Source organism: Oryx dammah, unplaced genomic scaffold (assembly GCF_014754425.2).
Source record: "Oryx dammah isolate SB20612 unplaced genomic scaffold, SCBI_Odam_1.1 HiC_scaffold_18, whole genome shotgun sequence".
Classification (NCBI taxonomy): domain Eukaryota; kingdom Metazoa; phylum Chordata; class Mammalia; order Artiodactyla; family Bovidae; genus Oryx; species Oryx dammah.
The window spans coordinates 85,673,260-86,249,975 of NW_024070202.1; the positions used below are offsets into that span (position 1 = coordinate 85,673,260).

Genomic DNA, 576,716 nt, shown 5'->3' on the forward strand with positions numbered 1-576,716 from the left:
CTGTATATTGGCACCCTGCTTATTTAACTTATATGCAGAGTACATCATGAGAAACGCTGGACTGGAAGAAACACAAGCTGGAATCAAGATTGCCGGGAGAAATATCAATAACCTCAGATATGCAGATGATACCACGCTTATGGCAGAAAGTGAAGAGGAACTAAAAAGCCTCTTGATGAAAGTGAAAGAGAGCAAAAAAGTTGGCCCAAAGCTCAACATTCAGAAAACAAAGATCATGGCATCTGGTCCCATCACTTCATGGGAAATAGATGGGGAAACAGTGGAAACAGTGTCAGACTTTATTTTTTCGGGCTCCAGAATCACTGCAGATGGTGACTGCAGCCATGAAATTAAAAGACACTTACTCCTTGGAAGGAAAGTTATGACCCATGTAGGTAGCATATCTAAAAGCAGAGACATTACTTTGCCGACTAAGGTCCGTCTAGTCAAGGCTATGGTTTTTCCAGTGGTCATGTATGGATGTGAGAGTTGGAGTGTGAAGAAGGCTGAGTGCTGAAGAATTGATGCTTTTGAACTGTGGTGTTGGAGAAGACTCTTGAGAGTCCCTTGGCCTGCAAGGAGATCCAACCAGTCCATTCTGAAGGAGATCAGCCCTGGGATTTCTTTGGAAGGAATGATGCTAAAGCTGAAACTCCAGTACTTTGGCCACGTCAGGAGAAGAGTTGACTCATTGGAAAAATCTCTCATGGTGGGAGGTATTGGGGGCAGGAGGAGAAGGGGACGACCGAGGATGAGATGGCTGGATGGCATCACAGACTCAATGGACGTGAGTCTGAGTGAACTCCGGGAGATGGTGATGGACAGGGAGGCCTGGCGTGCTGCGATTCATGGGGTCGCAAAGAGTTGGATACGACTGAGCGACTGAACTGAACTGAACTGGTGGTTCAGAGGGTAAAGCGTCTGTCTCCAATGCCAGAGACCCGGGTTCGAGCCCTGGGTTGGGAAGATCCCCTGGAGAAGGAAATATCAATCCACTCCAGTACTATTGTCTGGGAAAATCCCATGGACAGAGGAGCCTGGCAGGCTGCAGTCTACCAGTCTATGGTGTCGCAAAGAGTCGGACACGACTGAGCAACTTCTCTTCACTTAACAGAAAATAAACTAGGTAATTCTCATTGAGACTCAGGTAAATTTCCTTCGCGATTCATCAATCTGATAGGTAACTCTCCTGATTAAGAACTGTGGAAAAGTCTAGTCTATAAGAAAAAGGAGGGAGAAAATAAATGCAAATGCATAACGTGTTTCAGCTCCAATCTGAAAAACAGAAGTAGAATATTAAATTATGAACTAAAGACACATTTCCCTGGGGGGGGGGGGTTAAGTAAAGACAGGTGGAAAATAACAATACCCAATCTCTATTGAGTGTTAACGTCTTTAAGAAAAAGGAAACAAACTCAGCAGTTAAGGGCTAAATATAACACGGTTGAACAAATGCGGGAAGTAATCGAAAGAAAAAGACAACGTCCGGGGTGACAGATGTTTAATACAGTTTATTTATTCAACCTTATATAGTTATTGCAAAAATAACCCATTAGATATTAAGACATCATCCGTTATTCCTGGTTGCTCTTTTTTTTTTTTCCCCGTGAATGTGTACGTATAGGTCAATTACATTAGAATGAAGACGAGAAGGACCTCAAAATACAATGTATGAGAGGCTATCGGGAACTATTGATGCATCTTTCAATACGGGAAATATTTATTCCATGTTCTAAGTGTAAACTATTTTAGTTATACGGTAGCCAACCAGACGTCCCATTTGTATCTTTAGGATTGTTTACTGAGGATACATTCCAGCAATGAGCTCTGTTTTAAACAATCCCAATTGTCCGAACTTTGCTGATTATTCTAGCGTTAGAACCTTCGCCGTCTGCCTAGCACTGCTTGAAATCCATGACTCACAAACGTCGGGGCATGGAATCACAGCAAGAAAGAACAGGTGAAAAGTTCTTCCCAGTTGTGTTCTGCAGGAGCATACAACTCCCGTCATCCCCCGTGAAAAAAATCAACAAATAAATAGCGGCACCGCATTTCAGATTCTGCTGCGCACGGCTCGCACCGGCGCCTGGTTTTTGTAGTTTCCTCGTGGAGAATTGCCAGCAAGTTCAAGCTTGTTGGGGAGGGACTAAAACTACACTTCCCACAAGGGCGCGGGGGCGGGGTCCAGTTAGTTTACGTCATTGATTCAGCCAGCCAATGACCACCCCGGGCGGCGGTGAGGCAAGCGCCGTCAGGCGCCAAAGTGCTTTTTTTTTTTCTTTTTTTTTTTTTTTTCCGCCGGAGCCGAGCGGGTGCTGCTAGCGGAGGCGCCATATTGGAAGGGACAAAACTCCAGCGACAGCGAGTGACACAAATAAACCCCTGGACCCCTTCGCTCCCCCAGCTCTAAGGGCCGCGATGTTGTACCTAGAGGACTATCTGGAAAGTGAGTGGGCGGCGCTGGCTGGCCAGTCCGGGGTACCTGCGGGCGGGCGAGGGCGGGAGTAGACCGGCTGGCGGGATGGCGGGAGGGAGGGGGAGGCGGGGGATGTTTCTTTCTCACGGTAACTGCCAGCCTCGTTTTGGGCTGCGGGCTCTCTCGACCCCCCTCGACGCACGCACTCACGCAGTGACGTAAGCGCGTACTTTCGCCATTGGCCCCGCCCCTCTGACGGAATCTCCCTTTGACAGTGATTGAGCAGCTTCCAATGGACCTGAGGGATCGCTTCACTGAGATGCGAGAGATGGACCTGCAGGTGCAGAGTAAGTCGGCGCGTTTGCCCTTGTTCGCTGCGCGCGTTCAGTGACAGACTTACGTGCCATCGACGTCAGCGGCTCTGGTGTTTGGCTCTCCTCCGGCTCATTCGCTAGTACAGAAGGAGTTGTCAAAAAGAACTGGCAATGCCAAATCTTGCCTCTTCTGTCTACCACACTACTTTTCTCCTGACTTTTACAAGAGAAGGTGGCATTAGAGCATGTATGCTCCTTTCTCGAATTTGGGACTGTGCAATAAAAGTTTCTGTACTTTCTTTGAGTATGTAGATACGATTTAGTGCACATCGGCATAAATGTTGCGAAGGTTTTGACTTGAGACTTTATGTGTAGAAAGTAGATTTCAGCATTTATATTTCTGTTAAAGTTCATGCTAGGCAAAATTTAAGAGCGGACAACACATAGAAGCACAGGTTACATGTAGTTCTTTAGAGACCGTGGTGAACTTGGAATGTCCCATTTGAAAAGTTACATGATAAAGGATGCATTCTCAACTGTCAAACAGTATGATAGTTTGTCAGTCAAAATGGGAAAGGAAATAAAATTTTACAGTAAAGCTTCTTGTCTGCTGTAGCAAAATTTTTTTACTTTTCTTTTGGTTATAGCTTGGTAGTCTGGATACATTTTCCCTAAAATAACCTTGCTGTTTAACAGAGCAGTATTTAGTTTATATGATCATGTTTTTGATTTAGAGAGGGTAGAGAATAAATAACTTTAGAGGTAACATGGTAAATACAAGGCAAAATTTTGAAACACGAAAACAGTGCTCAGTACCCTTGTAGTCCATCATGCTCTGAAAGAACCTCACACACCTTACCCCTTTGTGAAATGAGTATAATATAGCTTATCCAGCTGTCTTGTAGATATACTATATTAAAAATTAAGAATGTGAAATGAATTATGTGATACGTAATTAAAATGTATAACCCAGTGTACTTTGTTGGCTGTGTGTCACTCTTTTGGTTTGGAGAAGTGTAAGTACTCCTTAACTGTTTAAGGGCTATTCCTGCAGAAGACATATCTTGATCCCCTGTGTTCTGGCTGTATTTAGACTATAAATAGAATTCAGATTGAGGTAAATTTCTTGTGCTGACAGATTTTCTTAGAAAAGTATGGTTAGGGGAAGATCTGGGTTTTGGGGTATGATAAGGAGGAAAGGAGTATCACAGAAAGCAATCAGAGAACAGAATGTTCCAGAGTGGGAATCTTGAGGTAGCTAAGAGCCTGTTCCCCCGCTTCTCTATCACCACTGCACATACTTCCATACCCATTGATCATGACTGTTCTTTTATGTGATACATAATGCAAGGTGATACATCATGGAAGTCACCTGCTGTTCACATTGTAGTGTAGAAGTCTGAATTCTATATTTCTTCACCTTGCTCACAAAATTCATTTTAACTTTAATGTAGTTGAAATGGTAAATATTTGCTAAAGTAGTGTTTTCTACAGGATGGAGCGTAGTCATCAGATAGATCTGAGTTCATTTTAGGGCTTCACTGACTTAATTCATTGGCCTTGACCACATTACCACTTCTGAGGGATTTTATTGTCTTGAGGATTAAAAGAAATACACATAAATTAGAATGTTTAGTACCTGATACAAAGTGGGCATTCAATAAAGGGTAGTTGTTATTTTGTACTTTATATCACAAATGTTAAGTTCTCTAACAATTTCGACTTAATTATATAAATCAGAGGTTTTTTTAAACTTGCATTTTTTACAATAATTAGAATTGTCTAAATTTAATAGGTATTATGAATTAACAAAAGATACCTCTTTGTAAGGTAAGAGATACATTATTATGCACTGCAAATCTCCCAAACAATATAGTAAAAAGTTTTCCTCAGTTTACCCAGCAACAAAATCCCTTTAATTTTTTTCTCTTTTAGCATAGAAATGACTGTTCTTAGCACACATTTCAGAAAAAACTTACCTCAAATAAATAATATTGTATATGTGGTGCTTAATGGTATATAGCAAAAGGTTAAAACCTTTCTATCACATTTTCTTGTTGAAAGAAAAGTGAAGATTATCTAGTAGTACTTTCAACAAGAAATTGTGTTTGGGCACATCTGCCTGACTTAATACCATTAGTTTGTGACCCCAAGCCTGTACTAGTCAACAATTATGGGATGGAATCTATCTACATTTGCTATTTTGACTATCAGAAAAAGTTTTGAAGTAACAAAAATAAATTTTCATTAGGGGAAAATTATAACTTTTACTAAGGTAATTAGTAAATTATATATATATTACATTTATAAATATATTTATAAAGTATACTTATTAGAGTATATATTTATAGTACATATTAGAGTATAATATATATTATTACATAAAGCATATTCATATTATTACAACATGACATATTTAAATTACAAACCAAGTGAAAGAACGTATGTGATCAGATATTTTACAAAATAAATTGTCAGTAGGGAAAGTTATAACTTTTCTTTATGAAGATAATTAAGATATATTTATTTTATTAGAACGTGACATATTTAAGTTACAGACCAAGTAAAAGAGTGTATGTAGTCAGATATGTTCACATCACATCTTTCTTCACATCAAAGCATGTATATTCAGTATATGAGTTTGGTCATCTAAATATGAAATGTTTTTACTATGTCCTAGATGCAATGGATCAGCTAGAACAAAGAGTCAGTGAATTCTTCATGAATGCAAAGAAAAATAAGCAAGAGTGGCGAGAAGAACAAATGGCTTCCATCAAAAAGGTGTGTTCAACGCTCTGGATGATTTATCTGTTAATAGTGGAACTCTCCGAGGAAGATAGGGGATTCCCAGGAGTCATGACGGTAAAGAATCCACCTGCTAGTGCAGGAGACCTAAGAGACTCGGATTTCATCCCTGGGTCAGGAAGATCCCCTGCAATAGGAAATGGCAACCTGCTCCAGTATTCTAGCCTGAAAAATTTCATGGACAGAGGAGCCTGGCAGGCTACAGTCCCTGGGGGTCACAAAAGACTGAACATGACTTTCAGCAGTTGAAAATTGGATGTGACTGAGCAACTGAGCACAGCACAGCTGAGGAAGACATTTTAATATTAAATAGTTTGGGGGATATCAAAATGAGAGAAAGTTATCAATAGGTCTTTAGAATTTTAAAATGATTTACAAAATTAAAAATGATTCATTACATTTATAGAGCTTCAGGTGTAGGAACTTTCAAACATTGAAGCATTTTGGTAATTTAGACAAGTATTTCAGTAATCAGTGACTAATCAGAGAGTTACAAACCCATTTAAAAAGTACGTTTTTTTCTTTTAATTTGTTTTGTTCTGGTTATGGGGAATTAAATTTCCCTTGTCTTAAGATCTATTGGGTCGGCCAGAAAGCTCATTCAGCTCATAAAATGTTATGGGAAAACTCGAATGACCTTTCTGACCAACTCAGTATAGTATCTTCCAATTTGGGCAACAGACTGGGATGAAAATTAGCAACCTTGAAGCATATTTCATATATTGCTAAGTACTATGTTGGTGGAATCATAGGAGAACAGAATCCTGACAAGTTTTGTAGTACTTAGTGCTCCCTTCCAGATTAGAATGGGTAGCAGCTCTCTCCTCAAGGTTTGCTTTAGAGATATGGTCTAGTTACTTTGGGGACATATTGGAAGAATGATTTACAAGCCCTGGGTTTGATCATGACTCTGCAGTTTGACTTTGTGATGTGCGACATGTCCTTTAATATCTCTGAGTAATAATGGCTCCCTTACCCTTACCCTTCATAGAATTATTCAAGAATCAACTGAGAAAGAAATTTGGAAACTACTTGTGTTATCTGTTTTATTACATGAAGGGAATATTGTTTCTGTTAGGAACAAAAACTTGAGAATCTTTTATAGAATTAACCCTGACTTGCAGGATACCCGGAGGCCCAAGTGTGTGTGAGTATAGACATCACACATATACATCCTAAAGTCATTCATCATCCCCTTTTCCTACTAAGTTTTTGGTGCAGCACAGCCTGGATATACCCTAAAAACTCTTGACAGTTCATGGAAATTCATAGAATTTAAGAAAAAATAGTTTGCTTTATACTGGGGAGAATTGATACCTGGCTTAAAATGAGAGTTACAGAACAACTGCACAATGGATGTGCAGGTCAGAAGCCTTTCAGTAGTTGTTTATAATAAGTTTTAAAAATGGAGTGTGTAAGTACTCTTTACAAACTAGATGAATCCTAAATAACATTTATTTTTAAAGAAAAAGAATTACTCTTTGGCTGACATAATTTTTACTAGTATAGCTAGACTTGGATGGTGTTTATTTGTTATCTCTTTTCTAGGAATTCTGAACATCTTCCTTTAATCCTTCATTGTTGTCTAAAATTTCTAATGCTATCCCATCCCCACCCTATCGCTAACTGGATTTTTATGGCTCATGTATAATGTGTGTTCCTGAGTGCTTAGTCACTCAGTCATGTCTGACTCTTTGCAACCCCATGAACTGGAATCCACCAGGTTCCTCTGTCCATAGGATTCTCCAGGCAAGAATACTGGAGTAGATAACCATTCTCTTTTCCAGGGGATTGTCCCAACACGAGGATTAAACCTAGGTCTCCCTCATTGCGGGTTGATTCTTTACCATCTGAGCCACCAGGGAAGCCCTGGAATGACTGACAGTGATAACAAGCCATGATAATGAAAATGCAGTTATAAGTCCTGGATACACAGATTTTTAAATTATTAATTTGTTCCTGAAACATGAATGTTTTTATTCAGGATTACTATAAAGCTTTGGAAGATGCAGACGAGAAGGTTCAGTTGGCAAACCAGATATATGACTTGGTAAGTAAAAATTAATAGCCATAAGTATTTGAATTATGGATTATGTTTTAAATGGTGTTGACTTAAATGTAATAGGAAGGACAGACTAAGCTGAATTACTGCTCTTTTGATCCCATTTAACTTCAGAGTTCACTGTCCACTTTTTGATTTCTTTGTGGAAGAGAGAGAGTCCACAATCAGTAAGTTAAGAACCTTATATTTAGCCATATCTACGTCACTGTAAGATTGTAGCTGATGTTAGGCTTTTTTTGTATTAAAATAGGTGTTTAACTTTATTTTACTCATTTTTATCTTCTTAAGGTAGTGTGTTTACTTGCCTGATAAACATCTTGAGATAGTTTCTGTGGCAGAACTCACCTAAGGGGATTGTGCTGACAGTTCTTGGTAGTCTTGATTAAAGTGAAAAAGGGACTTATTTGAATCTGTTAATAGATAGTACTCAGCTGTCTATTAAGTGATATTCAGTAGATAGTACTCAACAACTGGCACACGTGGCAAAACTGGGAAATGCAAGATTAAATAAAGTTTAAAAATTTTTTTTCTTTTTTTAACAGTAGCAGCAGCACTTCTTAATGATTGAAATCACTAAGAAGATAGATATATGCAATATTTCTCAGGTTGTTATAATTATAGTCTTTCTTCTTCTTTTGTTTTAATGTACAGCATGTCCCAAAGTTTATGTTTTAGGAAATGCTCTTTTTTGGTTCTGCCTCAAAGCAAGTTAAAGCTGGAGACAAATGTTTCCTTTTGATTTGCTTTAGCATATTGATTCATATCTTATTTTTGTAGTCTTGTCTGGGTAGTTTTTTTATTGAACGGGTACATGTTAATATAGGTGTCATTGGTGAGCAAGACACAGATAAAAGGTACATACCCCATATGCTATGCATTGTGAGTGCTATACTAAACTAGAAAATATATGTTGTATAAAACCACAGAAAATGGTTAATTGCTTTTATATAGTGAAAATATTTTAATGGCTGTAACAACCTAGGCTCTTTTGTTCATCAGTTCAGTTCAGTCTCTCAGTCGTGTCCAACTCTTTGCGACCCCATGAATCGCAGCACGCCAGGCCTCCCTGTCCATTAGTTACTCTAAAAACAGTTTCATAAAAGATGCTGCCTAAAGATGGGTAGAGTGGGCTGGTGGCTTGATTTATGGTGGAATGAAACCCAAATAAAGTTCTTAATTGTTTGGGTCTTGAATTAAGTCTATAAACATAGAGGAAGACATTTATATTTGAATACAAGGCTAATTTGTTTGGTATCATTCTTCCTCACATATAGTGACTAGTTGTCAACCTTTATTTAAAAACTACCTGCTTTTTAAACCATGTAGCTCTTTGGTTGTAATCTTTCGTTTCTATTTTATTTTACTACTTTTACACCTTTATTAAAAGTATTTCATGCATTTAGAAAAAGTATATATAACAAACATATGCTTTTTAAAGGTGTGTGTGTATCCATCTCTTGTTTACAAACCGTACTGTTCATCGACTCTGTACTTGGTGTAATGGAGTTTTATGTAGGTACAGTGGAGGAATGAAGAGTAAATGTTATAAATGCCCCTGACCTCAAGGTGCCTGTTGCCTAGTTGGGAAGACATGCCCACAGTAAAATGGAGAGCCTGTTATAGAAACATGTTAACAAATAAAGTTGAATACATTTGGATATTAAGGGGATCTGGTAAAGATTGAACTAAATCAAGCAGAGTTACTATTGGCTTCTTAGAGGGTATGAGATGAGTTTTGAACAGAATTTATTTAGAGCCTCAGGCGCCTGGATTCAGCATAATATTGAGGGGAAAGCATTTCACTCAGAGGTCATGGAAAAACATGGAATGAAAATAAAAATTAGGAGTTTTATGAGGGAGATGGACTATTTAGGCTAGAGATTGAAATAATAAATAGTGATGTAACAAAGTGAATGCAGTGTAATGAATATGTTAAAAACCAAGGACCCGTAATGGACTCATGCCGATGTGAATTCAGCCACTTCACTGATAGCAGGAATTTGGAAAAGTGATATAATCCTGGAACTTCAGTTTCCTTATCTGTAAAATCACAGTATTGATTTGTGCCTTCCAGGAAGATTGGATCAATCGCTCTCTGGCTCTCTTTCTCTCTTTCAACAGAGAGAGATAGAAATACAGAGACAAATATAGGTACATCTGTATACATATATCTACATCTGTCTCTGTGTCTCTTACCTGTATCTATCTACACACACTCACCCCCCCCACACCCACCCACCTCATAGCTTGGCAGATCGTAGACCCTCACTCTTTAATAAACTCACTTCATCTCATTTCTCTAACAAGTTTTCTACGTTCTTGAAGCCACTGCATCCCTTTCAGCTCTGCCAAGTTAAACCTGTTTTTTCCCCCCATTCCCTCATGATTTATTTCTAAGACTGCCTTTTGTCTTTTCTCTACTCTTTCCTGTCTCTGTCCCATCCTTTCCCTTCCCTTTCCTTCCTTTTACTTCCCTCCCCCTCTTCTTTCTCCTTGCATCTCATTAAATACTCATTGCTATTCCAGGTGACCATGATATCCTTATTATACAACCCATCCTTCTTGAGATTTTATGTTAATTCATCATCCTCCCACCTTCGTGGCCTTTCACAGTCTCCTTGGCTTTGCTCAGAGTGGTTGGTGTTCGAAAGGGTTCTGTCCTTGACCTTTATTGCTTGTTACTCTGTTCTCTTGATATTCTTTTAGAAGTAATTTTCTCTCATCTTCATCCCCAACACCAGAGGCTGATGAGGCCAAATGCCACACGGTAAAGCGTTGTTCTGTCAAATGCCAGTTTTCCTCTCGTCCCCAATCCCCATTCACCACCCAAGCTGAGAAACATTTTTCCATTACTTTTCCATGTGAACACTTAGTTTTAGCAATTATGCCATAATTATTCTTCAAGTTCAGACTTCTCTGAGTATATTCATCTTATCTGAGAATTGCTAGGCCCTGGAAGTCATCGTGTTAAGAGTTAACTCTTAGCTTCTTGTTTTACTTCTCTCACTAACATCATTTCTCATAAATAAATAATTGTTAAAATGTTAAAAATCAATTATGCACCCTCATCAAATTCCTGTAGCATTTAACATATGGAAGGTTAGAGTGCTCTGTGCTACAGAGGTAAATGGACAGGATATAGTGTAAGTGTCAAAATATAATTATTTTTATTTACAGATCCTTTACCAAGTAAACAGTGGTACTTCTGTCTGTACAGTTCTACATAGTGGGAGAGTATAACTTTCACTCATTCAGCAGATATTCATAGATTTCCATATATGAGTGGTCACTGGTATAGAATGGGCAGTAATGATATAGCTGGGCAGTGAATAGGGCAAACTATTAAATAAAGATTATTGGAGACTTTGCTAAGTGCTATAAAGGAAATAAACATTGTGGAAAGAAGGGGAAAGAGTGAATAACCAGGGGAGGCTATGAAGAGTCAGCTTATCAGGATAAGCATAGTCCTAAGGAGGTGACCTCTGAGGTAGTACTTGGAAGGTGAGAAAGAGCCAGCTATGTGACAAGCTTAAGGAAGAACATTTCAAGCAGATGATGGACCAAATGCAGTGTCTTAGGTGGAAAAGGGTCTGACAGATTAAACCAGGAAAGAGGCCAGTGTGGTTGGTGTGTCATGAAAAAGAAGAAGAGTGGTATAAGCGGGACATGCAGAACCCAACACTTGCAGGGCTTAAAAGCCAGTGGAGCAGTGTTCTTAGTTCAGAGCAGTGGGAGGCCAGTGAAGGATTTTAAACTGAAGCATGGAAAACAGTTTAGAGAAGACTGTATGTATGGCTTTGCCTAAGCATATTAACATCCGCTGGATCATGGAAAAAGCAAGAGAGTTCCAGAAAAACATCTATTTCTGCTTTATTGACTATGCCAAAGCCTTTGACTATGTGGGTCACAATAAACTGTGGAAAATTCTGAGAGAGATGGGAATACCAGACCACCTGACCTGCCTCTTGAGAAACCTATATGCAGGTCAGGAAGCAACAGTTAGAACTGGACATGGAACAACAGACTGGTTCCAAATAAGAAAAGGAGTACGTCAAGGCTGTATATTGTCACCCTGCTTATTTAACTTATATGCAGAGTACATCATGAGAAATGCTGGACTGGAAGAAACATAGGCTGGAATCAAGATTGCTGAGAGAAATATCAATAACCTCAGATATGCAGACGACACCACCCTTATGGCAGAAAGTGAAGAAGAACTAAAGAGCCTCTTGATGAAAGTGAAAATGGAGACTGAAAAAGTTGGGTTAAAACTCAACATTCAGAAAACGAAGATCATGGCATCTGGTCCCATCACTTCATGGGAAATAGATGTGGAAACAGTGTCAGACTTTGTTTTTGGGGCTCCAGAATCACTGCAGATGATGACTGCAGCCATGAAATTAAAAGACACTTACTACTTGGAAGAAAAGTTATGACCAACCTAGATGACATATTTAAAAGCTGAGATATTACTTTGCCAACAAAGGTCTGTCTAGTCAAGGCTATGGTTTTTCCAGTGGTTATGTATGGATGCGAGAGTTGGACTGTGAAGAAGGCTGAGTGCAGAAGAATTGATGCTTTTGAACTGTGGTGTTGGAGAAGACTCTTGCAAGGAGATCCAACCAGTCCATTCTAAAGGAGATGAGTCCTGGGTGTTCTTTGGAAGGAATGATGCTAAAGCTGAAACTCCAGTACTTTGGCCACCTCATGCGAAGAGTTGACTCATTGGAAAAGACTCTGATGCTGGGAGGGATTGGGGGCAGGAGGAGAAGGGGATGACAGAGGGTTAGATGGCTGGATGGCATCACTGACTGGATGGACGTGAGTTTGAGTGAACTCCGGGAGTTGGTGATGGACAGGGAGGCCTGGCGTGCTGTGATTCATGGGGTTGCAAAGAGTCGGACACGACTGAGCGACTGGACTGGACTGAACTGAACTGAAGCATATTATTATTTTGACAGTGTAAAGTAAGCAGGTATTACTTTTACAGATTTTAAGATACAGCATTTTAGTATAATTAATTGTGTTTGATTTTGCCTCTCAATGTTTTCTATGGCACAGTATTTAATTGTATTCTTTTTCATTGAAATAGTTTATTTACTTTTAAAACGGTAGTAAATTTTTTTATTCCTATGACCAGCACCATATTACCTCATTTATTAAAGGAAAAACAAAAGAGACCACATAAATATTCACAAGTGAAGAAATTTTGAAATTAGATGTTAATTGAAACAAACGAAGACTTTAAGTAGGCTTAGTGAAATTTGACTAACAGACCAAAAAAAAAAACCTATCTTATTAAAATAATTTCCTTCTAGAATCCTGATACTTATAGTCATTAAACACATTTTTTGTGTTCCTCAGCCAGATGTCACTGTCATAAGGCTGTATTAGATTACAATACCTAATAAAGGTGATTTATATATACTGTGATAAAGCTTGAGCTTTTTGTGAATGCCTGAATGGTTTTAGCAGCCTGTTACATTGCTAAATACCCTTGAACTTGCTCCTTTTTTATATCCTGGTTTATTCCTCAGATGATTATATTTCAGGCCCACATTTTACCTATAAATTTGAGAATTCCTCATCTGATACTCTAATTAAGGAAATATATTATGTGAGCTTGACCTTTTGATTTGTCTCCTATCCTTATTGTGTTTTAGGAGAATGATTAGATGTAGTTTATGTGCTAAGGCCTTAACTATTTGATTTACCCTAAAGGTAGATCAAATTTTTATCCAGTTTAAATATAATTCAGAATGTGAAGAATCATTTTCATGATAGATGATCAGAGAAATAATTTACCATCATTTCCTTTCTTCCGCAGTTTACCCTCCTTATTCACTGTTAGTCGATCTCTTCGTGAATAGAAATTTATCTCTTATTGTCATGGTTTTCACCTTGGAACATTGTAGACTCATTGGGAAAGGGCAACTCAACATCTAACTTTCAGAATTTGTCAGTATTGGAAGCCATAAAATCATAGAAAAACTTTTAAGAATCTATATTTAGTTCAGTTTGAGTCCATCAGGTGACACATTTTGAAATTTGAATACTGGAAAACTGGGAGAGACAAGAGAGCAAGGCTAAAGGATTACAGCTCTCTGCAAAAATAATTAAAGGCTGAGGATTTATTTGTTTCATTCAGAGGCCACATGTGACTTAAATGTTTTTGTGATCTTAAATATGTTGAAAAATAATCTTGACAGAATTTCCTTTGTCTCTGAAAAGGTCAGAAGGATAGTACATTTAAAGAGGTTATGCTTTGAGGTTGTAAGTTGTGATTTAGGGTTGTAGAATAAGGAAACGTCTGTGGCTAGCATTTATTGACATTAACTGGGGAACAAATCAATAATTAGGCTTTGTGGTCAGCCTTGTGTTAGAAACCTATGGTTAATGGAAAGTTTCTCAATTGGCTCAGTACCCTATTTACTATCATAAATCAATCTTAGCCATCTTATAGGGTCACGTGGAGGGATGGAATAACTTAGATTCTTGATTTGCCTCATAGCTGTGGGGCTGTTAATGGTGATCAGCTAGGATTGGTGCTTTACCTGTTCAGAGTCACATGTAGGGTTGGCCACAATGTTTGTTTGTTTTTTTCCAAATGGTGATACAGGAAAACCTGAAACGAACTTTTTGACCAACCCAATAGGTAGTAATAGCTTTCAGTCATGTTCAGTTCAGCTCTTGCTATGGCTGTTTAATACTATTTTAAATATTCTGGTGCTTTATAGCTAAAGTTAAATCTTGTGATTTGCTTCCTTTCCAGCTTCAAATTTGATTTAGTACAACAATGATGAATCGAATAAAAAGAATTCTCATCATCTGATAATTGCTTATAATAGTAATCAGTTCATAATCTTTTTTAATCTACCAGGAGGTAGGACTGATTGGAAGCTACCTTACAGAACTCCCCACCACGGTGTGGTTGAGGCTTTTCTGTCTTTGTTTATTTTAATTATGAATTTGGTTTTTTGAGTTATTAATTCTTTGGGTCCCATTGCTTTTTCTGAGCTATCTAGTATTTGGAATTCCATCGTTATTTCCATATTTTCAGGTATAATAAACCTTATTAGTACTGTCTTTAAAATAATTAAGTGGCTCTTAAATGCAGAGATGGAATGGGTTAGGGAGGTATGTGTCCTTTCTTCATTTCAACCCAACCCCACCCTCCCAACTGAAATTCTAACACTTGTCTTCTGTACTGTCTACACCTATGCAGGCATCACCTCTATACTGTCTACACTGGTGACAAAAATGCTTTTTGTCTTTGTATCTCTATACATTCTTTAGTTCTTTAATTATTACTCCTTCCTTCCATCTATTTGAAGACAGTCCATTCTTCACTAACATATTCAACATATTCATAGCTCCCTTATGCTTACAAGATCCCAATATTATGTTTTTTCTTTATGTGGACTTCTGACCCTTTGTTTTCTTTTTGTTACATCTAGGAGACTTTATTTTTTGTTTATACCGTTATGTTAAAAATCTTATATAAATCTTGATTTGTCAGTTAAGTGTTAATTCCTGTGAAGGCAGGGCTTCTCTCATTCTTCAGGTATTGTCCATTTACCCAGCGCCATGCACACAATAGGAACTCAATATTTATTAGTAATATAGGTGTAGGTAAGAAAAGTGGTGGAGTATTTTCATTGCATTAAGTAGACTTGGAATTTAAGCATGAGTATTTTTTCTGATTTCCCTTGAGATTAAATTTTGACAATGTAAGCGATATTCTTGAATAAGAGGTCTGTGTTCACACTTTATTATTGAAAGGGCGGTTCCATTAAAGGATGCTTGGTTACCTGCAGGTTCTTTGAATAGGAGCATGTGTCTACAATATACGACCCTATGCTGCTACTGCTGCTGCTAAGTCGCTTCAGTCGTGTCCGACTCTGCGACCCCATAGATGGCAGCCCACCAGACTCCCCCGTCCCTGGGATTCTCCAGGCAAGAACACTGGAGTGGGTCGCTATTTCCTTCTCCAATGCATGAAAGTGAAAAGTGAAAGTGAAGTCACTCAGTCGTGTCCAACTCTTAGTGACACCGTGGACTGCAGCTTACCAGGCTCCTCCATCCATGGGATTTTCTAGGCAAGAGTACTGGATGGAGTGGGTTGCCATTGCCTTCTCCGATATGACTCTATAGGATTTTAAATATTACAATTACAGCTTCTACCAAGCTCTGAAAAATAACACGTATGTGAAGATGGAAGGAAAATTGGGCTTTGAATTATTGACAAGTCACAAACCAGCATCCCAATGATTGCTGTTAATATATAAAATATAAATAATAGGAATATTTTTATGTTTTTTCAATTTGAATTATATTACTTTCAGTTAAGAAATTGGCTTCTGCATGTGGAAATTCAGAAGGCAATGTTAAGTATAAACAGTGAAGCACAGTTTATTACAAACAGATCAGAGTTAAGTCTTGTTTCTGTAATGTATTAGCTATTGAATTTGCAGGTGTTGCTTAACCTTTCTGAGTCTAGTTTCTTCACTTATGAAATGGAGACAGTACTATCTCAAAAGGTTTGAGCAAGGACTATAAAACATAGTCCTTTTAATGCACCAAACACATTGCCTGGCATCTAACACCCACAGATTGTCTTTTGGTACTCTTCTTCCCTACCCCCTCACTTAAGTACACATAATTTCATTGAAAGTCTTACTTAATTTTTTTGCCCTCTGATGTATTGAAGACATTTTTATATTTGTAAGAAAGTTACTCTTAATTATGACAGTGATTAAGAGGGATATTAGAATTTGAAAAAAGGTATTGCTAATAATATGACATGAATATTTTTCAAGACTTTGTTTTTTGGTTTTTTGATTTGACTTCAAAGCAGTAAATTTGAAAAAGTATCAAGATATTTAATATTAAGCTTAAAAAAATACATGAAAACTTGTTGCTAGTTTGAGGTATTATAAAATTTTCAAAAGTCAGTCCAAAGATCTCTAGGTAAATGAGAATATAAAATTTTTCCACCTTAACCAAGTGTGACAGTATTTCAGTAAAACCATTTTGACCAAGCTTTTTGTGGAATGGAACTTTCTGGCTAAAAACCCCTTTTGTTTCAACTCTTTACATAAATGTTTACAAGTATAATGGTATGCTTTCCTGCCTTAGAGAAATGTATGTGTCAAGTATAGGAGGCTCTTTGTTTGTAGACTGAGGATCTTTGATTCCTTACTGTAAGTAACAGTTACTATGGTCTGGCAGTGTGGATGGTCTTTTTATAAGGAGGAGGAGATTAGGCTGAAAGTAATCCCAAGGCATGTATGAAAAGTTTCCTATGCCACCCACCCCTCATCTTTGCTTATGTTTCATAGCCTACTTCCTCCAAACATTTTCTGACAAATTGCAATTCTGGTTTCTTAAAATGTATTCAAGAAGACTTGGGAGGTATTTAGCCTAGCAACCTCATTTTATAGAATAAAAACCTGTAGTATAGGTTAATTGACTTGCTCAAGGATCCAGAGCAGATGCACTAAAAGAAGTAAGGATTTAGGCTTCCTCATTAAACTGACACTTTGATAGTGTCCCAAATTGTGGTGGTTATCTTTGATCTTCTTTGAAACAGGTAGATCGACACTTGAGAAAACTGGATCAGGAACTGGCTAAATTTAAAATGGAGCTGGAAGCTGACAATGCTGGGATTACAGAGATATTAGAGAGGCGTAAGTAAAGTTTACAATTTTCCATCACCACTGGACAATACATGTGCACATCACTGAGGAAACACTGGTTCCGCAGAGGCTTATCAGATCCTGGTCCTTGGTGGACAGAGGCACCTGGTGGGATCACTTGGTCCCCAGCAGTTGGACTGTTTGGACTTGATCTCCTGCTATAATTTACTCTTATCATTCCTCGGATTTAACTCAGATTTCCCCAAAATGGAGACATGAGCTCTGTTTCTTGAACAAATTTAGCTCTTCAGACTAAATAGACAGTGTCCATAAAAGCAGATGGTACCATGGTAAGCCCTGAGTAGGCACTCAGTAAATGTTAGTTGAATCAAGTCAGTATTATGGCCGATTTCTAGTATAATTTAACTAAAGGTTCAGGCATCTCTTTTCTTGGTGCATATCAGTAGCAAGAACATATACCTGGTTCTACACATGGATGAAAGGTTTCTTTAGAGAGTTAGGTTACATATATCTCTATTCATATACTCTCTACAGGTCAGCTAGGGCAGCAACCACACATGAATCCATCTTGGTACAATAGTTGCATTTTTGTGTTCCAAAATAGGTCCATCACTTTAGATGATTTATCTAATTTATTTGTGATACTTTCATTCCAGGGGAATCCTATCTGAGGATGATAAGTATCTTGAGACAAAATAAAATGTTTTATTTTCTTGAAATGCTGATAATAGCTGTGAGTAGCAGTAAATCCATGCCTATTCAGTACCTCAGGGAGGTTAATGAAGCATCCTCTGTAAGGACACAAACATATGAAAGTTATCAGATCAAGTTATGAAAACTGCTCCACCCTGTACCCTGCCATAATTTCATCTCAAGGGACCAAGATAAACTGAGGACATTTCTTTAAAAGTATTTTAAAGCTTGGAGGTAGAGATTCTATGCATCACGTTTCACAAGCAAAATCACTAACTTCTTTTAGAAGTCTACATTCATATATCATTTTAATGATCAAAGAATTTTTTTTTCCTATAGTAATGTCCCATCGCCTGATACTTTAGAATCTCCCATTAAAAGGTCTTCAACTCAGTTAACTCCAGGTTGAGTTTTTTAGGTCTCATCAGTAATGAAATTATAACATCCATTTGGTACCAAATGTGGTGAATTCCTTAGCCAGACATTAGCATGCCTTGACCCATTTTGTACTTAAAGGTGAATATTAAAAAATGGATTACTTACTGTTTAGAAAGAGGATGAGATTGGCACAGGGTAAAATCAGCAGTGATGACCCTCTAATGTGTTTGACTAAAATGGTACAGGCATAGACATCAGAGCTTGCTGGTGCTCTGCTGGTTAAGGGTCCACAGTCCTGTAGTTGATTGGTGTGTAAAGTTCTGTGGTGACATCTCATGGCAGTGTATCTCTGTGCTTCTCTCTCTCTTTTTTTTTTTTGTTTTTTTTTTAGGATCTCTGGAATTAGACACTCCTTCACAGCCAGTGAACAATCACCATGCTCACTCACATACTCCAGTGGAGAGTAAGTTTGATTTAGGAGAGCTAAAATCTTAAAAACAATTAAAAATTCACTGTATCATCTGTATATTCTCTTTCATTAGCTCTGCACAACTGATTGAGAAACAGATATCCTCCCCTTTCTTTTATCTTGTGAGATACAGTTTTTCATTGCAACTACTGGCAGATTTATCTTCTTCATTTGGGAAGAGCATATTTGATTTGGGAGCAGGTAGTCTGTTTTGCCTGGCATTCTCAAAGGAAGAATGTTTGGTACTAACAGCAGTGTATACTCTCTAGATACAAATAACCTGATTCTCTCTAGGGAGTGTTCTTTTTCATCCTTTCTCAAGTGCTTAGCCTACTGTTGGCATATAATAAAGTCTCAAATGGTTGAGTTAGTGAGTAAATGAGTGGTTTAGTCAGATGCTAGCTGAGTAGATTGACTGTATTGATGCCTTTTTTTTGACAAATCAATTTGATATGAAAGGTTGATTGACAAATATTTTAAATTGTAGGTAATGTTTTGAAAAAAAATTCTCTCACATTATATATGAAACCAGTATGCATCATGGCTTACTTCACTGCTTTGTACTGAAGTTTTTTAAATGTCTGAGCAGTCAGCTGTTAATAAGACATGTGGCACAAAGAGTTCTGTTTCTCTTGTCTTCTTAGAAAACAGTGTTGTTTTGGTTTATAATCAGATGAATGTATTATGCCTTGACCATAGTTCTCTAAAATTTAATAACACATAAATTCTTTATTTATATTCAGAAAGGAAATATAATCCAACCTCTCACCATACGACAACAGATCATTTACCTGAAAAGAAGTTTAAATCTGAAGCTCTTTTATCTACCCTAACATCAGATGCCTCTAAGGAAAATACGCTAGGTAAGTTTAGTATCTTAAATGTGATTGTATCTTTTTTGGTTTTTATTAAAATAAAGGGGAATGACAGCATTTAAGGTTAATTATACAGATTCTTGATTTGGGTCATACCTGAATGGTCTAGCGGTTTTCCCTACTTTCTTCAATTTAAGTCTGAATTTGGCAATAAGGAGCTCATGATCTGAGCCACAGTCAGCTCCTGGTCTTGTTTTTGCTGACTGTATAGAGCTTCTCCATCTTTGGCTGCAAAGAATGTAATCAGTCTGATTTCGGTGTTGACCATCTGGTGATGTCCATGTGTAGAGTCTTCTCTTGTGTTGTTGGAAGAGGGTGTTTGCTATGACCAGTGCATTCTCTTGGCAAAACTTTATTAGCCTTTGCCCTGCTTCATTCTGTATTCCAAGGCCAAATTTGCCTGTTACTCCAAGTGTTTCTTGACTTCCTACTTTTGCATACCAGTCCCCTGTAATGAAAAGGACATCTTTTTTGGGTGTTAGTTCTAAAAGGCCTTGTAGGTCTTCATAGAACCATTCAACTTCAGCTTCTTCAGCATTACTGGTTGGGGCATAGACTTGGATTACTGTGATGTTGAATGGTTTGCCTTGGAAATGAGCAGAGATCATTCTGTCTTTTTTGAGATTGCATCCAAGTACTGCATTTCAGACTCTTTTGTTGACCATGATGGCTACTCCATTTCTTCTGAGGGATTCCTGCCCGCAGTAGTAGATATAATGGTCATCTGAGTTAAATTCACCCATTCCAGTCCATTTTAGTTCCCAGATTCCTAGAATGTCGACATTCACTCTTGCCATCTCCTGTTTGAACACTTCCAATTTACCTTGATTCATGGACCTGACATTCCAGGTTCCTATGCAATATTGCTCTTTACAGCATTGGACCTTGATTCTATCACCAGTCACATCCACAACTGGGTATTGTTTTTGGTTTGGCTCCATCCCTTCATTGTTTTTGGAGTTATTTCTCCCCTGATCTCCAGTAGCATATTGGGCACCTACTGACCTGGGGAGTACCTCTTTCAGTATCCTATCATTTTGCCTTTTCATACTGTTCATGGGGTTCTTAAGGCAAGAATACTGAGGTGGTTTGCCATTCCCTTCTCCAGTCCCAAGAAAGGCAATGCCAAGGAATGCTCAAACTACCGCACAATTGCACTCATCTCACATACTAGTAAAGTAATGCTCAAAATTCTCCAAGCCAGGCTTCAGCAATACGAGAACTGTGAACTTCCAGATGTTCAAGCTGGTTTTAGAAAAGACAGAGGAACCAGAGATCAGATTGCCAACATCCGCTGGATCATGGAAAAAGCAAGAGAGTTCCAGAAAAACATCTATTTCTGCTTTATTGACTATGCCAAAGCCTTTGACTGTGTGGATCACAATAAACTGTGGAAAATTCTGAAAGAGATGGAAATACCAGACCACCTGACCTGCCTCTTGAGAAACCTGTATGCAGGCCAGGAAGCAACAGTTAGAACTGGACATGGAACAACAGACTGGTTCCAAATAGGAAAAGGAGTATGTCAAGGCTGTATATTGTCACCCTGCTTATTTAACTTCTATGCAGAGTACGTCATGAGAAGCGCTGGGCTGGAAGAGGCACAAGCTGGAATCAAGATTGCCGGGAGAAATATCAATCACCTCAGATATGCAGATGATACCACCCTTATGGCAGAAAGTGAAGAGGAGCTAAAAATAAAAAGCCTCTTAATAAAAGTGAAAGAGGAGAGTGAAAAAGTTGGCTTAAAGCTCAACATTCAGAAAACAAAGATCATGGCATCTGGTCCCATCACTTCATGGGAAATAGATGGGGAAACAATAGAAACAGTGTCAGACTTCTATCTTTTTGTGCTCCAAAATCACTGCAGATGGTGATTGCAGCCATGAAATTAAAAGACGCTTACTCCATGGAAGAAAAGTTATGACCAACCTAGATAGCATATAGAAAAGCAGAGACATTACTTTGCCAACAAAGGTCCGTCTAGTCAAGGCTATGGTTTTTCCAGTGGTCATGTATGGATGCGAGAGAGAGACTGTGAAGAAAGCTGACCGCCAAAGAATTGATGCGTTTGAACTGTGGTGTTGGAGAAGACTCTTGAGAGTCCCTTGGACTGCAAGGAGATCCAACCAGTCCATTCTGAAGGAGATCAGCCCTGGGTGTTCTTAGGAAGGAATGATGCTAAAGCTGAAACTCCAGTACTTGGGCCACCTCATGCGAAGAGTTGACTCATTGGAAAAGACTCAGATGCTGGGAGGGATTGGGGGCAGGAGGAGAAGGGGACGACAGAGGATGAGATGGCTTGATGGCATCACCGACTGGATGGACGTGAGTCTGAGTGAACTCCGGGAGATGGTGATGGACAGGGAGGTCTTGTGTGTTGCGATTCATGGGGTTGCAGTCCGACACGATTGAGCGACTGAACTGAACTGATACAGATTCTTTACCTGGTTAGAGTCTATTGTAAGAAGAAAGAAGAAAAAATGTGACATGAAAATTTAAATTTAATGATTATATCTGTGCTGAGAAATAATATACTTTAAGCTCACTAACATTTTGTTCTGTCTAACCATTTTCATTCCTTCTTTAATTCTACACAGGTTGTCGAAATAATAATTCTACGGCCGCTTCCAACAACGCTTACAATGTGAATTCCTCCCAACCTCTGGCATCCTATAACATTGGCTCCTTATCTTCAGGAACTGGTGCAGGGGCAATTACCATGGCAGCAGCTCAAGCAGTTCAAGCTACAGCTCAGGTAAAAAAGAAAGGATTTGGATACAGAGTGTTAAGTTTTGTCTGAATCCTTGTCAGACTCTAGTAGAAATAACTTGATGTGAACAAAAAGAGTTTTCTTGCATTGTATAGTTTCATTTTTAATCATAGTTTTATGGTAGCTGATGTTTAAAGAAATAAATATGCAGTAATTTGATAGTGAAAAGTCAAAAATAGATTCATACAATCTTGTGCAGATCGCTTCTCACAGTAATTGCTCAGGACACTCATTTTCCTGACTATAAGTCACAGCTTCTGCTGGGACAATACTTTATTCTTTCTTCCAGTTCCAGGGCTTTCTCTGTAGCCTTGGAACTTAGGTTGCCTTGAGTTTGTTCACTTCTGTGCTGGCTATCTATATTCCAAATTAAGTTACCCATCCTGTAGTTACCTCGTAACTGGGTAAAAACTGATCCTAAATCTTTATGTAAAATAACTTAAATTACAATGATGAACATAATGGTTTAAAACAAAATAATATTAGGCAAGCCAAAATAATGGTGTAAATAGTAAGACAAAAGAAAAGATGCATATTTATATGTATTAATAATATCAGTGACTGCCTTTTTTAAGATGAAAGAAGGACGAAGGACATCAAGTTTAAAGGCCAGTTATGAAGCATTTAAGAATAATGACTTTCAGCTGGGAAAAGAGTTTTCCATGCCCCGGGAAGCAGCTGGCTATTCATCATCGTCAGCGCTCATGACTACATTAACACAGAACGCCAGCTCATCAACAGCCGACTCAAGGAGTGGGAGAAAGAGCAAGTAAGTTTTATTGTTATAGTAGCTCATACCTTTACTGAGTGTGCAGACTACCTAGCATCCAGCTGGGCTTCCGTGTAGTAAACAGGCAGCTTCCCAAATGGCTCAGTGGTAAAGAATCCACCAGCCAAACAGGAGACGCGGGTTCAATCCCTGGGTCGGGAGCAAGATCCCCTGGAGTCGTAAATGGCAGCCCACTCCAGTATTCTTGCCTGGGAAATCCCATGGTCAGTGGAGCCTGGCAGAAAATAGCCCATGGAGTCACAAAGAGTAAGGCACAACTCGGCACACAGGCACACACACACACACACACACACACATGCATATACATATATAATGGGTCAGGATGAACTCTGGGGAAGTGGGAAGACATGACATTTACTTCACACTGACTTACTTTGAAAGAGGTAAAATCCTTAAAAAGTTCTAAGAAACCTTCATTTTTCTAAAGTCTTAAATTGTGGTTATTAATAGATGACCTCTCATTACTTTCTTTTGTTCATTAAGATAAACCATTTAATGAAACCTTTTCTAACTTATAACCCCTTATTGTTTCTGGTCTTCATTTTAATTAACAAATTGTCTTAGTCCTTAGTATTATGTCTCCTAAATTGAAATTATGAAAATATCCCTAGATTTTATAGATACGATTCTTAGAATGATTGTATGAACTCATACATGTGAAAGGGGCTTCGCAGGTGGCGCTAGTGGTAAAGAACCTGCCTGCCAGTGCAAGAGACACGACGCTCTTTCTAGAAGATCCCCTGGAGGAGGGCATGGCAATCCACTCTAGTATTCTTGCCTGGAGAATCCCACGGACAGAGGAGCCTTGCAGGCTACAGTCCATAGGGTCATAAAGAATCAGACACGACTGAAGCAATTTAGCACACACATGAAAACTTAATAGCATTTGGCACCATCTTTCCAAAGTACCTGCATGTGTTAGGTGTTCATACATAATGAAAGTTCAGTTGCTAGTCCAAAAGAATTATATCATAATTGTATCAATTTATTCTCAAATATATTTTCTGTCAGTAAATGTTGTATTTTCTGTGTTCCTGTGCTTCCTGTGGATGAATCTCTAAAAGAATGATCAATGTAGAATTACCACAAAAGTGCTAAATATCTAAACCCTAAATATCTAAAAATTCATTTAGTGACCCAAATTTATTATAACTGCTGATGATAAAGTTTCATATTTTTAAAACTTATTAGCGTATGTGTACTAGTAAATTTCTTGTGAATTTTAACACACTCTGCTTCATGTTCTACACAGGTGAGTATTCACATATCAGTTGATGGTTATCATTTTCATCAAATGCTTGCATGTATTTGTATTTTTGATTCTGATCAAGAGTATTCAGTTTGCTTAAAAATACAAAGAATGTCTGTATGGAAGCCTTAACTCATTCTTAAAAGTATTGCCTACTCTTTAAATCAGTGGTAAGAAGTAACAGATGAAAACTTTATTCTAAAAACTTTTAAAGGATTTTTTTTAATATCTTTGTTTTCCAGAAAACAAGAAAATCTGAAACAAAAATAAGCTATTATGAAAAATGTTGCTCTTTTTGCTCTAAACAGTTGTGCTTTTAAATCCATTTATCAGATGGCTTGAGGGTTAAAGAGTATTTTGTATATTTACTGTTATTTCATTTCATACCATTAATTAGAAGTTATTCTCAATTAAGTTCTGGATGCTCAACAAATAAAACCGATACTGCTTTTTCAGAAACAACAACAAGTCTTCAAGCCAACAGTCATCATCGTCCTCCTCCTCTTCTTCCTTATCATCATGTTCTTCTTCATCAACTGTTGTACAGGAAATTTCCCAACAGACAACAGTAGTACCAGAATCTGATTCCAACAGTCAGGTTGATTGGACTTATGACCCAAATGAACCACGATACTGCATTTGTAATCAGGTAAAAGTCTGACATGTCTATAGGAGCATAATCTGAATAAAATAGGAAAAGAGCTGTTTCATTTTTTTGTAGTGTTCTTTTTACTCCAGTAAAATACCTTTGGTTTTTTATTATATCCTCTTCCTGCTTCTGATAAAAAGACATGTTCATGATGACTGCAAAACCGTCCCCAAGAAGACCATTGTAAACTGTCTTCTGGGATGCTTGATGGAAATGATGAATGAGATTTCTATGAATACTGTGTTGCACTCTCTCTGATCCCTCTCATTTTGTGCTCTTCAGAGTGATAAGATTTTCTCTCAGAGTGTAAAACCACTTAATGTATTGCACAGTGGAATTCTTTTCCTCTGCATATCTAAAAATAGATAAATGCCAAAAAAGGAAAGCCAGGGGAATCCTTATATCTTTAATTACAGGTAGGTTGTTCTCCTTTATGAGGAAATAAATAAGGCTGAATATTAAACAAAATCTTTAAAATACATTTACCTGCTATGTGAGAGACCCATCTTACTTCTTGTCCTTGTGAGTTGGTATCCACATGCTCTCCAGCTAGTGAAGAAGAGCAAAAAGAAAAATGAGAAATGACATGTAATAAACAGATAATTTAGAAGTTTCAATAAAATGGACTATTGACTACAAAAATATATATGACCTAACATGACCCAAGAAAAAGTAAAAAAAACAACAAAACTTTATGTGTATAACCAAGAAAGAAACTTAAAATCTTTATTAAAGGAACCACTCAAAAAATTAACTCCTTTGTCAAGGTAGTTTATAGAACAAGTTTTTATAGACAGTCAAAGAGCATGTAATTTTTGTGTTATCCTGCTGTACACCCCTACCCCCAAAAATCTTTCAGAGAAAAAAAACAACGATAAACTGTATAAAGCTACATGCCCTGTTTCTTAATTCAGTTGTATATTTTGTGTATTTCCCTCTATTTTCTTTATAGTGTCATAAACAATTATTTGAATTTAGGTGCTTGTTATATAGTAATAATAAAAATATTTAATTTTCTTTTAACTAGGTGTCCTATGGTGAGATGGTGGGCTGTGATAACCAAGATGTAAGTATTAAATTTTTCTACTTAGGAATGAAAAAACAGGTCTCACATTGTTATTACTGGAATGTATATTTTTTGTTTAGTGTGTCTCAGTTGGACTAAATGATCTATAAAGCCATCTCCTAGATGTCTAAGTTCTGTTTCCATCAATCTAATTATGAATATTTAATCTGCTGGGCGGGCATGTTTTAACATACTTCCTAATCTTTTACTAAAAACTACTTGGCATTTTTGCATTCTAGTGCCCCATAGAATGGTTCCATTATGGATGTGTTGGATTGACAGAAGCCCCCAAAGGAAAATGGTACTGTCCACAGTGCACTGCTGCCATGAAGAGGAGAGGCAGTCGGCACAAATAAGGGAGGCCATTTCGTTTGTGGAAGAAAAAAGCTTCAACATTTTATATAAGACTTTAAAAAAAGAAGAAGCAGTGCATTTGCAGGCAACCACTTAAAGGATTTACATAGACAATCCTATAAGATCTTGAACTTAAATTTTATGGGTTGTATTTTAATAATGTAAGTAAATTATTTATGCACTCCTGATGTGCTCCAGATATTATTCCAGTTAGCCTTGGATTATTTCAGTGGCCAACGTATGCAGACATTTGTACTCCTCAACCATTTTCTCCAAGTAATGGGCATTCTATAATGTAGACTTCAAAGAATTCCAACGATGAAGATTTTAAGAAAAGTATTTTATATTCAACAGGTATGTTCTGCTGCATGTACTGTACTCCAGAGCTGTTATGTAACACTGTATATAAATGGTTGCAAAAAAAAAAAGTGCTTCTAAAAAGATAATGGTTTTTTAAATGCCTTTATAATAAGCTTTGTTTCTTTGTGAAACTAAATTCAGCGGGCTGAAGGAAATGGTTCATGTGATAAAGTGGGCTGATGTCCTCTAGAGTACCTGGGTACATAAACAGAAACTCCTGTAGGTAAAAACGAATCTGGGCCATTAGTCTTTATATGTTGCTGCATCCAGACAGAGTGCAGTTCGTGAGGGTGGGGGTGGGAGGGCTGAGGGGAAAGGGTGTTAAAGTGATAACATTTTTATACCAAATGTGTTTATTTTTTTGTGCAAGTAATCCTTAAAATTGGAATTGTATTAGGTGTTAAAATAAAGTTTTTAAAAAATTACTTGTATTTATACTTTACACACTTAATAATGAAAATTTCTTAATTCCAACTAACTTCCAATTTTCATAATCTCAAAAGGACAGAGGCCCAGGACTCAGAATGCTGCGTAATCTGTTATGTCTTTAATAATGCTTGGAATTTGTGATACAAAAATAAGGAAAAGACATTTTTATGTAAATTTGAAATGCAAATGTATTTTTTTAGAACATCCCCCTGGCTTTTCCTTCAGTCTAAGGGACGTGAAAGAAGTCTAATTACAGCAGACAAACGGAAATAATCATTATAGTTGTTTTGACTTGAGGCACTATGGCCAAACTGAAGTAGAGAGACCCCTTGGATTGGAGCTTAAAATTCAGTTCTCTTTTTCCTTTTACATGTTGGTATGCCAGTTAATTCACTTCTTTAATCACTCTGGCCCTTATTAAACCAGGGTGATGCCAGCTTCAGGATGTCTGTAAGCAATCCTGAAAGTTTTATTCTATAGGTGCTATTTAAACTAGAAATTTTGCATAGTGGAAGTTTTATTTAAGGTATAATATTGAGTCTTGTCAGTAGAAAAATCCTTCAAACTTTAGAAATACTTATTATGTCATATTTATTTTATATTGAAATGTACTGGGCCCATCAGATTTATGTTTTAATCAAAACCACTTATGAGCCTCTTAGAACTTATATAGAAAACTGTAAAATCTATGCAATGCTACGCAAAAGGGTATGGATTAGATAGGGGATTTTCAAGGTCTCTTCCAGCTTCGAGATTCCACAGTTCTGAGCTGCTGCAGTCTAATTTTATAACTGGACAGCCCGTGAAACTAAGTTAGGTTCATTTGTGGGTACTCATGATTTCATGATACTCAGTATTTTCATGGAGATTTTATAAACTCTAAAGAAATAATATATAATGAAGTATTCAATTAGCTTATTAGCATGTTGCCTGGGGATGCTCAGTGGTATTGTTTAATCTTATACATAATGACTTTCTAAACTCACTGTTTTATAGGAATTGGTTCAAGGAAAAAGCCTTATGTACAGCCTTATTTTAAGAGAAAGTTCTTGTCAGAGTCAGGAACATCCCTGTTTCCAGCTGCTATAGCTAGTCCCTTTCAGTGTGTGAATTCCACTACTTAACCAAATCACTCAGAAAAACAATTTGACAAATTTTAAGCTCAAACATTGAATATTTTGAAGCGTGTATAAAGAAGTAAACCAAAATTTTGTGTGATTATTTAGTAATGAGTGGAACCTGTTAATATCTGAGATCTATATAATGGGCCAAACATGGAACTACCTCATCAAAAAAAAATGTGGCCAACTATTAATAATTCTTTGTGACATTTACATCAAGGGGTATATGAGCATTTTTGGTATTATACACATTCAAAATCTTTGTTGTACAAAACTCATGTAACAGTTGGTGGCATAAGAGAAATCTGAATGTGGGTTCACAGTTTATAGGTGGTGAAAATTGAGGCCTTACTGCTGTGGAGTGTATATTAAAATGTTCATGGTGACACATTTGAAGCAATAAATGGCTTAATGAAATGCCTAAACGAAGCTGAGTGTTTGATAAACGTACAATCATTCTTTTTTAGGGCAGTTCATTTTTTTTTTTACTCTTTTATCCTTCAAAGCAAATTCCACATATTTTAGATTTTTAACCATCTTTGTTTTGTACAATGTTAGTGCCCTTTTCCTTAGACCTCAGCAATAGTCTTCTTGACATAATGAATTATTTTAGACTTAGAAAAACAAATGTCTAATATACCATAAGGGGTAAGATTCTCTTTAAATGTGTAGACATTGCAGTGTTTGCCTTCAACTTTCACATTAAAAAAAAAAAATCAACAGAAGGGTTTTAAGAGAAAAAAGAATATCCTCAAAAATGTTCATTTTTATAATCAGACGTTAAGCATTTCAATGTCGAGATTACACAGATGAAGGTATTTGTGTGTGTGAGGGGTGTGTGTGAGTGTGTGTGTCTGTGGGTGGGTGGAAGAAGTGGGAAGGGTGGACATGTTAACAAGTAATTGCTGTATTTTGGTAAGTGCTATCAATGGATGTACCCATTGTTCTAGGAACACTGAGAAATTTAACTTACAAGCTATTATTTAAATAAATGATGCCTAAAAACAGATGGTTTTCTAGGCAGGTGAAATGGTTTTAGTGTCACGGACATTCTGGGAATTTAAAAGTCATCTGAAATGAGTAGATGTAGTATAGGGAAATGCGCTGTCAGAGGAGGAACCTAGAAAGCTGAGTGAAAGTCTACTCATGAGCCATGAATTCATGAGAGTCTGTTCACTGTGCCATGCAGTTGTTTGTCAGTGGGAGTAGTGACAGCATTTACATATTGTCAGTTGAATACTTTCTGATTATTTAAGTTTAAATCATGGCACTTTTGTTACTGAGATTATAAGCTAGAGATGACAAAATTAAGACTAAGTCTTGCAAATGGCTGTAAAATTCTAAATTTAAGGTGAATCTTTTCTCCCAATTTTTGAAGCTACAAATCAGAATTGTTCATCAAGATTTTTAGATTTCCCTATTTAGATGGTAAAATATAAATTATTAAAACAGATTGTAATTTCTGACCCAGGATCTTAATATTTCATGTTTTCATTTAGCTACAACAGAAAAAGTTTAAAGTGATTTAAAGATGAAATGACTTCAGAATTGTTTTATGTTTAATTGAAGTTTGATAAAAGAGATAACCTCTTCTGGCCATTTCCATTTTAAAGTAGTCAGTCATGTATACCTTATAAATCAGTATTTTAACTTAATAAATAACTTTGGTAACACATTATTAGAAGTCTAGACATATTAAAATGTTTATTTGAAAGAAACTTAATAATTAATAAATTTTTCAGAGCCTTTTACTTTTATCACTCCTGGCAAAGGAGACTAAAGAGAACATTTTACGAGACTTCAAGGTGGTCCATTGGTTAAGACTCTGGGCTCCCATTGTGGAGGGCCTGGGTTCCATCCCTGGTAGGGGAAACTAAAAGCCATCATGCCACCCGGTGCAACCAAAAAAACCCCAAAATGTATACATATAGTCATTTTTCTGTGGCTCATTATAAATTCAGAAGCCAATGTGAGAAGTGAGCTTGAGGAATGTGGATAGTGTGTGTGTAGCATATTCTCATTCTTCACTTCTACTGGCCTGTTAATGACTAAGAGTAATTTTTCACAGGAAGGTGTATACTTGCTAGTCTTTAATGATGAACTATTTTAAAGCATTCGTAAGTTGAATATTGCTTGTAGAAAAAAACAGTAACCGTATTTTAATTATTTTTGCACCATTAAACCTACTCTAGTAGAGGGAACTTCCATGCTAATATGTTAAAATACGGACAATTATAATTGGTACTAGATAACTTTAAAAAGCTATCTAGGTCAAATGGAATACAAGGGACCAGGCAGAAATATTTCTAAATAACCCTGAATGTAAATATGAGTCAGTTCATTAGAATGGTTTTGCTAATCTTATAACCAGCCTAATAGAAGCTTTTAATGTGACCTCTCTAGTATGTTCCACTAAAATTTATCGATTTTTTATTCCTTGATGAATTTGTATATTTATCTTTAATATGACAAATAATTGTTTTCTTGAATAGTTTGAGGCATTGATTATAAAGATACTTTTTTCATGGGTTTCCAAGTATACCAAAAGATTTTTTCACTTTTCCAATGGTTGTCATTTGTAAGTGTTTGAAAAAGAATCCCCTTATGTGTTGAAAACAAAACAAAAAATAAGCTTATATATAAGAGAAAATATGATTTAAATATAGATGTAATCTTTAGACTTTGTGTGGTATACATGTAACGAAAGAACCATACTCTGTCAAAGAACGTTTCCTTCTTATAGTCACTTAGATTGGCTAAATGAATGCCAGCCTTCATTGGAGTAAGAAGACCAAACCTCTCTCTCCCATGCCCTATTACACGCATCAGTCTTTCAGGGAACAAACTTAGTGCCAGCAAATTTTCAATACTTTTCATTTTCTGAAAATAAAAATGGATGATTGAACTGTGGTTACATTTTTAAAAAGAATGGTTATCTTGAGATAATTTATCATGGTTTCCAAGGAATATTATGCTGTAAATCAGCAGAAAAGAGGAATGAAATGTCTAATTAATGTAATTTGATTGTATGATATAACAAATGAAATTTGTTCATGTTTTATGTATTGATAAAAGCTTAGGAATTGTGGCTGTATGCCAAGATGTAAGTGTATGTCCAAAGGAGAGTAAAACATTGGAGAGCTACAATTCATTGGTTTAAATATTTACCGTTCTACCTATGTAGAGGATGTGAATCTTAAAAGCAAACTTGGAAGGCTGAAAGGAAATGATGTGCCCAAATTGCATTTGTTTGGAGGAGCAGTATAATTACACATTCAAGAAATGGTTAAAATCCCAATGGAGCTAATTGTGTGACTGCCACAAGGCGCTCAGGGACTCACTATTCTAAGTGAGGTGACAGACCATTTTTGGCAGCCACGTGGAAAAATTGTGCAACAAGCCCTTCCCTTGGTGAATTTTAGTTTCCCACCCTGAGCACTGTTGGCACTTTTTACCAGACGATTCTTTGTTGTGGTGTCCTCTCATGTGCACTGTGGGATGTTTAGCACATTCCTGGCATCTACATAGATGTCAGTAGCATCTCCCCTGGGTCCACAAGTTGTGGCCACCAGAGAAGTCTCCAGACAATGCCAAATGCCCCTTGGGGGACAAAGTTACCCCCACTGGGTCACATGGTACCAAGATGTGAAATATTTCTTGTGGGAAAATGGCAATGATATGGAAAAATATGTGAATTTATGATGTATAAACCTTACAAAATGGGAATTTTTTAATTACTCGCACAAAGATGCTGATAGATGCTACAATAATAGAAAAGTGAGTTAAACAGTTTCAGTCAGCAGTTTCTACTGTAAAGAGATATAAGTACACTAGTAGTTAGAAGACAGAACAGAATATGATTTTAAAAACTCATCTTGGGTACTGGTGCAAGCATATTCAAAATGCCTATGGTGACAGAAATTTGTGAAAAATAGAGTGACGGGTCAATAACTACAGAGAGCTGGTGAGAGTACATCCCATTGAACATCCCATTTCAAAAGGGCACCCACAAGTGTGGTCATATGGAATCTCCAGGAGATTTATATGCTCAGAAACACTGGTCTGGTGGACAATTTAAAATGATAAGCCCTTACTCTGGAGGATGAAGTCTATCTGGACTTTTTTGTTCATCTAGGAATTTAGAGACTATAGAATGTGTCTGTTCAAACAAACGTGAATCAAGGAAAAGATAGTAGGAAAATGAAGATTTTCACTCTAGTATTTTATTTCCATGTGTAAATTGAACAAATGCTGTGCCTGAGGGAAGCCTCTTCTACCCTTTAATGCAATTCCCGGATATCTGCAAACCCTGAGCTCACCATTCAGCAAGCCTAGAGTGGTTTTAACCTGTAGTGGTTTTAACCATTACAGAGGAAGAGATTTTTTTTTTTTTTTAATGCACAAAAAGCCCCATAAAGTTTCAATGGTCTTAAGATGAAATCCATAGATTTGTATGAAAAAGTGACTTCATATAATGATTAGGAGAGAGGCAATGGAACTGAGTTAAAAGGAAAAGGCCTGATGCTGGGGAAGACTGAGGGCTGGAGGAGAAGGGAGGGGAGTGACAGGATAAGATGGTTGGATGGCATCATCAACTCAATGGATATGAGTTTGAGCAAATGTGGAGATAGTGAAGGACAGAGGATCCTGGAGTGCTGCAGTCCATGGGGTTGCAAAGAGTTGGACACTACTTAGCTACAGAACAACAAAAAAAATTAAATGTTGACTGCATTAGAAATTGCAGGAAAATTGCAAGTCTGTTTTAGGATTTCTGTTCATACTCCTCCAGCATATCAAGAACCAGACCTAATTGCAGACTGAACTTTTGGTTTTTCATTATCATGAGCGGTAGATGTAAAGTTCTAAAGACAGGTGAAAGGATGCATGATCCTAAACCTGATATAAATTAGTGCTCTGTGTTTATGTGGCTCTGGGCGATAACACATGATCAGGTGTCTCTGCACAGACCTTAAACCAGTGCAGCGTTTTTCTCCACAAGGACAGTGAGGGCACTAAGGCAAGAATATGACATTGCACATAGAGTTTTCTGTTCAATCTTGCATATATTTTGCACCTCTGAGAGTAACCCCATAAACTTGACCCATGTTATTGTCCCCATGGACTGTAGCCCACCAAGCTACTCTAGAGGGATTCTCCAGGCAAGAATGCTAGAGTGGGCTGCCATGCCCTCCTCCAGGGGATCTTCCTAACCTAGGGATTGAACCCAGGTCCCCTGCATTGCAGGCAGGTTCTTAACCATCTGAGCCACCAGGAAAGCCTGTTATTGTCCTTATTCTTCCTAAAAAAAACAAAAAATATTTTGCTTTGTGAGTTCACAACTAAAGATAGTGGTAATATAACAGTATATTCAGATAATCATAAATAATGGTCTTCCTAGTCTGACAGTTACCATAATATCTTCATTAATAAATCATTTGGGGAAGGACCTTTCTGGATTCCTGTCTACAGATGGCTAAATAAACCCTTTAACTTAGAATTATAGCCATCCTTGATCAGAACCAAACTCTCCAGTTTTATCCTTAGTGTGTGCATGCATGCTTTGTCGCTTCAGTCTTGTCTGACTCTTTGCAACCCTATGGGCTTTAGCCCACGAGGCTCCTCTGTCCATGGGAGTCTCCAGACAAGAATCCTGGAGTGTGCTGCCACGCCCTCCTCCAGGGGATCTGCCCAACCCAGGGATTGAACCCATGTCTCTTACGTCTCCTGAATTGGCAGGTGGGTTCTTTACCACTAGCGCCACCTGGGAAACCCTTTATCCTTAGTGGTCTCCCACTGAGAGCTAAAACCTTCAGCAGTTGAAATATTTGTGACTTTTCAAGGTCAAGTTGAGAAACTGCCATTTTCCTGAAGCTTTCCTTATCACCTCTCAAAAGAGGTGAACTCCTGTAAAGCAATTGTCCTTCGATAAAAAATAATTTAAAAAAAGAGGTGAACTCCTGATTATGATTCTTCATGGCACTTGACTTATCTCCACCTTAGCTGTGGCTGGGATATCATATGTGCACCAGCCTCTTTTCCTTTTCCTCATATTCCACCTCAGATTCAGTTAGATGTGTCCATATGAGGGGGCTCAGAGCAACAGAATGTGGGCCAAAGTATATATGCCAATTTGAAGCTTGGGCCCAAAAGACCTGTTACATAATTCTCCATGCCTTTATCATTTTCCATCTGCTAGTATGATTCAGAGGATCTCAGTGGGTATCCAAGATTCTAGAATATGGAAAGTCACTGGGTGGAAGGACCTTTGGTACAAAATGTCTTAATAGGAACTGACACTGGAAAATGATATGAGTGCAAAATGAGCTTCTGTTTCATCAAGCCACTGAGATTTCATGGTTACTTTTTACAGAAGTTACCCTATCCTGACCAATTTGCCATTGTGTTTATTATATTTTAGTCATTTATGGTATTTATCATATGTTTTCTGTTTTCCACATCACCTGGAATGATGTTTTACATAGTAGAGATTAAATATGCTTTAAAAAAAGCATCCTGTTACATTTGGAGCTTATGGGGCAAGTTCCATAGTCAGTATTAGAAGAGAGGTGGTAGGAGCTAGGAAGAGGTCAGACAAATCCTCTAGGGCGGAGGTACTGGAAAGTGAGTACTCAGGCATGGCTGACAGCACCTCCAGAACTTAACTCACAGCATCACCACTAGTATGTATAGCTGGATTTTACATCATAGTAGTCAGGAGCCTTCTTGAACAAAATAGCCTTGCAGGAAACCAAGAGAGCCCAGAATCTGAAGATTTCCTCTTCTTATCAGGATACAACAGAGAGGAAATCATGTCAAAAATATATCCCTATGAGCATAACCTTGGAGCCTTAGGTGACCTTTGAGCTTGGTCACTGAAGTCTGTATTTTATGACTAAGCTGACACTCAAAGAGAGAAATGACTTTGCCAAAGTTCCTGATCAGATACTGGAACCTTCTCTATTAGAGATAGCTTTATTTCTCTAGCTTACAAAATAAAACAATTTTTAAGTAACTTTTTCAAACAACAGCTGTTAAATTTAACCTCCCCCTTCACCTCTGTTTCATACCCAAACCAAAATGAAACATATGTTTGATAGAAGAGTATCTTTTGTGTTGGAGAATTTTAAAGAGGAAGATTGCTTGTCCAACCTTGAGTTTATAGAATTCTAAAAGACCTGTCACTCTGTTGGCCCAGGTTAATGCTGCTTAAATACAGGCCCTTGAATACTGAAATGATTTAGGAGAAGAGGTACTTTGTGAAATTGTATGCACAAAAACATTCAGTCTGAAACACTGCCAGAATCCACAGGTTCATATACGGCTTCTGTGTATTACCCTTCTACTGTTCTCACTAAACCAATTTACTCTCTGTCTTCACTGTTCCCTGTTCTGATGCTTCCAAACGCTAACACATGCTACTTCACCTTCTATCACATCTAGGGCATCAATACTTCTCACCTGTAGCCTCCACCTTCTACTCACTCCCATCCCACACTTGCTCTCATTTTCCCAAACTAGCATTGACCACCCAACCCCACTTCACAGAATAAACGAAAGAGGACTAATACCAAGGGCTCATGTTTGCTTTGCAGGCTTCTCCAAGAGGCCCATTATTTGATAATTATCTGTTCATGTATCTGTCACCAAAACAGATTCTGAGCTCAACCCCAGGATCAAAGACCCAACAGCGTGCATTCTTCCAATATGTGTACAGACTCATACATTCTGTCATCTAGTCACTCCACAACACTTCAAAGGAAGCACTAATATTATCTTCATTTCACAAAACACTTGTTTAAAACCAGTGATAAGAGGCGGTGCCATGATTCTATCCAGATTGGGGCTACCTCAAATGTTGTCAATGGACTCCCTAGTCTATGTGTATCATTTTTTCCACCTCTTCTTCCTACCGTCCCACTCTTAACTATCCCTTTTCTTACTTCTGCAGATACTGTTTTATTTACTGTCTTCTCTCACTCCCTCAGACTCAGTGGTTAAAATGGAAAATTGGGTTTTTCAATCTGCCAGTATCATTTCTAAAACACTAATTTGCCATCTTCTTTTTGATTTCTGTTATTTGAAGTTTAGCTGTAAAATTAACTATGCTGTTGTCTTTCACTTCTCCCAGCTCAAAGACAATATGATTTTAGTATCTGATTTGTGCTTTCTCTCATAGCCTATACTCAACAATTTAATGATGCCCCAAAACAACAGTGTTCTCGCCTGGAGAATTCCAGGGACAGAGGAGCCTGGTGGGCTGCCGTCTGTGGGGTCGCACAGAGTCGGACACGACTGAAGTGACTTAGCAGCAGCAACAGCAAAATAACAGCAGCAAAATAACACTTCAGGTTCCTCATACTCAGTCTTCAGACTTTTTGCCTTGATAGAAATACATGTCCATTCCTTTTCATCTAGTGAATAACTTGGTCTCACCTTGGATCACATCAACACAAGGACAATTCCAATTTAGAGATCTCATAACTCCTACTGTCTCTCAATTACATTGCATGTACCAAAACTATATCTTCCAACACTGCTGTTTAGCTGATTCCTCTTCATACTTCCTTGGCTTCTGAAAGTCGAATGCCACTTCATTTTCCTCTGTGCCTTCATTTGTCATGGGATTGAGGACTCTGAATCTATAAATCAAGCAATATTAAACACACTGGAGGGGATATATGCAAGGGTTCGAGGTAAATCTAGCTTTAGTGTGAATGCTTGTTCTTTGAAGCTTTAAGGTGTTCAAGTATTGGTGGTCTCTTAACAAGCTAGGAGAGAGGCCGCCCTAATCTCTGAATCTATAATAGCGAGGCACCCGTAGGGGGCGCTCCGTCTCACAAAATATAAGTGACAGGAGCGTGCCTAAAGGGATGGGATCACAAGGGGTGTGGCCTCACAGGAGAACCTCAGCTCACAGGACCAAGTTTGGGTCAGAAACAGGTCACAAAAACCTATTTAGAGGAGCCATGGAAGAATGTCTGCTATGAGCCTAAGCCAGTCCTGGGTATCCAGACAGGTGAGCAACAGGCACTAGCCAGTTTGCTTTCTCCCTGGCATGTCCTCATCTGACTCCACAAGTGGATGGAGTCTGCAGACTTGCCCTGCTAAGGGTTCCTTGTGGCACTCTGTATAGCATTAGACTTGAGTTGACTTCTAGACAAAGCCCGCTGTGTACCCCTTTCTGCTGAGCAAAAGTTACCAATGTCAGCTACAATCCAGTCCTTGGGGGAACCCAGTGTCAGGCAGTTAAAGATTCAGTTTAGTCCAGGAGAGGAGTAATGATGTGATAGGAGTTGGGTTCAGAGCAGAAAAAAAGATCATAGATCATTTCCGGTGAAATCAGTGCATAAAACAGACTTTCATGTGCTGAGGTCCAGAAAGTCCCCGTGACCCTCTTATCCCCATAGCGGTGACTGCAGTTCCCTCAAATGAAGATCCTCTCAACTCCCGCACCGAGTCTGCTTTACACTTCCCCTCGACCTTTGTCATGAAAGCCTATTTGTTTTTCCAGTGCTGGATTAGGGAAAAGAAATTACATAAGGGGATAGACATCAAATATATATTTAAAATTCTGCAGCTCTGAGTGATCAGCCACATTTCAGGGTGAAATGAGCAATGTTGCTTCCAGTCTGGGGAAGCCAGGCGTCTCAGATGCGGGGCTCATAGAGCGCTCCGGCCGCCCCCCAACCCTCCCACCCCAACCCGGGACCGGGGAGCCCGGGCCTTAGCCCCGCCTTCTCGCCGGCCGGGGGGCTGGCTCCCCGCGGGCCGGGCTCCCCGCTCCTCCGGCTCCAGGATCCTAGCCTCGAGCGCGGCCGGCGCGCGCGTGCGGGTCTGTGTGTCTGTGCGCGCGTGTGTCCGTGGGTGGGAGATGAATTGGAATCATACGACTGGGTGTTTCCTTCGGAGTGGTTTTAATCAGCCATCCATTAGGGGATCATGGAAACTTTTTTTTTTTTTTCTGACTAAAAGGATGAAAACTGAGTAAGTACAGAGAACTTTGAACTTGAAACGGAATGAAACAAATACAAGCCAAACCCTGCGGATGATAACCATGCCCCTTCAGACCGTGTATTTCCTTTTTCTGTCAAAAGCCTTGAAGGCTTAGAGGAAAGTGGCAATTTAAAACGGAATGAAGGGAAAGAAACAGTTAAGAACCGCGAAAGACTCAAAGCGGGACTGCTTTAAAACCGGAGGAAAAATGAGGAACTGTTAAGGCGAGTTGGCCTGCGTCCAGCTGTGCAACAGGCACTTTGGTTTAAACCTATTGCGTTCTCCGGGGCTGTTTTTAGCCTCCAGATTTACTTTAGTGTTGCTTCTCTTCTCCTGTGAAAGCTTTTACTGTGAGTTTAAGGATGTTGTGAAAAATAAGACATTACCAGAAGCAACAGTTTGGCAGCCTAGGGTACGCTCAGGTTCTTAGTTACAACTATTATTATTTTGATGTCTTTTTTTTTTTTTTTTAAGCCAGGCCGGCCACTTTTTACTGTCCTCCATGGAAGGGCTCTTACTAACCGCCTCAGGCTTTTGGGATCTATGATTCTTTGGCAGGACGCTTCGGAAAGTTTTTTAAGTGGAGATGGCGCTATCTTGATGTGATTTAAAGTTGTGGAAAAAGAAGACAGTTTGGTCTTTTTCATGCTGACAAAAAATAGCTGCTATGACTTTTCCGGCAACGTGGACAGGGGCCAAGTGAAGCGAAACTGGTCATGATCTGTCGTCTAATGTTCCTCTGTCGTCGGCGATTTTGCTCCCGGCCCTTCTTGGTGGGCTTGGTGGTGGCAATCTGTCTCTTCTACCAGACTCTGACACTCTGGGGGACAAAGAAGCTTGCAGCTGCTGGCCCTGGGGCTGCCCCAAACACACCCACCAAAACCCAAGCAAGCAGATGCACCAAAGGATTCTTCCTGGACAAGCAGTGCTTCCTTCTCTCTGACAATGCACAGGAAATTGGAAAGGTAAGGCTGGACATAAGCTTAGCCTTGACATTTTCAGCAAAGATAGCAGTCTGCTTCTCTCTGTTCCTTCTGTAGGACTAAAATTAACTTCCATGAGGTCTGAAAAGGATCCAGAGTATACACAGCCCAGAGAGTGACCTTATGACAGCGAAACACATGCTAGCTTCAGCTTCTTTTTTTACTTCCGGAGAGTCCTGGTCATTATTTTCTCTCTCAGAATTTCACTTCGTTTCAGCTAAATGAAACAGACCATTTGGAGGGGATGGGGGTGATGTGAATTCTTTCTTAAAATTGGGGTTCTAAGAGGTTTGAAGATTTACAGTTTGGGAACATAAATCAAAGATTCATAAAACTTGGCAAACATTGACTGTCTCTTTTCTCAAGGTAGCCTGTATGAATGGCCGGACCATTCTAGACTCCAAGTTACTCCAAAATTACATTTTCTAATTGGTTATGTCTATTTTATTGCTGAGCACATTTCTATAGCAATATATTTATTTCTGAAGCATTTAAAAATAGTGGAATAGGTTTCTTCAAAAGAATTGACACAGTGCATTTTATTGCTTATAAAATTAGGAAAATGCAGATTATTTTATATTTATACTATCCTAATTAACTTTGCTAATCTTGTTAAGTGTTGAATAAAATACAAGGCACAAGGAAATACACAGAGTTTTTCTTTTACTATACCACTCTGTTTGTGCCTGTTAGTAAAATGAAAACAAACCAGCCTAAAACAGAAAAACAAGCACAAATATTCATAATAACAAAATCACTGGTTTCTATGCTACAGCAGGTAGTGCAATAAGATAATTCATGTAAGCGATAGCTTACATGTGTAGAACTAGGTAGATTCTATGATCATGGTTATTGTTTGGAGCAGAATTTCTTGTCAAATATCAACTTACTGCTACCATCATTGCTAACACCATACCATCTTGATTTAAAAACTTTCACACTAAAAAGAATTTCGAAAATTAAAAACAGAAAATGTTGTTGACAAAAAATAAAAAAAAAACCTTTCACATGTTTCATTTCAGACGTATAACTCTTTAAGATTGGTAATGTAGGTATGATGACATTCAAGGCAGTTTAGGCAAGTATTATGACATAGTACATTCATCTAGTCCCTATTGCAGTGCTGATTTTCTAAATAAAAGTAAATTCAAAGCTCTAATAACAGTTTGTGAAACCACAGCTGAAAGAACTAAATGAAATGAAGGATAATATCAGATTTGAACAAAGAAAATTGGAAAACGTTTGAGTGACTTTATCAGCAGCGTCAAGAAATATCTTGACCAAGAAATATGACCAAAAAAGCAAATAATGAAACTAGGAACACATCTAGATGAAACTTCAATGGCAAGTGTGAATCAAATATTAAATTCTCTAAAGTAATTGAGGAATTTGTGTTTTTTATTAATTTATATAACCCTTTTATTAATTTACATAACCCTTATTTGTGTTTTTAACACATCAAATTCATGATGGGTATAAACTTTGACTTTGAAAGTCACTTTTTGTTTGTTTCCAATGAGTGTAATTTCTTTAAAAATATTTGAGATGGTTTTGCTCTTTAAGTACTTAAATTTTTTGCTAAGAATTTGGATAAAAAGTTTTTTACTCATTAATTTACAGCCTTTCTTATTCACTACTTGACTTTACAATGGACTCCTGCTGTTGCCTGTAACTTAGGCATATGTTAACTGTTATTTGTAGGCTGTCACAGAAAATTCCATTTTAGCTTTGGACCTTCTGCCACTTATAAACCATCTGAAACTTATTGGCTGCTGGTGTAAAACATTCACTCTAGAATGTTCTTCACTAAAAATGCCTAACACATGATGCTTTTTTTTCCACAGCTCAAATATTTTAACTATAAGCAAGATTCTGAAATCACAGTTGCAGTTCAGAAGCTCAATAGATATGAAAACTGAATTCCTAAACATTCGCTGTGTACCTCTATTTTCAACTTTACTTGGGCCAACCATTGGTTTAGAGCCAGAAAGTGTCATGTGGAGGTTGGTTAAATATAAATGAGTTCTCCTTGCAATATATGTTCAAGAAAAGAATCACAAATCCCTTTCTGAAGATTAACTATTCTATCAGATAGCTAAAATGAAGAAAGAAATGTCTTTGGAGTCTATACATAGATCCTTCTCAAAAACAGCTACTTAAGAAGCTCATTAAAAAGATAACTGATGAAATGCTACCTAGATTTTCCCACAAGACCTAAAATATAGCTCTTTAGGCATTATTTAGAAGAAGCATTTTTTCTAGCTATAAATTTGGGGGTTTGTTGTTTTATTGTCAAACCAAAGTATTCATGTTACTAGGGCTTTCCCTTACTTGACTCCATCCATCCTTAGGTGATTATTAAAGTTACCTAAAACATCTGGCTTTGACCTAAGGTTCACAGATTCCAGAAAGTATTTGGAGGCATAAGATGTCTGCCAAACCCAAGCATTTTATGCAAAGAATTATGTGTACAGGTATGTGTGGTTGTCTACGTGGGAGAAACTACGATCCTCTTCAGATATTCAGACCTAAAGAAATACTAGGAAATAAGAAATGCTTAAGAAGCAGTACATTTAAACTTTAAACTGCCCCTTCCAGAAGTGTAAGTTGGGTCTGAGTTTATAAATCGGAAAAAGGAAAAAAAAAATCTGAAAGAATCCACTTGAGAACATTTGTAAAAAGGGTTTCAATGAATGCTGTAGTGTCTGCAGGCATAAACAGTCTAAAACCAAAGTATACTCACAGAGTACTTCTTGAATCATAGTTTTCATACTTTCATGAATAAGCAATAAGTATTTCCCAGTCGATTTGGTTGCAGTTGTGTCTCAGAGAGAAACTTTTGTGCTTTATCTGCCAAGTAATAGAAGGTAGTAGCAAATATTTAAAGGTGAGTGACTGTGCTCTTTACACCTTTCTAACTGGGATCTGGTTCAACGTCTAAAACTGTTTTTGGTACAGATTGAGATCATGATATATAGAATATGCCAACTTTCCATAGTGAGAAAATGCTCTCCTGGCCAAATTTTAATTCTTTTTTCCATTTGAGCTTCCAAAGAGCCTTGCTAAGCAGATGTACTTGTGTCATTTCTTCTGGGTTTTCTCTCAACATTCATTGCTGTGCTGTTTCTTAAAATTATTTCAATGTAATGTATAAACTGAAGACAGTTTCAGTTATCTTCACTGAAATAGGTCCCTCAATGGATTTCTTTATTTTCCTGGAGTCTAATACTTCAGTATCTCATAACATAGGGAGCACATTAAGTTATAAACAGACACAATGGAAGAAAATCTCCTTGGTATCTGCTCCTTTAATGGAAACTTAGCTCTTTGGGGAATATATTTGTACTCACCATAGCCATGTGTTTCTGATTATCTCTTGTTGATTCTACACAAGGAGACTGACTTATTTCTCTGTTGCTTGACTCTTCATTCTCCATTTCTTCTTTATTCTTTCTGTAGCGACTGTTCCCTACAACTACTGTCCCAGTGTCCAACCATAAACCAATGTAAATGAATGTTTTCACTGTAAATACTTTTTTGTTTAATCTGCTTGTGTTCCTCATAATACATAATATATTTAACATCTGAAAATTTCTAAAAATTTCTTGTATAATCCAGAAACAGAGCCCATGGCAAACACTTAGAAACTAACATTTTATCAGTTGGTACAATCCCAGGAGAGAGAAGGCGAAATAAAGGAAGAAGGAGAGCAAACACAAGTGGGTGAATTCTCGGGAGATTTCCAGAGAGGCCATTTTAAACTATTACATCCCAGAACAGGCACCAGGGGCAAAGGGTAGGAAGAACCAGCAATTTATCTGTCTCTCTAGTTTCGTTTCTTCGGTGTTTCGTTTGTTAGAATTGGTCCCATGCTACTTCTAAGTAGTGTTGCCTTGACTTTCTGGGCGGCCATGGGTTGGGGGGGTGGTCAAGGCTTCAGCGAGTGCAGTGCCACCAGGGAAAAATTGGAGTGGTCTCCCTCCCTTTCATGGAGAAGGCGATGGCACCCCATTCCAGTACTCTTGCCTGGAAAATCCCATGGACGGAGAAGCCTGGTAGGCTGCAGTCCATGGGGTCGAGAAGAGTCGGATACAACTGAGTGACTTCACTTTCACTTTTCACTTTCCTGCATTGGAGAAGGAAATGGCAACCCACTCCAGTGTTCCTGCCTGGAGAATCCCAGGGATGGGGGAGCCTGGTGGGCTGCCGTCTATGGGGTCACACAGAGTTGGACACGACTGAAGGGACTTAGCAGCAGCAGCAGCCTCCCTTTCAATCTGTACTGTGCACAGGAGTTTCCAGGTCTGTGATGGCCACAGTGGTGAAGTGTCCCACAGCTTTGTAGTCACAACAATGGCATGCGAAATAGTCACTGGAAGGGTACGTGAGGCAGGGTGATCTAGTGTCTGCTCCAATATTTGTGCTAATTCTGCTTTTTGAAGTCTACACAGAATATCTAAATATGTACCCACTCTTGGGAAATGACATCACTTTCTTTAAATGAGTTGATTGTAACTATTTCACTAAGAACTCTCCTCTCCCACTGGTGGGGCGGGGGGAACCTTTCTTTAGCTTTTCTCCTTCTCATCCCTTTCATTCATTCATTCACTTATTCATTCATTTACTTTATTATTCATTTAGTAAATTTTGTTGGGCAGTTTATATGTGCCAGACACTGTGCCAGGTACTGGTGATACAGAATTATTGAGTTGATCAATAAGTTCATTTGGGTCTTCCCATAAGATGTAATGGAAAAACCCAAATGAACTTTTAGCCAACCCAATATAAGGCACTGTGAGACAAACAAGTACATAAATAGAATGTTAGGAAGCCCATAACTTTAAGACAATATTTTGAAAGATGAGAGGGAACTATAAAGGGTAGAGAAAGGAAAGAGAAAACACTGCATGTGCAAAGAAGAAATTAGCCTCTGTGTGTGTGTGAGTGTGTGTGTGTGTGTGTGTGTGTGTGTGTGTGTATGTAATGTGTTAAGGGAAGCAGAGCAAGAAGGCAAATTGATGAGGTAGAGAGTTCAGCAGGGTCTAGATGTCTAGATGTTGGAAATGAGGGTATGATGCGGAATCTAGATTCTCTCCTGAAGGTAGCAGGGAACCCCCAAAGAATGAAAAGCAAAATGTGGCATGATTAGATTTATGTTTAGAGAGACTTCTCCGGAATGCACACTGCAGAATGGACTGGAGGGGACTGAACTGAAGGCAGGCAGACCAATTGTGACGCTGCCTCAGAGATGAGAGTCATGTAATAGCAAGCCAAGGCATCCCAAATATCGCCAACAAACCACCAGATGCTTGGAAGAGGCCAGAAAGGATTCCTCTGCAGGTTTCAAGGGGGCGGGGCATGGTGCTGCTAACACCTAGGTTTCTGATTTCTAGCCTCCAGAATTGTGAGACAATACCGGCTGAATGGCATCACGGACTCAATGGACGTGAGTCTGAGTGAACTCCGGGAGATGGTGATGGACAGGGAGGGCTGGCGTGCTGCGATTCATGGGTTTGCAAAGAGTCGGACACGACTGAGCGACTGAACTGAGTGACTGAACTGACCATTCTTTTGCTTTAAGCCACTCAGTGTGTAGTACTTTGAAAAGGCAGTCCTGGGAAACTGATAAAATGGGGGAGGCAGAATGGGTTCAGCCCATGAGCTCTCAAGTTGAATCAGTAGCACTCATTACCTTGCTCCCTTGGGAACATTTCTTGACCTCTTCAGTATTTTGTTTCCTACCCTGAAAATGTATATATTATCACCCATCTTACAAGGCTAACACGAGGCTTAAATGAGAGAAAACATGTGAAGTGCTTGAGGTATCTGGCAAGTAGGAAGTACTCAGTGTTAACTATCAGAATAATTATTATTGAAACTTCTTAAGGATTTACCCATCTCTGTAGTTTCTATAGACCCTGACATTTGGCCTTCCCAAAGTAGGTGAGCAGAGTTATTGCTGTAATGAACATGAGTACCTGGGTAAGGAGAGTCTGAGAGGAAAGCCTTGTTGAGTTTCTGTCTCTGTTCTCCAGCCTCTCAGCTATTGCCTCTTCACAGTAGAATGAGCCTTCAGAATCAAGAGGAAACCTAGGGAGGCTGACATGTAACTCAGAGTCAGGCCTGCTTATCTCTAAGCAATGTCTGCAGTTTGAGCTGAATTTTTTTTTTTTTTAGTTTTTGAGGCTAGCATTAACCACATGTTAGAGCTGAGGATGTGGAGAGATGAGTTGGGTGTAGAGTAGGGGAAAGCAGTTAAGATTTTGACCCTGAATAAATATATATTTGTTTACTGTCTGTCTCCCTCCATAGAATATAAGTTCCTTAAGAGCAAGGGCTTTATTTGACTGGTTTATTGCTACATCCTGGGTGCCAAAACAGTATCTGACATGTAATGTGCACTGAATAAATATGTAGTCAATGAATGAATAAATAAATGAAACATGAGTTGGAGGGTCAGAGACACTCCTCATTAAAGCAGAGACCAGGAAATGAGAGGAAGTCCTCCTCTTTCTTTTTTCCTTTGCTGAACTCTCAGGTCCTCCACTCCATCTTTTTTCTGTACCAGTATCTCTTGAAGTCCTTTCTGTAACATTTCTTGCATTTTCGCCTGGTGTAATGATCTTGCCATTTTGCTAACTGAATTTGCTTCATCAGTTATCACCTGTCTCTCTTGCTCTTTTCAGCTCCTTTGTCTCTTTGGGATTCTTCTCCTGTAAATAAACATCCTCGAGTATCTCAGTCGGTCAGTCAGTCAGTTCAGTCACTCAGTCCAGTCACTCAGTCATGTCTGATTCTTCGCGATCCCATGGTCTGCAGCATGCCAGGCTTCCCTGTCCATTATCAACTCCCAGAGCTTGCTCAAATTCATGTCCATCACATTGGTGATGCCATATCCAACCATCTCATCCTCTGTTGTCCCCTTCTCCTCCTGCCTTCAATCTTTCCCAGCATCAGAGTCTTTCCAATGAGTCCGTTCTTCGCATCACGTCGCCAAAGGATTGGAGTTTCAGCTTCAGCACCAGTCCTTCCAATAAATATTCAGGACTGATTTCCTTTAGGATTGACTGGTTTGATCTCCTTGCAGTCCAAGGGACCCTCAAGAGTCTTCTCCAATGCCACGGTTCAAAAGCATCGAAAGTATCTATCATAAGTTAAAAAAAGAAATGTTAGCAACCTGTATGTTTGCTAACTAGTACCCAACCCTCTTCACTTCTCTGTCACCATCATTTCACCTTTGTCTCAAGCAATTTCCATTTTTTAACAGATTGATTTTTTCCAAAATTGAGCTTTTTCTTTTACATGTTTTTATATTTTAAATAGATTTGGATGTAAATATTCTAAAATTGCGCTGATGGCATCTAAATAGAGAGGTCTATGTATTAGAGGCTCTCAGGAGATGTTGTCAGCATACTAACAGGTATGTGATTTTCCTAGAATTGGTTGGCTAGTGATGAGCATTTAATGTTTGTGGATTTCTCTGAGAGAGTTAATTAGAGCTATGTCAAATTTTTACAACGAAATTTTAAAAATTGTTCATACTGAGAGGATTTTTTGCAATTGTGAATTTTGCTTATGTTAGACAAACTTTGGAGAAGGAAATGGCAACCCACTCCAGTGTTCTTGCCTGGAGAATCCCAGGGACGGGGGAGCCTGGTGGGCTGCCGTCTATGGGGTTGCACAGAGTTGGATACAACTGAAGTGACTTAGCAGTAGCAGTAGCAGACAAACTTTATTGAAGTCTTGATGAAGCTTATATTTAAACAAGTTTGTTAAATTTCATTTGAATCAAGGAATTAATCAGTTTATAGGTGTCATTCTCTCTTGTTTTTTCACAATAGCAGAAATAGCCTCTCCCTCTTTCTCCCTGTAAGCAATTCTGTTTCTTGTTCCAATGGAATTGGAAACTCACATAAGCTTAAACCCTCTGAAATGGAAACCTCTGGGATACACTGACATTATAAAAAGTGCTTCATATGATCAACTTTGAGTCTGTGGCCTTTGGGGTGAAAGGAATGTTTTGGTTTTATTTTTCCCTTTGGTTTCCTTTGGGTATTTTTTCTAGGGAGCCATTCTCACCAAAAGGATGAGCTCATGTTCTAAAATAGAAATTATGTTCTGTAACAGAAGCTATACCAAAGTTGGCAATCTGCAAGGTAAAAGTCCTCTGTCAACTTTAGTACTTTAGAGAGATGGGTTCAACAAGCAAAACAAAATATCCTGGTTATCTGACACAGGGTTAAAAAAGGAACATAATGATATAAGATGTATTGAGATTTTGTTATAGATAAGGATATTAATGAAAAAAATTGTTAAACTTTCAATTAAATTCACTAATAGAGGCTATGGGTACTTAAGAGATGAACCAAAGTAATAATTAAAAAAGCACGTAGAGTTGAGGGTACAGAATGGGCCCTATCAGTGTGCTCTGAAATAAAACTACATTTGATTTTGCTAATCCTTACTTGAGGACTCTGAATAGGAACCCCCACCAGTCTGTTTATACTGCCGCCCAGTCAGAAGAACTCTTTAAGGGGGAGACTCGGAGACTCTGAATATTCCTGGGGAGAACAGACCTGACTGTCCTCAGCAAGGCTCCTAACCCCATACCTGTTTAGTATGTTGAATAAGCAGTCTATTAGAGCATTAGGATGTTGTGGGACGAGCATGGGCTTTCCTCCACATTGGTTCAAATTCCAGCTGTGTCATTTACTAGCTATCACACACAGACACATTTTACCTAGATTTTAAACTCTCAATTTTGTCATTGGGAAAATGAGGCTAACTAAACCTTACTGGTGAAAACTGAATACGTGTTTGAAAATAGCAAGCATGGTGGCTAATCAGAGTTGGCATTCGTAGAAGCTGTGTTTAAGCTCTGACCTCAAAAATAAGCACTTTAAATTTATTTGTTTCATATATACAGTACATATTTTTGATCCTCACCCTATGTTCTTTCTCCATTATCTCTGCTTGCTGCTAAGTCGCTGAGTCGTGTCCGACTCTGTGTGACCCCATAGATGGCAGCCCACCAGGCTCCGCTGTCCCTGGGATTCTCCAGGCAAGAATACTGGAGTGGGTTGCCATTTCCTTATATCTGCTTAGGCAAATGTTTAAAGCATCATGTTGTATGCTAACTGTCTGTCCCTTTTCTCTTTTGACACTCTCAGTGCAGTCAAATGCAGACACATTCCACTGGTTTTCCAGGGTTCTGCACAATACTGCCTTCCTCTCCCACTCAAGAAAGTGTTTGCTTGCAAACAGTGGGAATGCAGCTCATGTCCCCTGGTTTACAAAGTGTAAATTATTTATACATTTTGACATGTTAATTCTTTTTATAACCAATTTCCTAGAACATACTTCACACCTGATCTTGACAAAAAGAAACTGTTATCTGCTGCACAAGTGTATTATGACGATGACTAAGAGAAGGATCTGGGGAAGAGCAGCACTTCAGGCTGGGAGAGTCAGGCAGGGGAAAAAGCCTGATGACAGTCTAGGGGAAGAAAGGAGAATTTATTTGAATGGTAATGTTGCTCCAGAATCCTGGTGTTTCTTGTTTGTTTTGACATAAGAAAAAGTAGATGGTTTTGGGCTGGTAGTGCAGATTTCTGGAAACCTCTTGAACAACTGTTAAAGGTCTGTGTATCTGAGGCAAATCCTGCTTTCCCCCCCGCCTCCCTCCACTGTCTCCAGGGGAAAGAGGATACACGGAGATGGGAACCCAATGCGAGCGTCCTCAGTGGCTAACTTATGACTCTGCGACCCCATGGACTGTAGCCCGCCAGGTGCCTCTGTCCATGGGATTTCCCAGGCAAGAATACTCAAGTGGGTTGCCATTTCTTCCTACAGGGAATCTTCCCGACCCAGGGTTTGAAGCGGGGTCTCCTGCATTGGCAGGCAGATTCTTTACCACTGAGCCACCAGGGAAGCCCAGGCACCCAGTACCTATGCTGAAAAGTTAAGTGACCTTGGATAACTGACTTTTGGGGGTTTCATTTTCCTGGACTGTGGCTTCCAGATGGAAATGCCTGTTACACAGATGTTACCTGATCAAATTAGACAGAATGCTTTGGAAAACACTGGATTATAAAAGGCAGGGGAAGAAACATTATCATATTTGTTAAACGATAAACTGAAGCATGGGGCTTCTGCAGTGGCTCAGCGGTAAAGAATCTGCCTGCAGTGCAGGAGATGGAGACTCCCGTTCGATCCCTGGGTCAGGAAGATCCCCTGGGGGCAGGCATGGCAACCCACTCCAGTATTCTTGCCTGGAGAATCCCATGGACAGAGGAGCCTAGAGGGCTACATAGCCCATGGTGTCGCAAAGAGTCAGACACGACTGAAGTGTTTAAGCAGGCATGCATGCACACTGAAGCATACTGAAAAATTCAGAGTCTGAGTAAAACTTGATTCCAAGTGGGCAGTGCCAAACCGGAAGTGGTTAGGAGTGCTTGGAGGGCATCCAGGAGAAACTACTACGGAGAGAGAGAAACTACTATGGAGAAAATGTAGAAGCAGAGCAAGGACGTTGTTGATTGGCTGTAGCTTAAAACCTTCTCTGCTGCTTGTGACTGGTCGTCCTTAAGTGTCAGTTTCAAAGCCTCCACTGTGATCTGCTCATATAGACTGCCACGGCATTAGAGTCACCTCCGTCTCATGGTCTCATTGTTTAATTAATTTAACACATCCCAAAGTATAACGTCATGGAAATATTTTCATTGCATTTGGCGCGTCTTGAGGGAAAAGAATGCACGTATATGCAACATAACCGTGAATACCAGGAATAGTGCTCTTTTCATTAAAAAGTTATAAGTACTGTGTGCTCTACAAATGTCAGGTTATACAGTTATGTTTCAGAATGCCACTAGAAGTCTAGAATTGCGCTGTCATAACTGGCAGCTCAGACAGTAAAGAATCTGCCTGCAGTGCAGGAGACCTGGGTTGGATACATGGATTGGAAGATCCCCTGGAGGAAGTGATGGCAATCCACTCCAGTATTCTTGCCTGGAGAATCCCCATGGACAGAGGAGCCTGGTGGGCTACAGTCCATGGGGTCGCAAAGAGTTGGATTGAGCAACTAAGCACAATTGAGTTTCACTGTTTCTTTAACAAGCAATAGGAAGTATACTGGTATTCCAATAGTCTCAGCCCTAAATCTGGTTCTTCCCTGGTGGAAAATCTAGCATGAATTTAGCCAAACTGCACAGATGCTTCAGGCAAAATGGAACAGGAAATTAACTTTTCTGTAGCACTGCAGGACTTGCCTGACCTTTGCAAAGTATCAGCCAGAAAGTTGACTTTCATATTAAGCAGTAAACCTTCCCTGCTGGCCACACCCAGAGGGCAGAGGAGATTTCAAATGGGCTTTTTCCCTCACTCTTCCCTTTATTATTAACTATTTTTTTCTTAGTAAATAATGACAATTAATAACATATCTGATACTTCCTACATATACGCTAAACCTGTTTCTCATGTATTTTAATGCTGCATAAGCTATTTCAAGAGCAGATAGAGCAGATAGATTTGAAACAGTTAATTTTCTTTTTCAAGGAAGCGTAGATACAGAGGAAAAGGAGGTCAGCTGATTTCTTTTAAAGAAACAGTGGTTAACATAATACTATGTCTGCTTTAAACACACTTGTTTGCTGTAGAGCAGAGACAACGTATTTGTCTATATATCCTGTTGGATATATATATATATATATATATATATATATCCTGTCGGAAATATAAACCTCAAGAAGCTAGAATTGTCTCCTGTGTTTACTATAAAACAACACTTTAAAAGCAAGCCCTTTTCTGTGACATAAATGGGAGGATGTCTTATCATCCAGTGATGTGCACACTATCTTAAGCACAATTCTTAGCAAAACCCTGAACAAAGGAACCAAGTGATTATAATAATGCAGTCATTCCCTGTGAAGTCCAGCATTTACACAAAACCTTCTAATAAATTACTGGCGGTTGGATCAGGGCAGGGATTGGGATTTCGTTGGAAGGAATGATGCTAAAGCTGAAACTCCAGTACTTTGGCCACCTCATGCGAAGAGTTGACTCATTAGAAAAGACTTTGATGCTGGGAGGGATTGGGGATAGGAGGAGAAGGGGACAACAGAGGATGAGATGGCTGGATGGCATCACTGACTCGATGGACGTGAGTCTGAGTGAACTCCGGGAGATGGTGATGGACAGGGAGGCCTGGCGTGCTGCGATTCATGGGGTCGCAAAGAGTCAGACACGACTGAGCGACTGAACTGAACTGGCACATAACACGTGGAATGAATGGATGAATTGGAACTTGTACAATTGATGCTGTTGTGTCCAGTATAGAACTTCCTGTGGTGCCCATCAGTGCTTAAATTCTTCTTTTGTACTTTGAATTGGATTGTTAAACACTGATCTCCCCTGGGTTCATCCAGGTTCTTCTCCACTTATAAGATGTCCTTCCCTCTTGCTTTCCTAAGAAAACCAAAGCAATCTGTCCTGTTTAAAGAGATGCTTTCTTCTTCAGGCCTGACCTAGGAGACCATCTGCTGGACCCTTTAAGAATAAACTGGACTTCTTGCAAGGGAGGTTACTTTTTTAGCTAGTCACAGGGGGGTGGGGGGGTGGAAAAGGCCAAATGCTCTTCTATAGCACAATTCATCCCTCATGGAAAGGATTATAGAGTTTAGGGTGTTGAAAATTTGATAGCAGTATTAGATGATGTCTTATTCCTTCCTCTGGAGATAGTGATTATGTTGTGGTGTTACTGGATATTGTCATTTCCTGCCAGTTTTTGATTTTTAAAGCAAAAAAGTTGGCCATGAACTACTTAAACATTCTAGAATGAGTGTGTAATTTGGAGAGACCTAAGATTTTGAGAGGAATATGTGAAGCTATGTTTCAAGGCAGTGGTGTGATAGTTCAGGATTTGGCAGTGTGGGGAGGAACAAGGCAGACTGGAAGGAAGCTTCTAGAAGGGAAGCATGGGGAGGAGGGTTCTCAAGGCTCAGTCAAGCTGGGAAAGGTGCTACTCAGGATAGTTCCTGAGGTTGAATACTGGTACCGGCCAGTGAGCTTAAGGGACAAGATGAAGAGGCCCTAGAGAGTGAATTGCCACAGTGGTGCTCAGAATGAGCACAAAAACAGAATGTGTGCCAGGGCATAAATGTGTACTTAAGGAGACTTGGCTTCCCCTGTGGCTCAGATAGTAAAGAATCTGCCTGCAGTGCCGGAGACCCAAGTTCGATCCCTGGGTCGGGAAGATCTCTTGGAGAAGGAAATGGCTCTCCACTCCAGTATTTTTGGCTGGAAAATTCTGTGGACAGAGGAGCCTGGTGGGCTACTGTCCACGGCATCACAAAGAGTTGGACATGACTGAGCGACCAACACTTTCACTTTAAGGAGACTTGGTCTCCACATTTGGTATAAGGTGGGATATTTGCTTTATGCAGACTTTGGTGTCTGGATATTTAACACCCGCTCCCCCATTCCTTTTAATACTTTGGCCCCTGCGTGGGTAGGGTGAGGCAAGTTCCTCTGGGTTTGTGAGATGTGTGCCTGTATACTGTAGCCGTTCATTCCCCCAAGAACTGGAGCCCGCCTTTGCTGCCCTGGAGCTGCAGGGTCACCTGCATGGAAGGCACTGGCTTTCCATCCTTAAGTGTCTGTGCCATTCATGGGGACTCTAGATTTCTGGGGAGAATCCAAATAAACTGTTGGTACTCGAATGTGAGTGCTGAGGAGAGAAGAAAGGAGTCAGGGATGCTGTCTGCATGGATTAACAACAGTAAACTCTTGAAGTGGCCTGAAGACCCTCTCCTGGGGGCCTGAATGTGGCTACTGGATGGGCACTGGATGGACGGCTTACTCCCCGTTTAAGTGCCTGAATTCTATGCTTGCATCCAACAGGTGCTTTATCTAGGCTGGATTCTCAGTCCAGGGGAGGGCGTGTGCGCTATGGTGTTGGAAGAGATTCTTAGCTGGCCACCACAAGTTTTTTCATGATGGCCTCATGCAGAGGCCCGGACTCTGTGTGTGTGCAGTGGTGCATGCAGACAGGACTGACTGCAGGGCCGAGAGGAGGGTCAGTGTCATTAACTGGGCAGGGTGAGCAGTGGGACAGTGTGCAGCAAGGCTGACAGTAGGGAGGCCACAGAGAGCAGAGTTGAAATGGAGAATGCAAGTGAGGGGTTCAGGAAGTTAATAGGGGAGTCCTAGGGAAGGTTCTAAGACCAAGCTATGGTTACATTTTCTAAGCCCCAAAGAGGAAATGTAATGTGATAAGGGGCTTTTTATATCCTGGTTGTGAATTTATTTATGGAACACTGTAATAAGGTATAAAATTAAATCATATTTAGTTGTGCAATGAAAATACTGACTTTTATCTAACACCCAAATCTAAAAAGTGTGTCCACTGTATATATAGTATCAGTGTCCATGTGTTATTTTCATAATATGTTTGCTCTGAAACTGGTTTTTGTCAGAGAAGAATAGTAGAAATGCTGATCCATTGATTATTTTAAAATACTTTAATGCCCCTAATATATAAACACAACGCTTTCATATTCTGTACTTGTGAGAGAACCCATATGATATTATATGATTTAAACTTTTAAGGTTTTAATTTTGTTAAATTAATTAAACAGGCCATTAGATTGAGGCAGCTCTGAGGTTATGTGGCCTCTGTAGGCAAACCAAAATCTAAGCTTCTGAATGGCTCAGGATGCCAAAGACAACCAGCCACAAACATCCAACTAGGCTTTAGGCTGGCTCAGTGATAAAAGAATCTGCCTGCCTTGGAGGAGAGGCAGGAGACACAGATTCAATCTGTGGGTTGGGGAGATCCCCTGGAGGAGGAAATGGCAACCCACTCCAGTATTCCTGCCTGGGAAATCCTTCTGGACAGAAGAGCCTGCAGGCTACAGTCTATGGGGCTGCAACAGAATCATATACAACTTATCAACTAAATAACAGTTAGGCTACAGCCCATGAGTAATTTCCTTTCTCTTCTTCCATACTTTCTCTGTATAAGTCTTCTCTCAGCTCCAGTTAGTTGAGTGCTCCTAATCACTTCAGCTTTGGTGCTGTCCAGTTGTGATTTTGCCCAAATAAACTCTTAAAATTTTAAATATGCCTCAGTTTATTTTTTAACAATGTAAAATATTTTAATTTGTCAAGATCACTTTTATGTGATCACTTTTTTTTTGGCTGCACTCGTTGGCATGCAGGATTTTAATTCCCAGGCCAGGGATTGAACTCTCACCTCCTGCAGTATAAGCAGGAGTAAGTGTAAGCAGTGTAAGTCTTATCTGCTGGACCTCCAGGGAAGTCCCAGTGTGATCACTTATGAAGATACATTTAAATACAGTTTATATTTATGAGGGGATATCTATATCCTAAAGCTTTTGTTTCACTGAGTCTCCTTTGATCCTTACAACAGTGAAGAAAGTAGGGTGGAAGGTTTACTTGCAGTTGAGGAAAGGGAAGTACAACTAGTGGAGCTTAAGTGGTGTCAGGAGATAATGAATGGGGTTGCTAGGGGTGGGGACCAGGGCAGTAGAGCAGAGACTCAGGATTCAGAAGTCCTTGAGGGAGTTGCTGGCAAAGCCTCTTAACTTAGAGTCAAAGTCTCTGGCATCTATCCATGAAACTCTTTGGTAGATTGTATGATGCTTAGATATTGATATTGTTGTAATGACCCCAGTGTGATTTCCTTTCTGTTACGTTGCCTTTGTATGGACTTCCTATTTTAAGACAGAACTGCTGAATTAACTCCTTGTTTTGGCATGAGGGGACAGAGACTTGCTATTATTTTAACATTTTTCGAAAGAACAAGGTCTCTCCTTGTCCTCTGCTTGGTATTTCATAATTGGGAATTGTCAATTTTGTATTTTCTTCATTATGAATGTCCTTTAAGTATTGCTGACACTGTGATAAGATTCAGGGGGCGGGGGAACTGTTACTCTAAGACCAGCATACACGAGCAGGGCTTGAGGATGGAAAGCAAATGACGTCTTCCTCCTCTGAAGCTCTGTGTCATAAAGTATCGAATTAATAGAAGACTGAAAATGGGAAAGGATTGTAGATAAAGAGGAAAGCAGAGGAAAGAGAAGAGGCAAAAGAGGGACACAGAGTGGTTTTTAATTTGATCCAAAATAGACAGTGAAATCAGTTTTGCCCACAGAAAAAGCAATCTACATTTGCTTCTGTTCTCACTGAAAGCTGTCTCATTCTTTAAGATGTCTTGAAGGAAGCTATCATGACCACCATCTCCCAGCTAGTCCTGTGTTTTTGTAATCTCAGCTGGGTTTTGTTATGTCTGGAAAGTTACAGCAAATAGTAAACCGATGGCCCACAGCTGTGCACCGTGGGTGGCTTCTCAAGGGAAAGAGTCCTGAATTCCTTGGAGGAACAGCCTCCAAGTAACAGGGAAGAACAGTCAGACCCTGTTCTTCCCTGTTACTTCTGGAGGAGGCTGAAAAAGATGCTTAATGTGACTTTCAAAACAGCTAGAAAAGAGGAACACAAATTTAGGAGGAGCAGAGAGGGAATCTAAGTTCCTCCTTGATGGGTGAAATGGATGAGCATTTCAGTGATGCTGAGCTAGGCAGCCAGCAACTACGGGGTGTGTGAAGTAAGAAATTGCAGCAGCAGACTCCAGATAGGGACTGGAGGAGAAATCCCTGTTCTGTGTTCTTGGTTTGTTTTTAATCTCTCCCTAATCTCCAAGATTCCTGCTCTGTGTGTCGGTTAACCTGGGGAAGGAAGGAGCAGCACACAGCTGAAGCTGTGTATGCCCAGCATGACTGTGCATTGGCTGGAGTTTGAAGAGCTGAGAAGCAGCCTTTTTTTTTCTTTTTTCTATCCTGTAAGTTGCTCTTCTCTGGGTGGTCTTCCCCTTCCTCTGGCTGTGCAAGCTGTATACTGCTCATCCTTCTTAGAAAGGCTCAGCGTGGTTCTGAGTTAGGAAGGAGAAGGGCATTAGGCAGAGAAGATGAGACATTCTCAGGGTTTACCATCAGGTTTCCCCAGGTGGCTCAGTGGTAAAAGAAGCCATTGGCAATGCAGGAGACATGGGTTCGATCCCTGGGTCAGGAAGATCCCCCTGGAGAAGGAAATGGCAACCCACTCCAGTATTCTTGCCTGGAGAATCCCATGGACAGAGGACTGTGGCAGACTATAGTCCATGTGCTGTAGCCACGCGTTCTGGGAAACAAACTCACTCAGAAGGACAATGCAGATAGTGGAGTGCAGTCTATTACACCGGCGGGCCCAAGGCAGAGTCTCCTCTTAGCCAAGGACCCCAACCAGGTTTTCTGAAAACCTTATATACCCTAAGTGTACATGCCCAAACCCACCTCCCCAAATTCCCTATGTAGTTAACAGTGGACAATTATCAATAGGCCTGTAGTCATACCCCAATAAGCATAATAGAATTTATGGTTCTATTCAGTTACACAGATAATTAGGGTATTCTTTTAGGCAACAGAGGGTCTAGATACGAGCCTTGGGGCTCTTCCATCCAGGGGGCCTGGTTTTCCAGTGGGTATGTTGTTTCCATAGATACTGGGCTATAGCTCAAAGTCCACAGTCTGGCCCAAGATGGAGACCTGCTTTCAAGATGGAGCCTGTTCTGTCTGTTTCCTCCTTCATTCCCCCCTGCTGATGCTCTTAACTCATAGTATGAGTATCATTCTTACGGATATATTGCACCCTGACTCTTTGACCTCCAGTTTGGGAGAATGACATCAACCTTTGGGTTACAAAGTTCATAATCCATTGTAAAATAAAGGGTCCACAGAGCAGAACTATCAAGGCAGCTATAACAATGGTAAATATAATTTTCCACCAATCACCCTTCACCCAAGATAGGACTGAAGTCCAAAAAGGAAGATTATCATCAGACATAACTTTTACCTGACCTTTCATGTCATCTAGGGTGCCTGATTTATAGCCAGATAAATCAAGAATATATACACAACATTCAACTTTAATTATAGCACAGGTCCTCTTTGTACTGAAACTCTGGTTAGTCTCAAGATGACACCAGCAAGTCCTTGTAGCAACAGGTGCTTGTAGAGCTTCATCTCTGTTTCTTCTTTAAGATGATCTTGGTTTCACGGGGATCAGTGGGGTCTTTTTGTATAGTCTACTCAGCGTCCTCTGGGTCTGCGTGGTATGCCCTCTTCACCTTCATGTGGAGGATCCAGGGGGTGACACCTGCAACTTTAACTGCAGTAGGGCTGGTTAGAAAAACAGTATATGGACCCTTCCCATGTGGGGCCAAGGAGTTGTGTTTCCAGTCCTTGACCACACCTGATCCCTGGGCACAATTCATGAATCCGTTCCCCAAGGGGGAATGGCACCCTTTCTTGTACAAACTTAGTTGCCTGATTTATTACCTTACCTAGTTGTTCCATCTGCTGTGAAATCTCATCTCCCCTTACCTGAGGCAAATTTGTTGACACCTGTTTTATTATGGGAGGGGGCCTCCCATACACAATTTTGTATGGAGAAGAGCCATGGGACTGTGGAATCATCCTGAGTCTGAGCAGAGCCGTCAGAAGCAAGTCCACCCAGGAACAGTCAGTGTCTAAGATCCACTTGGAGAGTGTCTCTCTAAGTGTCCTGTTGCTTCCTTCCACCATTCCAGAACTCTGGAACCTATATGCTGTATGTAATTTCCACTTGATGTTTAAAGTTTTGCTTACTTGTTATACTAAATCAGCTATGAAAGCCGGGCCATTGTCCAATCCAATGCTGGTAGGAAATCCAAATCTGGGAACTATCTCTCTAAGCAGGCACCAGCCTACTTTTGATGCTCTTTCAGTCTAGGTAGGAAAAGCTTCTACCCATCCTGAGAACATACATACCATGACCAGCAGGTAATGGTAGTGTCAGTGAGGTTTCATTTCAGTGAAGTCCACTTCCAGGTGTTCAAAGGGCAGCATGCCTTTTACCTGAATCCCTGGAGGTTTCTGTCTGTGCCGAGAGGCAGCATTGACCTGTGAGCAGGCAGTGCAGTTCTGAGATTTTGTCCTTTTGATAAGCTGGAGGGCCTGGATTAGAGCATATAGTTCAGCCTGTTGAGCGCACCAGTGTGATGGCAGAGAGCTAGCCTCAATGGTTGTTTCTTCTATGACTACTGCATATCCCAATAGTCGTTGCCCTTGTTTCACCAGGCTGGTGCCATTAGTGTACAGGACCAAATCTGGGTCCAGGATTGGCTGGTCTCTCAAGTCAGGTGTGCTGGCATATTTCCTTGCAGTCATGTGAGGGCCCACCTTCTCCCACAGGAAAGAGCGTGGCCAGATTCAGGGCCTGAAAAGGCTCAGTAGTAACATGAGGGTTCTCACATAACAGTCCCTGATATTGAGTAATCCGGGATGTTGACAGCCATTCATGGGGGTCCCCTCGGAGGACAGTGTTGACCTTATGCGAGACTTATGAACAAATCTTGGCCCAAAGTCAGCTTGGCTGCCTCCCGGACCAGTAAGGCAACTGCAGGCCTGCCCGTAAGCATCTGAGCCACCCAGTGGCAACATTGTCCAGCTTATTAGAGATAAGTCACTGGTCTGTCCTAGGTCCCATAGTCTGGGACAACACTCCCATAGCCACCTTGTCCTTTTCAGTCAAGTAAAAAGTAAATGGCTTAGCAAGGTCTGGCAGGCCCAAGGCGGGTGCTGACATAATTGTACCGAGTTTGAGTTTTATTACCAGTGGGACTTGTTTTGCAAGCGTGGTGGGGGCGGTGGGGTTGTCTTCTGCCCAGACCTCAGGGAATTATCGAGTTAACTCTTTCTCTTGACAAGAGAAGACGCTACACATGGATATCACCAGATGGTCAACACCGAAATCATATTGATTATATTCTTTGCAGCCAAAGATGAATAAGCTCTATGCTGCTGCTGCTGCTAAGTTGCTTTAGTCGTGTCCGACTCTGTGCAACCCCAGAAATGGCAGCCCACCAGGCTCTGCCGTCCCTGGGATTCTCCAGGCAAGAACACTGGAGTGGGTTGCCATTTCCTTCTCCAATGCATGAAAGTGAAAAGTGAAAGTGAAGTCACTCAGTCGTGTCTGACTCTTAGCTACCCCATGGACTGTAGCCCACCAGTCTCCTCCAACCATGGGATTTTCCAGGCAAGAGTACTGGAGTGGAGTGCCATTGCCTTATACAGTCAGCTAAAACAAGACTGGGAGCTGACTGTGGTTCAAATCATGAACTCCTTATTGCCAAATTCAGACTTAAATTGAAGAAATTAGGGAAAACCACTAGACCACTCAGGTATGACCTAAGTCAAATCCCTTATGATTATACAATGGAAGTGAGAAATAGATTTAAGGGACTAGATCTGATAGACAGAGTGCATGATGAACTATAGACGGAGGTTTGTGACATTGTACAGGAAACATGGATCAAGAACATCCCCCCCCCAAAAAATGCAAAAAAGCAAAATGGCTATATGAGGAGGCCTTACAAATAGCTGTGAAAAGAAGAGAAGTGAAAAGCAAAGGAGAAAAGGAAAGATAGAAGGATCTGAATGTAGATTTCCAAAGAATAGCAAGAAGAGATAAGAAAACCTTCCTCAGTGATCAATGCAAAGAAATAGAGGAAAACAACAGAATGGGAAAGACTAGAGATCTCTTCAAGAAAATTAGAGATACCAAGGGAACATTTCATGCAAAGATGGGTACGATAAAGGACAGAAATGGTCTGGACCTAACAGAAGCAAAAGATATTAAGAAGAGGTGGCAAGAATACACAGAAGAACTATACAAAAAAGACCTTCATGACCAAGATAATCATGATGGTGTGATCACTCACCTAGAGCCAGACATCCCTGAATGTGAAGTTAAGTGGGCCTTAGAAAGCATTGCTACAAACAAAGCTAGTAGAGGTGATGGAATTCCAGTGGAGCTATTTCAAATCCTGGAAGATGATGCTGTGAAAGTGCTGCACTCAATATGCCAGTAAATTTGGAAAACTCAGCAGTGGCCACAGGACTGGAAAAGGTCAGTTTCCATTCCAATCCCAAAGAAAGGCAATGCCAAAGAATGCTCAAACTACCACACAGTTGCACTCATCTCACACGCTAGTAAAGTAATGCTCAAATTTCTCCAAGCCAGGCTTCAGCAATACGTAAACCGTGAACTTCCAGATGTTCAAGCTGGTTTTAGAAAAGGCAGAGGAACCAGAGATCAAATTGCCAACATCCGCTGGATCATGGAAAAAGCAAGAGAGTTCCAGAAAAACATCTATTTCTGCTTTATTGACTATGCCAAAGCCTTTGACTGTGTGGATCACAATAAACTGTGGAAAATTCTTCAAGAGATGGGAATCCCAAACCACCTGACCTGCCTCTTGAGAAATCTGTATGCAGGTCAGGAAGCAACAGTTAGAACTGGACATGGAACAACAGATTGGTTCCAAATAGTAAAAGGAGTACATCAAGGCTATATATTGTCACCCTGTTTATTTAACTTTTATGCAGCATACATCATGAGAAATGCTGGGCTGGAAGAAACACAAGCTGGAATCAAGATTGTTGGGAGAAATATCAATAACCTCAGATATGCAGATGACACCACCCTTATGGCAGAAAGTGAAGAGGAACTAAGAAACCTCTTGATGAAAGTGAAAGAGAAGAGTGAAAAAGTTGTCTTAAAGCTCAACATTCAGAAAACGAAGATCATGGCATCTGGTCCCATCACTGCATGGGAAACAGATGAGGAGACAGTGGAAACAGTGTCAGACTTAATTTTGGGGGGCTCCAAAATCACTGCAGATGGTGATTGCAGCCATGAAATTAAAAGAGGCTTACTCCTTGGAAGAAAAGTTATGACCAACCTAGATAGCATATTCAAAAGCAGAGACATTACTTTGCCAACAAAGGTGCATCTAGTCAAGGCTATGGTTCTTCCAGTGGTCATGTATGGATGTGAGAGTTGGACTGTGAAGAAAGCTGAGTGCCGAAGAATTGATGCTTTTGAACTGTGGTATTGGAGAAGACTCTTGAGAGTCCCTTGGACTGCAAGGAGATCCAACCAGTCTATCCTAAAGGAGATCAGTCCTGGGTGTTCATTGGAAGGACTGATGCTAAAGCTGAAACTCCAATATTTTCGCCACCTCATGTGAAGAGTTGACTCATTGGAAAAGACCCTGATGCTGGGAGGGATTGAGGGCAGGAGGATGGACATGACTTTGAGTGAACTCCGGGAGTTGGTGATGGACAGGGAGGCCTGGCGTGCTGTGATTCATGGGGTCGCAAAGAGTCAGACACAACTAAGCGACTGAACTGAATTGAACTTGACTGTTTGGCCCATCCTGTTTCCTTTCTGGGAGATTGTACAACCTCCATTCATCTTGAAGGGTTACTGAGAGGAAGAGTTAAGAGGTGGTTGAGTCCACTCAAACAGTCACTTGTGCCTCCAATTTAGACAGGGACTGGGCATTCAGGGATGTATAAAAATTCACGAGTCACTTGGTGTCCCCCCATCTGACATTTTCAGGGTAGGCTAGAGACACAAAGGCTGCATTTATCACCATCTGAGACCCACCAGCCTCTGGCTGGGTCTATTGGCATATAAAGTCTACAGGCCTCGCACAGTCTTTTGCAGAACTCAGGGTGATTCTCTTTCCCTTTGAATCACTTCAGAGGGTTTTGCAATACTCATAGCTTTTCGGGCCCCGCCTCTTGAGACCTTGTAAAATAGTCACTAGATATTTCTCCAGGTGGCCCCTTCCTTCCTCTGTGTTACAGTCCCCACTGGGCCTCTCATCGGGGGTGGCTAGTTCTGCCCACCGCTGTGGGCTTGCAGGACCCTCAGGTGCCATTTCTGTTAACCATTTTCTGGCCTCAGTTAGGATCCTGTGTCTTTCCTCAGTGCTGAAAAGAGAGACTAGTAGTTGGATTATGTCATTCTATGTAGGGTGGTGGGTTTGAAAAATAGTCTCCATTAGCCTAATCATGGCTTGTGGCTGCCCCGAGTATGGTGGAGCATGTCTCTGCCAGTTTAATATATCCGTAGAGGAAAATGGCTGGTAATAAGAGGCTACAGGGGACAGATGGTAGTGCCCCATGCATCCTGAACTGGAGGCTGTTATACCTTCTGAGGGGCATCTCTAGTGGGGTTCTTCCCCCTGTTCCTTATCAGAGCGCAGCCTCTGTCTAATTGCTGTGCTTTCTTCCCCCTTCCCATCAGTACTCACCGGGAGAGGTGGATACAATCTAGGAGGTCCAGCTGAGGTGGAATTCTGGGGGCATTGACCAGAGGTCTCCATTGCTGGGATTGGAGCCTGCCGAAACGGCGGCTCTACGAACTCTGGGAGAGCTGGTGGAATAGTAGTGGCTGCTGCAGGAACTTCCCCTGGCCCTGGATTGGGCATTAAGGTGGCCTCCGGTCCTGGTGGAGCCCTGGGAGGCAGGTGTGTCATTATCCAGTATGGGGGAGGGGTCAGATCATCCCCGTCCAAATCCTGTAGGATTTCCTTTTTTTATCATCAGTCACTTTTTGTGCCATTAATATTTTTCCCTTTCCCTTCTGGATACAGAACCTTGTCCAAGTAGGAGGGTCTTGAGCTAACCCTAGCCATGAGTCAGTATATGGATTTTGATCCAGGTGTCCTGGCTGTCCTGTGACTACTGTATAGACTGCTTCCACTATTTTTAAGTTCATGGTGTTCTCTGGCGGCCATCCTACTCCCACAGGGAGCCATTTGAACCTCACAGAGTATGTGGAGGTGGTTAGGCTTCATCTTCACCCTATAGTCTCCTCCAAATCCCTTCTTTAAATTTTTAATCATGCACTCCAATACAGTTGCCTTAGATTCACTTCCCGCCATCTTGCTTACCTTCTCGGACCTTCTTCTACTTTTCCTTTTTGTTCTGTCTACGAAGTTCTCAGTACCCTATGTACTTCTGATATTTCCACTCAATGACACTTACGTTGCCATTCTGCCTCTTTCCTAATTGGGGTGAGAAGAGCCTTACCTGCCAGATCCCAGAGGGAGAAGGGGGATCGGTGTGTCTTCACCTGCCGCTCAGCACAGCCGAACCAAAACACCACGTGATCCAAGACCGTTTTTCCCTTAGCTTTTAAAGTCCATTCTGCCTCGGTGGGCTTGATCAGGTGTGTATGAAAATACAGATGGGTTAAATATCCCACGTCCCAGGCTGTCTCCAGAAAAGCCAATTTGTACTCACTTATGCATCCCCTCCTTCTAGCCTGACAATTCCAAGGGGGTCAAGAATTTCATAGCAGATGGGATGCCTCCTTGGGGAGGGCACAATACAAGCACACAAAAACCAAGTTTCTTCCCCTAAAAATCCCCTGGCAGTTGCTTGGTAATAATTTTTCCCAAGATGGCGTGGACACCACCTCCTAAATGACCTTCACAAATTTCCTTCCTAAGCCCTAACATGCTCGTCAACCTGTGTACCAAGCAATCATTGCCACCTGCCTATTCCAGGCTCCTGTGGGTCTGTGACCCTTCTAATCCCTCCCAGGGAGGTGATCAGGCCCCCTCTTCCACCCTACCACCTGAGCGCTCAGTTCCCCTGCTGCCGTCCACTACCTGCTAACATAAGGTCTGGGCACTGAGAAGCAGAATCCTTCCAGAAGGGCAAGGCGCCCTCCCCTCTCTAGAAGATTTGAGCCGCAAGGCCTTGGAGTAGTCCCAAATGGGACTTGTCTCCTCAAAGTGAGAAGTTTCCTGGCCCGTGCACCAACTGTTGTAGCCATGCATTCTGGGAAACAAACTCACTCAGAAGGACAATGCAGATAGTGGAGTGCAGTATATTACACCGGCGCGCCCAAGGCAGAGTCTCCTCTTAGCCAAGGACCCCAACCAGGTTTTCTGAAAACCTTATATAACCTAAGTGTACGTGCCCAAACCCACCTCCCCAAATTCCCTGAAACTAGTCTGAACAAAGGAGAAGAAAGATTCAATCAAAGTTAACCCATGATTCATATGCCTTAAGCCTACGTAGTTAACAGTGGACAATTATCAATAGGCTTGTGGTCATACCCCAATAAGCATAATAGAATTTATGATTCTATTCAGTTACACAGATAATTAGGGTATTCTTTTAGGCAACAGAGGGTCTAGGTACGAGCCTTGGGGCTCTTCCATCCAGGGGGCCTGGTTTTCCAGTGGGTATGTTGTTTCCATAGATACTGGGCATATAGCTCAAAGTCCACAGTCTGGCCCAAGATGGAGTCTTGCTTTCAAGATGGAGTCTGTTCTGTCTGTTTCCTCCTTCACATGGGGTCGTAAAAGAGTTGGACACGACTTAGTGACTAAACAACAATCATCAGCTTACATGCTTCGTATTTTATCGATGGGTTGGAAGTCTGTTCTGGTGGACAAAAACCATACTATATATCTTAAGCTGTTCCCGGTGGACTAAGGCAATTTGATCTTGTTTCTCATTAAATAATTTCTAGCTTAGGATGGCCAGGTCAGGCTCTCTGCTGTTGTTCTCTTCTGTTCTCTTTTATGCCCACCTCTCTTTCTTCTCATGTGTCAGGCTTGCACACTCCTCCTCTGTTTACTTAAGCTCTTCACTGCACATCTTTTCTTTGGGAACTTTCTTCCCACTTCTGGAATGCTTTCATCCTCTGTACCCTACCTCTCCTTCACTTACACTCTGAGGTGTGATTGTCCTGTTGCTGCCTCTCTTTCTGGTACAGGAAAGAAAGTGGGGCATAAGTGGAAGGTCACATCCCAGGGCTCAGGTGAGTCCCTGGGGTAGCTGCTGAGTGCATTCTTGGCTTCACACAGAAAAGAATTCAAGAGCAAGCCATAGTAAAGTGAAAGGTTTTCTCAGGGAGATACACACTCCGTAGACAGACTGTGGGCCACCTCGGAAGGCAAGAGAGCCCCAGGGTGTGGAGTTGTCAGATTTTATATGGGTGGGTAATTTCATAGGCTAATGAGTGGGTGGATTATTTCAAGCATTTGGGAGAAGGGCAGGGATTTCCAGAAATTGGGTCACCTTCCGCTTTTTGGCCTTTCTGGTCAGCTTCAGAACTGTCATGGTGTCTGTGGCTGTGTCATTTAGCTTGCTGATGTGTTACAGTGAACATATACTGAGGTTCAAGGTCTAGTGGAAATCAACTTGTCTGCCATCTTGGACCTAGTTTATTCTAACCAGTTTATGTCCTGTCCTCAATGGTTATGTCATTCTTTTAAAGCTTGTACTCTGCCTCCTTCCTGCCTCACTTCTCCACTCAACCCAACTCCTCAGGGCAGTGTTCTCACTGCCCTTCCCTCACAGGGCTCTGCCTCCCAGTGTCCCCCCAGCGCCATTACATGCCTCCTTAGGATAGGTCTCAGCTCTCCCTTTTGTGGGCCGCTGTCTATGGGGTTGCACAGAGCCAGACACGATTGAAGTGACTTAGCAGCAGCTCCCAGGTCACTGAGTGCTTCCATTAAAAAACAAAAATGAACAAACCAACAGACTTATTTTCTGCATCACAGGACCTATGACATAGAGTTCTTAGGAAATCCTGTGATCTAGGTAGTAGATGTATCTTTTTCTGAAATTCTATCAGGGGACCCATCCTCCCTCTACCTTAGTAAGTCTAGTTTTCCTCATCTTCCTCTTCCCTGCCATGGCTTTTCATAAAAGGCATCAAAGTTCATAAAATTTGTACCTAGGGGGAAAGACTAGACTAGAGACTAGAGACTAAAGACTAGAGATCTCTGCAAGAAAATTAGAGATACCAAGGGAACATTTCATGCAAAGATGGGCTTGATAAAGGACAGAAATGGTAGGGACCTAACAGAAACAGAAGAAATTAAGAAGACGTGGCAAGAATACACAGAAGAACTGTACAAAAAAGATCTTCACAACCCAGATATTCACGATGGTGTGATCACTAATCTAGAGACAGACATCCTTGAATGTGAAGTCAAGTGGGCCTTAGAAAGCATCACTATGAACAAAGCTAGTGGAGGTAATAGAATTCCAGTTGAGCTATTTCAAATCCTGAAAGATGATGCTGTGAAAGTGCTGCATTCAGTATGCCAGTAAATTTGGAAAACTCAGCAGTGGCCACAGGACTGGAAAAGGTCAGTTCTCATTCCAATCCCAAAGAAAGGTAATGCTAAAGAATGCTAAAACTACCACACAATTGCACTCATCTCACATGCTAGTAAAGTAATGCTCAAATTTCTCCAAGCCAGACTTCAGCAATACATGAACCGTGAACTTCCAGATGTTCAAGCTGGTTTTAGAAAAGGCAGAGGAACCAGAGATCAAATTGCCAACATCTGCTGGATCATGGAAAAAGCAAGAGAGTTCCAGAAAAACATTTATTTCTGCTTTATTAACTATGCCAAAGCCTTTGTGTGGATCACAATAAAGTGTGGAAAATTCTGAAAGAGATGGGAATAGCAGACCACTTGACCTGCTTCTTGAGAAACCTATATGCAGGTCAGGAAGCAACAGTTAGAACTGGACATGAAACAACAGACTGGTTCCAAACAGGAAAAGGAGTACATCAAGGCTGTATATTGTCACTCTGCTTATTTAACTTATATGCAGAGTTCAGTTCAGTTCAGTCATTCAGTCGTGTCCGACTCTTTGCGACCCCATGAATCGCAGCACACCAGGCCTCCCTGTCCATCACCATCTCCCGGAGTTCACTCAGACTCATGTCCATCAAGTCAGTGATGCCATCCAGCCATCTCATCCTCTGTCATCCCCTTCTCCTCCTATCCCCAATCTCTCCCAGCATCAGAGTCTTTTCCAATGAGTCAACTCTTTGCATGAGGTGGCCAGAGTACTGGAGTTTCAGCTTTAGCATCATTCCTTCCAAAGAAATCCCAGGGCTGATCTCCTTCAGAATGGACTAGTTGGATCTCTTTGCAGTCCAAGGGACTCTCAAGAGTCTTCTCCAACACCACAGTTTCAAAGCATCAATTCTTCGGCGCTCAGCTTTCTTCACAGTCCAACTCTTACATTCATACATGACCACAGGAAAAACCATACCCTTGACTAGACGGACCTTAGTCAGCAAAGTAATACATCATGAGAAACGCTGGGCTGGAAGAGGCACAAGCTGGAATCAAGATTGCCAGGGGAAATATCAATAACCTCAGATATGAAGATGACACCACCCTTATGGCAGAAAGTGAAGAAAAACTAAAGAGCCTCTTGATGAAAGTGAAAGAGAAGAGTGAAAAAGTTGGCTTAAAACTCAACACTCAGAAAACTAAGATCATGGCATCTGGTCCCATCACTTCATGGCAAATAGATGGGGAAACAGTGGAAACAGTGTCAGACTTTATTTTTGGGGGCTCCAAAATCACTGCAGGTGGTGATTACAGCCATGAAATTAAAAGACGCTTACTCCTTGGAAGGAAAGTTATGACCAATCTAGATAGCATATTCAAAAGCAGAGACATTACTTTGCCAACAAAGGTGCATCTAGTCAAGGCTATGGTTTTTCCAGTAATCATGTATGGATATGAGAGTTGGACTGTGAAGAGGGCTGAGCGCTGAAGAATCGATGCTTTGAAACTGTGGTGTTGGAGAAGACTCTTGAGAGTCCCTTGGACTGCAAGGAGATCCAACCAGTCCATTCTGAAGGAGATCAGCCCTGGGTGTTCTTTGGAAGGAATGATGCTAAAGCTGAAACTCCAGTACTTTGGCCACCTCATGCGAAGAGTTGACTCATTGGAAAAGACTCTGATGCTGGGAGGGATTGGGGGCAGGAGGAGAAGGGGACAGCAGAGGATGAGATGGCTGGATGACGTCAATGACTCGATGGACATGAGTTTGGGTGAACTCCGGGAGTTGGTGATGGACAGGGAGGCCTGGCGTGCTGCGATTCATGAGGTCGCAAAGAGTCGGACACGACGGAGCGACTGAACTGAACTGAACTGAACTGAACTGAGGGAGAAAGACCAGCATAAGGAGACCAACTTTCAAATTCTCTACTGCTCACTATGTCTTGGTTTCCTACTCACTACTTCCTATAGAGATGGGGAAGGACAGGAAAGCCTGGTGTGCTGTAGTCCATGGGGTCGCAAAAGTTGGACACGACTGAGCAACTGTACTATAACTAGTTACTTAATGAGACAAGTCATGTTGCATTACCTCCACTTCTATCCTCATTGCCCATTATTTCTTTTTGCCTGCCTGCCTGACCATATTTACCACTCACAGCAAAAAATACCTCTGCTGCTGACTTTCAAGGAGTTCTGTTTTAATGCCTGTTCCCTTCTTGTTTCTCTAAGAGTTATGTTTCTTCTCATTGTCGTTCATACACAACATTCCTAACACATACAAGCAACAGCAGCATGACCATCTGGGTCTTTGTTGACACTTTACCCTGACCAGGTATTTTATCTCTGGAGGAACTTACCTTGAATGATTTCATTAACTGTCTGTCACTCCTCCCACTAAAAAGTAAGCTCCGTGAGGGCTAGAACTTTATCCAGGTTCTTCACTGTTGTATTTCACAGAACCTAGAACCATGTCTGACACATAGAAAGCTTTCAGAAGTATTAAATAAGTAAATGCATAAACACTGAGAAAGAGCCAGTAGGAGAGAAGGGGGAGGGGATAGGAATGATCCAGGAGAAGGAACTATAAGAAGGATCAAGTTCTCAGGGGTTTGAGGGTGGAGCTTGGGATGAGGTCAGTTGCTTGGGCAGAGCAGGAGTCTGGAGAATAAACAGAGTGACTGACCATTGATAAGAAGAGGGTAGTTTTTCTTTGCTATGGAAATCAGAAGAAAAGAGGAAATGTTAGTTATGTGGATAGGCTATAGGTTCGCCAAAAGAGTTGCTGTGTTAACTCAGTGCATTTCCTTCTAAGAGGGCTGATATCCTCTGTCAGCGGGTGGCAGTTACCTGCAGAAATAAGGAGGTAGCTGGAGAGTGGGCAGGTCTGTCACTCTGGAGCATGTGAGAGAGAATTGACCCAGGAAGCACAGCTGGATGGTCTAGGGAGTGGGAAGACTGCATTGGCTTTGCCAACCAGGATCTGTCCATCTGGCCCCTTTTCTTCAGCAGCTCTCAACCACCCCAACCCAGGGGCAGGTCCGGGGGGCTGCGGAGATCTTCCTTGACTCTCTCAGCTCAGAGTTTCCACAGCATTCTCTCCCTCCTGATTTACCTGGCATGTCATAATTGATTATAACCAGATGCTTACGTCTGCTTGCCTTGATGGGCTGTCAGCTCTGTTGGGGCAGAGACTTGCTTACCTTGTTTACTCTTGTGTCCCTGTCTCATCCATGCTTGAGGTTTTGCCATATGACTGTGAACAATGGAATTTACTGTACCAGGTAGAGAATATTGGGTCCTGGAATCTGAGATATGGAGAAAGAGGGTGAAAAGGAGGCCAGTAGAAAGTTGGCATTAGGGGGAAAGACTCGTGGTTGAGGAGTTGATGTATTAGGGATAAATAAAAAGAGCTGGAAGTAGATGAATGCAATCAGAGAATGGAGTATATTACTTTATAATTTCAGAGATGGGGCTCTTTGGGGGACCACAAGGATACAGATCTGGCCATTGGAGTATGTGTTTGCAGTGAAACGGAGGAGAGAGTCATTAGGGATGAAGAGGTCATGGATACCTTATGACTTGAGATGCAGATGTTGAAGCCTCCTTTGAGACTTCCTAGTAATGGCACCCCACTCCAGTACTCTTGCCTGGAAAATCCCATGGATGGAGGAGCCTGGTAGGCTGCAGTCCATGGGGTCGCTAAGAGTCGGACATGACTGAGCGACTTCACTTTTCACTTTCGTGCATTGGAGAAGGAAATGGCAACCCACTCCGGTGTTCTTGCCTGGAGAATCCCAGGGACAGGGGAGCCTGGTGGGCTGCTGTCTATGGGGTCCCACAGAGTCGGACACGACTGAAGCGACTTAGCAGCAGCAGCAGCAGTAAATTATTTCATCTGACAGTAAGTAAAATAATGAAAGGGCATGCATATATTTGCAAGTAATGAACTCATACTTTGCCTTTAGCATTTATTCATTTGCTCATTCATCCTTCCATTCCCTCTTATTTAGCAGTAAGCTTTTTGTACAATAATGACCAAAGCAGAGAAGTGTAGAGCCTTCTGAAACATACAGACTTGTAGGAAGGGCAGATTGTAAACACATATCTATAAACTGTGAGAGTGTCAAGGGGAAAATGAGAATGAGGAACAGGTAAAGATGAGTTTTGGCAGTTGCTATTTAAGTGGGTGCCATTTCATCAAAGCAATATTGTGGATCCTTTTTTTTATATTGAAATTTATTGCTTTTGTTTCTCTCTTATTTTTTTAGAATTTACATAGAGCTACAAATGGGTAAATCTGCCTTACATTGGATGTTGGGTGTTGGGATAGCCCCAACATATGGTTTGGGGGTGCATTTAGAGGGTACTCAGGGTCATGAAGTAGTTCTGAGAAAGGTGTGATCATTCAGTGATCCGCTCAAGTGTAGCTGAGTCAGCTGTGAGATGGAGGCCAAGGGTCACTAGAGGTCATGTAAGTAGGGAATATTCCCGGAGGCTCTGCTTGTATATCCAGGAAACCTACAATTCATAAACTGTCCTACAATTAAAAATAATGTTTAAGTAGAAAATGTATAGGATATTCATCCTAGAACGTGCCATCCATTTTATTTCCTGAATCCTCTAAAATAAGTGTACATTTTGCCAATGGAAAAAAAAATTCTGTATTCTTGTAGTGGAAAAATTAAAACGTAATTCACTATGATAGACTCTACAATCTTTCTAAAATGCCAGAAATCTAGACAGTTTGGCAATTTAACTTTAGTTATATATGACACACATCTGAGGTATACTCTATGATTTGTATTCAAACATCAAAAGATGTCATAAATACATGGCTACTTTAATAAATCCAGAAAAAAATCTTTCCATCATATGGAAAAAAACAAGTTTTATTTCTCATTTCTACTATATTTTTCAAAAGCTGTATTTCTTGCTTTTGTGGTAAGTCTTGATGAAGACTTTTTAATCGTAACTGAGAAATACAGCGATGGACAGGAAGGCCTGGTGTACTGCATTTCAAGGAGTCGCAAGGAGTTGGACACAACTGAGCTACTGAGCTGACTGAGAAATATAGTGCCTTTATAATATAGTTCTTTATTGAATTCTTTTACTGTAAATTCATTACTTTGCTCAAGAATTTGACTCTGTCATTCTTGCCACTATTCAAAATTCTAATGAAACAAATTTATAAATTTTTACCACTTTCTATCCAAATCTTTCATGCTAGTATTTATAAAAATGACTTTTTATATAAAAAAAAAGATGTTGTATTCATTCACTCAAAGAAAATTTATTATGTGCCTAATATGTGCCAAGTATACCATTCTTCGGTTGGGGAAGCAAAAGTGAACAAAACTGACAAAAATATATGCTTTCTTTTTGCCTTCTTTTATGATGTGGGGAAATGGACAATAAAATAATAAGGAAATCATATTTTTGCTTTGAAAGATGATAAGCCCTACAGAGAGAAATATTTACCTGGGTATATAGAAGTTATGACAGGGACCAGATTATATTAATTGAAAAACTTAATTACTAATGTAAAAGCAGTTACATTATGATATTGATTTATATCAGTTTTCTGTGTATATATTTCACATGGTTTATTGGTGGGATGCTGTGGTGCATGCTTTCATATAGAAATGTGATTTAATTCCCCATCCAATCTCATGAAGTAAGATTTGTTACTTCAACTATACATGTGAGAAAACTCTAATGTGAGGAGATGACTGTCACTCTCCCAGTGGAGGAAGCACGCCAGGGGCAGAGCCAGAACCCCAGGTCCAGATGTTGGACTCCCAGCCCTCCCCTGTTCTGATGGCCTCCCAGATGGCTCTGTGGTAAAAAATCTGCCGGCAATTCGGAAGATACAGCTTCAGTCCCTGGGTTGGGAAGATCCCCTAGAGAAGGGAATGGCAACCCGCTCCAGTATTCTTGCCTGGAGAATCCCATGGACAGAGGAGCCTGGTGGGCTGCAGTCCATGGGGTCGCAAAGAGTTGGACGTGACTGAGCGTCTAATATACACCCTCTGCTCCATGTCCCTGCATCTAACCCGCCACCTCGTGTATTACAACACTTTATCCTCAGGCAGCATAGAGACTTCAGGTTTTGAAGTCCTTCCAGTAAAAATGGTAAGTGTTCAGTATGAAACAACTTTAGCGTAGTCTAGCGAAGCAATTTCCGATAGACTTTTGTGCAGATCTCTCAGGAAGAAAGGAGACAGAGAAGTGACTCCGGGTTCAGCCTGTCAAGTGGCCAGAAACACACATTCTTTTCTAAATTCTCCCCAGCAGATCCGCAAGTCTCAAGTTCAGTCATTGTAGTGATGGCCAGGTTAAATGTATTCTTCCGCTAAAAATACATTCTCAAAATCGCAGGAGTCATCAGGAGCTCTCATTTCCAAAAGTGCTGCTCCGGGCGTTTGATCATCCGGCACTTGCTGGTGCGGTTGACATAATTGTATTTCACAGACGCAGTGCAATGCACCTGTTGTCCGACCGGCTGAAACCGCTCTCACCCCTTGGTGTTGGGCCATTCTGCTGATACAGGTTGTTATAAATATTACAAGGACAGGGGCAGTTTGTATTACAGGATAACACAACCTAATTTGATGGACACGCTCATTTCCTATTTATTCTCTGTAGTCTGAGACGTGAGTTAAAATTTCAATGTGTTATAAAGGTTATGATAAAATATGTCCAGTAATTAATACTCTATTTAGAATATGCTGTCTGTAAGATAATGCTGGTAAGATTATGGTGCTCTTACATAAACTGATCCTGGTTTAGGGGAAGGGTGGGGAAGAGGGATTATATCTTTCAAATTAACAAGAAGGTAAAGTTTGAAAATACAATCTTCTCATAGGAAGTCACTCCTGTACCCGAGCCAGCTGTAACTGAGAGGAGCATCCTGTGATTTTGAAAGAAAATAATGTGAGACGGGAATTCTGGACACTGCGTTTTGCTTGAGTGACACTGATATATTTGGAAGCATCTGTCTTCCCCTTTCACCTAGACCCACCTTTGTTTATTTTGGCCTCCTGTGAGCTCTTGCTACCGGTTCCCTCTGACTCTTGAGTCCAAAGACTCAGCCTATATTTGGTTTCAAATTCTCCTTAAAAGTTTATCACTAAAACAATCACAACATTTGCTGAGTAATTATGTTCCAATTTTCAGTTAAATTCTTGAATTTATCAATTCTTGCTCATTATCAATAAAATGCAATCCTTTAACTAGGGGAACGGAGAAGCAATGGCAACCCACTCCAGTACTCTTGCCTGGAAAATCCCATGGATGGAGGAGCCTGGTGGGCTGCAGTCCATGGGGTCGTTAAGAGTCAGACACGATTCACTTCATGCATTGGAGAAGGAAATGGCAACCCATTCCAGTATTCTTGCCTGGAGAATCCTAGGGATGGGGGAGCCTGGTGGGCTGCTGTCTGTGGAGTTGCACAGAGTTGAACACAACTGAAGCAACTTAGCAGCAGCAGCAGCAACAAGGGGAAATATCTGATTATGTTTGCCCGAAGTACCATGCACAGAACGTGTGATAGCTGGCATTCTCTTTCTTCCCTTTGTATTCATCACACACATATTATGAGCCTGTGTTAGCATGTGCCAGGCAAAGCTCAAATATGGAAACTGTGTTCCTGACTCTTTGCCCTTTTTGACATATGATTATCTTAAAAACACACATATAGCACTTATATGCCAGGCACATCTCAGTAGCTCAGCTGGTAAAGAATCTGCGTGCAATGCAGGAGATCTGGGTTTGATTTCTGGGTTGGGAAGATCCCCTGGAGGAAGGCATGGCAACCCACTCCAGTGTTTTTGCCTGAAGAATCCCCACAGACAGAGGAGCAGGCGAGCTACAGTTCATAAGGTCACAAAGAGTCGGACACGATTGAGGGACTAAGCATATATACCAGGCACAGTTCTAAGCACTTTACAAATACTAACTCCTTAATCCTTGAAGCAGCCTTAGGAAGAAGGTACTGTCCAAGGTCATAGGATTAGTGCTGGGGTAACCAAGAGATTCAAAGCTGGCATCCTGGCTGCAGATTTTGTGTCCTTCTGCACTATACCATGCTTTGTAGATTGATTTTCATATAGCCATCATTTGTATGTAATGAAAAATAGAATATGGTCCCTGCCTTCAAAGGATTAACAAGCTAAATCGGTTTCTTCTTTCTTTTCATATATATCTTCAAAGATCAGGTCTTGATAGAGCATTATGGCCCATTATTTTACTTGATATGGTCATTTATTGAATATGTACAGTGTTTACCAAAGACACAGGAACAATGCAGGCTGCATGTTAGGGAACTCAAATCAGAGAGACACAATTTTGCAAACACTGATGGAAGGATGTTTGTCAATGAAAATTTCCCAAAGAAGTACTGCTTGATTTGGAGTTTGCTAAATGGAAGAATGGAGAGAGAGGAAGGATTTGTTGTGAGAAGGCACAGTGGAGTCTATACGAAGCAGCATGTTAGGATTAGGAATGGAAATGATTAAAAGTGTGACATGACCAGAGAAGGAAGAGGGGTTTAAGTTCAAGTAGCCTGCATTCTGTGATAAAGATGTGGAATTGATTCAGTCAGTAATGGGAAATAATGAAGAAACTTAAGGAGTGAAAAGACACGGTACAAATTATGTTTGAGGGCCACGAAATGGACAATTTGACTCAGAGCTGCCACTAAAAGTAATGTGGATTCCTAATTTCATTTTTTACCTCTTTCCCCCTCATCTGCCTTCTCCAACCCTTTGTCTCCTCTTCTTTGGCCTCTCCCATTTTTTTTGCCCTAAACTCCACCCAATCTTATCATTCCCTTCAGTAGTAAAAAATGTCTACTGTATCAAGGTTTAATCACAAAAAATTTCAGGAAAACACACAGTATCTGCATTAGACCATATGTGTATGTGTGTGTGTATTTCAGTCATTCAGTCCTGTCTGATTCTTTGTAATCCCATGGACTGTAGACTGCCAGGCCCTCTGTCCATGGAATTCTTCAGGCAAGAACGCTGGAGTGGGTAACCATTCCCTTCTCCAGAGGATCTTCCCGATCCAGGGATCAACCCGAGTCTCCTGCATTGCAGGCAGATTCTTTACTGTCTGAGTCACTAGGAATGGCTTAAACCATATAATGAATTTCATTGTCAGCATTCTTTCTACTTGACAATTCAAAACTTCCCTTTTGTTAATGATACTTCAAGCATCATTGTGAGAAAGAATATTTGTTTGGAGGAGCAGTCAACAGCTGAAGGAAGAGCCTAAAATCTATGGTTCTTGAGTGACACCCTCCTCTTCTCACATGAAGATCCATCCTGTCTCAGTGAGAGGCACTGAAATTTTGCTGCATCCTGATGGAGAGAAGTGACAGCATTGTGCCTGCAGAGAGCTCTGGGATTGCTTTTCAGCTGTCCCCCGTGTCCTTCCGGCACAAAATCCATCCTCCCTGGGTCTGTTTCCTCTCCTGTGTTTACCTGAAAGAACTATTAAAAGATCAGGCAACTGGAACTATTAGAAAAGCACAATGCAGATCAAAAGCATTGCTATTAATTTCTATTTTTCAGGCAGAGTTGAGCTCGGTATATCACAGTATTCCTCCAGGAACTCTGTATTTAATGGCTTGAAATCTTCATCTTTCTGGAATAGTGAGAAAAACACAGTTCACCTTCAGTTCTCACAAATGAGGTTGCTTTCGTCCTTGTGCGCCTTTCAGAGCATTGCCAGAGAAAACCTTCAAAGTCAACTTTCTGAATGGCTCCCGATTAACATTAATGATCTCCTTCAAGGAAAATGTGCTCCTGTTTTCCTCTTGAATTTTTATACCTTCTTTTTTTTTCCCCCCCTGTAGATCAAACAGTCAGTTGAGACCCACTCCAGCAGCCTTGGCAGAAGGGCTGTTCTCTACAGGCCTTCTTCCTCCAGCCAAAGGGAGCTTCAGCTCCACCGGAGAATTCTCACTCAGCATCACTATATGGTTGTCATCTCTGAAGAAAGGCTCGGTGCCGACCCTGGGCTACTCGAAAAAGGTCAGAATCAGAAGTAATTACCAAAGTTGCTTGTCATCTAGTGTAAATACTTCCTGGAATGTGCTATTGTCTTCCTCTAAAAAAATTCACAAGAACAAATTTTTACCCATGATCAACTTTCTTGCACCATAGAAAACTTGGATTCTTTTTTAGCTTCCTCTCCATTCTCCTTTAGCTGCATTTCTTTATTCCTGAAATTATTTTGTTTATATTTTTGCAGCATTTTGGAGTTACATAGTTCATCTTTAAATGCTGCATAAAAATGTTTATGTTTATGAGCCTGAATGCATGTTCTGCCCAGCACCAAACTGCTCCATATTTTAAGAAAATTGCCACTTCATCTGACTGCAAGTAGAATGTGCTGGAAATTGTTTTGAGAAGCCACCTTAAACGTGAATCACAGATTGGCTCTAAATGCGAAAGAAGTGTAGATATTTATCTCACACACTGTTACTAGTCAAGTACTTTTTATTTCTACCATTTGAAATGAAAAATAAGAGACAAGTTCTTAAATAAGTTATTTGAAAAGGAAGTTGAGTAGATGATGAGGGTCAAAAAGGGCAGTAACAATAACAGCTGACAGATCTTGAGTGACTAACCATGTGACATATTGTATTCTGTATCCATGGCCTCAGTTAATCCTCACTGAAAGCCTCCGAGTACCCCCAAGAAAAGATACATGCACCCCAATGTTTATTCCAGCATTATTTACAATAGCCAGACATGGAAGCAACTTAAATGTCCATCAGCAGAGACATGGATAAAGAAGATATGGTGCATATATACAATGGAATGTTACTTAGCCATAAAACAGAACACAGTGGTGCCATTTGCAGAGACCTGGATAGAGCTAGAGACTGTCACACAGAATCAAATAAGTCAGAAAGAGAAAAACAGATTAATATAATATTGCATGTATGTGGAATCTAGAAAAATGGTGTAGATGAACTTATTTGCAAAGGGGAAATAGAGACACACACATAGAGAACAAATGTAGGGACACCAAGGGCTAAGGGGGAGTGGAATTAACTGGGAGATTAGGGTTGACATATATATACTACTATGTATAAAATAGACAACTAGTGAGAACCTGCTGTATAGCACAGGAAACTGTACTCAGTGCTCTGTGTGTGTGCTTAGTCGCTCAGTCATGTCCAGCTCTTTCGACGCCATGGACCGTAACCCGCCAGGCTCCTTGGTCCATGGGGATTCTCCAGGTAAAAATATTGGAGTGGGTTACTATGCCCTCCTTCCGGGGGATCTTCCTTATTCAGGGATCAAATCCGGGTCTCCTGCACTGCAGGCTGATTCTTTACCATCTGAGGCAGCAGGGAAGCCCAGGAACGTGAAGTGAGTAGCCTATAGCTTCTCCAAGGGATCATCCCAACCCAGGAATTGAACCAGGGTCTCCTGCATTGCAGGTGGATTCTTTACCAGCTGAGCTACCCAGTAAATGTTCTGTGGTGACCTCAATCAGAAGGAAAACTATAAAAGAATAGCTATATGTATCACTGATTCACTTTGCTGCACAGCAGAAACTAACACAGCATTATAAAGCAACTACACTCCAATAAATTTAAGAAAGAAATATTCATCCCTCCCCCACTTGCAGAAGAGGAACCCAAGGCTTGGAATATTTCAGGATGCACCTTGTATCTTAAACCGTGGTGATGGAGGGGCAGGATTTGAACCCCCCGGATTCCAGATCTCACTTCTGTGCTCGCCCTCTTCATCTTCGTGTTGCTCACTCCCTCTTTTGACCCCTTTGTTGTTGTTCAGTTGCTAAGTTATGTCTGACTCTTTTTGACCCTGTGGACTGCAGCATGCCAGGCTTCCCTGTTGTTCGCTATCTCCCAGAGCTTGCTCAAACTCATGTCCATGGAGTTGGTGATGCCATCCAACCAACTCATCTTTCGTCATCCCCTTGTCTTCCTACCTTCAGTCTTTCCCAGCATCAGGGTCTTTTCCTGCATTAATCCATCATTTTACAGCTACCAGAACATGGAGCACTCATTCTCTGTGGGCCAATTAGAGTTTTCTCTCTAGGATGGCACAGTGTGTGTTTGTTTTCCTATTTATCAAAAAGGGAGGAGAGGAAAAGCAATTTGAATCAACTGCTGATCTCCATGGTGTTTTCCTCTGGGAGAAAATAGATCCCGGTGCCACAGTAATTTTCGTTTGTCATTTCAGTGTCAGCCACCTGACACCCTCATAGCACATGCTTTTCAATTAGGTCCCCCCTTGCTCTTTAAGGGCTTCCCTTGTGGCTGGTAAAGAATCTGCCTGCAACGTGGGAGACCTGGCTTGGATCCCTGGGTTGGGAAGATCCCCTGGAGAAGGGAAAGGCTACCCACTCCAGTATTCTGGCCTGGAGAATTCCATGGGCTGTATAGACCTCGGGGTCACAAAGAGTTGGACACAGCTGAGACTGAGCAACTTTCACTTCACTTTTGCTTTTTAAAAGGCTAGTTTACATTGGTCATGAAAGAGGCTGGGAACACTTAGCCATGGCCACCCTTTACCACCTTTTTTTACAATGTTGGTGATAAAGTTATAAGCTAGTTCACTAACCAAGCTCCCAGGGGAAAAAGCCTCAAAAGATCTATTTTGATGAAAAAAAAGGACTTAAAAATGTGCAGAATACAGTCCATTAGGACAAGTCTTCAGGAATGCCATTTGCTGGCCTCTGCCCCCAGGAGAAGTATGTTAATATAGAGCTTTTGGAAGCAAATAAGAAAAGCAAAAGGGAAGGTGAAAGCCATGGAATATGGAAGCAGCTGGAGACAAAGTTTACAAACCTCACTGAGGTTGGTTCTAAGAAGGACCCCTCTGGAGTCTAAAATACTTTGGCACCTGATGCAAAGAATTGACTCATTGGAAAAGACCCTGCTACTGGGAAAGATTGAAGGCAGGAGGAGAAGGGGGCGACAGAGGATGAGATGGTTGGATGGTATCACCAACTTGATGGACATGAGTTTGAGGAAGCTCCAGGAATTGGTGATGGACAAGGAGGCCTGGTGTGCCACAGTCCATGGGGTCACAAACAGTCTGACACGACTGAGTGACTGAACTGAACTGAAAGTTCTAAAACATCCATAAATGATATTGTCAGAATACCACTGATCAGAATAACTGTCAGTCTTAAGGAAAGATATAAAACACTTTGTCTTCTCATCCTATAAATTATTTTAGCCCACTGCTGAACAAGGTGATTCTATTAGCACCACCCTCATGCCAAATGAGCTGTGGTCCTGGAATCCTGCAAAGCCTTGACCCTGATAACACAACACTACTGTCTGCAATTCACGTGTTTTCTGCCCCCTCAGTGCTGCTACTCATATATGGGCACAACACGGGTTATCTGTGCTTTCAACTTCAATTTCCATTTTATCCACCTGCAAAACAAGGAATATGTCTCTTCTCTCCCTTGATGTCCTTTGGGTCAGTTTTATAAGAAAAAGAAGAATTACTTCGCAGCTTCCAAATACCAAGAAAGTGCAAAGAAAGCCTGAAGGCAATAGAATCTGGCAGCCAGAGGAGCTGCTGGGCACAGTAGCACAAGATAACTAGATGATGTCACTGGAATTTGTCAGCGTAAATACTGATTTGGCTCCCTTTCCCAACATTTCCTCAGTTTTGAAAACATTCACTGCTTCTTTCTTGCTATTCTTTTGCTTTATATGGTAAGATGTTATTCCTGGATAGGCCTCAAGAAAGGGTAGCAATTTCACAAGTATGGGATATTGTTGGTTCTCCATTTGATTTTGTAGTTTTCATTGTGAGAGCCTGTGCATCAAATACCTGAGATAAAAAATTTCTGTGACCATCATCTAATATGTCTCTGATTATCTAACATATAGAAAAAAAAAGCCACTTTTTAAATTGCAGCTTGTTTTCCATGGCCACACATTTAATCTATAGACTGTTTGAATTGAAGCACTTACTGTCAAAAATATTTTCTTGAGATTTAATTCATGTAAAATTTATTTTACTCTAGTTTCACTTATTCACCTTATGCTTGTCTTACTACATGTACAGCGACAGAGAGTGGGACCCTAAATTGGCCCCTTTAAACTTCATCTCCCCATGCTAAGCAGCTTGGTGGAAGTGAAAGCAATTCAGAATGATCTGGAGACCTACTCTCCTTATCTTTCTTTTCATCATTTGCTGTTTGCTAACCTGAGATTTGAAAAGATTACATTAAAAACAAAAGAGGCACTTCTACAAATGTTATTATGTACCAAGGTGCAGAGTTGACACATTTATAAAACACATTTTCGGTCCTAAGAAAATAAATATAAAACACATTTTCCCTGTTCTTCCCATTTATTCTACCTGCTTTCTAGTCCTGTTTTGACTTTTCCCCCATCATTTCTGCTGATCTCTTTTTTTTGTGCCATCCTTTGAAGTACAGGTGGCCTTTTTCAGGGTCCCTTTAAAAAAAAACAAAAAACTTTTAAGGCTAGAAATGGATAAAAATTAGGAAAAAATTCAAAAGAGGGCTAGTCCAGGCAGGCAACATTCTACTATTAAGTATAATCTGTTCTTGAAGAGTAATATTTGGGCTTCATCTTATATTTAATTACTAATTTAGTAAACATTAATTTAAGGGAAAAGTAAGCAGTCTTAGGTTGCAAATTCAAATATAAGTATTATGTTTTCCCCTGGTTAATTCTATTCTGTGATATAATAGAAATTGGTGATTCTAACCAGAACAACAATAGATCCGTATATATTTGGCCTTGTTCTCTGAGTCTTGTTATAGTTTATATATTAAAGGCAGTAATGATATTTACTTCACAAGAATATGTGGTGAGAATTTAATCACTTTGTCCATACCCATCAGAGTTCTGGGAGGAAACAAAGTAAAGCCCAGCCAATATTTCTCATTCAGTAGTCTGGGAGTGGGGCCCAGAAATTTGTATGTTAAAAACAGACACAGGTAATGCTGATGTGTAGCCTGGTTTGAGGAACACTGTCCTAAGGGATATACTATTGGTTCAAAAAACAGCAATCTTTAGAGTTCATTTTGTAATAAAATGATACAAAATTGTGCTTGCTATATGCCATTGAACTATAAATACTGAAGATTTATTGGTATAGTTGTTAATAAGTATTTCAACTTGAAGCTGATTTTTAGGACAGTAAGAGGACAATTGTCTTTACAGATTTCTGCCTACAAAACAGCAGAATATGAAACATACAAATTTATTGTCCTTTAGCCTCCTACTTTGGAAAAGTATATCTTCTGTTTCTGCAGTTGTAAGACCATAGAAGTCTCTGAATATATGTCTCTAAAAGAAAAGGTTGAAGGACCAACCAATTATTCCTTTTCCTAATATCTAGATACTATATAGTAAATCAGTGCTCTGGTACATGGAAAAGAATAGTGGCCTAAAAGAGAGCAGGTATTCCCCCCAAAAGTTCTTAACCTATTCCCATGGTGACATCCAAGAAAGATGTTTTCTAGGAACTCTGATTCAAGGGACTTCATCATTGGATCAGAATTATTTATGTATATTTGAAGGGTAGAGTATATTTAGCAATTTTCTGTCCACTCTTGAGTATACCCTGCACTTCTGAATTGTGTTGTATAGTCCATGTGAAAAACAAATGCCAACTGCTAGCCAAGCTACAGAATTGGAGACTGTCTTATGATTTCAAATTGCTCTTATTTTTGTAACTTGGGGCTTTTATACAGAATGGTCTTTGAAGAAATATAAAAAGTGAAAGACTATAAATTTTTTTGCCAGGAGTTGACAAACTATGGCCCACTGGCCAAATCTGGCCCAATGCTTATAAACAAAGTTTGAGTGGACAGCCACTCATTTGTTTTTGTACCGTCTTTGTCCGTTTTTGTACTGTAACAGCAGAGCTAAGTAGTTACAACAAAGACTATATGGCTCTTAAGGCCTAAAATATTTGTCATTGAGTCCTTTACAGAAAATGTTTGCTGACCTGTGGATCTAGACTAATTCTATGTCATTTGATCTCATGATGGTGGTTAAACTCAAGGACTGAGATAGATTAGGTTTTTAACTTAACTGAAACCTCATTCAAAAAGGATTTGATGGTTTATAGGCAAACATATAATAATAAGATTGCTAAGATGGAAATATAAAAGTAGGGCTCAAACTGGATATTCCTCTTAGCTACCATAATTTGAGCTTAATTTTGGCTTGAGCTGCCAAGTACCCAGCTTGGCAACAGGGGAAAGAATAGAGAGAGGTTTTGCTCTTGGGAAGAAGGGGACACTGCAATGCCTCCCCTTTATCTCTGACATGCCCAGATAGTACATTTAAAACAACTTTTTCAAAAAGATTATTAAATTGATGACGTTATGTAAGGTCAAGGGCCAGAGTAACATTTGTATTGCAGACGAAGTGGATGTGAGCTGAGAGTGTGACATGACAACATGACATAATGAAAGCATCTCTAAGAAGGGATAAGATCAATACTGTGATAAATCGTATTTATCGATATTTGTATCAATACATTTGCTATATTGTATTATAGAGATGATACTTTAAATAATATTGCTACAGCTTTCCCCCCACTAAGAAGGACACTGTAATTTTCCCAGCTGTGTTCTTGGGATGTACTATCAAAGACACAGTTAGCAGAGCGAGATGTTACTACTACTTAATGTTGTGGAAAATGTATTAAAAAAAAGGAAAAGCCCATTTCCTTCCCTGTTTATAATTTCGTAGTTTCTTCCCTCCCATAAATTTATTTACATTCACCTGCACTCTTAAAAACGTCCAACACATCCATGTATCATTTGAAATTTAGTCTCATTTTGAAGGTTTATTTATAATGGCTACTTGCCAAAAGCTGTTTCTGCTGGTTGTGCGGAAAAGAAACAAGTACTGCAGATCAATCTTAACTTTCCTAATGGAAAATGTATTTCAGATTTTTCTTTAGTTTATTTGTATTCCAAAAGAAGCCATAAGGAAGTTGAGATTTCAATTAGGTAAGAAGAGCTTAACCACAATAATTGCTTTCTTAGGGAGGGTAGTGGACTGTGGTAATTAAAGACAATAAGCTGTGGAGTAAGACTGAACCTGGGTTGGACTCCCTGGTGTTATCTTTAATGGTTACACTACCCTGGGCAAGTTGGCCTCTCAAAGCCCTCGTTTTTCTCTTCTGAAATGGATGGTTTTGAGATTGTTCTGAGAATGGCATGTGATAGGCACTCCAAAAATGGGAGATAATATTGTTACTGCTGCCAGGAACTAGATACAGAAAGGAGATGGTGAAGATTCCTTTGTGGAGAGGTACGTTAAAGGGGGGGTTTCCCTGATGGCTCAGTGATAAAGAATCTGCCTGCAATGCAGGAGACATGGGTTCGATCCCTGGTCAGGAAGATCCCCTGGAGAAGGAAATGGCAACCCACTCCAGTATTCTTGACTGGGAAATCCCATGGAAAGAGGAACCTCGTGGGCTACAGTCCATAGGGTTGCAAAGAGTCAGACACAACTTAACCAGTAGCAGAAGGGTGCTGCTACTGGAAATTTTGCATTAAAATCCCCCTATTAAGTCCTATTCTTTTCAAGTCTCCTTCCCAATTTAATATTTTTTCATAAACGATCTGGGTTGTTAACCCTCCTAAAATTCTGACACACGGTCTCCTGAATCATTTCATTAGGAAAAACAACTTCACTTCTAAAAAAATTTGTCAGCTCCTTGAGATCAGGAACCCTGTCTGCTCACCTCATCACATAGAACTATGCCCTCCATGTAGGGGCACACAATAAATATTTATTAGAATACATAAATAAATGAAGATGAAATAGTACAGTTGAGCCCCTTAAATAGTGAACTACCTCAGACTTTCACATTAAAACTTAATTCTTCAGCCTTTCATTTTTATGTAACTTTAAAGGAACATTGATATTCTACTCATGCTCAAATCTGCTCATATAACAAAAATAATGCAACCACAAATGTGGTAGGAGATAAAGCTAATACTTTATACATCAAACAGTTCTAGACTGTTGAGGTTTTTAATGCCTGTGTCTGTTTTTCAGTTTTCCCCTTCCTTGGATTTCAAGACTCTTCTGACACATTTAGCAGTGTTCCTCAACCTGTTATTTTTGCAGGAAGGGCAGATGTGTTTAGTTCTAAACACGTGCAGGCTCAGGTGCCTTGAGATTTTCACATAAATGTACTCAGCAGAGACTGGAGGTCAGGCAAGAGATGTAGATGTGCAGGCTATCTGCTTAGAGGTGATAACTGATTCATTGAAGGTTTAATATTCCATAAAACAGAGGAACACACAGAGTCACTTAAAGCTGCTCTCGAGTAAAGGACGCAGAAAAATAAGCTTATAGCTTTTGCTGCTCATGACTGTAGAGAGCGTTAAAGGTGAAAACCCCTATCATGTCATTTAGGTCCTGTCGGTGAGTTCTTAGCATTGTGTGAAACATTCACTTCTAGTCCCTTGCTTTGAAAAACATGTCATATGACCCAAGATTTTTATAGCTTGTACCTCTCTAAAGGAAAAGAAAGTCACCATCAAATTCTCTTTCCTAGCATCCAGGTACTATTTAGTAGATCATTGTTTTAGTTCATAGAATGAATAATGGCCTAAGAGAAAATAAATATTTTCCAAAAGTTTTAAGCTTGCACCCAGGGTAGAGTCTAAGTAGTATGTAGTTCGGGAGACTCTGATGCAGAGTATATTTTATCTTTGGCTTGGAATTATTTATGTATACTTGAGGAGGCATATTTCTACAGTTGCAGTACAAACCAAGAACTGTAGCAGGAACAAGAAAATAGATTGTTCCAATTGAAAAGACCATTTCTGGGAGGCCTGCAAGTAGTTGGGCCAATATTTTTGTATCCCCACTGTTTAACCGGTCGCTTGAGTACAGGATTTATTTGTAGTAACCTTAGAAGGCCCAGGACCTGTTGAAGGATGAACATTGTATCAATCAGACTTACCCAACAATGGACTAGCCCAGCTCAAAGAGTAGGAAGTTTTGATGGAATAAGAGCAAAGCAGGAATGCTGCAGAAGGCTTGCTTTATCACTCAGGAGAATGCATAAAATCAGCATCAAAGCCTTTTGCAAATCTGCAGTTTGGGGATGAGCTCTAACACTCATACACACAAAATCAGAGGAAGCAGGACAATATATTTTTTTAAATTGGAGTATAATTGTTTTACAATTTGTGTTAGTTTCTGTTGTACAACAACATGAATCAGGTAATATGTATACATATATCCCCTCCCTCTTAAGCCTCCCTCCCACCACCCCCCATCCCACCCCTCTAGGTCATCACAGAGCACCAGGCTGAGCTCCTGTGCTATACAGCAGCTTCCCACTAGCCATCTATCTTACACGTTGTAATAGTGTATATATTTCAATGCTACTGTCTTGATTCTTCCCTATTCTAGATTATCCCTATTCGATCATTCCCTGGAATGTTATTCTCTCCGACTCTCTCCTTCCCTCTGTGTCCACAAGTCAAGACAAGATTTTAAACCTCTATTATTCTAGAATTCCTTTTCTTTAGTCTTTGCCTTTAGTCTTCTGTCCTCTGGCAGAAGAGAGGAACAGGAAGCTAAGATGGAGCGAAGAAATGTGGACCCGAAGGCCAAACTGGAAGTGGTCCCTTTAGGCTGGGGGTGCAGGTTGATAGCAGATGCTTCTTCTGATCCTTTACAATTTGAGAGCCTAATGAACTCATTCCTTTTCCCCTCCAGCCCCATACCAGCACCCCTGCTGCCTTCCTGAGTTTAATATGCACTAGGACTGTTCAGCAGGAAGATAGAAGAGGAAAGGTCACATTTGAAAGGCACAGTGTTTCGCTTTGTCGGTATTTTGCCTGGAACGCACTTGACATACGTTTTTTATTAGGCAAGGAATAGGTTTTGGACGGTATCAGAGGTGCTTCTGTGCCCTGAGTTAATCAAACTAGAAAAGAAAAGAAACTGAATCAAAGAAATGGCATAGGGCCGCACCGTTCTACCTTATTGTATTATAACACATGGTAATTGTGTATTCGGGTTTATTGTTATTTTCCTCATCGCTCATAGAATTATTGATGTATTTACTCCCAAACAAAATGTGTTCCTTAATTGGCAGGGGAGCGCTCAAGGAATGTTTATTTAACCTTAACTTGGTTGAATTGTTTATACTACAGGGACCCTAGTTCAATTTACTTTAGTTTTTGGGAAAAAAAAAAAAAAACTTTCTTATTTATAGAAGCTGAGTTATGAGTGATCTCCCCACTCTGATGTTTCCTTTACCCTCCACTGTGCAGAGGGAACAAAAAGCCACTGTCTCATTTTTACTCCAAAGAAACTAAACTACTTCCTTAAGTGGGTTAGTTCTTTCAATTGAAAATGGTAACCAGATGTTTACTGAAATCCCTAGCATTTCTCCTTCAAGCCTAGTTTCTTTCTAATTGTTTGATCTTTTTAAGTTTCATAGAAACCAGATTGGATATTTGAGTTTTCCATAGCTGGGAAATGTTTAATGCTGCTTTGAAGATCCTTTGTACTATTACTTTAAATGCACTTTCTTCTGCTTCCACTTTTTAAAAAAGATGCAGCGGTGGAACTTTTATCAGGTAATTTGTTACAGGTCCTTGTTCACTTCATATTTCTTTAGAGTTGTAAATACTGGGGGATTTTTTGTTTGTTTGAAAATTTAGAGTTTTTTGTTTGATTTTGCCACAGACTAAACTGTGCTTTTTAAATGACAGATTGAATTTTTAAAAACAAATATTTGTATCATATTTAGATGGAGAAAGACTCCAGGAAGGAAAACAAACTCCTTCATATGGGACCTTTCAAGAGACAGAATGTGTGGATTAATTTAAGGGAATTTGGAGACTTCAGACATAGTGTGTTTCTATGCTAGTGCATTAGCAGATTTAGCTGCTTGAAATATTTTAGACCTTGTCCTCAAACTGGTAGGAGTTTGGGAGCATCTAACCAGATTTTCGGGACTGCCTCTCAATTTTTATATCACTTTTACTTTCTACTCTCATTGTTACAAATATTGTTGAAACATCCCAAGTCACTTCCTCTTTAATTACTGTTTCCCTCTGGATATCCTGTATGCTTTCTATCTTATTTTTAGCTAAAGTTACTTCCTGTTAATAGCTTCTCTTTGCAGAAGTCGAAACCACAGTTTGGGAAACAAAGACTTAAGGGAAAGGAGACTTTTTTCCCCTTTGGTAATCTCTCTCTATTTAATCCTCAATAATCAGACTTGCACCACACCACACCCTACCTCCCCAAATTATCCTTTCAGAATTTGCCAAAAAACTCCATTTTGTTACAAATCCAGCCACTATATTTATGATTCCAATATTTTTGGTAGAAGAACAGATTTGAGCATGAGTAGAATATAAACTAAGCTTTAATATAAATTCACTGAGATAATTTCTTTATGTCCTTGATCTTACGCTAGCAGAGTTTCCCAAACTTGGTGAAATGTAGGAAACAGTGGAATAAACACTTGCCCTAGTACTGAATGGGTGCTATAGGGTCCACCATTTTCTTACAAACCCTTTTCTCTCTTCAGTTCAGTTCAGTTCAGTTCAGTCCCTCTGTCGTGTCTGACTGTTTGCGACCCCATGAACCACAGCACGCCAGGCCTCCCTGTCCATCACCAACTCCCAGAGTCCACCCAAACCCATGTCCATTGTGTCGGTGATGCCATCCAACCATCTCATCCTCTGTCATACCCTTCTCCTCCTGCCCCCAATCCCTCCCAGCATCAGGGTCTTTTCAAATGAGTCAGCTCTCTGCATCAGGTGGCCAAAGTATTGGAGTTTCAGCTTCAACATTAGTCCCTCCAATGAACACCCAGGACTGATCTCCTTTATGATAGACTGGTTGGATCTCCCTGCAGTCCAAGGGACTCTCATTAGTCTTCTCTAACACCAAATGCATCAATTATTCGGCACTCAGCTTTCTTTATAATCCAACTCTCACATCCATACATGACCACTGGAAAAACCATAGCCTTGACTAGATGGACATTTGTTGGCAAAGTAATGTCTCTGCTTTTTAATATGCTGTCTAGGTTGGTCATAACTTTTCTTCCAAGGAGTAAGCGTCCTCTAATTTCATGGCTGCAGTCACCATCTGCAGTGATTTTGGAGTCCAGAAAAATAAAGTCAGCCACTGTTTCCTCTGCCCCATCTATTTCCCATGAAGTGATGGGACCAGATGCCATGATCTTCGTTTTCTGAATGTTGATTGAGCTTTAAGCCAACTTTTTCACTCTCCTCTTTCATTTTCTTCAAGAGGCTCTTTAGTTCTTCTTCACTTTCTGCCATAAGGGTGGTGTCATCTGCATATCTGAGGTATTTCTCCTGGCAATCTTGATTCCACCTTCTGCTTCCTCCAGCCCAGCATTTCTCATGATGTACTCTGCATATAAGTTAAGTAAGCAGGGTGACAACATACAGCCCTGACGTACTCCTTTTCCTATTTGGAACCAGTCTGTTGTTTCATATTCAGTTCTAACTGTTGATTCCTGACCTGTATACAGGTTTCTCAAGAGGCAGGTCAGGTGGTCTGGTATTCCCATCTCTTAATTTCCTTAATTGTGCCTTGCCTACTTCTCCCACCTTCCTGTCCCATCCTTCCTTATGTTCTTCTTCCAGATGAGAGCTTTCTCCAAGATGTTTATCCCTAGTCATCTTATTTTCCACGTGGCTTGATACTCCCTCAAGAAACGTTTCTACTCTATGGATTGAACAATCGCTTCTGGGAAACAAATCAGCAGCTGCTGGAGGCTAGGGTTGGTGGTCAAAGGGGACAAACTTCCAGTCATAAATCAGTTCTGGAGATGTATTATATGGCATGGTAACTCTGGTTAGTGTCGTTGTAATGTTAGTCGCTCAGTGGTGTCGAACTCTTTTCGACCCCATAGACTGTAGTCCACCAGGCTGTTCTGTCCATAGAATTCTCCAGGCAAAAATGCTGGAGTAGATTGCCATTCCCTTCTTCAGAGGATATTCCTGACCCAGGGATTGAACCCAGGGCTCCTGCATTGCAGGCAGATTCTTTACCATCTAAGCCATGATGACTATACTTAATAATACCATATTGTATAGTTGAAAGTTGTTAAGACAGTATATTGTAAAGGTTCTCATTACCAAAAAAAAAAAAGGTATGATTCTGTGTGTGGTGACAGATCTCAACTAGATTTATTGTGGTTATTATTATCAATGTGCACACATGTGCACATACACACACACTATAAATACATATATATGGCTTCCTGGTAGCTCAGCTGGTAAAGAATCTGCTCACACTGTGGGAGACCTGAGTTGATCTCTGGGTTGGGAAGAACCCCTGGAGAAGGGAATGGCTACCCACTCCAGTATTCTGGCCTGGAAAATTCAATGGACTATATAGTCCATGGGGTTGCAAAGAGTCGGACACAACTGAGCAACTTTTACTACATATGTATCTGGAAGTTCAATCACTCAGTTGTGTCCCACTCTTTGTGACCCCAAGGACTGCAGCATGTCAGGCTTCCCTGTCCATCACAAACTCCTGGAGCTTGCTCAAACATATGTCCTTTAAGTTGGTGATGCCATCCAACCATCTCATCCTCTGTCTCCCCTTCTCCTGCATTCAATCTTTCCCAGCATCAGGGTCTTTTCCAGGTCAGTTCTTCGCATCAGGTGGTCAAAGTATTAGAGTTTCAGCTTCAGCATCAGTCCTTCCAATGAATATTCAGGACTGATTTCCTTTAGGATGGACTGGTTGGATCTCCTTACAGTCCAAGGGACTCTCAAGAGTCTTCTCCAACACCACAGTTCAAAAGCATCAATTCTTTGGCACTTGGCTTTCTTTATAGTCCAACTCTCACATCCATACATGACTACTGGAAAAACCATAACTTTGACTAGATGGATCTTTGTTGGCAAACTAATGTCTCTGCTTTTTAATAAGCTGTCTTGGTTGGTTATAGCTTTTCTCCCAAGGAGCAAGCATCTTTTAATTTCATGGCTGCAATCACCATCTGCAGTAATTTTGAATGTTGAGTTTTAAGCCAGATTTTTCACTCTCCTCTTTCACTTTCATTAAGAGGCTCTTTAGTTCCTCATCACTTTCTGCCATAAGAGTGGTGTCATCTGCATATCTGAGGTTATTTCTCTCAGCAATCTTGATTCTAGCTTCTGCTTCTTCCAGCTGTCCATTTCATGTGATATACTCTGCATATAAGTTATATAAGCTGGGTGACAATATACAGCTTTAACGTACTCCTTTCCCAATTTGGAACCAGGCTGTTGTTCCATGTCTGGTTCTAACTTTGCTTCCTGACCTGCGTACAGATTTCTCAGGAGGCAGGTCAGGTGGTCTGGTATTCCCATCTCTTTCAGAATTTGCCCCAGTGTATTGTGATCCACACAGTCAAAGGCTTTGGCGTAATCAATAAAGCAGAAGTAGTTGTTTTTCTGGAATTCTCTTGCTTTTTCTATGATCCAACGGATGTTGACAATTTGATCTCTGGTTTCTCTGCTTTTTCTAAATCGAGCTTGGACATCTGGAAGTTCAGGTTCACACACACACACCCACACACACCCACACACACACACGCTTCCCCAGTGGCTCAGTGGTAAAAAATCTGCCTGCAATGCAGAAGGATTCCTTGGGTCAGAAAGATCCCCTGGAGGAGGGCATGGCAACCCACTCCAGTATTCTTGCCTGGAGAATCCTATGGACAGAGGAGCTTGGCATGCTGCCATCCATGGATTACAAAGAGTTGGACACGACTGAAGTGACTAAGCACATAGCATATATATGCTATGTTTTATATATATATATATATATATATATATATATATATGTGTAGAGCGAGAGAGAGAGAATATCATGTTGTACACCCTGAATTAACATGATATTAGATGTCACTTATATCTCAAGAAAGTTTCTCTGGGGATATAACCTAAAAATAATGTTGAATCCTAATCTGTCACCTATAGGCAGAGTCTTGAGAAAGCATTGATTTTCCTAGTACCTGATAGATGTTTTCATTTGTGTGTCCCAGGGCCTTGATATGTATAAATAATGGATAATGCATGATGCTTCCATTCTCTGGGAATGTTTTTCTAACTAGCAATGCTGACTGTGAGCCCTCAGCCTTATAGACTCTAAAGCTTATCATCAGATTCTTTCTCTCCTTCAGGGATAACACACAACAGGCACCACACCCTGTGGTGTGCCTTCTCAGCCATGACTCCACACCCCTTACAGTTCCTATGCCTCTCTTGTGCTATCACAATAACAATTACTCTCCCAGATGCTGGTTTCTTCCTTATATTATACATCTTCACCACAGAGGCCAGTTTATTTTATTTTATTTTTATTTTTTAAATGTTTCATTTTGATCTCCAATATTCCCCAATTTTTTTAACAAGGTTTATTTGTTTATTTATTTTCATTTTTGGATGCACCCTGCAGTGTGTGGGGTCTTAGTTCCCTGACCAGATTTCGAACCCAAACCCCCTGCATTGGAAGGCAGAGTCTTAACCACTACACCACCAGGGAAGTGCCACAAGTGCCAGTTTATATTCCATAAGCACAGCTCTGCTCCCATCAGTTCCCTCTGGAGAAGTGTTCAATGATTTTTATGTCTGCCTAAGCAGAATGCAGGTCAGGAAGCAATAGTTAGAACTGGACATAGAACAACAGACTGGTTCCAAATAGGAAAAGGAGTACATCAAGGCTGCATATTGTACCCTGCTTATTTAACTTATATGCAGACTACATCATGAGAAATGCTGGGCTGAAAGAAGCACAAGCGGGAATCAAGATTGCTGGGAGAAATATCAATAACCTCAAATATGCAGATGACACCACACTTATGGCAGAAAGTAAAGAGGAACTCAAAAGCCTCTTGATGAAAGTGAAAGTGAGAGTGAAAAAGTTGGCTTAAAGCTCAACATTCAGAAAACGAAGATCATGGCATCTGGTTCCATCACTTCATGGGAAAGAGATGGGGAAACAGTGGAAACAGTGTCAGACTTAATTTTGGGGGGCTCCAAAATCACTGCAGATGGTGATTGCAGCCATGAAATTAAAAGACGCTTACTCCTTGGAAGAAAAGTTATGACCAACCTAGATAGCATATTCAAAAGCAGAGACATTACTTTGCCAACAAAGGTCGGTCTAGTCAAGGCTATGGTTTTTCCAGTGGTCATGTATGGATGTGAGAGTTGGACTGTGAAGAAAGCTGAGCACCAAAGAATTTATGCTTTGGAACTGTGGTATTGGAGAAGACTCTTGAGAGTCCCTTGGACTGCAAGGAGATCCAACCAGTCCATTCTGAAGGAGATCAGTCCTGGGTGTTCATTGGAGGGACTGATGCTGAAGCTGAAACTCCAGTATTTTGGCCACCTCATGCAAAGAGTTGACTCACTGGAAAAGACCCTGATGCTGGGAGGGATTGGAGGCAGGAGGAGAAGGGGATGACAGAGGATGAGATGGCTGGATGGTATCACTGACATGAGTCTGAGTAAACTCTAGGAGTTGATGATGGACAGGGAAGCCTGGAGTGCTGCGATTCATGAAGTCACAAAGAGTCGGACATGACTGAGCGACTGAACTGAACTAAACTGAAGCAGTATGCAAATTTCTTAGCCCAACATTCTGCACTTCTCATGCCATGGAGTTGGATACCTCCATACCCCTGCGACAGCATGGCTCTCAGGCTTGTCCTACACTTGAATTACCTAGGAAATGTAGAAATTAAAGAACCCAATGTCCAGGCCCCATTTAGAAAATTTTGTCAGAATTGTAGGGTCAGAGAGTTGGATTTGGACATTACTTTAAAAAGAAAATCTTAACTTTATTGGCCTAAAGTTCTTATTTTACATGAGTTCTTTTTTTAAAATTTATTTTACTGAAGCACAGTTGATTTACAATGTTGTGTTAATTTCTACTGTACAGCAGTGATTCAGTTATATATACATACTTTCTTCCTATTCTTTTTCCATTAGAGTTTATCACAGGATATTGAATATAGTTCCCTGTGCTATACAGTAGGACCTTGTTGTTTATCTATTCCTTTTATAATAGTTTATATCTGCTAATCTCAAACTCCCAATCCATCCCTCCCTGCCCCGCAAACCTGCACCTGAAGTCTGTTCTCTTATATGTGAGTCTATTTCTGCTTTGTAGATAAGTTCATATGTGTCATATTTTACATTATACATTTAAGTGATATCATATGATATTTGTCTTTCTGACTTACTTCACTTAGTATACTAATCTCTAGGTCCATCCATGTTGCTACAAATGACATTATTTTATTCTTTTTTGTGGCTGCGTAGTATTCCATTGTCTATATGTACCACTTCTTCTTTATCCGTTCATCTGCTGATGGACATTTACGTTGTTTCCATATCTTGACTGTTGTAAGCAGCACTGCAGTGAACACAGGGGTGCATGTATCTTTTTTGAATTATAGTTTTCTCTGGATATCAGGCATCAGGTTTTTTTTTTTAAAGTATCCCAGGGAAGATCCCCTGGAGAAGGGATAGGCTCCCCATTCCAGTATTCTTGAGCTTCCCTTGTGGCTCAGCTTGTAAAGAATCTGCTTGCAATGCGAGAGACCTAGGTTTGATCCCTGGGTTGGGAAGATCCCCCAGAGAAGGGAAAGTCTACCCACTCCAGTATTCTGGGCTAGAGAATTCCATAGACTGTATAGACCATGGGGTTGCAAAGAGTCAGACATGACTGAGCAATTTTCACTTTAAGGCGATATTAATGTATGGGTGGGATGGAGAACCACTTTGATTAACCTACTCACCTCTGCCTGATTCCATGGCAAAGCTTTCTACTTTGCAGTGTTATTTAGACTTGTCTCCTAGAATTTCCTCCTTTCCACCATTTCTTAAAATCCAAATGAATATCTAAATTCACCGATGGTGTCATTTGCTCAGTTTTGTATCTGACTCTTTGCAACCCCATGGACCATAGCCTGCCAGGCTCCTCTGTCTATGGGATTCTCCAGGCAAGAACACTGGAGTGGGTTGCCATTTCCTTCTCCAAAATTAACCCATAAATTCCCCTCAAACTCAAAACACTAAACAAGTTAACTAAAGCCTCATCACTCGTTATTCCTACACCTCTGATGCCTAGATTATACTTGTGTTTTTTTTTTTTAATAATTTTTGTCTGTTAATCTCATCTCCCCTTCTACACGATAAACTTCTTATAGAACAGGGAGTATTTTATTCATCTGTTTATTCATTATACTGTGCCTAGGACAGTGTCTTGTGTATACCTAGTAGGTACACAGTTAAATGAATAAGCCGTTGAAAAAATAAACCTATAAACATATTAATAACAGAGCTGAATATTTCAGATATTCAAGCATCATTTGCTTCTTTGAAGTTTAGAGAAAAAATAGTGAGTGCTTTATAGGAAATAACTGTTGTAGAGCTAAATGAAATGTGCTTTGGGCTGTGTCTATCAACTGAAGAACAGAACTCACAGGCCTGCTGCCTCTAGTGAAAGTTCCCTGTAACCTTGTATCAGCGGGGTCAATGTTTATGTATCAGCGGGGTAAATGTCTATGTTTCCAAAGAAATGAATTCTGCTAATAAGTTAATAATAGCTTTTAATAATAATAATAACTCTTTCCAGCTCTTTCACTAAGGAAAAATATGAAAATCATATGTGAATCTCATCATCTGTGCAACAAAATGATCTATTTAGAGCCGGGAACTTTAGGAATTTAAAAAATCCACTTAGCATTCCATCTTGTTATCGGAGTGACCAAACAAGTGATTAAAGGGTGTAAAGGGCAAAGATGTCTCTTAGCCTGCCCTGACTCTCTTAATTGCTCACTCTCTATTTTATACTTACCAGGAGGTAAAGAGAATCTTTGCCTGAATGTTTAAGGAATATACTTTTGGCAAAACTTTACCATATTATCTGCTGATTTGCTAAAACTATGATTCTCAATTTTTGTGTGTATCAGAATTGTCTGGAAGGTTTGGTATATCACAGATTGCTGGGCCCTACTCTCACTTGATCTGATTCAGTAAGAATGTAGAGGTGAGTTGAGAAATAATAAGTTGCCTGGTAATGCTAATGTGCTGTCCAGGACCACTTGTTGAAAACTAGTGTCCTAGGTCGTTCCTTATTACAGATTTTCAGTCTTTCTTCCAGAAGCACAAAGATATTCTGCCTATTTGCCCTTTTAAGTATTTAATGGCCAAACTGTTTCTCATTTGCCTCCTTGGGACCCCAAATCAATCTTCTACCTTGGTGAGAAGCCCCTCCTAAATTTATATAGATGCTAAACCCATTAATTGTGAGTCAACATGCAAAACCTTGGTACATGCAAAGCTTAATTATTTGCAGTCAAGACCAGTGACACCGTTTTAAAAGGATAGGAACAAGTAGCTGAATTTACACTGTCTTTGGACATGATGGGCTTGCTTGAAGATAGTGGAATCAAGGTAAAAATATGGACAGATGATTTATTCTAAATGGTAAGTATATGCCCCCAAAGAGAAGCACCTAGCTGTCACCTGGAGCCAGACATCCTGGAACGTGAAGTCAAGTGGGCCTTAGGAAGCATAACTATGAATGAAGCTACTGGAGGTGATGGAATTCCAGCTGAGCTATTTCAGTTCTAAAAGATGGTCCTGTTAAAGTGCTATACTCAATATGCCAGCAAATTTGGAAAACTCAGTAGTGGCCACAGGACTAGAAAAGGTTAGTTTTCATTCCAATCGCAAAGAAGAGCAATGCCAAAGAATGTTCAAACTACCGTACAATTGCACTCATCTCACACGCTAGCAAAGTAATGCTCAAAATTCTCCAATCTAAGCTTCAACAGTACATGAGCTGAGAAGTTCCAGATGTTCAAGCTGAATTTAGAAAAGGCAGAGGAACCAGAGATCAAATTGCCAACATCCATTGGATAATAGAAAAATTAAGAGAATTCCAGAAAAACATCTACTTCTGCTTTATTGATTACGCCAAAGCTTTTGACTGTGTAGATCACAACAAACTGGAAAATTCTTAAAAGAGATGGGAATACCAGACCACCTGACCTGCCTCCTGAGAAATCTGTATGCAGGTCAAGGAGCAACAGTTAGAACCAAACATGGAACAATAAACTGTTTCCAAATTGGGAAAGGAGTATGTTAAAGCTGTATATTGTCACCCAGCTTATATAACTTATATGCAGAGTACATTATGACACATGCGGGACTGGATGAAATACAAGCTGGAATCAAGATTGCCAGGGGAAATATCAACAACCTCAGATACGCAGATGACAGCACCCTTATGACAGAAAGTGATGAGGAACTGAAGAGCCTCTGGATGAAAGTGAAAAAGGAGAGTGAAAAAGCTGGCTTAAAACTCAACATTCAAAAAATGAAGATCATGGCATCCGTCCCATCACTTCATGGCAAATAGATGGGGAAACAATGGAAACAGTGTCAGACTTTATTTTGGGGGTTCCAAAATCACTGCAGATGGTGACTACAGCCATGAAATTGAAAGATGCTTGCTCCTTGGAAGAAAAGCTATGACCAATCTAGACAGTTTATTAAAAAGCAGAGACATTAGTTTGCCAACAAAGGTCCATCTAGTCAAAGTTATGGTTTTTCCAGTAGTCATGTATGGATGTGAGAGTTGGACTATAAAGAAAGCCGAGTGCTGAAGAATTGATGCTTTTGAGCTGTGGTGTTGGAGAAGACTCTTGAGAGTCCCTTGGACTGTAAGGAGATCCAACCAGTCCATCCTAAAGGAAATCAGTCCTAAATATTCATTGGAAGGACTGATGCTGAAGCTGAAACTCTAATACTTTGGCCACCTGATGTGAAGAACTGACTCATTTGAAAAAACCCTGATGCTGGGAAAGATTGAAGGCAGGAGGAGAAGGGGAAAACAGAGGATGAAATTGTTGGATGTCATCATCAACTCAATGGACATGAGTTTGAGCAAGCTCCAGGAGTTTGTGATGGCCAGGGAAGCCTGGTGTGCTACAGTCTATGGAGTCGCAAAGAGTCGGAAATGATTAAGTAACTGAACTGAAGGATAAACAAGATAGTACTGTGGAAAAGAGGAATTCTGGCCTGGGTTTCTATGTCTTTGTGAAACCATGACTAAATTACTTAATTAAATTCTTAGATTCCTTTCATTTTACAGAAGATGAAGATTTTTGGATTAGATATACTAGGTATATCTTATTTAAGATCTATTTCAACTAGAAAATATGTAAAAAGAATAATAAAGAATGAGAGCGATTACCTAAAATGCCAACAAAGACATACTTCTTTACAAGTTTTTTCTACTTTTTATACAATTTTCTAGTTTGAGTTTTTTTTAGCACACTGTTACGTCAGAAATACATGCCATAAAAACTTTGTAAATATTATTTCAGAGGCTACTTAACATTATATTACCAGATGAATGTAATATTTACTTTATTGTTCTTAATCTTTCCCATATTGTTAGATATTTATGATATTTCTAATGTTTTGCTATTATAAATAATGCCCTTGGAAAATTATTCTATGGAAGTGTGGTATGGAAATCCAAGTTCACAGCTGGAGTATAAGACAGATTAAGTTTCTGCTGGAAATTGGTACTAGCATCGTGGCCAGAATGCTGGGAATGTGAGAATGGCAGGCACATTCCATGGTAATCTGAAGGCTCATCTGAGAGGGCCAGTATCAGGAATCATGAGTGTTTGCCCTTCCATTGGCTTGTTTGCTCAAGGATTCATGTTCATTATTTGTTCATTTTTGAAGAAATAGCATATTAAGTTTTATCAAGAAGACTTTGCTTTGTGTTGTCTGAAATCTCCCACTCATAACTGTACAGAGCAGGACTATAGCACCCTGAGACTGATACTGTTTCTCGTCTTATGGAACGTAATTCTATCACTTTGTCACATTGAGTATTTTATATCAGAGACATTTGGAATTGTAAAATGGTTGAGATCTAGCTTAATTTTATGTTTATTTTCATTTCTATTTAGCAGTTGATTGGCATCATAGGGTGCTTTGAAAGATGTAGTGTTTGAAAAGACTCAATGTCTGTTTTTCATAGAGAATAATAGTGCTTTATTTGGATGCATATTCAAACCACATTTTTAGAAAATAGTTTTCCCATTTATCAAGATGTTTTATGTTTTTGATAGAATATTGAATCAAGCATTTGCGAGTACAAAGGTAAAAGCAAAAATCACTCCAGAGATAACACAGTTGCCTCCTGCCTCTTTTTGCAAGTCTACTCCACATGTTTTAACAGATACTTTAAAAAAAATTTTTTTTTTGGCCATACCACGTGGCTTGTAGGATCTTAGTTCCTTGACCAGGGATTGAACCCAGGATCCCAGCAGTGGAAGCACAGAGTTTTAACTACTAGACTACCAGGGAATTCTTGATACATTTTTAATATTTTGATAAAAATAAAGACTGTATTGTCTTTCCATGTCAATGTATTTTTTAAGAATTGTAACAAAGTGTCATGTCACTAGTTTTCAAGTTAGCCTTTTTAAATCACTAATTAAATGTACTGTGCTATACAGTTTGTATACATTAACTTATTGACTTCTCACTTCTAGTCCACAAGGTAGCTATTTCTGTTTCACACTTGCAGAATTGAGTAGCACATATCATAAATGATGGAGCTGAGGTTTGACCTAAGGGTTGTCTGTCTCTAAATGTGAGATTTTAACCACAATATCATCCTAGTTTCTTGAAAGTATATGAAAGATATTTAGAATTTTTAACTTTGTTAATATAAAATACAACTTTACCACAATATTTATTTATATTGATTTTTTTGAGATTTGGGTATAATTTGGAATTATTGTATTAATGGGCAAAATATCAAAACTGTGCTTCCTCCTGCCACATTCCTCTACAAAATGATGGCTCATATTTTAACTTTCATCAACAGTGTTATTTCTCCATGGATCTTCAGTATTAGATGTTATCACATTTTTAATCTGGTGAATTAAAAATGTCACATCATTTAAATTTTTTAATAGGGAAGTTTTACTTATATATCAATTTAAAAAATTTCTATTTTTTAAATGCTGTCTTTTTAAATTTAAGTTTTTATTTGCAAATCTTTTTTATATGAAGGATATGAATAAGCAGTTTGTATTTTCACATCTAAATGGCAAAATAAAGAAGAAAAAATATGAAATTCACAAAGTTACAGAAAGACCATTTAAAGTATAGCATATCACTTTACAGTCACAGGACTGGCAAATTTCAAATTTGGTAATATCACCTACTGCTGGTGAATATTCCAAGGAAAGATTTCATACATTGAATGTGGAAATGAGAAATATTGTACTTTTTTTTTTGGAAAGCAATCTGGAACATCTATAACAGTTAAAATACTTACAACTTTTAAGCCAGTAATATTATTCTTGGGAATCTATATGATAGAAGTTAAAGCATCAGAAGGTAATAGATTAAAATTACTTTTTTTTTTGATTCAAATGTATCCTTTTTATTTTTTATAAAATTAACATTGTCAAAGAAAAAGAAGATGCTTCAAATAAGGATAACCAAAATGAGGGAAATTAGATTAGAATTTTTGAGTAATAAATAATTAGAAAAATAGGAAATTATGTGTGAAGAATCTTTGGAGGGGTGGAAAAGTAATATTATAAGATTAGAGGAAAATTCTGATTTTCAGAATTCTATTAAAATATGTGAAAAAAAATATGCTTCTTAGATGCATAGGAACAATACACTTTAAAAGTACTTGGCATAGTTTCATATTGGGTTAAATGTTCTTCATCTCATAGATGACACAGTTATTAGCCCCAGGAGACACTTCTGATACCCCTTTGGCTCCTGGGAGCAGGGCCAATTTTACCAAAATCGTGCAGTGGATGAAATGTGTTTTAGCCAATAGCCCTGTTTACCCTTACCGAGGCCCTTCTTGCCTGAAGCACCCATTTTAGGGCCCCACAGGGTGGCCTAGTCAGGTTACACCTACCCCATGGGACTCATTGCTACTCACTCATGACAAGTACCTTTCTTCATCAGCAGTTTCAGGGCTCAAAGACATCACATATTTTAGCAAATGCACTTGTACTGCCAGTGAGAGAAAACTGCAGATCCCAGTTCTAGATAATGTGTATGAATTTTAACTGAGGCCTCATATTGATGAGGTCCTCTCTTGCTTTAGAGCAAAACCAACAGTGAGTGTGTATCTGGTGCGTTAACATACATTCCTCCTATGGTATGAAGGCCTATTAGCGAAACATGAAGGAGTGACACAGAGTTAAGAGAGATTATTTTCTGTGTTTTCTAAATGACTCTTATATCACTCTAATCAGAAGCCCTGAACAATAAGCTGCAAGACTTAATATCACTGAGATCTCAAGTTTATCTGCCTGTATCTTACCTCCTACCCACCTGTCTATTCATTTAACCACAAATACTTATGTAAAGCTTATCAAGTACGAGGCACTGTTCTAAGCATGTTACAAATATTAACTCATTAAATTTTCATAATATCCCAACAATACTGGTATTATTATTTCTAGGAGGTCTGAGTTTTATTCCTCACATCTGCTTTTTGGAATGACCTTGAATAAGCTCATTAGATTACCTATTGCTTAGTTTGAAAATAGAAGATAAGACTTGCTTCATAAATATCTCATGGAAATATTATGATTGTTTTAAGTAAATCTTCAAAGATTATTGAAAATAATGCTTTATGAATAAGAGCTGTGTAACCTTAAAATGTTTGTGGCATTAAGTAATAAGCCATTGATAGAACTGATTCTTTTTCTCATGCTAGTGAACTATATTTTCTCAAGCCTTAGTTCTCATCTGTGCTGAATTAGTGTGGAATTATTCTCAGAATAAAATTTTAAATCAGTGACTCCTACCTCCCTCTCAGATTGCTCACAGTTCCCAGTGCATTATTATACAGAGTCAAATTAGATATGATTAGGTTTTATTTGCTGCATTTGAAAGAAATCATGGAAAATGACTTTTAATAAAACAGGAAGAAGGAATAATATTTGGTTAAATGAAGTGGCACCTTGCTAATTATACACTAAAACCTCTTGCACTGTACTGTGGAATTCAGTGTAAGGAGTGTCTATCAGAAACTCATGTCAAGAACTCAAGTAATAAAAGAACCCAGTTTATTATTTTTATTTATTTATTTTATTTTACTTTACAATACTGTATTGGTTTTGCCATACATCAACATGAATCCGCCACGGGTGTACACGTGTTCCCAATCCTGAACCCCCCTCCCACCTCCCTCCCCATACCGTCTCTCTGGGTCATCCCAGTGCACCAGCCCCAAGCATCCTGTATCCTGCATTGAACCTAGACTGGTGATTCGTTTCTTATATGATATTATACGTTTCAATGCCATTCTCCCAAATCATCCCACCCTTTCCCTCTCCCATAGAGTCCAGAAGACTGAAGAACCCAGTTTAAAGTGTCACTCTCATAACAAGGATTATGACCAGGACATCACAGCCAGGCATCAGAATATCTTAATATTGACACTAAACATGATTTATGTAATGCACAGTTATTTATGTAAAACTCTAAAATTGGTGTGGTTGGAGAGAGAGCATTATGAAGGTAAGATGTTTTTAGGAACTACAGGGCAGAGGTGTAGGTGTATATCAGTGTTTCTCAAACTCATTTGTGTGTATGATCACCTGGGGACATTGTTATTCACAAATTTGATTTGGTGAGGTCTAACTTGAGGACTGAAATCTTTCGTTTCTAACACGCTTTCAGTATATGAAAATGTTACAGATCCAGGGGCTTCCCTGGTGGCTCAGCTGTAAAGAATCTGGCTGCAATGCAAAAGCCACGGGAGAAACGGGTTCCATCCCTAGGTCAGGAAGTTCCCCTGGAGGGCATGGCAACCCACTCCAGTATTCTAGCCTGGAGAACCCCATGGACAGTGGAGCCTGGTGGGCTACCATCCATGGTATCGCAAAGAGTTGGACACAACTGAAGAGATTTAGCGAGCATGCACACACATGTACACACACACACAAATTGAAGACTGAAGTCTTTCATTTCTAACAAGCTTTCAGTATATGAAAATTTTAAAGATCCAAAGACCATTTTTGAGTGGGAAAGATGTCCATATTTAACTGTAATGTAAGATACAATCTACCTGCAATGCAGTAGACCTGGGTTCTATTCCTGGATCGGGATGATCCTCTGGAGGAGGAAATGGCAACCCACTCCAGTATTCTTGTCTGGAGAATGCCTTGAACAGAAGAGCCTGGCAGGCTACAGTCCATGGGGTCGCAAAGAGTAGGGCACGACTTAGCAACTAAACCCAGATACAGTAGAAGTAGTATGAATAAAAGAAATAAAACATTCTGAGAGAATAGTAAAGGAAGTGACCCATCCTGAATGTGGGGATCAAGATGTCACAAGTGGAACACTAGGTATGTGACAGTGATTTCTCAAGCAGATTTTGGAGGCAAGAGCATTCACCAGAATGAGCTCTAGGCAAGGGCACACAGGTCTACAAGTGTATGGAGTCTCAGGGACCAATAAGGGTCCATGTAGCTAAGAGGAAGTGGGGGTTGGGGTGCTGCTTTGAGGGAAAGGGCTAGAGGACGAGGTTGGAGCCAGTGTGAAGGATCTCCCTTGCCTTGCTAAAGAGCTTGATCTGTATTGTGCTGGCGATAATAACATCTCTGTTTTCAGAGGATAACCATGGCCCTAGGGAAGGAAGATGGGCCAGTAATTAGGAGGCTTCTCAGAGATGTGAAATCTTAGAGACTGTGATAGGATTTGAAAAGGTCAGGAAATATTCAAGAAATTCTAATTCAGACTGAATGGGAATTGGAAATCCATGGCAAGTGGAATGGGAGACTAGTTTAAGTTGAAGATGATGTAATGCTTTCCAGCTTGAGGGAGAGAAGGTGGCTGCACCTTTGATGGTAACAAAAGTGGAGGACTGACAGTTTTTTGGCAGGAGATTACAGGTTCTGATGCGTTCAGCAGGGCATCTGTTGTAGGAAGTAACTGGAAATCTGAAACATAAGAAAAGTTGAGAAATGTAAATTTGAGAATCAGTGGCAGGGAAGCTATAGCTAAAGCAATGAATGCAAATAAAAGCAACCAAGGAGTTTGGGTTTAGAGAAAAAATGGTAACAAGTGAAAAGAAAGGCTAAAAATTGGGGGAGCGGCATGTATTGAGGAGGGTCTCAAACCTTGAACTTGATGTGTTTCTCAGCCCTTTGTATTTTAAATACCATTTGAATTATTATCAGAGAATCCATCTTGGAGAGAGTAATTATTTTTCACTTTCTGCACTGTAGTGTAGTGCAGATTGGTTTTGTAATACAACATTTTTAGTATAAAATGTGTGCTCAGTCATGCTTGACTCTTTGTGACCCCATGGACTGTGGCCCACCAGGCTCCTCTGTCTATGGGATTTCCCAGGTAAGAATACTGGAGTGGGTTGCCATTTCCTCCTCTAGGGGATCTTCCCAATCCAAGGATTGAACCAGTGTCTCTTACATCTCCTGCCTTGGCAGACATGCTCTTTACAACTAGCGCCACCTGGGCTACATATAAGATACGTAATGAGATATATAATTAATATGTGTCTAGCTACAGCCACATATACTTAACAGTCATCATCTTATTTTCTCTGGAGAGTATATTTATTCTGACTTAAAAACAAAACAAAATAAAACAAAAAGCTAAAGTCCATACTTCATTCAGATTTTTAAACTTTTTTTACCTAATATCCTTTTTCTGTTCCAAAATCCCATCCAAGATATATTGCATTTAGTCATTCTGTTTCCTTAGGCTTCTCTTGGCTGTGACTGTTTCTGAGACTTTCTTTCTTTTTAATGACCTTGGCAGTTTGAGAAGAACCAGTCATATGTTTTGACTAGAAAACTAGTCAATCTAATCACACTAGGACCACAGCCTTGTCTAACTCAATGAAACTAAGCTATGCCCGTGGGGCAACCCAAGAAGGGCGGGTCATGGTGGAGAGGTCTGACAGAATGTGGTCCACTGGAGAAGGGAATGGCAAACCACTTCAGTATTCTTGCTTTGAGAACCCCATGAACAGTATGAAAAGGCAAAATGATAGGATACTGAAAGAGGTACTCCCCAGGTCAGTAGGTGGCCAACACGCTACTAGAGATCAGTGGAGAAATAACTCCAGAAAGAATGAAGGGATGGAGCCAAAGCAAAAATAATACCCAGCTGTGGATGTGACTGGTGATAGAAGCAAGGTCCGATGCTGTAAATAGCAATATTGCATAGGAACCTGGAATGTCAGGTCCATGAATCAAGGTAAATTGGAAGTGGTCAAACAAGAGATGGCAAGAGTGAACGTTGACATTCTAGGAATCAGTGAACTAAAATGGACTGGAATGGGTGAATTTAACTCAGATGACCATTATATCTACTACTGTGGGCAGGAATCCCTCAGAAGAAATGGAGTAGCCATCATGGTCAACAAAAGAGTCTGAAATGCAGTACTTGGATGCAATCTCAAAAACGACAGAATGATCTCTTTTCGTTTCCAAGGCAAACTATTCAATATCACAGTAATCCAAGTCTATGCCCCAACCAGTAATGCTGAAGAAGCTGAAGTTGAATGGTTCTATGAAGACCTACAAGACCTTTTAGAACTAACACCCCAAAAAGATGTCCTTTTCATTATAGGGGACTGGAATGCAAAAGTAGGAAGTCAAGAGACACTTAGAGTAACAGGCAAATTTGGCCTTGGAATGCAGAATGAAGCAGGGCAAAGACTAATAGAGTTTTGCCAAGAAAATGCACTGGTCATAGCAAACACCCTCTTCCAACAACACAAGAGAAGACTCTACACATGGACATCACCAGATGGTCAACACCGAAATCAGACTGATTATATTCTCTGCAGCCAAAGATAGAGAAGCTCTATACAGTCAACAAAAATAAGACCGGGAGCTGACTGTGGCTCAGATCATGAACTCCTTATTACCAAATTCAGACTTAAATTGAAGAAAGTAGGCTCAGGTATGACCTAAATCAAATCCCTTGTGATTATACAGTGGAAGTGAGAAACAGATTTAAGGGCCTAGATCTGATAGGTAGAGTGCCTGATGAACTATGGAATGAGGTTCGTGACATTGTACAGGAGACAGGGATCAAGACCATCCCCATGGAAAAGAAATGCAAAAAAGCAAAATGGCTGTCCGGGGAGGCCTTACAAATAGCTGTGAAAAGAAGAGAGGCAAAAAGCAAAGGAGAATAGGAAAGATATAAGCATCTGAATGCAGAGTTCCAAAGAATAGAAAGAAGAGATAAGACAGCCTTCTTCAGCGATCAATGCAAAGAAATAGAGGAAAACAACAGAATGGGAAAGACTAGAGATCTCTTCAAGAAAATTAGAGATACCAAGGGAACATTTCATGCAAAGATGGGTACGATAAAGGACAGAAATGGTCTGGACCTAACAGAAGCAGAAGATATTAAGAAGAGGTGGCAAGAATACGCAGAAGAACTGTACAAAAAAGATCTTCATGACCCAGATAATCACGATAGTGTGATCACTAATCTAGAGCCAGACATCCTGGAATGTGAAGTCAAGTGGACCTTAGAAAGCATCACTACGAACAAAGTTAGTGGAGGTGATAGAATTCCAGTGGAGCTGTTTCAAATCCTGAAAGATGATGCTGTGAAAGTCCTGCATTCAATATGCCAGCAAATTTGGAAAACTCAGCAGTGGCCACAGGACTGGAAAAGGTCAGTTTTCATTCCAATCTCAAAGAAAGGTAATGCTAAAGAATGCTCAAACTACCGCGCAATTGCACTCATCTCACATACTAGTAAAGTAATGCTCAAAATTCTCCAAGCCAGGCTTCAGCAATATGTGAACCATGAACTTCATGATGTTCAAGCTTATTTTAGAAAAGGCAGAGGAACCAGAGATCAAATTGCCAACATCCGCTGGATCATGGAAAAAGCAAGAGAATGCCAGAAAAACATCTATTTTTGCTTTATTGACTATGCCAAAGCCTTTGACTGTGGATCACAATAAACTGTGGAAAATTCTGAAAGAGATGGAAATACCAGACCACCTGACCTGCCTCTTGAGAAATCTGTATGCAGGTCAGGAAGCAACAGTTAGAACTGGACATGGAGCAACAGACTGGTTCCAAATAGGAAAAGGAGTATGTCAAGGCTGTATATTGTCACCCTGCTTATTTAACTTCTAGGCAGAGTACATCATGAGAAACGCTGGGCTGGAAGAAGCACAAGCTGGAATCAAGATTGCCGGGAGAAATATCAATAACCTCAGATATGCAGATGATACCACCCTTATGGCAGAAAGTGAAGAGTAACTAAAAAGCCTCTTGATGAAAGTGAAAGTGGAGAGTGAAAAAGTTGGCTTAAAGCTCAACATTCAGAAAACGAAGATCATGGCATCTGGTCCTATCACTTCATGGGAAAGAGATGAGGAAACAGTGGAAACAGTGTCAGACTTTATCTTTTGGGGCTCCAAAATCACTGCAGATGGTGATTGCAGCCATGAAATTAAAAGACGCTTACTCCTTCGAAGAAAAGTTATGAGCAACCTAGATAGCATATTTAAAAGCAGAGACATTACTTCGCTGACTAATGTCCGTTTAGTCAAGGCTGTGGTTTTTCCAGTGGTCATGTATGGATGTGAGAGTTGGACTGTGAAGAAGGCTGAGCGCCGAAGAATTGATGCTTTTGAACTGTGGTATTGGAGAAGACTCTTGAGAGTCCCTTGGACTGCAAGGAGATCCAGCCAGTCCATTCTGAAGGAGATCAGCCCTGGGATTTCTTTGGAAGGAATGATGCTAAAGCTGAAACTCCAGTACTTTGGCCACCTCATGCGAAGAGTTGACTCATTGGAAAAGACTCTGATGCTGGGAGGGATGGGGGCAGGAGGAGAAGGGGACGACCGAGGATGAGATGGCTTGATGGCATCACTGACTCGATGGACGTGAGTCTGAGTGAACTCCAGGAGTTGGTGATGGACAGGGAGGCCTGGCATGCTGTGATTCATGGGTTCGCAGAGTTGGACACGACTGAGCGACTGAACTGAACTGAATTGGGATATGCCTGGGTGTTTTTCTGATTAGTCTGGGGTTATGGTTTGGGGGAGTAAGACCACAGAGGTAAAGCATCATTCCTCGCATATAGTTTCAAAGGAATGGTATGGACCATACACATTACCTCTCACTGTCAATATGAACCTTAATCACCTAACTGAGGTAGTGTTTGTCAGGTTTTTTCACTGCAAATTATTTTTTTATTCTCCTTTTCTATACAAGACTCTTTGGAAGGGTGTTCTTGTGCACAACTCAAGCTGAAGGACTAGAAATTTGTGATCTACCTCCTTGAGTTTGTAGTAGCTATAGAAATTATTTGGTGTTTTTCCATACCAAAGATTTGTCTCTTCCTCCTCATTTGTTTATTTATTCAATAATTTGTTTATATCCATATGAACTAGTGGATATTTATCTTATAGTTTGGGTTATAATCCAATATTACTTATTTTTTTCTCAAATTGTCCCACTGGCTCCCATGCCTCTTTAATATACCTCCATCATTGCTTTTGTTTATTTATTTGCTTGTTTGGTTTTAAGCTTTTCTTCATTTTCTAGGACTATGGTGCCCTAGACTCATCTTGTATACTTAACTTCTCCAGCTCTTGAATCAGCCATATCTCCAAAGACCCCTGATTTTTTCTTATTGGAGAATGGTATTAGAAACTGATACCTGGGTGAGAGGTACAGTCTGATTTTTAAATTGCTGCAGAGTTCATTTCTTTTAAGGTTGCCTAAGTTGGTGAGAATTCCAGACTTTCAGAAATTTGGTAAAATGCAATAATAAGACTTTTCTCACAGACAAACAATAGTCTTTACAGCAGTAAAACTTTAAACACACAGGCACACACATCTAGTCAGTTATATTTCAATAGAAGACTGCAAAAGTGGCATGAATATCTTTATAAAAATAAAGTCACTTTTAAAAACTTGTGGAAGGAAACTTCAGCAAGCCTTCTAAAGTAAACATTTCTCAGGTTTATTTCATATGAATAAACAGATCAATTTTTTTAATGCTCTTCTTAATGAAAAGTTTCTTTAGAGCAGGAGTCTTTTAACTTTTGCAAAAGTTTAAAATGTTGCCTCTTTGAGCTAGTGAGTAGGTGAATAGAAGAATTTCAGGAGCTCAAAACTCTTCTCAGAAACAATCTCCAAACCTCTGTTAGGGCAGAAAGTGGATAAACATTAGGATGGGAAAATTTTATCTCTAGTGTGGATTTAGAACATCAAGGGAGAGAATGGTTTAGAATTTCTCTCTGGTGAAACATAAAAGTTTTCATCATCAGCTCTTTAAAGGATAAGGAGCCAGAGGCATAACAAGCAAAAATCCATGACCAGATTCTTGGGGCAAGAAACCAGACTTAATTAGATTTTGAGACCATGTTATATAATACATTGAAAATCTGAAGTTTCAATATAATGATTGCTTTTAAAATAAACTCTGAAAATTGAAATATAAAATCCGATAAACATCTAGTAAGTATCTACTATAATCAGTGTTAGATACAGCAACTTGAATGGTTGTTGTCCTTAAAGTAAAGCCATGAATTATGAGCGCTGTGTTACCGTTCTGTAGATCCATCATATAAAGAATACCGTTAAGGGAACTGGTTAACGCAAGTTGATTCAGGAACGGCTGTTTTATACTCAAACAATCTTGTGGTAGAATCAAACATACAGTCCAATTTATTATCACCAAGTTAATAAGTATTCATGAATATAAACTATCTACTAATTCTGGTAAAGGAAGGATACAGAGAAAGGAAGAGTTTTTATGCAGTAAGAATCTTATTGACCATCTGAGCCACCCTGAGAGACTGAACATGAGTAAGAATCTTAAGAAAAGGGTATGAAATTGGAACAGTGAATATATGAAATGTCCTCATGTTATGTTATAGAGGACTATATAATACATATAATGTATAAATATAATACACAATAATATATAAATGAATATTATATATCATTTAATAATTGTTATATCATAAAGGAATATTATATATTTTTAAATCATTGTTATATTATGAAGGAATATTATCTATTATTTTAAAATTAAGCTTTTTTAGTATTTCACATGGAAATAACAAATTTTAGGGCATCATGCTTTTGTATCCTTAGGGAATATAATAGTATTAATAGAATAAGTAAATGAGACTTGTTTTTAAGGCTATGTATCTTAAGAGTTCCTGGACAAGTTTATTTTCCAAGTCATATATTATAAGTCTTTTCTGCTTCAATATAGTGTATGTGTTCACAGAAAAGTTTCTAATAAGTAAAGCACTTGAAATTTTCTATTAGTTTTCATAATTGATATTATAATTCTTTAAATGCAGTGAATAGCTACCTTTGTTCTTATGTACTTATCTCCTTCATTCTTACTAAGAAATAAAATGTATCTTTATGTCCTTTTTTAAAAACTACTCTAATATTTTTCTTATTATTCATCCATTTTTAATTTTTACAAAAATATTTCAACATCCTAGGATATGAATTTTAGACCTGGGTTCGATCCCTGGGAAGATCCCCTGGAGAAGGAAATGGCAACCCACTCTAGTATTCTTGCCTGGAGAATCCCATGGACGGAGGAGCCTGGTGGGCTACAGTCCACAGGATCGCAGAGTCGGACACGACTGAGAGACTTCACTTTCACTTTAGCAACTGATCACATTCAGTTGCTCATTCATTTACATGTTTAGCAAACAGGTAGCAAATACTTGTTAACTTCCAGCCACTGTTATAGATACTGAGAATACAGCAGTGAATAAAATAGACCCAGTTCAACCCTCATGAAGCTCACATTCAAATGGAGAGAGACAGACAATAAACAAATAAACAAGTATATAATATGTTGGATGATGATGATATTATAGAGAAAAATAAAGCAGGAGTAGACTTGTCATTCCTTGAGAATAAACAGCACTTATAGGAATGATGCTATCTCAGAGCTCTCTGTTGTTCTCTGGATTGAATTACTGATCCAGCAGACTTTATCAATGAGGAGGTCATTTGAGAGCCAGGAAACGATTGTTTGCTTTACATGGCAGCCTGCCTGTGAGAAACTGGAATATTCTAAAGACAGCCTCACCCCTTAGGGCAGATGCTTGATTAAAAAAAAGTGAGAACAAAACCCTTCAAAAATAGTTCTTATTTTTATATTGAGACATTAGGTTGTTCCAGAGGACAGCTTAGAGAAGGATAAAAACTCAATCAGCGCCACCATATTATGTCTGAATTAATACATCTGGAACCTGATGTCACCTTCTAAAATTATCTATGGAGTTTCATTGCTTCCAGAGTCAATGCTGTGGAGGCATGATAATGAACAATAGTGTTCCATAGTTTTGGGGAAGAATCCTGTAGATTTTTCATGTTTTTGTAATTTTGTGATGGAGAATGAACATCCACATCTTGTTTTCCTAGAACCATGTCCTGTGATCTCTCTTAAGGGCTTGGCTAGCCTGATCTCAGAGCTAGCCCTGCTCTGGTTTCTTTGTGACAGAAAAGGGAAAGAAATTATTACAACCATCAAAACATCTGAGAAACTTCTAGAGATTTCTTTTCAAAAGTAGGTGGAAACCTAGTTAATATTTATCGTTCCCCAGTCCATTTGCAGTTGGGAGAGATCTTTTATACATTAGTATTTCTGTTACTTCAGTTATCAGTGGTATCACTAATAATGTGTTAGGGTGCTATTCTATTGCTGGGTGAGGTTCTAGGAATACCTGAGTTATACTTGTTATGGTCTTTTTTCTTTTTTCTCCATGATCCCAAATGAAAAATACCAATAACTGAGAAAACACCAAAGCTAAATAGTTCCTCTTTGTTCCTTCTTTTGTAAAGTATATGTAATAATTGTTTCTACTCCACAGTGTTGTTCGAAGTTCTGCATAAGTTAATATATATAAGGCGTCAAAAGCTAGATGTCTTTCTTGCCTTCCAGTTTTTTTTTTTTGGAAGCAATAATGATGTAATGATCACAAACAGGGTTTCTGGAGCTAGACTTCCTATATGCAAATTCTCTTCCCACCCTGAACTAGATGACTGACCTTGGGCAAGTTATTTAACCTTTCTATGCTGAAAAAAGAAAAAATATATATACCTAGCAGGGTATTGTGTAGAATAAATTCATTAATGCAAATATTTGGAACAGTACCTGGTATACTATAAGTACTCAAGAACTATTTGCTCTTGATTCATTACCCTACTATTGCTATTCTTGCTTATTTATGGTGTGGCCTTGGCATTTGGTTAGGCTGAGTCACATAAAGGTCATCTTTCCCTGTGCCAGGAAAACCTAAGAAGCCATCATCCAAATTGGCCAAGATCTGCTTTGCCTGTCTTTTCCTCAATCCAAATCTTTTTTTAAAATTACTTTTTATTAGAGTATAGTTGCTTTACAATGTTGTGTTTGTTTCTGCGTACAGCAACAATTCAAATCTGACTTCTCAGCTCTTAAACTAATGTCAACATTCGGGGGACAGAAGAAACATATCAAGTAAGACCAACACCAAATATACTTGCCTCAGTGTCTAGAAAGAGCCTGTCTTGGACCACTTATAACTGTGGCAACAGCCTAAGACACACTGAATGTGGAGAGAATCCAAAAAGAGTGTGAACAAGAAAGAAATGAAGGCAGGTCCACCTAAGAGTGGGACCTGGCCCACTTTAACAATCCAACCAAAAAGACATATGGGAAAAAGATAGCTTTGGGGCAGTCTTGACTTTTTTTTTCCCCAGGCTTCTTAGAGAAAGAAGATTCTAAGAGGCCACACTTAAGCCCTTGCCAACTTTAGCATGAACAACCAAATGTCTTTGGAATTGAAGTGACCTTACTCAACCTTGTGGAAAAGCATGGCCAAAAATGGAAATCAAAGGGTATGTTCAGACATCCTTTAAAGACCAACTGAGCAAATATCAACTTGCCTACAGTCATCTCAACAAAACCCATTTACTAATGAACAAGCCTAATTCATTAAAAGCTGGAACATCAACTTGCTCAAAGAACGATTCATGGAAAACTGACACACCAGTGTTTTAACACCAAGCAGTTCTAAGGACTGTTTGCTACTACTAAAGGCAAAAAGCCCAGGCAAAGTGGGACCAGGCAGGATCACTATAGTCAACTACAGAAAATGTGGGAAGCTGCCCTCAACTGTCAGTGGTTGCCTTGTGGGATATGAACCCAAAACTTCTAAGTTTTCAAGTGAAAGCTGAAATCTGGATTTTTATGTGACTTGTGCTGACATTTGCATTTTGGCAAGTGCTTAAAATTAAAACCAAAACAAACATGGTGCAAGCCAAACAAACCCCATATGCGGCTGGTACTCCCCCGTGCGTCTGCAGCCTCTGCTGTCCATGCAGGCATTGTCCACTAAACACTCATACTTCTAGTCTTGTTGGGGCATAGATTTGTATCCAAGATGCTCCAAGGCTGACTTCTGAATGTGATTATTTCACGACTGAGTGTGATTTTCTCTCTGCAGTTTCTAGATTTCAGCATGGCTTTGGGGTATTTTTCTAAAACCAAGCTTGAATACATAGCACCACCCATGAAACAAATAATGCCTTTTCTTTAAAAAAGGGCTGTGGGAGTCAGGGAGAGGAGCAGACTTAGAGTAAGAAATGAAGAGAAGGTGAACAGGTCTACTTTAACTAGAAAATTTAACTAGGAAATAGAGCTAGAGTAACAATAAAATAACAATAGGAATTTTGAGTGGAAACAATCAGCATTTTTTCAGATCATGGTGGCAAGAATTAGGCAAGAACTATATGAAGAGATCACTTAAAATTTTGAGTTATAGTTTCCTTCATTTTAAGAGGAAATTGATGTACTATAAAGTGGGTTTGAAATATTAACTTTTATCTTAAAATATTAATTAAATATTTTTGAGAGATGAGGGGTAGCATTATGAATGTCAAGAATTTGTGTGATGCTTCATGAAATATCCTAAATTCCTTTTGATGTTTAGATCCCTTACAGATTGCTAAGGGCAGTGATTGTCTGCCCTTTTGTTTTGCTATTGACTTTCATATTTCTAGTACAGTGTTTGGCTCAGAGGAGGTTCTTAGTAAATTGAATGCTTTGAATTATTTAAATGAGTCTCTAGTTTCAAACATTTATGACTTTAATATATATTTCTATCAACTCTAGAAATTGTATGTATGCCTTGGGTAGTGAAGAGGGGCATGCTTCAGACTTAGAGGAATACAAAGCATATTCTGATTTTAACACCCAAACAGTGTAGTCCATAATATGAAATTCTTCCCTCTCTGCTTATTCTTATCTTTTTAAAATATTTAGTTGTGTGTATTATGACAGTAGGATTCTTCTAGTGTTTTAGTTTCTTGGGCTAAAAGCAATAGCAAATGAAAATAGTCTCTGTGTTTTCCCTGTTGAATCCATATTAAATGGTTTTGGCTGAAAATGCCAGATGCACATTTAAAATAAAATTTGGGGATCATCATAGAGTATTAGGTTTTGACTATGCGAATCTATTTGTAGTTTGCTTCAAAGTGAGGATGCATGGGACAGGGGAGTCCCTTGACATCTGAGGCCTGATGGCTATTACTGGATGAGATTTCTCCCAGCTCCCCATCACCAGGATCATTTCTCCTTGATCTGTTGAACTACTGTGCTATCCTCCAGCATTCTGAGATACATCAAGCAAGCAGAGAAGCTCTAGGATGAAAGCTCAGATGTTAACTCGAGTTCAGTTGCCTGGATCCTCTGGTTGGGCAGAGAGGTTTCCCGTCTAGCAACAGGACAACTATAGACCAATAGCTCAGACCGCACAGGACCTGTCAAAGGGAGAAGGACTTGAGTAGTGACAGTGAAATTTCATTCCTAATCATCATAGATCATTCTTCTTCATCAATCTTTTTTTCCCCAGTATGGCTCTTCTTTGAAAGCATTAGGCTATCAAATCAGAAATTCTAGGACATTTTTAAGATGGCCTTGAATATTTCCTAGCTTTTTGAAGCTACTAACAATGCAGGAAGTGACTTGTGAGGTTTGGCATAAATACTAACAAATACTAAATGTTACTTGAAGGATCATTTATCTTAGGATTGATCAACAAAAGATGCCATGTGTACAGAAATTGCCTCATTTTCTCAGCTGAATTTCCATCTAAAATGGAGAAATTTCCCAAGTAGTACCAATTCTTTTGAGTATTACTTAAGGTTCTTTTTCTGTTTTTTTTTTTTGAGATAGATATTTCTATATTGTCTCTGAAGTAATGTGTTTACTACTCCTGTCATTAGCTACTTACTCATTCATTCATATAACAAATGTTTCTAACCATCAATTATATGCAGGGGTGTGCTGACACAAATTTATGTAAATAGATCAAAAAGAATAAGGGAAAATAAACCCATCTAGCCACATATATGTTAATTTTTAAAAGTTTAAGCATTATGCAAGAATGTATTTTGCAGAGATTATTTTGGCAAGTAACTATGATTTACTGGCAAAGAACTTTGTTCTTGGTGAGATAGCTAAAATATCATTTGCTTTAGTCTATGTTATACTCTGTATTTTAAAGTCAGCCTTGCTGACTATAACAGAACATAAATTTGTTTTTTGAAAAAACCTGTCTTAAATTTTTCATTGAATTTTATTTCCTACTTAGCCCAACTTTTTTTTGTAAAAAAATTGATCAAAGTAATTTGGGGGGCTTCCCTGGTGACTCAGTGGTAAAGAATCTATCTGCTTGCCAGTGCAGGAGACATAGGTTCAATCCCTGCTCTGGGAAGATTCCTCATGCTGCAGAGCAACTAAGCTCATAAACCACAACTACTGAGGCTGTGCTCTAGAACCTGGAAGCCACAACTGCTGAGCTCGTGTGCTGCAACTGCGGAAGCCCACATGTCCCAGAGCCTGTGCCCCACAAGAGAAGTCACAGCAATGAGAAGCCAGCACACTGCAACTCGAGAGTAGCCACCACTTGCTGCAACTAGAGAAAAGCTCACACAGCAACGCGGACCCAGCACAGCCAAAAATAAAATAAACAAATAAATAAAATTATAAAAAAGTAGAAAACAATCTTTAAAAATTTTTTTATTTTTATTTTTAAGACCTATGAAAATTAATGGTAATACAGAGGCCCAGAACAAAATATTCGGTGTTTTGGCTTCTTGTTATTTGATTTACAATTCCTTCATCTCTTAAAAATACTTTATAATCTTCTTTCCTTCCAATTTCCAATTGAGACTTTATAAATTTATAAAATTAGTGACTTGAAACATTCTAATTTTGTCTTTTAGAGGAATTTCTTGATATAACTTCAGATCATTGGATTTTCCCTAAGATACAATATGAAAGTATAAGTTCTGCATAATTAGAAAAGTTGAATTTTAGTTACTTTGAATATTGTCTTTTAAGTATATTCAGAATCATTGTTACTTGTGTTTACATTCTTTAGTCTGAAGATGTAAATGGTGCCTTTACAAATCTGATAAAGTATTTGTTTTTCCATACTCTTTTGCTATTAGGTGATTTGGACTCTTGGGATCTGCTTATTTGCCTATCTTCTAGGACACCTGGTGGAAAACCCTGCATATCAAAGGAAGACATGTGCCAGTTAAATTTACATCAGAAGGTAAACATTCTTTTTCAAAAAGTGAACAAATCTTATCAGACCTATAGGTATTTTTTTGAGTTTCCTATGACCATATTTACTTATTTTCAATTTAATGTTTTTCCTTTTTATTATTTATCACAGTATAAGTGCTTTACAGTGTTGTATTAAAATTTCTAATGTACAGCAAAGTGAGTCAGCTATAGATATATATATGAAAGTGAAAGTGAAGTCACTCAGTCGTGTCCGACTCTTTGTGAGCCCATGGACTATAGCCTATCAGGCTCCTCTGTCCATGGGATTTTCCAGGCAAGAGTGCTGGAGTGGATTGCCGTTTCCTTCTCCAGGGGATCTTCCCGAGCCAGGAATCGAACCCAGGTCTCCCCCATTGCGGCAGACGCTTTACCCTCTGAGCCACCAGGGAAGCCAAAGGAGATATATATAGATGATTCCCTTCCCATTGAGGTCCCCACAGAGCATTGCGTCGAGTTCCCTGTGCTGTTCAGTAGTTATCTATTTTATACACCGCAGTGTATTTATGTCACTCCCAACTCATCCCGTTCTCCCTTTGCCCCTTGGTATCCATGCTTTTGTTCTCCACAGCTGTGTCTCTATTTCTGCTTGGCAGATACGTTCCTCTATACAATATTCCTAGATTCCACATATGTGCGTTAATATCCAGTATTTGTTTTTCTCTTTCTGATTTAGTTCAGTGTGTATGGCAGTCTGTAGGGCCATCCGTGTCTCTACAAATGACACAATTTTGTTCCTTTGTAATGGCTGAGTAATATTCCATTGTATATATGTACCACGTCTATATCCATTGCTCTGTTGATGGACATTTAGGTTGTTTCCATGTTCTGGCTATTGTAAATAGTGCTGTAATAGACCTATGGTTTTTAACAACAGTATTTCCTGGTCCATAATGTTGAAAGAAAAAAGTCTTGAAAAAGTGGAGCCATTGCATCTTTGAAGAAAGTTTCAATGGCCATTCTTTCTACACTTCACCACAAAACGTTCACCATTTGGGGGCTTCCCGGGTGGTACTAGTAGTACTGCCTGACAACGCAGGAGATATAAGACACGTGAGTTTGATCCCTGGGTCAGGAAGATTCCCTAGAGGACAGCATGACAACTCACTCCAGTATTCTTGTCTGGAAACTCCCATAGACAATGGAGCCTGACGGGCTCTAGTCCATGGGGTCACAAAGAGTTAGATACGGCTGAAGTGACTTAAGACACATACATGCCTTCAACTCCTACCAATCAATATCCAATTTTACCCAGTAGGATGTAAGACTTGGCCTAAGAAATAGCCTATCAGGCTTCTCAGTCCATGGAATTTTCCAGGCAAGAGTCCTGGAATGGGTTGCCATTTCCTTCTCCAAAGAAATAAATAGCCTATGGATTTTTGCTTATCCTGGTCACTTGTTTATCCAAGTAGTAAAGATTTTATTTACTAATTCCTTGTTTTGATGTTTTCAAAGTTAAGTTGAATTACAACAAAATTTATAGTTTTTAAGTTAACTTTTAAAGTTGACATCCAATATTTACTCCTGTGTATAAACTTTTATAAATACTTTTAGAAAAACTAACAAAAGGCTTACAGTGTGCTAGTCACTGTGCTGGAAAATAAACATATTTACGATACTTTTAACAAACCTATGAGAAAAATGTCCAAACCAATAGATGTTTTTCAGTAGTAAAGAGGACTATAGAAGCTCCCCATCATTTGGTATTTCTGCAATTGACGGTGGTGATCACTCCTTCCTCCCTCTGGCCCCTCCCTTGGAGGAGCACATTCTTTTGCTTTTTCTTGTACATCTTTGCATCTTTGGCTGTCCTTTCTGTGTTCTTCAGAGCCACCTTTCTTCTGTCCATTCTTTAAATGCCTCTGTTCCCCGACACCACCTCTAAAGTTTCAACTATCATTTGTAATTGATGACTCCCAAATCTACATCTGAAGTTCCAAGCAGTTTCCCAGGCTTCAGGATTTCCTGTATAACTACTCTCTGAACATCTCCACTTAAATGTCGCACAAACACCTCAGATTCAATGAAGAGTAAATGGATTAATTGTTGTCTCTGGTAAATTCACTTCTGTGCTGGCGTTTAGAAGCTCTGCAAAACTGCGCTGCTGGTCATAAGTGTGGTTAATCACTCTGTCACTTCCTAAGATAGAAATTAGCCTTCACCTTTGAGTCCTTTCTGTCCTTTGTCATCTGCATTCTGTCAATCACGAATACTAAGGAATTTAACTTCTAAATAGTTCTCAAATATCATACCTACTTTCCAAACTTACTACCTTTATTCTGATCAGACAGTCACCATGTGTAACCAGGACAGTTGCCAAAATCTCTTCACTGATTTTTCCAAAGCAAGAATGTTTTGCCCCTGAAATCCATACTGCTCACTGTTATCAGAGTGAAAAATACAAATTGCTGACTTAAGCTGATTACTCCTGTCATTAAAATCTTGCACAGCTTCCCATTTTAGCTACAGGATAAAGTTGACAACATTTGCTGTGTATATCAGTCAGCCCCCAGCAGGAAACAAATGCCATACTCAAGAATTTAACTGAAGAAAAACTAATAAAAGAGCTATTTACAGAGCTTTTGGAACGAAAAGAGAAACAAAAAGATTTAGAGGCACTCAGTGACCAGCTACATTATAAGATTTTACCACCCTTGATCTGAAGAAGGGTATGTAGAAAAAATGATATAGCAGAACCTAGTAAGAGCCAGAGACAAGAAAGAAAGATTGGTGGGAAGGGGCTATATACGTCAAAGAATGTAACCATCACCAAATCACAGCCCTACAGAGGGAAGCCAGAAAGATAAGGAGGTATTCACCCTCTCTACTCCTACCTTGCAGTCTCTTGCCATAGCTTCCTACTGAGTACCATTCTAAGTGCTTACTGTATTTGTTTATATCCATTCTTTATATATGAAGAGACCAAAGCGAAGAGAAGTTAAGAAAACTGCCTAAATCTTCCTTACTAATAAATGAAGCACCTAGGATTCAAACTCTGGCAGTCTTACTTTAACTTCTGTGCTCTTAACCGTATCACTGTAGAACCTTTCTAAATAAATATTTAGCCACTGTATTTAAACCCTAGTCTAGTCAATATTCTTAAAGAATACATAAATTCTAAATGATCCATGTTAGATAACTGTCACTTTGGAGCATGAATAATTTGAAGTTTTGTGAATCATGAGTTATTTATGTAAACATAAATAGTCAAAACAGAAGTTGCTTCAGATTTGTTTGGTATGTGTTAGGATTGTCAGTGACCTTAGAATGAAGGTCACTGGCTCATGTTAGAATTACTCACCACTTCAGAGCTTTGGAATTTAAGTGCTTAATGAAGATGATCTTAAGATCTGTTATAGGTGATGAATGACCAGGAGATTCTCTAGCCAGGAAGAGACTAAAAGGAACTTAAAACTCTATTGGTGGTTCATGAGATGCTAAAAATGAAGCGAGGTCCACTCTTTGGGATAACACTCAGTAAGTGGGGCTCTGTCACACCTCTGGCATGTCGTAGGGTTTTAAGTGCAGGGAGACTCATTTCTAACTCTGAATGTTTGTAGAGTTCACAGTCCTTGAATCTGGGATACTGTGTTTAGTCCTTGGAGCACTGAGAACTACTGCAAAGCCTCTTATTTTGAAGCTTGTTAGGTCATTCTCAGGTAAATATGATGGAGTGATAATTGCATGTGAGAGATATGGATGATAATGACTTTTTTCTTTGATTAGCTAGTTCCCTTCTTGCCATTAATTCTCTTCCTTATGAATAATACTAAACAGCTTTCAAAGAAGATCTGATTTTTGATAAAATAAAAGATGTGAACATCTATACAGATCTAATGAAGAAAAAGCACAGTTTCCTAAGATACAACGTGACATGTGTTTCACTGTCAATGTTCATGAGAAACCAGAAGCAAAATTTTCCCTGGGTGCTTTCCTACACTTTATGTAAATAACCCAAATTCAAATATCTGTTTTTCTTATGAGTTAATGGTATTACTGTGGCTTTAGTTTTTTTTTTTTTAATAAACCTTTTCTGAATGTTTATAATTAATATTCTACTGTTGCTCTTATTAATGAAATATATCTCAAAATAAGAATGATTTTTTTTTAACTTTTGCTTCTGACAGTATGTAATGGAAACAATTTAAATGACAGATTACCACAGATTAGGTTTGTAGAAGGTACATTGGGATTGAAATATTTTTAAATGCACCTTTCCTTTCTCTCAGTTTGATCTCAGAAATATTCTGTGGCTCATTTGTTTCATATATATTCAAATCCTTTCAAAGATACAGAAGCTTTTGTGCCAGGAAAAACAGTGGTCTCTATAAAATCCACACGCACATGTATACATAAAGCATTCAAACCCAATACAAGATCAGTATGTATTAGAAGTGCCTCTCTGGTTGGTAATGAAGTGTCCATGTAGGTTCCTCAGTTGTAACCTCTCTCTCTGGGGGAGATGTTGATGATGGGGGAGGCTGAGTGTAGGTGAGGGGAATGAGCATATGGGAAATCTCTATACCTTCTCTTCAGTGTTGCCTTGCCCTTAAAATTGCCCGCCCAAAATAAATTCTATTGGAAAGAATTATTGCAGTATTAAGCCAGAGAAGCTCATTGTATACAAGTCAGCTAATCCCAATGAAAACTTCTCTGATTATGTCCCACTTGATAATGAAGCAAATCTTACATATTTTATGATGTATGTAAAAATAAGAATAAAAAGCAATAGGATATGAAAGAACTTTATTAGGTTTAACTAATACAAAGTTAAAATATGTGTAATAAAGTTGATTTACCACAGCTGTTAAGACCCATAGTGTCACGTGTGTTTACTTCTTTGTGTTTATTTAGTTTAACTGCTTAGTTTGGTGCTCAGTTCCAGTGTAGAATGGAGATGATCCTTCTCATGTCACGTGTCGCCTGGGTCATGTCATCTGCTTTGACTCTATTAATTCCAGAGATGTGCTTTGGAGCAAAGAGCAGGGGAAGCATGTCATTGGGTGGGGGATGCAAAAGTGAGAGCAGTTGCTTCCTTTGGCTTGGCTCTGGCTTTCTGAAGCAAGTGCTTGGCTGGCCCTCAGTCAGTTCATCATCCTGACACAAGATCTCATGTGAGAAGTCATCTCTCTGATCCTGCTCATGCTCAGGCTCAGTCACTCAGTTGTGTCCAACTCTTTGCCACTGCATAGATTGTAGCCCGCCAAGCTCCTCGGTCCATGAGATTTTCCAGGCAAGAATACTAGAGTGGGTTGGCAGTTCCTTTTCCAGGGGAACTTCCCGACCCCGGGATCAAACCCGGGTCTCCTGAATCTCCTGCATTGGCAGGAGCATCTCTCTGATAAGACACAGCAACTACCCTTTGTTTCTGAAATCTGTGTGAGCCACACTCTGTCTTTGCAGCATCTACACACATTCTTCTGGCCCATTAGTTCAGTTCCCGTAGTTCGTTTTACCAGGGCTCTGCAACTCCTTTCCACCTGTAGAAGTTGACCTCCCTGCTGGCTCACATGGTAAAGCATCTGACTACAATGGGGGAGATCCAGGTTCGATCCCTGGGTCGGGAAGATCCCCTGGAGGAGGAAATGGCAACCCACTCCAGTACTCTTGCCTGAAAAATCCCATGGACAGAGGGGCCTGGTAGGCTACAGTCCAGTGGGTTGCAAACAGTTGGACACGACTGAGCGACTTCACTTACTTTCTTTCACTTTGTAGAAGTCAGGATGGTATAAAAAGGATGTTGTAAGCATCTGCAACAGTAGCACATTTTCTCTGAGCCCTTCGAGAAGTGGGTGGAGGTTTTAAATAGGACCTGTACACAGCCTTTCCTGCTACTTAGCTAATGCTGCTTCTCTTTCTTGGCCCTACTGTCATTACAGATTCTATTTAGTCAGTAGCAACTGAGTGATTTTTTTTTTTCCTTAAATGGAGGAAAATGGTTCAAGTATATGGGCTTTTAAACCTTTTCACAACCGAATTTAGAAATGTGTTTTGTGTGGTAAAAATAACAACATAAAACCACTAAACCTCTATGGTGGACTCCCCAGACCTTTGCAATGGTCTGTCCCCTCCCTCCAAACTCTCTTAGGAATGCTGAATTGAAAATTTTAGGGTTTTATGAAGGCCCTTCTTTTCCTACATTTAGACTCTAAAAGTGATCACTTTTGAATTTGAGAAATGTAGACATCCTAAAATCTAAAGTATACTATCCACTTTTCTCAAGTCCTATGTTCCCAAGAATGGGTTCTGCTGAAGCCTGGGCTTTAGTACAGTATAGATGTGGTACACACATACAGTGGAATATTAGTTGGCCATTAAAAAGATTGAAATAATGCTATTTGCAGCAATATGGATGGTGGACCTGGAGATGATCATACTAAGTGAAGCAGTCAGACAAAGACAAGTATCATATGATATCATTTATATGCAAAAAAAATTTTTTTTTTAAAGATACAAATGAACTCATCTACAAAACAGAAACAAATTCATAGACTTAGAGATTGAATTATGGTGACCAGAGAGGAAGGATGGGGAGGGGAGGGATAGACTGGGAGTCTGGGGGATTGACATGTACATGCATGCTAAGTCACTTCAGCTGTGTCCAACTCTTGGTGTCCCCGCGGACTGTAGCCCACCAAGCTCCTCTGTCCATAGGATTCTCCTGGCAGGAATACTGGAGTGGGTTGCCATTTCCTTCTCCAGGGGATGTTCCCAACCCAGGGATTGAACCCATGTCTCTTATGTCTCCTGCACTGGCAGGTAGGATCTTTACCACTAATACCACCTGGAAAACCCCATGTATATACATCTATGTTTAAAACAGATAACCAATATCTGTTTAAAACAGATAACCAAGGACCTACTCTATAGCACAGGGAACTCTGCTCAATATTCTGTAATAACCCAAATGGGAAAAAATTTTAAAAGGAATTAAAAATAAAGTAAAATATTCATAACACAGAACTTTGCAAATGTAGAGATTCAGTAACTATATTGAGTCATACTAGTTATTTATCTTTTGTATGAACATACTAAGTTGCTTCAGTCGTGTCTGACTCTTTGCGACCCTGCGGAATGTAGCCCGGCAAGCTTGCTGTCCATGAGATTCTCCAGGCAAGAATACTGGAGCGTGTGCCATTTCCTCCTCCAGGAAATCTTCCCAACCCAGGGACTGAACCTACGTCTCATGTCTCCTGCATTAACAGGCAGGTTCTTTACCACTAGCACCACTTGGGAAGATCTGTCTTTTGCACAGACTAACTTGAATAGGAAAGTTTACATATACATGAGTTAAATACATTATTTTTATGTACACTCAGAAATTAAAATGAGACTATATTAGAAATGGTTTTATTAGAAGAAATTAATTTTTGTTTTTTTTATTGCAGAGATTTTCTGCATTAAAAGTTATAGAGGAATGAAAAATACTCAATCCTTGAAAAAAAAAAACAGAGCATTAAAAAATTTATGCCTGACCTGAGCTGAAGTTTACAGTTTGCTGAATAAACGGATAGAGTTAACAAGATTGCAAGGATTAAAAAACTTTTAATCGATGAACTGTTTCAAAGCACTTTAAATGAATCATTTTTTAAAAACTACAACTTGTGGTTGAATTGTTGAATTGATCAAAGCTGAGAGCAGAAGTGGTATTTAGAGACCCAGGGCTCTATTTTTCAAATGGAGAGATTGAAAAAAAGAAGTAAGGTGATATGCTCAAGGTTCTGACTGTGTTACCCACCAGAAATGGGACTAAAACTCATGTTTTTTATTCTTTCTCTTTTCTCCAGCTGCAACTGAATTCCTTTTATCCAGTCAGGTCAGCAGGCCTGAAAGAAACTGTTAATACAGTACATTTTTAGGATGGACTGAATTAATTTGAAAGTAATCAATATTTGGTCAAAAATGAATCTGATTTTCAAGCCAATTTATAGTGAATCTTTCTGTTAGTTTTAATGAAGTGTTACCATATTTGATGTTCTTAGGGGGATTCCGTTGAGAATAGCTAGTTGATCTGTAAATTTCAAAGAGAAGAATTGTTTGTTTGTATTTTTTCTTTATAAATTAAAATATGTGTTTGAATTTATGACTACATTTATAAAGCTTCCCAAGAGCAAGTTTCTGTTAAAATAGAGTTTTGTCGTGACTGGATTTTATACTTGAAGCAATAAATACCCTTCAGTATGATGTGAAAAGTGGTGCAATGGTAAAGAATCTGCCGGCACTACAGGAGACATGGGTTCCATCCTGTGGGTCAAGAAGATCCCCTGGAGAAGAAAATGGCAACCAGTTCCAGTATTCTTGCCTGGGAAATCCCATGGACGAGGAGCCACCAGTTTATGGGGTCGCAAAGAGTAGGACACAACAGCACAGATGTAGCATGAAATGAAAAGGTCTTCCTAGGTAGGGCTGCTGCTGCTGCTGCTGCTAAGTCGCTTCAGTCCTGTCCGACCCTGTGCGACCCACAGACGGCAGCCCACCAGGCTCCCCCATCCCTGGGATTCTCCAGGCAAGAACACTGGAGTGGGTTGCCATTTCCTTCTCCAATACATGAAAGTGAAAAGTGAAAGTGAAGTCGCTCAGTCGTGTCTGACTCTTAGCGACCCCATGGACTGCAGCCTACCAGGCTCCTCCGTCCATGGGATTTTCCAGGCAAGAGTACTGGAGTGGGTTGCCATTGACTTCTCCCTAGGTAGTGCTAGCGGTGAGCAACCCATCTACTAATGCAGGAGACATAAGAGACGTGGGTTTGATCCCTGGGGTGGGAAGATTCCCCTGTAGGAGGGCATAGCAACCCACTCCAGTATACCTGTCTGGAGAATCCCTTGGACAGAGAAGCCTGGTGGGCTACAGTCCATGAGGTTGCAAAGAGTCAGACACTACTAAGCAACTTAGCATCATTGAAAACTGTAAATGCTAACAGGTTAAGCATTAGTAGTAGATGTCTGTGATTCAATATCATGACATAGAAGTATGTCTGTGTTTTAAAAAATGTTCCCAAATATTTTGAAAATTCCTAAGGGCAATTTTTATCTTTTATTATCAAATAAACCACTCTATTATTTTGCATTTGAATGTTGACTTACAGAGATTTGAAGATAGGGAGTGAATGGTGTAGACAATACTTCATACCTGGACCCTGAGGGCTGTTTGTGTTTTCTTTGCCTTGGTGTTTATGAATGCTTAACTCATTAGAGCTTCTCCCTTTTCTTTCAGGTAAACATGTTACCAGAAATACAGCATCAGCTTTGCAGAAAGGAAGGATTATGTCAACTCACTAGAAGATTTCCAGGTAATCTTTCATTTGTTTCCTTATGCATAAATCTGTGAGATATATAGGCTTCCTCAGCAGACACCAACTAAGGAGCCCTCAGATCAGCATACTAAGCTCCTTTGTTCATCAATGCCACCTTCACAAATCTTCTAGAAATCACAAGGTTTTGCCAAAGAGAAAGACCTTGATAATAAGGACTAGCACAAAACGTTGAAATTCTTTCTCTTAGTTTTGCCTTCTAAATTTGTAGATGAATATTCTTTTTCTTCCTGTGTATTTGTCTTCAAAATAATTGTTGCTTCATTTTAAAAGCAATTATTATAGTACTTCTTAATTATATAAACCTTGAGGTTTTTAAAAAATATATTTCTTTAAGTGACTCCAATCTTAACAAATGTCTTTCTGCTTCCTGGAGGTCTCTCAATTTGTCTCAACAACTTTAGAAATTTGGGACAAAAATTACCATCTTGCCTCCTCGTAGAGTCTCAGAGTGGAAAGAAAATATCATATTGCATATGAGTCTTCGTTGATGTAGTTGTAGCCTACTTGAAAACTCATCAATGAAAAAGTTCCTCAGATTTCTAGTTTAAAACACACTTAATGTTTGTCCCTAGAAAGTATTACACTATATCATTAATATTTAAATCCACATAGTTTTAATTATGTTTTTAAAATTAATTTGTTTCTGAATTGAATCATAAAACTGGTATCTTAACCCATCAGCTTTTCCATGGGGTTTCTGCTTCTACAGCAAACATGTACCACGTTGATATGTCCCACTATAAAGACTACCGTCTTCTATTGTCATTTACCAAAGATTAAAATAGTCATAAATTAGCAATTAACCTTTCAATTTAAGGTACTTGGTGGTGCAGAGGTTAAAGCATCTGCCTGCAGTGTGGGAGACCTGGGTTCAATCCCTGGGTTGGGAAGATCCCCTGGAGAAGGAAATGGCAACCCACTCCAGTATTCTTGCCTGGAGAATCCCATGGACGGAGGAGCTTGGTGGGCTACAGTCCATGGGTCGCAAAGAGTCGGACACGACTGAGCGACTCCACTTTCACTTTCACTTTCTTTAAAATAAATAATTGATATATAAACTTGGTTATGCAGGAATCATTTTATATGACACTTATAACTGACTCCATGATCTCTTTCTTTTGTTTATGTAAACTTTAGTGAATATTATTTTATAAAAAAGTGTTTTTGTGAGATGCAAGTAAACTGATTATTCCCATCAGTACATTATTAATATGTATCTAGAAATCCTTTAATAAGTCATTTTTTAAAACATTTGTTTACATTTTGAACAGAACCTACATACTTTCAAAGTATGTTTTTCTTTGTTGCTGTTTGCATTTCAAAATGACTGATAAGCACTGGAGTTAGCAGAATAGAAGCATATTAATGAAAGCCTGTTTGTAGCCAGATATGAATTACCAGTTTCAAAAAAATTCCCCAAACAACTCTTATCTAAGTTTACATTTTGCTTCCATAAGATTAAAAAACTTTAGTCTACTTGCTGCTTTAAACATTTCTTATTCTCAAAATAATCTATAAGTTCTAGATATATATAGTCTTTTCCTCACTCTGTCTAGTTTGTAATTTTCTATGTATCTCTGTGACTAACAAGGTAATTTCATGGAATATACAGCCTTTTTAATGGAATTATTTCTCCCGTAATGTTATCTTTCTATAGCTGAAGATAATTTTCTTAGATGTGTAGCCTTAAAGGAATAGGTCTACAGCACTGTTTTTTGGTATAGACTTTATAAACAATAGCTTATGTTGGAGACAATGGCTATGAATATACAGTATACAATATAACATTAATATTAATAAGATTAAAAAACAGATTACTTGTGAATACTGAATATTTAATATTGAATACAGATTAGATAGCATCATGACTGTACCTAAAAATATTTTAAAAAGTAGGTACTATTAAAAAGATGGTAAAACTAAACATAATACTATATACTTTAGTCATTTTATTTAAAACTAAAGTGATCTATGCCATTTTGAGACAGACAAAACACAGATTTTGAAACCAGAGATTTTTAGCTCTGCCACCTATAAGGTGTGTGAGTTAAATTTGAGTTGTTGTTGGTTTTGTTTTTTTTTAAGCTATAAAGTGAGGATAGTGAGACCCATTTCACAGATTTAATTAAAAAAATTAAGTATACAGGTATGTTTATGAAAGTGAAAGTTGCTCAGTTGCGACTCCATGGACTATATAGTCCATGGAATTATGTGTATATAATTTTATTTGACAACTAATACGTATTTATATACATACTATTAATATACTAACACATAGTACTCCAAAATGGTAACTGGGTCATCCTAGATGTGAAAAGTCCAACAACAGGACTTTCAATATTTTTTCTCTTTATGTGATGGATTATCACTACAATTTTATGTTGCTGCTGAACCTGTGAAGAGTCAGAATTCACCTTCTTCCAAGTTCACAAGTCTGCCTGCCAGTTTCATGGGAGCTGGCAGAAGATAGGAGACTCCTGGGTCAGAGACAAATGACTTTATTATTTATAGCAAGAGAGGCAGACAGATTATCAGCATTTGCAGTGGTTCAGTGAATCCCAACTCCCACAGGGCAAGTGAAGAGGTCTAGGTGGTGACACTTGTATACTAAGTAGTTTGAATTTCAAGAGCAGAGCTCCTCGCTTAGAGAGTTTGAATGTTCAAAAAGTGCGTGAGTGTGCCTACCCTTTGCCCCAGAAAGACCCATTATTTTTGTTATACTGGGCAAAACCTTCTCTTTGATCTGGAGACAGACGCCATCTGTATCTTTCAAGACTATCTGCTGCATAAATATCTTTGAAAAGATAGTTCAGCACAGATTCTTAGTGCCTCTGTTTGCAAATGATGCAAAAATGTGAAAAATACATGAAGAAGTATCTCATAATGATTTCAGAAAAGAATACCTGACAGGTTTGAGTTCTGAAGCTTAATCAATGTATAATTTGGAACAAGATTTGAAGCCTGGTTTGCACTTCAGGCTTTTCTTTTTTTAATCGATAAAAATAAGACATTTGGCAATTATTAATAACGCTGAGATTCCATAATTCCTCTGTGCCTTTTTCCCATACAGACATGCTGTGCCAGGCTTTATGTTGAGCAGTAGGTACCAACACGGATGCTACGAAGGCAGGGATGATCATCCAGATGAATCTGAATGGGACCTTGCAAGTGTGGCCGGACAGAATCTGAGCCAGATGTAGGGAGAGTTTAAAGACAGCCTGTAAGACTAACACGGTCTGTTCCGTATCCCAGCTGCATAGAGTGTACCTGCTATTAGACTTGTGACTCACATGGAAAGGCACAAGTCCGTGGAATTTTTACTGGCTAGCCCAAAGGTTTATTTTTATCTTGCCATTTAATGTGTTTGTGTTTGAAGACAAATGCTTCATAATTTTTCATTGGCCCAAATTTTTTACTAGTGACTTTTGTTGCTTTTTATTGCACGTGCGTGCATGCGTGCTCAGTTGTGTCTGACTCTTTGTGACCCCATGGACCGTAGACTTCCAGACTCCTCTGTCCATAGAATTTTCCAGACAAGAATGCTGGAGTGGGCTGCATTTCCTACTAAGGAATCTTCCCAACCCAGGAATCGAACCCATATCTCCTGCATCTCCTGCGTTGACAGGTGGATTCTTTACCACTGCACACCACCGGAAATTGCTTTTTATTGTTTCATTTTTTTATAAAAAGATTTCTTTTCTATATTTGAAAAATAAGTACAAAACAAAACACCAGGGAAACTGTTTTATTTGAGTTGTCAGTTGTTTTTGTTCACTTTTATGCCATCCAAGAAGCCTTGGTTAGTAGTGTGCCAAAGTTTTGGCTATTGCTCATTCTTTCCAGTTTTATCTTAGTTCTGAGTACTAGCTTTCATGTGAAATTTGAAATGTACCCAAACTTGTACTCAAAGATAGCATTTTGAACATTTTAAGATCTCTGGCCTCATCTTTTCAGTAACATGTGAATATATAAAAAAAGAAAAGGAAAAGGAAAATGATAAACAGAGTTTAACTCTTTTGTTGTATGTCAACAAACCTGGACTTTTAAAAAATATAGATATTTACTACCAAATATAAAATATATATTTTAATAACATAATTGAACTTATTTTCAAATATCAACCAGTATCAGTTATTTATCTTACATGGAATTGGTGATTGTTTTTAAAATTCTAGGTTTAAATATTTCTGTTTTTCATATGACACCAGTGAAATATTTTCAGGGAATCAAGTAGACTAGTTTTAATTTAAACAAAGCAACATGGAAATTATTAATGCTTAATACCATCTGAGAATTTTTATTGACTTCATTTTTTCCTTTCCTCTAAAGTAATGTTCTCCTTCAAACAAGAATGTGAGTAATGAGGTTCCCAGTATTAAAGAAAATTGGGGACAGAGCTCTATGGGGCAATCAGGCAGACTTTCAGAGAACACCAGAGTTTGCTTCTTCTCCATGCTCTCAAATGCTGAACTGCCTCCATGTGTCCTCTGAATGTGCCTTCTTGCTTCTGCCTTTACACTTCTGTCCCACACACGATTATATTCTTTGTGCAAAACATTCTTTCCCCAAGTAAAACCCTCACCTGTTTAGTATGACTGACTTCAGCTAGGTGATAGAATAAAGTTAAGCTGATGGAACTAATTCAAACTAAATTATACCCTCACCCCAGTCATAAGCCTCTTACATGTATTTGCATTTTGATAAAAGAAGTTTGCAAACCCAGTGAATTTCTAATTGGTAGAATTTCTGGAAGTGCGTTCAAATTCCTATTCAGTTTACCAGCAAGCCGTTCACTCCCAAAACTTACTGAATCCGTCTACTTTCCTCCATCTCTACCATGACCAGTCTTGTCCAAGTCAACATGCTCTCATACCCTTCCCATTTCTTTTCTTGTTTCTGAATAATCCAGTTCATTATAAACACTAGCTAGAGTGATCTTTCCCCCCATTTCTTTCAGAAATAAGACAAATTTATTCCGCCTGCTCACTGCAGTCTGTCTAGGGACTAAACAGCAAGGCCCAGGTAAGCTCTTATGCTCTGACTTGAGCCAGGGATAGATTTTATTGAGACCAGAAGTCACACACCCAAGTTTTTATGAGAGCCTAGTATGTGATATAAGAAGTTCATAACAATTCAGAAGCTTGTAAGATCAAATGACCCATGCATTTTCAATATTTGGCTTGTCATCAAATTTATAGACTCATTAATGTAAGTCATTTGGACTTTAAGAAGAGGAGTTGAAAACATAGGAAGGTGCAAGGCAGTACCACGTGACATCGCCAAGATAGACCTTGACAGAGCGGCAATGTGGGACACGTAACAACACCCCATGTTTCTCAGATCTGTAGACTTCAACATTCAGACCCATCTGGTAGCCTGGTCCTTCTTGTCCCACGTTTGTGTCCTCACACTTCTCTAAGCTCCTTCCTCTTAGCATATTTGCATTTCTCTACACACTTGGTAACTCCAGCTTCCATTCACCTCGTGAAATGGTAACTTTCTTTCCTAATCCCTAATCCCTAAGGACAGTGAAGCTGGGTATTCTACTAAAACCTTAATCTCCGGTGTTGGGAGGAATTGTTGGCATCTCTTTGCTACCCCTTCTTCCTCTCATCTGTTAACATCCTGATCATTCAGAATATTCAATAAGAAAATCATCACCTGGGTTGACTCTTTCTGGAGACTTCAGAGCTGCCATCATTCTTGTCAGTTTTGATGCCCACACCAATGACCCATTCATCATCATAGTTCTTTGATCTCATTAAATCCATGACCTTCATTTCTTTTCATCTTCAGCCTACCATTTGAGCAGCCTTGCTGATTAGTAATTTGCATTACAGACAACTATATCCATCTTTGAGGCTTTAATTCACCACTTTATAATCACTGGCTTTTTGGCTTTTTCACTCCTTCAATATCTCTGAGCCTGGAACCTCAGATGTCACTTTTGTTACTCTTAATTCTGCCCCTTTCTCCAAGTCCCCTGGCATTTCTTTCCTACCAAGCCTGGACCACTGAGTTTGCCACTTGGAGTATTTCCCTACAAGTGTATATATTTTTCCTTAAACATCAACTCTTAAGCCACCAATTCAGAAAAATCTTACAATCTGTCTTCTCTGCTCCCACACAGTAAACACTGAAGAAAACACACAAGTTCTGTTCTTTCGATGTCTTCCTCACTTGCTAAAATGGAAAAAAAAAAATCTTACTACTCCTGCAATTGTTAGCTCAGCCACCACCACAACACAAGTAGCTAGTGCGCCCTGAGGCATTCTGTCCTAATTTCCCTCTAGGATACTTGTGAAAACACATTTAAAATTTTTGAATACTAGCCCTAGCACTCACAATATAGGAAACTATCAGAGGAATTTCCATACATTCTAAGGCTGATGGAAGCAAATTGTGGTTCTTAATGCTCTGTTCAATTCAGTGGAGTAGAGAAGACCCTCTCTTGCATGATCAGGATATATTTCAAAAGAAAAGCTGGCAGAAAGTGCTGATGGTTTGGGTGTGGTTTCTAAAAGAATGTCTCCTATGGTTTTAGCAAGCCATCAGTTGGGCTAAACAAGTTAGACGCTGGGAGCTTACATCTGTCATTCAGCTGTTTGTCTCAGAAAAGTTAAGTGATAAGAAAATGACACATTCCTTCCCAGTTGAGCATATTGTTTTGCAAATGAAGCAAATATGAAGTAAATATATTTTATATTGAAAATCTAAGCTCTTTTTACTCAGGACTGTCTTCCAAGTAAAGTCCACCTGATTTGCTGAGACAGATACATTTTCTTTCCTCTTTGTTTGTATTGTACTTGTGAAAGCTTCCAGAATAGCCTAGTCACAGTGTGTCTTAGTTGTATTTGTATATGTTTGTCTCCCTACAAGGACTAAGACACCCTGTTCTCAAGTTCAGTGAATGGGCATAATTCCTGGTATATAATAGTTCCTCTAATATTTTAAAATGGAAGACTGGAGAGGTTACTGATGGAGGGGGTCAGAGTGGTGGAAGGGCTTCCCTGGTGGCTCAGATGGTAAAGAATCTGCCTGCAGTGCAGGAGACCTGGGTTACATCTCTGGGTTGGAAAGATCCCCTGGAGAAGGGAATGGCTACCCACTCCAGTATTCTTGCCTGGAAGATTCCATGGACAGAGGAGCCTGATGGGCTACAGGCCATGGGGTCACAAACAGTCATACACAGCTGAGCGAATAACTCTTTATAGAGTGGTGGAAGGGGACCCTGCTGATCATTAGAGGGCTTTGGCAATGCTTGGATGGATTTATCCCTTTACTCACTGAACAAATTCAGTATTGAGTTGGCTCTATGAGGCAGAGTGCCGGCAGGAGAAGTGGAAAATACTGTGTCCTTCCTCCAAGATATAATTACCCATTTTGAGTAATAAGGTATTTGTATCCATGAAAGAACTAGAGAACTGTTATCATATTACACACACAAAGCAGAAAGATACCAATAAATTACATGACTGGTATCCACTTCTGGGTGATTATCATTGCAGCCCAGAGACTGGTCACCTTATTCCTGTCTAAAAAGAATGTACTTAACACCTTATCACATTGTTGGTTCTCCTCAGGCATGCAGGCTGGAGATGGATATAGACTTCTTATGGACAGGCTTGTATTTTTGTACCATTTCAACCCCCAAATCTTTAAATATATGTTCACTATTTCTTTAGAGAGGAGGCTAAGGACAAATTAGAGAGACAGTGGTAAGAGGGGTCTCTCTTCTCATATCCAGTAATGTTTTAGGGCTTCTTATAGATCAGCTCTCTGGGCAGTTTTCTTCATATTAATGGTTCTGCATTCAGGATAGAGGAAATAAATCCAATACTTCTTGCTGACATTGTGCTTCAGCATTTTTCCTCTGTGGATCCTGTGAAAGAAAGTGAAGATGTCTGAGCTGTAGCCAGAAAACCTAAATCAGACAGAGAGAGCATTGATCTTGGTTGCATGAGTGTGAGGTGGATTATTTTTCTTTGTCTTTAAAAAAAGAACCACTTAAAACCTCCTCTCACACACACGCGCGCACGTGCGCGCGCACACACACACACACACACACACACACACACACACACATCCCAGAAACCCTATGTAATGTAGGAAGAAATGACTTTGGTTTGATGTAAAAGGGTAGGGTCCTTCCCTCTTTATCCTCTTCTTTGCCCTTTCTGTTTTTCCCCCTTGTGGCCCCCAAAGGCCACTGCCTCCCACTTGTCTGACCCATAAAAATCCTCTGAAGACTTTGGGCTGGGAACCATGGTTCTCGATAAGGAACTTTAGGATAGAGAGCATGAACAGTGGTCAGTGGGGGTGGATTCTATTTATCAAGCGTGATTTCTATTTTCAAGCATGGAAGTTTGTAGAAATGTTCTTCTCTTTCCTGTGTCCTGTTAACAGTTTTGGCCACCATGAGAAGGAAAATAGAGATCAAATTTGAAAAATGATCAGATATGCATTTTTAAATTCCTGTTCCCTTTCCCTTTTTTTATGCTGTTATTGTGCTAGTGAGATACATTCGTTATGAAAAGAATAGAAAATACAGATAAGCAAAAAGAAAGAAGAAAATTTAAATTTAGTGAAACTACATAATTTTCCCCACCTTCCCCGTTCATGAACAATTTTTACATACTAGACTACTATTCAATTCAAGCATGAATAAATCATGGCATATTTTTCAGTGGGAAACTGTGAAGACATTAAAAATGATGGCAGATATACATCTATTGGCATAGAAAAATATTCACACCATATTGTTTAAGAATAAAAGTAAGAAAAGTAACCCTAATATATGTTCTATATATCTTACATTATTATATATTTTACCTATGTATGCAAGATCTATGTAAAATATATATTAATAATATATTTTATTATAAAAATAAATACATATATACACATATATATTAATTCATTTAGTACTTACAGTGTCTCTGTGAGGTAGTCATCATTATTATTCCTATTTTACTCAAGTGTAGAGAAATTAAGTAAACTTTTCAGTGTCACACATCTAACAAATGATATCTGCACACAGTCCGCATGAGTCTGGAGTCTGCTTTCTTAGCCACTTCTTCCTGGTGGCTCAGACGGTAAAGCGTCTGCCTCCAATGCGGGAGACCTGGGTCCGATCCCTGGGTTGGGAAGATCCCCTGGAGAAGGCAATGGCACCCCACTCCAGTACTCTTGCCTGGAAAATCCCATGGACGGAGGAGCCTGGTAGGCTACAGCCCTTGGGGTCGCAAAGAGTCAGACATGGCTGAGTGACTTCACTTTCACTTTCACTTTCTCTCCTCCAAACTCCTCTGGGTGACATTCAAGGCTCCGAACAGGCTGAGGTCCCTACATTTCTCCCTAGTTTCCCATTATCTCCCAGCCTAACTCTCTGCTCAAGCTCCCTTTACTGTCCTAACACGAGGCTGTGGCTCTCTCCTTTACCTTCTTTGGGGCTTTCCTGATAGCTCAGTTCGTAAAGAATCTGCCTGCAATGCAGGAGACCTTGGTTCAGTCCCTGGGTTGGGAAGACCCCCTGGAGAAGGGAAAGGCTACCCACTCCAGTATTCTGGCCTAGAGAATTCCATGGACTGTATAGTCCATGGGGTCACAAAGAGTCGGACATGACTGAGCATCTTTCACTTTCACTTTTCCTGCTTTTACCCTAATGACCTCATCTAATTTTATCATCTAATTTTATAAAGATTTTTTTCTCCAAACACAGTCACATTCTGAGATATTGAGATAGGGCTTTAACATGAATTTTCAGGGGATACATTTCAGCCTGTAACAGCCAAGGATAGAAAGAGGAAGGAACTGTGATTGGTAGTTCACCAGATCCATCTGGTGAGAGGAGAACAGATCCCCAGAGGAAGAAAGATATTGGACAGACAAAAAGAATGAATGTCAGTTATTATCAATTTTTGATAAATATTTATTGATTGGTTATGATAAAGCCCATGGTACTAGTGGTAAAGAACCCACCTGCTAGCTCAGGAGACATAAGAGATACGGATTTGATCCCTGGGTTCGGAAGATCTCCTGGAAAAGAAAATGGAGACTCACTCCAGTATTCTAGACTGGAGAATCTGATGGACAGAGGAGCCTGGCGGGCTACAGTCTACAGGTTCACAAAGAGCTGAACGCAACTGAAGCGACTTAGTATAGGGCACAGATGGAATTCTTCAGGCAGACATCTGAGTCTGCCTAAATGATTCGTTTTATAATCTTATTTATTTGTTTATTTTTGGCTGTTTTGGGTCTCTGTTGCTGTGCGGTCTTTTCTCCAGTTGTGGTGAGCGAGGGCTACTCTCTAGTTGGATACACGGACTTCTCGTTATGCTGACTTCTCTTGTTGCAGGCAGCAGGCTCTAGGGCAGTTGGGCTTCAGAAGTTGCACATGGGCTCAGTAGTTGCGGCTGCCAGACTCTAGAGCACAGGCTCAGAAGTTGTGGTGACTTAGTTGCTCCTCAGCGTGTGGGATCCTCCTGGATCATGGATCAAACCCATGTCTCCTGCATTGACAGGTGGTTTCCTTACCAATGAGCCACCAGGGAAACCTGATTCATTTTAAAGTAAGAAAATATCCATGGTTCCTTCTCTTTCTTACTTTCTGCCTTGAACCCTAGTTCTCAGACCTTTCTCTGCTCTCCAGAGCTAGCTAATATGAGAAATTAGTTCATTCAGCTATACTTTTCTCTTTCAAGTATACCTTTTTAAAAAAAATTATATATACTTCAACCCCTAATAATAATTCTATGGATAAGAATTTTAGACTCCATTGCAGACCAGTCAGAATTTCATGGAAACTGTTGAATCATGTGAATGCAGTGATCACTTCCTGAGTCTGACCTATCCATAAAATTGATCATTCTGCCTGTGAGCCATAAATCTCTAAATGAACTAATCACAGACAGAATCAAATGGAGATTTTGAGAAAGCGATAGCATCGCCTTGCTTCATTTCCTTGAAAATGGAAAAAAATATTTGCTGCTTATTATAGCCTGTTAGTTGTAAACTACATAAATCTTCCTTCCATTTGGCATATCTCGTAACTAAGATGCAGGCTTATCGATGTGTCTGGGATATATACTGTGAAGTGCTTCACACCTGGCCACAGGCAAGATAGGAGGGAGGGTCAGTGCAGGCTGGTAGCACTAGGCTGTGAGGGTCAGCATGTTGAGCTTTGGGGGGCTCGCTTTTTCTTTGAAAGAAGCTAGACCAAACTCATTGACCCAAAGGTGCTTCTTGCTCTGGTGTTGTGCATGGAGTTATACTCTGCGATTTTGGCATCAGGCCAGTGCGAAAGGGACAACATGTCCATTTTCCAGTAAACGTTTGGCAAGTCCTTGACATCTCTGAGACTGTACTTGAGACCGATGAGCTAAGGCAGCTGATTAATCCCTCTGCTCTTTGATTCAGTGGCCCCGACCTTTTAAACTTGAACTGACTTGGTGAACTTTACATTTCTGGTGCATGACTTGTGTATCTCCTGCCATCATGTAGGTATATTGATTTATTTCACTTGGAGAGTTTATCTTGTGCCAGACACTGGGACACATGAGGAGCAAGCTTGCATAGCCCACTTTCAACAGTGTGTATGATTCTGATGATTAATTCTAATTTCAACAGACTATAAAAGAAGAGGTGATAAGAGAGAGCCTCACTTTTGTCATTCAGATCTTTCCAGCAAGTCCCCATTTACTTATTTCTATGCTATACATAGGAGAGTAGCGTTGCATCTGAATAACTTGTTAAAGCATAAACAGCTTTAAACAACAAAACTGGGTTCCTTTGCATTACATAATAAAAACTCAGTAAACTCTGCTTGTACTTCATAGATTTGTTTATCCTGTTTGCTCAGCCTGCAACTATTAATCAATAGTTTATTCCTCACTGTGTGTAGACATGTTCCATGACTCAGTATACTGTCCTCTAAAATAAACTCTACCATGTTTGTTTGCTCTTTCCTCAGCAAACACATCACCCAAGCAGTGAGTGTAATGATCCCCATGTCATTTCTTCCTGATCCACTGTGTTTGCAACAGAAATGATAGCAGTGAATCTGATATCCTGATAAGAAACCCCCCAAAAAAACTTCAGTCAGTCAATTCAGTCACTCAGTCATGTCCAACTCTTTGTGACCCCATGGACTACAGCAGGCCCCAAAACATAACTTACTTCAAAATAGACGGAAAAAAACTTCTTACGGGAATGGCAAAGCCCTTTATTTTAAGCCATCAGGGGTTACACTATTTGGAGATTACAAGAGCTAGATTAAGAAGAGTGCAGAATGAAATCAGGTTCTAGGATTTAGCTGCTTAAGTGGTGAAATCCCGAAACTTATACACTTGCCTTGCTTTGTGAGTAAACTAAATAAGCAAAGGAGAACTGTTCTATAATTTTGATTCATTTGTTCCTGTGTATATATGCAGAAACAGAGAGATAGACACACACACTCACAGATTTTGGTGTTGGAGGATATAGTATGTTGAATCTCTTGCCTAGTCTCCTTCTGATGGGAGAGGTAGATATTGAACAACAACAACAAAATTGCAAGTGTTATAAAAGGAAAACAATGTTAGTAGATTTGCAGTGCTCGTGGCTTGATCATTTTCATGGAACTTTGGAGCTGGGAACTGATTTTTGACTTGTAAGATATCATCATTAGGAAATGAAAACCCACTACAGTGATACATTAGCTTTAAGGCACACAGCTTCATAAAGTGTATGTTATATAACACATTATTCATGGGAAGATGATGCTCTAATGGCTAGTTTGTTGAACTTCTTATTGTAATCATAATAATTAATAATACAGTATATTAGGGCTGATACATTTTAATGGGCATTTAATCTGACAGATCCCATTGAAATATATATTGATAAAAATCCAAAATAAGCATTGCTGCAAGCTACAAACAAAGTGAATTACATTTATTTCCCTAAATAGAATCTTAGACTCCTTCATTTGTAGTTGAAGTTGTGATTAGGAAGGGTACATATCTTGGCAGAAGTATAATTAACTGAATGAATAGGATCATTTGGGAATATGCTTTGCTCTTTGATGATGGGTTGGGTGTGCTTCTGTCTGGGAGAGATGCACAGACTCTTATTTTATGGTAAACCCCATTCAAATCCTGTGATTCACTGCTTCACACTTTGGGGACTATTTTTTTAAAATTTCTGTTACCTCCATCTAAGGGTAATATGGAATTTTCTCTTTTTTTCTGAGGCATTTTAATTGATGATACCACAGAGTCATAAGGTGGTGTTAGTGGTGAAGAACCCGCCTGCCAATGCAGGAGACCCAAGAGATGTAGGCTCCATCCCTGGGTCAGGAAGATCACCTGGAGAAGGTTATGGCAACCCACTCCAGCATTCTTGCCCAGAGAATCCCATGGACAGGGGAACCTGGCAGGCTACAGTCCACAGGGTGGCAAAGATTCAGACACAGCTGAAGCGACTTAGTATGCAGAGAATCATAGCAGCAGTACAATTCCAGTGTTGATGGTCATTTCAGAAGAAAATGTGTAGCTTATGGAAGGGTCAACTTACCCCTAAATAGACAAAAGTAGGTAATTTAGCCACATTAGCTGAGAGGGTCTTTTGAAGGACTGTCTTGCCTCTTTCATTTCTGAATCTTCATAAGATGCTCATAAATACTGATAAGAATCCTAGTCTAAGGGATCAGAAGAATTCTAACCTTCAGCCTTCAAGTCAGGAATCCTGTGGTCTTCATATGAGAAAAAATGCACCCAGTTATGACCTATAGTAATGTGACCCTGGGAAAAGTATGTAGCCCATTTGTGCCTCATTTTTGGACTTGTAAGAAGGGAAACAATTTTACTGACCATTCTTTCTTCACAGAGTTGTCATGAAAATGTTTTATAGAAGAATATGTGTTGTAAATCTATAAAAGTAATATGTAAGGCATTATTTCTGTATTACTCAAGATATCTATGAATCGATTTGGAGAGGAAAATTGAATGAGATGTTCAGCGTTTCAGATTGACATAAAACTGTCACAGCAATATATATTGTTCTTTTTAGAGACATTTTGATGAAAAGAAAGCCTATTTATGCTTAAATATTATCTAAAGTTAGAGGTTGAGCACAGATCAAACAGGATTAGTACTAGTTCTGTGTTTGTTTTATAAATACACTGGGTCTTCATGATTTATGTCACAGGGTTATATTATAGATAAATTACCTTCAAATAATAACATGAGTAACACTAATTCTTTATGTATCATGTGTTAGTTGCCGTGTCAAGGACGTTATCTGCTTACTCTTTTAACCCTCTGTAAGCATCTGTGGGGCAAATACTGATGTATCTTCTTTAGATAAAGGAATGGAAGCTCCAAGAATGTCTGAGCTACATACACAGCTGGAAAGGCGAAGATCCATATCTTAGTTACCATGCACTACCTTTTGTAATAAGCTTGAGCTGCAATACTATATTTTAAGTCTATCTTTTATAATGCAAGAAAATAAGAAAGGAACTATTTAAGAAAGCCTAATACCTAGAGAAGGAAATGGCAACCCACTCCAGTGTTCTTACCTGGAGAATCCCAGGGACGGGGGAGCCTGGTGGGCTGCCGTCTCTGGGGTCGCACAGAGTCGGATACGACTGAAGCGACTTAGCAGCAGCAGCAGCAGCAATACCTGGGTCTAGTGAAAAGAGAACTTGTTTACCACTCTATTATTATTATTTGATCCACTAACGTAATTCTTGTAATTTCTTATTTACCATAATATTTACATATAAGGAGACGTTAAGTGAATTTGCTGCAGGTGGGAAATTGTTTTTGTTTTGTTTTTCTTTTAGTCTTTTTTGTTTGCTTGTTTTAGCCTTTTAATTGGGAACTCAGTAACAGATGGGAATTGAGAGCCCTCAGATAATCAAAAGCTCAGGTTCTCATCACTCACTGGCACTTTCTCTCTTGAGGGTCCTCTTTGTTGTTGTTCAGTCGCTAAGCTGTGCCCAACTCTAGGCAACCCATGGACTGCAGCATGCCAGGCTGCCCTGTCTTTCACTATCTCCCAGAGTTTACTCACATTCATGTCTGTCGAGTCGTTGATGCCATCCAGCCATATCATCCTCTGAGGGTCTTCTTTACCTTTCTTCTGTTACCTTTTATCTGATGTGCCTACTCAGGATCAGCTCCTCAAACCATCCACAACTATTTTTAGGCAAACTAGAAATTTTACTGTGGCAAACTTCATACCACAGCCATAGGTCTGGGGCTCGGGGCAACTCAGATGTGGGTGTACCACCAACCTGAGGTCTGGGCCTCTGGAATGATAGTGACCGCCTCGGGCCATGTGGAAGGACGAAGTATTAATTGTCCTGGTTCTTTAAGGCTACTCTTCTGACCTTCAAGGAAGGGCTTTTAGAATTCACTGGTTGTGCTGCCAGAAGGGTTTATAAAGCACCATTCTGGGGATGTGAAATTAATAAATGTAAGTAGAACCAAATTATGTTTTGTGGGTGATATATGATTTCTGTGGGATTAATGGTTCTCGAAAATGGTTTTCAGAGGAAGTAATTGCTTTGACCTGATTGTGCATCTGCTGGGGAGTGGCAAGAGCAGACTGAAGCTGGCTGCATGTGTGTGAATGCCTTCTTGGCCTCTTAATAGCCCCCTGTCCTTGGGCAAGTTTCCTACCTTCTCTATGCTTCCGTTTTCTGTCTGCAGTGTAGGGACAATAATGAGTTTGCCTCTGGGGATTGATAAAAGGATAAGAGTTCCTACAGGTAAAGTACTTGGTAGAATGCCTCTCACACAGAGCCAGCAACCCACAAACGTTAAGTATTTAATAAGCATTTTCATAAATATTAGTTGATAAGTACTACCAACAAGTGCTCTTATCTAGTTGGTGAGACCCATGTTTTTTAGGATTCACTAACCCGGGAATAAAGCTAGGTTCTTAAAATGGTCACAAAAATATTTCTTTGCCTCCACCTACACTCACCATCTTCGGCCCCCTTCTCTCAAAATCCTGCTTCCAGTCACTTTTGGATCATCCTAAAACAATCTTTTCATTCATTCCTATCTGACCTCACATTCTTTTTTGATAAATTTATTTATTGATCTCTTGTTGATCTAGAAGAAAGTGTCTATAACTAACCTATACACGTAATTTCAACAATCCTTAATGTAATGGACAAATAGAAGGAAAGTGCTCATGTGCTTAGTCATGTCTGACTCTTTGTGGCCCCATGGACTGTAGCCCACCAGGCTCCTCTGTCCATGAAATTTCCCAGGCAAGAATATTGGAGTGGATTGCCATTTTCTTCTTCAGGAAATCTTCCCAACCCGGAGATCAAACTCTTGTCTCCTGTAATGCAGGCAGATTCTTTACCACTAGCGCCACCTAGGAAGCCCCAAAGGAAAGTGCTTTGTAGTATAACAATTTGTAATGTAATATGTAAATGTTGGTGCTGTGCTCAATCGCTTCAGTCGTGTCCGACTGTGCAACACTATGGACTGCAGCCTGCCAGGTTCCTCCGTCCATGGCATTCTCCAGGCAGGAATACTGGAGTGGGTTGCCATGCCCTCCTCCAGGGGATCTTCCCGACCCAGGGATCGAACCTACATCTCTTGGGTCTCCTACACTGGCAGGCGGGTTCTTTACCAATGAGCCACCAGAGAAGTCCAATATGTAAATGTTTAGGCATAATGATATCATAAAGTGTAATGAAATAGTCAAGTGCTCCCCCTTTTATTTTGAGTCTCCCTGAATGTGACAGGTGCAAACTCAGATTGGTACAGTTAATATCGTAAGGAAACCAAGATTCCATGCATCACATTGCTGTTGGTGAACGACTCTTGAGAAAGCCACAAGCAAAACAAAGTATAGTGTTCCTTTGCTTGACTATGAAATTGCATTCCTGAAAAATTCAGTATATATTGAAATTGGGTAAAATGCCTAGGGCTTATATATAAAGTGGAGTCAAGATCTAGGTTCAAATAATTACCAACAGGCTTTTCGTTCACATCGGTGTCCAGCAAGACATTCAAAAGTGATATGGGATAGGGGAGAATTTATTGTTTTGCACAGAATGATATTCATCATAGCAGCAGGTGTTGCGGTATGTGCCCTGGCCCATGAGAATAGACATCTAGTTATTCAAACAGGCACTGGGCTCTGCACCTTACATATGCATTCCAAATAAACATCAGCCTTATCCTAGACAGGCAGAGAGCTAGCCTTTATAACCCTCATCCATTAAATTTCAGTAGCATTCTCAATCACTGTGATGGCCTCAAATGCCCCCCTTTGTCTCAGAGGGTGTATCTTATGTGCCCATGAACTCAATCCTCTTACACTTGATACCACATCCACTAGTTACTGTACCTCTGTTGCCCTATGGTCCTCTGCTGCCAGTGTACACCACTGGTCACACCCACCAAAGGTGTCCTACCACTAGAGTTCCACGTGGAAGAGACTGCTGTTGCACCTGCCATTGTCTGTGCTGTCCCATGCCCGGTGTCAGGGATCCTGAGGTTCACGGGGTGCCTGCTTCTCCTCTGGCTGCTGCTGAAACTATTGGGGCTACGTCCTGGATACCAGTCATTGTCTTGTCCATTGGCCGAAAGTCCACTGGTGTTCTCAGAAGCCAGAATAAGTCAACACTAAACTGACTTAGTAGTAGTAAAATAAATAAATAAATAGTCAAAATCTTTCTTTACATTATAATTTTTTTCTATTGCATGGAATGTTACACTCTCACTGAAAAAAAAAAAAACAACACATTTTTTTTCAGTATTGTTCTAGCTTCTGACATGAAACCTGGGGTGGAAGTAAGGCCTATGGAATATTGGAATATTGGAGCAACATATTAAATGCTGCCCCCCTCCTTCATGCTGTCCTGTTATCCTTGGCCTTCTCTTCCACCTACTCTTTCTTCTTTAGGACAGTTTTCTTACTGTTAGGCCTCACCCACGGTTCTCCCAGTCAGGGCCAGGCATGATTGGTGTCACACTAAAACTCCAATACGCTCGTAAATAATAACCAGATTGCATTCTTGTCATCCCTCATTGACTATATGGTTTCAGAGAACAACAACAAAAAGTGGGGGGTCTTTTCCTATTTTGGGGGGTTGGGATGGTTGTGTTTAACATCATTGAGTTCTAACAATGTTATGACGGTACCTGAAATATTTCTCTTGAACAGAATATGGAAGTATGGCTGCAATTATCCTTCAAATATAAAGCTATAACTATTTATATTTGTATTCTTGTGTTCCAGTACTGCAGGAGCAGGAATATTTACTTTGTCTCTAAATACAGAATTAAGGAGAAAAAGAGACAGATTATGTGGTTAAGTAAACTGATTATGCCTAATTTATCTTTTCAGCTCAGTATTTGGTAACGTTCCTTTTTCTAGACTCCTTCTCTTAGTCCTCTGTAGGTCATTCAACAGTTTTAGAAAAGCCTGTGTCATTGAAGGGAGAGAACTTTAAACTATATTCATAGAAGGCTATAAAAAGCAGAGATACCACCCACAAAGTGATATTTAAAATTTTCCAGTTACATGATTTATTGGTAAATCTACATGTGTTATGCCAAGAGCAAAATAAGTAAAGTACCAGGTGTACTCTTTTAATTAAGAGAAGTTTTACCTTTAAGACAGATTTTAATAGAATATTTTTGTGTTTGTAAACCACTGGAACAACATTTTAAGCCGTTTAGTGGGTGAAAAGTCCTTAATTATATGAAATATAGCTCACAAGGGAAGCAAAACTGAAAAAAACAACCCCAAATCCTAGAGTCTCATGCCAATTTTGAAAATTTCTGGTCAGAAATATGTGTCCTAATGTCACCTGAAGCTCCTGAGACCAATGGATACTGTGAATGGTTTAAGTAATTTAGTAAATAAAAGCCAGATTTCTTGAAGAAAATGCTGAATAAACGCAGCATTCTCAGAGAAATCAGCCTATAGTGGCGAGTTGGAGGCTGGGTGAGTGATTGTGAGGCAGCGAGCTGAAAACCTGAATTGCTAATCACTTGGTGGGTGGTGGCGGCCGTGAACTTCTGTCACTTTTCACTCTAGATCTAGGAAATTGAATGAACTTAAGTTCATTCTTAAGTTCAACTTTTCTCATAATAGAGACTTCATGTACTTTTTCTCTAAATCAGATTTTGCTCACCTGCCTTTCTTCCATAGTGGTCCACCCCAGCAGCCAACTGGGCCGAAGGGACCTGACCTTGGCCCTGGGCGTGGCAGGGGGCCCAGAAAAAAGGGGTCTTTGAGAGAATGCTGAGCATTATGCTGTGGTAAGCAAACAAATAAAATACCCCCTCCAACAATAACATGGTTTATTTGTAAATAAACCTTGAGGTTTATTTAAATTTTTCAGTACCTTTTTTTGAAAGGAAGGCGATCTAGGGACAAAATGGCAGCTAAAGGGGAATTAGCCTTACTCAACACATAGTGAAATTTCTGCCAAATTCTGCTTTTATAACCCTCTTTTTTTTTTTTTTCCCCCTAGGCAACCCTGTCAGCTCACCAAAACCCCATCCTGTACATCCTCTCTCCTTGTTGGTCTCTTTTTTCACTCTTCTTTTTCTGATTCATTTATATTGATTAAAGACCAATTTTTCCCCCATTACTTCAAACAACATTACAAACTTGATTCCCAAATTAGCATGTATCATTCTCTCTTAAAGGGGAAAAGAGGAACAGAAAACCTATACTTTGATATTTTTTTTCACTGTTACTCATTCATTTTCCCTTTACTTAAAGATAGCTTGAATTCTTTAGACTTAAAATGAGCTTGAATGTTTTCCACTACTTACAATCCAAGCTTTTGATTCAGCTTCCACTGACTGAGTCTACAGAGTCAAATTCTAGCAGAGAGTATGACTGTCATTTCATGACTTTGAACCCTTGAGTGATGCCATAGCTCACAGAATTTTTTAAAGCAATAACTGCCCATCCCTAATCTATTGAAAATGATTGAGATATTATTGGGTGCCAGAGAATTGTTTTCCCTAAAACATTTAGTGTGTTTCATAAGAAATAGCAAAATATAAATGACTTAGTATCCACTACCCACCTATTTAAAGTATAAATAGCAGCTTGGGCTTCGCTGGTGGCTCGTGGTAAAGACTCCACCTGCAATGCAGGAGATACGGGTTCAATTCCTGGGTCAGGAAGACCCCCTGGAGGAGGAAATGGCAACCCACTCCTGTATTCTTGCCTGGGAAATCCCATGGACAGAGGAGCCTGGCATGCTACAGTCCATGGGATTGCAAAGAGTTGGATGTGATTTATCAACTAAACAACAGCAACAACAACACGTAGCAGTTTAGACCTGGAAGTTCAGTCTGGGACTGCTGTTACAGGAACATGCAAACGAGTGGTGTTAATTGAAATAAAATGCTGATGTGAAAACTCTGTAGTCTGAGTTATAGTGTATTAAATCTCTGGAAAATACTATATGTCTATAGAACTAATATTTTATGTAATACAAATAAGTATTTGTGTTATATATTAAATGTCACATATATAAATTAGGTAATACATATAATACACACATGCACATGTATGCTAAAAGCATCTTGGCAGTACAAAAGATGAGAGATGTATGGAGAAAATATGAAGAGTATTCTTATTAGAAAATAGTTATTTGAGTTTAATGTCCTGGCCTAAATTCTACCCAGAGTAGAGAGTTTAGGGGGGAAAATTCAAAATTAATCACCTAATTAACATCTTTAAAGACCAACAGTTACTTAACATTTCAGATATGAAGACTTCCCCGCTTTGGTTAGTTCAGTCACTCTGTTGTGTCTGACTCTTTGCAAGGTCGCAAAGGCTCCTTTGCACAAAGGCTGCTTTGTGCAAAAGCTCCTGTAGCCTGCCAGGCTCCTCTGTCCATGGAATTCTCCAGGTAAGAATACTGTAGTGGGTTGCCATTTCCTCCTCCAGGGAATCTTCCTGACCCAGTGACTGAACCCATGACTCCCACATTGCAGGCAGATTCCTTACCACAGAGACACCAGGGAAGCCCCAAAGATGCAAAAGAGGCCAAATGTATCTGGCTGATGGGCTTACCCAGCTCAGGGTGGAACTGAGACACTGTTTCAGAAACTCTGATCAGGTTCTGCCTGGCTTCTGACTCTTGTCTGTTTGTGTCCTCATCTATGAAGAGTGGACTCCTGTGTCACCCAGCTAAAACTGACAGCCACAGACTCCAGTCATATTGCTGATTAATTGGAGGGAAAGAACCTGAGAACAAAATGGTTCCGTTGGGATATATTTTTTCAGTGTCATAACCAGAAATCTTTTCTGACGTATTGCCATGTTCTTGACCTATTTCTGGCATTGGGACCTCTGGTCCTCATTAGATTTCATTTGGGCAACTGCCTCTAGTCTCTGCATGTTCTCTATTTGTCTCACTCTTGGAGTCAGATATTATGAAAATATTGATTTAAATATGTACTGGTTCATATATAATAAATTTATTTGTAAATACTATAGGAGTAGAGAAGGAAATTGATAGAAATATCATGTATACTTTATTATACCAAAAATATAGGGTGAAAATTGAAGATGGAGTTGGTCTGTGAAATTGCCATTAAAGAAGAGCTATGTTAATGCATGGTTTCATTTAAAATAGGTGCAATGACTCACTGTATTTGTGTATTACATTTAAATTAAGATTGCCTTCAATATACTTAAAAAGAATTTTGAATCACTGTTACAAACCTCTAATAAGTCATTACTTATTCTGATGTAGATGATATCAATAAAGTTTCATAGTTTACTCCAGAAAATGTTTAATCTTAATAAAGTGATTAACTTATTTTCACAGTGAGTGGGCTTAGACAGCTACTCTATTACCATATTTGTTGCATTCTAGGTACTAATATTTGTTGGAGGTTGTGTTTCAAATTGTTATTAATGATGCTCACTGATTTATACCAAATTATTCATCTTTGGTCTTACTGAAGTAGTATTTTCTTCCCTTTTCTTTTCCCCTGGAAAATTTATGTAGAAAAGCATCAAGGTAAATTAAGTTGCCATAAGGTAAGAAAATAAGTCTTTCATGCTGTTTGGTCATTGCAGTGAAGTCACATGGCAAGAAAATTGAAGTTGTAGTCTAGGCATAGCTTTTATTACCGAGGAAAATGAGCAGAATTCAAGGTTTTTATGTTGTCATGGTCAACACATGGAGCAGTCCATGGGGAAAATTATTTTTGTAGAATTGCATGACTTTGACACTTCCACTGAAAAAGAACAGAAAGGAGGGCATTTATGGCTTACATTTACTTTACTGAATTCTCACTAAGCAGTTGATTGATTGATCTGTTAGTTGGTGGAAACTTTATGCAATGACTATTCCTTTAAAGTACATTCTATGAAATTGATCTGGTCATTTTTATGGCTCAGATTGTGTCTCCACTTACATCAGGATGTGGACTGCATCTCATTTCCTATAAAATAAAGTGGAAGTTATTCTTTACCCCAAAAAAGTACTGTATTGAATTACTGTGCCATTTGTATTTGTGGTTTGACACCCTTATGTAGTAACAAACTTAGGAAAGATATGCTGAAACTATAGAGTGTCAACTATTGGTATCAAAGCCACATAGGTAATAATATAATAATGTCAGGTCTCAAAACAGGAATTTTGAGTTGCCTGGCTTCAGCCTAGAATTATGTATTAATCATGCCTTTATGTGTTTGGTATATCCATTTTCTCAAAGGTACTCTTTAGCTAATGCCACTTGCTTAAAATAAAAGTAAAATTGTGTTAAGGAATTGATGTGTTTAAAGTATATAAATCCTCAGATTATAGCATTTAAGTTCAAGTGTAGGTCTGAAATAGTCCAGGGAGTTTCATCCATGTGTCATGAATTGTCTAGGGAGTTTTATTTATGTGTAATAAATCTGTTAACTAAGATCTGTTTCTGTTGACTAAGAACTCCTTGTACTGGTTGTTTGCAAAGGTCTTTTCCTGAACAAAATACAGAACAGACATAAATATTGTAGTAACTGGGTTAGCCCTCGGTTTACCCCATCTATGGAAACCTATCCTTAATAAAGAACTCTTTTAACAGCTTTACTGGTCAACCACAATGCTAAAGTTGAGGAAAGTCACTAAAAGTTGCACGTGTCTTTATAAGCCTTCTACAGTAAGGCTGCTATGTTTAATTTTAGACTACATATTTGTGCTTACTACGCATACTTCTGCTTTCTTCTTAACTAACTAATGTGAAATGTCAGATGTTTAAGAATCACATAAAAGAAAATTTAATAGATTAGCCTTTTTTGGATAGCCAGCAGTGGTGAGAACCCCTTAGTGTTGGATGAATTCAAAAGGAATAGCATTTTAGTTACACTTCGAAGCTTCCAAAGTGACAAACAGGTTTTCTATGCTATAGAAAAAGATTATACTAAACTACTACAACCAGTAGCTATTTAGCATGTTTTTTTGAACATTTAACATATGCCCAGTGCTCTGCAAAGGACTTTAAAGGAAATTCTGTATTTAATCCTGTCAGCATCCATATGAGATAGGTTCTTCTCTTTAACATTATTATTATTCTCATTTTTTCACATAAAGACACAGAATTTAGAAAACTTAAGGAATTAGCTCATGGTCATATAACCTATGAATAAGAACCCATTTATAGACAGGAATTAGAATTTTTAAAATAAATGTTATTTCGAATATCATTTGAAAATTAAAAAATATATATATTGGTTAGCGACTAAATTACAATCAGCTGGACAATTTAAACAGCTGTCTTTATGGGTTTCACCCAGGTCTTCTCAGGCCCAGGTTCAGTTTGTGTGGTAAAAGCAAACAAAACCTGGGTCCCGAAACCCTCCCTTATGGAATGGCCCATTCCTTACAAGCACAGCCGGTCCCTTGGCTGTCTGCTGGTGACCTTCTCTTCGTGGCTTCCTGTGCTCAGCATGGGTTCAGGGGCTCTGCTGCTCTGAGGCCTCTTGGCCTTGAGCAGTCCACCTTGAGGTGTCCGTCTCTGCCCCCAACTGGAGCTGCCCCAGTGGTGCAGTAGCACCACTTATGAGATCGTAGCAAATCACACCACTCTAACGAGCACCATGTTGAGAGAACAGCCATCCCTGCCAGTGGAGACCAGAGCTCACGGGGAGAGCATTTATTCCCTGGCTGCTTCCCTGCAGGACCCTGACTTGGAAGTGCCTGGGTACTTCTCCCTGCGGCCCTCACTCTTGCTTCTCTGTGTCCTCTCCCACAGCTGTGCCTTTTGCCTGGGTCTGTAATCAGCTCCCTTCTGGGCTAGGGGTGGTAAGAGCTTCTGTAGTTCAGCCCTGGGAGCTTCACTGCCTGGCGTTGTTTCTTGCAACTCTACTCTTGCTTTTGTTATCAACTCTTTCTTTGATAGTCTCTCTTTCTAATTTTATATTGGAGCATACTTGACTCAGGCTTCCCAAGTGGCGCTGGGGATAAAGAACCCGCATGCCAATGCAGGAAATGTAAAAGGGTTTGATTCCTGGGTTGCAAAGATCCCCTGGAGGAGAGCATGGCAACCCACTCCAGTATTTTTGCCTGGAGAATTCCACAGACAGAGAAGCCTGGCGGGCTACAGTCCATGGGGTCGCAAAGAAGTAGGACGTGACTGAAGCGACTGAGCGCGCACACACGCAGAGTTGACTGACAGTGTTGCGTTAGTTTCAGGTGAAAAGCAAAGTGATTTAGTTACACACATTCATACATCTAATTCTTTCTCAGATTCTTTTCCCATACAGGTTATAATAGAGTGTGTGCATGCTGAGTTGTTTCCGTCGTGTCTGACTCTTTGCGACCCTATGGACTATAGCCTACCAGATTACTCTGTCCATGGGATTCTCCCGGCAAGGATACTGGAGTGGGTTGCCATACCCTTCTCTAGAGGATCTTCCCAACCCAGGGATCAAACTTGAGCTTCTTTTGTCTCCTGCATTGGCAAGTGCTTTTTTTTTTTTAAACCACTAGTGCCCCATGGGAAGCCCTATTATAGAGTAGTGAGTGTTAATAGAACTCCCTGTGCTCTACAGGAGGTCCTTGTTGATTATCTATTTTGGCTAGTCTCTGGTAGTGTCTTTGCTTTGACTCTGTCATCCATCTGTTTTCTCCCAGTGCCCTGACTGATAATTTCCTGGTTACAACTTTAGCTTGTACATATATCAATTTTTCTGTTTAAATTTACTGTACATGAAAGTTCTGAGGCTATCTTGCGGGCTAAGGAGCAAGACTTGTAAACGCCCTCCTGCAGGAAGAACAGTGAATACATTCATAAATACTTATCTACACTTCTAATCTCAAAACCAATTGTTAATTATTAATTAAGGGCTTTTATCTTGGCTAGAAGTTTTAAAGTGAGAAATTAGTGGCTAAATTTAGCTTCCTAATATGAAATGCAAGACAATATTTAAACACTGGTGAAATATAATTACACTTTCACTATCACTTTCCTATTCATTATTAGCCACGGGGTAAAACATTAAATCAAACACAATGTAAATTTGGCAGCTAATCTTTGCTAGTACAAGTGTTTTCCAGTGTTTAGTCTTTGCCTATGATGTATGTAATTACATGCCACATAGAAGTGAAAGAATAAATAACCAAATAAAATCTTTTAATACATTGAAATGCTCATTGTTCTCCAACTGCACATTAGCTTAACACCATCCCCTCCCCAAACTAGTTCATTGCTACAACAGATATTTATTGCATACTTATATCAGTCTTATGGTCTGTGATGTGGGAAGTTCAAAATATTCCTGGAGAATGACATCCTATATTCTAGAAGACTCCTTGACAGTGTCACAAGCCCATTAATCATTGGTTGGTAAGAAGTAAAATGAAACCCCAAGTTTAATCTTCCTTTATAGAAAACAACACAACAGTCAGCAGGTACTTAGGACCCAGCCAACCAGATATTAGAATGTACGAAAGAGCAGTCTTCATGCATCTCTAACAAATTGTTCTTTTTACTCTAAGTGAGCAGTCAATTTATGGCTTCAGGACTCTTTCAGAAGAGCCAAAAATAGTCAATAGATAAGAGCACGTATGATACTTCACATCTCTATCTGCTACCCATTGAGAACTCAAAGTTTGAGGTAGCAAAACCCGAAAGATGGACACTGAGCCCTCAGTATTTAATTGCTTTCTGAAAATAAGCATGTTAATGAACTATAAGGCCATTTAGAAGACTAAATAGCACCTCATCTCCCAAATTCCTTCCAAACCCATAAGCTGGTTTTGACATTGGTGGTAGGAGACTTCTAGGCTTCTCTCTGTGTTTGAGGGTCAAGGGATAAGGGGAAGGGAATATTTAAGTGGATTGAACTGGTTTACTGAGAAGACTTTGACAGATATACCCAATAAGGTTTTGAGTTTCCCTGGTGGCTCAGATGGTAAAGAATTTGCCTGCAGTGTGGGAAGCCCAGGTTTGATACCTGGGTCAGGAAGATACCTTGGAGAAGGGAATGGCTACCCACTCTAGTATTCTTTCCTGGAAAATTCCATGGACAGAGGAGTCTAGTGGGCTACAGTCCATGGGGGTCACAAAGAGTCAGACATGACTGAAGCCACTTAGCACGCATGCGATAACATTATAGGTTACAGTGACTACCAACAAATTTTTGACTCTGTTAAACAAGAACTTAGGATACTTAAAGCTTCCACACTTATTTATTAAAGCTTGATAAAATGTAGTTGCAGTTTTAAAAGATATTAATGGAACTTATTTATAATTTTTAGCTGTAATCAAGGGAAATTAAATAATTTTAGGTGTCAGGGGAGATCTAATTAGAGTTGTGGGGATTTTTGTTTGATTTTTGTTTTAGAATTGTTCAAAGTAACCTCCAAACCTGGAATGATATAATGGATATATATATATATATATATATATATATCACAAAAGGTAAAATTTACTTTAATCAATATTCAATTTTATTACTGTCACAGTTTCAGGGGCTGATTTGGAAATTTGACATATTCTTGGCAGTTCCTACATTGGATTGCTTCAACTACATGTTTAGGCTTCTCCACTTGAACTAAGATGACATGAAATCATGTATTCTTTTGACATATTTGCTGACTACTTCTTCAAAACCATTGAACTCCTACCTTGGTAAAACACTTAATATGTTTAGGTTTTACAAAGTCACCTCTGCTTGGACTTCAAACTGGTGCTGTGCTTCCTGGTAGCAAAGGTAAAAGGGAAAGTAAAGGTGTTAGTCACTTCGTCCTGTTTCCAACTCTTTGCGACCTGGACGATCGCCCGCCAGGCTTCTCTGTCCATGGAATTCTCCAGGCAAGAATACTGGAGTGGGTTGCCATTTCCTTCTCTGGGGGACAACTTTCTGACCTAGGGATCAAGCCCAGGCCTCCTACATTGCAGGCAGATTCTTTGCCATCTGAGCCACCTGGGAAGCCCAAGGGGACCCTGTAGCTGCACCGGCCAAGAACTGAACCCTGGCCTCCTGCATAGCAGGCATGAATTCTACCAGTGAATCACCCACGTCTATTTAGTTTCAGGGGGGCGGGGGGACGAACACCTTTTTTCCTACTGCAAGGGTAAAGGACTGTATTAATGCTTAAACTCTCTTGTAGTTGTGATGCTCAGGGAAAGAAATTACCTTAATGGCTCTTCATTTGTCACCTCTAGAAACAAGCAATTTGAATATTTCCTTTATTATGATATATTAGAACTTCATTAATAAGGAGTCTTACAAACAGGCTATCATTTTTTGAGAAAGATCACACTGTGCTAAATAATGAGATCTGGGAATACATTGAACAGCTTGACTTCTGCTGACTTTTACTTAAGAGCATGAAGTATTTTAAATTAGACTGTGTTAGTATTGATGAAATATGCACAAGGGGGGAAATGATTTAAAGGCTTTATTCTATTTGGGGAGCTAGATAAATTGTATAATTTAAAAATAAAGCTCTATGACCTGGCAGTAAGGAAACAACAACTCTTAATATGCTGTTGGAGAGAGTGAAACTGGGGCAACCGTTTTAGAAGGCAATTGAGTAATGTTGATCAAATTTACAATGCATTTACCCATTGATCCAAAAATTACACATATAGATTTGAATTCATCCCTAGATAAACTTGTAAAAGTACACCAGATTAGATGTTAAGAGTGTTCATTATAGTATTTTTGAAATAGCAGAAGAAAAACATTACAAAAATAATCTAAATACACAGCAATAAGGGAATGGTTAAATTAAATATATTCATTCAATGGAACACCCCAAACCATTAAGAAGTATAAGGTAATTCTGTATATGCGATATGGATATACAGAATTACCTTCTATCAATATGTGTTCATAAATAAGTCATCATTGTTGGTTTTTACTTTTATATACTTAAAAAATTCACTAAATAATATTCTTGGAGAAGGAAATGGCAATCCACTCCAGTATTCTTGTCTGGAAAATCCCACGGACAGAGAAGAGGAGCCTGGTAGGCTATAGTTCATGAGGTCTCAAAGAGTCAGACATGACTAAGCGACTAAGCACAAATAATATTCTACAAAATAATGAAACACTTCTTGAGGTTATCAAGGTCAAGAAGCATGTCAAACTCTAGCTTTTGAAGGACTGCATTGTCAGGAAGTCAACTCAAGTTGTCTATGTAGTATTCTCATCACAAACAGAAGTCAGCTCCTACACCACCATTCCCTGAATCAAGAGTGCATCTCTTAGCCGTACAGAAGATAGACCCTCCTGGGGAGGGAGAGGGACACATTATATCTACTTCCTCTCCTGAGCAAGAAAATTTTAATGTTATTACAATTGTTTTACTAGTATATGGTAAGAGAACATACCACTAAGGAAAGCCCTCTCTAAACATGCCTTCGTGCTTGATGGCTCTAACTTTGATTCAGAATGGAGAGAAAATTTGCTGCCTGTTTCCCTTGGGCCCAGGAGGTTAACACAGCAAGACTCTATTTTGGAAGCCACTCCAAAAGGAAACAATAAAATGACTGTCTTTTGCTCTTTTGAATCTTTCCAGAATTGCAACTTCTGGTGAGCCCTTCTGTGTGTCTGAATCAGAGCATACAATTAAAGCTGAGGACTTCAAGTCACCTTTTAAAAACACTGAAGTCGCAGATGTGGAAACCAGGGGACTGGAGACGTGAACAGCTGTAAGCTAATCTTGAATTGTTACACCAGGCACGCATTTTAGAAGATAGCCAATAAGAAAAAAAGCACTAGACACATCTAGGGGTTTTACATGTTTGAAATTTTAGGTTCTGTTACATAAAGTTTTCAACTATCTCTTCTTAATAAAGAATGCACCATCTATTTTCTTCTAGACTAATTCAAACCTCTCCTGCCATAGAATAAACGTTTGGGTAAATAGGACTCTTATCTAGAAAGTTACATTAATGGAAATTGAATTTAAAAGCTTGACAGTGTAAAACTATAAAATTTTAACTTCCATTTTATATTCAAATAACAAACCTTAGTCTATGAGTATGGCTGAATGATTTTTTTCTAGTTATTTTTTTAGGGCTCTAAGAAAACAACTGTAGGGCACCAGTTATTTAAGTTGCTTCCAGGGAAATGATTTTGTCATGTAGATGAATTACAGTGAAAAACTAAGAGATTTTAATTATCTTATCCAAGGCGCAAAACAGTTTGCCTCATGTCATTTTATAATTTTTAGGTAGTATTTGAAGAATCATAGGCATTTCTGCTTATGTAGACTTCAAAAGATGAAATTGCACTCTCTTTTCATTGACCGAACTTAGATAATTGAAATACAGAAATAGGGTGCAGAAGACAAAATAGCTATACATTTTGGTTGGAGAAGGAAATGGCAACCCACTCCAGTATTCTTGCCTGGAGAATCCCATGGACAGAGGAGCCTGGTGGGCTACAGTCCATGGGGTTGCAAAAAGTCGGACGTGACTGAACCATTCACACACACACACACACACACACACATTTTGGTACCATTTATGATGGATGTGGCCTTCCATGGTGACTCAGACGGTAAAGAATCTGCCTGTAATGCGGGAGTCGTAGGTTCCATCGCCTGGTCAGATAGATACCCTAGAGAAGGCAACGGGCAACTCACTCCAGTATTCTTGCCCGGAGAATTGCACGGACGAAGAGCCTGGCAGGCTATAGTCCATAGAGTCGAAATGCAAAGGGTAGGACACAACGGAGAGACTAACAGACATACACACATGATGAAAGTCTATTTGCTTCATCACAGAATATTCAACTAGTGGGTTTTTTTTTTCTTCTCTTTTTTAGACTAAAGTGTTTCCTGAAACTTCATCCCTCAAATTAACCCTTAATGATCATATGGTATAGATTATTGCGTGCATGAGTGCTCAGATGCTTCAGGCATGCCCAACTCTTTGAGACCCCATGGACTGTAGCCCGCCAGGCCCCTCTGCCCATGGGGATTCTCCAGGCAAGAATACTGGAGTGGGTTGCCATGTCCTTCTCCAGGGGATCTTCCCAACCCACGGATCGAACCCGCGGTCTCTTACGTCTCCTGCATTAGCAGGCAGGTTCTTTACCACTAGCGCCACCTGTGAATTATGAAAGTGAAAAGTGAAAGTTTAGTCGCTCAGTCGAGTCCGACTCTTTGGACACCATGGACTGTAGCTTACCAGGCTCCTCCGTCCATGGGATTTTCCAGGCAAGAGTACTTTACCATCTGAGCCACCAGAAGTAGAATCAAATTAGTGGGGAAATTATTTTGGCATACTTTTCATGATCTGTCCAGTACTGAGAAACAATATCTTGTAGAGGAAAAGATAGAACTAAGGTAGATAAGGGCAGAACAAGAAGATTTCAGAGGTTTCCTAAACTTTTTATATGTACCTCTTTTGTTGGGATGGTACCAGATGTGACTAATGTTAACATTTTTTTAGATCTTTAAACCTTATCTTTGGTATTATTTTAGCGTTTGTTTAAGGAAGCCCATACACTGAAGGCTGGGGCCCAAGCAGTGAAAGATGGGGTGTACAAAGTGCTGAGGTAATTTACAAATTACATATTCACTCCAAATTATGGAGCTTTAATTTTGTTTTGTATTTTTTAGGAATCAAACCACAGCCCTTGCTCCACAAGAAACACTCTTGAGAGCCAAAGATTTATCTGTAATTCTTAAAGCATATGTACTGGTGACATCCTTAACTCCTCTGCGTGCATTCATTCATTCGACTGGCATGGTTTGGAATCCACCAAAGAAAAAACGCTTCACTGTCAAGGTAAAATTTCCATCGAAGCAGTTATTTCCCACAAAGTATACCAAAGATAAGTAAAGTGAGTTGGGCTGCCTTTTTTTGACCTTTATGATTATCAGCTCCCAGGGAACAAAGATTGTATCATTTTATTGCTGCAAGCAGAGATTTTCATTTAATAAGTGTAGTTCAAAAATCACCTAGAAACAGCTTCACTTGAGATCACAAAGGCTACATCTTTTTTTTTCTCTCTCTCAATTTATCATTTTAGTCGGTTCTTTGACCCATTATAAAGCTAGTTTTCAGCTGTGGTCTGTTTTTCTTGAGTTGACTTTCTACTTACGAAAAATGTAGTCAGTGCAACAAAGGAAAATATAGTTTTGCCCTTATGCTTTTTGCTTTATTTTTAGGAAGCATAGTGCCTGTTTCATTTTGCCATTCAATATGGAATATTTGTTGAGTAAAAAACACCTCTCTCAAGGATGCCTGACATAGTGAGCCTTGATATAAAGCATGATGAGAAAGTTTTCAGGGAAGAATTTAATAATAACCTCCAAAAAGTTTAGTTATAAGAGGTAATTCAGCTTAGCTCAGTCAAAAATAAAGTCTAATAAGAATATATTTGATAAATTTTAAGGAGTTTCTGATTTTACAAAATTAATTGTCCAAATCACAGGTAAGAGGAAATACACACATGCTTTCTTTCAGTTTCCTCCCACTTCCTCTTATCTGTTTTCTGAACAATTACTTTTATAAAATCAAACAAAATGCCTTCAAAGAACAAATACCACACAATCCCACTTACAGAAGGAATCTAAACTAGTCAAACTCACAGGAGCAAAGAATAGAATGGTGGTTACCAGGGGCTGGAGAGGTGTTAGTCTAAGAGTATAAAATTTCAGTTATGCTAAATAAGTCCTAGAGATGTATATACTTACAGTATAGTGCCTATACTTAATAATACTGAGATTTGCTAAGAGGATAGATTTTAAGTGTTCTTATCACTAAACAAATAGGTAGGATAGGGGGAAACTTTTGGAGGGGATAAATATGTTTATAACTTGATTGTGGTGATGGTTTCATGGGTGTATACGTATCTCTAAACTCATCATCTTGTATATATTAAATATGTACAGATTTTTGTATTCTAATCAGAATAAAATGGTTTAATAAAAAGAGAAGGCACAAGTGCCTCTTATAATTTCAAGAGATTTAAAAGTGACTATAATTGATGCTTTTCAGAAGTTATCTTACATAAACTATGCTTTAAGTTTTGGAAAATCTTCCAACAGTGAAAAATTTTTTAAAGGCACATTTAAATATTGTCAGTGAAAAAACAGATAAGCATGATAAAAGATGCAAGGGTTACATCGCTTAGTAAAATAGATAACTGATATTGTAAGGAAATGGTGTTGATGACTTAGGTCTTAAGGGTAGTTAAATTCAAGGACAATAATCAGTATATTATATCAGTGTATATGATTTTTAATTAATCATGAAAAACTGGAATCTAATTTGGTTTGTCTTTTGTGTTATCTCCTACAAGTCTTCACAGTGGCTATTTATATTCCCCGCTGCTGCTGCTGCTAAGTCGCTTCAGTCGTGTCCGACTCTGTGCGACCCCAGAGACGGCAGCCCACCAGGCTCCTCCGTCCCTGGGATTCTCCAGGCAAGAACACTGGAGTGGATTGCCATTTCCTTCTCCAAATTTATATTCCCTAAGAACCTTTAATTAATTATTCTCCAATTGCCCTTTTCTGTTAAATTGAATTGTATGAAATTGCTGACAATTGTGACCTACAAAAAATTACAATTTCCTATGATTCAACCAAGTAATTGGAACTTGGATATAGAGAGATACTAGAACCATATTCCTCAACTCATGTCACGTTCATGTATTTGGAAAATGTTTGTTGAGCAGAGATCAGAATCCCTGTCCTTGTAGAACTTGCAACATCTGTGTGTGCAGTCTTCTTGTTTTATCTATTCTATTTATTACATTTTATTCCCAGTTCCCACTTAATTCTCCTTCCCCTCAAGTGTGAGTCACTCAGTCGTGACTGACTCTTTGTAACCTCATGGACTGTAGCCCACCCAGATCCTCTGTCCTTGGAATTCTCCAGCAAAGAACACTGGAGTGGGTTGCCATGCCCTTCTGACCCAGGGATGACACCTGGGTTTCCCGCATTGCAGGTAGATTCTTTACCGTCTGAGCCCAGAAACCCCTCAAAGGCCATCATTATAATGACTTAATGTGTATTTTTTGTGCATATTTTTGTAAAATAAGCTTCTTATTTTGTATTATATGTCAGTATTTTTAGTATATAAATTATATTATATTAGATAATTTTTTTCTAACCTTTTTTTTAATGTAGCACTGCATACTTTTAGGATGAAACCATACACATCGCTGTGTGTACATCTTCTGTGTTACTTTTCACTGATTTATGGTATTGCTAATGTGTATTGCATTGTATTTTACCTATCCACAGCTCCAGTGATAGACATCCTGATTGTTTCAACTCTTGGCTGAAGCAAGCAATACTGCAAATGTACAAATCCTTCTGTTTGACTCTTTATGAACCTGCATATCATTTTCTGAAGAATACATACCCAGAGTGGAATTGCTGGGTCGTAAGATAGGGGTTCCTTTGATAGAATTAAATAATGCCAGTTTGCCCTTCCGAATGCATATATCCATTTCCATGCCCCAACAATTAGGCCAATATTTGACCTTTTCCAGCCGCATCAAGTGAAAAGTGGGAACTCATTCTTGCAAATAGCTCAATTTGTCATCTATTAAGCCTATTACATGGGCTTCCCTGGTGGCTCAGATGTTAAAGCGTCTGCCTCCAATGTGGGAAACCCGAGTTCGATCCCTGGGTCAGGAAGATCCCCTGGAGAAGGAAATGGCAACCCACTCCAGTATTCTTGCCTGGAGAATCCGTCACAAAGAGTGACTTCACTTTCACAAGCTTATTACACTGTTCTGTTTTGATTAGAAATCTTCAGCTGATTAATCAAATTCATTTTTTCCTTATGGTTCCTCTTCAGAAATTTGATCTCAGAAATCATTTCTTATCTCTTAAGTCACAAAGATGTACTTCTCCATTTTTTCCATTACCTTTATAATTTTTTCTGGACATATAAATATTTAATTAGAGTTCCACCTCTGATGCAGTTTTTTTCTCTATATAATTGGTTCTCATGAGCTAAAAACTTATTTCCTATGAATCCGCTATCACATGTATTGTATAACATTCCACCTGTATACGGGGATGCCTCTGGGATTTCTGTTCTGTTTCAGTTGGCCCACTTGTTTTTATTATTTTGGCAATATAAATATTTATTCATGGCTGACAGGGGAGGTTCATCTTTTTTACTTTTTATTTTCAAGGTTAGGTTAACTATATGGTAGACATTTATTTCCTCATAAACATTTTAGAATATCAAGTATACTTTTTAAATCCTACTAAAATTTCAATATATAATAACATTGAATTTATAGTTTAATTTTTGAAGAATTGATTTTTATAATATTAAGTCTCTCTGTTATTCAGGTCATTTTATTTGTCTTTTGTTAGAGTTTATTATTTTTTCCTCCACAGAGATCTTATATAGTCTTGCTTAAATTTACTTCGAGATCCCCTAAAGTATTTTTTATATTGGTTTTTAAATTATAGTTTCCAGTTGGTAATTACTAGGATAGTCCGTACATGCTAAGTTGCTTCAGTCGTGATTGACTCTTTGCAACCCTGTGGACTGAAGCCTGCCACGCTCCTCTGTCCATGGGATTCTCCAGGCAAGAACACTAGAGTGGGTTGCCACTTCCTTCTCCTGGGGGGTCTTCCTGACCCAGGGACCAAACCCGTGTCTCATCTCTTTTGTCTCCAGCACTGGCAAGTGGGTTCTTTGCCACTCGTGCCACCTGGGAAGCCCATTATTAGGATTGCAGGCATTGCGGGCAAATTCTTTCCCATCTGAGCCACAAGGGAAGCCCATTATTAAGATAGAGAAATTCTGCTTTTAGAGTCAAACTTCTGTTTGATAAACTTGTTTCAGTAAGTTCACTATCAATATCATTGGGTTTGCTAGATGTTTTATCTGCAAATAAAGCCATGTTAATCTCTTTTCCCTTTAATTCTTAGTTATCTTTTCTTCTTTTTTTTTTTTATTTTTTCTTGACTAATGTTGTCCAGGATAGCCAATACTATCTTTAAAAGTAGAATTCATAGTGTTCTTGAGTTGAGTATCATTTAAGATGGACACATCTCAGGTTTCTCTGTTAAGTAAAACGCTTACAGTAGGTTTTATGTATTTAACCTTTACAATCTCTGCCAAAGCAAGGAGAATAGTACAGTTAACTGCAGTGGGTCTATCATTACATTTCAGTTAATCATGATTATCCTCATGTTCATCTGGTGTATTTTGTTGCTAGATTTTCTTTTGATTACAAGCTCCCTGCATACATGAGATAAAACCTACTTGATTATTCTGGACTATTTTCAATACTCTGTTGAATTTATGAAAATTGTAAAACTTTTATACCTATGTTCATAAATGATGTGGACTTATATTTTCTTATGTTTCTTATATGGTTTTTATATTTTACATTATTTGTATTTGTAGCTTCATAAAGTTAAGCTGGACAACGTTCACTCTTTTTCAGTTTTTTGGATCAGCTTATATAAGAGAGGAATTAGATTGCCCTCAGGAATTTGGTACAAGTCTCTCGAAAGAATAGATTTGAAGGGTTTTTAGAAAATAGCATTGACACTTCAATTTATTGAAAACATTTTGGTTGATTTTAAGTTCTCAATTTCTTCATGTACAGTTTGGTATTTTGGGGGAGGGGTTACCAATTTCATCAAATTTTTAAATTCTTTATTGTATAGTAGATTATGTTTTTATTTTTATATCTGTTGTGTTTGCAGCTATTTCATCTTTTTCAGTTTATCCTTTGTAGATAAGCATTATGCATTTTCTTCTTATTTTCCTATTAAAATTGTCAGAAGTTTTTCTGCTGGTTGGTTAAATCTTTTTAAAGAAAACAGTTTTTTACTTTGTTAATTTTTTCATCATTTTGATGTTGTTGTTCCCAGTTTCACAGATTTATGCTGTTATTTGCATCATTTCTTGGCTTCTAGTATTTTGTTTGCTCTATTGTTCCTTTTTAGTTTCTCATTTGAATGTTTGCCTCCTTTACGCTTAACATTTTTGTTTCCTAGCAAAAATGGCTAAAGCTATGCTTTCCTTTTATGTCCTGCTTTAGTCATGTCTCATAAATTTCAAATTATCTAATTCTAAATACTTTTTAATATTCTTTATGATTGCCTTGCTTAGCTCAAGGTATTTGATAACATATTCAATTTATAAAGAAAGGATTCTTTTTCAGCTATCCTTTTGTTATGAATTCCTGATTTACTGCATTATTATCAGAGGACAAATCCTGTATGCTGCTGGTATCTTGGAATTTATCCAGGCTCTCTTTTATTGACTAATAATCTTTATATTAAAAAAAAAATCTTTCATGAGTGCTTAGAAACAAAAACTCTACATGAGTATAGAATTCTATATCTACTTAAAGGCTCACTTATTAATCATATTCTGCAGATACTTGATTTCTTCCTGTTTGATCTAATAGTTGCTACATGGAATGTGTTAAGATCTCTGACTGAAATTGTTGGTCTGTTTCTCCCTGTCATTCTGGTAGTTGAATATTCTGAAATCATGTTTGTTACCTATTATGACGGCTACAACTTCTTTTTCCACAGTTCCTCTCTGTGCATGTGTGCTCACTTGCTCAGTCATGTCCAACTCTTTGCCACCCCGTGGACTGTAGCCTGCCAGGCTCGTCTGCCATGAATTTTTCAAGCAAGACTACTGGAGAGGGTTGCCATTTACTACTCTAGGGGGTCTTCCCAACCCAAGGATCGGATCCATGTCTTTCGAGTCTCCTGCATTGGCAGGCGGTTTCTTTACCGTTGCGCCACCTGGGAAGCCCATAGTTCCTTTAGCCAGTATATTTAGCTTTTTTTGTCTTAGGATACGACTGCTTAAATTCTATTTCAGTCTATGTTAAGATTTTTGTGAATTTTCTTTTGGTTCATATTTTTGTTTTCACATATGTTTTTAAAAATTTTCCCTTTTGACATGTCTTTGTAGTAAATCTATTTTTTAATAGTCAGAGTCTTGAAATTTATTGGTTTCACCCAATCTGAGAATCTTAATTTTTTAATTTATGATTTTTAATTGACTTGCTTAGATTATTTAGGACTTATTCCTCCTATCTTATTTTTTAAATTTTTCAGTGCATTCATTTGTTTCATTTAAAATTTCTTTTCCTGTTTTTCACTGTAGAGATGAAATTTTCTTCTGTTAGCTTAAAAGTTATTATTCTTAATGTAACATACTGTGGATATCCTTCATTTGAGACATACACTCATGCTTGTTTTCTCCTATGAAGTTCTTAAATTTTAGTATCTTCCACTCTGCCCCCTCATGACTAATGCCATTTGCTGTCTATACCACTTCTCCATATCCCATCGTCACAGTGGAGATTTAAAAATTCTGATTGAAATAATCATTTGGGTGGGGTTATTTTCTTAAAAAACAAAGCCATAATCAAACTTTATCAAGGAATTTGTCACCTGCACATCCTCTGATTATTCACAACATCCTCCTAGATTTGCTTCTTTTCTTATCTGTGTTTTCAGTTTGAGCCTGAAGTCTTTACTGTTTAATTCTGGGGAATTTGTTTCCATTATTTCTTGTAATATTTTTGCCACAGTATTTTCCTCTGTTGTTCAAATTTCGACCCCTTCATTTCATGTGCTAATACCCCTTAACTTGAGAAAGTGAAGTGGCTCAGTCATGTCTGACTCTTTGCGGCCCCATAGACTGTAGCCTACCAGGCTCCTCCATCCATGGGATTTTCCAGGCAAGAGTACTGGAGTGGGGTGCCATTTCCTTCTCAACTTGAGAACTATGTACATTTTTACTTACAGCTATTGATTTCTTACTGTTTTTCCTCTCAATTCTTTTTAATGATCCTTTTCTATATTTCATTTTCCTGCCATCTACCATTATTTCTAATATGAGGAAATTAATCATGCTTATTTTAAATTCCTAACCCATTAATTTTATTCTTTTATAATTTTTATATTGGAACATAGTTGATTAACAATGTTGTGTTAGTTTCAGGTGTATAGCAAAGTGATTTCATTATGCATATACATGTTTCTATTCTTTTTCAAATTCTTTTGACATTTAGGTTGTTACACGATATTGATACTGAACTATGCAGTAGGTCCTTGTTGGTTATCGATTTTAAATATAGCAGTGGGCACATACCAATCCCAAACTCCCTAAATATTCCCTTCCACCCACTCTTCCCCACTTGTAACCATAAATTCATTCTTTAAGTCTGTGAGTCTGTTTCTGTTTTGTAAATAAGTTCATTTGTATCATTTCTTTTTAGATTCTTCATATAAGCAATATCATATTTCTCTTTCTCTGTCTGACTTACTTCACTCATTATGACAATCTCTAACATCCATGTTGCTGCAAATGCCTAGCTCATTAATTTTAGAAGTCCAATGTTCTATCCATTGCCACAGAGCCCCTGTGGCTTTAGAAGCATGGTTTTAGAAGCATGATATATGGCATTTAGTTTATTACTTTTTTTTTCGAGGTGGTTGTACTTTTCACATGTGCCCTCTTTTGTTCTTTGAGCTTAAGTTATCCTTCAGATACTATTTATTCTAGTAGTTATCATATCAGGGGAAGGCCAGGTAAATCCGAAGGGGATGGAAGACTTCCCTGGTGGTCCAGTGGTTAAGAATCCACCTTGCCAGTCAGGGGACGCGGGTCCGATCCCTACTGAGGAACTAAGATCTCGCGTGCTGGGGAGCAGCTAAGCCCGCACACGACAACTGCTGAGCCTGTTCATCGCAGCGAGAGAGTCTGAGCACTGCAATGAAAGGTCCCGCCTGCTGCAACTAACACCCAATGCAGCCAAATAAATAAATGTTTTTAAAAACCCACAACAGTGACAAAAGAGGGCTGAAGGTGAGTTCCAGGCATTGCAAAAGCACTTTTCATCATCTCTCTCTGCCACCATGGTATCAGTTGACTTCTGTGTTCAGAATCTCACTCCCTAATCCTTTAAGTCGAAGAGTCTTGGGAGGAGACAGTTCCCTTCGTTATAATTCATCAGTCTCAGGGTTTGGGAGAGAAGGAGGTGGAGGAATGAATGCCAGATATGACGTAACCCCACACATCTCACCAGCTCCTCACCCGAGTGAGACATTCAGCAACCTGAATCCTGTAGGCTTCACATCCCTAACAGAGAAGGAGCAGTCAGTGATTGTTCTCGGGGACCACTCAGGAGAGGCCGGAGGGAAGCAAAAACGCTTTACTGCAACCTGTCCTCTCAAAGAAATCTCTGGCAACACTCTCCTCTAATTGCAGTCATCCCTGTCCATGGTAGCTCAGACAGTAAAGAATCTGCCTGCAATGCAATCCCTGGGTTGGGAAGATCCCCTCGAGTAGGAAATGGCAACCCACTCCAGTATTCTTGCCTGGAGAATCCCATGGACAGAGGAGCCTTGTGGGCTACAGTCCATGGGGTCGCAAAGAGTTGGGCACGACTGAGCAACTAACACTGCCCACAGCCACCACTGTCCCAGCCTGTTCAAAAATATCTTTCAGAATCACTGTCACACAAGTTTTGATTTGTTCTTTAGTTAAATTCATACTTCAGTCTCACTTAACCTATGATAGTTCACCATCTTGCTGGGAAACTGAAGCTCCTAGATATTCCAGGTAATTGTTTTTAAGTTGTTGTTGTTGTTTTTTTCTTTTTCCTTTATTTAAGCACCACATTCCCCCAATCCTGGTAGAAATGATAACTTATTTTGGTGAAAGTATTTCCTGAAGGAAAACTGTATGAAAAGAAAGCTCTTTGTGATTTGATTTTCTCTAGGTCTTCATGCTTTATTCACTACATTGTTTCTTCTTATTCATATCTTTGTCATTTCTGTAGGACAGATGTGAGCTGCCGTCTTAGCACAGGAAAGCACGTAGCTCTTGTCATTTTCATCCTGTCCTTGAGATTTGTCTTTTCAAAATCTTGCCTGACTGTTCTAGACAATACTATTATCTGCTCTCAAAGGGGAGGTAGTGTAGCTTCCTGGGTTAATGTGCCAGAGAGCAGTGATTTCCTTCTAGAGGCCAGAGTTATACTCCATGCTGCAGCTAGATTCAGAAAGCCAGGGTCTATTTTTTTACCCTTCAATGGAAGTACTTATAGCTTCCATTAAAACACATAGATTATACTTCTCTGTTAAATCACTCACCCATCCTCCAAAATATAGCTTCTATGTGATATTTTTAGATGTGAAAAAATACATGGAAATGTTTTCAATGCTAATGTGACGGATAGGACCAAGACCTACTTTAAAGACTAGCCATGTGATATGTGTGAGTGTTACTGGCTCAGTCGTGTCTGAGTTTTTGCGACCCCGTGGACTGTAGCCTTCCAGGCTCCTCTGTCCATGGAGTTCTCCAGGCAAGGATACTGGAGTGGGTTGCCATTCCCTTCTCCAGGGGATCTTTTGGACCCAGGGATTGAACCCAGGTCTCCTGCATTATAGGCAGATTCCTTAGCGATTGAGCTACTAGGGAAGCCCAACAAGGTGATACCAATGTTTTATTAAATACTGTTCCAAAAATTCCACAAGACCTAATTTGTGTGTTTGTGTACTGAGTCCTGAATCCTAGGGCTGAATCATTAGTGATTTATGCACTGGGCAGTGAAGCATGCCCACTAAACTGGTTATCAGTGGCCGTTTATAGAACATTCCGGCAGCTAAAGGAGTATGAAAGCAGTAACAGATTTAACTGTGAGCTCATTTATTTCCAATTAGGTCTGCTGCTGAGATACTCTATGTGGTAAAGCTTTAGAGAGAGTTGAAAAATATCATCAATGCAAATTTGAGAAAGAATAGAAGTAGAAGCTTTCTAAACTAAATTTTTCTAAAATTCTTTCTGTACCAAAGAATAATTTAAAATATAAGTGTTTGAGATTTCCAAAGACTGTTCAAATGTACCAGGGGAGGATGAAAAAGGGTAAGAAAATTAATGGCAAATGCAAGATTTGGTTACTATATCCTATGATCCAGTTTTAAAACAACTATTTTTGCTGCTGTTAAGGCAATGTCATTTTCCTGGTGAATAAATCCAACTTCAAGCTATATTTTATTCAGAAATTTCTTCCCTGATAAAACCCTCTCAATTCAATGATAAAACACTCCAGTTATACCTATGAATTGACCAGTCAAACTCTTCCACAGCCATCCTAACCAAAACTTTCAGTCAAATACATCCATGGCTGTCTTTAAACACAGGTCATATAGATTAACTGCAAGAAATTTAAATTTGGTTTTTAGAGTGAAAAGACACAATTATCCCTTCATCCACTGTAAAGTTATCCAGCAGAGAGGAAACTCTTATCTGTAACTTCTTTATGATGTCTGGAGATTCTTTATACCTGTGATCATAGCTGACTGCTTTGATGAAAATGTATTGCTGGAGTGACTTATGATTCCTGGAAGAAGACTTAGCCGAAGCCTTATTTTGTCTAGCTGAGACGTAATTTAAATAAATTCCTGTTTCCATCTGCAGTTCCATATTCGAAGATGTTCTTTTGTTGATATTTGGTATTCAAAAGTTACATGAGGATAATTCCTTGAATGTAATCATCTCTTGATACAAACTTGGGATGAATTCCATCAGCGATCATTTAAAAATGTTTAACCATGTGAAGAAATTGCCCAAGGCTATTTACTCCGTAACTGTTTTAATTCAGCCCCTGTGTGCCTTCCAGTAAATGTAATAGACAGATGTCATCATCTGAATTTCTAGGCAAGGCCACTTTGATAAAAATGGGAAAACACAGGACATTGCTGGCTTTACTCAAGTCAGTATCTATGAGAATCATCTCCAATGTAAACCAAAGTTAAAGCAAGCTCGTGCCCAGTCTCTAAATCACCAGCTGTCTAACCCCATTTCATTGGCCTTCGGGGGACCATTCTTCCATTTCCTGTTCCCTCTCACATCGATGGAATCAGCAGATGTGTACAGAGGAGAGAGTGAACCTTGGCAAAGAGGGGCATGTTGTTATTTACAAGGACCCCTTTTAATGGATGCATATATCTCTTACTCAATTTTGGAAACGACACAGTTGCAGGGATGAAGTTAGCCTCATTTGTCGTCGATATTTATGCTGTGCCTTTCATAATGTCAGATGAGATAGCTCATATATTCCCAAGGTAAAAATGAGTAATATCTTTGGAAGCAGGTATAAAGTTACAATACAGTTTTTCAACTTGAGGAAGTGTTCTTCTCCTGATTTTCATTTTACGTCTAAGACTGCAGACTATGGAACAGACCTTGTAAAAGACTTTTTCATTGAGCATCTGGCTCTTCTGTAGGCCTGGGAGATTTATGTCAGCTGTAGGAAGAATGTGAATAAAACCCTGCTTCTGGGAGTTTATAAAACGAGTTGATGTATTACTTAGTCTACTCTTGCTTAGATTAAATTTTAAAATTGCATCAGGGTGTTCATTTTTAAGTATGATTTTATATAAATAGGAATTATAGATAACCAGCATAAAATTACAGAAATGTGTGACTAGAGCTGAATTACAATAAAACCCAAATAATAATTGCAAAATTAACACTTAACCCACACTGATGTTAAATACTATTTCAGATCTGTTTGCTCTAGAGAAAGAATGATTATTTTGCACAGGATTTTAAAGTGCATAAATGCAAAACAATGTTATGCTGTTAATGGCATTGGTGTGTTGAAGGCAGCTTTATCTCTTGTGCTGAAAACTTTCATTTCACTTCTTTCATTCACTCATTCATTTCCACCTTGTCCCATAAAAGCTTTCAAGTAATTCTGTACATTCATTCATTTATTCTTTTATGGAATCTGGATTATTAGCCTAAATAGGAAGAAAAGTATTCATTAATTATGGTCACATTTACCTGATGCAAAATGACCATTTAAACATATGACCCTAAGCTTTCAGGACTGTAGGCAAACTCTGGAGAGTTCCAGGTGCACAAAAAATATTAGTCAATGAATGATTGTCTATCATTACCATTTTTAATAAAGGTATCTTTTTAATTATAACTTGCTAAAAACTGAAATTTGAAGAAATATTTAAGAGTAGATTCTATAACAGAGAATAAATACAATGAATTTATATAAACCATCTCTCTTAATTGTTATCTCTTCTGAACTAATGTAGTGAACTGATATAATTATCTGATATGGCACATTATTATATATTCATTGTAGTGACAACATAAAGGTGAAACCTAATCTTAATGAATATTTTGCTAATTATTATTTCAATGCAAAAAAAAAATGGACAAGTGTCAATTATTTATCCAGAAAAATGGAGGTTAACTGATATTCAGGGACTTCGGAGTGAGATCAGGTAAGTGAATGTATTCAGGAAGCTTAAGAGATGGAAGACCTCGTTGGTATTTGGGATTTAGAGCTTTTGCCTGCTCCTTGTGGCTCAACTGGTAAAGAATCCGCCCGCAATGCGGGAGACCTGTGCTCGATCCCTGGGTTGGGAAGATCCCCTGGAGAAGGGAAAGGCTATCCACTCCAGTATTCTAGCCTGGAGAATTCCATGGACTGTACAGTCCGTGGGGTCGCAAAGAGTCGGACACGACTGAGCGACTTTCACTTCACTTCTCTTCACTTTCCACCTTACAGCCCTTTGCCTATCTTATTCAAAACGCACTTCTCTCTGGCGCCATCTAGTGGACATCTGGGTGGGAATGAGGAAGACGTCCAGGATTTGTAAAGACCAATAGAAGTCCATGGCCTGTGGACATCATAGGAGTTCTTGTAAGTTAGTCTGTGAAGGCTCGTCCTTTTTCTGTCATTATCCCATACAGATGTATTGCCTTGATTTCTGTTACACTTCGCTGATCAGAAGATTATTAAAAAAAAGTGTTCAGAATAAAAAATGAGTTTGAAAAATGAGGTATCTTGTAAGTAATGTTCTAAAGCAGTTTAACCATCCACAGAGAACACCATTTTAATTTTTCAGTTTCTCATTATTTCTTCAATAGGTGAGCTAGCTAAGCCAGGAAGATATTCAAAGACAGAGGCACCATAATCTCTTCCTTCGTGCGTCTGTGCATGTTAAGTCACTAGTCGTGCCCGACTTTGCGACCCTATGGACTACTCCTCCAGGCTTCCTGTCGTGATATTCTCCAGGCAAGAATACTCGAGTGGGTTGTCATGGGGATCTCCTCCAGGGAATCTTCCCAACCCAGGGATCCGAACTCGCATCTCTTATGTCTCCTGCACTGGAAAGCAGGTTTTTTACCACTAGTGCCATCTGGGAAGCCCAGTCTCTTCCTTCACTAACCTCCAAATGATAAAGATTAGTTAAGATGAATCTTTGGGTAGTGGACCCACAAATCAAGGCAAAACTCTGCCATCTTCCTGATTTTTTTCCATTTCTGAGAAGGCACCAAGAGACTTGCTAAATTTAATTTCATAACCTTGATTCCTGGACTTGGGCAACAAGGCTCACCTGAGTTTTGCATCCTTGTGGTAATGTTCAGGATCTTCTGAGGGCAAGAAAATATATTGGGAGGAAAAAAAAAAATCAGATAAAGTGAAAGAATCAAGAGAACAAAAACTAAGCAAAAAAATTTACTTGCCTAAATACATGTAAAATTCTTGAAAGAAGAGATTCTGTTTATTTTTTATTAAAAAAAAAAAAAACCTTCCGTACTTGACACAATACTTAATACTCAGCAGGCAGAAGGGAGAGAAATGGCTTGGAATAGAGACTCCGCTCATCAAAGTGTTGAAAAGAATAATCAGTAATAACCTCTTTACAAAATGTGATGTGAATGCAAACTAGTAATAGTAAAGACAATGACAGTAAATGTCACTAAAATTTAATTACTTTAATGCCTAAGTTTATTCTAAAACATATACCTAGTGGAGAAGACAGGTGATATTTACATTTTCACATTAGGTAGAGAAACAAAATAGCTTTGCACCAGTATGTTTTGAAGATTATTGCATGTTTGTCATTTTAAACATTTCTATTAACAATTTCCTTTATTCGTTGAGATGTATCTCTAAGGCTGTGACAAACTCTAGATACAAAATATTCCCAGATGTGCCAACTAGGTAAGACTGATTTGTCTGCTAAAGGAAGCCAGACTTTTGCTCCCTTCAGGAGAAAATCTGACTTGCATTTGTCTTATGTGATTTATGCATTGTAAGTTTAAGATGAAATACAGCCTTTTCCCTTCCGTATATTAAAATATGGCTTCAAATTTGAAAGAAACCGCAGTCTTCTCAGAAACCTACATTGCTATGTGATGAGACAAAACAAAAATACTGCATTGCCCCCAAGTGGTCTTTTTAGGTATTTCCTGCACTATCCAACAGTGAAGGAAAAAGAGAACGCAAAAATACTGTACTTGCATAGCAAATCTTTGACCATTTTCTTTCACTGGATTATACTTATTTATTCTTTAAAAATCATTTAATAATCCAGGTTGCGGTAGTAAGGATATATTGCTAAGTAGAGATTCTGAATGGTGGTAAATCTTCAGTGCAATTTAAATTGCCTAGGTCACACAATTATTTAGAATATCAACATTTGTAAGTTACAGGAGATTGTTTTCCATTTAAGAAGATTTTGCAATACACAATTTAAAAAAAATTACTGTAACATTATCACTAGCACTTTCAACTGAGCATTTGAGAGCACATTATTTTTATCCACGTATCTTTTTGTGTACTTTTATTTGATTTCAACTTGAACCTCAAATTGGTTATTAACCTGAATTTCTTTTATTTATATAGATGACCTAGTATTGTGAGGTGGAACTGAAAGTTTATCTTTCATTTCTCTGAATGTTGCGGAGGCAGATGAAGATGGATTCTTTCTCAGGATTCTGCACATATACATCGTGCTATATTCTATATGTACTATAATATACAAACTATTTGTTTGCTTTTTTAAGTTCTCTTTGAGCATCTTCCAGTAAAGCGATCATTCTCTGACTTCCTCATTTCCTGACATGGAGCATCCCCACACCCCTCATTCTATCCTCTCTCTCATAACAGCTTGTCCTCTCTCCCTCACCTCTGTACTTAAACCTAGTTAGTAAAACCTCTGTGAAGCAAGTTTTACCATTTGGAGAAAGGGACTGTCAACAAGAGAGGAATTCCAGCTATCCCTACGTATTTGTTGTTGTTCTTCTTCAGTCAGTAAGTCCTGTCCAACTCTGCAACCCCATAAACTGCAGCATGCCAGGCTCTCTGTCCTTCAGTATCTCCTGGAGTTTGCTCAGACTCGTGTCCATGGAGTCCATGCGGCTATCTGACCATCGCATCTTCTCCTTTTGCCTCCAGGATTTCCCAGCATCAAGGTGTTTTCCAGTGAGTCGGCTCTTTGCATCAGGTGGCCAAAGTATTGTAGCTTATGTATCTATACGTGGTCGTGTCCCCCGCCCCCAAACCAGTTTACTGATGCCTGGTGTCTATAGTCTTTCAGAATCCAATAGTTCCAGCCATCAGTCTCCTTTACCTGTTTAAAAAAACTACTGTTCCAAAATGATTTCTACCAGAAATTTGATTCCAGATGTATTTGGAAGGCAGGAGGATTTTTCCACATACTTGATTACCCAAATCATCTACACAAAGAATATGTCCTCAAGTAACAGAGAGTGAAATTATCACACTAAACTCAGAAGTCACGGAAGAAAAACATTATGCTGAGGAAATATGTTACATTTTCGTGCTTTCCGGGAGTTACTGTTAAAAAAGAAATGTGATTTTAAAATATGAATAGGACAATGATGACATCTTTCAGGCTGAATGAGAAGCATATATCCAGTTGCATTTTTACTCTAAAGGAGAGAGAAATAAGTCCTTAGTACTGGGTCTATACTGCTGGATCTACAGAACTAAAAAGAAAAACCCCAAAGCATGACCTCTAGGGGCCTAAGAATGAATGTGCAGTAAGACGATCCTTGAACCAACTCTGTGAACTCAGGCCAGTCTTTGGATCTCTCTGAACCACTTTTTCTATCTGAAAAATAGGACTAGTTTCCTATGGGTTAAATGAGTCTTTTGACTGGGCACTTCTCATATGCTAGACATTGTGTTAGGTTTGACTGATAAGGTAACAAACAAGATGAAGGTCTTTTTTCCTGGAGTTTATTCTTCTGTTGAATGGTAGTTGAAATACAGATAAAAACTAATTATACATATACAAAGAAATCCAGATAATAACTTTTTTACAATTTAGAATGCTCACTTTGCATTTAGTTATTACAAAACATTGGCTGTATCCCCCGTGTCGTACCAGACATCCCTGAGCCTGTCTTACACCAGTACTTTGTACCTCCCTCTCCCCTACTCGTGTATTGCTGTCCAACTTACTTCACTTGGCATAATGCCAATTTTTAATGTAGCTGAGACTGCAGTGACAAAGGATGATGTGTAGGAAGTGATGGAATTGCCCACTTCAGGAGAGGGAGAAAGATCTCCCGCACCAGGTCACATCTGAGCAGGAATTCATGGAGAAGTCTGAGTGTCCTTAGAAGAGCTGGTGGCCAAACATCCCCAGCAAAGGCCCTATTCCAGCGCCCCGAGGCAGAAGAGTCCTGTCCTCATCACCCTGTCCTTGCATGGTCTGCTTTTCACACCCACTCGGCTGCTGTGTGGAGAACAGATTGAAGAGGATTGTCAGTGGAGATAGAACCGTCAGTTACAAGGCATCTGGGGGAAGAGGATGGTGGCTTGGATGTGTTGGTGAGCCATGATCTGGAGGAGACAAATTGATGACCCCTTTTGGAGGGCGAAACAAGTGTCACCGATGAGAGGGAGAGGCTAGATCGAGAGGGTTCGAAGAGGAACCATCATATGAACAGTGATGCTCTTTCCTGAGACAGAGCGTGTGGAAGGGAGTGGACAGAGAAATGGGAAGTGAGGAAACTGAGGCAGAAGAGGAGGTGCTGCTCTCCTGGCAGGTCACCCATCCCCATTGTCTGGTGGATAGGCCTCCTTTGCTCCTAACTTGCCTGAGAGCGCCACACAGACTAAATTTTTGTCTTAGAATTTGGTGTTTCTTTTCTCCCGCTGACTTTCTTCCCTGCCTTTCTCCTCCCCATCCCTCTCTTCCTCCTGCCATTTCCAACAGAGTTATCCCATTACTTCTAAGATATAAAGCGATGACTATCTTAATAACTAGTTGCTCACCCGTCCCAGAGTTAATAGGCCGGTCCCAGGTCAGAGAAAGCAATGGCAACCCACTCCAGTACTCTTGCCTGGAAAATCCCATGCATGGAGGAGCCTAGTGGGCTGCAGTCCATGGGGTCGCTGAGAGTTGGACACAACTTAGTGACTTCACTTTCAGTTTTCACTTTCATGCATTGGAAGAGGAAATGGCAACCCATTCCAGTGTTCTTGCCTGGAGAATCCCAGGGACGGAGGAGCCTGGTGGGCTGCCATCTATGGGGTCACACAGAGTCGGACACGACTGAAGCGACTTAGCAGCAGCAGGTGTCCAGGTCCTTATTACTGTAAAACAGCCCAGGCGGACGTGCCTTCTCAGTCACTGTGGGTTCAAAGATTATTTTCGAAAAGATGGTACCTCAATTCTCAGATCAGTTCCTTTGGAGGATAGTCGGAAGATCAAGCGCATTGTAGTTTGATAAGAGAGTGAGAAGAGGATGCTTAGGAATCTAAGCATGTAGAAAGGGTTTGGGGTGGAAGCCAGAGTGAGGCTGGACGTGCTTGAAATGAAGTCAAACCAGAAGCAGCAGACATTCGACTGAGCATCTAGGCACTGAAAATGAGGAAGCGCAAAGCTCTTGGATCACATTTTCCCTCAAATGGAGAGTTGAGGAGCAAAAGAAATGCAGAGAAATTTTTCTCTTCTATCAAAAAGAGAAGAAAACAAGACAATTTAAACACAGAAAAAAGCAAATTGCTTCTTGACATAACAAATCACCCCTAAACATAGTGGCTTTGTGCAACTAATTGTTACTATTTCTCATGACTCTGTGGGTTGGCTGGGCAGGCTCTGTTGATCTCTGCAGGCAGCTGGTGGGGCCGAATGCTCTAGCCTGGCCTCACTCGCGTGCTTGCCTGTTGGCTGGGTATCATCTGGGGCCATGTCTTGGCCACGTGTTTCTCATCATCCAGCAGGGACTCTGTGTTCTTTTATAATGTGGCATTGTCTGGGTGCCCAAGAATAGCAAATGAGCAAGGCCTAAAGGCCAAGTTCTTTTCAAGCGTTTGTTTGTGCAGTGGGTTAAACAGTTGACCCCCAAAGGATATTTTTGTTGTTGCTGTTCAGTCGCCAAGCCGTGTCTGACTCTTTGTGACCCCATGGACTGCGGTACTTCTGGCCTGCTTGTCCCTCACCATCTCCCAGACTTTGAGTTCATGTCCATTGAATCAGTGATGCCATCCCCGACCATCTCATCCTCTGTGGCCCTGTTCTCTTTCTGCCTTCGATCTTTCCCAGCATCAGGGTGTTTTCCAGTGATATGCAAAGGATATGTCCATGTCCTAACAACCAGAACCTGTGAACGTTACCTTATTTGGAAAAGAACCCTGGCAGATTTCATTCAGTTAATGTCTCAAATTGAGATTATCCTGGATTATCCAAGCAGGCCCTAAATCCAATGACACATGCCCTTATAAATATCAGAAAGGCAAAGGGAGATGTGACATACAGGTAGAGGAAGAGAAGATACACAGAGGAGAAGGTTATGTGAAGATGGAGGTGGAGGTTAGTTACGTACCCACAAACCAAGGAATGCGTACAGCCACAGGAAGCTGGGAGAAAGGAAGAGCAGATTGTCTCCCGGAGCATTAGGAGAGAATGTGCCCCTCCTGATGCCTTGAGCTTAGACTTTTGGCCTCCAGAACCTGAGACAATACATTTCTGTTGCTTCCCCCCCTTATTTGTGGGGTTTTGTTTGTTACTTAATTTTGATTGGAGTATAGTTGCTTTACAATATTATGTTACTTCTACTGTACAGCAAAATGAATCAGCCATACGTATACATATCTGTTGTTGTTTAGTCACTAAGTTATGTCCAACTCTTTGGCCACGTGGACAGTAGCCCGTCAAGCTCTTCTGTCCATGGGATTTCCCATGGCAAGAATACTGGAGTGGGTTGCCATTTCCTCCTCTAGGGGCTCTTCCCAACCCAGGGATTGAACCTGCATCTCCTGCATTGGCAGGCAGATTCTTTGCCACTGAATCACCAGGGCCAGTCACAGACTGGTTCAAAACTGGGAAAGGAGTACATCAAGGCTGTATATCGTCACCCTGCTAACTTCACTTATATGCAGAGTACATCATGAAAAAATGCTGAGGGAGATGGATCACAAGCTAGAATCAAGATTGCTAGGAGAAATATCAACAACTTCAGGTATGTATATGATACCAATCTAATGGCAGAATACAAAGAGGAATTAAAGAGCCTCTTGAAGGTGAAAGAGGAAAGGGAAAAAACTGGCTTAAAACGAAGATCATAGCATCTGGTTCCCTCACTTCATGGCAAATAGATGGGGAAACAATGGAAACAGTGGCAGGTTTCATTTTCCTGGTCTCCAAAATCACTGCAGCCATGAAATTAAAAGACTCTTGCTCCTGGGGAAGGAAAGATATGACAAACCTAGACAGTGTATTACAAAGCAGAGATATCACTTTGCCAACAGAGGTCCAAATAGTCAAAGCTGTGGTTTCTCCAGTGGTCATGTATGGATATGAGAGTTGGACCATAAAGAAGGCTGAGTGCCAAAGAATTATTGCTTTTGAATTGTGGTGCTGGAGAAGACTCTTGAGAGTCCCTTGGACAGCAAGGAGATCAAACCAGTCAATCCTAAAGGAAATGACCCCTGAATATTCATTGGAAGGACTGATACTGAAGCTGAAGCTCCAGTACTTTGGCCATCTGATGTGAAGAGCCGACTGATTGGAAAAGACCCTGATGGTGGGAAAGATTGAAGGCAGGAGGAAAAGGGGATGGCAGAGGACGAGATGGTTGGATGGCATCACCGCCTCAATGGACATGAGTTTGAGCAAACTCCAGGAGATGGTGGAGGACAGGGAAGCCTGTCATGCTGCAGTCCATGGGGTTGCAAAGAGTCAGACACGACTGAGCGAGTGAACAACAGCAACACCCGGGCCATGTACATATATCTCTTTTCTTTTGGACTTCCCTCCCACTTAGGGCACCACAGAGCACCTAAGAGTTCACTGCTGCTGCACAATGTGTTCCCTTCAGTTGTCTATTTTATACATAGTATCAATAGCGTATATACCTCAATCCCAGTCTCCAGTCTGACTCCAGAGTCATATGTTGGTTTAAGTCACCATGTTTGAGGCAAATTTTTACAGCAGCCCGAGAAAAAGAAAACAGTTTACATCACCTTTGCTAATGTCCCATTACCAAAGACTATCACATGGTTCAGCCAGGGTTCGGTGAGTCAAGAAATAGACCCCACCTCTGCATGAGAGGAAGTGGTGTGCCAACAGGAGTGGAAAGAATTTGCAGCCAGTCTTTGCAAACTGCTACATCAATGAAAAGGAAGATTCTCACATTAGAGCAGATTAATGGCGGGTGGAAGAACAGAGAAATATTCAAATTAGGGGCAGGAGACAAAGAGGAAAATAGAGGGGAAAGCGTCTTGTTTAATGACTTAGCTCCTGTAGTTGAGGATGAAACTTCTAATGATTGTATGCTCATCATAAAGAAAAGCGGAGGAAAAAAATCTCCCTGTAATAAGTGGTGGGAAATCAGCGTGTTTAATCTCGCTGTCTTCTTGTATGTGTATAATTTTTATGTTTGATCATGGAGTCAAAAATAAAGGAAAAACCATGTTGATGATTTCTGTGATCTTTCGTGGTCACTTCAGCTCAGCTGTGTTCTGAAATTGTTGAAAGGGTACCTATGTGCTGGCAATATGGAGAGGGACTTGAGAGAAATGTTGGTTTTTGCCTTCCAGGCGCTCTCCAGTGAGTGCAAAAGACATAAGTCGACTGAAAAAAATACTGTTTCACTGACACATATTTATAAGTAATTCTAATAAGAACTGAGTGCAGTAAATGGCTGGTTTGCAGGGATAGTCAAGAGTGAGAATTATTCCAGTCTGATGAAAGTGAGGTAGTTTTCATAAAATAAGTGGTATTTTAGCTGAGCTTGGAAAAATGAGTAGGGTTTCTTTAGAAGTAGGGAGAGGATGTTTGCATTTCCTTTGGATAAACATCATGAAGCACGCAGGTGGAAGGTGGGTTATAAACTCAGAAATATGAGCTGCTTTCATTGGCAAAAATGTGTATGTATTCCAGGGTGGGAAGAATCCTAGGGTAGCCTGAAGTAGGAAGGATGGAGAAAGAAGAGAGGCAAAGGCCTCAGGATTGTGGAGGCAGAGGGGGAACCAGAAGAGTTATGTTACAATCAGATCATTAAGGTCCTGAATTTCATGCACAGTAGAATGTAAAAGGGGCTTCCCTGGTGGCTTGGCTGTAAAGAATCTGCCTGCAATGCAAGGTCAGGAAGATTCCCCTGGAGGAGGGCATGGCGACCCACTCTAGTATTCTTGCCTGGAGAATCCCGTGGACAGAGAAGCCTGGTGGGCTACAGTCCATATGGTCACAAAGAGTCAGACACGACTGAACAGACTGAGCTTGCACACAGAGAATGTAAAAGGACCCCACTGAATTTTATACACCTGCATGTATTCTCATACATGGTCTCATTTGATACTTTTAAGAACCCTGGGAGATAGGGTGTTATGTTCCTCACCCATCCTATGGATGAGGAAATGAAGATTCATGATTTAGTAGAGATGACAGAGCTAACAAATGTGATTAGAATTAGGACTCAGATTTCCAATGAATAAAATATCTCTTAATTGCTTCACTCCTTGCAGTATTAGGCCATGCCCTGTGTGCCCTCCATAAAGCATGCCGACTGCTGGACACAAGAGCTCAGTGCCCAGGGCAAGTATCTGTATGCTTAAGTTGTCATGCTCTGATGAACTGGAAGTGCAAAAAAAAAAGACATACTTGCTTCTGTAAAAGCAAAGTTGCATATTTATAAAAGAATCAATTTAGGAAAACTGCAAGTGGATTAAATGTGATGTAACAACTTTCAGGGGGCTTCCCAGGTGACTCAGTGGTAAAGAATCCACCTGCCAATGCAGGAGAGGCAAGTTTGATCCCTGGGTTGGGAAGATCCCCTGGAGAAGGAAATGGCAACCCATTCCAGTATTCTTGCCAGGAGAATCCCATGGACAGAGGAGCCTGGCAGGCTACAGGCCATGGGGTCTCAAGAGTCGGATACAACTTAGCAACCAAACAACAATAACTACAACTTTCAGAGTTTGAGGGGGTGGCATTGTGAGACCTGGAAAGATTCTGCTGAGATTTCTTGGCAAGTATTTTTATATTCTTGCTTTAATTGCAGTTGTAACCCACTCATGGGCGGGGTTTCTGTAAGTTAGATAACTGGCAATTCCAGTCAGTTGACCCATAGGTTTGGCTTTGTAAGACGGACAAAGGAATATACATTCATGTTTTCTAAATTAAAATGTTTAAGAATAGCATATGTCAGTTTTCGAGCTCTCATATAAGAATAGCTGTCCCTTTGTAGCAGAAAGGGTAAAAGGGCTTCTACTGTTTATTATACCACCTTCTTCTGTAAATATTTGGGACATCTAACCTTGATGATTTGAACTGTGCTTCATAAAGATGACTCTGGCAGCAATGAAGGAGTAAACGATTTGCTGCTGCTGCTGCTGCTAAATCGCTTCAGTCATGTCCAACTCTGTGCGACCCCATAGACGGCAGCCTACCAGGCTCCCCCAATCCTGGGATTGGTAGGGAAAACAGAAGTTAGTAGTCAATACCACAAGGAGAAGACATTGTTTTGGGCTACATAGAATTACATTGAATTAGAATACTGAACTATGAGCTTTTAAACTATGCATCATATTTAAATATTCATTTAAAATATCCTATATAAAAGAATGAGTTTTGTTTGAACACTGGTAAGAGAAAGGTATAGATATGAGAGACATATGAGAACATAGCAGAAGGCTGTGATAATTCAAGCATGGATTTAACAAACTTTAACACTACAGCCTTCATATGTTAGGGCAGTTTGCTCTATCATTTTCTTTATTGTACACCCAGAACTCATTTTTATAATGAATGCATTTCCTTTTTTGTGTGATTGACCATGAAACTTAATAAGACCTAAAATAGATGCTCTGCATAAAATACCTGGAAGGTAAATGCAAAGTATTTTCCCTTTTTACTTTCTTATTCATTTGAGAGTATTTATAGATATATGGGACAGGTTTCTTTCTGTTAAATGCATCCCTCTTTGCTGATTTTGTACTGCATGTTACAAATATTACTGGTTGTAAATATTACCAAATTGCAATATCATTTTCAACTCAAGACAATTAATAAAGGATGGAAAAATTTCAAGATAACCCACAGACTTTATTTTACCAGAGGCTTAAAGAAGATCTGTGTTTTAACTATAATGGAAATACTGGTGACTTGCTTGAACAATGGCATTCATGTAAAGAAAATGAGTAGATATATATCCACAGAGTCCAATGATAAAATCTTTACAACTTCAACTTTTGCTCTTTACTCTAAAATCTCTCTGATCCTTTATATCCTACTGAGAGCTTCTAGAAGGAGCCATAAAGATAACCTGCCAGTTCTGTGAGAAGGTTGAATATAATTCAATCAGGGCTCTACCATTCAAAGCAAATAATTAAATTTTTATGCTCTGCATAGCTTTTTGTATTTTGGCTCCTTGCTCCTGATCAATCCTCTTATATGTATGAGAAACTTAAAAATTTTTAACCATGAAACTGGTTAAGAATCTACTTTCTGAATTTCCAATTTTAATATATGCTTTAAAGCTTAGGGTTATTAAGAAGTACAAATGAATAAAATTATCCATGTCATTGGAAGCATGACACTTACTTAAATATTGGAGTTTTGATCTAATTCCAGAGAATGAGTAAAAGCTATCCTAATTTAAGTTCAGTCAATTAATTTAGTTTTCCTGTGGTTTACCCTAAAGCTAGCCAATTTTCAGTGAGCTAAAGCAAATGATGAGAATATTTATGTTCTTAAATCATTTGACTTAACACAAAATTTGTTCTTGATCCTAGGCAATTTGGTTTAAGTTACATAGAAATTTTCTTAGTTTCTCGAAAAACTACACAAATGTTCAAGGTGTTGAATTGATACTTTAGATGTGTGGGTGTGTGAGAATTGTGACAATTTCAAATACCTTTTCCATGAAAGTAAAAACAGATGATTCATTCTTCAGTATTTCAGAGTCCATCCACTTTCCTAAACCCAGTGTACTCAAAGCCACAATGGCAGAGGTAATGCTGGGGTTTTGCGGCGAAATGGCAACCCACTCCAGTGTTCTTACCTGGATAATCCCAGGGACGGGGGAGCCTGGTGGGCTGCCGTCTATGGGGTCACACAGAGTCGGACACGACTGAAGCGACTTAGCAGCAGCAGCAGCAGCAGATTGGATTCAATATGAAATTGGCTTCATGTTGGTTACCTCTTAAAACTGTAAAAACTTTGGCAGATTACTTGTGTTCTCAAGCCTCAGTTTCTTCATCAATAAAATGGAGATAATGAGCATCGACCTCATAGCATTGCCATGATTATAAACAAAACAGGGCATGAGAAACGCACAGTGTCTTGACATATGGTGTCAGCTTGGCTAAGGTTAGTGAGTATTATTAAGTGTAATATAGAATTATATTCAAATACCACATGTGCATGAAATGAAATCAGTGTTTACATCAGTGCTTAGGTTTGTAATTTAGTCATTTTTACCCTCCCTTTCTCCCATCTTTTTTCCTCTTTTTCTTCTGTTTCTATATATCGGATTCCCCTCCTAAATCATGCTCCTTTAAAACATGAAGGAGACTTCTTGCTAAGGCCCAGAATGCTCCCAGCACTTCATCTCCTACCACAGCCCTCTGATGGGCAGCAGATGTGTTCTGTGGACCAGACGCATCCAGAGCTGTGATCCTCAAGTGGGGTGTTGTGAGCCTCTGGGGAGCCATGAAGACTCTCCAGGTTCACAGGCCCAGAGATAGTTTCAAGAGAATCAATGCCGATAATTTCATCTTTTACATGTACACCTTCCCCATATTTTATCTTACTGAAACTGTGCCTCTAAACCAGGTGATTTTTGCCCCCACCCCTGCATGGATACCCCTCTGCTCTTCAAAAGAAAGACCTAGCACTCATCTATCCCTAATATTATGATGATGATTGCTCCAGAGTGAAAAAATTCTGTGGCCCCTCCCCCAAACAGACACACTTAAATATGGTTTTTACAAAAATTCTGCGACCCCTCCCTGAAACAGACACATTTAAGTAAGGATGTTAATCAATAACTGACAAATCCTCCACAACTCAGATTGTTTTCAGTTTTTTAATGAAATTAAATATTTCATGATAAATCATCGTGTGTTCTTTTAATATACTTTGGAGGGAGCTCAAGGAGTCAAGTCATGTTGCTCTAAGTAAACCCTTCCATTTACACCTGTGTATTTGTGTGAACAAATATTCCCCATGGTTACACTGAAAATAGTATCAGTACCAATGCTGAACCCTTTTCATTCTAACAATAAATACTATTGTCTTTAGTTCAGTTCAGTGGGTCGGTTGTGCCCTGACTCTTTGCAACCCCCTAGACTGCAGCATGCCAGGTTTCCCTGTCCATCACCAACTCCTGGAGCTTGCTCAAACTCATGTCCATCGAGTTGGTGATGCCATTCAGTCATCTCATCCTCTGTCATCCCCTTCTCTTGTTGTCTTAGTGGATACAAAAGTTCTTAGTTGCTCAGCCTTACCTGACTCTTTGCAACCCTTTGGACTGCAGCCCACCAGGCTCCTCTGTCCCTGGGATTTTTCAGGCAAGAATGTTGGAGAGAGTTGGATTTTTTCCTCTAGGGGATCTTCCCGACCCAGGGATCGAACCTGTGTCTCCTGCATCTCCTCCATTGTAAGTGGATTCTTTACCCGCTGAGCTATCAGAGGAAGCGGTGGATACAAAGACTCAACTAACTTAATAAAAAGAAGTCATATCCATCTAAGGGGTGCATTTCCAAAACAATTTTACTTTTTTATTTTGTAAATTATTTGAGATTTGTATGTATGCCTGTTTCTGAGGTATTCAGATTCCTTCAGATACATTTTAAGAGTTTGGTAAATGCTAGGGCAAGAGAATGGTTAGGTCAGAGTAAGACAGAGAGATCCTAGCTGATTTTGTAAAAGACAGAATAATAATATTGATCAAGAACTATATACTTAAATTCCAATGTATTAAAAAGAAGTAGATTTGAATGCATATGTATTCCCCTTTTAATTTGGAAAGGAACATAGATTCTAGATTTCATGCATTTAATTGTGTCCTTAGTTCTATCATGGATAAAATTGTGTCTGATCTCCTATGTGATATTGCCTTTTAACTTGAAATGATCATTCCCTAGACTTTTCATATTTGGTGTTCAGTCTCTCAGTCGTGTCTGACTCTTTGAAACCCCACAGACTGCAGCACACCAGGCTTCCCTGTCCTCCACCATTTCCTGGAGTTTGCACAAACTCATGTCCCTTGAGGCGGTGATACCATCTAACCATCTTATCCTCTGTCGTCCCCTTCTCCTCCTGGCTTCAGTCTTTCCCAGCATCAGAGTCTTTTCAAATGAGTCGGCTCTTTGCATCAGGTGGCCAAAGTATTGGAGCTTCAGTTTCAGTATCAGTCCTTCCAATGAATATTCAGGGTTGAAATCCTTTAAGATCTACTGGTCATTTGGGGCTGGCCAAAAAGTTTGTTCAGGTCTGTCCAAAGATGTGATGCAAAAACACAAATGAATGTTTTGGCCAACCCAGAAAATGTGTCCTTTATTCTGGATTGTGCCTACTAGCATTAAAGCTTGCTATGTGGTATTTTTCATACTAAACAAAATTTCAAGGTTAAATGATTGTTTCTCAATAAAACAGTGGTTCTGAGGAAATGCAATAGAGATGGAAACCATTTCCACTATTTGCAGGAGCTGAGAAATGGAGCAAGGGAGGAAATATTTTTTATTTTGTTTCTTTTGCATAATTTATAACCATTAAAAAGGTACTTTTTCTTTACTTCCATGGTACAAAATTAGCAAGTGTTTAAACATGGTTGTTGGAGGGAGTGAGGCTGTGAAAACTGCAGTATTGTTTAAATTTTTTCTTAAATTGTGATAATGTATACATAAGGGCTTCCTCTGTGGATCATCGGTAAAGAATCCACCTGCAGTGAAGGAGATGCAGGAGATATGGGTTCGATCATTGGGTTGGAAAGATCCCCTGGAGGAGAGCATGGCACCCCACTCCAGTATTCTTGCCTGGAGAATCCCATGGACAGAGGAGCCTGGCAGGCTGCAGTCCATAGGGTCGCAAAGAGTTGGACACGACTGAAGCAACTGAGCATGCATGCATGCAATGTGTACATAAAATTTACTATCTTAACCATTTTAAGTGTATGGTTCAGTACTATTTATATTGTTGTATGACTGACTTCCCTGGTGGCGCAAACAATAAAGAATCTGCCTGCAATGTGGGAGACCCGGGTTCCATCCCTGGGTTGGGAAGATCCCCCAGAAAAGGAAATGGCAAACCATTCTTGTATTCTTGTCTGAAGAATCCCATGGATGGAGGAGGCTCCTCTGTCCCTGAAAAATCCCAGGGACAGAGGAGTCTGGTGGACTACAGTCCATGGGGTCGCAGAGTCAGACACGACTGAGGGACTAACACACACACACAATCAGTCTCCAGAATTTTTTGCAGAACTGAAATTATATACTCAGGAAACAACTTTGCATTTCCCCTCCCCCTAGCCACTGGCAACCACTATTTTATTTTCTGTTTCTAGGAACCTGACTACTCTAGATACGTTATATAAGTGGAATCATACAGTGCCTTTTGTGACTACATTATTTCACCTAGCATAATATCTTCAACCTAGATAGCATATTCAAAAGCAGAGATATTACTTTACTAAGGGCCGTCTAGTCAAGGCTATGGTTTTTCCAGTAGTCATGTATGGATGTGAGAGTTGGACTGTGAAGAAGGCTGAGCGCCAAAGAATTGATGCATTTGAACTGTGGTGTTGGAGAAGACTCTTGAGAGTCCCTTGGACTGCAAGGAGATCCAGCCAGTCCATTCTGAAGATCAGCCCTGGGATTTCCTTGGAAGGAATGATGCTAAAGCTGAAACTCCAGTACTTTGTCCACCTCATACGAAGAGTTGACTCATTGGAAAAGAGTCTGATGCTGGGAGGGATTAGGGGCAGGAGGAGAAGGGGACGACCGAGGATGAGATGTCTGGATGGCATCACTGACTCAATGGACGTGAGTCTGAGTGAACTCCGGGAGTTGGTGATGGACAGGGAGGCCTGGCGTGCTGCGATTCATGGGGTTGCAAAGAGTCGGACACGACTGAGCGAATGAACTGAACTGAACTGAACTGAACTGAACTGAATATCTTCAAGGTTCATCTGAATTGCAGTATGTCTTTCCTTTTTAAGGTTGAATAATATTACACTGGGCTTCCCTTGCGGCTCAGATGGTAAAGAATCCGCCTGCAATGCAGGAGACCCGAGTTCGATCCCTGGATCAGGAAGATCCCCTGGAGAAGGGAATGGCAACCCACTCCAGTATTCTTTCCTGGAGAATTCTATGGACAGAGAAGCCTGGCAGGCTACATCCATGGGGTCTCAAAGAGTTGGACACGACTGAGCGGCTAACAGTTTCACTTACTTTCAATATTACATTATCTGTCTATACTATCTTTTGTCTATCCATTCATCCATGGATGTATACTTGAGTTGCTTCCACTTTTTAGCTATGTGAATAATACTGCTGTGAACAAGAGCGAACAAACAAATCTTTAAGAACTTGTTTCCAATTCTTTTGGCTCTGTATCCAGAATTCGAATTTCTGCATCCTATGATAATTCTATTTTGATTTCTTGAGGAACCTCCATACTGTTTTGCCTAAGTGTCTGTACCACTTAACATTCCTACCAACAGTGCTCTAGGTTCTGATTTCTCCATATCCTTTCTCACACTTAATATTTTATGGGTTTTTTGATAGTAGTCATCCTAATGGATGTGGGGTAATATCTCATTGTGGTTTGGATTTGCATTTTGCTAATAACTAGTGATATTGAGATCTTCTTATATGCTTGTTGGTACAAAATGTTTCTAAGTACTAATATACTTCTTTACTTTGAGAAAATGAAAGCTCCTCGCTCCCACATTAATATTGAGAGAAATTCTGGTAAACTCTAATAAGGTACAATCCTATTAATTAGGAAAATTCAAAATATTGAAATATCAACATTCTGCCTGCATTTCCCAGTTAGTCAAGCACATGATTTAAAAAAAGAACCCTCTAATATTGGTTAATTTTTCATCCCATGTTTTAACTCATATTAAATTTTCTTATCTTAGAAATTCTCTTGAACAGCTGTGAGCTTTTATTTTTCAAAGATTTTATTACAGGTCACCAGAAGAATTCCCTCTCTCATGAGATGGAAATGAGAGATACACATGTTGTCATAGGGAGAAAATTTATGTTATCCAGAAGCTTCAGTGAGCTATTTCTTTTATCAAAGACTCTGTGGTTTCTGTAATATTGTACTTAGGTTTATTTACTCAACAGTATTTACTTAATACCTTTCCTGTGTTAGATACTGGCCACTCAAAGATAAAATGGTACAGTGTCTGCCCCAACAGATCTCACGGACTGGTGGTGAGAGCACCGCCACGGACAGTTAGCAAGTTTAACATAGAACAGCATCTTTTGCCACCAAGAACAATCTGCCGAAGACCCTATGGGCGGATCAAGGAAATCAGCTGGGTGAAGCCCAAAATTTAGTGCAGGAGTGGGTGTGAAAAGTGGAGTTGGAGAATGAGGTGAATATAAAAGCAATTTAGAAATATTTTAAGATATCAAAAACCTAACTGAAGTTTTCCTACAAATATTTTGAAGTTCATCCTCAATTTCTCTTGTGCTTCCATTTTTAGTTGATTATTTAGAACCATTTAAAAATATTTCAGGAAGTTCCTTGAATGGATAGATGTGAGAATTACAAATACCTTATTGGTTTATTGCTTGAGTTTTACACAAGTACAAACCAATGGTGATGCTTTAACTGCCTGGTTTTACAGCCCTGATCTTACAAGGTCATTTTGTACATAATTTATTTTGCATTAAATTTATATTTCATTTTTGCACTGAATGGCACCCCACTCCAGTACTCTTGCCTGGAAAATCCCATGGACAGAGGAGCCTGGTAGGCTGCAGTCCATGGGGTCTCTAAGAGTCAGACACGACTGAGCGACTTCACTTTCACTTTTCACTTTCATGCATTGGAGAAGGAAATGGCAACCCACTCCAGTGTTCTTGCCTGGAGAAAGAGGCAAGAGACGGGGGTGCCTGGTGGGCTGAAGCGACTTAGCAGCAGTAGCAGCAGCAAGAAAATTTATAGTTCGTAAAACAGTTTCATGTCTTCTGAAACATTTTAAGATCTTCTTTTATTCATTTTTACCTTGCTACCAAGACACTGCTTTCCCTGGGATCTTATAGTCTCATGTTTAGGTAATTTTAAAACATCTATTAAAAGTCTTGATCTAGAGACAAGGATGTCTCCATGATATTTGAGTTCATGGCTGACTTTAACTTAGCAGTGAAGGTGAAGATGTTATTTCAAGTAACATTTGTGCTTGGGTTAAGAAAGCTCCTGAGTGAGAAGTGTTTTTTGGGTTCTGATAACTTTGAATGGAATTAGTATCAAATAATTTCAGATTTGACATTGTTTCATGAGATCATTAAGCATATTTCTCTTTTTCTACATATGAGCACATTGAGATACATAGAACTCAGGTATTTGACCAAGAAAATACAGTTAGTATAACAAATAACAAAATGAGCAGACACTCAAAGAATTCTTCCACTTACCCTCCCTGGATTAGTTTCAGTAATTGATATAACTATTCTGCCCTCTCTGGACAACCTACTGAAAGTTGATTAAAAAAAAAAAGTATTTGCATAAGTCTGCTTTTACTTTCTACGTGTGTAATTTGCTTGCCACTGTACTAAATAAATTAAAGAAATGACTCATCTAAAATCTTCTTTGACTTGAAGGACTTAGATAAGTGGAAATGCATGTAATGAAATAGAAGGAAATGGATATAGAGACAAAGACTGGTAACAGAACAAATAGAAAAATGAAAGAAGCCTCTTTTTTTTATTGTGCTTTTTAAATGTCACTACTATCTCCCCGCTCCACATTTCTGTTTGTAATGGCAGTTGTGTCTTGTTCTCCTGCTACATGATTGTAGACTGAGGGTAGTCCTCCTCTTAGCAGTCTGAGTTTTAGGGAAATGGGAGGAAAGATTTTGGTCCTTCAGTTCTCTGCTTTCATTTCGGCTGGGACACATATCAGCGATGGGATCTATTTACCCACCATGTCTCTATATTCTCGTAAATATATTTTATTGAAAGGCTTATCACATATTTTTTAAATGTTCATCTTTGAAGGAAGGCTGTGGACTTTTGTTTTAATTAATGAAAGAAGCTAATATGTACTGAGTATTTGATGTCTGATGGGTGGTGGTAGACTTTATGTGAGAGTCCATTCTCTGATTTAATCCTAGCAACACGTCTATAAAGTTACTGTTAGTAAACTCACAAGACCTCACAATTTACTAGTAACAGGCACAGAATCAAAGTTGAACCTGGGGCTTTTAGCTTCTAAATCTATAGAGGCTACTGTGCTAAGTACCTTGTCCTCCAAAGTTCAGCACACAGTGCTTTCTGCGTGGTGAAAAATTAATTATAGTCAAAAATTAAGGAATACACATTTCCACAGTAGAAGAATAAATACAACCCTAAACATTAATTTGCTAATTATTTTTCACCATAGAGGATATAATTTGATAAACAATCTTACATATCCTATGTGTTACACAAATGTTTCCCACCTTCTTAAATTATTAACCTTGACCCCTGTGATATTCAGAAAACATATAAATGGAAAAATGCAATAATATTATCAGTAACCCTTTCTATATAATATGGTGAACTGAGTGAAATGTGATGAGTTACTTTTATTTGGAAAAACATGTTACTCTGTTTTGACTCAAGGGTGTTGATACTTTCAGTGTTAGCCTGGATTTGTTTTCTTTTGATCATACAATTACTGCATTCATTTTCCTTAGTCCTTAGAGAAGGAAAAACATCCCAATTGCCAAATGCTAATGACGTGTTTATAGGGTCTTAAAGTGCACATCTCATTATGTTTCTGTTTTTCAGCTGGGAAAAGTTTATGAAGTCAGCATTTGTTTCTCTTGGGGGAATTTTGCTTGTATATTTTAAAGATACATTTACCGTCTCCCTCACATGATTTGTGCCAGTATCTGTCCTTCATTATTAGAGCAACAAAAGTTTTTCACTTTGCAGTCTTACACAGCTTAGATAAATTTAGTCTGTTCTTCCAAAAATATTAATAGTATACCTGCTGCATGTTTTTTCTGAAAATATTTTTTGTTCTTCATTTTTGAAAGTGTATGCTTACCCAGAGACAGTTTATGAATCAATATGAGGTTTATTTTATACTTTTTAAAAAGTTTGACTTGAGCCTTAGTGTTAAGCATTCTGAAGATATAGTTTTGTGGTTGTGATTGTTTTAATATTTAAGCAAATAAAAATAGCTATTTGTGTTTCTATGAAGGCATAAACCTTACATCCTGCCCATTTTTGTATTGAGGCCCCATTCTCTCCAGTCATACAAAGCCTGAAATGAAAATTTCAGGACACTGAGATTTTCTTAGATTCTTCTCTGGTTGGCTAGAGCTCCCACACCATGAAGAAGAAGAAGCAATTTTGATGCAGTTATTTTTGTTCTCTTACAAAAAGAATGCAGGAAAGGGATAATAATAAAAAGCTTAGACTTAAATTTCGTATTTTACAGTGACTTTCTTCTGATTTGGCAACTCTCTTGTTGGTAGGTTGTAACTCATTTTTAAAAAAAGGACACAAAAATTCAAAGTGAGTTGCAAGTCCAAGTTTACCTAGATGTAGCGTCCCAAATGCAACTTGGCAGTTTTGATCACAAGCTCTGTGATGCTTGCACTTCACTTTCCATGGTTAGATGCCATGGAATGAAAAGAAAAATGGAGTAAACACCTTTAAAATAATTTAAATTCTGAGATATTTTGATATCTCACATTCAATCAGAAGGCTTGTAATATGTTTTTAAATGTATATAATATATATCACATTGTATAATATGTGATAATATATATTTATTATATATACAGTATACTTTATATATGTCTTAGATGATCAAATTTTCCTTTTCAAGGAGTTTTTTTGAGTGCGTCAAAGAGAGACCTTTCACATTGTTCATTTGGAAATGACAGACAAACTGAAATTGTCCTTTAAACATATGAATCCTTTACTTTGTTCACAGCTGCAAACATTTTTTGAGACATTCCTGAGAGCCAGTTCACCGCTTCAGGCTTTTGATACCATGAAGGAAGCCATCAGCAAACTCCTACTAGCAGCTGAAGTATTCAGTGAAACATCTACTCTGGGACCGAAGATCTTCCAAAGGTAAAAGCACGTTTTAATGTTAAAAAAAAAAAAAAAAACCTACCTTCTAAAAATTGATTGTTAATGAAAATGTTTCTTAATTATCACAAGTAGGTGCTACTTGGAAATTTTTATATAGTATAAAATATGAACTTCTAAACTTATGTTTTTGTAATTTGGAGACCCTAAAAGTTCAGAGTATGTTAAAGACTCACAGTATTTAAACAGTGGTGACAAAAAATAAAGCACAGTTAATATTTAAATTATTTTTTAAATTGTAACCCCTTTCAAGCTCACCTATTTTTATCATATATGCCTTCCATTGACTAATTATATTTTAATTTATATGCTTTTATTAACAAAATTCAATAACTCTTATCTCCACATCTCATCCAGTTTACTTGAATATAATTTAATGCCTTTTTCTAGGGAAATGTTAAATCTAGTATCTTAAGGAAAGGAGGTGCCTCCATATAAGTTTTATCATGCTTTCTATGTGAATAAGAAGGCTTAGCATGGAGAAGTGGGAGAGGTTCCTTTCCCATATTGTATGTTTATGGAGTCAACTTGATTGTTTCATTTAATGTGTTATGAATACTTTTTATATATCTGTATTTTCTGTAGGTAATGAAACAGGCTCTAAATCCAAAGATAAATTGTATTTAATTTTAGATTATCTAAGCTACTGCTCTTTGTAATCAGTATAGATGTTGAAATTTAACCACAGTGATTATTAATGATACAGTACCAAATAATAGAGTAAACATAGCAAATATAATGTATCTTTGTTACACTCTGTTGTTTTTATTTTTATTACAGTACAGTTGTTTTACAATGTTGTGTTAGTTTCTGCTATGCAGCAAAGTCAATCAGCTGTACATATACATATATCCACTCTTTTTCAGATTTCTTTCCTATTTAAGACAATGGCACCCCACTCCAGTACTCTTGCCTGTAAAATCCCATGGACAGAGGAGCCTGGTAGGCTGCAGTCCAAGGGGTCGTGAAGACTAGGACACAACTGATCGACTTCACTTTCACTTTTCACTTTCATGCATTGGAGAAGGGAATGGCAACCCACTCCAGTGTTCTTGCCTGGAGAATCCCAGGGACGGGGGAGCCTGGTGGGCTGCCGTCTATGGGGTCGCACAGAGTCGGACACGACTGAAGCGACTTAGCAGCAGCAGCAGGTACCACAGAACACTGAGTAGAGCTCCCTGTGCTATACTGTAGGTTCTCATTCATTATCCATTTTATACATAGTAATATATATATATATGTCAATCCCAAACCCCCAAGTCATCCCACCCCCGTTACCCCCTTGGGAACCACAAGTTTGTCCTCTCCATCGGTGACTCTATTTCTGCTTTGCAGATAAGCTCATCTCTAACCCTTTTCTAGATTCCACACGTAAGTGACACTGTCTTTCTGACTTACTTCACTCTGCCTGGCAGTCTCTAGGTCCATCCACCTCTCTGCAAAAGGCACTATTTCGTTCCTTTTTGTTGTTACCTTGTGTTTTCATTTCAGATGCAGATTATGTTTTCAACTTTTAACTTTTGATATTGGTTACGGCAGTATCAGGTCCCCTGTAGTACTTCAGGTGAGTATGCCAGGGTGCTTACGGGAGCTTTCCTTTCGGCTGAAGGGTGTGTGTGTGTGTGTGCGCGCGCGCGTGTGTGTGTTGTTGTTGTTGGTTTCATTCATTGTAACCAATCAGTAAATGCAACATGCATCAATCTTACAACAAACTTATATTTGTGCTTCCTTGGTAGCTCAGACGGTAACGACTCTGCCTTCAGTGCAGGTGACACAAGTGATGTGTCTTTGTTTGACCCCTGGGTCGGGAAGATCCCCTGGAGAAGGGAATGGCAATCCGCACCAGTATTCTTGCTGTAGTTCAAAGAATTAACTAGTATATGGAGAGTCTATGATTTGAGTTACAGTGCCCACTCTGCTTCCCTGTTGAACAAACACACATATATTTTTTTTTTGGTTCAACCTCTATTTATGAAGTAAATGTGGCATAAAGCTGAGTATGTGTTAATGCAGGAAAATAGACATCTAGTTAATAAAAAAGAGCAGGTTACCTAGCTTATTCACATGGGTTTATAAAAAAGTTAACTCCTTTATTCTTTACATATAGATATTTAGTTTAAAACTGGCCTATAATTTAATTTTAAAACCATAGGAATTTTTGAAATATTTGTTTTCAATATTTGTATGAATATATATAAATTGAAGCATGTTTTTTTTGTACACTCTGATTATTTTCAGTTCAGTTCAGTTCAGTCGCTCAGTCGTCATCTCCTCCAACATATTTTTAATCCAAAATTTCCCTTAGTGGCAAGAAGGTTTTAAAAGTTGACTGTGTTAGTCTATAGAAAGATAATTTATGATATGGCAAGAGAAACAGAATAAAATTTATGCCCACTCCAGTACTCTTGCCTGGAAAATTCCATGGACGGAGGAGACTGGTAGGCTGCAGTCCATGGGGTCGAGAAGAGTCGGACATGACTGAGCGAATTCACTTTCACTTTTCACTTTCATGCATTGGAGAAGGAAATGGCAACCCACTCCAGTGTTCTTGCCTGGAGAGTCCTAGGGACGGGGGAGCCTGGTGGGCTGCCGTCTATGGGGTCGCACAGAGTCGGACACGACTGAAGCAACTTAGCAGCAGCGGAGTAGGAAACGGCAACCCATTCCAGTATTCTTGCCAGGGAAATCCCATGGACAAAGGAGCCTGGCGGGCTACAATCCAGAGTATCACAAAGAGTCAGACATGATTGAGCAACTGAGCACACAGCACACATATATTGTATATGTGCAACTTATATAATATTGTACATCAACTATACGTCAATAAAAAAAGAAAAAAAATTATGTTCACAAGAATTTGACTTCATACTGTATTGACTGGTTTTCAGACTATTACACAAGGAGAATGATTGCATTATACGTGATTCAAACATTTAGTTGATTCAAAGATTTATCCCTAAAATTCTAAAATTTTATGAATCTACATCTTTTATCGGTCATTTATTCATTATTTTACCCACATATCTAATAGTTTACATAATGATTTTTTAAAATTATTGTTTAGAGGTATTTTTTATTATTTCCATGAACACAAGTTCATCAATGATTTAAGATAAACTGATATGATTCTATAAAACAGTAATGTTCTTATGTATGTGTGCTAAGTCACTTCAGTCATGTCTGACTCTTTGCTGCCCCATGTACTGTGGCCCACCAGGCTCCTCTGTCCAGGAGATTCTCCAGGCAAGACTACTGGAGTGGGTTACCATGCCCTCCTCCAGGGGATCTTCCTGACTCAGGGATCAAACCCACGTCTCTTAAGTCTCCTGCATTGGCAGATGGGTTCTTTATCACTAGCACCACCTGGGGATCATATTTTCGAAAGAACAGTACTTAGATTTTTATAAAATTGTTGACCTCCAAAAGGACCACTAGATGTCAGTTCTGATCTATAATCCAATGGGAAATGAATCATGTCTTAGAAGTGATTCCACTGCATTAAAAGTAAGTCAACAAAAAATATTTGCTGTTATTTAACTCTTCCACAGGTGCATGAACATTTAAATTTTCAAGATGATGATGATATGGATTTTGAGGACCAAAACACAGAAGAATTTCTTTTAAAGGATACTTTCAGTTTTCTCCTGTCTAATGACTCTTCCCTTTCCATATTTTCTGAGATATTTCAGAGACTTTATAGATCAGCTGTAGTTAAGGTAAGTGCATATTTTTTACTGACAAGTATTTAAAATTCATCTTTAAGTATCATTTTCTTTACTGTGCAGTTAAGCAACTTGATAATTCATTTGAAATTGATTTGTACCTATAGATAAACCTCTTAATATTTTTCTGATATAAGGATCAATATTATTTTTGTGTCTACTAAGTATGTGAATGACTGACTATGATGAAATTATGGGTTGAAAATGAAGTAAATCAGCTCCTAATTCCCAAGGGAATTTTGTTCTTATAATGCATAATGCATGTTAAGTACAATAGAATACTATTAAGGAATACCTGAACCTTTTGGAAGCAGTTAGTGCTCTAGATTAAAATCAAGGGGCTGAAGTTATAATACTCTTTTTTTTTTTTTTACATCTGGTTAACATTTTTGGTTAGATGATGATTAGGGAATAGTGAGTGCTTCAGAGTAAGACTGGTTAATTTTTGTGATCTGTTAGTACAAGTTTTCTTGATATATGAAAAAATCTGTACAGATTAGTAATCTAGGTGCAGTATCGTTTTCTCTGTATCTTTCTGTTTTAAAACCGTAACTGGAAAATTTGGAAAAGTAGAATGTGAAAGGTCTCACCAACAAAGGGTGCTCTACAGAGAGATGGTTTTGAGAGTTAAGATGTTATATACTCTTGTCTCCCTAAGATCTTATCGGTTCATTCCTAGAGTTCCCGGTTTTCCTTCCTTAGTGAGTGGATTGTCATTAAAACCATTAGAACCACTCGACCCAGAGAAAATAGTAAGATATGTATCTTTTGCTCTCAGGGATGCATTAGAAAAAATAAATGTGAGGAAAATGGGGGTGGAGGTAAGTCTGTTTACTGGAATCCGTGAAATGTGAAGATGGTCGTGTGACATACATGAGGTTCATGTGTAAATTTCCTGCTCTGATCTTTGGTTCCCTCGAAGGCTAAAAAAATACCTCCTGCCTTTCCAAACTGTCACACTTATTCTGTCTTCTGGGCCCAACTTCCCAACCTTGCTGCCAAAGCACTACCGAGCTATTTCAGGTTCTTTAGTCAAACATGAAGTTTTCTTGTATTCTGACATCATTTTGACGAGTTGAAGTTGCTATGTTATTTAGAATTAATTAGCTCAGCTGTTATAGAGTTTAAAATTTGGTTTTTGACTTGTGCTAAACATAGCTTGACTTTGGAACAATTGCTTAAGAGTTGTGTTTTTCCCCCCTGTTATAGGGTGAAAATTATCAAAAAGAGCTAAATCGGTGCCTTTCTTTAGAGGAGATTAACTCAATTATGACTTTTACAAAGGAACTCGAGAGTTTGGGACAATTCCAACTGGTAAAGCAAAAGTGACCTTTGATTCCTCTTGATTACTGAGATTGTAGTAGATCAGCCATGAGCTACTTGATTTTTGACTTAAAACCAAAAGATATTTCCTTAAGGAATAAAAATATTTGTAAGCTTCTTGTTAGAGATATGAAGATTAAGATGAGCAGAATGCATATTCTTTAAGAGTATGCAGATACATGACTTACTAAATGTAAAAGAATGTGGAATAAATATAGCTGGGAGGCTTTGCTAATTTTTAAGGGGGAAATGCTGACATTTTCCTAAAGAAGTTTGCTGTTTGCTTTTGGACATTTGCATGTATCCAACATTTCCTTCTGCTTATTATGCCCCTAAAAGTAAACATTATTCAATCAAATAGTAATATTTTTTAAAACTACCTGTTTGTTATAACTCTATAGCAAACTCCAAAGGGAAAAAATGTAGAAATGATTATAACTTTTACTGGTTTCAGTCTGAAGGTATAAATGGCATTTAGTTTATTTTCTATGTATTTTCCTAGATTCTGTTATTGATCAATATCAATGGATAATTTATTACACATATATCTATGTGCTTCATACTTGCTTTGTTTCTAGTTCTGCCCTTATATAGATAATTTATATTGGATTCATATTTTTGTATGTAAGGTTTGTTTATATAAAGCATTTCTTTAAAGTAGCATTTTTAAAAGTCTACTAATAATTTATTATTAATCTGTTTGGATAAAATATTTATTTTTTTACTTAAAAATTTATATTCAGATTCTACAGGTATGAATGTTAACCAACTTAACTAGTGAATGTTTGACACTTGTTTTTATTACTTAACCCCATATTTTAGAGGATTCAAAGTAAGCTTATTACTCAAAAGATAACTTAGTTGATGGATTATTTTAATTAATTTAAATACAGTAAGTGTTAACATTTGTGACAGTTTGGTTCAATACCATACAAAGATAATCAGAGAGACCTGGCCTCATCCTTCAGGAATTCTTAATTTAAGACATTAGGAAAGTAAAGAACTTCTCTTGGCACAATGTGAAGAATAGAAAAATTATTTTATAGCAGAAAAGGCAAACATTAATATCTGACTCTCAGAGTAGAAAGAGGATGACCATAGATTTTTTATTTTTGGTTGGATTAATATCTCTGATCCTGACATTTAAAAGACACTTATAATCCAAGAGGATTTCATCTTATTTTTCCTGCTACCTAACTCTGTTATTCAGCTGTTTTGTAGTATCTATAGAAAGGAGATAGCTGTTTTCATTCAATGAAAAGAGAAATAAAATTCACCCTATTTGAAAATATAAACATCAGCAAAATTAGTTCCTTATAAAAAGTGGCATTTACATTGACACTAACACAGAAAATTAAACTATGGTACTGATAATATATTTTTAAATAAATGCCTAATTTAAATATAAAGCCTTCCCAAATAATACTATATTTTCTTTTCTATCACTTATTCTGATATTCTGATCTTGAATATTCCTTTTCAGCTCTTCCCATCTACTACTCCTGGATTTCAATCTCTGATTCATGAATTTTATGGTATGGCAAGTCCTATGGGAAAACCTGGTTCCATCCTGACTCAGTACTGGTCTCTTTTAAGTGTATTTGAACAATTTCAGCTCCTGAATAAAAAGGCAGAGCTACACCAGCTGGAATGGTAAGACAGCCACAAATTTGAATTGTGCAACCCCAAAAATCTCTAAAGATTGATTTCAAAAGGCGTTGCCTACATTAAAGAAAGCAACAAAAAGAAATGTGTCCAAAAATTCATGCTCTGGAAAATAAGCTTCTTTAAAACATTGAAACCATAATGATTCTAGTGGTCTTCAAACACTGTAACAAAAATATATCCAACAGTTTTTCAAACCAGCAAGACTTGACTCCACTCAAAAGTCAAGTTTAAAATTAAAAGTTTCAAACTAGTTTCATCCTGTGATATATATCCTTGAATTTCAGGAGCATCAGACAGAAAGAATTAGGTGAGATTTGTTTTATGAACTATCCATCAGAGTGGAGGCCAGGATGGTATGAACATTCATTTGGAGTTTTTGAGGCATGAGTTTATTCTGGACAAAACATATCCAGATTTATAAATATGTCTGTCTCTACCACAAGATTAGAGTTTTTTTGTTTTTTTTTTTAATGGAATCTCAGAGAGGAGCATTTGGCCAGGAGAAAATGTCCTTGGCCTCCCCCATCCACTTCCATTCTAATGAGGGATAGTAACGAGGGGATAAGAGTCTGCTGGTCCAGTGAACATAATAATACCCCCAGTCAGTGGAGGAAGGGGCAGTGCCCACAGTGCCAGCTAAGTCTACTTCCCTTTTATATGATGGAATTAAGTAAGTATTTGACTTGTCTATTGCCAGGAAAACAGAAATAAACCCAACCACCTAGAGAGATCAAAGACTAGATGGCCGTGCCACGCTCGTCGGTGTCTCTGAAGTCACCCTCATGAACGGCCTCCATTCCACCGACTTTCCTATTTCCTTCTGCCTCAGGAGACAGTGAAAACAATCCTAGAGGAACATTTTTTTAATATAGTTCAAAAATACAAATAATCACATAGTTGAAGAATTCTTAGGACGTTTCCCAGGTCCAGAACTCACTTTAATTGCCACAACTTTATGCAGTTGGCCTTATTCCCTCATTACTCTGAAGTAAGAGAATTGATAGAAGGTTTTGTTTGTTTGAAAGTTAGGTTTTAAATAACATAGCTCAATGTCCCTTTGTTTGTTCTTTGCACTCACTCAATCCAAGACTGTCTCATTCATCATTATCAATAGAGGAAGAGCAGACTTGATTTACCAAGAAGTCTATTTAAGTATCGTTTTTAATTTTAAGTAAGTTAAGTTCCTTTGAGATATGCAAGGCTTGGAAAGTTTATTCCCCAAGTTTCTCTCAAGGTCCACATTTGTTTTACGGTCAAGCAATTGACTTGTCTTAAATTCAGAATATTGGATTTAAGCTTAATTTTAACCCTAACTGATTCTTTCCAACAATGCAATTTACTGAATGTCATTGTTAAATATAGTTAGAAAAAGTCAGGACTTTTTGAATCAAACAGACTTGGATTCAAAAATCCCAGGTTTAGATTTTATTAATTACAGCAGCTAAGAGTTTCCTCTGCAATTCAGTTTCTATACCTGTAAATTATGGATTATACTACCTACCAAGAATTGTTTCAAAATTATGTCAGATAAGCTTCATATACTGCATGGCGTGTGGTATGCTGAGTCATAGATAAGTGGTTAAGTATTAATATATTTTCTGTTTCACTTTCTGTTTCCTGCTCCTATACCACCCAAAGGTCACTTTACATCTAAAAAGAGCAAAATGTTTTTCTTTCATTTATAGGAAAAGCAAGATAAGTTTGAAAGACTTATATAACACTGTGATAAGTAAACTTGAAATCTTTATCAAGAAACAACTAGATAAATTGTTTCTAGGCCATTTTAAGAAAGACTAGTTAATTTAATTATCTTCAAATTTACCAGTGAGTATATATGTATATATTTAATTATCATTCATACTATATCACAAGAAGGATCGGTGTCAGATACGTTTTCCAGATGAGGAAACTGAGATGCTAAGATGGGTCATTTGCTCAAGCCGAGCAGCTAATTGAGTTGGAACTACAACCCTGGCCTCTTCTTTCTGGTCTTATTCTTTATACCAGGATCTCATGCTGACAGGAAGGTCAGATGTAGTCATTCATAATTGCCCCTGTCTTCACAATGGTCACCTGTAGTTTTTCATACTCTAAAGGCCAGTTTTACATATCTATATTACCTGTGGGTTTGAATGACTTCCTTCACCCTTTTAAATAAACATCATCCACCGATAGCAGCAAGGTGAGGACAAATAGACAGAAAAGCAAACACTTAGAGAAAGTGTCACTTCTGTCTGTGCCCCGAGGCTCAGAATCCAGGGGTCCTAACAGAATGAGTGGAAATCTGAACAGAATGAAAACACTAAAATCGATGTGTGTGTACTGTCTGTTAATTTTCACTTCACTGGAAATAAAGTAGCAGGTGTAATTTGCTCTAATCACATGCTTTCCATGAAAATCCACATTTTCAAAACAAGTTATTCAAAAAATTACACAGGAAATCACTTGGGGGATGCCTTAACATACAAAACATTTCATTCCCTTGATATAGTAACTTTTATAAAATTCAGTTTGTATGCATTTCAGGGTTGTATCTTTTATGTGCTTTACTTAAAGTGTTTGCTTCATATGAAATAATTTTTTTTTTCCACCTTGGCCTGGCACTCAAACTTATAGTAAACGTATCTCACCCCATCCTTGCTTTATCTATTTCTTCATTCCTTGGGAGGAGGAAAGTATTTTAAAGTCCTCGACATGTTATTTTTCACCCCGATTACATCATTGCATATACTAAAGGGTGAAAAAACTTGAAAATAAAACTGCAATAAAGTTATCACACCTTCCATCATTAACAATAGTTTTAATTCCTGATTCTTCTTAATTTTCTATCTAATGTTTATATTTTGAGGAAATTGAAAATGCCTTATTCATCTCTACCACAGTGTCCCATACAATATCTGGGACAATAAATCTTTATAAAATTAAAATAACACAGAGCATTTGATTGAATCTTCATAGCCTCCCTGTGAAGTAAGGCCAGCATTGTTATCTCTGTTTCATAGCAGCAGAAATGAAGCCTCCCAACACAGCACAGTGAAGTCAAGTCACATCCTACCCAGTATTCTCTGTCATAAGGACCAACAGTTTTTCTGTCTGCCACTTAGATTATTTTGGTCCTAAATTTGAGGATATAAAGGGCAATCTGGCTGAGCATTTAGTTATACAACAGAAAAATGAGGCAAACACACCAAGATATATCTAACCCTTAATATTCATCCCTGTTAATCAGAGTTTAAGGATAGAGGCCTTGACAAGACAGGTCATTTTCTGCATGGTATGCTTAAGTTTCTCAGATTATGTGGATGTTCTCAGTCTGTGCCTCAGACTTTCCAAAGCTTCTTGCTACAAGACTTTGTAATTTTAGCCAGATTCCAATAAGAATGTGTATTCCTGAATCACTTCTGTTGGACCTAGGCTATCAGAGATTGTTCCCTTTTGGACCAAAGAGTGTTCCCTTTTTGCCCTGGTTTTCCTCATATGGGCTTCTGTTGATTAGAGATGATGAGATTTCCATCCACTTCACTTGAGACAAGATTGCCAGTTTAGAGGAATGAAATTCAGAATGTTTTTCTTTGTGTTCATCAAAATAACTGTGTTCACACAGGAAAAAAAGATAGTGTGTTAGATGTAATTTCAATGAATTTTGTTCAGTGCATTGATCCAGGGTTGTTTGATATTGCATTTGCAGGAATTCTTTCACAAAGGATGGAAACATTAAAAAACCACGAGTACCATTTGATACAATTGAAAATAAAAAAGGTAAAAGATGTCCTCCTGTTTCTTTCAACCTGAAAATAAGTATTGTTTGGCCAAAATCATAAAAAATGTTTAGCTTTATTAGAAGTCAAAAATTAAAACTAGACTGAAAAAATGCTGTTTTCCCCTCAAATTTGGAGAGATTTTTTTCCTCTTAAAGATAATAGAGCTGGGGAGAGTGTAGGGAAATGAGCATTCTCATTGCTGAAAGCGAAAGTGAAAGTGAAGTCGCTCAGTCGTGTCCGACTCTTTGCAACCCCATGGACTGTAACCTATCAGGCTCCTCTGTCCATGGGATTTTCCAGGCAAGAGTACTGGAGTGGATGGCCATTTCCTTCGCCAGTGGATCTTCCCGACCCAGGGATCGAACCCAGGTCTCCCGCATCGTAGACAGACGCTTTACCGTCTGAGCCACTGTGTAAATTAGAGCAATCTTTCTCAAGGGACCGTTTAACAACATGTAAGAAAAGCTTTAAAAGTTATTAATATATGCCATAACTTTCACCCTTAGATACTGATTTTAAAGAAATAATTAAGAATGTACACAAAAATTTAATTGCATAAATTATAAAGGAAAAAATAGCAGCTACCACTATTGCAGTAATAGTGGAATGGATTAAGCTATTTGTTGTTATTCATAACGGAGACACTACATCATGTCCATCTTTGCAATCCCATGAACTGTAGCCCACCAGGCTCCTCTGTCTTCCACTGTGTCCCAGAGTTGGCTCAAATTCATGTCCACTGAGTCAGTGAAGTTATCTATCCATCTCATAGTCATCCAATAAAATATAAATCCACACTAATATTATAGGAAAATATTTATACATGAAAGATGTTGAAGATATATTATTTGATGAAACATTTGACTACATGCCACATGGACCTCAAGGAAAATTAATAGTGACTTTGATTTTCTCTCTTAGTCTTACCTGTTTCCTATATTTTTTCTTCTAAAAGAAACTGAGCTTTTTGTCACATGAAAAGAAAATATTTATAATTTTAAGAAGATAAAAAGTGTACATGTCTACATTTTTTTAAAGAAATCAAAGTTTTCCTATTACAAATCAAGTTTTAATCCAATACAGTGGTTTTGAGTGTACGGCTCCTAGATAAACAACATCAGCGTCATCTGGAAAGCTTAGAAAGTTCACATCTCCTGAATCAGAATCTCTGGGTTTAAGGCCCAGTATTCTATATTTTAACAAGCTCTTCAGATGCTTCTGAGGCACGGTACAGATTGAGAATCACCGACTTAATAAAATGAAGCATTAAGCTCAGGGAAGAACTGATGTTGAACTACTCTTCTCTCTCCCACAATTTTTTAAATCTTTAAATGATTTCTTTAAGCACTCTGAGTGTTCTTATTTTGTCCCATCAATCTCTGTTTAGGAGTTTTTAATATAAATGTTTGGTTGAATTCAGAAACTTAGAGTAAATGTCAGTGGAACCAACTGGGTGGAATTTATGTGATTCTAGTGATTTGGGAAATTATGGTCGTAAGATCATAATAGAACAAGAGAAATTTTGATAGGTCACCTTCAGGCAATGAATGGCATTTAGACCATTCATTTTTCTCTCTTAATATTTTCTTATGTGAATTTATCATTTTTCTGTTATTTTTTACCTAATCACTTCTTTGGTCTTACCATAGCTTTCAGTTGAACTTAGAAGTGCTTTCTGATGTAATAACAATTAAATAATAAAATATGTTTCATTCAATTAACCTGTGTTTCAGACACCTGGATATGTATTCTCTGTATTTTAATTAACAGTTTCTTTTTTAAATGTACATTTCTTTTTTTAGCTGTGGTTCCACAAATTATGAATGAAACCAAAGAAATATGTTGCCATAATGGTGAGTTCCAATGAAAGTATTTGAGAGTCATAATCAATAGTTAGGCACAGCTCTGCTTTGCATAAATCATCATGTTTGGAGATCATTAGGCTGATAATGTATTTTGTGTAAATTTTCAGAAGTTATGCATTTTCCGAATGAGTCAGTATTTGTCACTTTTGCATAATTTTTTTTTACTTTCCATTTTTTTTAATGAAATATTATATTGTGTCTTTGCTTATTTAAGAACAGTAACTTCCAAACTTATTTTGAGAGGCCCCAACAGTGCTAATACTTTGCTGTGGGAACCACTTAAATGGAAGAGCTTGGCATCTTCTCTGTGTATTGATTTTTAGGACGCTCACCATCCAACAGTGATTTGTTTCTGTCAGATTGTTGATGCAATGGATAGCACTTAAGTGTGGTTTTCTTTATAACAATTAAAAGTTTTTAAGCCAAATTTCAATTTATTTTTTTCTTAAATTTCATGAGTTTATTTAATCAAGGTATAATCAGTAATATAAATACATTTTGTAATGAGCTCTTTAAGGTGGCTCAGATGGTAAAGAGTCTGCCTGCAATGCAGGAGGCCTGGGTTAGATCCCTGAGTTGGGGAGATCCCCTGGAGAAGAAAATGGCAACCCTCTCTAGTATTCTTGCTTGGAAAAGCCCATGGATGGAGGAGCCTGGAGGGCTACAGTCCATGGAGGTTGCAGAATCGGGCATGGCTGAACTGACTTAACACACATGCATATATAAAAACATACACTGAAAATTTAGCCTTTTACAAAAAAAAATCTATTCTGATAAATCATTAAAGGTGAAAACAATAAAATGTATGGGCCAAGGTCTAATTTATTATAAATAAAAGTCTTCCAATTCAATTTGTCTCTTCTAAAATGCAATTATGTTTTAATGCTTTCATTAAAATCAGTATAGGCTGACAGGTAATACAAAATGTGGTTTAACAGAATCAACAAGCTTTTTAAAGAAAAAAACACCATTTTGAAGGAAGTGCTGCTAACCAGGAAAAAGTAACAGGTATTACTTACACCATTCCCTCTCTACACTTAGCATCCAATCTCCCACTTCTAGAAAAGTACATACTACTCAGTTCTCTTGGGAAACTGGTTGGTACCTGGTGTGTGGTGGGAAAAGGACTAGTTTTGAGAAAACTAGATGCAAGATTAAAATAAACATTTGTTGAGGGTCTAGTGTGCCAGGCTCTGGGTTAGATCAGAAAAGCCACTTCCCCTCTTTGGTTTTTGTCTCCTCATTTATGAAGTGGAAAAACGATACAAGATAATGTCATTTTTTCTCACTTCCCAGGTAACAGGGTAGAGGATGTGAACATGTTAAATAAGCACTTCCAACTTTGCTCAGATTTCTATGTTGCTTAAAAACTAGTCATACCTGCGACTTCAAAATTAATCTTCCTACTTTTATTTAAGATTAAAAAATAACTCAGTGATGCCTTAGAACAGCTGGGATTATCTTTCAGTGTCTAGGCTGTTTTTGTGTTTAATATGAGTTACGATTATCCCTCAAGAGGGCAACAAAATTCTGCGGTTAAAAGAAATCCGTTAAAAGCAGCCACGACTTCAAACAGCTTTCCCATAAGTACTTGCCAAATACGTTCAGCAGCTTGCTTCCCACCTTGCCTCACACTGGGTTCTCTGCAGAGCTAAGGTAAGCTGGCTTGAGACAAGTTGGGACTGGATTGGGAAGAATGCCAAGGAAACACCAGGTGTTTGTCGGCAGCAATACTGATGATTCAGTCGAAGATGATGTCAGGATGAAATCAGCTTTCAAGCAGGGGTCTAGGATGCAGCACTTAAGCCAGAGGTGAAGAGTTTCTGATGAAACCAAAAACAAGCACTTGCTAAAGAAAATGATTTCTTTCTTAAGAAACTGATTACTCAGTTTCTCTCTTCTAGGTCTGATTTTCAGTGTTGAAATGGGCAGAGTGTTTAGTCATTCAGCTGTGTCCAACTCTTTGTGACCCCATGGACTATAGCCCATCAGGCTCCTCTGTCCATGGGGATTCTCCAGGCAAGAATACTGCAGTGGGTTGCCATGCCTATTCCTGGGGAACTTCCCAACCCAGGGACTGAACCTGAGTCTCCTGCATTGCAGGCAGATTCTTTACCATCTGAACCACCATGAGCAGGCCGCATTGAAAATGTTCACTATTAAGTGAAAGTATTAACTACAGGGAAATTAACTCTCACTGACTATTTTATTAAAATATGTAAAATTAAAGTACATTTCCTATGATTACTATTTTGAAAAACATCTTCCACCGTGTTATTCAGCTATCTGGTTTCAACAATAAAAGTATAGCGTATGTATTTATATTCCCTTTCTGCCTAGGAAATGGTAATCTTGAAAGCACATTCCATATCCTTGAACTCCAATTTATTTAAAGTGTTACGTTGGGTTCACAGTCTCCAACAGAATCAGATCTCATGACCTAAAAGGGCCTGTTTTTACTGTACTTATCTCAGTGCCTTGAACATAGACTCTGCCAGAAAAAAAAAAAATCTGATGAAAAGATGAATTAATAAGTGTTTGAATTTGAATGAAAAGCTATGGTACTTTTTAAGATGAAATCTAATAACAGTCTCACCCTTATCCTTTCATTTTTTTCTCCTTTATTATAAAACACTTTAGGTCTAGTAGAATCATTATTATAGATACAGTCCACCTTCATCATCCAGATACAATTTTTGGTAGTAAGTAAAATCCATCAAGCAAGTATGTATTGAATTCACTGAGTTACTGAACCAAATTGACTAGTTATTTTTATTGACTTTTTCCCTACAATGAAATTACAATATATGTACTGCATTATTATTCCTAATTTGTGCCTCAATAGTTGTTTCTTCTTGAGAAAGAAACAACTTCTCTTTGTACCTGAGTATGGTTTTTCCAGTGGTCATGTATGGATGTGAGAGTTGGACTGTGAAGAAAGCTGAGCGCCAAAGAATTGATGCTTTTGAACTGTGGTGTTGGAGAAGATTCTTGAGAGTCCCTTGGACTGCAAGGAGATCCAACCAGTCCATTCTGAAGGAGATCAGCCCTGGGTGTTCTTTGGAAGGAATGATGCTAAAGCTGACGCTCCAGTACTTTGGCCACCTCATGCGAAGAGTTGACTCATTGGAAAAGACTCTGATGCTGGGAGGCATTGGGGGCAGGAGGAGAAGGGGACGACAGAGGATGAGATGGCTGGATGGCATCACTGACTCGATGGACGTGAGTCTGAGTGAACTCCGGGAGTTGGTGATGGACAGGGAGGCCTGGCGTGCTGCAATTCATGGGGTCGCAAAGAGTCGGACACGACTGAGCGACTGAACTGAACTGAACTGAGTTGTAATATTATTCCTAATTTGTACCGGAGTAGCTTTTTCACATTCTTTGCTCCACCCTACTGTAAGCTACATATCAGTCCAATGGCAGTTTAACGACGTTTCCCCTCAAGTAGTTGTTTTTTCTTTCTTCCTTTCCTTCCATTTGAGAAAACAATCATAGAATGTGAGTGAAATGTATTCACTTTCATCATTTAAGGGCATGATGGGAGTTAAGCTGACACCTAGTTCTCAGATGTAGAATAAAACACCTATAAGGTTGGTGGTATATCTATCTCCTTGTCTGAAAAAGAAATATAAAATTTTTCATATTGTTGAATCACGAAGTCTAGAATATGATGGGAGATGAGAGGGAGAAGCCAAGGAATGGTTAGGAAATGCTTTGTAAGCTATAATGGGAGCTTGGTCTAGATTATGGAGGTGATGAGAAAATGCTAAAGAACTGAAGACAAATCATTAGATTTGATTTTAGAGAAATTGTGTGATAGCTATATAACAATAAAGGAAGAGACAGCAGTTAATAGACTAATAGGCTTTTTCTTTAAGTTCAGGTATATAGCTTCCTTTGGCAAATTTGGTGTTATCTTTTTTGTTGCTATGTTGTTAAATATCATTGAAAATCTTACTTAAAGGCAACAGAAGACATTTTCATTTTACTGATTTTTATAGAATTTCCTATTTTTATCTTTACTGAAATTTTTTGACTATAAAAAAGTGTTTCTGGTGCAAAAAAAACTTGTTAATATTTTTATTTTAAAAACATTTGCTTTTGAGTAATTTGTTTAATTCAAATATGAACACAATGTATCTAGTTTAGTGGTAGCTGGTATATGTGCCTAGAGATGTATATTTATTTTTTTCTCACTAAGATACTTTTGTAAAAGTTGAGCTCTTAAAAAATAGAAACTCTTAAAAAGTGACTTAGAATCAATGATATGAAGTAATACTCGTGCATGCATGCATGCAAAGTTGCTTCAGTCGTGTCTTACTCTTTGGATTGTATGTATGAACTGTAGCCTGCCAAGCTCCTCTGTCCTTGGGATTTTCAGGCAAGAATACTGGAGTGGGTTGCCATGCCCTCCTTCAGGGCATCTTCCCAACCCAGGGCTTGAACCCACATCTCTTATATCTCCTATATTGGCAGGTGGATTCTTTACCACTAGCCCCCTCTGGGAAGCCAGTGAAGTAATACACTAGGTTCTATAACAAAACTGAGCAGAGAATAGCACTTTGCTTCTTTCTAAAGCACTACTTTAGGGCACTTAGGTTAAGGTAGCCAGAGTATGAAGGGGTTTTCATGTCTAAGTGTGTGGCATGATATTAGATTTCACATTCTTTGCTCTACCCGATTGCTTCTGAGCCACACATCAATCCAGCAACAGTTTAATGACACTCCCATCAAGAAATTTTCCTTATTCCCTGGTGATACCCTTCTGTTACCCCACAGAATCATCTCCCCCCATTTACACCATTGCTTGAAAGATGTTATCAGTTCACTTCAGTCGCTCAGTCGTGTTCGACTCTTTGCAACCCCATGAACCACAGCATGCCAGGCCTCCCTGTCCGTCACCAACTTCTGGAGTCCCCTCAAACCCATGTCCATTGAGTCGGTGATGCCATCCAGCCATCTCATCCTCTTTCGTCACCTCTCCTGTCCTCAATCTTTCCCAGCATCAGGGTCTTTGCAAATGAGTCAGCTCTTCACATCAGGTGGCCAAAGTATTGGAATTTCAGCTTCAACATCAAGTCCTTCCAATGAACACCCAGGACTGATCTCCTTTAGGATGGACTGGTTGGATCTCCTTGCAGTCCAAGGGACTCTCAAGAGTCTTATCCAACACCACAGTCCAAAAGCATCAATTCCTCAGCACTCAGCTTTCTTTAGAGTCCAACTCTCACATCCATACATGACCACTGGAAGAACCATAGCCTTGACTAGATGGACCTTAGTTGACAAAGTAATGTCTCTGCTTTTTAATATGCTGTCTAGATTCGTCATAACTTTTCTTCCAAGGAGTAAGCGTCTTTTAATTTCATGGCTGCAATCACCATCTGCAGTGATTTTGGACCCCCCCAAAATAAAGCCTGACACTGTTTCCACTGTTTCCCCATCTATTTGCCATGAAGTGATGGGACCAGATGCCATGATCTTCGTTTTCTGAATGTTGAGCTTTAAGCCAGCTTTTTCACTCTCCTCTTTCACTTTCTTCAAGAGGCTCTTTAGTTCTTCTTCTCTTTCTGCCATATAGGTGGTGTCATCTGCATATCTGAGGTTATTGATAATTCTCCTGGCAATCTTGATTCCAGCTTGTGCTTCTTCTAGCCCAGCGTTTCTCATGATGTACTCTGCATATAAGTTAAATAAGCAGGGTGACAATATACAGCTTTGACGTACTCCTTTTCCTATTTGGAACCAGTCCGTTGTTCCATGTCCAGTTCCAACTGTTGCTTCCTAACTTTCATACAGGTTTCTCAAGAGGCAGGTCAGGTGGTCTGGTATCTCCATCTCTTTCAGAATTTTCCACAGTTTATTGTGATTCATACAGTCAAAGGCTTTGGCATAGTCAATAAAGCAGAAATAGATGTTTTTCTGGAACTCTCTTGCTTTTTTGACGATCCAGCAGATGTTGGCAATTTGATCTCTGGTTCCTCTGATTTTTCTAAAACCAGCTTGAACATCTCAAAGTTCACAGTTCACGTATTGTTGATAGATGTTATAAGTGCTATGAAATGTTATCAGTCCACTGGAGAGACATTTTCTGACTTGCTGTGCCTTAAAATTTTTAAAGGCTGAGCAAAAAATATCAACTAAAGTCAACAACAGTTACATGAGGCAAAGTCTACAAAATTTGGCCAATAGAAGATCCAGGTGAAGCCACAAATCAGCTATTACCAGAGTACCAAATGGAAAATCAGCAGCGATTACCAAAGTTATGCAAACGAATTTTCAAAAGCTTAATTGTATTTGATTTTTAAACATTTATTCTGGCCACAGTTGTGTTTTGTCATTGTTTTTGTTTTTTTAAAAACAGATAAAGATGCACAATGTCATATCAAGCAGATCTTCACACACCCGCGTTTGGAATTCAATCCTGAATTTAACCCGAAGATCAAAGATTATTACTCTGAGGTCCCATTTGATGTGGTAACACTGACAGTTGGAGCAGAGACTTCTAAGAGTCAGTGCGAGGTGTACCTGCAGGAACGGGCAGGACCAAGGTATGAGGATGTTGATAGGGGCTGAGGGTAGACATCTTAGCAGGAAGCAGACCTTGGAGACAACTTTTGAAGATGGTTCAGAAGACCTGAGGCACAGTGTCTGTTGGAGGATTGCCAGGGAGTGAAATCCTTCTGCTTCACAGATGCCATGTGGTTAAAATAACACAAGTGCTCCGATGACCTATTAACCATGTTCGTGTTTAATCTTTCTAACAATGTTGTAATGACAGAGCATCTTGTGATATGAAATATTAAAAAGATTCACTGAGGGAAAACTGAGTTTATTCTTATCTTCATGTTTTTAGATTGTTGAAGAATTAATCCTTCCTAACAGTAGTCTCCTTCTATCCCAACCCAACTCCTCGAGTTTTTAAATATTCAGGTGCTGATTACTTGATAAAATTTGTGGACATGGTAACACTAACTTTCCTAGTCTCATGATATTTTTTTCCCTAATGACTCTTTTGAGAGTTACCAACTCTTTGGTTTATCATTTGAACAGAAGATAGAACCTTATGACATGCCATGTCCACGACAAGAAACATACTCATTTTCCCATGCTGTAGGGAAAGAAATGCACTCAACATTCCTGGGAGCTAAAACAGTATAATAGAAAGAAAAGAGGATTCAAGGCAGACCAACCTGGGCCCTAACCCTGACTTTACCATACTCTACTATATTTAAAATGGGAACAGCCTTAGTTTTTGTATGGATTTGTGAGTATTAAATGGGATAATGTCTGACCTTGATAGGTGGTTAATAAATATTAGTTCCCTTCCCTGTAATTGGTACGGACTTGACTTGCTCTGCTGGATAAATGTTGGCATACCAAAGCACAATGAAACATAAGTTGAAATATTTCACATTTTAGATTTCTTATGAAATGGTGCAGATCTTATCTGTTTTTAATGCAAATTATTGACCCAAAAATATTGAAATATGAATCAATTTGGATTCTTTCTCTCATTCTCAGTCTCTCTTTCTTGTTCTCTCTCCAGCTTTGCCAACTATTCTCTGGGTTTAGGGATGAACAAAATCTCAGTGCTTGTGGTGGATAAATCTCCAACTCAGGGTGAGACCCTGACCACGTACAAACTCACCATCTATAGAGAAGACCGTCCGAGTCTGCCCTTGTTTGAGGACTTCACAGCATGCGGATTTGTTCAAGTAAGTGGACTTTACATTGACACATGTGATGAATTGGGAGTGATCCTTTTACCCAGGTGAAAAAAGGTCAAATGAAAATTAATAGGGGGGAAAAATGTATGCTTTCAAATCCAAGCAACTGTGGTCTCATTTCAAAAAAGAGTCCCAGCCAGGTATCTAAGACACTTTGTTTATGAGTGATTTTCTTTTAAATGTGGTGGCTATTCCCTGCACTGAGAGTGTGCAGTGGATTTATTGTGGTTAATATTGAAAAAAAGTCTGAGTGCTCACACTTAGTTGTGAAATTGGTTTTACATTTCCTTTTTAAATTGTGCTGTATTTCTTGGATTTGTCCCTGGAACTACTTTGAAATTTTAAACTAGATTCAGTGGAATTTGTTTTAAAGAATGAGAGGCAAATTTATGAAACTATTTTATGAAAGGGATACCAGATGAATGAAATTAAATTTTCTTGAGTAGATATATTTCTTCTTCACTTCTTGTACCCTAATCGTTTCTAAAGGCTGCAATTGCTCCTGTAAGCAGCACATACCATTCTGTAGTCCTGTTGACTTTGGAGGAGGGTGCACATTACCCAGAGACTTTGTCTTATTTGGTGGTTCTTTCCTCGGTTTTCCTTTTTTAGGACTCTATGTATAACCTTCTGTATTTGCTTACATCATATACCCTGGCTACAAGTAATTCTAGGGAAGTCGTCACTGATACTCTTACCATATGTACTAATCCACTTAGAATAATTGCAACTATGTCATGTCTCAGTGATTGATATGCTAGTGGTAGCATGAAGCATAGTCAGTTAATAAAAGATAAAAATGGCCAAATGGGCCTGAGTGAGTAGGATGGATACCATATTTTCTTAAATGTAGGGGTGATATGGAGTGTTCTTTCTCCTCCTTTACCCATCACCACTGTTTCATCTCTTCTCAAGAATTTAACATGGGAATTCCCTGGCAGTCCAGTGGATAGGATACCGCACTTTCACTGCTCAGGGGCCAGGTTCAATACCTGGTTGGAGAACTAGGATCCCACAAACTATGTGATGTAGTCTAAAGCAAAAATAACAAAAAGAATTTAACACTACTTTATGAGGGTACTCATTGCTGAGATTTTTGTTTTTCAAGAAAATATATACCTGTGCTGTATGAACTACTAGCAACTCAAAGGGAATTTCACAATGGCATAAAGATTGGTCTCAAGCAGGACAGAACTGGTATTCTGAAAGATATTAGTAGGTATACTTTAAAAAAGAAAAGATGGGAAAGAGTAGTGTTGCATGGTTATGAAGCAGTCGGTTAAACAAAATAAAGTAGGTTTCCTGGCTGTAGGACTTCCCCGAACATTCCATGTACTTATTTAAATACGGTCCTCTTCAAAAGAAGGATATGTAGTGTCCAGTATTTTCAAACTTTTTTGATGTCTTTTTAATGCACTGCTGCTGCTAAGTCACTTCAGTCGTGTCCGACTCTGTGTGACTCCCTAGATGGCAGCCCACCAAGCTCCCTCGTCCCTGGGATTCTCCAGGCAAGAACACTGGGATGGGTCACCATGTCCTTCTCCAGTGCATGAAAGTGAAAAGTGAAAGTGAAGTCACTCAGTCGTGTCCGACTCTTCGTGACCCCATGGACTGCAGCCCACCAGGCTCCTCCATCCATGGGATTTTCTAGGCGAGAGTACTGGAGTGGGGTGCCATCGCCTTTTAATGCACTAGCTATTAATATTCTTCTGTGGAACACAGTTGAGGAAACACAGGTCTAGACTCTGGAGAAGACTTCAAGATTAGGTTCCTTTCATTTGTCTACTTTGCATTTTGTTTTATAGGGTTGCTATCCCTCAATCTTTTTCCTTCTGGGAAAACAAATAATAGAACCACCCAAAAATGTTCCTGAGGGAGGAAACCAAAACCTAGAGGGAGATGTGTTTTTGTCTAAGTATGTGTATGCAGTGTGTGTGTAGTTATTTCCAAACTAAATATTCTCACCTTCTTTGGTGTGTGACTCTATCTTTTGTTTTTGCTTATCTCACTCTCATATTTTAGATAGAAACTAACTCTTGGGATAAATCGTCTTTGAAGGAAAGCTAATAGTATGAATTATATTTTTCCAGACTATTTATGGTTACAAACAACAGTTATTTTCACTTTAAAAAGTGAATAGATTTCATTTTAATGTAGATTTTAATTTTTATAAGTCTCTGTGGGTGACTACATTTTTATTGGTTAGTAAACCTGACTTTTATATGGAGTAAATATGTAATAAAGGTTGAAAAGGAAAATAAAACTTCCACATTAGGACATGAAAAAATGTGTTTTTACTTTTCATTTGTCACCAGTTAGGTTTGTACTGTTGAATTTTTGCTGTATCTTTTGAAATGTAATTGATACCCACAAGTATTGGCATAGGTTTATATTTTGATTCTACTCTAAAAGTAAAACATGGTAAATGACTCATTAATTACTCTAGAATATGCAAAACCCATTTAATGGGTATTAGTAGATCAATATGAAAAATCTTCAATTTCTAAGTGTTTATAAAATGTAAAATCCTTATGCTGGATATTTTAACACAAACACAGATTTCAGGAGTATATATTCCTTCCTGGCTATCATTTGGAGAGCCCTTATAGGTTTAATTGTAATTATATACATGATGAATATCTAGGGAAGTGTCCGTAGGAATGGAGATGATCCCATGAGTAGAGACATTGCAGAGCTGAAATTTCCATGATTGTCTCACTTATCTCTGATTTATCCTTTGTCCTTCTTATGACACTATTCTGGTTCAGTTCTTGTTACTTGTTGACTCAGATTCTAAAATAGTCCCTAGCTTTGTTTCCTCGTATCTGACTGATTCTTTTCCAGTTCAGTTTTTACAAGCTTGATCTTCATCAACTTAAAGCACACTCTGTCATAAGCTTTGCCAAAAATGCTCCAAGCCCCCCCTCCCATGGTCACTGACTTCCCTCATGTTAGTCCATGTGTTTTTTCAGCCTCATGTCTCATTAGTTGTCAGTGTATTTTATGCTTCTGCTAACCTGGCCTGTTTACCCTCCCCAGACATGCTTCCCAATCCTGTGACACTAGGGCTGTCCCTCCCACTGGAAACTAAAAAGAGTTTATTTGATGTCACTCCAGAAGCTGTTAACTCAGATTCCAGTGTAGGAGTTTTGATCCACGTTATATAAAAGAGTTCTTTAAAGGTCAAAACTGCCCCCAAATAGATTCTATTGACTGTCATTTATCGTGTGCCAGGCTGTGTCCTAAATGCTTTATGTTCATTGTAGTCTCTCTAATCCATACAGCATCCTTGTGGATTGAATTCTACTCTTAGCCTTAGTTTCAGAAGAGAAATCCCAAAGATCATAGAGGTTAAAGATATTGTCCAAGGTCACACAGCTAGTGAGTGGTGGGGCTTGGATTCAGATCTGAGTGTGCCTGATTTCGAAGTCCATGTTACGTTACCTTGCCTTCTGGCAGAATGGGGTCTCTTGCTATAGGGACTCTTCTGACCCAGGAGGTATTCAAGCATCAACTGGAAATCCATTTCTCAAGAAGCAGATGAGGAATTGGATTAGACGCTTTTTAAGTTTCCTTTGGGTTTCCCTGTTTCCTAGATGTTAATAAAATAAGACATCTCAATGACCCATGGTGTATTGCAAAGCCCTGTGATTAAAGCACACTGCTGTTGAGGTGGTCTCCTGCCAGGGTGGGTGGACACAGTGAGAGTGGCGGGTGGGGGTCTGTGGAAGGAGGAGCAGTCCTAGTCCTTGCCTATGCTGCTGGCTCAGCTCCCTGCCCTGCAACCGCAACTGCCGTGTCTTTTGCTGAGGAGCAGACCTGCCCATAGTGACTTCAGTGAGGATCCGGACCCCTGGAGCTTGCCCATTTCCCCCATTGCCTGTCAAATAGGCATTAGGCCCTGCTAACATTGGCATGAACTCTCCTCCTCAGCCCAGGGAGAAAGAATAAACCAGCAGAGGAGGTGCTACCGTCGTCCAGAAGTTCGTATTGATCTGGTCGGTTGGCAGGAAGAACCACCCTGAGGAGGATGGTGAAGAGAAGCCCCCTTTACACAAACCAGGAATACTTAGGTGGGATGAGTGACGGAAAAAGGCAACAGTGGAGCTTGGCAGCCAGACCCCTGGGTAACCTCTTGGTTACCAACCTCTTGGTTGGTGCCAGCTGATTTTTTTTTTCCTCACATTTGCAGCTCTCCTGAGCTCGGGGGTTCCATAAAGTGGTCCAAAAATGAGGCTGACTTGGAAAGGCACTTACTTCAGAAGAACAGGATAACCCAGTGGACAAGAAGCCTATGAAAAGATAGTCATCCCCATCAGTCATCAGGAGAATGTAGATTAAAACGATAAGGACATACCACTACCCACACACTGCAGTGAAAAACACTAGAAGAACTAATGATACAAAGTGTTGGAGAAGATGTGGAACAACTTTTTGTTCATACACTGTTGGGAATATCAAGTGTTTGCCCATTTTGGAAACATTTAGCAGTATTACTATAGTTAACATACATATATCCTATGACACAGCAATGCTACTAGCTACATACCCAAGATAAATGAAGTCATAGGTCCATCAAAAGATACATCCAAGCAATCTGTTTTTTTTTTTTTTTACTTTTAAAACATTTTATTTTTTAGAGTAGTTTTAAGTTTACAATAAATGAGAAGGTCCAGAAATTACCCATATATCTCCAGCTTCACATATATATGGCCTCTTATCAACATCACACATCAGACTGGTAAATTTTTTACCAGGGACAAACCTACATTGTTACGTCATAATCACAAAAAGTCCATAGTTTACCTTAGGATTCTCTCCTTATGTTGTGCATTCTGTGTGTTTGCAGAAATGTATAATGACACATATCCAACATTATGAAATCATACAAAGGATTTTCATTGTCCTGAAAGTCTTCTGTGCTCCACCTACTCATCTCCCCAACTGCCCACCAACTCCTGCCCAGTCCGAATTTTTTTTCACTCTCTCAGTGCATGCGTGCTTAGTTGCTTCAGTCATGTCTGACTCTCTGCGACCCTATGGATCATGGCCTGCCAGGCTCCTCTGTCCATGGGATTCTCCAGGCAAGAATACTGGAGTGGGTTGCCATTTTCTTCTCCTCTGTCCATGGGGTTCTCCAGGCAAGAATACTGGAGTGGGTTGCCACTTTCTTCTCCTCATTCTCTCTGTAGCTTTACCTTCTTTAGAATGTCATACAGTTGGAGTCCTACAGCAGTAGCCTCTTAGATTGGCGTCTTTCACTTAGTAATGTGCATTTCTCCATGTCCTTTATGGCTTGATAACTCATTTCTTTTAAGCACAAGAAATCTCCATATCAATTGAATAATATCTAAAAGCTGTTTATAAAATCTAAAACCAGGAAAAAGTTCAATAGATAAATTCAATATAATACTATTGAGACATTTTTTAATTAATTAATTATTGATACATACAAACATGGATAAATCTCCAAAACATTATGTTGAGAAAAAGAAGCCAGAAATAAAAAGACATACTTTATTTCATTTGTATGAAGTTTAAAAACAGGCAATACTAATCTACAGTGATAGAAGTCAAAATAGTGGTTACCTAAAAGGTGTGGGAGCTTCTAAGCTTGAAAAAACTTATAGGGCAAATGTCCTGTATCTTAATCAGGATGGTGGTTACATATATAGCCAGATGGTTTATAGATGTATAAAAATTTAATTGTGCACTTCAGATTTGTTCAATTAACTGTATATAAAATAATACTTATAAGTATGTTTAGCTATATATAAATTATGTATACTAGATATAAACTATACCTCAATAATATAAGAAAAATACATTAGTGGGAAAGTATGTAATATATTCCCAGACATTCCTCCCTCTCAAGTATATTGATCATAAACAAGTTAATTATTATATAATTACCTTAGGCAATAGATCATATTTAGAATGTGTTACTATAATATAAAGAAAAATATTGGAAAATTCTTGTGGGACATATTCTACTGATGATTGCAGAAAAGTATTTCAGTCATTTATAGGAATCCTTTCCAGAAGGTCTTAATTTAAAGTTTATGTGTGGTCCCACAGCAGTACTCTAGTATATAACATGGAAAAGTGTCTAATAAGCACTGGGTTTTATTTAACCTTCCTTTTAGAAACCATAAAATGAGTGAACAGATAATGAATAAATAATGTGGATTGCTTTAGACACTTGACTAGGCACGAGAAGCCTTGGGAACCAGGAGGAATCAATGGCAGAGGTAGGATTTTTCCCTCCATGGGCTCTCTATTTGAGTTTAGTGTCTGTTTCTTATTATATTGCCATTTGGAATTTGCATATAACAGTCAGAGAGGCGACTCTTAGTTTCGTTATTATCAGTGAGGGAGAAAGGGCTAATTTGCTTGGCTGATATTAAAAAACCAGATTTGGACTGTGGCTTCTTACCTTCGCATTGCTGATATTGAAGCTGGGTGATTCTTCATTTGGGGGAGTATCTTGTGCACTATAGGATGTTTAGCACCATCCCTGGCCTCCATCCACTGGATTCTAGTAGCACACCCCTCTCCAAGCTGTGACAACCAAAATATCTCCAGATGTTGCCAGATGTCCCCTGAGGGGCGAAATTGGCCCCACTTGAGAACCACTGATGTATATTAATAAGAGGTCCTGCTTTTCTACTTTCTACTAATAAGGCTAGTAAATCTGTAGTGGGTTTATTAGAGGTATGAATACTTTAAAGGTAATCCTTCAATGCTGACTGTTGAAGAATGTTTCTTATCTCTTTTCATCCTTATACTTTTAATCATCTTTGTAGTTGGTGATAGGACTCTGACAGCTCTTTATTCTACTCACTGATTTGCTGTCTTTTCTGTCTAATGTAATTATAATCAGAAATACACATTCAATTATAGAAAACATGATTCTTAATGAAACATAAAAAGTCAACTAACATACCTAGACTACTTCATTTTGATTTATCCACAAATAGGATAGTGTTTTGCTGTTAGGAAGAAAGATTTAGAAAGTAATAAACCGTTATTATTGCTGGAATATGTCATGTGCAGGAATTAATAAGATATATTTATGTTCTAAGGAAATTAAAATACAGATGGGGAAATATTTCATTTAATATCTCTTACCAAATCAAAATTTTTGACATGGATAACAATATAGCATCCACAGAAATTGATTTGTATAGATGATCTATAGTCTCATATACATTTTGCTCCCAAAGTGTTGTGCCAGAGTAGAGTCATAAATAAAATCTATAGAAAGGTCATATCACAAAAGCATAGGAGACTATATTTCATGGATCTGTTTGCTAGAAACAACTTTCATTTTAAAATTATTTGCAATTAATAAAAAAAGGGAAAATACCAAGGAAAGACAAAATACCATTTTAAAAAAGTGACATGTCCAGCATTTGGCCACACATTTAAAACTGGTATTTGCGGCTTCATTTTACAAAAACACTAATTAGCGATCTAGATGCTGAGTTATTTAAATGTTATGTGAATGACTCCAGTTATAGCATTTGGAAATGCTTTATAATCTCCCCATTTATTTTTTTATCTTAATAACATCACAGAAGATTATTATAAAACAACTCATGTGATAGTTGTTTCGCTTTAGCAAATATCTATAATAAAAGAGAAGAAGAGCATTTAGCAATGATTGCTGAATAAAAACCTTTGTTCGTTTCCACAGTTGCAGTATTGATTAAATATTCATTTTAGTGGTTTATAGTTACCTTGTTCACCTCAACATACCAGAAGAATGCAATTTAGTTTTCCAACAATAGAGTCTGTGTTGTACTGAAATGCTCCCAACCAGCAACTGTTTAAATCTGCTCTGCCCTGAGTTATTAGAAATTTGCCATGTGCTGTAGGGGAAGATGCTGACAGCAGCAGCCGCAGAGTGTGGAGCAGTCAGGTCATGTTTATAGAATTTTTATTATGTGCCAGGCATTGTGTTAAGCTCTTTATCTTCCTACCTTACTCAGTGTTTTCCACAGACTTAAGCAGATGATATTTTATCTCTTCCCTTTTTTTTTTAACACATAGAGTAACTAAGACTTTAGAAGAGTTAGAACAGTTAGAAGCTTACCCAGGCTTTCTAAGTAACATGTAATTAGTGGCAAAGTGGAATTTGAATATGAATCTGACTCAAATCAATCCTCTTAATGGTTACTCTGGACCCGGACAGTAGAATCTAAAACCCTCCTCCCACTTAACAATCTTTTTGACCTTCTCAGGGAACACTCATTCAGCCAGAATTCAACCTGTTAAAATTTAGTTAACTAAACTTGTTTCTGTGGTCATGTACAGTGATAATTTTTAATTTTATTCAAAATATTATTATTATTTTGGCCAGCTGCATGGCTTGTTGATTTTAGTTCTCCCACAAGGAATTGAACCTGGGTCTTCTGAAGTGAGAATATGGAGTCCTAACCTTTGGACTGTCAGAGAATTCCCTACAGTTGATACATTTTATATTGTTCTAGAGTCACTGAAAAATTCTGAAGTCTTCATAATCTTTACTTTGGTTGGTAATATCAAGTATCAGTCTTCTCTTTGAACATATACCTGTGAGGAAAGTTTCAAGCTAGTATATAATATCTTTCTAGATATATCCTAATATCTGACTATCTTTATTGGTGTCTGATATTTAAATCAGATTATAATGTTTTACATATTAGAATTCTACTTAGCCAGAATACTATTATTGCTACTAATTGGTAAAGTGGTTTCCAGTGCACAGGCTTTTTAAAAATGTGATGCTTGATTATACAATTAGAGCAATTTCCGATTAATCACTTTCACTATTTAACACACCTCACTACCTTAATATTTCTATTAGAAACCTCCACAGTACATTTTTTTCAAATTTTTAAAAAATTTATTCATGCATACTTTATAATAGTGAAAAGGCTGTACTGTGGTGCTGACAATTTGACAATGGTTCAATGACACATTTATCAAAGTGAAAAAAACTCCTAACTTGTAGACTCATTTAATCCTCACAAGCAGGTTAGATAATGTAAGTGATTTTATTATCTACTTCTCCTCAGCCCCTTCTAAAGAGGAAACTAAATCTTAAGCTAAGTATTTTATATTTTTATATTTATTTATACGTTTATTGACTTCTGTTTATATTAATTTGTATTTTGTATTATATTTATTTAGATTTTATATTAAATGCTTTATATTTTGGTTGATATTTCTCACGGACATCACAGTTTCTTCAAGTGTAAATTCCCACCTCCGGTGACTTTCTATGCTATCTCTCTGTCATGGAAGCCTACAATGAGTGAAAATTAGTAGGTTCCTGAAAGCTCTGAGTGAATACTGCATTTGGTTTTTAAACATGTGGAAGAGAATGTCTCCTCTGTCAAAGTCAGAGTATTTTCTCTTGTCCTATAAATAGAATGCCTGTCAGTTTTCTCTGTGGAAATTATCAGAGCAAATTTTGTGTTTCAGCAAAGTATCTCAGATCATTTACCTAACCTAGTGGTTAAAAGCCATGGACTTCAAGGTTCCTGCTTGTAATCACTGTCAGGGAAACCTGACTGTGGTCCCAACTCTGCTTTTAACTGTGTCCACATTGCCTCACTGCACTAGTGTCTCCGAGTGCAAGGCGTATAAGCTCCCCTAAGCTTAGGTTTCCTTACCTTTAAGAAGAGAACTAGTAATAGACCCTATCTTATCACATCAATCTGAGGATTCAGTTAGCTAATTAGTGCAAAGTTCTATCATAAGCCTAGTGCGTGAGCAAATGCTCAGGCAGTGTTGAATCAGCATCATCATTGTCATCGTCATCATGAAAACTCTTGGTCCCGATCCCCCTCAACGGCTTACCTGCCATTGTATAAAGGAGGAGGAACAGGAAGAAGTAGTTGAGAATTTAGAAAGGACAGTGAGTAACCTAGGCTGTTCCATACATTTGCATTCCTGAAGTTCATGGATTCTGCACTTTTGCCTTTGTGGTTCCCTTCTTTCATGCAAAATACTTAAAATTATATTTTATAACTGAGTTTATATGTATATATGTAATATATATAATGGAGAAGGGAATGGCGATTCACTCCAGGATTCTTGCCTGGAGAATCCCATGGACGGAGAAGCCTGGTAGGCTACAGTCCGTGGGGTTGCAAAGAGTCAGATACGACTGAGCAACTAACACACATATATATAAAAATGAAAGTACTAATATTCATCTCTCTAAACCCATCTTTGTAGAGATTTTTCTTGGACCTACAAGTTCATTTTTTTCCTTCTAAATTTAAAAGTGCTTCAAACATTTTCCTGGCAGCCAAAAGTAGAGTGTATTGTAGGCATGGTTCCCACTGTGCCAAGTGGCCCCTCATTGTCTACTTCCCTCAGAAGGATCTACGGCAGAGGCATCCATTTCATTAGCCATGACCGTGACTGTAGGCATTCTTTCTTGTTAAGTGTCCTTGACTTCAACACTTAGCCTTCTGCAGTTGTTTCAAATTCTGTGTTCTAAGCCTGAGCAACTCTTTACTAGTATTCTCACGAGTCCATGTGGCACCAAGGGGAATGATCTGTTATTTCCACGAGCGGTTTGTGCGCCCAGACATTGAGTGCAGAGGCCCACCTCGGTGCCTGGTAAGCCTTCATAGACACTGAAGGTTTGGGAATTTTGTGTGGCATTAGTTTCTGAAAAAACAGACAAATATATAACTGAAGCACTTTGCCATATACCTGAAACTATCACAACATTGTTAATCAACTATACTTGGATATAAAATAAAAAGTTAAAAAATTTTAAAATAGGGACAAAAGTCTATACATTTTCCTAAAAAAAAAAAACAAAAGCAGGCAAAGATGAGAGGGTTATGTTAATTCACGATCTCTTCTAGTGCTTCTATAAATTATCTTTCTGAGTTGGTGAAAACGAGTTATGTTAAACACTCACCTCATGAGTTAATGTAACTTACAGTCAGATAAATTACCGCTTAAATGAAAACGTTTGCTCAGCACATCTGTTCTCCATGTTTCTCCCAGTCACATCTGCTTCTTTTACAAGAAGAAACAAACTTTTACTACCGTTAGCGCAGCAGCGCCAAGACCCTCTACAAGAGAATCAGATCTTCCTGGCTTCCGACAGCATCCAGAGGTTTCCCTGAGTGCATCCTTCTGCTGTATACATTCATGTTCGTTTGAAGTTTATGTTTTGGCATTCTAAGAATAGTCTGATTTCAGAGTTGGATGGGGAAATAGAAAAAAAAAAAAAAAACAAACCTGGGAGGTTTCTAAATAAAATATTCTGTTAGAGTAACCAGATTTCAAATGTGACATCTGCAACTTAGAAGGAGACTGTAGTTAAAAGAGAAGCATTTAAACAAAGTCCCTTTTTGATAACTCCCAAGTCCCATTTTTTGGGGGGGTGGTTTAATGCTCCAGAGGATCCCTAGATCTTTGATGTCTCCTTCTCCATTTTCTTATCCATTTCTCAAGTCCAGATTAACTCTAGCAAAGGTACAGACCTGGATAACAAGGGTGGTGGTAAGAGAAGGGAGAGACCTGAGGTACTAGGGTGAACAGTCTAATCAGTCCTCCTCCCTCTTGAAAGCAAGAGGGGGCGGATAGTTTGCGTTGCGTCTTTGTTGCTGCATGCAGGCTTTCTCTAGTTGCAGCAGCGAGGGGCTACTCTTCATTGCAGGGTGTCGGCTTCTTGTCATGCCTCTTTTGTTGCAGAGCACAGCCCCAAGCACAAGTGCACGGGCTTCAGTAGTTGAGGCTTGTGGGCTTTAGAGTGCTGGTTCAGCAGTTGTAGCGTATGGGCTTAGTTGCTTCATGACATGTGAAATCTTCCTGGACCAGGGATTGAATCCTTGACCACTGCATTGGCTGGTGGATTTTTATCCACTGTGCCACCAGGGAAGTCCCATTTTTGAAAATACATTTTTGGCTTCATCAAACAACATAGTTTGGCTCTGTGTAAGACAAGTGAAGACAAATGATGTCTCTGGGCCAGTGGTTCTTAACCTTTGGAGAAGACAGGTACCTTCTTGAATCTCTCATGAAAATGTTGAGCCCTTGTTTCAAGGAATCATGTATAGTCACACCCAATGCTGTATACACTTTCAGATATGAAAAAGCCCAGGTTAAAAAAAAACTTATGCTAGTAACTCATAATCTGAAGCAGAAGATCACTAGCAGCAACAAGCAGAAAAAGGACAATTTCATTTCCAGCATAAAGGTACATGATTGTAATTCAATTTATTGAGCACCTGCTTTGGCCCAGCAACTGTACTATTGGCATATATTATTTGACTTGTAGTTCTAATGATGAAATTAGTATCTAGAATTATAGTACATTTTGGGGTTATGGGTGGTCTTTCAATAATCTTTATAAGCACAGAGAATTGGCAATTATTATTAGTTCTCAAAGCAACATGCCACCAAATCTAATATTGGCTTAGAAGTAAATATCTGTGGTTATGAGTTGTAGGTCATAGTGGTCCTGGGGGAAATTTTAATAATATGTCATTTGGGCAATTTCTATTATCCTCATTATTCCAAGCCATTGATATGCTTTCTTTCAGCCGGCTATAACAAACTGTTTTTGTTGTTGTTGTTGTTGTTGTTGTTCAAAGAAAGGTGGGCCCCACGTCTCAGTTAGGTAATGCCAGGAAAATTTCCACATGCAGTTGAGCAACTCTAACATTTCCTTCCATAGGCGTGTGTTGTAGAAACAGGAATGAGGGACGGGATATTTTTTGCAGATGGTTTTACCAATTGCAGAACTACAAGCTGGTTTGACACATGTTCCCTCGAGGCAGAATTAGGACACTTGACTGCCTGACATATTTAACTTCTTTTGAAAATGCTGCTAATTTGTCTTTTTTTTTTCCTTACCCGCATCCATTTTTTTTTTCCTAAGGCAGGACTAATGAGTTTAAAACATTGAGCATGACTTCACTCTTCAAAGCAGATCAGACCTCTCCACCCCCAGTGGCCCCCCAGCTCTTCAGAACCTCATTGTTTAACAATGTGGTGCAGACTTTCATTGACTTTTGCGGAGAGGGTTCACCTCCTCTGCCTCTCCTCCCTATCACCTCCCAAATGCTTCAGGATGATCTTTCCAGACCTAAGGATTTGGAAAATAAATTTTGCATGTGGAATTCTTGACCTGATAGGTTATTTGAAAATTACATTCCTGATAAAGTTCAGAGACCCAGATTTCAAAGGTTTTAGAAATAATAGGGAGGGAAACATTTTCATCAAGTGAAATAGCCACTCTTAAATATTTTCATCAAAACATTATTTATGCTGCCTAGATTTGAGTTGCAGTTCGTCATGTGCATGTTTGGAGACCTTACGAAAAGTTACTCATCTGTCAGCAGTATAATAGTACTGACCCCCTAGGGTGGCTTTAAGGAAAACCTGAGTTAATATGGTGATGAGCTTGAAAAGTCCTTGGGCACAGGAAGAACTCAATTTATGTGTTTGCAAAATATAAATAGCAGATCAATAAAATATGTCTCAAGATTGGTATAGGAGGAAAGTTTAATACAAGCTGTATATTTTTTTTCTATTGAGGTCTAGCAAAATGAATTGGAGATTTTTTTAAATTGCTTACATTTAAATTTAGATTTAACAAGATATAAACCTGTGAAGGGCTTTGTAGAAAAAATCACCCATGCTAAATTATACTATAAATTTTGTAGTGCAAGTGCTAAAACAAAAATTCCAGAATTGAAAATACATGTGTTTTAATTTTGATAGTTGCATGATTAATTTTGTATGTTGTCTTTTTCCCAGTCTCAACTGAGAGATTGAGAATTTAAAGAGGTTTCAACAAAAAGAGAGGAAGTACTTATTTTCCTAACATGGCACTATCCTTCTGGTAGATTCCATTAAAGATAAGGAAATCGGTCCTCTCCTTACCATTTTTAAAAATGAACAACAAAGGACAAGGAATATGCCTTTGTGTCATCAGGCACAAAGTATAACCATAATGTAATTTAATGTTTTAGTATGCATAATTGCTTTTAAAAGAAGGATTATCATTTTGAAAACCATCATTTCAAAGGCCAGTAAACTTATTTATACCTGATAATAAGTTAAATGAGAAAACGAGTCTTATTCTATATATACATTGTAATTTCAACCCAAACTTCTAAATTTTCCCCCACATTTTTAAAAGTCAGACTTTGTTCCAAATGACTTTGATATTTCCCAAATATCAATACTCTTCACAGATGAGAGATTTGTCTCTTTCAAGTATATTTAAAATGCACAGTAGTTAACATTTTTTTAACCACATATTTTGTGCCAGGTCCTATTCTAATTGCTTTACATTTATTAACTCAAAGCAAAACACAAAGTAGAAACTTGGATAATTCCCATAATGCTGATGCAGAAATGGAAGTCCAGAGACCTTTCCCAATGTCACACAGCTTAGAAGTAGCCGAGGCTATTTTTGAACCCAGGCATCCCAGTTGTAGAGCTCTGTTACTTACGTGCTATGCTCTTAGCTACTCTACTCCACTCCAAAACTAGATTGCTGAATTATTTCAGTATATGTTTTTCAAAACACTTTGGCTCCAAATGTTAATTTGCAGGTTATTGTTTGCATCCTGTAGTCATTCTTTTTTCTATAAAAGGCATCTGATGAGTGAGGTTACAACGAACCTTCAGAAATTTGTCAATTACATCTCAATCAGTTCAGTTCAGTCGCTCAGTCGTGTCCGACTCTTTGCGACCCATGAACCACGGCATGCCAGGCCTCCCTGTCCATCACCAACTCCCGGAGTCCACCCAAACTCATGTCCATTGAGTCGGTGATGCCATCCAACCATCTCATCCTCTGTCGTCCCCTTCTCCTCCTGCCCCCAATCTTTCCCCCCATCAGGGTCTTTTCAAATGAGTCAGCTCTTCGCATGAGGTGGCCAAGTATTGGAGTTTCAGCTTCAACATCAGTCCTTCCAATGAACACCCAGGACTGATCTCCCTTAGGATGGACTGGTGGGATCTCCTTGCAGTCCAAGGGACTCTCAAGAGTCTTCAACACCATAGTTCAAAAGCATCAATTCTTCTGTGCTCAGCTTTCTTTATAGCCCAACTCTCACATCCATACATGACTACTGCATGACTACCGTCACGACTATCTCAATAGAACTTGGAAAAAAATCTTCTTAACAGAGAATATAATGAATAAAGTGGGGTGGTCCTGAGGAGGGAAGCCCTCATGTGTTGTTACACATGTCGGGAGAAGGGCTTCAGCAGCCAGAGCCGTAAATGGGGAGATGCAAGTGGAGGAGAGTGAGTAGTTGAGTGTGTCTCTAGTGACAGAATTGACTGGTAGCTCTGTGGGCAGCAGTTATATTCATTTTTATGACATTTGTCAATCTTGTGTTCCAACATCACACTGAACTTTGGAGTTGGGGGGATCTTGGATGTCTAACTCCTCACCTGGATACAAGTAAGTCTCAATAACTTGCCAAGGTTTATCATCAATAATTTACCCAGTGTTATTTCCAGTCAGTGCAAAGTTGTGATTCAAACCCATGGGCTGGTAATCAACTCTCCTGGCAGCGAGTAGTTGTACCCTTTGTAGAACAGCTGTTGGAATCCAGACCTAGACCTAGTTCCTGAGTTGAACCAGTTCTCCATCCTTAAGAAAGTCTCTAATGCAAACTTGCTATTTCTAAATTTATAAAATGAATGATCAATTGCAAATTTGCTAACCACTCTCCTTGAATAGAAGGAGGTCTCTACGTCTTTAGACTATGTGTTCTACCATTCCATAGTCTTATTTGTTAAGTCTTAGTGGCATTCTCTTGTTATAAAAACAATATCCTTTTGATGAAAGGGAGACATTATATTTAGAGGTAGTTATAAATCAGAATTTTTAAAAATCCTTTCTGAGTGATGTCTCCAAGGATGAGACTTATTTTGGTAGTCTGCAACTCTTCAATAGGCAGTCAACAAATACATTTGTCTGTGTCAATACTGGCACAGAATGAAAAAGTAATGATTCGTGTAAAGCCCTGAAAATAGCATGCACTGCCTGGGACGTTCTGGCATCCTCTTTCCCATGCTAACTCCATCTGTGATCACACTAACCCGTCCGTCTGGCCCACAGCCCTCCTGCCAACTGGCGACATGCCGCTAATGAGCAGCTTCTCACCCCCTTTCATAACCAGAGCACAAATATTAGATGAATTTCCTTTGAACCTAGCTTCCCTTTGGCTCTTAACATAATCTAGCTCCTTAGAAGGAACACTTCAAGTTTGGGAGTCACAGAATCCCTTATTAATCATCATTTTTCCCCTGGATAAGCAAATATGAAAAGAATTTGTACACATTTTCAAGGTATTGAATACCTTGTATCATGATTGGCAACAATGTCCCATTTCTTAAATATTTAATAAAAATCTGTCTTTGCAATATGTGGAATATTAGCTATCTAGTCTTTAAAAGGATTATTAAAGTTTCTCTGTATAACAAGAATAATATTACTAATAGTAAACCACAGTCATTTTCTATTTAATACTAATTCTGAGAACCTATTTCCTTAGATATCTTTGTGTGTAACTGACTGGACAACAGCCAATCCATATTTTAAAAACTCAACTTAATAAAATAATAGGTGCTGCATATTAGAAAGAATATTCCAGAAATATGGTATTCTTTTTAACACCATTATCTAGTTAGTACACTTTTGCCCATAATGATAATAATTTCCAGCTGCCTCAAATCCTAAAGTAAAACACCAGCCCCCCCAAATATATTTTGTTACTGAAACATGTGTAAACAATTATGAATATCTAAACCATGTTGACATTGGCTTTCCAACTCTTTCCAGAACTGTAGGGGGAAGAAAGGCCTCTAATAAGTATGTTGATAGATGCATCTGACTTCAAAAGTTGCTTTTGCAGACCCATAGAATAAAGGTTTCACTTTTATTGGGTATAATAATAAAAATGGTATAAATTTTAAATTTTATATTCAAACAAGAATATAAAAGAATTTCCTCTGTGAAATTCATCCTTCTGAAGAGTAAAATTAAGATTTCTGAAACTCCCCTGAGGATCCATGGGTAGAGAAGGATGGTCACTTTGCAGTAAGATCCTTCTCTGGGAGAGATCAAAGAGGGCCTCTGACTTGATCAAAAGTTTGTATTTGTTTGTTCATGTTCTGTTTTGTTTTGCTTTATCAAAAAACACAAACAGAAGTACATGGATGCATTAGGCCAAACTTCCCTTTGGCTCTTAACATAGCCTAGCTCCTTAGAAGAAGCTAGATTCATTATGCCAAGAGAGAATCTGAGGGAGAACACATGTTTAAATCTTCTTTTTTAATTTAATTTTTTAATTTTTTTAACACCATAGGCATTTTGTATTGGGGTATAGTTGATTAACAATGTTGTGATAGTTTTAGGTGAACAGTGAAGGGACTCAGCCATACATATACATGTATCCATTCTCCCCCAAACCCCCCTCCCATCCAGGCTGGCACATAACATTGAGCAGAGTTCCATGTACTATACCATAAGTTTTTCATGCTTATCCATTTTAAATACAGCAATCTGTTCATGACCTTCCCAAAGTCCTTTGCTGTTGTTCAGTCACTCAGTTGTGTCCAACTCTGTGACCCCATGGTCTGCAGCTTGCCAGGCTTCCTTGTCCTTCACCATCTCAAGGAGCTTGCTCAAACTCAGGTCCATTGAGTTAGTGATGCCATTCAACCATCTCATCCTCTGTGGTCTCCTTCTTCTCCTGCCTTCAATCTTTCCCAGCATCAGAGTCTTTTCCAATGAGTCAGTTATTTGTATCAAGTGGTCAAATTATTGGAGCTTCAGCTTCAGCATCAGTCCATCCAATGAATATTCAGGACTGACTTCCTTTAGGATGGACTGGTTTGATCTCCTCGCAGTCCAAAGAACTCTCAAGAGTCTTCTCCAACATCACAGTTCAAAAGCATCAATTCTTTGGCACTCAGCTTTCTTTATAGTCCAACTCTCACATCCATGCAGGACTATTGGAAAAACGATAGCTTTGACTATGTGGATCTTTGTCGGCAGAATAATGTTTAAATCTTGAAATGTTTAGTTTAAATGTATTTTTTAATGAACCTAACTCTTATTTTTCACCAGAAGGCACACTCACAGCCTCATTCAAGTGTTATTTTAAATGCAATGAATTCTCCTACCCATTATCACAGTATTATTCAAGATGGTGAAATCTGTGTGGGCATCTTTCTTATAACACTACTTAACTAGCAACCTATTCCTGGAACTTTTTCTGTTTCTCTACCATCTCTCTACCTCTCTGTCTTTCTCATTCTATCTCTCTCTTTCACATGCACATGTGTGCATGGATGTTTGTGTGCATACACACAAACTGAGTAAGTTTCTTCAGGTAAATTCTAGATCTTTTATCATCCCCACTTAATACAATGCCTAGAGAGATTCTAGAAAGATCCACTAGTGCCACCTGGGAAGCTTAGAAAGATTCTTAATTAATGTTTATAAAATTAAATGATACTTCCAAGCTAAATACAAAATATAAGTCCTGTTTTTTAAAGCTATTATGCTCTATGTCCTAGGAGCACAACCTTTCCAAACTGTTAAAATGCATCATTACATTTGTCGGAGGGCAGTGTTGGCATCAGGGCCTCCCAGATGGCACTGGTGGTAAAGAATCCACCTGCCAATGCAGGAGACATAAGAGACACGGGTTTGATCCTTGGGTTGGGAAGATCCCCTGGAATAGGAAATGGCAACCCACTTCAGTATTCTTGCGTGGAAAATTCCATGGACAGAGGAGCCTGGTAGGCTATGGTCTTTGAGATCTCAAAGAGTTGGACAGGACTGAGCATGCACAGACACACATACACACACACACACAGAGTGTTGGCATCATTCCTGCCCTTGAAGTTAACCAAATAATGCAAAGTTTCTAAATTCTTTATGTCTCAGGAAGAAGTCCTCCTTAACCTCAGACTTTCATATACTCAGCATCAAGAGACATATGAGGGGACTGAGAAAGAGACAAATTGACCTTGGGGAATGCATTGTCAAGAAGTAAGCCTACCCATTTCCCTCTGCTTCAACTGGAGAAAGAGGTTTATGATTTCACCTCTTCTTATCACCTTGAAAATTTGGAAATGATTTCAAGGAGAGAAAGGTGTTTATTTACCTGGTTGGATGCCTGCTTAGTTATATGGCTTGCAGATGGCCTTGTACTACTAAGAGAAAGAACTTTCTGAAATATTGCAATTGGTAGGGTTCAGAGCCTAAGAAAGAGAAAGGACCTAGAACTGTATCTATTCCAAGGGGTATATCTCAGGGCCTGGAGATGTCTGTCCCAAGCCATAGTCCCCAGTGTTGAAGCTGAAGAAGGTAGAAAAGTACTGGATTTTAGAAGCTCATCAGAGACCCATCATGAGACATCCTGTGTTTCTAAATCAGTATCAGCTGGAAAAGGTGGCTGAGACTCTGTGTTCCAGGCAACTGCTTCATCATCAGCATTTATTCAAGGCTACCTCCATCCCCCTCCACCCAGAAAGCTGAGTGCCGTGGAATTGATGCCTTCGAACTGAGGTGCTGGAGTAGACTCCTGAGAGTCCGTTGGACAGCACGGAGATCAAACCAGTCAATCTTAAGGGAAATCAACCCTGAATACTCATTGGAAGGACTGATGCTGAAGTTGAAACTCCAGTATTTTCGTCATCTGATGTGAACAGCTTACTCATTGGAAAAGTCCCTGATGCTGGGAAAGATTAAGGGCAGAAGGAGAAGAGGGCATCAGAGGATGAGATGGTTAGATGGCATCATTGATGCAATGGACATGAACTTGGGCAAACTTTGGGAGATGGTGAGGGACAGAGAGGCGTAGCATGCTGCAGTCCATGGGGTCACAAGGAGTCAGACATGACTGGGCAACTGAACTACAGCAACAATTTCCATCCACATCGTGTAGACAAGGAGCTAGGTCAACAGTGATGACTGCTGAAAAGATTTCTGTTTCTCCTTCCTCCTGACTCAAATCAAGAGGAGTGAGTTTAGGAAAGCTGGGAGGGAACATATCCCATCCACTACCTCCAGCCTTCTGGTATTAGAGTTTTATTTCTATGCAATAAATTATCACAAATTCATCAGCTTAAAACAACATCCATTTACTCATTCGCAGTTTGGTAGTTCATAAATCCAGGGACAGTATGACTGGGTTCTCTGCTCAGGGACTCGAAGCTGAAACCAAGGTGTTGGTCAGGTGGAATTCTTGGCTGAAGGCTCTGCAGAAGAATTGACTTCTACGTTTATTCAGGTCATTGCAGAATTCACTTTGCCATTGTAGGAATGAACTTTCTGTTTTGAGGGCTTCTTTCAGCTCCTAGAGGCTGCCTGCATTCCTTGCTACGTGGTTCTCATCATCTCCTGAGCCAGAAATGGGGAAATCTCTCACAACTAGTAGGATTTCTCTCTCTCTCTCTCTCTGTCTTCCCTGTCTCTGATTTCTAAACCCAGATTTCATTTCCCTAATTTAGTGTCAACCGATTTGGGATGTTATTATACAACACCTAGATTAGGGTTTTCTTGAATAATTGGAAGAACCTGTATATATACCATGGGCCAAAAACTGTAAGGGCCATCTTAGAATTAAGTCTATTATAAGCTATTGGAGCTGCAAGTCTAACTTCCCCGGGGAAAGCTTTGGGTCTAGTAAAAAATTAGTTTTTAGTGAATAGGCTTAAGTCTTTCTAATGAAAATGAGACTTTTTTATAACTGACAATGACTGAGGTGTAATGATACAGAGCTTTAATATAATTAAGGGATCCAGGCCCGTGAAGACAGGGGATAGGTTAGTTAACAGAGCATGACAGTTGTAGTTACTAGAAAAAATAAAATTAGTTCTTATTTTTACCTTACAGGTTGAAACTCCTCATCTCCATCAGAACTATTATACATTATTGGAATAAACTCATGCAATAGAGCAGTCTGTCATATTAAATGTGTACATGCCATCTTCGGTTCTTGGCTTATTTTATCACTTTTTTTTTTTTTACATGACAACCTTATGTGACAGATACTATCATCACAGCCAACATGGGGAAAACCTTAAATTTAGGTCTGTCTGGTTTTAAAGCTCGTGATATTCATTGTTGTACAATTAGCTGCTCCTAACCTACTAAGGTATTTTTGCCCTAGAGGACAAATGAGGAAACCTTCTCAGCCATGAAATAAAAGTGTCTATGGTCAGAACTTTGGATTTTTCATAATCAAATCATGTTCTGCTCCAAATAAGTTCCTGTAAGCCTTATATAAAGAGTGTGATTAGGCTTCCAAGTGTGAGCTAGTTCCTCTTTTAAGACTGGCAGTTTCACTGCGTTTTGTTCACATTCACTTGCCTTTTACTTAAATGAAATATTTAAGAGGCCTGGTACAGACCTCACTGACCATGAAGTGTTGCAAACATATCCTTTCAGAAGTAGGTAACATGCAAGACAGAATTAGGCCAAGTGTGAGGCAATGGGAAGTGGTAGGGACTGTGAAAAAAGATAAGAAAGCTGTGGTACATATACACAATGGAGTATTACTCAGCCATTAAAAAGAATACATTTGAATCAGTTCTAATGAGGTGGATAAAACTGGAACCTATTATACAGAGTGAAGTAAGCCAGAAAGAAAAACACCAATACAGTATACTAATGCATATATATGGAATTTAGAATGATGGTAATGATAACCCTGTATGTGAGACAGCAAAAGAGACAAAGATGTATAGAACAATCTTTTGGACTCTGTGGGAGAGGAAGAGGGTGGGATGATTTGGGAGAATGGCATTGAAACATGTATAATATCATATATGAAACGAGTCGCCAGCCCAGGTTCAATGCATGATACTGGGTGCTTGGGGCTGGTGCACTGGGACAAGCCAGAGGAATGGTACAGGGAAGGAGGAGGGAGGGGGGTTCAGGATGGGGAATACATGTATACCTGTGGCAGAACATGTTGATGTATGGCAAAACCAATATAATATTGTAAAGTAATTAACCTCCAATTAAAGTAAATAAATTTATTTTTTTTAAAGAGAAAAAAAGAATATACCTTATACAAAGTGAATATCAACTACTCAGTTCATAATGAATGTTCTGTTTTGGAATTCTGACTGCATTTTCAGATCTCCTCAGTCTTCAAAACTAAAAAATGAAATATTTGGATTTTAATGGAAGACACCCCCCCCCAGGTTTTATATATTGGCAATAATTTTTAAAAAAAGAGGTCCTCTGCAAGCCAAAGAAACAAACAAATAAAACTGCTGTGATCAGACTTAACCCATGGACCATCGGTTTATATCTTCTGATATAACATACTTCACTCACGTTACAAGTGAAAAACTTAATATGTGTGGGGAGGAAGACTGAGAGTTGAGGAGAAGGGATCCAACAGTTAAAACAGCTTATGTCACTTATGTTAAAAACCTCATTTGAACTGAATTTTAAAATAAAGAGGATTTACTAGTTAATATAAGTGGAAAAAAAAACCTATATTTTTGACTTCAGGTGAAGTCTTGACTCAGTTCTTAAATGGGGTCACCTGTTTCCTCTCCATCTCATTGGTGTATAGCCTCCCCCAGACTCCACCTGGGAACTTTTGGGCAACTGCACATGTCTACACGTGGCCATGGCTGTAATAGACTTCATGTCCTCATGTCCCATGCCTAAAAGTTCTTGAAAAATCTCCATGAATCTCATTATCTATGATTTTTTACCCAACTGTTTACTGTTGGTTGGCTGACCCCAAAGAGATCTATCTCTAGAACTGCTAAGAGCTCAGTCACCCAAAGCTCAGAGCTGAGTATGGATAAGAAACAATTACCCAAAGAAGTTTTGAATACCCTTTCTCAAGAGATGGATGAATTCCACATAGGGTTCATCTTCTGTGAATACTTCTCCCAGTCCTAGGACTTTAAATGTAAAGATGAAAATACCTGCCTCCAATCTCAACCTTCCTCATGAACTCTGCCCACTTCTCCAACTTGCATATGAGTCATTTTTACTTAGATAACCTACCTTCTGTCACATTCAACATCTTTAACGTCAAATTCATTATTTATTCCCCCACCCCCATTTCCCACTGCCTTACATCATAATCTCCTTTAATAAGCAAGGTTCTTGGATGCAAGAAACAGAAATCAGTTTTAGTCAACCTAAATGGAAAAGGAGCTTATCCAAAATATACCTGATAACTTAGAGAATTGAGCTATTGCAGGAAGATTAAAGAGGAAAACAGGAATCAAGGAAAGTAGAAGAAGCCACAGACTGTCACACCATGAGAACCCTCTGGTCTGGATGCCACTCTTGGTACCATCACTCCTGTTATCACTGATCACAGTGTAGGTGGGTGCATCACATCCCAGTAGCTCTCCAAAGACAGAATAAAGTATCGATAGGTGCCCTCAAGGAGCAATTGCTTATATATGGAATCTAAAATAGTGATACAAATGAACTTATGTGTAAAACAGAAGTCGAGTCACAGATGTAGAAAACAAACATGGTTACCAAGGGAGAAAGGGAGGGGAGGGATAAACTAGGAGTGACATACACATATTACTACATATAAAATAGATAAATAATAAGGACCTACTTACAGCACAAAGAACTCTACTCAACACCCTGTAATGATGTATGTGGGAAAAGAATCTAAAGAAGAGTGGATATATGTATTTGTATAACTAACTGAATCACTGCTGCTGCTGCTGCTAAGTCGCTTCAGTCGTGTCCGACTCTGTGCAACCCCATAGATGGCAGCCCACCAGGCTCCCCGTCCCTGGGATTCTCCAGGCAAGAACACTGGAGTGGGTTGCCATTTCCTTCTCCAATGCATGAAAGTGAAAAGTGAAAGTGAAATCGCTCAGTCGTGTCCGACTCCTAGCGACCCCATGGGCTGCAGCCCACCAGGCCCCTCTGTCCATGGGATTTTCCAGGCAAGAGTACTGGAGTGGGGTGCCATTGCCTTCTCCGGCAATAGAAACTAACACATTTTAAATCAACTCTACTTCAATAAAAATAATTTTTTTAAAAGAAGCAATCAGTTTCTCTTCAAAGTATCTGAGACATAGACTCCATTTCCTTCTCCAGGACATAGACTGTTGGCCACTTGGTGGCAATGTTAAAGAAAGAATTCATGCATCACAGGGTGGGGTGATGGAATGACTTTTTAAAAACCTCACTAATGAACTTAGAAGGATATCCCAGTTGCAATTTACTGCAAGATGCTATTCTCTTTTCCACTGTGTGTGTGTTTGTAAATACCACAGAGCAAAAGTTTAGAACATCACAAGTCTGAATCAAGGGGCTCGTTAAGACTCTGATCGCTCCCTTTTCCAAATGCCACGGGCCAGTCCCACTGCTGACTACTTGGCCCAGAGTTTAAAGGGGCTGTGTGCCAAAGTAGATTTGGAGGATTAGACCCGCAGTTTGCCATCTAATTCATCTTCACTCTAGTAACTTCTTTAGTTCACTTCTATTGAGATCTTAACTTCTTAAGTGTCACCGTTTGATACCCTCCCCCAGAGAGGGTTGGGCCATTTTATCAGCACTCACTTTCTTGCCATAGTTGGCTGCCTTCAGTGTCTTTATTTCTTTATAAAACATTTTTGTTGGGATATATTGCTTTACACTGTTGAGTTAGTCTCTACTGTACAGAAAAGTGATCAGCTGTCCACATACATGTATCACCCCTTTTTTGGCTTCCTTCCCCACTTAGGTCTCCACAGAGCCCTGAGTAAAGTTCCCTGAGCTATATAGTAGGTTCTCATTGGTTGTCTATTTCATCATGCTCGTGCTCAGTCACTCAGTCATATCCCACTCTTTCCAACCCTTTGGACTGTAGCTCACCAGGTTCCTCTGTCCATGGGATTTTTTCAGGCCAAGAAGACTGGAGTGGGTTGTTATTTTCTCCTCCAGGAGATCTTCCTGACCCAGGGATCGAACCCACATTTCCTGTGTCTCCTGCATTACAGGCAGAGTCTACTGCTGAGCCATAGGGCAAGCCCTTATCTGTTTTATGTGTGCTATGTTCTTAACTCACTTAGTCATACCTGATTCTTTGCAACGGGACTGTTGACCACCAGGCTCCTCTGTCCACTCTGGGCAAGAATACTGGAGTGGGTTGTCATGACATCCTCCAGGGAATCTTCCCAACCCAGGGATAGAACCAGCATCTCTTGCATCTCCTCCATTGGCAGGTGGGTCCTTGGCCACTAGCACCACCTGGGAAGCTCCTTATCAATTTTATACATAGTATCAATAGTGTAGATATGTCAGTCTCAGTCTCCCAATTCACCCCAGTCTCCCTTCCCCCCTGGTGTCCATATGTTTGTTCTCTACATCTGTGTCCCTATTTCTGCTTTGCAGATAATATCATCTATACCATTTTTCTAGATTCCACATATATGCATTAATAGATGATATTTGTTTGTCTTTTTCTGACTGTCTTCAGCCTGTGTGACAGTCTCTAGGTCCATCCATGTCTCTACAAATGATCCAATTTCATTCCTTTTTATGGCTGAGTAATATTCTACTGTCTGTATTGCCACATCTTTTTTATCCATTTCTGTGTTGATGGACATTTAGGTTGCTTCCATGTCCTAGCTGTTGTTATAGTGCTGCTATGAACACTGGGGTGCATGTGTTTTTTTGAATTGTGGTTTTCTCTGGTTATCCGTCCAGGAGTGGGATTACTGGGTCACATGGTAGTTCTATTTTTAGTTTTCTCTCCTGTCACTGCTTTTCCTTATTCTAGTGATTCTTAGACTTGAGGATGAAAACTCCTCAAACATATGCCCTTCCTTCTCATATAAAAAGGACCTGCTTTTAGGATTACACAACTCAGATGCATTCTCTTTTCAATGCAATTCTTTCTTTTTTTTTCATTGTCCATTTATTTGTATAATAAGAAAGAGTTTCTTTGCTTCTCAGAATACTCTGTTGGGTGTGTGAAAAGACTAATTTCTAGGTGATATCACCAGGGATATTGTTTTCCCAGGGAACAAAATAAACCCCTTTAGTGGTGCGTCCCATAAGTTTGACTTTCAACCTTATATTGATTACTCTGTTTTATGGCATATGGCACAAATGTGTTTTTATTCATTTTCTTAACATTTCTAACCTTTCCTGTAAGTGATTCTGAACAACAAAGATGTTTTCCTTTGTTTTTCTTGATTCCCCAAAATTGTCAAAGGCATTTATGTTTTGCTTATGTAATATATCAGACAGTATTTCTGTGATTATTTTGATAACATGAATAATTATGTTTTTAGTTTTATTTGCCTTTGTTAAATGTAATTCAAATCTATGCAGACAAAAAGGAACCAAGACCAAAAGGAAAACTTCACCAAATATCAGGTAAAAGACATACCAAGCAAAGTAGTATGTTTTGGATAAAAGCTTCTTCTGAGAATCCAATAAGCAGTTTTTTTTTTTCTTGTTTCCTTTTGTTCATTTGTATCTATTTTGGTAAAAAAAAACAAACAAACAAAAAAACAACTTTTAAAAGCCAAAGTCCACTTCTTTTTATTAAACATTAAAAAACTGAAACTTCTAAATTGAAAATAAAGGCTGTTCTTATTAATGAACCAGATTCATGTTTGGTGACATATTATTGTACGATATCTTCAAATAATCTTCATTCTATTCCTCCTAGTATTCAGTCATCAGAGAGCGATGACATGTTTAGTAATCATCTGACCAATCTGTACTTTATTAAAAAGTCCTTTTCTTAGAAATTAATACCCTCCACACTCTAATTTCCTTCTCTTTCATTCTGTCCCCAGTCTCAAGAGACCTTACCACAGAGTTCATAGTACATCCCCTTCCTACCTCAGCCCTCTGTGTAATTAACCACCACTGAGTCTGAAGTTTCGAAATTCTTCCTTTTTGTTTCTTTTTTTTTTGGTATGTGGGTGAATAGTGAAGGTAAAATTTTTATAATTTAGAAAAAGGCCTAAAATATTTTAATATTGGCATTTATAAAAGTCCAATATTTCTTTTTATTCTGGGATTTTACTTAAATCATTTGTATTCCATTTGTTTATTAAATTTCAACATGGTCACTTCAGCATCAAACCAAAATATGACTTCTTATATTTGTGGCTTTTATACACTCTGTGCTATTCAGAGCCATCCAAGGTTTTAGAAACATAATATATGTAGCTGTTTTGACATAGTAACATCCTTCTTGTTAAATCAATTCAGTGTATTTTACTTTTTTCACTTTAGAAGGCTGATTGTGTAAACCTAATTTACCTACCACCTCTGCCAAGAAGGCTTTATTGAGTGAATATCTTTTTTTTTAAAGCCACTAGTGCATTCCACCAGAAGACCACATTTTATGAAATGTTACTCATTTATGCACAAGGATTGGGTGTGGCATCGAAAGACCCAGTTTTTTTGTGCTGACTATATTACTTACTACCTTAATGACATTGAAATGGCACTTAACAGAAAATTGCTATGATCTTTAAAGTGAAGATAATAATATTTTCCCCAGCCTATTTCATTGGATTGTAATTGAGAATAAAATTATAATGAACAGAAAGGCCTTTTGTAAACTATAAAGTGTTATAGATATGAGAGATACTGTATCATATTTGTTCTTATATTCAGCATATTGATTAATTTAAAATTATTCCAGTTCATTCTTTTTGGGGGTTTAGTTAAACATATATTCTCACATCATACTCTATCAGAGGAAAGCCTGCTGTTTTTCTCCATGAGACAATGAAATTTGTAACCAGATTGGATGAGCCTGCATCGTAAAAACAACTCGTATATTTTTCCCTAGGCCAATTCCAAAGGGATGTTTGTCTTTGAATTTTAAGAGGCAAAATTACTTTGGTTCCTTTTATCTTTAGAGTCATTCCATGTCTCTTCATCCTGTTAAAGTTAAGAATCATGCAGCAATAATATATATATATATATACACACACATATATATATATATACACACACACACACAGTAGGTTATGGCATTTTCCTAGATGCTACAAGAAACAAATGTAGGAAAAAAAAGTTCTTTAATGTAAAAATTCCTAAGTGTTAACAGATCGTGAAAATCAGCAACAACTGTTGTGCTCAGGATCACCATCTACAAGTAGAGGGCAGATAATTCCACTGAGATGAAAAGAGTGCGTCTGGTGTTTGAGCTGTGGCCACGTTTGACTTTCATGTCCTTTTGGGACATGACACATTTTGTGGGAGAAGAAAGTTAATGCAGCTGCCTTTACTCATCAGTCAATGCGACCCAGCCCCTCAGGGAGGAAGGCAAAGGCTTCATTCAGACCCACCAACCTGGCTGATTAACAGCAAATTTGCTGGTAGAGTCACCCTCTGAATCTGTCTAGCCCATCAGACCTAGAAATGTAATTTAGATGATTATCTCTATGCCCATTAAACCTTGTGACCTGTTACAGTTCTTTTGAAGTCAGCCCACTTACATTTGCTAATAGGAAGAAAAGAAGGATTAACTCAAAGGTCATGAAATCAGAGTGCAGCCAAGAGGGTGGCAAAAGAGTGTTAGAAACCTTCCTCAGCCCTTGTGGGAGAGAGGAAGGACCCTACAAATAAGGGGCTGTCAACGGAATTCATTTCTTTATGGAAAAAGTTCTTTGAAACAAAACGAGAACTGAGTCCTTCATCCTTCACTAGGTTCAGCCAGTTTTGTTTGGTTTCTAAGCATCATGTTCTAGCAAGGTGGGGTATCACGTTTAAGATCATGGGATTGTTGAAGGGGGTCATAGCGTAAAGTCTGATTGGGAAACTTAATGAAAATAATAGGTGTATTGTCTTCGTTTTATAATTATTTGAAGTAGATGCCCTAATGTATTTGGGATCTCATATAAAAGTCAAATGGCGTTGTGTGGATTTTATGGCATGAAGGAATGTACTAGAACATGTTAGTTTTAGTTCACCTCAAGGGTCTATCGCTTTTAAACTTGCAAGAGCTGAGCTGTTTCTGAGGTCCTTACTCAACTCAGCTGCACTGTGTATGTGGAGTACTTTCTTACTGGCCTAATTTTTAGAACCATAACTGCATGAGTATTTGTTGCTTATCAGAGTTGTAGAATGTAGAGAATTGCTCAATAAAAGCTACTTATCAGCTGACCTCTTTACTGTTTTTGCATTTTTAAACTTTCACTCTGAAAATCTAAAGTGGTTTTTTAAAATTTACAATTCTTAAGAAGTTAATGAGAAGATACTAATATTTCAAAAGTAGTCTTCCTTAAGCACAGGATCAAAATTCTTTTTTCTCTTAAGCATTATATTTATTGATTAATGATTTTATATTAATCATGATTTTATTTGCCAAAACATGTCCCAATGTTTGTTTGTTTTTTTTTTTCGAAAAAAGACTACTTGTAAAGGTAGGCACTTCCATATGGCAAACTCTACAGATGTTTCATGCTCGTTAAAGAGAAAATCAAGTTGAAGTTTAAAACCTCAACTAGATTTTTCAATTGAAATTAGTATCAAATACAACATAAGTATCTGTGCACATACTTACAAAATGTTCTGATGAAGCAACTTTAAAGTTACACTTTTAAAATACAATTTTTAAAAGTTACTTTTCCATTTATAGTAACTACGAAATTTTGGCTATATTCCCCAAGTGGAGTTGCTGGTCATGTGGTAGTTCTATTTTTAGTTTTTCGAGAAACCTTCATACAGTTTTCCACAGCGGCTGCAACTGTTTACATTTCCACCAACAGGGTATAGTGTTAGTGTTAGTCGCTCAGTCGTGGCCGACTCTTTGCGACCCCACAGACTGCAGCCCACCAGGCTCCACTGTCCAGGAGATTTTCCAGACAAGGATACTGGAGTGGGTTGCCATTTTCTTCTCCAGTGTATAGGGGTTCCCTTTTCTCCACATCCTCGCCAACATTTGTCGTTTGTGTTCTTTTTGATGATGGCTGTTCTGACAGGTGTGAGCGACATCTCGTTATGATTTTGATTTGTATTTTCCTGATGATTAGTGATGATGAGGATCTTTTCATACACTTGTTGACCATCTGTGGCCTCTATGTTTTAATCATTTACATGAAGTATCTGATCTCTACAGGCCCTTTCAACCTGGGCCCCATTCTGCTTGGGAAAAGAGTCTTTTGTACTTCATTCTATAAATTTAAGTCCTTATGCATGGACTTATTAACACAACAAATATAATTAAATGAACTTTACAATGATACATATTAAAAAGGGTCTGACAAACCCTAAACACTCAATAAAATTTAACACGTTATTGTTGTTGTTAATATTATTACTCCAATGTTCCAAATACAGTGCAAATTAAAATAAATATAATCTCTGTCCTCATAGAGTTCAGAGTCTAGTGGAAAAAATATATGTGTTTAATAAATAATTATGCAAATAATAAATTAGCTATAATTGTCATAAGTACTATGATGAGGATGTCAAAGTGTAATGAAAAATGAGTTTTCATCTGTCTTTGAAATTCAAAAGATGAGCTCTTTATATCTTTTAATCTAATATAACTTGCCAAGGAGGATTTTCTATTTTTTTGGCCATCATCAAATGATTTGTAGTGTTGGTTAAAGAATTTCTGGCATATTCAGTAAATGTTAATCTCTCTTTACCATGTAAATTTAGAAAAACTCATGTGCTAAATATTAAAATTACTAAAATTTAAATGCCTGCTTTTCTTCAATGCATCTTTACATATGTTCCAATAAGTAAACTTGTTTTAACTGATAATAGAAACAATAGTTTAGATTATCAAATGAAAAATGTAATATCTAAATTTAAGCAGAAACAGGCTCAGATACACAGAAAGGGGTGGGGGTGGGTGAAATAGGTGAAGGGGATTAAGCGGTTAAAAACTACCTGTTATAAAATAAGTCACAAGGATGTAGCACACAGCACAGGGAATAAAGTCAGTAAAATGCTGCAAAAATAATAAAAATAAAAATAAATATAGAGAAATGAATACACTTACTTTATGATCACTTATGTGCCCAGTATGCTACTGGAGATCAGTGGAGAAATAACTCCAGAGAGAATGAAGGGATGTAGCCAAAGCAAAAACAATACCTGTTGTGGATGGAACTGGTGATAGAAGCAAGGTCTGATGCTGTAAAGAGCAATATTGCATAGGAACCTGGAATGTCAGGTCCATGAATCAAGGCAAATTGGAAGTGGTCAAACAGGAGATGGCAAAAGTGAACATCAACATTCTAGGAATTGGTGAACTAAAATGGACTGGAATGGGTGAATTTAACTCACATGACCATTATATCTACTACTGTGGGCAGGAATCCCTCAGAAGAAATGGAGTAGCCATCATGGTCAACAAAAGAGTCCGAAATGCAGGACTTGGATGCAATCTCAAAAACGACAGAATGATCTCTGTTCATTTCCAAGGCAAACCATTCAATATCACAGTAATCCAAGCCTATGCCCCAACCAGTAATGCTGAAGAAGCTGAAGTTGAATGGTTCTATGAAGACCTACAAGACCTTTTAGAACTAACACCCAAAAAAGATGTCCTTTTCATTATAGGGGACTGGAATGCAAAAGTAGAAAGTCAAGAAACACCTGGAGTAACAGGCAAATTTGGCCTTGGAATGCAGAATGAAGCAGGGCAAAGGCTAATAGAGTTTTTCCAAGAACATGCACTGGGCATAGCAAACACCCTCTTCCAACAACACAAGAGAAGACTCTACACATGGACATCACCAGATGGTCAACACCGAAATCAGATTGATTATATTCTATGCAACCAAAGATGGAGAAGCTCTGTATAGTCAACAAAAACAAGACCAGGAGCTGACTGTGGCTCAGATCATGAACTCCTTATTACCAAATTGAAGAAAGTAGGGAAAACCACTAGAGCATTCAGGTATGACCTAAATCAAATCCCTTATGATTATACAGTGGAAGTGAGAAATAGATTTAAGGGCCTATATCTGATAGATAGAGTGCCTGATGAACTATGGAATGAGGTTCGTGACATTGTACAGGAGACAGGGATCAAGACCATCCCCATGGAAAAGAAATGCAAAAAAGCAAAATAGCTGTCTGAGGAGGCCTTGCAAGAAGCTGTGAAAAGAAGAGAAGTGAAAAGCAAAGGAGAAAAGGAAAGATATAAGCATCTGAATGCAGAGTTCCAAAGAATAGCAAGAAGACATAAGAAAGCCTTCCTCAGCGATCAATGCAAAGAAATAGAGGAAAAAAAACAGAATAGGAAAGACTAGAGACCTCTTCAAGAAAATTAGAGATACCAAAGGAACATTTCATGCAAAGATGGGCTCGATAAAGGACAGAAATGGTATGGACCTAACAGAAGCAGAAGATATTAAGAAGAGGTGACAAGAATACACAGAAGAACTGTACAAAAAAGATCTTCAAGACCCAGATAATCATGATGGTGTGATCACTCACCTAGACCAAGACATCCTGGAATGTGAAGTCAAGTGGACCTTAGAAAGCATCCCTATGAACAAAGCTAGTGGAGGTGATGGAATTCCAGTAGAGCTATTTCAAATCCTGAAAGATGATGCTGTGAAAGTGCTGCACTCAGTATGCCAGCAAATTTGGAAAACTCAGCAGTGGCCACAGGACTGGAAAAGGTCAGTTTTCATTCCAATCCCAAAGAAAGGCAATGCCAAAGAATGCTCAAACTACCGCACAATTGCACTCATCTCACATGCTAGTAAAGTAATGCTCAAAATTCTCCAAGCCAGGCTTCAGCAATACATGAACCGTGAACTCCCTGATGTTCAAGCTGGTTGTAGAAAACGCAGAGGAACCAGAGATCAAATTGCGAACATCCGCTGGATCATGGGAAAAGCAAGAGAGTTCCAGAAAAACATCTATTTCTGCTTTATTGACTATGCCAAAGCCTTTGACTGTGTGGATTACAATAAACTGGAAAATTCTGAAAGAGATGGGAATACCAGACCACCTGACCTGCCTCTTGAGAAATCTGTATGCAGGTCAGGAAGCAACAGTTAGAACTGGACGTGGAACAACAGACTGGTTCCAATAGGAAAAGGAGTACGTCAAGGCTATATATTGTCACCCTGCTTATTTAACTTATATGCAAAGTACATCATGAGAAACGCTGGGCTAGAAGAAGCACAAGCTGGAATCAAGATTGCCGGGAGAAATATCAATAACCTCAGATATGCAGATGACACCACCCTTATGGCAGCAAGCCATGAAGAACTAAAGAGCCTCTTGATGAAAGTGAAAGAGGAGAGTGAAAAAGCTGGCTTAAAGCTCAACATTCAGAAAACGAAGATCATGGCATCTGGTCCCATCGCTTCATGGGAAATAGATGGGGAAACAGTGGAAACAGTGTCAGACTTTATTTTTGGGGGCTCCAAAATCACTGCAGATGGTGACTGCAGCCATGAAATTAAAAGAGACTTACTCCTTGGAAGGAAAGTTATGACCAACCTAGATAACATATTCAAAAGCAGAGACATTACTTTGCCAACAAAGGTCTGTCTAGTCAAGGCTATGGTTTTTCCAGTGGTCACGTATGGATGTGAGAGTTGGACTCTGAAGAAAGCTGAGCGCCGAAGAATTGATGCTTTTGAACTGTGGTGCTGGAGAAGACTCTTGAGAGTCCCTTGGCCTGCAAGGAGATCCAACCAGTACATTCTGAAGGAGATCAGCCCTGGGTGTTCTTTGGAAGGAATGATGCTAAAGCTGAAACTCCAATACTTTGGCCACCTCATGTGAAGAGTTGACACATTGGAAAAGACTCTGAAGGTGGGAGGGATTGGGGGCAGGAGGAGAAGGGGACGACCGAGGATGAGATGGCTGGATGGCATCACTGACTCAATGGACGTGAGTCTGAGTGAACTCCGGAAGGTGGTGATGGACAGGGAGGCCTGGTTTGCTGGGATTCATTGGGTCGCAAAGAGTCGGACACGACTGAGTGACTGAACTGAACTGAACTGACGTGTCCATTAGCCAGTAAATTTTAACAATAGCTCTGTCTTTGTTAGTGAAATACCATATTTCAAATTCTGTTTTTATTCACATGATTGTGGACTTCATTGGGGGCAAGAATTTAAACAGTACACAGTGTTATTATGTCCATCCACAATACCTCCTAAGCCTGCCCTCTTAGTTATTATGTTTTTCTGTAACTTACACATTTTATTAAAATAATATAATCTATTTGGGCTTTCTTTTTAAACTTAAATCAATACAATAAAATAATACTATGAAATTATCTGAAAAATACTATTTGCTTTTCCAAATTTTCCCTGAAGGAGTGAGTGAAGGTCACTCAGTTGTGTCTCACTCTTTGAGACCCCATGAATTATAGAGTCCCTGGAATTCTCCAGGCCAGAATACTGGAGTGGGTAGCCTTTCCCTTCTCCAGGGGATCTTCCCAACAAAGGGATCGAACCCAGGTCTCCCGCATTGCAGATGGATTCTTTACCAGCTGCGCCACAAGGGAAACCCAAGAATACTGAAGTAGGTAGTCTATGCCTTCTCCAGCAGATCTTCCTGATCCAGGAATCAGACCTGGGTCTCCTGCATTGCAGGCAGTTTCTTTACCAACTGAGAAATACAGCCTGTATATTCCTAGTACAAAATGGACAAAATGGTATTTCTTCCTCTTTTTAAATCTCTCAATGCTTAATAATTGAAAGATCTCTATTTACTATTCCTCAATTACAATGCATTCATTATAGAATCTGACGTTTGATTCCTGGGTCAGGAAGATCCTCTGGAGAAGGCGATGGCAATCCACTCCAGTATTCTTCCCTGGAAAATCCCATAGACGGAGGAGCCTGGTGGGCAAAGAGTGGGACACGACTGAACATACACACACATTTACACCTTTCTCTGAAAAGGAAGGCGTTGATAGAGCCTGAGAGGAGGGAAAGTTAAATAAATAATCCATCAAGATTAGACAACTAGTAACTCACACACTATATCCCTATGTAAGTCCCGGTGCCCTCTGTACACTAGCCGAGTGATTAGGTCTACTGTGAAGAAAGAGTTGTACTGGAGGGTCAGAAATCATTATCCTCTAGAATCATTATCCTGCTTGAATGTTAGGAGACATTTTTACAGATTTATGAATATATGTACATATTTTCTATAAGTTCAGTGCTTAGTTCACAATGCCTGGCAAGTGCTGAAAGCCAAGATTATATTTCTTTTATCTCACAGTTTTGTCAACTTTGTCCAGATTGACATACTGTTTATGTTTCTTTTCTAATTTTTTCCCCTCTATTTTGAATTTGAACTGTTCTGGAGGTTTTTCTTTTTTTTTTTTTTAACTTGACTATAGTAGGCTGCCGTCTGTGGGGTTGCACAGAGTCGGACACAACTGAAGCGACTTAGCAGCAGCAGCAGCAGCATACTTAATAAAGCTCCTATGAAACTTGAAGAATGTAGGGAGTTGTTTTCTCATAGAAGAGTAGAGTAGTATTGGTGTCAGTGGTAAAAGGACCCACCTGCCCATGCAGGAGATGCAGGTTAGATCCATGGATTGGGAAGATCCCCTGGAGAAGGAAATGGAATCCCATCCCAGTACTCTTGCCTGGGAAATCCCATGGACAGAGGAGCCTGGCGGGTTATAGCCTATGGAGTCGCAAAGAGTCAGACATGACTTTTCAACTGAGCACGCACGTTGGTGTCAGTAAAATATTTTAGCAAGCATTTTTATAAATCCTTTCAGAAATTTGATTTATGTGCCTGTCTGTTTAAAATATAAGGAAAACCTATCAAAAGTGGAGAGATGATAGATAAATAAGTATATAGCTTAGACCAAATACCTGTGTATTTTAGGATTTTTTATCATTCTGGTCAAAGTGAGGTGCCAAACAATATAATCAATGATAAAGTGGATAAAATGCATGTAATTGATTTCTCAGCATGTAGACACATCCAGCTGGCTCTGCCTGTCAGGCTAAGAAGAATCACCTAGATTTAGTATTAAAGGATTTTCAAGTCCTTAGTGATTAATAGTTTCAGACTTTATACAAATGAGGTATAAAGCATATACACTGTCTTATGCTTGCTCGCTTTCTTTGTGTGTGTGTACATGCTTTGAATTTCCAACCAGAAATCAACATCCTTGAGGCACAGACCATTTTGGGGAGAGGCTAGAAGGAACTTTATATCCTCCCTTATGTTTTAGCTCAATGGCGTGCCGTTCTTCAGAGGTGCTTATAGGTACTCACTCACAAAATAATAGTTGTTATTCATTTAATTGCCACAACAGCCCTTGAAATAGATACTCTTATTAAGCCCCCATTTTATAATTTTAAAAACCAAGGCTCAGAGCAGCTAAATATCTCTTAGATCACACAGGATAGTGGACCTGGGATTCAAATGTGAACAGTTTGGTTTCGGAGTCATATATTCTCTACTATGCTCTCATTCTGCCTTAACTAAAACCCATCAAGGTTATTACTGCCTAATGTTTCTTGGATTCGAATACGAATATTTCAGGAAAGCTGCAAAATAAAAAATGGTTTATCTTTAAAATGAAAGTCCAATTTTTAAGTTAAAATAAATTTTGGGTTAAGGTCTGTCATATTTTGGAACTTGTCAGCATGACATGGCTGTTTACCCAGCATAGGTAGAGGGATAGAGGAAGGTAAAGCTGGCACCAGAGTGAGCCTCTGAAGTGAGAGAAGCTGGGAAGCAGCTCCTGATAACAGAAGATTTGTCAGGCAAGGCAGCCAGACTGTGGGATATGGTTTATCTTTTTTCATAGAAATAGTGGCAGTAGGGGTATGAAGCAGCACGTTGACTTGAGGTGAGTGGCCTTCAGCACTGAGGAGACTGAAATGACTGACACTTGGTGATTTAGGACAGGTAGGTTTGAGGCACAAAGGAATTAGTCCAGTGCCAGCAGACCGTCTCCACAGAGAAAGGGTTAGAGTAATAAAGATTTCACATGCTTTCAAAAATCTGGAAGTATCATGAATCTCATAATTGTTCTTTTAAAAAATAATGACAGACAATGCCTACCAAATAACAGTGAAAGAGAGGAATTTCTATAAATATTTCACAGAGTGACACCACCAGAACCGGCTTCATAGAAGCCACCACTGTAGCTGTGTCTTTTGGTTTTCCTTGGATATTTTTTCAAGTATTTTATAGGGAATTGATGGGCTTCCCTGGTGGCTCAGACAGTAAAGAATCCCTCTGCAATGTGGGAGGCCTGGGTTCAATCCCTGGATTGGGAAGATGCCCTGGAAGAGGACATGGCAACCCTCTTCAGTGTTCTTACCTTGGAAAATCCCCAAGGACAGATGAGCCTGGAGGGCTATAGTCCATGGGGTTGCAAAGAGATGGACACAACTGAGTGATTAAGCATACACACGTGGGGAATTGATAGCTTTTGTAGTATCACATCTGGAACACTGCAGAAAAAGAATCACAGTTGTAATATGACATTAAGTTTTGGTTTGTTCATCACTAAAAAGCATATAAACCAATTGGATGGTGTTCAGAGAGAAGCAAGGAAAACCAATAAGAGAATGAAACGACTGATTTATTAGCCATGATTAAAGGAACCATATATGTCCAAAAGGAGAGAAGAGGAGCCTGCCCAACAGCAGTTCACAAATATATGAAAGGTGCAGTGGCTCCTAGAGGGAGACAGATTTTTTTTATCTGTGTCACAGCAAGTATATCTCGTCAAACAGATTTGATTTAGAAAGAAAAATCACTACTTTGTTCACTTATAGAAACAGTAGAAAGAATCACTCAGCCGTACAAAAAAATGTACTTACTGTACATTTTTTTCAGCAGGTAGTCTCCCATTTGGAAAAAGACCAGGGCAATCTGAAGCAAAATGTGAATTATTTATATTATTTCTATCATGGGAATTTCTGAAATGGTTGGAAAGGAACACCCATGATGATAGTGGCTAGAAGTGCTCCACAGAATAGGATTGATAGCTTTAAGGTAAATCTGTCCTGTTTTGACCTACAACTACTTAATTTTGCTACCGACAAAGTAAGAGAACTCTGATATCTATACTCTGCTTGCTTTGGAGTAGTAGGGAATGGTGGCAGCTTACATATTGTATTTTGTTGGTTTTTAAAAAAATATAAATTTATTTATTTTAATTGGAGGTTAATTGCTTTAATATTGTATTGGTTTTGCCATACTTGAATCCACCACTGGTGTACACGTGTTCCCCATCCTGAACCCCCCTCCCACCTTCCTCGCCATCCCATCCCTCTGGGTCATCCCAGTGCAACAGCCCTGAGCATCCTGTATCCTGCATCAAAGCTGGACTGGTAATCTTTTTCACATGTGATAATGTACGTTTCAATGCCATTCTCCTAAATCATCCTGCCCTCGCCCTCTCCCACAGAGTCCAAAAGACTGTTCTATACATCCATGTCTTTTTTGCTGCCTCGTATACAGGGTTATCATTGCCATCTTTCTAAATTCCATATATATGTGTTAGTATACTGTATTGGTGTTTTTCTTTCTAGCTTACTTCACTCTGTATAATAGGATCCAGTTTCATCCACCTCATTAGAACTGATTCAAATGTATTCTTTTTAATGGCTGAGTAATACTCCACTGTGTATATGTACCACAGCTTTCTTATCCATTCATCTGCTGATGGACATCTAGGTTGCTTCCATGTCCTGGCTATTATAAACAGTGCTGTGATGAACATTGGAGTACACGTGTCTCTTTCAATTCTGGTTTCCTCAGTGTGTATGCCCAGCAGTGGGATTGCTAGGTCGTATGGTAGTTCTATTTTCAGTTTTTTAAGGAATCTCCACACTGTTCTCCATAGTAGCTGTACTAGTTTGCATTCCCACCAACAGTGTAAGAGGGTTCCCTTTTCTCCACACCCTCTCCAGCATTTATTGCTGGTAGACTTTTGGATAGCAGCCATTCTGACTGGCGTGAAATGGTACCTCATTGTGGTTTTGATTTGCATTTCTCTGATAATGAGTGATGTTGAGTATCTTTTCATGAGGAGAACATAGGCAAAACACTCTCTGACATAAATCACAGCAGGATCCTCTATGACCCACCTCCCAGAATATTGGAAATAAAAGCAAAAATAAACAAATGGGACCTAATTAAAATTAAAAGCTTCTGCACAACAAAGGAAACTTTAAGCAAAGTGAAAAGACAACCTTCAGAATGGGAGAAAATAATAGCAAATAAAGCAACTGACAAAGAATTAATCTCAAAAATATACAAGCAACTCCTGCAGCTCAATTCCAGAAAAATAAACAACCCAATCAAAAAATGGGCCAAAGAACTAAATAGACATTTCTCCAAAGAAGAGATACAGATGGCTAACAAATACATATCGTATTTTGATGTGTTTGCTTTCATGGGAATGACCAGTGAGTCTTGGCTGCAATGGGGTCAGTTGTTTTACTATTTCCCATTCAGTGGTGGCTCTGTGGTAAGGAATCTGCTTGCCAGTGCGGGAGACTCGAGTTTTATCCCTGGGTCAGGAAGATCCCCTGGAGAAAGAAATGGAAACCCACTCCAGTATTCTTGCCTGGGAAGAATCCCATAGACAGAAGAGCCCAGTAGGCTACAGTCTATGGGGTCACAAAAAAGTTGGACATGACTTCATGACTAAATAGCAATATGGCTTCTTAGAGAGATACAGGTTCCTCTCTTGGCTGTGAAACTTACAGGCTTTTTAAGGTGGGAATAATGGAATCTCACCTCCCTAACTGCGAGGATTAAATGGAACAGACAGTTGTGTCATATGGTCCACAGAAGGTGCTGAGTTGATATTAGTTCTCTTTCCTTGGCACCACCTCCTCCTCTCTTTATCCTTTCAACCTCTATTCAAGCCAGTTCCATGTAACTTCCCTGCCATTGCCCATTTTTAGTATTTTCCTGGAAAATATTAGAAAATACTAATTTTATGTGAAAACTCTCAATTCATGAAAATATTCTCCACCAAAGACTTTAAAACTTTGAAATTCACACCAACAAACAAATCTCACATATTTGGCTGTATATTTACCTTAAATGATTCCTTCTTTGGAAATGCTTTGGTTGAGGTATATGGTGAGATAATGTCTTTGAATATATTGTCTGTGGTTTTAGATTCTTTTTAATTAAAAAGAATTTATTGAGGTATAGTTGATTTACAGTGTTCTATTAGTTTCAAGTATATGGCAAAGTGATTCAGTTCTATATACATATATGTATATATATATTTATTATTTTAAGATTCTCTTCCCTTATACATTATTACAGAAATACTGAGTATAGTTCCCTGCGCTATGTAGTAGTATTTTGTTGGTTGTCTATTTTACATATAGTAGTGAGTATATGTTAAACCCAAACTCCTAATTTATTCCTCCTCCTCCTTTTCTCCTTTGGTAGCTATAAGTTTTGTTTTCTATGTGAGTCTATTTTATTTTGTAAATAAGTTCATTTTATCACTTTTTTTATATTCCCCATATAAGCCATATAATATGATATTTGTCTTTGTATGGCTTACCTCCCTTAGTATAATAATCTCTAGGTCCATTTATATTGGTGCAAATGGCATTGTTACATTCTTTTTTATGGCTGAGTAATATTCCATTGGGGACTTCCCTTTAGTGGCTTAGCGGTAAAGAATCTGTCTGATAATGCAGGAGATATGGGTTCGATCCCTGGGTTGGGAAGATACCCTGGAAAAGGAAATGGCAACCCACTACATCATTTTTGCCTGGGAAATCCCATGGACAGAGGAGCCTGGTGGGCTACAGTCCACTGGGTTTCAAAGAGTTGAACATGACAGTAACTAAACAACAACCACACCAATATTCCATTGTGTACATATACCACATCATCTTTATCCATTCAGCTATCAGTGAATATTTAGGTCATTTCTAACTGTCTTGGCCGTTATAAATGGTGCTGCAGTGAACATTGAGGTGCATGTATCTTTTTGAAAAATGGTTTTCTCTGGATATATGCCCAGGAGTGAAATTCCTGAATCATATGGTAACTCTATTTTTGTCTTTTTAAGGAAACTTCATACTGTTTTCCATTAGTGTACCAATTTACATTCCCCTCAGCTGTTATCTGGGTTCCTTTTCCTCCACATCCTCTCCAGCACTTATTATTTGTAGACTTTTTGATGATGGCCATTCTGACCCAAAATGAGGTGGTACCTCACTGTGGTTTTGATTTTCATTTTTCTAATATTTAGTGATGGTGAACATCTGTATGTCTCCTTTGGAAAAATATCTATTTAGATTTTCTGCCCATTTTTTATTGTGTTTTTTGTTTGTTTGTTTTTGATATTGAACTGCATGTGCTTGGAGATTAATCCCTTGTCATTTGCATCATTTGCAAATATTTTCTCCTATTCTGTAGGTTGACTTTTCATTTTGTTTATGGTTTCCTTTGATGTGCAAAAGCTTTTAAGTTGAATTAGGCCTCATTTGTTTATCTTTGTTTTTATTTCTGTAATTCTTGGAGACAGATCTGAAAAGATATTGCTCTGCTTTATGTCATAGAGTGCTCTGCCTCTGGTTTTCCTCCAATAGTTATAGTATCCAGTCTTACATTTAGATCTTCAACCCATTTTGAGTTTATTTTTGTATATGATGTTAACAAATGGTGTAATTTTACATGTAGCTGTCCAGTTTTCTCAGCACCACTTATTGAAGAGACTCTTTTCTCTTTTCCATTGTACACAATGGACTCTTTTCCATTGTATACTGTTGCCTCCTTCGTCATAGGTTAACTGACCATAAGTATGCAGGTTTATTTCTGGGCTTTTTAGCCTATTCCATTGATCTGTATTTCTATTAATGTGCCAGTACCATACTGTTTTGATTACTATAGTTTTGTTGTTGTTGTTCAGTCACTAAGTCATGTCTAACTCTTTGCAATTCCAAGAACCGCAGCATGCCAGGCTTTCCTGTCTTCCACTGTCTCCCTGAATTTGCTTTGTAATATAGTCTAAAGTCGGGGGCCTGATTCCTGCGGCTCCTTCCAACAAATAGCCTCTAGGAAGCGACGCACTGCAGCTGAGTGCTTGTCCTATACGGAGGATGTTTGCCTATAGTTTTTTAAATTCTGCTACTATAATGTAATGAAACAATATTTTGTAATATTAACCTATGCCTCTTCCTTCTTTGTCTGGCTATCTCTACCTGCCTTCACCGTAGGAAGTAGCTTTTACCCTAGGTAGTAAGGCTGTTATAGCATGAACAAAAGATGAAGTCAATTCAATAAGCTGAATTCTGCCCCACAGAAAAGGTTTCTAGGAACCAGTGCCACACAACCATCTCTAAGACAGGATGGTTCTCTGGACTGTGGAAGAAAAGTAAGAAGCAACAGGGAAGAAAGAGAGCTGGTACTGGGAAGTGTCCCAAGGAGGAGCCTTTGTGCCAACTTCTTTCTGTCACCAGAACCACAAAGCTGTTGGAGACCCAGTAGCACAGCAGATCTCTCTTGCAGTTTTCTGAATGCACCTCCTGACTGGGTGTGGAGAGGGAGTTGAGCCAGAAACTTGGGAAAGCAGGAGGAATGGATACTCAGGAGATAGTACCCAAGACAGCCCCATCAAATGTCCGATGGCCCTATCACCAAAGGCAAATGCATCTGGAGTTTCCCATCCTCTGACTGCTTTGAGGAGTAGGCATTGAACTAGAAATGAATTTTTTTCAGGGAACGAAAGCTTTACTTCCACATACTTGTGTTTGTGATCTGTGAAACCTTTAGTTACTACACTAATACATGTGTGTATTTTCAGCTACAGTACTAATACGTGTGTACTTTTTTGGTTACAGTGAAGGGCACTAACCTAAGGCTCTAATGGCAGGGCAGAGAGGGAGTGGGGGTTGTTTGATCTGAAACACCCACGTGAAGCATGTGTAAGGAGGAATCTTAAACATGAAAAGAAGTTGAGCAGCCAGATAGACAGGTTGTATATGATATTGCAGTGTGCACAACAGTGGTGATGGACAGGGATGTACCCATCAGGGAGTGAAGCAGCCGAAGCAGTGAAATGTGATGGAAGGATCTGGGCTTAGATGACAGAAGGCAAATGGTGGCCCCAAGAAATACCCAGGAAAGCAAGACAAGCAATGGAGAGGATGAGGATGTTCAATGGACCAGCTGAGTTGAAGGCACAAGTGGGAAATGTGCCAGAGGTATCAGGCAAACTCAAGAGAAATTTGAAGGGGAGGGTTGACTGGGGTTGGAGATATGGGTATCACTAGTAGGAAAGTGGGGAGCCTGGTGGGCTGCTGTCTGTGGGGTCGCATGGAGTCAGACATGACTGAAGTGACTTAGCAGCAGCAGCAGTATGAAAGTGCTGAGTCTGTGAAGCCAAATGAGATTATCTAAGAAAGACAGGGGAGAAAAGATATCCAAGGGGAGAATTCTGGAATAGCCTTATATGTAGAGGGTAGAGGAAAGGAAGGGGCCAGCACATATAACAGAAAAACAAGGTCAGAGATGTGGGAGGGGAAACTACATGTACCATGCCTTGAAAAATCAAGAGAGAAATATATTCCAAAAGGAGTGATCAGTGAAATCAGACTCTGGAGAGGAGTGAGAGGATGAGCTGACCTCTTGGCCCAGCCAGTTAGGAGGTTAGAGATCTCAGAAGGACCTATTTCTCTGGAATGATGAGGGCAGGCACTAGGTTGCTAGGAGTAAGAAAGGAGTGAATAAGAGAAATTAATAGCACTAGAGGCATATACTCTGTAAGAAGTTTGGCAGTGAATGAAGTAGAGATTGATAGTTGGAGTGAGGTCAAATGGAGCATGTCAGAAAGAGTCCAGCTAAACGTGGCCCTTTATGTTTTAATGTATAGGGGCAATAAATTTAAAGGATTGGGAGGATTATTATCTGAAGATGATTTTATGCCCTACATCTTGCTGACGTACTATCACAATAGTGTACAGAATGGAATGTTTCTGGTACCTTCTTCCAAACAGCACCGAAAGATGATTTTTTCATGACCCTGTATCTTTCAGCCTTTATTTATGGAACCCAGTTTACTTGCTTCATATCCTCATTTGATTTTCTATTGTCTAACGTGAATTTGTGTGTCAGATGCTTAAGATTTGGAATGAATAGCAGCTCAATGGCAATGACTTTTAATCTCAACATAGCAGTTTATGTTAGCTTCATAATCACTCTGTATAAAAGTTATTGTTTGGCCCTGGTCCAAAGTAGTGAGGGAGAAGTATCATTTTAATTAATAGAAAAAGAAGCCAAATTAGTTATATTCCTTCGGTAGTCTAAAGTTTCATTAATAAACATTTACTGTTTTCAATTATTCACAGTGTTTGTGAAGGAAGAAAAAGGAGCTAAAAGCGATTGTGCTGTGTTTGGTGATACACATTGCAATCAACAACTTCACACTTACAGCACAGAGCTTATTTGCAGTTGTTGGTTTTTTTTTTCTGTTTATTGTCTGACTTTGACAAAGTTCACATTACTTTGCTCTCCTCTCAATGAAGGAGGTTTCTTGGATTTCCAAAATCCTGGAATAATGTCAGATGCAACCCGGCATATATAAATTTATTTATTTTAATTGGAGAGTAAGTACTTTACCGGAGAAGGCAGTGGCAGCCCACTCCAGTACTCTTGCCTGGAAAATCCAGTGGATGGAAGAGCCTGGTAGGCTGCAGTCCATGAGGTCGCTAAGAGTTGGACACGACTAAGCGACTTCACTTTCACTTTTCACTTTCATGCATTGGAGAAGGAAATGGCAACCCACTCCAGTGTTCTTGCCTGGAGGATCCCAGGGACGGGGGAGCCTGGTGGGCTGCCGTCTATGGGGTCACACAGAGTCAGACACGACTGAAGCGACTTAGCAGCAGCAGCAGCAAGTACTTTACAATATTGTGGTGGTTTTTGCCATACATCAACATGAATCAGCCACAGGTGTACATGTCCCCACATCCTGAATGCCTCACCCCTTCCTCCCCACCCTATCCCTCTGGGTTGTCCCAGAGCACAAGCTATGGGTGCCCTGCTTCATGAATCGAACTTGCACTGGTCCTCTGTTTTACATATGGTAATGTACAAGTGTCAGAACTGTTCTCTCGAATCATCCCACCCTCACCTTCTCCCACAGAGTCCAAAAGTCTGTACTTCACATCTGTATCTCTTTTCCTGTCTTGTATATATGGTCATCATTATCATAAATGCATTAGTATACTGTATTGGTGTTTCTTTTTCTGACTTACTTCATTCTGTATAATAAGCTCCAGTTTCATCCACCTCATTAGAACTGACTCAACTGTGTTCTTTTTTATAGCTGAATAATATTCCATTGTATTCCTGACACATTACTGACAGGAAGCATTCCATTGCACTTGGGCAAACTGTGGGAGATTTGTGTGATGATTCATAAACCAAACTCATTATGTTTTCACACAAGTAGATGGTCATACTGCAGGGAGACAGCTGTTTTCAGCTGATGGCTTATTTTACTTTTTTGAAATTAATATATAAATTGTTTGTTCAGACTTTTAGAGATATATTATTCTCACAAAAGAAAACACTGGAAATAGGCTTTTAATGTGGCAGCAGATTTGATTTTCTTTGGAGAATTCTGAAGCTCGTAGTTTGGTTTTCTCCGCTACTGTGCACAGTTACAAATACATTCTCTTTTCCTTGTCAATCAGAATACATCTCTTTTGTCCATTTTCTTTTAAAGAACACTAGATTCTATATGTTCATCAATGTAATTGGTAGTTTAAACTCACCATTTCTCTGATTCTAATTTTTAGCCAAACACATAACAGAAGTTAGACTTTAGAAAAGTCAAAAATAACAAAGTAAACAGTCCTTCTGGTGAGGAGAGAACTTAATAGTCATATTAATACTTTGAAACCGGCAGGAGAGTAACATCCTAAAAATAATTAATTTTATACAACCACATAGAGTTCATACAGAAATCTTGAATTATTTGGTACATTTTCTAGTTATTCTTGTTCCCTAAGTGTTTTTAATCCTGCGGTCACTCCCCCAGTGAATTACACCTTAGTAATACTTTTTTGTACTATTTAAATCTGCTGTTATTAGCCCCATTTTTTTCTGCACCCCTTGGATTTGTCTTTAGTACGGAATGGGGACAAAATGAAGAGAAAAAAGCAAAACAGTTAAATCTGCCTTTTATGGTAGGAACAGAATACTCTCATGGTCAGTCATTTTTAAAATGAATACCTCATCTGTAATACTTGGTAATTTTAAAAACTAATGTGCTGATGAGCAGGGATGTGTCTGAGCATTTATCTCCAAACTAACTTGACTCATTTTGCAAAATAACTTTCTAAAGTACTATTTGTTATCATTTTCAAGAAATACCCAACAGCAAGAGTTCTACTGCAGTCAGGCATATTGCATAAGATAGTGTGTGATGATTCTTATGTCTTCATTGATTCATTATGAAATAATTCACTATGCCTTCACATGAGTGATTATCATACTGCTGGAGAGACAAGTGTTTTCAGCTAATATCTATTTCACTTTCTTAAAAATCAGGATAGAGTCGCTTTACAATGTTGTGTTAGTTTCTGCTGTACTACAAAGTAAACCAGCTATACGTATAACATATATGCCCTCCCTTGGGAGCCTCCCTCCCACCCCCGTCACCCATATCCCATCCCCCTATGCTTCTGAACTGTGGTGTTGGAGAAGACTCTTGAGAGTCCCTTGGACTGCAAGGAGATCCAACCAGTCCATTCTGAAGGAGATCAGCCCTGGGATTTCTTTGGAAGGAATGATGCTAAAGCTGAAACTCCAGTACTTTGGCCACCTCATGCAAAGAGTTGACTCATTGGAAAAGACTCCGATGCTGGGAGGGATTGGGGGCAGGAGGAGAAGGGGACGACCGAGGATGAGATGGCTGGATGGCATCACTGACTCAATGGACGTGAGTCTGAGTGAACTCCGGGAGATGGTGATGGACAGGGAGGCCTGGTGTGCTGCGATTCATGCGGTTGCAAAGAGTCGGACTTGACTGAGCGACTGAACTGAACTGAACACCCGTCTTACCTGTTTGGTCATCACAGAGCACTGAGCTGAGCTCCTTGTGTTATAGAACAACTTCCCACTAGCTATCTGTTTTATACACGGTAAGTGTATATATATCAATGCTACTCTCTCAATTCGTCACACCCTCCCTTTCCCCCACTGTGTCTACAGTCTGTTCTCTCAGTCTGCATCTCTATTCCTGCCCTGCAAATAGATTTTGTTTCACATTTTTAAAAAAGGTATGTTTTCCCTATCTTGCTTAACACAGAGGCATATTCTTCAGGTATCCATTAAGATTTAGAAGTATTTTACTATCATATAAGAGCTAGAGGCTATTCCATGTAGGGGTAGCAATATGAAAAATGAAAAAATAAACTGGGTCATGAAGTTCTCAACTGCTCAAATCTTTTCATATTTGCATATTGATCAGTAAAGAACCACTAGCCCCAGATCCTAGTAATGACTGAATTATATTGGAATGTACATATTTCTTCGAATGGAATTAAAGGTAATTGTTTGAAATACATTCCTCATGAAATACTTCTTTGATTCATACATAAATATATTACTTATTTTTAATGGTAATCATAAATTTTTTAAAAAGTTATAATCTATATCAGAAATATAATACTAGAAGGGCTTTCCAGTTTCATCTCTTAAGAGATACTAGTCAGTTCTTAACCAAAATGTCAGCCTAGCTAATGCTAAAAGTTTGCAAGTATTGTTACTTTCATGAATAGATTTGTAATATTTTAATCTACCCTAGTAAAGCTGTGAGAAATGTGACAAAGGTGTATTATTTGGTCCATTTTACAGATGAGAAAAAAGAAGCACAGAATGGTTGAGTTGCTTTCCAGAGGTCACAAGCCTAGTTTATGGCAGATCTGGGGTATAATCGTCAGACAACTCTAAATAAAAGAATATTAGATGCATTATTATTTATGTTTTCAGTCTCACAACTTTTAATGTGATTCTGAATTAGATATTTCTGGACAAAGCTGATAAATGGAAATTCAAAAGCCATATCTATTCCAAAATAAACATAGAAAACTATTTAGGGGGCTGTTAATGTCTATCTGCCTCAGCTGTGTCACAGATGTCTACTCCCCTCACAAGAAAATTCTGCACTGGACTCATCCAACATATTAAAATATTTTGTTCTTTTAACAATAAGAGACAATAAAAACCAGAGTAAAAGCTACAGTAAAATTAAAACTGTCAGCCTATACCAAATATTTAAATAAGGGCTTTTTAACATTTTAATGATGCTACATTTCCTGAAATAAAAATTCATATAAAATTCATAAAAATAATACCAGGAAACTAAGGTAGACCATGTTGAGGTATATATTATTACGTTAAAAGCAGATCAGCCCTTATCAAAATGAAAGAAACCCACTTAATGGAGAGAGTAACTGGTTACCTTTCAGCAAGCCATTTTCCTTCTTCCCTTCCCTGCTTCCTCTATTCCTCCCTTCCTCCCTCCCTCCCTTCCCCTTTCATCCGTCCCTTCCTGCCTGCCTTCCTTTCCTCCTTGGCTTCCTCCTCTCTCCCTCCCCCATCCTCCTTCTTTTCCTTCTTTCATTATTTGCTTTGGGGTTATTGAGCATCCTTGAGGGCTCCGCCGGTAGCTCAGTAGTAAAGAATCTGCCTGCAATGCAGGAGATGCAGGTTTGATCCCTGAATCTGCCTGCAATGCAGGAAACCTGGGTTCGATCCCTGGGTTGGGAAAATCCCCTGGAGAAGGGAAAGGCTACCCACTCCAGTATTCTGGCCTGGAGAATTCCGTGGACTGTATAGTCCATGGGGTTGCAAAGAGTCAGACACGACTGAGAGACTTTCACTTCACTTCACTTCACTTGGGAAGATCCCCTGGAGGAGGGCATGACAACCCTTTCTGGTTCTTGCTTGGAGAGTCCCATGGGCAGAGCAGCCTGGTGGGCTACATACAGTCCTTGGGGTCACGAAGAGCTGGACGTGACTAAACATGCACACACATCGAGCGTCATTATGTCTCTAAGGCAGAGACTTCTCTTCTCATTCAAAGGATGCCCACTGTAGCTGAAAACAGCGGGCCACAGAGAAAGAAGCATCACTAGTAAAAGCATAAATTCTAGAGCCAGACAGACAGCCCTGGGTTTAAATTCCAGTGTGCCATTTAGTTTGGGATTATTTCAAGTAAATTACTTCACCCCATCTCTAGGATGGGGATAAATAATACATACTTGGTTGTGCCACTAGGAGCATTATTTAATTAAACAATTATTTAATTATGAAGCCTGAGGACCACTCTGTCTGGTATATGAGAGACATTTGAAGTGTATTAGTTCCCTCTTTTTACCTCACTCCCTCTTCTTACCTTCCTCCCCTTTACGTCTTAAACTTCTTCATTTATTTATTATTTTTTGGCAGTGCTGAATGGCATGTGGAATCTTAGCTCCTTGACCAGGGATGGAACCCACACCCTTTACACTGGAAGTGTAGCCACTGGTCCCCCAGAGAAGTCCCTACCCTTTATAATTAGCATTTTTTTCTTCAAAGAGTTACTCTTACTTATAATAATCCTAAGGTCCAGCCTTTGTCCTTTTGAAGAAATAAGCTCATTTAGCTTTTATACAAAGCCTTACAAAAATGTAAAAAATCTGCCTAAAGAATTGCAATTATTAATATTTATAGATAATTCATAGTAATCATGTCGCATAGAACCCACAAGCTTCCCCCAAGTGCCAAGCACTTATCTAGATTTTGAGGGAGAAGGAAATGGCAATCCACTCCAGTGTTCTTGCCTGGAGAATCCCAGGGACGGGGCAGCCTGGTGGGCTGCCATTTATGGGGTTGCAGAGAGTCGGACACGACTGAAGCGAGTTAGCAGAAACCATCTGGCTTTGACAACCCAATAAGTTCGTTCCTTCAAGGTTTTCAGCAGCTTCTCTTCCATTCAGCTTAGGATTTCCTCTTTTTGTAGCTGTCAGCAGGAAATGAAGTGGCATATGGCAACAACAATTTTGAAATTTAACTGATATTTGCTTCCAAGATTTTCCAACTTTTGAAAGCTAGAGTCGGTGACAGTTATCAGCCAAGAAGAATTTACTGGATATTAATCTGGACATAGATTTGAGAACATAAAGGGCTGTTATCCTCAAAAAGCTTCCCAAGGGGAGATGGGAGGGCAGTGCGGACTCTCAGGAATTCCAGATATCTACAGCGTAGTTCAGAAGGGAGTCTTCTGTGCATCATGTACAGAGTGGGTTTCATCTTCATGTTTCCCCACAGGCCTCTGTCTCTAGTAAACAAAGCAACCAACAGCAGAGAAGTGAATGAATAGCTGTAGCAAACCACTCCTGTAAATGTTTAACTAGATGAAATATCTCACCTACTAGTGGGGATTAGATATGAATGTGTGCAGTCACTCAGTCATGTCTGACTCTTTGAGGCCCCATGGATGGTAGCCCACCAGTCTCTTCTGTCCATGGAATTTTCCAGGCAAGAATCCTGGAGTGGGTTGCTATTTCTTACTCCAGGGGATCTTCCTGATCCAGGAATCGAACCTGTGTCTCTAGCTTCTCCTCCACTGACAGGTGAATTCTTTATAGTGCCACCTAGGAAGCCTTTAGATGTGAATATATATATATATATATGTTAGTCACTCAGTCATGTCCAACTCTTTGTGACCCCATGGACTGTAGCCCTCCAGGCTCCTCTGTCCATGGAATTTTCCAGTCAAGAATACTGGAGTAGGTAGCCATTTCTTTCTCTAGGGGATCTTCCAGCTCCAGAGGTTGAACCCAGTTATCCTGCATCACAGGCAGATTCTTTACCGCCTGAGCCACCAGGGAAGCTCATAGACGTGAATAGAAGAACATTATTGGTATTCTTTTTTTGCCAGGTGAATTTCAGTTTTACTTTCAAAGCTTGTTTAGAATATATATATTAAGAATAAGGCACATAACAAGTTTAAGTTTTAATAACTGAAGAGGTACTTCCCAGGTGGATCCATGGTAAAGAACCTACCAGTAATGCAGGGAACACAGGATTCATCAATTCAATCCCTGGATCAGGAATATCCCCTGGAGGAGAAAATGGCAACCCACTCCAGTATTCTTGCTTGGGAAATCCCATGGACAGAGGAACCTGGTGGGCCACAATCCGTGGGGTTGCAGAGTCGGACATGACTATCCGGCAGCAGGGGAAGCAATCACTCTCAGCACTTTCTCTAAAAACTTTTTATTTTGTGTGACTCTTCACCCAAGGGGAAGGAAGTGGAACCACAGTTGTATTCTTTAGTCGATGCTGAAGCGTTTTGATTTAGCCGCTTTTCCTATCATTTAAATGATAAATTGACAGTCAAAAAGGTGGAGGAGAGTGAGTACCTTAAGTCTGCAGAAAAACTGAGGGCAAACAAACACTTTTTGTGACTAGTAGAAATGGAAACGCTATTGAGAGTCTGGTCTAGTTTCAGATAAATGTAAAATAAATTGCGTGATTATTTTAATTTAATCCTGAAGCTGTTTTTCATTATTTCTGGGTTTTACTACACCCATCAAAAGCCATACAATGCATAACCTTTCTTATTAAACTTTTAAGGGACGCGTATTTCCTCTTAATATGTTTTACATCGTGTGTCATACAGAAAACCAGTGGGTGGGTTTTCCATTTCTTCCAACTTTAGCAATAGTAAAGACAGTTGTTAACTCTTTTCTGAGTCATACTTTGAATACACTTAACAACTGCCTGAATCAGAAACCTTGCAAAGAAATGAGATTAAGAACTGGAGGTGGGTGAACAGAAATTGGTTGTAAAACGGATACAGTAGAAACATAGTCCCTTTCCACTGATAGTGAATTAATGAGGAATTGGGGGATTAATAAGTTTTTGACAAAAAATGAACAACTTCTTCTCTCTGAAAGCAGTTAACTTCTTTAACAATGTGACCCTTGCAGAGCCTGGTGGAGGGAAACGATATTCAGTTAAGTATGAGGTTGAAAGCGTAAAAATAATTATTGCTGTGTCTGGAACTTTTTAATTATTATGGTTAAGTAAGGAGTGAAGGCAACATAGGGATTCCTTTCTGAGGAGCTTAACCTCACTGTGTTCTCAGTAAATGCTGCACAGCAGTCTGCCATGAAACATCAATTTCAGAAATGGATGCTGTTCATCATGAATGGTAGTATAAGATGTGCAAGCCCAGGTGTGGCTCAGTGCAACCCTGTCACCACCCCTAAGACCCAAAGTAAAACAGAAGTTCTCTAGCAATAGTATCATTTCTATATGTTTCTATATGTTCTTTATGAAAAACAGTGCATTGTCTCTGGGTATTTGTAAGAATAATCTTATTTATTTATTTATAGTTATTTTGAGCTGTACCAGGTCTTTGCTGCTGCACCTGCTTTCCTCTAGTTCCGGTGAGCAGGGGCAATTCTCAAGTTGTGGTGCGTGGGCTTCTCATTGTGGTAACTTCTCTTGATGTGGAGCAAGTCTCTAGGGCATGCGGCCTTCAGTAGTTGCAACACATGGGCTCAGAAGTTCCGTGGCACACGGGCTTAGTAGCTCCATGGAATGTGGTATCTTCCCGAATCAGGTACAGAAGCCACATCTCCTGCATGGACAGGTGGATTCTTTATCACTGAGCCCCCAGGGAAGCCCTGCCTGGAATTAGGAATATAATTTTAAGCTGTGGAATCAATATCTAAGTTATAGTGGAGGTTGTGGAAGAAACTAGAGAAAGGTCAAGTTCAATATGACTACCTTCTGCACTTCATTCCCCATCTCTATGAAGCACTGTAATTTTTAAGTGCAAAGCTCAGCAAGCAACTGCCTTTGGTGATTATGGGCAAACCATGTTAACTAGGGGTTCTTGTGATGAATTGCTATTGCTGACCTGTGTCCAATTATCACAGTTTCCTAATGGATTTTTAGATGCACTGTTTGCTGCTGCTAACTGAGATTCTCTGCTCAAGCAATCCATAAGCCCTATTCTAACAAGACTGGAGGAAGCAATGTGCTGGGAAAATTGCAGTGGGCAGGTAGTAACTGCAATGGGCATGAAGTCGCCTGACATTGGACATTGTGAATGCTTTTCAAACAGCTAATTAGCTATATATGACAAAGTATTAAGAGTGTCAAGAACTATACCCAATGAACTGGATACAACACCAATTATTATGAAATGCATGTTTTTAGTAGCTATATTGGTTGCCCTTCCATAACATCATTAAGAAAACAGACCCAGGAGAAGAAAGGCAGTTAGTTTCATAAGTTTTTATTTGCCTTCCTACCCAAGGTGCTACTGCATATCCAAGACCTTTTTATTTACAATTTTGAGCAGACAGGGAAGCAAATACACAAATGTTATCCAAATTTTTGTTGTGGTCTTTATTTTTTCTCTATCTTTGATAAAATATGCTTTGAATTTTACATCACAACTTGCAAATTACCTTGAAATTCCAAGCATGAGAATTTGTAGTAAGTTTTTTTTTCCACAAATTTAAAAGTTCATGAAATAATGTTTGAATATTGTGGGTGAGACACTAGCACTTATCTTCTATATGGTTATTATAAAGGAGAGTCATTATGGCTCTATTTGGAATTCCTGATATTTATGCCTCCACAGAAATGCTATCCCCAGGCCAGTATGAATTTTTTATTTTCTGGTGCCTGAAAAACTGAACACCAGCATAATGCATAACTCTTAGAAGATTCACAGTACATAGGATATTGTGCATATATTCAGCAAAATTACAAAAATAAAACATCAATTGTTATAGATATCTAAAAGTTTGTCAATGAAATCTTTTGTGATACTCTAGGAAATGAAATAATTATATATTCTATAAATTGTAGAAACAATTTTATCTTAAAATTATCTTAAATCTTAATAAGTCTAATGGCACTGGTTTAATCAAGCTGGTCAGTAACTGGGTTTCTTACCCAGTGATTCAGTTTGATCAAATTTGTCTTGTCTTTTCTGGAAGAGAAAAATTCCCTACCCACCTTTTCAAACCATCACAAGGAGGTAAAAAAAAAAGGGGGGGGAACGTGTTTACGTATATCTCTCAGTGAGCTAGGACACTGTGCTTAGATGGATTCTGCAGTTGGATACATCTGACTCTGATGCTTCCACCTTCCCTGCAGCCTAAACTGTAGATCCATCTGCAGGCTGCTCCCTGTCATACCTGGCAAGTTCTGAAACATACTCATTCATTCTTTTCATTGTGGATACAGTTTTCTAGGCACTAAGATACAGTGGTCAACAAGATGTGTCTTGTTGGGAACATAATTTTTGTCCTGCTCTTATGGAGTGTAAAATATACTTGAGGATCTAGACATCAAACATCCAAATAAAGGATACAGTCATTATGGATTATGCAAAGTGCTGTAAGAGAAATGATGGACAGTGACAAGGAGCCCTGTACACGGGTTGTCAGAGAATCTTTCGCTGTGAAGGGGATATTTTACATAAGAGGAAACCAGTCTTAAGAAAACTTAGGGTAAGTAAATTCCAGGCATAGGAAAGTGCTTGTTTAAAGGTCTGGCAAGAAAGAGCTTAGCATTTTTGAAGGAAAAAAAAAAGGTCAGTTTAGTGAGAAAGTGACTGGACTAGGGAGAAGGTGGTACCTGGAGAGAATGGAGAGGGTGAAGAGGTACCCAGGACCAGATCATCAGATCTTTGTAGACCCTGACAGGGAGCTTAGATTTTATGTTCATTGCACCTAAAGGCACCCCAGACTCATCGTGAGCAAAACTAAACTTGTGATTTCTTGTCTGGTATCAACCAGATCAGCCAAGAACAGGAAACACTCCAGATCTTTCAAACAGAGTTAATTTAATTGAAGGAATTGCATACACAGGTGATAGAAGAACTGAGAAGCAAAACAGAATGGTGAGGCAACCTAGAAATCACGAAGTCTCTGTCACCCTGGAGGGACAAGGAGACGAGCTGACTTTTCAGACTCTGGTCTCTTCCATATTACAATGTGGATATGAAGTCTGAAACATAGGTTTAAATTTTTTTATTTATTTAATTTTACAGATTGAACAACCAAACACTATGTGCCTCTTAATATGATGCAATAAGGAAGAACATAGTACCACCTAATTAGATGCAGTGTTTAGATCCTATTAGACTCATAATTCAAACAAAGCAATGATTGAAATACATGTATAAACAATAAGAGTAACATGTAAGCAATGAACACTGGATGTTTGCTGAGATTAAGAAATTTTAATTTTTAAAAATTTGAGAGTGATATTTTAGTTACATTAAAAAGTACTTATCTTTTAGATTTACATACTGAAGAATTTGGAGCTTTGCTAGTGGTGCTAGTGGTAAAAAACCCACCTGCAAATGCAGGAGACATAGCAGATGTGGGTTCAGTCCCTGGCATCCCATTCCAGTATTCTTGCCTGGAGAATCCCATGGACAGAGGAGCCTAGTGGGCTACGGTCTATAGGGTTACAAAGAGTTGAACATGACTGAAGCGACTTAGCACATTGAAGAATTTACAGATGAGATGACATGGTGTCTGGAAATGACTAAAAAAATCAAGTGAGAGTAGGTGAGAGAATAGGAGTTTAGATAAAATAAGATTGACCATATGTTGCTAATTGTTGAAGACCAGTATTCAGTATACCAATTAATCTATTTTTGTTTTGTCTGAACGTTCTACAGATAAAACATTAGATCTAAATAACTTTGTGGGAATGGATGGCACTTTCTAGGTGGAGTTTGTGAGGAAAAAAGAGATGCAAAAATTGAGGCTTGAAGACCATAACTTTTAGGGGTGGGGAAAGGGAGGAACCAGAAAAGAAGAGTGAAAAGGGGCAGGGAGAGGCAAAGATAAAGAAAGAAAATTTGGAGTGTGTAGCATCACAAAGCCAAGAAAGAAGAGAAGTAGTGGTTAAAATATGTGTAATGTGACTGACAATTAGACTAAGATGAGCACAGAAAAGTCCGTCTCATCTCAAGTGTGACTTGGGACTCTGTTATCTCAGTGGAAAGGGGGTAGAAGGATGATAAGACTGGGATTTGATCTTGGGGCATGGAGACATGGCTCCTTGTCTATGTGACCTGCCCAGTTTACTAGAAAACTGGGACGCAGACAAGAAGCTGGGTGACTTTGGCTCCCAGTTAACATCATCCCTTGTACGATTATCTCAGGAACCTCTCAAAGAAAAATGGCTACATCTTATGGTGAGATTCTGGCACTCCTGAGTCCTGAACATATATTGTCACATAGCAGTGTTCGGTGCTACCCTCACTTTAAACATCTCCATCATCCAGAGGAGCTTTTCTCATTATGGAGGATAGGTTTGAAATCTGTGTGAAGAAGACCCATAAAATCAAAGAAAGATTGTTAGCATAAATAATTTAGCCATGATGCCTCACAATTTATGAAAAATAGTTTATTCATGGGTAATTAAGTCCCCTTAATTTTTTGAAAAGGATGAAGATGGTTCTAGCCAAACCTTTATTCACTTTCTTAAGTTCTTTTTTAATATGTAAGTTGCCATCTAAACTAGATGTCCATTTAGGATCGAGATGTAAAGATTTATTTATTCATTCTACAGGTAAATCAACAAGTATTCATTGAGTGTCTAGTAGGTATCAGGCACTATTACAGACACCAGAGGGTAACAGTGGACAAGAACCAGGCAATTTACAAAAACAGACAAAATTCTTGCTTTCATTCAATTTACATTTGAGTTGAAGAGATACTGAAAATTTAAATACACTCACACACACACACACATATATATACACATACAGAATGCAGATTTGTCTGATAGTGATAAGTGCTATGAAGACAGATATGTTCCATGTACTCAGTCGTGTCCAACTCTTTGTGACACCATGGAGCCCATCAGGCTCCTTTGTCCGTGGGATTTTCCAGGCAACAGTACTGGAGTGGGTTGCCATTTCCTTCTCCAGGGGATCTTCCCACCCAGAGAGTGAACCCGAGTCTCATGTCTCCTGCATTGACAGGCAGGTCCCAGTGCCACCTGGGAAGTTCCATGAAGACAGATCAAGCATAGTAAAAGGACAAAACATGAGAAAGGGGCTTTTCAGTAGTTGGTCAGAGAACTGCCTGTGATGAGATGGCATTTGACCAGAGACTTGAACCTTGCTCTGAGAACCTTGCTCGCTGGGAAGAGCTGCCCAGGCAAAAAGGAGCAGCAAGTGCAAAGACCTAGAAGTGTTCATACACTTGATTTGCAGAACAGTGAGTAGAGGAGGAAGTGTGACTCCAGCAGAGAGTGTGAGGAGGAGAGCGGAGAGGTAGAACGAGGTGGGTACAGGAAGACTGGGGAGTGGAGACAGATTGTCAAAAACCTTGCCAACCACATTAAAAGCTAGATTTCACTGTTGGGGAAGAAGAGGTTGTGTGGTTTTGAGAACAGGCATGGCATGATCTGACTCAGTTTCTTAAAAGATTTGTGTATTTGTATGCATTCATCCATTGTTCCCAGTGGTCATGTATGGATGTGAGAGTTGGCCTATAATGAAAGTTGAGTGCCAAAGAATTGATGCTTTTGAACTGTGATGTTGGAGAAGATTCTTGAGAGTCCCTTGGACAGCAAGGAGATCCAACCAGTCCATCCTAAAGGAAATCAATCCTGAATATTCATTGGAAGGAGTAATGCTGAAGCTGAAACTTCAGTACTTTGGCCACCTGATGCAAAGAACTGACTGATTTGAAAAGACCCTGATAATGGGAAAGATTGAAGGTGGGAGGAGAAGGGGACGACAGAGGATGAGATGGTTAGATGGCATCACCGACTCAATGGACATGAGTTTGAGTAAACTCTGGGAGTTGGTGATGGACAGGGAGGCCTGGTGTGCTGCAGTCCGTGGGGTCGCAAGGAGTCGGACGTGACTGAATGACTGAACTGACTGACTGACCCATTGTTTATCTGATACTGTAAAATTTAAGGATATTTCTTAGAAATGGTCAATGAAGTATAAACATCTCTTTATTCTTTAGAACTCCACAAGGTCATTTAAAGTCCTTGGTAGTGTTAGTCACTCAGTTGAGTCTGATAATTTGTGACCCTATGGGCTGTGGCCCACCAGGCTCCTCTGTCCATGGAATTCTCCAGGTAAGAATACTGGAGTGGGTAAGCCATTCCATTTACTAGGGGATCTTCCTAACTCAGGAACTGAATCTGGGTCTCCTGCATTGTAGGCAGATTCTTTATGGTCTGAGTCGCCAGGGAAGCCCTTAAAATCCTGGAAAAGCTCATAGAGTAATTTGTGACAAATGAAACATTTGGCATGTATGCATGTTACTATTAATATAGCACAGTTGCCTTTCTAGGTATCAATTCAATTTGGCCATATTGGTTGAAAGTAACTTCTAGCCCATTTTCTCCCTTTTCTTCCTAATTTGTGGAAGAAGACCCCGAGGCCAAAAGCAGTTAATCTCTGTCTAGGATCACATAGCTAAATATTTTGTGTAGGAAAAAGGCCAAGATTTTCTCACTTCCAACCCTGTGTTTCTCAGACACTAACCTGCTCTAATCCCATGTATTGTTGACTAATTTCAATTCTAATTTTAGAAACTTTAGAGAGACCAAGTTTTTCTAGACTCAGGAAAACAAGAAAGTAAATCAATAACCAGGTGATACTTAATAAAATACTTTTTATCCATCTGCTTTTATTTCCTATTATCAGAGAAATGTATATCATTTTCTAACCATCAAAATCTCTCTTAAATAATACATTCTCAAGCTGAAAAATGAAATCAGCTCTGAATTATTCTACAACATTTAACAAACATCTAAAATTGAAACTGAATGTGATGACAGAACTTTATTAAATCTTGGTGAAGTCATGTGAAGTTAAACTTTAAACTAGTTTACCGAAGTCACACACATACAAATCAGATTTTCCCCATCCCTAAATCATCACTGAGTTTTAAATTCTGTCTAGCTAGTCTTGGCTGTTACAGTGTTTGTTCCTTTAGCCTGTAAATGTCAAGGTCAGTTGGAAGCTAGGGCTGTGAGGTACTAGGGAAAGAGAGATTAGAAGAATGATAAAAAAAAAAAAAGAATGATGAAAAGATCCCCAAATCTCAGAGGATAGGTACTTGAGGGGGTGGTGGTGGAAACTATATGATGCATACTTTATGTCACATTTTGGAATGTAAACTCAAATTCAAAGTCGTCTAAAAACACTGAGCAGAGTGTATAGAGATTAACAGAGAGTTTGCAGATTTAAAGAGGAATTTATGCCCTACTGGGCAAAGCACTGTAAGTCTATATCTTGTAGTCTACAATGTAAAGCATCGATTTCAGTGTATTAAGGAAGACTTCTTGGAGGAGGTGACATCTGAGATGATTTTGAAAGACTGGTAGAAGGGATTGCTGTGGAGGAGGGCATAGTCTCAACTATACAGAGAGGGAAGACATCAGAAGTAAGATGGAAAGCAGTTGTGTGTATCCGAGAAATACATGTAATTCAGAGTTGCTGCTGCAAAAAACCCAACCAAAAACTCACTTGGTTCCCTTGGTGAAGTGGGAGCACTGAAACTCATTTGCTTTTTAGACAAAAAAAGAGTTATTGAAAGTTGTCAAAGAAAGGCTAATTAATTTTCTACATCCAAACAATGTAGAAACGGGTGCCTTTTCATGGAGAATTTCAGACGATCTGGGTGAGCCTTCATTTTTGTCTGCCTCCAAGGTCACTATGAGTTAAGTTGCGATCAAGCTGTAAAGTCAGGTAGCAAAAATCCTTGCGGTTCTCAAAAGAAGATAGAAATACATTAAGCAATATACTTAGGAAGATTTGTTTAAGATGTTTAAAAGATAACTATTTATTATGCATTTTTGGCTGCGCTGGGCCTTCGTTGCTGTGCAGGCATTCTCTAGTTTGGAGAGCAGGGACTTCTCTCTTGTGGTACACAGGCTTCTCATTGTGGTGCCTTTTCTTGTTGCCGAGTGTGGGCTCTAGGGCATGGGGGCTTCAGAAGTTGTGGCATTTGGGCTCAATAGTTGTGGTTCCCAGGCCCTAGAATACAAATTAAGCAGTTGTGGTACACAGGCTTAGTTGCTCTGTAGTATGTGGGATCTTTCTGGATCAGGGATCAAACCTGTGTCTCCTGCATTGTAAAGCTGATTCTTTACCACTAAGCTACCAGGGAAGTCCCTGTTTCTAAGATTGTGGTCTTTCTGCATACCTCTGACTACGCCTATGGATCAAGTTTTAACTTTTCTGTAACTTTAATATCTTTTCAATTTTATACTTCATTATTTCTCACCTGGACTTCTGACAAACTTTTCTCTCCACTTCTAGTCTCATGCAGTTCTAGGCACTGAAGTGATTTTTCTCAGGGGTAACTATGATTTTATTCTACCCGTAAATCTCTTGGCCCCCACACTTTCTGGATAACATCGAGTCTCCTTATTAATGGTCCTCTTGGTTCCAGTTCCCATCTTCTGCCTCATCTTTTTGACTCCTCATTTTACTGTTATTTCCTCTAGTTTGCTATTCCTTTATACTCACTACCCTTTTGCTTCCCAGGTAGCGCTGGTGGTAAAGAACCCCCCTGCCAGTGCAGGAGACATAAGAGACATGGGTTCGGTCCTTGGATCAGGAATATCTCCTGGAGAAGGGCACGGCTCTTCAACCCACTCCAGTCTTCTTGCCTGGAGAATCTCATGGACAGAGGAGCCTGGTGGGTTGCAGTCCATAGGGTCACAGAGTCAGACATGACTGAAGCGACTTAGCATACACCTCTTTGCTTAAAAAAATGACTTCCTCTCATTCTCCTGGTAAATATGTTCAGTTCACATTTATCTCTCCTAGGAACTCACTCCAAGTTTTAGATCAAGTGTAGGAGGAAACTTCAGGCTTCATCAGATTATCTTTTCTTACTCGTCACAGATCACATATCACACTGTATCATAAGGGTATATCTTCCCCGTTAAGAACTTCTTAATGGCTGTGAAAGTGTTAGTCCCTCAGTCCCATCAGACTCTTTGCCACCTCATGGACTGAAGCCCGCCACGCTCCTCTGTCCATGGACTTCTACAGGCAAGAAAACTGGAGGGACAGCTGTTTCCTTCTCCAGGGAATCTTCCCAACCCAAGGACTGGATCAGGATATCCTGCATTGCAGGCAGATTCTTTACCGCCTGAGCCACCAGGGAAGCCCTCTTAATGGCCAGGACGCTTTTATTTATGTATCTTTCACATCCAATGAATTGTTTTGATTTAGTCAAATTTCTCAGTAAATATTTGTGAAACAGAATTAATTAATGCATTTTATCCCTAAAAGTCATCCACATGGATCTATTTTTCAAGTGTAAAAAGTACAAAAGAAAAGTTAAGGATAATTGTTTTATGTAAATTTGCCTCATCTCTATCAAAACTATGAGCTGTTTAGGATGGATTTTTAAGGGCATATTTTAAAAAACACTTGAGTGAAAAACTTAGTCAAAATTGTTATTATAAAAACTTATTTTTGCAAGGGAGATCTTTGAATTGAAATTTGGGGTTGTTTCTATGGTTGTTGGAGTAAGAATGTAGGAGCACAATTATGTACAATCTGTGTTCATTTTTTATGCTTTCCGTCAGTTCTCCAGATCTTTTTGGGGTGTTGGAATGCCTGTGGCTTTCTGACTAGTGTGGCAAAACAGAAGAGTTCTAATTTGCTTAAATTTAAGTGGTTATTGGTCGCATGCCTCTGTGGTTCTTTTTCATTGAATTTTGAGTCCAAAATATCAGTTTCAGACCTCAATCAAAATGTATTTTTAATTGGCAAGCTCATCACAGAAATGGAGAAATATGGTATAAAGAAAAAAGGAAACCCTGTTATCTGCCCAATTCGAATTTATATACTTCCCTTCAGCAATTTCCCTAGGATGACCACCTACTGACACTATGGTGAGGTCCACAAAAACATTTAGTCAAACTATTGTTTGATCTCTTGTCTAAATGGCAATAACAAAAATACTCCCTAGATAATGAGTCTATGAGTGAGTCTATAAATAAACTTTTACATACTTGAAAATATCTTCTACAACAATTCTATTTCTAGTCTTATGAGCAAATCTGAGCGCCAAGGCAGAGAAGAATGAAATTGAGGAGGGGAAAGTCAATGTAACTTTCAACATTATGTTTGAATTTGCATCCACTGCTACATCTATTGGCTACTTCCTTTGGTACTTTTTTGTGTCATCTTATTCTTTTTCACAGTTTTCCCTTATCCTTTCCTACAGCAGGGAGAATATGTTGTGTATATGATGGATGACATATGTGAGTTTATGTGCTGCTTTCTATGTTGTTCAGTTTCTAAGTTGTGTCTGACTCTTTTTGTAGTCATAGATTGTAGCATGCCAGTCTCTTCTGTCCTCCACTATCTCCCGGAGTTTGCTCAAATTCATGCCCATTAAGTTGGTGATGCTGTTTAATCATCTCACCCTCTGCCACCCACTTCTCCTCTTGCCCTCAATCTTCCCTAGCATCCAGGTCTTTTGCAATGAGTCAGTTCTTCGCATCAGGTGGCCGAAGTATTGGAGCTTCAGCTTCAGCATCAGTCCTTCCAATGAATACTCAGGATCGATTTCCTTTAAGATTGATAGCTTTGATCTCCTTGCAGTCCAAGGGACTCTCAAGAGTCTTCTCAAGCATCACAATTTGAAAGCATCAATTCTTTGGCATTCAGCCTTCTTTGTGGTCCAACTCTCATATCTGTACATGACTACTGGAAAAACCATAGTTTTGACTAGATGGTAAAGTGATGTCTTTGTTGGTAAAGTTATGTCTCTGCTTTTTAATATACTCTCTAGATGTATACTCTCTGAAATCAAGTAATAGCATCCTTGAGTACAAGGGCTAACCTTACCTGATTCTGTTATGGTAAGGGCTAACCTTACCTTATTAGTACCTGTCACATATCTTAATATTGTATCAAATGCTTGATACGTTGTGCATTTGAATGACTAATACTTATTCGGACTCAGGGGGAATAGAAGAAAGATGAAAACAAAAGAGATTTTCAGAAAAAAATTATCTTCTCTTCCTGCCTGTGTCTGAATGCAAAACACATGCTTTAAAATCAATGAATGTTCATCCCCAGTGACAAAGAGAGTACACTTATATCAAAACTAAAGAACAGACAGGCAAACTGGATAAGATTCTTCTGTTTTCAGTTGAGGACAAGCAGAGTACCTCCCCCTGCCTTTTTGACAATTTGTCGCCAGACTCAACCATGTATTTTCTGGGAACTTTATCAAGTAAAATCATTCTAAGACTGTACTGCTTTCAAAACTTAGATCACATTTCCTTTTGGATCTGGGTTCTGACCTAGAGCATATAGAACTCTTAAAATGAATTAAGTTTTCTTCTGTCCATCAGATCTCTTTCATTTATCATTTAATAAGTTGACACTGGGACTGAAATACACAGAGACATGGAATTTGGGGTTACCCAAAACAACCTCCTCTGACTCAGTCATATTTGTGGTTTATGTTTTAGCCATCACTATGGTTAATTTCTGTTTGTTTTTACAATGCATATGAACAAATGTTCGATCAAAAAAAATTAAAAGAGAAAGAACCAGAAGTGAAATGTGAGAGCAGTTAGTCCGGCCAACATTGTATTAAAGATACCAAGCTAAATGATGGAAAATGTGAACAATCTGGGTTACTTTAGTTAAAAAAATAAACCATTGTTAGTACCCTAATACCTTTAAGCCTTGTTTGGTAGATGTTGAAGTTTTTCGTTCTTTAGTGTGGAAGTTTCTATTGGATCATTTCAACTAATAAAATCACATTAATTCAATTTCTTCTCTAATTTCTTCATCTTTTCTTGGGTCATCTGAAAACTTCAGCTATGTTATGGTGTGCTCCAGGATTCTGAAGAGTAGGTTATAAGCAAATGAAGGAGAGGAGACATAGAGCATGGGCAAGGTAGGGGAAATGGGGGAACCTGCCATTTCCTGACCACCTTCTGTGTATTTTGCTTCAATTTTGTTGTGGTTGTTGTTTAGTCACCAAGTCCTGTCCAACTCTTTTGCAACCCAATGGACTGTAGCCCTCAAGTCCCCTCTGTCCATGGGATTTCCCAGCAAGAATACCAGGGTAGGTTGCCATTTCCTTCCCTGGGGGACCTTCCCAACCCAGTGATCGAACCTGCGTCTCCTGCATTGGCGGGTGGAATTCTTTACCACTGAGCCATCAGGAAAGCCCCTCTGCTTCATTAGGTGCCTGTATATTTAGGTATACACACACACACACACACACATACATATATATATACCTTTAGGTATATATATACATGTACCTACTTTGCCTTCTCAAACCCCACTACATATGTGTTATCATCTCTACTTTACACATGAGGAACTTAATGTTTTAAAAGGGCAATCACTTGCCCAGGGTTGATAGGAAAGATTTAATCTTAGTTCTGACTTATGCAAAATTTTGACTATTTCTCATTAACCTGTAAAACTGAGATATGAATAATAAGTGCCTGATATAAAAATTCAGGAGTAAATCCAATGTATTCTCTTATGTATGTGTAAGAAAATAAGATAGAAATTATTATCTGTGGACTTCATATATCTATGCAGGCTTGGCCTCTATACTGTGGATGAGCAAGAACTGACTATAATATATTTTTAAATGATAGCAGTAACAAATGTTCATGACACTACCTGAATAATACTGATTAAAATAATTAATTATCATAAGCCAACTACAAATGTATTTTATCAGCTTCCTAGGCTACTGAAGCTGGGCTTCCCTGGTAGCTCAGCTGGTAAAGAATCTGCCTGCAATGCAGGAGACCACGGTTCGATTCCTGGGTCGGGAAGATCCCCTGGAGAAGGGATAGGCTACCCACTCCAGTATTCTTGGGCTTCCCTTGTGGCTCAGCTGTAAAGAATCTGTCTGCAATGTGGGATATTCTAGAGTATAGTTCAGTTCAGTCGCTCAGTCGTGTCTGATTCTTTGCGACCCCATAGGCCCTTATCAAATATACAATTTGCAAATATTTTGGGGAGTCAGAAGGTGTCTTCCGTCTCCCCCAGACTCCACCATCCCCCGAGAGGACGGTCACTGCCGCAGCGGCCATCGGGAGGGGGCTACCCGACGGTAGTAGCGTGGGCTGTGGCCGTGTGCGGTGCGTGCACGTGCCCCCCACCACGTGCACGTGCCCCCCACCACGTCCCTGGGGGAGGGTGGGAACCTGTGAAAGGCTTCCCTGGTAGCTGGACGGTAAAGCGTTTACCTACAATGCGGGAGACACGGGTTCGATCCCGTGGAGAAGGAAATAACCCACTCGTCTTCATGCCTGGAAAATCCCATGGACCAAGGAGCCTGGTGGGCTACAGACCATGGGGTCGCAAAGAGTCGGATACAACTGAGCGACTTCTCTTCTTCTCTTAGGCCACTGAAGCAAAGCATGTGTTGTCCCCACATAGCGAAACGGTAATGGATGATCATTCCAATTACCTGCTGAACTTGGTTTGAGGTTTTTTCCCTGTTAAATCTGTCAAGCTCTTCAATTCAGTGTGCCTCATTGCTTATTAGAAAATGTAATATAATATGAAGAACAGAAGTGAATGTGAATTCATTTGTGTTTTGGGGCTTTCTAATGTTTCATAGTGGAAAAGGAGTTTTTAATTTTATAAATTCTATTAGATAAGAACTAAAGTTATCCCCATTATTAGTTTTTCTAGAAATGGTATGTTTTTCTTTCTTAGTATTTTACAATATACAGACCATCATACTAAAGTCTCTTGTTTTTATTAATCAGTCTATTAATATTCATTCAAAATTAGGAAATACAAATATAAATATGTAAGACCTCAGACCTATTTAGTAGACATGATAAGATATCTACACAGGTAGCTACACCATTGGGCTTCCCTGGTGGCTCAGACCGTAAAGAATCTGCCTGTAATGTAGGAGATTTGAATCCCATCCCTGGGTCAGGAAGATCCCCTGGAGAAAGAAATGGCAACCCACTCTATTATTCTTGCCTGGAAAACCCTATGGACAGAGGAGCCTGGAGGGCTACATCCATGGGGTCATAAAGAGCTGGACACGGCTGAGCAATTAACACTTTCATTTTTCTTCACACCGTTAAGCCTAGAAATCCTTGTATAGAATTAGCAACCTGATTATGAAGACACATAAGTTAAAAAAATACGTTTTCCTTTTTTTCTTCCATCATTTAATTAATCTAATTTTTCTTGGGGATGCTGGGGAGCACCTTTCACTATGCAGGAGCCCTTATTAAAACAAAGAACTGCTCATTTCTCAAGTGATTGAAGGTATGTCAACATAGCTAATGCTGATAATTCAAGTAAAGATTTAGTGTCTTTAAAAATTCGATTATTTTAGGTCAACAGAGAAGTACATCTAACACACTTATGCTAGTCTCAGAATATGAAATACTGCTTAAATGTTTATTCTGGAGCCAAGTGTAGGAAAGTTTGGGCAAGCCATGGAATAATAACTAAGTTTACCTCAAGAGTATCTCATCTCCATGTAGTAATGCTTGTTGCAGGCATAGGGGAAAATTTGCATATATATATTTAAGAAACTTAAGGGCCATCCAGACAGCTGTGAATTTTGAAGAAAGTGTTTATCTTATTTATAAAACAAGGAAGTAAATGTAAGTTTAATTTTCTTGCAAAAACACTACCCTGCCTATTCCTGTGGTCCGTCATGACTTCTAACAAAACCTCAGGTTTGATCAGCGTTAGTCTGAATGTGTGTTCTCATGAAGGCGCTATAAATCGACTGTGGAGAAGTAGGGGTTTTTCTGGAGTCCAAGAAGCCTTGTTGTGTTGTTTGGCAGTTGCTTTTGCACCATGAATGTAACACTTGAAGCGACTTTTGCCACTTTCCTAGAAGGCAGGGGGAGATGGTGTTCAGTGGGTCTGCTGGTTGAGCAAGCCAAAGTAAACTTTGTTGTAAGCGCTGTCTCGTGGTAAAATACGTTCTTCGGCCAAGCATGTCGTTCAGTTTTCAGACATAATTTAGCTGCTTTGGGATGTGAGGACCAGGGAGGAATTTTGCTCTTGCTTGCTGGAATAGCCCTTGTGAATAAGATGATGGGGAGAAGATTGCTGTGAGCAATCTGTTGCTAAGAGCTGGAGAGAATCGAAACGTTAGTCTGCTCAGTTGGCGCTATCTGTATGCAGTCTGTTGTGGGCCTTGCGTGACAGCTACCTGCAGACTGACATTCAGTAAGCCAGCAGCCTCCAGTATACCTTCTGACTGCTTGCGACCATAAGGCAAATGCTTAATCAGTAGCTTTTGAGAAAGTGCACGATTAATAAACCCATAAAATTCTCTTCTCTGATTAAAGCAGCAGCTCTGCGGCAAAATCTATTAGAGTTTAGTTGGAGACCATTATAGTGAAGAAAATAAATTTTTAAGGGGCAGATTTGTAGGTACTCTAGGAAAACAGATTTGGCTGGGTTTGTCGTGTCTCCCAGCTGTGCGAATTAAATAGGTGTCTGGAGACATGTTAAATTTAGTGCAGGGCATCATTACATGACAGCAGAGAAAAATACAGTAACTGAAAGGCTACAACTTTCTTCCACTAAATGCACATTGATTTTCAAAGGCCAGAGAGTGATTCTTCAGGCCCTGAGCTACTGTACGCTTATGGGAAGACTAGATGCAGCCACATTTCAGACCACACTTTTTTTTTTTTAAAGTTTTTATTTTTAAATCTTTCCCCACAAGTCTAACGCATTAGAGCAGGGAGGCTTTAATGAGATAATGGGCATAAAAGTCATCTGGAAACTTAAACAACTCCATTTAGCTGTCATTCAGCCTTAACTGAAATCAGTTTTCATTTTATGTAAGTTTTTACAGATGAAGGAAATCGAGTAAAAATTAAGATAAATGTTTTCTTCTCCAGACTTGCACACTACAATATATATTTTCAAAAAGTAGTTCAGCCAAGCTGTTAAAGGAAGGGAGACCCCTTCTAGGACCTGAGAGTGAGCTCTTGTCTAACCCTCAGAAATGAATTGTCTGAGGAGACATGTGCTGGTAAAGCAAGAGACTTTATTGGGAAGGAGCGCCAGGTGGAGACAGAGAAGGCAATGGCATCACACTCCAGTACTTTTGTCTGGGAAATCCCATGGGCGGAGGATACAGTCCATGGGGTCACGAAGAGTCGGACACGACTGAGCAACTTCACTTTCACTTTTCACTTTCATGCATTGGAGAAGGAAATAGCAACCCACTCCAGTGTTCTTGCCTGGAGAATCCCAGGGACAGAGGAGCCTGGTGGGCTGCTGTCTATGGGGTCTCCAGAGTCAGACACAACTGATGTGACTTAGCAGCAGCAGCAGCAGCAGCCAGGTGGAGAGCTGCAGAGCAAGGGGACCCAGGAGAACTGCTTCTGCTATGTGGCCTGCAGTCTCAGGTTTTGTGGTAATGGGGTTAGTTTCTCGCCAATCATTCTGACTCAGGGTCCTTCCTGGTGGCAGGTGCCTTGCTCAGCCGAGATGGATTCCAGCTAGAAGGATTCTGGGAGGTTGGTAGGACATATGGACTGGCATCTCTTCCTCTCCTTTTGACCTCTCCTGAGTTCTTCCAGTTGATGGTGACCTGTTAGTTCTGTGTTCCTTACCAGGACCTCTTGTGGTAAGATAGCTCAAGCAAGTGGTCACCATGCCAGGGTAGGCAGTTTTAGTAAGTGGTTCCCCTAACAAAACTAGTGGCTACCTGCGGTGAGAGGCGGGTAAGGAGAAATATAGCGGTGGGTGAGTGGGAGATACAAACTATTGGGCGTAAGAGGGGCTACAAGGGTATATTGTACAACACAGGGAATATTCTAGTTCATCTACAAATTGACAGCAAAAGAGCTTTGTTTTATTTAGTTCTTCCTTTTTAAAAAATTATAATTTTTCCCCCTGATGAGTATCTAGTAAGTCCTGACATTCTTAAGAGAGAATTCTTAGGTACATTTTTAAAAATAATAGCAGATTAGTACATTGACTCTCACTTTAAAATTTCTTGCTTTCTGTTTACTTACTTACTCTTTTAGTCTATAAATGTTTATTGATCATGTATAATGTACAAGTTCACATGAAGTGCTGACAGGGATACAAAACTAGTAACACCACTAACTCCATCACCATGACAACTGCTGCTAATAACAGATCTCTTACAAAAATCAAGCACTGCTCTAAGCACTTAATGGAAATTCATTTATTCCTCAGAACAACCTGATGGGTAGTTGCTATTATTACGCTAATTATTGTGTTTGAGAAAGTGAGGCACAGAGAGGTTAGGTAACAGCAATGTCACACACCTAGTAATTGGCAGAGCTGGGATTTAATTCAGGCAGAACAATTAACTCAATACACCTGGAGGTAGGGGGAGGGATAGGAAAATGCTTAGGAAAGTGCTGAAGGGACCCAGAGGATGGAAAGGCCTAGCTACTGGGAGAACTGTGGAGCTAGGCTGAACTTGGGCTCTTGAGTGTGAGCTGGACATGCAGAGTTGGAGGCTGGGGCTGCTGGATCACAAGAGTGAAGGAAAAAGCTGCCCAATTTTCTAGTCTGTAGAGTATCCAAAGCGGATTATAGAGGTAAAGATAGACTAGTGGTACCTTGGGCCAAATTATAAAAATGCTAAAGGCCAGGCCAGGAAATATGGTCCGTAGTTAATACCCATGGAGAATCATTGATGTTTAATCTTTTAATATTGGGGAGATGTGTTCAGAAATGTGTTTCAATTTGTCTAATAACAAAAGCTTTCCAGTTGGATTGCAATGAAGAAACACTGCTTCAACTCGTTTGCTATAAAAGAGTCAAAAAATAGTGTTTGGGGATGGCAGTTATTATGCAAAAGACAAGCTATTTCCAGCAGAGTATTTTTATTAAAGAAGGAAAGCCCTTCCATTCCCCTCCATCTTGGCATCCTTACACTAGAAAGTCTCAGATGACTGTGTAGGATTAGTCTGACAAAATGAGAAGCCATACTGTTCACACGCAAAGTCCTGAATGTCATGGGCATACATCTCCCTTGATGATTTTCTATAGATCCAAATGTAAGCTCATTTTTGATCATTACATCAGTATGGTGCATGTATACTTGTGTACATGTTGTGTTTCTGCATGAAAGATGACTCATATATCAGATTCATTTTCTCTATAATTCTCCTTGGATGGTGAGTGTGAGTGGAATGGGCACACTTTTGTCTGACTGAAAGCATCTGCAGTTTATTTTCCATGGTGGTGTTCTCTGTTTCTTAACTCAGACTTATGCCTTGAAGAGCACTGCCCAATCCTGCTGTTTTCCTCTCTAGGCAACTTTCATCTCAGCTGCCATCAGGGCTGTCTTTGCACCACTCTCTGGAATTCTCTGGGCTAAAGGCTGCTACATATGCTCAGCTGAAATAAAGCCACCTTAAACCCCTTCTCCCAGCTGTAGATATGGGTGGTTATAAGATTCCACTCATGGGTATGATTATGTTACAGATGTGGGATGACTTATCAAAGTGTGTGATTTTGATACCATTTCTATTATGAAAACAAAGCCTAAATCAGTTTATTTCCTAGCTTTACAATATGGACCTTCAGTGTTCAGTACTCATCTGTGAAGATTCCCTGAAGCCAGTGTGATAATGTTAGGGAAAACACTGACTGAACCCACCAGCCCTGGCCAGGCTAGACAGGCACTTGCACGAGCTATCTTACAACAGCTGGTCCTGTTAAGGAATGCAGAACAACCTCCCCAAACCCGGAAGAATTCGGGAAAGGTCCAAAGGAGAGAGAAAACATCAGTCGGTATGTCCTACCACCTCCCAGAACCCTTCTTGCTGGAATCCACCTTGATTAAGGGGTGCATGCACCACCAGGAAGGACCCTGAGTCCAAATGATTGGCCAGAGACAACCCTGAAACTAACCCCATCACCCAAAAACCCGAGACTGGAAGCCAGAGCTGTTCTCCCGGGTTCCCTTACCCTGCTGCTCTCCATCCAGTTGCCCTTTCCCAATAAAGTTCTCTTGCTTTGTCAGCACATGTGTCTCCTTGGACAATTCATTTCCAAGTTTTAGGCAAGAGCACAGTTTCAGGCCCTGGAAGAGATCCCCCTTCCTGCAACAATAATTGTGGAGATATTTAATCCTTTTTTTTTCTCCTGCAAGGGGTAGCATGAAAGAGGTTATGAGAAACAATGGCCACCTACTTGATAAGTACAGAGTCAATGCCCAGGAATACCTGTAGTCTGTAAATGCCTAAAATCAATAAAAATTTACTGAAATGCTATAGAAGGGTTTAGCTGACATAGGAATTTCAAGTGCACATTAGCATTCTGACCGGAGAGCTAGGAAGGATCTTACAAGAGGTCTCAAGGGTCTCAGCTCAACACTGCTGGCCCTTGTTCTCTGAGATTCGTAGGCTGAAACAGGGAATGGACAACAGGAACAGTCCACACAGCAGGTGTAACAATGAGTCAGGGTGTGAATACCTTTGAGAATAAGATTCAATTCAGTGGCTCTCCTGACCTTGGCAACCAAATTAATTCACCCAATAAGTGCGTTTTAAATATCTTCATTGGGTAAAGATCTATGTGCTACAGGAAAGTACATAATATGGGAAAAATGCAATTCCTGTTTTCTAGGCCAGTGCCATCAGTGGAAAGATAATGTTAGTCACATACGTAATTTTAAATTTTCTAGTAGTCACATTTTAAAAAGTAAAAAAGAAAGAGGCAAAGTTGATTTTTCTAATTTTGTAATTTAAAGGAAAGGGAAGGACTTCCCTGGTGGTCCAGTGATTAAGAATCTGCCTTGCAAAGCAGGGGACTCTGGTTCGATAACTGGTCTGGAAAGATCCCGCATGCCTTGGGGCAACTAAGCGTGTGCTGCACTGCTGCTGAGCCTGTGTTCTAGAGCTCCCTAGCCATGCAACTACTGAAGCAGTGTGCCCGGGAGCCCATGCTTCGCAACAAGAAAGGCCACTGCAATGAGAAGAAGCTGGCACACCACAACTAGAAAGCGGCCCCCTTTTGCCGCAACTAGAGAAAACCCACAAAGAGCAACAAGACCCAGTGCAACCAAAAGTAAAAATAACTTAATTAATTTAAAAAATAAAGGAAAGGGCAACCTCATATTCTCATAAACATGTTACAAAAATAACTGAAATGCCGCATCTTATATTTTCCCATTATATATTGGTATTTACTTATCTCTTGCTGATAGTAAATTATATTTACCAATAGTTCTTTTTTAAGTAATTTTTTTAGTGAGATAGAAGGCAAAAGTTCATTTTAATCATGTTTTTAAACCAAGTATACCCCAATTATTTCAATATGTAATCAAGATAAATTGTTAATGACAGGTTTGCATTCTTTTTTTAATATTGTTTTTTAAAGCTGCTGTGTATTTTACATTTGCAATGCATCTCAAACTGAGACAAGCTACATGTAGTTCCCGGACAGCAGGATTCTGCACACTGAAGAATCCATTTGGTATGAAAGTTGAAAAAAAATCTGTTTACGTGGTGGTAAAAATAAAATCTTGGAAACAAGTGGGATTTTCATAATATTTTCACGTTCATCATTTAATGAATCAATTAGGGTAATGTTTTCAAAAGTGTGGTCTGAGAACTGTGGCTGCTCCTATAAGGCGTTTTGCAGAGAGCGATGTGTGATTTATTGTGGTTCAGTCGCTCAGTGGTGTCTGAGTCTTTGCAACCCCATGGACTGCAACACACCAGGCTTCACTGTCTTCCAGAGCTTGCTCAAACTCATATTCAGTTGAGTTGATGATGCCATCCAACCATTTCATCCTCTGCCACTTGTCCTCCTGCCCTCTATCTTTCCCAGCAGCAGGGCCTTTTCCAGTGAGTTGGCTCTTCACATTAGGTGGCCAAAGTATTGGAGCTTCAGCTTCAGCATCAGGCCTTTTTATAAATCAGTGTGATTTATAGGATCAGAATACTCTGAATTAAATATTTTGGGTAAAAATATTCCGAATCAGAATATTCTGGATTTATAGGATCAGAATATTCTGGGTTAAAATATTCTGGTTAATATTCTGGGTTAAACAATGTTTCTTCTGCTTCTCTGCCTCTGATGTGCTGATGTACAATGTAGATTTCTGAGAAGAGAATGTATGTATGATATTTCCTATTCTTAATTGATCATGAAATTGTTTTTTCACAGAACATCTCTTGAGTCTAGTGTTACAAACAACTGTGGAAAATGCTGATTTAAACCCAAACTAAGGGATGTAGGAATTTGGAAATCTGAAGAGAGGCAGAATAGAGAGGTCCTGAGAAGCCTTCCTGAGGATGTGGGTGTACCTTAGGTTCATTCTTCTCCAGAGTGTCCAGCGGCACCTCTACTATAGCATTTGGCCCATTTTGCAGTTGGTGGTCTCCCTCAAATGTTTTTATGTTCCTTAGAAGAAAAGGGAGAGAGAGTCTTATTCACATCTTGATCCCACCCTGAACAAAGCAAAATTATCAGTATTTGTGGGATTGAATTGAATAGAAATTTAGTAGAGACCAATGCAGAATAGAGCCCTTAAAGAGAAATGAACTTTATAAGTTCAAGGAGAGAGACAGAGCACACCACCAAGTTGAGGTTAATGAGGAAGTAACAGTGAGAGGCAGGGCTGTTCCTAGGAAACGCCTCCCAGCTCCCGGCAGGCAGTGCACGTCAGGGTCTCTCACAGGAGAACGTTCACATTCCAGGCAAATCAGAGAACAGGAGAGGGCAAGAAAACCAGTGAACAAAACTTAGATCAGGCCAGGCAGGGAATCACATACCAGAATTTAACAAACAAAAACCTGCCTTCGCTGTAACACGTGCGGGAGTTTCTGCCTTTACCAGATAGAGCTTTAGGTTTTTGAGAAAATGAGATCTGAGACAAATGTGTCAGATGGGGAGGTCACGAATCAGAACTTGAGGAAGGAACTCTGGAAAATATACTTTTCTACCCCAAGAAGCACATGATTTACTGAAATCAAATATTTTGAGATGAATGTCCAGGAAATTGCCTTCTTCACAGCTTTTTGTTGCTTTCCTCACATGTGCATGGGGAACAATGGGCTCCTGCCGCAAGCTGGTAAACTCTCTAGGAATCTAATTTCTGAATCCACTTTAGAGACACAGTCCTTCACACACAAAGACAGAAAGCAGAGAGACAGAAGAGAGAAAGCAGAAAGACTCCGCTTCATCTTTCTTTCTGCCTTTGCTCTTCACCTAACCTGCACCCTGTGTGTTTTCTTGTTTAAAAAACCCTGGTTTTTTAACTCCTGAGCCTAAACACAAGAGAAAGATTCCCACCGCCTTCCACCACTGACAACAATATTTGCATGTCAGAGAAAACGAAAATGTGAAATGAGAAAGGGTATGCTAAAGAACGTGGGATGTAGTCTAAAGAAATGAAAACTGGCCATAGCTGTCATGATAGACTCTTTCCAGAGCTCCTAAGCACATCTCAGGGGATATGTTTTCCATTCTAGACTTAGACATCAAAAAGAAAAGGCAGTTTCTTAATTCTACTCCCAGAAATCCTCTCCAGGGCATTACCTTTGACCTGGCTTCTCATCACCAGGCCATACTCTTTGAGCTTGTCCTTCCAAAGTTTTGACCATTCAAAGAATGCACCAGGCTGCAGATCAAAGGACTCTCTGGCTTACACTTGGCTGCTAGCATGTCTCTGTGCCGTGCCCCTGCTGGAATTAGCATTGGTGTCTTCAGAGGAGCCAGCCACAAGCATAGGGCAGCCAGTCACTGGAGACACGAGGAAGTAGTGAGGCTATCATGAGCCCGGTGTAAAGCTGAGCTCCCCACTTCCCAGCGAGAGACAGTGCTGCCATGCCTAGCTGGGAGGCTGCGAAGGAAGGAATTCTAAGCCTGCGCGAGAGCTGTAGGGCATCATTTGGGGGAAGAGTCTTCTATGCAGAAACTCTCCCCACTGTTATGATCATGATCACAACAGGACAGTTGTTTCAAGAAAAAAAAAAAAAAAAAAAAAGACTTCTTATAGATTCATTTTTCTCCAGTTGGACTCCAGAATTATCAAAACACATTGGTGGTTTAGTCACTAAGTCATGTCCAACTCTTGCAACCCCATGGACTGCAGCCTGCTGGACTCCTCTGTCCATGGGATTCTCCAGGCAAGAATACTGGAGTGGGTTGCCATTTCCTCCTCTAGATTAATGGTGTATTAACTTATTTGGCCCTCCTGGTAAAAGAAACAAGGTTGGGAGCCACCCCACTGATGGAAACTTGAGAACAGAGCGAGTCCTGTTTACTTACTGGGCCTGCAGTCCCTAACAGAGCTCCTGGCATGTAGTGGGCAGTGAATAAATATTTATTGAGTGTATCAATGGATACCCATTTCCAAGTGGACAACCTGATTTGGAAATAGTTAATGATCTTGCCTGGAGAAGGCAAGATCCACTCCAGTACTCTTGCCTGGAAAATCCTATGGGCGGAGGAGCATGGTAGGCTGCAGTCCATGGGGGTCGCGAAGAGTTGGACACAACTGAGCGACTTGACTTTCACTTTTCACTTTCATGCATTGGAGAAGGAAATGGCAACCCACTCCAGTGTTCTTGCCTGGAGAATCCCACTTTTTACTTTCATGCATTGGAGAAGGAAATAGCAACCCACTCCAGTGTTCTTGCCTGGAGAATCCCAAGGATGGGGGACCCTGGTGGGCTGCCGTCTATGGGGTCGCACAGAGTCAGACACGACTGAAGTGACTTAGCAGCAGTAGCAGCAGCAATGATCTTGCCAATGACAACAAAGCTATTAAATAGCTGAATTGGTGCTGTAAGCCAGGTCTTCTGACGTATTTTCCAAAGCACCTCCAGTAAGGCTTGTGTACTTGGTTTCCAAAACAATCTTGATGCAAAATACATTGATTACACTTTTTTTCTAGAATTTTTCCTCCATTGAGTTTAGGCTTTTGTTAATTTCTGAAAACAGTTGATCCTTTTTTTTTATTATTATTATTAATTCTGTTGGTCTCTTTTTAAGACACACTGACGTATAGCCCATCATAAATAAAAATGTCACACCTGGCCCACCAGCAGAGGACATGATCCATTCATTCCAAATCTTTTCCACTCTTCTCAAAGCTTTCATCCCTATGCCCTAAGTCTGAATAGACCATTAGCAAGATCAAAGTCAGCTGGTATGAACCGACAATGTCTCCAAGTTCTTCTATACCTTCACAGATTCCTCCTCTCTCAAAAGCTAACCTGTCTTTGCCCTCACACCTCACCACCTTCAGTCTCCTGGAAGCCTTGTTCCATCGATTCATTATCCTTCAGACTCGTCCTTTGTACTATCTCCTTCCTCTCTGTCAGCAAATATACAAGTCACCTCCATATTTAAAATAAATTGTTTCTCTATCCTTGTGACTGCTGAGGTCATCTTAGCATCTTTCTATCCTCCTCTGTCAACTGCTAAGCCACCAGCAGCATGGCTTCCACTCTGCCAAGGTGCCATTCTGTACTATCCCAGAGGTCACATTTGGGTGTCCAAGGATAAAAGATTAGAAGAAAGAATAGGAGAGAAATAAAAGACATGGGGGAATAAAATGTAGGAAGCTTCTTGCTAGTTGAGGAAATGGGACAGTGCTGTTCCCAGGTACACAGTCAAAAAAGCCGAGACATCTCCTTCTCCACAACTCCCTCATGACCCCACTCTTCACTGTCAAAGAGAGGAGACAATAGAAGGTTTCGGAAAGGAGAGATTCACCACAGTCACCAGCATTCCAGGACACTCACAGGAAAATAAATCCCTACTCTAAAACTTTCTTTCACCTACTTAATGATGTCTCAGCTTCAAACCATTTGTTCCAAGAGGTGTGAAGTGAAAGTGTTAGTTGCTCAGTCATGTCTGACTCATGCGAGCCCATGACCTCTAGCCCACCAGGATCTTCTGTCCATGAGATTCTCCAGGTAAGAATACTGGAGTGGGTTGCCCTTTCCTTCTCCAGGGGATCTTCCCAACCCAGGGATTGAACCCAGGTCTCCCACATTGCAGGCAGATTCTTTACCTTCTGAGCCAAAGGGGCTTAAAAGACAAACTAGAAGAGTTGAACACGTCTGAGCACACACAGCGTACAGCAAAGTTCATTTACAGTTTAATTACAAAAATAATGGTGTCTTTTGCTTTTTGCCGTGGTGACCTAGGTACTCAACAGATCAGAAACCTAAAAATCCATAACAGATTTACAAAGTAGAAGCCCTTGAATGAGAAAAAGTATTGGAAAAAGTCTGGAAATGCTGAAGGAAAACTTCCCTAAAGTGTTGGTGAAGCTGAGCCTTGTTCAGTTTCATCTGGGAAAAGGCAGGAGGAAAATCTGTGCAGAAATATTTCAAAGTGTGCCCATCAGCTGGCCACTACAGGGAGCCAGGTCTCAGACCCTGCTCCTGTGGGTGAAGATCCCCAGGGGTCCCACCTGGGCTGGGTCTGATTGATCCTCCAGAGCAATGGATAGAGCTGGTCACAGTGCCTGCACTGTGTCCAAACGGTTCTGCTCGTCCCTTCTCAGAGGACTGGTCAGTAGCCCAGATGATCTAAAAAGGAGAAGCACATTATCTCATTTCCCCTGGATACAATACTAGTTAAAAGTGGAAAGAATTATAAACAGAAAGTTAGAGCTTCATTAAGCCCATGATGCAGGTCAAGTTTCCTGGCAGTCAATTCTGCCGCAGGCTAGTGCGAGACATGTAGTCATTTACAGGCAGAAATAATAGCAGATTATATAGTCGTTTCTGTGCAACATGTGTCGGAGTTTTATGTAGCTATTAGTGTTCTTTTCCTGAAGAAAATGGTCAGATAAATATAACCAAGAATGGGTCATTGCTTAATCTTGATGATTCAAACTGGCTCTGCAGGCTACCTTCATAAAACATTGGTTTTCTTTTCTGAAACTCAGTTCCTTTTCATTATTGATTCAAAAAAGGCTACATTAATTTTCACCCTGGAAAGTGAGGTCTATTTTGTGGATTAAGATTTTTAGTGAATTTTAAATACTGAGGAAACAGCATGACTCTGTGAATAGATATGAAAATTACTATAATTTTTCTTTTTTGAGGATTTTTTAAAAATTTATATGTTGTTGAACAATAAAAGTTTTCTCTTGTTTCATGAAAGCATCAGAAATATTACCCTTTAGAAACAGAGAAATTATTATGTTGATCAAAAAAGTTAATTTGAGTTTTTATAAGATATTATTAATTATTATTATTATTTAGCCAACCCAATAATAAATTTTTTATAACTTGAAATTTTATAAATCCCACTTACCTGTCAATGATGCAGCACTTCCATTTGGAGTAAACTGAACTGAACTGAATGATTTCACTCCTCTTTTATTTTTTCAACCTGTAAGTAATTTTGTATTCTTAACTCACAATTCACACTGTAGAACATTTTCTGGACACTCTTCAGTGGACATTTAGGAAAGTCTATTTTCAGGATACAATATGGATTTAATTCATATTATTCTGGTTTATATTTGGATATAATCTTTCACACTTTCAGAGGTTCTGGTATTTTATTTTTTATTTTTATTTTCTGAAAACTGATCTCCAGTTAACATTGAACTAATTTTCTTCTTCAGTAGTTCCAAATGAAAGAATAGAGTTGCATATGATTTTGCATAAATAAATAAAATTGAAACCATTCACTTTGCTTGCTTATCTTGAATCTCTCAAAAGCATTCACCTGGAGAGATTCCTGGGTTTGAGCTAACACTTTGCTGTCTTTGAAGGCGCTGTGACCTGTTTAGTTTCAGTGTGTTTTAAATATTCAGAGACTGAAAGACTCTAGAACATGGGTAGGAAACAGGAAAAAAGCTGAGAGTTACCCAGCCATTTAGCTTGTTACCTTAAACAGGCTGATAAAAGCTGACTTTGGACCATATGTGGCCATCAACTTCTTGCCCACAAGAAAAAGTTTATTCCTCTGACAGGAAAGCTGCTGGACAGCTACTGGCTCAGGATTTAACTGGGGCAAATCCAGCCATCTGCTCCCTCTGTGTAAGTACAGACAACAGTAGCCTTCCTTCTTCCATCTTGAAATGGAAGCAATGTCAATGCTAAAAGGAGCTTCAACTGCCAGAAACAGAGCCCTTCCCTCAAAAGAAGGAAGAGAGACCAAATGCATAGAAGTGGGGCATGGAGCTTTCCCTGAGAGGGCTAATAAAAGCAAAATAATGACATTTTTCTCTGACAAGATTTAAACAGATAATTAAGAACCCCTGACTTCTATTTCTCCAAAGGACAAGTCTTAAATAGGCCAAAATGGGCAGCCGGGAGTCGTGAGTATTAATATCACAAAAAAGTATATTCACTTTGCAGAATGATATTTTGCATAATTGAAAACTCTACTGATCTAATTAAAATATAATCTTCGTTACTGAAATTCAATTTGCACCAAACTTCTAAAGAACATATCTAGGGTATAAAGTAAACCGTGATGACCTTTCATTAATGGTTATTTGTTTTACTTTTTTTTAATTGCTTTTGTTTCAAGTATTATGAAATATTTATAGCAAATCATGAACACTTTTTCTAATCCTGCCCCAAATATCACGGTTTGGTATATACACATCTAGCCTTTTAACTATTATATACATTTAGTGAAATATGAGACAGTTCAACATAAACTTTTGTTTGTAATGTGTTTTTCACTTTCAATAATATGAATATCTTTCTAGATCTATACATACCAATTTGCTTTATTCTTGTTTTAATCTTTAAAAAAATTTTTTTAAATGTTATTGGAGTACAGTTAATTTACAATATGCTGTTAGTTTCAGGTATACAGCAAAGTGAATCAGTTATAAATATGTACATACATCTACTCTTTTTTTAAATATAGGCCATTAGAGAGCATTGAGAGAAGCTCCCTGTGCTATACAGTACGTGTATGCTAAGTTGCCACAGTCATGTTCAACTTTTTGCAACCCTATGGACTATAGCACACCAGATTCCTCTGTCCATGGGATTCTCCTGGCAAGAATACTGGCATGGGTTGCCTTGATCTCCTCCAAGGGATCTTCCCGACCCAGGGATCAAACCCGTGTCTCTTGTGTCTTTCGCATTGACAGCTGGGTTCTTTACCACTAGCACCACCTAGGAAGCCTTTTCTATACAGTAATAGGTTCTTATTAGTCATAAAGTGTAACTTATAAAATATCTAAATAAAATATAGCATAAAATATATAGTAGTGTGTGTATGTCAATGCCAATGTCCCAATTTATCCCTCGTCTCCCTTTTTTTCTTTTTACTGGTTGAAGTACTACTGAGAATCAAAAGAAAAAAGTTACTTTTAATCCTATTCTTTTTTCACAGTTAAAAAAGCAATTAAATATTGGCTGAAAATGTGCTGTCCTCTCATTCAATTACCCGCACTTATGCTGTGATAGTAAATACTGTTAACAGTTGGGAGGATACTCGTCCAGATTTTGACCACATTGATACTGACATATCTGTATGCCCATCTGCATATGTATGTGTCTTTAAATAAAAATTAAACAGTGCTGAAGTGGTGGTGTGAAACTTTCTTTTCCTCCAGTCTTAATATGTTTATACATTTGTTTAGAACAGTGATGAAAATTACCTCCATCTTCTTAATGGCTGCATAGTATTTTATTGTGTAAATGTGCCATATTGACTTACTTAGTCCTTTATTGACAGGCATTCAGATGGTTTTTTATTCTTTGCTATCATAAATTTGCTCATTCTTTGGGATATAAATCTTTATATAGTTGCACCCCTATTTCTAGCATAAAGATTCCTAAAAGTGAAATTAGTAGGTGAAAACAAATGAGAATTTTGAACTTTAATATACCTTGTCAAATCACTTTCCATAAACAATGTGTGAGCATGTCTGGGTCCTCACACTTCCATCAACACTGGTGTTTATTACACGTTTTTATGTTAAAGTGAAAAATACAAACCTCATGGTCAGCCCAGGTTTCAGACATATTGACAAAAACTTGTACAAGGAGGTGCTCCATTAACTTATGTACATCACTGAGAGATATTGATTCTTCTCGCCATAGCACTAATTTCAGGTTTTTTTCTTACCAAAGGACATATCATTTCATACAAAGAAGCTGAAACAGAATTGAATTGATATTTAATATTGACTAAATATATGGCTTAATGCAAATCACATACTGGGCAAAACAAAGTGACTTAAAACCCATATTTACTCAGTAGATACTATTGTCTGTATACTATTTAGGTGTCTAGCTCTTGGGGTATATGAAGTGAGTGTTAATTTCTCAGTCGTGTCCGACTCTGCGGCCCCATGGACTGTATCACACCAGGCTCCTCTGTCCATGGGATTCTCCAGGCAAGAATACTGGAGTGGGTTGCCATTTCCTTCTCCAGGGGATGTTCCCAAACCAGGGATCAAGCCTGGGTCTCCTGCATTTCCAGCTGATTCTTTCCAATCTGAGCCAACAGGGAAGCATATATTTATATTTATATTTATATTTATATTTATGTTTATGTTTTTCTATACTGGAGTGAGTTGTCGTTTCCTCCTCCAGAGGATCTTCTCAACCCAGGGATTGAACTGGCATCTCTTATGTCTCCTGTATCGTCAGGTGGGTTCTTTATCACTAGACCCCCTGGGTTGCTCATATATATGTATATATGTATGAGGGGAGAGAGATGAATAAATCATATACATATATACACATATACATATATAAAAACAAATATATAGATACATAAGTATCAATCTTTGAGGAAACTTGAAGAGAACAGTATACCTACCTATAAACAAGTAGTTATAACAGAGGATGATATGTCTGATAAAGGTGATGTGTTATGACAGTGCAGCAAAGAGAACAGCCCCTTTTGGACAGGAAGGGGAGTGAGAACCAAGAAAGACCTCTCACAAAACATAACAATTTTGTGTGGCCCCAAGCATCCTAGGACTTCTAGACAGGGGTGACAGCGTAGGGGAACAACAGGTAGATTGTGTGGGGAATACAGGGTGATGACGGGAACAACAGGGAAAAGGCCTTCAAGTGAGAAAGATTCGTTTCAGTTGTAAAGGATTTTGATTGTCAGGCCAAAAACTTTGGATCTGAGCCTGTACCCACTAGTGAGACAGTAAATTTTTACTACGTTGAATAATGGTAGCACATCACCATCCCAGAAATGTGACAAATCATTTCTCGGGTGGACTTGTGCAACTTCTCCTAACCACAGTGAATGATTAGTCAAAGGAACATTACTCTGACTTGGAGAAACTGTATTTTGATATATATTGCTGTATTTGTCTTCTCCTTAGAGTTTTACATTTAAGTATTTTATCCTACTGTCCAATGGACAGTCAGTGCATATTTCACAAATATTTCCAGTTCAACACCTAAGCTGAACACCTCCCCCTCCACCTCACTTTGTATCCAGACCTTTCCCTTCCATCCAGGAGCCCACAGATTCCCAAAAGTTACCCTTTCCCTCTCCCCTTCTCTGCTTATAACTTCCTCCTACACACCTCTTGTATCCTAGCCACTTTCTCATCATCCTAATTCAGCCCTTCATTCCTTTCCCTGAACGTTTCTAATAGTTTCCTGACCCATCTTCCTGCCTCTAGAGTCAGAAGTCTCCAGTCTAGTTTCTGTATGTGTTTTTAAACAATAGATCTAATTGTATAACAAGATCCTACTCCACCCTCTCACCATTAATATTCTTCCATCATGTTCATAATATATTATCAAGATTTAAGAAATGGTGATAAAATATGGTGAACAGTAAATAGTTGCACATGTAATAAATATGTGTATAATACACAGGTGGAACAGGATGCCTGTATAGAAGCATGGGTAAAGCCAAAATGTTACCTGACTTTATATTTACTTTTGTATTTTATTTTTTATTTTCCAGCTTCATAGTGAATATAGATACTTAGCAAATAATTAAGTAAATGAGAGAGAAAAGATAAAATCCAAATCCCTTGGTATAGTTTTTATCACTGCGTACTTTGGTTCCTACTTCCCACAAAACCTAAAGATGAACCATACCTCTGTCTTTGATGTTCTTAAAATATACCACACCTTTCTAATTGTTAGATCATGCATATTTATTGCCCTTTCTTGAAAATACTTGTTTCCTCTTCTCTTCCTACACATCCTTCAAATCTGACCTCCTTTTAACACTCTTGAAAACTAAGGTTATTTCATCACATACATCTCTGTGTTTTTTGCATATGGGTAGAGCACAACAGATGACCTCTGAGTAAATGAATGAGAAATAATTTCTTGGCTACAAAATGAAAACTTAGCCTCCATCAACACTTATGTTAACACTTTATATGCAGCCTCCAAAAAGAACTCCAAATGACTTTCTCTGTGGCATTCAAGTAGACAGTGGCTGCTGTGGTAGGCAAAGCTTCAGAAGACACAGGTTTCTATTATTCTTGTATTTTTTTTTTTTAAAAAAAGGACCAATGGATATTCTAAGTCACATTTGAAGTTTGAAGCTTTCTATCTTTTGTTTAATTTTAATTATTTTCTCCTCATAATGCATTTTATTTCTCTAATATGGAAATGACTGTAGGTGTTTTTAAAATCATTAGAAAGGACTTACATATAGAGTCATCCTTTGGCATCTGCTTTGAGAGTACTCAAGTGCCTTAAATGTATATTCAGTGGTGTAGGATTTTTATGTAATCCACACACATCTTGCTGTATTCTTTAAATCAGAGGTCCCCACCTCCAGGCCATGGACCCATACCACCTGTCAGCTTAGCAGTGGCATGAAAGTACACAATAGATGTAATGTGCTTGAATCATCCCCAAACCACGCCCTCCCCCGGTCTGTGGAAAATTATCTTCCACAAAACTGGTCCCTGGTGTGGGCATGGTTTGGGGCCTCCCAGATGGCTCAGCAGGTCAAGAATCTGCTTGCAACACAGGAGACATGGGTTTGATCCCTGAGTGGTGGTTTAGTTTTGCTAAGTGATGTCCTACTCTTGTGACCCTGTGGACTGTTGCCTGCCATGCTCCTCTGTCCATGGGGATTTCTCAGGAAAGAATACTGGGGTGGATTGCCATTTACTTCTCTAGGGGATCTTCCTTCTCAACCCAGTGATAGAACCCATGTCTCCTCTTGCATTGCAGATGGATTCTTTACCCACTGAGACACCACAGAACCCCAAGAAGGATGGGAACTGCTGCTTTAAAATCATCTCTAAATTACTTATAGTGCTTAATACAATGTAAACACTATGTAAATAGTTATAAATGTAGATGCTGTGTAAATAGCGTGACAAATTCAAGTTCTGCTTTTTGAAACTTCCTGGAACCTTTTTTTCCTGAATATTTTTGATCAGTGGTTAATTCCACACATGGGGAACCTGTGGCTTCAGAAGACTAACTGTTTATTGCTGTTTAATTTCACTAAGAATTAAATAAGCTAACACTTATAAAGTGATTTTTAAAAAGTTTAAAGATTAGTAATAGCAAAAAGGAGCACAATAATTTCTCAATCCTCAAGTAAATGGTTTTAACTTACAGTTGACTTATTGAAACCAATATGATTTAGTGTTAGTTGTGCTATTTAAAAGCAGGTCTTTAAAACATTGTTTTTCTCTCCTATTCCATAAAGAAGGGAATATCCTTGGTTCCCTGTTCCTATGTATATCCTGGGAGATACAGTTTCATCAATAATTTTTTTCTTAGCATGCAACCTACTTGTACCATTTAATACTGCTTGACAATATCAAGCCATCTTCTAATTCTTAGTGATTTACAGTTGTTCTTAAAATATGAGAAAAGTGTTTGAATGTCTAATAAAAATAATGATTTTTATTTGCAACCTAAAGAATTAAAAATGAAATATATATACTTTTTAATCTTGGTTTTTCATAAAACTTAACTGCAAATAAAAAATAATAATTTTTTCTCATATGTATGTAAGAAACTTCCCCAAAGCGGTGATGGTCTGGGGGAAACCTGAAAATGTTAAGCCAACTCAAAGAAAATTTAAGTTATATAGATATTTAATTGAGTTCACTGCTGCTACATGTATATTCAGCCAGTTGATAAGTAATAGATTAGATAGTGGTCATCAAGAATTTACAAAAAAGCACTGTTGTGATTTACAAAGGACTAGTGCCTTCTGACACATTATTTTTTGAATGGAAACAATGCTAGGTGTATATGAACAATAAATCCCTGTTTTAAATGTGAGGGAGCCAAGGCTCAGAGAAAGTAATTTAAATGTCCCATTTACACGGCTAGCATCGTTGTTCAGTCCCTCAGTCGTGTCCTACTCTTTGTGACCCTGTGGACTGCAGCACGCACGGCTTCCCTGTCCTTTGCTATCTCCCTGATTTTGCTCAAACCCATGTCCATTGAGTAAATGATGCCATCCAACCATCTCATCCTCTGTTGCCCCCTTCTTCTTCTGCCCTCAATCTTTCACAGCATCAGGGTGTTCGCATGAGGTGGTCAAAGTATTGGAACTTCAGTTTCATCATAAGCCCTTCCAGTGAATATTCAAGGTTCATTAGCGCTGACTGGTTTGATTTCCTTACAGTTCAAGGAACTCTTTAAGAGTCTTCTCCAGCACCACAGTTTGAAAACATCAATTTTTCGGTGCTGAGCTTTCTTTATGGTCCAATTCTCATATCTGTACATGGCTACTGGAAAAACCAAGGAAAGTCAAGATTGTTGGGAAAAATATCAATAACCTCAGATACACAAATGATTCCACTCTTATGGCAGAAAATGAAGAAGAACTGAAGAGCCTTGATGAAAGTGAAAGAGGCGAGTGAAAAAGTTGGCTTAAAACTCAGTGTTCAGAAAGTTAAGATCATGCCAACCAGTCCCATCACTTCATGGCAAATAGATGGGGAAACAATGGAAACAGTTAGAGGCTTTATTTTGGAGGGTTCCAAAATCACTGCAGATGGTGACTGCAGCCATGAAATTAAAAGATGCTTGCTCCTTGGAAGAAAAGCTATGACCAATTAAAAAGCAGAGACATTACTTTACCAAGAAAGGTCCATCTAGTCAAAGCTATGGTTTTTCCAGTATTATAGATGTGAAAGTTGGATGCTTTCAAACTGTGGTGCTGGATAAGACACTTGAGAGTCCCTTGGATGACAAGGAGATCCGACCAGTCCATCCTAAAGGAAATCAGTCCCGAATATTCATTGGAGGGGCTGATGCTGAAGCTGAAACTCCAATACTTCGGCCACCTGATGTGAAGAACTGACTCATCTGAAAAGACCTTGATGCTGGGAAAGATTGAAGGTAGGAGGAGAAGGGGATGACAGAGGATGAGTTGGTTGGATGGCATCACCAACTCGATGGACGTGAGTCTGAGCAAGCTCCAAGAGTTGGTGATGGACAGGAAAGCCTGGCATGCTGCAGTCCATGGGGTCGCAAAGAGTTGAATAAAACTGAGTGACTGAACTGACTGACTGCAAAAAGCATAGCTTTGACTATATGGACCTTTTGTCGGCAAAGTAATGTCTCTGCTTTTTAATAGGTTGTCTAGGTTTGTCATAGCTTTTCTTCCAAGAAGCAAATGTCTTTTAATTTCATGGCTGCAGTCATCATCCATAGTGATTTGGGAGCCCAAGAAAATAAAGTCTGTCACTGTTTCCATTTTTCCCCATCTATTTGCCATGAAATGATGGGACTGAATGCCATGAACTTAGTTTTTTGAATGTTGAGTTTTAAGCGAGTTTTGTCACTCTCTTTTTTTCACCTTCATCAAGAGGCTCTTTAGTTTCTCTTCAATAGAACCTAGTGTTAACCCAGATTTTTTAAATTCCAGAATGACATAAGGAAATGAGTATGGGTTTTAGAATCATACAGACTTGTATCTGAAGTCTGACCACACATGTGGTAAATTACTTAAGTGTTATTTGTTTAGAATTACTCTTGGTGCAACTAACACCTTCTAACTCATAGCTGTGTTGTATAATGTACATAATGTGCCCATTGGCACGTGCTATTCAGTTCTCATCATAGCTTCATTTATTGAGCCCTCATTGTGGATCATGCATGATTTTTTTTTTTAATTTATTTATTTATTTTTAATTTTTACTTTACAATTCTGTATTGGTTTTGGCATAGATCTTCATTGTTTATGTGTATTAATGTGTTTAATCTTTTCAACAGTCTTGTAAGGCAGGCTTTCACAAAAGAGGAAACTACCCAACTAGGGGTTTAATTTACCCAGGGTTACAAAGTGAAAGTGAAGTCGCTCAGTCATGTCTGACTCTTTGCCACCCGTGGACTGTAGCCCACCAAACTCCTCCGTCCATGGGATTCTCCAGGCAAGAATACTGGAGTGGATTGCCATTTCCTTCTCCAGGGGATCTTCCTGACCCAGGGATTGAACCCAGGTCTCCCACACTGCAGGCAGACGCTTTAACCTCTGCGCCACCAGGGTTACAAAATGGTAGGGCCAAAATCTAAATTCTGCAGTCTTACACAATAGCATTCACCCTTAACCACCATACTACTAATCGTATTAAATCCAGACCCTTCTATTCCTTTTTCATGTGCCACCTTGGCCCCAATGACCCTGTTTTCTAGGACTCAGACTTCATAGGCGAACTATTTAGTATGTAACCAATTTCAGGGGCATAATAATGGATAACATCTGATGTAGCAAATAAATGTGACTGATGTTTTTCAGAAAAGAAATCTGACTTTAAAAATTAAATTTAGTAGCATAGTGTACAGTCTGAATAATGACTTTTGTTATTGATACCCAGGATACTTGCTATAAATGAACAAAGAAATGAATTAGAATAGGATTATATCATGTACATAATATGTGACTTACTATAAAAGGAAAACTTGCAGCTAACTCAAGAACTTATTCTTTCCCAGGAATGATTTCTTAGTTATGCCAGGCAGATGTCTGTCATCACAGAATATTCCTTTTATTTATAATTTTTAGAAAGTAGTAAATGATTTTACTATTTTTAAAAAGAATAAGTTGTAAATTGTTTCCATATAGCTTTGTGGTTTTTCTTTTGATTTGGTCTTTGCTGCCACATATGAGATTTTCACTCACAACCTCATCATAGAAACAAGTGATCTCATACTATTTCTTAGTTCAGTATTTTTAACACAAACTAGTCATCAAAACAACTAAGTTTATGTATTGCATTGGCAAAAAGTTTTGGTAATTACAGGAAAACCCGGATGAACTTTTTGACCAACTCAAGAGATTCTCCTGATCATGGGTTCATTAAGACATAGTTGAAGAGATTTCATTCAAAAGTGACTTTTTCCTCAGAAAATTAAAGCTCTGAGATAGCTGAATTATCTGTAGTATTAACAGTGACAACTTGTTAAACACTTTTCAGAATCAGCTTTATTAAATGATAAAAAGTTATTTGTAGAACACTGCACTACTAATAGTGAAAATAAGAAAATCTAAAGTTTTTGCCAAAAATTAGTTTAGTTGGTCTATGCCATTATTTTTTGACTTAATACCTACTTCCTAGACTCCCATAAATCTGTATTTCATGGAACATATTTTGGGAAACACATAGCCTTCTCTGAATTATTATATCATTTTTATTTCAATAAAGATTTTAGAGTAGAATTAGCATTTTGAAACTTTATGAAATACCATGCATGCATGCCTGCTAAGTTGCTTCAGTCATGTCTGAGTCTTTGTGACTCCGTGGACTGTAGCCCACGAGGCTCCTCTGTCCATAGGATTCTCCAGGCAACAATACTGGAGTGAGTTGCCATGCCCTCCTCCAGGGACTCTTACAGCCCCAGGGATTGAACCTGTGACTCCTCCATTTCCTGCGTTGACAGGTAGGTTCTTTACCACTAGTGCCACCTGGGAAGCCCATGAAACACCATAGGAATGATTAAAAAAAAAAAAAAAAAAAACAGTGGCCAATCTATAGAACAGTTTATTCTCTTAGATATTATTTTTTCCCCAGTCATCAGCTTTAAGTGTTAAACCACTTAGTCTTATCCCAGCTCCCATGACAAAGAATACCTGGTATAAGGGAGGGGAAACCAGTGAGATTTAAGCCTGCCAAGTGCTATGTCTGTTTTGGTTTTGACCTGCCAAAGTCAGTCAATACAGTGGAGTCCAACACAGATGGCCTTTTAAAGATAAAACACCGAGGAGCAACCAAGTATCAGATCTGGGCAGGGTAACAACTGCAGAGTTCTAGAACAAAGCCAGGCCTCTTACTTTAAAGCAACATTCCCTACAGCTTGGTTCTGCAAGGCCAGGCAAGCATATCTGATTGGTGACGGCGGAATCCCACAACAGCTGTTGACTTATGCAAAGAAGTGACATACTGTAGAGATCAACTTGAAATGCCACGTGGTTGTGGATTATGGAGAAGCAGTGGCAGAAGGCAGGTCCGCTGGGCAGAGGAAAGACCCAGTGGTTTCAGCTGAGTCGAGGGAGGCATCCTGGGGCAGACACACCACAGCAGCCTTTGGAGGCTAAAGCTGTGGAGACTTAGAGAGATGTGATCTAGAAGGACTCACTCATCAGTCTTGGCTTTGAATGAAAGAGGTATTTCATCCCACACAGGGAGTTGTGACAACCACTTACCCAGTAATGATCAAATCATGGCCACAGTATTCAAGTTCAGGAAATAATGAGCTCATGTAAAACCCCTGGGGAATTTAAGACAAACTCAATGATAATCTTATATCTTGAAATTTCTCCAGGACGCCTGCTTATAATGGGGTCATGGAGTCTTAAGTTCCTCCATTAAAATGGGCAACCCTTAATTTTGTACTGGATGCCAAGGAAGATAGCACATGTTCCACAGGAAAATGCCCACTCCTTCCTGGGCAAGCTTGCTGATAACTGACACTATCAAAGCCTGAGCTGATATGGTGGGAGTAGGTTCTGAGATAAACTGCTTCAGAGTTTTGTAACTGACACCATATGTTTTTGCACAGCCCCCAAACACAAGTCCACTCCAGTATTCTTGCCTGGAGAATCCCATGGACAGAGGAGCCTGGTGGGCTACAGTCCACGGGGTCACAAAGAGTCGGACACGACTGAGCGACTTCACACACACACACAAACACAAGTAGGCAAAATCCATTCCCAATTTGCTCCAGATAGTACTGTGCATTTTATGGCTGAGGACTGAATCCCAAGCTAATAGTCACAGCAAGGGGAAAAAAACAAAACAAAACAGCGATTTATAAATTAGGGTGCAGTTAGTCTTCAGATATAAAGGATGCCCACGTTTTTGTAAGCATTAGAATGGGAAATCAGCTGCTTTGAGCCACCATCACCCCTGCCTGGCTCCATTGTTTCCACTGCTTGGAAGCCCACCAGCTCCCATCTGCCTGGTGAGCTCCAATAGACTTCCAGTTATAATCTCTTTTGTAAAACAGCATCGATCTTATTCCTTTGTGCCAAGCTTGTGTCCAGAACTATTTTCATTACCACTGTTAAGTGCTTTCTGCAGCAATTGTGTGTTTACATATCTGTTTTCTCTGCTAGAACTCCATGAGGGCAGGGGCTGTGGCTGGCCTGTGGAGATGCTGATCAAATGTCTGTTAAAGGAATCAATTGAAACAAACAAATGAATAGATGTCATAAACTATAATACATGACAAATGAGTACTGATGGCTTTGAAAATCACGTGAAAACTGTATTCCTTGATGATAGGCAGTAATAAATATTCATTGTCTACCATGGGAATCAATGTTGTCTTTAGCTAACAATTAATTTTCTAATGTGCTAGTATTCAAAAATAAAAAATTATTTGAGTAAGAAACCATAAGCTGGAAAGGTATTTGGAGGCTTTTTATTTTTCCACCAGAGGGAATAGATTTGGCCTGAATCATACACACCCTTGCCTAGTCCCCACTTTTGACCAACTGTAAGCATTTAAAGTGCAGCTGGTTATGTTTAGAGATGCCATCTGTAGCCATGAAAAAAGAGTCTTTCCTGATGAAGAGTTAATTGGTCTAAATGTTTCATAAACATGATCTTCATGTCTTAGTACAGTGTGTTTTATTTTATCTTGTTTTGTTTTTCGCTTGAAGTCAGATAGACCTATGTGTTCCAATTCTAGCTACTCTGCTTGCTAAGGTGTTTGCTTTCAGGAAAGCTTCTATGAAACTCTACACATCTTTATTTCTTCATCTGTTGAATAAGGAAAATATGCACTTCAAGCTGTTGTAAAGATTCAGTGCAGTGGTATGTAGGATGTCCCTTCCCCCATGCTTGGCATAACCTGTTTTTTTTTTTAATTTTTTGATTAAAAATTTTTTTTGGCTTCATGGCATGCAGTTCCTCAACCAGGAATCAAACCTGCACCCCCTGTACTGGAAGCATGGAGTCTTAACCACTGAACCACCAGGAAAGTCCCTAGGCTCTCTGTTTATTCAATATAAATGGCATTTCCTTTGATCCTCGCCAGCTCACCAGGACATTTTTATCTCCTGAAGAGTTAGTCCATAAATAGGTATGAACTACCCACTCGAGTACTCTTGCCTGAAAAATCCCATGGATGGAGGAGCCTGATGGGCTGCATGCCATCTATGGGGTCGCACAGAGTCGGACAGGACTAAAGCGACTTAGCAGCAGCAGCAGCACCTATTTAGGGTAGTAGGTATTTCTTTAGCCTGTACACTCTCCTCCCACAATTCCTATAAATTTTAAGAGCAAAATACTTGTGGATCAAACTCTATGGGATATCGAGGAACACCAATAAGATGTGGCTACTTGCTCTGCTGTATGAAAGGAACTCCAACAAAACTTTGTAAAAGGCTTTGACTGATTAGAACATTCTTTTTGCCCTTCAAGAAAATTCTAAAATATGGTGATCAAGTTAAATGAATATTTTCACATTTAATGTTAATGTTAGAGTTACAGAAAGTTCTTAAATACCCTTACCCGGTTTTCTCTAATATTAACATTTTATATGACAGTGGCCCTTTATCAATTCTAAGAAGCTAATATTGGCACAGCACATTTACTCAACCAAATACTTTATATGAATTCCACTAGTTTTTCCAATGATATTTTTTTTCCGTTCCGATTTTTAATTGCTCTTAGCTGTCATTTTCCTTATGTTCTTTAATCTATGACACTTCCACAGTCTTTCCTTATCTTTCATGACTTTGATACTTTAGAATAATGCAGGTCAGTTATTTTGCAGACTGCCTCTCAATCTTGCATTGTATCATGTTTTCTCCTTACTAGATGAAGCTCAACATTTGTGGCAAGAATACTGCAGAAATGATGTGTTTCTCTTGATCACTTGATGAGGGTAGTGCTCACTGGGTTTCTCCATTGGAAAGTTACATTTTTCCTGTGTAACTACGAAATATCTTAGGGGGATGACCTTTAGTCTGATTAACATGCTTTAAAATATAAGACTATGCAAAGAAAGGATTTTCCTGTCATAGCACAATTATTTTTATAGGTATCTCATTTTACATTGTTGTTGCTGCTGCTGCTAAGTCACTTCAGTCGTGTCCAACTCTATGTGATCAGGATATGTTTATACTAAAAAGTAATATCAAATTTTGGCCTTATAATATCACAGCAGTTTTGATGCTCAGTTTTGGGTGTATCAGCATTTCTTCTAAAGAGAATTTAGCTACATATAGCGTGCTTTGAGCTTAACTGTAGATGTACAGATTGCTGATTAGTGAGTCTTTATAAATGCTATTTAGTACTCTAAAAATACTATTACAGTCTCAAAGGAGGCGGAATTTATAAATTGAGACATGTAATGATAGCATTATTTTGTAACCTAACATATTTCATGTCACTTGGTTTAAGCTCCCGTAGGTTTTAAAGTCTCACAATTCTAAGGATCACTGTATGTGTACCTGTGTGTGCGTGTGTAGGTGTGTATCGGGGCAGGCGTCTTTGTATAGAAGTTACCACGATGAATGAAGTCAGGAAGTGCTCCCATGATGTTCAGAACTACTGTAACTATATGTTTTATTAAAATATTCAGCTCTATGTGTGCCATTTGTATTTCTTACCAGAGCTAGGAAAACTGCAAAATATGGGATCTTAGTTCTCTGACCAGGGATTGAACTTGTGCCCCCTTCACTGGAAACATAGGATCTTAACCATTGGACCACCAGGGAAGTCCCAAGAGCTGCATTTTTAACAATCACAACCTTCTATACTTTATTAGTGGACTATTTATAAGTGGGGCAGTCCATGTTGCAAAACTTATCGTAGCCGTTATGGTCACTGTGACTGATCACTGTTTCCTGAGAAGACCTGCTTGCTGTTTTATATGTGGCAAACATTTGTTATGTTTGGTGTCATGTTCTTGATAATACACATCTTTTAAAATATCTCTGTAGCCTACTGCCTATTTTCACTCACAGTAGTATTTCTGCTTCAGTCTACAAATAATTAATTTGCTCCTTTGGAATATGAAATAAGCTTTTCTTTCCGTCATTGTTATTATTGTTCTGTCATTTCCCAAATGGATCCAGTTTCTTCAACGTGCAAGAGAGTCCATGATTATACATTCAGCAACAATTCCACATTCTTTGTTCACAAATCAAAAAGAACTGAAGTTCTTCAAATATCCAGACATAAAATCATTCTTCTTTGTTTCATTTGCATTCGCATCTACCCTTCTGGACTCCATCTGGAACGCAAACCAAAAGTGTTGAAAGACCACAACAAAGGCTGCTTTCCTTGGAGCTCACCGGAAATGGGAAGCATTAGTCATTTCACAGGCCCCTGTCTCACTAGATTTTCCAGTCCAAATTCTACAAATCCTGGAGACTCAGATGTATTTCTAAATTGAGAATAGAGGGTGCCTTTCAGAATGGACTCCAGCAAGCAAGACCACATTGGCCTCACTCTGTTTAATTTGGAGATCCAACAGAGCTTCCCTGGTGGCTCAATGGTAAAGAACCCACCTGCCGTGCAGGAGATGTGACAGGAGCCATGGGTTCGATCCCTGGATTGGAAAGGTCTGCTGGAGGAGGAAATGACAACCCACTCCAGTATTCTTGCCTGTAAAAATCCCATTAACAGAGAAGCCTGACAGGCTACAGTTCATGGGGTGGAGAAAGAGTTGGACACAACTTAGCAAATGAACAATTTAAGATTAAAAAAAGAGAAAATTGTATATTGCTAGTTGAGGGATTTGTAATGCATGAGAAATATAAAGAAGTGTTCCAAATATTGAGGTCATATTAGTAAATTTAATTGACTAGAGCTAATTCATCTGTTTATAATTTGCTTCAATTTCCTTTGTTCCTGAGTTCATAGGGGACTAAGAATTCTTAGGATAATATACCACCACTTTTCAGCTGATGATTATTTAAGGAAAGAAACACACACAATGATGTTATCTTATATGATAGCTCATTACTACTTGGATTCTAATGTGTTATAAATAAGGCTATGAAGCCCAAAATACAAACAGCAACTCAAAACTTCATACACAATTCGGCTACCTAACACCAAGTTCTATTATTTTTAAAAAACAATTAAAATTGAAAACTTGAACTCTTACTAAAACAGGATAACATCTACGGCCATACCACCCTGAACGCACCCGATCTTGTCCAGAACAGGATAACATCAAGCATTGAAACATATCAACTTTTAAAGCAGTGTTGTTAGAGGTCCCTTTTGCACAAAGTAGAATGACTTGACTGGCTACTTAGTTTCATTAAAATTTAAAATAAGGCAATTATATAGGTAAACCTTGTTCACTGCAAATATTTTATTAGAACAAACTAAAGTCAAAATGTCCCTTACTCCTCCATAAAAATGTTTAATTTTGTACTGTCCCTTAAAAAAGCAGCTGCTTAGTAAAAGAAATTTATAAGTTTTATAAAAGAGGACAGAGCCTAGCAACTTCTCTGATAAGAATTTTTAAACAGAAGAAAATTAAAGAAGCTTCATTCATTGCCATGATCCTAAATTTTGTGTCATTAGAGTGAGCCAAGGATTAAAATCATGATTCCAAAATAATTTTACTGATCTCTATCTATTTGCTGTCTTGTTCTCCAAATGCAATGCACTTGGAACTTGAATGGCTATAATCCTCACTCAGTTTTAGAATGTTTCATGCTCCTCCTTCTACCTGGAACCATGTACTCAATTCCCTTTTTGTTATATTTCCTCTGATAAATTATTAACTCTGTGGACGCAGGACAGTATTAAATGACTATGCAGACACATAGTCCTTCACAGCCCTCAGTAGGAACCAAACCTGCCAATGTCTTGATTTGGACTTCCAGTTCCCAGAACTGTAAAAGAAACTTCTCTTGTTCAAAGCACCCAGTTTGTAGTACTATACAGGAGCCATAGGAAACTAATATACCTTCAAAGGAGCTGCCAATACTTTTCTGATGTCCTATTCTTTTACTTTGCCATTTTAAATGTTATTTTCTTTACTTAAATTTGTATTTTTTAAAAAACAAACTTGATTCATACCAATGGTAAAATCTTCAAAATAGTTCATTTTTGCTTCCCCATCTCTAGCTTACCATCCTTAATCTTCCAAGAGAGCCATTGTTCAGTCTTCCCAGTGTATCCTTCTGGAATCTGTGTATGCACAGTCAAACATATGCACATTTCTAGCACTTTATTTTACTAAATAAGGTCACGATGTATTTAATGTCCTGAAACTTGTTTTATTGCTCTTAATATCTGTCTTTCCATACCTTTACTCTGCATTCTTCTCTTCGGAAAATTAGTGTTCCATCATATGGACGTATAACTTGTTTTGCCAGTTCCTTATTGATGAACAATTAAGATGTACCAAGTTTTTTGTTATTACACAAAGTGCTCTAGTAAATTTCCTTGCACATGAATCTTTGTAAACTTTACCAAGTGTATTTGTAGGATTAAATCTTAGCAGTATAATTATATTTGTGAGTTATTTCCAATTATCTTCTAAAAAGTAAATAAATCCCTTTAATATGCATTTATATGAATGCATTCTTTTCTTTATGAAAAACATTCAGTTTTAGGATCACTGTAGTATGTAAAAGACGATTTCAGATGGACTATGCTATAATGATTTATTGCTAATGTATACCTCAGCTGATTATTCTATACACATTCATTCAGTGTCTGATACTATGAATCTCAAAATAGCTACTATTTTATGGCTGGCTGACTACAACACAAGGAAAGCAGTTGTTAAATTTAGAGAAAATGTGAAGATAGAAAATAATTCATCCCCTTGGAACAAGATAGTGAAATTAGCTCATCAGGAACTTTGTGTCTTATGGGAAAAGAAACAGTCTTAATCTGAAAGAGGATTCTGCCTCTCTGGGAGAAGCAACTGTGCCAAGACTGTCAGGTTTGAGCGGTCACGACTAACTTACGAAAAATAGCATCATCCCAGGGAAAGGGAATGGGTCCCTCTGGGAAAAGCTGGGTGTCATGAGGAATGGCTGTATATTTTAAAATTTAAAATGTGGACATTTTTCATTATTTAGTGGAAGAAAGGGAAAACTGTTTGATCTTAAAAGAATGATTCTATGGGGCCAGAAAGTAGGTAAGGTTTAACGATACCTACCCCGGATGGTTCATGGGTAAAGAATGCACCTCCCAATGCAGGAGACATAGGTTTGATCCCTGGGCTGGAAAGATTCTCTGGAGGAGGAAATGGCAACCCACTCCAGTATTCTTGTCTGGAAAATCCCATGGACAGAGGGGCCTGATGGGCTACAGTCCAAACGGTCACAGAGTCAGACATGACTGAGCAACTAAGCACACACGCACCAGATCAAATAGCAATTTGATATTGCTCTAAAAACAAAGCAAAATCACATTAAAAATGAAAACTACTAATTCCTTTGTGGCCAAATACTTCTGTAAAAACTAGATGGACTTCCAGAAGAATTGGTAACAAGAACAGTGGCCGTGTATTCATGGGTAGGGCAGAGAGCAAAGCCAAGGGCACCTTAATATCTTTTGTTAGTCACTAAGGCATTTCATGAAAAGTTAAGCACATTTTAAAAATCATTATATATATATATATATATATATATACATATACACTCTGCACATGTTTGAATGAGAAAATCTGTTAATTATCTTGTTACACTGTATTGAAAGCTCTGACAGTCCATTCAGGAATTTATGAAGTCTCCAGCAAAGGGATACACTCTAAAGGTGGAGCTTTCTGGGGTTAATTTTAAGCATCTCTGCTAAATTCTGCCATTTCCATATCTAGATTAAGGGGCTCCAAGCCAGAAGAGCTATTATTCATTTACTTGACTATGCCTGAACTTGACCAAATTACTAATCACACCAGTGAAGAAAGAATGATGGATGCTAATGAGTTTTTCCCTTTCAAAAATTGTTTAATTTTTTGTTAGTGAGGTTTATCACTTTTAAGATCTAAAGGGATAGTCAATGATTCATGTGGCCTGAGAACAGGTTTCATAAATACTTAGAGGAAGAGAGAATTTTGGCTGCATGTTATATTTCCATGTTGGTTTGACCAGGGTTGTAAGCAGCGGAAGTGGTCACCCTGTCTGGCTCCCACTTACACTACATTTCTCTGTGCTCTGTATTATGTTTACTGTGTTATCATAGGCTTATATGTGGAGTCCTGGGTTTTCAGTAAGTGTCAACACTGAACATTTAAAAATATTATCATTCTCTATTGTCAGTCATTTGTTTCAGCAGCTTTGAAGTCAGGTCAGAACATGCTTCTATATTGTTACAATATCTTTGTTCTAAGCTGCACCAAAGAGGACAATTAGAACAAATAAGATGGAGATTTCAGTTCAGGATTAAGAAGAAACTTATCATGATGAGCTGGATTATGCTTGAGGTCAGGGACCTGCTTTCACAGCAAGGCGTTTTGCAGGTTCTAGGTATTAAATCAATCTTTCTATTGGAAAGCTGTATCCAGAATTGTTCAGAACTACATCATGGATTATCATTCTTCCTCTGAAGAGGAGTTTAGGGTAGATAACCTCGGAGGTGCAGCTTAAGAAAAAAATGACATATAGGTTATCAGCATATCAGTTTTTTCAGTACTGTTTTTCTTTTGTGCCTAAGAGGTCAGATAAATCCTTTAGTCACCTTATGACCTTTGACATGCAATTCCTTCTGCTTGAAAGTCTTCATCCCCTCTGAAGGATTTTCATATCCTTCAGTTCAGATATAGTCTCTCGAAAAGGCTGCTTGTGACTAATGTATCTGAAATAGCCCACATCCACTCATCGAAAATTGAGTTTGGTTCCTCACAGGACAAGCCATCAGTGCACCTAACAATCTGATTGATTGATAGACCAATGACATGTCCAACTTTGACAGAGGAGACCATCTGGGACTTCGGCACCTGTGATCTAGGCTCTTTTTAATGCCCTCCCAATGAGGACTAGGACACTATCATACACCTGCCCACCCCAGAGACCCCAAACAAGCAATCATCTTTAGGCAAACTTTTATCTAAATCCAGACTTTTCAGCATTATTTGCATTATTAGTAGATTGAACACAACATCTCAGCATGAAATGAGTTTAGGTGACTGCATGGCATGTTCTCAGTGTGCTTCATCTGGAATATATTATTCTGGAATGAAACAAGGTCTTCAGTTGTTTTCTTAATTATATGCCTGGGAAATCTTCCCATCTTAGTCCATTAGATCTGTCTTTATACATATTCTTTATGCATTGCGTGAGGGTTTTTCTGGAGTAGACTCTAAGAACTCTAACTTTGGGGCTATGGAATCTGTGAATTTTTAAGTTTAGTGTAAATTACCTTCTGAAGAAGCTGAACTAATTTGCATTGCTTATCAACAGTGTATAATAGTAATTATTTCTCAATGCCCTCCCTAATATTTGATATACATATTTTTTAAAAATCTGATAGATATATAATGCCATTAATAAAGGCCTTAAATAAAGGTCTCAGTTCAGTTCAGTCGCTCAGTCGTGTCCAGCTCTTTGCGACCCCATGAATCGCAGCACGCCAGGCCTCCCTGTCCATCACCACCTCCCGGAGTTCACTCAGACCCACATCCATCGAGTCAGTGATGCCATCCAGCCATCTCATCCTCTGTCGTCCCCTTCTCCTTCTGCCCCCAACCCCTCCCAGCATCAAAGTCTTTTCCAAAGAGTCAACTCTTCGCATCAGGTGGCCAAAGTACTGGAGTTTGGGCTTTAGCATCATTCCTTCCAAAGAAATCCCAGGGCAGATCTCCTTCAGAATGTACTGGTTGGATCTCCTTGCAGGCCAAGGGATACTCAAGAGTCTTCTCCAACACCACAGTTCAAACGCATCAATTCTTCGGTGCTCAGCCTTCTTCACAGTCCAACTGTCACATCCATACATGACTGCTGGAAAAACCATAGCCTTGACTAGACAGACCTTAGTTGGCAAAGTAATGTCTCTGCTTTTGAATATGCTATCTAGGTTGCTCATAACTTTTCTTCCAAGGAATAAACGTCTTGTAATTTCATGGCTGCAGTCACCATCTGCAGTGATTTTGGAGCCCCCCAAAATAAAGTCTGACACTGTTTCTACTGTTTCCCCATCTATTTCCCATGAAGCGATGGGACCGGATGCCATGATCTTCGTTTTCTGAATGTTGAGCTTTAAGCCAACTTTTTCACTCTCCTCTTTCACTTTCATCAAGAAGCTTTTGAGTTCCTCTTCACTTTCTGCCATAAGGGTGGTGTCATCTGCATATCGGAGGTTGTTGATATTTCTCCCGGCAATCTTGATTCCAGCTTGTGTCTCTTCCAGTCCAGCGTTTCTCATGATGTACTCTGCATATAAGTTAAATAAGCAAGGTGACAATATACAGCCTTGACACAATCCTTTTCCTATTTGGAACCAGTCTGTTGTTCCATGTCCAGTTCTAACTGTTGTTTCCTGACCTGCATACAGATTTCTCAAGAGGCAGATCAGGTGGTCTGGTATTCCTATGAATGATCTCTGTTCGTCTCCAAGGCAAACCATTCAATATCACAGTAATCCAAGTCTATGCCCCAACCAGTAACGCTGAAGAAGCTGAAGTTGAATGGTTCTATGAAGATCTACAAGACCTTTTAGAACTAACACCCCAAAAAAGATGTCCATTTCATTATAGGGGACTGGAATGCAAAAGTAGGAAGTCAAGAAACACCTGGAGTAACAGGCAAATTTGGCCTTGGAATGCAGAATGAAGCAGGGCAAAGACTAATAGAGTTTTGCGAAGAAATTGCACTGATCATAGCAAACACCCTCTTCCAACAACACAAGAGAAGACTCTACGCATGGACATCACCAGATGGTCAACACCGAAATCAGATTGATTATATTCTTTGCAGCCAAAGATGGAGAAGCTCTATACAGTCAACAAAAACAAGACCAGGAGGTGACTGTGGCTTAGATCATGAACTCCTTATTACCAAATGTAGACTCAAATTGAAGAAAGTAGGGAAAATCGCTAGACCATTCAGGTATGACCTAAACAAAGGTCTAGTCTCCACTAAAAACAAATGAATAGATAGATGAATAGATAGGTATCACACATACATGAACATATGTCATTCATAGAAGTTTATTCAAACTACATCTTCTCACATCATTATAAATATTATGCTATTTTAATTGCTTTATTATAATATAATGAACATTTTAACACAAATCATATTTCTAATTTTAAACAGTTTCCTAAACTTCAGCTTCAGTCATGAATTAAAAAATGAAAATATGTGTACTGAATCAAGATCTTAAAAAGTCCTCACACTACTCCGATTCCTTTTGTTCCCTGATGCCCTGGATCTTTTGTGTGAGATCCAGGAATCTGAGTTGGCGGTTAGGACGTTTAAAAGTGTGAGAGAAGGTGACTAGAAATTGCTGGTTAGAGGCAGAAATACAGAGCAAAGAAGAGGTCAAACCAATTATTTCTTTCCATTACTGAGAATGCATGATATGAAAGGGGGGACAATTAACTCTAACCTTTTACATGTTCAGCAAATATTTATCATTGTCTACTGTACACCAGGGATGGGATTTATGTGTGAGGGAAATAATTATCCATTCTCATGGAGTATTCAGTCTAGTGGAAAAGGCACAAATAACAAGTGCAATTACCAAATGGTGAAGACGATGAAGGAAACAAAGGATGCTGATGTGGACAGAAGCTGATGCATCACTGTGCTGCCATTTCAAGAGACCTCAAACACAAAAAGATGCTCTCCATGCAAAATTAGGAAGAAAGCATTCCTGCTGCTGCTAAGTCGCTCAGTCGTGGCCGACTCTGTGCGACCCCATAGATGGCAGCCCACCAGGCTCCTCTGTCCTGGGATTCTCCAGGCAAGAACCCTGGAGTGGGTTGCCATTTCCTTCTCCAATGCATGAAAGTGAAAAGTGAAAGTGAAGTCGCTCAGTCGTGTCCGACTCTTTTCGATCCCATGGACTGCAGCCCACCTGGCTCCTCCATCCATGGGATTTTCCAGGCAACAGTACTGGAGTGGGGTGCCATTGCCTTCTCCGAGAAAGCATTCCTAACAGATATTATTGCATTTTTAAGCTGACCTGACCTGAATCATGGTACTCTGAGAGAACCCAGTGAGATGGTGGCAGTGGAACCAGATGAGGTCGGTTAGAAGGACATAGGACAGGTACAAGTGCCTACAGCTTTGTAGGATAAGCTAAGAGAAAACAAGAGAAGGATGATATACTGGAGAACAGGAGAGATTTCAAAGCCAATGAATTGCCTCTCTCCCAATGCATATGGCAGACTACAGAAGGCATGGCTTGGTGCAGAACATGCCTCTTCTCTAATGAGTTTTATTGCAATGAGCTGTTACCTACCTACTTTCATAAATATGTAAAATGTTTTAGATAAAATATACATATTCGATTCCATTTCTAGCAAATCATAGATCTTAAATAAATGTGTGTTGAAATGAAATGCATCTGTTAAATTAACATTCTCCCCAAGTATTTCCTATTTGTTATCTCACAACTTCACATTTTTCCCCCTTGATGTATTGTCCTCTGTTATACTATGTTATATTTTTTAATGAGTCAACAACACAAAGGTATATTTTTTTTAAATAACTAACACCTATTTCTTTAAAAATTGGCAGAGCAATAACATGACTATCAATGCCAAAATAAAGATTATCATTAGAATTTATATGAATCCCCTAATAGAAGCAGCTATTAATAGCAAAAACAACTATCGATGAATAAATATCAAGAGAAGGGTAAACATGGATTGTTCCCTTTTATCCATAAATGTCATTTGGCAGAGAAAGTCTTATTTTTGATCTTTTATTACTACAGGTCAGGTTAATTACTATGACAGCTAACTTTTATCATTTTAATGCAGGATTGTGGTTTGCTGATTCAGCCAGAGGAAACCTGTGGGTTACAGCCTATTTCCTCTGACTACATTGAAGCCATTTCACAGCCCGAACTAAAGACTTGTCCATCTGGGGATACAAAAGGTGACTATTATACTGATATCATTTCTTTTAAAAAAAATCCCTTAATATACATAAGTAGTAGATGGTAACTTAAGCTATTCTTCTACAAAAAAAATCAAGGTGATATGGTGCTTTTTAATTAGTATGACCTGCCACTCATATAATTAATGAAAATGCATTGTTTGAGTATGTGAAATATTTGATTAATCAAATGCTTTTCTTTTCACCTTCTGCTTTCTCCTTAGTTTAATGCATATTCATCATAGATCTCAGTCAAAAAGTCATAGCATAGAGTCATAGCCTTCCTTTGAGCCTCTGACTTGTTTTCCTTACTGTATATTTTCATAGCACCCAGTGTTTTTCTTCCTTTGCAGCTTCCACAATTATTTAAATGATTGTTCATTGTTGTTCAGTTGCTAACTCGTGTCTGACTCTTTACAGCCCTATTAAATGATTAAGTATGTAATTGACTTTGACGTCAGTGTTCCCAGGCTGTAAGCTGGATGAGGTCTCAGTTATTCAGACTCTACCAATTTACTTAAAATTATAATTTCTATAGAGTAGGTACAAAATAAGTTGACCTTGTGAACCCAAAGAACTGCAAAGAATAGAAGTTCAGTTTTATATCATTTCTTCAAGTTAAAAAAAAATCTTTGGGAGTGGTCACTAATGTCTCCCATATATTAAACATGAATAGAGGCAGGGAAATGGGGATGTCAAATTCAAATTACATGTCCTGGCTATTGTAAACAATGCTACAGTGAACACTGGGATACAGGAAAGCACCCTAAATGTCCATCAACAGAGGAATGGATAAAGAAGATATTATATATAATATATATATATAATGGAATATTACTCAGCTATAAAAAGAAACAAAATTGGGTCATTTGTAGTGATGTGGATGGACCTATAGTCTGTCATATAGAGTGAAGTAAATGAGAAAGAGAAAAACAAATATCATATATGTATGGAATATAGAAAGATGGTACATATGAACCTATTTGCAGGGCAAGAATAGAGACGCAGATATAGAGAATGGATATGTAGACACAGAGGGGAAGGGGAGAGTGAGACGAATTGGAAGATAGCACGGGCATATATTCGCTGCTGCTGCTGCTGCTAAGTCGCTTCAGTTGTGTCCGACTCTGTGCGACCCCATAGATGGCAGCCCACCAGGCTCCACCATCCCTTGGATTCTCCAGGCAAGAACACTGGAATGGGTTGCCATTTCCTTCTCCAGTGCATGAAAGTGAAAAGTGAAAGTGAAGTCGCTCAGTTGTGTCTGACTCTTTGCGACTCCATGGATTGCAGGCTACCAGGCTCCTCCATCCATGGGATTTTCCCGGCAAGAGTACTGGAGTGGGGTGCCATTGCACTACCATGTGTAAAATAAATAGCTAGCGGGAAGTTGCTGTATAACACAGGGAGCTCAGCTTGGAGCTCTGTGATGACCTAGAGGGGTGGGATGAATGGGGTGAGAGGGATGTCCAAGAGGGAGGGGATGTATGTATACAAAGAGCTGATTCACTTCATTCTACCCCAGAAATTAACATGACATTGTAAAACAATTATACTCCAACAGAAAAAGTAAATAAATAGAAAGATCCACTTCTAAACAATTCAAATTGCATTATTCAATCCTGCCTAAACCGAGGGCAGATCTGGAATGAGACACTTTGGAGGTCCACTTCCCCTGTTTCTTTCCTTCCTCAGCATTCTTCTTTGAGTGGAGACCAGTGAGGTTAAGCCAAAGGTGGGACTAAAAATACCTCCAAGGCAGTAAAAGGAGCAAAGAACCTCTCCTCTGTGCTTCCTGGTTACCACTCTGGCCTCCTGACCCCAGGTCTCCCTTCATCTAAAAAGTCTGAGAAAACACTCAGGAGCTTTTCTACCCTTGCCATGAACTTCACACTACAGCTTGAATGGGAAATGAGTTTCACAAACGGGTGGGACAAATTGCAATTTGGCATGCATGGCTAACAAACGTGGGCATTTCCCAGTTCTGGAACATGTGTCCCAAATAATAAATTACAGACAGTGCATAGAGAGGGATTTACCCATTACGGTGTGTCCGGTGGTATGATTTATGATTCTCAGCTAAATGAGATATATACTCTTGTATACAAAGGAGACATCCATATGTCTAGGTATTTTTTTTAATCAGATGACAATTTATGAGAACCATAAAACAATTTAATTCGATTCCTCCTACTGAACCAAGTCAAAAGTTCTTCAGTAAAAAGTTGAAGGTACATTACTGAGATTCCTCAAGAAGTGGCAATTTCTTCTGTCTGTTAAACTTATACTAACTTTTGCCAAGCCCTGTTCTGAAGCTGTCTCTGTACCTAGTCCTTACAACAGAGGCTGCCATAAAACAGGAGCCTTCTGGGAACTTGAGTAGTTAGGCTTCTTTGAAAAAAAAAAACAAAAACAAATATTGACTCCTCAATCAAGCCCATATTCCTCAATCTGACAATAATCTGACCTATCCTATCTCTCCTAACTCCTCCGAGACTCTGGACCTCATTTCATACTGATAATCGGCTGCAGGACTCCAGCTCTTGTTCATGCTAATCCCTGCTCCTAAAAGTCATCTTCCCATCTTGATCCAAGTTCTCCTGATGCCATATCCTCTTCTCCAGGAAGTCTTTCTTTACCACCTCACCCCCAGATTTGCTTCTCTTTTATGTGGCTCAGATGGTAAAGAATCTCTGCAGTAAGGGAGACCTGGGCTTGATCCCTGGTTCAGGAAGATCCCCTGGAGATGGAAACGGCTACCCACTCGAGTATTCTTGCCTGGAGAATTCCATGGACAGAGGAGACTGGTGGGCTACAGTCCATGGGGTTGCAAAGAGTCGGACAGGAGTAACGAACACTTTCACATGCACCCAGAATATCCTATGCACATGTCTTCAGACAGCACTTACCTCATAAAGTTGCAGGCGTCTGAGTCACATGTTCCTCTCTCTAATCAATAGTCTTCAAAGGGGAATAATATGGCCAAGCAAGGAGAGAGGTACAAAAGAGCACAGGGAAGAAGCCAGTAAAGATGAAAATATATGTACCTTTATTTTTATATAAGTATGCTTATTTTATTTTTTATGATGGAAATAATATATACATATGAGTATATGTACATGGAGCACAAGGCAGGTGCATTAACATGTCAAAGGTGCATCAGCCATAAGTTTGTCCTGAAGGCTGCATGAGATTTCAAGTGTGTCCAGAGCAAAGACTGTACCTTATTCATCTTTCAGTGTCTAATATATGATTAAAAAATTGTTGCTGAACTAAAACCAAGATTCAAGGCCTCCTTTCTTTCACAGAAGACTGTGAAATCAACCAACGGTAACCCCCCTACCCTTGAGGTGCTAGAGACCTAAAGATTCAAGGTAAATGAGTGAGTTCAGAGATAAGTTTGCAAGGATGGATTTTTTTTTTTTTCTTTTTCTCTCTTTTACTCCTGGAGATGATTTAATGGTAGGAGTCCCCTCTGTTGAAAGAAGTTGTCACACTAGATGACACTGAAGGATGTTTATTTTGGGTGCTTTAGATTTAGCTTATAAGTTCATAGAATGGTCCCCAAACCTTATTTTCACAGCACATTACAGTTATCTGCCAGAAATGGATCCATTGTTTTTCTCCTTGAAAAATGTTCTTTCAATAACACTAGCTAATATAATTTGAGTGATTTTTTTTAATTAAGTTGAATTTTGAAAATATTTAACTACAAAATACAACCTAAGAATAAAATATTTTGCCCAAGAAAGAAAAAAATAATTCTTCTAATTTGCAGACAGAAGTTTATATGATCACTGAATGAGAATTACCCTTAAAGAAAATGGTTTGGATTATATTTTATAATATATAAACAAAAACTTTTATCATATCTTTTTAGAAGGAAATATAGCAACTTATACTTTAATAATTCTAATAATATTGAAAAATATATTTTTTTCTTCTCAATTAAAAACTGCCTTGTTTTATAGCATTATAGAGTCAGGAATTAGTGCTATTGTTTATATGATTTTACATCTCACTAAATCACAAAGTTTAACTTCTTTTCTCTATTATATCACCCAATTCAATTCACATAAATGGCTGAAATCTAACTTGCATTAAATATAAAGCTATAATGATAAATTAAATAACTTCTCCCCAAAGATAGTTTCATTCTTCAGAATGTTATTCCCTATGATATATGTCATATTTTATTTTAGAAATCACAGCTTTGATTCATTCATTGTTTAAAAATATAACATAGAATGTATGTCTTCCTTTTTGACAATTTTTGGTGAGCTGGAATCATTTAAAATGTCAAGAAATCCGAGTCCTGCAGATGTTATACAGATGTCTATTTCAAGTAGTATTACTAACTCACAATAAAAAAACATTGTTAAGCAATACAAAAATGCAAAGAGTTATGACTATAAATATATGGTAGTATAAACCACTAGGGCTAAATTTTCAGGGACTCAATCAGGTATCTTTTTTATGTGCATGTGATTTTATGCTCACAAACTAATGGTACCCATATTAACATCTTTGTGCATGCAATTGGTCACGTTTCTTTGGCCTTAGCAGCAAATGGCCAAAGATCTCAGTTTGTGAAAAATTAGCTGTCAACAAATTTACAGGGGGAGACAGTGTTTGGGCAAAGAGGATACACATGTTGTTAGAAACTCAAGGTTCTGAGGAAAACTGAGCCTTTCAAAGTATTATTAAATAATATATCATTGGCAGAAACACATGTGTGTCCCCAATGTGCCACCATCTTATGAAAAAAAAAAAGAAATTATTTAAAACAGTCTCTGAATACCTGAACCCACTGAGACAATTCAGCTTTTAAAAATAAAAATACATGTATTATGACAACCTGTTTGTGGCTTTTCTGTCAGTGCTACCAGAGAGATTGCTGGGCCATATTGTACTTTCAACTGATGGTTTTGTGCTGCTCTAACCTAACATGGTGAATGCATCAGCACTTTAGAGACTCTGAGACTTCAATTCTGGTCCAGCCCTGTCATTGACATGATCCTACTTCCATTATTTAGCATCTTGGGTCTCAGTTATCCTCACTTTAAAAGCAAAGGATGGAAAAGAGATGATCCGAGGCCCCTTCCAACTGCACAACACACAAAATCTCTATTAAAAAAAAAAAAAAAGGCTTTTTCAGAAGGAGATTTTCTTGAGGAATTCTTTGATGAAAGATAAACTGAAGGCCATGTCTAAATCAGATTGTATTAGGAGCCAAACAAATATGTGAAGGAAGTGGATTATTGATTACAAACTCTGTATGTAGGGCGAAATCAGAATTAGAATATTCTGAATGAAAACCACAGAAGAATTATAAAAGAGAATTGGATGGAGAAACAAACACTTTTGAGAACAGTTTTCATTTTGCCACTCACAACCCAATACCGCTCCCAAATGTTCGGTGTTGTAGCTTTTAGTATTAATACTATTCTCTACATCTCCAAACTTTGGAAACACCTTTCACTAAGCAGACCTTCTTTTTCTCCTCAGTATATACAATCTGTCATGGACAACAGTCACTTTCTCAGTCTCACTACAGTCAGGTCTGTCTCTTCACTTAAAATCACCCATTATACCCCTCTGAATCTTATCTATTCACAAATACCTCCTCACATCTTATCTCCTCCCATGGAACCTGCCAGACAACTCTGACTCCCATGCTGTCTTTATTCTGAACTGCCATGGTTTGCTTAGGGTAAAGTGGGGTGAGGGAAAGAAATATATTCATCAACATCTAGTATAAAGGCGCTGCGGCAGATGCTACACATATTTTTCGTATAGAGAAGTAAGTGTAATCATGAAAAGATTAAGTAATTTTTCTAAGATAAACAATGGTCCTCAACCTTGACTGCATATTGGAATCACCTGAAAAGCTTTTAAAAATACATTGATGCCTGAGTTCCACATCCAGTGGTTCTGATGTAATCCGTCTAGGGCACAGCCTGGGTGTGAGGATTTTTTAAACTTTTCCAGCTGACTTTTAAAAAATTTTTGTTTATTTATTTTTGGCTGTGTTGGGTCTTCTTTGCTGCGTGGGCTCTTCGCTAGCTGCGGCCAGCGGGGACTACTCTCTACTTCTTGATATGTTGGCCTCCCATTGCGGTGGCTTCTCTTGCAGAGCACAGGCTCTAGGGCTGCCAGGCTTCTGGTGGTTGCAGCTCGTGGGCTCCAAGCATAGGCTCAGTAGTTGTGGCATGCGGGCTTAGTTGTGCCATGTCAAGTGGGATCTTCCCAGACCAGGGATTGAACCTGTGTTGCCTGAATTGGCAGGCTGATTCTTTACCACTTAGCCACACAGAGAAGTCCCTCAGATGACTTTATGTACTGCACTGAGGTCTACAGAGCTCCATGGAGGCAGAGCTCAGGTGTGTCTCTCTCCAAAGCCCAAGATCTTTGAGTTCCACTCGTTTTACTCAATTATAAATTACCTATTCTTAAGCTTTTGACATGTATAAATAGCAATTTTATACATGTAATTTAACCCTTTACCTGATTATGACTTGAAGTTTCCCATTATAGTTAAGAGCATGGACTCTGGGACAGTCTTCAGCTCCAATCCTGTATATTTTAAATTAATATACAGCCACCTCCTAGCTGAAAGATCTTGGACAAGTTACTTAACCTTTCTGAGCCCCAGTTAATACTGCAATGGGGATAATAATAGGGTGGTCCTGAGATTAAATAAATTAACGTATTTAAGTGCTCAGGATATCCAACATCTGAGAGGTGCTATAAAAATGTTGACTATTTCTTTTTTAGTAATATTTAATAACTATTTCTTTTTAGATAACTATTTCATTATCTTATTTTACCAACGAGAATGCCTAATACCTAAGAGAGTAGATACATCAATAATGTATTGAATTAAGATCCTCCTAGATAGAGAGTAATATGTATATAGAGAAATGGAAGGTCATTCACCAGACCTGAAATTTTGGAGATATTACTTAATGGGTGGACCTTGAATAAGGCAGTTTTCTGGAATTCTCATTAAGTTTAAAAATCAAAGCAAAGAAAAAAATTTATGATGAGAGGAATAAATAAGTCCACATTGCTTTTGGACTGTCCTGTATTTCAACTTCCTGCTCCTGTTGACACAGTTTGCCCCAGAGCAGTTCTGCTGTATGTTTTCTCTTCCTTGGAAGGTATGCTGTTCTCATCTCCTTTCCCTTCTATTTTCTTCTGTCTCTCCCAGTTTTTCTCTCTTAATAGACACATACTTTTTCCCTTTCTGGGATCCACCAGTAAGAGCCATAAACTAGATCTGTTTCTGTATTTTATTATTTGTAACTATTTTCACCCACACAAAAACTCACATACACAATTCTGACATTCCTGAGTCATGAAATGCAAAGTGTATTTTACCATCCCCTGAAAGTAGAAATTCTTCACTCTAAAATTAATGTCACAGGCTTCCCCGGTGGCTCAACAGTAAAGAATCCGCCTGCAGTGCTGGAGATGTGGGTTCAGTCCCTGGATCAGGAAAATTCCCTGGAGGAGGGCATGGCGATTCATTCCAGTATTCTTGCTGAGCAAATCCCATGGACAGAGGAGCCTGGCGGGTTGCAAAGAGTTGGACACAACTGAAGTAACTAGTATGCACGCAAAATTAACGTCACACCAGATACTTTTGTTAGCAGAACCACAAATCAAAGCCAGAAGGGATAAACTTGTTTAAAACTTTCATTTGTAACTCAGAAAGTAGCCGGGAATATTTAGCTCCTCCATGTTTTGAAGAGAAACGTGAAGCAGTAACATCAGCGAAATCTTTGGGGTACCCCGGATGTTTGCTGGAGACGTCAAGGTATTCTCCACAGGAAATACAAATAACTGCTCTGTATTTAACATGCTGATTCAGTCTCCCATTTCTGAAAAGGTGAATGGGAGAAAACAAAAACTGAAATCCAGGTGCTTCCCTGGTGGTTCAGTGGCTCCTGCAATGCAGGAGACACAGGTTCGATCCCTGGTCTGGGAAGATCCTACACGCTGCGAAGCAACTAAGCCCAAGCGCCGCAACTATTGAGTCTCTGCGCTAGAGCCCAAGAGCTGAAACGACTGAAGCCTTTCGTCCTAAAGCCCTCACTCCACAAGAGAAGCTACCGCAATGAGAAACCCAGGCACCACGACTAGAGAAAAGCCAGCAAAACAAGGAAGCCCCCAAACAGCCAAAAACAAAGAAAATTATTTTTTAAAAATCCAAATTATGTCTTGATATTTTTCTAATAAATTATCAATGTGTCCACTCATCCTAAAAGCTGCAACATTTGAATACATTTTACTTTATCCATAAAATAAGAAAGATCTTACATGCAGCTTTTTAAAGGTATTCATTTATCTTATAAACGTTGACCAAAGCTTGTGCCTTACTCTGTGCCTGAAATTAGCTAGTAACAAAGGTGAGTAGAATACGTAATTGTTCTGGGTCCTTTAACTATATAATCCCATTAAATCCTCATACCAATCATGTGAGAAGAATAGTACACTCCTCTTCTAACAGATGAAAAAATTAAGGCCACAGAGCTAGAAAGAAGTGATTCACAGCAAAAAGGCCATATATCAAAGTAAGACTATTCTTCAAAACAGTAAATTATCAGAATATTAAAATAACTGTCTTATTATACAGTGAAGCTCTTGACAGCAGAGAATATGACTATTGTTGGATTGGTAACTGAGCATGTGTTAGGCTAGGAAATATGTGTGGCCAACTATGTTAGTATCAGTGACTCCCTATAGACTTCAGTCTTATGAAAGACCTCACGTACTGTTTGAAAATAAATAATAATTGAGTAGTACCCAAACACTTTAATTTTTTTATAAGCATGTGTTTTCACAGAACAGAATTTGTACTTGACTTCAGCATGAACTGTGTTATATCAGAACATGACTACCTGATGTGATTCTGTTTGGTTGGCAGGAAGCCATGCACTGTTCCCCTGGGTTTATATGAGTGTGGTCTCCTCGCTGTGATCTCTGTAATGGTGTGCCATCCATCACTGAATTCTAGACTTTCTTGCAAAGTGTAACTTCACCCATAGAAACTGAGACAAAGAAGTTTTGCTATCTGTTTCAGGCCAGTGGATCGTGCCTTGCCTTAGTTGTTCAGACAATAGGACCTGTGACTGGAGAGAAATCACGTGGCAGCCTCACCACTGCCAATACGGTGTCGTGACGAAGCCTCAACTCCAGCAGTGCCTGGGAGGAAGGAAGGTAGGTTCTGGATTCTTCAGGGGAGACTTTTCATTTACGCCACCTGCAGAACTGAAAACCACACAATTGTAACTCCTAGACCCATGCCTGCTCCTTCACTCTGCAGAGGAGGACTAACTGGATGGAGTTTGACTTTTTGAATAGATGCGTTATCATAGAAGAGCCTTTTAATAATTTTTGCTCAAAATGCTCAATTGTTTCATTGTTTCCAAAAAGTCTACTTGACAGATTGAGGCTATTAAAATCGTGTCCTGTGCTGACCCAATTCCATGCTGGTTTTCTCAGCACACATGGGTAAGAGCTGGCCACATCAACTGACAGTTGGTGGTTCCGAGCAGCTGGCCTTGTCAACTGCAGCTCTCACAAGCACTGCAGTTGAAATGGCCATCTGTGGCTCACACAGGCAGTGGAATGTTTCTGCACATAAGACTTCTGCTCCAGCTTACCCCGTGCATGACACTGTTTTTACACGCTAACCTTCCTGATCTTCTCTCACGTTCCCGGGCAGGTCTCGCATGGACCTCGCTAGACTGCTTTTCCTTTAGTGCGGCTTCTAAGCTGGTTTTCTTGGACATGTGGTGTCTCCTTGCTAGGCGTGCTCTGACTAGGTAGATTCCAGCAGAGTTCTCGGATGTGCAAACTGGGCGAATAGACTGAGATGCTTGGGTAATGTGAAGTAAGTCATCCTTCTCCAGATTTTAAAGTAGTTTTTAATTAGATGGACATTTCCTTACAAACTCTGTGTAAGCTCTCACACACAGGCAAGAGTGATTTAGAAAACCAACTTTTTAAAGATGTTCTATGAATCATAAAGAAAAAGAAAGTGTTAGTCACTCAGTTGTGTCTGACTTTGCAACTGCGTGGACTGTAGCCCACCAGGCTCTTGTGTCCATGGGATTCTCCAGACAAGAATTTGATACATAATGATCACTTAATAAAGATATGCTAAGTAAATGAATACATTAAAATCTTATTTATTCCTAATCACAAATCCATGCAGCAGCTTTCTACTTAAGAATATTGAAGTTCGGAGAGATTAATTCATCTATGATCATACACGTATGTGAGCTGCCACAGTTTAGGCAGTTTTCACCACCAATCTGGACAATCCAAACTCCATATCCTAGAAATGGAGGACTGGAAGCAATGAAAGTACTTGTTGATTTAAGAAGTCAGACTTCTCCACACCCTTTCAAAATATCATTCTGACTTCAGAATTTCTAGTGTTCATGAAGATTCCAAGTGAAAGTGTTAGTCGTTCAGTCGTGTCTGACTCTGTGACTCCATGGACCGTAGCCTACCAAATTCCTCTGTCCATGGACTTTTCCAGGCAAGAATACTGAAGTGGGTTGCCATTTTCTTCTCCAGGAGATCTTCCCAACCCAGGGATTGAACCTGGGTCTCTTGCATTGCAGGCAGATTCTTTACTGTCTGAGCCATCAGGGGTGCCCAGAAGTCAAGCTTCTTCATACCTTTTCAGAATATCATTCTGACCTCAGAATTTAGAGTTTTCAAGAAGATTCCAAGATGTCGCCATATATTAACCTGAAAGTAGATGTTAAGACTCATCACTAAAGGCTATGGCTTTGAACAGGACACTGTTTCTCAGGCTTATTTTCTTCATCTGTTTAAAAAAAAAAAAGGTGTGAATCTTTATGATCTATTCCCATGCTGCAGATTAATCAACTTTGTAAAAAGTGAAACACCTTCTTACCTGTCAGTCTTAAAATACCCTAGCCTGAGTGTCTTAAATAGATTTTTATTTCTCACTGTTCTGGAGGCTGAGAAGTTCAGGATCAGGGCCTCCTGACTTTTGTTGGCTACCTTGGCTCAGATGATAAAGAATCAGTTTGCAATGTAGGAGACTCAGATTCCATCCCTGAATCAGGGGTCAGGAAGATCCCCTGGAGAAGGAAATGGCAAACCACTCCAGGATTCTTGCCTGGAGAATTCCATGGACAGAGGAGCCTGGTGAACTACAGTCCATAGAGTTGCAAAAGATTCGGACACTGCTGAGCAACTAACACCGTAACATATTAAGTAGAGAGAGCCAGGGACAGAGACACAGAGACACAGAGAGCTCTACTGTTTTCTTCTTCTTATACACAAATCCCATCATGAAGCCTGCACCCTCATGGCCCCATCTAAAGCTGATGGGGGCTTCCCCAGTGGGTCAGTGGTAAAGAATCTGCCTGCCAGTGCAGGACACCCAGAAGACATGAGTTCGATCCCTGGGTCAGGAAGATCCCTTGGAGGAGGAAATGGCAAGCCACTCCAGTATTCTTGCCTGGAAAAGTCCCATGGATAGAAGAGCCTGGCAGGCTACAGTCCAAAGGGTTGCAGAGAGTCGGACATGACTTAGCAACTAAACAATAACAGACCTGATTACCTCCTAAGTCTCCGCCTCCTACTACTGTCACCTGTTGAGGGTGGGATGGGGTTAGGGTTTCAACAACTGAATTCCGGGAGGACACAAGCATGAAGACCACAATGCTGTCTTTGTTCAAGGCAAATTATTAGCAACTCTACAAAGTAATGATAGGAAAAAGGGAAGATCTTCTTCTTACCTGTTAGATAGAGATGGTGTTACGAAGACTGAAAATAAAGGCGTGTGTTCAGATCAGGGGATCCCCACACAGACCAGCCAGGGCTTCTCTTAGTGACTGTTTGGGTCCAGAACTGTCCTTCAGACATGCAAGCTTAGAAACTCAAATTTACCAGCACACTGACCGTGGTCCTAATGGTAGGACCATGGTCCTAGTAAATTAGCATCCTGGTCTGCTTTGTTTACCAGGATGCTAATTTACTCTATACACAATAAGGAAGTATTGTACATTTTTATCAGAAGAGCACAACAAGAATTAGCAAAACCATCCTGCAAGCAGTATGGAGAATGCCTGCCGGGAGGAGAAAATGGGTGTGGGTGCCAGGGAGGCAGAGGCTGCTTAATGGAAAAATTCCATCATCGACACTGAGGAGGCAAAGAAAGTAAAGAATATGTATAGAATAATTCCGTCAGTGTAAAACCTAATGCCTCCATGCTTACATACACAGAAAATTTCTGGAAGCAACAAGCCTTAAGAGTGATTACATAGGTGCAGGGGAGTGGGGAAGGCGTGGGATGGTGACAGGATTGGCCATATGTACTGCCAGGCTGGGGGCAAAACGGAAATGCGGGACCCTGTGGTCAGTAATTATGAATTTTGAGAAGGTAAAAGCAGAGCAAGAGAGGAAGTACAGGACTCTTATACACACAGACCCTGTGTGAATGCCCAGGTCACATGGCCACAAAGCCAGATTATGTAATAAATTATGGTTGTGTATGTGTGTGTGTGTGTGTTCAGTCATATCTGACTCTTTGTGACCCATGGACTGTAGCCCACCAGGCTCCTCTGTCCACAGAATCTTCTAGGCAAGATTATTTGATTGTGTTGCCCTTTCCTTCTCCGGGGTATCTTCCTGACCCAGGGATTGAACCCTCGTCTCTTGCGTCCCTTGCATTGGCAGGCAGATTCTTTACCAATGCACCACCTGGGAAGCCTAAATTATGGCTGATCAAGTGTAAAGATATCTCTTTACATACAGGTTTCCTCCACTATCCACAAGTAGAGCTCTCCAATGAAGTCTTTGGTAAATCGAAATAGAGGAAGCTAAAGAGTACACCCCATTTTCTGAAAGTTCAATTTATAGTATTTTGTTTTCCTGAAACACCTATGTTAGTACCTGTTTTTGCTCACCAAAAGAAACCTAAAGAGAATTTTTGCTTTTAGGAAAAAAGCCTGTCCTAACAGAGGTCTTTCATAAAAAGAAGTGACATAAATTGAACTTTTGGAAAGCAGGGGATACATGTATGTATTACCTTTATTTTTACAATAGGTGAGCACCTTTTTAAATCCCAAAATCTGTATTTTTAAAAAGTTGTATACATCAGAACTCGGGCAGAGGTAGTAGAGATGAAAAGCAGGGGAAAACAGAAAGACATTTTGTATTCTGAATTACAGGATTTGGTAATGTGCAGACAGGTTTATGTACTCATACACCACACAGCACAGAGATGGTTGTGTCAACATTCACGATTACGACTATGAAATAGCACTTATTTGCAGAAAGTTCCACTTATGATTAGGGGTTGGTAACAGAATATTGTCCCTGCACATCTATTTCTCATTCTCTCAGAGTGAAATGTAAATATACTTGTGATCCTGAAACTCTTTCCTTTCATTACTGAGACAGTTTCTTATCCTACCCAGAACTTTTTATAGTTACCATTCTATTTCAAAGACAAAGTTGGATTGACCAAAAATTTCGCTTGGATTTTACCATAGGCTGCTCCATAAGATGTTATAGAAAAACCCAAGTGAACCTTTTGACCAGTCCAATACATGTTAAAGCATATTCTTACAAAAATAGAAAAGAAGTAACACAAACATTGTTTATAAACCCTCAACTTTTGGGGGAGGGTCAGTAGGGGACACTTTTTGCCATGTCAAACGTTCAAGAAAAGAAACATTATTTGAGTGATATTATACAGAAATTCACTTTACAAATGCCTAAGTACAGCAGGGAGCAGTAAGTGCCTCTGACTGGCTCTCAGGAATGAAGTGACTTTTTTAATTCCTTGAAGACATTAGAGTAACTCTGCTGCCCCAGGTCAGAAACGTTGCAATCTCAGTTCTCCCTGACATGTTATCACTGAGTGGACTCCAGCTGATCACTTAACACAGTTAAGCCCAGATCACTTTCTCTAACTTTTGGGCTCTCACCTTGCTTATTCATTCACCTAGCTTTTGTTGAGCTACGAATCTGTTCTAGGTATGCACAGCAGGATCCTCCAAGGTGCCAGATATCTAGTAGGAGAAGACAACTGAGAGAGATGTGATCTTTACAGTACAGCACAATCATTGCAGAGGTTGGGAAAAGCCCAGAGGCTGACGTCTGACCTGGCTGGGAGAGCCTTGAAGAGTTGCTGAAAGAGAAAGTGCCTGGGCAGAGTGGTGTTGGCAGTTATAAGCAACATGACTTTGAAATAGTTTAATTGAACTAGAAAAAAAAAATCTTCATTTTTCTCAAAAGAACCTGCAATGAGGGTCATATCACCCAAGCTTAGTGCTTCCTTTAATTTTTCTCTTACTGCAGGGAACAATGGAGGGAACAGACAATGGGCAGGAACCAAGCAGGTGAAGGCTACATGGAGATGATTCTGAGTTACTCATGTTCAGTTTGCTCCAATTTATGCATCTTGGATTGTGTAAAAGTGGAGACGTACCTAGACATGCAGTTTCTAATGGTACAGTGCCCATCCTTATTTGAAGGCTTTCAATTAATATGGAAAATTCAATTTCAATTAATATGGAAAATTTTAGAGTGAGAATCCAACATGTCACTGTTACCATGTATAGTAGTGCAAATACGTTGTACTACAAAAAAACAGAACTTTATTTTAAATTTCAATCAAGGCGACCTTTAAGGAAATACATTAAACTGAGTTATCTTTCTCCAAAGAACCAAATTTAAAGGAGACAGAATTTGACTGTGCCCATGAGACTTATTGGAAATTTAGGCCTTCAAATAGTGTTCTACTTTCTTTAAAATCTCGAAGTACTCATTTTTCTCAGTTGAATTTCCTTATGTGATTATTATGACCTTTTACATCATTTACTACTGCTTTACATTGATGAGTGGAAAGCTGTACTTGGAAATGGAGGCCCACCTGTGGAGAAGAAACAAAACATGAATCAGTTGGGGTTTAAGAGGCGGTTCACTTTTCCTGTAACTTTGACTGGGAATGTCACTGCACTCCATGTGTAAGAGGGGCCAAACTTTTTACTTCACTCATTAGCCTTTACTTCTATGAATGGGAGGCTGATCTCTGAGAAAAGATGACACAGGTCTTCTCAGAGCATTTGTATCAGTTTCTATGGCATACTTGTTCGTGTCTGGAGGGCAGATAAATATGAGACCCCTTTTAAATTCTAAATTTATCCAAATATGAATTATTTAACTTGTAGGCTTTTGTAAATATCCATAGGTTGTATGACATACCATCATGCTGAGTCAAAGCAAAATCCATTGAAAAAGTATAGGCTATGTGTTAAATTGTACTCTGATGAATGTCTCTAAATACATACACACCTCTTTCTTACTCAGTAAATTTTGAATGGAACATTTATAAAAATTTATCAGAGCATAGTTTTGTAATCACAGTGCAAAATACATAAGAAATAGTTTAGAAGGAGGATAATGAAATTTATAACTGAAAAAACTTAGGAGTCTGACCAAACTGAATAAAATGAGCTTGTATTTTGTTTGTCAGTTGAAAACATAGTTCAGCTGACAAACTCAGTAATTTTATTACTCAGTATAAAATACCTGACAGAAGAGTACAATTAAGAAAGGAAAATATAAAAAGGCAATATTTACTGAAAGCATTTAAGCTCAGCTGTTAAAACAGGAAATGTAACTTACATTTTTAAAGCAATGTTTGCAAGTTAAGTACTGTCTTGGACTTAAAGGTGTTTACATATTTGAAGTACGCCCAACTTATAATAGTATGTTCTGGTTAATATGTGAATTCCATTATGGTTACACAATTCATTGTTGCTTGTCAGTTTCAATAAAAAGAGGTGAATAGAAGGAAAGGAGTGTACCTGACTCTTACCAGGAAAGGATGGCATACACATAAAGCCCATAATACAGAGGAAAGGGCAAAATAGAAGGCACTTTTGTTCCAAGCAGCTAGACGATGCATGTCTAGGTGATATTGTTTGTTTTCATTTTTGCCAAATTTCATGTGTTTTAGAGTGACTTGCCTCTAAGTCAATTTTCATCTGTTCTTGACCCCAAAGAGCACTTTGGTTGGTCATCTATAGCCAGTTTGATCAAAATGCATCATTGAAAAACATTCATTGCAATCATATTACATTTCATAGAGAAATGCTTTGTTGAGCTTGATTTTCATCCTGCCCTAAATATCATTAGCCATCTGATTGGTCTCAGCTTCATATTAGAGCTGACTCACCCTCTACTACCTCACTTGGCAGTTAGTTATCTTATGAGGGTGGTGGTGCTCAATCATGAGGCTCATGGGAGTTACTGTGGAGCTTTCTAAACGTATAGGCTATGCTTGGCCCTGGACTAGATGTAATGAATAAGACTACTCCTCACTTCACTTTCGTTTCCATTATATACCACGATGAGAGCTCCTCAGTGAGTAGGTGTTGCCAGGATTAATGGACGAGGAGCTCCTATATAATTTCCCCTCTTGGAAGGTTCCAGTGGGTTCCTATTAACTGGCTGAAATCTCTGCTGGCATCTACATGCACTTTGTTTGCTCTGAAGAAATATCCACATTTCTGTGAATGTTGAAGATAGAACTTATGCAAGAGGAAAGAAAGGAAGATAGAAAATTATTTTAAATCAAGAATTTCTCCCCCTATCTATTGATTCTACATATACCCACTTCCTCCCCGCATTTCCTCCTCCAGGGGATCTTCCTGACCCGGGGATTGAAACCGGGCCTCCTGCATTGGAGGCAGATCCTTTACTGACTGAGCTACAAAGGAAGCCCTCCATATACTTCATACTTTTGCTAATTCACAGGTGGAAAATCTGAATTTAGCGGTTTTTCTTTTTTCCCACACTTAGCATGTAAGAGAAGGTGGTAAAGACTAGCTAGGCATTCATCAAACTCAATTCTTTCGCTTCCTGGCACAAAGCTTGACTACATTTCTCAGTCTCCCTTGCAGTCAGGTGTGTGACCATATGATTGGGTTTTAACCAATGGCACGTGAGCAGCAGTGACAGGCCCATCCCTCGGGAGGGCCCGTAGGAAACCTGGCAGCTCTTTACTCCTCCCCCGGCTGGATGTCAACACCCGGTGAGTTCCCAGAAACTGTCGTGAGGAAGGCCAAGTCTACTATCCTGGGACCCTGAATGACCTCCCTGCCCCCACATATACCCCTGCCTCGAACCACCTGGACCATTTTCCTGAAGAAGTAAACGATAGTGTTTAAGCCACTATATATTTCAAGGCTCTATTTGTTAATAGCACTTAGCCTATGTCAACTAATACAGGGACTATATCATGTTGAGAAGTTAGAAAAGAAAATAAAGATAATTAAACCATTGCATGGTTTTTAAGAAGACTTTTAAATTAAGTGCAAGCTTTAATAAAGCCTAAGAACAAGGTGTGCTTCTAAGTCTTATAGTCCATGGCAGTAGGAAAAACACCAGACCTTATACTTTTCAGTGACACCCTGCATGTCAAGTTTGGGGAATAGAAACATGCAAAACTCTTCTAAACATGTCTTTGTTTCCTGATGATGAGCTGAGATCCAGCCTCTCATGCCACATTGAGACACAGATGTTTCTGCTCCTCTCCAGAGCCCACATTGATGGAGGTAGACTCCCTGCATTGCACCCCAGGACCAGAAGAGAGATGCTGCATAGGAAGCTGCCATTCAATCTTTGGAATAAAGCTGCTACTGGAATCCAAAATATTATTAATGTTATTCCTGTGATGGGCTTTATTGAGCCAATGCATAATCCTTCCCTCTTAGTCCATTGTTCTATAGAAGTAGAAGTAAAGTTACTTACGCTGATTATTTTTGCATGAGTTTTCAAAATGCTTTTAAACACAAGGATTTAATCTAATTGCTGCCGCTATTGCTGGCTGATTTTTTAATTCACATAAAAAGCCAGTATATGTTCATTTAGAAAATGCATATTTTTAGTAAAAAGAATAAACTGTCATGGTATCATCACTTCAAAACAACCAGGGTCTTCTCTATGCATTCATATGCTTTACTTTTCCAAAAATTCAATAATATTTATATTCTGATTATAATCAGCTTTTTATAAAAGTAAATTAAAATGTTCCACATCAGAATATACCTTTATTTCAATATCATTGTTAAAAGAGTAAGCAAGTTAAAGTATATGATTATACCTTAATATAATCAACCTGATAGATATATGTTATGTTGCTTCCAACTTATTTTGCTTTTAAAATATGTTTTCATGGGCATTCTCAAGTATTTCTTAGAAGTGGAAAACTGCCAATTTATATACACAACATCAAAGTTTCCAATCTTCCATTAACAAAATAAAGACTAATTTTTACTCTAGGAACTATTCTGGACACTTGAAATTCAACAGTTAAAAAAAAGAAAGAAAAAACTTTCCCCTGTGGTACTTAATGTCATTGGAGCTTTAAAAAAATTGATAAGGGAAAAAAACAGTTATTTTAATATTTTATTGCTGATTATTTTTATAATTGCATATTGGTTCATTATACTTTTTCTTCTTTGATTGCATCTGCCAGCCAACACCTGTGCATGCTAGTATAAGGTAGTAATTTTCACAGGAAAGAAGAATTTTTTACAAATTGTATGGCTAGTTACACGTATATGTTATGATAATTTAGACCTTTATAATGGAAGTTGAAAACAAATAGCCTGCTCATTTCCTTTTAAAAATTCACCAAGTAGAATGATCTAAATAAAGACCAAATACGAATCATGCGGCTGAAAAGAACCACGCTTATTCCTGGTATTATTTTCTAGTTGTGTGCATTTTAAAAGCTATTTTGAAGTTAGAAATCTTTTAGTTAAGAATACCAATTAACCTCTTCCAAAAATGGCTTCCTCTACGGAACCAGCAATCTTAAATTCACAAGTGCATTTACATCCTAGTTATAATTTATCATTTCTATCTTTCATGAATAGGAAAGCACTGGGATAGAATAATTCTCCAGAACATAGTCATCTATATCAGAGCTGTGTCTACTAGATTCAAAAAACTGCTATCTTGCTATTTGCACTTTAGGAGAACTTGTTTTGCAGATGGTGGTGGTATTTTGCTGATGCCCCTTCCTTCTCCCTGGAGCTTGTTAGTTACTGATGAGCAGTGGAGACAGGAGGGACTTTTCAGAGGTTGTCAGTCTGCTTGATTCAGAACATGCTTCCCCAGCAACTACAAGCCCTGTTGAGAGTCTGTAACAGGGTTAGTAGGACAAGAGAGAGGATGCTGTGATTTAGACACTTCCTATCTTCACCGACTTTTTCTTTGAAATAGCTAATGAATTCAAAGTGCCTGAGTGAACTCTGGGAGTTGGTGATGGACAGGGAGGCCTGGCGTGCTGCGATTCATGGGGTCGCAAAGAGTCGGACACGACTGAGCGACTGAACTGAACTGAACTGAAGAGGGACTTCTTGGCAGTCCCATGCTTAAGACTCTGTACTTCCACTACAGGTGGCAGAGGTTCAATCCCTAGTCAGGGAACTAAGATCTCACATGTCAACTGATCCCAGAGTACATATTACATAAAACCAACAATTAACAACCAAAGTATACACTACAGTTTCACAAAACAATACAGAAATGCAGCCACTTGGAAACTGAAGTTCCCTCTCCCAAATCCTGGATCAATGAGAAATCAAAGATAGTTACAGAATGCTTGCAAGAAAAAAATCACATGAACTATTTCTTATTAAAACAAAGCAAATTGATGGCATTAAATTGGTGTCATATAAAAATAAAATAAAGTGCCTAGCAGTGCACCGACTCAAAGGACATGAGTTTGAGCCAATTCTGGGAGATAGTGAAGGATGGGGAAGCCTGGCATGCTGCAGTCGGTGGGGTTGCAAAGAGTTGGACTCAACTTAGTAACTGAACAACAAACAACCAAGCGGTGCACTGCAGGGCACTCAGAAGCATTCCAAAACGCTTCTTGCCTGTCCTGTGCCTTCACGATGGCTCTCACTTGTTGTGTGCTGGGTGCCAGAAATAAGTATTTAAAAGCTCATTAAAGTCTTTTATGGTATTGCCATTATTTTCCCCAATTTACACATAAGGAAATGAACCCATGAAGAGGTTACCTACTTTGTCTAAGATCATCTGATTAATAAATAACAGTACCTAAAATTCTGAAAAACAGATTCTTTCCCTCTGTCATGCATTGGTGGTCTGCATTTTCCTACAACCCCACAGAAAATACTGGACATTTAGAAAATATGTTTTCTCTTAGAAATAGGCAGCTACTTGGATTTTCTTCAGCTTCTATAGCCCACAACACAGATGCCCAGTGATCTTACTGGCTGCCCAGAGATAACGCTAGGAGGGACTGCATCTTGATACTGAAATGGAAAGAATCTGTAAGAAAAATCTGTAGTGGAAATTCAGCTCAACTGGATTGCCAAGGTCCCTTACTGATATTAAGAGCTGTATTGTGTTTCTACCCAACCAGATTCATATTTTGAAGTCCTAGCTCTCAGTACTTCAGAATGTGACTGTATTTGGAGACAGGGCCTCAAAAGGGGTAATTAAGGGAAAATGGGGGCTTGCCTGGTGGCTCAATGGTAAAGAATCTGCCTGCAATGCAAGAAACCTGGTTTGACCCCTGGGTTAGGAAGATCCCCTGGAGGAAGAAATGACAACCCACTCCAGTATTCTTGCCTGGAGAATCCCATGGACCGAGGAGCCTGTGGGGCTACAGTTCACGGGGGTCACAAAGAGTGAAACACGACTGAGAGACTGAACACGCATACACAAGGAAAACTAAGGTCATTATGCTGGGCCCTAATCCAATATGACTAGTGTCCTTATAAGTAGAGGAGATTAAGACATAGACATACACAGAAGACCGCATGTGGATACAGAGAAGACGACCATCTACAAGTCGAGCAGAGATGTCCTCAGAAGAAACCAACTACGCAAATACTTTGATCTTGGACTACTAGGCAAGAATCGAGAGAAAATAAATGTCGGTTATTTAAGCTACCCAGTCTGTGTTGCTTTGTTATGACAGCCTTAGCAAACTATTAACAACACAAATGAAGCTGGGTCTTTACTAGTCTCTGAAATGAAGAGCTTTTCTGATTATTCAGAGTTCTTTTTTAAAATCAGAATTTTGGACCAGAAAAGCAAACAAATAGATATAGGTCAAACCCAGTAAGGAAAATTTCAAGTGATTTCGCAGAATATTTTTCTTATACTGGGCTGTTGACACTCCAGATGGAACTTGACCTAGAGGATCAGTGACTGAGGCCTTGACATCTTAAGGTCACTCTGTTGAGCTTGGCGATGCTCATTGTAATAGTGATTGGAACGGAAATTCTGAAAGAGAATGCTTTCTGGATTTCTTCACACTGCTACTTGAATATACTGTGAAGAGTAAACCTTTGCAGAGTCTCACTAAATTCATTATGGATGGATGAATGCAGTAATGCCTGGCAAGGGATGACAGTGACCGCTTTAAAATATGTGCATGACTATTGCAAAGGGGGCTTCCCAGGTAGGGCTGGTGGTAAAGAACCTGCCTGTCAATTCAGGACACATAAAAGATGTGGGTTCAATCCTTGAGTCAGGAAGATCCTCTAGAGGGGGGCATGGCAACCCACTCTAGTATTCTTGCCTGAGGAATCCCATGGACAGAGGAGCCTGGCGGGCTATGGTCCACGGGGTCACAAAGAGCTGGACAAGACTGAAGCAGCTTAGCATGCAGCACACGATGCAAAGGGAAATCTCAACAGAAAGAGTAAAGAACTGAAGAAGGAATTAAACCTTATCCAGAGACATTAAAAGGAATTGTCTCTAACAAAAGTCCCTTTGACTTTCAGTTCAATAAATATTTTTTTTAATGCATGCATAATACTATGGAGGAAATCAGAATTTAGAAATTAACCTTGACTCTGACCTTAAATACGTATTGATATAATATAAAGAAAAAGATACAATCACAAATAGCTGTAATTTCATGTAGTCTTTGATAAAATCAGTAATGGAACTGAAAATTATAATGACGTCACAGAGGACAGAAGGGTCATCCTGACTGAGGCATTGGACAAGACCCTCTAGGAGAGAAGTCTGTGTTAAGTCTGGAGGTTGTGTAGCATTTACACAGACTATTTTGCAGAGGGCAGGGCTTTCTAGGCAGATGGATTAGCACGAGGAAAAACAGATGTTGTTGACTGCAAATCATGTTCAGTGAAAAAGCAGAAATCTGACCTGCTTACTCGAAGGAAAGTGTTGAGAGGATGGGGCCATTGACCCTGCACTTGGAGATCAAGGACTTGGATTTGAGTCCTGTGTTCCCCATTTACTAGATTTATAACCTCAATCTCTCTGAGCCTCAAACACCTCATCTGTGAAACGAGATAATGACTCACATCTCATGATTATGGAGATTAAAAGTGAGTACTCAGTGTAAAATCTCCACCTAGCAAAAGCTGATATGCAATAAAAATTCAGTAAATGTTAACTGAACCTCAGAGTTAAAACCTGACTTCGCAGAACATGGAGAGCTGATAAGGTTTTTGAGCGTGAAAGGGAGATGAGACATTTGGAAATTTATCACAGTATTACTGTGTGGAGAATGAGTTAGAGGGCAGCCATGGTGCCAGAGGGCTTCCCTGGTGGTTCAGACGGTCAAGAATCTGCCTGCATTGCAGGAGACCCGGGTTTGATCCCTGGGTCAGGAAGATTCCCTGGAGAAGGAAACAGCAACCCACTCTAGTGTTCTTGCCTGGATAATTCCATGGATAGAGGAGCCTGGCAGGCTACAGTCCATGACATGGCAGAGTCAGACATGACTGAGCAGCTCACACACACGGTTCAAGAAGATCCATTAAGCAAGTGTTAACAGTAGCAGAAGGACTTCCCTGGTGGCTCAGACGGTAAAGCGTCTGTCTGCAATGCGGGAGACCCGGGTTCCATCCCAGGGTCGGGAAGATCCCCTGGAGAAGGAAATGGCAATCCACTCCAGTACTATTGCCTGGAAAATCCCATGGACGGAGGAGCCTGGTAGGCTACAGTCCATGGGGTCGCAGAGAGTCAGACACGACTGAGCAACTTCACTAACAATAGCACACCTTTGAGGCCATGGGAGCCTCAAGCAGGACTGTGCTTATGGAATTTAAAGGAGGTGATAGATGAAAGGCTTCCATGGCAAATGGCCCTGGGATGTGCACCCTGGAACACAGACTGCTTTTCAGAAAATCAAATTCTAGTTCTGTGGCTCTTTTCTCAAGTAGTAGCATGACCTCTATTGAGCTAGCTAACTTCTGTGGATTCCCAGTTTTCTCATCTATAAAACAAAAAGATTGGAACATCTCTAAGTACTCTTACAGCACTAGAATACTCCATGCCTATTTGAATCAATAACACGTTAAGCTGATTAGATAAGAAAGTGAAGCACCTAAGAGGGATAGAGAAATTAAAGATAGCATAAAGAAAGCAAAGAGTTTTAACGTGAGTTAGTGGGTCAGTAGATGATGTCACTACTAGGAATATGGAAAAGGAAAAAGAACAGGCTTGGGAGAGAAGAATTAATGTCGTTTCTAACAGTTTAAAGGGCTGTCCTTCAACTGGATGTATGTCTCTGTTTTCATCAGGTTACTTGTTTTATATTGTCTTCCATATCTTGTACACATCAGATTTGAAAGCAAAGTTTTTTTTTAACTTGTAGATTCTTTTCATTGGAGACTCAACCAACAGAGGGATAATGTACTATCTGATCGAAAGATTAAATGAAACCCTGCAGGATTGGCAGAAGGTGCATGGCACTAAATTCTACCACAATGTCAATGGAGGGAAGACCTTGATCAGTTATTCCTACTATCCCCGGTTTTGGATGAGCCCTTCCTTGAGACCAACATTTGAAAAAGCACTTGAACATCTCTTGCAAAGGTACAATGGAACAGTTTTGAATGAAACCATACCACAATGTAATGATGTCTTACTAGCAGTCATGATTGTTTGCTGTGTTTCAGACGTGCTGAAAAGTTTAAATACCAAGTATTAATAATATGGCTGAAAACGAGGTAGAAATGATAAGGAGGTCTTGTGATCAGGATGCCAGCTAGGGTTCAATGAAATGTGAGGCAGTGCTGTTAAAATGTTTACCATCTGTTTCAAAGCAACACGTGTTGTTTTTCTTTCTGGATTTCAGATCAGGTCCCCTGGAAAATACCAGCCAGACTGTATTGGTTGTTGGTGGTGTTCAGTGGCTTAATTCCAATCACCTGCAAATTATTCACAAGGTTTTAAAAAGGTAAATTCCTGCAACAATAATTATCATTTGTATTCTAAGTAAAAAAAAAAAATTACTCTTGATGTGAGTGAATTTTATCAAGATTTTATATAAAGGACAACTTGTAATTTAAAATCCAGCAGTTCAAGTCCAGTTTAAAATGTTTCAAAAATACTTTTGTATCCAATCACAACATGGCTCTTTAGCATCCAAGTCTCCATTTGCTACAGATCAAAACATGCCCACTGACACATAAAACTATCCACAAACACACACACACACACACAAAGCACTAATGTACAGCAAATTCTATAAAATGAGAATTTAGTCCTATAGGGCAATTATCACATTCTAAAGGAATTCCACTCCACTTGCTTGTGTAAATACAGACATCTAGAAATATCATCAGAGTTTATGACTTGAGATCTGCTTATTTCGCAGGGAAAACTTACTCAATATCCTTGTGATCATCAAAACGTTGGGGATTGGATTTCATTTGCCAGTGGATGGAGTGCACTTCTTAACACAGGTGAATCCATATTTTCCAGGCTGTGTGAATTTCATGGTTCTTCTAAGGATCCTTGCTGGTGTCTGATAAAGGACCCAAAAGGCACTGTATAATATTCAACAACCTTCATAAAATTCAAAGCAGATGGTACACTAAGGATTATGATTTCAAATCAGTTATAATGATTCCTGGAAATAAGGGGACAGTTCAGTTCAGTCACTCAGTCGTGTCCTACTCTTTGCGATCCCATGGACTGCAGCATGCCAGGCCTCCCTATCCATCACCAACTCCCGGAGCCTACTCAAACTCGTGTCCATCACATCAGTGATGCCATCCAACCATCTCATCCTCTGTCGTCCCCTTCTCCTCCTGCCCTCAGTCTTTCCCAGCAACAGGGTCTTTTCAAATGAGTCGGTTCTTCACATCAGGTGGCCAAAATATTGGAGCTTCAGCATCAGTCCTTCCAAAGAACACCCAGGACTGATCTCCTTTAGAATGGACTGGTTGGATCTCCTTGCAGTCCAAGGGACTCACAAGAGTCTTCTCCAACACCACAGTTCAAAAGCATCAATTCTTTGGTGCTCAGCTTTCTTTATCATCCAACTCTCACATCCATACGTGACTACTGGATAAACCATGGCTTTGACTAGATGGAACTTTGTTGGCAAAATAATGTCTCTGCTTTTGAATATGCTATCTAGGTTGGTCATAACTTTTCTTCCAAGGAGTAAGCGTCTTTTAATTTCATGGCTGCAGTCACCATCTGCAGTGATTCTGGATCCCCCCAAAATAAAGTCTCTCACTGTTTCGATAGTTCCCCATAAGGGAAACATAAGGGGGCACCAGCCCATAAATAATGCTTTGAATTCATAAGGAAGAAAGTGGGAGCAGAGTTTGAAAAAATAAAAACCTGAATGTTAGATGAGAGGGCTTATGTTGTAAGTATCCTCTTACTTCGTTCATGTTTCAGACACTGTAAAGGTTCCTGATAAAATCATATATGAAATTGTCAGTATCAATGAGTAATTTGGAAAAGAGTGGCTTTGGGGAAGAGGATTTCTGACTGACTGCTTTCAGAATTCATCATTGAAGTAGTATCATTAATTTTGCCTCAGGTTGGATGTCTATAAATGAAAGGAGTCGAGGCCTCTGATCAATTCTCATAGAAGACAGTAGATCGGTAGTCTCAACACTAAATACAAATCTCATAAAAGAAAGACAGCATCTGTAGGTAAGAGAACCAGCTGCTCTTGCTCAGCAAGGAGAGCTCGCAGGCAGCCCGGATTGTGTGCAGTTGCTCAGGGGGAGCTCAGGAAGCACTGGGAACTGGGGAGACAGGAAGCTGTCCATTGAATGTGACAACCAAGCGAGATTTATTTTTGTGTCAATTACGAGTGTTCCTGGCTTTCTCCAGCACACATCACAGGATCCCCCTCTCCTTTCTCGAAACTTTACTTTCCTGGCCACCAGATCTGTGATGCAAAAGCATGAGAAACGATAGAAAGTGGCCAAAGTAAAACCACAAAATTCAGCTTCTTGAAGTCAGGCGGGGTCAAGGTCATGTAAAGTGAGTTGAGACATTGGGCATCTAGAGTAGCTGAAGGGTTTGAGACAGTCAGGGATTAGAAGAGGGGTCTTTTGATCATTTCTTCTATGGTTTATGAGTTGAATCTCCTTTAATGTTATTTGAGGTCTGCAGGTCATGTTTGCAGTTCCTTCTTGAGGACTCTGGTAGCTCCATTTTGCTTCCTTGATTGCGGCCTCTCAACCGGAACTGGAGGAACTGTGATGCCTCCAGGTAGATTTAGAATGAACTCATCTCAGCAAAGAGATCTTTGGCACTTACCATGTGCCAGATACCATGAACCGTTGTGCCTGCCATCAGGGCTTCGATGGTGCTCCTCAGTTTTGCAGACTTGGTGAAGATGAAAGGAAGGAAGAAGAGGAAGGGAAATGATAAAACAAAAAAGGAAGTTATGGTAGTAAGTGGAGGCGGAAAAGAAACCTGAACTCCTCATCAGACCTTGGCGTTCACCATCCTCATCGTGGCCATTCAAGACGTGGCCTCCACCTTCCTAGGTAGACTTAGTCCTTGCATCCAGTGCACATGCATCCATGTGTACTCACATGTGCACACACACACATGTGCACACACACACGTGCACACACACACACACTCACTCCACCACCAAGTGTTTCGGCTCCTCAAGCACGCCTAGCTCTCAGTCACCCCCAGATCTTTAAAGCTACTGTTCTCTCTTCTTGGAGCCCACTCTCCACCACCTTCTCACCTGGGAAACTTTTGGTCACCCTTCCAGTGTTAGTTTAAGTGCAATTTCCTCTGAGAAAACCTAATTGAGGACTTCTGGACTGAGAAGACCCTGGACTCAATTGGTTCTTCCTGCCATGAGCTCCTGTAACTGGTGCCCTTGTTTGTGTCCCTTAACAGATCCCGGGCTTGGTTGTCTGTCTCCCCTTCTAGTCTAATCTCAATGGGAGCAAGGTCGGGGTTGGGTGGCGGGGGGAGGTCTGCATTGCTCATTCTGGTCCCCAAATGCAAACCACAAATCTCAGCACACAGGAGACTCTCAGAAAGCCTCTTTTCCTTTGGGCAGAGCCTCAATCAAAACTCAGCCCCTTTTCTAACTTTGGACCATCTCAGAGGGCTTTCCCAGTTCTAGAACTTCTGGTGAGATAGCAAAAGCCTGTGTTGCAACAATACTGCAGTTCAACTTCTCTCTCTACCCAGTTTGTCTTCCCTCACTCCCTTGGAGGTGTTGATCCCAAGGAGGGGGGAACCTCCTGGTGGCCCCCTGCATGCCAGTTTCTGGCTCAGAGTCTCTTTCTCAGAGAACTGACCTTTCTCCAGAAACCACTTACTGCAAAGTTTCTTCTATTTTTTATAACTGGGCACCTTAAAGCTGAGAAGGTACTTGTAACCAGACAAGAAAAAACTTCACAAACATCATTGAGCACCTTGAGCAGTATTTTTCAGGTGACGACACAGACTATTTCCCATCTGTTCCTTTTCCTCCAGATTTCTCCTTTATGATCCTTCTCTATTCACTACCTTTATTTGGGGAGAAACACTCTTCTTTGTATGTCACCAAAATAGCTGTGCAAGCACAGAAAAGACAGAAAACTAGACACCTTTGTACTGCTTCTTTTATCTTGCAGTCGGATTAACAAATGCAAATAATTATTTGCTTTTTTACCTTGAAAAAAAAATTTTTTTTATCTTTAGAAAAGGAAGGGGGAATACAATTCCCTCCCCATGGCAGTATGTGTTCTCAAAGAGACATACATACACCAGGACAGGATCAACCAGATAAGGGGATTTATTGGAAAGAACATCTGAGAAGAATAAAAGGGAGGGGCCAGGGGTAGGTGGGAAGAGTTTCAGACCACACCACTCAATACATATCACTCAGTCTTACGCCAAATATATCTTGAGTGTCCACTATGTACTGGGAACCATCTTTGGCTATAATGTGTCTGATACAAAGGGAGTAGAAGAAGGGTGGATTAGGTATGAAGAGTCTCAGACTATAGGTAAGTCTGAGAAAGCCTTAGTCAAGCCAATGAGGAATCCTGGAGCCATTATACTTAGTGAAGGGGTCCTGCTTCTCAACAGTGGACCTAAACTAGAACCTCTGCTGATCTTCATTAATGCCTTGAGCATGGTTGGGTCAGGAGGGAGGAATATGAATTACAGAAACAACAAATGGAGACTTCACTCGCTTCTGGGGCTCCCAGAAGCCCGCTCCCCCTGTTTCCCCACTCCCACCCAACAGCAAGCCTCACTCTGCTCAGGAAGCCCTCTGAAGTCTGCCACGCCCCTGCCGAGCTATTCCCTTTTCTCTCCCAAGCCAGAGTCCGATTTGTGTGCAGGAGCTCAGGTGCTTTGTGACCCTTCGGACTCTAGGCCGCCAGGCTCCTCTGTCCATGGGTTTCTCTAAGCAAGAATCCTGGAGAGGGTTGCCATGCCCTCCTCTAGGGGATCTTCCTGACCCAGGGATCAAACCCATGTCTCGGGCATCTCCTACATTACAGGCAGATTCTTTACCACTGAGCCATCAGGGAAGCCCAGATTCTGGTATATTTCCCTCCAATAAAGGACTCAGTAAATATTTACATATTTGTTTCTCCTGTTTGAATGTTCTGTCTTAAGAACAGTCACTATGGTTTATTTACCTTTGTATACCTGTCCCTCAGCACAGAGTTGAATGCAAAATAGATACTAATTAATATTCAAATGAAAAATTCCAGTAAATAGAGATAGAATTTGTGATTTTCAAGTCTTGGTTTTTAAATTGAGAATTTCAGATACAACAGTGGATCTCTGTGGACAATAAACCTAACCACTTTTCATAGAAGAAAAATTTCTGAATTGTGCCACTATAGACATTGATGTATTGCTGTTTTATATATGCACAGATATTTATATTTTGAAAAAATTAGAACACATCTTAAAGAAATTCATTCTTTGTCTTACAATAAGATCAATCTGTAAAAAAAGATGACTCTTATGTGATTTTAACTTGAGTTTTTAAATCATAAAACAGTCCTTTTAATCAAAATTCTCACTCTTCTCTTTTCCAATGCAGAGTGAAGTTCAGAATTTATGGAAAAAAAATTTGATTATCCTGGAAGCTGCAAAAAAATATGGCTATGAAGTTGTTGACACATTCGCTATAACCATGGGGCGACACAAAGAGTTTTTGCAGGGGACATGCGGGTGTCATTTCCATGAGGTATTTATGCTGGCTCTCTGATTTTTGTAGCTTTTGATTTTTTAAAATTTCATTGCATCTTTAATTGCATTGTCAATCTTATTTTGCATCAAAGAAACTATATCTGAAGGAGATTAAATAATGTATTCATCATCACTCAGCCAAATCAAGTAGTAGTCACAACTCGAGGCTCTACAAAATGAACTTTTAAAATAATTAGTGTTTATGTAGACACCTGAAGACTAGAATCGCTGGCCAACATAAGCAGGAAGATGGAGAACACTTGCCTTTTCTAGTAGACTCTGAGACTTCCACCAGAAATTCTGTCCACAGAAGGTGGGAGATGTCTTTAATGGAAACAGATTGAAAACAAGGCAATTTAATCGCTAAATTGATAGATTACCTTCCTCCATTGGTTTATCCAATGCATTAACAGAAGAGACTGTATTTTGAAAAATTTTTTGTTCCTCATGGTAAAATTTATTTTTATTTGTAGCTAGTAATTAAATAGTCTTAGCTGATAAAGTGTTAGCAGAAAACATTTTTTCTTCCTTGCTTCCCCACCCCATCCTTTCAAACTCTGGGCATTATTTCCTCCCTGCATTTGCATAAACTCTTGTTGGTCCCATAATTTTAATGCCACTTTTGGATAATAATAAGACTTCAGTCACATTCAGGCATAAGAAGGCTCTCACTTCAGTACTAAAATTGCCCAGACCTCTGTTATAACGACATGAAATGATTTCTTTCCCCCAGCTCAGCCTTGCCTCAGTCTCAAAAGCCCAAAGAGAAAGTGTACAGGAGGCTTCTTTCCTATTTCTACATCATTATTTGCCTCTCTTCTTCTCCCATCCCTTTCTCCATTGGGTCAGGTTACATGCCTGCATGCATGCATGCTAAGTTGCTTCAGTTGTGTCCGACTCTTTGAATCTATGGACTGTAGCCCGCCAGGTTCCTCTGTTCCTGGGATTCTCCAGGCAAGAATAATGGAGTGGGTTGCCATGCTTTCCTCCAGGCGATCTTCCTGATCTTGGGGATCCAACCCATGTGTCCTACAATGCAGGCAGATTCTTTACTGCTGAGCCACTGAATAAGCCCTTGGGGTTAGGTTAGGGCAATGTTAAGGGCAACAAAAGTCTTACTTGAGGAGCATAAGCCTAATCCATGAATGAACTTTCTGGGGATAGCATGGTAATTCTTTCTGTCTAGGGTGCTCTTGTGGGCTTCCTTGAAGACACCCCTACTGGGCCTTCTGATAATAGCTTCTTTGACAGAGGAATCCTTCCCTTATAGCTGTATTCCTTCCTTAGCCCCTTGGCTTCCAATTGTCCGTCCTCCTGTTTGCGGGTCATTGCTTCTCCAGGCATCCTCTTGGAAAATATACAGCATGACACTGGGCTTGCTAAAATCAGTTGCCCCCGTGTTGTCCACAAGAAACTCTCATTCATCGTTGCTGTGCTGTTGCCAGACACATCGTGGGCTCCCAGTGCAGCCCTGCCTCTTTTTCTCCTCTCTTTCTCTCTCTCCTCTCACTCTCACTCTTGCCCTCTCACTCTCTGCCACTTCAAAGCTGATCTATAGCGTCATGTCTCATACCGGTTCTCATGCTTCCAGTCCCCAGAGGACACATGTCTACCTCTCAAAGTTGGTGTCTTGAAGTCCCGTCTCATTTAGCTTAAGGCAGGAATGAAGCAACCACCCAAGATGGAGAAAGATCACAAAGTTTAAGAACGTCCTTCATAGAAATTCTTTTTCTTCCTTATTCTCCTTTGCCCAGCGCTTAATCAGACAAAGGTTTGCTCAGCTGAATTTTGTCTACATTTTGGCAAGTTTTGCACATATTACCACTATATTGCTTTCAACGATGAGGTTACTTGGCTCCTGTTGTTGACTCTAGATCTCAGGAGCTTCTGCAAAAACTGCAATGAACATTGTCTTGGTTGATCATCCTCTCAGATACTGATTCAACTGTTCTTTCTTGTGTCCCTTTGTAAACCAGAGTGCAGTCATGAGTGAGATGACAACTCCAAAGGTTTCTTCTGATCCTGTTTTTCAGCCCTAAGATGACTGTTATAACCCATCTTGATTCTCAGATTTTTATGAATATCCAAAAGTTATTGACACTGCATTGGTTCTGTGCATTCTACAAATGGAGTCAGGTTACACTTTTGTGTGATATATGGAACTGCATCTCAGAGAGGCGAGAGGCTGTACCAACAGTAGAAAGCATGGCATTTCAAGTTTAGAATTTAGCAACTTGAAGCTTGACCATGCCTTTGCAGAACAGATTTTAAGCTGTAGTATACTGTGTTTACTTACTTCTTCCATAAGAAAATATCCTTCTGTGGCCTATCCTATTTGTAAGAGGTCAAGACTGAGAAACACAAGAGCAGGCAGCTTGGAAGAGGAAAAAACAGTGAACTTGCAGCTGAGCCAGCCCTGTATCAGAGTTGGCTGCAAAAGCAAGCCAAAGGTTGTTAACCCACAGAAACTGGGACTTTGAAAGACAACATACCAGATTGGTTTTTTTCCCTCATTTAGAAAAGGTTTATTTATTTATTTTCACATAATGTGTCTTCAGTTAGCATTCTGGGGGAGGATATCTGTTCTTCTTTTTTTCAGTTTCAGTGCTCTGGAAGTCTAAAAAGAGAAATCTTCCAGTAATTTCTCACATGGCTCCAATTAAAATCCTGAAGATGCAGGAATTCCCCCACAGTCCAGTGGTTAGAGCTCTACCTTCTCACTACCGAAGGCCCAGGTTCAATTCCTGGTCAGAAACTGAAATCCCACAAGCCACATGGTGTGGCCAATAAATAAATAAATGATAAAAACAGAAGATGCCTTTCCCACATGATTGCATTATATATATCTTCTGCCACAGGATCGACTAGTTGACAGGGAGAGTCATGGAATTTACGAACTACAGTAAAGCTCTTTGAGTCATCAGAACTAGAATATTAGCTTATAAATATTACTAATAAAAAATCCTTAATTTTAATAATCGTGAGTTAAGCATGTCAGGGAAAATTACTTCATTTGTTTGATTTTATAATTTTGGGGTACAGTTATTATATACAAATTATTTTTTATTAATCCTTATTTCTAATGTGTGCCATCTTGATGGTAAGGTATATACATATCACCCAAATTTTCTCTGTTGATTCTGGAGCAGTGTTACCCATTTTGATGTTTTCATGTTGGAGCTGAAATATTTGTGGGAGCATTTGCCTTTCCAGTTACAACATAGAACTGATAAGATCATCTTTCTCAACTGAGTCCTTCATCACCAAGTCTCTAAAGTCATTCATCACAGAGGCCTAATTGTTGCTTAACTCTTGAACAATTTGTACCACTTGTACCTCAGGAAGTCTCCAGTGCTGACACTGAGTGTTTTATAAGCTTTCTAAACTGTCACCCCACATCTTAAATCACTGTTAGCCTATTATAAACAATCAAGAATATCTAAAGCATTTTGCAAAAAAGGATGGTTTAATGATGAATGTAGCAAGTTGGGAAAATGAAGATTATTGGTCTCATACAAAACATTAAAGGGCAGAAATTCATTAATAACAACACATTTTCCTCTGTGCTCGACTCAGGAGCTGGCAAAGGAATTTGTCGTACAGTAAAAGCAAGAATTAAGATCTGTTGTATTAGAGCAAAAAGAATTTGAGTTTGGGAGCCTTGTATCTTTTGGTATTCAATGAAACCATTCCCATTATAGATTCACAGATACCTGAGAAAGATTGCTGTAATCATCAGTGTAAGATCTCAGTGTGTTCTCTTTGATTTGTGGTGAGAATTCTATCATAGACATAACAAACCAGCTCCAGTGGGCCCCTGTCGCCATAGGTGAGATTAAAGGTCTCGGGGTGTCTCTTTCATCTGTCAAAGCAGCAAGAGAGGGTGTGTTGCCATCATGAATCTATAAACAATTTTCCAACTGGTATGCATCAAGTTTGACTAAAATGTTCCTGCTGATTAGAAAAGCAGGTGTTTCTCTTCATGGGTAGAAATGGAATTTTGTTTTCCCAGTGTTTATACAGGACAACAAACAGGATCCAGGTAGCTCTTGCCCAAGAGTGGTTTTGGATGGTGCCTTTAGTTATGTGGCAAACATCAATTGTGAGTGAGCTAAAACCTGGAAAGGATGCAAAATTATTACCAGCCCACACCTGGTTACAGAAGGGGCAAATCCACAACCAATTGTTATGTGATTATTAGTTAGTCTAACCAGTTGTACAGACTTTCTGTGATGCCTGTCTTTTCTGGCAGATGTAGCTCTAGCTTTTGAATCAGTCAAACCCAAAACAAAACAAAATACCCAAACACTCCTTCATCACTGCCCAGCCCTAATATCAACAGGTTTCCTTTGATTCTAGCACCTTGGGAAGAAGAGGTTTTCAGATCTGGGGCAGAAATGACTTCCTGTTATTATTTAATCTTAATTAAATTAACAAATGCTTATATGACCTAGAAAGGTTTTCCTTCTGTATTTCGGACCTAAACTTTTTCTTTTTTTCCTTCAAACTTTCAAAGTTTAACATGAGCACAATGAAGAAAAACATCTTTAAATTCATCTAGCTAAAAACCTGAAATATGGACTTTTCAAGAAAAAATAACTGATTCAAATATAATTATCTTGCATAGTAGATCCAAGAATTTAACTCTCATCATGGCTACTTTTAACAAATTAGTAATGGAAATCTAATTCAACAAATTTTGAGTGTCTGTGTAAGTGCTGTACTCACTGTCAATAAAGTAGGAAAATATCTTGTAGAATTCCCATGAGCCTCTCAAACTTGACATGCATATTTAGAATTAATCTTCCCTTGAAGCTCGCTTCTTCTCTTGTATTCCTGAATTTATTCACTGTCATTTACAAGCTATGATCATCCTTGATTACTCCTTATCTTTCTTCAGCCCCTTAACAACTTCCAACTAGCTAGTTACCAAATCCTTTTTATCTCCTAAATATTCTTCCGTCTTTCCTCTGTACTATGTTCCAATTGCCTTGACTTGTTTATTCTTTATCTTAATCATTTAGAAGAGTTCAGTTCTTGAGCTAAGCAGTGGTAATGCAAAAATAAATATGATACACTTTCTATCATCAACATGGTATAGTCAGAGAACCAGGCATAAAAATCCATGTTATGAAACTGTACGTTAAAGAGATATAGAGAATTCCCTGGTAGTCCACTGGTTAAGACTTCACCTTCTAATGCAGGGGGTGCAGGTTAGATCCCTGGATGGGGATCCCACATGCCTTGGGGCAAAAAAAAACAAAAACATAAAACAGAATCAATGTTGTAACAAATTCAATAAAGACCTAAAAAAAGAGAAGGAGATATAAATAGAGTATTGTAGTAACACCAAGAAGAGGTACCTAATCCACTCTGAAGACTGAGTGACCCTAAACTACCTGTTTATTATTAAAGGATACATGTGCTCTGCTGCTGCTGCTGCTGCTGCTGCTAGGTCGCTTCAGTCGTGTCCGACTCTGTGAGACCCCAAGGACAGTAGCCCACCAGGCTCCCCCGTCCCTGGGATTCTCCAGGCAAGAACACTGGAGTGGGTTGCCATGTCTTTCTCCAATGCATGTGCTCTAGCAAAGGTAATAAGGTAATAGCAGGAGGCATCATTCCTACCCCTTAAGACAGTGTGAACCAAAGTAGCTTTGAAATAGCCTGCTGTTCTCAGGAAACCACAGGCAATTCTGTATATTGTAGAACATTGGTTATAAAAGGGGACTGGGAAAAGTTCATGGCCAGATCATGGTAAGAGTTTAGACTTTATCCTATATGTGATGGAGAGTCAATGAAAGGTTTTGGTGAGAAGTGAAATGATCATATATTTACTTCAAATAGGTAAGTCTGATAACTATGAAGAGGACAGATTTGAAAAGGACTAAGTCAGGGAGAAAAAGTAGACTTTTCAAAAAGTCAAGTGAGAGATGATAAAGGCTCACCCAAACCCAGACAAGAGATGCAATGATAAGAGAGAAGCAGACAATAGAAACCCTGTTTTTAAAAAAATATCTGGAAAGCTTATGAGTGGCATGAGGGAGTAGGAAGAATCAAAGATGATTCCTAACTTGGCTGACAGATTAGAGAACTGAATCAGCAACTGAGACAGAGAATAGTTGAGAAGGTATGGGGCTTAGGGAAACAATGATTAATTCTATTTTGAACATGTCATGTTCAAGATGCGTGTAGGACATCTGGGTGGAGGTCCCTAGTAGGTGGTTGGAGATAATGCATCTGAAGCTTGAGGGACAGGATGGGGCTGGAGAAAGAAATTTTAAGTCCTCAAAAAATAGGTAATGACAAAACTGTGAACATAGATCATACAAAGAAAGTGAGTAGAGTAAGGAGAGCTCAGGAAGCAACTCTTGAAAACACCAATATTTAAGCAAAGTTTAGAGAAATAGGAGCATTTGAATTTAGAGAATAAACTGTTAGAGGAAAGCTCTGGTAGCCTGGGGTGCCATGGAAAGCCAAAAAGTGAAAATATATAAGGACAGATTGAATAGGGTCAATGTTGTCCAGTGTAATAGATAGCTCTGTTAAGACAGGGACTTTAAAAGTCATTGATTTTGGCATTAAGAAGGTCCTTTCTTACCAAATTAAGAGTAGTTTCAGTAAAATATGGAGGGCAGGAATGAAGAGGTTTAAGAAATGAGAAAAGGTAAAACCTTTCAGCAAATAACAGTAAGAAAGAAGGAAAGATATTGGATTTTAAAAAGAAATCAGTCTGGGGCAATTTAGAGGAGGAATAATTTTGGCCATGTTTATGGGCAGAGAGGAAACAATCAATACTAAGGGATACATAAAGAATACAAGAGGAGGGACACTTCCCTGATGGGCCAATGGTCAAGACTCCACACATCGGGGTTTCCCTGGTGGCTCAGTGGTAAAGAATCCGCCTGCCAATGCAGGGGACATCGGATTGATCTCAGGTCCAGGAAGATCCCACACGCCGAGAGGCAACTAATGCAGTGCACTGCAACTACTGAGCTCTGCTCTAGAGCCCAGAAGCCAGAACTACTGAAGCCAGACTGCTCTAGAGCCTGTGCTCCACGACAAGAGAAGCCACTGCTATGGGAAGCCCACACACTGTAACCAAGAGCAGCCCTCACTTGCAGCAACTAGAGAAAGCCCACCCAGCAATGAAGACCCAGTACAGCCAAAAATTAATTAAAAAAAAAAAAAGACTCCACATTTCCTCTGCAGGGGGCACAGGTTTGATTTCTGGCCAGCGGGGAACTAAGATCCCATATGGTGTGCAGCATGGCAAAAAAAAAAAAAAAAAAAAAAGAAAAAGGAGAGAGGGAAAAAAAAAAAAAAGAAATGAAAAAAAAAAAAAAGACTACAGGAGAAGGTGGGATTATTGGAGGAAGGCCACTGATAATGTGGGAGAGGAACAGGTTAAAGATGGTGATAAATAGTTGGTAAAAACTTGTCAGTGAACAAGGGAGATGGAAGGTCTTCTTCCCTATCTTTCATTTGCCCCAGACTATTACAATATCTTGCTCTTGGAACCTTCACTTTCAACTACTTGAATACATCTTTCCTGCCCCCACCAAGTGTTATGTTTCTACACTCCCAATTGAACAGTATCATGTAAAATCTTTCAGTATCTCTAAAGGTAAAGACAAGTCAAAGAAGCTCTCACTATCTACCATTCTTACACCTTTTTTTTTAGAACATAATTCTAGAGAGTTCTTTCTTCTTAAAATAATTGATATTCAAGTCCATCTGCAAGTGAATTCTAGCTTTTTCTAGTGGTCGATTAAAGATTGGTACATGGTAAGAATGAGCTCATTAGCCATAATGGAGCTCAACCTTTCCTGAGATAGCTTGGTACAAAATGGTCTTCCATAGGGAGCATCCTATATGAATGGCGGTAACACCAATAACATCAGGGTGTCTCTCTGAAGAAGGATAATCAAATGGAGGATAAACACAGAAAGTGTCAGTCACTCTATGTTGCACTAGTATGATGACCCAGGAGGCAGCCGTCCAGCCCTGCCTCTGCAGTCTTGGAGTATGGAATGTTGGTAGGCCTTAGAAAGAGATGCTGACCCATCACTATTTCATTTCATGTTCTATGCTGTGAACACTCATTTCTGGAGGTTTAACTACCAACCTTTAAGTGCCAAGCTGAGATGGACTTTGGACTGCTTTGATTAGCACTTTTCTTACTTTAGGTCTTAGTGTTCTAGCCTGGTGAAAGCAAGATCTGTGGTTTGGGAAATACTACCACTTTAAGGATTCTTAAATAATATTAGTATATTAAATGATCTCAATAGCCCTTACAAGCAAAGAAACTGTTTAGCTTAGTTTGACCCAGTTTTTCCCAAAATGTTGACCACAGACCACTTTTCTTTTTTTAATAATAACTATTAACACCTCAGTAAACATATTTTGGGAAACCTAGCATAGAGAATAAGGTCTAAAATCACTCTTGGAGTACAGATTAAATGTGGCAGATTGACCACAAGCATTTGTCTTCTCTTCCACTTGAAACTCCACAAAAAAGATTTTAAAGACATAAATCTCCACCACCACCATCACCCAAAAAAAAGACAGAATAAGAAATAATTTATAACAGACAAGAAATCTTAATTCATTTTAAGAAGTTTGACTTAGCTTGCAAGAGAAATTATAGTGTAAAATGCCTAATAAGGACCAACTGTACAGCATAGGGAACTATACTCAATATCTTGTAATAACTTACAATGGAAAAGAATCTGAAAAACAATATATATGTGTGTGTATGTATGTGTATATATATATGCATAACTAAATCACTTTTCTGTATATCTGAAACTAACACAATATTATAAATCCACTCTATTTCAATAAAAACTTTAAAATATTAAAAATTTAAAAATTGCTTCATAGTTTAAAAAAGCAAAAGTTTATATTTTCCCTAAAAAACAATAAAGTACCTACAGAAGAGAAACACCAGTTATAACAAGGGCAGGCTTGACTCATGGATCCTCTGTATGGTTCAGACCTGAAGGAGCCAGGTGCTGAGGAAGGCAGGGCTGCAGCACACATCAGAAAACAATTGGTTGACAGTCTGTGTGCAAATCTGATGGACACTGAGTCTCTCACCCCAATCCATGCAGCCAAGAACCTACACCCATACACACGTGATTTCCTTTAAAATTGAACAGCAGAGAGTCTAGACTCAGAAACACAGGTATGCTGCTGCTAAGTCGCTTCAGTCATGTCCGACTCTGTGTGACCCCATGGACTGCAGCCTACCAGGCTCCCCATCCATGGGATTTTCCAGGCAAGAGTACTGGAGTGGGTTGCCATTGCCTTCTCTGAACATAGGTATAGCAAAGAGCAAATTAATCTAGAGGCTGAAATCAGAAAGCCAAACGTTGAGACTGGCTTCTGAAAAGTAGGGTTCTTAAAGTCCCAAAGCCCCCTAAATACCAGCAATCAATTACATGTCACCTCAGACAGGAGACTGGAGATCTCTTCTGATGAGAAATGAAATGGCCTAAAAGAAGATCTCTTTTAAAAACTCCAGAATAGTGCTAGGCAAATCCTTCCAGTGACTCCAATAGTGGAAAATGTTGGTCCACACAAATTGTTTCTAGATAACATTTTGTGTGTGAGTGCTCACTTAGTTGTGTCCGACTGTTTGTGACCCCATGGATTGTAACCCACCAGGTACCTCTGACCATGGAATTTTCCAGGCAGGAATACTGGAGTGGGTTGCCATGCCCTCCAGGGCATCTTCCTGACCCAGTGATCAAAACTATGTCTCTTGCCTCTCTTTACCAATGTGCCACCTGGGAAGTCCTGATAACATTTGCATGCCACATGTATATGTAGACTAGGGCCTCCCTGGTGGTTCGGTGATAACCTCCCTGCTGATGCAGGAGACTCCAGTTCAATCCCTGGGTTGAGAAAATCCCCTGGAGAAGGAAATGGCAACCCACTCCAGCACTTCTTGCCTGGAAAATCCCATGGACAGAGGGCCTGTCGGGCTACAGTCCCTGGGATCCCAAAAAAGGCTTACAAGACTTAGCAACTAAACAACAATATGTACAGGCTGTGCTCCACCACTGTGAGATCTCAGTTCCCTGACCAGGGATTGAACCCATGGCAGTGAAAGCGCAGAATCCTAACCACTAGGCAACCAGGGAACTTCCAATAGTGCCATATTCTTAAATAAAAGTTCTAAGTTCAGGAGAGATGTAGGGAAACAAATACTGGTGAGTTAAGATCAAAATAGATTTCAGGACTCAACAAGTCCATCTAAATAGTGTTTGAAATCAATTTGACTAACAAAGGTCATTCCAACAGTATCAAGAATTCAGTGACATGACTATTCAGCCACTTTGGAAACTGAGTTTAAGACAAGGCGTTAGTCTCTGGGGAACTGTGTAGAAGTGCAAGATAGAACCAACAGTTTAACTTGAAATCGGTAAACTACTGTAGGTCTGTAAGTCCTTCTAATAAATCTTTCCACGTCAGAGGAGAATTTGTTTCAGAGTCAGGAACTGAGTTCTGACTGGGGGCAGGAATTAAAGAGGCTCAGTTCTCAGTGCAAGAAGGGTTGACAATTTGGAGGTAGGTTGGAAGACAGAGACACTGTATATCTAGAAACACCAGAAAAAAAATAAAAAATAAAAAAAATAAAAACCTCATTCCTAAAGAAAACTTTAGTCTTGCCCTCTAATCCTCAGCATCTTTGACCCATTCAGAAGTTGGACTCCCTTCACTCAAAACATAGCTTATTTCATGTGGCTATAATTAAATATTGGGAGTGGGGGAGGTACGTGAAAGAACTCCTTATTATCTGTAAAAATTGCATGATTTCCTGAAATGGAATTTTAAGGACTGGCTTCTAGCTATTGTTTGTCATTTTATTTTTATTCTCTTTCTGTGAATTCTTAAGCTATTTTTTTCAGCTGATCATAAATTTCGCGACTGGATTGTGAATTGAATGTCCTGTCTTCAGAATGACTATGCCAAATAAAAAGTACCTCAGTAGTATCCATTTATCTTCAAAAACTATGTTAGCTGGTTTTGCCTGGTCAAGCTCGTGTTTTCCCACCTTAGAAAACCATTAGCTTCATTCCTCAGACCCCAGGCATGATTGTGAAACACGTTTGTAATCAGAACATCCTCCCTAATCTGGTCTAGAAATTTTGGAACACTTGTATCACTGAAAATTGTTTTCTATTTTGTTCTGTGGATCTGAAACCACATCAGAAGTCCCTTGGGTATTATTCAAGTCAAGATTGGTTTTATAAAAGGTATTTACTTGTAATCTGCCTGACACTTTTCCAGTTCACCAAGCTTTCCCTTTGTATATCAGTTTTTTGAAAATTCATAGTTATTTTAGATGCAGCAATTAATTGACATGGTAATACATTCATTGTGATGACTATGTGAAATCAATTTTGAGTGTTGACATTACATGAATTTAATAGTAAAAGTTGCTATGTACTTCTAGTGTGTAATTTATAACAATTTTTCATGTTTGGGAAGTCTTAACAATAGCCATTGACCCAAGCCAATCAAGTAGAATTGTGGCCATTTGTATGCCTTCTAAAATGTCTGTGTGCCCAAGTCCTTAATTATGGATGGATGTGGAAAGATCTACAATCATAAGTTAGGAGATCTCTTAACATATAAGAAGCCTAAGAGAAAGTAAAAGTTGCTTTTACACACCAAAGCACAGAATTTTTGTTACACTGAGTCACAAAGAAATGTAATCATCTACATATCCTATATCTTATCATTACAGCCCTTGATTCCAGCTCCAAAATTACCCCTTTCCAAGTTTCCATAGAAACTATATTAAAAATCTATTACAGTTTTGAAACACTATAATCTTTACTTGAAAATCTATTCCTACTTGTAACTTAATCTAAATTTGAATATTGCTGAGACAAAAATAATTTTTATTATTACACTTATACTTGTGATTATGGGACAATGCTGACCTAACACACTTCATGGCAACCAATTGTCTTTCACTTTCTCTAATTTTAAATATAATTTGACACAGCAAAGTCACAAAAAGAAAATAACAAAAACAAAACTAAAGACAAGGAGCTTCTTTGGATTATTTTAAACTGGCCAAAACAAAAGCACACAAAGAGCAAGCAACAAACAAAAAACGTCATCTAACGCTCACAGGTAATGTAAACATTTGCCCAGTCACCTGGTCGTGTGTTATTAACCATATGTAGCAGTTCATTGTTCTTCTAGGTAGATGTGTCATATCTCAGCTGTCACATCCTGTGCACGCAGATTTAGAGAAGCATTTGGCAGCATCAAGCCATTCATGTTTGTCTCTGATTGAGGTGGCCACTCTACACAAATGTCTAGAATCCTTTGTCTCTGGTTCAAGGCCTAAATTTTTCACCTTTGTTTTCTAAGAGCTCATTTTGTTGTTTACTATTATTATTCCCCAGAGATAAGCCTAACATTTGTATATGCTAACACCTCTCTTTCAAAGCCACATTCCAGTTACTACTCTGTTTGGAATTTAGTAATCCCAACTGGTCCTCTGATTTTGGAAGGACTCACATGGACATATTTCCACACATGAGATCAAAGGGAAGAAACAATTCACTCTTTACAGGAATCAAACATCGGTCACTTGCATAGTATTTCCAAGACTTAAAAATACAGCTAACTCCTTTTCTTCCACTTCAGAGTCTGTAAGAGTGGGTAAAATACAGTAATATTTTGAAACTCAGAGATAGCAGTTTGATGGCAATGCCAGACACCAAATTTTACAAAGAAATAATAGCTGTGTGGACAGATATCATGGCCATCATGAATTAGCACTGTCTCCTTAATGTATTAATATTTACTAAGGAACTACTTATTATATAGAAACAAGAGTACCTGACCTTGGGGACCTGGTCTCAGACAATGTCTCTGAAATCATTTCCTTCTCGTTCTTACTTCAAGTATCTAAGACATGTGTCTTTATACAGTCCCCTTGAGGGTAGGGACCATATCTGAGTTACTCCACGTGTTTGTTTCTTAAGACAGAGAACTCCGAAGTTTGAAAGATGGGTATTATATGGCAAAAATAAACCATGTTTTGATTTTATAATATACAGCATCATCTTCTACTGCTTTTGTCTTTTAAAATGATTACATGAATTCTTGCTAATTCTAAAAATTTTTGAAGTATATATAATAAAAACATAAATTCTTTGGTTTTTGTACTACACACACCCCCTGAATTTTCACTCCTTTCTCCACTGGAGATCCTATTTGCAGTTTGGTCCATCAAGTGAAGTGAAAGTCTCTCAGTCATGTTCAGCTCTTTGCAACTCCCTGGACTATACCGTCCATGGAATTCTCCAGGCCAGAATACTGGAGTGGGTAGCCTTTCTATTCTCCAGGGAATCTTCCCAACCCAGGAATCGAACCCAGGCCTCCCACATTGCAGGCAGATTCTTTACCAGCTGAACCACCAGGGAAATTTGGTACATAGCTCCATTTTAAACACACACGCTTGATTTTAATCCCATGTAATTAAAACTACTTGGCTGTCAACATTTATGGTCATTAGATTTATATGACATTGGGTCCTATTTAGAATTGCCTTATTTTTCCATGAAAATTTTTAGGGAACAGGCAGTTTATAAAATACATTTTAATTTGCAGTGTGAAAATTCCTATTTTTTCTCAGTGTTGAATTTTACTTCTACTTGGCTTATGCTTGCTCAGTTGCTCAGTCATGTCTGACTTATTTGCAGTCCTATGGACTGTAGCCCTCCAGGCTCCTCTGTCCGTGGCATTTCCCAGGCAAGAATACTGGTGGAGTGGATTGCCAGTTCCTACCCCAGGGGATCTTCCTGACCCAGGGATCGAACCATATCTCCTGCATTGGCAGGCAGATTCTTTACCACTGAGCCACCTGGGAAGCCCATACTTGGCTTACACAGCCAGCAGATTGCGTCTATGGTAGATTGAAGCTAAACTCAAGTCCCTTTAATGAATGAATATCTGGTATTGAAATCTCCTCTCATCACTGCTTCTTTTTTCCTTACCAAATGGTCTTGGCCATTTTCCTACATTTATTTTCTGAGATCTGTTTTAGAATTTCTTTGTCATGTACCCCCCAATCTTGCTGTGATTAAAATTGGAATAGCACTTTAATTAACTTGGAAACATTTGACGTGTTATCTCTTTATATTTATTCGTGTTTTCTTTTATGTTTCATTAAATTTTTGATGCATTCTTCACCTATGCCCTATAGATCATCATCAAATTTGATGAAGTTGTTTTAATATTGTAATGAAATCTTTTCTCTATTTCTTATTAGTTGTTGATAGATTATCAGTTCAGTCGCTCAGTCATATCCAACTCTTTGCAACCCCATGAATCGCAGCACACCAGGCCTCCTTGTCCATCACCATGATAGATTATAGAAGAGCTATTTAATTTTTAAACATTAACTTTAAAATATTTCCTTATTTTACAGTAGGTTCCTTTGAGTTTTCAGGCAAACATCATATCAGTTCAGTTCAGTCGCTCAGTCATGTCCGACTCTTTGTGACCCATGGAGATCAGCCCTGGGTGTTGATGCTAAAGCTGAAACTCCAGTGCTTTGGCCACCTCATGCGAAGAGTTGACTCATTGGAAAAGACTCTGATGCTGGGACGGATTGGGGGCAGGAGGAAAAAGGGAAGACAGAGGATGAGATGGCTGGATGGCATCACCGACTCTATGGACGTGAGTTTGAGTGAACTCCGGGAGTTGGTGATGGACAGGGAGGCCTGGCGTGCTGCAATTCATAGCTACAAATAATTCTTCAGTAACCTTCTATGACAAAATATTTCATAACATTGAAGCTTAACATTCCTGAAATAAATTGTATATGCTAGTAAATCCCAAGGACAGAGGAGCCTGGCAGGCTACAGTCCACGGGGTTCCAGGAGTCGGACACGACTTAGTGACTAAAGAGAGAGACAGAGTGATACAACACATAGTACTGATAGATATTTTTAAATGATATGAGAGTAAATTTACAGTAGCATTTTGGGAGGATTTTTTATGTCTGCATTTTGACAAATCAAAATTGAAATCGTTGTTTCTCTGTAGGTTTGTCTGCTTTTAGGATTCATCAGAGTAATGCTGGCTTAACAAAAGGAACTGGGAAATGTATTATCTTTGATTATTTCTTGAAAAATAGTATTCAAAGGAAACCAACTGCATTAAGTATTGGGTCAATCCCTGGCATCATGGGTAGGAATCAGTCTTATATGCCATAATAGAAGCCTTGGCACTATAGGAGGCATTAGACTGGCCCTCAGAAGGTGCAGGGTTGGGGGGGACAGATCCCCATCATTCCATCTTCAATTCTCAGAGATCATCTTAGTGATTTAAAAATAGAACTATTTTGTCAAAAATAAAACTATATCATGTGATCTGGCAAAAGACTGACACTACTCCCAAGTGTATACAAATACACTGGAAATAGATATTTTTGTATATCCCTTTTATTATCCAACATTTCTAATGCAACATCAAATGCAACCCTGAAATCACAGAAAACATTAAAATAATTTTTAAGGAATAGAATCTCTTTGCATTGGGATGAATCTCCTTTTATTTTTCATTGTAATTAGCATGCAGATCATCAGGCAGTTGCAAAAGCCAGAACTTAAGAGAACATTATATAAACAAAATTAACCTTATTTTAGCTTCAGAACACTGGAATAATATTTTTTCAGGGTTGACTACATTATTTATGCTTAAGTGTTTCCTTAAGTCAACTTTCTTAAGAATGTTCACTAATCTTGCTATAGATGAATACAAACCGCCTCCAAAATGGACAAAACCTTCAGGAAAACATTGGTACACCTCCCCAGCCTATCATATTTAACGTTATCATATAACCAGAGGTGGAAGGTGACCCATAATAGAAATATACAACTTTGGGACCTGAAATACTAATCAGTGGTTAACTGCAGATCGAGCTGTAAATTATGATCCAGAAGGATTCCTCACCACAACCCACTGACTTCACTGAACTTCTTAAGCGTCACTTCATCTGAGGGGCCTGATCACGAAAAGCCAAACCTCCCATAGTTACAGAAAAACAATTCATTTCTTTGGGTTTAGCAGGCTTTAAAACATATTGCTGTTATAGTTTTCTTCAAAATGGGAATAGCCTAGTGTTTGCATGATTATAAAGTGATGCACATTTATTATAGTAAAATTAAAAAGTAAGGACCAAAAAGTTACAAATAATACATTTTAAACTGCCTGTCATTCCCCCACCCAAAAATGACTGCCCTTAACCTTTTTGTATAGATTGTTACAGACTTTCTATTCACACAACTCTTCTGAAACGGTTTCTGCTCACTCACAACTTAACCAAAAAGACTTACCTTCCAAATAAAATGCTACTTTTTTCACATATTCTATATTGTTGGAACTGTGTTCACTGCATTCTTTTATGAAAAAATATGTACCTAAATCATTACACAGAGAAGGCATTGGCAACCCTCTCCAGTACTCTTGCCTGGAAAATCCCATGGATGGAAGAGCCTGGTAGGCTGCAGTCCATGGGATTGCTAAGAGTCGGACACGACTGAGTGACTTCACTTTCACTTTTCACTTTCATGCATTGGAGAAGGAAATGGCAACCCACTCCAGTGTTCTTGCCTGGAGAATCCCAGGGACGGGAGAGCCTGGTGGGCTGCCGTCTGTGGGGTCGCACAGAGTCGGACTCGACTGAAGGGACTTAGCAGCAGCAGCAGCAGCAGCAAATCATTACATAGCCTTCAAAAGAATTTTTAAAAACCATACGAGCTAGTGTTCTTTTTTTTTTTTGAGCTAGTGTTGCTTTCATTAATCATTCACTTCAATTCAGTTCAGTTCAGTCGCTCAGTCGTGTCTAACTCTTTGCGACCCCATGAATCGCAGCACACCAGGCCTCCCTGTCCAACACCAACTCCCAGAGTTCTCCCAAACTCATGTGCATCAAGTTGGTGATGCCATCCAGCCATCTCATCCTCTGTCGTCCCCTTCTCTTCCTGCCCTCAATCCCTCCCAGCATCAGAGTATTTTCCAATGAGTCAACTCTTTGCATGAGGTGGCCAAAGTATTGGAGTTTCAGCCTCAGCATCATTCCTTCCAATGAACACCCAGGACTGGTCTCCTTTAGGATGAACTAGTTAGATCTCCTTGCAGTCCAAGGGACTCACAAGAGTCTTCTCCGGCACCACAGTTCAAAAGCATCAATTCTTCAGTGCTCAGCTTTCTTCACAGTCCAACTCTCACATCCATACATGACCACTGGAAAAACCATAGCCTTGACTAGACGGACCTTTGTTGGCATTGCTGCTGCTAAGTCACCTCAGTTGTGTCCGACACTGTGCGACCCCATAGATGGCAGCCCACCAGGCTCCCCCGTCCCTGGGGTTCTCCAGGCAAGAACACTGGAGTGGGTTGCCATTTCCTTCTCCAATGCATGAAAGTGAAAAGTGAAAGTGAAGTCACTCAGTCGTGTCCGGCTCTTAGCAACCCCAATGGACTGCAGCCTACCAGGCTCCTCTGTCCATGGGATTTTCCAGACAAGAGTACTGGAGTGGGTTGCCATTGCCTTCTCCTTGTTGGCATTAGTAATAAATAAATAATGTGTCCATACTGACTGAAAGTAATGTCTTACAATTGCATTAGTATGATGAAATTAAAAGATTTGCTGTTCATCTGCAAACACATTCAAAACATTTTTGCCAGTATTTTCTCTTTTCCCTACTTCTCAACCCTCCCCCAACCCCAGTCTCTCTTGGTCCCCACCTCATTTTCTCTGACTTTTGTTGCTAACACCCTGTGGTACATTAACCCAGTGATTAAAGCTGACAATGATAGGATTTCACCAGAGCTGTGTTTTATATATTGTACAAATAGACAATATATATGGCCTTTTTGTTTGTATGTTATCCCCTTTTGTGTGTATTGATATTCCTAAAATATCTGTGAAGAGAATGGAAAAAAAACTAAAATATACATTGCCTCTGGGGAGGGAATTGAGTGACGAGATAAGGAGCAGAGATGGGAAGGAAACTTTTTTTATTAGATACTCTTTTATGCTTTATAAATGTTTATAGTTTCAAGATAAAAATATATCTACATATGTACAAACATTTATAAAACTATGAGCGTAGTAGAACTTAGGCAGCTCCTTCAGGTTCCATAACTTACCTCTTTCTCAGAGAAGTGAAACTGCTAACTGTAACAGTGTCAGTTTGTGGGTATGAGGTGCAAAAAAATGTTCTCTTTCCTTTGAAAGTCATTTTAGTTATTGTTTAGTTATCATTCTCTAAAAGGATGCCATGATAGGTTTAGAGTACCATGTTTGAATCAGTGACTCAGCAAGATGCCAGTGTCTTCTATTTGTTAACAGACTCTGATCCTGGGAGGGATTGAGGGCAGGAGGAGAAGGGGACAACAGAGAATGAGATGGCTGGATGGCATCACTGACTCCATGGACATGAGTCTGAGTGAACTCTGGGAGTTGGTGATGGACAGGGAGGCCTGGCATGCTGTGATTCATGGGGTCGCAAAGAGTCAGACACAACTGAGTGACTGAACTGAACTGAACCTAAATACACTCACATGTGCACACACACACACTCACAGCAGTGTGGTAAAGACACCATCTGAGACTCCTTACTTGCCTTAGAGATAGCTGCCCTGAGGTAAGAAAAGCAGCATAAATTTTCATTTCAACCTTTTTCCTTTTGAAAGATAATTTACACTGATTCTTGATCATGTCAGTCATACTCATGCCATTTGGGCAACATCTGTGTATAGAGATGCTGTTCAACTTTGTGAGTTAGTTATCCTGCTCTTCAGTTCAGTTCAGTTCAGTCACTCAGTCGTGTCCAATTCTTTGCGACCCCGTGGACCAAAGCATGCCAGGCCTCCCTGTCCATTACCAACTCCTGGAGTTTACCCAAACTTATCTCCATTGAGTCGGTGATGCCATCCAACTATCTCATCCTCTGTCGTCCCCTTCTCCTCCTGCCCTCAATCTTTCCCAACATCAGGGTCTTTTCAAATGAGTCAGGTCTTTGTATCAGCTGGCCAAAGTATTGGAGTTTCAGCTTCAACATCAGTCCTTCCAATGAACACCCAGGACTGATCTCCTTTAGGATGGACTGGTTGGATTTCCTTGCAGTCCAACGGACTCTCAAGAGTCTTCTCCAACACCACAGTTCAAAAGCATCAATTCTTTGGCACTCAGCTTTCTTCATAGTCCAACTCTCATATCTATACATGACTACTGGAAAAACCATAGACTTGACTAGACAGACCTTTGTGGGCAAAGTAATGTCTCTGCTTTTGAATATGCTATCTATGTTGGTCATAACTTTCCTTCCAAGAAGTAAGCATCTTTTAATTTCATGGCTATAGTCACCATCTGTAGTGATTTTGGAGCCCCCAAAAATAAAGTCAGCCAGTGTTTCCCCATCTATTTCCCATGAAGTGATGGGACTGGATGCCATGATTTTAGTTTTCTGAATGTTGAGCTTTAAGCCAACTTTTTCACTCTCCTCTTTCACTTTCATCAAGAGGCTTTTTAGTTCCTCTTCACTTTCTGCCATAAGGATGGTATCATCTGCGTATCTAAGGTTACTGATATTTCTCCCAGCAATCTTGATTCCAGCTTGTGCTCATCCAGCCCAGCATTTCTCATGATGTACTCTGCATATAAGTTAAATAAGCAGGGTGATAATATACAGCCTTGACGTACTCCTTTTCCTATTTGCAGCCAGTCTATTGTTCCATGTCCAGTTCTAAATGTTGCTTCCTGACCTACATACAGGATTCTCAAGAGGCAGGTCAGGTGGTCTGGTATTCCCATCTCTTTCAGAATTTTCCACAGTTGATTGTAATCCACACAGTCAAAGGCTTTGGCATAGTCAATAAAGCAGAAATAGATGTTTTTCTGGAAATCTCTTGCCTTTTCGATGATCCAGCGGATGTTGGCAGTTTGATCTCTGGTTCCTCTGCCTTTCCTAAAACCAGCTTGAACATCTGGCAGTTCATAGTTCACGTATTGCTGAAGCCTGGCTTGGAGAATTTTGAGCATTACTTTACTAGTGTGTGAGATGAGTGCAATTGTGCGGTACTTTGGATTCAAATGTCCTTGATTTTGCTTCACTATTTTTTTTTCTTTTATTTGCAGGTGGTAAAATCAAAATTATCCAAAGAGGATCACTTTCTTAAAATGAAACAATCAAGAAATCATACTGTGGGGAAATATTTCAGCAATCAAAGCAAATTACAACAAAGACGACAAGACTCTATGACAAATGTTCAATCACCGTTTCATGTCAGAGGTCCAATTAATCAGGTTTGCTCCGAAATCCTTCTCAGCAGGATATGTGCCAGTGAAAGAACTGTGGAGGCCCTGCAGAAGGACTGAACTTGGAATTGGATACAAGCCACTCCCCTGGACAATGGTCTAAGAGCCAATCCTGGTATCAGCGGTATTTTGGTTCTACCACACACACTCAGGCACACAGGCACACACATATACACTGATGCACATTTAGCTAAAAAAAAAATCATTACACTTTTTTCTACAGCTTTGTAAAATCAGAATGCGCACTTGGAAATCAGTTGGTTTCAAGATGAAAGACAGAACTAGAAAAAGGTGACCTGAAACATCATCATAAACTAGATCTCCTGTGGGCCGGTATTGCACTGTGATAATAAAGAGAAATATAGACATTTGATAAGTGGGGGGAAAAGATCATGTTCTTGAGTGTTGTGTTATCATCTTTATTGGTACCTTAATATTGAAAAGGGTTTGAGGAATTACACTCCACCTGCCAGTGGGGATTGTGCTGTGCTTGCCTTTACCAGGAGAAAACGACATTGACAGGGTTTAGGCTTTGTGAATCTAACGCTTATGAAAACGATGTCTTCCTAGATTTTTAAATCCTTTCACTGAAAGGAAAAGAACAGGAATGTTCCTCCAGGGAATTCTAAGAGATTCTATGAAAGAAATAGGAAGCATAATATTTTAGAGTTAAAACACCAATATATTTAACTTTGCACTCTTTCTACTTTTCATATACATTCCCTCTTAGGCTGTTGGTGAACTTGGATGGGTAACTGAAGTCTGAGTTGATTAAGTATGTAATATTAAAGTGAGAAAAACAAGATATAGTTCCTTATGGGTTACTTTATTATATTTTATTGATGTTATTACTTAAGAAAAAAGCTTTTGTTTGCTATTAGAGCCCTATATAATTTAATACTGTGATTATGTTCATATTTTATGAAAATATTTTGCAAAGTATTCAGCATTCTCAACTGCATAGGCATTTATATCCAGAAAGCATTTGTATATGTTCTCGAATACTACTATGTTGCTAGAAAACATGTTTTGATTTTCCTGAGAGAGTGTATCTAATCCAAATTTAGAGTAGACATACAATTAGTTTTTATAAAACTGTGGCATATGTATACAACATATCTAATCCTAGTAATTGAAAACTTTCTCTTCTATATATTAAAATAGTAAATTTCTTTATTGTGCAAAAGCTCTGTTGTGAGATAACATCTCACAGTTACAATAACTCTTAAAGGATTATTTTTCTTTTGAGGAAAAAATACTGAAAGGGCTAATTCAGTGCTTAGCTGAAATTACCAAATGCACAAATACCTCAATTCCAATACTATACCAAAAACAAATCTATTTTGATTGATCAGTTCCTTAGTATGAATATAAACTTCCTTTAAATACTCTATTTTTATATATATTTTTTTATGAAAGTAAACATAAATTTATATTTAATGGTCTTAAATTATATCTAAGCACAAATATCACTTGATATAAACAATACATACCTGTGTCTAAAAACAGGTGATAAATTTTTTAAATGAGTGGTACAGAATTAACTTTTAAAATGAAATATTTTATAGTATCTACAGCTATGTGTAAGCATCATTTTTTGGTTTATAGTGCTATTTTAATGATATAAAATGTTGCCAATTCATGTAGCTCCTTTATCCTGTTTTAATGTATTACATATTCTGTAACAGATTATAGTCAGTGGATATTTCTTATAATTTACTGCCAACCTAACTGCAGTACATTTCTGACTGAGGTTAGCTTTGCATTTACCTCTTTACCATTGAAATAGTGAATTTTAGAAACAATTGTAATAATACAATTAATAAATGTCTTACTAGTAATAATCCGTGTTTGGAGAATATGCTTTATTTTCCTTTTTACTGGAGGTATACACCATATAGGAATTCCCTCGTAGCTCTGTCGGTAGAGAATCTGCCTGCAATGCCGGAGACCTGGGTACAAGTCCTGGGTGGAAGAGATCATGGTGGGAGAGGATGGAGGGGAGTGGTTGGTATCTAATACAGCAATAAGTTCAGAATGTAGAGAGATGATCAGGGAGAGGATCTTACTAAATCTTATTTTATGAGCTCCTTAGTTTGAGAAAATACTGAAAGAATCATCAGTATCTAAAGTTTTCTCTGCGAATTTTCATCTTATAAAAAAAAGACCAAAATGTCATTGATAACTTCAAAAACACGTAACCAAGTACAAAATGATATTACACTACAGCAGATTCTACCATTTTGACCAAAGCAAGGAGAAACTGCTCTGCCAATACTTCTGTAGTGTTGTTTTAAAATATGTATTTAAAGCTGAAATGATTTTGACTATTCTTCAAAACTAAGGCATTTTGATAGATCACTCCAACTTACGGAGATGGACCAAAAGCTGTCGGAAACCCCAAAGACCTACTAAAGACAGCAGGATACTGCCAGCCCCTACAAACTAGATTTTGTATTTGGCACAGCTTCCAGGCCTTCATACTGTCAAAGAGCCTTTTATCATGTTTTTATTGCTGGAGTAACTGCTATTATCAACTTCCATATTTCTTTCACGGTTCAGTCACTTGGTGTAGGGAGCTGTAGAACTTATTTTTTTTCTAACTGATTCAGACCATACAGTCCTCTCCTAAAAATCATGCTCCATTTGTTTTCTTTATGTTTATTGAAATATAAAGAATTTGTTTTATAGCTCTATTAAATGTTGGACCACTATGCTTTAACATACTCGATACACAATCAAAATACGAATTCTTAAATCTTGTGAAGGGTATTTACAATTTGTAAGTCTCTCTGCAGTGTAAATAAAGATAATTACTTAAACCCAGCTAATGATAGGAGCAAAATGAAAGCAGCCATGATTAGAAAAAACACTATAAAAGGATCATCATATTTAGGTATATCAGGTTTTGAATTTGATTTATGCTGACTGGTATTTTCTCCCAAGTCCATAGCACTCTCTGCAAAGAACTGTTTTCTCTTAGTTTTTTAAAAAGTCTTTTTTCCAACTCTTTGTGTAACATATCTGGGGGAAAACTGCATTTTAGATTAGGTTATGAGGAGACATTTAATATATCTAATCAAGTTATTTTCATAAGAAATGTTTGTGTAGGTTCTTATTATTTTTATTACATGGAAAAGTAATTCTTATAAAAATCATTAAAATGTTTAGATTTTTTAAAAAGCAAAGTGATTACAGTTGACCATAGGGACCTCAGGATTCAGAAACAACATGGTATCATAAGTATCAAATGGATTCATCTGATTCTCAATAGATTCATAATGATTTTCCTTCTTTTATGGTTGGCTGGTGAAATACATCAATTTGATGCAGATTTTAATGCTCATTTAAGTGATTTAATGGTGATGGTATGTGATTTATTTACATATTTTATTCAATTGTATTTCCATCTTTTTAAATAATAAAATCTATTCAAAATCTATAGATTAAAATCTTAGTCAATGGCATCAAGGTCAACATTTTTATTTTATTTACAGTTTATAATTTAATTTTTTATTTGGCTTATAATTTGTCTATTCTTTAAATTATTAATGCAAATATTAGGAAAAAATTTAACATGAACATAAAATGGGCATATGTTGTTTACACTAATCTCCACTTCAGTATAAGAGGTTGTTTGGCCTCCTGTAAATTTTCTTACATTAATAGCTGAAGGTTTGAGATTCAAAACTCTTGATGTCCCTTTGCAATCAATGTGTGGAGATGAGAGGATGGTATAAAATGCCAGCACTGAAACCAGTATGGCTTATAGTTATGCATTAGATCCATCATCATGAGACTTGGTCAGAAAAGAGGGCTACATAGAGAAGAGAGCCTCTTCCCACAATGGCTTCTGGGATGGACAAAAATTATGAACACCCTCTCCAGCTGTCTTTGACAGACCCTGGACATCTCTTCAAACATCTTCTTAATACACAAGTCACTTGGAGGGTTTCATTCCTAAGGAAAAAATAAATAATAATTTTCAAATTTTATTGGACCAAAAATTATAACTTAGACTAACCAAATAGCAATTGAATGTGACTTTAATGATATCTTCTTATTTACCATCAGAAAAAATAGAAAGTGACCTCTAACTACCAATATAGTATAACCTCTGGAGAACTTGAAATAGCAATCCATTTTTCAATTCATTTCTTTGTTTTCACCTATGGGATCGTTCACTTTACTGTTTATCCTTAGCTTTGCCTTTGAAATGGAATGTGTGTAGTATTTTATGCATGAATTTAATATGTAATACAAGAGACATTTTAAAACTTACACTTTTACTCTCTCCTCCTCACCTTAATTACATGTAACATAAAGCTTATGTTTTAATGGGCATGAGCACACCAGTTTTACAGTATCATAAAAAGAGTTTATGAGCCTTTTGTTAAAAATCAGTGCCCATGTCATTGGCAAGGCATGAAATTATTTGCAGCTACTTCTTCTACTTATAAGATAAATTTGGTCTGAATTAAGAATCATACAGAAGGGAATTGAAACAATGCCTTTGTAGCCTAAAATGAGTTTAGTCATCAAATGACACAGGTTTGGGTTCACCAGTTTCCACTACATGTGCATACCCCCTGGGGAGAACCTGGTCTCTGTCCATACTTGTCTCTAAAGAGTCCCCATTTCAATGTTCACGTTAGTTATGCAGAATCAATGGCATGTTTTTAAAAGGGTGTGGATACAACCTTAGCACAATTACTCCTGCCAAGAACAGGAATCGTTTCAATAGGATGGAGTTTCCGGGGCCATGTTATTGATAAACAACCGGAACTCTCTTGGCCACCTACTCTATCAATAAATGGAAATCTTCCATGAATTATTTATGGATTCTGAGATGAAGCTGATACAGACATTGTATCTCAAGTTTCCGCTTCCCAGAAGGATGGGCAGTCTCAAGTGGGTAATTGGCCTAAGTGGTGTTTTTCTGTTACCTGGAGTCGTCATGAGCCTTTGAAGTACTGAGTTGCTGAAAGTCGATTTCTCTTCCAATGGAAGCCTCCCTGGGCAGCATCTTCAGTAAACTGTTATCAATTACAGTGAAAATAAAGGCCTTCCCTTTACCACTGATCACGGACTTGTCATCCTGTGTCTGCAGACATGAAAGCACAAACTTGGAGGCCAAAATCAAGCCTTCTCTGGTTTGTGTCTGGGCAGAGCATGTGTGTCAAATAAGGGATTCAGAAACAGGAATTCTGGATTATTTTAAACAAAAGTTTATACTGGAAAAAAAATACACATATGTGTGCAAATATAGGTGTCTTTGTGTACATACACAGGCACACAAAATTAAATAGATAGCTGAGAGGTACCAAATATCATGTAAACAGTGTATTCATTTCTTTAAAACTTTCCTCTTATTTTTGATTTATACACTGTAGAAAACCTTTAGAATAGCAGGTTCTCAGTCTCCGGAGGCCTCAGGCAGGTGCTCGTCCAGACACGTGGAGAATGTGGCTGGAGGTGTCTGCCAAGCAGAGCCCTGAGGGACATGCGAGAGGTGGTTTCTGGCAGATGTCTCGGGAAGTGACAAGCGACCAAACTGCCAGAAACGATCAGCAGAAGATGTTAGCAAAACCTGGACTCCACTAAGGTGATAAAGTGACCTTGGAGAAAGAAAGAGAACTGGGCAGCTCCAAGCTCTGTTGAGAATAAAAATGGATCACTAGGGCTCCCCGAGGGGAATTACTCTTTATCGGGGATGCCTTGATGTGTCCTATCTCTCACCTCCTCCCCACTCTCCATCTCATGTCTTCCCTAAGCTGCTCTGATCTCGCAGGTCTTTCCCACGGGTGAAGGTAGATCTAGATGGGGAGGGAGCAGGGGGCTTAACTGAATCCTGGGTCTTCACTGACAGCTGGCTTGCAATGAAGGAGACAGGAGTTCGAACCCCCTGGGTTGGGAAGATCCCCTGGAGGCAGAAATGGCAACCCACTCCAGTATTCTTGCCTGAAAAATCCCACAGACAGAGGAGTCTGGAGGCTTATAGTCCATAGGGCTGCACAGAGTCAGACAGAACTAAGTAGCTGAGTAGCAGCAAGCTGGGGTGAGGTCAGGTTGTGTAAGAGGCACTTGGAAGATCACTTCTACAGCTCAATAGGTCAAAATGGAACTGTCTCCCTCAAGTGGGTTTCCCCCCTTTTTGTTACTTCTATATTCAAACTCTGTCATTGCACTACCACATTATATAATAACTATTTATAATGTCTTATTTACATGCTCCCCCCACTAACCTGAGCTTCTCAAGGCCTGGGATTAACTCTTCCTCATGTTTCTACCATGTAATTCCTAACACAGAGTCGGAGCTCAGCATATATTTCTCTCTCATCCACCTTTCTCTGGCTACTGCCTCTCAGCTGAGATGTCATCTCCTCTAGAAATCCTCTTCTGATTCCCCAGATACTGGTCAAAGTGGCCTTTCTTTGTGCTTCCCCAGAGCTCTTGACTTCACACCCCACCCCATCTCAACATTTATCTTTCTTTGTTTAATAATTTGTACCCACTGGAAAATCAACTCCACAAGGAAGGAACTGAGTGTTTTGCTTGTTTGGTTGCGCTTATTTACTATTTCCTTTTAACTGTTTATTGAGATATAGTTTGAATGTGTTCGTGTGTGCATACGAAATCATTTCAGTCATGTCTGACTCTGCAATTCATAGTCTCTCTGACTCTATGGACTGTAGCCCCCCAGGCTCCTCTATCCATGGGATTCTCCAGGCAAGAATACTGGAGTGGGTTGCCATGCCCTCCTCCAAGGGATCTTCCAGACCCAGGGATCAAACCCACTACTCTAGAGTCCCCTGCATTGGCAAGTGGGTTCTTTACCACTAGTGCCACCCAGGAAACCTGAGATATAGCTTACATACCATAAAATGTGTCCATTTCAAGTGTGCAATTCAATGGTTTTTAGTGAATTTACTTATTTGCACCATCACCATAATCTAACCTTAGAACATTTTTTTTGTCCCCCTAAAAAGAAACATAGGGATTACTCTCCACCCTTTTTTCTTCTCCACCCCAGCCTTAGACAACTGCTCATCTGCTTTGTGTATCTATAGATCAACCTGCCCTGAATATGTCCTGTACATGGAGTTATACAATATGTGTTCTTTTGCAGCTGGCATCTTTCATTTAGTATTTTTATCTTTGCATTCTCAGTTTAGAAATAAATTGCCTAGCACAGAAAAGACATTCAGTGAATTTTTCTAACATGAAAAAATAAATGCACTACCCAATTCTACCACTTTTGGGGAGTTAGAAATCATCGTCAAAAATAGAACTCGTCCAAGAGGCTTTGACAAAGCATTATGTTAGAAATAGCATTGAAAGTTGAACGTATTAGTCAGTCAGTCAAGTCTGATTCTTTGTAACCCCATTTGACTGTAGCCCGCCAGGCTCCTCTGTTCATGGGATTCTCCAGGCAAGAATACTGGCGTGGATTGCCATTCCCTTATCCAGGGAATCTTCCCAACCCAGGGATCAAACCCATGTCTCCTGTGTCTCCTGCCTTGCAGGCGGATTCTTTACTGCTGAGCCACCTGGGAAGCCCAATAAACAGCGTTAGTGCTTTTTAAACCCCTCTAGTTGTTGGTCAGTTCCCATGGAACCCCTTGGACTAAGGTAAGGCTAGAAGAGGTAGCTGGGGTAGGTGTGAGCCACACATGGAAGCTGTCCGCCTGGGCTCTGGGGGGCGCTGTTAGGCACTCGGTGGGGGAGCTGCTGACACCTGAGTGCCAGGCCTTAAGGTTTGCAGTCTGTGCAAGACAGAGGTGCCCCTGCCTTCTCTTTGCTGTCCCCTCGCATTGCTCATCTCAGTAGTTGCCTCCCTGCCTTTATCAAAACTGGAGAGGGTCTGACAAAATCATGCCCAGGTTCAATGGAACATGAGGGCCAATACCTCAAACCCTCACAAGGGTACTGAGGTTTTGAGAGAACAAAGTCAAACATTTTTAGTTGGGGAATTTCAGATATCAGCTAAGCAGAAATGGGGCTGTTGGAAAAAGTGAGGAGCATCACATAACTATTTCAAAGATTCTGCCATTCCCAAGAACAGAGGAGACAAGAGACAGACTGTAGAGATGGTCTTACCCAGAGTTGTCTGCTACCCGGACCCTAGGGTATGTGGGAAGATGCCCCTTCCGGCGTGCATACCAGTGAGGCACAGCTTCTGATCTGTAGAAAGATTTCTATTAACTTTCTTTTTCTACCATGCAACTGTCAAATGCAATATTAATGTAGCATCAAAATTTATCATTTTTATGTCATAAATCTTCCTTTAATTTTATACATAATAAGTGCTTACAGATGCAAATCATGTTTGAATGGAAGGACATAATGGTTAAAAGAAGTATAGGCCATATTGTAGTAATTTTGCAAACAGCTGTTTCAAGTTAACATATGTGTATTTCCAGTCTTGTGTATATGAGATACAAGTTAATGTCAACAGTACATTAACAATGCAACTGAATCTAATTATTGAATTGAAAGTGCTATGCGTAGAGGGATAACGTTTTCACTGAAAAGCATAGGTAGACATCTGTTTCTGGTGAGTTTCAAATAGGTACTTGCATCTTTTACACTCATCAATTCCATAATTTTTTGCAACAGTGGATTAACTAAAAGATTTTTCTGCATATTTTTTCCTAAAACTAGATGGCAGATATAGTCTTCAGCACTTTAGTTTTGCGAGTGGCATTATATATGCCTTTTAAATATGCATATAAGAGGTGTAAAGGGGGCTGCAAATAATGCTCTTACTTCTGCCCAGTTGATTGGAATTTAGAGCAAAAGGAAAGGTTCCTTGCTTTGTTACCAGATGGCTCCCCACTGCGTCCACAATTCCTTATTTTACTAGATTCTTCTGTTGGAAATCCTTTCAGTTAGTGAAATCACTTACATTTACCTTCAGGGTCTCTTAAGATGTTCATATCCTTGGAACATTGGGGCTGTTCGATCCTTCACGTATGAGTGATTTTATTTACAGTTTTTCTCCCAGTAGCTGGCTAAACTCAATGCACTGAGTAAACAGAGGAACGGGGTGTGATTTTGAGGGGAACCCCCTGGCAAAGAAGATTCCTCAGAGGAAAAAAGGTGCCTGAGAAGCAAGGGGCATTGGCTGCCAATGTGCCCAAGTGTCGTGCCAAGTTCACTTCTAAAAGCTGAAACTTAAATCATGTATCCTTGAGCAGCAAACTTGGGATATAGTACCTTTGTGGAACTGTTAAATTTTTCACGTGGAGAGGTAAAGATTCCAGAGATGGCCTGATTGGGCTATTCCCATTACCTACCATTGTTTCCCATGTTATCAATTTAGCTTAGTCAGAAGACCCAGCTAGAAGACCCACATCTTTTCCCCTTCTAGCTCTTCATTTGCAGGTTTTCATTGTCCAAAGCAAACTAAAAATTACCTAGTCAAGAGTATTATGACAGCGGTCCTCTCAGCCGTCTAGAGCTTCCAAACAAACCCCTCCAGATCATTCACACGATAAAGCAATGAAAGATTGTGCTTTTGTTTGCACTGCATTTTTAAGCAGGAGGCCCGAAGCATCTAAAGGCAGGCCATTTTTAGACAGTTGCCAAAGATGTAAAGCATTGTTAAATGGAGACGATCACTCATCGGCTTAACTGTTGATGGAAATAAAAAGCTTATGTTCCTCCTTTACTGCTTAGAGGATTTGGATGTCAGTGCAATCGGGCTATGATGCCAACTATCTCAAAGACTGCCAGCACCAATTTGTCTCATCTGGTAAGCTGTATCCTAAGTGTTTTATCCATTCTCATGGCTCTGTGCAGGTGCATTTTTCAGAGAGAAAATGAATTACTTAGTCAAGTGTACAATGACAGTGGTCCTCTCCCCCAGAGCTTCTACAGAAACTCCTCCAGATCACTTATATGAGAACACATGTTCATTAAGCTTCTAAGATGGGAATAGTCACTGGTGAATGAGGCGGATTAAAGAACACAGTGGTGAAATTACCTGTTGTAAAGGACTTTAAAGAATTTTTAAAATTTGACTAAATATGTACATTGTATCTGGTCTCCAAAAAGTAAGGTATTTTAGTGGCCTGAGGGTAAACTACAAAAAAACTTCTATTCTTCTGTCTCTTCCCCGCAAATACAAAGCATAGCTGTTAGCCTAACCAGAGTGTGCTCCACTTTGCAGTGTTTATTTCTACGTCGTACTGAAAGATGACCGCTGGCCAAAGTTTTCTTGGGGGAACAGGATTCAAACACTTAAACCACCAATTCTTGCAGTTCTGGAAAGATCAGGGTTGTTTTGTTTTGTTTTTTGGCTAGTGCACCATTCGGGAAAGCAAGCCAGTTTTGGTCATCAGGTTACAAGAAGGAAAGAAAACCAAAAGGAGGGAGCAAGAGAACATGAGAATAAAGGAAAGGAAGGAATGGGAGCAAGATGAATTAAGGGGAGAAAGAAAGAGGGGGTTTAGAAAACTTACAAAGTGGTAGCGGATGTCATTTGGTGTCACGATTATCAGTCAGCCAAAATGGTCTAAAAGTTAACCACAAATTCAGCAAGTGGAACTTAGAGGCTGTGCCACAAACAAGCAACAACGGGTCATCGTCTCCAATTGGAAGCTGACATTTTCAATTATCCAGATGTGTGTTTCGTTTTATAGCCATTAGGTAACTGCATTGCTAACAAAATACAGAGATGCTCTTAATCAGAGAGAGGCTAATTGTAGTCAAAAAAGAAAAATGTCGTATTTTTTGCTTTTAAAAAGGACTAATCCTTTTCTTAGCTTAGTCTTCAGAATCATGAGAATTTTCTTGTTTTGAGAATAAACCTAACCATGGTAACTCCTTTGCTAACTGTACTTCTTACATTTCCTAGTAATAAAAGTTGTCCTTTATTTTGATTCAAGTGCTTCCAGTGTGGAAGCTTAACTCTTTAAGTTACCAAGATATTTCAGTGAGGTCTATATTAGATTTTCTGTACAAGGCTAGTCATACTGAAACAAACAAACCCACACAATATTTAAACAGTGAACCTCTCAAGTCCTTCCCTCTGCTAGACTGAAAGACATTAGCCAATATCATCAAAACAGGAGACTGGGATAGTCTTTTTTTGGGGGGGAAACCTGACTAGTCTAAGAGACAAGACATAAATATACTGGTATTAAAGATTTGCTACTAAAATGATCCATTGAGATCACCCTAACATAAAATCCAAAATCAGTAAGTCCTACCCATATGCTCAGAGCTAACTAACTTTAAATATGCCACTCGTAATCCTGAGCCAAAAACAAGGGTCCCCAGACATCTGAGGCAAGCTTCTATAATGACAGATAGAGACAAAACAAACTGAAGAAAGCAATAAGCGGGGGTAAGAAAATTGCAAATAATATCATTAATATACTATGTTAGACAGAATAATGGCCCCCCAAATATGTCCACATCTGTATTGGTTTTTCAGAGTTTTCATAACAAAATACCACAGAGTGCCTTAAAAACAGCAGAACTTTATTCACTCACAGTTTTGCAGACCAGAAATCTGAAAAAAATATCTCAGTAGGGCTAGAGTTCCAGTGCAGGTTCTAGAGAAGAATACTTTCTTGCCTCCAGCTCCTTTTTTTTTTTTTTTTTAGTATTTATTTACTTATTTTTGGCTGCATCGAGTCTTAGCTGTGGCATATGAGATCTGCTTCTTTCTCATAGTGGTGCCCAGGCTTGGTTGCCCTGAAGCACACGGGATCTTAGTTTCCTAACCAGGGATTGAACCCACGACCCCTTCATTGGAATGCAGATTCTTAACCAATGAACCACCAGGGAAGTCCCCCTCCTCCAGCTTCTGGTCGCTCCAAATGTCCCCTGTAGCGCTGCTCCAGGGTCCTCCTCAGTCTTCACATGGCCTCCTCCCTTTCCTCTTTGTCTTCTCCTCTGCCATCTTTCATGAGGGCTCTTGTCATTGGGTTTGGGGCCCATCCAAATTACCCATGACAATATCATTTAAGGTTCTGAATTTAATTATGTCTGCAAAGAAATATAATTCAGAAAAATCCAAATAAGATCATATTCACAGGTCCTGGGTATGAAGCAGTGGAGGTATTTTTTGGCGGGGACACCATGCAACCCACTACAATGTTCTGAGCCTTAGGATGTATTTATGTGTTACCTTACATGGCAAAAGAGATTTTGCAGGTGTAATTAAGGTCAGAATCTTGAAAAGGAGAGATATTCCTAGGTTTTCCACATGATCTCAACATAATCAGCAAAGTCCTTATGCGAGGGAGACAGGAGGGTCACAGTCAGTGAAGGAGGTCACAGGTCATAGAACCAGAGGTCAGAGTGACTTGAAGCAGCCAAGGAATGCAGGCAGCCTCTAGAAGCTAGAAATGGCAAGGAAAGAGATTTTCCCCTTGAGCCTTCAGAAGGAGTGCCGCCCTGCTGACCCACAGATCAACCCTATAGACATCTGACCTCCAGTACTGTAACATAATATGTGCTCAGTCGCTTCAGCTGTGTCCAACTCTTTGTGAACCCATGGACTGTAGCCTGCAAGGCTCCTCTGTCCATGGAATTTTCCCAGTAAAGAATACTGGAGTGGGTTGCCATTTCCTCCTCCAGGGGGATCTTCTTGATCTAGGGATGGAACTTGCATCTCCTGCACTGGCAAGCAGATTCTTTACCACTGAGCCACCAGGAAAGCCCCTGTAACATAATGAGTACATGTTTTTTTAAAGCCACTAAAATTGTGAGAATTTCTACAGCAGTAATAAGAAACTAATACATATACTAAAAATGGCAAGAAGATACCACATCCGTAAAATCACCACGGGGTATTAACTAATTTTGAAATGAAACATGCACAGAATGTAAAGAAGATCTCTTGGAAATCACACACACATGCACATATTCACATATCCATATGTATACTAGCAAAAATGAAAAATTCAACGGAAACAGAAAACAATATAACTGAGAAACTTTCAAAGAAATTAGAGGGAAAAAAAGACATGACATTAGAACACAGTAGTTACAAAACTTACGGAATCAGAAAGTTGATCCAACCCTCACAAAATAAAAGTTCTAAAAAAGAAGAAAGGACACAGAGGAGAGAAAATCGTCAATGAAACAATTTAAAAATGTTTTTCCTATAAAAACCTAATTTTCACATTGAGATGGTCTACTCAGAGTCTAGAGTAGGTGAAAAGACACTCTCATCTAGCCACACCATCATGAAATTTCCAAATATCATAGAGAAATAGATTTTAAAAGATATCAAAGGAAAAAAAATTAATTCATATACAAAAGGATCTGGAATTATATAGTACATTCTGATATTTTGATAGTAAAAATGGGAGCTAGAAAACAATGGAGAAGTGTGTTCAAAATTCTGAAAGGAAATTATCCCTAACCTAGAATGTAATACTAGTCAAACTGCTAGAATAGGAAACAGCTATTCTAAGACAGGCAAGTTCTCATAAAGCTTAGCTTAACTCCCATTCACTCTTTCTTGGGAAGCTACAAGAGTTATGTGCTCCCCCAGAACAGAGGACTAAACCAATAACGGGAAATAGATAAGATTCAGAAACTGAGGTTTCTACAAAGACACAAGAAAAAATGTGATCTCTGGGATGACGGTGAAGCAGATCACAGATGTGGAGGCAACCATTCCAGGTGGGGACAGGTCACAGGACGTGGGGATGCACTACCAAAAAGATAAAACTGATGAAACTTCTGATTCATCTGAGGCTGCTCTGGTGGCTCAGTGGTAAAGAATCTGCCCCCAGTGCAGAAGCCACAGGCGATTCAGGTTCGATCCCTGGGTCAAGATGCCCTGGAGGAGGGCATGGTAACCCACTCCTGTATTCTTGCCTGGAGAACCCATGGAAAGAGGAAGCTTGATGGGCTACATTCCATAGGGTTCCAAAGAGTCAGACACGATTGAAGGGACTTAGCAAGCACACTCATGCACTGACTCATTTGAGGAAATTTAGAAAATCGGGAGGTTTTGGGTTAGATTTGTGATAAGCACATAGAAGCCAGGAAAATAGGGGTCTTCCTCGGCGGTCCAGGGTTAAGACTCGGGGCTTTTGCTATAGGGGATGAGAGTTAGATCCCTTGTCAAGAGACTAAGATCCCACACGAGCAAGATTGGCCAAAAAACAAATTAAAAAAACGAAAGCAAAACAGGAAAATAGGGAGAAAAGGCAAGTAAGGAAAAGGAAGGAAATAATCATGGTATACTACATAGCTTAGCATCAATAACATTACGTGTCACAATAAAATAAAAACTGACCGCTGATCTAACCACAATTTTTTGACATCTGTATTGGGAATATAAAGGCTACAAAAATACATATGAGGGAGTAGGGCTGGGGAAACAGAGCAAAACCTCAGCTTTCACAGTGGAAAGTTACAGACAATGCCTAAAATTTTCAAAATTAAGAAGTAACAGTACAAGGATGATACTTAACAAATTGGAGTAAAATACCAAAAGAATTCAGCTAAAAGAGCTGAAAGTTATTATTCTTATGGAATGATATATGGCAAATGGGGATGTAGGACACTGCTGTTTTGTTGTTGTTGTTGTTGTTGTTGTTACAGGACTTAGATAATTGTTTAATTATGTCATATATATAATTTTTAAAAACCTGTAGTATCGTGAGAATTTTAGTAGAAGGATGATTTTAAGTTGTCTTGCAACGTTACCTTGTACTATTTTGATTAGATTACAGAATGGTAGATATAGTTTAAATATGAGGGGAAAAAGCACAGAAATATTATAAGAAAGAAAGAGTCCAAGAGGCTACTGAATAGAACTCAGTCAGAAAGGTAAACAATGCTGTGTGACCTTAATCTTTCTAAGTGGTTCTTCTGTTTTCTCCAGCTGTGAAATATATTTATGACTTTCAACTCCTTTCTTTTGCTTTGGAATGCCAAGTCAAGACACACCCTAAAGCAAACAATTAACAAAAATAACCCTGTGTTATGTGTTATCAAATGACTTAAATTATCCTGAAAAAATATAGCTTATTTCTTTATATGCAATCATAAGCAGCTCTAATGTGTTTTGTCTGGTCTAAAATTGTATGCAACTTATCAACAAACAATTGTGCATACGAAATTAATCAAAATATATCTTCAGCATTTTAATGAACATCCATCTACATCCATATGACCATATAGTTTTCAAATGTATCTTCTTATGTTAAGCCTCCTGTTAATGACCTATTTTGTGACTTCTCCTCATCTACCTTTCTAACCTTGTATTGATTACTCTAGACCACCCAACATGTTTCTAGGCCACTTCCCTGAGATGATGACAACCTGTGAGGGACCATGAACTAATTTTACAGTTACCAAAGGAAACCACAAGCCAAAAAATAAACCAAATAATGTGCTCTGAGGTTAAATAAGTGGAAGAGGATGGTCTTATTCGGGACACTATGCTTTTTGGTGAATTCATCCATCTGTTCCCCTGGGTTCGTCAGTACAATCAAGAGTGTCTTCCAAGGGCACAGGGGGCTAGTGCTGCAATGAGCATTGTTGTGCCCTTGACTCACAGCTCCCTACATCGATGCTAATCATCATTGCATAGCTTGCCTTTTCTCAGAATACAGTCCATAGCCTTTATGTCGTAGTTTTTCTGCCCATAGCTCCCATGGGGGTTCTTCATCTGTCTACCCATCTGCCCCCCTCAAGGGCTTGCAACGCTGCATTTTACAGGAGGCAGCAGACTGATTATCCGCTGATTATCAGTAGTTAGAGAGCTGATTATCTTGCTCTCTCTGCCCCAGGAAGTGAGAACACCCTTCAAGTATCGGTACTCTCATTTCTTTCTTCCATGATGAGGAAATCTGTGCCTTATTTTCTATCTCATGGTTACTCCTCCCCTGCAGAGAAAGAGTTGGTCAGTTGGTCCTTGAGAGCACTGGGGTACCTCCAAAGCAACATGGCCCCACATGCTGTCTTCAGAGGCCTGGTGGACATGTTTCAGGAGCGTGAGCTGACCTCTCCACTTCCCGTGGCCTCCTGCCAGCCTTTTCTCTCAGGCCTAGTTTCTCAGCGTGAGACTGGGTGGATCTATTGGCTCTGTCTTGCTATCTTCAATTCAGGGGGAAGGAATAGAAAACTTCGCTTTGCATAATCAAAGCTCGACTAATAAACCTGATACTTTGCCCAAACTGGTTCAGTTCTCTGTGTGCATGCTTTATTCATCAGAACCCCTGGGGCAGGGAGAGGAGGGAAGTAGCAAAGGGGAAGATTCCAGAGCCGAACCCCACCCTGGACTGCCAACAATCACTCTAAGATTAAGATACGCTGAAGGCCAAATCAGTTCCTGAAGGAAAACTCTGCTCTGCCGAAGCCTGCCATAACTCAGTTAACCTATAAGGCAAATATTAGCTTTCTCCCCAAAACAGCATTAAAAAGTGGCTCCACTGTGTTTGGTGCTGGTTTCATAAGTGTGCCCTGGGGATTGCAGACAATACGCTGGTGCTAAAGTAGCAACTGGAATCCTTTACCCAGTCGGCTGGACTCAGGCTCTGTTCTGGCATGTGGCCCAGCATATCAATATTGTGGTTTTCAGCACATTTTGGAAGCTGCTTCCCTAAGCCATGTGACAACCCCAGAAGTTGGTCTGGCACCAGAAGGCTTCATCAGATTGCGAACTTGAGAGCCCTCGAACCGGCTGTTTTTGTATTGATGCCTCCCTTCCCGTAATCACTAACAGAAGGTGAGAGGGCTGCAGTTGGAACACACCTCGCACCTTCTCCGCCATCCATGTTTATGTCTCTGAACGCTTGTAAATCTCCTGGGCTCTGAGCGTTTGCCTACTGGAATAAAAGCCGTCTCTGGAGACAGCTCCGGTAAAAGTCGGAGTTATTAGCAGAGCTCAACAGACATACCTGGAAAGAGCATGTGGCAGGGCTACAGATTTGTCAGAAAGATTTAAGAGTATCCGTTTATTTACTGATTTTAACACTAGCAGAAACTGAAGCTGTGAATACTTTAAGACCTAGCAATCTGGTGGTTCCCTTGGAAACTGTGCAAACCACGTGGCTCGCACTAATGGAACGTCCTAGGTACAAGTCATGGCGAATCTCCAATCGAAAAGTGGCAAATTAGTAGACGATGTCAAAGCTGACAGTTTTCGACTTTATGCTTCACTTATTCCAGCATTAAAAGAGATGCTTTATCTTTTAAAACAACAACCACACAACCAATATCGAGTATCTACTACACATTTGTCTTGTTGTAGGCATTGAGAGGGCTGCAAAACAATTCCTTGTATTCTTTGATTTGAAGAGGTTTATAATCTAATTGGTGACTTACAATAAAGGCACGTTAAACCCTCAGAAAGCAGAAGTAAATTAAATGATGCATTTTCTAGTAGCTACCTCGGGGGAAGTAGAAGACAGAGAGGCTTTAATATGGTGAACTGTGGAAGGCTTCCTGAAGAAATGTGACATAAAGGTGGGCTTGGGGAAGTAAAAAGGAAAGGGAAAAAATTCTAGGCATGGAGAAGGAGTGTTTCTCAAGAAGTGGAAATAGAAACATGCAGACTCTGCTTGTGGAAAAGGGAAGAAACAAGCTGGGCTGCCTAGAGGGAATAAGCATGAGGAAATACAGTGAATTTAATAAAAAATGACAGCTAAAGAGAAATCCTGAGTGAAGGATTTTTAGAAGTCAAACCAAAGGGTTTAAAATTTAGGTAAGAGTAAATAAGAAGTCATTAAAAGTTTCAGTCCGGAAAGTGAACAAATGAAAGCTAAATTTAAATGTGATTCACCACTGGGTGAAGAAGAGTAAGCACGAAATGATAATTGTCAATTGACCAGACTTAACAAACTGACTTCCACATGCTGCCCACCATAATGAAGATGGTATCCAATGGTTAAACGTAGGAACAGCCTCCAACATACAGTTTCAGCATTTATTGATTTTTGACTGGCATTTTGTTGACAGCAGGATATTTATTACATCACAACAATTAAATGAATTATGCAGACCAACAGTTGGAATAAGACAGACACCATCACTTCTTTCTAAAACTTCTTTTCCCTTGAAGTTTTTTGCCTTAAAGTTTGAGATGGCTCTATTTTAGTAAAAAGAAAGGGAAAAAGAGAGAAAATTTGTTTTTTTCCATTATAGACAGCCCAGCAATCTCTCCATAAACAGTATTCCTTAAAAAAAAAATGAAAGTCCAGATTTTCTGAAGTAGTTTTCATGATAACTTATTACAGTCAACAACAATTCATTTATTGAGTTGCTTTGTTTTGCAGAGTTCAGAAAAAAAGAAAAGAAAAGGGGTATGGAGAGATTTAACGTTCTCTATGGATTTCAGTTTTGACAAATAGTGACCAGTCCTGTTTGTTAAGGACCGTATTTAACTTTTATTCCCTCACTCTGAAAGATTGCATAACCAGTACAAAATATCACTAGAGATAAGCCACTTTCTAATAAACACTTAATGAGGTTTCTTCAATCTTAATCTCTAGGACAAGTAAACAAAAAAAATTTTTTTTTTTTTTACTTTCAGAGTTGTGAAAATTTTAAAAGCAAGACAAGAGAGCATCCTTCTCCACCCCCTGCCCCTTCTCCTGGTTTCATTACTCGTGTCGCCTCTGCTGCTCCAAGTCGGGCTTTTCAGGCCACCAAAGGGCAGCAGGACATCCAGAATGCCATTCCCCGCCCCCTCCTGAGAGCCAGTGGTCACAAGCCTGAGCTCCGTTCCACACTGGTAGCATCCAGGTGGAATTTAAAATAGAATGGATGAGGACCCAGTTATGTAAAAAGTCACCTCTGCTCTTCTGTTCCATCATGGGAGTTAAGACCAGCTGGGGTGCTTCTGGTATCAGTTTCCAGTACATAAGTCTCTGTGATCTGCAGCAGAAATTCTTACAACAAGGCCCTTAGAAGTCTCGTTCTCTGATGGACTGCCAAAGGCAGAGTCCAAGGCATATCTGTTCAGGCAGACTTTTTGCTGAGTTTCTCAGGGACTGGGAAAAACAACCAGAAGGCACAGTCTCCGCTGGGTTCAACAACTAATAATCTACAATTGTCCTGGGTGGGAGGTGGGATTTATTGCTGTGCAGCTACTTCTCTTGGTTCAATTGGCCCGACTGGTGAGATTCAGTTTCTTAGAAAAGTTTCTTTGAGTGAAATGAGTATTTCCTCCAACTCTCCCTTCTACATCCTCCTTTCTAGAATGTAGCTAAAAACACCTTACCCCTGCTACAAAACAAATCAAGTACTTCCTTGTGGGATCAAGAACTACAGATGCTTCAGTAACCTGTGCAAACTTGGAATTACAATGTGGTTTGCTTAACAGCATTAATCAAATTTTAGATAGCTGGGCTCAGATCATGAGATGATATAATTGTAGCTCCCATTTTATGAACAATTAATGGCACTATCTTTATATCATTTTTAGAAAGCTTGCATAAGACAATAAGCACTACATTAAACATTGTTGACCAGTTAATATTTCATGCCGTCTCCCGATTACATACCAAAAATAGTAGATAGGAAATGAGACTCCTTCTCGCTGTTAAAGAAATAAGCAATTTGAAACGTGTAGTTGTGGATATGTTTGGATTTGACTCATCATTAACTTTATGCTTTAGCTTTAATTTAAAGCTAAAGAGAGCATAATCCCCACTAGTGATAGTAGAGATGAACCACTTCTAATTAATAAGAGGTACAAATTAGATTCTGAAGGAGCCCTTCACCTTCATATTTCAAGATAAAGAAGATATCTGTAACTTTTTACATCTTCTATAGTTTCATGTGACCTGATCAGATTACAATAATTATATTATTATAAATTATAAATATAAAATAATAATTTATATAATTATAAATCTAACATAAATTATACATTTATATAATACATACTACTTCTGTCAATAATTAGTTTAAATTGAAATCCACAAGGAAAAGTGGAACTGAAGCCAAAATACTCTAGCCTGTGCCATCCTAAGACCAGGGGCCCTTCTCTCTTTGCCAAACCCAATAGCTAAGGTTCCTCCTCCTAGGAGTGCAAATTCATTAGCAAAGGCAGTCCCTCGCACCCTACCACACACACAGCATACACAATCACACAAAACCACACATACCACCTCCGTCTCTCCAGCCCTGTGGGAACTCCAATTAGAGTCTTAGAACCCAAAGAGCTTTTAATCATTTTACAAGTGAGAAAACTGAGACTCAAATCAAAACCTGCTAACAGGAAGCCCCATCACCCAACTCAGCCCAATGTTCTTTCCACCCTTTCTCCCAGTGCACACAATCCAAACAGCAAAGAGTGGGAAACAGAAGGGTGTCCACGCAGACCATCATTCGCCTCTGAGAGACTGGACTTCAAGGAGACCTCCTCAGGAGACCCACCTATCCATTGTGGATTTTTTGTTTGTTTTGTTTTTTAATCTTCAGAGAACAGAACAACTCTTTTGACTGAGAGACTTGTGAACTGTGGTATAAAGATCACGAAAGAGGAGTTTGGACTTTGAGATCAGATACCTGCGATTTGGTCCAAAAAAGAGAAAGAGAGAGAAAGCAAGCAGTCAGTACTTTTTAATCAGGTTCTGTGGCAGTATGGTGTGGTAGAAAGCACAAGACTTCCAAAATAAGATCAATTTTTGACCCTACTATTTTCTAACTGAGTGGTCCTAAGCAAGTTTCTTAATCTCTCTAAATTCATTTCTTTATCTATAAAATGAGTACCCATTGGTGGAGTTTGAATCTTTATGTGGAGTGAGAAGAGAAAGACAGAGAGTTAAGAGAAACCACAGGGTGGTGAGAGGGGCAGGGGGTGAGGGGATGTAGGCTCTCAGTGCATGAGAGTTCAAGACGCCTGACGCAAAATAAGTGCTTAAATGTCTGCTCATTGAATGATAAACTTAATTCTTTAGTTGGACCACCTTCTAGAAATGTTTTCTTTGCTTTAAAGGTACGGACAGAATGATCCCTAAGGCCTCAGATTATACGCAAGAGGTACAAGGCCCTGAAATTGTGTCTTGGACTTGAAAATTGTTGACCCAGTGACTCTAAGAATAGAATGCTGTGAGTGGCCCTCTCAAGGTTTATCTGGATGCCTGGACAGTGCTTGAATGCAAGAGTAGCAACATTCAAGTCACCCCACTCCCAAACTAGATTAAGTAATCCCTCTGCTTGTTCCTGGCGCGCCGCGTGTCCCCACTGCGTGCACCACACTTGCTATGACCCCCTGCCTCCTTGTCAGTCTTGTCAATGGGGCTGTGAACTCCACTACTATTTAACTCAATGCTATCTAGCCCCACTTTTAAACCCATAACAGAGGCTCAGTATATCTTTCTAAAAGAAAAAAATCCAGCAACTTCCTTAAAACATCTATCATCATTGGCTCAAAAAATCAGTCTCAAGTATTCACGTTCTTCAATCCCTCAGTTCCCCTGCAGAGGAAGCCTCCTCTAATTACACCATCTCGGCCACTTAGGTATCTGCTCAGGATGTTCCTCATCACATTAATCCCTTCAGTAAGTTGTGTTCAAAACCAGTATCTGGTGTACTGGGCCCCATGGCAGGGGTTCAGCCGGGAGTGCTCCACAATGCCTCCCGGAGAGGTCTGCAGAATAAAGTTAGCTTGGATGAAGGCTCTGATTCTCAGAGAGGCCACTAGCCATTAGCCAAAATATTTCTGGATCCGTAACTGCACCCTATCATCAACTTGACTCTCTAAAAATTACAATGTGGCTTTAGGACCTGGTACATGGCGTTCACTCAATAAATATTTGTTGGATAAAGGAATGAATGGGAGAAGATGGGAATTTCAGTGAGCTTTTATTGCTCTGGACCAATAGAGAGGATATGCAGCAAATAAAATACTTTATTTGCTGATAAAGCAAATAAAGTCATCTGTGCAGGCATTTACTGTTATCGAAAGGGAACGTTCTAGCCTAGCATCTATTAATAATCTATCAATCATATTTAAATTGTGTTAGGTGATTTCATTTTGCCGATTTGTCTTTTTTTTTTTTCTGCTATCTTTGAGAGCACTGTCAGAGATGAAGGGCAGAGAGTGGATGTGAGTGAGAACTGTCTGGAGAGTTCTAAAAAAAATGAGGGTCGTGTTCTCCTCAATGTACACTATGCCTTTCTCAGGGAATTTGGACACAATGAATACAAATTTTAGAAACTTATTTATGAAACACCTACTGTGTGTCAAGTACTGTGGGAATCAGCAAATATTTGCTGATAAAGCAAATAAAGTAAATCTTTAATTTGAGTAAGTCTGGAATTTGTAACCCACTAAGCTGGTCTTCCCTGGTAGCTCAGATGGCAAAGACTCTGCCTGTAAGCAGGAGACCTGGGTTCAAACCCTGGGTCGGAAGGATCCCCTGGAGAAGGGAATGGCTACCCACTCCAATATTCTTGTCTGGAGAATTCCATGGACAGAGGCGCCTGGTGAGCTAAGGCCCATAGGGTTACAAAGAGTCAGACATGACTGAACGACTCACACACACAAGCTGGTATATCCGGAGAGTTTGTTAACATTTCAGAAGTCCTCTGAGGAGTAGGTGATGCCTCTCATACACATTTCCTGTTGCCAATAAGGTGAGACAGAGTTTTCTGATACCAAAGCTAAAAGCATGTGCCATCTGACTTCAGAGTTCTCCCCAGAGATATTCTATCCTGGAAAACACTGGTTAGCTAATCTTTCTAAACTGCCAGATGCCAGAACATTCTCCTGCATCTGAACTCTGACTCCAGAAGAGTAACTTGCTGGATTCTATGCTTTTCTTTATTAATAATCCCAAATTAATTTGTTTCAGACTTGTCTCTATGGCTGGTTTGTGCCTTTAAGGAAAGGGATCTAGTCTTCAGAAATTCCCACAGTACTTGACACACAGTAGGTGTTTCATAAATAAGTTTCTAAAATTTGTCTTCAATGTGTCCAAATTCCCCGAGAAAGGCATAGTGTGCAATGAGGAGAACACGACCCTCATTTTTTTTAGAACTCTCCAGACAGTTCTCACTCACATCCACTCTCTGCCCTTCATCTCTGACAGTGCTCTCAAAGATCGCAGAAAAAAAAAAAAAAAAAGACAAATCGGCAAAATGAAATCACCTAACACAATTTAAATATGATAGATTATTAATAGATGCTAGGCTAGAACGTTCCCTTTCGATAAAAGTAAATGCCTGCACAGATGACGACAGATGTCAAGCTTGGCAGTATTTCTCTCATTCTCAAGTCAGCTGACATGGTGAGACCTCAATCAGGGTGTGGAAAAGTCAACTTTTTGGTACCAACACGGACTCAAAAAACTATTCTGTGAGTTAGAGAGGAAAGAAACGTGAGCAGTGAGAATTTCCAGCCACTCCACCCAAAGTATAATTAATCCATATGCAACTGGGGTGGGTGGCTCTCAAACATCGCCCATTCAACCCACACCTTCGCCCAGGTTTATTAACACAGAAGCGCCCCTATAGTCTTCGGCTTGTATCAGTATTCCTCCCGCAGAGATCCACTCTCCGGAGACTGAGACGGGAGGAAAGGTCAGGAACACAGGGTCTGGACCTGCCGTCGGGAAGCAGCGGGCCCGAGCGCCCCCCGCGGAGTCCGCTCTCAACCAATGGGAGCCTGAAGTCCCGGGATGATGAGATGAGGGGCCGCTGCTGGGCCAATCAGGTTCCAGGCGCAGCCAGGGAGGGGGGAGGAGATGGGAGGAGAGGCCCGGGGCGATGGAGACAGAGCTACATCAACAGAAGTTTCTCACCTTGGAATGCGACGGACGCTCCCGCATCTCCTGCACATCTCCAACTTGGCGCCGGAGGAGGGCCCCAGGCTACTTTCTCAACTTCCTCACGCTGCTCCCCGCTCGCGAGGGGAAAGCTGCTGAGAACACCTACTACAGCTGGCCTTCTTTTTACGCTGTCTGCAGGGACAAGGGAGGCAAGGGACAACTTGGTGCGGGGGAACTGACCTCTGGCCTGGTGGGCCTCTGGGTGGGGAGGTCGAAGAGGAGTGGCTGGGGCTGGGGGACTCCATGCGGGGGCCATGGACAGAGCAGCGCTCCTGGGACTGTCCCGCCTGTGCGCGCTGTGGGCAGCCGTGCTCGCGCTGTTCCCCTGCGGAGCCCAAGGAAACTGGATGTGAGTATGGGGGCAGCAGGGGCGCACGGGATTTGTGGCAAAAGGGGGTCCACAGCCTCAGGGAACTCTCAGCTGGGGCGGGGGAGAAGGGGCGGGAGTCCTAGGGCGGGTGACCTAAATTTCGGGTAAACATCTGGGCTTGGGGAGGAAAGCAGGGCAGCGGCTTACGCTAGGGGCGGCCGTGTCTTACAGGTGGTTGGGCATCGCCTCCTTTGGGGTTCCAGAGAAGCTGGGCTGTGCCAACTTGCCTCTGAACAGCCGCCAGAAGGAGCTGTGCAAGAGGAAACCGTACCTGCTGCCGAGCATCCGCGAGGGCGCCCGGCTGGGCATTCAGGAGTGCAGAAGCCAGTTCAGGCATGAGAGATGGAACTGCCTGGTGGCTGCCGCCTCCCCGCCGGGCACCAGCCCTCTCTTTGGCTACGAGCTGAGCAGCGGTGAGTCCCGGGACTCGCGGCTGGCGCGGGACTGAGGGCGAGACTTGCAATTCCTGTAAATTAAACAGTGCTCGTACGGTCCCGTCGCTCTTTAAATTCCCCAGAGAGGTCCTTTAGTGGAAGGAAATTGAGGGGCGACGGAAGCCAGATCCGGGTGCAGGTGCGGTCCTGGGTGGGGGTGGGGTGACACCCAGGTCCAGAGCGCAGCGCGTGGAGGTGTAGCTCTTCCTCCTTCCCGCAGCGCCGGGCTGGAGCTGGAAGAAAAACTGACGCTCCACCCCGCCTACCCCTCGGACCCCGTAGCGCCCCCCTACGTGGGGGACCAGCTGGAGAAACATGATGTCGGCTGCAGGGAATGCCGAGGCCGCATCTGCTTTGATTTAAACAGCTCCGCTGCGCACTGAGCCCTGGACAAGTGGCTAATTGCAGCGAAACCCCACGGTGGTTGGTTCCCGGGAACACCGCGTAGACGGAATAATGGCGATTTAAAAGGGACTGTCCCGGACAATCCTCGTGAGGCTAACTCGAGCACGACTTTGGTTTTCCCCTCTATTCCTTTCCTTCTACCCTTTCTTCTGTGCGCACATCCGAGGCGCGGGAATCGGCAGGGAAACAAAGTTCCACTCCCACGTGCCTAGCGACTTAGTAAGGATAAAGGCACAGAGGTGTCAGCAGATTCAGAGAATTTCAGAACCTGAGCTCTGAAAGATTCTTAGTCGTTTTTCATACTCGTTTCCGTTCCCCTTCCACCTTTGACCCTTCCCCGCCGGGTCCCTACACTCACCGCCGCCTCGCTTTTGCCCCGCTGCGCTTTGGCCGGCACACCCTTCCGAAAGAGCACTGACTCCCTGCAAAAAGAAAAAAAGAGAAAAAAGAGGATGTGTTCTTCACAGTTGCTGAAATGTAGAGGCATCAGCTGTTGAAAAGGTTTATTGGACAACGGCGTGATAACGTTTCTACTTCAATCTGAACATCTCTAAGGAGGGGGAAAGTCGCCTGCTGAGTCCCTACTAGTCCATTTTACTAATATTTTAATAGGACTTCAATTTCCAAAGATTTTAGCTTGAAACCTATCGCAGGTGTGTTATATGCATACTCAGTATTCAGTGATTTTCCATAACAATTTTTTTTACCGATGACATCTCAGTTATCTTTAATTGCCCTTAGTAGTGTGAGAGGATATATTACGGTATATAGGAATATGACTATAATATTTAACTTTCATATTAATATTGTTATTCAGTATATCATTAAAACATCTTTGATGTGAAAGTAAACTATAACGTTTATCTCCTAATTGCTTTAGTCTTTACTTGATTTTAGTTTGCATCCTGACATGTGTTTTTTTGTACAAACAAAAGTCACACCAATTTTTCAGCCTGTGTTTTGTGATAATGTTTTAAATTTAAAGAGTAAGATAAGCGGGGCTCCTTGGGGCGTTGTCTTACTATATATGATGTCCATGCAAGGGATTTTAAATTCAATGTGTACTTGTTGAATTTTCATTGTCTATTAAGTACTGAGCTGGGTGCTGACATATATCTCAAATTTAAAATACAAACAGATGATTTTAAGATATGAGGACAATTAATGACATAAATAAAGGAAAATCATACTGAAAATCAATGTTGCTTTTTTAAAAGATGAGATCAATATGAAACTGTCCTTTGTAAATGTGTACTCATTAAAGCATCCCTTGAAAAGTTGCTTTCCTGATAAGAGGGTAAGTCGGCGGCTTTGTTATGAACATAAGCAGAGAATGGTATGGCTCTTTCATTGAGCAACTTATTTCTTATTCTAGGCACCAAGGAAACAGCATTTATTTATGCTGTGATGGCTGCAGGCCTGGTGCATTCTGTGACCAGGTCATGCAGCGCAGGCAACATGACAGAGTGTTCCTGTGACACCACCTTGCAGAACGGCGGCTCAGCGAGTGAAGGCTGGCATTGGGGGGGATGCTCCGATGATGTCCAGTATGGCATGTCGTTCAGCAGAAAGTTCCTAGATTTCCCCATCAGAAACACCACGGCAAAGGAAAGCAAAGTACTGTTAGCAATGAACCTACATAACAATGAAGCTGGAAGGCAGGTATGTATTAGAAAATGGAATAGAAATCCAGTGCCTTTAGGTATAATAGCACTAGAGTTACACTTCTAGATCTATCTGACCAAATAGTCAGATGGTTTAAAAACTAAACAATTTCAGGGTAAATATATAAATATACATATATATATGAAATTTTTATTATAAATGTATAACAGCAACTATATATATTTTTTCTTTCATGAGCCTGTACTGACCACATTGATTTAGTTTTAAGTTTCCATCTGATGTGACTTGAATCTTGTTACAGAATGTATTAATATTTGTGATTGTATATTTGTATACCTAAAACACCAATTATAAAATAATGGAAGTACTAGTGCCTATTGGGTCATTTTATTCCACCCCTTTAGATGATTAGTTGTAGAAACCCAAATAAGACTTACAGTATCTGCTTTTCTAATGGGACTGAATCAAATTTCATTTTCTCAAATTTGAATTTTCATTATTTTTTTAAAATATATTTTTTCATTGGCAACGGCAACTTAAAGAAGTTATCAGTCTGTCCTTTCTCTAGCACAATGTTCTCAAATACATTACAGAATACATAGCTCAATAATTTTTGTAAAAAACAAAATTTATTTAAAGGAACTAGTTATTATAAAGCAATGTAGATTCACTGTAAAAACTGAGAAGTATAGATAAATGTAAAGGACCTATAGATGTATTAAATATTTGGGTATTTTTAAATTATTAAAGATTCAAGGAGAGGAAAATTTGAATTACCTAATTAACCTTATAAATGAAAATTTAATACTAAATTTTCTTAAAATGGAGTAATTTGTAGCTTAATTTAACTTTTATATACTTACTTTAATCAATATTGATGCAATAAGCTTTGAGTTCTACAACATAGTTGAATTACTTGGCAATTCGTAGTGACTTTCCAAAAACAGTTAAAACCTCTCTTAGGAATATATATTTTCTATTTTGTAATAATCTTTTCAGGACGGGAATATCACCACATATCCTATATTATTGTAAATATTCAGTAACCTGCAAAGGTCCCAAAGTAGTCGTTGCAATCTGCCACATTCTCCTGCAATAAATTAAAGTAAGTTGTGGTATCTCTCAGGATTATTTAAAGTGTATGTTGCATTTGTTTTACATTTTTGGAAAGTGAATAAATGGAACCCGCTTGGAATAGTTGCAAGTTTCTGCCAGTTTTCTTTACTTAACCACTTTGGTTTAAAATACTAAAACTGAAAACTCAATATATCACTGTAACATTTCAAATTCAAATTTGAATATTCAGTTCAATTTGAATATTAATTCAAAGTAGAAAATTAGGAAATAGGAAAATCAGTAAATAGCTATGCAAGCTTTTTACTTTTTTGTTTTGAAATTCTAAGTTAATTTATTTCACTAAAGTAACTCCTGCTGACACCATGTCTCTTTTTGATAAAGTCTTACATTTAAAAAGATTAAATGAATGAGTTTTCACTTCAGTTTAAATAACATCTAATAAAGGAATTTTTATTATTTCTAACATATTAACGTAAAAGAGATTAGATGTAATTAACATTTGTTCCTTAAAGCTCTAGAGTTAAACTAGAGAAAAACTCCAGGTCAAATTAGTGTGTTTTAAAAACAAGAAAACAATTAAATGAATATTTATTGTCACCTTAGATCTTAAAACTTCTTTAGTCATTCTTTGAATAGTTGGGTAGAGACAAAAAAAGATTTTAATCAGAACACAAAACTTGGAAATTCATGTGATAATACATTCTTTTTGAATAAACTTCTCTCCAACCGTATGAAAAGTCCCGAAGTATTCTAAAATGATTTATATTAGTGATATTAGGCGGTTATTTAATTTTATTCCATCTTATGTGTTTTTTTTAATTAAGTAGTAATATTTGCCTCTGTAACTATTAACTTTGATCTGATCTATTTATATTCTGATTTTATTAAAAACATACAACTATTCAGCATTAATTTAAATCCACTGTTTGTTGGCAATAAAACAGTCTACTCACTTTACTGAGGTTTTTGCTATTATTCTAATTATGCAGCAAAAATTCAGCTTATAGGTATATATGCATTTTGGATAAATTTCAGTTTTTTCTACAGAATCTCATTTTTTCCACATTGGTCAAGATGGAATCTTAAAATATTACAAAATATTACCTGGATATTTTGAGGGTACTACATTGATGTTTTTGTTGGTCTTTTCTCATGAAGTATTACAATTCAAAACATTTTAATATTTTTCTTTCCATTGGTGGTCAAAAAAAAAAAGAAACCCACCATCACCACCACTACCGCAACAACAACAACAAAATCAACCAGGTTTCCAAGATATTATCTAACATGGAAGAACAAACAACTACATTTTCATTATTGGCCATTAGGATTTTAATTTAATAGGCATATTCTTCTGTGTAAGGTTTCAAGGTCTGCATTCAATTGAGTTGATTTTCCTCATCTCAAAATCCCAAGCTCCAAATGTAGGAAAGCATTCAGAGTAATGTGGGTACTGGCGCTTAGTAGTGCTGTGAGCAGAATAGATTATTTTCTAACCGCTGACCTTAAATACTCTAATTCCCACTTGGTTTCTGACACCATTCCTAAAGTTATGACTCCAAGAATAATGTTGCTGAATGGTGATTGGCTAACAGAATGATGTGATGTCTTCCAAGGGCAGAACTTCTGGGAATAATGTGACTTGGAATATTTATGGGTATTTCTTTTGGTGTGCTTAAAATATTTCCATTCTTCCCATGTCCACCTCATAAACTTTTAAGTTTCCCTACCCCATAATTTGTTTTATGATGAGTAACTCAAAAAAGTGGCATGGGCCCCACCCCCAAATTTCATTGACCTGTTTCAAGAATATTTATAAGTACTTGAATAACATCCAAATGTTTTGCTTTTCAGCAGATACAAATATATTTTTTAACTGAAAAGGACAAAATGGATCAGAGAAATAGGAATTCTGCATATAGTCATACAATTTATGTCACCATTTTCATAAAAACTTAAACAGATTATCTGACAGTGGACAAAATGAAATGTCACAAAATGTTTCATAATAGGTTTTTTTTTTTTTTTTTGGTCATTTCTGTGAAGTTTGGATAACGCAATATACTGGAAAATGGTCATCTCCAGCTGTGTTACCGCTGAGTCAAAGTTGTGGGGGCAGTCACTTCTTAGACCACTTCTCAAGCAGTTTCTATTTTTACATTAAGTGTTAATGATGTATGTTTCCTATTTCACTTCATCAGAAATTTATCAAACCAAAACTTAACACAGGGAGCCCAGTAGATTAAATGCTATGCTCCTAATTGCTCTTCCCTAGTTTAAAAATATTGTACCAAAAAGTGCACATCTGTTTGCAATAGTTAATAAAACATTCCTCTGTTAATATCGTTATAAACCTTAACAACTCAACTAAGTAGAGAAAGGAATTTTCTTATAACCACACACAACTCATTCTCTTGCTATTCTCTTACTTTTCTTGCTAGAAAATCACTCTGCTATCATTGCAGCTCAGAATGGCTATTTGACATCAATTAAACTCCCAGCTGAAAACTTCAGAATATGTATTTTTGGAGTGTTCTTAAATATACTTGAATTTTCCACTTTCATTTTTCTTTGTTCTACCGAAATTATCCTGCTGCATATAAAGACTTCATATCATATATTTCCAATTTTCCTTATGGAAGACAAATGTCTTAACCAGGCTATTAGTTTTTCTGTCAAATTGGAATAATATAGGTACATGTTCTTCATTAACTACCTACTATAATCAAGGGATTTTTTCCTATCAAGCTAAATCAAGTAAAATAATTTATGCAAATGTGCTCTGAGAAACACTAAGCTCCATAGAGTTAAATCCTGTGTGTCTGTGTGTCTGCGTGTTATCTGCTCTTGAACTCTGCATTTCATCAAATTCTCCTTGTGGTGATTGCATTGCTTTATTTTACCTGTATTTGCCCAAGTTTCTTCCTTGGAGTCTTACAAAAGTATCATTATTTAAATTGTGTGTCACTTTATTTGTCTTTCTGTCATAGTTATAAATGTGAATAATATTCAAATGTATAATAAAAATGCTTTCTTTTCTTACACTTATTTTTAAGGACAAAAGGGTAATGGAATTAAAAGATAGTAGAATAAAATTCCTTAAAAATACCTTTGGAAAATTTAGTTAACTCCAGGTATTTAAAAGTATCTGATTTTTAGGGCAGTAAACTTGCCCCAAATTTCAGTACAAATTCAGCAGGTGTTATCCCCAGATTCAAAATCAGTCTTCTCTTTCATCCTTCAAACCTGGGCATTAGTGTGCCAGATTTGGACTGATACTATTACGGGCTGAGGAACTACAGGAAAACCTGCCAGATCCGAGTCTCCCAATATCACTGAGCTCCTAGCAGTGTCTCATTTGTTGAAGAAGTTGGTTCTTACTGTATCCTCTTGATGCAGTTTCCCGATAGAAGGGAGTTAAAACGGTTCAAGTGATTTGGTGAGCATCCGTTCTGTCCTCCGTGTCTTGCAGATTGGCAACACCTTACATGATGCCTGAACTGCTTAATAAAAAGAAAGTGAGCTCCTCAGTCAAGAATCTGAGCAAGAGGCAGTCCTAAATCAAGTGATGACTGTCATGAAGGATGATCAGGTTTCAACGCATAAACTTACATCCTTAGATTTTTGGCTTTCTTTGGACGATTTGTTTTATGGCTACCTGGCACTGATTGAGCTCTCTTTTTCTTATATCCTTCAGACACTTAAAATCTGAACAAAAGTTGGCAGATTGCAATATTTTTAACATTTATTTGCCTGGAGATATTTTAAAGAATTGAAGGTTTTGTGAATATCAAATTCCATCAATCAGTTTGTGTACCATACTCTATGAATTGTTTTTGTATCACTGAAAGATAAATTTTACTGAAGATAATAAGAAATAGACATATCTATTTGCTCCTTAGTTTTAGAATTCAAAAAAGCATATGCGTTGCATTCTATAAAGGGCAATGTTTACATGTTGTTTGGTTTATTATTTTAAACACTAATAAAAACGATTGAATATTACACAAATCAATACCATATGCTCTCATTCAAGTCTGCAAATACAATAAATTGTTTGAAATACTGTCTCATTAGATAGTACAGAAACTTTAGTTAATTTGTTAAGAAATGTAACATTCCACATACATGTCAATGTCAACTGTGATAGAAAATTGCTAAGTATAAACCCCTGTCATTTTTTATAGTTTTGATAAGAACTGTAAGTGGAATTTAAGCTGTGGGGTTTTTTCTTTCTTTGATGAGATTACACACATAATTTCCAAGTTATTGAATGGATAGATCATTTTTTATTTTACCCGGCATGTTGACAGAATGTCAACTCTCCAGTTAGCCCTGACAATTTATTAATCTGCTCTGCCATCCTCTGGGGATTGAAGGAAGTTACGCTGACTAGCCCAGTATGTAAGAAATTAGAACTCTAAAACTTTTGTTTTAGAAATCTCTGTATTGTTTTCACTTGGTTAGCTCTATTTGAAATTTTATCTCAACTCTTCCTATACTTTCCTCTTCAGGGAAAGGGGGCATTTATTTTGACCTTAATGTATGTCAGGCAGTGGGCTTTTACCTATGTATGTAATCTCATTTAATTCCTCAGTCTGAATAAAATAACTCAGCACTTAGAAGTGAAAAATCATATAAATATTATTCCTTTTCCATGTTAGAATGGTGCTACTGATCCATCAAGAATAGGACATATGTTTTGAATTAATTTTCCAGAAGAGGGGAAGAATTGGCTGGGAGCGGCCACACTCTCCAGCCCCATCTTTCTTGGACCAATTTAGGGTTTCTCCTAAAATAGCATGCCACCCCTCCAAACCCCTGTGAATATAACTTATTTTTGCAGTGATAAAACCAGAGCACACTCAATTTGGTAGATCTCATCCTTGGATGCTCTTGGAATAATCTGAGCAGCTTTGTAGAAGTCATTGCCTTGACCCCACCCTGACAAAAATGAGAATCTCAGGGGTTATTTGTAAAGTTCCACAGGTGTTTTTGTGTGTATACAAGTCACCCAAGGATCTTACAAAGATGCAGATTTTGATTCTGCAGGTTTTGGGGGGAGGGGGGCTCAGAGTCTGCATGTCTGTGCTGGTGCTGTTGGTCCATGAACCACACTCCAAGTAGCAAGATGCTATAATGAATGGTATCAGGAACATGGAGGCATGAATGAACATCCTCTGACACCCAAGGTTAAGTGAGAGATTAGAAATCAACGTAGCTTCCCTTTGTTATCTCAGCTCATCTCTGATGACATTATTAGCCTGGCCTACAGTTTTAAATTAGAAAGGTTTGTTCTTTAGGGTCAAGAGAAGGACCAAACATTTGGGTTCTAAGTGATCTAAAAGAATTTTTCAGGTCCAAAACCATCCTTATTTTAAAATTATTATTATTTTATCTTTCTTACTGAAGTATTTTAAAAATCATTTTATCATTTTCATTGAAATATATAGCCATTGCTTTTATATAGGAGGAAATATATCCAGAAAGTTAAGTGACTAGGTGGGTGGTGCTTTTGTTGTTGGGTAAAACAGTTCATAAACGATGTTTCACTCAATTCTTGTTGGTTGCAGGCTGTCGCCAAGTTGATGTCCTTAGACTGCCGTTGTCACGGAGTTTCCGGCTCCTGCGCTGTGAAAACATGCTGGAAAACCATGTCTTCTTTTGAAAAGATTGGCCATCTGTTGAAGGATAAATATGAAAACAGTGTCCAAATCTCAGACAAAATAAAGAGGAAAATGCATAGGAGAGAAAAAGATCAGAGGAAAATACCAATACGCAAGGATGATCTGCTCTACGTCAATAAGTCTCCCAATTACTGTGTTGAGGATAAGAAACTCGGGATCCCAGGGACTCAAGGCAGAGAGTGCAACCGCACGTCGGAGGGCGCAGATGGCTGCAACCTCCTCTGCTGTGGCCGAGGCTACAACACCCATGTGGTCAGGCACGTAGAGAGATGTGAATGCAAATTTATCTGGTGCTGTTACGTCCGCTGCAGGAGGTGTGAAAGCATGACTGATGTCCACACTTGCAAGTAACCACTCCATCCAGCCTTGGGCAAGAGTCCTCAGTGACAGAAGTATAATGGGAATACCACCCAGAGGGTGCCTCCCACGGTGCAGAGCTGGGGAAGTTGGCTCCTGCCTCCTCCTCAGAATTCCCAGATCCTCCAGCCCCTCACAGAGGTCCTCTTATCTGATGTCTAATCACACACCAAGCATGTGGATTTCTTGGGATTCTGAAATGGAAAAAGTTTGGGTTCACATTTTGGTGGTTTAGGGAATATAAATTGAAATACAAGGAAGACCATCTATCTCGTAAGGAAGAACGGAAAGTAGTCTTCATGCCAAGAGACCTGGTCCATACTCAGGATAAGATCCTGGACTGTGGAACTCAGTAGTGATGGGTGAATATTAGTCATTTTTAAAAACACATATTGTAGCAACAAGGAACAGTAAACACGAATCTCATTTATTCTTTCAGTAGTTTTTCATGAAGAAATAATACTGTTTGTGCATAGAAACAGAAGATGGTAACAGGTTAACAGAAGTGGTAGATGCCTACATAAACTTTCATTCATTTCAGAAGAAAGAATCTTCCTAAGTGATACAACATCACTTAAAACATGTTTATTAGAGTTATTTAGTGACAAAAGAAGCAAAATATAAAAAGGAAACTGTATGATTTGGATTATAAGTGACTTTTAACCCAGAGAATTTATCTAGAAAAACATCAGGAAGGTATATAGCAACCTTTACCTTTCACTTTACACTCTTGTTATTAATTAGTTTCCATTCTTAAAATCTCAGCCCTGAATTATTGGTGGAAGAAGGGATTCTGAAAGCATATGGGACAATCAGAGGTAAAAATATAAAGGGCTGTCATGCATTGTAAGGAAAGGCACACTTTAAATATGTAAAGACAGTATTTTTTACAATACTTTGCTGGATTTTTTCTATTTTGTAAATACTGTATTTAATTATATGATATATATTGAAACTTAAGATATTTTTTGCCAAAGCCCAAGAGCTAAGGCAATAAAATTATCTCAGAAATAATATTAGCTTCTGTTTCCTTTCATACTATTGACTCTGACATTTTTTTATACATTGCAGAAGAAGTTCATTGAGCAGTTAGTTATATGGATGTGTATTTCCTGCCAAAATGGCAGTTTTATATGTTATAAATTAAAATATGCTGCAGTATATTGATAATTGTGCTATTTCAGCAGTCATATTAAGTTGAATTCTGTTTTTAATTAGTTATGTTTAACTTGTAAGGTTATTATAATAAATTATACAGTAAAAGGCTTAACTGGAAAAAGGATCTAAATCAGAATAATGATCAATTTGTGGATTTGATATCCTGGATATTTATTACATTGTGTTTAATGCTGCTTTTTCATGTGAATGTTGAATGGTCTTTCTTGTTTTAGTGTTCGTGCATGTATATTCATCCTATTTTACAAGGTTCCTGGTAAAAATTACAGGGCTGTATTTAAGGTTGTATTTTAATGTAAATGCTGTGTTTTTTTATGAATTGTTAAATACTTCAGTATCATATAGAAAAAAAAAAGGTTTTCTAAGTTCAGAATGGACAAAGAATATTCTTTTTCTTAAAATAAGTTAAAGAAAAATTTCCCTGCCCACCCTAGTCTCATTCTATTTCCTTTCAATTAATTTACCAAGGCAGAGCAATAATTTGTGAAAAAGAGCAAACCATGGAAAATGACTCTGATCTAATATTAAAATCAAGGCTAAACATTTAACTGTGACCCTTAAAGTTTAACAAAATTACTATTTACTGAATAAGAGACTCCAAAATGACAAATGAATATAGTGCTTATTTAAAAGAGTGGTTTGCCATTCTTTAGCATCCACTGATTAGAGTAACCTGAATAATTGACATTTATTAGTATGCCTTCTTTTTTTTTTGCTAAGTAAATATTTTATCTGCATTGAAAATAAGCACTCTTTCTTAAACGATGAAGGCTGCAGTTTCCATTAATGACCATTTCTTTCTATTGACTAGAAAACTTTTCAAAATTATCTTAGGAACCAATTGTGAGAGCAGGGGAGCCTTTAATTCACAAAAACATGATTACTATTCAGCCGTTTCTGGAAAACTGGTGCCAACTCGACACCCCCACCCCTCTTTCCACCCCTGCATGCCTGAGTAATAACTCCTAACTCCTGAGCTATGTCTTTGGGTTCTTTCCCTTCTCCCTGGCATCAGCTTGGAAGCCATCCTTGAATGTCTCACATGTGTATTTTACCAGCTGACAGCCTAGTTTTGGTTTATTTCCTTCACAGTCCCCTTCACAGTACAGGTAGCATCATGGTGCTCTTGAAATAAATACATGTTCTGGGACCCAAACAATTATCCAGTCTAAGCTGTTGTGCCTGCACTGTTTCTTGCATGCATGCTAAGTTGCTTCAGTTGTTTTGGACTCTTTGTGCCCTACAGACTGTAGCCCGCTAGGCTTCTCTGTCTGTGGGATTCTCCAGGCAAGAATTCTGGAGTAGTTTGCCTTGTCCTCCTCCAGGGATCTTCCCCACCCTCCTCTTTTACATCTCCCACATTGGCTGGCAGCTTCTTTACCACTAGCACCAACTTGGGCTCTTTATATTGCAGGTAACAAAGAAAGCAACCCAGACTGACAAACATTAAAGGAAATACATTGATTCAGTGACTGGAAAGTATAGAGTTGTGATTGATTCAGGTTAAGTTTGATCCAAAAGTCTGAATGTTCCCAGGGCTCAGATCTCTTCATCTCCAGCCTAGAGAAGCTGGCTTCTACTGCAGGCTCTGCAGGGTTCTGTGCCAACCCCCCAAACCCTACTCTCAGCAGCTCTAGGCTCTCCTTTTCTCAGCAACATGGCTGTCACAGGTCCTTCCAGATATAACACTCTCTTGGGGCTTCCCTGATGGCTCAGCAGTCAAGAAATCCCCTTGCAATTCAGCAGACACAAGAGGTGCTGGTTTGAAACCTCCGTGGGGAATATCTCCTGGAGGAGGAAATGGCAACCGTTCCAGTATTCTTGCTAGAAAAAAATCCTAAGGACAGAGACGACTGGCAGGCTACAGTCTTCACTGGCAAAAGGTCAGACACAACTGAGCGTTGGCATGGCACATTCCCGTTCTAAGGAAAGAGAAAGGTTCTTTTTTTCGTTGCTCCAGCACAAGAGAGAAGGAATGTTTATTTCCCAGAATGCCCAGCAAAAGTCATCATTGACTTTGATTGGTTGCTGTGCCTATCCCTGAGCTAATCAGAATGGTCATTGGGAATTGGGTTTTGATGATAAATACACTGATCATTTTAAAGCAATCAAGACCCATGCTGGGAAATGGCTGTGGGGTTCATTCCAACTAAACCCACATAGTTTGAGAATAGGAAAGGGATGACTCTACAGAGAAAACCCAGGGTGTATATTACCATAAAGGGTCCTCTATGCCCAGACTCTCTCTCAGTTCTAGTCATGTGTTTAGGAAACATTTTAATTTTCTGAAGTATAGTGAGTACTGATGTGTTTGGTTTTACTTCAGATGTGGAACCAGAAAAGCTTTCCATCAAAATATTTGTTTATAGTCAGTTTGGTGAGCTGCTGATACTTTTTACATCACCTTCCAAATTCCTCATCAAATACTGAGAATTAAACCCACCATTTGGAGCCAGTTAGTGATTGAGAACACTATAATCCACTTAGCTGACTTGAGGAAAGAAAAATTCAAATCATATCTCCAGGAACCATGTATATTCCGCAAAACAAGACTTTCTTAAGGAAAGTTGGCCAAGATGCCTTTTTAAAATTTCAGTTTCAGTGTAGACCAGATGTAATAATTTCATAACATTTCTTGGAGTAGAATAATAAGGGAAACTGAGAAGGAAAAACAGTGGTACACCAAGGACTCAATTCTTTTGAAAAAGAAAATATTAGTAAACATTTAGATAGCACTTATTATGTACCAGACATTATTCAAAATAAATCATATATATTAAGACATTTGAGCCTCATGGTAACCTCATAAAATAGGTACCACTCTTGTAGTCCTCACTTTACAGAAACAGACATCGTAATGGTGAGGCAAGTAGCTGGCCCAGGTCACACAGAACAGGCTGGCTTCAGAGACTGTTTCCTTAACCATCATATCATTATGGTGCCTCTCAGAGCAACAAAATAGTCAGTACAGAGTTTACAGTGTATCATTTAAAGAGTTTGGGGATTTGTAAATATAATGACAATTACAGGATGTTCCTCCCAGGTTTGATTATATAAACTTGGTTGAGAAGCTGGAGAGAAGTGATGGGAGAATTGAATTCTTAGAATTCACCATGAAATATAATTAAAATACACTGCCTCTTGATTTCTAAGGTCTAAGTGATTTAAACTTCCCTCTAGTTTAGATCCCAGTGTGGCTAACAGTTGGATTATGCTTCAAGAGCCTAACAATCATTCCAAAGGAAATGACTAGGGGTGAAGATCAAACTAATTTAGTGTGACATTATATAAATATGTGCATCCTTTTCATTGTTGTGCTTACAGCCAATTGTTACATAAGGTGCTATTTTTAATAGACGGATGAAATTTACTTTTGGCAATGGTTTACATCCACACCCAAAGAAAAACCACTAGAGATGGTTTGTATGATTAAAATCCCTTGAAACAAAATCATGCTAGAAAAAGCAGCCTTGTCCACTGGTTGTAAAGGGAGAGTGATAATAAATGTGGACAAAGTCAACACAAAGTCTCACATGTGACTTTTAAATTTACAGAAAAAGTGATCTGATTTGTGTATGAGAATTGGAAGAGCAGGGAGAAAGAGGGGTGTAGGGCTGCCTGTTTCCTTCTGTTAAAATACCATTCTGAACCCTTGGGTGATTCACTTTCAAAGAGACTGAGAAGCTTTTTCTTCTGCATGTCAGCAACAAGTAGCTGTCCATGATCATGGCCCATATCCACCTGGCCATGTTTAACCAAGAAAGAGGCAGGGTGGCTCCCGATAGCCCCTAATTAGTCTTTGATGAAAGAAGAATGGACTCCCCAGTTGGTGCTAGTTGTAAAGAATCCACCCGCCAATGCAGGAGTTGTAAGAGGCTCGAGTTCGATTCCTGGGTTGGGACGATCCCCGGGAGGAGGAAATGGCAACCCACTCCGTTATTGCTCCCTGTAGAATCCCATGGACAGGGATTCTCTAAGCTTGGCGGGCTATAGTCCTTAGGGTCGCAAAGAGTCAGACACTACTGAAGTGACTTAGCATGCTTGAACATAAAGGGGGAATATCACTAAATTTAACTGCATATTTAAACATACTTTCATGTCTTTGTATAAATAAACAAAATGTAAGTCAGTAATTACCTTTTTATTTCTAGTACATCTACAATTTACTTTTTAAAAAATCTTTAAAAATTTTTGTCAGTTGTATTGTTTTTATATTTTCTCCAGCTTTATTGAGACAAAATTGACATATAATTTTGAGTAAGTTTAAAGTTCTATCCACTTCAATTGTTTGATCTCAAACTTTCTGGCACACAACAGAGTTACACATTTTTGTCCTTCACAAGGCTCTATGGAAGCCAGACAAGAAGTAGCATATGGCATATTAGCAAAAGGGGGGACTGAAAAAGTGAATGTGATAAATCCTCTTTCACATTTCTGATATGTAATAGATACAGGTTTAACACTTTTACAAGCTGAAAGATAAATTTCTAAGAAAAAATTCTCCCCTCTGCTGGTTTGAGCTCTTTTTCGTCCCCCAAATGCCCAATTTATCATTCCTTGAGAAACTACATCTAAAATTCATTAACTAAATATAGGAACTACTGTCTCAAAATTTCGATTGTCGCAAACGCCTGTAACCATGCCCATGACCCACTCTCCCAGGGCTCAAGAACTACAGGGAGATGTCTCCAGGGTATTTTCATAATGGGGTTTGTTTTTCTTCATAATGGGATTTTAACACTTCTTTGCGAGGTGTTAACAGTTCCGCAAGAAATGGGTTTCAACTCCATTCCCAGGCCAAAGGTTTCTATAGAGTCAGGTATTAGCTCATTTACTGATCTTAAATCTCAGGTCCTTATACTTGAGGGAGAACAGAATCTGGGAAAGGTGCACTCCCCTCGGTCAAGGGGACACAGTGTCATTCCTCACACCTCAGGAAATCCTCACTGTCCGCTCTTAACTACAACCCTCCGGGTACCACTTCCCCATGCCTGAACATATTGCTATCTACTCCTCAGCATTATTTGCTTTCACATCTCTCCTCTGCTCCGAGCTTGACCTGGAGACATTTTCTTTGAAATTCATTCTGTTCTTGCCAAACAAAGCACACACTCCTTCTCTATTCAAGTTCCCACTACACGGGGGTACACAGAAACCAGTTGTCAGGTGGCCATCTCATTCCACTGGTGATGCAGAGGGCTAAGACTGGCAAGGAATTCCTGGCCCCAGCTAGTTCATCTGAAGAGGTGACATCTAAGCAGTAGCAACAGCACTTGGGTGGTAGGTAGACAAGCAGGGCTGCGTTTGAACACATGATGCATGGCTGAAAATGTGTTTGAAAGTCAAATGAGTAAATTTCAAACAACAGACTTGTGAGGAAAGTGTTGATCCCAGAAACCAAAAAAAAAAAAAAAAAAAGAAAGAAAAGGTTTCAAAGTTCCCATTCAAGATTCCTCTCTTGTCCAGGAACTGCTGTATGTGGTAAGAACCTTCACAAGAAGCCAATGCTAGGGTCAAGGGGGTCCGCCAGGTCTCAGCATCTCCTCTGACCTGATGACAGTCCCAGGAGATGGGTGGAGTGTTTGAAGGTTTTTGTGTCTCCCATCCTGGAGCTTCAGCAGACTGTCCTCTAAGACTCAGCTACTGCCACAGGAGGGAATCAGAAAACATGCCTTGCCTCTGGCTGAAGTCACATAGTTTCACATACTCATGGGGGCCAGCATTGGAACTGTATCATGTGATCATCTGAAAGCTAGTTGCATGGAAATACACAAAAGCTTAAGTTCTGCCTATGAGAGGGAGTTTGGTGTCAGTGTGGGTAGAGTGGAAGTGAAAGTGTTAGTTGCTCAGTTGTGTTCGACTCTTTGATAGCCCATGGACTGTGGGCCACCAGGCTCCTCTGTCCATGGAATTCTCCAAGCAAGAATTCTGGAGTGGGTAGCCATTCCTTTCTCCAGGGAAACCTTCCCAATTCAGGGATAGAACCCAGGTCTCTTGCATTGCAGGGAAATTCTTTACCATCTCAGCCACCAGGGAAGCCTTAGAGTAGAAGGGTAGGTAGTATATAGTCAAGAGCTTGGAGGTCAAGGAGAACATCAGGTGAAGAGCTGTGTCCGATCTGATGATCTTGCTATCCTAGTCATTTAACGGTTCCTGTCTGGCTTGGTGTCTTGGTCTGTACAGGCTACTGTAACAAAACACCACAAACTGGGTGGCTTATAAATAGTATGTGTATTTCTTACAGTTCTGGACACTGGAGAGTACAAGATCAGGGTGACAACAGATTCGGTGTCTCGAGGGCTATGTCCTGGTTCACAGATGACCATCTCCTCACTGTATCCTCACATGGCAGAGAAGCCCAGCCAAGGAGCTCTCTGGGGTCTGTTTTTTAAAGACAATAATCCCATTTATTAGGGCTCCACCCTTATGATTTAGTTCAGTTCAGTTCAGTCGCTTAGTTGTGTCTCACTCTTTGCCATCCCATGAACTGCAGCATGCCAGGCCTCCCTGTCCATCACCAACTTCCATTTACTCAAACTCATGTCCATCCAGTTGGTGATGCCATCTAGCCATCTCATCCTCTGTTGTCCCCTTCTCCTCCTGCCCCCAATCCCTCTCAGCATCAAAGTCTTTTCCAATGAGTCAAACTCTTCCCATGAGGTGGCCAAAGTATTGGAGTTTCAGCATTAGCATTGGTCCTTCCAATGAACTCCCAGGACTGATCTCCTTCAGAATGGACTGGTTGGATCTCCTTGCAGTCCAAGGGACTCTCACGAGTCTTCTCCAACACCGCAGTTCAAAAGCATCAGTTTGGCACTCAACTTTCTTCACATTCCAACTCTCACATCCATACATGACCACAGGAAAAACCATAGCATTGACTTGACGGACCTTTGTTGGCAAAGTAATGTCTCTGCTTTTGAATATGCTATCTAGGTTGGTCATAACTTTTCTTCCAAGGAGTAAGCGTCTTTTAATTTCATGGCTGCAATCACCACCTGCAGTGATTTTGGAGCCCAGAAAAAAAAAGTCAGCCACTGTTTCCACTGTTTCCCCATCTATTTGGCATGAAGTGATGGGACTAGATGCCATGATCTTAGTTTTCTGAATGTTGAGCTTTAAGCCAACTTTTTCACTCTCCTCTTTGACTTTCATCAAGAGGATTTTTAGTTCCTCTTCACTTTCTGCCATAAGGGTGGTGTCATCTGCATATTTGAGGTTATTGATACTTCTCCCAGCAATCTTGATTCCAGCTTGTGCTTCATCCAGCCCAGCATTTCTCATGATGTATTCTGCATAGAAGTTAAATAAGCAGGGGGACAATATACAGCCTTGACGTACTCCTTTTCCTATTTGGAACCAGTCTGTTGTTCCATATCTAGTTCTAACTGTTGCTTCCTGACCTGCATACAGGTTTCTCAAGAGGAAGGTCAGGTGGTCTGGTATTCCCATCTCTTTCAGAATTTTCCACAGTTGACTGTGATCCGCATAGTCAAAGGCTTTGGCATAGTCAATAAAGCACAAATAGATGTTTTTCTGGAACTCTCTTGCTTTTTCCATGATCCAGCGGATGTTGGCAATTTGATCTCTGGTTCCTCTGCCTTTTCTAAAACCAGCTTGAACATCTGAAGTTCACAGTTCACATATTCCTGAAGCCTGGCTTGAAGAATTTTGTGCATCACTTTACTAACGTGTGAAGTGAAGTGAAGTGAAGTTGCTCAGTCGTGTCTGACTCTTTGCGACCCCATGGACGGTAACCTACCAGGCTCCGAGGTCTATCGGATTTTCCAGGCAAGAATACTGGAATGGGCTGCCATTTCCTTCTCCAGGGGATCTTCCCAACCCAGGGATCAAACCCGCATCTCCTGCATTACAGACAGACGCTTTACCGTCTGAGCCACTAGTGTGTGAGATGAGTATAATTGTGCAGTCGTTTGAACATTCTTTGGCATTGCCTTTCTTTGGGATTGGAATAACTGACCTTTTCCAGTCCTGTGGCCACTGCTGAATTTTCCAAACTTGCTGGCATATTGAGTGCAGCACTTTCACAGTATCATCTTTCAGGATTTGAAATAGCTCAACTGGAATTCCATCACCTCCACTAGCTTTGTTCATAGTGATGCTTTCTAAGGCCCACTTGACTTCACATTCCAGGATGTCTGGCTCTACGTGAGTGATCACACCATCGTGATTATCTGGGTTGTGAAGATCTTTTTTGTACAGTTTTTCTGTGTATTCTTGCCACCTCTTCTTAATATCTTCTTCTTCTGTTAGGTCCATAACATTTCTGTCCTTTATCTAGCCCATCTTTGCATGAAATGTTCCTTTGGTATCTCTAATTTTCTTGAAGAGATCTCTAGTCTTTCCCATTCTGTTGTTTTCCTCTATTTCTTTGCATTGATTGCTGAGGAAGGCTTTCTTATATCTCTTTTCTATTCTTTGGAACTCTGCATTCAGATGCTTATACCTTTCCTTTTCTCCTTTACTTTTCACTTCTTTTCTTTTCACAGCTATTTGTAAGGCCTCCCCGGACAGCCATTTTGCTTTTTTGTATTTCGTTTCCATGGGGATGGTCTTGATCCCTGTCTCCTGTACAATGTCATGAACCTCATTCCATAGTTCATCAGGCACTCTATTTATCAGAGCTAGGCCCTTAAATCTATTTCTCACTTCCAGTGTATAATCATAAGGGATTTGATTTAGGTCATACCTGAATGGTCTAGTGGTTTTTCTCACTTTCTTCAATTTAAGTCTGAATGTGGCAATAAGGAGTTCATGATCTGAGCCACAGTCAGCTCCCGATCTTGTTTTTGCTGACTGTATAGAGCTTCTCCATCTTTGGCTGCCAAGAATATAATCAGTCTGATTTCGGTGTTGACCATCTGGTGATGTCCATGTGTAGAGTCTTCTCTTGTGTTGTTGGAAGAGGGTGTTTGCTATGACCAGTGCATTCTCTTGGCAAAACTCTATTAGCCTTAATCCCCTTCCAAAAGCCCCACCTTTAAATACCATCACACTGGGGATTAGGTTGCAACATATGAATTCTGAGGGGACACAAACATTCAGACCATAACACTTGATATGATCGGGTTGGAAGAAAAAAGAGGCGGACTTAACTTTCCTCTATGGCTGAAACATGACTAGCATGTAAAGGCGATGGCACCCCACTCCAGCACTCTTGCCTGGAAAAATCCCATGGATGAAGGAGCCTGGTGGGCTTCAGTCCATGGGGTCGCCAAGAGTCGGACACAACTGAGCGACTTCACTTTCACTTTTCACTTTAATGAATTGGAGAAGAAACTGGCAACCTACTCCAGTGTTCTTGCCTGGAGAATCCTAAGGACGAAGGAGCCTGGTGGGCTGCCGTCTATGGGGTCTCCAGAGTCGGACACGACTGAAGGGACTTAGCAGTAGCAGTAGCAAGTAAAGGACAGGGTCAACAATAAGAGAAGCCCTAGCGGCTTCATTTAAAGTATCACCGACTCTTTGCAACCCCATGGACTGCAGCTGACGCCAGGCTTCCCTATCCATCACCAACTTCCGGAGCTTGCTCAAACTCACATCTATTGAGTCGGTGATGCCATCCAACAATCTCATTCTCTGTCATCCCCTTCTCCTCCTGCCCTCAATTTTCCCCAGCATCAGGGTCTTTTCAATGAGTCGGATCTTCATATCAGGTGGCCAAAGGATTGGAATTTTAGCTTCAGCATCAGTCCTTCCAATGAATATTCAGGACTGATTTCCTTTAGGATTGAGTGGTTGGATCTTCTTGCAGTACAGGGGAATCTCAAGAGTCTTCTCCAACACCACAGTTCAAAAGCATCGATGCTTTGGTGCTCAGCCTTCTTTATGGTCCACCTCTCACATCCGTACATGCCATAGCTTTCTCACATCCATACAAAGCCATAGCTTTGACTAGACGGAACTTTGTTGGCAAAGTAATGTCTCTGCTTTTTAATATGCTTTCTAGATTTGTCATAACTTTTCTTCCAAGGAGCAAGCATCTTTTAATTTCATGGTTGCGGTCAGAGTATGGGCTGATTATATGGAAACTAGGAGCTTACAATAAAGGGAATATCTTTTGCCAATTGAGTTTCAACTTGTTCTTTCAATAGTTGATGCACTCCAGTGATGGGCATGATTTCTATAGAGCTGAACAGTGAGCTTAGCAATGGCAGCTCGCTGTACCTGTGAAGTAGCTGTATGTCTTGGCTGTGTTGTTTGCTTATAAACTACCTGTGGAACAAACCCCAGAGAAATCTCTCTTTTGTTTCTAAATAAAGGGCTGGCAATTCCTATTCCTTTCTGAGGACTCCTAGAATCTGAGACATTGTAGTGTTGAAAGTGTGTCCTTAATTCAGTTGCCCTTGGTACTCTAGCCCTCCCTGGATGGGGGAAGGCTCTGGGGGCAGGAAGACAGATCTGCCTGCCAATGCAGGAGATGTGGGTTCGATCCTTGGTTGGGAAGATCTACTGGAGAAGGAAATGGCAACCCACCCCATATTCTTGAGCCTGGTGGGCTACAATCCATGGGGCCAGAAGAGTCGGACATGACTTAGTGACTAAACCACAAGAACCCTTGATTTTACTGGAACCTCAAGAAAGGAGACGGGGTCAGGGAAAGGAACAATAGGAGAGGCTGAGGCCAGGTTAAATTGAGGGAGCTTTCAAACTGAATGCTCTGTAACAATCTAGAGGGGTTGGGATGGGGTGGGAGATGGGAAGGAGGTTCAAGAGGGAGGGACATATGTGTACCTATGGCCAATTCATGTTGATATACAGCAGAAACCAATATTGTAAAGCAATTATTCTTTTTTTTAAAATTCTTTTTATAATTATTTTTCCCCTTCCTGAACCTCCCTCCCACATCCCTTCTGATCCCATCCCTCAGGGTCATCCCAGTGCACCAATCCTGAGCACCCTGTCTCATGTACTGAACCTGGAGTGGCGATCTATTTCACATATGATAATATACATGTTTCAGTGCTATTCTCTCAAATCATCCTACCCTCGCCTTCTCCCAGAGTCCAAAAGTCTGTTCTTTACATCTGTGTCTCTTTTGCTGTCTCACATATAGGGTCATCGTTACCATCTTTCTAAATTCCATATATATGCGTTAATATACTGTATTGGTGTTGTCCTTTTTGACTTACTTCGTTCTGAATAATAGGCTCCAGTTTCATCCACCTCATTAGAACTGATTCAAATGCATTGTTTTTAATAGCTGAGTAATATTCCATTGTGTATATTTGCCACACCTTTCTTATCCATTCATCTGCCAATGGACATCTGGGTTGCTTCCATGTCCTAGCTATTGTAAACAGTGCTGCGATGAACATTGTGTTACATGTGTCTCTTTCAATTCTGGTTTCCTCGGTGTGTATGCCCAGCAGTGGGATTGCTGGGTTGTATGGCAGTCCTATTTCCAGTTTTTTAAGGAATCTCCACACTGTTCTCCATAGTGGCTATACTAGTTTGCATTCCCACCAACAGTGTAAGACAGTTCCTTTTTCTCCACACCCTCTCCAGCATTTATTGTTTGTAGACTATTGGATAGCAGTCATTCTGACCGGTGTGAGATGGTACCTCATTGTGATTTTGGTTTGCATTTCTCTGATAAGTGATGTTGAGCATCTTTTCATGTTTTTGTTAGCCATCTGGATGTCTTCTTTGGAGAAATGTCTGTTTAGTTCTTTGGCCCATTTTTTGGTTGGGTTGCTTACTTTTCTGGAGTTGCTTACTTTTCTGGAGTTGCTTGTATATTTTTGAGATTGTCAGTTGCTTCATTTGCTATTATTTTCTCCCATTCTGAGGGCTATCTTTTCACCTTGCTTATAGTTTCCTTCATTGTGCAAAAGATTTTAAGTTTAATTAGGTCCCAGTTTTTTATTTTTTCTTTTATTTCCATTACTCTGGGAGGTGGGTCATAGAGGATCCTGCTATGATTTACATCAGAGAGTGTTTTGCTAAGTTTTCATCTAGGAGTTTTATAGTTTCTGGTCTTACATTTAGATCTTTAATCCATTTTGAGTTTATTTTTGTGTATAGTGTTAGAAAGTGTTCTAGTTTCATTCTTTTACAAGTGGTTGACCAGTTTTCCCAGCACCACTTGTTAAAGAGATTGTCTCTTCTTCATTGTATATTCTTGCCTCCTTTGTCAAAGATAAGGTGTCCATAGGTACGTGGATTTATCTCTGGGCTTTCTATTTTGTTCCATTGATCTATGTTTCTGTCTTTGTGCCAGTACCATACTGTCTTGATGACTGTGGCTTTGTAGGATAGCCTGAAGCCAGGCAGGTTGATTCCTCCAGTTCCATTCTTCTTTCTCAAGATTGCTTTGGCTATTCGAGGTTTTTTGTATTTCCATACAAATTGTGAAATTATTTGTTCTAGTTCTCTGAGAAATACCATTGGTAGCTTGATAGAGATTGCATTGAATCTATAGATTGCTTTAGGTAGTATACTCATTTTCACTATATTGATTCTTCTGATCCATGAACATGGTATGTTTCTCCATCTATTTGTGTTATCTTTGATTTCTTTCATCAGTGGCAATTATTCTTCAATTAAAAATAAGTAAATTTAAAAAAAATCAAGGGAGCTTTGAGGGAAACAGAGATTAACTAGCTACTGACATGTAATGACCAAAAACCAGGTATGCAACAGAAGAGGCACTCTGGGAAGAGACAGCAAAGGAATGCTTCTGAGGAATGCTTAAGAAAAAGTAAATTCTGGTACTTTATCCTACAACCCTTCGTTTACATGAGGAGGCCCAATTGAAGAGGTTGAGTGGCAAATCTTTTTCCTGATCAACACAAGCAATTTTTCCCCTTTCATGTTCATTTTTTAAAATACTCTAAATGCATTTTTACTTTCAACTGCTTTCTTAACTGAACACAGCACATTTCTCATTCTTTCTTTTAAAAAGGGGGCATGTCAATGAAATTGAATGAAACTATCATCTTTTTGGAGGGGTCAATTTATTTATAATATGTATAAACTAAGTATAAAGTGCATCTCAGGCTAAAGGCATTGAGCTTCATCTGGCAAAAAAATTACAAAATATCATATAATTCATTTGAAAATGAATACAACATAGAAAGAACAATGATAAATTTTAATCAAAGTCAGGAATATAAAGATTCTGGCTCAATTTTTCTTTAATTTCCCCGATAACACTTTTTTTTCCTACTGTCTTTGCTGTATTTTAACAGGCATATCATAATAAACTTTTCTTGGGACTGCATCTATGATTACAAATAAAAAATATACATCCATAAGTCCTTAAACACCATTTAAAAGACCAAAGTGTTAATGCCAAATTTCTGATTTTAATGAAAATTCTGAACACGAAATGAGCATTGTTGCATTTACAATGCTGATTTTTAAAACTTATCTGAAAGTAAAATACAGTAAAATTATTGCTTTCAAAGTTATGTTGACATAAACCATACAAGACAGAATTGAAACAATAGCAAACTGCATGAAAGCAATTAAATAACCAATCTTTTGGCATTTTACACACCTCTATAAAGCTATCATGTTAGTCCTTATCTTGAAACAGAAGTCTTGTCATCTAGATACTTAGATTCTATTCATGTTAAGATATATCCTGAGGATATTAGTGTGTTTAACCTTAGGAATGACTTAAATTTTGCATGTTAAGCAGGACAATAAAACCTCAATGTGAAGTTCTGCAGGTATATTACTTTGCCAGATAATACAAAAAGAAATTAAAAAAAAAATCACAAATGCAAAACCAAGAATATTTATTCTCATTACTTGAAGAAAAAAAAAAAAAGCAATACTTATTTCACAATCCCTGGAACTGTAAAATAGCTATTTTTTTTAAATTTACAGAATCATGGGAAGTATTTGAAATGCTAAAATACACATGCTGAAAGTGATTTACCGTATCAGCACCAAAAATCTGAAAAGTTTACAAAAATTGCTTAGAATGTAAGGTGCATTGATTCATGAATTACATTCAGTTTGAGGGAAGAAACAATACCCCAAAACTCATTGATATTTAATAACTTCCAACTCAGTTTATAGCAAAATAAAAAATACTACTTTTAGTTTTTCTTTATGTAAGGCATCTAAAATTTAGATCCAAAATTGAAGTGCTGCCTTTTACTGTGAGCGGCAGTTTGTTCATTACATTTTTTATGTTCCAGTTTAAGATACTTCACACATAATATTTAATGCCCTAAAAATATTTTAAGAAACTTGAGTCATTTTGTGAACATCTGAAGTTAACAAAAAAGTTGGATATTTTATATTTTTAGGTAGAATTGGGTATGAAGTCACTGTGTATCAAATAAAATTATTTCTTAACTGTTATCAGTCCCAATCAGTTCATTAGGACTTTTTTATTGATAAATAAATACGTTGTTGCTTTTCAGACAAAAATTACTATCAGGAAGTCAGATGAAAGTAAATACAGAATCTCTGGATTTACAATCTAAAATCATTGTGACATTAAAGTGTGCCTCTTTCCAAACCACTTGGTTAAGGCTGAGAACAATTAAATAAGGAAAACTTAGGCCAGTAAGATTCTAACTGTACTGATATGCTGTCCTGAATTACCTACTAAGGCTGGGGAAGGGACCTGGCCAGATTCCTCAGCTCTGGGGAGTTGCCCTCTCCTGCCTCACTCTGAATAGCTTATGCAAAATCAAGTTATTCGCACTGCTAACACAAAATCCATCAAACTACAGTCCTGAATGCCATCTACATTTATATATTTACTTTGTACTGTGTACATTAAACAAAGAATTCTGTTGTGCTTTTCATGTATTTGATATGTTTTCTTATTTTATTTATAGGTTTCTTGGGAAGGGAAGAGAAAGACTAAGAAAAGAAATACAACAGGGGAGTCAGACTGTAAAGTAACATTACACACACAACTAGCCCAATATCTTTTTAATTTAAAAGATACTATCATCAGAAGGCAATATACATATATATAGGTAAAAGAAAACAAAGTCTGCTCCCTAAAATCCATATCATTCCATGATAGATTTTCACAGCGACTAGTATATATATCAATATATTTTTCATATCTGTTCAGATATCCATTGGTATGCTTTTAGAATTAAAAGATGCCATTAGCATCATGGTCTGAACATTGTACCATTAGAGAGATGTGCTTGAAAATGGTTCAGTGATTTGCTTATGATGATAACTATTTACAAAGACAGCTATTTACGTTAGCAATAAATAATCCTGATATCAAAAGAGATAATGGACATGCACACACCGAGATGGCTGCATGCTCTTAAAATATTTACATGTAGTTTTTCTGGTAGAGCTTTCCCACTAACAGTGAAAGTGTGCTCCCTTCAGTTTTCTCCACGTTAGTCTTGCTTCTGGGGAATGCATCCTTCCATTTCTACAACTTCGGGCCATCCTTCATATTTATTTGTGTCCTTATTGTTCTTTATGTGCTGTTGGAACACAACCACAGTATAGTACTTTAGCAAACTGCATATCTGCAATAACATAATTAAGCATACTCATTTCAGTAACACTTCTATCAACATATAAATTAGTGTTCAAGATATTAAATGAGCAATGCTTGGGGTCTGGCATACACTGGCAGACCTTCAAAGAAGAGCTGAAAGAACAAAACACCACAGATGGTCTTTAAAGATCCTTTGTAAGTCAAAAGTAAGTTTACATTCTACTAAGTTCTAAAGTATTTCTGTACTTCACTGATTCTAATATCAAAAGTTCAGCTAAAATTTTTAATAACCAACTTCCTAAAGGTCTTATGATACAAGTAATCATAGGCCAATGTATTGTCACATGGGAAAAAAATTTCATGTAGAATTGGACAATTTTTTTAATTTTAAAATTAAAATAGTGTCATGATTATTCCAAATAACTGATTGCCAGGAACCTATGAAAAATATGGAAACATATTATGGAAACACATTTAATGTCTGCTTTATCTAAGTTGCAAATAACTGGGATAGGAATACATACTGTATGGTTTCACACAATTGCTGTTGCCCATTAATTATGAAGTCTGAGACACTAACCTGTTCAAAAGGGCTTTTTGTCTTAATGCCTTTTCCTCCACAGAAGACCCAGTTGTCTCTGAAACCAAGATGAGTAATAGATGTACTCCCCAGTTCAGCAATCAGCCGCCGGGCCTCATCATTGAGTCTTGAAGAGAGAGAAAAAGAATGATACAGTAAATGTGGTATACTGTATGTGGTCTAAGGAATACTGATACACTTACAATATTTAACATACAACCATGAAATAAATGAGAAAACCCTGGCTTAAATAAGAGAACATAAAAAAATAAATTTTATCAGAGTAACATTCCTACTATTTGAATTCTTTAATGATGAAAGTTACAAAATCTAGCAAATAAATTTCTAGCTTATGCTATTTAGAAGTACCTTTTATGTGTCTTAATTTCACAACAGTTCATTTTCATCTACATTCTATCAAATAAAAGTGGGAAACTGTCATTTTTTGTCAGTAGGTACCTATTCAGGTTAATACAAGCTCTTAAATAGTCAACATCTTCGTAAAATTAAAAATCACTTTGAATCTCCACTAAACTCTTTATAAATTACATTTGAGTAGAATTAAGGTAAGTGCTAATAGAAATTTGGATGTTTCTAACACTATGTTTACTTATATCTACTTCATAACAGTAATTTTTGCCTGAAGAGATAATAACACATTTATCAATAGGAAAGTCCTGATTACTGATTGGGACTGATAACATTTAAAAAACAATTTTATATGACATACAATGAGTTTATACTCAATTCTAAATGCAACTATCAGAGACCTGACTTTTTCTGTTAACTTCAAATGTTCACAAAATGACTCAAGTTTTTCAAATATTTTTAGGGCATTAAATATTTTATGTGAAGTATCTGAAACTGGCAAGACAGTTCTCATGTAACTAACCTGAAGATAAACAGGATACTTTATGTTAAAAAAAAAAAAAGCTTCATGAACAGGACAGAGCTACATATGTCATTAGCCTTTCACAATTAGTCACTTCCAGGGGGCAGTGAATCTGTTTTAACCACAGCTTGGACACTGCTGCCCTTCTGGGAAAGGTCATAAGAATCAGTGAGAAAATCAGGGGCAGCCCTGGAATACTTAGTCTTTCAGATTCATAACTATATCAAGTGATGCATTTATAACCAAGGGAAATCAAAATAAATGAAATGGCTGTGCAAAAGGACCAGTGAAGTCTGTTTCTGAAGATTCTGACACCTTCACACACAACTACACGTACTTGCGTCTGGCTTTCTCCCCAAAGTGGGTCTGTAGCTATGTTTCTTGTAATCATCCTTACATGAATTGCTATCACTTTCATTCATCTGCTTACTTGGTAAGCGATTTCTGTAGTAGATGGACATCTCCTGAAAGTACTGTCTGAACTGTTTTCTTGTTTCTGAACAGTGTTAGTATGTCATGGATCTGCAGACTATTACATTCCACTCTTTAGTTTATTCAAATGTTCTACTGCTGGCCCCTTAATTAGAACATTTTACTGGTATCATCAGTACTAGTAGTGAGTTTTGCTGCTTTATCTAGAATAAATGGTGCAGAACAGAGGTCGTGCTTACTAGGGCAGCCTAGTGACAACCTCCTGGAGAAAGGCCTATGGGCTTCAGTCAGTTACATCTCAGAAAAATCACAAATTGCACCTCAGGGTGCAGGCTTCAGGGCTGCTTGTAAATAGCTGAATGTTAGGTTTACAAATGCCAAGAGATTGCTTTATACACAAAAAATGCCTTCACAGTAGGTGGTTATCCAAATGCAGGCGTGGCCCCATGCCAGAAGTACATGCAATTTTTTCTTATCTAAAAATTTTTACAATTAAGAAATATAATGAAGGGTAGTCTTTTCCTTCTGGATTTCAAATTTCAGAAATTGTTTTGATCTGCATGAATAAACTAACCAATCGAGCAGCAACGTGAAACTAAGCTTTCCATTTTGATTCTGCTCATCTTTCCTTACTTTCCTTTGAGAATACCTTGAGGTCCTAAGCAGAAAAGGATTACTACAGCAGGGCTTAGAAAGGCCTAAGAGCAAGACTGGTCCTTGGCTGGCTCTGGAAGCTTGGATTTGGGGAGGGTCCGTCCATTCCCAGAACTGATCAGGATGGCTCTCATGTGTCTAAACTGTGCAAACAAAGTAGTTTATGCCAAACATCTACTTTCTGGCTGGGAATCTGGAATTTGGGGATGTATAAGGCAGATGGTGCCTCACGACCAGTTCCCAGTAAAAACCCTGGGCCATGAGCTCTAATAAGCTTCCCTGGTGGACAGCACGTCCCAGTGTTGTCACAATCTGTTGCTAGAGGAATTAAGCATGTTCTGTGTCACTCCACTTGGGAGAGGACTCTTGGAAACTCAGGCCTGGTGCCCTGGTTCCCTCCAGACTCCGCTCTGAACTTGCTGCCCTTTGCGGATTCTGCTTTGCATCATTTTACTGTAACAAATCATAGCCCTGAGTGAGCAGGTCTATAAGCTGAGTCCTGGATTCCTCCCAGTGAATAATCAAACCTGGGGTGGGCTTGGGTACCCATGCCACATGTCCCTGTGTCTAGATAACTACAAGTTTATAACAAGACAACTTCCTCAACAATTTCTGAAGTTTTCTAATCTGCTTATGTAGAATTTGAGAGGTTTTATTATTCCTTTTCGCTATCTTCTATGTATCTAAGTAAAAGATGATTTCATGGCTCAAAGAAAAGTTGAAAACCATGCTACACAGCCAATATTTTGAGTGCTTCATATAGCAGATGTCAAAATATCCCATTTCTTTAAAAGACAGTGCAGTGTGAGATGCAGTGGAGATATATAACTGACCCTGGAACAACCTGGGTTTGAACTGCCAGAGTCCACATCTATCCCATGATGGGTTCAGATTAAGAAAAGGAAGTGTGCAAAAATACAAGGCAAACCATGTTGCTAATGACAACACTTTTAATACTACTACCAGGAAGACCTGAGTGCTCAAAATGAGATGGGGTTCATAAAATTACTAAAGGCCACAGAGAGAAATTTTGCTACTAAGTATAAATAATGAAGGGATCCACTGTTTCAGGAAGAATGATAGGATATCAAGATCAAAACACAACTGTCTTTTCCAGGGAGGCAAACACTCTTTGATCAACATAAAAAGGGAACAGTGGCTGAGGAATGTCCATATTAACTACTTTATATTCAAGCCTCGAGGCCCACATGTCACACACTTAAATTCTTAAGGAACTTGTTAATATAATCTTCAAGGTAACGTCAGTTATTTTAGAAGCATCATGGAAAGTGAAGAAGTTAAGACGTTAAAAGTTAAATATTCCAGTTTTTAAAAAAAATAAGGAAATTTTTTAAAACAATAGTTCGATAAAACTAAATCTAACTCCCAGCAAAATTTTAGAAAGGATTACAAGAAGGAGGTCCTGTGAGTATTAAAGAAAGAATAAGAAAATAAAGAGAAAGAGTAGTAGGAAGGCGGCTGGATTAATAAAGCCAAGTAAACATCATCTCATACTTTCAACTTTAAAAGCAGTTTTGGGGCAGTAAGCCAGGGTATTATAATTAGCATCATCCACGAATTTCAAGCAGGCATCTGACAGTCTCAGAAAATTAAATAATTAAACAGCAACTGGACAGTATGATTATTAGAGTACACTGGAAATGGAAAAGTAGTTTCTGCAGCTGATTAATAGATGAATCCCTTAGAAATGGTCTCCAGTTGGTGGCACACTGCCTGTAGTCAACATGTTTATCATTGCTGACTTAGATTTAGAAATATGAATGACTCTGGAGAGAGTACAAAGCCTAGACAATGGAAATCTCACAGGACATATGTCAGCATCAAGACCAAGTGGGCCAATAACAGCAAAATTAAATTTAACGAGGATATATAAAGTCCTCATTCACATTAAACAAAACCAAGTTCTGAATGGGGAGAAAGACCAGACTTGTCAGTGATTTAAAAAAAAAAAAAAAAAAAACAACCCTCTGAGAGCAAATGAAGAGATCTGAGACTTTAAGTTGACAAACACTGTGACGTGACTCCCTAAAGAACGTGAATGCAACGCTAGTCTTCATGAACAGTAACCGTAATTTCTCAAACACGGTGAGTGAGCACCTCCACTGTACCCTGTACTGGCCAGACCACTTCGGGAACACTATGTCCAACTTGGGGCTTCATTTTAAGAGGGACAGTGATCACCTAGAGAACGCCCAAGAAATGCAACCAGGAGGGTAAAATGACCTAGAAACTTACCATGATAAAAGATTAGAAGAGCCATTACAGTTTTAAAGGACTGGGGTTTCACAGGACAGACACACTTTGGGAAATGCCGTAAGAAAATGGTACTGAAGAATATTATTGTCAGAGAAAACAATTTACAATTGTTAAAAACAGAACATAAAAGAGTGTAACAAACTTTATGTACAATGTGACTCTAATTTCACAATCATAGATGAATGATAAATACACAGAAAGAAAAATTTTACAAAGTTAACAGTGTTTATCTGAAAGTTGGATTACTTGACTGTTTTATAAATTTTTTCATTGAAAATGTATTGCTTATGTTATTATAAATTATAGATCTACAAAGTTGTGTAAATTTTGAAATTTACATACTTGGTTGCTCCATCATCATATGTTCCCATTAAGACTATTGTTCCATCTTGTATGGCCTTCAGAAACTCAATAAATGGGGCCACATCTGAAAAAAAACAGAAAGGGTTAAGTGTTTTGTTTTTTTTTAAATGACTAACCATCATGATAACCTCTTAGAACTTAACAGTACAAAAAATGAAGTGTTTGTAAACTGATAATTTCTGATGTAGAGAAACCAAAAGAAAGACAAATCTTATGAACAGGATAAAAATTAAGTTTCACATCAACTTAAAATTTCCCAATTTTGATTCACCCTGTGTGTGTTTCATACTGATATTCCAGGGGCTAAATGAAAAATCCATAGCATATTAAAGTATGATGTGATTTCAAGTAAGAAATTTAGGAGACAGGAGAAAGGCTCATGGACTTCTGAGTATATGTAAAGTTGTTTGCACAGATACTTTTCTAAAAAAGAGAACTTTTATTTAGTGCACAAAAGGATCTATAATTTGAAAAAATAATATAAATATGTGCACAGCTGACCCTTGAACAACAGAGGTTTGAGCTCAGGAGTCCATTTATACACAGATTTGTTTTCAATAAATCCTACAGTACTATGTGATCCTCATTTAGTTGAATCCAAGGATGCAGAACTGCAGGTATGGAGGGCCAATTACGGAACTTGAGCACCTGAAGATTACGGGCTATCTGTAGAGGGTCCTGGAACCAGTACCGTGCAGATACTGCGGGACAAGTGTACATACATCCAGAGTGATTTAAGGAATCTTCTGGGAATATCTACTTACTATAAACTAGGCGAAGAAATGTAAGCTAGTTATCACTAAAAGTCAAACTAATTAAGGCAAATACTGCAGTCATTACCTGCTTCATCTGCTTAAGTATTAAGATTCACAAAGGATTAAACCATGTCAGTGACTATAAACTAGTGATACCAAAGAGGTTGATTGGGAACTATCAATACAAATCATTCTACATCTTGAACTCCTTACAATGTCAGATTCCTAAATGCCCAAGTTTAATACGACTTCAAAACTATTCAGTTTCTTTCCACAGCAAAGATTCCAAAGATTTCTCTAAAACTGGATTCTATCTTAAAATAATAGCATTTTTAATTCAGAAAAAAAATGTAACAGAGCAGCTAACAAATCACTTCCATTTAAATCCAAAGATGGCAACTACTTCTAAATTTGAGGGGTATTTTCAGCAGTAGTTTGCTGACCTGAGATGAAATACCAGAGCTTCTGGTCACATGAGTGATTTCAACAACAGTTTTATAAGAGGTTTTCCATGTGATAAATTTTGGTAGAACCAATTATTCCTTTAGAATCTAAAACTGATGGCACATTTTAAGTTGATATACATTTTGACAACATAAAAAGTTCTGATCTCATTTAAAAAATAAATGATACATGGCATCTCATTACAGGCTGAAGAAATATTAGAAAGGCTCAATAGTCTGAGAACAAGATAAAATTGGGAAGCCTAACAACTGCTGGCTTCCAGGGAATTCATAAAGTGGATGAGGAGGTGCAGGGGAGAGCCTCAACTTAGAAAAGAATCAACAGTTAAATCAGTGTTGGCCTTCCTTTAGACTTGAGGAAGAAGTCTCTCTCTTTCAGGCACCATTTCTTTGAGGTGCCAGGTCCTTCCCTCTGCAGGCTGGTGACTAATTTCCACCTGCTCCTTGGAACTGCCAAATTAGGAAGATCGTCTGTGGAGTGCTCTAAGTACAATAAACTGGAAAGAAAATTCTACTCCTTCTCTCAAATAATCATCTATTTGAATAATCATCCTCGTTATGAACTTAGTTGTGAGATTGAAAATTTTATGCAAAAAAATCAAGTCAGTAAGGTAAACACGATTACACTGGTTAAGCCCTTCTTCAAATTACTTATTCTTTTTTTTTTTTTTCAGAAATTTCAGACAGAAACCCAAAGCAGCCTAAAGCTTTGAATTAGTTTTCCTGCAGAAAACAGGACTCAGACTTTAACAAATCTCAAGTGTGATTATCACTGCTCTTAATTACACATCACCAACAATTTTTATAAAAAAGCAAAATGTATGCAGTATGACCAATCATTTAAATATGAGCTGGACATTCAGTGAAAAGAAACAAAATGAAAACAAAATAGTACCATTATTTTCTCATCAATGCACTACATTATATTGGTATGATTTAGTGCAAGCAACAGAACAGTTAACACGTAATTCATACTTACTTCCTCCCCACATGTCAAAATATCTGGTGTCTATTAGTTCTCCTGTTTTGCCTAAAAGAGATTGAATTCATAGCAAATTATGCAACTGAAATATACTCTACATTGTATAAGACATAGGATCTTGTCCAATGTGAATCCATTAGCAGAGAATTATTATGACAAATACTTAAAATTTGAATTGCATGCATCTAAAATTTTTTTCTAAAAGGGTAATTTTTGAATAGGACTTTCTCATTAGTTTTGTAAGTTGAAGAGTAGCAAACAGAAATTACTACTGACTTTAGACAATTCAAATTCAAACTTACAGATTTTTCATCCTTATGTGTTACCATCTTCCCTTATTTAAAAATTACCCACAAATACAAAAACCTTAAAAAAACCAAAAACAAATGAATCCACGCTATTTTCTATTAAAACAATCTTGCAAAAAAAATTGTATTTAATTTCTTTTTAAAACGTTTTTTTTTCGCTATCAATGGGACAAATATGCATAGAATCTTTTTTACATAGGAAAATGCAGAAACTAGAAACAAAAATATCTTTCTCATTGTGAAAGCTATAGAAATTATTTTCCTACAGTATGAACTAGAGAAGGTGGGTGTGGATTCTATTCTCCCTACACAGTTTCAGAGGGTGACTGTGCCAAAAAGAGAAGTATGCAGCTGGGTCTCATTTCACAGGTTCATATATTCAGATGTGATTTTTCAAGAACACTTGAGATGTTCAAGATTCAGTGTGGACAATACTGAAAAATTACAACTGACTCTGACTCTTCATTCAGCCCCCCACTATATGAAATAGTCACCACCTTCTGTCAAGTTTATATACCCGCATTCATGTCAGTCTGTCACATTCAGTTCATCAGTTGCTCAGTCGTGTCTGACTCTGCAACCCCATGGACCGCAGCACACCAGGCCTCCCTGTCCATCATGAACTCCTGGAGTTTACTCAAACTCATGTCCATTGAGTCGGTGATACCATCCAACCATCTCATTATCTGTCGTCCCCTTCTCCTCCTGCCTTCTATCTTTCCCAGCATCAGGGTCTTTTCAAATGAGTCAGCTCTTTGCATCAGGTGGCGAAAGTACTAGAGTTTCAGCTTCAACATCAGTCTTTCCATCGAACACGCAGGACTGATCTCCTTAAGGATGGACGGGCTGGATCTCCTTGCAGTCCAAAGGACTCTCAACGTTCTTCTCCAACACCATAGTTCAAAAGCATCAATCCTTTGGTGCTCAGCTTTCTTTATAGTCCAACTCTCACATCCATACATAACTACTGGAAAAACCACAGGCCTGTCTATACAGACCTTTGTTGGCAAAGTAACATCTATGCTTTATAATATGCTATCTAGGTTGATCATAACTTTCCTTCCAAAGAGTAAGTGTCTTTTAATTTCATGGCTGTAATCACCATCTACAGTGATTTTGGAGCCCCGCAAAATAAATTCAGCCAGTGTTTTCCCATCTATTTGCCATGAAGTGATGGGACCGGATGCCATGATCTTTGTTTTCTGAGTGTTGAGCTTTAAGCCAACTTTTTCACTCCCCTCTTTCACTTTCATCAAGAGGCTCTTTAGTTCTTCTTCACTTTCTGCCATAAGGGTGGTGTCATCTGCATATCTGAGGTTATTGATATTTCTCCCAGCAATCTTGATTCCAGCTTGTGCTTCATCCAGCCCATCATTTCTCATGATGTACTCTTCATGGAAGTTAAATAAGCTGCTGCTGCTAAGTCGCTTCAGTCGTGTCCGACTCTGTGCGACCCCAGAGACGGCAGCCCACCAGGCTTCCCTGTCCCTGGGATTCTCCAGGCAAGAACACTGGAGTGGGTTGCCATTTCCTTCTCCAATGCATCAAAGTGAAAAGTGAAAGTGAAGTCACTTAGTTGTGTCCAACTCCTAGCGACCCCATGGACTGCAGCCTTCCAGGGTCCTCCGTCCATGGGATTTGCCAGGCAAGAGTACTGGAGTGGGTTGTCATTGCCTTCTCCAAGTTAAATAAGCAGGGTGATAATATACAGCCTTGATGTACTCCTTTTCCTATTTGTAACCAGTCTGTTGTTCCATGTCCACTTCTAACTGTTGCTTCCTAAGCTGCACACAGATTACTCGAGAGGCAGGTCTGGTGGCCTGGTATTCCCATCTCTTTTAGAATTTTCCAGAGTTTATTGTGATCCACATAGCCAAAGGCTTTGGCATAGGCAATAAAGCAGAAATAGATGTTTTTCTGGAACTCACGTTTTTCTGATGATCCAGCGGATGTTGGCAATTTGATCTCTGGTTCCTTTGCCTTTTCTAAAACCAGTTTGAACATCCAGAAATTCACGCATGGTTCATGTATTGCTGAAGCCTGGCTTGGAGAATTTTGAGCATTATTTTACTAGCATGAGAGATGGGTGAAATTGTGCGGTAGTTGGAGCATTCTTAGGCACTGACTTTCTTTGGGATTGAAATGAAATCTGACCTTTTCCAGTCCTGTGGCCACTGCTGAGTTTTCCAAATTTGCTGGCATATTGACTGCATCACTTTCACAGCATTGTCTTTTAGGATTTGAAATAGCTCAACTGGAATCCCATCACCTCCACTAGCTTTGTTCACAGTGATGCTTTCTAAGGCCCATTTTACTTCACATTCCAGGATGTCTGGCTCTGGGTGAGTGATCACACCATTGTGATCATCTGGGTCGTGAAGATCTTTTTTGTACAGTTCTTCTGTGTATTCTTGCCACCTCTTCTTAATTTCTTCTGTTTCTGTTAGGTCCATACCATTTCTGTTCTTTATTGGGCCTGTCTTTGCCTGAAATGTTCCCTTGGTATCTCTAATTTTCTTGAAGAGATCTCTAGTCTTTCCCTTTCTCTTGTTTTCCTCTATTTCTTTGCACTGATCACTGAGGAAGGCTTTCTTATCTCTTCTTGCTATTCTTTGGAACTCTGCATTCAAATGGGTATATCTTTCCTTTTCTCCTTTGCTTTTTGCTTCTCTTCTTCTCACAGCCATTTGTACTGCCTCTTTTGACAGCCATTTTGCTTTTTTGCATTTCTTTTTCTTGGGGATGGTTTGATTCCTGTCTCCTGAACATTGTCACAAACCTCTTGTCCAGAGTTCATCAGGCACTCTGTCTATCAGATCTAGTCCCTTAAATCTATTTCTCACTTCCACTGTATAATCATAAGGGATTTGATTTAGGTCATACCTGAATGGTCTAGTGGTTTTCCCCATTTTCTTTAAGTCTGAATTTGGCAATAAGGAGTTCATGATCTGAGCTACAGTCAGCTCCTAGTCTTGTTTTTGCTGACTATATAGAGCTTCTCCATCTTTGGCTGCAAAGAATATAATGAGTCTGATTTTGGTGTTGACTATCTGGTGATGTCCATGTGTAGAGTCTTCTCTTGTGGTATTGGAAGAGGGTGTTTGCTATGACCTGTGTGTGCTCTTGGCAAAACGCTATTAGCCTTTGCCCTGCTTTATTTTGTACTCCAAGGCCAAATTTGCCTGTTATTCCAGGTGTTTCTTGACTTCCTACTTTTGCATTCCAGTCCTCTATAATGAAAAGGACACCTTTTTTGGGTGTTAGTTCTAAAAGGTCTTGTAGGTCTTCATAGAACCATTCAGTTTCAGCTTTTTCAGTGTTACTGATCAGGGCATAGACTTGGTTTACCATGATACTCAATGGTTTGCCTTGGAAATGAACAGAGATCATTCTGATATATTATGTTAGGATCCTAATATCTGCAGCAAGAACTCATCAATTGTTAGACAATGTTGTATCCTGACAATCTCACGGGAGGCTCTCTATACACTGTACAGCAAGTTGGATGCTTCCAAGAGAACATGATGCAAACACTGAAATGCAGTGTCTCATCTCTATTCATAGCTGATGTTGTGGGAAGGTGGGGGGAGAGCTTTAATGTCAACCTTGACTCTTTCTTACCTGATCTCTTGATATAAGAGTATATTTTATTTTGGGCCATATATACCACTATACCTTTATATCTACAATACCCATAAAGTAAAATAATTATTCTTACCATTTACCAAGGCAACATTGATTCCTCTTCCAACATTATTCTTAACACCACTCATTAAACTGAAGGGGGAAAAGTTAAGACAAATTTAGAATTAGATATTGCAAATAAACATCCATCAGGGAAAGCCATACATGCAAAAAAAAAACAAAACATTTGGGAATATTATATATACACACAGCTGTTTAGTACTACAGTGGAGACTGAAAGGTATCTACCAGGTCAGAGAAGACAGTCTAACACTGAATAATTTAAAAGCAACATTCTTAAGTAAGATTTTACAAATAGAAATATATATTAAAACATATTACAGTCAAAATACTAGACTCTTTCTTGCTGACCTGCATCAGATTATGAAAGACCATTTTAGAAAATCCATCAAACACATGGACATTATGCTCACCGCCTGTACCATTCTCAAGGGAATAAACAAGGGTAAACTCTAGTGTACTTTCTGCAAAGTTAATATGACATGAAACAGAGGTGAGATGCTACCAAAATCTTTTATAATTGGAAAGCAAGAAGATTTAACTTAATTGTGAACATTCTCTTAGTGATTACTGATGCAAAATTTCTCAATACCCAGAAGAAGGAATATTGTATTCATATAATTATAGCATTGAACTATAAGACTTGCAATGTCATTCTGCGGTAATCAACCTCCGCGGGCAGTTCACAGACCATCACATAAAGATAATAAATACAGTGAAATGGAAGGTACGAGCAAAATATTTCCTTGTTATCAGTTCAGTTTGTTGAATTAAAATTATTAAACTAAAAGTGTAGGTACCTTTTATTCTAAAAATTCACAGTGATGTGCTGTTAAATGATTAAGAAGTGGTTTGAGGTGGTGGGGAAGTGAGTATGCATATATGTGAATACACACTCCTGTACTCATACATGATACATCTACCTATCCTTTATCCATCTATCAACAGATATTTAGACTGTTTCTATCTCTTACCTATTTGAAATAATTACATTCTCAACCAACAATGTAAGTTTATTATAAATTTTACTGACAGAAAGGATCTGAAGCACACAATTTCCAAATAATAAAATACATACTTGATTATAAATTTCACTTAGCCACTGATTCTCACAGAATGTGTTATGATTTTCATGGAACTCATTTTACTTAACCTATGGTAGCAAGTGATGAACGAGTAAAATTCCAACACAAATGTTGGATGTTATTTCATTTAAAGAATAAAACAAAGTCAGAAAAACCTGAAATAGTGAACAATAAAGACCTATGCTGGAATTTCACTTGTCAATGATGTGAGTGATGTTTTTGTTGACTCACTGAAAGATAACTTCCTCAACTTTTGTGCTATTCCTAATATCTACAAACATAACATACTTTTAATTTTACTCTGGACAATGAACATTTTCTCCCTCATTTTCTTAAGTCTAGACCTTGAGTCAGCAAAATTTTTCTGTAAGGGGCCAGATAGTAAATATCAAAAGCAAGCACTAAAAAAGCTATACAAAGAGATACACTCAATAAATAAATAAGAAGTCTTTAAAAATGTTCATATAACTCTCAGGAAGGCAGTAAAAGAAAACAGAAACAAAAACCAGATAACAGAAAGTAATAAAATGGCAGGCTTAAGCCTGAACACATCAAGAATTATAATATAATAAGTATAAATAAGTCAAAAATATTCAATGAAGATAGAAATTGGGGTGGTGGATTAAAATAGGACTTAACTACATGCTGTTTATAAGAAATAGGTAGAAACAACCCAGAAGTCTAATGAATGGAAATGAAATTAATGGAACTAGTGACATATCTATACAATGGACTATCATTCAGCCATAAAAAGTGAAGTACTAATATATACTATAACATGGATGAATCCTGAAAACACTATGCTTAGTGAAGAAGCTGATCATAAAAACCCCTACATATTTTATATATATATATATATATATATATATATATATATATATATATATAAAATGTCCAAAATAGGCAAAACTATAGAGACAGAAAGTAAACTTAGTAGTTACTTAGGGCTGCTTGGGGAGAGGGCAGATAGAGTGCAACAGGAAAGGAGCAGGACAATAACTAAAGGACACAGCATTCCCTTCTGAGGTATGATAACATTCTAAAACTGACTGTGGTAATGGGTGCACACATCTGTGAATATACTAAAATCCATTGACTGTGTATTTTAAATGAATGTACTGTAAATGTACAGTAAATGAGCTATATCTCAATAAAGCTGTTTAAACAAAAGCAAACAGGAATGGCTATATTAACATCAATTAAAATAGATTTCTGAGCAAAGAAAAATATCAGAGACAGAGAGGAGGTTTGCATAATGATCAAAGGGTCAATCTAGCAAGAAGACATAGCCATCCCAAATGTGTGTACCAAGCAATCAAGGTATAAAACATGTGAAGCAAACCCAGGTAGAACTGATAGGAGAAAAAGACAAATCTACAATTACAGGTGGACATGTCAATATCCCTCTCTCGACAGTTGAAAGACAGGAAATTAAAAAGAGTATACAAGAATTCAACAACAGCATTAACCATTAGGGACTAATTGGCGTTTAAAGAATATTCTGCTGCTGCTGCTAAGTCACTTCAGTCGTGTCCGACTCTGTGCGACCCCATAGACGGCAGCCCACCAGGCTCCCCCGTCCCTGGGATTCTCCAGGCAAGAACACTGGAGTGGGTACTCGCTGACAAATATACATTCTTTCCAAGCACCCATTCTTCCAGCATATACTAAGATAGACCATATCATGGGCCATAAAGTAAACCTTGACAAATTTAAAAGTACTGAAATCATATCAAATGTGTCTCCAACCACAATTAAATCAATAATAAAAGATAACAGGAAATTCTCCAAACATTTGGAAACTAAGCAATATACTTCTAAATAACCTATGGGTCAAAGAAGCCTGAAGTGAAAAATTAAAAAACACACTGAAAATGCAGCTTATTAAAATTTGTGAGGCATAGCTAAACTGTGGTATAACCATAGAGTACTACTCAGCATTAAAATAGGAGCAAATTATTAATACATAATATTTCAAGACCATTATGCTGAATGAAAAGCAATCTCAAATGCTTACATATTATATGATTCTATTTATACAACTGTCTCAAAACAAAGTCAGCAAAGTGATGTCTCTGCTTTTTAACACACTGTCTAGGTTTGTCATAGCTTTTCTTCCAAGGAGGAAGTATCTTTTAATTTTGTGGCTGCAGTCACTATCTGCAGTGATTTTGGAGTGCAAGAAAATGAAATCTGCCACTTTTTCCATTTCTATTTGCCATGAAGTGATGGGACCAGATGCCATGATCTTAGTTTTTTGAATACTAAGTTTCAAGCCAGCTTTTTCACTCTCCTTTTTGACCCTCATCAAGAAGTTCTTTGTACCTCTTCACTTTCTGCCATTAGAGTGATATTATCTGTGTATTTGAGGTTAATCTTGATTCCAGCTTGTGATTCATCCAGTCTGGCACTTTGCATGATGTACTCTGCATATAAGTTAAATAAGCAGGGTGACAAAATACAGCTTTATTGTACATCTTTTCCAATTTTGAAGCAGTCAGTTGTTCCATGTCCAGTTCCAACTGCTGCTTCTTGACCTGCATATAGGTTTCTCAGGAGACATGTAAGGTAGTCTGGTACTCCATCTCTTAAAGAATTTTCCAGTTTGTTGTGATCCACACATTCAAAGGCTTTAGCATAGTCAATGAAGCAGAAGTGGGTGTTTTTCTGGAATTCCCTTGGTTTCTTCATGACCCAATGAATGTAGGCAATTTGATCTCTGGTTCCTCCGCCTTTCCTAAACCCAGCTTGTACATCTGCAGGTTCTTGGTTCACAAACTGCTACAGCCTAGCTTGAAGGATTTTGAACATTACTTTGAGACCCGGGTTCAATCCCTGGGTCGGGAAGATCCCCTGGAGAAGGAAATGGCAATCCACTCCAGTATTCTTGCCTGGAGAATGCCATGGACAGAGAAGCCTAGTAGGTTACAGTCCACGGGGTCGCAAAGAGTCGGACACGACTGAGTGACTTTACCTTCACCTTGCTAGCACATGAAATAAGCACAATTGTACAATAGTTTGAACAGTCATTGCATTGTCCTTCTTCGGGATTGTAATGAAAACTGGACCTTTTCCAGTCCTGTGGCCACTGCCGAGTTTTCCAAATTTGCTGAAGCATTGAGTGTAGCACATTAACAGCATGCTGTTAAATTCCTTTAGAATTTTAAATAGCTCAGCTGGAATTTCGTCACCTCCATTAGCTTTGTTTGTAGTAATGCTTCCTAAGGCTCACTTGACTTCATACTCCACGATGCGTGAGTGACCATACCATCATGCTTATCCAGGTCATTAAGACCTCTCTTGTAAATCTCTTCTTTGTATTATTGCCACCTCTTCTTAATCTCTTCTGCTTCTGTTAGGTCCATTGTTTCTGTCCTTTATTTTGCTTATCCTTGCATGAAAGAGTCCCTTGATATCTCCAATTTTCTTGAAGAGATCTCTAGTCCTAACTATACACAGACACTGTACTAATTGCCAATTTCCATTCTGATGCTGTACTTTAATTTCATAAGATCTAACCATGGGGAAAATGGGTGAAGAGCACATGGGATCTTTCTGTATTATCTCTGCAACTGCCTGCAATTTCTATAATTTTTTCAAAACTGAAAAGTAAAAGAAAAACTCTACTCCAAGAGCTATTGGAAAAGCATAAAATTTTTGATTTGTAAAATCTTGGCTTCCCTGATGGCTCAGATGGTAAAGAATCTGCCTGCAACGCAGAGTTCCATCCCCAGGTCAGGAAGATTCCCTGGAGAAGGAAATGGCAGCCCACTCCAGTATTCTTACTTGGAGAATTTCACGAACAGAGGACCCTGGAGGGCTCCAGTCCATGGGGATGCGGAGTCAGACATCACTTAGTAGCATTTAACTATTTACTCATACTTCTGAATCTGCCTTCAAAATTTCACTTGTTCTGTAAAACTGAAAAAGCGAAAGTCAAAGTCAAAGTTGCTCAGTCGTGTCCAACTCTTTGTGACCCCAAGGACTAGAGTCCATGGAATTCTCTAGGCCAGAATACTGGAGTAGGTAGCCTTTCCCTTCTCCAGGGGATCTTCCCAACCCTGGGATCAAACCCAGGTCTCCCCCATTGCAGGTGGATTCTTTACCAGCTGAGCCACAAGGGAAGCCCAAGAATATTGGAGTGGGTAGCCTATCCCTTCTCTAGATCTTCGTGACCCAGGAAGAGTTAAATAAAACATAGATCTTTTCTATATGTGTGCAAAACCAGGTGTGAAAGGTGGTCTGTAAGAAGTGCCAAACAAGACGGCTGCAAAAAAGAGGGAAGTTCCGAAGTACACTTGTTCTACTCCTTTTGTACACGTGTGATAGCCGTCAATAACGTGAAGAAGCCACCACAATGATTAGTTAACCGTTAGAGTTAGAATGGAGCATCACGGCGTCTTCTCCAGAGATCATCTGCAGTCAGCAGCAGCAGCTGTGTCTATCAGAGAGCAAAGAAAGGCAACAAAGCTCCATGGTGACACGGGCTTCCCACAAGAGGGCAGTAGCTTATCAAGTTTTAAAAACCAGACTTCAATCAGGGGAAACCTATAGTCAGCCAAGGACAAATAAGTAAAGATTTTAAATGTATACAGGTTAATCACCCAGTACGAACACAAGCTGAAATACTTTCTTTTCTCTTTCATGAATATGAAGGTTCCCCCCACCACTCCACACCTGCAGGCAAATAGTTAAAGAAAGAGATTATATACTCTATAGACAGATTCGACACCTTTGAATACAGTTTTGTTTCAAATACCTACACCATATTCCAGCTATTATGCCTTAATATGATTTGTTTAGAGAAGGGTTTAACAAACTACAGCCCATGGGTCAAATCTAGCCAGCTGGCTGGCTGGCTGTTTTGTTTTCCCACTCATGAGCTTAGAAGGGTTCTTATATTTTTATATGGTTACATTTAAAATGATTACGTAAGTACCTACATCATATCCTTGATTTTATCTTTTCGTCCTCCCAGCCAAAAATCCTATCTTGTTCATCAATGTGAAAAAAAAAAAAAAAATCCTTCAAAATAGTCCACCACACAACTTCTGTACCAAACATTAAGATGATAATAAAAGATTAAGTATTATTCCCAATATCTAAAAAAATTATCCCCAATTCTCTAAAAAAAAAAAAAAGCTATAATTCATGTATTATGTGATACCTCATATTTATACTTGGGATTTTCTAAATATTTCTAACTAATGAGAAGTTTGAAATCCATCTAATCTCCATAATAGATCTTGACTGCATCTACCTGCCCTTTAAATCATGATCATGACCCTAACTTTAATCTCTGTTTGTATTGGGGTTTCTAAATCTTAGTCTACGATGATATCATAGATTAGATAAATCATGAGGAAGGGCTGTCCTGTGCACTGTAGGAAATTTAAGGGCATCCTTGGTCTCTACAAGCAGCACTTCCATAACTTTGATGCCCCAAAATGTCTACAGACTTTGACAAGTTTCCCCTCGGGAGAAAACTGCCCCCACTAAGAAGCACTGATCTGGACTAGTAGTCTGCAAAATGAGTTTGCGTATACTTAGAGCATGTGTAGGCAAATATTAAAACTTCTACTTATGTATTCTTAGGATGCACTTAGATATTTCAGTGAGCACACATGCAAACAAGTCTCCTGCCAACTGTGTGTGGCGGGGGGGCAATCGAAAGGCTGCGCCAGCACCTGAGAAAGGCCCTCCAATTGTTCTGTCTACTTTTACTTCTCTCTTCATTTTACTCAGCAGTCAGATCATTTTCTTCAATGTAAATGAAGTGAAGACATGCCGGAGTTTGAAAACCTTCAACGACCTCTCAATACTCTCAGAAAAAGATCTCATCTCCTTTTCTGCACAGCCTGTAAGTTTCAATGACCTGGCCGTTATCCACTTCTCTCCAGCTCTTTCCCACATTGGGCCTTCAAGCGTGCTCTTTAGAATGGTCTTCCCCTGGCGGTCTTCCTTCTTATCCTTTAATTCTCAGACTAAATATCACTGTTTTAGAGAAACATTCTTTGACCCACTCAATCTAAAGTTGGACACCTTGATCTCATCTCACTGCCCCCATCAGTATCTGTCACACCTGCTGCTCTGGGCAGGGTGTGCCGCAATTTCTAACTATTTATTTGCATGTACTTCTTAAATATCCTTCTCCCTGCCAGACTGTGTGTTTCATGAGAGCAGGAACTGTGCTCAGTAAATACCTGTTGAATAAAAAGTGAATGGAATGAATGATGCTAAGAAAATTCAGACTTCTTTAAAATTTTTGTTGGAAAAATCTTTCAATACAGAATTAGAACATACTGGAAAGAAAGCACTAGACTGAATTGTCTTTACCGGCTCTCCACTAGGGATCCCTGGTCAATAGTTCAGTCCCCTTTCAAGGACTAGATTTCAGGGCCTGGGGCATAACTATAAAATCCCATCAATTAGTCACTCTCTCACAGGAATGCAGAATAATTCCTGAAAAGTGGATGGACAGGTGGCCTGTCTCAGTTTTATGGTTAAACAAACTGAAATATAAATTCTACATGACACACCCACTATGCTAGAACCAAATTCTCTGTCTCTGAGCCAATAGTTTATTTTTTTTTTAACCAGACTCCACTGCTTAATACACTTTTCTCTTCTTTTTAACTTATTATAATCTGTGAATAGACAACCTGCTATTATTTACTAGTTTGATCTCTTCTTTGAATTAAAACTTACATGCTTCAAGGGGGCAGAGATAATATGAAGATAGCCTGTTATGAATGGGCTGGGCATACTAAGAGAACTTCCTACTCATTATTCAGGATCAAATATCTGGCCCCTTTAGCTGAACAAGGTGAAAAAGGGGAATGGACCATTCTAAGGTAACGGGAAGGATGTTACTTAATGCAAAATCTACAAACTTCGAAAAGCCAAATGCTTTCAATTCAGTAAAGCAAGACTATTATGAGACATCAGAGGACGATGGATGAACAAAGGGTTATCATCAGCATGAGGGTAAAGGAAATGAGCAGGGACCTTAGGATCACCTGGCCCAAGCTTTTAATTTTACAGTAGAAGTTTTATTCTAAGAGGCTAAATCCTACATACAGCTAACTGAAAAGAGGGGCGAGAATAAAAATGTTAGTGCTTCTATATTAAAAAGAAAAGACAAAAAGCTGGGAAAAACTGCCTCATTTCCTCCTATCTGTAAAATTACCTCACTCTTTATATAATTTAATGGCACATATATTATTTTATGTAAAGCTTATCATATATCTAATTTTTCAGACAAGACCTGATTAGAAGCAACCAACAAAAAGCAGGGTTTGTGACTTCAGAGCCAGGAACTTAGAAATGATAATTAGAATAATTAGAAAATATGGCACACACTGCCCAGAGCATGTGTGATGGCAAGGGTGTGATGAATATTGATGGGGGTGACTGAAGTGAGGTGGAGGTGCCCAACTTTAGATTGAGGGGGTCAAAGAATATTTTTCTAATCCAGGAACTTCACGACAAGTGACACAGGAGTCGGAGACTGAAAAAGCCTAAAAGGTATACTTTGCAGAGCATGTCAATAAAGGAAACCATTCAGTTTAGTGGCAGGCAGTTCTGGGCCATGACGGACTTGAGGTTATCACTGGGCTATTTCACACTTCAGCAGGCAGCATTCAAACATTTAAAATGAAAAATGTTAGTTTGTAAGATAAAGCCTTCATTATCTAGGGCAGTCTAGTTGACAAAAATAATCCTACTTGGACTTTCTGCAGTGATGGAAACGCTTTCTACCTGTGCTGTTACATTGGGTAGGCACAAGCTGCATGTGGCTATTAGTACTTGAAATATGGTTGGTATGACTAAGGAAGTGAACTTTAATTTTCATTAATTTAAATGAATTAACTTTTCCCCTATTACTTAGGAATCAAAATTAAATAGCCATCTATTTCTATGACTATCAGATGGGATCTAGAAAATTCATTCAGAAAAAATCTCTCATCTACACGTGAAGCTGGATAAATGCTACGTTCTTACCACACTCTAACACAAAATTTAAGAACTTTAAGACTCCTTAAATGAGTGGGGAAAATTGCATGATGCAAACGGAGATCACTTTTCTTTAGTAAAGGCATGCCCAATACATTTTCAAAAGATCCAATAAACTCAGATTCAATTTGCTAAAATTTAATAGTGCACCTTATACTTCCAAACTGATAAGCACTTACACATTGTCCTCCAGGCAGATTTTGGGTCCCACCACATTGGCTGCTCCACTTGCCATTTTAAAAGCAAAATGCTTCTCAGGGCAAGCTTTTGAGATTCCACATTTGTATCTGGGAGGTTTTGTAGCTTTGGATAGAAAAAAAAAAATGTTTTTTTCAAAGAAAAAACTGTTAACAGATTCTGTGTTTAGTTTGCTTCATATCTCAAACCACAAAGGGTATTATGCAAACACCATGATATATATATATATATATGTATATATATATATATATATATATATATATATATATATTTCAAACTACATGCTATTTTTTTTTTTCTTGAGAGTTTCAAAGAACCTCAAAAACAAAAACAAGAAAAAAACAACACATAATCTTCTAGGAAACAAACTAAAAATGAATATAAATGGAACAAGTAACATGATCTTCACTGAGGGCAAATATAATTTATCTAATTATTTTTAAGGTTTATTTTACAAAGCCAGGATGTGGGAGGTTTGGGATTGTTACTCTTCATTTCCACTCCACATATGCCTGATGCGTCACTGAATATCTGCTCACAAACTAAGTCTAACTAGGAATTCTCCTTTTACGTACTTTCTATACTTAAAATATTGAAGCTAAAAAACATTAATGGAACAAAATATCCATTATAAATTAACACCCAAAATATTGAGCTATCCAATCAAATAGTTTCCCTATAACTTAAGAGAAAAAGAATAAAGTATATGCAAAATATTGAGAGGAAATACTTACAACGTACAGCTGCATCCAGTGCTGACCTTGCTAAGGAAAAAAAAAGTTATTTTTGTTAGAAAGAATAAGGCTACTGGCAAGTATCACTTTTTAACATGTATAGAGGTAATAGATCTATTAAATGTGTTTGAATTATTACTTAGCATACAATAAATAAAACATGAATATTACTTTAGAAGAAAAGTGAGAAAGTAACTTTAGGCTACATAATTTACTACAAACAATCATGAGGAATTATGGGGGCATTATTTTATTACTGATAGAGAATTTTGCTTTTACTTTTACATTTTGTTTTTAGTTTTAGTTATTATAAATGTAAATCCCAATCATATTACTAGCTATAATCACCACACTGTACAAATGCTGGGCTGGATAAAGTATAAGCTGGAATCAAGATTGCTGGCAGAAATATCAACCTCAGATATGCAGATGACACCACCCGTATGGCAGCAAGCACTGAAGAACTTTGAGGAAAGTGAAAGAGAAGAGTGAAAAAGTTGGCTTAAAACTCAATACTCAGAAAACTAAGATCATGGCATCTGGTCCCATCACTTCATGGCAAACAGATGGGGAAACAATGAAAACAGTGTCAGACTTTATTTTGGGGGGCTTCAAAATCACTGCAGATGGTGACTGCAGCCATGAAATTAAAAGACGCTTGCTCCTCAGAAGAAAGCCTATGACCAACCTAGACAGCATGTTATAAAGTAGAGACATTACTTTACCAACAAAGGTCTGTCTAGTCAAAGCTATGGTTTTTCCAGTAGTCATGTATGGATGTGAGAGTTGGACTATAAAGAAGGCTGAGCAACAAAGAATTGATGCTTTTGAACTGTGGTGTTGGAGAAGACTCTTGAGTGTCCCTTGGACGGCAAGGAGATCCAACCAGTCAATCCTAAAGGAAATCAGTCCTGAATATTCACTGGAAGGGCTGATGCTGAAGCTGAAACTCCAATCCTTTAGCCACGTGATGTGAAGAACTGACTCACTGGAAAAGACTCTGATGCTGGGAAAGATTGAAGGTGGGAGGAGAAGGGGACGACAGAGAATGAGATGGTTGGATGGCATCACCGATGTGATAGACATGAGTTTGTGTAGGCTCCGGGAGTTGGTAATGGACAGGGAAGCCTGGTGTGCTGCAGTTCCAAAGAGTCAGACACAACTGAGCAACTGAACTAAACTGAACATTCAATTCCCAAACTTGATAATCTTATAACTGGGAGTTTGTATCCTTTGTGCAACATCTCCTCATGACTTCCACCCTCTCTCAATTCTTGGTAACCACCATTTCACCTCTGTTTCTCTGAATTTATCTTTTTTCCACATGTAAGTGATATCATACAGTATTTCAAAGTTCCCTTTATATGGCCTTATTAAAAATTGTTGCTGCTGTACGGTGTTGTATACATATGCATATAAAGTCCTGGATAATATACATGAATCTATCTCAGAGGTTAGGCTGAGAGATTTGGTGGGAAGAACACAAGAGGGCCAGGGTGGTAGAAAGGTTTAATTTCCCTAAAATCGCAATGTACTAGGTGTAATTAGAAAAAAAAACAAAAAACAAAAAAAAAGGTCATTACTAAGAGGGCTTTTTTTAAAAAAATCATTTATCAGTTAAAGGAAGCCAGAATTTCCTGATCAATCTTAACCTGAATGCAGTAGATCTTAACTTAGAAATCTACACTTAGAGCTTCTTAAAAGCACTAACATTTGATCCTAGCCCATGCTATATGTGCTAAGTTGCTTTAGTCGTGTTTGACTCTTCGAGACCCTATGAACTGGGGCCCTCCAGGCTCCTCTGTCCATGGGGTTCTCCAGGCAAGAATATGGAAGCAGTTTGCCATGACCTCCTCCAGGGGGTCTTCCTGACCCAGGGGTTGAACCCAAGTCTCTTGCATTGACAGGTAGGTTCCTTACTATTAGATCTACCTGAGAATACAATACAGATAATCAATAGTATTGTGGATAGCCATTTCCGGATGTGGCTAATAAGCATGAGGTGTCATAAATGCTTGCCAGCTGTTTGACTATAGATAAGACATTTAGTTTTTAGTTCTGTACTGTTTCGGTAACTGTGAATTTCCTGTAAAACCAGTACTGAAAGAGAGAACAGAAAAGAATGCTAAGACTGAAAATAATATGTAAATGTTTAAAAACAGGAAGATGACTAAGTAACTGAAGGTCATCAACTCTACAGAATACTCAGAATACTATGCACCACTGAAGTCATAAAGGCAATGCAGTCACATGGGAAAAGTTTAATGCATGGAATAAAGCAAAAAATAAACTTTATCTGTGAGTACTAAGAACATACATGGATAAGGACAAAGACTTGAAGGAAATAAAAAATGATCAATTAGTAAATGAAGGTGCTGGGGCTCATTCTTTCAAGTTCCTTAATTATATCATAAAAGGGAAAGATAAATTCTAGACACCATCTGGTCCAAAGCTCTCACTTTTGTAAATAAGAAAATGGAAATCAGAGAGTAACTAGCAACCAGTAATTAACAGTATGTAGACTAGAAAGTCTCAATTTCACTTAGACCTAAACAAACACATACTATCAGGCTCAGGTGTTAGAACACTGTTCAAATCAGGAATGCTTATATACCTAACTAATGACAGAAAGATACGTGGAAGATAGTAGGATCAGAACATGGGTAATATAACAGCTCATTCACATACGTGGGGCACTCTATCAAGTACTTTATCATGTACTGTTGATTTGCTTATCACCTTGGGGCTTCCCTGGTGGTTAAAACATAAAGAATCTGTCTGCAGTTCAGGAGACCTGGGGTTCGATCCCTGGTTGGGAAGATCCCCTGGAGGAAGGAATGGCAACCCACTCCAGTATTCCTGCCTGCAGAATTCCACAGACAGAGGGGCCAGGGGTTGCAAAGAGTCAGACATGACTGAGCAACTAACACTTCTGTTTTAAAGAGAAAGCAACTGACATCAGATAGGTTCACCGATTGGATTTGTCCTATCCAGAATCAGTCATTGACAAGAATTAGTTTTCAAAGCCAGATCTCATTCGAGCACCCAAACTCATATTGCACCCCCCGCCCCCAAAATGGGACAGTGTGAGGTTTAGTTATCACAGGTACAAAAACCACTGGTCCTTTGAGGAGCGGGAAGCCAGGATAGGGAGCTTTCAGGACCATTCTTCTGACTGTAGAGGGTTCAAGACTTGAGATGAGTCCATAAGGACAGGGATGCTGCTAAAGTAATCCAGGTAAAAAACAGGTAGCAGCTGAAGCAAAGGTAGTGACTGTGGGTTTGAAAGTAGTCGACGGGCTCAGAACAACTAAGGCAGCAACACTGACGAGACTGTGGAACAGACCTGAAGGAGGCATGAAGTAAAGGAAGGAATCAAGTTTACTTCTTAGACATCCACCTTTAGAAGCATCCGTTCATCCATTCACATGAGCCAAAGGAAAAAAAAAATACCATCTCTCACTCATGATGTTTGCTATCTAGCAAGGAGATAGGATGTGGGATGGATGCTGAGTTCCCTGTGGACCTGTTCATTTTAAGATACTTTGAGATATCTGGGTGGAAGTCTAAAAGCCGGCTATAAATGAGACCGGGGATGAAGATAGAAACTGGAAAACTGGCAAATGATGAGGTCATGCAAAGAGAGGATTTCGAATGAGGACAGGGCTGATGAGAGAAATCTTACAGACATCAATAATCTGCTAACATTCAAAGGAAGAGTGTGGCTGATGAAAAGGAGGTAGAAGGTATGACTGGGAAACTTGAGAGAGATTAATAAATAAGTAATAATGTTATTCAATCTAAAAACTTTACTGGGATACAATCTGGGGTAAATGTTTCTTAATTATCAGACTTTTGAGCAAATTACCTCCATTTAATTTGTGTAAGCGTAAGGGGAGAAGATGCTCAGAGGAGGGAAACAAAAAACCTTTGTGAACATCTTTTCAGATTAAAACTAATTTTATCCAATATGTATAAGCAAAAGTCCTCTATCTGGCCTGCAATTCTGAGAATTTTTAACATCTGGAGGGCAAACAGGTAAAATTTCATAAATCAAACAGGATGGTTATAGAGTATGGTCACAGCATACAAACAAAAAAATACCTCCTTTTCTGCAACTTAATTCCTCAGACTACCTTGATGGCTTTAATTCTTAAGGTCTTTCAATATATACAGTTTTTCACTTCAAGGAAACAACAAACATTTCTGATTTGTTTTTTTCAGTGAATGTCTTTCAATGAGTCAGGCTAAAGAAACCTAATATAATTATTTTGGACTTTAGTTTTTAATAATAGCTCAAGTGATTTACATATATATTATTTCAATGGTTTAAATTTAAAAGGTAAAAATAAATTAACTCAATAGAATAGTAAGGACTGACTGCAACAATATATGCAAAAATAATTTGGACTACTTTCAGCACATTTTTGTTAAGTATCCATGTTGAAAACTAATTCTGTATTAAGCCACAATCATAAATAAGATGGGTAGACTGTACCCACATTGATGTCCTGGTGTGATACTGTATGGAATTTAAGATGTTACCAATGGGAAACTGAGTAGAGTATATAGAATCTCTCCATATTATTTCTTACAAATGCACATTAATCTATAATTATCTTTAAAAGTTTTGTTAAAGATTGCTTAAAGAAAATAATCACAATTTATATTTGTATATTCAACTAATTTTAGGCAAAATTTTCATTTGTCTTTTCTAGAAATGTTTGTCTTATTTTTCTAAAACAGTACTAAATAATCAACTCAAATGTAAATTTACATAAACTATCAAGTAAGCTATTAAATCAACAAATTGAAAAATGGGGAAAATTCACCATCCAAAGAACTATAGTTAACCTCATGAGGCCCTCTAAAATACTGCTTATAGAAACAATCTTAATGTCAAGCTAAATTTAAGTTAGATGCTCAATAAATGACAAATACAACCATATCTCCATTTTTGCTCAATTATTCTGAAATGAGAATTAAAAATAACCACACAAATTAAATTTTCACCAATTCAATAGATTGGAATCCAATAAGGTTGCATACATGGATACAGACTACAACTTCAATTATGACAACAAAATAAACCATCTGCCCAAAGAATGCCTAAACTACATAGCTAAAACACATACAGCAAAAACTTGCAGGTTCCTAACACTAGGAGAAATGAAAATTAACACAGACATCTGCCTTAGTTAAAGCAGCTCAGTGTTTGTTCACAGCTAATGATCAGGGGCTTGTCAACTAACACAGCCTTAAACAAATCCCACTTTGAAAATACTCTTTCTCTACACAAAAGTCCTAATCTTCAATTATCTACATTCATTTTCCATTCAATCAGCATGTACTATCTATAGGATCTGGTGCTAGATGCCGGGTGAGTCAGCAAGACATTACTGCTCCCAACACTGGTTCTCCAGTAAGGAAAGCCAAATACATGATAAAGAATAAAAGAAAAGAAATTCTATAATTTATGGCAGAATAAAATCAGGTCAAATTGAGATATAAGCACTAAGCAGTAGAACGGACAGTTTACAAAAAAGGAGCAACAATCTAACAGGGCAAAGAGGGAGACTCAAATACCATTTCTCCCAAGAAGGGACACTCGTGCAGTTTTGAAAAACGAGAACAATTAACAGAAGAAGGGGAGAGAGAAAGAAAGATGTGTAGGTAAAGAATCAGCAGAGTCAGATAATTATATGGATTTTCCAGTAGTCATGTATGGATATGAGAGGTGGACCATAAGGAAGGCTGAGCACTGAAGAATTGATGCTTTCGAACTGTGGTGCTGGAGAAGACTCTTGAGAGTCATAAGGACAGTCAATCCTAAAGGAAGTCAACCCTGACTTCATTGGAAGGACTGATGCTGAAGCTCCAATACTTTGGCCACCTGATGTGAAGACTCACTGGAAAAGACCCTATTGCTGGAAAAGATTGAAGCAAAAGAAGAAAGGGACAGCAGAAGTTGAGAGGATTAGATAGCATCACCGAATCAATGGACATAAATTTGAGCAAATTCTTAAACGACAGAATGATCTCTGTTCATTTCCAAGGCAAACCATTCAATATAACAGTAATGCAAGTCTATGCCCCGACCAGTAATGCTGAAGAAGCTGAAGTTGAACAGTTCTACATAGACCAACAACACCTTTTAGAACTAACACCCAAAAAAGATGTCCTTTTCATTATAGGGGACTAGAACGAAAAAGTAGAACGTCAAGAAACACCTGGAGTAACAGGAAAATCTGGCCTTGGAGTACAGAATGAAGCAGGGCAAAGGCTAGTAGAGTTTTTCCAAGAGAACGCACTGGTCATAGCAAACACCCTCTTCCAACAACACAAGAGAAGACTCTACAGATGGACATCACCAGATGGTCAATGAAATCAGATTGATTATATTCTTTGCAGCCAAAGATGGAGAAGCTCTATACAGTCAGCAAAAACAAGACCAGGAGCTGACTGTGGCTCAGATCATGAACTCCTTATTGCCAAATTCAGACAGAAAGGAAGTGGGGAAAACCACTAGACCATTCAGGTATGACCTAAACCAAATCCCTTATGATTAAACAGTGGAAGTGAGAAATAGATTTAAGGGATTAGATCTGACAGACAGAGTGCCTGATGAACTATGGACTGAGGTTCATGACATTGTACAGGAGACAGGGATCAAGACCATCCTCATGGAAAAGAAATGCAAAAAAGCAAAATGGCTGTCTGAGGAGGCCTTACAAATAACTGTGAGAAGAAGAGAAGTGAAAAGAAAAGGAGAAAAATAAGATATACCCATTTGAATGCAGAGTTCCAAAGAATAGCAAGAAGAGATTAAAAAGAAAAAAGCCTTCCTCAGTGATCAGTGCAAAGAAATAGAGGAAAACAAGAGAATGGGAAAGACTAGAGATCTCTTCAAGAAAATTAGAGATACCAAGGGAACATTTCAGGCAAAGATGGGCTACAGGACAGAAATGGTATGGACGTAACAGAAGAAGAAGATATTAAGAAGAGGTGGCAAGAATACACAGAAGAACTGTACAAAAAAGATCTTCATGACCCACATAATCATGAAGGTGTGATCACTCACCCAGAGCCAGACATCCTGGAATGTGAAGTCAAGTGGGCCTTAGGAAGCATCACTACGAACAAAGCTAGTGGAGGTGATGGAATTCCAGTGGAGCTATTTCAAATCCTAAAAGGCGATGCTGTGAAAGTGCTGCACTCAATATGCCAGCACATTTGGAAAACTGCAGTGGCCACAGGACTAGAAAAGGTCAGTTTTCATTCCAATCCCAAAGAAAGGCAATGCCAAAGAATGCTCAAACTACCACACAACTGGACTCATCTCACATGCTAGTAAAGTAATGCTCAAAATTCTCCAAGCCAGGCTTCAACAATACGTGAACCATGAACTTCCAGATGTAAAAGCTGGTTTTAGAAAAGGCAGAGGAACCAGAGATCAAATTGCCAACATCTGCTGGATCATGGAAAAAGCAAGAGAGTTGCAGAAAAACATCTATTTCCGCTTTATTGACTATGCCAAAGCCTTTGACTGTGTGGATCACAATAAACTGTGGAAAATTCTGAAAGAATTGGGGATAGCAGACCACCTGACCAGCCTCTTGAGAAACCTACAGGCAGGTCAAGAAGCAACAGTTAGAACTGGACATGGAACAACAGACTGGTACCAAATAGGAAAAGGAGTATGTCAAGGCTGTACATTGTCACCCTGCTTATTTTAACTTATAAGCAGAGTACATCATGAGAAACACTGGGCTGGATGAAGCACAAGCTGAAATCAAGATTGATGGCAGAAATATCAATAACCTCAGATATGCAGATGACACCACCCTTATGGCAGCAAGCAATGAAGAACTAAAGAGCCTCTTGAGGAAAGTGAAAGAGGAGAGTGAAAAAGTTGGCTTAAAGCTCAACATTCAGAAAACTAAGATCATGGCAACTGGTCCCATCACTTCATGGGAAAGAGATGGGGAAACAGTGGAAACAGTGGCTGACTTTATTTTTGGGGGCTCCAAAATCACTGCAGATGGTGACTGCAGCCATGAAATTAAAAGATGCTTATTCCTTGGAAGGAAAGTTATGACCAACATAGACAGCATATTAAAAAGCAGAAACATTACTTTGTCAACAAAGGTCCGTCTAGTCAAGGCTATGGTTTTTCCACTAGTTATGTATGGATGTGAGAGTTGGGTTATAAAGAAAGCTGAGCACTGAAGAATTGATGCTTTTGAACTGTGGTGTTGGAGAAGACTCTTGAGAGTCCCTTGGACTGCAAGGAGATCCAACCAGTCTATCCTAAAGGAGATCAATTCTGGGTGTTCATTGGAAGGTCTGATGCTGAAGGTGAAACTCCAATACTTTGGCCATCTGATAAGAAGAACTGACTCACTGGAAAAGACCCTGATGCTGGGAAAGATTGAGGTCGGGAGGAGAAGGGGACAACAGAGGATGAGATGGTTGGATGGTATCACCGACTTAATGGACATGAGTTTGGGTAAATTCCGGGAGTTGGTAATGGACAGGGAGGCCTTGCGTGCTGCGGTTCATGGGGTGGCAAAGAGTCGGACATGACTGAGCGACTGAAGTGAACAGCTTTGCAGGCTACAGTCCATGGGGGTGCAAAGAGCTGGACATGACCTTGAGACCAAAGAACAAGGAATCAGCATGAACAAAGGCTGAGGGTTTGTGTCTGTAGATCACATGCGCAGGGACACAGCAAGTGGGTAAGGGGAAGTACAGGTCAGGAAGGTAGAAGCAGGCTGGGACTGAGTGCTATCCTGGTGGGGAGTTTAGATTTTACTCTCCAGTAGCTGGAAATACTGAAGGTTCAAAAGTTTTGAGAGAATCCCTCTGGCAGTGTTGACACAGGCAGATATCAAAGATGAGAAATAGACACAGGAACATCTCTGAGATGCCCAAATAAACCATTCAAACTAGAGATGATGATCCAAACCAGAGAAACACTGTGACCTCACCCAATCTCTTCTCTCTGAAAACAGTGGATTTTTTCCCAAAGTAATTTTTCATTTGTACCTTTTCTGTCTGTTCAATCTCTTCCCGTTGATTTGTAATTCACTGACTTTTTGCCCAAGAAGTACAAACAAGCCAAAGCCTCTCCCTTACATCAAAAAGGAAAAAAAAATGTTCAACCTCCTTCGGCCTTGAGCTAGGATCCCATAACCATCTTCCTTTACCATAACCTTTCTTAGAAGAACGAGCTACAACCCACCGCTTCCACAGAGACACAGAACAAGTCCTAAATGCCTTCCCTGTTTTCGCACCACCCTTCAACTGAAACCAGCTGTGTTCTCTAAGGAGCCAGGCTGGCCCTCTGCAGAAACAGAACACAGCCCAGAAGTCAAGACATGTCTCTCTACATTTTGCAACAACTGTTCTATGCTTGATCCTGGATACCTCATTTTAAGTTGCGTGCCAAAAAATAAACGGTTAGGAGGAAAATAACCAGCACATTAAGAAGAATGGTTCAAAGGGAGGATTTCATAAATTGATAAGATAAAACCTTAGACAAAGATGGCCTGGTGGAGAACGACCACAGCTTAACAATATGAGAGATCCAACAGGTAGAAGTAAGACCAATGGACTAAAATTACTTGGGAGTATAAAAGGTAGAATTCAGTGCAATACAAGGAAGCACTTATAAGTAGTCATTGTAAGAAAAGTCACCTGAAAATGTATAAAAATAAATATGTACAGAAATTAAGGACTACGTGTCAGAACTGTCTAAAGCCCAATACCAGTACATGGTCTCTGGATAGGAAATCAGCCATCACCTGGGAACTTGAAACGCAGACTCTCAAGCCCCATCCCAGACACTGAATTAGAACCTGCATTTATGAAGATTCCCTAAAGATTCCTATGACATCAAAAAATTGGAGAAACAGTGGTTTAAGGGAGTCTTGAAACTAGATGTGAGAGGGAGTTTATTAGGTCTTGGGGATCCCTTCCAAATACTAACTTATGGAAAGCAAAATTCATGAACTATTCCAGAGATCTATAGGCTGTTTCATCTGATCTCTGCCTACTAGGTCAAAACACTGTTTCTATGTTTCACAGTCTGACCTTTCATTAGAATTTTTTAATACTTTAAACAGTGCTCAGCCAAAGCTTATTCAAATATTTCAAACGTTAACTTATTTTATCAACTTAAAAGATTTTGTTTAAAACTGAAGTAAGGCAGCTTATAGTGCGACATTTACAACACAGCATCAAATAAATTGGTAAAAAGAAAAATGTTGCAGAAAGAAAATGAGGGTAGGAAAAGCAAGATGGATGTCTATGTCTATTTAAAATGTTTTATCATGACTCCTAATCACTTGCTAATTGAGGGTTGGAACTGGCTCCAAGTTTTTAAGCAGCTAATTCAAATAGGGTGTGATATCTTCTAGAATGTGCATTTAAAATGCCATGATTAATATCCCTAGGCACACATAAAATAGGCACCATTAAATACATTCAAAATGTTGAATACAAGATTCATGCTTTATCGAATTAATTGTAAGATTTTCTATTGTGTATTTTAGAATATTCTAATGAATTGCACTTACCAATATAATTACATTTTCTTTTCTAGAGAGACTAAACAGTAGAGTGACTCAATGTTGATAACTCATAAAAATTTAAAGACAATCTCATCACAAATGAAATTCAAGAAAGGGTGAAAAAAATAAAAACTTACCAAATAGATTTCCTAAACTTGCATCCATTTTTATTTCAAATACTTGAGAAATAACATAGAATGTCAGTAAAAATACTGCTACAGCGACCACCAACTTTGCAGCACCTACACAAAGGGCAGAAACAATTGAGCATGAACTTATGAGCCCACAGAACTCCGTATTATGCATTACCATGAAAAAGTATAAGTGTATATTAAAGCTCCCTAAGACAATTAAATATCTAATAATACATATTACTGGATTTTAATTTTACTTGCGTTACAACAAAAAGTATACCAACAGTCAATTTGATTGACTTTGCTAATCAAGGAAGTACGAGATTGGCTAGCAACCTAGACACAGGACTCTTTTAAGTCATCTGCTGAGTTCTCACATGTAAAAAAAAAAATGACCTGCTATCAACTTCTGACTGACTACACAAAAGTATCATGACTAATGCAATACCAATACCAAGTATGTGGGATGACTCACTTCCAGTCCTTTTCAATTATAAAGGGCAGTGCTAGACACAGAGGACACAAAAACACTGAACCTTCTGGAGACACGAAGGCGACAGACAGGATGTCCACTCAGCAAGGAGTTCTCAAGTGAACTGTAGTGAGTTTACTGTCCTCTCCAACCCACATATCTCATGGAGCACACAAGTACTCCTGGTATGGGGAACAATAATATCTCCCCTCGTACTTAACACCGAAGTTTAAGACATGCCTTCCCCACTCCTGCAGGACTTAATTCAGCACCTACTTCATTTGCTTCATAAAATGGTTACATGGTAAGCTCTGTGAACACTCTTAGCCTTCCATACCTATCTTTAACCATTTCTGAGTGCCTTACAAATAGCACTGCTGCTAACTAATTAACTGCTTAATATGAATCATCACTTGTCTTTCTCCAGAGCTAAGCAAATCTTGCAAAGTGAAAGTATGAGAAAGGAACAGAAACGAAAATGACCAGAAAGGAACAGCATCTTCTTACTCTTAGAATTTCAGAGACATCTCATTAGTTTATTCAGAAACAATATTAATATTTTTCTGTATAATCTCCATTCCCCTCTCAGGTACTAAAATTTTCATTTACACTGATGTGAAGGATCAACAGTCATCTCACTATCGTTGAGGAAACAAAGTCCCCAAGTGAGGCAAGTGTCCAGGATTACAGCTCTCTTAGCATCAGCACAAGAACAGGAGCCCAGGGATCCTGACATAGCCCAGTGCTTTCTCACTAACAGCAAAGCACCACGTTCTTCAGAGAAACTACCCAAACTCAACTTAATGGGTAAGGAAGAGGAAAAAAGAGCTGTGTTCATCCTAATTTTATAAACCTGAAATGACTGGGAACGCATCCTTACAGGGGAGGGAAGTGAATGAACTGATGGTAATCAGAAGGGCTTATGACGCTCTGTAAACACAGAAATGACATGGCAAGGAGGAAGCCTAACTATTAATCAGTTCCCATCCCTGCCTCCTGCGCTGTACCTTCTTCCGCTCCCAAAATTGCCTCCTGTTTTCAAGACTGACTACGGGTCATCTATGTGAAGAAATAAAGTTCCACTAGGCTTTGAACTCTTCCCTCACGGGGTCTAGCAGAGTGCTTTGAACATACTCTTAACATATGTAATACTCTCAAAAAACATATGTTTGCTAAACAGATGAATGATTAACAGGTGGCATGTTTCTTCTTCATCATTTAAGACCAAGGGCTGGAAGATTATATGTCACATGACAGTCTAAACATCTCATTTTCTAAGCATCAGGGACATGTGCAAATAATCTTTCCCCATTTCTTAAAGTAGATATATGAAACCTTGGCTGTTCACTACTGAAATATTAGAACGATTATAACAGCAAGTTCATAATATCCGAATGTTCCAGACTAAATTCCATACCAAACTAAACATAAGCCTACGTTAAACAAACCATCTACATTATATTTATAAATATATACATATATATAATATATATACACACAGCATTTACTGGGTGCCTACTACAGAGCTAAATGCTTTATAAGCACAGTATCATTTGCACAGCCTTTCAAGATACTATTTTCATTTCACAAATAAGGAAACCAAGGTGAAAAATCTAGATCACTTGCCTACTAAGGTCACATAACTAGTTAGTGACAGAATTTAATTTTAAATCAAGACCTACTCAATTATAAGAAACCATTAAAGGAACTAGGATAAAACAAAAGCTCTAAGAGACAGAGAAGTTGGAGGTGGAGAAGCTAACTGGTAAGAGAATAAGCAAAAGATCCCTGAGAGAGGCAGGCAGGCGAACACCAGCAGCACCTCCATGAGGCTAGTTATGGACTTTCTATTGCAGAGGGGCTCCTCCAGAGCTGTCACTATCTACCTCTGGACTTGGAAGGGCCTACCCACAGCACACCACAGTTTCCACGCCACCCATGAGACTCCCTCTTCCTTTCAGCCATGGATTGCTCTAGTCCAAGAGGGTCCCTGTTTTTCATAAACCTAGAAACAAAAACTTGAGATATTTACTAATGTCTCATTGTAAGAATAATGGCTATAAGGATATTTCAAAGCAACCAGGATCTTTTTTTTTTTAATTAGAAGAGATTAATTAGTCTAAAAGCAATGAACTAATAAGCTAATCTTCCTATTCCTTCATTAATGGTAGTCCCCTTGAGACTAATACTAGGAAGCATGCCAAACATAAAATCAGCATTCAGTGAATAATTATGCATCAATTAACCTTGGTATTAGTTGTCAGAATCAGAGAAATGGACTAGATGACAAAGCTGATTTCAACTAGAATGAATGCAGAATTATATGAGAAAGAGAAACTTGCTTTATTCTGGGCTTAAGTAATATACTTTGAGACCTATACTCTTAGAGATGTTCCTGTAAGAATATTTTGTTTACTGATGAGATGATAATCAGAAGAAAGACTATTCTGATTTTGAGAAATGAGAAGGTCTCTCCTAGGATGGACACACACTACTTAGTGGAAATGTCTATGTAAAATGTGAACGCCTTCCATGGCAGTGGCTGTGATGGGGTGCACATACACACACACACACACACACACACACACACACACATAAAACTAGGCGAACAAGTTTCATGTACAAGGACATAAATATTAAAAAACCTAACTTAAAATATTTAGCATAAATAATGTCAACAAAAGTACCCAAAAAAAACTTATACAGAAGCCACTAAACATTCCATTTGTGATTTGCCAACTACCTGAAAAAGGTAAAAAGGCTAAATAATGTTATATTTTATATTCAGTTGCACTCAATATAGAAAATGATTATTTTTTTATAGTCTCATTCAGTCATTACAAAACAAGCAGGTTACACAAGAAGTAAAGTCATTCCTACTGAATTAAGCATCTTACCTGCTACCCTCATGGTTCGTTTTTCAGTCTCTGGCACTTTTCATTCAATCAGCTCCTAAAATCGAAAGAAAAGGCAAATATCATTAGGTCTAGAAGGAGCCTTCCTCCCCAGACTGAGTTTAATTTGGAGTGAATGTGCGTGCGTGCTAAGTCGCTCCAGTCATGTCCAACTCTTTGTTACCTCGTGGACTCACTCCATTACCTCCAGGCTCCTCTGTCTATGGGACTCTCCAGGCAAGAATACTGGAGTGGGTTGCCATGCCCTCCCCCAGGGCATCTTCCTGCCCCAGGGACTGAACCTGAGTCTCTTATGCCTCCTGCATTGGCAGGCAGGTCCTTTACCATAGCACCACCTGGGAAGCCCTTGGAGTGTATATATTAAACTAAATAAACGTCATGATATTTCTAAGTATTCTACCAATATTAAAATTTAATGAAAAAACCCCTTAGCACTGGGCCTGTCTCCTTCCACTGGACCATAAAAGTTCCTGAGAGGAGGGTGTATCTAAAAGTACTCTGTCCCCCAGCTCCCTAACTGAAGGATCACAGGAAAACCTGCCATCAGGCATGTGGACAGAAGATAATGCCTTGTTGTTCTCCGTGATTACCCATCTGTAACAAACTTTTGATATTTAGTTCCAACCCTTCAGTTTTCAGTTGAGATCCAAAGAACTTAAGCTGCTTATCTAGTCAGGGACAAATTACTTGAGAAATGGGGCGAGGATTTATGTCTGCTTGCTCCTGCTCCAGGGCTCATGCCAGTATATGATGCCATTTCATTTTTAGTAGGATACAGTTCAGGTGTCACTATAATAAGCACTTGTAGCAGAGGCACCAGGAAATAGGAAAGCACTTATAGGAAAGAGTACCAGAGTTCCTCTTCCTCTTCATGTTTTCAATATAAGTTTGTGAAAGAACATATTTAGACGTATAGAATTGCCATTTTAAATATCCCTAGCAATTATAATTATTGACAGTGTATGTTATACATCAAATAAAGAAACTATAATATTATTCTAATAACAACAAGAAATAGGTACTGGAAAAAAAAAAAATCTATGTATAGGTTTGTGTGTTTCCCCCCTAAGAAGTAACTCAAGACAGGCAAAAAATTTTTTATTTAAATTAGGAAAGCAAGTACATGAGTTTGATAGGAAATTCGTGCTCAAGGTCAGCTGGACACCTTCCACAGTTTACTCAATCTCTTGTACAGGAGAAGAATTCAAAAGAAAATTTTGATTAATAAAGTACACCCATAAAAAAATATATATTTCTTTATTTTAGATTGTATTTTAACCCGGATGTTTCAATGTTGCTGTCTCATCGTGTAATTCATAGAATGGCTCAAATAAAACCAACAGCAGATCCTCGAAGGACGCTGAAAGGAAGTGAGACATCCAGTCTTCTTTAATTCACCAGTGTTTCTTATGTGAATTCACTTCCTTCTGCTCAGTCTACCCTGAAGAAAATATCAACATTTATACTAGTGCTGAACTGAGCATTATTGATTTCTTTTCCTTTATGAGTTATCTGAACACCTTCTATATAATAGGAAAAGTCTATGTTATATATCTATTTAAACAACTTACTTAGCCACAGGCCAGGAAAACATTAAAAGGAAACAGATACTGAAGTAGCCACAAGCCATCACATAAAAGCAGGGGGGGAAAGACTTGGCTTCTCAAGTGAAGACCCCAACTAGTTATAAATCCTCTTTTGACTGCCAGCAAGCTAGAACACTATGTTCACAACACACACACATGCCTTTCCTCCCAGCTTGTAATGCAAAATATCCTCACTCTTATCTGAATGTGGCCTGGGATAATTTCTTTGGAGTATGATAAGCAGTTGAGCAGACACCGGCTGTTCTATTTCTTGGTTTCCATTACCTGCCAAGGAGGTCACACCTGTACAATTACAATCACTGCCTTATGTACTGCCCCTCATTTGGTCTGCCTAACCAGCCTGCTTCTAAACTTCCCACTAGTAAGACCACAATACAAGCAATTACAATGGTCTAGCTGAATTCATGATTTCCACTGAATTTCTCAGAGAATAACATTTAATAAAATCATCAAATCTCAGCCACAAACACATTTTTAGTTTGCTTAAGAAGCAAATTAATGATGCAAGAGTGTAGATTGGCATAAGGAAAGAATACTGAAAATATTTGAGAGCAAATCAAGGAGCATCTGTTTACAATGTGCTAATTCCAAACCATTCCTAACTTGTCTTCTTAGAAGGACATGAAAAACAAACAAAACATTTACAGAAAATTGTCCCGGGGGAGGAACATCTTAATGGAGTCTGGTATTCACCTCAGGCTGAATCTCCAACAATCAAATGGAGGTAGAAGAGGTCTGGAGAAAATGAACAACACATCAAAAGGGGGGACAAGGCCTCTGCTAGAAATTCAGAGCTCTTTAATTCAGAGTCAAGAGGTGAGAATTTTATAACTATTCTTACATATTCATTAAAGAAAAGAGAGATATAAAAATTAGAGCCATTTACCAAAACAGGAATATGGGTGGGAAGAGAGTGTTTTTAAAGATTTTTTTTTAAAAATAGTATATTTGTGAAATACATTTTTCTCTCTCCATCCCCACCCAAAAGTGTAGTCTAGGTCAAAACAAATTCCTGTGTATTAGATCAATGATTACCCATATCATTGGTTGCTAATGTGTAAAGCACACAACCATCAGAGTCCACTGCAAGCAGGGCCACCGTGCTTGCTCTGACCAATGAAACACCATTCTGGATAAACACTAATTAAGTAAGTAACCTAGACTGAAGGAGGGAGCCTGAATTAAGATCTCTGATTGACACACTAGATTTCTTCAAATTTTTTATAATTTAAACATTTCATTTAGCCCAACCATCTACTCTGGTTTAACTTATGGAGTTTTGCTAAAATCAGGCCTGAATAAACAGACCTTGTCTTAGAATCAGTCAACTGTGGGATGATGGATAAAAACACAGGTCAAATGATACTGTCATTCTTTCCTTGAGAAGTGGACTCAAGCTATATCTGGTGAATTAGAAGAGCACCATTCTACATCAACAAAATAAGCCATAAGAACAACTTTTCACCATGAGTGTAAGGCTGTGCCAGTTAGCAAAAACTAGGTAATGAGGCAAACAGCTGAGTAAGTCACATACATTCTTATTTCATGTAATCTTCCCAACAACCCTACAGCTTTATAGATGAAGTCAAGAGATTTGTTCAAGGTCATATAAAAGGTAAGTAAGGAGCTGATACTGTAAACAACTCCACCTCCCTTTCACCTCAGCAGCTCTCTGACATGTTCTAAGAAGCTTGTTGACAAAATTCCATGCCAATCAATCTGGCTTTTGCAAATTGCTCTGGGACTCACTAATCCCTGCTGCCAACTAGCCACTCTATGGCTCTGAAGCCTTGTCAAAATGACTAAGCCTGTGTATTAGAACACTTCGTGCAAGACAGAAAGGCCTCAGGAGAATGAAGTATACCAACGAACAACAATCACTTAATTAAACCAGAAGAAAATACTACCAATTATACACCCAAAATATAAGGAAAGCTGATTCATTTGAAAAGACCCTGATGCTGGGAAAGATTGAGGGCAGGAGAAGGGGACGACAGAGGATGAGATGGTTGGATGGCATCACCGACTCAACGGACATGGGTTTGGGTGGACTCTGGGAGTTGGTGATGGACGGGGAAGCCTGGAGTGCTGCGGTTCACGGGGTGGCAGAGTTGCACATGACTGAGTGACTGAACTGAACTGAACCGCTCCATTCAATCTACTTTTAACTCAGTTATGGCCAAATGGCAATATAAGGAAACAAAATTTGCAACCCCAAAAGGTCTGTTTGGTGTGTTAATTATTTCCAGTTGGAAACAGTCAAGGGAGAAAGATCCTGATCTTCCCCCTTTGCTGCCTGAAGAATTTATAGCAGATCTATTCAGAAGGAGCTATTACCATAGATAATGATAGTATCAACCCAATGCGTAGACAGTGAGGAACCTAGCAAAATCTGCTTGCTAAACTCCTCTAGGTATGCCATTGTCACTGCAAGGCCCAGAAAACATTTACCAAATATTTGCTCTTCTTTCTCCAAGGGAATTGCCCCCTCTTCCCCTTTGAAGTCCCAAACCACTACCCCTCATATTCCTTCTCTTTTGTCTTTAGCTGAAGATAGTATTTTATGTGAGAGTTTCCACCATTTTGGCAAGTTACTCAGTTTTCCTGGGTCTCCCCCATGTATACATGTTATTAAACTTCTGATTTTCTGTTAATCTGTTTCATGTTAATTTTAGACCAGCCAAAAGAAACTAAAAGGGTAGAGGAAAATGTTTCCTCCCAGACGGCAATTTTAAATGAATCAACTGAGAATCAATAGACGATTCTAATATTCATGTGAACTGAGGCTTTTTAAGAAGACCAACGGGAAAAGAAGTCGAAATCTAAAAAATTGATTTTAAGTACATTTAGGCCTTGTGTTGGCTAATTTATGTGTCCACTCCACTGGGTGCCCAGACACTGTACTTGGTTAAACATTCTGGATGTGTCTGTGAGAATCTTACTGGATGAGATTAACATTAGAGTAAAGCAATTTGCCTTCCCCAAGTGAGTGAGCCTTGTTCAATCAGTTGGGGGTCCTGAAGAGAACAAAAAGGGCTGAGTAGAGCAGCATTCACCCTTTCTGCCTGTGGTCTTCAAGCTGGGATATCGATCTTCAGTTTCAGTTCAGTCACTCAGTTGTGGCCGACTCTTTGTAACCCCATGGACCACAGCACGCCAGGCTTCCCTGTCCATCAACTCCCGGAGCTTGCCCAAACTCATGTCCTTTGAGTCTGTGATGCCATCCAACCATTTCATCCTCTGTTGTCCCCTTCTCCTCCTGCTTTCAATTTTTCCCAGCATCAGGGTCTTTTCCAATGAGTCAGTTCTTTGCAGCAGGTGGCCAAAGTACTGGAGTTTCAGCTTCAGCATCAGTCCTTTCAATGAATATTCAGGTCTTCACCTGCCTCCAGATTTGGACTGAAACTTATACCACTGAATTCTCCTGGCTCTCAGGCCTGTGGCCTCAGACTGGAACCGTATCACTGGCTCTCCTGGGTCTCCTGCCTGCCGACTACAGATCCTGTAACTTCTCAGCCTTCACAACTGCACAAGCCGATTCCTTCTGATAGCTACTTATCTTAGGTAGGTATATACGTGTGCTTCCCAGGTGGTGCAGAGGTAAAGAATACACCTGCAAGTGCAGGAGACTCGAGTTCAGTTCCTGGGTTGGAAAGATGTCCTGGAGGAGAACAGGGCAACCCAGTCTAGTATTCTTGCCTGGAGAATCCCATGGAAAGAGGAGTTGGGTGGGTTACACTCCACAGGGTCTCAAAGAGTCAGACATGACTGAACAATTGAGTACATACACACAAGGTAGATATTAATAGACAGGTAGATAGACAGACAGACAGATGGTCTCCTATTGGTTCTGTTTCTCTGGAGAACCCAAATCCCCTCAAGATAGAATGCAATAGACGAAATTTTCCGTTTCAGAGCAGTAAAAGAGAAAAATAACTCAGTGCTGAAATCTAAAGAAGGCTACAGCTAAAAGTCACAAGGGGAAGTTATTCTAATATTATGTTTACAAATAAAAGTATGGGATTTAAAGAAAATTATTTACAAAAAATACTTGCATTTATGTAAATAAAATAGAGCAAGTGCTGACAATTTTCTGTAAAAGGGCCAGAGGGTAAATGCTTTAGTTCTGTGGACCATAGTGTCAAAGTGAAAGTGTTAGTCCCTCAGTCAGGTCCGACTCTTTGCAACCCCATGGAACGTTGCCTGCTCCGTCCTTGGGACTCTCCAGGCAAGAATACAGAGTGGGTTGCCATTCCCTTCTCCAGGGGATCTTCTGGACGCAGGGACTGAACCCGGGTCTCCCACATTGCAGGCAGATTCTTTACCAGCTGAGCCACCAGTGGACCACAGAGTCTGTCAAACCTACTCTGCTCTGTGGTTATAACCAGAGAGCAATTGTTCACAGTACTAAAAGAAATGGGCCCAGTTGTGTTATAAAAAAAAATTTTTTACTTATTAAAATTTCCACATTATAAGCTATTATTCTGCTTTTGCTTTTTTTCTTTTCGATCACTTAAAAATACAAAAGCCAATCTTGGCTTGTGACCCATTAGACCCATCAGTCATAATTTGCCACCTGAGGTAAAGGAATAAAAAATGAAATTGAAATTTAAAAAACTTTTAAAATAGAGGAATTAAAAACTTTCCTGACCATGCTCTAATATGCCAACAGTTCTTGCTGGACTACCTGCAGGATATACAATTCCCATAAGGCTTCTATGGGAACTCTGAGCAGTACCAGTAGAGAAGTAGGACCGATCAAACAACTCTGAATTCTCTGTTCCATTCGTGTTCACCACACATTTTCACAATCAACTGCTCTCCATATAAGAAGCATCTACTCAATGAGAAGCAACATCATAGATCCTCTTCAAAAGAAAGGAAGGCGTCTTTCCTTTCCTACAGATGAAGCTGTCCACCTACAGTAAAGACAGGAATAAATCTATAGACTCTGGAATATTTTTCAAAGGATCCCAGGAGAAAAAAAAATGGAGAAAAATTAATCTCATTATATATCCTTTCATTAACTGTAAAAATGATGGTGAGGAGAGCTTAACTGCTTTGGTAAGTATTTAAAAGTGATTGCTTGTGTGTGTGTGTGTGTGTGATGGACTTAAAAAGGCGAAAGGATATGAGTAATTGTGTCTGATCAATTTTTAAAATTTAAAATATTTAGTTTAAAGGAACCTTTGCTTTAATAGAAAGCTGTCACTATATCAGGTGCAGACTGTTCTCAAGTACTCGTCTCATCCAGATGCCACTGTGCACACATCTTCACCAAGAGGGATACATTTTTGAAATAAAATGGAGAGGGTGAGAAGACTGCATTCACTTGAAAGAATCTTAACATTCAAAATACGTGAGTTGCTATCACTATATTATAAGTACTGTGAATTTAATAGAATTTGCTATTTTCTGTTAAGCAACAGAAAAAAAACCCAATTACTATCTTGAAAGTATTTTAGTTCTCATAGGAGACTCTGATACAGAATCCTACAGAATGGATGTTTCTAAAATCTACCATTTTAACACACACATGTGTCAGACACCTAAGTGGAAGTATGACCTGAAAATGATTAAAGGGAAAATTTTAGATGTCTGCGTAACAACTGGAAAAGTATCCTAGGTTTTTAAATGATCAAACTAACCTTACTAGAAGGAAAAAGAAAAGAAAAAGGAGCTAAAAACAAAGCATTGGGGAAGGAAAGGAGGACATCTGTTTAACTCTACAGTGCCAAGAATATATTCACTTTTTCCAAAGTCCACTGAGGAAAATGTAAGTGTATCCACTCTCGTGCAAAATGGCCTTCAAAAAGATGAGACTACAAAGCAACAGACCAAACACTTTAAAATAATAATTCAATAGACCCAATAAGTGAGTTTCTTTAGAAGGAAATGGTAATATTCTACTGAAAACCTCAAGAAGAGAGGGATACAAATGATCTAATCCTGGATTTGAAACTTTTCTGAACTAGCATCATATGGTTTTACTTATTTTCTTAAGAGCATCACATTGAAATTACATTAAAAAGAGGATTAGTATCTAACTGGGCCTCAGAAACAGAATTAAAAGCATACTATGGAAAAGCACAAATGACCGCAAAGAGTACCTCTCTCCCTGAAATATTCTGGGTGCACTCAGCTTTCCTCCGTGGTCCACCTACCATAAATTGCTATCCTTTGCTTTTATTTGATTCTCCTGGCAGTGCCTAGACAAAGTAACACTTTAGAGATATTCCATCTGATCTGCAGCAGCTGGATAAAACTCCATTCTTTTAAGAATGAGACAAGACAAACTATAACTGTCATCCTGTCTTGTCCCTCCAGTTAAAAACCAGTTACAAGCAGCCGTGCTAACCATGCGACTGTCCTGCCGGTCCTGACTCGGACCCAACAACGAGTGGAAGGAAGGAGGGGAACCGAGCCTGCCAGACCACACACACCACCCTCTAAGCGCAAAACTGTTCACCCAACACCGAGAATTCCACAGGACAACTTCTTCCACCAACAGGAATCAGCTGGAGACCTAAAGTTCTTTCCTCTTCAGATAGTTGAGATATTAGATATCTGAAATACTTCAGCTGATCAACAAGCATTTAACCATGTTTTCTGTAAATACTCCAAGTGATTAGACACTAAGTGGACATGTACCCCCCTCCCCCCACCCCAAATCTAAGCAGCTTTCTACAGACAAAAATATTTCACTTGCCAAAATGATGCCGCTGAAGGAAGCACCATCGCAGGAGAGGCTGCTCTTCACTGAATTCTCATTGGTGAAGAAAGATTCGTTTTAACCTATTCTCTTCTACAGGCCCCAATGTTCCACTGTGGTGTCTCTTTTGAACTTGGTAGCCAGAATTCTGGTTCATTGTGACCCACTGAGAAATGGGCGTCCCTGGTAGCTCAGCTGGAAAAGAATCTGCCTACAGTACAGGACACCCTGGTTCGATTCCTGGGTCAGGAAGATCCCCTGGAGAAGGGATAGGCTACCTTCTATACTGGAATACTCCAGTATTCTTGGGCTTCCCTGGTGGCTCAAATGTAAAGACTCCGCTTACAATGCAGGAGACCTGGGTTCGATTTCTAGGATGGGAAGATCCCCTGGAAAAAGGAGTGGCTACCCACTCCAATATTCCTACCTGGAGAATTCCATGGACAGAGGAGCCTGGCAGGATAGTCCATGGGGTCGTACAGAGTCAGACATGACTGAGAGACTTTCACTAAAAAATGGAGTATTTCTTGCCACATCAGTAACCAAGAATGTCTCAGTCACAGAGATTCCAGCCCTCCAATGTGAGTTCCTAAGCCCTTAAGGCACTCAGAAAAGAGAATACCTGTGATCTAGCAGCCATCAAACTATAGCCACTCCCTACAGTGAGCCCCAAGAAAGTTCAAGATGTGGAAAACACAGGATACTGGACCCAGATAGCTGAGATACATAGGGAAAGGAATGATTTCAGTGAGCCCAGACTCTTGCAATAAATTCCTTGAGTTATCTGGCTTCCTTTAATTAGCAATAATCTTTTGCTGTTCGGACTACCTGTCCCTTGTTACGAAACTTCTATATAACCTGTCCCCCGCCTCCCCTCACCAGAGCAGTTCTCACAGGGTCACTGGAGATGCTGTCTCCTGGGCTTAAAGTCCTAAAAATTCCACCAAGTAGAACATAACTCTCAACTTTCAGGCTGTGACTTTTTTTAAGTCAACACCAAACTTGGTGCTGACACTGATTACTACCACAATATCCTAAAACTACTCCACACAGGTGGCTGGCTAGCTGGCATCAGGGGTTATGAACTCTCTAACAGAAGAAAGGATGACAAAAAAGAACTCAAATGAGCAAGCCACACCAATGTCACTGTAGCATAAAGTACCAATTTTCATGGACTGCACAAAATGGAAACCACTAAACTACACAGAAGCTTAGAAATAAGATTTCTGAACTGATCTGCAACACCCACACATAAAAGACTGGAAATGGGTACACTGAAAATAAGATGGGGCCAAACTAGAGTGCATTACACTCTGATATAGTTACACTGCATTTTAAAACAAAGACATCAGTGTAACCGTCATTACAAACACATGTCAAGTACAGGCATCGTATGTTAAACTCTATTATAAACAAATTTTACAAAGTATAAGGTCTAAAGGACTGTTACATTATAATTCTTTTAGCCCATGGCTTCATATAACCCTTCACTGTAACAAGAGGGGCTTGTGGTGTCTCAGGTACCTAATATTCTACTTTCTGATTCTAAGATGCACACTATCTCCTTTCTTTTAATAAGTTGTAAATCAGGATGAGGTTTACAACCACATTTCTTCCTCTTAGTAGTGTATAAAATAATGGTGTACCTTACAAACAGCTTAGACTCAATGAAATACCATATCTGGTTCTTTGAAGCCCTAACTATAAAATAGCCCACATCATGCGCACACAGGGCTTCCCCGCTGGCTGAGCAGTAAAGAATTCACCTGCCAATGCAGGAGACTTGGGTTCCATCCCTGGGTTGGGAAGATCCCCTGGAGAAGGAATGGCAACCCACTCCAGTATTCTTGCCTGGAGAATCCCTGTGGACAGAGGAGCCTGGTGGGCTACAGTTCATGGGGTCACAAAGAGTCAGACACAACTTAGCAACTAAACAACAACATCATGGGCACCACAATTACTGGTAGGCTTTTTATTGGGTTGGTCAAAAAGTTCATCAAGGTTTTCCTGTAACATCTTACGAAAAAGCCCAAATAAACTTTTTGGCCAACCCAATACAGGGAAAATTCCTGAGCCCAGAATCTCTTGGAGAGAGGATTAAAACTCCTGCAAGGTTAATAAACTCCCCAGGTGACCCTCAGCCAAGCTCAGATGTGAGAACTTCAGCCCAACAGTACATCAATCCAAACACTCAGAAAAGTCTAGAGTAGGGCTGGGGAGTGAGTCAGATCTAGGCCAAAAAAGCCCAAAGGTAAAATTCACAAGAAAAGAATCTTCATTCTTTCCTTAACAATGGAAATCAGCTAGACTCTGGGCCTTGTCTCCAGTAAGAGTGAGAGGAAGAAGGGCAGTGAATAAACCTGGAAACACTGTGAGGAACAGAGCAAAGAGAACTCCTATTTGCAATGCTTACAACAGAGTGTAAATTAAAATCATCCCAATATTTTCTTGCAGCTTTCCTTCTACCAAATCAGAATTTTGCTTAAAAATTCATAATCCAACTGAAGAAATGAAGTGAGGATCAGATTTCTGTAACCAAGAGTACAAACATATCCCAAACAGAAAACAAGACAAAATGACATTTGTTCTGTCAGCTCCTGCAGAGTTCCACAATTGCTGACTAAATGGCTTTAATCTTACACTATACCATCCAAGAGGAGAAAAAGAGATGGACGAAGGGATTGATAGACACAAAGGGAAAGAGGGAGGGACAGATATGATCAGTAGCCAAAATAAAACTAAATACATTTTAACTATAAGTTAAACATAAGTAAAGAAGTGTCTAGTTCACAAATCACTACAAAAAGAGGCAAGAAAAAAGTACAAATTTCCATAGAGTATAACTATCTTCATTTCCTATAATTCCAGTATTTTACACTGTATCAGATGGGATGTTACAGGTACCTATTCTGAATGTTTTAGAAGTCCCCTATATATTCCCTTCATTTATACAGTCTTTAAGTTAGTCTTCAGAATTTCACTGTACCAGGGCAGACATAATTCTGTTAGTCAAATTATTTACATGAAGAAATGGAGGAGCAAAGAGACTCCATCTGCCCAAGGGCCTGGAGAGTGTGTCATTTCTATCACAAAATCAAGAATGCAAGTTAGCAGCCATTCGCAAAGAACAGATAGGAAGACGCTTCTAGTGTAAAATTTTCTGAACCAATTAAAAATTCATTTTTTTGTCAATCACAGGTCCTTCAAGACACATTTAATGATATCCTAACTGCAGACGGCATAGTGGTAAAGAATCCCCCTGCCAAAGCAGGAAACAACAGGAGACACAGGTTGGATCCTGGGTCGGGAAGATTCCTGGAGGAAGATATGGCAACCTACTCCAGTATTCTTGCCTGGGAAATCCCATAAACAGAGGAGCTTAAAGGGCTACAGTCCATGAGGTCACAAAGAGTCGGACATGACTGAAGCAACTTAGCAGAGCACAGCACATGGGTAGCTAGGCAGTACCTCTGATAACCATGATACCACCTAAACAAGCCATGCAGAACTCACGATGAAAACCAATTCAGACTCACAGCTACAAACATCCACATAACTTTTTCTTACTAGCACACAAAAACTCACGAGGATCCATCAGTGGATGCATACTAAACATAATGTGGTATGTATCTATACGTGGAATATTATTCAGTCATAGAAAGGAACAAAATGCTGATTCAGGTTACAACATGGATGAACCTTTAAAACATAATGTGAAGTAAAAGAAGCTAGACACAAAGATCACCTATCTTATGACTCCATTTACATGGAATATTCAGAACAGATAAATATGTAGAGAAAGCAGACTAGTGGTTGCCACAGGTTGGGGAATGGGGAGTAACTGCTTAATGAACATGAGGTTTCCTTTTGGGGTGACGAAAATGTAGAATTAAAAAGATGTGTTGACGGGAATCAAACTAGTGCAGCCACTATGGAGAACAGTGTGGAGATTCCTTAAAAAACTGGAAACAGAACTGCCATACGACCCAGCAATCCCACTGCTGGGCATACACACCAAGGAAACCAGAACTGAAAGAGACACGTGTACCCCAATGTTCATCGCAGCACTGTTTATAATAGCTAGGACATGGAAGCAACCTAGATGTCCATCAGCAGATGAATGGATAAGAAAGCTGTGGTACATATACACAGTGGAGTATTACTCAGCCATTAAAAAGAATACATTTGAATCAGTTCTAAAGAGGTGGATGAAACTGGAGCCTATTATACAAATGAAGTCAGAAAGAAAAACACCAATACAGTATATTAACACATATTTATGGAATTTAGAAAGATGGTAATGATGACCTTATATGTGAGACAGCAAAAGAGACACAGATATAAATAACAGGCTTTTGGACTCTGTGGGATACAGCGAGGGTGTGATTATTTGAGAGAATAGCATTGAAACATGTATACTACCATATGTGAAACAGATCGTCAGTCCAGGTTCGGTGCATGAGACAGGGTGCTCAGGGCTGGTGCACTGGGATGACCTTGAGGGATGGGATGGGGAGGGAGGTGGGGGGGGGTTCAGCATGGGGAACACATGTACACCCATGGCTGATTCATGTCAATGTATGGTTTAGAACCACTACAATATTGTAATTAGCCTCCACTTAAATAAATTATTTTAAAAAAAGATGTGATGACCTCCCAATACTATGAATGCACTAAATGTCATGGAATTGTACACTTAAAAATAGTAAATTTTATGTTATGTAGATTAATTTTTAAAGGCAACTGAAAAACTCACCAGAGTGAAGCTAGAAAAATAAAGAACAGATGAAAATTAATTAGATTAGAAATAAGAGAGATATAAGTAATAAAAACAGCTTGAATCAAATGAACAGGCCAGTGAAGAAGACAATGGAAGAATACTGAAGGGGTGAAACTGTGGAAACAGAGGTAGTGGAACATATTTTTCTCCCCTGAGAAAATATCAGCTGACTCTATTTTAAGAGCAGAATAAAATTCACAAAACCTTTTCAAGTTTAAAGAGCTTGGGAGTCATGTGCAATCACCCCAATCAGATTAAGGAAATTAGGCAAAACATGATATTAAATAAGTTGGTCAATGCCCTCTATTGGGCAATGAACTAATTGCAGAATTACTGCTTAAAATCCCAATTTTCTGATCCCAAGTTCAGGAATTCTTCTGGACTAAGTTTAAGACAAATGTTTGCTATTTACTAAATTCTCAGCTAGATGCATTTCTGTGATACATAAGACCAAAATCTCTTACTTCTTAGGTCTTGGACCTTTCAGCTTTGAGAAAGGAGTTATAAAAGTAAGGTGAGGGAAGACTCACTACCTCAGAGAAAGTACAGTAGCTTTGAGAGCCAAGGCTGCCTTATTCACAGTATCCATGTTACCTATAATTACCAGCAGGCACAAATAAGTACTCTGGTATGTCTAATTATGAATATACAAGTTTTCAAATACTGAGGCTGACCATTTAAGACTTAAAATATGTGGTTAAATAAAAGTTAGACTCTTCCGATGCCCCACAAGGACTACTTATCACCATTCAACAACAATCTCTTTATCCTGACATTCTCTCCAATGATCTTTTCCTTTTTAAGGTATCTTCCTTAATTACAAAAAGATTTAGTTACTTAGTAATTATTTTTAAAATTGTAACAGCTATTAAGTTTATTTAAAAGGTCACTTTAACCTAGTGGCACTCAGTCTTACTTTGACTCCCTTTTAAACAGAAGATCCCTCCATTGGCGTCTTGGGGAGGAACCTGACCTGTGTCCTTTTTTGAAGTCTCATTTATAGGTGATTCAGAGAGATCCCCTGGGAGAGTTCTTGCTATCAAGAAAAATGAGTTTAGATAACATTGCACAGACTAAAGCTTCTCACACCTGTATAAGGGCCGGGGACGGGGTGGGGGGGTGGGTGGACGGGGGCAGCAGAAACGCTGTGATTTAATTAGTAAACTGCCACAGAACTTGAGACTGGCAGCCTTTAAAAAGAGGTATAGTTAATGATATGGATATGACCACAACCAGATGCTGATTCTGACAATCTCTTGCTGGTGTTAGTAACTTGAATTTTCTAAGTTAAATGGAGATCCCGTTGTACTCAATAATGCACTGTATGAATAACATTAAGGTCTCCCCCAAACCTATAAAATTTAACAGGATATCACTAGCCCTGAAAGGTAGTTAAGAGTTCAAGGGGTCTGGGATCTCCTGGTAGTCTCTATCTTTTAGAACCTAACCTCTAGGGGAGTTCATATTTTCTCAGTAAAATTGGGAAAATACACAAACGGACCTACTCTATGGGTCGTTAAGAAATAAATGTGCATCTGAAAGCAGCTGGCACAGCGCCTCGTAAGCAACTGTATTCATATTCTTATTGGCCAAATAGAAAGAAACAAAGAAAAGGTTCTGTGAATTAAACAGTTTTGTATGATAAGAAATTTTTTTAAAAAATGCAGAGAGTGATGAAAACAAAAAAATTTCAGCTGGAGATTGTCAGTCCATCACATTATTTAAGATCTAGGGTCACAGATTGTAACATATTGTAGAAACTGTGAGCTTAGCGGCAAACAAGTGGGAAAAAAGAAAAAAGAAAAAATAGTACGTCCATCCGTGATACTGAATACCAATGGACTGGATAGGTTTAAAAAATAAAAAGTACCTCCAGCTCAGAAGACGCTAAAACTTTACAACTGAGCCAAGATCGCCCTCCACAGAGTTCTATGCAACATCCAACTCCATCCCCGCCCCTTTAGAGCACTCGGCCCGCATTTCCGACCCGAGCTGTAGACTGAGCGCTGGACGCGCGCCCCAGGTGCCAGCCCCAGGCCAGAGCGCCAGGTGCCGGCGCCGCCCCGCCCTTCGCGGAGCCCGGAGCCTGGCCGCCGGGCTGGGGATGCCCGCGCGGGGCCGGCGGCCTGGACCCCCGGCCCGCCACGCTCCGGTGCCCCGCTCCTGTCGCGCCCTGCCCGCGGCGGGACGCGCCCCGACCACCCGGGCACGCCCCGGGCCGGCGATCGCGGGGGGAGCGGAGGATGAAGGTGAAGGTGGGTGCCCGGCTCCCCCCTGCCTCCCTCCAGACTCCCTGCCTTCGACCGCGGCTCGGTCCGCCTACTAGTCCGTCTCACCGGCCTCCAGCCCACCTCTCCGCCGCGCGCGCCCGCTTTCCGGGCTCCCTGCGGTCAGTCTTGCCGAAGGCCGACGGGAGCCGCCGCCGCCGTCGCCTCCGGCTCGCTCCTCCGCTTCCTCCCGGGTTCCTCCGGCTTCCCCTCACCCCTGCGAGTGGCCAGGAGGAAGCCAGCTCGCCGCTGGGCCGCCTCCCCCGCTTCCCCGGCGCAACCAATGGGCCCCCGCCGCCGGCAAGCCGCGCCCGCCCCCTGGCGGTGGAGGACTGAGCTGGCGCCGCGCAGGCCTGAGGAAGGGCGGGATAGCACAGGGAGGGCTCTGCGGCCCCGCCCCCTGTCCGCCCCGGGCCGTCTGGACCTGCCACGTGGGAGCGGAGGGGGCGGCGGCCGTCTGCACCCCAGGACAGGGCAGAAGTGTCACGGCCTCTCCCCGCGCTCCCTGGTCCGCCACCCTCTGCCTTAAGTCACACTTCCATAATCCCCGCCTTAAAGGAAGAAATTTTAAAATAATCAGTCCCATTTTAGAGCTCCATATTCGAGATGATCATTATTTCCTCCTGACTCCTTCCAAACCAGCTCACCTATGGCAAAGATACTACCTGACTGAGCACTAGAACGCTGGTAACCTTAAATGTTGGACTCAAGGAGAAAGGCAGTTCTTGTATTTTGCACCTCACTTTCTTTTTTTCTTTTTAAATTTAAATTTATTTATTTTAATTAGAGGCTGATTACAATATTGTATTGGTTTTGCCATACATCAACATGAATCCGCCACGGGTGTACACATGTTCCCAATCCTGAACCCCCCTCCCACCTCCCTCCCCATACCATCCCTCTGGGTCATCCCAGTGCACCAGCCCCAAGCATCCTGTAATGTATTTAGCAACATAACAGAAATGTTTTTTCTTCTGTACAAACCTTTTCGCAAGATCATGTGTTAACTGGGAGATCAAACCAAAAGCTGCATATGCAAAATTGTTTCATAATTCTGATCCACATTCCAAAATAATTAATAACTATAACTCTTATTAGCAATATTAGGTAGAATATCAAGACAATACATGGTTGTAGAAATTAAATTGCATTGAAGAAATAATAGAGTTTAATCATAGTATTCTACCAAGTCTTAACATACCTGGAAAAATAGAAAATACAGAACTTAAATAATAACTATGAATTTGGAAGTTTGTGTTCCATGATAGGATGAAGAAGCAATAAATGCATTCTGAGAGCCTTCTTTGCTTGCACCTTGCTGGGCCTTTGGGAATGTGTTCCCATTTAATGTTCACAACTCAGACTGAAGTCGATAATAGCTGTGTTTTGCTTTAACTGATAAAAAAACCAAGACTCCAAAGTTGAGTTTAAATCACTTGTTTGAAAATATAAGGGAGTATGTTGTGAAGTTGGAATTCTAGCCTGGTCCATCTAGCTTCAAACAAATATGGCACTTCGTTTCTTATGATACAAAAATACAACATGTACACACCTTCCCTTGATCCCTAGGTCCCACTGAGAGAATTTCAATTCAGTTCAGTCACTCAGTCGTGTCTGACTATTTGTGACCCCATGAACTGCAGCACGCCCAGCCTCCCTGTCTATCACCAACTCCCGGAGTCCACCCAAACCCATGTCCATCGTGTTGGTGATGCTATCCAGCCATCTCATCCTCTGTCGTCCCCTTCTCCTGCCCTCAATCTTTCCCAGCATCAGGGTCTTTTCAAATGAGTCAGCTCTCCACATCAGGTGGCCAAAGAGAGAATTTAGAAGCCTCTTGATTAGAGCGGCCAGGCCATATTTGTGAAAAAAAACTTTTTGCTCCATAATCAAATTGGCCTGTATGGAAAGAACATATGGCATAGTATTATAGCACTACACTTGAAACAATTTCTGGGTTGAACATGTGCTGAATAACCAATGACCATAATATATAGCTTCAAACCCTTCAGTAGGTAATGAAATTAGTAATAGGGGGTCACAATCAACATTTTGTTATTGATTCACTGAAATAGAATAGAACAAAAAATCAGAGTTCCTAGCACAACTTGAAAATACATACTGTTTCATGAAATATTTGTACAATATTAAGTGTAGTTGAATGGATTACAGCATCCTGGGCTACAGTGTAAATTATATCTTTTCATACAGATTGCATTATTTAAAGTTGGTAAATCATTTTTTTAGCACAGCTGTTAGTCAACTATTTTTTTACCTACTGTTTTACTTGACAAGAGGCAGGAAAGCAGGAAAAATAGTCAGGATTAACAATAAAGTTAATAAGACTACAGAAAACTGCAGCTCTGAGAGGCTTAATCCAAACAAACGTTTCTGTGTTACATTATAATAATAGGTAATGATAATTCACATTTTCATGATGATTTTTATTTTTAAAGCCAATGTTTATTATGTATTTGCTGTGTTCCAGGCTCTTTCCTAAACTTTTTATATATATTTACGCATTTAATCCTCACAATAATCCTATTATACCTAAATCTTAAATACCAAGGAGAAAAGTGCATAACAGAAAGGGAAAGTTGTCCAGGATCCTGTGTTCATATGTGGCAGGGCCAAGATTCAAACCCCTATGCCCAAAATTTCAAGCCTCAAAACTCACCCTTGTCTATACTTGGAAAAGAAAATTCATTCCCTCTTCAATGGCTGCAAGTTTTTACATAAAACTGTAGTTTATACTGTACAATTTCCCACATAAGAATTACATAATATTGCTAAAGGTTAAGCTTGATGCAAAGCCTCAGAATATTAATTGGGCCCATTCTCAAGCAGAATATTTCATTTGGCATCAGTTATCTGTATATGCGGGCTTCCCAGGTGGCTCAGTGGTAAAGATTCAGCCTGCCAATGAAGGAATTGCAAGTTCTATCCCTGGATAGGGAAGATCCCTGGAGAAGGAAATGGCAACCTACTCCTTTATTCTTGCCTGGAAAATCCCATGGACAGAGGAGCCTGATGGGCTACAGTCCATGGGGTCACAAAAAGAGTCAGACACAAGTTAGTAACTAAACAGCAACAATGATCTGTATATGGAGTAGAGATTGCCTGCAAATATAGCAACCAATGCTTGCTCCCATTTCTGTAAATTCCTGCCACATTTACCACCAAGATGTAGAGTCTGTGTCCCTCCTCTGGAAACTGGGCTGGCCTGGGACTTGTTTTAACCCATAGAATGCAGCTGAAATGATGCTGGGTAACTTCCGGGCCTTGAAGCTTCCATTATTTTTAGAATCCTGTCACCGCATAAAGAAACTCAGATCAGACTACTGAGTGAGAAGAAACTCCATGGAGAGAAAGAGAGGCCTGCTTAGGCCCAAACCATCCAACCACTCAGCTGAGTCAGCAGATGACTGAAGTCATCTTTCGTGGTCCAGCCTGAGTGGAGCTCCTCGCTGAGTGCACCAGGAGTGACCCCAAACAACAACATGTGGGAACCACCCCATCCAAACCAGCCAGCCCACACAATCTTGAGAAATCACTGTTTGTTGCTGTTATCAGTTGCTAAGTTCCATGGTAGGTTTTTGTTTGTTTGTTTGTTTTTTTAAATGTAGTAATAGGTCACTGAAACATGGAGGGAAAGGTTTGTAAAAAAAAAAAAACTAAACACATACATAAATACAAGCTGACTAGTCCTAGGAGTGGGATTACATTAAAATATTAGAGCATGCTTATATTGGACTGTCACCCCCAAACTTGTAGAGGGATAGCCAGAAACTCTACAAGCTTTTAAAGAACATCATGGGTGGGGGAAAAAACACAGAGGTAGAATAATAAAAACAAAAAATAATAAAAAGTGTCAAATGCGATACCTATACACTGAGTTAAATACCACATTCTGCTGCTGCTGCTAAGTCACTTCAGTGTGTCCGACTCTGTGCGACCCCATACATGGCAGCCCACCAGGCTCTGCCATCCCTGGGATTCTCCAGGAAAGAACACTGGAGTGGGTTGCCATTTCCTTCTCCAATGCGTGAAAGTAAAAAGTGAAGGTGAAGTCATTCAGTCGTGTCCAACCCTCAGCGACCCCAAGAACTGCAGCCTTCCCTCCCCCATCCACAGGATTTTCCAGGCAAGAGTACTGGAGTGGGGTGCCATTGCCTTCTCCAAAATACCACACTCAGGTGTGGCTTAAAAAGTGTTGTTCAGAATAGTCACAAAAATGTGCATTTAGAACTCTCAAACTGAGCTTCCCTGGTGGCTCAGTGGTAAAGAATCCACCTGCCAACGCAGGAGAAACAGGTCAAGGAGGATTCCACATGCCAGTTGTTGCTGTTGTTAGTCACAAACACACATACTGAGCCCGTGCTCTAGAGACCGGAAACTGCAACTATTGAGGCCACATGTCACAGCTGCTGAATCCTGAGTGCCCTAGAGCCCATGCTGTGCACCAAGAGAAGCTAGCCGAGAAGCCCACGCACCTCAACTAAGAGTAGCCCCCACTTGCTGCAGCTGGAGAAAAGCGCACACAGCAGTGAAAACCCAGGATAGCCATACATAAATACATAATAAAAAAAGGAAAAAGACCCAAACCTCTCAGACTTCCTCCAGCCTATAGGTAAAAGCCACAAGATATGAGTGTCACTCCTCTCATCCCACCAACTCCCTTCCGGCTAAGTGGGACCGGTCATGAGCCAAGTTTACTCCTAGGTGTCTCTTTAAAGAAGCCAAATTTCCTGACTTCTCTTTTTCACAGCCTGTGTTGGCCTAGTGAGTGAGATGGATTTTTGCCTAAATGCCTCACCCTAAACTCCCCTCCTTTCCTTTCCTTAGATGCATTTACCCTTTTGAGCGTTTCTAAGTGTACAGTCTGGTGATTTAAGTACATTCACATTGCTGTGTAATCAGCACAGTCTTCCACCTCCAGAACTCTTTTCATCTTGAAAACCTGAAAGTCTGTACCCATTGAGCAATAACTCCACATCCTCCCTCCTATCTCTCTCTGGTCCATTGCAACTCTTCTGCATTCTGTTTCTATGAGTGTGATTACTTTAAAACCTTATATAAGCAAAATAGTATCATTTTAAAAGCTGGCATGCCCACAGATTTTGTGACACTGAACTTGGTACATAGGGCTTCCCTGGTGGCTCAGATGGTAAAGAATCTGCCTGCAATGCAGGAGATCCAGGTTCGATTCCTGGATCAGAAGATCCCCTGGAGAAGGAAATGGCTACCCACTCCAGTATTCTTGCCTGGAGAATCCCATGGACAGAGGAGCCTGGCGGACTGTCTTCATTTTGTGTAGACAAGGTACATTTGATACATAAGAAACACCACCTATACAAAATGAGTGGTTTAATTTACCATGAAACATATGTAAATTACAATGCAATCATTATAACAAATGTATGTTTACATAAAGAAGGACTCCAGTTTTCCATCTATTACTACTTTTCTAGCAACATGTAAGAAAATTACAGATACCACAAAAATTTGAATTTTCAATTGATGTCTTTATTCTACTCCCTAGGAAGTTCTGGTTTGAACTAGATCTTTTAATAGATCTTTCAGTGTGGGAAAATTTGGCACTTTTGTCTCAGTTATAAATCATATTAAATAATATACTGAATATGGCAACCCACATCTAAAATATGTGATGGACTCATGACTGCCAAGAAACCTTCTTACCCTGAAAGTATGTACAAGTGTATATTATAAGCAATTATTAAGATTATTAGTGGTTCTTCAGAAAAATAGCTTATTATTCTGTCTTATAAAGTATTACTGGCTAGAAAAATTTCTGACTCAGCATCATAATCTAAAAAATACTTTTTTAAAGGCTAATATGGCAAGGTTACCTATTTGTAATGCCAAGCAAAAATATAGAAGCCAGAAATCAACTTAAACACATACACACACTCACACATATACACACCCCCAACATATCTTACATGAACATGATACACATGTCTAAGATATTTTTTAAATATATTAATCAGACCTTGGGAGAAAATAATTTTTTTACAGCCACAGAGAAAATGGAAAAATGTGACTGCACCTCTAACATTCATATAATTCTAAGTAAATTAATGAATAATCCTCACATTAAGTCATCTAAAAACACTTCTAAGTCTCATTAAAAAAAAAAAAAATTGTCCACCAGAAAAATCCTCTGAGAAGGAACTAAATTAATACCGAGCAAATTTTATATTTTCCTAAAGCTGAAACTCCAGTACTTTGGCCACCTCATGCGAAGAGTTGACTCATTGGAAAAGACTCTGATGCTGGGAGGGATTGGGGGCAGGAGGAGAAGGGGACGACAGAAGATGAGATGGCTGGATGGCATCGATGGACGTGAGTCTGCATGAACTCCGGGAGTTGGTGATGGGCAGGGAGGCCTGGTGTGCTGCTATTCATGGGGTCGCAAAGAGTCGGACACGACTGAGCGACTGAAATGAACTGAACTGAACTGAAAGCATAATTGCTTCAGTCTGTAACTTCAATCTTTGATTAAGAACCAAATACAAAAATCCTTTAGTCCAAGCGTGAAAGGATTCACTGTGACTGTGGTATTGTTATTAAGCACTAAGATCTCTAGTTACATTAAATTGAAAGCATTGTTTGCTCTGATTTGAGCCAAGCCACAGGAATATGGGTAACAAAATATCAATCAATGGTTAGTACTGCATTAAGACCTGTTCTCTAGTGGATTTAGTGGTTACTAAAGATAATTCAGCAACACTCCAGGAGGCCAAAAATCCCATGTAACTACAGGATGTCTACAAACATGCAAGTAGCAAACCAAGCAGAATAAAATGAAACAATATCTACTCCATGCATTGTTTCCATTTTTGTGTGTTCTTTTTGTAGAGGACTCCAAAAGATGAGAGTCTTCATCTTTTGAGATGTTTAGGGAGCATCACCGACTCAGTGAACATGAATTTGAGCGAAGTCTGGGAGATAGAGAAGGACAGGGAAGCCTGACATGTTACAGTCCATGGGGTCGCAAAGAGTCAGATATGACTTAGCAACTGAACAACAACACATGCTCTCTTAAATTCATTGAACCTTTTCCCTAATGTGTACTAATTTCAACATCACCTGTCCAAAGAAAAAGTTAGAAACATTAGAATCCCAGACAATGCCACCGACTTCCAAATCCTCCAGCCTATGTGATCTGTGCAAGGTTGTATGTGCCAAATGCCTTTCCTTGGCACACCTGTGACATAGATAGGGAAGGGAATGTCTCTACTTACCCAAATGAGCATGATACAAGTTCATGAACTTGATATAATTTTAGGTCATTTTCTATTGCAGTTTCTTCAGTCCCGACCCCCTACCCGCCCCGCCCAAATTTGTTACATCTGAGCTATTCTGAACATGTATCCTGATTAAGTATCAAAGGACATTTATGAGTCCCTAATCTCTTCATTTCTTGCACTTTTATTTTGAAATGTTTCTTGTAGAATTCCTGCAGCCTCAGTGAGGTTTGGTACATATTTTTAAGTGTAATTTATTTACCCAGAGAAGTTCTGCTCAAATATAGCATCTGGTATTTTGTAGAGTTCTATCCAATAGTCAAAATTTCCATCTCTATTCATGAAGCAAAAGCCAGGGAAATTGCTCACTTCACTTTCAAAAGGACAGGAGTCAGGGATTAAACTTTCAGTTTCTATCAGTTCAGTTCAGTTCATTTGCTCAGTCATGTCCGACTCTTTGGAATCTCATGGACTGCAGCACACCAGGCTTCCCTATCCACCACCAACTCCTGGAGCTTACTCAAACTCATGTCCATTGAGTCAGTGATGCCATCCAACCATCTCATCCTCTGTCATCCCCTTTTCCTTCTGCCTTCAATCTTTCCCAGTATCAGGATCTTTTCCAAGGAGTCAGTTCTTCACGTCAGGTGGCCAAAATATTGGAGTTTCAGCTTCAGCATCAGTCCTTCCAATGAATATTCATGACTGATTTCCTTAGGATTTAGTCTCTGTAGATTCCAAAATAATATCACCTTCCTAAATTCCCTTTCTCTTCTGTACCTCCAGGACACCCCTCCCTGACCCCATCATTGAGATGGGAAAGTTGGGTTGGATTTGAAGTCAGAGAGATGAATTTATTAATAGTTGCTGACTCTGTCTGTCACTAGCTGCTAAGTGACCTTAGGCAAGTTGCTTCCTCTGTCCAAGCCAGTTTCCATCCCATAAATGAAAACAATAACAATTCCCTGACAAAGTTTGCATTTTTTTTCTTTAGTAGTGGAAAACATTTAGTATGGTTTTTAGCATAGGAGATAAAACTTATTTGCCATATATGGTCTCAGAGAATTCTTAAATGCCTCACTGTCCCACTTATCTGACTGCAAAACTTTGAGGAGATATGCTTTTCAGTTCCCAGGGCTTCCCAGGGGCCGCTAATGCAGGAGACATAAGAGATGCATGTTCGATTCCTGGGTTGCGAAGATCCCCTGGAGAAAGACATGGCAACCCACTCCAGTTTGCTTGCCTGGACAATCCCATGGATAGAGGAGCCTGGCAGGCTACAGCCCATAGGGTCGCACAGTCAGACACGACTGAAGTGATTTAGCACGCAGCACATGCGCTTATCAGTTCAGACTGCCAGTTGTCCTGGAACTTTGCATGGCCTTACTTTGGTTCTCCCTGAAACTCTTGGGACCCATCTTTGCAAGCCTCTGTTGTTATGTTTTGTACTACTGCTTCACGTACAGCTTTTCTGACTCATAGGAGATGAAACCTTGTGTCTCCTCACCCCCTTGCCACTATTCAACCCAGCAGAACTGTCATCTCTCCATCACCAATGATAGACCTAAGTAGTCAAGCTTATCACAAGTCTATTTACCTTCTTCCAGGAATCCAGAGGCCACATGGCTTATCATTAACTGTCTGTACCTCTATCTTAACCTAAACTACTTATTCTCTCAAATCCTTAATTCATTTGCCAAATTTTTTCTCTCAGTTCTTTATTGAAGACATAACTTCAACTTATTTCTTATGTAATCACTATTGTACCTGTTCTGCAGTCTTGTCTGTTTTTGTTTTGTTTTGTTTTACTTTTTGGCCACACCTGGTAGCATATGGGATCTTAGTTTCATTAACTAGGGATCAAACCCACACCCCTTGCCTTGGAAGGCAGAATCTTAATCACTGGATCAGGGAAGTCTCTGGTTTTTTGTTTTGTTTTGATGGAAGAAATTTTTACATATTGAGGTATAAGGAAGTCATTCTGGCTTATACAGGTGTTGGCTTGAACTTTATGCTGCCTAGAATAGACTGCCTTTTGTTCTGTTGAACATGCATTGCTCATCTACTGTAACCATTAAAGAAAAGAATGTATTTAAAAATCAAAATAGAATAACTGCAATTCAGGCATTCAAAATGGAGCCAGGTGCCCCTTGTGGGTGTGAGTTCAGCCATGTTCCTACATCACTGAGAACCTGAATTTTCCAAACTGTATCAAGGACATCACCAGCTGTTCTCAAAATTATATCTGCCAACAGCTGCCAGCTGCAACCTTAGGATCTCAAGGTCTTCCTGTGTAACCATGCAACTGTCTCAGACCCCAACCCATCCTTACATAATAAGCACTCTTACTTCTTGCCAGCTCCAATTATAACTCCTGTAAGTAACTGTGACCTTGTGATTTTTGCCTTTACGACTCTCCCTGCTCCCCAGTTTGCAGTCTGATGGAACACAATTAAAGTGCTTCTTGAATCTGTATCTCCTGGGCGATAGCTCTCAGTTTGGCTAAAATGAAATACTTTTCTATTCTCATTATTTACTGATTATTTACTGATTATTTCCATCCACAGTTTGTTCATCTGTTTGTTGTTGTTAAGTTCTATCATATCTCTCTGCAAACCTCTCATACGAGGTGGGTTATTTTCCCTACCAAAGGGCTTAACATATAATCCATTTCAGAGGCTTCTCATTGGGAATTTTAGTGCATTTCCCAAAGCAAGAATTGAGTATACCCAGCATCAAAATAATGACAAGCAAACAAAATATTTCCCCAAATATTTTACTGAGTCTCAGAATTAATTTGCTGTATAAGATAACTTTAAGTTTTGTGAGAGATTTTGAACAACTTTTACTTTCAAGAAAATACACACTGCCTGGCAAACACTAACCTATTATCTACTGCTATAATTTTATCGTTTCAAGAATGTTATATAAATGGAATCATATGGTATCTAACCCTTTGGAACTGGCTTTTTCACTCAGCTTAGTGCCCTTGAGATTCACCAATTTGTTATCCTTAAGGATAGGTGGATGGCATCATCGACTCGATGGACATGAGTTTGAGCAAGCTCCAGGAGTTGGTGATGGATGGGGAAGTCTGGTGTGCTGCAGTCCTTGGGGTCGCAAAGAGATGGACACAACTGAGTGACTGAACTAACTAAGGATAGGATAGGTGGAGGCAGAGACATAGGGAGACCAGTGTGGTTAAAAAAGGGCAGACTGAGGAATCCTTGTGGCAGAAGAAGAGTTTTGTTTCTTGATTGCGGTGTTGGATACGTGAACCAACACAGATGATCAAATTACATAAACTAAATACACACACAAGGGAGCATCATTAAAATCGGGGAAATCCAAATAAGATCAGGTATCCACACTGATACCCTGGTTTTGACATTGCACTAAGATTTTGTAAGATGTTACCGTTTGATTTTACCAACAGGGGAAAGGGTACACCGGATCTCTCTTTTATTTCTTACTACTACATGTGAATCTAAAATGATCTCAAAATAAAGGGTTTTAGAATACACACGAGTCATTTAGACAGCATTCTTGAAAAATCACGAAATTTGAATGTCAGTTTTTGAAAAAGCTGGAAGAATTTTGCACCTGTCGTTTTAAAGATTTCAAGTAGTACACATTATGTGAGGTGCCTAGGGCAATTTTATCTTTAGCTTCTGAGATAAAAAATGGTTCTACTATTATACACAGACATCATGGATACTAATTCTACAAAGATCCCAAGGGAAAGATGGACATGTTAGTTTCCTAGGGCTGCCCATAACGAATGACCAAAACCTAGGTTGTTTAACAGCAGAAATTGATTATCTCACAGTTCCAGAGATGGGAATTCACAAATCAGGGCCAACAGGGTTGAAATCGCTCTGGAGGATCTAGGGAAGAATTCCTTTCTTCTTCCAGCTTCTAGTGGCTTCCGGTATTCCTTCTAGTAGCTTGTGAATGTATCACTCTAATCAATGTGTCTGTCTTCACCTGTCCCTTTCCTTTTCTCTCTGTGTTTTCTCTTCTGTGTCTTATAAGGATACTTGTCTTTGTGTTTAGGGCCAAATAATGCAGTATGCTCTTATCTCAAGATCCCTAATTTATTAGGTTGGTGCAAAAGTAATTGTAGTTGGTACAAAAGGCAACCACAATTATGTTTGCACCTCAATTGCTATTGCTTTTGCACCAATCTAATAAGATATTTACAAAGGAACTTTTTCCAGACTTTTCCCAAATAAGTCACCTTCGCAAGTGCAGGGGTTGGTTGGGATGTGGATATATCTTTCAGGGGGGCACCATTCAACCTATGAGCAATAGTTAACTTATCCATTCATTCTTATTCTTTCAAGAATATTCCTCGAGCTCCTAAATAGGAATATAACATTATCCCTGGAAAGATGATCCATGTACCATGGTATCTATGAATAACTTGTAGTCACATTATAGGGAAAACAATTGCCAAAGCTTAATGACAGTAGCTATAAGAAGTGCATAAATACAAGTGAGAAGAGGAGTCAAGTACAAGAGATTCAAGAAAGCTAGTCCACTGTACACTGGCATTAGGTAGATTTCTCATGAGCTATATGAAATAAATAAAAATAGCTTAAGTGAGTGAAAGTCACTCAGTCGTGCCCGACTCTTTGCAACCCCATGAACTATACAGTCTGTGGAATTCTCCAGGCCAGAATACTGGAACGGGTAGCCTTTCTCTTCTCCAGGGGATTTTCCCAACCCAGGGATTGAACCCAGGTCTCCTGCATTTCAGGTGAATTCTTTACCAGCTGAACCACAAGGGAAGCCCAAGAATGCTGGAGTGGGTAGCTTTTCCCTTCTCCAGGGGATCTTCCTGACCCAGGAATTGAACCAGGGTCTCCTGCATTGCAGGTGAATTCTTTACCAACTGAGCTATCAATTGAGAAGCCCAAATAGCTTAAACTGGGCCTTAAAAGGCAGTGGGCTTCATTTCAGGGTTGAAGAAAAATGTGGGCAAAACTATCGTGGTGGAAATGACCTCAGTACCCAAATGTAAGTATTGAAGGAAGTTAAAATTAATGAGGGGAAATGGCTGATATTGAGGGAAGGTTAGATCCCAAAGGATTGTGAATGTAATAAAGGAAATTTATGATAAGGAGAACCATGGATGTTTCTTAAAAGAGGGTGACAATGATTGATTTTATTTGTGAGACTCTGACAGGAAAGTGCCCCCAATAACAGTAGCTGGGAGCTTTGGCATGACACTCACAAGAAGAGACAAAGTTCTGAGCTTACCTGGCAAAGGTGGGAATCAAAAGAAACTGAAGGTTATGGAAGATACCCAAGGCAGATTTTACAGGGGAGCACTCAGGCACAGGGAGCCTCTATTAGTCAGGGTTCTCCCAGAAACAGAGCCAATAGGATAATATAGGTAACAGGCTCATGCTTTTATGGAGGCTAAGTCTGCAAATCTTCAGGGTGAGCTGGCCAGCTAGGCACCCAGAAGAGTCACTAGCATAGTTCCGGTCCCAAGACCAGAAGATTTAAGCCCTGGGTAGAGTCTGAAGGCAGAAAAATGCTGCTTTCCCAGTTTGGAGGCAGTCAAGCAGGATGAAACCTCTTACTCAGTGAAGGGTTAGCCTTTTATTCTAAACAAACTTCACCCTAGTGGATAAAACGCACTTACATCAGAAAGGGCAATCTGCTTTACTCCTGTCTACAGATTACAATGCGGCTTCCCAGGTGGTGTAGTGATAAAAACTTGAAAGAGGCACTAGAGACATGGGTTCTGTTCCTAGTTTAGAAGGATCCCCCGGAGAAGGAAATGGCAACCCACTCCAATAGTCTTGCCTGGAAAATTCCATGGAAAGAGGAGCCTCGTAGGCTATAATCCATGGGGTTGCGAAGAGTCAGACATGACTGAGCACACACACACACAGAGATCTGAATGTTAATTTCTTTTTCTTTTTGGCTGGGTTAGCGTTCCATTGTGGAGAGAGGGTGTTTCTCTAGTTGCAGTGTATGGGCTTAATTGCCGTGTGACATGTGGGCTCTCGGGCGTCCCTGGTGGCTCACTGGTAAAGAATCTGCCTGCCAGTGCAGGGGACACAGGTTCAATCCCTAGGTCGGGAAGACCCCTGGAGAAGGAAATGGCAACCCACTCCAGTATGCTTGCCTGGACAGTCCCACGGACAGAGGAGCCTGGCGGGCTATAGTCCAGGGGGTCACAAAAGAGTCAGACACGACTTAGACACAAAATAAAAACACAATGTTGGATCTTAGTTCCTCGACCAGGGATTGAAATGGTGTTCCCACAAAGGACCACTGGACCACCAGGGAAATCCCTTAAATATTAATTTCATCCTAAAACAGTCTCATGCTAACACCCAGAATAATGTTTCATCAAATATCTGGGCACTGAAATGACCCAGTCAAGTTGACATACTCAGTATATAGGACTAACCATCATAGGGCCCCACAGTCACAAGGACCCTGCTTGCAATTTAATGCTCTGTGGTCACTGCCTTTAAATTCTTAACAATTTTATCTTCGAATCTGTGTTTTGTAAGTGAAATCTGATGGGGCAAGGAAGCAAGTTTCCAATGTTTGGAGCCACTGTTCACTTGTAATACCACCCATGTCCCCAGGCCTCCTTTATTGCCCCAGAGTGGGTTTTCTATCACCAGACTCACCCCTACCCTTGGCATCCTAAGCTGTGCCTAACTTTCTCACCCTGTCCTGGCAAAGTGATCACTACTCCCTCCTCCCCAGTGAGGCCTCCTGCTGGCACAGAGAGCATTACAGATGCATATGCGTGCTCCACCACATCTCACAGAGGGCCTGGAGGCCCAGCCCCTAGCTGGCAGGGGCATGGTGTTTTCAGTGGGCAACCCCACTGGAGCAAGCTCTCTCATTCCTCCAGTCCAAGCCCTAAGCGTGTCCTGGCACTGAGGCTACAATCCCATGGGTCATCATCCACTGGGGATTTGGGCAGAGGGCTTCCCTCATCTCAACTGGGGCCTGGAATGTGATCTAGCAGCTAATGGGACAGTGGACCTGGCTGCTAGAAGTCATGAGCTGGGGCCCAAGTGACCCTATGTTGAGGGAGTGCCTCACTGAATCACAAATGAAAATAATACCAGGACAGAGTGAAAGAGAAAGACTGCTTAGTTCCTTTCACAGTAGCTTTTTTCTGCTTTTTGAACAAGGCACAGCTTTTTTATTTTGCACAAATGATGTTGTAGGTTGAGAAATACCGTAAATAGAGACCAGACAAGCTTCAGGATTGAATGGATGTGAAATCTTGCATAATTGAAATGTACCAAAATTATGATTTTAGATGACAGAGAAGTTGGAAAGCTCTGTTGCCAGAAATTACCAGTTAGAAACAAAGCTAATCCCGGAGGAAGGTGATTAGACATGTTAGGTATTGGGTTGTCCAAAAAGTTCATTCGGTTTTTCCATCTTTTTTGGCCAACCCAATATATTGCAATGTGAACTTGAGTGGACAGTAAGCCTCCAGGGCTAAGATTTGGGATGCTTCTTGCTAAGTGGTCCTTGACAGGTTCCTTGTTCTTGGCTCTAAAGCTGTGGTACCCTTTCCTAACCTAGACACCCCTCCTTCCATGAAAGCTTCTAATCTCCCAACTTCCCCAAAGCTGCTCTTTGCATGAGGTGCAGCAAAGCTGATTTAGCTTAGAAGAGGTCATGTGTGGGCATCTCAGGAATGAGGGAAAAGCTTAAGTGGTTGCTGTGACATCTGTATGTTATTGTAAAGCACTTCAGATTTGAGAATGTGATAACATGTTTGTTTAAGTTTGAGCTGGACTCTATAGAGTAATCAGTGCCTTAATCAGAAATAGACAAGTTTGGGGTTACCTGTTCACATTTAAGAAAGGTAGCTTCCTAGACGGAGAAGGCAATGGCACCCTACTCCAGTACTTTTGCCTGGAAAATCCCATGGACGGAGAAGCCTGGTGGGCCGCAGTCCATGGGGTCGCTAAGAGTCGGACACGACTGAGCGACTTCACTTTCACTTTTCACTTTCATGCATTGGAGAAGGAAATTGCAACCCACTCCAGTGTTCTTGCCTGGAGAATCCCAGGGATGGGGGAGCCTGGTGGGCTGCCGTCAATGGGGTCACATAGAGTCAGACACGACTGAAACGACTTAGCAGCAGCTCCCTAGGAGCAGCAATACTGCAAGGCTGACAGTTGTGTTTTTCTCCCATCAACACCAAAGACTCTGCTGATGACAGTTGTGTTTATCTCCCGTCAACACCAAAGACTTTGCTGATGAGTACAACAAATGTTACAAACTGTATTCACTCATTGGCAGAATTAGTGGCTCTGTGATATATGTATTAGAAGAAACATTTTTTTACCATTCCATCCCCATTGTATGATCAAGATATAAGGCTCTAGTAACTTGTATTCTGGGCTTCCCAGGTGGCGCCAAAGGTAAAGAACCTGCCTGCCAGTGTAGGAGACAGGAGAGGTGTGGGTTCGATTCCTGGGTCGGGGAAATACTCTGAAGAAGGAAATGGCAACTCACCCCAGCATTCTTGCCTGGAGAATCCCATGGACAGAGGAGCCTCACAGGGCACATAGGGTCACAAAGAGTCAGACACACCTGAAGTGACAGCACACACGCATACACCTTGGATTCTGAAAGGTGATCCCTATCGTTACTGTCTCGAGAATGTTTCCGCCTCCAGAATCTGGTGTCAGAATCAAATGGAATCTCTTAAGCAAGTTGTGTTCAAACTTCTTCAGAGTACAGAGACCTGGTATTTCACAGAGTTTATAGAAGCGTTTGTGTCAACAGTCTTATCTTGTTTTGTGCCTATGTCGCTAATAACCTTTGTTTAATAAATGTATATATGGCAGATTTCGGTCTAAGGCTCGCTTTCATTATACACTGTTGACAAGTTTGTAGGTATTAGCCTTCAATCACCTGTCTTAGCAACTATCAGTAACTATAACAGATAATCTAAATGACGTAATGAGCAAATTGGCTTAAGGCAGGTTTAAACCCTTCATAAACTCATGGATCAGCCACATGCAGACATTCGGGGACAAAGGCGATCCAGCTGGATTTCACGAGTCCAGAGTCTAATGGAAATTTGTGAAGTGAGCTTCAAAAAGAAAAGGCTGAGAATCTTTCAAAACTGAAAAATTCAAGGAAAGGAATGAGTCATCTTGGTTTTGAAAAAATCTTTTTAGCAATGTCAAAGCACAAATATCTAGAAAGAAGAAAAAAAGGAAATGCTGAAAAAGAATCTTAATTTCCTGGAGATGTTGATCTGTCTTTGTAAACAAACAAAAAAAAAAAAAAAGAGAGAGAGACAGGGAGATTTAAAAAAAGTATATCAGGAGAGTCCAGCAATATTCAATGTAAAATTAAGTTGTCCTCTTTGTCAGTTCCTTTTCTTGTCAAATTCTTTGCCTCTCTGTACAGATGAGTATCTGATGAAAACTATAGATCTTTTTCCCTTGAAAAAATATTGAAAGAAAGTATACAAGTACTTAGCCCAACAAAGGGGCCACCTGCTCTGTAGGCAGCAATCAAGCATTTTCTGAGAACTTGTGGTTTCCTCTGACTTCCTTCAATCTCCTTAGAAGGAAGTTATGGTTTAAAAATAGCATTTTCCCTTTTTGACATGCCTATCATTTCAGAAGACATAGGGACCTCCTGAAGCCCATCCATGAACATCAGACTGCAGTCACCTGAACAACTCTCTCAATCGCCAACAGATAGCTAAGCAAATCACCCCATGGGCCAGATTTCCTACTGCATATCCTATCTCCTTTACAAGTACCAATGAGCATCCTTAAGGTAAAATGAATTTGGTGGACTGGGAGTAAGACTGCTTCTCGTATAACACTCTTCAAATACTTTTCCACAACTTACAGTGCAAAGCATATCATGCTCAGAATTTCATTTTATAGAGTTAACATTTTATGAAAGCTTTCATAAAGGCCATACTGCAAAGGGTAAGTGGTTGGTTATTAACACACATTTGACCGATTGTATTGAAAAAAAAATTACTAAGCATACCTGATATGTTTAGGTTTGGTTTAATCATTTTGATAAACTTTCAGACTATTAAAAGTCAATCCTTGACATCTTTGTATTTTTTGCATAGTCACTTTCTACTGTCAAGTTTCAGTGACCTTAAATAGGCAGTGGAATTACATTTAACAGGTAATACTTCAATTCTCTATTGCTCTTAACCGGTCCTTTATGGAAAAACAAAAGGAGAATGTAGATAGAAAGACACAATCTGACAATAACCCTCCTCTCAGCACACACCATTAAAATCTAGATCCTGAGGCTCATTTTACCACAGTTAACTTCTGCTTCCTCCATAGATCCCATTCATCATTTCCCTCTGTGAATTTCATACATATTGCCACCACCATAAACCAACCTTTAGGCTATTTTTACTCCTTGCTTCTTCTCATCTAGGTAGGAGAAGAAAAAATTCTTTCATCCTGGGCAACTTCTGGGCAAGTTTTATTATAATATGATAAAATGACTTCGTTAAGAGGCTAAGAGAAAAATTGAAATGAAGAAAAGTAACAGAGAAACAGGGGATGGGCATCACAGAGCAGAATGGCAGATTTTAAAGCAAATAGAGAGCTTCCCCTGGAGGCTCAGTGGCGAAGAAGCCACCTGCCAATGAAGGAGACATGCGTTTGTTTGATCGCTGATCAGGGAAGATCCCACATGCCTCAGAGCAACTAAGACTGTGCACCACAACTACTGGGCTCCTGCCCTAGAGGCCAGATGCCACCGCTACTGAAGCCTGCATGCCCTAGAGCTGGTGCTCAGCAACAAGAAAAGTTAGCACAATGAAAAACTTGTGCACCGCAACTAGAGAATAGCTCCCACTGTTCGCAACCAGAGAAAGCCCACCTCTGATGTCTTTGTGTTGTCCCCATAAGCTAGATAAGGTAAGTGAGTCAGTGGGGATCTCTGTCCCTCCAGGAGCCTGCTCTTCCATTTTCTTTTTGAATGAACACTCTTGTCTGTCACCTGGGACTGGGCTGGTCTCCAACTCTGCGTAACTCTCACTTTCCTAAGAGCTCTGTGCCCAACTCATAAAGAAATCTTCTACCACATGACTTTAGACTGCCTTGGCTTTCCCCCACCTTTTCTTCTTTATTATAACTACATCTAAATTTTTTAAATCTTATTTCTCCCTCTCAATACCAAGATATTTCTCCTACATGAAAATTAATCCAGAGCGTAGGAAGAGAAGGAGCCTGTGTTTAGGAAGACGGTCAGACATTAAGATGAGCTCAGCTTTCTAGGATGTGGCTTCCTCACTACTTGCCTGGGAAAATATCTTGGCCTAATCTTTTGGCAGCCACATGGCTTCTGGTGATGCCATCTTTTTGAAAGACTATCTCTCGCCTGTCAATTTTCTTTCCAAATGCTCATACTCTAATGCATTTTAGTGTTGGTTTCAAATTTCAGATATCTTACTTCATCTTAGTTGGTCTGTGATATATATGTGATCAATCAATACGCCCACACCCAATAAGCACCTAATCTATCTTCCCAGATGCTGGTTGATGACTCCTTTTTCAGAAGTGGTTTATTATTCTACTAGGATGGGCTTTTCCGTTTCTTCATCTTCTTTGTCTCTTCCATTTGGGTTCCCCATGGTCTTTAAGCAAATTGTTCAATATTAGCAAGAGAAAGCTCTTTTAGTTACCCTAATAATGCCTGTGAGAATCCATTCACTGAATATATGTTTATTTGATATTTATTTGTACCAAGTACAGCTGAAGGAATTGGGAATTTGGAGAAGAACATGTAAAAATCCAAGTCCTCAAAAAGCTTATAATATAATAGGGGAGGATTTGAGGTAAGAAGGGATTTGAGATTGTAATTTCCAAGGCAGGAAACTTTGATCAATTTTGCAAGCTCAAGGGCAAGGCCAAAGTCAATACCTGAAGGAAATGTAATAGAAAATGAAGGAGAAAGGATAGCTCAGAGAGGGACAAGCCTTCTAGTCACTCCAAGAAGGTGAACTTGGCATTGAATGAAGTGTACCTTCAGGAACTAGTGAATATGAGTTTGTATCAGCCTCTAATACAACTCTATTTGCCATCTTTAGAATTTTTAAAAAAGGTAATCGATTAAGTGAAATCTATGTATCTTCCTAATCATCATAGATCAAAACTGAGAGAGATTACACAATATCAGAAAATAATAGATTTTTAGAAATAAGAAGAAATGGAGATTGTTATCTCACAGCATATATGGGCGTAAAAGATGAAATTAAAGCATATAATCAATCAGAAGTTTACTTGAATCAAGAACTATGCTAATTTATTATAATTGCTTAAAGCTATGTTTTGTTTTGTTGTTTTCTATTTCCACATGGGAGAAATTTTAAAGGAAGGAGAATAATAAAGGTTAATAACATCTACTTTTTTAAAAATTATGTCTTTCAATTCACTATTAACATATTTCAATAAATATATTTAACTCCTGATCCCGTAATTCATGAGGAAGTGAATGAGACGAATGAGATAAATTCATCTTTGTCAATAGGATCTGGAAAACAGACACATTGGACCTAATCTAACTCTCATTTTATACAATCTGTACAGGATTAACAAACACACCTATATCACTAAGATTTTGAACAAAGTAAAGATATATTAGTATTTATATTCCTGATAATGTTTCTTGTATTTCAGCAGTTTTTGTTGTCAACTACGCATGTGAAGTTTGTTTTGAAGTTCAACAGAAATGAAAGTGGGTAGTACTTTTATCCTCCAATTTAAAAGCTAATTAGTGTTCATAGGTTGTATATTTTTCATTCCTATTTACTAGATTTATCATTAAAGTTATACAATGTTGGCTCTCTTCCTAAAAGCATTTGCTTAGGGAAATACTTGTCATTTACTTATGGAAGTAAAGTAAATCTATTTTCTTGCTCTAATTGTTTATTTACTCACCATAACTTGTGGGCTTCCTGGGTAGCTCAGCTGGTAAAGAATCCACCTGCAATGTAGGAGACCCCAGTTCAATTCCTGGGTTGGGAAGATCCCCTGGAGAAGGGATAGGCTCCACTCCAGTATCTTGGGCTTCTCTGGTAGCTCAGATGGTCAGGAATCTGTCTACAATATGAGAGACCTGTGTCTGATCCCTGGATTGGGAAGATCCCCGGAGGAGGGCATGGGAACCCACTCCAGTATTCTTGCCCGGAGAATCCCCATGGCAGAAGAGCTACAGTCTACAGTCCATGAGCTGCAAGGAGTCAGACACGACTGAGCAACTAAGCATAGCACCATAACTTGCACCAACCTAAAGGAACCCCGCATGTGCCTGATGACCAGGTAGCCACCTAGGAGAGTTTATTTGGCTAACTCAGGGCACACACAGATTTTTCCACTTAGGTTCTCTCTAAACAGTGTGGAACCCACACCATTCTCAATAAAGTACTTCATCATTCAACCGCACATTGATGTCTGTATACATGAAATATGGTAAAGAGAACATAAGCTTGAGAACCAAAGGAGAACTTTAATTTTGAAGAGAAAAAAGAGGAACAAAGAAGGGGTTATAGATTGGATGGGGATGTAAGGCTCGGTGTTTGGTGGAGGAACAACCAGGCATTTACCAATTCCTTTCACTTGATGCTAAAAGAAGAATTACGAATTGTGTTTACATGTGTCATCAGTCTAGCCTCTGCCTCCATCTTCACATCGCCTTCCTCTCTGTGTCTGCCTTCTTCTCTGTATGTCTCTTCTAAGGACACTCATCACTGACTCTGGGGCCTAATTGGATAGATAATTGGATATTTGATTTCCTCATCTCAAGATCCTAATCATATCTGCAAAACTCTTTTTCCAAATAAGGTAATATTCACAGATTCTGGGGATTAGGTCATGGATGTATCATTTTGGGAGCTTCCATTCAACCCACTAAATTTCAATATCTATTCAAGTTTTTGTTTCACAGATATACCTTGAACTTTATATCAAGTATATTAGAGTCAAATTTTAAGATTAAAAATTCTAATCTACAGTAAAGATTTGCTTTTCATGGAGTAAGAGACTCCTCACCTTAGACTCTTGGCAGCTGTCAATGACTGCTCTCAATTTTGTGGATGCTTACTTTAACTTTTTTTTTCTTTTAAGGGTCAATTTTTTAAAAATAAAAAAATATATAGACCTGTAGTCTCTGTGTTTACTGATGCTCTTTGTACTCCCAGGTAAGAGCATACAGTGACCACTTTACCTAGTTTTCAGGTTTGTTTGGCCCATGACCCTGAGTTTTTATTTTGTCAGAAAACATTTTTTACAAACTTGGCATAGTCTAGAGTTAAAATGCAATTAAAAAATAACAAATTTTTCTTATAGATATTGTCACCACTAACTTAAATTTTCAACTCTTTTTGCTAGTTTCTTTGGTATATGAAATTCATCTGATCCAGAACACATACGCACACACACACACACACACATATACACATACATAAATACACACATACACACATAGGCCCACAAACACACAAACATACACATATACACAGATATTCACACATACACCCGTATTCACACATATATGTAAACACATTTATAGCATATACATACACAGAATTTAGTTTTCAATGTCATTCTTTTGGCGTTTTTCATTTAGTATCAGTTTTCCCAATTGTTCAAGACAAAACTTATTAAAAGACAGGATATTTCCTACAATACTAATAAGAATTAAATCAATATTTAGTGCATTTAAGTAAGTAAATTCTGTTTGAAGCTGAGCCAAATTTTATTTCTTCTTTTAAAATATTTTCCTTGGTAACAGCTGTCTTGTTTTCTCATTTGCTTAGTTTCCTATGTATTTATAATTAATTCATTCTCAAACTTTCCTAGAGAAGTGTGAATCTCTGATCAATATTGTACATCACATTGGCTAATGTATCATTAGCCAATTAATTCTCATTTTTTAAGCTAGAACCTTCATTTCTGCCACCTCTGCCCTCTGTGCTTCTGCCCTAGGTGGCTGTGGTTCTGTTGTAGGACTGGACTTCCCTGCCATCTTCAAGATTCTAATGCGGTTTTTCAGAAGGACTTCTCCTGCTTGTGCACTGCCATCTCGTCTGTCTTTGCTTTGATCTCTGCCTCTCTAGCAGGTTTGCCTTAGGTGCCTGAGTACCCTTGGCTGTGGACTTAGATTTAACAGCAGGCCATGGAAATGCTGACTGGGAGCCTGAAGTATAGCTGTGGTGTTCCAGACTAAGAAATTCTGTTCCAGATTGACTAATACACTATGATAACCACAAAAATGTCTGCTTTTCATAAGCTATACACAATTCATTTCCAGTCTAACCAAACTCCTGTCCAAAGTTCGCATAGTCAGCGAAATCAGGCACTTCTCTTATCTCCCTGACTTCATTTCTTCCTCTTCCCTGTTTACTTGGCCCCAGGTGTATTGACCTTCTTGCTGTTCCTCAACCAGCCAGGCTGGTTCCTGCCACAGAGTCTATACACCTACTCTTATCTCTACCTGGCATTTTCTTCCCTCAGAGCTTTGCTTTATCTCATCACTCAGTGTTCTGCTCAGCTTTCAATAGGGAGTCTTTGCCTGACCTACCACTAAAGCACTCACTAGTTCCTCACTCTGTTTTCTTCGTGGTACTAATAGTAAGTTTATAGTACCTATTTGTTTGCTTGTTTATTGTTTATCTGCCATAAGAATTTAAGCTCCACTTAGCCTGGTTCAATCACCATTTTCTTAGGACATAGAAGAGTGCCATAAACCAAGTGTTGTTTAGTACCTAAGTTGTGTCTGACTCTCTGTGTCCCCAAAGACTGTAGCCTGTCAGGCTTCCCTGTCCTCCACTATCTCCCAGTTCAGTTCAGTTTAGTCACTCAGTTGTGTCCGACTCTTTGTGACCCCATGAATCGCAGCATGCCAGGCCTCCCTGTCCATCACCATCTCCCGGAGTTCACTCAGACTCACGTCCATCGAGTCAGTGATGCCATCCAACCATCTCATCCTTGGTCGTCCCCTTCTCCTCCTGCCCCCTATCCCTCCCAGCATCAGAGTCAACTCTTCGCATGAGGTGGCCAAAGCACTGGAGTTTCAGCTTTAGCATCATTCCTTCCAAAGAAATCCCAGGGCTGATGTCCTTCAGAATGGACTGGTTGGATGTCCTTGCAGTCCAACAGACTCTCAAGAGTCTTCTCCAACACCACAGTTCAAACTCATCAACTCTTCAGTGCTCAGCCTTCTTCACAGTCCAACTCTCACATCCATACATGAGCACAGGAAAAACCATAGCCTTGACTAGACGGACCTTAGTCTGCAAAGTAATGTCTCTGCTTTTGAATATACTATCTAGGTTGGTCATAACTTTTCTTCCAAGGAGTAAGCATCTTTTAATTTCATGGCTGCAGTCACCATCTGCAGTGATTTTGGAGCCCCCCAAAATAAAGTCTGACACTGTTTCTACTGTTTCCCCATCTATTTTCCATGAAGTGATGGGACCAGATGCCATGTCCATTGAGTCGGTGATGTTATCTATCCATCTCATTCTCTGCTGCCTCCTTACGCTTCTGCTGTCAACCTTTCCCAGCATCAGGGCCTTTTCCAAAGAGTCTGCTCTTCACAACAGGTGGCCAAACTATTGAAGCTTCAGCTTCAGTATCAGTGTTTCCAATGAATATCCATGGTTGATTTTCTTTAGAATTGACTGGTTTGACCTCCTTTCAACCCAAGGGATTCTCAAGAGTCTTTCCAGCACTATAGTTCAAAAGGATCAATTCTTTGGCTCTCTGCCTTCTTTAGGGTCCAACTCTCACATTCATACATGACTACTGGAAAAACCATAGCTTCAACTAGACAGCCTTTGTCGGCGAAGTGATGTCTCTACTTTTGATATAATGTCTAGGTTTGTCATTGCTTTTCTTCCAAGGAGCAAGCGTCTCTTAATTTCATGGCTTCAGTCACTGTTCACGATGATTTTTGGAGCCCCAAGAAAATAAAATATGCTTCCACTTCCCCTTCATGGATCACAATCTTGTAGTGAAGGGGCTTGCATAACTCACTGAAGCTATGAATCATGCCCTGTAGGACCACCTAAGACAGACGGGTCATAGTGAAGAATTCTGAGAGAACATGGTCCACTGGAGATAGAATATACCAAGTGGCACTCAATAAATATTTGTCCAAAGAATTATTAAAGAAATGACTACCATGACTAACATAACATCTTCCTTGGCGGATAAGCATATAAACAAAGAAAGTACAGTTGGAGATGACAACACAATTGCTATTCAAATACTTTATTCTAAATTTCCAGGTTAAATACCCTTTAAAGTGCTCTTCTCTAATGAGAAGCCATCCTCATCATCATGTATGCTATATGTAGAAAATTGCCCTTACAGTGGAAGTATCGTACAATAATACTAACTCAGTTCAACAATAATAAAAAATAAGTGAGCATCATTTACAATACATATCATGGATTGTATTGCAACTTACTTAACCAAGATTATAAAGCTGTTTTAAGCATGAAACAGGCAATTAAATTAATTCCTATGATAAATAAATTAGTGATTCATAAAAGCTTTGGTTTTCGTCTATGCTGTGAAATTGTCTCTATTAATTAAACCAAGTAATTAGAGATTTAAAAAAACTAACACACATTTTTAGTCTTTACATAATTCAAAGTAAACAGTTAAAAGGCTATGCCATTAAAATTTGAAGCATAAAACCCCTTAAAAGAAAGAGGTTTTTTGCTAGATGAGATTTTTTTTTTTAATCTATTAAACCTAATCAATTCTGAGCTGATTATTATCACTATTTGGGAAGAAACAGAAAGAAAAATTCTTGCAAAACTGTGGGTAGACCTATATTTTCCCCCAACCTACGCTCTTTTTATTTTTGTCCCAGAGGAGCTGTTAATGATCACTCTGAATGTATAAAAGCACAGAATTTTATCTTATCAAATTTTACCACCTTCTGTTGAAGTGATAGGTAGGAACACATCGAGTGACAGAAATGAGCTGTGCAAATCCAAGGTGAGTTGCACATTACCATACCCCCCCGTAGTGGATGTGAAGGGGTTAAATAATAATCCTGCCATGAGGGAAGACGTGATTGTTTCAGAAATAGAAATAGAGCATCACGGTCATGCATTCCATTTTCATCCCAGAATTTTAAATCTGAAAGTGACCTTTCCTATAAAGGGAGCCTATTCTATCTTATCCTAACTAATTCCTTCTCTCAGCAACAGACTAGGGAATGCCACCAAGAGAGGGGAACAAAAATGCAGGCAAGACAGTGTTCAAAAAAGAGAAAGAGCTTCAGGACTGAGCCAAGAGAAATATTAGACATGTGAGTGCTACTTCCTAGACACTTTCTAGCAGGCACGTTATTAACTTTATTGACACTCAAGTTCCTTCTTAGTAAAACTGGGATAATGTAACCTACTGCATCATGTTGTCAGGATTAAACAAGAGAATGGGGAACTTTTGTTTTTGCTCATGCGGCATCTCACCTTTGAGGCTCTGCTTCTTTACTACTACCTGTGATTTTGGAGGGCTGTCAATCATAGGACCCTACCCTGTAATGTCAAGTAGGGGCATATTATGAAGGCTAGGGTCACCATAATCTCTTTCCAGAAATTTGAATTTTGAATAGAGACACATTGAGAAGAGTGCCTTCTAGGAGAATTGTTGCTATTTAGATCTTGGGAGGCATTCTGTTTCCTGCCCTTTCTAAGACCTGATTTTTCAACTTTTGCTTTGTTTTGTTTGATTGTTAGGAGCACTGTTCTTGCTTAAATGGCCATTTCATGGTCTAGTGCGTGTGTGTGTGTGTGTGTGTGTGTGTGTGTGTGACACACAGAGAGAGAAAGTCACTTCAGTCATGTCTGATTCTTTCCTCTGTACATGGGATTCTCTAGGCAAGAATATTAGAGAGGGTTGCCATGACCTCTTCCAGAGGATGTTCTGGACCAGGGATCAAAGCCATGTCTCATTATGTCTCCTGCACTAGCAAGCAGAATCTTTACCACTGGCGCCACCTGAAAAGTTTGCCATTGTCTGTTGCTTGTAACCAAAGAACAGAATATAAAGTTCTTAGCATATTAGTTTAGTAAATACTTAAAAATAATTTTTATTACTACATCAAAAGTTTTGATGCTCAGGGTAGAAAAAAAATCAGCTGTCATTCTAATTGCAGAATGCTGTCAATAAGGCTTTTAAAAAATATTTTTCTACTGTGAGCTACTACAGTTCTCTCTGAGCTTCCCTTGTGGCTCAGTTGGTAAAGAATCCATCTGCAATTCGGGAGACCTGGGTTCAATTCCTGGGTTGAGATGATCCCCTGGAGAAGGGAATAGCTACCCACTCCAGTATTCTGGCCTGGAGAATTCCATGGACTGTATAGTCCATGGGATCTCAAGGAGTTGGACACTCCTGAGCGACTTTGACTTTCACAGTTCTCTCAGAAAATTAGCATGATAAAGCAGAAAGAGTGTTGGACTAGGGGATAGGTGACTGGGTTCTAGTCTTAGGTTATCTACCAGCTCAGTTCATGACTTTTGAAAGTCATCCAGCTTCTCTACATCTTTCTTCATCTGTAGAGTAAGAGTATTGGTCTGAATGATCTCCAAGGGGCCTTCCAATTCTACATTGGGTTGGTTTCACAATTAACTATAATATCAAGCACATTTTTTGGAGAAATTGATAAGTTGACCAATCACAGCAAGGTGATTTGACACATATATATATAATGAAAGGATTCCTCCCCTCAAGTTAGTTAACACATCTATCCATCACCTTATATATTTACGTTTTTTGTACATGAGAACAATAGTTCTACTCTGTTAAGTTTCAATCATGTAGTACAGTGTTTTCGACATTTTACCTTGTTAAACATCTGAATCACAGACATTATTCATCTTATAACTGAATGTTGGTCCCCCTTTGCCATCCTCTCTCTATTTCCCCCATCCCTAGCTTCTGGCAACCACTCTTCTACTCCCTGTTTCTATGAGTTTGACTTTAAAAAAAAAAAAAAAAAAACAAGATTCTACATGTACTTTTATGATAATCAAGACGTGCAAACAACCTAAATGTCCATCAACAGAGGAACGGATAAAGAAGATATGGCACATATTTACAACAGAATATTACTAAACCATTAAAAAGAATTTGCAGCAACATGAATGGACCTAGAGATTGTCATACTGAGTGAAGTAAGTCAGACAAAGAAAGAGAAATATTGTATGGTATAGCTTATACACAGAATCTAAAGAGAAATGATACAAGTGAAATTAGTTACTGAACAGAAACAGATTCAGAGACTTAGAGAATGAACTTACGGTTACCAGGGGGAAGACTGGGGTACTGCCCACCTAGAACAACTGTTCTGCAGCAAGAGAAGCCACCGCAATGAGAAACATGTGAACCACAAAGAAGAGAAGCCCTTGACCAAAGCAGCTAGAGAAAGCCCATGAGCAGCAGTGAAGACCCCACACAACCACAAAACAAAGTGACAGATAATTTTTAAAAAGTGCTTTTGTTTGGTATAGCCCTACTTGTTTGTTTTTACTGTTTTTGTCTTTGGTGTCAAATTAAAAAGACCAAAGGTAGGCTTGAAATTAGTTCTGCTGTGTCCAGAGCTAGGCAGAGCCTGGACCAGGGATAGAGAACAATTCAGGGGAAAAAGTAAGGCGGGTTCAGGCAGTCTAAGATGACACTTCAGCTCATCATCATTAATTCCTGGAATGTAGGTGTGTTGGTCGAGGGCTAAGAACTGACAGTGAGGCAAGGTGTGGCTTACCCTTGGTCCTTTATCTGACGTGATTGACGTTTCCGTCCCTAGTTCCAAATCTCAGGCTTAGAAGATCTAGACTGACCAGGAGTTTGTCCACAGGGAAAGAATGGTTTCACGATTTATTCATTCAACTTACCTCTCTTGCCTTTCTGGGTCACCTTTCCCTCCAATCCAAGCAGTTGGCTTAGGCCACCATCCTATGTTCTGGAGGAAGGAAGGTCTCTCCTCCTCCCCATGTCTTCCTGATCTCTTATTCCATGTCATTTCTGCTCCCTCTTAATCCCTGCTAATACTCTTAGCTCTTGCAGCTGTCACCTTCACCCTGAATCACACCACATAACATCGCTGCTCTACCTCCTATATTCACTGAAGCACCCATAACACGGGGCTGTTTTATGTAACAGCCATCTACATCGGCTTTGAGGATAATGGGACCATATGAACATTCATTTATTCCATTCAGCATGTAGAGTTTAGCACCATGTACCGTCTAGACATTTTTCTAGATGCTGAGCATAAAGTATTCAACAACGAGACAAAAATCCGTGTCTTCATGTTGCTTCTATTTTACTTGAGACCCCCCCCCATAAGTAATTTAAAAAATCCTATCCAAAAAAGAAAAAAACAACCCTAAACAAAACCCTATCAAGGTTTCAATTCACTTACTTCATTAAAGGAGTGATTTCAATACTATTTAAGAATCCAGAGGGGAAATTGGGCTTGATTTCTTCAGAGTGCCTTATTCTTTCCCACTGCCCTGTGTTTCTCTAAAGAATGAGAGAAGAAAGAAAAGAGGGAGGTGAGAGAAGTCAATATGATGGAGATGCCTAATGTAACTGGACTACTCCAAGGAACTTTCCTGTACTCCCACATTGATGAGTGAGGGAGAAAGGCACCCTTCACAAAATTCAGAAAAGAAAAGTGTCTGAGGATATAGTCTAACCTTGGGGCAATTTGTTCCAGGTTTTCAATCTCCTCCAACAGGTGTAGTCTGACATACAAAGTTATCGCCCCATTAGTACTATCTGGAACCCTCCTCCAGAGTGAAGTTTCTATCTTCTCTATTGAAAATCTTCCACCAAATGTTGCATTAATAAATGATTTTTGTTACTAATATGATAGCTCTTCTCTCTCAGTTCCCAACTCATGATTAATATTTTTAGTGAATGTCCTTCCTTTTAATTAACATAGTAATTTACAGAGATGAATTTTTTCTCTGTTATAGTTCACACAGGTAGCCTTGAATCTTACACATTTCATAATATCTGGTACAAAAAAAAGAGGTTCTCTGACCAGGTAAAGAGAGTTCTCCAAGCCCCTCTCAATCACACATGTCACTTTTCCTCAACATCCACAGACATCCTCACCAGAAGGATGTTCTCACTTGCTCTTTCTTTCCCTAGTCCTTTCTTACCTTCTACTTAAATCTTTTGTCTAAGGCCTCTTTTCTAGTTGCGGGATTCTCACCTCTTTATCTCCCCTGACTTCCAAAGAAAATTGTTTCTTTTACATCCTTAATTATACTGAGAATTTTATGTCTTCATCATGTCAATTATTCCAATTCTGACTGAGCTCCAGGGCTTGCCTTCATATAAGTAAACGATTCTGAACAAAAAACTCATAATTCATCCAGCTGTCCTATACTATGAAAGTAAGTTTGAGTCATCTTTTTCTATAGCAAGTTTTCATTCCTGTTACAAATGCATTGTAGCCAAAGGGAATAACAGTTGGAAGGTTTTGGCATGAGGAAAGATGGGTTTAGGATGGATGAATCTAAAATTTCAGAAGATTTGGGGGGTGATGGACATTTGCCTAGAGCAGTAGGAATGGAGAACAAGAGATATGGGAGTTTTTCAGCTGCAGATGGATAAATTTTCTATTTGTGGCTTGAGGAGGAGGGAGATATGGGCATTAAGAGAGGACAGTTTATCTACAAGTTTTAGAAATGCTTAAATACAGACACAGAAAAGAGAACCTACCTGATTCTAGCATCCTAAAGACCACATATGAGTGGACACCAATATTCTTGCCTGGAGAATTCCATGGACAGAGGAGCCTGGCGAACTATAGTCTATAAGGTCGCAGAGTTGGACACAGCTGAGCAACTAACACACACAAGGCAGTCATTAATGAACTGGTTTGCTAGAATACATTTTGTCTGGCCACGTTAAGGCACAGATTTTACTTCTATAAGGTATCTAATCTTTACACTTCTTCTAGTAATTCAAGAGAAAACCTATGTTCCTTCTTCTCCTCCTCTATAGAGATCTTCTTAAGAGAATAAATGTAGTTTTAAAAAATTAAGTTATTAAAGTTAAGAGACCAGTGTGGATATAGGTAATGATATGAAAAAAGTGAAAATGTTAGTTGCTCAGTCATGTCTGACTCTTTGCCACCCCATGATTGCAGGTCGCCAGGCTCCTCTGTCCAAGGGATTCTCCAGGCAAGAATACTGGAGTGGGCTGCCATTTCCTTCTCCAGGAATCTTCCTGACCCAGAGATTGAACCCAAGTCTTCCTCATTGCAGGCAGATTCTTCACTGTCTGAGCCGCCAGGGAAGCCCCAGGTAATGATAATTGTGTGGAAGGATCAGGGTGACAATCCTCAGAAAACCACCCCAAGCCTGATTCTTTCTTCCTTTCCTTTCTCAGCTGTCTGGTTTCCTGTGAAAGATGCAGAGCAAACAAAGGCCCAGGGCCCACAGCAGTTCTGAGGTCACAAGTCATCCAGGTCTTGGTAGGCACTCCAGATCTGTAGGAATTGAGGCTGAGGAAAGAGCCCACCCTCCTGAGACCTCAAGATCTGTGGGAGGATGATGGGTGCTGGGCAGGGGGTGGGGGGTGCAGTGGGAGGTGAGGGGAGGGTTGTCACAAAGCAGGGGCTTTGGACTCCTTGTCATCTCCTCTGAAAGCCCTAGAGTAGGCAAGTTGCTGCATTGCTACAGAAAATCCCCAGATCTGTAGCACAGCCTCTTCTGAGAGAGAGAGAGAGCTCTGATGGACAATGTTTTTAACATTAAAAAGCAAAAAAATTCTATGTTCAGGTCATACCGGGCAGAAGGCATCACCTGCCCAGGGAAGCAAAACATGGAGTTTTACTTCCTCATCCCTCCCCAGACGGACTGCCATTGCCAAGCCTTTTGACTCTCCCTATTTGCACTGTGGCAACCCCAAGTTATTTCCCCAAGATAATATAAACTGGAGCATGAAATCCTCAGGGCCCTGTTGCTTTGATAGGAGAAGAAAACAGTAATCTGGGGCCTCATTTTCCTTGGCTGTACACTGAAATTGTTGGCCTGGATTATTTGTAAGATCCTCTTCAATCCCTGCCTTCTACAAAAGATAGCAAAAAGAAGTTTCCTAAATAAGTGTTTCTTTTATAATACGCTGGAGTTCATGAAACAAGGGAAGAGGCCATTTGATGACTAATTTGTTCATGGAAGACATTCATTGGGATAATTAGGTCCCCAAGTAAAGTTTTGGGCCTCATTTACCTTTTTGGCTGTCTAGCAGTATCAAAATAACTGCTAATTGTCAAATTTTTTCTCACACTTTTCTATATACTTAGCCATCATTGCTCTAGTGTATGAGAAATCTTGCTGCCATTGCTCAGTTCGCCTGGGCAGAGCTCATTGCTTGAATAATGTATATCAGTGGTTTCTTTTGAAAGTGGAGGTGGAAGGGGAGATTTCCACACTTGGGAAGCAGTCTTAGTCTGGAGCTGAATGTCTAGCTCCAGAATTTTCAGTTCAGTGGTTTTCCTATGTGATACTTAGAACAACAGGAAGAGCTTTAGGCCAAAACCTCCAGAATCAGCATTAGTTAGTAGTTTCTAAATTTGTCTGTGTTCAGAGGTCACCTGGTGGCTCAGAGTGTAAAGAATCTACCTGCAATGTGGGAGATCCAGGTTCAGTCCCTGGATCAGGAAGATTTTCTGGAGAAGGGAAAGGCTACCCACTCCAGTATTCTTGCCTGGAGAATTCCACGGACAGAGGAGCCTGATTGGCTACAGTTCATGGGGTTGCAAAGAGTCGGACTGTGGCGAGCAACAGGAATTGAGGCTGTTGCTCCATGCAAGCTTGGGAATCTTTAAAAGTACTGACACTGGGTTTCCTCCATTCATCAGACACTATGACTTAAAGACTATGGAATGAAGCTTGGGTGTTAGGAGTTTTAAAATCTCCCCCAGGAGAGTCCAGTGTGAAACATAGTGTGGGGACTGCTGGCATTTGTTCATTATCTTGTTAAGTGAGTATAGTGAGCTGATTTAACTTCTCTGAAGTCTATTTCCTGCAATGATGGGCCTACAGCAATGCAGTCAAGATGAAGGGTGCTTACATTGGTCCTTCCAACTTTCTAATCTTGCTCTATCTTTTTTTGGCTCTCTGCATCCTCAGACTGGCCAATTAATTTTGTTTACTTTCAGTCTTCTCATTTATCTGATGAAGATAGCATGCTTGCCTCACTGGATTGTTCTGAGGATTAGATAGGTTTGGAACGTTTGGGAAAACTGCTTTGCACTGAGTCTGGGATCCAAAACTTGATGCATTCTAGCCATCATCCTATTTTCTTGGAATTTTGTATCTGTTTCTTATTTATTTATTGAAAAAAATAAAAAGTCTTTGAGCCTTTTCAGTATTTGACCTGAGACAAGTCTTCCTTTACTTATTATCTAAAGATTTCATAATGAGTATGCATTTCTTTTCTATTACAAAATTAATTTTTGAAAAAGGAAAAAAGATATCCCTTTCTTCTACCACTATGACTCTCCTCTCCTTCATCAAGGGAGTTATTTTGTAACAGAACTGTACAACTGCAATCACAGTTAGTGATTACTGTAAGTAGATTAGTCATGTCCAACTCTGCGACCCCAGAGACTGTAGCCCACCAGGCTTTTCTGTTCACAGAATTCCCCAGGCAAGAATACTGGAGAGGGTTGCCATTCCCTTCTCCATGGGATCTTTCCAACCCAGGGATGGAACTCAGGTCTCCTGCATTGCAGGCAGATTCAAACTAGCATATAATTTCATTGTCTTTATAGCATCTTTTACAAACTTAAGTCAGTAGAAGGTAATGAACAAAAATTTTAAGGCATTTTATTGGTCTCTTGGGTAATAGAGGAGACACTTCTTGAATTCATAATGCCTTTTGCTGGGCTTTTGATGATTCATACAACTTAAGTCACAATGAGAACTAACATGTACTTCTAATGGTTGATATGATCTCTGTTAAATACCCAACAGTCTTATCACCGACCCCTCACAGCAGGTCTAACTCTAAAGTCATAATGCATAATGCAGTAATAGTACCCCACCTGTTATTTCCTCTTGATTTCTAAAAATTATTAAACCGCTATGAAAAAGACATCACATATGCTTGGTCCATTTTGAGCAAAAACACAGGGTTGTGAGGATGTGAGGTGGGGTAGACAGATGTGCGGATTTAGAAGGCTGAATGAGGACTTCCCTGGTAATCCAGTGCTTAGGACTCCACTCTTCACATTTTCAGTGCAGGGATGCAGGTTAGATCCTCGATCAGGGAACTAAGATCCCGTACGGCATGCATTGTGGGCAGCAGCAACAGAAAAGAATGGATGGAGTTTTAGGCAATGATTGTACCGAAGCCTATGATGCACCCCAAGCTTCCCTTTGGGGATCCTTGGTGTTGAACCTGAATCCTGAAATACAGATCCCATCAGTCTGTAAGATTCCTTTCACTACTCAGCTTATTGCTTCTGACTGACAGCAGCCTCGACAGCTTACCCTTGCATGCCACACTAATATTATCACTTTTCATAATATGAAAAAGGAGAAAACACTGCTTGCATAGTATTATTTTTTTCAGTAAATTTTATATCATTATAATTAAGGTTTCTTTGGACACAAACTTGGATGATTCTGATAGAGAACAAAAATGAAGAATTCTTGACCATTTCAAAAAGTCATCCAATTTTAAGACAGTCTTTTTAATCATAAAGGAAAACAAAATTAAAGTTTGTTGTCTAAATTATATGATAGAGTGATGACTCTGCAGTATATTACAGTATCAAAAAACCTGGGCTTTCTCAATTTGGGAGGGCTATTATTATCATAACAGTAGAATGATTCATTTAGGTTAAAAAAAATCCCATTTTAGGATATCCTTGAAAAAATAAAGTTAATATAAATCCACTCATGGATTTGGGAGTATTTGGTATGCTTTGAGTTGCAAATAGTATCTTTTACACCGATAAGAAATTGCAGTCTTCTTCCTTTTTTGTAAGTGTTTGTGTTGCTACATTTAATTTGAACTTTACTTCAACCTTAGAAATAAATTGGTAGAAAGAAATGTGATTAAGGTGGGGACTGAAATAAGTAGGGCAGAAATCCAAATCAAGGTTAAAGTAAAAGAATTTGATGGCTTGGGGAATAGGATGTGGTAGAAATAGGAAGACTATTCAGAAGCCAGAATTTGGGTTCAAACAACAAAATTTTAGGACAACCTTAAGATTTTTAAATAAGAAACTGAAGGCCATGAAAGATTGTAGATTATAGCTCAAAAATAGAATGAAAGTGTGTATTTCAGCAACAATACTTTCACCAGACAAATTTTCTACCCTCATATCTGGGTGGGCTTCCCAGGTGGCAGTAGTGATAAAGAACCCACCTGCCAACACAGGAGACACACACAAGAGATGTAAATGTGATCCCTGGGTAAAGATCCCCTGGAGGAGGGCATGGCAACCCACTCCAGTGCTCTTTGCCTGGGAAATTCCACAGACAGAGGAGCCTGGTGGGCTACAGTCCACAGAGGTGGACACGACTGAGCACAGCAGCACATATCTGGGTAAATCTCTCTAACACTAATCCTGTTATTGAGATGAAATTTTAAAGAGGAATCTGGAAACACCAATGTTCCCTTTTGACACCAAAGGACTGCTGCTGCTGCTAAGTAGCTTCAGTCGTGTCCAACTCTGCACAACCCCATAGACGGCAGCCCACCAGGCTTCCCCGTCCCTGGGATTCTCCAGGCAAAAACACCGGAGTGGGTTGCCATTTCCTTCTCCAATGCATGAAAGTGAAAAGTGAAAGTGAAGTCGCTCAGTCGTGTCCGACTCTTCACGACCCCATGGACGGCAGCCCACCAGGCTCCTCCGTCCGTGGGATTTTCCAGGCAAGAGTACTGGAGTGGGGTGCCATTGCCTTCTCTGCCAAAGGACTGACTAGTTCCAAATATTTCCTCTTATTGCCTTTAACCACTGCCTTACCCACCTCATCTCCAGTTCCTGCTCTGCCACGCCCTCTTCTTTCAGAAATACTTCTCTTCTTGTATTTTGCAATATACAGACTGATTTTCTCCAAAAGAGTGAACAAAAAATTGAAGCAAGATTTAAGTCTTCATCATTGTTCTTCAGGACATAACACAGTACTTTGAACTTGTTAGTTAGTTATTAAATATGGGTTAAGTAAACTAAAAAACTGCCTAAGAGAAAAGAACTGAAATTAATCCAGAAGTAGAGGGAAAAAACCCAAACAACCAAATTAACTTACATAAGACTCTCACTGGGCCAGGGGAAAATTGTAGTTGCAAACATCTACAGACAATGTCTCTGCCAGGATCCAGAAGGATTTGCTCTCCAACCTCTCCAAAGTGTTTGTTAGCTGTTATTCTGAGAATGTGCAAGGACATGGTGGGTTTTTGGAACCACTTGAGTAAGACCATTCTACCCCCCTGTCATTTTGTCAGGACAACAACTAACAAACACTGTCTTACTTTAATTCTCCTTCTTTATCCTGATTCTGTTTTGCTTCTTTTTACATATTTTGGTTTGCTGTCATCATAAAAATACTTTGAAGATGATGAATTGACCAAAGACATCTATCTCCTTCCTAAGAACACACTAAAGTGATGGTAAGGAATAAGAATACTCAAAAAAGATTGCAAAGAAAAATAAATACTCAAAAGACAGGGGAGTGGACATCTATGGCTGGGAAATTTCAGTAAATGTTTGGCTGAGGGAAAGCAGGGTGCAGTAGTAACTGAATTAAGGGGCAGAGGAAACTGTTTAGGAGGAGAAGAGCACATATTTATGAGCACATGTTCATTCCAAAGAACTGTGATGAGGTCAAGGATCATTGAATGTGAGAGAGTGAGTTGCCATAAAGAGAGAGATGGATGGAAAGTCTGTGAATTGAAGAGCAGCTGGCCCGCCTCTTCCTTTCCCCTTCCTTTCCTGGTTCCATTGCTAGGGGTTTGCTCATTGTCTCTAGCTGCTTGTTCCCTGGCAGGAGCTCAAACACTTCTGCTTTGGAGAAATGGAATGTAAGTGCTTCTCAGAAGCACGACAGTTCTACTCTACATGCAGCAGCAGAAAGAGGTTTATTGTCTCACACCCCCAAACAAGTTGCTAAAGAGATTCTCTACTCCCAACAGTTTAGAAAAAAAAAAAAAATCCTGGAATTGAGTCTCATTGGATTTACTTGTGTTGCTTGTTATTTCTGAATAAATCACTGTGACCAGGGGGAGTTAACCAGATGATTAAATGGACCTGGATTCTATAGGGAGGGTCAGAGAAAAAATAACGAATTATGTTATAAGAAAAGGATACATGGATTCTGGGGAGGCAATAACCTATCCTCTCCATCATTCCCAGGATAAAGTCCCCCAGTGGAATGGGGCCCTCATTGTAGTTATTGATCTGGCTGTGGGAGGCCTGGATTGAAAGTGATAGCGAAAGTTGCTCAGTCGTGTCTGACTACATGGAATTCTCTAGGCCAGAATACTGGAGTGGGTAGCCTTTCCTTCTCTAGAGGATCTTCCCCACCCAGGGATCGAACCCAGGTCTCCCGCATTGCAGGTGGATTTTTTTACCAGCTGAGCCACAAGGGAAGCCGAAGGCACAAGGGAAGTCTGGCTTGGTAAGAGCCAGACTCAATTCCTGGGCCAGCCCAACTGGGACCAGATTTGCACACGGTATAAAACGTTACAATATATGCATCATGAATTATCTCTGACTGCTTTCCTCAGGAGTCAGTAACCAAAAAATGTTTTACATGGAGTTTTCCTGCTTTTAAGTATTTTCAGAAAAGATTCCTTAAACCTGCTCAGTAGCCTGCTCCAGCTCAGCCACCATCAGGAAATTTCCCTTGCACTCTTAATTTGCTCTAATTCTTCTATTCTGCCCATAACATCTCTTAAGTGTAGCTGGACAACATTCTTCATATAATATACAATATATGCTTAGAGATAATTGTAAAATTTTCTCCTAGGATAAATGACTTTTGTCTTTAACCATAATATTTTATTTTCCAAGCCTTTCATCATCTTTGTGGGTCTCCTCTGAATTGCCTCCAAATTTTCTGCATTTGTCTCAAGTTGTAGAGTCCAAAACTGAATATAATAACCTAGGGAGATTCCCACAACAAAGTAAATGCAATTGCTTAGGGAAATAGAATATTTTTTGCATAGCACTTCATAGTTTTAAAAAGATCTTCCCAGACACTATTATGTCATTTGAGGCATAAAGTTCAGTGTATCCTCCTTCTAAACTCTGATGGTGGGTCTACACTGAGTGAGGGCCAGATTGGAAAAGCTCAGAGTTCTAGTTTGGGGTCTGTTTGAAGTCCAAGGTGGTTCTGAGGCTGCATCAAGATTTCCTGTTTCTTTATGCATCCCTTGGACCAGAAACAATCTTGAGGATGAGATAAATTACAGGAGCTTTCCATGGTTGAATGAGCACTTTCAATAGAACTTTTCCATGATGATGAAATGTCTGTGCTGTTCTCTCACATGTGGCTAGTGCAACTGAGGAGGGAATTTTTCCTTTTATTTAACTTTATTCCTGGGCTTTCCTTGTGGCTCAGTTGGTAAAGAATCCACCTGCAATGAGGAAGACCTGAGTTTGATCCCTGAGTTGAGAAGATTCCCTGGAGAAGGGAAAGGCTACCCACTCCAGTATTCTGGCCTGGAGAATTCCATGAACTGTAGTCAGACACGACTGAGCAACTTTCACTTTCACTTGCTTTCACTTTTCGGAAATAGATTATTAGATACTTAGCTCTTTGCCTCGGACAATGCCTATATTCTCGAATAAATTTACATAAGCATAGCAACAAAACCATGGGGCACCTAGATGTGAATAAGCATGGTTGGGCAAAGAAATCATGAGAGGCTGAGTTCTAACCACCCATCTGAGACCCAGACCAATACTGCTAAGCCTTCAGCCAGCATAACTTTTCATTTATGCATGACACACTTATTGGCATAAAAAGGTTATATTAAAGGATATACATAACATGAAACTTGACCAGTTCAGTTCAACTTCAGTCACATCTTTGGGTTGCATTTCTTGCTGAGTTTAGCTTTAAAGCATCTCAAAAACCAGGAGTTAGCAAACTAGAAAGAATTAGTGAGGTTGGAAACTCCCCACCATGGTAAATTTGTAGAGAACTTTGATCTTTTATGCCTTCCCTCTGCCCCCTTTCTGGGCCCTGATAACCATAAATAAATATAGTTTTATTTCCTTTTCAAAATAAATCATCACCATTTATGTATATGTAAATGTGTACTGGTGTGCTAAGTTACTTTAGTCATGTCTGACTTAATTCCAATATCTCTAGCCATTGACTCATATCTCTGCTTCATTTTATAACAAAACTCCATAAAAGAGTTCTCTAGCCTCAAAGACTCTACCTTCTCACCCTCTATTCTCAACCTTTGACACATGAGAATTAAGTTTTTATTTGTAAAAATGTGCATTTTTTATTTTTTTGCCTTTTTTTTTTTTCAAAAACAGAACTGTACATTATCGACAGGAATCATTTAATGACTTTCCTCCTATTTCTTGATCAACTTATAAAAGGAAGTAACTGTTTCTAATCAGAAATGTATATTAAAAACAAAGGTGAAATAACAGGAAGAAATGAAAACATAAGGATTCTACACAGGAAGGTGTGGCAGAGTTGGACCATCTAACATATTAGACAGATGATGTTTGCCTGTCTGTCTGTTCCTGGGGACCAGATAGACCCTCCCGTCACCTTATGCAAATACAACAAAAGATCCTTTTCTTTATGCTCCATTGGGGCCCTTCCGAATAGTTTGTGTTCTTGCTTCAGAGCCTTTCCTGAGGAATTTTAGCCTTTCCTGAGGAACTCTGATCAAAATTATTTTTCGTGTAATAATTGAAATGAACTAAAATTTTCATCTCCTCCACTGTTTCTGTACCTATCACACCTCCTTCAACTATTAACTAATTAATCTTGTATATGTTTTCCATCATTTTCCTCTAGTTCTTGTTGTTGTTCTCGGTCATGTCCGACTCTGCAACCCCATGGACTGCAGCAGGCCAGGCTCCTCTGTCCTCCACCATCTCCCAGAGTTTGCTCAAACTCATGTCCATCGAATTGGTGATGCTTTCTAACCATCTCATCCCTGTGCATATTGGACACTGTCTGACCTGGGGGGCTCATCCTCCAGTGTCATATCTTTTTGCTTTTTCATACTGTTCATGAGCTTCTTGAGGCAAAAATACTGGAGCGATTTGCCAGTCCCTCCTCCAGTGGACCATGATTTGTCAGAACTCTTCACTATAACCTGTTCATCTTGGGTAGCCCTGCATGCCATGGCTCATAGCTTCATTGAGTTCTATAAGCCCCTTCGTCACAACAAGGTTATGATCCATGAAGGGTTCTTTCTCCTATAATTGCATACAATATATACACATATGAATGGAGTGGGCATTCTTTTTCACTGGAATCATTTTAGTTTTAAATATTGGTATCATTTTATATACACCTCTCTGCATTTTGATATTCTCTTTTAGGTGGAAATATAACAGAAACTAACATGATTCTAATTTGATATTTTTAATGACTGAATAATGGCTGGATGGGCCATGAAGAGATACCCCACGTCCAAGGTCAGAGAAACCCAGTAAGACGGTAGTCGTTGGAGCGGCTGTGAGGAGATACCCTACATCCAAGGACAAAGGAGAAGCCCTGGCAAGACTGTTGTGTTTATAAAAAATGTGATGACCATTGCTTTCTCCTCTAATCAAATGCAGTTTTAAAATGTATTCAGGTTTCTTATCAACAACTAAGCTTTAAGCCTCTTGGAGGGCACAAACAGAAGCTTGTGTGCACGAGGACCCAGGAGGAAGGAACAGTGACCCCACAAGAGACTGACCCAGACTTGCCTGTGAGTGTCCAGGAGTCTCCAGAGGAGGCGTGGGTCAGTGGTGGCCTGCTGCAGGGTTAGAAGCACTGAGTGTAGCAGCACATGCCTGGGATCTTTTGAAGGAGGTCAGCATTATCTTCATTACCTCCACCAGAGTTTGGCCTCAGGTAAATAGTAGGGAGGGAACACAGGTCCACCCATCAACAGAAAATTGGATTAAAGATTTACTGAGCATGGCCCTGCCCATCAGAACAAGACCCAGTTTCCCCCTCACTCAGTCTCTCCAACAGGAAGCTTCCATAAGCCTCTTATCCTTCTCCATCATAGGGCAGACAGACTGAAAACCTCTTCTTCATCATAGGGCAGACAGACTGAAAACCACAATCACAGAAAACTAACCAATCCAATCACATGAACCACAGCCTTGTTTAACTCAATGAAACTATGAGCCACCCAAGACATTCAGGTCATGATGGAGAGTTCTGACAACCTGTGGTCCATTGGAGAAGGGAATGGCAAACCACTTCAGTATTCTTGCCTTGAGAACACCATGAACAGTATGAAAAGGCAAAAAGTTAGGACACTGAAAAATGAACTACCCAAGTTGGTAGGTGCCCAATATGCTACTGGAGATCAGTGGAGAAATAACTCCAGAAAGAATGAAGAGACAGAGCCAAAGCAAAAACAACACCCAGTTGTGGATGTGACTGGTGATGGAAGTAAAGTCTGATGCTGTAAAGAGCAATATTGCATAGGAACCTGGAATGTTAGGTCCAGGAATCAAGGCAAATTGGAAGTGGTCAAACAGGAGATGGCAAGCATGAATGCTGACATTTTAGGAATCAGCGAACTAAAATGGACTGGAATGGGTGAATTTAACTCAGATGACCATTATATCTACTACTGTGGACAGGAATCCCTTAGAAGAAATGGAGTAGCCATCATAGTCGACAAAAGAGTCTGAAATGCAGTACTTGGATGTAGTCTCAAAAATGACAGAATGATCTCTGTTCATTTCCAAGGCAAACCATTCAATATCACGGTAATCCAAGTCTATGCCCTGACCAGTAATGCTGAAGAAGCTGAAGTTGAACAGTTCTATGAAGACCTACAAGACCTTCTAGAATTAACACCCTAAAAGATGTCCTTTTCATTATAGGGGACTGGAATGCAAAAGTAGGAAGTCAAGAAACACCTGGAATAACAGGCAAATTTGTCCTTGGAGTACAGAATGAAGCAGGGCAAAGGCTAATAGAGTTCTGCCAAGAGAATATTCTGGTCATAGCAAACACCCTCTTCCAACAACAGGAGAGAAGACTACACATGGACATCACCAGATTGTCAACATCAAAATCAGACTGATTGTATTCTTTGAAGCCAAATATGGAGAAGCTCTATACAGTCAGCAAAAACAAGACTGGGGGCAGAATGTGGCTCAGATTATGAACACTTAAATTGAAGAAAGTAGGGAAAACCACTAGACCATTCAGGTATGACCTAAATCAAATCCCTTATGATTATACAGTGGAAGTGAGAAATAGATTTAAGGGACTAGATTTGATAGACAGAGTGCTTGATGAACTATGGCCAGAGATTCATGACATTTTACAGGAGACAGGGATCAAGACCATCCCCAAGAAACAGAAATGCAAAAAAGCAAAATGGCTGTTTGAGGAGGCCGTACAAATAGCTGTGAAAAGAAGAGAAGCGAAAAGCAAAGGAGAAAAGGAAAGATATACTCATTTGAATGCAGAGTTCCAAAGAATAGCAAGAAGATAAAGACTTCTTCAGTGATCAGTGCAAAGAAATAGAGGGAAACAACAGAATGGGAAAGACTAGAGATCTCTTCAAGATATTTAGAGATGCCAAGGGAACATTTCATGCACAGATGGGCTTGATAAAGGACAGAAATGGTATGGACCTAATAGAAGCAGAAGATATTGATAAGAGGTGGCAAGAATACACAGAGTAACTGGAAAAAAGATATTTACGACCTAGATAATCACAATGGTTTGATCACTCACCAAGAGCCAGACATCCTGGAATGTAAAGTCAAGAGGGCCTTAGGAAGCATCACTATGAACAAAGCTAGTGGAGGTGATAGAATTCCAGTTGAGCTATTTCACATCCTGAAAGATGATGCTGTGAAAGTGCTGCACTCAATAGGCCAGCACATTTGGAAAACTCAGCAGTGGCCACAGGACTGGAAAAGGTCAGTTTTCATTCCAATCCCAAAGAAAGGCAATGCCAAAGAATGCTCAAACTACCACACAATTGTATTCCTTTCACATGCTAGCAAAGTAATGCTCAAAATTCTCCAAGCCAGGTTTCAACAATACATGAACTGTGAACTTCCAGATGTTCAAGCTGGTTTTAGAAAAGGCAGAGGAACCAGAGATCAAATTGCCAACATCTGCTGGATCATGTAAAAAGCAAGAGAGTTCCAGAAAAACATCTATTTCCACTTTATTGACTATGCCAAAGCCTTTGACTGTGTGGATCACAACAAACTGTGGAAAATTCTGAAAGAGATAGAAATACCAGACCACCTGACCTGCCTCTTGAGAAATCTGTATGCAGGTCAGGAAGCAACAGTTAGAACTGGACATGGAACAACAGACTGGTTCCAAAAAGGAAAAAGAGTATGTCAAGGCTGTATATTGTCCCCCTGCTTATTTAACTTATATGCAGAGTACATCATGAGAAATGCTGGGCTGGATGAAGCACAAGCTGGAATCAAGATTGCTGGGGGAAATATCAATAACCTCAGTTATGCAGATGACACCATTCTTATGGCAGAAAGTGAAGAAGAACTAAAAAGCCTCTTGATGAAAGTGAAAGAGGAGAGTGAAAAAGTTGGCTTTAAGCTCAACATTCAGACAACTGAGATTATGGCATCTAGTTTGGATGGCAAATAGATGGGGATACAGTGGAAACAGTGGCAGGCTTTATTTGGGGTGGGGGGCCTCCAAAATCACTGCAGATGGTGACTGCAGCCATGAAATTAAAAGACGCTTTACTCCTTGGAAGAAAAGTTATGACCAAACTAGACAGCATATTAAAAAGCAGAAACATTACTTTACCAACAAAAGTCCATCTAGTCAAGGCTATCGTTTTTCCAGTAGTCATGTATGGATGTGAGAGTTGGATTATGAAGACAGCTGAGTGCTAGGAGAAGACTCTTGAGTCCCATGAACTGCAAAGAGATCCAACCATCCATCTTAAAGGAGATCAGTCCTGACTATTCATTGGAAGGACTGATGTTGAAGCTGAAACTCCAATAATTTGGCCACCTGATGCGAAGAGCTGACTCATTTGAAAGGACCTTCATGCTGGGAAAGATTGAAGGTGGGAGGAGAAGGGGATGTCAGAGAGGATGAGATGGCTGGATGGCATCACCAACTCAATGGACATGAGTGTGAATAAACTCCAGGAGTTGGTGATGGACAGGGAGGCCTGGCATCCTGCAGTCCATGGGGTTGCAAAGAGTCAGACACAACTGAGCAACTGAACTGAACTGAATGACTGAATAATATCTCATGATATACAACACAGTGTTTTGAATCATTATCCTGATGATATACATTGTCTTTGTTTCCAAGTTTGTCGACCATAAAATATGCCATGATGAGCATCCTGCTATGATAGTGAGTTTCTCACTGTGTTTAATTTCCATTTTGCTTCATATACTGGAAAGTTATTCTTTAGCAACGTGCTGTGTAATACTGGAATACATTTTTTTCCCTTTCATTTTTATAATTTTTCTGATGGTCTCTAGTGCAGAGCTCAAAAGTCTTCTGTCAGCCTAATTAATGTAAGTGATCTCTCTCTCTGATAGCTTTTCAGATTTTTCTCTTTAATGGATATACAGTTCCATTAGAAAATACCTAGACATAAATTTAACTTTTATTTGTACTTTTCATGCCGAAAGCTCGGCTTCTCTGTACAGAGGTGCCAAATAAAATCTCAGAAGTGGAGTTTTAGGTGAAGTAGAAAAGAATAGCTTTATTACCTTGTCAGGCAAAGAGGGCCCACTGTGATAATGCCCTCAAACCACGTGTCCTAACTTGGGGAAAATAATGATAAGTTTTTATAGTATTTGTTCAAAAAGGGTGTGATCAGCCTGTGGACATTCTTCTGATGGGTTGGTGGTGAGATAAGTGGGAGTCTGCCTCATCAACCTCCAGGTCTAACTGGTCTGGGGTCTACATGCTTGTGAGCAGTCTACCATTGTTAATCATTGACTTATCCCACCTGGAGGGGTCTCAGTGTCTGCAAAATAGCTCAAAGATGTTGTGCATATCCGTTGATGGAGAAACAGGACCTTAAGCTAAGGCTGCTCTTGTCTGTTTGTTTCTTCTTGGTCTCAAAACTCCTCCCTTTCTGAATCAACTGCTTGAATCTGCCCACTGGAGCAATGGGAAGGTCACAGAGGCTGAATGAAGGTTATTTCCTATAAGCAAAGAAATGGGGGACACAGAAAGGCTTTGTGCCCCAAGGGCCCTGCACCGTATCACTTTGACACTCAGAGTACTTTTAATTTTTCCTCAGTTTAGGAAAATTCTCAGTAACCTCTTCACAAGTTGACTTCTCTGCTACTTCCTTCTGTTCTTCTTTAACACCTATTGAACACATTTTAGAGCTTCTTATTTTCTAATTCATCTCTTTTATGTGTTTTTGTTTCTTTGTGTTCTTTGAGTTATGAGTGAATTCCCAATGCCATCTTCTAATTCACTGGTCTCTCTTCATTCTAGAATTTTTCCCACCTCTCAAGGTTTCCATTTCCATAATGCTATTGTTTTTATTTCCAAGATTTCTAAATTTTTGTAGCTATTCAATTCTTATTTCACTTATACTAATTTTGTTAAGTTTTCATATTATTTTCTACATTAAAAATGAAGATTTAAAGTTAGTATATGACAATCAAAGGGTAAACTTTTGTCTCTAGCCCTCATATATGGATGCAACCTAGTTTAGAGAATGCCACCTAGTTACCTGGAGTTCAGCTACTAGTCTACTCAATCTTTTAGAACACAATCTTGAAATCCTCAGAAATCTGGATCATCTTAGTAATACAGTACCTTCTACTCCTGGTTCTAATAGAGTCATTCAGTTTGCCTTACAAATCTACAATTTTCTTCAGGGTTAAAAATCAGAATTTATCGTATCATTTGAACAAGCATTTCCCAGTTCAATTTACAAAGCTACAGTATTTCTTGGAATGTTTTATGCTTACCTATTACTTTATTTTTGCTGGTGTCAAATGTAATCAATGTAATGTAATTCTCTATTCAGTTCTGTTTTCATGTAACATCACTGCATTTTTTAACCTGTATGATTTAATAATAGAAAATGACTATATTACTCATTACACAGAAATCTCTCTCACTTTTTACAACCAGGTTGAAACTACATTCTAAGTAATGGGATTATGTGCTTCCCATGTAGTGTAACTGATTTTGAATCTAACCTTGACAATGTTTGGGTAGTAAGGGCGCAACTGAGCAATAAAAATAGTGAAGTAAAGTTGCTTTCTCAAGGGTATAGCTTGAGAGGGTATAGCTTGAGAAACCCATATTAACCCAGGGATTCTTGTGTGTCATCTCACTACTCCTTTCTCATGAGAGTGATGAGAAACCTAATGCAGTTTGGGGAATCAAAAAATCTAGTCATTTTGCCTCAAAAGCTATTCAACTCTCCTGGATCTTTGAAAGACATTACATGGATTCCGAAGAGCAAAATAACTAGAATGGACTATTTCACGGTTTGATCATGGCTCAGGTTACTGAACACCTGAAAAACTCAATTTCCTACCTTTTGCAATAGTTATTGAAGGCTACCACTTTCTGAAAATCTCCCACAATCATTCTTTGATTCAAAGGTTATACATAATAAAAGGTTTTATATATATATGGTTTTATATATATATATGGTTATATTTATATTATATATAAGGTTATATATATATATACAAGAACAGATGAGAGAATTTTATTTTTACCATTTAGAGTTCATGAAAAGAACACTTTGAAAGTCTAAAACACAAATAAGCATGTCAGTAAGTGATACTCAGCAAAATGGAACATTCTATATATTGTTCAGTTGCTCAGTTGTGTTCAACTCTTTGCAAACGCATGGACTATGGCACGCCAGGCTTCCCTGTCCTTCACCATCTCCTGGAGTTGCTCAAACTCATTTCCATTGAGTCAGTGATGCCATCCAACCATCTCATTGTCTGTTGTCCCCTTCTCCTCCTGCCTTCAATCTTTCCCAGCATCAGGTTCTTTTCAAATGAGTCAGCTTTTCGCATCAGGCGGCCAAAGTATTGGAGCTTCAGCCTCAGCATCAGTCCTTCCAGTGAATATTCAGGGTTGATTTCCTTTAGGATAGACTAGTTTTATCTCCTTACAGTCCAAGGGACCCTCAAGAGTCTTCTCCAACACCACAGTTCAAAAGCATTCTATATATAGTTATTCTTTACATACTACTCAATGATCCTCTGACAAATTATTCAACTTTATCTTTGGATCATTGAGAGTTTACTCAAAACAATACCAACAAAGTGAATCAAAAGTGAAAGTATTAAGTGGTTAAAAAATTGCTTATGCAGAGGGTTTGGTTGATAATTTAATCAGAAGACTAGGTGTCTCAGAGGCTTGAGTCTCCTAGAAATTTTGTATTGAGGAAAGGGAGAAAAATCAGAAGGGTTCCATGAGAAGACACATTGCTAATTTAGATGTCTGTTCTTTACAATATATTCCTTCATTTACCAGTTCACTATCAATTGTCAGAAAGGCATTCATGAATACCAATATTTAGTATATATTAGTTGTGACAAAATGAATACATTAATATATTTTTTCTCTAGAAAAATTATTTCTCTATAAAATGATATTGTAGGTTGAAAGAACAAGTTTTCTCTTTCTTGGTGGAACCATGTCTATTATTGATAATGTAGATTTAGATAAAGCTAGATTTTCCAAAATATGGCATGTGAACTACTGATAGAAAGCACCATGATTATGACAGTTACTAAGTGAACAACTATTTAAGTGGAAATTAAATAGAAAAAAGTTTGTAAAGGTGGTATGTGAATGACTACCATCTGAGAAACTCCGGTTTAGGTATTTTTATTGATTGCTTGCTTGATTCTGGCTCTTTTTAAATATCATCTCTTAATATTTGTCTTTATGTTGTACCAATTTTGAAAGTAAGATGATTTTACTATGCTTTATAGAGATAAAATATGAGGAACTATGTACTTTCAAGAATAATAATTTCTAAAAATTTGCTTTTGCATTTCCAGACTCTCAGGTTTATTGATACCATGAACTACATAACTATAAGCATTTAAATTCATAACTGTAAATAAATTTAAACCTCTAGTTAAACACGTAGCTGAATTTTTTTACTTGGTGATTTTTTTTAATTGGAGTAAAGTTGCTTTACAGTGTTGCGTTAGTTTCTGCAGCACAGCAAAGTGAACCAGGTCTATGTATATACATGTCCCCTCTTCCTTCAATTTCCTTCCCATTTAGGTCAACACCAAGCACTGAGTAGAGTTCCCTGTGCTATACAATGTGCTCTCATTAGTTATTTTTAAATAATCAAAGATGATTTCCATGGAGGAAAAAGAGACCAAAATAGGATTTTAGTAGCAAATTTAAAAATAATAGCTTGCAAAGAGGGCAAGGTCAAGGTGCATTTTGTATGATGGAAGGGGGTCAGTCAAATATGAGTAGGCTTTTTTAATATGAAATTCACACTTGAAGCTACTGGCTTAAGGGCAAAGTAAGTCCCAAGCTCATTTGGAACAAAGAGCAAGAAGGCTTGCTCAACTAAAGGGGAAGCCAGTTTGAACCTCCACTTTTCAATAAGATTACTAGGACAGAGGAAAACATGTCTGGACAGAGGATACCAAGTCCCATAGAGAGGGGCATGGAGACCTCCAAATAGGTCAACAGAGGATCTGAAAGGTGAATGCCAAGGGCTAGACACCAGAAAGAAGTTCTGGGAAACCATCAAAGAAAATGCCATTCTCTCCCAAGGTTCTTGGCTCAGGACCCAAGAGAAATGGCTTAGCAAGGGCAGGACTAGAGAGGTGGCCATCCCCATTCCCATACAATCATTGTAGAGTGTTGTTGTGTGATAATGATTTTAAAAAGGCTAATTTTTAGTTGTTTTTATTACTGTTTTAAAATCCTCTACAGACCTTAGTCTCCGTGCACAGAAGGCTGTCACCACCCCAGATGTTTACGGACCTGCAGAGTGTTTAGCAGGACCCAGAAAAGCAACATAAAACATCTCTAGATCTGAAGACATCAGGCCTCATATTTAGGTAGTTAAAAAGCAAAGTTCTTTTTGGAAGCGATCTGCCTCAAGGTACAATCTGAGTACGTTATGCTCCCATTAAATCCAAGTGAACTAGAATACCTTATTTCCAGTAAGTGATTAGAGGGATTACAGGATAATAACTGATGATAACTAAGAGGTGAGCTGAACCAGAGAGATAAATAATTAGGCACAATGAAAGAGGTAAATCGCCAAATTCAAGGAAGATATTGAAGGAAATAACACAGTGTTGGTAAGCCTCTTACAGTTCCCTGGATTTAGATTAGATATGCTTTTTTCTATACCTGATTTTGAAACCCAGAGGGTGAGGCTGCAATATCCTACCTTATGGGCTAGGAATCAGGGGTTCTGTGATGGTTGAAACGATTCTAACTCCTCCCCTGCCTCCAGTTCTGTGTGGGCCTGAGTGGTGACAAGTAGGGAGAGGGCCTTTCTTTAAAACTAAGAAACAGGGACTTCCCTGGTGGTCCAGTGGTTAGGGCTTCACCTTCCAATGCAGGGGGTGTGGGTTTGATCCCCCTCCAGGGAGCTGAGACCCCACATGCCCTCCAGACAAAAAAACAAAACATAAAACAGAAGCAATATTGTAACAAATTCAACAAACAAAGACTTTAAACAAACAAGCAACCCCCCCCACCCCCCCACCCTCCCACCCCCCCCACCCCGGCCACACACACACACACAAACCTAAGAGACATTGAATTTTATTTTCTGCTTCAGGTCACGAGTTTACCAGAAACTGTGCTGAAAGAATGTTATGCAGAGAACCCAAAATGAATTTAAATACAGAAGACCTGCAGATAATGTGAGAAAACTTAGTGCTGCCATGCGAAGTTCCTTCACAGAGAACAGGGCTACCTTTCTACAAAATACCGCAGGGGACTATGGTAGAATCCCCTGTTGCAACACCAATGGTTCTAGATCAGCAAGGCAAAGTGTCAGATTTTTAATGGCATAAAATATTATTCCAGGTCAAACTTTTCGAAACAAACCAACAAGTTATTTTTTTTTCTCTATTAGTTAACTTGTGTAAAGGAAAATGCATGGCAATTAACTTTGCTTCCTGTAGTCCCCTGGGTTGTGTTCTATATACAATCCCTTGCATTGTGGTGGGAATGGGTGGGCGGGTGGGTGATGAGGATGCAGAGAGAAGAGGATACTAACCACATAGCCCTTTCATTGCAGACATGTCCAGTGTCCTCCTTGATTAGCATCTTATGTGATGATCTGAGCATCTTATATCTACTTTTACCGGTGTTAACACTCCCTTCTGGTAGTGGTAACATCTATTTTCCTCTATAGGCAGTTGTCTAAAGTATTCACTTACCTTTCTGCTACTGGTTTTCAGTTTTCTCCAAAGCTCTGCTAACTGAAAAAGCGAAATGATCTTCAAATTAAAACCTGTATCAACTTCATGGACCATTTGAGATTAAAAAAAAAAAAAAACTCATTTCTTTTTCCACTTTCTTGAAGGCTGGTAATCCTACACTTGGGTGATGCCTTCCCCTCTTGTTTTAAGGCCCAGGGAGTCTTCATCACTTGACAGGCAGCCTGTGCTTTCCTTTAGTTCTATGGTATTCCTTAGAATCCTAGCTGCTTTGGCTTTTAATTCCTTTAACCTGATATTAGTGATTATTGACATCTATTCTTGCCTTCCACCCAACTGAGCATTAGAACAAATAGAGAAACAGAAAACTGGAAAATTCTTCCTCTCATGGAATTAGGTGTAGAAAGGAAGAAGGAAGTCAAGTAAATTTTCCTTTTCTGAAAATATGTGATTAAAAATATAAACCACCAGTCAATTGGAGTCAGATGGTACTGAAATAATACCAATGTATTATTTGTCAATCCAGGGAAAATATCTTATCTGTTAAGCCTCATATGTTTGAAACTTGAAGACTGTAGAGCACATCATGAGAAACGCTGGACTGGAAGAAACACAAGCTGGAATCAAGATTGCCGGGAGAAATATCAATAACCTCAGATATGCAGATGACACCACCCTTATGGCAGAAAGTAAAGAGGAGCTAAAAAGCCTCTTGATGAAAGTGAAAGAGGAGAGTGAAAAAGTTGCTTTAAAGCTCAACATTCAGAAAACGAAAATCATGGCATCCGGTCCCATCACTTCACGGGAAAGAGATGGGGAAACAGCGGAAACAGTGTCAGACTTTATTTTTGGGGGCTCCAAAATCACTGCAGATGGTGACTGCAGCCATGAAATTAAAAGACGCTTACTCCTTGGAAGAAAAGTTATGACCAACCTAGATAGTATATTCAAAAGCAGAGACATTACTTTGCCGACTAAGGTCCATCTAGTCAAGGCTATGGTTTTCCCTGTGGTCATGTATGGATGTGAGAGTTGGACTGTGAAGAAGGCTGAGTGCCGAAGGATTGATGCTTTTGAACTGTGGTGTTGGAGAAGACTCTTGAGAGTCCCTTGGACTGCAAGGAGATCCAACCAGTCCATTGTGAAGGAGATCAGCCCTGGGACTTCTTTGGAAGGAATGATGCTAAAGCTGAAGCTCCAGTACTTTGGCCACCTCATGTGAAGAGTTGACTCATTGAAAAAGACTCCGATGCTGGGAGGGATTAGGGGCAGGAGGAGAAGGGGACGACTGGGGATGAGATGGGTGGTTGGCATCACTGACTCGATGGACGTGAGTCTGAGTGAACTCCAGGAGATGGTGATGGACAGGGAGGCCTGGCGTGCTGCGATTCATGGGGTCACAAAGAGCTGGACACAACTGAGCGACTGAACTGAACTGAACTGAAGCCTCATATGTTTGAAACCTGAAGAATGTATTTTCAATTCTCAGTCATCTCAGGTGGAGAGAGCCTCAAGTTAACTGTCACTAAAAGCTGTCAAAACTATGGGACTTAAACATGTCATGACTCAGTTTGAGAATCATAAGCAAAAGGCCCAGGAACAGGACATATTTCTATACAAAGAATTACAAAGAAATTAAGTATCTTATTGGAGAAGGAAATGGCAACCCACTCCAGTACCCTTGCCTGGAATATTCCATGGGCGGAGGAGCCTGGTAGGCTGCAGTCCATGGGGTCGCTAGGAGTAGGACACGACTGAACGACTTCACTTTCACTTTTCACTTTCATGCATTGGAGAAGGATATGGCAACCCACTCAAGTATTCTTGCCTGGACAATCCCAGGAACGGGGGAACCTGGTGGGCTGCCATCTGTGGGGTCACACGGAGTCTGACATGACTGAAGCGAATTAGCAGCAGCAGGAACAATAAGTATCTTATATAAAAATATACAAAATACCTGATTTTTTAAAGATTTATATATACACACACACACACACATATATACACGTGTGTGTGTGTGTGTGTGTGTGTGTTGGTAAGTGCCCAATATGCTACTGGAGATCAGTGGAGAAATAACTCCAGAAAGATGAAGGGATGGAGCCAAAGCAAAAACAACACCCAGTTGTGGATGTGACTGGTGATGAAAGCAAGGTCCGATGCTGTAAAGAGCAATATTGCATAGGAACCTGGAATGTGAGGTTCACGAATCAAGGCAAATTTTAAGTGGTCAAACAGGAGTTGGCAAGAGTGAACGTCGACATTCTAGAAATCAGCTACCTAAAATGGGCTGGAATGGGTGAATTTAACTCAGATGACCTTTATATCTACTACTGAGGGCAGGAATCCCTTAGAAGAAATATAGTAGCTATCATAGTCAAAAAAAAGAGTCCAAAATACAGTACCTGGATGCAGTCTCAAAAATGAGAGAATGATCCTTGTTCATTTCCAAGGCAAACCATTCAGTATCATGGTAATCCAAGTCTATGCCCTGACCAGTAATGCTGAAGAAGCTGAAGTTAAACAGTTCTATGAAGACCTACAAGACCTTTTAGAACTAACACCCAAAAAAGATGTCCTTTTCATTATAGGGGACTGGAATACAAAAGCAGGAAGTCAAGAAACACCTGGAGTAACAAGCAAATTTGTCTTTGGAGTACAGAATGAAGCAGGGCAAAGGCTAATAGAGTTATGCCAGGAGAATGCACTGGTCATAGCAAACACCCTCTTCCAACAACACAAGAGAAGACTCTACACATGGACATACCAGATGGTCAACACTGAAATCAGATTGATTATATTCTTTGCAGCCAAAGATGAAGAAGCCCTTTACAGTCAGCAAAAACAAGACCAGGAGGCTGACTGTGGCTCAGATCATGAACTCCTTATTGCCAAATTCAGACTTAAAGAAAATGGGGAAAACTGCTAGACCATTCAGGTATGACCTAAATCAAATCCCTTATGATTATACAGTGGAAGTGAGAAATAGATTTAAGGGACTAGATTCGATAGACAGAGTGCTTGATGAACTATGGATGGAGGTTCGTGACATTGTAGAGGAGCTAGAGAGCAAAACCATCCCCAAGAAAAAGAAATACAAAAAAGCAAAATGGTTGTCTGAGGAGGCCGTACAAATAGCTGTGAAAAGAAGAGAAGTGAAAAGCAAAGGAGAAAAGGAAAGATATACTCATTTGAATGCGAAGTTCCAAAGAATAGCAAGGAGAGATAAGAAAGCCTTCCTCAGCAATCAATGCAAAGAAATAGAGGAAAACAATAGAATGGTAAAGAGTAGAGATCTCTTGAAGAAAATTAGAGATACCAAGGGAACATTTCATGCAAAGATGGGCTCGATAAAGGACAGAAATGGTATGGACCTAACAGAAGCAGAAGATATTAAGAGGTGGCAAAAATACACAGAAGAATTGTACAAAAAAGATCATGACCCAGATAATCACGATGGTGTGATCACTCATCTAGAGCCAGACATCCTGGAGTGTGAAGTCAAGTGGGCCTTAGGAAGCATCACTACAAACAAATCTAGTGGAAGTGATGGAATTCCAGTTGAGCTATATCACATCCTGAAAGATGATGCTTTGAAAGTGCTGCACTCAATATGCCAGCACATTTGGAAAACTCAGCAGTGGCCACAGGACTGGAAAAGGTCAGTTTTCCTTCCAATTCCAAAGAAAGGCAATGCCAAAGAATGCTCAAACTACCGCACAATTGCACTCATCTCACACGCTAGTAAAATAATGTTTAAAATTATTCAAGCCAGGCTTCAGCAACATGTGAACCATGAACTTCCAGATGTTCAAGGTGGTTTTAGAAAAGGCAGAGGAACCAGAGATCTAATTGCCAACATCCGCTGGATCTCTGAAAAAGCAACAGAGATCCAGAGAAACATCTATTTCTGCTTTATTGACTATGCCAAAGCCTTTGAATGTGTCGATCACAATAAACTGTGGAAAATTCTGAAAGAGATGGGAATACCAGACGACCTGATCTGCCTCTTGAGAAACCTGTATGCAGGTCGGGAAGCAACAGTTAGAACTAGACATGGAACAACAGACTGGTTCCAAATAGGAAAAGGAGTACATCAAGGCTGTATATTGTCACCCTGCTTATTTAACTTATATCACAGTACATCATTAGAAATGATGGGCTGGATGAAGCACAAGCTGGAATCAAGATTGCTGGGATAAATATCAATAACCTCAGATATGCAGATGACACCACCCCTATGGCAGAAACTGAAGAACTGAAGAACCTCAGACAGAGGATGAATTGGTTGGATGGCATCACCGACTCAATGGACATGAGTTTGGGTAAACTCCTGGAGTCTGTAATGGACAGAGAGGCCTGGTGTGCTGCAGTCATGGGATTGCAAAGAGTCAGACATGACTGAGTGACTGAACTGAATACATTATAGGTAATATAGTTCAGTCACTAGTCTTGTCTGACTCTTGTGACCCCATGGACTATAGCCTGCCAGGTTCCTCTATCCATGGGATTTTTCAGGCAAGAATACTGGAGTGAATTGCCATTTCCTTCTCCAATAGGTAATACTAGATGTTATATATTACACACACACACACACACACACACACACATACACACCCAATTGTCTGGCACTCTGCTTACTACTCTGAACATTTTTGGTATAATTACAATTCAGCAAGTTACCTTTAAGATCTTTTCAGGTTTAAGCAGCAGTGAAAATAAAGTGAGAAAACCTAAGATATCAGTTCAGTTCAGTTCAGTCGCTCAGTTGTGTTCGACTCTTTGTGACCCCATGAATCGCAGCACGCCAGGCCTCCCTGTTCATCACCATCTCCCAGAGTTCACTCAGACTCACGTCCATTGAGTCAGTGATGCCATCCAGCCATCTCATCCTCGGTCGTCCCCTTCTCCTCCTGCCCCCAATCCCTCCCAGCATCGGAGTCTTTTCCAATGAGTCAAGTCTTCACATGAGGTGGCCAAAGTACTGGAGTTTCAGCTTCAGCATCATTCCTTCCAAAGAAATCCCAGGGTTGATCTTCTTCACAATGGACTGGTTGGATCTCCTGGCAATCCAAGGGACTCTCAAGAGTCTTCTCCAACATCACAGTTCAAAAGCATCAATTCTTCGGTGCTCAGCCTTCTTCACAGTCCAACTTTCACATCCATACATGACCATTGGAAAAACCATAGCCTTGACTAGATGGACTGTAGTCGGCAAAGTAATGTCTCTGCTTTTGAATATGCTATCTAGCTTGGTCATAACTTTTCTTCCAAGGAGTAAGCGTCTTTTAATTTCATGGCTGCAGTCACCATCTGCAGTGATTTTGGAGCCCCCCAAAATAAAGTCTGACACTGTTTCCACTGTTTCCCCATCCCTTTCCCGTGAAGTGATGGGACCGGATGCCATGATTTTCGTTTTCTGAATGTTGAGCTTTAAGGCAACTTTTTCGCTCTCTTCTTTCACTTTCATCAAGAGGCTTTTTAACTCCTCTTCACTTTCTGCCATAAGGGTGGTGTCATCTGCATATCTGAGGTTATTGTTATTTTTCCCGGCAATTATGGAAGTTTCCAAAGATGTGCTGTGATTTAAGTGTTATTATCAAAGCCATTGGTCCTTTCACTAGTTGTGGAATAAGAGATGGATAAATCTCATCTAGAACCAGGATGAACCCAGCTAATATCTGAAAAGTGTAGGACACTTCTGAAAGCATGAAGGAAAGGCACCAAGCTAATACCAAGCATGGCTCCCACAAGGGAGTGATCTGCCTCTCAGTGGTCAATGGGGGTTAATGTGAGCATAGAAGGGGGGGGTCAAAGGCCATTCCAATGTATTTCAATCAGTGAAAGAGAGTTATATGATAGAAATCCTATTGCATGGAGTCTAAGTTCAACTGGTGGAAGGCAAGGGGGAGAATTATAAGAAAAAAAATATCCTTTTTTCGTGTTAAAATAATGGAAACATGGATTATTGGTTTGAAATGGATTTTAGAAATAACGTAGTATAATTCCCTCATCTCAAATTAGTTGAGGCCTAGTTAGTGGTAATCTCAGTTGCCTAATTAATGGTAAACTCAGAACTAGAGCAAATCTAGTCTCAATTCTAGTTATGCTTCCCCCACTGGTGTCTTATTAATTGTTCTAGATTGTTTCCTGTGAATTAGTCCTTTATAAATGAACAAGACTGGGGTCTTTAAAGATAGGGCCTGATTCTTATAGCTACCATAATGCCCAGTACTGTGCTGAGCTTATAAAGAAACTCAGGAAAAATTTAGTGAATTGATTTTTCATCCTACCAGCTACCTGCACTAATTCTGGTAGATCCAGAATACATTGTAAGCTAATTGCAGGGCCCATTGGTTAGTTACTGTTTCCTGTTTCTGAAAACATCATTCAATCCTCTAAGAAAGGAAAATGGAATGAGAATAGGGGACAAATGGTGAATCTTCAGAGTAATTTTGTCATTCAAAGTCCATGAAATCAAAAGGAAAAGGAACTAAAACTTCTAGGGTACAGACTGCTGTTCTAAAGTTTTTAAGAGTTATCTGACCAACTCACATAACTTCCAACACAACCACTACCTTTAGTTTTTACAGAAGATTACATGGCATTTTGCAGGAAGACCATCTGACTCACTTTCCTTGTTTAAGCTGCTGCTGCTAAGTTGCTTTAGTCGTTTCCAACTCTGTGTGACTCCATAGAAGGCAGCCCACCAGGCTCCCCCGTCTCTGGGATTCTCCAGGCAAGAACACCAGAGTGAGTTGCCATTTCCTTCTCCAATGCATGAAAGTGAAAAGTGAAAGTGAAGTCACTCAGTCATGTCCGACTCTTAGCGACCCCATGGACTAGAGCCTACCAGGCTCCTCTGTCCATGGGATTTTCCAGGCAAGAGTACTGCAGTGGGGTGCCATTGCCTTCTCCACCTTGTTTAAGCTAGTTACCTACTATAATCTACTTACCCAGTACAATCTAGGTCAAAAACTGAAAAGATAAACTGATTCAATCAAAGAACTACTAAATCAATCAAAGAACTACTAATCTTAAAAATCTGAATTAAGGAACTTCCCAGATGGCTCAGACAGTAAAGAATTGGCCTGCAGTGCAGGATACCCAGTTTGATCCCTGGATGGGAAAGATGCCCTGGAGAAAGGAATGGCTACCCACTCCAGTATTCTTTCCTGGAGAATTCCTTGAACAGAGGAGGCTGGCAGGTTACAGTCCATGGGATCACAAAGAGTCGAACACGGCTGAGAGACTAACACTGGTGATCCAGTGGTTAAGACTCTGAGCTATCACTGCTGAGGGCCCGGATTCAATCCTTGGTCAGGGAGCTGAGATCCCACAAGCCACTTGGCATAGCAAAAAATAAGTAAATAAACAAAATTAAAGACTTTTTAATTGAAAAAAAAATCTGAATTAAAAAGTAAATGAAGTAATCTGACAATTATTAGCAGAAGCAAAAGAGAGTGTTTGAAAGATACCATAAGAAAGAGTTGGTAATGTGGTAAGTCAAAACCACATCCAGGCAGAAGACACAAGGAGCAAAATTGTGAATAACTAGAGGAAACATATTAGCAGAAAGACAAGAATGAGGTAGGAATTCAGAGAGGAGCAGAGATGGGGTGTTGAAGATGGAGCCCATGTGTTAATGGGAAAGGAAATGTTAATGCTAAAGGAAAGCTGGCAAAGCCCGTTTTGCAAGTTGCTTTTATTCTTGATGACTATTCAATGAACTTTACTTCACAGGTACCTTTACAATAACTCCTCTCACTTGTACTAGCCTGAATCAAAGTCTTTTTTGTTTCCTTGCATGGTACCAATCAGGCAGAGATAATCGCTAAAGAATGTACTCCACATGACCTTTCAAGAAATTGTCTCTTTTAACCCTCTTTACAAACTCATAAGGTAGTTATCATAACCACCAACTTAGAATATGGAGGTAAACCTGGGAAATGTGTTCAAATTCACATAGCCTACTGAGTGTCAGAGCTGAAAAATCAAACCCAGGACTGTCTGGCTCCAAAGTGCCAAAGCTCTTTAAAAAATAAGAATTTATTTTTATTTTTAGAAAACAAGGTACAAAACAAGCAAAACCACAAATGAAATAAATTTGCTCAAAGTTGGTAAATACCTTTGTGTTCCACATGTGCTAGGTGGTGTGTTTAAGAGTTTTGATAGTGAAAAATGAAAAAAAGCAGGGTTCTTAGTTTTGGTCCAAAACTACTTTTTTAAAAAGTAAAGTACAAATAAGAAAAATGCATTTAACTGACTGGTGGTTTTTGAAATGAAATGTGGTTTTGACTTTCTGATGTAAATGCAATTTTAAAGATAGACATGACATACAGAAAACCATTTGTAAGCCATGATTTACTGGACAACTTCAGGAGAGACCATAACTGTCATATCGTATCACTTGAATCTTAATGAAACCCATCAATTTTGGCAGAGTATGTCAAACTCATGCCTTGGCAATGGCAGGGAGTCACGTGAACTGATTATATGGTAGGAGAATGTGAATTCCGCAGTCAGTCCTGGAAGGAACCCTACACTTCTCTTTTCTAGCTGTGTATGACACTAAGAAATTTCCTTTAACCTCTGGTCCAGGGCTTCTCATCTATAAAAATAGTCTTGATAATACAGCAGAACCTATCTCAAAAGATTTCATGAGAGTTAAATTAGAGAGTGACAGGAGCACAATCAAGTTAATAAGTACTAGTTCCTTTATTTTTCCCTTTAAAGATATGAAAACTTTTGCACTAGGAAATTTAGACCTATTAGAACTTTTCCGTATATATTAGAACTTTTCACACTTTATTGCCTAGAGGAGTAAACTCTGATGCTTGAAAGGTCAAAGAAACTCTGGTGGTGGCTTTATTATGCAGTGGAGAAGCCCTTCATAGCCATGACCTTAAATTAAGCATGTATTTGTAAATAACACAAAATTCAAAGCAGTAACGAAAAGTCAGCACAAATGAGTAAGTTTAAGTGTGTTAGTCACTCAGTTGTTTCCAACTCTTTGAGACCCCATGGACTATAGTCCACTAGGCTCCTCTGTCCATAGAATTCTACAGACAGGAATACTGGAGTGGGTAGCCATTCCCTTCTCCAGGGGATCTTCCCAACCCAGGCATAGAACCTGGGCCTCCTGCATTACAGGCAGATTCTTTACTGTCTGAGCCACTGGGGAAGCCAATAGTTTTTAAATCAGCTTCCTGTCTGCTAATATTCCTTACTAATAAATCTCTTCTAAAATAACAGGAAAATGACATCGAAGGAAGAGAGGAGGGGCTACTGATATAGATGATAAAGAAACCTGCCATTTTCAAAACGCACAGGAAGCGTGCCAGCAGGAAACAAGATCCAGAAAATCCCAACTTGGGATGGCAGACATGTGGGACTGGGGGAGGGAGGAGCTAAAAACAGAGGGATTGGGTGAGGGTCTACCCAGAGAGCTGGGGCTGCCTGTAGGCCTGCTTCTGTGCCTCACAGGGCCAGCTAATTACAGTGATCTCTACCCTCCCTGCTGAAGGAAAAGGAAATTGGTTTATTGTGTGGAGAATTGAAACTCAAAGGCTATTAGGCTAATATATAGGAGGTAAGAGGGAGATGTATAGACTACTGCCTGAATGGAATGTTTAAGAGATGTGGCAGAGAGCCAGCTAAGGAGAAGAGTGAAAAAGCAATGATGGGAGAGCAATGGGATTAGAGCCAGAGTAGAATGAGTCAGTGGTGATGGGAAGAGAAGGGGACAAGAGAGGATAAGATGGTTGGATGGCATCACCCACTCGATGGATGTGAGTTTGAGTAAGCTCTGGGAGTTGGTGATGGGCAGGGAGGCCTGGTGTGCTGCAGTCCATGGGGTCACAAAGAGTCAGACACGACTGAGCACCTGAACTGAACTGAGGCAAGAAAAGAAAGACCAGAGTGACTGGTTCACTGAGGAAATGCAAGAGCACAAGGGTCAGAAACTCCAACAAGGTTAACAAACTGGAGGGCTCAGAGAGTGGAGTCCTCAAGTCCACGTGTCCTGAGTGATGGCAGAATGGTTTCCTGTCTCCTCTGTTACCCAGGAGTGAAGTTATTGTTGTTTAGTAGCTTAATGATGTTTGACTCTTTTGCAACGCCATGGACTGTAGCCTGCCAGTCCCCTCTGTCCAGGGGATTTTTCAGGCAAGAATACTGGAGTGGGTTGCCATTTCCTTCTCCAGGGGATTTTCCTGACCTAGGGATCAAACCCACATCTCCTGCATTGCAGTTGGGTTCTTTACCACTGAGTCACCAGGGAAGCTACCCAGGAGTGAAGACCTATTTTAAATTCTTTTTCTTTCATAAATTTTCTCCACTTGTCTCAAGTCAAAATTCCTTCCCTCTCTCCACCTAATTCCTCTGAGCCTTACTGTTTATAGTACATAAATTACATATGCTATTATGTCTTCTCATTTAATTGTCCCTGGCATATTTCAGTTATCATTTATGTAAGTATATATTCACATGTAATTCAAATAATTTTCCTTCCCTTGAATTATCACTTCTTCAGTATTTTGGAATTGGGGGTCAGTTGTCTTATGATACTGTTAGGTAGCTAGAATAGGAAAAAGGAGTCCAGAATGGTGGTGGCTAAGAGACAAAGAAGGGAAAAGCCCGCAAAAATAAAACAAAGGAAGATCCGAGGATTGGAGTGAGAACCTCAGGTAAAACAAACGCCCTCCTGGCTCAGGGGGAGGAGAAAAAACATAAAAAGAGGAGCCAAAATTGAGCCAAGGGCTTGCTCCTCTTGTGGATCGGCCCACTCTCACGCCTTGAGCATGTATTTTCCTTTGCTTTCTAAATAAAACTGAGCTATAACACTAGTCTGTCCATTGCTTCAAATTTTTGCTGCAACGAGACAGAACCGAAGAAATTACACACTCCCCTGATATATATGTTGCCATTTCTCAGATTTAACCAGGCTGGAACAACCTCGGCTCGGCCCCCATGAGGCAGAGGCCGAGCACAGCAGAAGCCCAACAGCGAAAGCTCCCACAGTGGAAGCTGAATGAGAAGAAAATCCAGTGCAGTAGAAGTGACAAGAAGCCCACCATGCTGGAAACCAGGACAGCAAAAACAAACTCGGCAGAAAGCCCACGTGGCTCAGTCTCAGATTCCAGGAGACTTCCTGTTGGAGTAGGAAGTCCTTGCTCCTATGGCTGGAAGGACATATGACTAACAAAATCTTAATTCCTTTGCAATCTCTTGTTTCTTGTTTCCTTGAACCCCTGCAAACAGGCAAGCACCAGTAGGTGCCCCAGGGTGTCCCAAAGTCTCTGTGGTGCCCTAGCAGCTGTTGCCCAAGTGGGTGGGGGTTCTTCTGTCCTTAATCTTCTTTGTGCCAAGGATCAGGCCAATGAAAACTGTGAGCACAGATCAGGTATTTAGCAGATTTTCTGGCAGGTTATGAAGGGGATTCCTTGGCATGTTTTTCCCACTGCCTTTTCCTCCTGTTCTTCAGCTCCTCTCTCACAGGACCTTAGCCCGGCCAAAACCTAAGGTGTCTGGCTTCAGGACTTAATGCAACTCAGGTTCTTGATGTCTCATTGCAAAATAATTCACTGAGAGACACAGCAATAGGTAAGAGGTGGATTTGCTCAGATTTAAAGAGAAACACACTCCACAGGGTGTGGGCCATTGAAGAGTGCGAGTGCAATGGCCATGGAATGTGGTGTGGTTAGTTTTATATGGGCTGGGTAATTTCATATGCTAATAAGTGGGAGGATCATGCCAACAATTGGGGAACCATCCACTCCTTGGTCTTTTGACAGTGACTTGGAACTACCCTAGTACCTCTGGGTGTGTCATTTTTCTTGCAGAATGAGGATCAAGGTTTAGTTGAATTTAACTTGTCATCTTGGACCCATTTGATTTTAATTGGTTTAGGACTTCCCTGGTGGCTCAGATGGTATACCGTCTGCCTACAATGCGGGCGACCCAGGTTCGATCCCTGGGTTGGGAAGATCCTCTGGAGAAGGAAATGAAAATCCACTCCAGTACTCTTGCCTGGAAAATCCCATGGACGGAGGAGCTTGGTAGACTACAGTCCCCAGGATCACAAGTTGGACACGACTGAATGACTTCACTTTCACTTTCATGTTATGGGCATTCTTTCAAAAGTTGTGCCTTGCCCCCTTCCTTCCTGTTTCATGCTCTTTTTCTGATCCCCGTCTGGGCCCACAATGTTGCCTTTACAATCTTCTGGAGGGACAACCAGAAAATAGCTGGGCCTTGGGCGGAAAATACTGTATAATATCCAATCCCTCTAGATATTCAGGCCTTCCTTTTCTGTGTTTCCTACAATGCGTGCAAGAACAGCATTTCTCAGTGAACCTGCTAGGGCAGTGACAGACACACAATGCCTGCTAGAAGTTCATCTTTGATGGCATCCCTTAAAGGGCAATTGGGCTTCCAGGGATAATACTTGCCACTTTAGGAGTTAGCCCTGCAGGCTGTTTGGGCCCAAATCCTTACCACCCTTCTCCTAAAGTTACAAACATATCCCCGGGTCAAATCTCCACTCCACTTTTATTGAACATCTGGTCTGTTGCCTCTTATCAATTTGTTCTTAAGCCATTTACTAACTCCTACAACCAAGACCCTGCCCCCTTGTAGGCAACATCACTCCACCCCGCTTATTATTAAAATACTCTTAATGATCAGGTAGTGGCTCAGATGGTAAAGTGTCTGCCTACAATGCTGGTGACCCGGGTTCAATCCCTGGGTCAGGAAGATCTCCTGGAGAAGGAAATGGCAACCCACTCCAGTATTCTTGCCTGGAAAATCCTATGCACAGAGGAGCCTGGTAGGCTACAGTCCATGGGGTCACAAAGAGTTGGACACGATTGAGCCACTTCCCTTCCCTAATGCCTCTAACAGGACCAGATAACCCACTCCTTTGTCATTACTTCTGCTATTACCTAAAGTGGGTCTATGACAATTAAATGTTTACCATTGGAAATACCTTAAACTGCTCCAAGAAAATGCACTGGTCATAGCAAACACCTTCTTCCAACAACACAAATGAAGACTCTACACATGGACATCACCAGATGGTCAACACTGAAATCAGACTGATTATATTCTCTGCAGCAAAAGATGGAGAAGCTCTATACAGTCAACAAAAACAAGACCAGGAGCTGACTGTGGCTCAGATCATGAACTCCTTATTACCAAATTCAGACTGAAATTGAAGAAAGTAGGGAAAACTGCTAGATCATTCAGGTATGACCTAAATCAAATCCCTTATGATTATACAGTGGAAGTGAGAAATAGATTTAAGGGCCTAGATCTGATAGACAGAGTGCCTGATGAACTATGGAATGAGGTTCGTGACATTGTGCAGGAGACAGGGATCAAGACCATCCCCATGGAAAAGAAATGCAAAAAAGCAAAATGGCTGTCTGGGGAGGCCTTACAAATAGCTGCGAAAAGAAGAGAGGTGAAAAGCAAAGGAGAAAAAGAAAGATAACTATCTGAATGCAGAGTTCCAAAGAATAGCAAGAAGAGATAAAGCCTTCTTCAGTGATCAATGCAAAGAAATAGAGGAAAACAACAGAATGGGAAAGACTAGAGATCTCTTCAAGAAAATTAGAGATACCAAGGGAACATTTCATGCAAAGATGGGCTCAACAAAGGACAGAAATGGTATGGACCTAACAGAAGCAGAAGATATTAAGAAGAGGTAGCAAGAATACACGGAAGAATTGTACAAAAAAGATCTTCATGACCCGGATAATCACGATGGTGTGATCACTCATCTAGAGCCAGACATTCTGGAATGTGAAGTCAAGTTGGCCTTAGAAAGCATCACTATGAACAAAGCTAGTGGAGGTGATGGAATTCCAGTTGAGCTATTTCACATCCTGAAAGATGATGCTGTGAAAGTGCTGCACTCAATATGCCAGCAAATTTGGAAAACTCAGCAGTGGCCACAGGACTGGAAAAGGTCAGTTTTCCTTCCAATCCCAAAGAAAGGCAATGCCAAAGAATGCTCAAACTACTGCACAATTGCACTCATCTCACATGCTAGTAAAGTAATGCTCAAAATTCTCCAAGACAGGCTTCAGCAATACGTGAACCGTGAACTTCCTGATGTTCAAGCTGGTTTTAGAAAAGGCAGAGGAACCAGAGATCAAATTGCCAACATCTGCTGGATCATGGAAAAAGCAAGAGAGTTCCAGAAAAACATTTATTTCTGCTTTATTGACTATGCCAAAGCCTTTGACTGTGTGGATCACAATCAACTGTAGAAAATTCTGAAAGAGGTGGGAATACCAGACCACCTGACCTGCCTCTTGAGAAATCTGTATGCAGGTCAGGAAGCAACAGTTAGAACTGGACATGGAACAACAGACTGGTTCCAAAAAGGAAAAAGAGTATGTCAAGGCTGTATATTGTCCCCCTCCTTATTTAACTTATATGCAGAGTACATCATGAGAAATGCTGGACTGGAAGAAACACAACCTGGAATCAAGATTGCCGGGATAAATATCAATAATCTCAGATATGCAGATGATACCACCCTTATGGCAGAAAGTAAAGAGGAACTAAAAAGCCTCTTGATGAAAGTGAAAGAGGAGAGTGAGAAAGTTGGCTTAAAGCTCAACATTCAGAAAATGAAGATCATGGCAGCCAGTCCCATCACTTCATGGGAAATAGATGGGGAAACAGTGGAAACAGTGGCTGACTTTATTTTTTGGGGCTCCAAAATAACTGCAGATGGTGACTGCAGTCATGAAATTAAAAGACGCTTACTCCTTGAAAGGAAAGCTATGATCAACCTAGAAAGCATAATCAAAAGCAGAGACGTTACTTTGCCGACTAAGGTCCGTCTAGTCAAGGCTATGGTTTTTCCTGTGGTCATGTATGGATGTGAGAATTGGACTGTGAAGAAGGCTGAGTGCCGAAGAATTGATGCTTTTGAACTGTGGTGTTGGAGAAGACTCTTGAGTCCATTGGACTGCAAGGAGATCCAACCAGTCCATTGTGAAGGAGATCGACCCTGGGATTTCTTTGGAAGGAATGATGCTGAAGCTGAAACTCCAGTACTTTGGCCACCTCATGCGAAGAGTTGACTCATTGGAAAAGACTCTGATGCTGGGAGGGATTGGGGGCAGGAGGAGAAGGGGACGATAGCGGATGAGATGGCTGGATGGCATCACTGACTCGATGGACGTGAGCCTGAGTGAACCCCGGCAGTTGTTGATGGACAGGGAGGCCTGGCGTGCTGCGATTCATAGGGTTGCAAAGAGTCGGACACGACTGAACTGAACTGAACTGAGGGAAGGAAATTAGTGACTTACATTCCCTCAGAGCAATAAGAAGATAATGCTCACAGCTGTTTCACCAGGTTCCCAGTCTGAGGGCACAAACTTGGATTGCTTACATCATGATATCTATTCCCATCCATGATAGACAAACCAGCAAAGAGTTAAGATTACAGCCCCTTAATCCTACCCAGCACTGGTCACATTGGAGACCTTGGGGATGCCCAACTCCAGCCTGGGGGTCCCAGGAGGTTGACCTGCCTCAACCTGCCCAGGGACCCAATTCTTGGGAGGCTGACCTGCCTCGACCTGCCCCAGCATTCAATCTCCAGGAGGCTGTCATCCCTTAACCTGCCTTAGGATCTGCACCCTGACCTGGGGACACCCGGCTCTCAGGTTGCAACAGTACTAGGTAGGATAAGCTTCAGAAAGACTCACCCCTAAGTCCACCCATGGAAATAGAAGGAAGCCTATTAGTTGTGGGACTGTGCCCAGTCTCAGCAATAACTCAGGAGTCTAACCAGAACTGGATTGTATTCCTGGAAAGTCTAAGAGGCTCTCCAACAATTTACCAATCTGGACTTAGACTCTTATGAGGGACAGGCGATTTTAAATGACAAATTCCTGTCTCAATGTGCATCAGACATCAGGATAAAGTTACAACAGCTACACCAGCAGGACCCTGCTGCCTCTTAGATGAGTGGTCCAGATAGCCACCTATACCTTTTATAACAGAGAACAGAAGAGGGAGGCCAAGGCCCAGGAAAGGGAGAAAAGGAAAGAGACAAGGCATGCCCAGATGCTGGCTGCCCTCCAGGGGAGCCCTATGGTAACCCCTGAGTCCTTAAAGGACAAGGCAAATGCCTAATCTGTAGATAGGTGGGACATTAGGCCAAAGAGTGTCCAAACCACTGACAAGTCTCCTAAAATGGCTTACTATAAATGCCATCAGTAGGGACATTGGGCAGCACTCTGCCCTGGGGCACAAGAGCCTCAAGGTCAAGTGCCAAGCCTTCCCTCATGATGGTTCAACAGGACTGAAGCGACCCGCTCCAGCCAGCCTGCCAGTCATAGATAACCATTATGGGGCTGGAGTCAAGGATGCAACTGGATGTGGCAGTTAGGTCCAAGAATTTCTTGGTTGACACAGGGGCTACCTGTGTACCTGTATCTGTCCTGACCTACTCCAGAGCCTTCTTCTCCCAAACCTGTACCATTTGGGGTGCTACAGGAAAAACAATTACAAAAGATTCACCCAAGCATTTCTTTGTTGCTGGGATGGATGACTATTTTCCCACCAGTTTTCTGGTGGTCCCCGAGTGTTCTAATCCCTTATTGGGAAGAGATCTTTCTCTGCCTTCAAAATCTTGGCAGCTTTTGCCGCCAGGTACTTCAGCCCAATTAGCTGAGCTCATAGCCCTGACTCAAGCTTTAGAGTTGAGAAAGGGAAAAAGAGTAGCCATTTACACAGACTCCAAGCATGCCTTTCTGGTGCTGCATGCACATGCTGCTATTTGGAAAGGAAGGGGCCACTTGACCACCCGAGGATCCCCAATCAAGTATGGGGATCAGACAGCCTCCTTAGGCTCTTGGAGGCGGTCCATTTTCCCATTGAAGTTTCAGTCTCCCATTGTAAAGGACACCAAAAAGGGAGCACGGAAGTGGCACGAGGAAACCAAGCAGCCGATCAGGCAGCTAAGAGAGCAGCATTACAGAACCGTGACCTTATAGGGATTGCCACCTTAGTTCCACAGACTAATTTGCCAGAAATTCTTTCATATACTGAAGGTAAGACTCTGAAATCTATGAGTGAGGGCTTTCAAGAAGATCATATGGGGTGGTTCTAAAAGGAGGGACTCTTTTTTCTGCCTGGGAACCTCCAATGGAAGTTGGTTAACTCCTTACATGCCACTACTCATTTAGGGGAAAAGGCCCTCCAAAGATTACTAGAAAGGTCCTTCAGAGGAACAAGCTTCGAAAATGACTACAAGGCAAGTGGTCTCCTCCTGTCCCATTTGCCAGGTAAACAACCCCCAAGAAGCTCGAGGACCCCAGCTGGCCCAGTCAGTCCAACAGCATGGGATATACTGAGGAGAGGACTGGCAGATGGACTTCACCCAGATGCCAGTTTCTCAAGGGTATAAATACTTATTAGTCATGATAGATACATTCACAGGATGGATTGAAAGCTTTCCTACCTGGATTGAGAAGGCTGAGGAGGTGGTAAAAACCAAACCAAAACAAAACTGCTCCATGAAATCATTCCAAGATTTGGTCTGCCCAGGTCATTACAAAGTGACAATGGGACATCATTTACTTCTAAAGTCACCCAAGGGTTCTCTAAAGCACTGGACATTACTCCTTACCTCCATTGTGCCTGGAGGCCTCAGTCTTTAGGAAAAGTAGAAAGAGCCAACCAATTCTTAAAAGCAGTGATAAAAATGATAACCCAGGAGACCTCCCGGGATGGAAGGAGGCTTTACCAATAGCTCTCCTCCACACCTGCATGGCCCCTAAGGAACAGATTGGTCTTAGTCCTTATGGGATGCTATATAGGAGACCTTTTGTTTATGTCAATGACCTCTTCCTAGATCCAGAGGCTCAGACCCTGTGGTCTTATACTATGGCCTTTGGGCAATTCCAACAAGATACACACTTGGAATATCAACCAGGGCCCAAAAGATTCTTAAGAGCCACCACTATATGCTCCAGGGACTCAAGTCCTAATTAAAGTCTGGAAGGAAAGAAAGTGACAGTGAAGTCACTTCATTCATGTCTGACTCTTTGCGACCCCATGGACTGTGGCCATCTCCATCCATGGGATTCTCCAGGCAAGAATATTGGAGTGGGTTGCCATTTCATTCTCCATCTGGTGGAAAGTGAGGTCTTTATCTCATCAGAAGAATCTGAGGGGTGAAGGGAATTTCAGGAGTCAGGGAAGCTTGGTGCTTCCTCACCCTGAGAAATAGGAGTAGTTAGAAGGGAATTCTTTAGGATGTTCAGGAGTGGGGAACCTTGGTTCCCTCCTCACCTGAGAGATAAGCATAGTTAGAAGGAGATTCTTTAGAATGTTAGGAGAGTTTTTGATCCTTCAGGCTTTTGAATTTGGAGAAAGACCTGGACCAGAGGGAACCTCAGAATCCTTTCCTAGAGATCATGTGGATATGAAAGGTTGGGTAGGGGTCATCTAGAAAACCTGACCGAGACAGAGGACAGGAGATAGTGAGGCAACAGAAAAACACATGCAGCAAGTCTGGAAGGATGGGTCCCCAAAGGCTTGACTCCAACCTACATGGAAAGGACCCCTACCCTGTAATACTTTCTACCCCCACAGCAGTCAGGGTACCAGGACATGAGTCCGGATTCACTACTCACGAGTCAAACCGTGGAAGAAAACAGAAGAGGACAGTCAATACACCTGTGAGCCCCTGGGAAATCTCAGATACCTATTCAGGACTATAAATGAGTGCCATTCTAAGGAACACCCCCAAAATCAGGTCTCTGGGGATAAGATTTCTCAGGACAGCTCTAAAGAGCCAGCACAGCTTGGCAGGGGCTGTACTCCAAAATAGACAGGAGGTAGATCTCCTGATCCCTTAACAAACGGGAACTCGAGCCATCTTGAATGAGACGTATTGTTTCCAGATAAACACCTCCAGCAAAATTAAAGAAAATCTCACAGTCCTCAAGAAAAACATTAGACCCTACAGAATCTCAAAGAATGAGCTGGAGCGTTCTCGGGGTGGCTACAGTCTCTCTTTGGGGGATCCTGCTGATGATGGGAAATTCAGAATTGGCTAACACCCCTACTAGTCCCTGTCATCACCATATTGATGCTGCTTATGATTGTTCCATGTATTATCAATCGTCTAAACGTGTTGTGTCTGCCCAAGTCAACAAGCTACAACAGGCAGGGCCAGTTCAACAAGGATATATAAAACTACAGCCAACCACAGAAAATATCACTCACCCTTAGATGGACACTGCTATAAGGACTCTGAGGCTTGAGACTAGCAAGAGGGGGAGGCCCAGTGCCCCTTCCCATTCCAGTTCAGCAGAATGTAGCCAGAGAGACCTCGACGCTCCTATTCCCAAAGATTTGGGCCTCCTATCTCTTGAGGGGGGAATATTAGGTAGTTAGAATATGAAAAAGGAGTCCAGAATAGTGGTGGCTAAAAGACAAGGGAAAAGCCCGTGAAACTAGAAAAAGGAAGGTCCAAGGACTGGAGTGAGAACCTCAGGTAAAACAAACAGCCCTCCTGGCTAGCCTAATTTACATAGGGCAGGCTCAGGGGAGGAGAAAAAGCATACAAAAAGAGGAGCCAAAATTGAGCCAAAGGGGGCATTTGATTGCCACTTTCTCTCAACAAGTCTGATAAAATAATCTAGGACAATTACTGTTACCAAGCAAGAGCAATGTGAGGTCACCTGCCCTATGTGATATGTGAATATACCTACCCTTTTGAGGCTACAGTAGGTATGGTAGGGAGTATAGAGTCTGTATGTTGATCCCTGAAACCTGTCCTTGGTACCTTTTATGGTGTATTCGTTTTCTAGGGCTGCTAAGAAATAAGCATAAACCAGGTGGCTTACAGTTCTGGAAGCCGGAAGTTGGCCATCAAGATGTTGGCTCGACCATACTCTCTCACTGACAGCTCCAGGAGAGAATCCTTCCTTGCCTCTTCCAGCTTTAATGGATCCTAATATTCCTTGGTTTGTGATAACATCATATCTGTCTCCATCTTCACATGGGTTTCTTTCCTGTGTCTCTTTTTCCTTTGCTGTTTCTTATAAGGATGCTCTCATTGGATTTAGGGCCCACCCTAATCCAGTATGATCTCATCTTAATCCTTCCTCTAATTACGATGGTAATTAAGATCATATTTCCAAATAAAATCCCATTCCAAGATTCCAGGTAGACAAGAATTTTTCTAGGACATTATTTAATCCATTACCTATGGCAAAGATTTTGTGGGGGTGGCTAAACTAAGGATCACAAGATTGGGAGGTTATCCTTCACTGTCCAGGTGGGCCCTAAATGCCATCACAAGCATTATAAAAAGAGGGGCAGAGATTGTATACACAGAAGAGAGAAAGCCAAGTGACAACAGAGGCAAAGATTAGAATGATGCAGCCACAAGCCAAGGAATGCTTAACAGCTGGAAGAGATGAGAGACAGATGTTCCCCTAGCACTTTCTCAGGGAGCAAAGACCTGATGACGAGGGCTTCCCCCAAGGCTCAGTGGTAAAAAATCCACCTGCAATGCAGGAAACGCAGGAAACGCAAGTTCGATCCCTGGGTCAGGAAGATCCCCTGGAGGAGGAAATGGCAATCCACTCCAGTATTCTTGCCTGGAAAATTCCATGGACAGAGGAGCCTGGCGGGCTACAGTCCAAAGGGTCCTAAAGAGTCCGACATGACTGAGTATAAGCATGGACACGGAAAGACCTATGTTTATATTATATATATCCCAAGGCACGTTCACTAAACAATTAAATTCTTTGATTTATTTTACACAATAGGTCTAGTTCCATTCATTCATTTATCTTCTTTCCTAACAAATTATGCAAACTTAAATTTGCTGAATAAGAAACAGGTCCATTTCTGAGCCATAAAAAAGAACTCTTGAAGCTTATAAAAAACAAACAAACAAAAACCAATGATCTAAATGGGAAGGAAATCCAAAAAGAGGTGATATATGTAGACATATAGCTGATTCACTTTGCTATACAGGAGAAGCTAACACAACATTGTAAAGCAACTATACTCCAATAAAAATCAATTATAAAACGTTACCTTTAAACTTATCTTACACTTAAAGAAAAGTTGAAAAATAGCACAATATTCCTATATATCCTTCAACTTGCTTCTCCTGATGCCAACATCTTTTGTAACTATAATACAATGATTAAAACCAAGAAATTATCCTTGATATGATCTACTAATTAACTTACAGAACTTACTTAGATTGCACCAGTTTTCCCATTAACATTTAGACATGCAGTTATTTGTGTGCCTCTTCTCCCTTTAAAACCAGATGGAAGACACCCGCTTCAGGCTGTCCATTGTGAAAAAAAACAGGAGTTCTTTTATAGGCACGCCTTTACAGGGAACAGCCATTTGGATGAATTTTAAAGTACCTTTCGCACTAAGCCAGGATGTACAATGATTTCTTCAATCCCTAAAGTAAATAAGTTATTGGCCCAAGAATTGAGAGACTTCAATACAAAACTATATTGTGCTCCTGGCACATTCCTCTTCACCTCTCAGTTCAAGAACCTTTTGGCTTCATTCATTCTGCCCTAAGGGTGTCTGCCTGTTAACACTGTCAGAGGTAGCAGCACAGAGGAAGAAGTCCTTGCCAAACTGGCTTGGTGAAGTTAAGGCAGTTCCAAAAAAGAAATGTTCATATCAAGAGATCTTTTAGTTGTTATTTTTTTCATGGCCATATACCATTTAGGCTTTAGGGGGTATTTCTGAATTTGCATTTAGGCTTAAATGTAGATAATTCTGAATCTGAAGAAATTGAAAAAATTCTATTGGATAAATATTCAGGAGACATTAGTTTGGTATAAATTTTTCTATGGAAATAAACCCTTATTAGTTTGCCAGAGCTGCCATCACAAAGTACTGTAAACTGAGAGGCTTGAACAACAGAAGTTTATTATTTCATAGTTCTGAAGAATTGAAGTTCAAGGTTGGCTCCTTCTGGGGGTTGTACCTCTCTCCTAGTTTCTGATAGCTTCAGGCACTCCTTGCTTAGAGATGGCATTGTCTGTGTGTCTTTGCATGTCCTTCTTTTGTACATGTCTATTTCTGTGTCCAAATTTCCCCTTTTTATAAGGACACCAGTTATATTGGATTAGTACCTTCCCTAATGACCTCCTTTTTACTTGATTACCTAAGTAAAGGCCCTGTTTTTTATATAAAGCTACTTTCTGAAGTATTGTGGGTTAGGACTCCAACATTTCTCTCTTGGAGGGACAGAATTCAACCCATAATTCTCTAATCTGGGAAAGCCCAGGAACAGAACTTTGACAATTTGTGCAAGCAAGTGCACTGGCCTGCAATAGCACCAAGACAGGGTACGCTCAGCTACCAACCAGCACAATCTCAGAGAAAGGGAGGATTGTTCCTGGAGAAAGAACTGAACTCCCCTCTGGGGCTTCTCAGTTTCATCCGTGCCCTCAGAATAACAGCACCAAGAATGTACTGATTTTCAGAAATGTGGGACAAACTCTTGCTCTAATCTTGAAAATGTTCAAGATCTTTACTGTCTTCTCATCATAAAAATTACCCAAGACACATTCACAGTATTTTATTTTTCTTACATCTATATTTTGGTTGCAGACTCACCTATGGCCTCTTCCTATAATAATAATAATATATATTATTATAATATACTTTTCTCTATAGAGAACAGGAAGACTTCCTTTTTTGCAGTATGATGAATAATGATTAAAAATTATTGGTAATTTTAAAAAGTTTCTCCTGATTTTACAACCTTCTGTTGGTAATGTGCTTCCCTTGTGGCTCAGCTGGTAATGAATCCGCCTACAATGTGGGAGACCTGGGTTTGAACCCTGGCTTGGGAAGATCCCATGGAAAAGGGAAAGGCTACCCACTCCAGTATTTTGGCCTGAACAATTCCATGGACTGTATAGTCCATGGGATCACAAAGAGTCAGACACAACTGAGCGACCTTCACTACTGGTAATGTCACACTAAGATGTGCTCTGATATGATGAAATACATAAAATATACAACTTTGCCCACAGACATTGGTGCTATTGTTTTAACACAGGACATCTAATAATTATATTTCACAAATTAGCCGTCAGGAAATACAAAAACATGTGGTACATTTATAATTGTATATGCTGCATTATTGGACATATTCTTGACAACAAAAAACTTGTTTTGACTAGACACTGATGAGGACCAAATCCTCCACTTCTAACTGTATATATCTCATCTTGAATTGCCCCCACATTCGTTTCAAGCTCTGAAAGTGAAAGAGTTAGTCGTTCAGTTGTGCCCGACTCTTTGCAACCCCATGGACTGTAGCCCTCCTGGCTCCTCTGTCCATGGAATTCTCCAGGCAACAATAGTGAAGAGGGTTGCTATTTCCTTTTCCAGGGCATTTTCCCAACTCAGGGATTGGACTAGTGTCTCTTGCATCTTCTGCATTGGCAGGCAGATTCTTTACCATCTGAGACTCCAGGGAAGCCAGCTTCAATCTCTATACTTTTCAAATCTCCTAAAGTCTGCCAGCGCTGGCATCATGAGACATGTTCATATAAAGATAGGACCTCTGAGTTGTGTCCCAAGGCTGGCTGAGTCTGTATAGTAGGCAAGTGGTTTAGTCCTGGAAGCCATTCCTATACCTGTGTGTGTGTATTTAGTCACTTGGTCATGTCCAACTCTTCGTGACCCTTTGGACTGTAGACTGCCATGCTCATCTGGCCATGGGATTTTTCAGACAAGAATACTGGAGTAGGTTGCCATTTTCTCCTCCAGGGGATCTTCCCAACCCAGGGACTGAACCCGTGTCTTCTGTGTCTCCTGCACTGCAGGTGGATTCTTGACCTGCTGAGCCATCGGGGAATCCCTTACATACCTGAGTAACTAGCAATAAATTAGCTGCACATGGAAGTAACTACGAACCACTTAAGAGACCATACTAGTGAAAGTGGGGCTTCCCTGGTAGCTCAGCTGGTAAAGAATTCACCTGCAATGTAGGAGACCCCAGTTTGATTCCTGGGTTGGAAAGATCCCCTGGAGAAGGGATAGATTACCCACTCCAGTATTCTTGGGCTTTCCTGATGGCTCAGATAGTAAAGAATCTGCAACTCACCCTTAATAATTTTCTCTGATAAGTATTACAAAATTTCTGTGAATGAGTAATGATTCCAGTGCCACTTCCCAGGACTATGGATGTTGCTGGGGAGTTTGTGAAAGGAGGGATGTAGAAGTGGAGAGAAACAGTAGTTTTAACCAATTGCAATGAACATATCTTATTTTTGTAAATTTTATGAAAATATTGAAGATATGACCAACTGAACATATTGTTAGGGTAGACACATTACGAGATGGACCCAATGATTCTTATCTCCAGGAAGTTATAATCTTCTGTGACCTCCTCCCCTTGAGGGTAATTTGGCCTAGTGATTTGCTTCTAACAAATGAAATGTGACAATGGTAATGGGATCAAGTTATGTAAGTTATATAAGACAGCCAATTCCATCTTGCTAGCAAGCTCTCTTTGTTGCTAGTTTTGCAAAGCAAGTTGTCATATTGGGGAGACCCATGTGGCAAGGAACTAAGGGTGGTTTCTGGCTGACAGCCAGTTAGAAACAGAAGCAGAAAGTTACTGGTCCAGCCACCTTTGAGGAACTGAAATCTGTCAACAATAGCATGAGTTTGGATATCAGTCCTTTTCCTGTTGGATGAGATCCCAGCTCTGACCAACTCCTTAACTGAAGCTTTATGAGAAACATTGAATCAGAGGACCCAGATAAAGCCATATCTGGATTCCTGAATCAAGCATGCAAGGATGTTATGAGATAAAATGTGTGTTGTGTTAAGTTGATAAATTGTAAAGTAATTTATTATATATCAATAGAAAATGAAAACAGATCCCTTCAAGGGTTTTGAGATTTGTACAAATAAAGGGCCTCAAAGCTTGATTTATTTGCTTTATGGTAAATATGCCTTTGAATATGAGCCTGAACCACGGTCATAACCATGGGAACAAACATATTAAAATTTTATATAATCACACTTTATAATTTATCATTATTTTCAGCACTTTATCTCTGGGTAGGCAGCATGGCTTTAATGCTGGTGATGGCTCAACTGAGTAAAAGTTAAATAATCTACCAAAGGGAAGATCTAGAAAGGGTGTAATGAGAGTTGTCTCTTTGGACCATTTTGGGGAAATAGGACATTAACAAGAAGTGATGAACATACATGAGGATGAGCAGTGTAGACACTCAAAGTGAGAGCACACACATTTAACAAATCTCATTAGTATGATTTTCTAACTCCAGCAAAGTTTGGCAACTTCAGTGTGGAAGCTGAGAAAGAGACAAGTGCGGTGTGATCATGGGATTCTGGTCCATTGGATGGCAAGTAAAAGTAGAAAATGTGATGTAATAGGATAATTGGAAGCACCTAGGGTCTGTAGGGCTTCCCCTGCATCTCAACCGTAAAAAGAATCTGTCTGCAAGCGGGAGACTCGGAGACGTGGGTTTGATCCATGGGTTGGGACGATCCCCTGGTGGAGGAAATGGCAATCCATTCCAGTATTCTTGCCTGGAAAATTCCATGGACAGAGGAGCCTGGCGGGCTACAGTCCATGGGGTCACAAAAGAGTTGAACTTGACGATGACTAAACAATGACAACACGGCAATAGGGCCTGTCAGTCACAGTGAAGTGGGGAAACAGGTTCAGTGGGTACAACAGAGGAAGGAGAAAGGGGAAAGAATGATACAGTCACAGAAAGAATATTTGAGTTTAGGAACCTGGAAGTGAAATACTTTTGAAGGAAGATGATGAGTCGAGGTTTGTCATATAAATGTATGGCTGAAATGGAGGCAAAAGAAAATGCATTGAAGTTTAAAGCAAAACTTATGACACCAATTGAAAAATGACTGTCAACTAGATACTTTCCATTAGTAGAATCTTGTCTACTTTTGACTTCTGAAAAGATTTTTTTTCATATGGCACTTATAAATTAATATTACCAAAACTCATCCTATCATTCTATTCATAATAAGAAAGTATGACATAATCAATATTTTACTGCAACTTGATATGGAATATACTCTAGCAAAAATATCAAATCACTATTTTGCATACCTAAAATTAATATAATATTGTGTCAATTATACTTCAATTTTTAAAAAATAATTAAGAGGAAATTATAACTATATGCTCAGTCATTATCAGTTTAAGAAATACAAATAATATTTTCCCTAAGATTAACAGCATCTACTTCTTTGAGCAGCTCTTTGCTGCATCTGATTGATTTCAACCATATGATTCATTAACAGATTCTGTAGACAGGTCATCTAAAATTAGTTATCTGTACGGACATAAGTTTGGGCTTCCCAGCTAGCTCAGTGGTAAAGAATCCACCTGCCAACGCAGGAGATGGAGGAAACACAAGTTCGATCCCTGGGCCTTGAGGATCCGCTAGAGGAAGAAATGGTAACCCACTCCAGTATTCTTGCCTGGAGAATCACATAGACAAGAGGAGCCTGGCAGACTACAGTCCATGGGGTCGAAAAGCATGAGCACAAGGGACATAGTGTTACAGTTCCTGTCTTAATCTCATCTCTTGATCCTACAGAGAGAAAGGTCAGCTGGACTATTTTGGCCAGTGAGCATACTTCCAGGAGTTTGACTAAGGCTCTCACCTAGAGTTAAGGAAACTGAGATTCAAAGCTGAGTGTTGAAAGGAAAATGGAGATTAATAAGTCATAGGAACAAGCATGAACTGGTCTCTAAAGAGTAACTGTAATTTTAAAAGTTAGCCATCTCCTTTGAAGTATTTGGATAAATTACTGTGCAATGAGGCCTGCTTTTTATTGTGTCACAACTCAAATCCCCAGACTTGCTAGCAGATAAAATGCAGGCAGGCACCAGGCCTAGGCTATGTCTATCAGAACAAACAGGAAGGTACTGGCCTTGAGAGGAGCTTCCATTTGGGCTCAGGCATGTAGCGACAGATGCATTAAACTCTCAGCCTTGGCAGTGGTGGGGGCCGTTTCCCAGAGGGTCCAAGGTGGAGTGGCTGGCACAGAGGTAGCCTGGATGGGGTGACGGCTGCCAAGTTTCCTCCAGTATTCAGTGGGAAGAAAAGCAGTAGCGACAGCAGGCTCTTTCATCAGGCCAATTCTCTTGTGAGGTTTTGGGCTTGGTTCCTGAGAATTAGCCTGAAGTCTGGTTCACCAGCCTTCCTTGCAATTTTGAGATTTTTGGATATGCTTTGAATAAATTGCCTTTTTGTTTAATCAGTCAGAGTCATCATCTGTTGATTGCAACTAGGAACACTGGCAGATATTTCATGTTAGGGTGGGGATGTCACAAGGCCCTCCAGATGGCATTTCTAAGCTGACGCTTTTGCCTGAGGATGGTTTCAGCGTTCATTTCTCACTGTGTGTGGGGAGGGTACATGCTCATGCCCAGTCGCTAAATCATGTCTGACTTTTTGTGGCCCCATGGACTGTAGCTCCTCCATCCATGGGATTTCCCAGCAAGAATACTTGATGAGGTTGCCTTTTCCTTCTCCAGGGATCTTCTGACCCAAGGATCAAACCTGCATCTCCTGCATGGGCAGGCAGATTCTTTACCACTGAGCCACCTGGGAAGCCCAGGGAAGGTACAGCTCATACAGATTACTGAGGATGGGGTTCACAACCCTCTTGATTCAGACTACCCCTCAGGATAAGAAGGAAATGGACATTAGATACAATTTAGTGGAAGACTTTAGTCATTTACAACCTTTGTTATCCAACCATCCTATCCCGAATGGCTACTACATATCAGTACTTATCAGTACTACATACTACATACACTACTACATACTTACATATCCTTTGCTACACTCTGGAAATAAATTGCAGGGGAAAGTGACGTGGAGTGAAAAAAGGTCATATAAGTAGATAAATCACCTTGTAACACAGGAGGAAGTATTAAAGCACCTTGAATAAAGTGCTATGCCACAATATACCTTAAGATAAATCCATATGAATTAGCAACACCAAAAAATATGTTTTATGATATATTGAAACTCTAAAAGGAGTTTATTCTACCCTATTTACCTAGAAACTTTAAGAAAGATCAGAGGATTGTTTCAAGAACTCACAGCTTTGTGAGTCCCATAAGGGGTTAATTAGTTGCCTAAGGAATAGCATTTAGCTGAAAAAATGGTTTAAAAAGTTAAAGGGAAAATGTTGGAAGGATGTGAAGCAATATTCCACTCTGGCGGCTCAGCTGCAGTCTCCGTAGCAGGGTGGCAGTAGTGTTTGAAGACAGAAACGAGAGACATTAGTACTCTTACCTATTGCTTTAGATATTATAATATTAGAGCATTAATACATTTTTGCTCAAGACCAGGAAAGGAGAGTGATTTTTTGGTGGGGGAGAAAAGCATGTTGGGGGATCTGTGTGGCTTTGGGTAAAGAGATATCTTGATATAGAGGCAAATTTGGCTGCAGTGAATTATAAGGATGAGGTGAGGGCCAGACAAAGAGAAAGAGGTTTGGGACTCAGGAAAAAGAAGAAAGTAGAGCATGAGGATTCCTTTTCATTTTCTTTTAAATTACTAGGTCAATTCACCAGGTAGGGAAAGAGGCTGTAATTTGGAAGCCTGACCATCAATCTGTGGTTTAGAGATGTTACTTTGCAGGTAGCAAGATTGTATCAGTGGTAAAAGATCCCTAGTAATTAAATAATACCTGATATAATTGGAAGAGTAGTTTGTCACTTTAAGTTGCCTAATTTACATCCAAGCGCTAATTTAAGTAATGAGAATCACTAGCTTTAAAAATAATCTATGAAAACATGAAAATGTATGCAACTATATTTGGCAAGATGTTTTGTATTTGAGAAAACTATGCCCTGTAAACTTCACGGATACAAAAATACAAACTAACTAACATAAAGCATGGAATTAGATTTTAAAATGACAAATGGGAAACTAGGTCTGAAGACATCTAGCCAGGCTAAAGAAAAATGACTTGTTCATGAGAGAGAGTGAAAAAACAAAAGACTTTTCTAAACTGTGTCTGTTGATTATGAACCTTTCAGTAATATTCATAACAGTATTTCTTTCTAGCTTAATAATATGCCAACTCATATTGATCCATTGGCTGAGCTACACTACCTTTAATTCTCCTTCCTGTACATTTCTAGTCACCCGGGGCCATGAGAGAAATTCTCCTGGGAGATTTGGAGAATGGAAGCCAGGCCTGTAACTGTTCCACCTTCTGAATCCTTCTTCAGCTTCTCTGTCTCCTGGGCTAGGTGTGTGTGTTTAGTTCTCTGAAGAAGAACCTGGTGTCTGCAGAATGTCTGCTCAAACCAAGACCAAAGCCAGTGTGAACTGATCTAGGTGTCAGCCTGTGCCTGATTCTCCAGGCAAGAATACTGGAGTGGATTGCCGTAGCCTCCTCCAGAGGATTTTTCCAGCTCAGGGATCAAACTCACGTCTCTTCTGTCTGCTGCATTGGCAGGTGGATTCTCTACCACTAGTGCCACCCAGGAGGCCCATATCTATGTATACATATATGAGAAAAGTATGCATATGTATATGTGTGTGTGTATACGCACTTATACATAACCCGATTCTGGCTACATAGGATCACTTCCACAATCAGGGCAGTAAAGGTAATATTTGCTGACATATTTAAATTATAGCACATACAATTGTTCACTTTTTATCACTTTTGACTTTCCCAGCTCCAGTTTTCTATCCATTTACCCAGTGATGTTTCAAAATAAAAGGCTATGGTACTATATTCTCTAGGGATGAAATCTAAGTACTCTAACAAATGATAGCTGACAATTAAAATTATGATTAAAAATTATATTAGAAGGAGGAGGATATGGAAAATTTCAATGGTTTAAGTGGAGAGGTAAAGGCAAACAGTTCAGTGAGGTTCTCACTTCTGCCTCTTAAGTAGAAATGGAAGAAAGATTCTCCTTTGCCATCTACTCAGGAGACCTTCTGGAGAAGGCAATGGCACCCCACTCCAGTCCTCTTGCCTGGAAAATCCCATGGGCGGAGGAGCCTGGTGGGCTGCAGTCCATGGGGTCGCGAAGAGTCGGACACGACTGAGCGACTTCAATTTCACTTTTCACTTTCATGCATTGGAGAAGGAAAAAAAGCACATGTAGCCTATTCATAAACATAATGAACCACCAAGTGTGAGCTTTGACCTAAGAGTATAATGTTCTATTGATGGTTTCAATGGGCTCCTGCCTTAATCCAGTGATTGAAGCTCTCCTGCTGCTAAGTCACTTCAGTCGTGTCCGACTCTGTGTGACCCCATAGATGGCAGCCCACCAGGCTCCTCTGTCCATGGGATTTTCCAGGCAATAGTACTGGAGTGGATTGCCATTTCCTTCTCCAAGGAATCTTCCCAACCCAGGGATCGAACCCGAGTCTCCCGTGTCGTAGACAGACGCTTAGAGGAGGAAGGAACTCATATTATTTGCTATCCACCTATGCATGGGATTGTCGTCGTGACTTTACAAACAGCATGCCATTTAATCTGCAAAACAATGTCATGAGGTTGGTACTGCCACCAGTACTTTACAGATGATCGAACAGCCGCAGAGAATTTATATAACTTGCCTGCAGATACAGAGCGGAGTAGGGCTGTCAGACTTTAAAGCAAATGTTCTCTCTATAAAACTACGCTGCCTGTTTTCCAGTGGTCTCATTTCTGGAAAGAATATTTATAAAAATGGCTTAATTTCCTCATTGGTCTGAAGGAAATGTGGACCTGCTGCTAATGTTTTTAAAGTGACTGACTTGCAGTTGAGTTATATGCTCTAAGTATATTTAATATAGTGTATATTATGAACTCTGTCTTCGCCAAATCACTTCTCTCAAGAAACAATATAACACTGAGATTAAGAAAATGAATTCTGAAGTCAAACTTCATGAGTGCACAGAGGTGGTTCCACCACTTAATTTGTGACTTTGGGGAAGTCACTCAATCTCTCTGTGCTTCAGTTTTCTCATCTTTAAAACAGATCTAATAACAGCACCCACATGGTAGTGTCATTAGGATTAAATTACATATTTTGTCAAAAATCATTAATTAACACAAATAGCACTTACTGTGGACTAGATGTTATTTCAATATATTGCAAATAATTAATCATTTACAGCACTTCCTTGGTGGATCAGACGGTAAAGAATCTGCCTTCACTGCAGGAGACCTAGTTTTGATCCCCCAGTTGGGAAGATCCCCTGGAGGAGGGCATGGCAACCCACTCCATTATTCCTGAGAATCTCCATGGACAGAGGAGCTTGGAGGGCTAATTACAACATCTCTATGAGGTAGGCTTTGCTATCTTGAATGTCCTTGAATGTCATTGTTCTCTTAAGATCCAATTACATATAGTCATGTACATATGGCATGGTTTCTCAGTCACATCTCTGGTTACTTATTTATATCAAACTGTTGCAGTCAGTGTTTGACTGATTGATTCCTCAGAATATCACAAATGTCTAAAGTAGAATCAGCATATATTAAGCATTCAATCAGTATGTGTAGTCATCTTAATTTTTAAATTGTCTTTACCAAGAAGTCAACAGGTAAACCAAAACAAGCATATCTTATAAATAGTGGTGCTCCAAACGTGCTAGAGCAGCAACATCAGTAACTCTTGGTATTTGTTAGCAGTGCAAATTTCCAGCACCCTCAGACTCTCGAAAGAAGAGGCTAGGTTAAGGGCCAGCAATCTGTGTTCACAAGCCCTCCAGGTAAATCTAAGGCAGAACAAAATTAGAGAACCACTGCTGTAGATTATATTCAATACAAAAGCAAATCCAAAACACACATATCCTATCACTAACTATAAAAAATGTTTGCCATTTAGCATTCTTTCTAATTTTTCTTTAAACACGAGCAGTAATGTTCCTTCTCTAGGCATTAGAAATATTTTCGTGTTTTACAGTAGGCCAAGGCAGTACTTAGAATAAAAGCAGCTTAAACTAATTGATTTAGAATCTCTGTGGAGTGGAGTTAGAATAGCTGTATATTTGGTAAACACCTTTGGGGTTTCTTATGTAAAATAGATTTATGAGAATCCTGGCATAAGATCAACTGAAGTCTGAGGAACTTGGATGTGGACAGAATTTTGAACTGCATAAGTCCCAGGGGGAAATGTGTCTGTTTGTCCTGAAGCCTGAGGTTGTAGCTACTGTTTCAGCTATCTCGAACAGTATTCTTTCTTTCTTTTTTTTTGCTTGATAGTATCATATTTTACTAAATAAAAGCCCCTCCATGTTTAGAATTCCACTACTGAACTGCCCTGTCTTATGTAGCTGGTCACCTGATGTCATGTCTCTCAATGGACATTTTTTACTATTCTGTAGGGAAGTATACTGGGCTTCCCTGGTGGTTCAGTGGTAAAGAACCTGCCTGCCAACACAGGAGACAGGGGGTTGATCCCTAGGTTGGGAAGATCCCTGGAGAAAGAATCGGCAACCCACTCTAATAGTCTTACCTGGTAAATCCCATGAATAGAGGAGCCTAGTGGGCTACAGTTCACAGGGTTGCAAAAGAGTCAGACATGATTTAGTGACTAAAATAACAGCAAGGGAAGTATACTACGGTGACAAATGAAGATTGACCAGGGCACTTCCAAAGAAGACTTCTTTCATTGTCTTGTATATAAGAAAATTTTGTGTTATTCTCACAGTTAAGACCCTGATTCCTAATCAAACGTGTTACCCAAGTATCAGTCACTTAGTTTTTTGGAGACACAAAAAACTTATTTCAAGAAATCCTATGTCCAAATTTACAGGCAAGAAAAAGACAGTAACTATAGGTACACAGAAATTAGCCTGGTATGGAATAAACTGTAGGAATTGCCAACAAGCTCAAGCTCTCTTCCTTACTTGGAGTACTTAAAACAATTCTATATTGTAATTGTTAAATGGGCGCCCTTCTCACACAAGGTCTGGGGATAACACTTGTAAGATTCTGAAAACATGTGAAAATAAAGGAAAGTAAGTGAAAATAACTGACTCCATGTTCTGAAATAAGAACTAAATACATTTTACAGTTTGTGATGAAACACTCCTAGTAAGAAATCAGCAGATATATGTGGGGACATCTAACTGATGGCTGAGAAATGGAAAGTAATCATGGAGGGGGGCATACCCTGGTGGTGCTTGACGAACAGTGTCCTCTGTGTGTATGTGTGTCGGGGTGTGTGTGTGTGCACGCGGGCTCAGTTGCTCTTTATCTGACTCTTTGCAACCCCATGGACTATGGCTTGCCAGGCTCCTCTGTCCATGGAATTTTCCAGGCAAGAATACTGGAGTCGGTTTCCTTTTCCTCCTTCAGGGGATCTTCCTAATCCAGGGATCAAACCCACGTCTCTTGTTCCTCCTGTATTGACAGGTGGATTCTTTACCACTGTGCCACCTGGGAAGTCCTTGTCCTCTCTAGGGAAAAGGAAATGGCTGATCTGATCTGTCTAGAGCTGGATCTAGGAAGTGACTCAGGGGTAAAACTCTCCTTCACCAATGAGGAAAGCAAAGTTGACTACCCAGCTGAATGCAAGGGCCCAAGCCTTCTTGTTGGCAAAGGTGAATGAAGCAAAACTGAGAATGTGAGAACCTCTGTGCCTGATATGAGCCTGCAAGGCTGACAAGCAAGGCCAGTGAAGCAATATCTTGCAGAGTGGGAGTGGGTGTGTCTGGCTGGGGCTGAGTGGAGTTCAGTGGCTACGTTTGCAGTTTGAAGGCGAAATAAGATATGCTGCTCCTTTCCCTGATAAAACGTTATCAGTCTGCTCAGAGCCCTCCTTTTGCTCTCAGCACAAGTGTGGATTTCCCAGGTCACACTATCAGGCATGGCAGGAGTACCAATTACTCTCCTGGGCAGCAAACGCCAACTGATTTCACTCCCCTACCCACCCCCATACACACCTTGGATGTTTACCTGAACTTATCTCTAGAGACAAGGTTTATAGGAATGAAAATCAGGCAGAACCTTCAGGCAGTCTTCTGATGACTCACTCTATCCTTCCTTGTCCTTGGGTCCATACATTGATTTTTAGCTGAGGAACGCAGAATCTAAGCATATTCCAATTCCTTGTTGAGACAGGATGTGAATTTCTTATTTACCCTCATTTCTACTTTCTTATCTTTCTGGCTCTTTCATCCTGCTATCATTTGGCTAGACTTACCTTTTCTGCACCTACACTTTATTAAATTGCTTTTCTCTCTATCAGTTTCAGAACAAAGCAAATTTGGATTCTGGAAACAGGTCCTTTCACACATATATATGTATATAAATGTGTATATGGAGTCCTCACTTTGCATCATTTCAACACACACGAATTGCAGTTACCTGAGTTAATGACACCAAGTACCTCAACACCACCATTGTTCAAATTTTAGTTTCCACAATATATTTACTGAGTAATTACATAAGGTACAAATTTTACTGCTGGCTCACAAGTCACTACATAAATAACAGATGCCAGTCATGATCAGTGAACCTTCACATCACTTTTCAAAGCCTGTCAGTGTTTGATCTCTACACACTCGTCATTCAGTTCATGCCCAGAAAGCGATATATGTAGTCGTGTTGCTTCTCAGTTCCCAGCAGAAAAGAGAAAATGTAGGCAAACTAGTGTAACATTTAAAGCGCTTACTACTGTCACTTTATTTCTCTTGGGGACTTAAAAATGTGAGAGTTTTCTTTTTTACCCCCCAAAAAAGTCTGTTCAGTTCAGTTCAGTTGCTCAGTCGTGTACGACTCTGCGACCCCATCACCAACTCCCAAGGTTTACTCAAACTCATGTCCATTGAGTCAGTGATGCCATCCAACACCTCATTCTCTGTTGTCCCCTTCTCCTCCTGCCTTCAATCTTTCCCAGCATCAGGGTCTTTTCCAGTGAGTCAGTTCTTCACATCAGGTGGCCTAAGTATTGGAGCTTCAGCTTCAGCATCAGTCCTTCCAATGAATCTTCAGGATTGATTTCCTTTAGGATGGACTATTTGGATCTCCTTGAAGTCCAAGGGACTCTCAAGAGTCTTCGCCATCACCACAGTTCAAAAGCATCAATTCTTCAGCAGTCAGCTTTCTTTATAGTCCAGCTACTTTATAGTTCAGTATCCATGAATAGTATGAAAAGGCAAAAAGATAGGACACTGAAAGATGAACCCCCCCCAGGTCAGTAGGTGCCCAATATGCTACTGGAGATCAGTGGAGAAATAACTCCAGAAAGAATGAAGAGACAGAGCCAAAGCAAAAACAACACCCAGATGTGGATGTGACTGGTGAAGGAAGTAAAGTCTGATTTTGCAAACAGCAATATTGCATAAGAACCTGGAATGTTAGGTCCATGAATCAAGGCAAATTGGAAGCGGTCAACAGGAGATGGCAAGAGTGAACGTTGACATTCTAGGAATCAGCAAACTAAAATGGACTGGAATCGGTGAATTTAACTCAGATGACCATTATATCTACTACTGTGGGCAAGAATCCCTTAGAAGAAATGGAGTAGCCATCATAATCAACAAAAGAGTCTGAAACATAGTACCTGGATGCAATCTCAAAAATGACAGAATGATCTCTGTTCATTTCCAAGGCAAACCATTCAATATCACAGTAATCCAAGTCTATTACTACCCTGATCAGTAATGCTGAAGAAGCTGAAGTTGAATGGTTCTATGAGGACCTACAAGACCTTTTAGAACTAACACCCAAAAAAGATGTCTTTTTCATTATAGGGGACTGGAATGCAAAAGTAGGAAGTCAAGAAACACCTGGAGTAACAGGCAAATTTGGCCTTGGAGTACAGAATGAAGCAGGGCAAAGGCTAATAGAGTTTTGCCAAGAGAACGCACTGGCCATAGCAAACACCCTCTTCCAACAACACAAGTGAAGACTACACATGGACATCACCAGATGGTCAACACTGAAATCAGATTGATTATATTCTTTGCAGCCAAAGATGGAGAAACCCTATACAGTCAGCAAAAACAAGACGAGGAGCTGACTGTGGCTCAGATCATGAACTCCTTATTGCCAAATTCAGACTGAAATTGAAGAAAGTAGGGAAAGCCACTAGACCATTCAGGTATGACCTAAATCAAATCCCTTACGATTATACAGTGGAAGTGAGAAATAGATTTAAGGGACTAGATTTGATAGACAGAGTGCCTGAAGAACTATGGACGGAGGTTCATGACATTTTACAAGAGGCAGGGATCAAGACCATCCCCAAGGAAAGGAAACGCAAAAAGGCAAAATGGTTGTCTGAGGAGGCCTTACAAATAGCTATGAATAGAAGAGAAGTGAAAGGCAAAATATACTGTATTTTTATATAAATACAATGTTATTAATCCAGCCAATGGGCCAAGGGGGTGTTTTAATTTTTAAAGCCTATTTTCTTATACAGACTTTAGGATAGGCTCTGGATACTACAGCAGAAAGCAGGTAAGTTTAACTGAATCTGGGGAGAAATGTGTATGCAGTTGAAAACATTTAGGCATTATGGCAGAAAGAAAAGCAGGTAATACTTTTTCAGTAAGACAAAAACTATTATCTCGTGATGCACATACTCTGTGGGATTCGAATCAGATGTAAATAAAGTTACAGTGCTGCCAGAGGTGATGTTGAAAATGCTCTGGCGATATGCTGCCAGAAGAACTTAATGAGGATGACCTCATCAGCATAAAATGAGGGGAAGGTTGTAATGAAAAGGATGATGAGTCTCAGAAGTCACACTGAAAAAAGACCTTACATTAAAGGAAATCCCAGAGGTATTTCATGCTATTGGAGGGACAAAGGGTAAAATATTGGTCAAGCTGATCTGAATTTAGAAAGGATTATGACAGTTCATCAAGGTGTAATAAAGATGCTCACTCCATGTGGTGAGTTATCTGATGAGAAGGCAAGCACTGTTTAAACTATTCTTGCTAATTTTTTTAAACAAAGAAATAAACCACTTTAATTTTCAATGTTTCTAATATTTTACATTATAGTATACTATGTAAATGTTAGTTTTACTATTATTTTTAAAGTGTCTATATATTTAGACAGTAAGATAATTTTAGGGTTTTGAGATGGCAAAGAATCTGTCTGCAATGCGGGAGACTTGGATTTGATCCTTGGGTCAGGAAGATCCCCTGGAGGAGGAAATGGCAACCAACTCCAGTATTCTTGCCTGGAAAATCCCATGGACAGAGGAGCCTGGTGGGTTACTGTCCTTGGGGTCTCAAAGAGTTGAACTCGACTGAGTGACTAACACTTTCACTTTGAAAGGTCATAGAAAAATCAGGATTTTCCCCCATCCGTTATGATTGCTTTTCACTGTTTCAGCTTGCACAATCATTTTAATGGTTCTCTACTACAAAGCAAAGCGTTCTCTTGCCATATATATATATGTATATCAATATAACACATACATAGAATTTTTAAAGTGCAGATTTATTTATTTACTTAATAGATAGTTATTGATTTAGCACCAATAATCTACCAATCACTGGGCAGTAACAAAAAAAAAAATCTCAACCCTCATAAATAAAGTTAAACTATGTCCAGTGACTATAAGACCAATGAAGGAAAGTAAAGCTGAAAGATAGGATCAAGAGTTCAGGGCAGGGGGATGCTCTCTTGTTTTCCTGAGGTGTGGTCCCTGGGAGCTTATCCATAATGTGAAGTTGAACATAGAAATGCAGGTGTCTGGTGGAAGAGAACTCCAGGCCAAGGAAATGTTAAGCCTATTATCATCCTTTCTTATACTGGTGATCCTACAAAATGTGTTCTTGGTAACCCAAGGAGCCAGGTCTTGGTGAAGTCTGGACAACAGTTATAAGGCTGTGGCTATATTTAGGAGCACAGAGAATGGTTACCATATGTATGCATGCATGCATGCTAAGTGGCTTCAGTCATGTCCGACTCTTTGCAACCCTAGGGACTCTATGCAACCCTGCCAGGCTCCTCTGTCCTTGGGGTTACCATATGATGATCCCTAAATTACTGTACCTCCAGACCAGTATAATAATAGAGCATTGATTCATTTTCTGCCTTAAGACTTCCTGAAAAACATATTGATTCAAATTCTTAGTTTCCAATACATCAGTTCGGTTCAGTTCAGTCACTCAGTCGTGTCCAACCCTTTGCCACCCCATGGACTGCAGGATTCCAGGCCTCCCTGTCCATCACCAACTCCTGGAGTTTACTCAAACTCACATCCATTGAGTTGGTGAGGCAATCCAACCATCTTATTCTCTGTCGTCCCCTTCTCCTTCTGCCTTCAATCTTTCCCAGCATCATGGTCTTTTCTGAGTCAGCTCTTCGTATCAGGTGGCCTAAGTACTGGAGTTTCAGCTTCAGCATCAGTCCTTCCAATGAATATTCAGGACTGATCTCCTTTATGATGGAATGGTTGGATCTCCTTGAAGTCCGAGGGACTCTCAAGAGTCTTCTCTAACACCACAATTCAAAAGCATCAGTTCTTCAGTGCTCTGCTTTCTTTATAGTCCAACTCTCACATCTATACATGACTACTGGAAAAACCATAGCTTTGACTAGACGGACCTTTGTTGGCAAAGTAATGTCTCTGCTTTTTAATATGCTGTCTAAGTTGGTCATAACTTTTCTTCCAAGAAGCAAACGTCTTTTAATTTTATGGCTGCAGTTATCATCTGCAGTGATTCTGGAGCCCAAAAAATAAAGTCTGACACTGTTTCCACTGTTTCTCCATCTATTTCCCATGAAGTGATGGGACCGGATGCCATGATCTTCGTTTTCTGAATGTTGAGCTTTAAGCTAACTTTTTCACTCTCCTCTTTCACTTTCATCAAGAGGCTCTTTAGTTCTTCTTCACTTTCTGCCATAAGGGTGGTGTCATCTCCATATCTGAGGTCATTTATATTTCTCCTGGCAATCTTGATTCCAGCTTGTGTTTCTTCCAGCCCAGCGTTTCTCGTGATGTACTCTGATATAAGTTAAATAGGGTGACAATATACAGCCTTGACATACTCCTTTCCCTATTTGGAACCAGTCTGTTGTTCCATGTCTAGTTCTAACTGTTGCTTCCTGACCTGCATACAGGTTTCTCAAGAGGCAGGTCAGGTGGTCTGGCATTCCCATCTCTCTCAGAATTTTCCACAGTTTATTGTGATGCACGCAGTCAATGGCTTTGGCGTAGTCAATACAGCAGAAATAGATGTTTTTCTGGAACTCTCTTCCTTTTTTGGTGATCCAACAGATGTTGGCAATTTGATCTCTGGTTCCTCTACTTTTTCTAAATACAGCTTGCACATCTGGAATTTCACGGTTCATGTACTGTTGAAGCCTGGCTTGGAGAATTTTGAGCATTACTTTGCTAGTGTGTGAGATGAGTACAACTGAATACATAATTAAGCAGAAGTCATTCAGTTGAGAATGTAGTTTTTACTACTCAAATTTTATCTTTTATTATGTGTCAACCATTCTATGAGTAACAACCCTTACATTTATTATCTCTATAAAATCTTCAAGTGCATTTCATATGTTTCTAGAGTTTTGAGATATGTTACTGATTCGTAGGTCCTTATTAGCCTTAACTTGTGTTAATTCGTTTCTACAACTAGACCATGAACTCTAATTTTGTTCTTCATTGATGGATGAAAGGAGAAAAGGAAAACTTAGTAAAAGAGAAGTGAAACACATGTCACCTATTTGTGGTCAAACTGGAGAAACAAATGGGAAAAAAATACTTAGTCTCACATATAATTGTGTTGTGTACATTTATTAGTTAAATTTTCAAATAATCTATTAGTTTAGGATACTATGCAATAGTAAAGGATAAGTATTATTCTTGCTTTGCCGATGAAGACCAAACTCAAGAGAATCGGTAACAGTAGGTCTGAACCTAGGCAGTGGGACCCCAGAGCCTTTATTCTTTATCACTGTCCTAATCACCATACTGGACTGAACCGTAGGCCCAGTTGTATAAGAAAACATGTCTCCAAGAGTAGAGACTACAATAGTTAAGTGGAAATTACACCATATGCACTTCATCTCCCCAGGGTTGTTGTTGTGCAAGAGTCATTTTGCTCCATGGAAGGTTCAAGGAAGCAGAATACTGCAAAAGATCAAAGCTTTGTATTCAGCTTAATAGCTTTTGAGAAAGAGAAGGCAGATTGGATCAACTGAAATAATAATTATTCTCATAGAAAAATGGTTATTTCTGTGGAACAAAATATCAACTATTAGAAAGTTTGAGAATGAAAGGTTTATTCTGGTTACACACACCAATTAATATAAATGGAGGCTCTTTGAGTACAATGGAAAATTAGGCTGCTGGTCAAGACCATAATAAATGTTTCACAGGAGAGTCCAGCTATTAGAATTAGGAAGGTTATTATTTGATTCATGAAAGCTTTTAGTAAAACACGAATATATGTTTTTTAAAAGTGTGGCATTTACTTAGGCCCCATTTTGTTATCACAATCACTTAATTATTAATAAAGCCACAGCTTTTATGATGATCATGGTAAAAATGAACTTGAAAGATGATAGGGGGATAACTAAGCAGGCTTTTACTCTTATGATTCATATGTTTGCAAAGGCTGCTTGTCTGTTTTCATTCTTTTATTCTTGCTCGCCAACAGAACAGTTGAGATTTTTCCTTGGAAGCAGAGCTAAAGCAATGAAGCAGTTCTCAAGTACTTATATATAGAGGTGAAAGGCACTCCACTCACTATCCAAATTTACCTCCTTTGTCAAGGATATGGAAGGATGTTTCTTAGGAGGAATATATTTCCCAAGGCATAGGAAGGTAATTTCACTTTAAATAATAATTATATATGAGTTTAAACACCTAAAAATTCCAACATGATTGATTTTACAGAAGTATCTTTTAAATAGCTGATGTTCAGTGATGTGAAGGACCCAAACTGAGTTGTTTCTGCCTTGATCCTGACCTATATTGGATGCCTCATAGAGAAGCAATGGGGCCTCTTTGAAACACTTCATTAAAAAAGACCCGAGAAGGAATTCCAGCTTCACTTTTAGGATGATGAAACAATATATTTCTAAACATCCAGCATTTTTGCTTGTAAAATAGGATAATGATATCACCTATTTTGTAAGACTTTTGTGAGGGTTAAAAATGTCTAACACTTCCAAAACTTAGTGTATCAAACACAGAACTCTTTTGCCCTACTTTCTAATGAAAAAATTGTGCTTTCCCCTAGGCTTCCCCGACTTATTATCTTCTATCCAGTTTCTCAACACAGAAATGGAAGATTCATACATGATTACCTTCCCTCCCCCCTGCCTACATTTAATACATTATCAAGGCCTAAGAATGCTCATTTCAAAATGAGTTCCAGGGGAATGCTTAGCAGTCCAATTTCAGTACTCTGAGCTTCCACTGTAGTAAGCATGGGTTTGATCCCTGGTCTAGAAACAGATCCTGCATGTCACCTGGTATAGTGAAAAAACAAAAACTCCATAGCTGACCTCTTCTCATCATCTCCTATGCTCTTCCTCCAGGATTGCTCAGTATTTCCTAAGTTTTCTCACATTTTATTCTCAACACTACAGCCAGAATGATTTAAATGTATATGAATAATAGATCCCGTGATCCCCTTGTTCAGAATACTCTAATGGTTTCTCAACTCAATTAGAATGACTATAGTTAATAATACTGTATTGTATACTTGAAAGTTGCTTAAAGAGTACATTTTAACAGTTCTCATCACAAGAAAAAAATTCTGCAACATATATGATGACAGATGTTAACTGGAATTATTGCAGTGATCATTTCCAGCATGTACAAATATTGAATCATTTTATTCTACACCTGAAATTCATATGTTGTATGTCAATTATACCCTAATAAAAATGTATAAAACTATAAAATATGAAGCAGTAAATGTTAAAAGCTATAAAAATCAAGTGACAACATAAATCTTTCCTTTATGTGAGAGTTTAATTTAGACCGGAAAATTTTGAAGTAATTCACGGAGAAAGTGACATTAGTTAAGCCTTGAAAGGTTGATGGGGTTTCCACAAGAGGAAAATGAGGAGAAATGAATGCTGCAAAGTTGTAGTAATGTGTGTGAAGCCAGAGAGACAGACGTAGTGCGTGGTTCTGCGTTGCTGGAAAAGAGAAAGGCAGATAGTGTGAGTCAGGAAAGATTAGATTAGGGCCAGATCAGTGGGAATACTAAGGGAAATTCATTTTGAAGAGATGGTAGAGAGTCTGGTTATGTCTTGTATATGGAGGTGTCCAGCAGCAATTGGACGTTTAAGTCTGATGCTCAGAAGGGAGCAGAGTTCTAAAATTGGAGATGTTAGTGTCGTTCTGGTTAGAGGTGAGTATGAAAGCTGAAAGTGAATAAAATAGCTCAGAAAGAAGAAGCTGATCAGTAATTGGGAAAGCTTACACTTAACAGGTGGGTAGAAGAACAGGAACAAGTACGCACTGTGAGAAATACCATTGAGAAATATAGGAAGAGAATTGTTTAAATGAGCCAAAGCTGAAGAAGGTGAGAGTTGAAAGAAGTAGGCGAAGGTCAGTAGAGTTGCTTCTTGCAAAGGAGAGTGAAACAAAGAGGGAGAAGAGAGGATTATTTGGGTAATGGATGAAGACGAGGTTTTCTGTAGTAAGAGGCAGAAAGAATTGCTGGGACAAGTGGCAGACTGGAGGTGACGAGTCTGGTTCAACAAGAAAATGGGGACTCCGCCTTGAGGAGTAAATATAATTTTTTAAATTCAGGAGCTTCTTTTTTGTTTTGTTGTAAATGGGAGGGGGTTGATTTTATAGAGCAAGAAAGGAAAGCCAGTGAAGTGTTACGTTAGATGGGAAACATTCTGGAAATGATGAGAAAAGGGTGGAAGGACAGAATATGGACAACTGGTGAAGGGACTCATTCTCACCTTGAATTGGGGTGGAGACATGTGTTTTTTTTTTTTTTTTTCCTGATAGCTGAGAATAAAAGAATAAGTTAAGGTTCAGAGAGAGATTGAGGTGGTGGAAAGGAAATTTGTAAGTCTGCTCTGGGGACCCTTTGTGGCAGTAACTGAGGAGGGGGGCAGGGAGTTCCCTGGGATTGCCTTTAAAGGGTACAAATCCTATTCATGAAGGCTCTACACTTACGACTTCATCACCCTCTTTGAAGACTGTACCTCTTAACGCAATTGCACTTAGGTTAGGTCTCAACATGAGCATATGGGGCTGGGAGAAATAAACAGCATACAGCAACTCTGCACAAGAGCCTTTATTATCAATTAATGTCTGTTTGTGTGTCTGTATATTTCTAGAGCCTCTATTCTGTTTCCTTGATTTATTATGTTTTCTTTATTTCAATGTTTTTGTTGTTCACTGGCTAAGTCATGTCTGACTCTTTGAGACCCCATGATTTTTTTATCTCCCAGATTTTGCTCAAATTCATGTCCACCTTATGCCAATACCACTCTCTTAATTACTGTCACTTTATATTAAGTACTGATAGCTGTTAGCATTAGTCCTCCATCTTTATTCATATGATTTTAGATATTCCAGGGGTTCTGATTTCCATATATACTTTAGAACCAGTTTGTTCATTTCTATAAATAACACACAAGCAAAACACTGTTGAGCTGTTGATCGAGATCATATTGTCTATAAATCCATGTGAGATTAATTGAAATCTTTACACTATTGAGTCTTCTAATGTTAAACTGTGCACATATTTCCACTTATTTAACAACTAGTTTCTGGAACTGGGGAATCCCAGAACTTCTAAAGGCAGAAGGCAGAGCTAAACATTCATGACATTGGAGATGGAAACTGGAAAGAGGAGAGCTGAGACTCTTAGGGGCCACTGAGTTCTCTCCTCTCTCTCTTCTCTTCTCATTCTCCTTTATTCCATCTTCTTGTATTTTAAGAATATATTTCACATATGTGTCATTGAGTGTTCATCTTGTCTATAGTCATTTTGGCTGCCCAGACAGAGTGGGATTTTTCAGCTCAAGTACTTGCTCTCAACCAATGACAGCTTTTGTCTCTTAGTTCAAATTGTTGAGAAAGAAAATTTAATCATTTATTAAGAGGTCAGTTGATTGGTTGTCTTGGGTGATGTGAACGGTAGGAGGGAACCTGTGAGAAGGGAGAAGGTCCCTGGAGTGAGAAGAGACAGGAAAGGCATGAATCCAGTCTAGAAACTATTGTAAATTGGTTAGACTGGGTTTAGAACAAAGGAAGAAACTTACCAACTCACCTTTGAAAGTTATCTTTAGATTCAGTCTTTGAATCTTTATGATTCTCATAAAGATGCTATTTGCTCTTTACCCTTCAGTACTTCTTTTGCTTACCAATCTAATGTAGCTAATCCATGTAGATACTGGAATAAGACAGACTGTATTGGAAATTGCAACCCACTTATTGCTCTAGCTATTCCACAGGTTAGTTTTCAAGTCTATGAAGTAGGGATAAAGTTATTTGGGGGGAAGATATAAAATAGCACATGAGAAATCCCTAACACAGTGGCTAGCATATAGTGGCACTCAAAAAAGTTATATGTTTTATTATTGCATCTTAAATGATTGGTTCTAGACCTTGGTCCTTTGTCTGACTTTGGGAAGATCCTCTGCTTTTAGCTTACCCTCTGATACCTCCCATCATTACTGCCATCATCTGTACTTGGTTAACATTGTCACTGACTCTGTTTCTGAGTCCATTTGAGATAGAGCAAATGCTTTCTGAAACAAACTGAAACCATCATTTCAGCTTTCTGTAAAACCACTTTTCATGTTCTTATGGAGTTTGGTTTCTACTTTTTTTTTTTTTTTGCACAATTTGTTGTTGCACATTTAAAAGAGTGTAATAAAACCAGAAAAGGCAAAGAAGGCACATGTTTGAGGTCAATGATGGCAAAAGAAAAGTGGGCGCCGGATCCCCTGGTCTGACTCAGAGTGGCCATTCTTAGGTTCCAGTGGTTCTAACTGGGTTTCTAATTTCACTCTTCCTGAACATGGGTTTTTCTTGTCTGACTCTCCTTAAGTCTTTTTCCCCCTCTCAATTAACCCTGCTTCTCTCCTCAGTCAAGCGATCACATTACACTGTCTTGTTCTTTGTGGGTACAAGGCTCCCTCTGTTTGCTTTGAGAAGCACAACCCTCAGCCTTCAAGGCCAAACAGCATTCTGGTTATTCTGGATCTGCTGTGTAATCTCTTTCTCCCCTCCCTTCCCTCTTGCCCAAATCCTTTCCTTGTCTCTTAGATTCACCTTTTTTTCTTTTTTTAAATTTATGCCTGTTTTTCTACTTTCCCCTCCTAATATCTGGAATGTAAGTATTCTATTTAATGTGCAGCTCCCTACAGTTTGGAACACATTAGTATTTATAGAATGCCTTTCCTAAGCTAAGTTTAAGGATCATAGCACATGTTTATAAAAAGCAATATTAGAAGTAACTGGGTCCAACTCTCTTGTTTTACAGATATGGATCCTGAGATTCAGAATGATAGGCTCATTTGGCATATTGATTAGAGTAGGTTTCTGTAAAAGACCACAAAATATCAGTAGCTGGAATACCATTCATTTCTGTCTCACCAGTCCTGGGAGCTTGTTTAGTTCAGTAAGGTGATTTTTTTCTCCATACAATCATTGAAGACCCAGACTAAAGGGAGCTATGTCATCCTGGAAATACTGATTTCAGGATCAGCCTGATGGTTACTGCCCCAGATATCTTGGAGGTGGCTCACATCAGCTGTTACATTGATTGCACTGGAGAGGACATTAGTCAAAAGGCACGTTTAACTAACTACAAGAAATGTATTTTGGGAGATAATGGTTTCCGGTGTAATAATCGTAGGTCACATGGTAAATCGTCTACCCTACAGCACAGTGCTTGTATATAAATGGATATAAGGATAAGGAAGGGCTTCCCTGGTGGCTCAGTGGTAAAGGATCTGCCTGCCAATGGAAGGCATGCGGGTTCAATCACTGGGTCTGGAAGATCCCTTTGAGAAGGAAATGGCAACTCATTCTAGTATTTTTGCCTGGAAAATCCCATGGCAGAGGAGCCTGGTGGGCTACAATCCATGGGTTGCAAAGAGTTGGACATGGCTGAGCAACTAAACAACCACAGTAAGGGATTTAAAAAAAATCCACATTTTAAGAAAAAGAATTTTTATGAAACATACATGGGAAACAGAAGTAGAGTGTGTTTATTGCTAATAAAGGCTAAGAATCTAAAATAATATAATAATATTCCCTCAGTCCCCATCTTAAGTATCAGATGCTTCCACATACATGCTTTCTTTGAGCATCACAGAAACCCAGAGGGATTGCCATCTTCATCTTGATTTTTACAATGAAAGAAAGGGAGACACAGACAACAGCAATATAACCTCTTTCCTGTTGTCATATATTTATTAACATTTCAAGCAAAGATTTGAATTCAGTGAGATTGATTATAAAATCTAGACTCATTTCACTAGTAAGACATGCTTGACTCTTTGCAATCCCATGGACTGTAGCCCACCAGGCTCCTCTGTCTATGGAATTCTCCAAGTGAGAATACTAGAGTGGGTAGCCATTCTCTTCTCCAGGGGGTCTTCCTGACCCAGGCATCTAGCCTGGGTCTCCTGCATTGCAGCTGGATTCCTTACCATCTAAGCCACTGGAGAAGCCCTCACTAGACTATCTTGCCTTTAATTAAAAAATTGACAAGCCACAAGAATCTGTGTACTGAGTATTAGCATCATACTTTTCTGATTTTAGTTTACACAAACGCTAAATAAAAAGTTTTGAAAGTCTGTGTATATGAAAACATCTTTATTCTGTTCTCACATTTCATTGATATTTTCACAGTTAACAAATGATTGCCTGCAAGGCAATTCTCCACTTTTGTTTCAGGACAAAAGTGCTATTTCAGATATCTCTGTAGAGTGCAGTTTATTTGTCAGAGAAAGATGATAACGAGAACCAGAATCCACATATGTTGAGGTTCTCCCCAGCTAAAGTTTCCTAACCTTTCCCAAGCAAGGGAGATATTGTCAACACCACTATGAATTTGTATCAGCCTGCAGGTGCCAACCTACTACTATATATGAAGCCATGTCTTTATGATCAGTTACATAAAATGATTCAGCTCCAAGCAAGCATCCTGAGTTTTTATTATTTAATGCTATTTTCTATTGCACAGTTGCATGGAAGCAGCATTTTAATCCCTTAGAGTCTGAAAGGAATCAGCACTATTTACCCAAAATCCTGTTGCATGTATTCCCTGTCACACAGTCGCACTACATTTTCCAGTGTTTCTTCTAGTTACAATTGTCCTGGTATTAATGCAATGTCCGCATAAGTGAAGTGGTTCCTTTCCTGGTTAAAGCTTTTATGAGAAAAGTATGCTTCCTTTATCCTTTCCTGTTTTGCCAGCTGAATGCAGATGAGAATGAGGATCTAGAGAATAGGAACCCTTTACATAGGAAAGGGTTTCCCTTGTGGCTCAGCTGATAAAGAATCTGCCTGCAATGCAGGAGACCTGGGTTCGATCCCTAGATTGGGAAGACCCCCTGGAGAAGGGAAAGGCTAACCCACTCCAGTATTTTTGTCTGGAGAATTCCATGGACTGTATAGGCCATGGGACGCAAAAAGTCATACAAGACTGAGAGACTTTCACTAACATAGGAAAAAGACTTAGTCCTTGAATTTCTAAATATGGAGGAAATGCTTGTTAACCAGACATTTTAGGCTTTTTCCTGAGGGCAAAATAGGCTAATATATTTGAGCCATTTAATGTTTGTGGTCTAATTTATACAGCACTTAATGTTATCTTAACACAGGCCCATCCTGACTGGAGCAGGTCATGCTGAAGTCAGTAAGCAATAAAGCAGCAGCCAATGATTTATTAATGAAAAAGGAAGAAAGGACAAAGTCTATTCCTAGAGAAAACATTTCTTTCTCTACATGAAACAGGATAAAAAACAAACAACAAACCAAAGAGATACTTCTGGCAAATATCTGCAATGCTATAGCTGCCTCATAGAAATAACTCTCTTAGAGACTTCCCTGGCAGTCCAGTAGTTAAGATTCTGCCTTCCAGTGCAGGTGGTGTAGGTTTGATTCTTGGTCAGGGAACTAAAATCCACATACTGCAGAAAATTAAAAATAAATAAATAAAAACCAGGGAATATTCACTATTTTAAAAAATAACTCTCTCAGTTAAGTTCTTCTGATTGCAAAAACATAGAAGCTACTAGAATTAATGTTAACATAGGGACTGTGGCATTATTACTATCTCACAAAAGGAGGAAAGTTCCAGAAGGTAAAGAAAAAAGAAATAGGCATTAGGGGAACAAATATCAGCAAGTTAGAAAATGATTTTAGGAGATTGATTAGGATTTCCACAAGAGAGGAAAATAAGGATATTAAATTCAGAATGAAATAATTCAAAATAATTTTCTATGATAGACATATAGGAGCACCAAATGAAGATGTGCTATTTTAGCTTCTGATATTTTTCATAATAAAAACCTATCACAGGTTGGTAACAAGACTTAGCTTATTGCCAACTTTGTTTAGAGCCCGAAGCTACAGGAGAAACCATGGCCTCAATGGCTGCTGATTAGCATAACAAGAGGAAAAAAAATCTTTTTGATGTCTGGCATTGTCACTTAGGGTTCCCTGATGGCTCAGATGATAAAGAATCTGTCTGCAATGCAGGAGGCCTGGGTTCTATCCCTGGGTTAGGAAGATCCCCAGGAGAAGGGAATGGCTACACACTCCAGTATTCTTACCTGGAGAATCCCACGGACAGGGGAGCCTGATGAGCTTCAATCCATGGGGTCGCAAAGAGTTGGACACAACTGAGAGACTAACACATACACACATTGTCACTTAGGTGTAGTTGCGCAGAAGTATCACCCTGCACATCTGGTCACAGTTCACTGGCTAGAAGTAGTCACATAGCCTCACCCAAAGGCAAAGGAGCAAAGAAGTGTAAATTTCCAAAGTGTCCAGAAGGGCAGGAACAGGAAACAGTTGTTGAACAGCTCTGATGACATCTACAACTCATTCAAGGGAAAAGATACATTGAAGTCAAATATGTATTTATATGCACCTAAACCCCTGTCTATCTCTCTATCATCATCATCTATTATATGTCAGGGACCCAAGGAACACCTGGCTATTCAATAGACACCTGTTTATTCAATATCTCCCAATTTTGTCTTTGATTTTCTGTGTGTATTTGCTTACATCCAGAAGGCCATTGGTGATTTTAGATTTATCATCTGTAGAAGAAGAAACATTGACTATAATCACCAGCTGCCTTCCTAACACCTTCTAAGAAAAACCCTGTGGTATGTTTCATTTAAGAGGTGTTAAGATTTCTCAATCATGATCCAAACTGTCTTTAACAAGTTTCAACACAAACTATAAATAGCCAAGCAGTACCATCTGGTTCACGTATTTCTGTGGCAGTGATATATGAGGAAGAAAAGGTAAAGTTGCCAACTTGAAGCTCTTATGAATTTTCCACTATCCGTTAAGGTCTATGCTAAAATATCTTCTGCTTCTGGCAATCTTTGTAAACTGACCAGCATTATCTGTGCCCAAATGATTTTCAATATAAGATTTAGTTTCAAGAAATAAGTGAATTCTTACTAATGGGGTCTAAATATCAGTCTTGTTGATACTTGCTGTTTCATTTGCTGTGATGACCTTTAGACTTTATGTTTACGTGTGGAAATACAAAGTTCCTTCGTTTACAATCAAGTTGTCTGTCCAAATGCTTCCCTTCCCAGCTTCATTGTGGTATAATTAACAAAATCGTAATATATTTAAAGTGTACAATGTGATGACTTAGTATCACCAATTCAATGGACAAGAGTTTGAGCAAACTCTGAGAGATAGTAGAGGACAGAGGAGCCTGGTGTGCTGCAGTCCATGGGGTCACAAAGAGTTGGGCATGACTTAGCAACTGAACAACAACAACATATTAATAATTTGTGAAAGGATTTCTACAATCAAGTCCACTTAATATATCCATCACTTCATAATGTTACCTATTTTTTAGAAAATTTTTTGTATATATGTGTGTGTGTGTATGTTGTTTTCAGTGGGAATGCTTAAGATTTACTATCTTAGCAAATTTCAGTTATACAAGTGTTAGCAAGTATAGTCACCAAGCTGTACAGTAGATGCTTAGAACTTAGGCATTTAACTGTAAGTTTGCACATTTTTCACAAACTCTTCCCATTTCCCCTAGCCGCAAGCTATGGAAACCACTATTTTACTTTCTGATATTTGTTTTTAGATTCTACATATATGTGATATCATACAGCATTTGTCTTTTTCTGTCTGACTTATTTCACTTAGCATAATGCCCTCCATACTCCACCATGGCAGAATTTCCTTCTTTTTAAAGGTTGAATAATATTCTGTTTTAAATTTTCTTCATTTTTCTGCTTACAGATATTTAGGGTGTTTGTACACCTTGGCTATTGTGAATAATGTTGCAATGGACACATGGAAGTACAGATATCTCTTTAAGGTAGTGATTTCCTTTCTTTTGAATATATACACAGAAACGGGATTGCTGGATCATATGGTAGTTCTATTTTGATTTTCTTGTGGAAACTCCATACTGTGTTCCATAGTGCTATTGAATTCCTTATATATTTTTCATATTAACTCCTTATGGGATGTGTGACTTACAAATATTCTCTTCCATTCAAAACATTGGTTTTTCATTTTGCTGATGGATTCCTTTGCTGTGCAAAAGCTTTTTAGTTTGATGCAGTCTCACTTGTTTATTTTGTTTCATTGTTTTTGCTTTTGGTGTCAAATCCAAAAAAAAAAAAAAAAATCCATTGCCAAGCAAAGTGTTTTATATAAATGCTGGTGGTGTAGGAACTAAAACTAAATTTTCTCATGTAAATTATGTTAAAATTTGGTGGTGAGTTTCCCAGATTTGATCATAGTATTTTTTTTTTCCCCTCCTCTTCCATCAATTATTCATCTCCCTCCAAATCCTACTTTATCTTCTTTGCTAGCTTTGACTGCATGGAGAAAGATTTTCAAGTATCAGATAAAATGAGGTCGGGGCAGGGAGGAGTGAGAGACAGCCGTGTTTACACAGCCTTGGTTTTGAGCTGGAGGATGGCCTGGCAGTGGCAGTGTTCACCCTTTTCACAAGGGTGGCGGCTGTCGGAGAGTCCTGTGTGTCTACTTGGATCTACCTTTCATAGGATAGACTTCAAGTCTGGCTCCCACAAGCTGCAGATTGTCTCTACAGTGTCCTGGAACTTGGCATGCAACATTTCATTCTCATGCTATTTCTCTGCACTATTATCTCTCTTCATCTAGATTCCACTCCCATTTTTACATTTCAACCTGTCTTATGTGTAATAGCAGGAGACACTTCATGTGCTGACTAAAGAATGACATATTACTGTGACGCATACTAGGGAGATTTTTCTTTATTTCTCAAATTTAAATTGGATTTAGTTTTGGATTACCTACTACATCATGACAGTTCGACATTCAAAAGGAAGAAGAGAAGGCAGCTATAGTAAAAAAATCTCCCTTCTATTGTTACCCTGCCAGCAAATTGCCCTCTCTACAACTAACTAATACTGGCCTTTTTTTTTTTTTTTTTTGCCTGTGTGTGTATCCTTACAGAAATACGCTATACAGATTCAACTAAATCTGTATCTATTTATATATCTGTCTTTCTATCTCTTTCTCACTTCTTCTTGTATGATACACATTTTCTTTGCAATGCCCTTTCACTTAGCATAGTATCTTGGAGATCAATACACTTTATTACACAATGAGTTTCTTCAGTCATTTTTGTGACTATTCAGCCCTCTCTTTTCTGGATGTATAGGATTTATTTTACCACTATTCTCTGGTTGGGCAGTTAGATTGTTTTCAATATTTTGCAATTACTAAAAATAATCACGTAATAACTTTTCACAAATATCTTTTAGAATGCTGCTGCTGCTGTGCTGTGCGCAGTTGTGTCTGACTCTTTGCGAGCCCTTGGACTGTAGCCTGCCAGACTCCTCTGTCCATGGAATTTTCCACTGCGGTGGGTTGCCATTTCCTAGGCTAATCTTTTAGCATGTGTATAGATAAAATCTATATGGATAAATTTCAAGTTGTACTCAGTACCCACGCAAAGGGATCACATACACTATAATAAATACTAGAATTATGTGGCATAGATGTGATATAGGTTTTACCAGGGATAACTTAAACATGGAGAAGTAGTACAGTACACGCAGTCCCCTGAAGTCTTACTGTTCCACAGCATGGGCTGGATATAGATGTTCTGAATGAATAGTGACCGAAGTTTCAGCAGACAGGGGTCTGACTGGGGTAGTAGGCTGGATGCACTATGGAAGTACTCCAGGGGGCTAAAGAGCCCTGCACTTATACTGTGAAGAATATCTCAGAGTAATGCTGAATACGAGTGGGGAGAGTAGCCATCCCTTCCTTGTTTCCCATCTTAGAGGGGAAGTGTTTATCCTTTGATGATCAGGTATGATAATTTTTCATGGTTTGGGGGGCTTGACTGTTTGTTTAAAGATGCCTTTGAACACACTGAGAAAATTTCTTTCTAGAGTTTGCTGAGAGTTTTAAAAATAATTAACTGATATTAAATTTTAGCAAATACTTTTTTGAAATAAACATAGAAAATTTCTCAGTTAATGTGCTAATTGATCTTGAATATTAAGCTGATGTTGCTTTACATCCCAGTCATACATATTATCTTTTTTATAAATTAATGAGTTTTTAATAAATATATTTTAAAATATTATATGTCTATGTTTATGAGCAATATTGATCTTTACCTTCTCTGTAGGATTCTCATTAAGTTTTAGTATCAAGGTTATGCTTTTATGCCATCAGATGAACTGGAAAGCAGTTTTGCCCCCTCTATTTTGTTAGAGTCTGTGTAAACTTGATATTATTTCTTCCTAAATGGTTGATATAATTCAGTGGTAAAGTCAGGTGGACTTGGAGGCAATAATTACAAATTTATTTCTTTAAAAAATGGTTTTCCAAAAAGTTTGTTCATTTCGTAAGTTGTAAAATTTATTAACATAAAGACATTTGTCATCTTTCTGCTTTTTGTTATCTTACTCGCTCTTTTTCAAAATTTCTATACAATCTGTAGAATGCTGCCTCACTCCTTCCGTGTTGATATTCTTCATTTTTTCTCTCTCCCTCTCTTTTTGTTCTTTTTTTCACTTCTAGTTTATCAGTTATATTGATCTTATCAAAGAGCCAGTTTTTGGTTTCATTGATTTTTCTCTATTGTTTTCTGTTTCATTGATTTTCACTCTTGCTCAGGTCCTTACTTCTGCTTCATTTGTGTGTTTATGTTTTGGAATGTTTATCTGGATCAGTTTCCTGGAAGCGGTGTTGCTTGAGTCAAAAGGGAAACGCATGTACACTTTTATTAGATACTGTCAAATGTTCATCCCTAGTGGCTGCGATCTTCTGCAGTGCCACCATCTTCACTCATGTCTTCCTGTCGCTTCGCTAATGGAGAGGGTTTTCCAACTCTCAGACTTGGCTCATCTGATGGGTGAGAGGTAGTATCTCCATGTAATTTTGATTTGCATTTTTCTTAAGTAATACATTTTTATACTTAAAAATGACCACTTTCTCAAAGGTCATTTTTCTTCTACATTTTTATAGAATGGGGAAATGTCTCATGTACACTAAAAGATAATTTTAAAGGAAAAAAAAGTTTTCTTCATCTGCCAGTATCTTGGGGTTTTCATTTACACTGCAAAGAACAAATTATAAACCACTTTGCATAGTGTCCCAGCCCCAAAGTGAGGGTTTGATTTACCATGTAATTTTTTTCTAGTTCATATTTCTGTTCTGAACAAGTTTTGGGGTTTGAGGTTATAAACAAAATAATTTGACTGTTTCCTGTGGTTAAACAAATGCCATAAATATATGTTAGAGAAAAAATCCCTTTTGAAAGAGAAAAAGCAGGGCAATAGTTTCCAAAAATGATCAGTATCTATTTGCCTGACAAAAATTTGATTCCATAATGTAGAAACTCTTGTTCCCGTCATAAAATATGGTGTGTATTTTTTTCTGGTCCACTGACTTTAGGTATTTGATAATATAGCCCCGAAAGTCTGGGAGGTTTTTCTCCTTATATTTGTTCTCATGAGTTTGACTTGGAATGGATATTAAACCTTACTTCCTGTTGCATTGTACTTTGCTCCTTTCCACTTGTTTGTCTTTTTATTCCCAGTTTAACTTCTTACTCAAAGACTTTTGTGTTTTCTTTTTGCACTTTTTTAACCTATCAATTTTTACTCGTTCCTGCTTTCATGCCTTCCTTGCATCTCATCCACACCTTGTTTTGTTTATACTTTCTTGGCCATGCTATGCCGTGTGTGGGATCTCAGTTCCCCAACTAGGAATTGAACCTGCACCCCCTTGCACTGGAAGTGCAACCACTGGACCGCAGGGCAGTCTTTCATCCACACTTTGGTTCACACACTTACATCTGATTCTCATGTTATCTACTCTTGCATCATGTGCCTGCTGACTATAAGAAACAGCTCTTACTTGAGTCATGGTTTACATTTTTCAAATGGAACATGTAACTCTTGAGAGGTCCCTTTACCTGTTTTGTTGACATCCTTGGCCTGATGAAATTAACTTTTGTTACCTTAACCATCTAGGATCACTTGTATAGGGGTATCAAAAAATCTCAGCCACTAGCAGGTTGTGTCTCCTTTCTGGTCACACTATAACTCTCTGCATCTTTCCCTTTATTTCTTTCACCAGACATTTATGGTGCATGTATTAAATGCCAATCTGAACTAGACAGAAAGGTTACATAAATAAATAAGGCAGAGTTTTTACTCTGAAAGTGCCCATAATCTTGGTTTGATTGATTCAGTCACATCCCTTTAGGGCATGTGAAAATCTTTGCTGCCTTTCTTCCTTCCTTGACATGGCTTATTCCTCCTTACCTTTTCATTTTATTGGTACATTTTCCAGGAATTGTTTCTGACTTCTTTCTCCATTCTCAGAGTTGTTTGGTGCCCTTCCTGGAGGCTGTGAAATCACACTGGACTTTCCCCATTTTATCTTGTTTTACCACTGCTGCTGCTGCTAAGTCGCTTCAGTCGTGTCCAACTCTGTGCAACCCCATAAACGGCAGCCCACCAGGCTCCCCCGTCCCTGAGATTCTCCAGGCAAGAACACTGGAGTGGGTTGCCATTTCCTTCTCCAATGCACGAAAGTGAAAAGTGAAAGTGAAGTCACTCAGTCGTGTCTGACCCTCAGTGACGCCATGGACTGCAGCCTTCCAGGCTCCTCCGTCCATAGTACCACAGTGTGTTGTAATTGTGTCCTTCTCTAGACTGGAAGCTTCTGTGAGGGCAGAAACAGGTCTCTATCATTAACTCTAAGTTCCCAGCACCCAACAGAGTGTCAGCAGCCTAGGAGACACTCAAGATTGTTTTTCTGAATGAGTGGCTATGCATATGTCTGTGTGTACTCAGTTGCTTCAGTCATGTCTGACTCTTTGCGACTCTATGGGCTGTAGCCCGCTAGACTCCTCTGTCCATGGGATTCTCCAGGCAAGAATACTGGAGTGGGTTACCATGTCCTCCTCCAGGGGATCTTCCTGACCCAGGGGCTGAACCCAGATCTCCTGCATCTTCTGCATCGCGGGCGGATTCTTCACTGCTGAGCCATCAGTGAAACCATTATGCATATATATATGAGTATAAATCATGTGCAGGTTAATAACGACTTAGTGACTAAAAAGCAACAACAGAAGAGGTAAATAGAACAGAAAGAAAGAAAATACACCTCCAGCGCAAATGGAGTAAGCAAAGGCACCAAAATAGAATAACCTCCTTAAAGTATATTCCAAAGATTATTTTCCAGAAATGTTGCCTGTTCTAGTCTCAAGTACCTTTGAAGTATGTTTTTAAACAACTACCAACCAAATTTGTTTGACTTCCTTTAGTAGTATTGATTGTACTCATGAAATCCTAATGAGAGATTTTGACATTTACCAACAAGCACCATGCTAAGCTGAGTCTCGTAAATGTTAATCAGTAATTCCAAGGAGCTCAGTCACACTCGTGCCTTTAAACCCAAAGTGAATTGTTAATCCTCTGTTCAAATACAGTCACCAGTTCAAAAATTAACACCTGAGGAGGGAGAGTAACACATGCTTGTTTACAGCAGTTTTCTGGTCCTGAATATTCATTGGAAGGACTGATGCTGAAGCTGAAACTCCAATACTTTGGCCACCTGATACGGAGAGCTGACTCATCTGAAAAGACCCTGATGCTGGGAAAGATTGAAGGCAGGAGGAGCAAGGGACGACAGAGGATGAGATGGTTGGATGGCATCACCAACTTGATGGACATGAGCTTAAGTAAACTCTGGGAGTTGGTGATGGACAGGGAGGCCTGGCGTGCTGCAGTCCATGGGGTCCCAAAGAGTCGGACACGACTGAGCGACGGAACTGAACTGAAATGCACAGGGGGTTTTAGTTTCTGGCTGTGTTTATCGTATCTGTATTAAAAAAAAAAAATTATTTTAGTGCGTGTGTGTGTGTGTGTTTTACAATATTGACAAGACATTGGAAACAAAAGAGATGGCTAAAGATTTCCTGGTTTGCCAGTATACCAAGGAAGGACCAGTTTTAGTTCTTGTTTATAATATGTTTGGAAAATACCTTGGTTTCAGAGCCACATAGTGGTATCTCTTTATCCCTTTTAAAAATTTCTTTTTCCTCCCTCTGTGTCATGCATAATTTCTATGCAAACTGGGTTTTGACTGAAGCTATTAGATAAAACTAACCTAAGAGTACATAAGCTGTGAAAAGATCAGCTCTGAACTGGGTGGAAGTCTCCAATTATAATGTAATAATACACATAAGCCCAAGAAACCCAGAATATGAAGAAATGTGGCACCTGGAAATCCAATGATCATATATTAGAGTTTCATCTCTGTCCTTGTCTATTTAACATTTATTCTCACAGGTCTATTCACATGGGTTGTAAAACTTCCCTTTTAATAGCTAAATCCTTTTTTAAAAAACTTATAATAAAAACCTTCATTAAAGCATTTACTAGATACAGAAATTAAGGAGTATGTATATTTACAAATTCTAATTTTTAAAGCACCTACTGTAACCTTAAAATTAAACATTTAAAAACTAAGGTCATGGCATCTGGGCCCATCATTTCATGGCAAATAGATGGGGAAACAGTGAAAGCAGTGACATATTTTATTTTCTTGATTTTCAAAATCACTGTCGACAGTGACTGCAGCCATGAAATTAAGACACTTGCTCCTTGGAAGAAAAGCTATGACAAATCTAGACAGCATATTAAAAAGCAGAGATATCACTTTGCCGACAAACGTCTATATAGTCAGAGCTATTGTTTTTCCAGTAGTCATGTACAGATGTGAAAGTGAAAGTCACTCAGTTGTGTCTGAGTCCTTGGGATCTCATGGGTTGTACAGTCCACGGAATTCTCCAGGCCAGAATACTGGAGTGGGTAGCTTTTCCCTTCTCCAGGGGATCCTCCTAACCCAGGGATTGAACCCAGCTCTCCTGCAATGTAGGCAGATGTGAGAGCTAGACAATGAAAAAGGCTGAATGGCCAAAGATTGATGCTTTAGAACTATGGTGCTGGAGAAGACTCTTGAGACTCCCCTGGACTGCAAGGAGATCAAACCAGTCAATCTTAAAGGAAATCAATCCTGAATATTCCTTGGAAGGACTGATGCTGAAGCTGAAGCGCCAATACTTTGGCCACATGATGCGAAATCTGACTCATTGGAAAAGACCCTGATGCTGGGAAAGACTGAGGGCAAGAATAGAAGGGGGCAACAGAGGATGAGATGGTTGGATGGCATCACTGACTCAATGGACCTGAGTTTGAGCAAGCTCCGGGAGTTGGTGATGGACGGGGAAGGCTGGTGTGCTGCAGTCCATGGGGCTGCAAAGAGTCAGACATGAATGAGCAACTGAACAACAACAACAATAACCTTAAAGAGTCAGAAAACATTTACCTTTTAAATTTTATTTAGTTTATTTTCCTGAATTTTTGCGATGGTGGTGGTGATGATGAATATTAGTAAGAAGTTATGTTAATTTTAAATGTAATTGAATGAAACACAAATGGCTACTAAACTTAAAATCAGAATTTTATTTGTTTGGACATTGTGGTTAATCCCAGATGGGAGATTTCCTTTTCATAATCAGGATAGAAAAGTTTCACAAAGCATGCTTAATAGAGGATGACGTTGCATAAAACAAATTTAACTAAATGGAATCAACTGCTTTAAAGACTTCAGTAAATTTTGCTTGTTATAGAAATGTTAAATTTCATCTGTTTCTCAGCCTGAAGGTTGCCTCAAATTTGTTAATTCTAAGACTCATTAAGACACAGACCTGGAAGAAGTTTCAACTGACACCTGACCCTGTCTTATATTCCTACTTCCTTTCATCATTGGTACCCAAAAACTGCCCAGCTCTCCAACCCAACAGTGTTTGATACTCAATTGTCAAATGCCATCCCTCCAAGTATACAATTAAAGCAACTGTTGACAAGACAAATCTGAGTTTATTGCTTATTGTGTCTCACCTCCCTTGACAGAGCTCTATCTGTCTCCAAAAGGCAAAGTCAAGGTCTGATATTAATTGAGAATTTGAAATTTGGGTTAAGGTGGGTCTTTCAATGTGGAGGCTTAGATTAGGATGGATGAAGATGATGACGACACAGCAATATGTTCATCATCTTTAAACTAGTTTGTATCTCTTTGTAAATTGCAGGTAACTGATGGACATGCAAACTGTCTCGTTTGGTTAAGATTCAGTTGAGTTCCTTCCTGACTCTGGAAAAACTAGTTACCTACCTGTAAGTTAGACTGGATGCTGTTAAACTTGCACAAATTGTCAACTCTTATCAAATTTGAAACTCTTACTTCCTTCACTATCTGGCTACAGCCCTTCAACTAATGTTTCCAAATTTTCTCCCTTCCTCCTCACTTGGCATCACTGACAACAGAAATCTGATGGCATGGCTCCTTATGGAGACTCTAGGTTGCCTTGTTGTTGGCCTTCTTCCAAGATTCTGAAGAAGCATTTTGAACTCAAGCCTGTTGCTGTGCGTAGTTGCTCAGTCCTGTCCAACTCTTGGCTACTCCATGGATTGTAGCTTGCCAGGCTCCTATGTCCTTGGGAATTCTCCAGAAAAGAATACTGGAGTGGGTTGCTGTGCCCTCCTCCAGGGGATCTTTCCAACCCAGGGATCAAACCCAGGTCTCCCGCATTGCAGGTGGATTCTTTACAGTCTCAGCCACCAGGGAAGCCCAAGAATACTGGAGTGGGAAGCCTATCCCTTCTCCAGGGCAACTTCCCAACCCAGGATTCAAACTAGAGTCTCCTGCATTGTAGGCTGATTATTTACCAGCTGAGCTACCCAGTAAGCCCAAAGCCTGTTGACAGGATACCAACCTTGAAGGGCTCACCACCACAGAAGACCATGCATGGGCTGGATTTCTCCCTGTCCAAGTCCCTGGGCCACTAAGGAAGGTTAGTGAAATGTTTGGGCCATAATGTCTTTATGTGAGCAGTATTAAAAAGCAAAAGCATCACTTTGCTGACAAAGGTCCATCTAGCAAAGCTATGGTTTTTCCAGTAGTCATATATGGATGTGAGAGTTGGACAATAAAGAAGGCTGAGTGCCAAATAATCGATGCTTTCAAACTGTGATGCTGGAGAAGACTCTTGAGAGTCCCTTGGATAGCAAGGAGATCAAACCAGTCAATCCTAAAGGAAACCAACCCTGAATATTCATTGAAGGGACTAATGCTAAAGCTGAAGCTCCAATACTTTGGCCACTTGATGTGAAGAGCTGACTCATTGGAAATGGCCTTAATGCTGGGATAGATTGAGGGCAAGAGGAGAAGGGGGCAACAGGATGAGATGGTTGGATGGCATCACTAACTCAATGGACATGAGTCTGAGCAAACTCAGGGAGATAGTGAAGGACAGGGAAGCCTGGTGTGCTGCAGTTCTTGGGGTCACAAAGAGTCAGACACGACTTAGCAACTACACAACGAACAACAACCAAGACTAGACAATACCACCAAGAGTACTGATGTCTTAACTTCAATGAGCAGTATTGTGTGATATAAAGATTTCCATCCACCAACATTTGGATTCCACTGGACCAAACATTATCAGGGTTTCGCTCCTATCTCTTCACTTTAACCTAAACTTTTATATTAGCATTTCTATTTTCACTTAAGACATTCCTCTCTTTGCATGACTGATCTCCAGAACTCTAAAACAGTTGACCCCTGCCACTGCTTCTTAACAGATAATTCAATTAATTCTGTAGATACAACTACAACAAGAGTCCCCGTCACAGTGTTTCTTAGATCCTGGCTCACTACACTCAGGTGATCATGGTCACCTTTGAGTTCAACAATGAATGGAGTTCATTCATCTTGAACTAAAGGGCAGAAGGGCCTGGCAATGTTGAACTTTGTATGAGCCTTGTGCTTTCAGGAGGAAGCACAAGCTGGAATCAAGATTGCTGGGAGAATTATCAATAACCTCAGATATGCAGATGACACCACCCTTATGGCAGAAAGTGAAGAAGAACTAAACAGCGTCTTGATGAAAGTGAAAGAGGAGAGTGAAAAAGTTGGCTTAAAGCTCAACATTCAGAAAACTAAGATCATGGCATCTGGTCCCATCACTTCATGGCAAATAGATGGTGGAAACAGTGGAAACAGTGGCTGACTTTATTTTTTGGGGCTCCAAAATCACTGCAGATGGTGACTGCAGCCATGAAATTAAAAGACGCTTACTCCTTGGAAGGAAAGTTATGACCAACCTAGAGAGCATGTTGAAAAGCAGAGACATTACTTTGCCAACAAAGGTCCATCTAGTCAAGGCTATGGTTTTTCCAGTGGTCATGTATGGATGTGAGAGTTGGACTGTGAAGAAAGCTGAGTGCCGAAGAATTGATGCTTTTGAACTGTGGTGTTGGAGAAGACTCTTGAGAGTCCCTTGGGCTGCAAGGAGATCCAACCAATCCATCCTAAAGGAGATCAGTCCTGGGTGTTCATTGGAAGGACTGATGTTGAAGCTGAAACTCCAATACTTTGGCCACCTGATGCGAAGAGATGCCTCATTTGAAAAGACTCTGATGTTGGGAAAGATTGAGGGCAGGAGGAGAAGGGGACGACCAAGGATGAGATGGTTGGATGGTATCACCGACTCGATGGACTTGGGTTTGGGTGAACTCCGGGAGTTGTTGATGCACAGGGAGGCCTGGCGGGCTGCGGTTCATGGGGTCACAAAGAATCAGACACGACTGAGCGACTGAACTGAACTGAACTGAACTGTGCTTTCAGAAAACAATGATGGTTGAGAAACCTGTCTAAATTTTGGTCTTCTGAAATCCCTCACCACTTTATGTTCTAAAAATCAGATTACCAAAAAGAGCCATCCTCCTGCATCTGATTTAGCTGAGATTTGCTGTCCACTCTCTCTCATGACTCCCATATGACAAAGCCAAACACAGACTTTTCCCTTTTTGCCTGAAACTGCTGACAAAACCAGACACAAACCCCTCCCCTTTTGCCTTTAGCCAACATCCTGCTCTTTGTTTGAGGAGCAATTAGCTAAGATTAGAACCGTTCCTTCTCCTGAAAGGAGCTGGACACAGAGACAAAATCTTCGTAGCTGTTGGGTTGCTTTTGCCCTATGCTCAGGATCCAGGGGAATTCCCTCTGTGGCTGGGGGGCGTGGGTACTGGTTGGGGGATGCATTCTCTTTTCTTTTTACTTCCCAGACAAGTAAGAGAAATGGAGGGGGAAAGCTATCAGCTTATAGAACCATCAGATAAGACTATGAGAGCTGCTAGTACTGTTTGCATAATCTCCAAATTAGAGATATGGAAAGCAGGAAATTTTAAGTTTTTTAAGACTTTTACATTGCTGTTATGGGGCTTCCCTGATGGCTCAACAGTAAAGAATCTCCCTGCCAGTACAGAAGACCCAGGTTCTGTCCCTGGCTCAGGAAGATTCCCTGTAGAAGGAAATGGCAACCCACTCCAGTATTCTTGTCTGGGAAATCGCTGGGCTATACTCCATGGGGTTGCAAAGAGTCAAACACGACTGAGTGACTAAATAACAACAACAACATGTTGCTGTTATAGTGAATCTAATCACTGAGAAAATAAAGACTGTTACACTGTTTTAAAATACCATCAATTTAGTGCTTACCTGCCCATTTTAAATAACATCCTATCACTCTGAGTAGGGCAGTTGTGAAAAGTGAGAAAATCATATCCACTGAAGATCTAGTAAGTGTTGGCCTGGGCTGGACATCTACATTTTCTTAATCTATGTAAGGATTTATGTAAGATCAGTATTATCCCCAATTTAGGGACAAGGAACTGAGGCTCAGTGGTGTTAATATTTCACTCAGGATCATACACCTATTAACTGACAGTTTCATACTTTCTCAATATCTGATATGACTGCAGAGTGAAATCTTCAGAAATTAGCAAATAACCTATACATTTAGAACTCTCTCCTTAAGACAAACAACATATGTGTTTTCTACCAGTGAGACGGGAGGAAAGGGGGCGGGGCACAACATTTAAAAGAACGACATAGCTATTTTCA

At 39.4% G+C, this 576,716-nt stretch overlaps 4 protein-coding genes across 7 annotated transcripts; 3 read left to right on the top strand and 1 right to left on the bottom strand.

Moving 5' to 3' along the window:
• The first annotated feature begins 2,266 nt into the window (after positions 1-2,266).
• On the top strand, positions 2,267-28,891 carry ING3 (inhibitor of growth family member 3). Its single transcript, XM_040259513.1, has 12 exons — positions 2,267-2,446; positions 2,692-2,763; positions 5,411-5,511; positions 7,520-7,585; positions 17,190-17,286; positions 18,719-18,790; positions 19,540-19,659; positions 22,272-22,429; positions 23,020-23,213; positions 24,940-25,132; positions 26,160-26,198; positions 26,438-28,891. Exons 1-12 carry the CDS (start codon positions 2,419-2,421, stop codon positions 26,552-26,554), a joined length of 1,257 nt encoding a protein of 418 aa, XP_040115447.1. The 5' UTR covers positions 2,267-2,418; the 3' UTR covers positions 26,555-28,891.
• A 9,359-nt stretch (positions 28,892-38,250) lies between these two features.
• CPED1 (cadherin like and PC-esterase domain containing 1) lies at positions 38,251-364,686 on the top strand. 2 transcript variants are annotated; one of them, XM_040259514.1, is made up of 21 exons: positions 38,251-39,420; positions 76,305-76,482; positions 116,050-116,156; positions 125,381-125,456; positions 154,498-154,630; positions 156,550-156,718; positions 190,366-190,508; positions 192,018-192,090; positions 194,075-194,242; positions 195,458-195,562; positions 197,055-197,224; positions 200,928-200,998; positions 209,233-209,419; positions 210,418-210,586; positions 312,843-312,960; positions 322,049-322,185; positions 336,650-336,870; positions 337,133-337,234; positions 337,655-337,742; positions 342,329-342,475; positions 362,663-364,686. In XM_040259514.1, the coding sequence occupies exons 1-21, from the start codon at positions 39,172-39,174 to the stop codon at positions 362,900-362,902; spliced, it is 3,051 nt and encodes a 1,016-aa protein (XP_040115448.1). In that variant the 5' UTR covers positions 38,251-39,171; the 3' UTR covers positions 362,903-364,686. The 2 variants fall into 2 exon arrangements, with proteins under 2 accessions (XP_040115448.1, XP_040115449.1); XM_040259515.1 differs by lacking the exon at positions 76,305-76,482 and having other exon boundaries at positions 39,357-39,420.
• A 21,759-nt stretch (positions 364,687-386,445) lies between these two features.
• On the top strand, positions 386,446-398,895 carry WNT16 (Wnt family member 16). The gene is made up of 4 exons (XM_040259516.1): positions 386,446-386,953; positions 387,146-387,387; positions 389,189-389,475; positions 396,090-398,895. Exons 1-4 carry the CDS (start codon positions 386,859-386,861, stop codon positions 396,552-396,554), a joined length of 1,089 nt encoding a protein of 362 aa, XP_040115450.1. The 5' UTR covers positions 386,446-386,858; the 3' UTR covers positions 396,555-398,895.
• Positions 398,896-410,703: 11,808 nt separating this feature from the next.
• FAM3C (FAM3 metabolism regulating signaling molecule C) lies at positions 410,704-464,397 on the bottom strand. Of its 3 annotated transcripts, none has more exons than XM_040259517.1 (10): positions 464,178-464,397; positions 448,725-448,779; positions 445,359-445,463; positions 434,648-434,677; positions 433,895-434,018; positions 424,628-424,686; positions 420,599-420,649; positions 418,380-418,464; positions 413,783-413,909; positions 410,704-413,185 (listed from the first exon to the last, which is right to left on the bottom strand). In XM_040259517.1, the coding sequence occupies exons 2-10, from the start codon at positions 448,735-448,737 to the stop codon at positions 413,096-413,098; spliced, it is 684 nt and encodes a 227-aa protein (XP_040115451.1). In that variant the 5' UTR covers positions 448,738-448,779; positions 464,178-464,397; the 3' UTR covers positions 410,704-413,095. The 3 variants fall into 3 exon arrangements, with proteins under 3 accessions (XP_040115451.1, XP_040115452.1, XP_040115453.1); XM_040259518.1 differs by lacking the exon at positions 464,178-464,397 and adding an exon at positions 455,191-455,269; XM_040259519.1 differs by lacking the exon at positions 434,648-434,677 and having other exon boundaries at positions 464,178-464,384.
• Positions 464,398-576,716: the final 112,319 nt, after the last annotated feature.

Excerpts from the sequence above, each read along its gene's own strand:
- ING3 (XM_040259513.1), top strand. The coding sequence starts at position 2,419 with ATGTTGTACCTAGAGGACTATCTGGAAA. Across the intron at positions 7,586-17,189 it reads CAAACCAGATATATGACTTG|GTAGATCGACACTTGAGAAA; the intron begins GTAAGTAAAAAT and ends TCTTTGAAACAG. Across the intron at positions 26,199-26,437 it reads TGGGCTGTGATAACCAAGAT|TGCCCCATAGAATGGTTCCA; the intron begins GTAAGTATTAAA and ends TTTGCATTCTAG.
- CPED1 (XM_040259514.1), top strand. The coding sequence starts at position 39,172 with ATGATCTGTCGTCTAATGTTCCTCTGTCGTCGGCGATTTTGCTCCCGG. Across the intron at positions 210,587-312,842 it reads CAGCATGCGGATTTGTTCAA|GATTGTGGTTTGCTGATTCA; the intron begins GTAAGTGGACTT and ends ATTTTAATGCAG. Across the intron at positions 342,476-362,662 it reads GCGGGTGTCATTTCCATGAG|GTGGTAAAATCAAAATTATC; the intron begins GTATTTATGCTG and ends TTTTATTTGCAG.
- WNT16 (XM_040259516.1), top strand. The coding sequence starts at position 386,859 with ATGGACAGAGCAGCGCTCCTGGGACTGTCCCGCCTGTGCGCGCTGTGG. Across the intron at positions 386,954-387,145 it reads GGAGCCCAAGGAAACTGGAT|GTGGTTGGGCATCGCCTCCT; the intron begins GTGAGTATGGGG and ends CGTGTCTTACAG. Across the intron at positions 387,388-389,188 it reads TGGCTACGAGCTGAGCAGCG|GCACCAAGGAAACAGCATTT; the intron begins GTGAGTCCCGGG and ends TTCTTATTCTAG.
- FAM3C (XM_040259517.1), bottom strand. Across the intron at positions 424,687-433,894 it reads ATCTGCCTGGAGGACAATGT|TTTAATGAGTGGTGTTAAGA; the intron begins GTAAGTGCTTAT and ends TTCCCCCTTCAG. Across the intron at positions 420,650-424,627 it reads CAATGTTGCCTTGGTAAATG|GCAAAACAGGAGAACTAATA; the intron begins GTAAGAATAATT and ends AATCTCTTTTAG.